This window comes from Tetrao urogallus (genome assembly GCF_951394365.1).
Source record: "Tetrao urogallus genome assembly, chromosome: 1".
Taxonomy (NCBI): Eukaryota; Metazoa; Chordata; class Aves; order Galliformes; family Phasianidae; genus Tetrao; species Tetrao urogallus.
Window position 1 is genome coordinate 166,916,327 of NC_136813.1, and position 576,716 is coordinate 167,493,042.

At 39.1% G+C, this 576,716-nt stretch overlaps 6 protein-coding genes across 7 annotated transcripts; 3 read left to right on the plus strand and 3 right to left on the minus strand.

Moving 5' to 3' along the window:
• Positions 1 to 1,830: 1,830 nt before the first annotated feature.
• DOCK4 (dedicator of cytokinesis 4) lies at positions 1,831 to 239,337 on the minus strand (the record flags this gene model as incomplete). 2 transcript variants are annotated; one of them, XM_079536115.1, is made up of 53 exons in its annotated part: positions 1,831 to 2,247; positions 5,276 to 5,337; positions 6,212 to 6,325; positions 10,238 to 10,310; positions 13,633 to 13,742; positions 13,970 to 14,051; positions 14,560 to 14,680; positions 14,947 to 15,068; positions 15,954 to 16,073; positions 17,881 to 17,964; positions 21,238 to 21,414; positions 23,025 to 23,111; positions 23,839 to 24,005; positions 24,677 to 24,818; positions 26,824 to 26,928; positions 28,082 to 28,168; positions 29,287 to 29,435; positions 31,543 to 31,636; positions 34,738 to 34,798; positions 36,298 to 36,393; positions 36,567 to 36,593; positions 41,782 to 41,867; positions 43,410 to 43,558; positions 46,158 to 46,216; positions 46,829 to 46,929; positions 47,700 to 47,775; positions 55,035 to 55,129; positions 62,963 to 63,061; positions 67,335 to 67,469; positions 69,621 to 69,748; positions 76,039 to 76,231; positions 77,607 to 77,777; positions 78,656 to 78,737; positions 79,388 to 79,488; positions 79,581 to 79,664; positions 79,804 to 79,901; positions 85,812 to 85,968; positions 87,770 to 87,876; positions 90,004 to 90,166; positions 91,212 to 91,336; positions 105,680 to 105,805; positions 120,938 to 121,026; positions 122,560 to 122,692; positions 124,538 to 124,598; positions 125,151 to 125,232; positions 144,665 to 144,816; positions 146,472 to 146,556; positions 150,891 to 151,039; positions 154,731 to 154,827; positions 156,691 to 156,746; positions 159,052 to 159,092; positions 159,844 to 159,927; positions 239,301 to 239,337. In XM_079536115.1, the coding sequence occupies 53 exons, from the start codon at positions 239,335 to 239,337 to the stop codon at positions 1,831 to 1,833; spliced, it is 5,898 nt and encodes a 1,965-aa protein (XP_079392241.1). The 2 variants fall into 2 exon arrangements, with proteins under 2 accessions (XP_079392241.1, XP_079392242.1); XM_079536116.1 differs by lacking the exon at positions 36,567 to 36,593.
• A 355-nt stretch (positions 239,338 to 239,692) lies between these two features.
• ZNF277 (zinc finger protein 277) lies at positions 239,693 to 293,238 on the plus strand (the record flags this gene model as incomplete). Its single annotated transcript, XM_079550112.1, has 12 exons — positions 239,693 to 239,735; positions 260,268 to 260,469; positions 263,091 to 263,179; positions 264,960 to 265,042; positions 277,307 to 277,398; positions 279,369 to 279,479; positions 282,296 to 282,428; positions 289,322 to 289,389; positions 290,470 to 290,566; positions 291,393 to 291,435; positions 292,029 to 292,203; positions 293,046 to 293,238. 12 exons carry the CDS (start codon positions 239,693 to 239,695, stop codon positions 293,236 to 293,238), a joined length of 1,329 nt encoding a protein of 442 aa, XP_079406238.1.
• A 45,698-nt stretch (positions 293,239 to 338,936) lies between these two features.
• IFRD1 (interferon related developmental regulator 1) lies at positions 338,937 to 348,315 on the plus strand (the record flags this gene model as incomplete). Its single annotated transcript, XM_079547396.1, has 12 exons — positions 338,937 to 338,982; positions 340,617 to 340,721; positions 341,611 to 341,692; positions 342,093 to 342,217; positions 342,493 to 342,650; positions 343,894 to 343,944; positions 344,031 to 344,209; positions 344,308 to 344,416; positions 345,855 to 345,989; positions 346,910 to 347,038; positions 347,627 to 347,722; positions 348,226 to 348,315. The coding sequence occupies 12 exons, from the start codon at positions 338,937 to 338,939 to the stop codon at positions 348,313 to 348,315; spliced, it is 1,305 nt and encodes a 434-aa protein (XP_079403522.1).
• Positions 348,316 to 353,150: 4,835 nt separating this feature from the next.
• LSMEM1 (leucine rich single-pass membrane protein 1) lies at positions 353,151 to 357,244 on the plus strand (the record flags this gene model as incomplete). Its single annotated transcript, XM_079533408.1, has 3 exons — positions 353,151 to 353,277; positions 355,324 to 355,464; positions 357,036 to 357,244. 3 exons carry the CDS (start codon positions 353,151 to 353,153, stop codon positions 357,242 to 357,244), a joined length of 477 nt encoding a protein of 158 aa, XP_079389534.1.
• An 81,737-nt stretch (positions 357,245 to 438,981) lies between these two features.
• Positions 438,982 to 457,727, minus strand: TMEM168 (transmembrane protein 168; the record flags this gene model as incomplete). Its single annotated transcript, XM_079549236.1, has 4 exons — positions 456,533 to 457,727; positions 445,056 to 445,198; positions 443,825 to 444,099; positions 438,982 to 439,529 (listed from the first exon to the last, which is right to left on the minus strand). The coding sequence occupies exons 1-4, from the start codon at positions 457,667 to 457,669 to the stop codon at positions 438,982 to 438,984; spliced, it is 2,103 nt and encodes a 700-aa protein (XP_079405362.1). The 5' UTR covers positions 457,670 to 457,727.
• Positions 457,728 to 466,338: 8,611 nt separating this feature from the next.
• Positions 466,339 to 496,229, minus strand: SAMTOR (S-adenosylmethionine sensor upstream of mTORC1; the record flags this gene model as incomplete). The annotated part of the gene is made up of 5 exons (XM_079532424.1): positions 466,339 to 466,968; positions 471,188 to 471,302; positions 475,224 to 475,397; positions 484,443 to 484,584; positions 496,070 to 496,229. 5 exons carry the CDS (start codon positions 496,227 to 496,229, stop codon positions 466,339 to 466,341), a joined length of 1,221 nt encoding a protein of 406 aa, XP_079388550.1.
• Between the last annotated feature and the right edge of the window lie 80,487 nt (positions 496,230 to 576,716).

The following is a 576,716-nucleotide window of genomic DNA, read 5'->3' on the forward strand; positions in this document are numbered from 1 at the left end:
ACACCTTATTTAAACCCCAAGTATTACCTCTTTCTACCAGCATAAATACGGAGCTTTCTGCACCTCTTATGATGTGGTTACAGACACAAAAATGTTATAGTTGAAAGCGAGAGCTAGTTCAAGGAATTTCAGACTTTGAAATCAGCAAGATACAAAGCTAAAATTCGTATGTTCCTTTTCAAGTTATGAATACTTTCACTAAAACATAAATATTTTAACATATATTAATTTTTCTGACATTCAAAATTGTAAAGTCAATATGGCAGAATTATTGTTAAAAGCACATATTTACAAATATTCTTTTTTCCATACATAAAGTATTTGGCATAATTATAACAATCTTACTGCATACACAACTGTTTGCTTCTTTTTCACATAATGGTACACTCCTTATTAAAATTTACCAATTATGTACAAAAATACTCAAACATTTATTATAGAAAACCTCTATAACCACCATCAGCAGCTTATAACTGCTTTAGAGAATATAAAAAGTGGTCACTTTCTTCCAGTTAAGCTATCAACAAATTGGACACAGCTAAAATCAACGTGAGCTTCCCAACAAAAGAGGGAGAATATCTTTAACAGCGTGATTTAAAATGCAGTTCATACATCTGTTCCCAAGCACGTGTTAAATGGTCAGTAAAAGAAAGAGGATACCAAAAATACATACAGAAGGTGCTTTTGTCCCTACGGCTTGGCATGGTGTTAGCTTTCCAGATGCCAGTCACTAAGGTATGCCCGAAGGCCAAACACTGTCCTCTGACAGCAGACGAGGGTGATGAACACGACCTAAAAAGCGAACCCCAGCCTAATGCACTGCTACATACACATCCAAAGAGCCGTTTGGAATTTTTGCTAGGTTTATACAAAACTGTTAATGAACTCTGAATTTCCTTCTGAACTACTTTTTTTTTTTTTTTTTAAATAAATATCCAGTAATTCATATTCATACTTTGTTTAGTGTATTGCCCTCGCATGACTTGGTGCTAACTCTAACAATCAAATTAGATGAGTGTGTTTTTTGTACCCATGTAATACAGTGACTGTATTTTAGGGTGAACTCTCAAAAACAGCAGAGGAAGAAGACCTCCACTAGCAATTAAACAAACAAACAAACAAACAAAAGAAACATTAACTGGAACAATAAAGGTCATTTGCACCTGATAAAGCAAAGGATGCACTGGATACCCTAATACAGTAATGGCAGCAGAAAGCTGCTCTACACTGAATGAAACGCAGGCATCTTTCCATCTTAAAAGTAACAGCAACCAAGTGTTTGCTTCAAAAATTCCAAAGCACATTCTCGCTCAGCTCTCTGCAGTATAACTTGCATCATATCCGTTCTTCCACAGACATTTGAAACAACCAACCCATCCACTGCATGGGAGAAATGACTTCCCACCTACTTGTGGAAACAGCTGAGCCTACAGACTGCTCTGTTAGACCACGTGCTGCTATTTCTAGCAGTAAAGTCCCAGTCAGTACATTTTGTTTTGTCAGGAGCATTCATCTGGCTCACACGAGAATTGCAGGGGTTTACGTTGAAACTTTTAAATAAAAATAAAGTACAAAGGAAAGCATTTATCAGTATTCACCACCATGACATTAAAAGAGTCTCTCTTTCATGCTTCCTATAATATCTGGCAACCTAAATTAGTAATTTCATTTTAAAATGTGCAACGTAACATCAATAAGCATTTGAAAGTTACCGAAAGGGAAAGGTGGGCAAAATATTAAAGTGCCTAACTAAACGCATTTTACCATTTTTTAAAAATATTATTCCTTAAATGGTAAAGAATTCCTTGTGATCAGATCCCAAAGGGCTCCTCATAGCTGGGACACCTTGCGCGGCAACGGCCGGGGCCGCGGGGCCGGCTCAGTCCTCCTGCTGTTGCTCTCCGCGTTGCTGGGCCGGCCCAGCTGCGGCTTGGGCGGCAGGGCAGGGGGGTCGGTGGGCGGGATGGAGAGGCTGTGAGGTAGAGGGACGGGGCGCTTCAAAGTCCGCTCGTACACGCTGTAAGGCGGCGGGGTTTTGCTTTCCTTCCTCACGGGCTCCTCCGGGACGCTGTAGCTCGGGACCGGCGGTTCGCTGCTTTGACTTTCAAAACCCGACGTCTCCGAGGTGCTGCATCGGCTGAGCGAAGAGATGCCGCTGCTGTAGCTCCCCGACAGCACCGGGGAGTTGGATACGAGCCCCGTGGAATGGTACTCCACCGGAGACGGCGTGAATGACTGCACAGAGCCCTGCTCAAAAGAAAGGGCGTGAGAAGAGATTAGCGGCGCTGAACTGGGGAAGGCACTCCGGTGCTCGGGCTGTAAACGCACAGAGGCACTTGCGCAGGTTCTGAAGCTTGGTAAATGTAGCGCTGCATCTTGGTTTTAATTAAGATTTAGTAAAAAAACAATAAAGACTCATTTCAGGAGTACCCAAGTACACCCTAAGCAGTGCTCATGCCGGTAATTCATTTAAGTGAAAGCAAAACTGTATTTAATTGTTGTCTTACTATCTGGAAAAATCTGGAAGCCTTTAAAATGAGCTCTCAGCTTTCCCAGTTCTTTTAAGTGAAATCCATACCCACTCATAGTGTCTGCCTAGTGATGTCCTGCCCTCTAATGCCAAAACACGGCATTTGCATCACTTTCCATGCTGATGCTGCAATCTCTCCCTCAACATTCATTTTCCAAAGCTTTTCTCACAACTTCAGTGCACGGTCATGCAACAAAAGCACATTTACATAGTGGAGTTTGAACTGCGGCCCAACCCCATCCCCAGGTGATTTTTGGATGCACTGTGCCACTGTGCATGACACAAAACACCATCACAGCCCCAGGGACAAAGAAGGGTGAAGACATGAGGGTGTGTGGGAAGGTGAGAGCCAGGGAGCTGAGGGCTCAGCACCAGCACTGACAAAAAGCAGAGGGCAGGGACAGTAAAGCCATCACGGAGAAGTCCTATTCTAGTGGAACAAGTTCAGCAACTGCTCTAACAGGTTAGAGTACACCTTACAAGTTGGGAAAGTTTGGCAACTTACCTAATTGTGACTAGAGCAATCAGACAACCTAGACTTAACAGTCTCAAGCACAGGCTGAAAAATGGATGGAGAAATCATATCAAAGACAAATTCCTGACCCCACTTCTATTTAGACTGCTTGGCACCCAACTGCTCAGCTTTAGATGAAATTGTGAGCTGTGCAACAAGGGTAGGGAGGAATGGCAGAGGAGCAAAAACGTATAGAGCTGGCTGCACTGACTTCATTCCACTGAGATAATCTCATTTACTAGGACTGGATCCACAGCACGCTGAAACCAGTAGAAAAATCTTCATTTGCATCAGGTTTTGTACTAGGATGGCAGCATGTAACAGTTGGAACAAAGACTAAAAACTGAGCCGTGTGAGCTAAGGAAAAACAGAGCAGATTGTCCTGCAACCTCAGTGCATGCTGAAGATATTTCGCATGTTGTGGAGATGCTGCATATTAAGCACTTGCTTCAGATTCAAACCCTCTATTTCTAAGGAAGGCATAGCTGCACTCTTATCTATGCAAACATCCAGGGTCAAAGTTTTCAAGTAAATAGTGTAATTGGTTCAAGTTTCAAGAGCAGTAGACACTTGGGTTAAGTGACTGTAGATAAAAATTAGAGGCTTGGCTTTTGACATTCAGAACACAAGCAAATACATGTAAATACTGCCTGCTTCAATTTAGCAGCTGAGCAGGAGCAAGTACTTCATTCCTGACAGCGCTGCAGATTCTGTATCATAATGAATAACAGTCTAGGCACCAAAGGAGTCTGGATGTTCATGGCTGCCTGGAGTGAAATCCAGCAACTCTCCGAAGTTTCATGGGCCAGCATTCCTCTACTCTCAAGCAGCAATCCAGAGTTTGGCTGTAAAATGCTCAAATTCCACCCAGGCCTTTAGAAGGAAAGGTTAGGACAAGTTTTAAACACCTTAGGAAACATCAATAACGAGTCAATTCAAGAACACAGGCACAGTTAGTCACTTTTTGTGCAACATTCTAATGCTCTGAAGAGATTCCTAGTAAGAATTTGATCAGAAACTTGGCATCAGCGCTCACTTCAACAGGTGTACCATGGTAACGGGACTACAGTACACTTGATAGCAAGCACAATTACTCTCTGTTGAAACAGAGCCACTTTGCGGCCACAAGTGGAAAACTAACAGGTGTGTGGGACAATAAAGAAGAAAATGATTGCAGAATTATGATTAAGAACCTCAAGGGGAAAGGAGGTGTTTTGGGATGTCACTTCCCTTCTCCTCAGGGGATGTGCACATTTGTGGCATTTATTATGCACTGAATACCTGAGCGATCACTTTAGCAGGAATGCTCTCTAACTGAAGCACCAGTCTTGCTCATTTTGATTTGCTCTAGGTTGTTGACTCCCATATTTCCAACAGCACAACTCTCTCAGCTTGCATGCGTTAGCAGAAGTTATCCCTGAGACTAATAAGCTGTGTGTCAATAGTGAGGTTTTCCTGGAGAATGCAGGCTGTGCACTGATGCCCTGCAGTGCTGCTGGAGACAAAGATTTCCTGGTCAAGTTTTGTAACCAATAAGCTGTCGCACAACAAATCTTCAAATACATCGAAACAGAAATGAAACCTGCTAAGAGGATCCCCTCTTGCTACAGGTGCCTAACTGTCAGAGAAGAACCGATGTTCATTCACAGCCTCTGCTTAATGTTTCCTACTGATAGGCTTCAAACTATTTCCAGCTTCTCCCCTGGGTTGCCCTATAGAGGCAATGAGTATTAAAATTAGTGGAGCAGGAATTACCCTCTGAGACTCCTAAGAGAAGCATTGGATGTTGGAGGAGTAAGAGGAATGGGCTGCACAACAGGTTCTCCTTAACTGGCATCTCCTGCCACTGTTGGAGATGGCGTTCTGGACTAAGTAGATCAGATAACACTTCTTACATTTATTTTGTACACTCCATTCTTTCCCTTTACTCAAGAGAGCTTGATTATGCACATAGGTGAGAAGTCTAATATTGACACTGTGAAGATTAGATTTCTTACCTGCAGTTTTTAAAGTCTTCAGATCTGTGATTGTTATGGCTATTTACTCTTGTGAATGAATTTTGTACAGGCATATAATAATATGTACAAAATCTAATAATAATGAATAAAAATGCTAATATAATGGAAGCAGAATATAAAATAAATTCAAATAACATATTAAATACATATGATATACCCCACAGCACATACGATCTGTCCCACAAAGGAGGTTGACTTGCAAAAAGCCAGTACCTTCATTGGTGATCTGCCAGCAGGAGAAGGGGAAACAGAGGCTATGTGTCTTGCTGGTGATGCTGTAAATTGAAAAAGATTACAATGCAGTCTTTGCATTACAGTTTTCGTTAAGAAATCTTCTAAAGAGGTAAGAGATGATCCCACAAATATCTCTAGTGCTCTCTGTACTTGCTCAGTAGTTGCAAGTAGTCTTAAAAATTCTGTTTCTTTTTTCAGGATTATCTCGCAGTACAACAAGTGTAAGAAATTTCTGCAGCCATCTTCCATGACCAATTTTATATCATGTAAATTTGTTTATACCCTATCAAACAATAACAGGATTCAAAGAAAACAAGTATTTTCTGCTCCCCCTTTTCCCTTTCCTTTTTCCTAAGAAATACATTCCATATTTTAATGTCAAATAAGAAAAACTACAATACGAAATGTACTTTGAGGCATAAGGCTGAAACTTCTAAAAGTTTCCGCTCCCTTGAGAACAATTATATTTCTAATACTACTTAATCTGTCTGTTCTTTACATGGAAATTAGTCTTTTGAAGGGCAAATTAGTTATAGTAATGGAACTCACATACTTCCATGACTGCTGAGCATTTTCTGGCATGTAAGATTCTTTTTCATTAACAATCATTTCCAACTGCTAACCTCTAATTACTGTAAGATCAAAAGATTAAATTTGATCATCCACCCTGGTATCAGAATAAAGTGTCTGAAATTCCACAGTCATTAAGTGAAGAGGCAAAGTACTGAAAACAGAATGCTACAAATAAGCTTAATGAGAGGAAAATATATGCAGTTCTACAGCCTTCCATGTCAGTAATTGAATAATAAACTAGACTGCCCAGAAAGTTAAATGTTAGTCAGAGTGGATAGAATCCAAGCCCTCAAGTAAATCATTTTTTGATTGGAGTTTAGACCAAAATGTCCATTAACTCACCCGTCTGTGCAGGTCTAGGTGGTACAGGAGGAGATATAAGCTTCCCACTGTCTAATGTGTTTCTGGCTTCTTTCCCACTGTCCAGGCTCCAGCTGCTGGGAGTAGCATTTACAGCTGGAAGAGAATGGAAAAGCTGACACAGGCATCACTACTTCTAGCTGTCACTTTCAGGCTCTCTGACTTGCTTTTCTTTGTTTGGCTACAAATATACGGAATGAAAACTAACTGCATGCCTAGAAAGCTCTGATACTTACATCAGGATTTGAAAGGCTCTTAAATAACGCCTGTCAGTCTCCTGATTTGCCTAACCTATGCATTTGGCCCTCCAGTCAGTTTGAGGCCATATAGCAATTTGGACCATTGATAACAACAGCAGCTGAGATAGGGCTCTGTTGCACTGCAAATCTGGCCTCAAAAGGAGATAAGCTTGAAGCCTGTTAATATTATCAGTTTATCTTTGTACAAAGCCCTATTTAGAAGTTTCTAGGCAGAGGAGGACAGATTATTCATATTCTGTTTCCATTAACTCATTTTATATACAGAATGGACTAAAGATGGGAACTTGCCAAATTCCAATCAACGTCCCTCGGAAAGCCTTCAGCTAGCAGGCTTTTGGTGCCAGAACTGAAAGGTGGAAAGAAGGGCACAAAATTGAGGGAGTGAGAATGGGGAGAAATAAAAGTGTTTGAAGAAAATCAAATGAATACATTATTATGGATTAGCACAACTTATATACATTGTTTGTATAGGTGGTTCAGGATCATGCAAATCAAATATCACCTTGACATGTGTAAAACTGGCTGTTCTGCTTATCTGTGTTACTTTTTACCAAACACCATGACTTTAACTAAATGATCCCCATAAGGCTGGGAACAGTTTCCATACTAAAACTGGATCATTACTTGTCTTCATACAGTCATTACTATCAGAAAGAACAAGTCGGACAGAAAGTTAGGGCATTTAACATGAACAGCACACTAACTAAAAATCTGCAGTTTTTCTTACACGTCCTGAGAACAGTGAAGAAGCTGCTTCCAAAGAAAATTAACAAAAAAAATGAGACAAACAAGTTTTTAAAAAAAAAAAAACAAAAGCACTGGGAGGTGAAGAATTCCTGAGACCCCAAACCTCTTCCACCAAATCCAAAGCTTTTTTGGGAAATAACATGATCATGCCTGGCTTTGACAGTTTCCTTCTTGTTGGCTTATACTGCACACGTGAGAAGAGACCTACCTGGATGGACTTTGTGCTCATTTACAAAGATTAAATGAAAAGCAAAGTACTGCTGCTAAACACCAAATGATGTTATCAGTTATTGCTATTGCAGCAACACTAAGGTATTTCAGAAGGACGGAAAGGCACTGTGCTACTCTATACAAGACTTAACACAATAAGTACAGTACAAATAACATTTGTTTTATAGCTGTAACAATATTGGTACAGTATAATTGCACGTTAATTGACCCTGAGAACATCACACTGAATAATCAGTCTATTTTCTAGACGATCATTTTGCCTTTTTATTGTCAGATCATGCAATTCATTGTTTGCTTTTTATTGTAAGCTGTCACCTGGCAATGTGGTTTTGCCTTCATCCTAAAAACAGCTTGGCACCAGGCCTGAGTACTTCAAATTACTGAATCTATTGAGAAGCTACTTTTTCCTTTCAAGTTACCCATGCAGTTAGTTTTTTGGACTGCTTAAGTCTCTGGGAGATAGTATTTATTTTAACAACTCTACAGTGTACTTGGCTGCATAGGCCATTACAAAAGCTTTGACATTTTCACATTATTTTATGTTTTTCATTCTGTGAAAAATTTTACATCAAAAGATGTAAAAATTCTTATACAAATCAGCTCTTAGTGAACAAAATCTGATTCCTAGCCAGTTCTTGTTATAGTTTTGAAATGTTTTGAATACATTTATTTTACTGTAACCTTAAATCAAGGTGCAGCGAAAGGTAGCACTTAACAAAATTATGGCACATATGATGGATTCAGGGCATATAACAAAATACTGGAAAACAACTTTGCAAACAATATTGAATTTCCCCATGTGAAAAATTATAAAAGAAAATACTTTGTTTATTGACATTCATTGGTTTCTTATTTACTCAAATTAGGCCAAAGTGTAACCAAAAGCACAGCAACACAGTTTGTCTAGGGGATTTGCAGGTAGAGAACTTCAGCACTCTGCACACTTCTTTAGCTTCCTTTTGCCCCAGCCTCCAGAAGTTCATCTTCTCTAGGCTTCAGCTTCCCACACTTCTCTCTAACATGACAGTTGGATGGGGGAAGATTTCTCTAGCAGCCTGCTGCAATGTTCTACTGCACTGTCCTTTTCCGCGAACCTTTGGGCCCTTAGGAGCATAGCACTCAGTCCAAACAGACATTGCTTTTCCCCTTTTTTGGCAGTGTTTTGAAGCTTAAGAATATTAGCATGTTTTATTTGTGAGAGCTGCTCTGACAGAAATGCCTTCTATGCTATTATGTTGGTGCACGACATCAGAGGTGGATGTTGGTGGCATGGCTGAACCTTCTCGTCAATATCCCTTACTTTTTGTTGCCTTGAGACAGATGGCAGCAGAGGAACAGTCTGACAGAATGGTGTCTGCCATGGAAATGCGTATGAAGCAAAAGGGGTGCCAGTGAATTCCTCCAGGCAGAAAAAATGGCACCATTTGTAAAGGACCAACAGAAAACACTTTCTGCCTTTCTGAGGTGTTCTTGATATACCTCAAACACTTGCAGCACGCAGCCATCATCGTGACAACCAGTTGGAGGCCATTATTTGTGAGGCATGAGATCCCATGCAAACAGGACAGTCTTACCTCATTCACAACCACTACCTTTCCTGCAAGAAAATTCTTGCTACAAACTTATTTTTGACAAACTTGTTATTGAGAATTCACTTGTTTATCACCTTGGGATGATGCATGTGCAAACCTTTCAGACATAAAAGGATGCCTGAGAGGGGTCCCACTTCTTCGCCATCATCATTGCTGTTGATGTGTTCAAGACTACGACCTCTGGACATTCATCCCCCCCATCCCTTCTCTGTCCCCAGTAGGTTGGAATTCCTGGGGAACATTGGAACTCCTCAAAATAGACCAGTGATCTTTTTTCTGTCTGTCTCTCTGACTCTGTTTCTCTCAATTTCTCTTGTGGGTGATCTCTCTTTCTCTGTCCATCTCTCTGTCTCCTTTGCTCTTTGTCCATTTTCCTACATTTTCTCTCTCTGTTCTTTTTATCTCATAAAGTTGTTAAGTAATTGCAAGATTTATTTCACTTTCTTAGAGGTCATAGCTCTTGTAAAGTCATTAAGTCATAAAGTTGTTAAGTAATTGTGAGACTGATTTTGGCTTCTTAAGGTTGTATAGTTTAGCTCTGCAGTTTAAGATAGGTTTTCAGTGTGTCATCTTCTCAAGTCATAACGTTTAGCTGTGCAAGCAGGACAGATTTAATTGTTAAAGTGCCAGTATTTCTATGATAATCGTGTGCCAAAATCTGGATAAGTGTAGTAAACAGATTCTTACTAAAATTGATGATTGCATACGGATCTCTGCATGTCATATCTTATGGACAGGACACGACATTGCTGACATTCACTGATGCTTGCTGATCAGTTATGGAGACCTAACAGTGGATGTGAGCACAGTGAGGCGGTTGGTGGTGCGTTTCAGCTGCAGTGACAGAGACATGAAAGACGAGCCACGCTCCAGACAGCTATGCACAGCTGTCATAGCACAGAATGAAGAGCATCTCTATCAGCTCACCCACATGAATTGGCTAAGGGTGGTAACTACATTGAAAAACAGTGTTTTTGTAGCTGAGAATTTGCTCTATCAAATAGCGTTATTGTGCTTTTTGTATGTGTTGTAGTTTCCATGGAATTAAATAGAGGCACTACTTTTGGAGAGACCTATGTAATATTTTGAAACTCAGAGATAATGTTATATGCTCAAGACAACGTGCATTATATTTTCACTGATTACCAAGGTTAGTAAGGTGCAAAATTTCCACTCACCTTTGTCAGGGCCAGGCAGATTAGAATCACTTCGTGGCAAAGCACCATCTCCAATATGATTGAACAACATTCTCTGTAAATCAAGAGCAGAATGGTTTATTCATAACTGCAGTTGTGAGTAACCTTTAAGAGAATAAATATATTTTTGTTATTATCCCTACCACACGGGACTACTTGGAGGTAGAGTAATAAATATCACCTAAGAACATAAATACTTGAATAAAAACGGGTACACAAAGAATGTGTGTACTAGTCTGAAAACTGTACACACTGAAATCAGTGGGAGGGTTATAACATACTGAATTCTGACAGTTTCCTGCTCCCTGAATGACAAAATGGGGCTCAGTCCTCAGTCAGGTATCTGACTGAGTTAACCTGACTGAATACTAAACACATGGAGGAGCTGATTTGCTATCTTTGAAAAGCATTATGTGTTATTTCCAATGCTAACCTTTTTCTACCAGTATCACTCTTGCTTCTCTTCCGGAAAAGACCTGATCAAAGTCTCTTCTTCTTTCTTTTTGGGTTGATTTTAAAAAATAATCACAGTAAATTTATGAAATGATTTTATAATTCCACCAATTATTTCTTTTGGCAACATTCAAATTATCATTGGGTCACTATTTTGTCTTGACAACAGGAACAAACAAAATACAGTCAATCCCGCAAGTAATTCAGATGTACAGTCCAAAGGAAACAAGAACAGAGGAAACATTATGCCATTTTTTTAAAAGATAAAGTGAGGCAATATGTGAAATCCAAATCTGTAAATCTCTATTCTCTTATCTCCTCCCCGTGTTCACAGAGCCAAGTCATTGAGACATGATGCTATGGTTCCACACAATGACAAATCCTGCTGCAGAGCAATCATCATGGATCTAACACATTGCAGCTCTGTGTTACAGAATGAGGGACAGATACTTAGCCAATCCTACTTGATTTAAAACACTTCATATGAGAATGAGTTGGTAGATTTTGAGTTGACTAGGTTTGCTGTCTTGCTGTACTAATCATACTGGATCAGGCATAATCTGTTTTCCCAAAGCTACCGTTAAACTGAGGTGACGTAACTACATATTTACTGATAGAAAATGTGGTCATATATTCCTGCCTGATTTGGGCCAAATGTTCACTGCATAGAGATTCTGTGGGATATTAGGACCTGGTGGGCAAGTGTGGTGATGTTTCTGAAATCTCTTATGTTGTGAAGGTCAAGAGCAGAAGCTGAAAAAGCAACTGAAATTGGAGAAGCTAAAAGAGGCAAAAAGCTTCGTGATTTACAGAGATATGAGGACGTATTGAAACAATGGAATATAAAACCATACAGAAGAGCAAGAGCAATCACAGGATATTTAATGAAACTCAAGAGAATCAAAAACATGAAAGCCAAAATGCTCCACTAAGAAGAAGTAAAGCACAAAAACTAAGAAGAAGTAAAGCACAAAAACTAAAAGAACCAGTCAACAACAAGAGACATCCACTCTCAGCTTATGGGAGGAGCTAGAGACACACCATACAACTGCTCAGCCAGAGATCAAAAAGCAATCACAAACAGATGGTGACCAAACACAGCTGTACATAGATGACCTTGAGCAGCAATTTCAATGAAGAGATCAGATGAAGTACTGCTGTGGTATGCTTCTATGCAATCCATCAAACTTCCTTAAAACACAGAGATGGATTTGGACTTGAAAAACATTAATTTTGCCTGTGCATCTCATTCTTCCAGGTTGAAATCTATTGTGAACCTTGCATTCATTAAGCTAAGGACCTTCATAAATGGGTGATCTTTTTTGTGTGACTGTAGTGTGAAGCTCTAACCAAGACTGTAAAAGTTAACTTGTGTTAGAATAAAAGCAGAAAGCATGATTTAAAACTTGACCATCTAAATTCTGACAAGAGTTCCAGGTATTCTTCAGATATATCTCCTTACAGTTGTTCTTTGAGGATTTCTTTTTCCCATCTTCCTCATGAGGCAGAGAATCAGAACTTGCCTTCTGATCACAGTTCATTTTTAATGCTCAGAAAACAGAGCATCAGAGAAATTGCACCTTTTCCCAGAAAGATACATCCTCATTCACAGTTATAAGGGTAAAACTGTCAGACCTTCTCATCTTTGAAACATGCTTCACTGTACAAGCAAGATAATTTTCTACTTACCCTCTCTTGGGACACTGAGGGTAGAGACAGATTGGGAGATTTTGCTGCCAGGCGAGTCTCTGAGAGCGTGGAGGCTGGGCATACATGCTCCTCAGCCTCCCTTATCGAATCTCGGGTGGAGTGGGAAACAGAAGCCGCATTCCACTTGGCAAAGCAAGAGTTTGCAGTCTGGGAGCAAAAATGGGATAATTTTTCTTTGCGGCAAGCTGTAAAACCGCATTATTTAAAGAACACCTCCTGATCTTTCCTGTATGTTGGTTTGGCTCCACAACTAGTGAGAAAGTGCCCAGTTGATATACCAGCAATTACTGACACTGTTGTTAAGTCTGGCTCAGCTTTAATAATAATTCTTAAGCCCTCAGGTAACAGCAAGAGGACTTCAACAGAAAGGAAGAAGTAGTTAAATCAAGAGCCAATTCAATAACTGAAGAAGAAAGAGACAAGAATACAATAACTGCAGAGAAACCAGAAATCCAATTCTAAAATTCTATCAAAGTCAAAACTTGTGGTGGAAATGAGAACTGCTGCTGAAAAGAGGGCCTTTCACAAGATACTTATGTTTTCTTCTTTCTCAGCTTCAGCAAGATGTGCATAGTGTGATACTGTAGATTGAAACAACATCTATAGAAAAGGAAAACACTTTAGGAAAACAGGTCCATTCAGAAGAAAAGATGAAATAAGGATTCAAAACTGCCTAGCTTACCAAGCCCATTTTGCATTTCAGATAACTGGAAAAGATTTGAACTTTATACAGACCTATGTACCAGTAATTTTAAGATAAGGACTCAACTTATTATTTCCTCTGGAGTAACAAAACACCATTCTTTTCCAAAACTCCGCTGAAAACAGAAATTGCCACATGGAGTGGGTTACGATCTCACAGTGGCTAGGATTATCTATTTCAGAAGAAAATGAAGGAAGTTTCCAGTTTTTCTTCTTCCCCAGATTGAGCAAACACTGCTGTTTCAGTCAATCAGGATATGCCGGTCTTTCTGCAATGAGTAAATATCCAAACTAGATCTCAATCTTAAAAAGGAAGCAGAAATGTAACCAAATACAGTATATTCTTTTCACATCTCTTTTGTGTGTGCGTTTGTGTGTGTATTAAGAAGCTATCTGCTTATAGAAACCAAAATACTGAAAATTAACAGCACTGTGCAGACAGTGAAACTGCTCAAAGTTCAACAAGTGCCTTTATCATCTTCTTAACTAGAGTTAAGCAGTTATCTTCCTACCTGCGAGGCTTCCAAAGAAGTAGGGTAGATGGCACTGCAGGGTCGCTCTCTGGGGGACAGGCAAGAGTTTTCTCGGGAATGCTTGTGTTTGTCAGATAACAGAGGAGAGGCTAGAACATAAATGTGTCAAGTGATTTCACACTGAAATTCAGTCATCTCGATTCTAAAGACTATTTACGACAAAGAAATCCTCAGCCACTACTAATGCTCATTCTTGAAAAAAAAAAAAAAAAGGGCTAAATTTGATGTCTGCTGACATCATGCAAAAATTATCTAAAGATTCAGCTGTGAAACAGATCAAGAATCATTTAATTCAGTTTACTACGGGAGGACTGACCTCTTGCACTGGATGGAGCAGAACTGGTCACATTAGGTGAAGCAGAATGAGTAGAGCTCAAACTTGAGGTAGATGGACTTGGCTGTGTAAAGAAAAGATAGTGTTGTTACTACATCATACTTACTAGTTTGGAAAGAAAAATTTTAAATGTATTTCACTCAAACTTTTTTTTTTTAATAATTGTAAAACAAAGCACTAATAATTTGTTATTGATTTTTCAGCAAAACAGTGTAAAACACATTTCCTGTAACTAGACAAAAAGCTTTAGAACAGTATCAAGTAGAAATACAATTAATACATTAACATAATTACATCAGTGTGATTGCCGAACAGAAAAGTCTGGGTAAAGTCAGATAATTTTGCATAGCACATTGAATTTGACAAAAATTCTTACTTGAAGTTTGGAAGAAAATGTTACATAAAAATTGTTCTTTGTAAGTCAAGGAGGCTAACAAACCATTTAAATATGTTTTTAGAATGTATCAGCAGTAACGTTTAGATTTCTGAATGAACTAACAGAAGCATTAATTTAGTAAATAACTTCACAAGAAAAAAAAAAAAGTAGTTTCAAGAATGACAATAATTTGTACCTGCATGTTAAAAACTTCATCAGAGCTTTCTGACTGCCCAGTGATATTGCTGACTTCAGCAGAAGCTTGGGATGACAGTGATGAGGATGAATACCGATTGACAGCTGGGTAACTCAAAGGACTATTTTAAAGATAATGAAACACAAAATGATTTACTCTAGTTGTCAGTTATAATTTTTCATGTGAAAACAATACATGCTATTAATCTCCACAATTTAATCTAAATTTTCTAAAGAGGAAGAAGAGGGAAAAAAGAGACAGAAGCAGCTTTTCATACCTGAAGATACTTCAGACTGATCTTAGAGAAAGCACATACACAATAAAAGTATTCTATGGATCATCTTCCACGAGTAAAAAGATCTATCAATTTCTAGTAATTTAACTTGCCTGCGTCGTGGTATTACCCGAGCACCATCTGGACTCATAGAAACAGGTACTGAGTTTCGACAGACACGAGGACTTCCATTTGGAAAATGGATAGGGCTAGCTTGTATACAGGCAGAATATTCCTGCAAGTTGTTAAAAGAAGATTAATTGAAACGAACATTTTATTGAGTAGTTATATCTGCATTTTATCCTGCTAAGAAGTACTTGAGGGGCCTGGTGGATGAAAAGCTGTACATGAGTCAGCAGTGTGCTCTTGCATCTCAGAGGGCCAACAGTATCAAAAGAGGGGTGACCAGCAGGGCAAGGGAGATGACTGTCCCCTTCTGCTCTGCCCTCATGAAGTCCCACCAGGAGTACTGCTTTCAGGGCCTTCAGCACAAGAAAGGCAGAGGCCATGAAGATGATCAGAGGGCTGAAGCACCTCTCTAGAAGAAAGGCTGAGGGAGCTGGGCTTGGAGAAGAGAAGACTCCAGGGAGACCTCACTGTGGCCTTCCAGAACTTAGAGGGAGCTTATAAGCACAAAGGAGGCCAACTTTTTACATGGTCTAATAGTAATAGGACAAGGGAGATTTAGGTTAAGTGTTACAAAGAAATTCTTCAGTCAGAGGGTTTGGAATTGGGAGGTTTTTGAGGTCCCTTCCAGTCCAAACCATTCTTTTAGATTAGCCTCATCATTAGAAAAAAAATAGTTTAACTTTTTGCTGATGATACTTTCCCTGAAGTCAAATATGATTATCTAGCTGTAGGTGCCCTGTTCAATGCAGTGGAGTTGGACTAGATGACCTATAATGGTCCCTTCCAGTTCTAAGAATTCTATGATTCTATGATTTTTCTCTTACTGCATGGAAAGTGAATTAACTTTCCCTATGCTCTGTGATACTGTAATTCTGTAAGATGTAATGTGGACAAATAACCAAAAGATGTCACTATTTGTTGCTTAGGAAAATTAACCACTGTTACCGCGGCTAGACTGTCTTCTGGTTCATCTGTGCACCCGCTCATATACCTGTATTCCCAAGCTAGACTTCATCACAAAGAACTGATCCACCAGCTTTTTGTGCAAAGGCCTCATGTCCTGGGGCACAAACTTCTCATGCACAGCTAAGCCAAACTCCAGAATTTGGGCCTGTAGGAGAGTCAGGAGGAAAAAGACGAAAAAATACATTTTAGATCTCTTTTCTTTACACTTCTATCTCTGAACAACCCAGAGAGTATCTTAGGAATCCAAACAAACAACAACAAAAAACATAACTAAAATGCATATTAAAATAATTTGTTTGCATCCCTGAGAGACCTGTAATCAAAGCAGATCTAAAAGTCTGAGACGAAAATCAGTGACACACATATGGTACTTCTCATTTTACTTGGGCAACCTTGCCCACAGCAGGGGGTTGGATGTTTCTATGATTAAATGAATTGATAACCTCTGAATTATAAATTAAAAGAGTTAGCGATATTAACCTGTAACTTGAAAAACACTGGAATGTAACATTAATATATATTACCTAATTTAAAATGAGCTCAGTGAGTTTGCTTTTGTTTATACTACGAATATCTGTGCCTTCGTCTGGTCTGACCAAAAGATATCACTAATATCACTACTCTGACAAAAAACAAAAAAATGGAATTTCCATCTTGCTAAATTCCAATACTCTGAACTTTTTATCCTAATCTGGCAAGAAAGCTTGACATTTCAACATGCTGCATAGAGTACAGATAGGTAAAAGTCAGTTAAAAGAGCTGAAATGCTATGATAAATTGATCAAAATAATTTGTTTCAGTATTTCCAGCCTTCTTATGCATAATTCCCCTGTTGGATAGTCTGCCAATAATCTGTATACTTATAAGCACAAAGTATAAAGACACAAAGACTCTGAATTATAATGGTTAGGTCTCTGCATCCTGACATTTTCTGAGGGATAGAGAAGATGGAAACATTCTCCTTTCATGTCTCCCAGTGAAAAATTCTAAATCTTTTCCTTTGCTTTATTCACTGTCTCTTAAAAAGAGACTATTTTAAGTTTAATCATTTGGCTTATTGCATAAGCAAATCAATATCTGGGGATAATTTTATAATCATCTTGCTTTGGTGAAACAAATGTAAACAAAGAGTAAAATAAATAATAATTAAGAAACCCAGTGGCTGTTTTATAACATAATCAAATTCTAGAACCTGATTCATACGCAGTTCATTTATTTTTAATTTCAAAAATTTTGGTATTGAATTCTACAGGAATATTCGTAATGTCAGGACTACAATAAATAGGGAAACGAAGAAATAACAGAATAATTATTTAGTGCATAAAAATTCAATTCTGTGATTATATCACCTGGTGTTTATTTTACTGCCTAACCAGACAGGCAATTGTTGTTAGTGCTATTAGATATCTTACACTGTGTGTGCGTTCTCATATACTAAACACTATAGTAAAAATGATGTTTGTTCTGTCCTAGTGGTAAAATGCAATGTACAAATATTTGTTTAAGCCAAACCATTTGCTGAGAATACTGTTTATTCTGTAGTAGTACTAAAATACATTGTGCAAATATTTGCATATGATCAGCACTGTACAAAAATTTGCCTCTTGTTTGACTTTTAATTTATAATAGTTTGAAGTGTTTAAGAGGGACAGAAAGAACTAGGGAGAATATATTAACATGATCTGGAAACATGCTTATATATGAAGCTTCTGTCTATTTGCAAACTAATTCAGAAAATACTGGAGACTATTAAGCAGTTAGTAACCTGTGCAACGTGATGTAGCGAGCTTACTTTGGCAGGGGGTTGGACTCTATGATCTCTGGAGATCCCTTGCAACCCCTACAATTCTGTGATTCTGTAACCTCTGAAATTTTGTACTTTATTTTGGGACACATCATTTCAGCTAGAACAGCTGAGAGGGTGACCTAGCCAGGATTTTTCACCACTTTACCTGCTCAAGCATCAGCTCCCTCAAGCGTGTAATCTTCTCTCCATCTTCTGGATGGTTCAAAACATATTCTTTGACAAAGAATGCCTAAACGAAAACAACAAAAAAAACAAACAAAAAAACCACAAAATAACAAAGCAAGTAGAAACAAATCTAGTTTTTTGTTTTTTGTTTTTGTTTTTTAGCCAACAGTTTCTTCATTGTATTTTTGAAACAAAAGCTCTTTTTGCAACACTAAACAAGTGGTTTTTCATTTCCACACTGGTGGAGAATATGAATGAATAAAATGGAGCCCTTCTTGAAGTGTAATTCAACCAGTTGCTCAATATCCTGGACAGATCCTGAATCAAATTTGGAAACTGGCAAATCACAGATGAAATGAAGCAAAGATTACCTTAAATAAATATCTCTCTCCCACTGATTGTGAACTAGGAGTTTCAAATAATTGCAAAGAGTTAGAGAAGCCTTTTCATACTAGGAGGTTTGCTATCATTTAAATACAAAGATACCGCAAGGACAGCATGGAATTGTAAGCTACTATATGTATCAAAACCATGCCAGTATTGTGAGAGCATTTCTCACAGTATCCTATACACTCTTATAATTCATATTTGAAAGAACTCATGATGATATTGATTTCAGAAAGCCACACTTTTTCACTTCAGGAGCATCTGACAAACAATACTTGAGTGTTACATGACTTTCCATCCCACTTCTAGTGCTCTAATTGTACCAGTCATAATACCCTGAAATCATTTTTATCTACCAACCATGGCCTGCACATAGCAGTCACCTTTTTGTTCACACTTGCATTTTAGCATGGTACCTATCCTATCCCGCAAGGGGACTGTACTCAATTCACAACTCTGCTTAGCTCTATTCTATATAGAAAATACCCAGCAGCTCATTTGAGAGATTTACAGACTTTCTCAGATGTGCCTTTGTCACAGAAGATCCCCGTTTACATACACAGTTTTCTCTCCATAGAGTTGAGAGGATAATAGTGGCTGCTTTGTGCTGTTTCCCACTTGTCTTAGTGATTCACTCATTTAGCCCTTACAAGGCCCTCCAACCAATTTCAGCTATTAAAATTTTTGCTGTGCGTAATGATTTGTAAATATAGGCAACAGTGGAGCTGGAGATTAAAATACCCCTTTCTCTGACAGTTCCAAAATTTCATGCTGTGGCAGCTCATGAGACCTGTCTAGAAAATGCTGATACTGTAGCAAAGACTATTTATTTTACATGGCTCTCTCACTGCAGATAAGTCAGTTTGAAGTCTTACAGGTTTAAATTGCAAAAAGGAGCCCTCTGATACTGCTTGCTAAATTCTCATATCCCAAACTTCTGACAGCTGCTTTATTTCCCCCTCATCTGAAAATCTTGATGTGTTTTCAATATTGAGCAGGTGGTGTCCCAGTAGTTTTGGGCTGAGATTTATACAGAACTGCAAGAACTGTAGAATGAGTCAGAGATGTAATAATTTCAGCAAAATCCCCAGTATTTTAAGAGGAAAAAAATAATCAGAATTCAATTAAATCTAGTAAGTCTTGGAGCCCATGTTTTCCAATAATTAAACATGAAAGTGTTTCTACTCAGTTCCAAGCACATGCAAAGTAATTAAAAGAAAAATACGTTATAGCACAAAGTGCAGTGTAAGAGCTGTTAGTTAACGAGCACAAAACATACTTCATGCTTTTTAGCATAAAGCATACAGAAAGATATTGCATAAGAGCTACCACTTCTCTAGATTTTCCTAGGAAGTATTTCCGTACTAAAAGCAGTGAATGAAAGGGTAGCTCAAATATCAGCCAAGTTACTGCACGATTCGAGACAACCCCTTTTTATTATCAGGAGAAAAGACGGGGAAGAAAAAAAGCAGAATCAAGAAGGTAGCAGTTGACCAAAAGGGATTATTTGCTGGATCTTTTACTTTTTTAAACTGGGAAAGTTGCCAAAAGGGAAATAAAGCATCTGTAAAGACACAGTCACTTACCTCACGACCACATATTTGGTGAAACATATATGTTGTAATGTCCTATCTTAGATACACAGCCAAAGAGAGAGAAGAGGGGGGGTACAGGACAAAGGGGAATAAAAAGCTACAAACGAAGACTATCTAGGAGACAAAGAATTGTAGCTAAGAACGGTGAAAAGAATGGAATGAGCTAGAACCTTCAGTATGCTCCTGAATAATGGAGAACTATGCAGACACATCTAGCCAGCTCAGATGAAATTCATCTATAGTGCTAATTCAAATTGTCAAACTATGTCAGACATAGCTCTGACATGTCTATATTGCTCCAGCAACTCCATCTGCGGTGCTTTGTTTTGCTAAATAAGCTTTGTTGTCAGTTTTCTTTAAAGGCAGCTGGGAGACACCAAATATAGTATTTCTTTACCTTAGCTCCACAGCTTTCATAAATGCTGCAGTATTAACGACAGTTTCTAACACTATAGCAGAATGAATCTCTTGTAGTTTAACTCAAATGCAGCTTTATCAAATTTACCTCTGCTGAATGAACAACAAATTTTACAGCCTTTAAGACAAGCGGGTGGTTATTCAACTTGAAATTTTCAGTGGAAAAGGCACAAGTAGCTAATTCAAGTATTTCAAACGACTACTGTGAAAAACTGTGAGATCAAGCCAGGCTGAGAAAAATAGCCCTCCTTTCTTTTTATTGCTATTTCAAAATCTCACAAGTTTGTGAAAATACAACATCCCCAAAATTTAAGCTTTTCTTAAGATGATTGAGAGATTATGATAACCAGGCACAGATTCTGGGGTCTAATCTAGCACTGAGATAGAAGTTTGGATATTTTACAAGTAGAGCAGTTACAGCTCACTAGATTTTTCCAGAAAACAGTTCTCCTCTAGAATATGGAAGGGCAGAAGAATAAGGATATAGAAAAATGATTCCATAAGATAAATATATTTGTTGTTATGAATTATTTCTCTTAAATCAGAACATCATCTCACAAAAGGAAATGTGCTGGTCAGCCAGAAGTATCTCCTTACTTGGGTTGGGTTGTACATATTACAGCAATATAGTTAGAACTGGCTACTTCTTAAGAAAGATAATAAAGAAAAGCACTAACCACTAAAGAATACAAGGCGAATGTTAATGTTCTCATTACTGGAGGATATTTATGACATTATCTGCAGCAAAACAGTCGTTCCCATAAAGCTATATATATTTAACATCAGCTCACACCTAAACTGCAATATAAATGCCATTAAATGTATAATTTATAATAGTTTCTATCCTCAATTCATACAGAATTTATCAGTTCAGAGAAATAATTAGAAAGAAACAGTCTTGTAAAAGATTTTTTATAAACACAACATAAATTGCTCACCTCTTGGTATCTAGTAACACCACCATTAACCGCTGCATCAATGACCCCATTCAGACACATTGTGAGAGGGTTAATGTTTTGCATCTGTCGAGTTTGACACTGACTGATCAGTGTTCTCAGTTGCTGGTTCTTATTTTCTAAGACTTCAATGGCATTCTCAAGGGGACTCATTTCCACCTGAAAGGGTGGTGAGGAAAATCAGTTAAAAGATGAACTATATTAAAGGTGATTTTTTTGTTGAATTCTAAACCTAAAAATAACATTATTCTATGTTGTAGTATAACATGGCAGAAAGATTTGTTTTTCAACAAAACAAATATCTGAACAGAGAGACATCAGGTAATCAAGGGCCAAAGCAAAGAACCCTCTCTAGCAGGTTAATTATCTGACCCTGGGAGATTGCTCAGCATCTGCTACAAAACACATACTTCAGCATGTGGTAAAATTTGGGATGGGAAGTTTTTGTGAATTGTCCTTGGTAACTCTCCTTAATTAGGGGGGAGGTCAGAGAAGGCTTCATTGCACGTAAGGACACAGAGCAAAGCTTAAGCATGGGCGAGATAGTTCCCATACCCAACTTATAGTATAGTCAACAGCTAGATGGTATGGATGAGAAATTGGAATGTAAGCTTTGATGATAATCAAGTTACAGTCAAGGGCAGTCATTGAACAGGATGTGCCTGTCTTCCAGAGCGTGAGGAAGCTCTACTCACTGTTGGCATGAACTGTAGGAAAAGCAAAAAGCAGAGAGATGGGAAGAGGGCCTGTAGTTGGCATATCTTACCAAAACATTAAAGCACAAATATGAGTCATCATCTAGTACGTGCCCAGAAAAAAATATGAGAATTAGCTATAGGAAATGGTGACTATAATGGCAATATAGTAAATGGGGTGGTTCTTCTATATTCCAATTTCAGTGTAATAATTAGTTTGAAGGTCTGTGTAAGGTCTTTGTGGAAGTCGACTATCAAAATTTTGTGTTGCACACATTTATTTTTTTAATTTTTAACTAAATTACTTTTTTTTGTTTTCTGCAAGACAGTTCAGTTTTACAACAGTAACCCTGTAATTAATGGGATTTTTGTTAAGAATAGCTTTAATAGGAAGGGAAGAAAATTACAGGTGTTTTGTTCTCTGGCTCAACAACTGACCAATTTTTTCAGAGATTTTTATACTATGAGCACTGCTTAGAATACATCTGGAAAGCATTTAAGGATTTTCGAAGAAATAAAACAAGGAATGAGAAGAAATTACAATGTGTCAGTAAAAGATTGCTACAGTAGACCCAATTCCTACAAGGTCTGTGTAGGCATGCTTCCATGGGCACGCTGAGAAGTGACAATTTCAACAGAGCCCTAGGTAGAAATAGTGATATACCCACATGGCATTTATTACAGTACAGGGAATGGAGAATACTTACATTTCAGGAATGCTAAAAGACACATTAAACTACAGATATTCTAAGTATTAAATTTTATGCTGAAAGAAGTAATTTGTTCACAATAAGTATTGCCTTTTACTGAGTTCTGGCTGCCCATTATTGTTCATGGCTTCTTTTTTTTCTCACCTGTTTAAATGAACCATAAATCTGGTTTCCTTGTAATACTTTATGGGATAAGAGAAACTGAACAACTCAAAATACTTTGTAAATAATTTTGTTGTAGTTGGCTTCAAAACTTGCACAAATAAATTACATCTGGCCAATTAATCTTAAGGTTGTTTTCCAATAAGGTATGGATGCAGAAGTAAAGCAACACAATACAGATTGCAGTCAGTCTTATACTCACTACTTCACGTTTTTCCACTTCAAACCAACGAGAGATTCCAGGTAAACTCTGCACCAAGATCAGCGTAGTTCTCTCCACCCACAAGCTCTGCAATATACAAAATCAATTTATTTCCATAATTTACTTCTAGAAGTTTTTTGACTATTCCCAATTTTCTTTGTAAATAAATCCACTTAACAAACAGCATACATAAAGGAAAAAAAAAAACTAACATCCAGGAATCTATTGAAATGTCCATTGCAGAAGCCTACGATTTTCACGTTTCTCAGAACTTTCTCAACTAAGCAGTCATTTCTGCCACTTCTCAACTCTTATACAGATGGTATTATTCTATATTATTATCTCTGAGACAAGCTGTAAGTTCAAAGGTACTTTTTAGTTTCTATGTCACAGGAATGGAACATTATGCTATATCTTAGTCAAAACTGTCTTTCCTCTGCTCTCAGTAGAGGGAATTTTTGGTAATCCTATCTATACCACAGAAGATTAACTTAGCAATGTTTACCTGTCTACCTTATAGGCTTCTCTGGAGAAGGCTGCTCTCCTCTCTGCAGTTCTGCCTTCGATGTATCATCAAAGTAAAAAAAAAGCAGGTATTTTTTGCTCCCCTATCATCGTATACAGAAAGACTTTGCAGCTCTTATATAACTATTACAAGAATTTTAACTAAAATGAAGAGTAAAAGAGTCAAATTTGACCTATTGTTTCCTTTAGAGAATTTGTCAGAACACACTCAGAGCAATAACACAGCTGTAACTGATGTTTCAAATAAATCCTTAGGTCTTGTAGTTTGGGAAAGTGTGTGGTACTCTACCTTGAACTCATTCTCCTTGTCCTTGGTACCTTTGTGAAATGGCCTGTCATATCGGAATCGCCAGATGTGATTTACTTTGTAAAAACTCTTGATGTTATCTGGAATGCCATCTCTCTGCAGGACCTCTTGATTTTCTGGTATTGGTGTCACAGCATAGATCTGCAAGTCTGTATGTAAAGAGTTAAGGCTATTCCACGTCACTGAAATTAGCAAAGCACATTGCCTCCTGAGATATGACAGAATAAAAATTGTTTTCAAAGTCTGTATCATTAAATGCTTCTAGAATACTAATGGCTTAGGAAATTAATTTCAGGCATTTTTTAATTATTTGGGATTTGTTTGGTTTTTTCGGTTTTTTTTGTTTGTTTGTTTGTTTGTTTGGTGTTTTTTGTTGTTTTTTTTTTTTTTGAAATCTCTTATTTAAAAAAAAAAAAGAGAGAGAGAGAAATAGAGCTACTTACATGTAATAGTATATGGAAGAAAAGAATTTAATTAAATATATTCTTATATACTGGATGTCATGCCATGCCAGCATTATATTTTATTGTAAGAACTTGAGGTATTGTAATTTGAACTGACACACCATTATCAAAGCAATGAGAGTTCCATGAGCATTTCTGGTTGAAGTAAGAATCTTAATAATCAAGAAATTTTGAACAAAACCAAGAATTATGTGAAAATAAGTCTGAACAAAACAGAGTGAGTGGGACAAATTGCAGGGGACTTCTTACCTACCATTTAAGTGGAAGCTGATAGTTATTGAAATTGGTTATAGAGGTACCTACATTATTTAAAAACTAGACAATTAAGTGGCATGGGTTTGTGATTATGCGGATACACTGCGCTTCTGCCTGAAAGATTGTCTCATCTGGTTGATTTGCATGTTGCATAGCAATGGCATGTGGGAACTCATTCAACATTCGCTGCTGGAAGGCCTCCAGTCTTTCGTAGTCATGTCCTCGACAAACGAATTCCTTATTCTGAGAAAAAATATGAAAAAAAACAAGAGCAAATTATGCAAAAATGAATGGGTATCATTAAATAGATTTAAACACACAGTCTTAAATACACTTTAAGGGCAATTTTTACGTCATTTTATCACGAAGAAGGAAAAAGATAAGAATCAAGAGGCCAGGAGAAAATAAGAAATCTAGATGAAGGAATATTTACTATATAAATGATGTTTTATTCAGAAGTCTGGTAAAATGAATAATAAAAATCTGAAAAATCTGAAGGGAAAAATTGTGTAGCTAACCTAAGATAGCAGACTGTTTAACATATGAAATGAAAACATAATGCAACGAACAGTTAAAACTATGAAATCAACTGACAGTCCATAAGGAATAAGAAAACTTTCTTTCAACCTGGATGCTCACAATGAAGTTGCACCATTGTTTTCCTGAAACATGAACACAAGTTTTACATGAGCTTTCTGGATCTGAAGCACTCACTGGAACTTGTCCCCAACTGTGGTGCTGCTGAGGGCTTCTTATAGGTTTGAAATAAAGGAAATTACCATTTTTCTAAAAATAATATCTAATGAACTTTATTTTTACATCTATGTTAGAAAACTCTCTAAAGTCATTACTAATGTGTTCTCCTGAAGCTGATTTAGATAGAAATTGTAGCTTTCCTTATAGTATCTTTACAAGGGACAGAAAGCACTGAAGTCTTCCATGGAAACTGCTATAAGAAACCAACTGCAATACTGCTAGTGTGCAACCAGAAATTAACATTTGAAAGCTTTCCTCTGAAGCTTTATTCTTTATTCCTTCAATGGCAAATATACCAGACTTTCTAAAAAAAAGTGCAAACTGCTCAAATTGCTTTCCCTCCAAAAATTGAATCTAATGTAGTTAAGTTTTGAGGTGCTCCTTGTTGGTGCAGGAAGCATAAATATGTGCTTTAGTAGTGTCATGTATGTTTAACTTGGAAAATGCATCAGTACTTTCTGTGCAGATGTATAAGCAGTGAAAGACTTACAGGTCTGAAAATACAGCACTCCTGTACAGACTTTTTCCAGTACTTTTACTGTATTGGTTGAAGCAGTTTTTAGGAACATCAGACATTATATCCTTTCTAATTAACAATTTCAAATTGGTTTCTCCGGAAGATATATACAGACAACAACAAAAACTATGCCCACAAGACTGTTGTTCTATAAGGATTTAAATGGCTATGTTCATTCTATATTTACAATTTGCAATTTGCAACTTTCCCAGACACAAAGAAAAATTTGGCTTTTTAGGCCTCCTCTACACAGAGGTGGTTCCATCATCACTTATTTGAATTACTACAGAAAGGGGAGCTTGGATTATGACTGCAGTGGCTCCACAAATAAGATGGATTCTGTTCTCTTCCCAAGGTGACAGTCAGTGCAGCTAAACCACTGCAGACTGTGGAAGAGGGGAACAGAATAACAAAAATAAAATTTTCAGGGGCACTTTGGTAGCTTCAGAATCTAAGATTAATGTTCAAGAGTAACTTCATATATCTTGTCAGCTTTACTATACTAATAAACAATGGAAGTCAGCATGCTGAATTTCCAACTCACTTTAAAAAGTGAGATTGAGAATGTAATTCCTTCAGTGCTGAGTTACTGATTGTCCAACTGCCAAATGACACTTCTTTGGATAGCTGCCACCAGCAGAAACAGAACAATAGGAATAGGCTACCATGAAAAGAAGACAGTGATCAGTGGAATACTTCAGGTGCATGGTTTCCAACACAAACTAAAATCTTAAGCCTATGTGGGACTCTAGAAGCCTATCATTTGTCTTTCTGTTAGATAAAACCTTTTCTTGCCCCTGATAACATGAGGATATCATATTTACCACAGAGAATTCCCTGCTTCTCATAGAACTTATATGGTATATGGTATATGGTATATGCTGGTATGATCAAATTCTCAGGTAGAGAAAGTAATTATGAAAAACATCACAAGTGCCAGAATTACTCAATTTGGTTAATTTTCAATTCACTTACTCTCAAGAAGAATGGAAACTTTTTCCCATAAAATCCAACTCTGAAAAACTCTGGCTCCAAACGCTGTTGATCCATAATTTTATCATACAAAGATGCTTCCATCATCTGATTGAGATTGAAAAGAAATGCAATTAGTGTTCTTTGAAAACATATTTTTACCTTAAGCTGTCACGAAACACAAGGTGTTTTGATGCACTGCTCTGGAGTACTGCAATTGCAGTGTACCTCTGAGTAAAAGTAAGGAGCCATATTCAAAACAGTCATGTTCAAATCATACCAGTTTCCAATGATTTCAGTGTCTAACATGAGTTTCTAGAAAAGTCTCATGATAGTAACTATATCACTTTTATCAATATATCCCATTTTTATTTTACATAAAACATTAGCACAAAGTCATCTTTATGTCAAAGTCTTTTTTTTGTAATTATGAGATTTCACAAAAAAATTCCCTGTTCATTTTTTTTTTAATGCTCTGGAAAAAAAAGCATTAAGCCCATTTCAGCTCATGTAAAAAGCTATTTAATGTGTATGTGATATCTGCTGAGTTTATACTTCTATGAGAAATCCCCTAGTCCTCCTAGTCCTCCTTTTTGGGTTAAAACTTAGGTGGCACAGATATAGTAGAAAGATACCTACTAATGCAAGCACAGAACTCGTTAAGTACAATTAATTAAATGTGCATAAAGAAATTATTTTGTTAATATGATGACAGTCATTTTTTTGTTCTTGCCTACAGCATTCTGCCATTGAATTGTCTAAATATATATACAAAGTAAAGCAGATCATAAGGAGTGTTATAGTCATTGTATTATGACTGTGTCATAAAAGACTCCTTTTGTTTATATGAATTAAGCAGATCATATTTTTATGCAATATATAGATTAGCAAAGTTGTATGTTACTTGTTGCAAACTGTTTGTTTCCAATTACAACTGCAAAGATATTAACTAAGGACTGCATAGAGCACATTCCTTGGACAAACAATAGGAAATAACTGCACTGATAGATACAATATTTTTGCATGAGCATGCGTACAAAGGGAGCGCTGTACAGGTACAAACACTACAAGATCACTTCTTCTTACACACTTCAGCTTACACTTCTTTTTATAATCTGTTACAGAAAACAAGTACAAGCTTTAAAAAAAAAGTGTTTTCAAATGGAACAGTGGCAAACTTAGGTTTCCAGGTAACATTTTACATTCCAAACGAAAAAAGCTTTTTGATCTATGATTGATGAAAAGTACTTAGGTACATTACCCTCATCTTGCTAAGGTTTCTGTAGTCATAGTAGCTCTCATACTGTTCAGCAATTTTCCTGCATAAAATAATGCCATTTTCCCAACACTGCAAGCAAGTAAAAGATGTTTAGTAATTTCACAACTGTTTGACAATTCATGACTTATTCATGAAGTCTGTTCTTTCTACACCAGGTCATACTTCCAGTATGGAAATGAAAATAACTGAACATATTGTTCATTAGACATACAAATAGCTGTTAATACTGATGAATTATTTGTTGGATCTGTTTGGAGACTTATTTAATATATGATTCTTACAGGACAATCACTGCACAAGATATAAGTAATCATCTATTTGATAATACTTTTACGACTGATTCACTGACTCAAACGGATACGAACTTCACATTTTAAAATCTTAAATTTCAAAAATCTGTTCCTCTTAACATATCCTCCTTAATTTTTCTTGTTTGGAATATTTTATTGCACAATATGATTAAAACTATAAACTGATCAGAGAATTTTCTGGGAAAAAAACAATCATCAACATCACTTCAAAAGCATTTCCAAGGCTTATACTGCCTATATTATCATATACCTATACTATAGGTATTATATAATATATATCATACTACCTATGCAAAATTGCACTGAATTGCCTGTTCATCCCTGAGATAAATAATCACACAAAGGGTATACAAAATTTTAAACTACAGGATAATTGCTCTTGCATAATTCAGAATAAGCATTCTCAGAGATGACAATGAACTGTGACCTCCCCAAAATGTTCTCCTTTTAGAGATTCTGCAGTTGATATTCAAAGTGACACACTGCAATTTAGGAGATGCAAACAGATCTTATAATCCAGGCGCTTGGAATGTTATTCCTCACTTGGTCACTCAGTGAATTGTATAAGGTTCTTTTGCTGTAGGCCTCATTTTCACCACCTTTAAAATGGGGAGAAATTATAACATCTTTTACAAAGTCCTTCGATACTTGCAAAGAGATCTGCTACACAAGTGGAAATTATTCTCATATTTAAGTGTGGGAGATTTCTAGGATACAAAAAGAATTAGAAGGAACCTACTGTGTCGCTAAGTAACTGCTTAATCAGGCAGTGACAAATACTTCCCCTCTGTATTAGAAAATGCAAAACTAGAAGTAAGTCATGGGGTGAATTAACTATCCTTTCTAGATTTACTCAGTAAAATAGGACTATTTTACCTTTCCCCTATCAAAGTTTTGAATGATAGTCAGATGGAGATACTCTTTTCGTTGCCATTCTGTTTGCATGGGGTAGTTCAGAAATTCTCTCAGGGGCCGATCAGACCACTCCAACAGCTCATCGTAAAGCAGGAGTGTGTAGGCAGCCTCTGCAAGACAAATTACACCACAATGCATATGAACACCAAGCAAACAAGACACAGAGAAGGTGCATGATAATGTGAATACTCTTACTGAGATACACCTTTTTGAAGGAAAACTGTATTGTGATGTATTTGAAGTAATAAAACCAATGGTAGTGTTGATTTTTGGACATTCTTAAGCTGCCCACTGGACTTCTTTTACTGCAGATTTAGTAACAGACCTCATATATGCTGAGGTAGGTGAACTTGCCCAAGTCAACTGTATCCTACTTCTGACTCTTCTGTGTACATTCCTCTAAGTCAGATGATGTTTGCCAGGCTATACAGAGACTTTTTTTCTAATAGTGTTCCTCTTATTTATCTAGCCTAATAACATGTGTATGAAAAGCCATCACTGCAGAAGATGTTTGTGGGAAAGTGCGCTTTGAATCCAAGTGTCATAAAATGCTAAGTATGATGTAAAGCAATGCTGCATTACAACATGTATGTGGAAGGGAGACCACTTGAAGTTGCACAGTCCGTCTTAATTTTGACATCACACAGCTTTCAGGCTGCTTGGCTAGTAATGTATATTTTCCAAGTTTCAAGCTACAATTTTGTAGTAAAAACATGCAGCATGTTTACATAACAAGAAAATATCCATGAAGTTGGTAACAATTGTTCAAAATGGAAAGAAAAACAGCAGAGCATAAATAGATGTCAGGATAGCTTATTGTGACCCTTCCTTTCTCACCTGACATCAAGTTCTTAGCCAGGATTTTTATTTTCTAAAAAAAGGACTTTTTTATTCACAGAGAATTAAGATCTATTAGAAGCTGTCCTGTAAATAGACTTCTTTTCTTTTTCAGTCAATTCACAAAAGATCTGTATGTTGCCACTGATTGATAAGCAACGCAATGGACTACATAAGTCTATTTTCAAGTGGAAAGACTGCTTCTAACCATGGGTTGAGCCAATTCTTCCTTAAGTCTCTCAAAGCAAAAAATCTTGGAGTCATGGAATCTACCATGGAAAAGAATGCAGACACTAATAATAGATACACAGGAAATATAACAAAGTCCTGCAGAAAAATTTTAAACAAAATACCATTAATACTAGAATTATAATTAGAATATTAGAATTAGGATGACAAAACAAAATGAAAAGGTTGATATCACTGCTGAAAGTAAATTGGATGCATATTTGCAGTCGATTTCTAAAGGGAACACAGCATTGCTTAAAGAGTTGCTAACATCTGTTATGTAAGATCAGGAAATTAATAATTTGGCAAAAAAGCCAGCTGGGACAAAGATAGTAGTGCTTGATAATCAAAACTCTCTTGTGATTCACTACTGCCAGGTCACATGTGGAAATGAAAGTCCTCTCCTTAATATACCCAGCAATTTAGTTTAGACTTTAAAGCCATGAATAGCAAATGTAAAAATTCCAAGCTAAGGACCTTTCCTATGGATCCTAGGAAATTCACTACCAGTATGTACCCATAGCCTGTTTACTAGTGCCCACTAGCCAAAAAGCTACTTTTAAGAAAGCAAACAATCTGCAGAGATTCTGAAGACGTGAAGATGCTGTTGTAATCACTGGGAAATGGACAGAGGTATTGCAAGGTCACTTGAGTATTTTGGCACCCAAAGGCTGTTTCATTTAAAGAGATACTGATTTTATTCGTTTCAGCTATTCTTCATAACAGTCACTCAGATGAAGTGCCCCTTTTATTGTACAATTAACAATATGCGCTTATCTTCTTATTTTTCCATTTAAATGATAATGGTCAGCACCGGTGGTAAATTCACGTTGAAAAATACTGGGCAATAGTACTGCAAATGTGATATGCAAAGATTCACACTACCAAACTGATTCACATAAACCTCATCTTTACTCCTCTTGGCTGAAGAAATACTCATGACATACATTGCTAGTGTGCATCAACAGTCATTGTTTCAACAAACAGAAAGTAGCAGAGTTGTAGGGCTGAAAGGAAGACTCACAACTCTTAGAGAGACTAATTGAGCAAGAAAACTCAGCCTGAGTTTGCATATTGTGCACTGCACATAACTTGGAAGGTCTGCAAATCACATCTAGTCCTAGGTACTTTTTCTAGTTTGCATTTCGTTACCTGTAAAGTTTTGTGCTTTCAGATGTAGGTCATAGAGCTTATGAATATAGCGAATATACATCTCTTCTTTGTTCAGTTCAGTCTTGTAAAAATTCTGTAATAAAATTGAATTTCATAATGAAATGTAGTAGATATTAAATATATCTATCACATACAAAAGATATTCAATATAATGTTTAGTTCCATTATACATTTGGTAGACCAGTCAATATGCTCTTTTAAATTTTATTTTTATTTTTTATTTTTTAAATAAAGAAAAAATGTGACAGAACTGAAATCTGATGTTTCTTTCCCTATAAATACTAACCCAGCCCAAAAATACACCCATCTACACTTACTTAGAATATTTAGCATCTTGCTGAAAGCTCCTTGTTGGTTTTAAAATGCTGACAGTGCTCTAACTTTTGGAGTATTTTAACAAAATATCTACTGCCTAATATGTCTGCTCTTCATTTTGTCATAGTGAAATAGCAGAAGGACGTTAGAACACTGCAAAGAACTGTCTGGTACCGTAAGTAGCATAATGCCAAATGAAAACTTGCTTTCTTCAGCCCTGACTGAAGAACTGAATGCTGGGAACTGAATACATAAATACTGAATCACAATTGCAATACTTAAAGTTGCACACTAAGGTAATATTCAGGACAAAATTTCTCTAGCTGGAGATTTCTGGATGAGTAACTTCTGTTTTCTGTATTTTGGATAAAATATGGGATGCAACATCAAAACTTTTATTTCAAAACATTCAGTATTTGCAAACGCTAAAATCAAATATAAAAAGGTTATAAGAAGAGGAGCACAAGTCTTGCACCATCCACAAATGTTCCATGTAGTCACTATGGGCATGCCTTGTAGCTACATTTAATGCAGGATGATATACTTTGGTTAACAAAAATGTACAGAACAATCTAGCACTGTTTCTCCTTAGCAATGAATTATTTCTGTTCTATTATTCAAAACTCTTAATATATGAACTCTAAGCAAGTAGCCAAAATGTTTCTCTTATTGGAAAGTATTCTTATTGTGTGACAGTTTCCTACATTGAAATATTAACAAAGAGAAGATTGGGAGAAACATTAAAATAGTATAACGAAAATACTATTGAGCTTTTTTAAAAAAGATAAACTAACTTCATAAAATGACTTTTAGGTCAACATATGCTTTCACAGTACAAAGATTTCCCTTTTCCTCCTGTAATGTGTAGAGCTAAAGGCTCCAGGACTTGTCACAACTTTAAACTGTACACACCAACAGGTTCTCTGAGGCTCAGCACTGGCAAAGTCCAATAGGTCTATCAGGTAGACCACACCAAGACAACCCTGTCACAGCTCAGATCTGTCATGCGAATATACTGATAAAGGCTCTGCATTTTTTCAACAATTTTGAGACACAACGAAAAATAGAGAAAGCCTTCATAAGGGGACATAATATAAAAAGCAGACGTCCTTAATTAATAAGAACAGCAAACAGGCCACATTCTACTCTACGATATCATGTAACTGGAATGTTACATGAACAAACAATGCTAATGTGAAACCTGTCTCTGATGATCCAAAGAGTGGAGAGAATGGGAAAAAAAATCCAATGTTTTCCTTTCATCTAAGTTACTGATACTTGTACCTCTGCATATTTCATGATGTAGCATAATTCTAGTTAGTTTGATAACTTTGTTAACTTGTTCAATTCTACTTCCCAGAAGAACAGCATGTACCTGCATGGCAAAACATAAACATTTGCTTTTCAAGCCAATCAATCCTCTCATCTTTGGAAATCAGAATACTTCTGAAGTGTTAATGAAAAATGAAGTATTGCTTCTTTCTCTATATTTAAAATAATTTCAGGATTATATATTCCTTTAATCATTTGCATGGACAAAACAAATGTTGAGGTGACAAACAGTTCATTGATCATATGGACAACTAAATGCCTTAAATTGTGTGTGCTATTTTCGTAATCAAACTTTACTTTTCAAAATTTGGTATTGGTTGTTTCTCAAGTGGGCAAACAGTAACAAAATGTGTCTGAAAATTATTAGGGTAGAAAATCTTCCTTAACCTGTACAAGTTATAGAAAATCCTATTAAAAAGTATAATGGTGTTTAGGGGAATGGGGGGAGTGGGTTTAAATGCTTGAATTTTGTTTTTGTTAAAATCTTGTATGATTTACTAATAAGAGTTTTAAAAGTCCTTACTGGTAGAATGAAAATAATCCAGGTACTTTACAGAGTTCAAATCATGCCAGAGGTCTGATAGGAAGCCAGCTGCTCTACGGCTGTGTAGTAAACATTTTCCATATTAGGAGAGTACCATTTCCCTGCTGAAGAAATCCTTTATTCTCTCATGTATAACTGCTATTTAGAAGTGCTACCAAATTGTTTTGCTGACGTCAAAAATGCAGAATTATGAGTCAACTTATTCTGTTTTTTTTCCATGGCTAAAAATATAGCTTTCCAAAACAAACATCATGAAAATGGAAAATTTCCAAGGTTAACAGAAATCAACAAACTTGTCAGTAGAAATTGGCCTAGAACAAAAATGCATCTCATAAACAAAAATGAAATATTTTTCATAATACAGATTGACACTGATGGTTGGTTACATGACAGGAAGAAGTCTCGAGAAGCATTCTGGGCTGAACCAGCTATTAGAAAGACAGGAAACTGGAGAAATGTCAGTTTCATTGGGTTTTGGGGAAATGGAAAGGTTTGTTTCTGTCTGAGAACTTGGAGACCAATTACGTTTAGAAAATACTTTGACAAAATTTACCTAGGAAGAAGGGAAAAAAAAACGAATGAAGCAGTATTAGAGATCTCTCAGAATCCAACTATACAAAGGAAACTACTGTATCAAAGGAAACTACTGTATCAATTTCATCCTGAAAAAAATGATCAGCAATACTAATCACAGAATAGCTTGGGTTGGAAGGGACCTTAAAGATCATTTCATTCCAGCTCTCCTGCCATAGGCAGGGTTGCCCATCACAGGATCAGGCTACTCAGGACCCCATCCAACCAGGGGATGCCTCCAGGGATGGAGCATCCACAGCTTTGCCAGGCAGCCTGTGGCAATGCTTCACCACCATTCTGTCAACTAAAACTGCATCAAGAAACAGGCTATTTCCCATTCAAATATATGACTGTATAATTGAAAGTGCTTAACTGTAATCAAAAAGGGCAAGAAAAATTATTATACAAACCAAAAGGCTAACAGTGCAGCCAATTTTTTTGCCATCCACTTCTCCCATTTTCATGCAATCCCTAAAACAAAAGGAACAAAGTTTAGCCTTTTCACAACACAAAGCACCACCTGTCATTCACTTCCTACATGAATCCTGGAGATTCATTTGGTTTCCTCACACCTTGATCTCAAACTGTGGCAGCAGAAGCCAGCAAGGCAGTTCTGCTCCCCTATGGCTCTCAGGCACTCATTCACAGTCCTGCACTGCTGCCTATAGAATTCTCAGGAAGTGAAACATGTTAGGCAGCATGTTTTGATGGATTACATTTAGCCATCTCAGTCAGACCACCACAGTCCAGCACAAACATTTATGTTGGCACAAGGAACACTGTGACAGGAGTGAGGGGATGAATCTATTTTCTTCACAGACAGTGTAAACCTAAAGTGGTTCCTCTGTGAAAAAGCAGAATGATACTGACCTCCTCTTTAGAATGCTCATTTTCAATTCCTCGTAGCACTCTATAACCAGTATCATTCATTATTTGGTGAGGGAACACACCTGATTCCCAGCCAAAATTTAAAATGGAACCATGAAGATTTTGATTAGTCAACAAAGATTAGTGCCAGTACAACCATACTGGGGTAAAAAAGTAACAAACAGGCACAACTGTGCAGTCACTAAAATAAATTTTACATGACTTTAAAACATTCTTGCACATGAACTAAACAATTGTATTTCTCTTACAACCACTTGCATAAACAGTTGTTCTGAAAGTTGCTGGATTCACAGCCCTGGAGGTTGTAATCCAACTGATCCCTGAGAAGGAACAGCACTCATTTATTCCTCCCTGAGGAGGAAAAACACTTCTAGATGTTAAGAGTTTGTTGTTGTTGTTGTTTTTTCTATTGACGAAACAGCTTTATTTTCTTTATTCTCAAACTGTTATTGAAGATAGCAGAAATCAGGTCTCACCATATCTCCCCTGCAGAATTGGATAAAAACCAAACCCTTAGGCTCTAGAAGGTACTGCAACTTGCCAATGAAGAGGACTAAGCTGTAGTCTTAAGTTTCTTCACGGACTTCACAAAGGACTGAGAAAATCACTTGCAGTCTCCTACCCACAAGGAGCAGGATACGTCTCTTCTCTCCCTTTCATTTTTTGGTGTGGTAAAGTCAGATGCAAGCTTCTCACCGAGAGATCATTGTTTCTGTATACATACTTAGTGTGCCAGCTGACACTACTACTAGGCGTGATTGACATAGTGATAAGAATTTACATATTCTGTATGACAGCTGTCAGGTGATTAGCATTGAACTTAGTGACTTCAGACAGACTTGAATCACTAACCTACTGCTGAAAGTTCCTATATTCCAGATAAAAAACTGATGCAAGCAACTGGATTTTCATATCATGTGAAGGATTCTCAGTTTTCAGACATGTGCAATTTGTGAGTTGACTAAGTAGCTGCTGCCAGAGATCCTAAGTTGATATGTCCATGTATAGTCACTATTTGTACAAGATCCCAGTGCTTGTCTCCAAACATTTTTAAGATGACAACCTTACTGAAGGATAATCACCTGTAGTCCAGTAACCTTTCCATGAGGCGAGTCACTGTAGCAATTAATGAAACACCACTTTCTCTCCATGTTTCCCGCTCAATTTTCTTCAGCAGACTGAAAAAAAACAAGAAGCCAGAACAATTTTATTATTTAACTGTCACTATGACAACCACTCTGCTTTTAGCAGTACCTGAATACCTTAGCAACAACTTTGATACTTTGGTTTAGTTTGTTTTTTCTTTCACAAACACCCTCCCAAGAAGCACAATTTGCAAACAATGTCTTACCTAGGATAAGGACCAAAAAGTGGAATTCTAGTCCAGGAAGCATTGACAAAACAAATGATTTTTAAATTAGCTGCATCAGGTTAAAATATATCAAATACTGAATTTTCAGAAATATATTAATACGCCAAAGATTGAACAAAGCTTTCACATAAAATTCATATATTAACTCATGCCAATACTTCACAAAATTCTCTTTTCACAAAGAAATTCTCTAGATGTATTTAGAAAAGAACATGTACCTGCTCAGTAAACCTTTTTAGTAGAACCTCAACTTTTTAAACAAAGATTTTTCCTCCTCACTTCTCTTATATTTTGGCATACATTAAATTTAAGAATGAGAAAAGTATTTTAAAAAGATCATTCCCCATCACACTTAGTATTTCCTTCTGAGAACAAATCATTATTACACATAAAATTCAAATTAGCTTAAACTGCTGTAAGATTCTTAATTAAAACCCATGTTGAGCTGAATTCTTATATGAATATGAATACAAATTATGGATTGAAGCAAAAAGAAATGTTACTGTAAATGAAGCTGTTAGTAAAATTGTACTTAATATATCTGCTAAATATCTCTGATTTTCTCCAAGTTTATCAAATATTAATCATTTGTGCATGGATTTTCAACATTTCTTCTCTGTTTAGGGATGAACAAGGAAATATTTATCCACATAGTTGTTAATTCTCTGCTTTGGCACAGTACCTCAGAAGGCTAACATGCCAATGGAGATATTATGGCAGTCTCCCTGAAAACGCACTCAGGTATGGTTTCCATTGAAGCCTCTGAAAAACTGCTACATCTGTATACTCAGGGCTCTTTAGCGAGCTGCTAACAGCATTTCCAAACCTCCTGTCTGCAGTGGGCAAGCTGTCAGCTCCACTGACCTTCATCTATACTGAACATGTTCAGTCCCATAAAACTCCTACATCCAAATTTCATTGAACACACAGCAGCGCCCAATAACTCCTACATGCCAACTGCAGCAACTATGCTCTCTACTTCTGTTCAGTTCCTGTATACAGAAGGATGTCACCGATGCAATTCTGCAAGCTATTTTGACCTAAAAGCTGTGCTGTGCTGGAGGAAACACTCACCTCCATTCTGCATCCTGATATCAATCTTAGTTTCACCACTTCTTTTTAGGGGGCAATGAGACGTCTTCCCCTCACATTCAAAGACTGGCTACCTGTCATTGCTAGGAGAGAGATGATAAAGCTGTCCCTATAAAGAGATGCTGAAGCACTATGGCATCTCTGCTTTCCATAGACTAACTTAATTTGCCTTTAAACCCCTGATGTTTCCTTTCAGTACAAGTTTTTGTGTCTAACAAAAGAACAGCCTGTTACATTAATAAGCACTGATTACTGCACTGACTTTTCCTTTCTATTGCTTTTCAACTCTATATTAAAAAGGAACATTTCAACCTAAATTCACCAAAATAATTACAGTTCCTGTGAAAATTCAGTAGATGTCTGAGCTCTCTTTTAAAACAGATGAGTTCAGTCTATACTTGAGTTACGTATGTTCATTATAAATGTATTGGCATATTTGTTATAAATACACAATTTCTACAAATGGGTGGTGAAGACCCATCGAAATACTTATTCACACTGACATGAACATTGTAAGTGGACAATTTTGTATCTTGCCTTCTGATGCATGCCTCCCACTCTCCACCATACATCTTTCAACACAGTGCACAGAAAAAAAAAACATTCAGAACAAAAGAGCTACTCAAATAAATTTCTTGGCTTCCTCATGGCAATATCCAAAAAGAATGTGACATAAGTGACTCGCTCAAGTTAAGCATTCTTTCCTACTAACACCTTGTGTTTGAAAATAGACACACACTTTTCTAACATCTCTCTTCTATTTGACCCTCTTGCTGAATCTATTTGCTTTCTAAATGCAACCTCTTCTTTGAGTGTAGACATAAACACAGGCAAAATTCTTCTTTTGCCTGTGTTGTGCCTACCTCTATCATACAATTCCTCCACACAAAGTATAGCCAAGATGCTAAATTATACAAGGGAAACAATGCAAACACTGTATCTGGGCTCAACTGAAAATTGGTTTGTTTTTTTTGTTTGTTTGTTTGTTTTTAATCTAGTGTTCTTGAGAATAAGGGTGTGGGGTGCAGACCCAGAGGATCAGAGCTCTCTGGGGAAGAATGCCAAGCTCTGAACCATGTTTAGACTATTTAAGCCATGTGGTAAGTCCCAATATAAGTAGGTTTTATATGTCTTAGCTACAGAGCTATTTAGGCCACTGACTTTAAGACACTTAATTCTAGAATTACATTTAGTCACCAAGATCTCCATCTCGGAGTACAAATTTCTCCAGATATCTCAATTTAGTCAGAGACATCCTCGTTTACTCAGACAAGTCAAAGTCAAACTTTGCTGCAATTCAGAAATGGGAGCGGAGCTTCCCAAACCACAGAATGTTCAAGGTGGACTAAAAGACTCAGTCCAGAGTCTAATGGAACAGGCAGGGCTGAATTCAGTTACACAGTCAGAAGAAGAAATGGAGAAGACTGAAGACAGCATGGGAGAGAAAGCAGTTAACACTTTTTATACAATAGCTTTATGTATAGTGAAATCACCCAAGATCTAACAGAGATAGGTATTAAGTACCAGATTAGCTGGAATCCTAGTTGCAATTACTTCACAGAAAAGCTCAACTACCAATGGAGCCTGTCGTCCCAGGCTTTGTGCTTCAATAATGCAGCCACCTACCCTCCATATCTGAAATGGCTTGTGTAAGGCCAAACTGAAATACAGTTATTGATGTGATAAAGTCCTCTAAGATCATCTAGTCCAACCATGCTGGAAGAGCAGGAACAAGAGGCAAAGAGACATTATTTTATATCTGAGTTGCTCTCCTCAGCATAGCGATGCCCTCTACTGCATCATGAGCTAATCACTGTGTGGTCATGTTCAAGTCACTAGAAAGTCATAAACAGCAGCCATCTTCCTCCCACTTTCACTGTGTGTTTTCATTTGATAATTCCAACACAAGCAGTGAATTGTAAGCATGCAGCATTTTAGAGATGTCCAGAGATGCTTATAATTTGTCTCTGAAAACAGATGACATTCAAAGGAAAGATGAGGGGTGAGGGGGGAAGTTAACGTGGGAGTTGAGAGATTTAAATTCATTTTCTGATTCAGACAAAATAAACAAAAAGCATGACAACAACAGAATGTGTCACACCCACTATAGTTACTACAGTGTATCCAAAGTAGGTGTGTGCATCTTCTTGGCTCCCAACTGTACCTATCAAAACCAACCATCTTCAGACTGATCAAGTAACACTGCAGCACTTGTTTTTCTTAAAGACTCTGTAATCACTGTGGGACTTAGACCTAAAATACTGTTTCACATTTTCTGTGTGCATACCACAGCCCTGTCACTTAAGACTAAACAAGTCTGTTCTCATGCACTATGTGAAGACAGTCTAATATTGCTGAGATTAAATTACCCATGGAAGGAAAGGAAAAAAAAAGGAGAAATCTTGCAGTAACTGACTCCACACAGCCAGCTCCCTAAACTTTCTGGTTTTAATCATTTTCCTTCACCTACCTTGAAACACTGTCATCCTCCATTTTAGATTATTGCCCTCTCCAAGCTCTCCTGTTGAGAGGTGTTAATGTATGGCTCTAATCTAACTCCAATAGAAAACTAATAATAAATAAGTATTTCCAGTTTTCTTGAACTGGAAATAAATTTGAGCAGATACTTTGAAATTTGCCAAGAAGTCTAGTTATAATTCAGTTGAACCAGAACAGAAACAAGTATACTGATGCTGTGAGACATTCTGCAATTTAGATTACTACATCTTTAGCATTTAGACTTTAAAAAAAAAAAAAAAGCTCTCCCAGTTTTTCACCATATCTTGTTTAACTTCCCTCAGTTTCAATGTAATTCAAAAATTTAAAAGAAATTAAGAACTGTATTTTATACTAATATGAATTCTTACAGTTAAGAGTTATTTCAGATACCCTAATGTATTTTGCAAGAGGATGTATTTAGACTTAATTCTATAACCAGACTCTCCCTTAATGACTTATTTTAAAGTTAGAATATTGTCAATACATACTGAAACATTCTTACCTGTTATTATCTTTATTCAGACTATGAAAGATCAATGAATAATTAAAAGAAAGGTTTGCTTTACCACATTGTGCTGTTGTTTATCATCATTCATCCAGTCTCTCTACCCACTTTTGCTTTTGAAATGATATTTAGAAATTTTATATTTTTTCAACTCATCAGCATTGCAGATTATTACGTTTGCAATTCACAATCATTATATGCATTAGACTAACAACAAACCTGGGTTTGGTATTCACAGATCTGAATGTTGTAATTTAAGCAATGACAACAGAGGTAAAAAATAATATTTAATGAAGAAGGAATGGTTAATAAGCCACATAAACAAAAATATTGTGTGCTGAACAGCATTAAAGAATGCACAGTTTGGAATCTTGAAGAGGAATAATACATGTCCTATTATAACACACCAGAAATGAGTGAAATCTTCCACTTAGGGGGAATAGAGTTCTAAGAAACAGCAAAGAAGACAGAGTTCAGTTAGTTATTTTTCACTCTGTGACAATCATTTATTTCTATCAATGGGATAACTTATGGGGAACCTTAGGAACTTCAGCACTATAGCTTTAGCTATTGGATTTCAGGCACATTGTTTATTAAAATATATTAAATGTTTAACAAGAAGTTGTGGAAGAAAATAAAATATAATACTATCAAAATAAATAAAATTCTATACATCAATCAAGAAATCAACAAGTGAAATTACACAGATAAGTACAATAAAAATTGTACTGGCAATAAAGAAATATTAATTAAACACCATTTTGTTGAATTCTCATGCCTAGTTTTCAAAATGTCCCATTTGTGCACTACCTGTACTCTATGCAATTATAAAACATTTCTTGCTTTTCGGAATTTAAAACTAGAAGTCAGAGAATGTTCTGTGATATAACAGATTTAGCCTTTCCCAATTATGGCTTTACACAAGAAGTACAGCCAGACTTTACAGATGACATACACCACTATAAAATGTTTTTATTCCTCATATTTTCAGCAAAAAAATTCACAACTGTTCTAAGCATTACTTTCCTACACTGATATTAGCATCTAATACAGCTAATGGAACTGAATGAACCACTGTAAAATAAACACATTACTCACATACTGTTGAAGAGCTCTCGGTACGTTTCGTCACCTTTACCTTCAGACATTAGGCTGTCCAGTTTGTCAATCAATTTTGCTTCCACCTGCAACATATAAGTGTGGTGTAAACAGCTTCTCTTCTCTTTAATGATGATTTTAATAGTAGATATTTATTTTTTTTTTAATGTATGGGACTTTGCTAAATGTATATTTTAGAATTGCTGGTCAATCATGTAAATCTGATAAGTCACTTCATGTCTTTGAAGCTGTTATTCCCAAGATTTGTGGGTTTTTCTCTTTTTTTTGGTGTTTTTTTTTTTTTTTCCTGGAGGGAGGGAGCTAATTTAAATTGAGCAACGTGACTTTAAAACTACAGGCTGAGTAGCATTTGCTGCTGCTAAGGCAGCTATCTATTTATGGAGTCAGACAAAAAGCACACAGCCCAAATAAATTGCCTGAATTCTCACTGTGGGTTGTAAGCACAAGCCATGTTCTTAGAATTCAATAAAAATTTCATCATTTCTAACCTGTATCACACTCTCTACAGACTAATTTTTATAAATGCCTGCATAGTTCAGAACATTTGGAGGCTCAGACTTACTTTCACAATCTTTCTTACCTGCCAGTGTATTCGGCTAGAAATTCAGTTTGCTGGTTTTACATATTAGCTATCAAAGAAGCTTAAAGAGCATCTCAGGTGGCTAATTACTTCAACACATATTTTTAAATGTACTGATTATAAAAAATAGAGGAAGACATGAAGCTAAAATGCAGGCTAATATTTCAAATCTCATTTTTAGCTGTAATATATTAGTAACCACAAATCTAAGGGAGAAACCAAGCTGTTGTCAAGATATTTTATTTGATAATAAATCTATTACAACTTTCATTTAAACCCAAGCAGAAAACAAAGAGGTAGAACAAGTGGATTTTTTTATTCTCACTCCTTGAAAAAAACTCTTCAATTGTTATCTTAATAAAAAGCTTATCTACTGATAGTGAAAAGCTACCCACTTACATCACATGCACTCCTTCATTCTTAATAGTTTTGTGTTTCTGATACAGCTCTTACCCTAAGCATTACGATTGCTTGAGATTAATTCAAATACTTCTGCTTTCCTTCATTCGATGCAGCATGAAGGAGGGCACTGAGAAATAGTTTAAGGCAGTCTGAAAGAAGTGAGTGGGAGCTGTAGGAGCAGATGGCACACTTGGTCGTTCCTTCCTAGCCCGTTAGAAAGGTGTTCAAGCAGCAAGAATACTTGGATCCTTACAGAATAACATTCCTCAAAAACCATCTGATCTTTTTCCATACTAGCCCAAAAGGAAGCTACATGAATGTTATCTGCTACTGTAAATTAGAGACAAAAAACACCACATCAAAATCAGCCTTGTTGAAAAGAAGTGCCATTCTTCACTTTGGCAAGATATAGATTTTATCCTTCCTCTTATAACACTAACATGAAGGCAGAAGTGAATTCACTGCAGAATCTTACTAACCCTGCACACAATCAAAAGGGAAAAAATCCCAGTAATATCTCTTCAACAAATGTAACAACACTATGGCCATCCTCTCTAGACTCAACCACCAATTATTTGGACCAGCACTCTTCAATTCCAGTCCTCTTTTACAGACAGTTTCATACCTGCTTAAAGTTGCCACTTCGCCTTTGCTCCCAGTCCATCATGTCATGGAAAATGGGAATCATTACATTCCTCAGGTCTGGTTGAGGGATCAAAGTCACTTCCAGGAAGGGGCCAATCAATGCTGGAATAAAGTGAAGCTTGTGTTCCCCTAAAATGAAAGTGAAAATGAACTTGAATCATGTGAATTATGAGCTAGCAAACAATGCAAACATTATCTAAAAATTAAAAAACAGAACTCCGAATGTCTTTAGATTTTTACCTAGTGTTCACCAAAGCATGGGCTATTTCTTAAATGCAAAAAGTGAAGGGAAAAGCTGCAGGCAACAGAAGAATGCAAGGCTAGCCAGATTTTATTATGCAATACTGAGGTCAAATGTGATAGCGGGTTACTGTTATCCCAAGTCAGACTTCCAGGAGGAGAACAAAGACGAAGAACTCTGGGCGTTTCACTTTTATCCCAGGAACAGTTCGGTTTCTGTGCTCTGCATTTCTGTGTTTATAAAATGGTTAACTATTTGATATTACCTGTTCATCAAATAGACATAAGTACTTCGATTTTACCTATTCTTAGTTAGTGAGTAAAGGAATGGAAGTGTATGTTGTGACTGCAGCCAAGGGAAAATGTGACTCAGCAGTTCCCAGAACAACTCCCTTAAAAATCGGTGTTAAAACACCTTCGATTAATTCAGCAGAGACTGCAAAAGTAAGTTCTTGTCAGGAAAACTAGGAATGGCATACACTAAAATATGAACATTTAGTTTCAGTTCTCCAGGCTTATGACTTGATCTTCAGAATTGGAGAATTAGAAATTACAATACACTAACAGTCCTAGATAGAAATTCATTTCCATAGCAGCCTATTTTGGGCTATACCAGTGGCCAGTCACACCAGTCTGACACTATTTGGTATTCTGCAAAGGAAAATTACACTCCTCTCTGTTGGACTAATCCTGGGATGCATATCCATATGAAATCAAGGTGACCACACAAAGACCAAGGCTTATGATGAATCTTACTGCCAAAAGAACTGTGTATGTTGACTACCGTAACAGCAATTATATGAAATATCCTGCCTGCGTGATTTAATTAGACACATTATCAGATGAACTTCATGGTGTCCGCAACAGTCCTTGCCCCCTGCTGAAAGACATCACTACTCCCTCCTTCCAATATAGAAGTCGGCAGGTTTCTGTTCAGTAGAAAACAATGTGAGGAAGGAAATGATGCACACTGAGGTTTTATCCAAGTATGAGATCCAAGAGTGCGTTCCGGATATACCAATTTGTAAGTATCTATCATGTATTCAAATAAGCTAGAGTACAGATGCCTTAGAGTGAATAGTTAAGAGTAATTAAAAGTAAATATTTAAAATTAGTAAAATATGCTACATAACGAATGTTAATAATACAAATAAGCAAATACATCTCATTTTCAATACTTCTCTTCCTGGTACAGGCTGAGCAGAAAGTCTAGTTCTATTACAACTACTTATCTTGTCAGGGAAAAGATTTATGGAAATGAGATGATAGATCTCAGTAACCAATGACCTTCATATCTTTCACAAGCCCTTTAATTAATGAAATTAATGAATAATTGAAATATAAACATGATGAGCGTGGTATTCAAAGCTTCTAATTGGTTTTGATACTCTTCCCAAACACTTAATTGCATTTCCCTGAGGCTTACACTTTCAAGCAATTTTCACAGTTACTGCTTATAAATATAAAAATGCTTCTAAGTTTATATCTAAGAATATATTTTTCTCTTGTTGTCCAACGTGTCATTTATGTATCAGTTCCTGATTTGTTTATGCCTTTATGGTTTAGTGGAGCTAGGACTTTGGGGAAGATTTGATGCAAATCCAGCATCTCAAGAGAGTTTCAGAATTAAGAAATATGCATGTTCCTTAAACTGTTTGGCAACAGAACTAAAATTGTGAGCATAATTACACATCCAGGCATAAAAATTCTGCCCAAAATGAGCAGTATTTTCTCTTCTAATTTTCTTTGACAGGTTCCTTTTAGTTCTCTCTGAAGAAACAGGGATATGTTCAATACTGTATCAGTGCTTACAATTGATTTAGCTACAAATGACTAGGGTTTTCTGATACTTGAAACAAGGCTTTATATAACCATAGAATCATAAAGGTTGGAAAAGACCTCTAAGATCATCTAGTCCAACTGTACACCTACCACCAATATTACCAATATATACCCCACTAAACCATGCCCCTTAGTACTACATCTACCCTTTCCTTAAACACCTCTGAAGATGATGATTCCATTACTTCTCTGGGCAACCTGTTCCAATGCCTAACCACTGTTTTGGAAAAGAAATTCTTCCTAATATCCAACCTGAACCTCCACTGGTGCAACTTGCGGCTCTTCTCTCTTGCCCTATCACTTGCTATGCAGGAGGTCAATCCCCATTTCACCACACACCCCCCTTCATTCTCTCCTGAGCCTCCTCTTCCCCAGACTGAAAAATCCCAATTCCCTCAGCTGTTCCTCAGCTCCAGAACCTTTACCAGCTTCATTGCCCTTCTCTGAACATGCTACAGAGCCTTGATGCCTTTTTTGTTGTGAGGGACTGAAAACTGAACACAGCACTTGAGGAGCATTCACCTCAAAGTGAGCACAGTATGGGCAATCCCAACTCCTCTACTACTGGTAACTGTGTTTAATAACTGAAGTAATAATATTTGCTTTTTATTTTTTCGGCTACTGAAAATGTCTTTTAACTCCTTACCTAAATTCTGCCACATGCTGAAGATTTCACATCCCATTGTTACCCGCATGTCACCATATCTAGAATACATTAAAAATAAAGCAAAACAGTGAAAGATCATTTAAGAAAATCAAGTTCCTCTAGCATTCTGTGACATAGTTAAATGAAATGTCTCATTTGTAGCTCATAAAAAAATACTTCAGAAGTGATGATTTCTTCCAAGTTCTTGCTCCTCACATTGTATCCAGCTAAAACTATATTCCTAAAATCCAGTGCATTCACAATATTGTCAAAAGTACTTATTTCTTCTCAAGATTGTATATCAGCAATGCAACTATGAAGCAGAACCTATCTTTCGCAACAATATGCTGTAGCTCACTCAAAATAAATAGTTTTGCACTAACTTAAAGAAACAACTAGCAGAGATACCTGAATGACTCCGTATTAACTAACACATGAACTGGAAATTAGTGGTGGCACTGCTACAACATAGATATTTTGCTCCCATATCTGAATTAATTTAGGCACTTCCATGAACGCTGCTATCATCTCAATACAAAGGGCCAGAATTAAATATCATTCAGGAATTGTTATGTGACTTTCTTGTAGGACTTTTTGCAACCTCCCCTATCTTACATTTTGAGAAGCGCTTGATCTATTACAGTTTTCTAGGCATTGAAAGCAATACTTACTTTTCTAAAACCTTTTTTTTCTTGGAAGGAGTGAACATCTCCAGTTGAAGACATAACTGGTTTATAAAAATTACAGCAAGAAAAAAGTAGGAATCCCATATCTACAATAAGCAGATAGCATTTGGTTATTTTATTTTCTCAATATTGCCATATTGTGACCACTCAAGTTGCAAATTTTCAAATGACATCACTTGAATAATAAATTACTCAAATTATTCTTGATTAAATTTCATTGCACAGAAGTACACTTTTCATCAGCACCAAAATACTCAGCAGAAATAAATCTATTTTACATATTTTACATCTCTTAAATGCAGAAGTTTCAGAGTTGCAGATATTTATGATTATTTTTTACATCTGTGAACCAGAAAAATTTACTTTCTAAGTTTGGAAAACTTAAAAGCTATCACATGGCAGAACTGTCATTTTCTGGCCTGTTCGCCTTTACAGTTTTATTTCCCAGTCTCAACAGATAACAGCTGCAGGCCTCACTGGACAAAGCTAAAGCCAGGCCTTGTTTCTCATGCTGTAAATACAGAAATGTTTGTGAGCATGTTTTTAGAACCATATTGAAACTTCCACATAGAATAAAAACAAACAAAAAAAAAACCTGTAAATAGTCTACTGCAGAGACTAAAATAACAAAATGAAAAATAAACAAATTAAAAAACAAAACAGAACAAAACACAGCACTCCCAATTTTTAGGCCAGTCTTATATTTAAGAAAACATTTAATTTCTGAACATCGGGAGTTGCTGATATAGCAAAAGTTATAGGTGTTCAGATGCTGGACTATCTAATAACAACCAGGCCACTGGACGATGCAGCAGCAGGTGCTATATCTATCTTTTGTTAGACATATTTACTCTACCTTGTAATCAAAGTTTTCATTTAAGAAGTTTTTACGAAGTGCATCTGAAAGGTACAAGACTGTAGTGATGATCACACTGGAACGAAAAGAATAAAAGAAAGTAGCTTTCATTAAGTGGAAATTCATAAGTAATACTCAGAACCAGAATTTTTTTTCAATGAAAAAATAGGTGTACAATGCAGAGTGACATTAAATACTGCATTTTAAAAATATACAAATGCCTGACTGCTAACAGCATTTGTTGAAAGAAAACCAGAACATCAAGAAAAGGAATGGGTGTTCTATACAGAACAGTATAACTTATCAGAAAGACAAATCATTAATTTTGTTATGCAAATAATGATGATATCACATTGACTGCTAATACATACAGTGATATAAACAGTTGGGCAATTTGCTTTGAACTTTCTTGGTCCTGAAAATACACAGACAGAGATTCTCAGTATAAAATATCCAGTAATTATCACGTGTACAACAGTGACAGTACTGTGGATAAGTCTTTTTAAAGACCATACGTAAATGCACAATTGCATGAATGAGGCCAGAAAGATCTCTTTTCTGACTATTGCAAATGGTTGTACATTGATCATACACTGACATTTCCCTGATTTATACTGCCCTTAGATGAACATGGGCAACCAAAATCTTTTCCTGGTGGCTGTCTCCAGATGTCAATGACAATCTTCTTTACAAGCAAGCAAACAAGATTTACCAAGATGCATGTTTAGGAATCCACAGAATTAGATCATCCTTAAGGATTACTTAGATATATTCGGTTTCAATAAGCGAACCTTTAAGCTGACCTGCTGCATTCATGACTACTGACTCGTTTGGTGAAATCAAAAATCCATATAAGCCAATCTTTTTCAAAGCAGTCAGCAGTGGATGCTTATGGGAGAGGAAAAAAATTAACACCGAACAATCTTGTCACTGTCTCACTCTTGTAGCTCACCACAGTCAACGGTTTAAAGACCTCTTGCAAAAAAAGATTACATCTGCAGTATTTCATGTAATTGCTATCTGTTGAATGTTAATACATTCAAAAATTCTTTTAATGTTTATCAACCTGTATCCTGTTGCAATATTAAAATTTGTTTCCCTTTCCACTCTTCATACTTCATTTCTCATTTTTTCAATGAATTTAAGACTAAATGTGTCTTACTAAATACAGTAACAACAATATATATATATATATTTAAGGATATATTTTCAGCTTCACAACAGTGAGCAGTTATACATTAACCAACACATCTAGGAGATAAATCATATTTTTCTTCAGGCATTTTTGAAAGATTTCAATTTTATAAACATAAAATGGCTATACATCACTTAGGTTATCGCTAGCTCAACTGTTCACTTCCATTTCTCAACTTCTAAAATGACTGTCATGCTCTACATTCTGATTTGATGTGTCTGAACACCTGCAAAAATTGAGCCTCAGACTGTAGACCATGGCTCGAGTCTCAGATTTCCTTAGATCTACTTATATTGTTCAAAGGTAATCTCCATACATACTATTTTTTCAGCATGCACATTGTATCTTAGCTTTTCTGTCCAAGTAGCCTTCCACGTTTAGTGCTCATTTACAGTTTATCCCACTCTTACAGCAACAGGGAATTATACTGTACATCACTTCCTGTTGCGGCATGGAAGACAAAGCAAAATGTTAGCAAAATGTTAACATAATCAAAGCTAAGAATGAATGCATGGTAACAAAAACAATCACCTCATCTTGTTACCGTGCATGATTTAATTCACATCCCACGTGTTTCACAAAATGAAAATAGTTTGTGCATTTCAGGAAGATGTTCTGGTGAACAGGTCAGTACAATTTCAACCTACAGTGCAAAGTAATCTCCGAAAAATGGTATACGTGACAAAATAACAAAATATCCCCAGAAACACAATCATACTGCCAAGTTTATAGTACACAGAAGTATTTCTATCCTTTCTTGCCACATTCACATGGCAGATGAAACTAAGGAGTCTTAAATACTAACTTAAGAGTCTAAAATCTGCTTAAATTCATAAGAGAAATAATTAGAGTAGAAATTTTAACTGTAATTTTTAGGAGACTTTCTCAGAATTTTCCTGAGATATCGGAATAACTGCAATGCAAGTGTTTGTTGCTATAGGCAACATAGCTCCACTTTGCTTTGTTAACCAGAGATATCATATGGATTGGGTGATAAAATGTAGGCCTGCAGAGTGAGAGTGCATCTGTAGTAGATTAAACAAACAAAAACAGCACAGAACAATGATGGCAATTTTCTGACCCACAAACTGAATTAACTCAAGCTACTAAAATCAGGAAGGACAGAAAATATTGCTATGCATTGCAAAGCATATGGATCCTCTCCCCCCCAAAAACAAACAAGCAAAAAAAAAAAAAAAAAAAAAAAAAAAAAAAAAAAAAAAAAAGAAAGAAAAGAAAGAAAAGAAAGAAAAGAAAAAAATAGATTCTATAAAGAAAAGAATTAAAAAATGCACAAATTAGGGACAGCAACCTGAGATCAGATGAACAGCTGAGTGATCCAGTACAATATTCACATTCCAAGTTGCTCTCCAGCCAACAATTTCAAAATAGCACACACTTATTTAAAATCTAATTGAATATCTATCGAGAAAACATTGAGCTTGAGACAAACTTTCCTTTCTTCCTGCCACAAAATTGTTCATTGTTTTACATGAGAAAACACCTGCTTGTAGCTATTACATTATTCAGGGCTCATACATAGAATGCTAACCCAAGGTCTGGTCAGGACACTTCTGTCAGAGCGACTTCTCCACCCAATTATTTCTATAGCAAGATTTTTCAGGAGTCCACAGCAGTCCTTATAAGCTCAAGAACTGGTTTGGCACTTGGACTGTGCTCTGGTAACTTGAATTTGCTTGGGCAGCCAATTGTAGAAAACAAAAGTTTTCTTTTTCCATTCTGGTATGGGGCAAATATGGAACACAGACTTCCCATTTTATCCTTCCCTTTCAAAAATCATTCAAAGCACAGAGATGTTCAAAAAGAAGAAATTGTCTTTCATATTTCATAAATTAACAACATGAACAGAGATTCACTTCCGTGTATACTCCTTCCACTGTATCTATATATCTGTGTGCACACACACTTTGTGACAGACTGAACAGTTCAGATGAATTTTTATGGCTTCAGTTGAAAGCAATTGTTTGTATTACATACAACCAGGAATGCTGTTGGCAACACTGTGTATTACATTCAAGCAAGAATTTTTGTTCAGTGTAGGAGTCTCAAACTCCCACACCATGGGAGCTAACAGGATTCTTCAAAGCAGCCATAATGATGAAACTAATGTTAATTTGTTGTCATGATTCCTTTACTGTGCATTGTTTGAATATTTTAAAATAATAATAGTCTTGTCTTCCAGTTGTCATTGAATTGGATAACCAAAAGGACTTTCTATTTAAAGTCAATATGCCCAACTGTCAGCAGATGTGTTTGTAATTTTATTATAAACAATACATTAGAGTAAATCTTATTCTACAGATCAATGATTTTCTATAATCATATTCATGCATTCATTTTGTATGCTCACGGAATTTGAAGTGAGAATTGGGAGATCTAGCTTCTCTGCCATTCAGGAAAATGCTCTAAGAATATATATTAGTTAATCTCACAGAAATCTTTAAACAAAAACTTCTTCAATAGCAAGGGAACTGAAAAATTCATTCCTTATTACATAATATGTAGGTGCAGTATGTTACAAATATCAGACTTACTCAGCATGTCATAGGAACCTCACTTTCCTTTCTGCTAGCCTTCTCAATTGTTAACAAAACATGGCACATCTGGAGTTTAGCTGAGTCTGTTCAGTGCTCTCAAAAGATGCCAGGCAACTAAAGCATTTGACAAGTGATTCTTCTCCTATACTAAGGGAAAACTAAGGGAATAACCATTACCCCGTTATGTCCAGTGGAGACAGACATTATGAAGGTGTTATGCAAAAGCTTCAATTTTAGTCCAGCCTAACTTACTGCCTAGATTACGTAGAAAGCAGCTCTATTCCATAATGAAACAAATGAAGAAGAAATGAAGATGGTATTTTCTTTAGAATGTATTAAAAACAATTAGTCACTCACCACAGAGATCCCTTTTCCAAATATTAGATAGCCATAAATAATCATTTTGCTTTGCGGAATGTATCCTGATTAACTCAACAGAAATGGTGCATGATCATGTGTTTTAAACAGAGTTAATTTATGTCTCATTGCTCAACTAGTAGAAGTCAATAAACATTAAGGATTTGTTGCATGTATTTCTCCTACCCCCACAGAGCACAACTCAAATAAAGAACCATTTGTCTGATTTAGTAGGTGTAGGGTTCCCTGGTGCAGGGAACCTGCTTTGGCAGGGGGGTTGGACTCGATGATCCCTGCAGGTCCCTTCCAACCCCTACAATTCTGTCATTCTGTGATTCTGTGATTCTGTCTGTCTTTTTATGTTACTTTGTTTCTCAAACTTTAGAAGAAGTCACATGGTGGTTCTCAATGCTAGTCATTAATGTTTTTTCATCGTGGGTATTCAGACATTCAGAATTACAGACCATGAGTGCTGCATCATCATAAAGTATCCTAATTTCTGGATAGATCCACATTTATCTTCTTAGCTCACAGTACTTGCCCTTCTGTTTTATCTCAGACAGCATCCAAGTATCAGATGCTACATAATTAATGACAATAGTGCAACAAGAAATAAAAAATTCTAGAAGCAAGAGAACAGCAATTATTTTTTTAATATAATTATTATATATTGAAATACTCTGATGGCTTTTAAATCTAAAAATCTTTCAGGTAAATGAAGTTCTGCATTTATAAATAAGAGACCAAATGAAAACTTTTTCCCCCTTCAGGAAAAGCTTATTACCCGATTATATCCTTTCTGAGACTCATCTTTTTTCCTAGGCTCAGACAGGCTAAATCTCTCTTCCTGTAAATACCAGACAGATTGAATATTCATATGACTCTGGGGAGTGGGGAGAAAAGGCAGTGCTGCTGGTGATACAACTGCAGTGATGGGAGAAGCTCCCAAGATACGCACTGCCTTCAGATCGGTGCCTGTTTCTCAGGCTGGAGCCCAGGCAGGTGAGAATGCAGCTGTGTGACACAGGAAGCATGACAGCAATTTTATTCCTGGCAAGAAGGAGTGAGAAAACAGCCAAATTTTTAAATGAATTACTTGATTATGCTCTTAAAAGGATGGGCTACATTTTTTCCTCATAGACATGAAGTTCAAGACGTTTTGCATTCAATCACAAAGTGACTCAGATCACTGGAAGTGTTCTGGCTCTGCAAGCAATGTTAGAGGAGAACTGCTCAAGTTCTCAACTGCTCAAGTGCTTCTGCCCTTGGTGCAGGCAGTGCCATAACCTCTCATCCTGCCTTTGGTATCTTCCCTTCCTACTGAAAGACTTTGGGTTGGGAAAATCTCAGCAAAGCTATCACTTTCATGTCTCTTTGCTTTTGAATTCCTCAGGGAAGATGAAGGAAGACAGCTTCAAAAATGGCAGTAGGGAAACAAGTGAAAGGAAGGCATTCCCATTCAGAAAAACTAGTCCTGAAAAACTCTGTCCGCAGCTAAGAATTGAGGTGGATTTTCTCTTCTGCGCTCTCAAAAAGAAAGAGAAATTAAGCCAATGATAGAAAAGAATGCTAATGATGATTCTTCGGTTTGCACACAAACTTTTTAATACTCCAAACACCCAACCAACACTCTCTTTCACAACACAAAGCATAATTTCTCCCACAAAGGAGAATATACCTAGGAAATAAAATTATTAAACGCTATATTTGTAAATAAGTGCTTACATAACATTTGCTGCAAGTAAAGTTTATGCAATTGCACATTAATAGGGTCAGTTTGCCAAATTCTGTCTGTCTTCCATGCCTGACAGACGTGCATAGTTTGAGCCACAGTTTGACCAGAGATGGTCAAAACCAACTGACAGGGATTAATAAAAAATGTTTGATGCTAACCAGAATACAAATGCAAGCACATTCTTTTGCAGAACTTGACAGCAACATCTTTAGCATATCTGAACACCACCAGTCCAAGAAACACGCATCAAGGTCATTCCTAAATCTTAGTTTTGTACATGTCAGCTGTTGCAAAGCCATCTGCCAAGCCAGCTGTTTCTGGAATATGTAACAACTTCTTAGAAGATGTGCTTAGTCTAAGAATACCTATGTATTTCCCTCCTTCCTGTATATCTCAGTTTATATCTTAAGCATGATTACCAGATGCATCATATGTATTCTCTGATTATTAACATTTTTTTACTAAAATTCAAATTATGTAAGATTAGTATTACTGAATTATTTAATAAAAATGAGCAAAAATGTTATTTTATCAAGTCATGATAAAGTTCAAACAAATACCACGCATGCACACAACATTCATCAGGATCATAATTTTATCAGATTTAACTGCAACCATTAGATTGTTCTTAGTTGTCTGCATAGCACTATGAATTCAAATTCCTTTAGGTGCTGGTAAGTGCAATGCAGACTAAAAACCAATTCAACAGGCATTGTTGTTCATGTAAATCCCAAAGTCTGGATTCCTCTGTCTGCTCAATACAACCCCCCTCTTCTGCTGATTCCAATGGTTAGATAATTCTATTGACTGGTCAGCCGGCTTATCTGATCACAACTTAAGCTTACACAGAAGGATAGCTGGTGACACTGACAAAATAAAATTCAATTGTTTTAGACTTACTATAATGACTTCTCAGAAATGCTGGGAACTTGCTTCTGTAAAAATAAGGCTAGAGCAAAGGAAGAACGGCTCAAGGGCCATCCCAGTATTTCAGACTATCAGTAAGGAATTCCTAGAACCCCATGCTACTGTTTCCTGTGTTGATTTGTGATTTTCAATCTGTGATTTTTCTCTAAATTCTAAATATGCAGAAACACTGTTAATGATGTTATAGCAGACAATTTATTCTGGAGTGCAAAGAGATATCTACTAACTCAGCATTTTAACAGTCAGAGTTGAGATGAACTTCTGTTGAGATTTGTCATTTGCTATGTGGAAAACAAAGCTGCTGATGCTTAGCATCTTCAATCTGTAAAAGTATTTTTCAGTTTCCAGTTATGTGTGCTTACTGAAATACAGAGCATATGACTATCATAAATCTGTTATGTAAAATAAGTGCAGCAATTTAAAAACTTTAATCAAATCTTAAACTCTGAAATGAAAAATTGCAGCCAGCATTATAAGCCATATTTTGCTTATTTTATTATATACATACTGTAACTGTATTTATTTACATCGTGATCTTCACACACTTTTATGCAATGTCTTACTTGTTCGCAACCAATCGCATCACTGTCCAGTCTTTGGGAAACATCTCTGGTCGTATCAGTATCCGAAATACAGTGAAAATCTGTAGCAGGAAATCCTTTGGAAAGAAAAGAAGTAGTCTTATGGCTTTTATGCTTTATAAAGAGCAGTGAGCTTTAGAAATATTTTAGTCAGAGACAAAGTAAAATCATTATAGTAATAGCAGAATAGAAATATAACCCTGAAACCCTGAACATTTATTTTCAACATATCCCAGAATATTTTTTTAAATTTTTTATTCCCCAAGAAAGCTTCAAATAGCATTACATTCTTTTTTTTTTTTTTCTTAAGAAGAGGAAAATAATTTAATCTGCTACTTGAATGACAGCAATACACACAATAAAGATGCATTTGGTTTCCACCCATACACTTCCACGAACGTGATCCCGAGAACGCTTTGCAAATCAAAAGAGCACTTTACAAACACCACAGAATTCTGAATACCTCCTTAATCATGTCAGGTTTTCATCACATTCAAGACTTATTTTAAAAGAGGCATTATTTGGTGGGAAAGAAAGAGAATGTAAGGACAACTGTAACACTGGGTTTGCAAATACTGGTAAAGTCAACAGTTGTGTTCAGACCCCTGAACTGTTATTGCAGCTGCCTGTCTGTATACAGATCACTTAACCTCTCTGCCTCTTCTGTTCAATCTATAAAAATACTGAATGTATGTGAGCTACTCTGAATTTAGAAAGCACTGTTTACGAGCTTAGTGTTATCATCTCCTGTCATTTAACTCACTAGTACACAACTAAATTAAACTATTCTTCCCAGAACGAGTTTTTTAGATTTTTCTTTGATAAGTAAAACTATAAATTGAGTAATATTTCTAATAGTTGATCTTGATTGTGTATAATATTGTCTACAAATTTTTAGTAAGTCAAATGGAGCTTCTGATATCATGAGAAGAATGAGGCAAGTAATACAATTCACCTAACAGAACCAGTGTTGCATCTGACCTTGAAATGTTTCATATTGATTCCGCTAACAACACTTGCAGAGACAGACCTTCAAACAGGGATGAGAGGAAGACACAACCAGAGGATATCAAATAATTCTGAACACCAGAATATATTCTCAAGTACATTTACCAAAGTGTAGATGGGTATTGCATAACAGATGTCTTTCATTAGAAAATCACTGTAAAGGGGGATGAATGCAGGCGCTGGGAAAGGCAGCTGAGATCCCAGCACCCACCCACCAGAGAAGATTATATAAAAGAGACAACCTGTTTTCTGAGTAAGTTGCCAAAAATTTCTCTGTATTAGAGAGTATAAATGTGATTCAATGCAGATAATACAGTGTTTGAAAGCAGGTGACCAGCTTTACAAATAAACAAGTAGCTTCATAACCAACAGATTTATTCCAGACTGCCTAAATATAGTTTTCCACCTTATTAAATTTCAATACTTTATCATCTCCTTTTTTCCTTTAGGGTTTACCTCCATTCCCTTTGCAGTAACTTCTGCAGTTCTGTGCCGTTATCACAACAATATGGCAATGCCCCAAATGCTGCTGTTTGTCACCTCACAGTAATTCCCCCATTCTTCCACACTGTCTACTGTCCAGACACAATACACGTTGCTGCTGTTACAGAGCTACTGAATGGCTGCCGACCTGAAGAGACCAAATGGTTGCTGTTGGGAAACCAAAGAATCATAGAATCACCAAGGTTGGAAAAGACCTCTAAGATCATTTAGTCCAACCATTCACCTATCACCAATATTTTCCCACTAAATCATGTCCCTTAGAACATCTAAACTTTTCTTGAACACCTCCAGGGATGGTGACTCAACCACATCCCTGGACAGCATGCTCCAGTGCCCCACCGCTCTTTCAGAGAAGAAATTTTTCTAATATCCAACCTGAACCTCTCCTGGCACAATTTGAGGCCGTTCCTTCTATCCCTACCCCTATCCCCTATCCCTAGTTACGTGGAAAAGAGGCCGACCCACACCTCACCATGACCTCCTTTCAAGGCAGTTGTAGAGAATGATAAGTTCTCCCCTGAGCCTCCTCTTCTCCAGACCGAACAATCCCAGTTCCCTCAGCTGCTCTTCATGAGACTTGTGCTCCAGATACCTCACCAGCTTTGTTGCCCTTCTCTGGACATGCTCCAGTCTCAATGTCTTTCCTGTAGTGAGGGACTGAAAACCAAACACAGTACGCAAGATGCCGCCTCACCACAGCTGAGTACAAGGGAACAATCACCTCCCTGCTCCTCCTGACTGCACTATTTCTTATACAAGCCAGGATGCCATTGGCCTTCTTTTCTACCTGGGCACACTGGGTCATGTTCAACAACATGTCAATGCAACCCCCAGGTCCATTTCCTCAACGCAGTCTTCCAGTCAGTCTGCCCCAAACCTGTAGCATCATGTGAGGTTATTGTGGCTAAAGTGCAGGATCTGGCACTTCATTTCCCTGGCCTCAGTCCAGCTATCCAGCCTTCCAGATCCCTATGAAAAGCTTTCCTACTCTCAGGCAGATCAACGCTTCCTCTCAGTTTCTTGTCATCTGCAAACATACTGAGGGTGCACTCAAGCCCCTCGTTCAGGTCACCAATAAAGATATTAAAAAGGGTAGACACCAGTACTGTTCCCTGGGGAACACCACCAAATGGTTTAAGGATCACTTAAAACCCCACATGTGCAGAGGTGTAAACCTAGTGCCTTTGAGAACCAGCAGGCCAGTGCAAAAGCCTGATGAAATTCATAGTCTTGTTTAAAAGTTGTTACAGAAAGAACGACAGATGGAAAGGAATATCACATATGCTTCATTTCTTTAGGCAGCTAGGTTAAGAACAGAATAAGCTTTTTATTCCAGGGAAGCTCAAAAACAAAGTAAATGTAGACACTGCTGTTATATTTTGTATTAGGAATATTAGGCCATTTTTTTCTCATATTAATAGAACCCGTGTCATCAATTCAGTGATATGTGATTTATTAGATATAAAATATATATTTGAAAAGCCCAAGATTGAAGATTTGTCTATGTTACAATAAGTGTGCAAAAAACATACAAACATAATGCAGCGCAATTCAAGGCTAAAGTATAACTGCATGAAAATTCCTAATCTATTTTAGAAAAGAATAGCTTTAGCAAGAGTTGCAAGATACAACTATTAAATTTCTACTAACATAATTAATATTAATAACTAATAATTAATGATTAAAACTCTTGTGATTAAGTTTGTGCATATTTGATAATACATTTCTCTAGGAATCCATTATAAGCACTAAAATTACCAAACAAAAAAATGTCAGTTGACTAGCTTAATACTTCACGAGTCATAGAATGTTGTTTACATAGGCTTAGATTGGCACGGACCTTAAGGATCAACTATTTCCAACCCCTCTACCATAGGCAGGGTTGCCACCCACCAGGATCAAGCTGCCCAGGGCGCCATCCAATCTGGCCTTGAACACTTCCAGTGATGGGACATTCACAGTTTTTCCAGGCAACTATTCCAGTCCCTCATCACCATCTGAGTAAAGAAGTTCCTTTTATCATCTAATTTAAATTTCCCATCTTTCAGTTTAAAGCCATTTCAGTTTCCTGTGTAATGAAATTATGAATCTGTGATTCATTCTCACTGTGATTCAGTGAGAAGCACTGCCTTCTGAGAGACCAGAAACTACTTATTCAGTTAATAAACAAAAATTTTTTAATTTCTTTTACGTTTATCAATATAATACACACAAAATCTTCTTTAAAGTAGGTCAGACTCTACACCTTATTTCTCAGGATAAATCTGTATTAGCATTTCAGTTTGGGACAACAGTCCACCTAATTGCTTGATCCTCAGTGTCTTGGTTTGCACTGCAGTTATCAAGTTACTTCTTATCAGGTCTTTGTACAGCATCCTAGAGATTTTTGCAGAGTGCCAAGGAGTCTACAAGGAAGACGGTTTGACAGCTGTCTCTGCCAGGCAAACATATCCATCCGGATTTGTTCCCCAGATCTCTCCTTCACTGCATCTGCCTACATCATAAGCCACCCAAATATTTGATTTAGAGCTATCTGCTCCAGCACCAAATCCTTTTAGATGTCCCACAGTGTGTACATGCATGCATGAGTGGATACATTTGCATAGCAGCAGAAGAATGGTGGCTAGTTCTGAGCTTCTTCACCAGAGACATTCCCCATGTTAGCCAACCCCACAGCCTTGTCCCAGCAGCCACTAGAGAACAGCATAATAAATTGCACCCGGTGTTAGGCTTTGGCACCTGTCGTACCCTGCTTGGGTTCCTTTTGCTGGAAGAAAGGGAACAAAGAGCAGGTAAAGTTCACACAGAGCCCCAAGAAAATATGATCTTTTCCTCCATCAGTTCTCTCCTATATATCTGTTATATCTATTCTGATACGTTATCTATGTATCCATCCGCTATCCAGTAGCGGATAAAGATTAGGCCTGACAGGTTTTAACCCGATAATTAAAAAACCACTCACATTAACCAAAGCCATTTTGCTGTGGTCAAAGCTGCATTATGCTAACATATACTGTTTTCTCATTCACTTTCCTACTTCTCACCTCCTATTTATAATTTCCTCTGTTAACTTTTGTCATAAACTAGATCTGAGCTTTTTTGTGGCAACAAATGTATCCGCCTACAAGGGAGCTCTGTTATGTAAATTGCTATAAAATTTATTTATGAGAAGATGATGATATTTTGTGGTAAGCAAAATGAGCATATTTTTAAAATAATACTGAAGTATAAACAAAAGAAATCATTTAAAATTACTGCTTTATTAAATTAGGTGTTTCAAACAGAGGATGAAATAGTCTCTGGTGCTGCCACTCAGTCATTAATCTCCTGACATCTCTTTCTTACATCGTTTGCATATTTTTAAATATAAAACGCTTTTTCCATCTTCTACTTTCTGTGGAAAATAAATGACTCTCCTGAAGATGTGACTAAAATAAAAATAGTCATTGTGTCAATTACTTAAAGTAAACATATTTCAAAAATAGAAAAAAACTTTCAGTAAACTACCACTTATTTAAAGCATCACTCAGATGTCTGTCATATAAAAATATGTAGATATGTGTCGTTTTTAAATTGCTGTAATTCTTTCAAACTCCATTTTGCTATACTGTGTTGAGCAAACTAGAAATGGTCTGTAATAATTTGCTATAAACTGTTCTCAAGAAGAACTGAAGATACATTTAATAGGATAAATGACAATCATTTTCTTTTTCACAAGTACCTACACGACTGAATTTTTGTTTGGAGAAGTGGTTTGATGGAGATAATTTTTGAATAGTAGCACAAATGCTGTGCAAACATGCACTAATGCAAGCACTAAATATAGTTACTTTGAGAATTATTCAAAGAAAGAAGAAATACCTTGTGAAATCAGTGCCCAATCATTCAGAACAGAGGGATGCCTACAAACAGAAGTAATCAAAGCAAAAAAAGCACGGCAGATAGCAATTCAAAGCCCTGAGTTACACTCAGACATTTCACTGCAAACTCTGCATTATATCTGTAATTTGCAATGCAGCTTAAAGAAGATCTAATCCAATTTGATATAGCTGATCAAAACTGGTGCAAAAAGAGGATTCAAAACTGCAACAAGTTGATGCTGGTTACCACTGATGCTTAAATCCCAGCATACGTGCTAGCTATGAGAATAATAACTATGGTTACTATTTCAGTCTCTAAAACCATCTCCAATAAAAATGTCTTATCACAAGTATTTACACTCTAAATCTTATTTTACTCATCTTGATGTCAGTTCCTAAAGAGCATGCCTTAAAGCAGTACAAAATACAAAAGAATTTCCACTCTTGGCAAACAAAGCAAAATACAGCAAGTGGCAAGGCTGTTTAAGACAGCCTAAGAAATACAGTCACTTCATGATTAACAGCAGTGTCAGACAAACACATTAGCTGTCATCTTTCCCTCTTCCTGTTATTCACATTTCAGCGATATTTGATATTTCCAAGTTAACAAAAAATCTACTTTTTATATTACTTAAGATTCAGAAGAGGAGTGCTAGAATTAATTATGATCAAACATATTTCCACTTAATCACTGGTGGAATTGATGCTGATTTGATGAGATCAGAATGGAAATAATAAACTCTGGACTCGAACTCTTACAACCTCTATTTTGACAGCTGATGGCACTAGCTATAGCTACTTCCCAAATGTCTTTGTATAATAATAGCATATGTATGTGCAGTGAATATAAATGTGCCACCAATCAAACACCATTCAAGCAATAATTCTAGAGATTTTCGTGTTCTAGAATCACGGAAGTCTCAATAAACTCAACTCTGTATTTCACAGATATACCAAACGTAGGAATCAAGTTTGAAACATTCAGCAAACATAAAAATCTAAACCTAAGAATATATATCGGCTCAGAATTCAAACAGCAGGGAAAATATTTTCAATAAAAAAAGTCAGGTTCCACAACATATATGAATAATTAGCTAACAATTAGGTAATTACCTCTGCTGTGTGAAAACAGATGGTTGCTTTACTATTACAGTAGTAATAGTACAAAAATGTCCCCCCGGTTTAACTTTTAGGTAGAAGATCTTTTGTTGTTCTTGTTGTTTTTTTTAATAGGAGAAGAGGGAATAGCTTTAAACTAAGAGAAAGGGAAATTAAGGTTAGAAGTTAGGAAAAAATTCTTTACTCATAAGTGGTGAGGCACTGAAACATGTTGCCCAGAGAAGTTGTGGATGGCCCATCCCTGGAGGGCCAAGGCCAGGCTGGATGGGGCTCTGGGCAGCCTGATCTATTCAATAGCAGGTGACCCTGCCAATGGCAGAGGGAAAAGAGCTCAATGATCTTTAAGGATGCTTCTAACCTAAGCCATTCTACAATTCTATGGTAGTAATTTTTCCTCATGATAGAAATAACTTTCTCAGTAGTATTTTTTTCTATCTTTCAAACTCAATATGATTATTTTACTACAAAGAAAAGGCACTAATGAATCGTATTCGCTCTTCAGAACAGCTCTAAACAGCTATCAGAAGTTTGAGAAAATCTGGAATTGCACCATGACTGTGCTTCCAGTTTCAGTCATACTTGAGTTTACAAATCATAACTTCCAAAGTAACATCAAAAAACTATACTATGATGTCATGACTTTCCTATTTGGGTCATTGCCTGAACAAGATTTATTATATAGTCCAAATGCGGTTCTATACTAGTTTCTCAGGGTTTAGCAGAGTGGAAGCCTTGGTGTTGTATCTTTATGCAAGTAACCTTAACCTTGCCTTTACTTTTTTCATCTTTCTTTTTTCCTCTTTAATCCATCCTCCTCTTCCAAAAAGGAATTAAAAATAATGAATCTCCACGAACCCATTAAGTCCATCAATAAAATTGGTACAAGCTGCCCTGAAAAAGTTCTGCAGCTACTCTTTTCCATAATCAAACAAGAAGAACATTACAATATGCCAATGGACCTGCTATGCTGTTAAGAAAAACAGAGAGTTTTTTGAATATGCTTTTCTCAAACTGTCTGCTTGCCTACATAAATAAATGAATAAGTAAATAAATAAGACAAACAAATAACTGGATATCAGAAAGAATCAAGCAGAGCTGTGTAACATTAGACTGCCATTATCTATAAAACAAGATCTGAGGTTAAGTTTATTGCTTTAAAACAATTATACAGTCCTCCATTCCCTACTCTATCTGTCACCGCAGAAGCAATAGAATCCTAAACTCATAACAAGAGTTGACCTTCGTACATATGGAAATTTGGGTAAAAGTTAGCTAATCTATAAAACAGATTGCATTTAAATATGTTTCATCAAAGCACAGAAGTATCTGAAAGGGAGAAATTTAAAAGGGAATCTAATTAGAGAAACTGTTACATCTAATGGCGACTTGAACAAGTAGAAAAACATTTCTGTTACTTACTCTCAGGTCCTCCTTTGTATTGAAGCTATCAAGAAGCTGCTGATAATGTCTATCGGTCATTTGTCGCAAGAGTGACAGCAAACAGGAGACAAACTCCCCCTGTTAAGATACAGGCATGAAGAGAAGAATTAAAGATTATAAGGTCTTCCGTAGTTGTGCTTAAACTGTCATATCATAAGTATTTTAATTAATTTAAAAATGTGACAGAAATTAATTATACAATTAGAAAACATTATTTCATATTTAATGAAAATACATTAATTTAGCTAAGAACATCCTTTCCATTTAAAGAATTAATTTCCCCTCAAAGCTGTTCACTTGCTCAGCAAAATCTATTTGAAATAGTTCCCGAAAAGCTAAAGCAATAGAAGTTTGATTTGCCATTTGTTTCTTTTGTATTTAAACAGATTAAAGATTGCTAAAATTACAACCTCTTAATCAACTCGGTTTTGAAGCAAAACATAAATATTTTGCAGCAATTCTGGGAAGAGTCCTATTGTTTTCCTGTTTAAAAGAAAACTCAATAGGACTGGAGAAAAACTGAAAATGTTTTTGATAAAGTTTTCTTGGTCTGGCTATGGAATTTCTCATTAAAGCCAGCTTAACCACTGGGTAGCCACGCTCGCTCCCACTGTGTTAACTTCTGGACTCCCTCTACAGCATGTCTCAAACTCTAGGAAAGGTATGCTCCAGGATGTAGCCAAGGAACTTGTGGGCTGCTCCACAAACTTCTCCCTGCCTCTACAGATGCACATCTTGGATGTCCCCTGAAGAGCATGGGATACAGGAATAAAAAAAGTAGAGAACTGCTCTGAGTTTCTCCAGTTAACAATCAAAAGAGCAAGATACTACAGGAAGGAAGAGATTCTCTCTCTCTTTGCCATCTGCTTCTTCTCTTTTGGCCTGGGAAGAAACAGTGAATGGTATCAATACGGTCCAATTGCAGAGTGGATGAGGACAGGAAAGAGTGAAAGGTCTGGACCACATCTCAATGCTGTAAGAGAGTAATTCTGGTATCATGTATGCTTTTTCAAAATTAGGAAACACATTTCAGGCCCCTATCCACCAGAAATGGGGAACAGGAAGGACAGGTATAATTACAGTACTTTAACATGCTGCCTTTCACTTATTTTTAAAGCAAAATTTAGCAACAATTTTCCCAATCTTTCATTAAAAGCATAATGTAAAAAAAGAATTAAAATAATTTAAAAAAAAAAAATATATATATATATATATATATATCTTCACAGGAATGGCTGACCTAGCTTTTACACTTGAAGGGCTGATACACTTGTGATGATACCTGATATACCTGGGGGAGTGGGAGGGGCTTGCTTTAACACACAATGCTGTGGTAAAATAATAATTATGCTTTGCTCATAGTAAGATTCTGCACAGAAATAATGCTCATAAATTCTGTAAAACCACTGTTCATAGAGAACACAACTTTCTCAAAACAATACTGGAAGTCTACAAAGTTAACCTTTAAGGTCTGGGCATAGCCACCAAGGTCACAGCTGTTATTTTGTATATACCATAAGGTATTTGAAAATTTATTTTCTATCAGATTCATTTCATAGATCAGAAAGACTTCAGTCTTTTATCATTATTTTTCTGTAGTTGCAATTTCATATTGTATCTAGTCTCAATATGATTTTATCATGCCAGGTAATATAAGTTAGGTTCAACCAAACATATTTTGTTAAGGTTTATTCCAAGGCTAGCTACAGAATAACTACTCATGCCATATGTTAGCAGTGCACAGAAGCAAACTTCACACACAAAATCATCACGATAACAACCACGAGGACCAGATTCCAATGTCCTAAGTCAAGCCAAATCACACAGCCAATTCACTTAGGTAGAACCTATCAGTAACTTTCTATGTCTCATTGAACAAGCATAACTATTTAAATATATGAAGCTAACAATTAAATTGCAATTTAGGTTCTCAGGTTCTAAACTTCCAAGATTTCAAATTAAAAAAAAAAGACTTAGTCTAGTTGGTTTCCTCTCTGCTACCTCCTTATATGCTGCCTTAACGTAAACATCTAAATCACTGGGATCCTAAATGAACTGAAGTGTAAGCTTCACTTTCACCTCTGCATTTATGTCAATGTTCGTTACTACAACTTCTGTAACACTGAGCCCCTCCCTAGGTTCCGTCCCAAGATGTGTTACATTTGTGATCAGTTTGAGGCACCACATCCATTTTACTGTCCAGCTTGCTACAAATGGAAACAGTACCAAGGCACCAAAACTATCTGAGACAAAAAAAAAATAAAAATAAAAAAAAAATAAAAAAAAAAAAATAAAGTAAAAAGAAAAGAAGTGTAGTCATGAAACCACACAGACAGCTTGCTGCTGACTGATTTTATGCTGCTTCCTTGTAAACTGCAAAGGAGCAGTGACACCTGGGCCTAGAAAATCACACCATGATGTGTTGACTATGTTCCAACTATATCTGATGAAAAAAGTTTGATAGAGTTTTATCCTGTGTACTGACATAATACATCTCTCAAGGACTATTTATAATATGTAGAGCTTGAAATAATGGTAACGTACTGGAACAGACTCTACTGCGGTACTCCTGCACTTCATCATACTTGCTCTACAAATAGTTCCAAGAATCTGGCTCAGTGTGTTGCCATAAACCCATACTGCATGATGTTTCTACATAAATGCATATAATCGCCTTATGCTGTGCCATGAGTCACTTCCACATTAAGTATTCTTTCAGATACCTATGGTAACAATGACATGGCTCTCCTTGTGGACAAAAGGAAAAATTTGGAACTTCAAAGTAGTTTCAGTCTAAGTTTTTAGAAAAACTTAACCCAAAAGCAAGTGGATGTATCAGAAAAAAACAATTATCTCAGGACTTTGCAGCACTAGGACTTTAATACTCAACTGCTCCTTCAGCTGAGATTTCTAGTAATGGTCTGATAGAGAACTGTAAAATACTTAGAGTTGGAAAGGACCCTTAAAGGTCATCTAGTCCAACTCTGCAATGAACAGGGACACCTACAGCTAGATAAGGTTGCTAGGAGCCTGATCTGGAGGTTAATTTTTTATTTTATTTTATTACACTATAAGGATTGTTCAGTTTGAGTAATAGGGCCTATAGATATAAATCAATGACATAGCATTAATTTAGCCTTAATGATTTTGCAAGGTGTATGCAAGTTTGACTTTAAAACAAGACAATGTACAAGGAAAGTCAATGAGAGAGTAAAACAAAAGATAAAAAAGAATCCGACACACTGCATTTGTAATTTTGTAATCTATAAGGAAAAAAAGAAAAAAAAAGAACTCTTAGATGTATACTCCTACTGAAACACAGTGATTAAAGCATGGTGTTATCCTTCTACAGAACTTGGTCAGCTCCATAAACACTTCAAGTAATGTTTGTTCTTTGTCAGAAAAGTGAAATAAACAAAAACAGAAAAGGCAACAATGCATTTCTTTCACAGGTATTAAACACTTTTTGAAGTGTTTGATCTCAGAGGAAATTCTGGTTTGAAAATCAACTGTATATTTGTTAACAAAAAAACGTTACAATGTAAAATCAGGCAATTAATTAAATGTATAATGAGATGGCAAGTCACAAGACCTATAATGTTCTGTACACAAAATATTAAGCCCTCAACTCATACTGGAATCATGTCCCCTGCCATATTAGAACAGATTTGCCCTTCAAAAGCAAACTGGGAACCTTACTGAAAGCAAAACAAAATAACACTTAAGTTTGTGTCACTCAATGATTAGATGTCAACCCTCTAATTTGCATGGCTTGTTATATCATATTAACCAAAATATCATTTGTTAATCTTCTAAATCCATCTCCTGTGCTCTACTTCATGTGACAGAATTGAAGCTCAAGTGCTCAGCCCAGAAAACAACAAAATGACTTTCAATTAATAAATCTGCATTTGTACAGGCTAGCACCACATATTTTGGAGGCACATACAGAGCTGATTCATCATCTGAAAAATATATGCATTTTAGGAAGCAAACTGTTATTAGCTGACACTTTTCCACTTTCAGGAAATAAAATTCAGTGAGAGATTCAGAAAGCTATTAAAAATGTCAACAAATGAAACATGGTACAATAGTTAATTCTCCCAAACAAACTCAAAAGTAACTTCTTTTTAGTGTCAAAATACATAAATAAATATAATTTAAAATATTAGCATTTCCACGAAAAATGAATAAAATACAAAGAGTTTACTTTGTTTTCCTCATTCTCTGCTTTTTACACAAAATATTACCACAGTGACATAAACACAGAATTCTCATAAATGCATAAATGCAGTACTTCAACCAGTCCAACCAGTAACAACTGTGCCATATTTCACTGTAAGGAACTTACAGTCACATCTTGAAACTGAAGGCGCATAGCAGAGCCTGATGGTTGTGGTCGGCTGGTGATCTCCAGTATTGTCCTTAACAGAATATCTAGCAAGCTGCTTACGATCACATCAATTTCTTCCAGAACAGATTTTTCCTTGAAAAATAAATAAGATACTGAAATTATAAAAACAGAAAGATGACCACAAAGTTTTCCTTTGATATGGCTTTAGAAACCAATGATAGCTTTGTTACAAATATTTCATTTGAGAAACTTTTCTCTAGTTAAGATATTGTTTAATTCTACTGACTTTATCTTAACCATTTTCAATTACATTGTACTGAAATACAGAGTACTGCTAAGAGGATGACTTTTAAAACGAAAACATTCATCAAATTAGCATATTCCTATTTTCAATTAATGTTTAAAATAATATTGGCGGGTTTTTCACTGAAGCTGATAACAGGTAATGCCCATATATTTTCTGAGGAAATGCACAAATGAGGCTTAAAGTCCAAAAAGTAGAACTAGGTTTTCAAACTTTTAAACTAGCACTGGGAATAAATAGATGGTACTCAACCTTCAAGACCTGCTTCAGCAATAAGGACCAGCCACACTGCTTTCTGTCAACTGAACATCACAAACAAATCAGCCATTTATGTAAGACTACAGCTTGTACACAACATCAGTGCAAAGGAGCCAAAGTGTTCATCGCCAAAATAGATCATGAATATCTTAATTAGACACAAGAAAACACTTGATGAAATCAAGTTTCCTTTTTAAATCAGACAGAAATATGTTTTCCCTGCTTCAGCAATGTTTTCTGTCTCCAAGGCAGCAGACAACACCATCTTCCTCTAAGCCATTTTATCCACTGGTTAAGATGACATTTCATTGCAGAAATAAACACTTCATAATCAAATGCTCACAGCCAAGCTAAAACTCAGCTGACAAACAGAATCATTCAACTCCACCGGCATTGAAGTGTAGGAGTGAGATCTTTATTTTGTTCCTCCTACACACGCTAAGCATATGATCTGTAACAAAATTCTTGTTTGAACTCAAGATGAAACTAATGTCACAGTCGTGTTCTCTCTGTCATTTCACATAGTGTCAAACTACTGTTAACTTTGCTACTTATGAAGGCAGGCAGTATTCAATGTATTGAGGAATCGCTATTCCGAGGTGTGAGGAGTCATGTACAAATTACTGTTAGAATGACCAACAGAGAAAAGAACAGTTTTCAACAATATCTCCATGTAAATTCAGTTGTTCCATCAACACCTGATTTTTCTAGATCATTAACAGAAGGAATGAAGTTCTGAATTGATCCACAAAAATCTTATAGCAGTCAGCAAGTTGTTAAAACCCTAAGTGACTCAAAGACTACTGAAAAGAATATCTGAATATCCTGCACACTGGAGAGAGTTTTATGCAGACATCAAATTCAGGTTGTGCACATCACTGGAATTCATGACTAGAAGAACTAGGTAACTTCAAATGAAGGTTCTCTTGAAGTTAAGGTCGGACATACAAGCTTTTCTCCCAGTCCTAAACTACAGCAATGCTTTATCATCTATCCCCTTCCCCTGTAAAGAGGTACTAATACTAACAAAGAGAAGTTGCAATATGAATGTTATGATGCCAAAGTTGCATGTCACATCTACATCAAATCAATGACTGTACAACTTTAATTACTAACAGTAGTTCAAAATGAAGAAACAAACACAACAGTTCTCACCAATGCATTACAGTGTAAGGTATGCTGGGCCTGATTTGTATGTAGTGCACTAAATACAAGCAATGCATGTTTCTTGTTATCTTAGTTGCCTGACAGAACTTCATCATCATCTTTCATGTTTGTAATACATGTACCTAACGTAGCTCTTACATGCAGCTTTCACAGATTAATTTGTAAAGACAGTTCCTTCCCTATATCATCTTCATGCCTTCTATGACTAAGTAACTCACAACATAATACACCTCTAAAAGAAAGTGGCCTTTTTTTGTGTGTCCAACACAACATTCGTAAAGTCTCAAAGCTTGGAGGAAAATAATGTGCTACAATTAAATAATCTTGCTTAGAGAAACAAACAAAACAAACAAACAAACAAATGAGAAAAAAAAAAAAGGTGCCTGAGAAATCAAACTACATATTCATGTAGAATACTACACACTACACATTCATGTAGAATATTACACAGAGAGCTCTTTAAAATGTTCTTGGTCAAGGTCCAGCTTGTGTCATTACTGCTTACCATTTAAAGAAGTTCAATAACTTATGGATGTAACACTGTGTTTACTTACTGAGCTGTTCTTCTTGATGAGACAAAATATGTTGCTAAGGATACGTGCACACATTATAAGGTCCTTCTGTTCTTGTAAATGCATGTGGAGATGATGTAAAACCACTGGAAGAAGAATATATCGTGAATCTGAAATAAATGGAAACCTCTATGAGTAGAACCTTCTCACAGAATCATTTCAGTTTAATACAACCATACAGATAAGTCATGAACAGTGTTCAGAACTGTGTTTCTGAGAAGCAAAAGCTCTTACATACATGCTTAAAACAACATTTTTTATAAGCTGAAGTCTTTAATTAATAATTTCATGTAAACTAAAAGTAAGTTTTTAAAGAATGAATAACATGCTGAAAGGCAACATGTACTATGGATGGATACAAACACCACTGTGCCAAATACATACAACAGAAATAATGTATTTACTGAATTGTCATTAAAAACAAACAAACAAACAAAAATCACAGCATAATAATACTTTATTCAAAACAATGAGGAATTATGTTCTAGTGTTTCCTACTATGTGACAGGATCCCTTCGCATGCCAAAATCATAACTGACTTTATCCTGAAGCTATGTCATTCTGCAAAATGAGCCTTGATTTTTAGACCAGCATTACTTTCAAATTTCTTTCAGGATTTTTGCTTTCCCAGATTCTTCACTCCTACTGCCTATGAGCAATTTAGAGTACTGCTGTCTACACTGAGTAATTTGCCTTTCCCGTATTCCATTTCCTAAACACAGCTCCTTGGTGCTATTTTTAGTCCTGAATTCTGTCAAAATGATCAAAGAACTTCAAAAACATACTACTTTTTCCTCCTTCTTCTTAGAATCAAACAATGTTAAAATTGAAGAGTTCTAATACTTAAATTTGTTATAACAAAAAACACCTATCCACAACTTGATAAAAGGAATGGGTGTTATCTGTTTTCAAGCTGCCGGTTTCAGGTGTTTTCCTTGAGAAATGATGCCCTCTGGGACAATTTCCTGTACTAAAACATTAAAGATTATTTTCTACCTATCCATATATACTCGTTTCTTTGTACATTAATGAAATTATTTCCAAAGAATTGAATTTATCTAGCAGGAAAACAACCCCTTCAAAATCATTTTTCCATCTAGGTATCATTCCTGATGTTTATACAAGCATTGCCACATTGAGTGTAGTAATTCATCTTCAACGGCAGAGATGAAGGATTTAGAGTGTAAGGCTGCCTGAAGTTCTACGGCAAGTACTCTTTTGGGGGTGACACAAGTGCTACAAAACTCAATCATAGAATTAGAGGAACTTTCGAATTGTAAGGGACCCTTAAAGGTCATCTAGTCCAACTCCCCTGCAACAAACAGCAACACAAACAACTAGATCAGGTTGCTCAAAGCCCTGTCCAGCCTGATCTATTATGTCTCCAAGGATGGGGTACCCACCATTTCTCTTGGCAATGTGTTCCAGTGCCTCACCATTATAATTATAAAAAAGTTCTTTCTTATACTCATGTCACAGTTTGGCCTGGTTCAGCCTAGTTCCCTGACAAGGGGATGAAGAGACCCACAGACCCATGCCCTCGGAAAAAGAGTGGGGAGGGGAAGGGAAAAGGTAGGGAGATGGGAATACATGAGGAAAACAGTGGCAACAAGCTAAGAGAAAAATATCTTAGTTTACTGAATCTAATAGTAGAATGTGAGATAATACTATATAATACAATATGATTGGAATTGAAGCTAATAAATAAAATGAGAGGGAGAGTTTCTGAAACCAAAGTCCTTACTCTAATGCTGTAGGCGAAACAGCCAAAGGGCAAAAAGAACAAAGAAGGGGAATTCTTCTGACTCCCAGCCAGTTATATCTTTCCCTCCAAGCGGAAAATGGAAACAGAAAAATAAAATCTTCTGGGAGTTGTAGTTAATTCTTCTCTTCTGAGACCAGGAAACCACAAATATCAACAATCCATGGAACTGCAGCATTTGCTCTTTAACTCCAGGTGCACTGCATGATGTTCTGATGTGTAATACCAACAAAAACTATAAAACCATGACAACTCAATCTATATCTCCCCTCTTTTAGATTGAAATATTTTCCTCTTGTTCTATCACAACAGACTCTGCTAAGGAATCTGTCCCCGTCCTTCTTGTAGCCCCCTTTCAGATACTGAAATGCTGCCTCAGGCCACCTAAAGCCTTCTCTTCTGAAGGCTGAACAGTCCCAGCTCTCTCAGCCTGTCCTCAAAAGAGGTGTTCCATTCCTTGAATCGTTTTTGTGGCTCTACACTAGACATGCTCCAACAGGTCCTTGTCTCTCCTGCATAGAGGACTCCATACCTGGACTCGGTACTCCTGATAAGGTCTCACCAGTGCAGAGTAGAGGGACAGGATAACCTCCCCTGCCTTGCTGGCCATGCATCTTTAATGCAGCCCAAGATATGGTTGGATTTCTGGGCTGTGAGTGCTCACTGCTGTCTCATGTCCAGCTTGCCATCCACCAGAAAACCCAGTTCTTTTCGTCAGGGCTGCACAAAATCCTTTCATCCCTCAGCTTATGTGGGTAGTGGGGCTTGCCTCAACCCAGGTGCAAGACCTTGCACTCAGATTTGTTGAACCTCATGAGGTTCACCTGGGCCCACTGATCAAGCCTGTCTAGGTCTCTCTGGATGTCATCCTGTCCCTTGGGCATGTTGACTGCACCCCATAGCTTGGTATCATCCACAAACTTGCTGAGGATGCACTCAACCCCACTGTTGATGTCATTGATGAAGATACTAAAGAGAATCAGTCCCAGCACTGACCACTGGGGAACACCATTTGTCACTGATCTCCATCCAGACACGGAGTCATTGACCATATCCTCTGGGTTTGATTCTGCAGCCAGTTCTTTCTCCATGGAACAGTCCATCCATCAAATCCATATCTTTTCAATTTGGAGAGAAGGATGTTGAGAGATATCAGGTGTCTGGCCTTACTGATGTCAAGATAGATGACATCAGTGGCTCTTCCCTTGTCCACTGACAGAGTAATAGCATCATAAAAAGTGACAAGGTTGGTCAGGCAGGACTTGTCCTTGGCAAAGCCTTACTGGCTATCCTGCATCACCTCCCTCAACATAGCTCCCTCTGGAGGATCTGCTCCATGATCTTCCTTGGCACTAATGTGAGGCTAACAGGTTGGTAATTCCCTGGGTCACCCTTTCTATCCTCCTTAAAAATGGGTGCAATATTGCCATCTTTCCAGTCACCAGAGACTTTACCTGACTGCCATGACTTTTCAAATATCAACAAGAGTGGCTTGGTGACTACATCTGCCGATTTCCTCAAGACTCTGAGATGCATCTCATCAGGACCCATAGACTTAGGGATGTTCAGATTCCTCAGGCAGTCATGAACCTGATCTTCACTTACAACAGGAGTGGGAGGAGTGGCACTGCTCCCCCAGTTCCCACCTTCCATCTACATCTACATCTACATCTACCATCTACACAAGGGCTGTGTGAACAGCAGTCTCTGGTGAAGTCTGAGGCAAAAAAGTTGTTGAATACCTTGGCCTTCTATTTGTCCATTGTTACAAGCCTTCCTGTGTTGCTCACTAGGGATGGTACACCCTACTGGATTTTCCTTTTCCAATTGATGTACCTAGAGAAGTCTTTTCTCTTTTCTTCTTTGCACTCCTTGCCAAGTCTAGTTCCAGCTGGGCCTTGGCCTTCCTGAACCCCTCCCTACACTGCTTAGCAGCATCCCTTTACTCCTCCCAAATTACCTGTCTCTGCTTCCATTGCTTGTTCATTTTCTTCTTGCTCCCTAGTCTGAACAACAAGACCCAGTTCAGCCATGCCTACCTCTTGCCTTCCATTCCTGACTTCCCGCACTTGGGAATGGAGAGCTCTTGAGCCCTGAGGAAAGCTTTCTTAAGGATCTGCCAAATCTGTCTCTGCTTCCTTGGCCTTCAGGACAGATTCCCAGGGGTTCTATTAACAACCTCCCCAAAGAGCTGGAAGTTAGCTTTCCTAAAATTAGCAAAAAGCATGCTACAATGGCTTGTAACTATAGATGAGATGTAGTAGTGCCACTTACTGAATTAACCACCACATATAATAGAGCTTTAGAAAAGTTCCTTGGAATCTCATAGTCTAAATATCTGTCTTGATCTGCTTAGAAGAGAGATCTAGTGGTATTACAGCAGAGGATAGCTAACATCTCCACCACTGCTCAAGCTAAACCAAAGATTATGAGAATGTTTTGAGAACACAGTATATACATCTGCCTTAGGTTACTCTTTTTTTCTTAAAAACTTGCAGCTGCAATGTCAGCCACTGTGTACAGTAAAATTAATGAGTGCAAGGAATGGTGCAATAATCAAAATTCCTAGCAATCAGTCACTGTCTTAATTTTTCCTTTGTGCAGAAAGCTGAATTAGCTGACTGTTTAAAATGCTAATACTTGTCCTTCACAAATATTATACTGAAAGAGAAAAAAAAAATCACAATATTGAGCTTTTCAAGTACATGCTTAGCAAGATTAGAAAGAGATACCACTCTGGACAATCCTTGTGACTTTCCTATGCAAGTTAGGTTAACATTAAACATTTAACTCATAACACAGTTCTTCCCCTCAATTTTCATTTAGCAATAAAACACTTGCACAGACATATAAAAAATTCAGCACTCCAGTGTGTTTTAAGGATTAAAGAAGGATGATATTCATTTCAAAGACTACATCTGAACCAATGGACAAAATTTCAGCCTGCCAGGAAAAAAAACTAGTGTAATTGAGCATCTTAAATAAATTAACAGCAAGAAGCACTTGAACAGTGAAAAGCAAAGACGTTGTTCTTAGGTTTATTTGGACTCATTCAATTTATGCAATCACTGGACTCAACATGGATAGGAGAAGAAAATGATTAAGTCAAACAAACAATTATCACATCATTTCCAAAACCAAACACATATGCCAGGTCTCCAACTGCACAGACATGTCACTGTTTTCAGAACAGTCATTAACTGTTTTCAAAATTGCCTGTAGTGCTGAAGAAAAATACAGGTATGGCTGAAAAACTTCTCCCTTGCTCCTTCAAAAAGAGCCACAGATGCAAAGAATTACTTGCAGAACTTTTCCAAAATAATTTCTGCTAACCACTGTAGTGATACTAATATAAACTGAATTTCTGAATAAAATATACATGAACACATACATCTCCCCCAACAGTTCTGTGAGAAAGTATGAAAAAACATATGCAAAGGAACAGGAACTATTAAATATATATATTTATATATATTTATTATATGTATATTGCTGGGCAAGACAAATTAAGAAATAATAATTAGTCTGAAAAAGATTCTGGAGTACCTGAAAGCAGTATAAAATCTTTGCACTTTGGAAAAAAAAAAAAAAAAAAAAAGAGGAATTTTTTTTAAAGTGGAGAGGTTTATCAACCAGCCATAGGAAAAGCTAAGTGTTCTGGAAGAGACTTCTGTGGAGGCTCACATGGGAAAAGGAAAGCTGTTTTTGCAACCAGAAGGAAGTAAAGTAAGGATCCAATACTTAGCCACTTCCTTGAGCTCAAACTTTTAAAGTAAAATCCTTAAAATCACACTTTTTTTTTTTTTTTTTTTTTAATTTTCTAGGATCACTTTCTTTATTTTGCAGCATATCAAAATATTTACGCATAACCCAGGGGTTTTGCAGAGTCTTCATCATTGTAGTTGTTCTATCATGACTGATTTAGATGGCAAAAGCTGATGTTCCTACTGAACTCCATCAGCCAGTAACCAAAGAGCTCTCAAGAGAGCTTCTGGTTAGTAAATTAACACTTACTAATTTTTTAAAAATCTATTTTAAATTGCTTAGTACAAAATTATTTCCTCTCAAAATTAATACTTGGTCTTTACTATGGTTTTTACTAAGAAATGAAAAAAAAACAACTGTGGGGTCATCACCACACAGAACCTTTTTCTTCCATGTAGCAAAAAGCTGTATTATTTTATATGATATATATTGAGTATCACTTGTATCTGTGTAGGTTTTTTAGGTCATATTAAGAAAACAGAGGATCAAATCTGCTGAACTAGCAAGACAAATAAAACTTAATGGATAAATGAAAATCTGTTTGCTGGACTGCCCCAAAGAAGAAAAAAAGAAGACATTACATTTGTAGAGCTTTTTCCCTTTATGATTACTTTAAAAGTACAGTGAGAATTTATTTCACGGACATAACTAGCAGCAGTTTAAGAAAAAATTGTCTTTTTATTTGTCTCTGAAAACCCAACCTCTAACTGACTGTATTCTTGTTAATGAGCAGCTTTTACAGAACAGCATTTGAAGAAACGTGACGTTGGAAATGCAGCTATGAGGGGCACCGTTCCCTTCAGTACCTGCTGACCTGCATAACAAGTGTAACACCGAAGTTCCTTAACAGCAGGCAGCCCAGGACAACCTTACCTGGGTTGGTGTACAGGTGACTCTCTACAGTTTTCCCAATACTCTGAAGTTTAACAGCTTGAAGGGACTCATCCCCCTGCATGACTGTCGGCAAACTGCCCAAAGCATCGTGAACCAAATTTGCCACTTCTCTAACATCAAAGAGCTTCAAAAGTTCAGAGTACACAGATGGGAATGAGCTGAGAAACACAGCCTAGAGGAAAAGGAAAAAAATCGGACAGTTAGATATTGCAGAATGGTTTTGACATTCATAGAATTTAAATAACTATAGTGAAACAAGTACCTGTAGAAAAATTGCTATTTTTACATTTCAAAGGCAGTCAACACCTTTAAAATTGGCTAGATTTTTCAGAAGAAATATCCTCACTTTCATTAACTTTCTTATAATTGTGACTAATTTCCCTTAAACACTATCACGCAACTGTACATTTCCTTCACAAACAAGGAAAAAGCTCAATTTAGAATAAAAATATTTATTATTTACAGGTTTCTCATTATCTGTACATGTGTGTAAATTTTTGAAATGATAACGTAAGCCAGCTGATAACAGAACAAAAAGAGAAAACTTTTATTCTGGAGTGAGAAGCACTGACAGAAGCGTTCATTTCAACAAACTTTAAATAGGTTTAGAAACCTTTCAGTGAGAATAATGAATGTGGAAACACTGAAGAAAGGAAAGAAGACAATGCTAGAGAAAGGAAGCGAGAACTTACATTCCCTCCTTCCTCTACAATTCCTGCCAATGGAGAAAAGCTACTTATACTTCAGACCTTTTTCATGCTGGTGTAACAACAGGCAATATTCAAGGTCAAAGATAGCAAGGAATAATTAGAAATGTTTGTTTATATCATTTTGCTGCAGACATTACACTCCAGCTACTTATGTGATATGAGATGGAAGAACCACTTCTCCACCCTGTTCTCTCTGATTTTACTATCTTCTTGGTAGAACAGACCTTAAACAGTCACACTTACAGAAGCAGGAGATGACAACTAAGAGGTACAACTTCAAGCTGTGGACACTGCTAAATCACACCTAATGCAGAGATCTGTCTCCTGAGTGATTTGCCTTTGCCCTTCAGCACTAATAAATTTTAGTGGTCTCAACTGAAATAAAGATATACCAGCTGAGTGGTAAAATACATTGCTCATCGAGATTGATATTTTTCTGTAAAGAATAAAAAAATCTGACAGCCCTTTGTTTAGTTCAAATTCTTGAACTCAAAAGTGGTTAAACAAAGCTGTAAAGTGCTCAAAACAGAGAAATCCCTTGATTTGTACCCAGCAGTTCAGAAATGTCATTTTTATCACTGGTATTGTCAAAAGCATAATATGAATTGCATGTAATTCAAAATTAAATATTTGATGTAGGGTTATCTTCGTCACACATATTCAGAAGCTGCTGGTATGAAAATTTCACACTATAGGACAAAGGTGCATAAGCTGAAACATCATTTTGCTGTAACAAAAAACATTTTCTTTTCCAAGAACATAGGTAAAAACACGTGTAGATTTTTTTAATAGTGCAGATGGAAACTAATCATTACCAAGGCATGCTCACAAACTTACTTGCAGTTGGCATAAAGCACTGGCTCCTTTGCTCTCTTGAGAAAGGAAGAAGCGTACTGACATCAGAAGTTCTTGAATACAACAGCGAAATTCTTCCTCATTTTGTCCACCAGTAGCAATAGAGAATAACCTTCGAGACTGAACTATATACTTAAAGATATATTCCTGTGCCTAAAATGTCAAAATTAGAAATAACTCATAAACATAAACCAACTCATCTATAAAAAGATTTATGCTTATATAACTTCAATAATGACAAGGGTCTGAAACAGAATACCATGCTTTTTAATTTTGGCAAACTTTTTGTTTCTACTTCTAATGCAACACTAACATTTGAAAAGCACATACCAGAAACACTCTTTTGCCTTTTATAACCTTTACATACTAGGGAACACTCATTTATTTTAAAAAAGTAAAATTGCAAAATCTCAACAGTGCCCTGTACAAGACATCCATGCATGTCTGTGGCCACAAAAATATGTAGAGCTTAAACATGCAAAGCCAACATAAGAAACTTTGAGCTGTTCTACAATTTCTTTGGCCTGTTATACGTTAAAAATGTTTTCCTGTCAACTGTTAACCAGGTAATGCCAAAAAAATAAGCTTAGCCCCAAATGGAATTATTCTACTCTACAGTTCAGCCTTTCTCTGCACTGTACTCTGTTAATGTACAAAACAGGATGAGAGCAAGCAAATCACCATTTTAAATAGAATTCCTTGCTGTCAGGGTTGAATCATTAAGTCAGAGTTCTTGTTTACCATTTAGATTCAGTTATGTGACAGATGTTAATACTACCAACACAATTTATATACAGTTTCTTAGATCCAGCTCCTACTTGTACTCTCATTCAGTAAGGACGACAGAGCTCCAGAGTCTAGGGGTTGCAAGCTTTATTGACAAATGAAAAAAAAAGCAACTGACTGCACTCAAAATGCCTGCAACTCCCTAGAATTAATACTACGGTTTCATTATTTACACATACTGTGTTCCTTTTACTGAGTTAAATCTGCTGGTACTATATAATCGCTTCCAAAGGTGATTCTCTTACCTTTAGTACTTCCTGTATGTGCTCATGCAACTCCACTTCAGTGACTCGATCAATATGCCACTTCATTACTTTTATCAGATCTCTAGAATACCACATCAGAAAGTACTATAACACACTGGTTCTAGAAGAGTTAAGTGCACTTAAAATGCAAATTGATCTTTCATAAAAGACTGAAAACACTGAAAAAATAAAAAACTTATGACAAAATTCTGCTGATCACTAAAAGCCCAATATTACAGTTAATTTCAGACTTTTGATAGATCTACTAGGCCTCTAATAAACAGGGAATTGTCAGCATTACACATGTAGTAGAGTTATTGTGACAGGGGTACCTGATCTCAGTTGAGTTACAGGAGACTCTGCCAGCACGAACTACCCCTGCTATTCCATGAATTGTTTGGCAGTCTCAGTAAACTGTATTTGTGTATTGTTACACAATAAATACAGAGAACAGCATAGCAAGTGAGGCTTAATAGTGCACTGCAATACACAGAGAACATAGATCTAACTGAATGGTGTTAAAGTTTCTATGCTTTTCAAAGTTATTTAAATAAAGCAAGCCACTGAAGAAAAAGAGACAAAATTAAGCCAGCAAGAGGGTCTTAGCAAGTAGCCTTTCTGGTAACTAAAAAATTTGACTATTCATATAAACATTGTTTGTTTGTTTTTTCCTACTGTAACATGCAGATAACTTTCAGTGTTCAAATCAGTTAGAAAAAGTACAGACTTCACCTGTATGCAAGTGCTCCTGCAAAGTGACTTTCAATGTAAGTGTCCATTACTGGCTTAAAGTGGTGAAATTTGCTGTCCTGCAGCAGATTTATTATGTGAACCTAAATGGGAGGGGAAAAAAATTTTTTTTTTTTGTTTCATTTCTTACTTAGTTCTTAAATGGTGTTAAGCATTATCACAAAATGAAACTTACCAAACAATCAAATACTTTTGATCCATATTTTTGAGAGTTTTCATCTAAAATTCCAAATAAAGTGTCTAATGTATCCTGAAGAAACTGATTGGAGAATAAGAGGCAGTTTGTTATTAAACATATATTTTTGAGACACACAAGTAAGTACACTTGTGACAGACAATTATTTACCTCATATTATCTAAAAGCAAAACAAAGGAAGGAAAGAAATAGTGGTATATACCTTTACTATTTCTGAACCATCAATTTCTTTTAATTTTGAGAGACAACCTGCAATTTTGTCTGGATGGGTTCTCCATTTCAGAAGGTCAAGCATATCTCCTGCCAAAACAAATTGCAAGATTAAAGCTGGAACCAAAGCAGGGTTTCAGATTATATATTCTGCTATTGCAGTCCACTCAGCAAAATTGAGTTTCAATAAAACAAAAGAAAACATCTCAAGATTTGCTATAATATATAATCAGTCTCAAACCAACAACTTTCCATTCCAAGCCCTAATTGCTTCACTAATAGGAACGTAAGAACTTGGTGTTGGGTCACTAAAATCAATCTCCTGTCGCAAACATATCATGCAGTTTTGCTCAGAAATTTGTCAACTGCCAGCTTAAGAGAAGTAATTATCTTGCTGTGTCTTATCCTATTAAAGAATGCCTTCCAGAACTGTATTCTGACAGCTAGAAACACTCTCTTAATTATTTTGCATGTATTGTTTGCTTGTATTTTAAAATACTAATCTTCCCATGTCTTTTAAAGAACAAACATACTGCCTCTACGATCCTTTTTCATTAATAAACAAGACCATTTCTACTAGAAAATAAACTCTTCTAAGCTAAAACACACTTCAATGTCTTTCTGCTTACTCATGTTTTAGTACATCCTCTTTAGCCTTCTCAACCAAAATGGTACACAACATTACAGAGGAGGTCCCATCGCTGTTTTCTTTATCATCATTAGCAGGCTTAAATGTCCACTGCATATGCACTGTAGAATTCTCTTTTTTTTTTTTTTTTGAGATTTATCATATTGGTTACACAAATAGCTCTTTCTATTTTTTTAATATTGTCCAGCTCCCTGGCTATAGCAGAATCCCCAAGAATCTCCATACAAGCCCGCTTTTCATACCACAAGATTCCATGTAAGTTCTATTCTAACTAGTTACTTAAATTACAGTTGCCTTGCTGTGTCTATATCATATTTTGGTCTTATTCCCCTCAGGTGATGAGCCCATTCATTTACTTATTAGAAGCAAACATCATTGACAGGCTCTCAGCAGTCCCAGGTTTTAGCAAAGCATCTCCCACTAACAACACTTTCCACCTCCACTCAAATAAGAGGAGTCAATCCCAGGCCAAATACTTCAGATCTGGTATTATTTACCTTCTGTTCAGGAAGGAAATCCCTTCCTTTACAGTGCAACCTGCTCTTTCCCTTTTAGCCTGTTATTTAACAGTTTTAAAATTCTTATTCTAATCTGCATCGCTTTTCCCATGTGGTGTGTTACTGAAGTCCAGATGTTTTCAATCTGCTATGTTTCCTCTGAATAACAAAACAAAACAAAACAAAATCCTTAGTAAAGAAAGATTAAGAAGTTTATTCTGGCATGAAATGCCTTTTACTTATCTTGATGGAATACCTATGCATATCTAGCATGTTCCATTTAGCTACATAACCATTACTTCATCCACGAATTCTTGTAAATACTTTCATAAAATTCATTAGAGGGTGATGGCCCAGATAAGGTTATCCGCTCTTTCTCTTATGTTAAGTAGAGGTACTGTATTTATTATCCTTAAATCACATGTTGTTGGTTTCAGCTTCAGAATCAGAATAAAAAAAATCCCAGCTTGGAGTAAGATTGAGAACTTACTGTTCACCACCATTCAACACCCAAAAACAGAGTTTTGCAAGTTGGCTTGGCTTAATAGTTTTCACTTCATGCTGACCCCAGCTGAACCCTGACACACTGCTGTTATTTTTCTGCTTTCTGTTGCAGGTTCCCTGCTTACTCCTCACATTTTTCGCTTGTGACTCTGTTAGGTCTGCAGTACTCCTTCCAAGTCATGTTCAGAGCACAGAAGTTACTCATATTTATCTTCAAGTATACTACTGGCCCATTTCACTGACCAGCTTTTCAGAATTTCACAAAGCCAGGCTAGCTTCTTGAAAAAGAAAACCTTAACCACTGTTCAAACCTTCAATCAGCTTAAGCAGAAACTCTCTCTACTTGATCATTGTCCAGTATTGTTTTAGAAGAGTTTTGTTCCTTTGAAACAACCCCACTATTTCAAAATAAGTAGATAATAGCAAGTCTTCTTCTTGGTTCAGCAACTATTTGGGTTGTTATTACCACAGCCCACTTTCACACTAAAATTCCATTTGATTCACACCCATTTTGTGTCAGTTCTTTCCCAGTTTGCCCCAAGAAGTTAAACTCTCTCATAGAATCACAGAATGACTCTAATTGAAAAAGACCTTAAAGACCATCAAGTCCTTGCTGTAAGCACCTTTCAGTCACTGGAAGAGAGCAGTAAGGTCTCCCCTCAGCCTCCTTTTCCCAAGACTAAACAGCCCCAGTTCCTTCAGTCATAGCAAGGAATGAAGTAGCATTTCTGCCCTTACTAATATTAAATACATCTCCACCTATATTCATATCTTGCCAAAGTTGTTAGCAGCAAACCTTCTACACATAATTCTTCTACTGTTTTGCTGCGTTAGTTAACTTTGGTAGGCACAACTTTTTAAAATATGTTTACCATTTCTTTTTTTTTTTTTGCTTCAGTGTGCTAGCGCGGAATGGTTTGGATTAAGAGAGCCACTTAAGTTCCACTGAGAGTGAGGAAAAGTTCCACATGTGTCAGGGAAACATCCCATCGATCAAGGACAGATGATAGGTATTATTCCTTCTGTCAGGAATGTTCAAGAAACAAGCATTAACAAATCCCCACTGAGCTTCATTTGTCTTCTGGATAATTAAATGAACTTCTACACTTTATTCTCTTTAAACCGCTACTTAAGCTGAGGAACAGTGAAACTCACTAAAGCTGTCAGTTCATAGTAGGAAAAATACTTCTTTACAGGTTTGCTGGAGGTACTCGATGGGTAGAGACTTGACACTGAATATTAGGGATTTGTTGGAGGATTTAAAGAAAAAAAAGAAGAAAGCAAATGTAAGACACTCACTTCAAAGCACGTATTTCAAGGAAAATGCAAAGGCGGGAAGTCATTGCTGAGATAGCATTAGTGAATAGCCTAAGCTTAAATGACACGAATAGAAAATCTGACATGAATCACAAGGAGAAGGGATAGCAATGTGTCATGTATTAAGAGAAATGAGAATATAAACTGTCTTCTAAAATAAGCCCACTATGAAAACACAGTTTTGGAAAAAGCCAATGCTGCTGATACACTCTGTTGAAGAGGAAAAGCATTTCCAATACCTTCTCTGTATCATGAGCTGATTTGTACATTTAGAATTGTTCACACCTGAGCTACCACCCTTACCAAAGAAAACAACTTCCCTTCTCAAAGCAATTTAAATTTAAATCCAAAGTACTGGGTGAAACAAAAGATTAAGGTGTATAAGGAACAGGTTTGTGGTCTTTCCATCTGTGTCCTGTAAATCCCAAGTTAGCCTGGTGCAGCATTCAAAATGAAAAAGCTCAAATTCAGAACTCGAAATCCATATTTCTCTTTCAGTAGGCAGCCAACACTTCCCACCCACCCAAGGAGGGGGAAGACACTCTTAAAAGTTTTCCTTGATACTGTTGTTCTATAAATCACAAGTTTTCTTTTTATTTTCTTTTTTTTTTTTTTTAATGTAGATAGATGGATTACACCTCTGCGTTACAAGAGACATGCTGTATGGCATGTTGCTCTGCTGATGAGCAGCTGCTTTCTGAAGATGTGCTGATCACTGCTCAGAAATGACTGGATGCCAACATGCTAAAATACTCCAACTTGTTGGATGGATCTTGACTCTCTGGCAGGCAGAGTCTTCCTAAATGTCAAAACCAAACAGGACTGTTTTGACAGCTAGTCAGTGGAAAAATACTATATTTTCTCTTGCTCCCTCTTTTACTTTGTTCTTTTGCAAAATGAATTATAACTGAAATACAAATGAAATCCAGGTAAGAAGATGTACTTTGTTTGCTAACATTATCTGACTAACAATGTAGGACTAAAGGTCAAGCTAAAGAAAGATAACCATCAGTCAGATTAAACAAGGACATGTTCTTAGAAGAGTTGCTGATGAATGCACAGAGTGTCCTGTTAGAAGCTCTCTGAAAACAGCTTGGAAATAATCCTAAAATCCCCTCCAAAGCATGTGCAGTAAGGAAGTTATGGCTCCCAGCAACTGGGCAACAACCTCCTTCTCCCACTCCTCACAATTTTAATATTCATGAAGGCTGATGGCAAGTGGTAACTGTGGCAATCAGTGAGAGAAGGACAGCTGAGTAAAATTTCCCAGCAAGTTTGTAAAGCTATGGCCTAATTCAGTCACACATTACAAATCTGGTTTGGGGTCTTCCATTACCACAGCTAGAGCAACAGCAAAATTTCCATTTCAATTTTTGTTTGTAGACACATGCTCATTGACAACTTCAGAAAAATCTCCAGATTAAAAAATAATCAGAAATTTTAGAGACACTGCTAAAAATATTTACTGGAAAAGTAAATATAGAGATCTTTTTAATCCTGTTTTGTTTTTGTTTTTTAAAAATATGCTACATTCTATTCAGAGTAACTGAAGCAATGCTCACATAACCAAATATCCACATGCTTTGCTCTACTTTCATTCTTTGAGCATGCAATAGATTTTGGCAAATTTTTGTTTAAAAGAATGGGGATTTGGAAACTCACCAAAATGAACTTCCCAAAGAAGATCCTTGGAGAAAATATGAGCCTGTCTATTGAAAATATTTCCACCCTCTGAAGTACTGCTGAAATAATTGTTAACCCTTTAGGGCTGAAAAGGGGATCAATATTATTCAGATATTCTACACCCTCTTACTCCGTATATGGTAAAAAAAAAATATATATATATATATGTATGGAAATTTTATGCCCTACATCACACATCTTTTAACATCAACTATTCAATAACTCCTGTACTGTGAACATAAATTAGTTAAGTTCCTATAACTGCAGCCAACACCCAAACTATTCATCAGTGACACACTTTAGTCCAGGCACACTTTCAGGCATGCGTAAGCATCAGGGGGTTCATGTGATTTCTTAAATCAAGGCTTTTAACGAAAGTAAATTTAGCCTATGATTGCCTATTAGCATCTCTGGGGAAAATCTTCTACTGACTAACTTTTATTACTTTGAAGCTAACTGTTATGACAATACAGACTGGATGTGCACAGCGAAACAGACAATTTACTCTTTACATATAGTTCTACTTTGGAAACTTGCTTTCTAATGGTGAAAATTAAGATGACTATTTGCACTTACAAAGCTGCTCTACTTGTTGTTATATACCTACAATCAATTTGCAAGCAATTAGCAATTTTATCAACATATATATGTGAAGAGGTAGCACAAGAGGTAGCTAAGCAATATGTTAAAAATTAAATAAATAGCTCAGAAAAAACTATTATAACACTGTGATGATACAAAAAAAGGTCATAAATGTATTATCAAACAAATGCACCATATTTAGAAGACTGCGGGAAACTGTTTCAGTTATAAACTGTAGTTAGTATGGCAAATATGGCAAGAATTTTAAGATTTTTATGCAGAGCAATGGTAAAGAGTACATCACACATGTATTTCCATCTTCCGCTCATAATATCCATGTATGAGGTTGTCTTAAGCAGTAGTATTTGTAGATATAAAGGAAGAGAAGTGATAGAAAAGGCAAGCAATATGTACCTAATTACAACCAAACTGCCACAGCCTAAAGCCTAGAATAAGTATTTCATAAAACCTATAAAATAAACAGATTAAGACTTTTTGTAAAGCAGCTGGGTTTTGATAGTTGATTCCAAGAATGCTGCATTTGATTCCAAAATCACATTAATTTAAAAGCATACTTGAACTATGTAAAATTAGTGGTTTATCACACTGCATTGGTTTCCATCCCGATATTAAAAATATGGAGAAAACTAGTCTGTAGAACTGATAGAACATAAGCTATTTTTGAGTATATCCATCCTTGCTTGGCACAGAAAAGGCTAACTATCACACCCATTTGAGTTCATGTTTTAAATAATCAACATAACCTACCATTTTGTGTGAGTTTAGTGGAGCAGAGAAAGGATGTAATCCAGAAGGACTCTTTAGTGGTTTTTACTGCTTGGCTGTTGTTTGCTAGGAAAATTCCCTTTGAGAAGGGGAGTTTGAGGTAGCGACTGGAATCCTGAAGGTTTGCGTTTTCTTCACACTGTAAAAAAAAAAAAAACAGTTAAAATCACTGTACTGTATGCAATTCCTGAAATTATTGTTTCTTTGCCAGAGACCATAAAATTTCTAAGGCTCTCATACAAATGAATCCCAGCGACTTGAGTTCATTAAATATTGCTTCGATTCAAAGCATATGCACCAGCAACAAATGCCATGCAGTTACGCATGTGATGTTTTGAATAAAGAAATTTCATGAAGTACCAGTCAAGTACAGTTTAAGGTATGAAAAATTGCTTTTACAATGCATTCAATACATTTGAATGTATTTTAAAATAGCATTACTACTAGAAAATGTTCTAAATAAAATATTCACACATTTTTACAATTCAGAAAAAAACTTCACCAAGCCATCCCAAACAAACACTATCGATATATATATATGTATATATAAATATATATAACCACACACATGCACACACATGGGTTGCTCTGAAAGAAATGCTTCCTATTTATTTCCATGGAAACTGCAACAAACAGCACAAGAACACTAGTTAACTATTTAAGAATAGTCTCAGTTGCAAAACACTCTTTTTCAACAGTCACTTCCATTAGCTGTGCATTTTTGCCAGTGATGAACAAGAGCCTACATGCCACGCTCCTAAACATCTGCAGCAGCAGAGGTGACCCTTTGCCACTATTACCAGTGCTGAAAAGCAGCATCCACTGCCTTACTGTGCTCGCATCCACTCTTTGGACTCCATATATGTTCAGCAAGCATCACTGAAGGTCAACGGGCACAATTTTTTCCACATGGAGGAGTTCAATGGCACATTGTTGCTTCATACATGCACTGCCACGTCAAACGTCATTTTGTCAGACTGCCTCTCTGCTGCCATCTGTTTCGCAGCAAGAACATGTAATAGTATATTGGTGTAAGGTTGAATCTCTACTGTCGTCTGTCTCTGACATCACCCGTGATCAGAATAAAATAGGAGGCATTAATTTCAGAGCAGCCCTCATATATATATATATATACACACACACACATTCATATACATAATCAATATAAAGACACGTCAGCTTTTTTCTTTGCTATTATTAATAATTTTTATCCATAGAAGCTATCTGAAGATCATTATTTTATTGAGAAAATTAAGTGGCACATTCTTTAACTAAAACACACTAGTTTCAGATGGGAAACTTAGATTAAGCTGTCATATGAATAGATAATATTTTCCAGCACATTTTCCAGCTCACTGCTTTCATGGATAGTTCTCACTAATGGGAAACGCCTGTTGCAACTTCATTTCTGAATTACAGCTTCATATTTGACATTGGAGTCATAACAAAGTAGTAACTTTGTATGCATTATGCCAACTTAATAGATATGAATTATGATGCTTAAAATTTAAATCTATCTAGAAGCATATGAAGCCCTCTGGACTAAGAGATAACTGGAAAATGTGGAAACAAATAAGGAGCTCCACAAGATAGAAATATGTAGAAAAGATAATACTGATTGGATCTGCTTAAATTATAGCTTTATCTTCCATCTTCAGCAGTTCAATAAGTGGGTATCATCACTCAGTGTATTTAACTTTGTGAAATGTGAAATATAAGATAACACAGTAAGACTTTATGATACTATTGCTGCACTGAAATGCACACCTAGATTCAATTGCAGTTTGTAACAGGAAACAACCAATCAGCAATGGGTATTTTATTAGTGACAAGATTATTACTCATTTGGTTATGAATACAGACTTTCTCAACCTAATGCTTCAAGGCATTTATAGTATACAGAGGAATCATTATAGTTAATGATTTCTAATTCAAATTACCTTGTGTACAATGAGTTCATGGGTGCCATCTGGCAGAGTCCTCCCATTTTCTTGCATCAGGGGCACAAAAGAAAAGCCAAACAACTTCTTCTCACCCTTTTCTTTTGCTGAAACACATATATAAATAGTAGCGTTTGAGTTAACATTATAAATATTAGACAAAATAAATGGATATAATCCTGGATAAGGAACTTTACTGGAAGCTGTTTGCAGCTTGTCAGACTAACAATATCTTAAATTTCTTTATGGATCTGCATGTTATCTCCTGTAATGATTTTTGTTACCTCACTATAAATCAGAAAGGAATATGATATAGCTATTATAATACAAAGAGAAAGTTGTTCTGATTTTGCTGTTTATCCACTATAGATACTTCTACTTATTAATCTCCATTTTAGGTCAGCCTCAGCACTTCTGTTTACAAATAAAATATCTATAGATACGACTGAAGATGCCACTGTTCCCTGTAGTGATGTTACGCTTCAGATAACATTTTCAAGGTTAAGGTTAAGGTTAAATTCCAAAACACATGTATCAACTAAATACAGAGGTTGCTCAAAAAGTAATGCTTCCTATTTATTTGCATAGAAACTGCAACATATTCAAAGAGCACAAGAACACTATTTGATAGAGCAAGTTCTCAGCTACAAAACACTCTTTTTCAACACAGTCATCTCCATTAGCTGTGCATTTTTTTTGCCAGCAGTGAACAAAAGACTGCATTCTGTGGTCATAAAAATTTGCACTAGTGAAAGTGACCCACTTTCACAGCACCCATCCCCTCACTGTGCTCACATCCACTCTGTGGTCTCCATAAACATTCAGTAAGCACTGGTGGATGGCAATGGGTCTTATTTTTTCCTCATGAAGGAATTCAATTCCACACCTTTGCTCCATGTACAATTCCATGTCAGATGCCATTTTGTCAGATTGTCCCCCTGCTGCTGTCTGTCACAGCAACAAAGTGGAATGGGATACTGGTGGGAAGTTTCAATCTCTACTGCCATACCATCAACATCTGCCTCTGATTTGTGGACCAGTAGAATAAAATAGAAGGCACTGCTTTTGGAGCAGCCCTCATATATGAAAGACAACAAAACTGAGAATGTAGAAATTTTACTGAAGCCAACAAGAGTGTAGATGCCATATATCTTTCAAAATCAACAAGTTTTAATCAACTTCATTTATATATATGAACATATATAATGCGTGACTTTTGAGTCTGAATTTGCGCAGTTGGGGTGGTGCAGTCAACCAAACTAATAAAAAGATCTAACTTAACTTATACTGCATAAAAAAACTGTGCAAAAACATATAACCAATTGGAAATTCACCACTGACATTTTTCCATTATTACTTCATTTTCCTTTACTACTTATTGCTAGCTTTATAAAAGAAATCTTGAAAAGAACTCAATGAGTATTTCTTCCTTTATTATCTGTTATTTACATTTTAAGTCTAGGTACCTGAAATCCAAATATATTTCCACATGTGTGATTGCCACAACGGCAATCCGAATAGTATTGCTATATTGGAGTTGGACATGATGATCCTTACAGGTCCCTTTCAACTCAGGTCACTTAGTGATTCTATTATCTGCTTCACCAGAAAGAGCCAAACAACAGCAGCCACTTAAAAGATTTTATCCACGTTTCTCTATCAGCTTGACAGTGCTCAGCAGCACATGTAACTTGTATACCTTGCTTTGCAAACATGGATATAGACTCCAACAATGGTATCATTTTTACCCTCAAAATCATCTCTAAAATTCTTCATTTAGGGAATTGTGGAATTTTATACAATTAAAAAGAAAAAAAAAAAAAAAAGCAAAGTGCAAAAATACAAAAGTTATATTAATAGACAATACCATGCACGCATATTTCTCCAATTGGCAGATTGCCGAACAGATACTAAGAAGCAGGTATCATTTTGGAATATTTCACTAGGTAAGTAAATTTGCCTTTGGAAATTCTGTTTCAGAATACTTTTCAGCTGCGATGTTATCTATTTCTATTAATAAAAGCAGATTGTTTTCTCCTTGTGTTTAGGCTTTATCAAAGCACCAAGTTTTATTAAGCAGAGCTGCAAGCCTGAAATGCTGTGTCATGAAAGCATAAAGAGAAAGTTTATAAAACATATGAAGTTTATGCAGCTTTCTCCCAAGGTGTTACGGAAACTCGTGCTGACAGCAGCATTAACAGGGAGAACTGGCACAAGTTGTGATCAGCGCTTACTGGAACAGTGTCGGAATTCACAGCGGATGTGTGCTCCTCTGAATTTATCCACAGGAATAGGAAGTTTCAGCAGCTCAGCCCATCTGGGACCATTGTTATGGTAAAGCACGAAGGAATGGTACTCACTGGCTGGTGGCTCTCCAGAGCCAAATGAGATAAAATCCTAATGAGGAAAAAATATGCATTAAATTTTTAAAGATAGATTTGTTAACACATTACTAACATTTTTAAACACTTGCTGATTAGAAAAAAACAGCAAAAAATCATCCACACAGACAAGAATCAAAGTATTTTAAAGGAGTAACTGGGTGACTAGGAAGGCTTAACTAACACATGTGATATGGAATTACACAGGGTGGTTCCTGTAGTAAGTACATAAGAATTTAAGTGATACAAGAACAACACTGACTACAGGACCCTTATTCACGTGAAATAAACCTGAGAGCTTTCTGTTGTCAGTGATGTGTGCCAGCATGAAACAGTAAGGAAATACGGATGCCCTGACTGCTAACAAGCAATGTGTTGAGTTGCCTTTGCAACACCCACAATGGTATTTCCTCAGCAAAGAAGGCAAACAGGTTTCTCAGGATCTTGTTTTCTTGGGGATATCTATCAATTTTCTGTGGGAAAACTATTCTTTTCTCCTCAGCAATTATAATCTTAATATTCTTTATAAGTATATATATAAACATGCATATATATAAAAAACATTTAATATAAAACACACATACACAGCACTCCATGCATTCACATACAACTTCAGTTTGCAAATATGCATGCAGGTATGCAGTTTGAACCAGGCTGTATGTGTCTTTCTTCATTTTGTCACCCTGTAACTCTCAACATCATACAGAAGATAGGAAGAAAGTACATACAAAATATATGAAAAAAGTACTTTCTAATTAAACTAAGAATCATCAAATCAAAAATTCTCCAGAATGTAATCTTGCTTCAACATTTTACAGTATCTTAATGAAATCATTAGTTATTTGATTAGTGATTTTAGGTGTTTATCTGGATCATGTAATTGATTACAGAAATAAAACGTATAAAGTAGAAATGCTTTGAATACCTATACAGAGCAAAATATATATAAGACCTCTTAAAATCAATTTTGTATTTGTTAAATAATGCCACCAAAAGATGATTTACTCTGAAGAAGTGTATCAAGGTTAACTACAGCAAGGACAAATTCACAACAAAAGTACCCTTAAAATCTGACCACCGCTGTCCACAACGTGCATTGTCACTTCCACATTTCTGGCCACACTTTTCCCTCCTTTCTCAAATTCTCCTCTTTCTACAGTGATGTATAAATCATTCCTCATTTCACCTATTAAAAAAAAAATTTGCAAAAGTCAGTTCACATTGATTACTTTTCATTACTTTGTAGTAGCGAAGAGAAGTAGAATTTCATCTTCTCTTTCAAAGAACAGTATCAGAATTTACCATCATTTTCAGATTTTAATAACAAGAAAGAAAACCAGTAAAAACTTTCATAAACCAAGAAAACCAACAAAGCTTCATTCTGATAAAGGCCCAACAGATTATCTGCTATACTAAGCAATGCTGGCAACTTTTATTTATGTTAGCTCTTTTGGTATTTCCCATGGCACCTCCATCCATTCTGAAGCTTGGCTTCATTCCTCTTTTAATCTACAGCAATATCAACATATTTTTTTCTCAATTAATCTCCACATTTCTCAGTTTAAAGACACCTCACCAGAACTCTTTTACACTTAATCTCTAATAAAGTTACTACTTGGCTCATTACTCTTTGAAAAAGCAAAAAACAAGCTAGAATTCATTTCTCTTTCTCATTTGAGAGACCTCAACATATTTTACATTGATAGGTTATCCTGAAGATCAGTAATGAAAAGCAAACTTATTTTACCGTTGTTGGAAAGGTTTCTTAGAATAAAATCTTCATCAACATATTCAAGGCACAAATCCAAGGCAGGCACTACATAAGAGTTAACTAATATGTGTTAATTATACAATACCTCTTACGTGTTTAAATCAAAAATCTTTCCATTTTTGTCCATCAATAGAATAAGTAACTCATTAGGCCTTACTGAGAACTTCTGGATGAGATCTACGCTGACTTTAGTTTCAATTCAATACACACCACAAAGTTTATGGATAATGAAAGAAGAATGGTTTGGCTGTTGTCATAGACTCGGCAGTAGAAGTGGTGGTAGGAAGCCACTCCTTTCTTTGAAACTCTAAACCTTTTTTGTAAGAAGTAAATATTAATCTACTTCTGAACAAACACTTCTAGAACTACTTGGAATTTTCTGGAAAAATGAAGGGCAAACAGCATGACCACAGAAGCATCTTCTAAAATTCTAATTGCTAGAAAGAAAAAGAAATTGAGAGTACTTGCTTTCATCTAGTGAAATGCAAGTTAAGCACTAAAGTTGATTTTCACTGTGCATCAGAGAAAAAAAACAACAGTTTTGTGTATTTACAAGCATATTATTAAAAAGTCAAATATGATTATAATTGATAAATATTCAGTTCATCTTCAATTTTCAGCTTTGTTTTAATGTGCAGGCAGAATTTGACCTGCTCTTGTGTTTCATATTTCTTGTGTTTATTTTGCTGCATGCAACTTTGTAGTGATTTTTAAGCACCAGAAACATTAATCTTGCTACAGCCTTCTGATATTTTATAACATTATTCCATCACTATATGAAAATTAATTGAGTTCTCTAAAGCACAATCTAAACCATTGTCAATTTGAAAAGAAAAAAAAAATCCAACTTTATTATCAAACTCTCAAGAAACATACCCATTGAAAAGAAGGGAAAAATTGCCATTGTATTACCTTGTAATCATCTATCTACTGACACACTGATGCAAGATGTTAGAGTACAGATAGGCAGCACAAATAAATAGCAGGAGCAGATGGTATTCACTTAAGAGCTCGATATGAAGTCAAGGATGAAAAAGCTGAACTACTAATAAGTGTGTGCAACATCTAAATCAGTCTCTGGTACCCAGTTTCAAAATGAGCCAAAGGCAGTGGTTATTCATGTAATGGACAGCAGACTTGTGAAAGAAAACCCAAAACTTTCCAAAGGATGTTGTGAATGTTAGAAATTTGATCTGAAAATATGGGTTCAAGGGGAGAACAGAGAAGTCTTGGAAGACAGATCCACTGAAGGATATGAAACAGACAGTAACAAAGAGCTCATGAAATCCCTTGAGCTGAAAATAGCTGGAGGCTGAGAGAACATCAGGGGTAATCATCACATATGCAAATATTCCTGTCCAGTTCTCTCTCTTCCTTAGGTGCCTGTTTACAACAGCCAGCTAGATAGACACTAGCTCTGAAGCAGTGGAGCTGTACTTTCAAGTCAAATCATAAAATTACCTTTAAAATTATTAGATGCTGATTATTTCTGCACTTAAATAGATCTTTTTTTTATCTTTTATTATAAAAGATTTACAAGTATGGTCACCAAAGAGCACACAATATGTTGGGTCCTTACTTCGCATGTGCTTATCCTAGAATTCGTCCAGGTTAGAGCTGGACATCAGTCACCAACAGGAGTTTCACATTCAGAAGAAAATACACAGTAATAAAAAATGGAAGGTTTGCAGTATAACTGGGTTTAGCAAACAATTTCTATCTGTAGCAATATCTCTATAAAGACTAAATTGAATTCTGCATCTATGCATTTACGCATTGTTTATCAGCAAGGAATTCTTTCCATTTTCCATGAGGTCTGCACTGAAATATAACCAAAAGCACATTTTCACCACAGATTTCATGACCTAGCCCAGATAAAACTCAGTGAAAACCTCGCTTTTTTTTTTTTTTTAAATTTTTAAGCAGAGCATACTCTGATTTAAAAAGATTTAAATTAAAAAAAAAAAAAAAAAAAAAAGTATTTTTAAAAAGTAATCACAGCTTCATAGACTTTAAGGAGTCTTTCAAAAACAGTGTCTGTTTTTAAAGGATTTTTAAAAATGTGCAAACTCATTGAAGAGAAAAAAAGAAAAAAACTCACTGGGAAAAAAGACACTGGAAGATGTATTTGCACAATTCCTGTCTTGCTTTGCCCTACAGATCCTTGGCTATGCTCATAATCAGTGTAATGAGAGAACAGGTCAAACAATTTTTGTCCTTAGCTGCAAACATTCAGGAAGCTCTACTTTGTTTTCAGTGTCTCAGAGTAAGCCATACAGTCATCTGATTCTAAGAAAATGTCATATTTTTTCCACTTTCATGCAAGGCAAATTAAATGCAAGTGGAGACTAGGACTCACACTATATGAGAAGCAATGATGTATATGAAATATGATGATTTATATGGAAACAGATGGACAGAAAAGCAGAAGGGAGATAACTGAAATAAACTAGAAAATTAAACCAAAATAATGTAAGCTATGGGCTATATATCAAGGGTAGAGTCTGCATCAGGCAGATGAAACAACAGCTTCCTTTTCTCATAGCATGCAGGATATCTGACATTTTGTAATCTTTATGAAAATGTAGCTTCTGGTTTAAGTTTGGCCTTGTGAGTATTGATCAGAACTCACATAAATTTCACTTTTGCTTTACAAAAGATCACTATTTTCAACTAAAATACAGAAAAACCTTGTACAGTTTAGATAAGGGTAGTAGAAGGTTAAGAACTTAAAACCAAGCTTCCAATAAATCTTTAGTGCAATATTTATGTGAACTTACTATGAGTAAAAGCTCAGAAGATTAAAAAGTCAGAGGGGTTGTAAAAATAAACACAAAGACTTATCAGAAAATAGAATTGCTGATTCAAGTAACAAAAATGGATTTGGGAAGTGAACTTCAATCAGGGAAAGGGAAAAGGAAAGAAAACTGTGATAAAAGCATACATAAACATATTTGGAATGACTTTTTAAAAATTTATTTAACTCTCAATACATTGTTCTGGAGATATCTTAACCTCTTCTACTTCCCCAATGTAGAAATGCCATTGCTTCAATCTTCTTTTACAGAAATTCTCAAAATCTTGACATGATCGTCTGTACAAAATTAATCTAGGGGATTCTATTGCAAATTCTCTTCCAGTAAAAACAATTCCATCTTGATTTATGAAATATTCAAACATCAGACAATGTTTGAATTTGCTGTTTATGTTCCTTTCACTAAACTTTTTCATTTATGGAAATTATAATTACATATTTGATTACAAGAATATGAACACTTTTCCTACATTATCTCTATACCAGATGGATAATTCTCATATTATATCATCACGCTTTTAGCAAGAGATGTAATTAAAACCACAGGGCGCCCTGAAAGTCAAAGTTCTTTAATATTTAGGTTCTGAGGTAGACTTTGGCAAGTGCAGATACTATCTTCTGCTAAAGTACCTGCATGACTCAAATAAATCTCCTCTAGATGTATGTGTACTGAGATTTTCTACTGTCTTACACTGGAACAAATGTGAGGAATTTACAAAGAAACACACAAGGGACATCTCAGACATTAGATAAAATCAGTTTTTAATTACTGGTTGAAAACATATAAAATTGAAAGCCTATAAAATTGAATCTCAAACAGGCAAGCAGAGTTTTCAAATATGATGAGAAAAAGCAACGTATTCCAGCTAAATGCTCAAAAATACTAACATGAAATAAAGACACACAATGGCTAATTTCAGCATCAAGTTCGGTACAGTAATAAGCAAGTGAAAACAGAAAATGTTGCTCAACTCTAAGGTGACAAGCCCATATCTAACTACAATGAAGCTATGTGGCACAAAAGATCTAGACCATTTCAAGGGTTTTCTTTCAAAACAAAGGGAAGCTCATTTTTGCCTGCTGTCTCTGCCTCAATCCTGTTATTATAAGAACTGGTTTTCTTCAAGCTTTCTGAATTTATCAGAGCTTCCAGAGTGTGCAGTGAACATGTGGATGTAGGCATCCAGTTAATAAGTTTTAAACAAAATGGTATCGAACCCCACAGTAATTAAGTTTTGTCTCAGGCTATCATACAGTTTTCTGGGAACGAAAAGGCTACAAGAAAGTGAACCACAAACACAAAGATTCATTAAATGTGTTCTGCAAAGATAAATCACTCCCGAGAAGCAAATGGCACTTCTGGACATGTGGGTTATAGGCTGAGTCAACAGAAGATGGAGAGAAGGAAATTAAAGAAGATACGCATTGTGTTTATGAGTTCTCTGAATCATCCTGCTGTGTAAGAAACCTGCTCCTCGTAGCACAGATATCTTCCAGCCACTATCACAATAAAAACTGAAGTTAACATGATACAACCAACCACAGGTAAAACAGAAGGTTGGTGCAGATTAGATATAAGATGACAAAGAACAAAGCAGCAAAACAAAGCTTGGCATTGATCCCTGCTGGAGTAAGAATTAATAAGTCCTCTCTTGGCAAATGGATGAATTGTGAGGATCAGTGCGTATCTAGGGAAACTGTTATTGCTCTTTTCAGGCAATAACACATCATGTTGAAAAATTATATCAGTAGCTTCTGTGCTAATTACAGAAGTAACCCAGTAGACCCCAAACTACTTTGTTTGGCTAATCAAAACTACATTTAAAAATATTACAGTTACATCCAAGGCATTCATACAAGAGCTTGTATATACAAGGGGAGGGTTAGCGATGGAACCAAAGATGGAAATCAAAGTTCCACAGAATGTAATAAAGAATTGCAAACCTGTATTGGTGTGGTTGATCATAAAGCCTTGATTTCCCATGCAACGCAAGTGTTGAATGCACACACTGAAGGGACATTTGTTATGGTAAGTGAATTTAACTGAATGTGAAAGATGCAGAATTGAAATGTCTGAGTTGCTAAATCAAAATGCGTACAGCATAGAATTGGCAGTAACTGCCTCTTCAAATGGTCCTGCCAAAACATTTCAGCTTCGACCTGGCAAAAACATCTTGAAAGCACTATTTATAGGCCAAAAGGAAAAACTCCAAATCCTTTTTAAGACAGATGTAAGTGCTAACCAGGCACACTACAGCTCAAGGTTTCTGACCTAAGAAGAAACAGAAGCAGCTTCATTACTTCTCTTCAGCTAACAATGAGGTATCCAAGCACTAAACTTGAGTGGAAGATGCATGAATTACATGACACAGGCAAATGAAAGGAGAAAAAGGAAAGGCCAATTAAAACCCAAAAACAACCACAAAATAGACTGTTGGAGAACACACTTATCTAATGGAGGTCAGCCTTCCTGATGCTGTCTAAACCACAAACTTTAAAAAACCAGAAAAGAGAAAGGAGCCAAGAGTAATTCACAGGCTGGAGATGACAATGTATGCTCGGGGGCCCCATTATCTCTGCTACGCAGTTTCATTATGGGATGGCTCTGCAGGCTTTCTTTTCTTCACAAATAGGAGGCTGAATTATCACTATTCAGGAGCTTGCATACAAGTTAAGGCCTGCTGCTGCTCAGAAGATGTACCCCTAGATATAGGACTCACACACAAGCTGCCCCTGGCTCACAGAAGCTTCACAACTGAACCTCAGCCAATGAGAGCAACATACGTAATCACTGCAGATCTGAACATGCATCATGAAAACGTGTATGAATGCAGTATTTGTTCCTTTTTTTTTGTTTTTTTTTTTTTTTTTTTTTGTCTCCTAGTATTTGTACCTATGTGTCAAAAGAACAATCAGAATTGCTTTTGCTGAGGAAGTTCTGAGTTGCAACTGCAACACAGATATTGTAACAACTTTTCTCATATTCCAATCCCATTTAGAATTGTAAACTTTGTTGTAGCACTTTAACATGGAACAATGTTTTCAAGCTGAAGATAGCTATTAAAGATCAAAAGCAACTGTCTGTTAGAAACAGAGTTTAATTTGCCAGCCATTCTCTAGAAAGCTTTCTAGTAAAATAAATTCCAATTTGGTTATTTATCACTGTAACAAAGAAGTGTGACTGTACTTGACTGTCATCTCTGATAGTTGCAGTTTAGTGGAAATCTGAACTATCCTGAGAGCAACTGCTAATTTGAAAATAATTACACACAACTCACAAGCTGCTTTGGTTACTGGGTGCCTTCTAGAAAGCTTTGTGCAGAATTATAGGTCCTTTAGAACCAAGAATTGAACAGGGGCATAAAATATTATTTTGTTTATAGAAAGTTCTGGTAAATTTACATCTTTGTAAAATGCAAGCTGAGGAGTTGTTTTGTTTTATACCTTAAGTATGCATTTAACAGATTTTAAAAAGATTTCACACATGATGAAATGGCATTATGCAGGATCTAAATCTTGTGGATGAAAACTATTTTATAGAAAACCTTTTGAAAAGACTTTGTAGAATGGGGCAAGTGCCATGTAGCCATTGTCAGTAAGGAAGATCTCAACAAATCACACTGATGATGGTGGTGATTTTGACTTGATAAGAGGGTCAGAGACTCTTATAGCACATTGCCTCCTTTGAGTCAGTATGCTCAGTGCTTCTTAGCAGCTATGAGGCTGTAAGTATATCTTGGCTGATATACTTACATCAACAAACAAAACAAGTTGGTCTTTTTTAAAAGCAGCATATTAGAAATTCATGTCAAGTTCCAGATCTGTATTTAATTTCAAAACAAAAAATCAAAACTACATTCAAGTTATGCAATTTCTTCACCATTCGTGAAAAATTATAGTGCAGAAGGATGTATTAAAGGACATTGTTAAAGAGATCAAATCAGGAACATACAGGCACATAGCATTTCACAGATAATTTCATCACTGTAGTAAGTGAATTTCCCCTAAAGAAACAATTTCTTTTCTGTTTTGCACTGTAGGTGATACTGAAACAGCAGTTGGAATTCCTGTCAGTGAATGTAACCTGGAAAAAAAAGCAGATGTAAAGGGAGAAATACTGCTAGTACTTATAAGAAACAGGGCAAATCTCACAGATGTGACTGAAGCTTCCAGTATAAGATTTAAAGGCTGTGACAACCACCAGCAAGCTTTGTGTTCCATAATTTCTCTCCATATAGCAAACTTCTTGCTTATTGTGGCAAAGAAAATTTTGCTATCTGCAAGAAACACAGACTCATAATAATTACTATTGATCAGTAATATTCACATAGAGCTCAAGAATGAGAGAATGTTGTAATGAATGCTCAAATACAAACATTGGAAGAAAAGGTCTGAGACTGGAACCTTACGAGTGACAGTTGGCAAAATCTTATTTGGTGAACATGTGCAAATTTGTCAGCATTAAGGGGACGGGCAGAAAGAAACAAGAGCATTTCTGTTATTTTTGTACTGCTAGCTAGTTTTTACATAAACAAGAATATCAGTAATACTATTAAGGAAAAATTAAAACAATTCTGCATGTGCTGGAATTGCAGGAGCACTGGTAACTTTGGTAACAGTACTGCCTGTTTACTATTAGATTTAGTAAGTTTTGGCATTTAAAATGAAGGATAAGATGAAAAAAAAAACCATTCCTTTACTCAGTTACTTCAGTGTCCCTTTTCAACAGAGCACTATCTGCATTTTCAGCTTTATTGCAGAAACTCTCAATAAGCCCTAAAAAACATTCATCTGAAAAAAGCTGATGAAGCCAATGAAATGTCCTTGACACGAGAGATTCTCAAACTGCAAACTTTCAGATTTTACACATAATGTAGATCAAGCTTGCATGATTGCTCTTCCTTGCTCTCCCTTCTAACGAGATGTAAAATAAATTGATTTGAACAGCGGGGAAGATTTACAAGCTTGTTTAACAGAAAGCTTGGATCTGTTGATTTGGGGAGGAATTTAACTGAATTTTGAGAGATTATTGTCCAAGTGCTTCTTGAACTCCAACAGTCTCAGCGCCATGCCCACCGTCCTGGGCAGCCTGTTCCATGCCCACCACCCTCTGGTGTAGAACCGTTCCCTAACCCCCAGCTGCTCCTCCCCTGGCGAAGCTCCATGCTGTTCCCTCTGGCCCTGTCGCTGTCACACAGAGCAGAGCTCAGCGCTGCCCTCCTCTCCCTGTGAGGAGCTGCAGCTGCCATCAAGCCTCCCCTCTGCTCTCGTCTGAGCAAACCCAAGGACTTCAGCCACTCCTTCTTTGTATTGCCCTCAAGACTCTCCACCATCTTTGCTGTCCTCAGTGGACACACTCTAATTAGTTTTTCATCCTTCTTACATTGTGGGGCCCAAAACCGCACACAGTACTGCAGGTGAGGCATCTCCAGCATCATTTGGCCCTTGGGGCTGCCAGGGAGCTCACTGTTGACTCATATTTCAAGCGTTGTCAAACAGAACCCCCAGACCTCTTCTTGCAGGGCTGCTAGCCAGCCCTTCATTCCCCAAATTGTACATATCATAGAACCATTAGGGATGGAAAAGACCACTAAGATAATCTAATCCATCTGTCAGCCCCTTACCACCATGCCCTCTAAACCATGTCCCTCAGTAACACACCTACCCTTTCCTTGAAAACTGCCAGGGGTGGTGATTTTACCACTTTCCTGGGCAGCCTGTTCCAAAGCCTTACCAGGAAGAATTTTTTCCTAATATCCAATCCAAATATATGCATATACCTAGGATTGCTCTGTCACAGGTGTAAATCCTGGCACTTGTTAGATTTCATACAGAAATTGTAAATTGAGGGAAGTTCAATTAAATTCTGGCTTTTCTTCCCTTTCCATTCTCCTCTTCCATTTTTCTTTTGGTTACTAATGAATCAAAAAAGAAGAGAGACAATATGGGAAGGAGAAGGAAAACAATATAAAAATTCCCTGCACTTGACTATCCAGGTACAGAGTCATGTATTAGTACCTTTGTTTTCTGCAGTGACTCGAAAGATAAATAGAAAGGAAGATAATTCCTTTGGTAGAAAAGATCAAAGCTTCTAAAAAGTACTGAAATAGGATTTGGAAAGCAGAGCATATTCCCCACAGAGTACTACAATTTTGTGAAAGGTCAAAATTCAGGGTGTTTTACTTGACAATTGTGCTTAAATATATTTTGTGTAACTAATATATCCAGGCAATATTACTTTCAGTAATTAAAAATACATATTTCTGGATTCTTGGATATCAGAACAGCTAACAGTGGCAGGTGGAAATTTAGGCTGTTTGTACTCCACAGAGACTGATGAAGATTGGAAAAATTATACCACTCCTTATAGGAGAAAAACATGGAATGGTGTGAAACATATTTTTTTCTTCATAAAATCAACAAATCTTTACTAAGTCCAAGCCCAGTGACAGCTACACAGACACATGAAGAGAACAGATTCCATAGCTTTCTCTATATTTTTGCTCTCCAGATTCTTATTTTAAGCGATGACAGGAGGAATATGCTTCTAGTCAAAATCACATCATTGAAAAATCCATGTTAATCACATGGATAGCATTTTGTAAGATGATTTGTATAAAAAAAAAAAAGACAAATATTCTAGTTCCAGTTTCATTTTAAAAGCTATGAAAAAGAAAGGAAGAAAGAAAGAAAGGGAGAAAGAAAGAGAGAGAGAGAGTAAGAAAGAGAGAAAAATAGAGAGTATACTTGCACATGAAAAGAACAAATGATCTTTTAATAACCCAGATGAATGAGTAGTATGTTCAGCAGCTTTCAAAGACAATGAGATGTAACTGGACTGCTAAAGGACACCTAATGGACTTAAATGATTAAAAATAAAAGCAAAGCAGTGCATTTATGATGGTTAAAAAAAGGAGAAAAATAATTCCTAAATTAAGCATAATAAAGCTTATATAAAACTTGTAAGCACTGCAGCAACCTGGGCTGCTCACTCTACCTGCTAAATAAGCAGAAACTTTAAAAAGATAACACTGAGAAACAAAATGCAAATTCTGTGGTTTGACAAACATAAGAGAAGTCTGGAAGTATTAAATTCTGTTGCAGAAATTAATACTGCAGCTTCATGTGGATTCTTAATTGTGTCCTTTGCAAAGGGATATCAATACTAGAAGAGACCAAAAAAGACCAAAAAGTTCTGAGTGAAGGATTACTAGCAAAGAACATTCCAGTCTGGACTGAATAGCTCAGACAGCATTGTTTTAGACCACTTACACATACATACAGGGAAAATAATGGTTACTGCAATACCACTGTGCAGAATTGTCAATTCTTTAGCCTTTTCTAGTTTCAAAAGAGTTTAATAATTTGGATGAGTAGGAAGAAATATAAACTCTGATCTTAACTCAGAGGAAGTTGTGGTCAGATCTCAGCAATGGTAATGCCACTGGCTGAAATCCAAAGCTGAAAAAGAGTGTCTATAGATAATTGATATCTGTTTACAAAAATCTGTTCAGACATCAGTCAACAGGCCATTTGTTTATATTCTGGAGTATGCCTTATGGACTCTGAAATATATATAGCATTTCAACTCACATCTCTAGCTGTTTTAAATAAGAGTTCTTTTTTAGATTATGCATAAAGCAGCATAGAATAAATACACATAGGTAGAGTTTCAGGAAATAATGGTTCAATCTGACTAAATTTCTTAGTGAAGAAAGAACTCTACAGAAAGCCCTGAGATTATCTTGCTTTATCTGCTAATGCCTCACACTGAATAGATTCTGGCTTTGAGTGTACCAAGCAGCAAAACATGCTAACAGTAGTAGAATAAGGATTGTTAAGAAGACTGTAACTTAAAACCAAAACAGACGCAGTTCTAGTTTGATAAGCACAACAAAGAAAGACGTGCAGCTATACAATGCTTATCATGTGACAGCTCAGTCTGTTTACAACTGGCTGCCCTAGCAGAGAGTTCTGGCCCCTTCAGTAAATCCTCATTCAGATAAACAGCTGCACTAGGGTTTACCACCACACACTAATGAATGGGTTTCTTTAAAGAACTAGGTATTTTCTACAAAGAGGAAAAAGAGCCAATGCAAGCATGCATATATGTCAGAACACATGAGCATAATATCCAGCACTTAAGTTATGCAGTGTTGCAAAAGCTATGTGTTAAATTTGGAATCAGATTCTATATGAGGGCACTACATAAGAGAGCGAAAAAGCAGGTAAAATTTTATGTAGAAAGATGTGAAAGAGCTTTCACATTCCATCAATTCCTACATGTGTTAAAGTATTTCTCAAAAAGCTCAGTATGTTCATAAACATCAAAAGGAAAATTTTATATACTAAATTATTATATGGTTGTCTGTCCTTTCAGGAAATGTTAAGATAGAAATTCAGAGTATAAACACAGTTTTCCTTTGACGCAGTACAAAGCTTTCCAAGAATACCAGCTTACTCATCTGTCGACTGTCACACTTGGATGCTGGAAAGGACTGTGCTGGTTAAATCTAGAAAAATGCATGTTGATTAGGCTCCTAAGATAACATGTTCACTGCCTTTCCTTATTCTGCCAGCTAGAATAGAATGAATTACCTATTTAATAGCCTCCTTGAATCATATATGCCTTTTTCTACTGATCTACTTCATCTCCTAAAACTCTTGGATTTCATCATTAAAAAATTTCGTAAGTCCTGGAAAAAGCACTCTGTGGCATCACCCTGTCAGGCTCCAGTGACATAAAAAGTACTGCTCTACAAAAACATGCATTATTATTGTCATCAAAATTCTGGTATGGCATGTGTGCTGGTGCTAGTTATTTTCAGAAGCAAACCCTCTAAAGAGATAAGGGTTGATACAATGAAAAATGAAGGTCAGTTAGAGTTTAAATACATGAAAATAGGAGAGCAACTTAAAATCTGGCACCTTATAAAAGAAATACTACAGTTAAGCAGCATGTAGTATTTCTTATTAAATAATTCAAGAGAGTCTGGTTCAGAGTCTTAATCTAAGTGCTAATTAGACAGAGCAACACACTCAATTTCAACAAAAAAAGACCTAATTAGTGACCATTTCCAGTTTACAAAAAATGAAGTCCTTTAATTTATCTCTGAAAAAAAAAAAGACACTGGAGAGATACAAAATGAAAAGGGAGCTTTAAAAGAAAAAAGGATTTCAAAGGCTAGGCTCCAGCAGGCATTTCATCGCCTAGAGCACGCTGCCCTGCTTAGCCCTTGGAACTTGTCACTAGAAGAATAAGATGATTATTTTCCTCTAGGAGAAATTTCTTCTATGCCAGCAAACACAAACCAGAAGTTGTACATTTTCTGAACTGAGGTAAGCATATACTTGGACTAAGAAATCAGCACACCAAAGTTCATGATTATTTTTTTTTCAATAAGAAAGGGTCAAACTGAGCCTGTGCAATTCTTTGAGTTGCAGCAGCTCACTGTACAGTGCTTGGCTACAACATGCTTTTAGCAGTTCATGTTACTTCACAACTGGAAAATGAGAGCCATTATAGAATAAAGAAAATTTGATAACACAGAGCTGAAAGTCACTAAATCAGATGTAGATAATCAGTAAATTAAGAAAGGTTTCTTAATGGGAATTACAGCGCGCTCTGTAAAACTGCATTCAAAATTATCAGCCATAATATCTATAATATTCATTTGATTCAAATGAGAAATCCAACAGTAACACAATCTTAATAAGCATTAAGATTTCAAGTGAAGACTTTCATTTAACATATATATATAATCTACCTTTAAACTGAATAGCACCTAACTTACCCATTTTATTGTTCTAAATATTGTGGTGATTTCAGTAGAACAGTTTCATAATAATGCTGAAACTGCTTTATGAACTTGTGCTCTGTGCATATTTTAAGTGCATAGTAGTACTGATGAGGGATGCAGAAGGACAGATGTTTAACTGGCAGTAAGAGCAGAACAGTGAATTCTCAGCTGTCAAGTTTCAAGCTGAAGTTCAAGTGCCTGCCCACAGCTAAAGCTGAGTCTCATTACTGAGTTTTAATAGACTGTTAAGACTCCTCTGATTAGTGAAACAATGAAGCTTACATATTCTTGTCTCAGAACCAAGATTTATTTTCAATTTATGTATACAGGAATGAAAAGACATGTATTTACAAAGGAGAAAGTGGTTCCTATTAAGAATCAGCAAGTCCTGAAGATTATTTGTATCTGAGAGAGCCAAGGCATTGCATGCAAACTCTGAGCTGAAACAAAGATGTGAGATCCTCCCTACAATATTCCTCACTAACACCACAGCAACACAACAGTTGTGCCAAAGTAGGCTGCTCCTAAGTATGCTTTTCCCTTGAAGAGACACTGGCTAAAGATTTCATTTCTGGGAATGACCTATAGATTTTACCTACCTTACCACTATCTGTTTTCTCCCTATATTTGCTTGGTCACATTCATAGTGACATTCTCTCAACCTTCCTTAGCACCTGTTCAAGCACTAACATTGGTTATCATACGATCTAATGAAAATAAATCTCCACATCCCTTCTACTATCCATTTCCAGTATCTCCGTTTCCATCAGTTGAGGCATCAACTGGGTGAAATCAGAAGCTACACTGTGTCAGTGAAAATCTGTGAGTCCTTATTTAGAAGTTACCTGCTCCATGTTCTGCTGGTTGCCTCTTTATCTGTGTAGAGCTCAGCAATCTTGCATTCAGTCGTCTTCACTTCCAGAAAGCAAACTATTTCTGTATGCTCTTTTGACACTGACTTAGTAAGTATATAATACACAACCTGGGATGCAGTTTTCTTTTATTTACATCCAAAAAAAAGTCTCTGGAAAATTTAATAATTTTCAGAATTCTATATTTATTTGGAAAGCAAATGAGTACTCATTAATTCCTCACTAGTTCTTTCTCTTGCTCCTTAATGAAAATTTGTTCTTTTTAACTTACCAGGCATGATAATGTTGGAAAAACCTAGTTTCCTCGTTATGGATACTCCGTGGGTAAACATAGATGTATACTCTCTCCTAATTTGTTCTATGTCTCCATGAAGCAACTGAAGAGAAACTGCCAGACCTGAAAATCAAGAGAAAAACAAGGGAAAGTAAGACATTCAAACAGGCTGTGACTATCATTACCAAATTATTAGTAATGTGTAAGTAAACTACAATGACATATCAGCTCAAAATTGTTTCAATAGAGATGGATGGTGACTTGGATTGGAGAAAATTAAAGAAACATCAATTTAGAGAAACATCAATCAATAATATTTGCTATCATTTCATTTTTTCATTTACTTCAACCCAATGCTGCCTTCAGAGTTATGCAGGAAACAGTACAACCACAATGCTCCCTATCCCTTTGAAAAACATGAAAACATTTCATTACAGTGCATCACTTCACCTTATACAAGGTTATATAATATCAGAATATCCAATATCAGAAGAATAAAATTCCTAATAAACAAATCTAGCCTAATTTGCATTTGTCACATAGACTCAGTAATTTCATAATGACTGAGGTTGAAACTTTTCCTCAATATTAATCAGATTCAAACAGTCATGTTCTTTTGTTTGCTAGAAGACAGGCAAAATTCAAGGGTGGCCATATAATCACTTCCCAATATTTACTACTCAAGAATCTAGGAAGAATAACTTCACCTATCATATCTGCAGCGTGCAAAATCATTGCAGACAGAGCTAAAATTAGCAAAAACAACAGGAATGCCTTATGGTTATTTCAAAAGTAATCACAAAGACAAGTGTCAGGATACAGCTTGTAGAGATTAATCTTCCCTGACCTTCGACATTACTACAGCATATCACGTGTCAACAGACAGATCAAGGGGAAGATAAAACTCTTCACATACACTCAACAACTGAAGATAAAGAAGAATCTCAGTCAGGTCATAATTAAATTCAGATTAAGCTTAAGTAAATAGCATGCACACACAAACTGAACAACAAGGTCATCAGTCCTTCGGGCTTTGGCAGAAAATTTCCCTACAAGCATGTTATATTTAAATGAATGAATTTTACAATGGTTCTAAATTACAGCCTGAAAAATCAGCCTTTAGTATTGCTAATCCAGTCTCATGCATGTAAGAGACCAGAGATCTGATTAGCTTGACAATCTTTTTCCTCTTATTTTCATTTATGATACATTATTTTGGCACCTATGGAGAATGTGATGTTCTGACCAGACTTCCATTCTCTTAACATGAAAAACAACACACCTACACATCTCCAATTAAGCACATAAGTAGATCTTAGAAGGAAAAGCATTCACTGAAGCCTATTTTATTTTAAGGACTAAATTCAATACTATGAACATTAATCATCCCAGCAATGGTAATTTGTTCTGTGGTAACCACATAAATTTAGGAAATAGTAACAATTATTATCAGTGTAAGCCATAAAATAAACCATACAGCAGTCAGATTATAGTACAAGAGCTTTCTATGTCCTTTCCCTATTCGTAAGAGGTTGCAGAGGCAAAATCCAGACACTCTTAGAGTAGGTGGAAAGTTTTTCATTGCTGGAAGGAAAAAGCTAGGTTGGATCTGTTGGACAGTTAGAAATAGTGATACTTAGCCCACTGTCAATCTTGTTCCTTCTATATTTTGAGATGCTGTTATACATAAGTATGCATATTCATAACCCCTTGTGTGTATTCATACCCCCATATACCTCCACTTCACTGTTTCCTTGGAAACCTAAAGAAAAACATTTGTCACTGCCCCAGATCACATAAACAACAACAACATTAATCAGATACTGTACACTGGTGTTGTATAAGGTGACTGTGTTTTCTAAGATTTCACAGATTTCCATGAATAATTTTGTTTAGGTAAAACCCAAAATAAATATCAAAAGCTCATCAGTGGCAGATTAGTTTTAACTTGAGAAATATGCTGTCTGTCAAGAATTTGGTGTTCACCATCCCTGAATGTGTTTAAAAACCGTTCGGATGTGGTGCTCAGGGACACGATTTATCAGAGGGTTGTTAGAGTTAGGGTAGTATGGTTAGGTTGTGATTGGACTTGATGATCTTTAAGGTCTTTTCCAGATGATTTTTTATTCATTCATAAAATAGGTGTGGTTTGGGTTTTTATTAATTAATTAATTAATTGAATAATTAATATGTTTGTTTGTTTTTAATTTTGGTCTTTTCCAACCTGAGCAATTCTATGATTCTATGAATATGAAACACCTGCTCATGCGTGGGAAAAATAGTATTAGAACTCTGCTTTTCACAGTATTCATTATCCAAAAATGAAATTTGTCATCTGCTTATGTCTGAAGAACCTCTGAAGACCAAGGTTTCAAGTTAACAGCTGTATTACTGAGGACCTAGCTTCCAAATGAAAAGGGAATTGGCAAGAGCAGAAGAACTGATAAATCTTGTAAAGATGCTGAAGTCAGGAGAATAAATATCATAATCAATGAAATATGGATATTTAGCCCTGCTGAAAAAGACCTTGGGGTACCAATGGATGGGAAGCTGGACACGTACCAGCAATGTGCCCTCACAAAACAGAAAGCAAACTGTATTCTGGGCTGCATCAAAAGAAGCGTGGCCAGCAGGGCTGGGAAGGTTATCCTGCCCCTCTGCTCTGTGGTGGTGAGACGTCATTGGGAATACTGTGTCCAGATGTGGAGACTTCAGTACAGGAGAGATGAAAATAAATAATATGCTGTATATGAAAAGCCAGGAACTCATTACTCCTAACAGTATTTACAGCAGTCTAACTAAGGAGTCCAGTTACAATGATACTAAAATACTTAAAATTAAGTATTTGACCCTACAGTGACATAATTAAATACAAGCCTTCCAGCATTTACTCCATGGGCAGTACTTTCAAGTCTCAGGTGTCATTGTACATCTTTACTCTCCCGTGTTCCATTTCATTTGATTACAGAGAACCAATTCTATGCATAGTAGCTACATGTTATAGTTATCTATTACATAGGTTGCTCTGAAACTAATGCCTCCTCTTTATTTCCATAGAAACTATAACAGATACAAAGAGCACAGTGGCATGATTTGATAAAGAATATTCTCAGCTACACAACGCTCTTCTTCAACATAGTCACCATTATTTCCTATGCATTTTTGCCAGTAATGAACAAGAGCCTGCATGCCATGCTTACAAACATTTGCAGGAGCAGACTTGACCCACTGTCACCACTAGCTGCAAAGCACCACCCACTGTGTCACTGTGCTCACATCCACTCTTTGGTTTCCATAAACATTCAGCAAGTTTCAATGGATGTGAATGGATATAATTTTTTTCCATGCGGAGGCATTCAGTTAAACACCTTTGCTTTATAGACACACTCCCACATCAGCCACCATTCTGTCATTAACCTGCTGCTACCATCTGTCACACAGTATCACACAGCTGAACAAAGCTAAGCAAGAGCTGCAATAAAGTAGCTGTAATTTATTGTTTTGTCATTAGATAAATTATGTTAGGAGTCAAAACGAAGCTACAGGCAGGCCAAGACAAACCAGAGAGGTCCTGAGTACTGTCAGCTCAACACAAAAACTGGTCAGGTACGTGTAATAGCAACTCCATACTCATGGGTTTGTAAAGACGCCACTTGCCAACAGCAGCTACACACCCATCATAACTGAGGAAACATATGTCTGAAATAAAAGTCCTGAAAAAGGGAGATAAAATAATTCACATTTTATGAGCATCACTTAACATTTGACAAGTTTCCATGCTTATTACAAATCAGGCTACCTGATTATCAATTAGAGCTAACTAAGGTCATTTACATTATACAGACACAACATAGAGCCATTCAGATTTTATTAGGATGCACATTCAATTGAAGAAGCAATCTCTCAGACACAATGAAAAACAAAGAGAAATGAGGAGGAGCCAATTAGTTCGAAGACACCACCTTTCTCACCAAAATGTAACCAGAATTTTGTGCAATACTGTAATGGCCAGAAAGTCACTGAATTCAATTTGCAAGTAATTATAGCTATCTCTATGGAGAACAGAAAATGGAAGATAAGATTACTGCTCTGAGAAAGGAAGGTTTAATCAACAGTCAGCAATGAGACAGGGTCAAACAGGAATAGGCTTCCAATTTGGTCAGCATCTAATTTGGGGAGATGGAGAAGATACTCAAACAAAAGAAATGCAATGAAGGCATTAGAGATACTTTTTTTGTACGAGGTGATAGAAAGATTAATCATTAACTTTTCTCCTATGAAAAAATGAACTCCTTTTCTATCATATAACAAAATTAATACAATTCATTTTTCATTAATTCCATGCTGATGATGTATGTCAGCACTAATTTAATGGAGGAAATTAGGTGAGAAAGAACAATAAAATTATCAGCCAAATCTAAAGAGTTCAGTTTAAAAAAATATATGAATAAACATTATTAGACTATTCATGCAGGAACAGTTGTGCACGGACAAAGCAAAACAGAGAACTGTAAGATGCCACCATATAAGGCATCTGATGGTAGCTGATAGGATAATGGCAGCATTTAACAGCCCTAGAATCTCCTCAGAACTACAAATTTCCAATTTCTAGAAAATTTGGAGCTAAAAAATAAAATGAAAATGATGATCCAGTGTCTAAATGACTGGCATATTTTCTTTAATTAGACAAAACTTTAATCACCTTCAATTATATTTTAATGGTAATTAAAATTTATTGTGTTAGCTATCATTCTTTATTTCTTCTGCTTTTAAAATATTACTACAAAGCTTTGTGTGCTTCTGCTAACAGATTTGTTTTTACATCTTTTGAAAGCACAGAAGATTTCTCACAATTAACTCGTACCATAGACGATTTTTATCACTCAGATGATAGACAATACAGAAATCAAAAACTTGCTGAATAAGCATTCTGTATTTCTGTTAGGTATGTGATTTCAGCTTAAGACTGATTTTATACTGCATTATTGATTTCTGTATTTAGTAATGACAAAAGGCAACTGTTTATTATGCTTACATACTCATTTGCATTTGAGCTTCTGGGGGGAGGGGAAAGCATTTATATTCAGCTTCTATCTACTCGCAGCAAAGCATCCTAGATTACATTACGGAGAAAATGCCTAGCAGCTGCTCAGGAAGCCAGAAGAAAAGAAAAGAAAAAGAAAAAGAAAAAGAAAAAGAAAAAGAAAAAGAAAAAGAAAAAGAAAAAGAAAAAGAAAAAGAAAAAGAAAAAGAAAAAGAAAAAGAAAAAGAAAAAGAAAAAGAAAAAGAAAAAGAAAAAGAAAAAGAAAAAGAAAAAGAAAAAGAAAAAGAAAAAGAAAAAGAAAAAGAAAAAGAAAAAGAAAAAGAAAAAGAAAAAGAAAAAGAAAAAGAAAAAGAAAAAGAAAGAGAAAAAGAAAAAGAAAAAGGGAAGGGAAAAGAAAAATACCAACAAACAATAAAGTCAAAAGTCAGACAGAAAAGTATTCAGCAGTGTTTGTATTTTAAGAAAGACAATGAAATAAAGCATCTGTTCAAATTAAGCTGCGTAAGGGTGTTAAAAGCATTCAGAAAGCATACAGGTGTTCACATATTTGTTAGTATTTAAACTATCCAAATTACAACTGCAAAGATCAAATCAGTAGATTTCCGTATTATAATTGGAAAACAAAATTACTTATTAATTCAATGTAATTTAGGTAAAATAATTGTCTAAATCTCATGAAATTTGGTCACAGTAAAATCTTTGTAGTAAATCCCACAAATTACAGTCCGGGAGCAGACAGAAAAAGAGAGGCAAATTCAATCTCCACCAGCCTTGTTACAGTTACTCTGAATGAACAAAATAAATGCCTAATTAATTTAGATACTTGCATTCCAATTACATCTTGTTTCAAATAAAGAAACAGGCAACATTTAACTCAAACCTATGGAAAGTGTTAAAAACAAATCCTCACAACCAAAAAGCCCAGGTAATGTTAGTAATGAATTTGTAACTAAAACCACTGGAGGAGATAAAATCTTGTGTGTATGTTTCATTAATTTTATCATTTGAAGCTGTCTTAAGACTTGTTATTCTTTCAGTAGATAAGCATAAGGAAGTCGAAGATGGCATTTATTATTAACAAGCAGAAACAGCTTTTTGGAACAGCTTTTGGAGAAGTTTTGTCCAACAGTACAATTTGAATTTAATTTTTCTAAAGCACTCATCTTCAGCAAAGTCTGCAAGTCATAGTCATGCTGTGTGAATCACAGAATCACAGAATTGAAGGAGTTGGAAGGGACCTCAAGAGACTGTTGACTCCAATCCCCCTGTTAAAGCAAATTCCCTACATAGGTTGCACAAGTAGGCATCCAGATGGGTCTTGAATATCTCCATAGAAGGAGACTTCACAACCTCTCTGGGAAATCTGTTCCAGCACTCCGTCATCTCTCCTATAAAGAAATTCTTCCACAAGTTTGTATGGAACTTCCAGTGTTCAAGTTTTAGGCCTGCTCCTTGTCTTATTGCTATACATCACTGAGAAGAGCCTGGCCTCATCCATTTGCCTCCAATTTTCCCTTAGATAGTTAGAAAGGACATTTATTGATCTCTACACCAAAAAAATATCCTGAATCTGACTTATGTTTTCCTTTCGGTAAATCTAGAACCTTCAGAGACAACAAGACAAGCTCAGACTGCCATATAAACATACAAATTTATATCTGATCGATTTATGAGTTGACACCTTTAAGGATCAATATCTTTTCCCAAAACTACTGCAATTAACACTGTATGCTAGACTAGGAAACAGATATTGGTTACACTTCAATTTGGAAGAAGGGGTTTAATATTCAATTGCTGAACAGTGTCAGGCATTCTGTTAAAATGTACCTGAAAAAAGAAAAATCTGCAAATTTTTGTCTAAAAACTTTCATTAAAACTGGCTTTTCATTATTTCATAGCTGTTATTCAAGCCTAAATGAGCTTGAGGAACAACTTGAGTAAATTCTCTATTTAATCTTTCTACATTTAATCTTTCAGCTTTGGCATTTGTTTAGAACAAAATGGAATGCCTTAATTCATTATATACTTACGATGAAGCACATACAACTGCAGTTCTTATTTTAAATGTATTTCAAATATCAGCCTTCAATGACAACTAATTCTTAAACACATCACAACAGAATACGCAGTCTCCTTGTCGCAAAATGTAACAAAACATTAAAACTGGCAAATTAATAGATTGCCATAGAAGTAAAGTAATTAAATAAATATATTTGCTGTGAAATATTAGCTATGTATAGCTACAGAAAACATTTCAGAGAACTGATGACACATCTGGGCACCCTGCAGAGAAGAGAGAAACACTGCTCTCAGCTGAGCACAAATCATAGAATCATAGAATCATTTGAGTTGGAAGAGACCCTTACAGGTCATTTAGTTCAACTCTCCTGCAGTGAACTGGGACACCTACAGCTACATCAGGTTGCTCAGAGCCTGACCTTGAACATCTCCGGGGACAGAGCACCTACCACCAATCTGGGCAATCTGTTTCAGAGCTTCACTGCTTTTATTGTAAAAAGCTTTTTCTCTACATACAGTCTAAATCTCTTTTAATTTGGAACCATTTCCCCTTGTGCTTTCATGATAGACCCTACTAGTTATAGTCTGTCTCCTTCTTATATCCTCCATTTAGATACTAACAGGCCTTTTGATACTAAAGATGTAGGTTACAGAATCACAGAATCGCAGAATTGTAGGGGTTGGAAGGGACCTCCAGAGATCATCGAGTCCAACCCCCCTGCCAAAGCAGGTTCCCTACAGCAGGTCGCACAGGTAGGCATCCAGGCAGGTCTTGAACATCTCCAGAGAAGGAGACTCCACCACCTCCCTGGGCAGCCTGTTCCAGTGCTCCGTCACCTCACTGTAAAGAAGTTCTTGCGCACGTTTGTGCGGAACTTCCTATGCTGCAGTTTCCAGCCGTTTCCCCTTGTCCTGTCTCCACTCACCACTGAAAACAGTCTGGCCTCGCCATTCTGCCCCCCACACCTTAGATATTTATAGACCTGGATCAGGTTGAAGCTGAATGTGATGAACCATAGGCTCAGGAGTTACCTGGTTGTCTATTTTGTTCTGTTTCTCCTCTTTTAAGCACATCTCCACTCCTGCCCTCATTCTTCCTCATTTCCCTCCCTTCCTCTCTCCACCATGAGACAAACTTCCTCCCTGTGACTAACAGCAGTAGCTGCTTCCATAAGGACATTAACACATTGTTTCTCACCCATCACTCACACTAACTCAGGAGAAGGTTTCCTCACAACAACTCCAAGTGGGCTAATACTGTGAGCTGCTGGGGTACTGTCATGCTGAATCATAGAACCACCATGGTTGGAAAAGACCTCCAAGATCATCCAGTTCACCTACCACCAATATTTTTCCACTAAACCATGTCCCTCATTACAACATCAAAACATTTCTTGAACACCTCTGAGGGTGCACTATATCTTATATCCAGAAAATACTGTGTGAAGTTGTCACAGTGTTGCCATAGAAATACGTGTTCTATAAACTCTTACACTGAGCTAATAAATGATGCCTCTCATGAAGCTTCCACAGTTTCAGCACTGGAAAGTAAATGACTCCAAAAGACTTCCCCACTGAATCATATAATTTTTAAGCCAAAGCTAACCTTTGGTAAAACAGAAGATGAAACAGTCAAAGTATACTGCCTTCTACCTGCTTCTTTAATATCACATTGTTTGATGGTAACCATGGAGAAAATATATTATTGGATTGTCAAGAGACTGCTGAAAGCAGAGAGGTGCAGGAAGATGTAGACTGTCCCTGAGCACACACTCCTGTTCCTACTCAAATGCCCCCAGTGCCACACTTGTCTCAGAGCTTGCATCTTACCAGATGGACTCTTTCTCTGAGACTGTCTTCTTGTGGCTCACCTCCTCTACCCACATCTTATGTGAACACTGAGATAACCTGAGTTTCAGTACAAACCAACATTATACTTGGGAAAGCACATATGTGAGGTTACAATAGTTCCCCTCAACTAGGTGGTCTGCTTTATGAAACTTACTTTGGTCTGCTTGAATTAAAATGATAGTAGTGTAACAAAATTTGCCTTTAAGGAGCAATCTCCCTGAACTTCAAAAGAGATTCCACAAAGACAGAAGCTAGTTTTGCTTTGAGTTGGGGCCAGACCACAAGACCTTTAGATGATGCTACGCCTGCAGATTTTTGCACATGTATCACAGGAACAAGTTTCAATTTATTAGTGACAGTAAAACATATATTTGTAGAACATATCTGTGCATTTTTCTGTTTTAAAGAAAAAGCATTTGAGTTAATGGCTGTCATGCTTAGGATAGCCTTTTAAAAATCAAACCACAACCTGGATTTGTCTTCAGGACAGCCTCCCCATTCAGATATTGCTTTTGCTGTATTTAAAATAAATATTTATTTCTTCCTCTTATGATATACAATGCAGTTATTTCTGATTTTACTGTTTTTATGATCTAAACTATATGCAAGAGGGCATGACTTATGTAGCTTTATCCAGAACTGTATTTTGACACATAATGCAACAGAAGAAAAATTAAAACTGGACACCATATTGAAAATAAAAAACAAATGGGAAAAAAAAAATCACACTTGTGACAGGAATGGTAAGAGAAATTCCACTATTTTCAAAGCATCTCCTCTAAAGTTTAAGGCCCTCCCATCAATTAAAATTAATATGTAGTTACCAGTGTTGCCAGTGGAGTTGCAATGCAGTTTGGCATTGCTACCACCATACTGCACTCAGTAAACATGCAATTAGGTTACATCACCCTTCTCTTATTCATCAGAGCATTCCAAGATAACAGCACAGGAGAAGATCTTCCCATTACATTTATTATTTTTGTGGAATCTACATAAGAGTCTAAATCTGCAGCAGCTAGATACATATTTTTAAATTCTTACACCAGTACTTTAATTGCTATAGGATCTGAAAGGATTTTCACCTTTGTTGTAGCAGGTGAAAAGCACGTGTGTCCTTGCCTTACCTCTTCAGAATTACTGCATCAGGATCATGCAGCTTTTGAAGACTTGATATAAAGGAATAAATTGGCATTTACAGAGGAGCTTACACATGAAAACATCAGGAACCTCAAGTAGATAGTGGTACAAGAAGGAATGTCTTGGATCCCTTTAAAGGAAAACAAAGCAATTCAGTCTGTTTTTTCTAAGGAGAGGGAGGAAGAAGTTGAAAGTATATTTTTAATAATTTTTAAGATGCTTTTTTTAAGATAATTCGTTAGGGAGAAAATTCTCATGTAACAGAAGGTCAGGGCTTAAATGTCTCCTCCCTGGGATTTGCTAAGACAATGTGAATATAGATCACATTTATGAAAAATCATGCAATATTCTGCATGCTTTAGAGCCGTTTTTACTTCCTCTGTGGTACAATTTTCTGATCTTACACAAATCTGAAGAGTTGCTGCAGGGAAGTCTGAGAAGTCAAGTGATTAGCCTTCTCATCTGGGACATGTGAGATGGACTGAAAATCCTTTTCCAAGTCAGAGTCTGAACCAAGACATTTTCTTCACGGGAGTAAATTATTTTTATGGAAAAGTGAATATTTCCTGAAGTAACATGAGCACATGAGCCACAGCAATCAGCTCCAGCATTGTTTTTCTACCCAGCGCTCAGGCAGCTACATCCAGACCATGCATACCCTGATGGAGCAAGTATTGAGACGTGCTTTCAGCTTCAAGCAGTGGCAGAAATAACACACTTTTAGGTGTCTACAGGAAGACACCTTATACTAGAGGAGAAACTTTTAAGATGTCGATGGTGTTTAAATAGGGATTACATTAAGAACGATCTGTTTAAATGGGTGATTTTTTCAGATCAAAACCTCCATATTCAGATCCCAAAGGACTACTCTATTCAAGGACATTTATTCCATCATAGTATGCTGTATTTAATTATACTTCAAGAGTATAAAGAACTGGGTAAAAAATGTGGTAGCGTAAGCAAGAATATAAGGTTATGCATGATAAACTGCTACTAAAAAGAAAGAGAAGAAATACAAGACTTTGCATAACCATGAAAATCAGAGTTGCACTCACTGATTTTTACTTATGTATTATTGTATAAAAAAAATATTCAGTGACAACCAGATTTGGCCTTGTTCTCTTGCCCCTTGTCCTAAAATGCACTTTAAATTCAACAGGTTCACTCACGCATAGTAATTCTGTAGGCAAATGAAGCAGTTATTATATGATCAATAACAGTTTACAAGGCACTTTGCACACTAGTTCCTCATTTATTAAAGAGAAAAGCAGCCCACATCCTACTTACTTAATAAAGACCTAAGAAAGGTCCAGAATATAGTTTGACAGCCACACAGCCAGAGAATAACATCTGCTACCACAACCTACATTGCAAACCCTAAAAAAAAAAAAATTACATTTGACAAAATCCCAAGTTTCGAGGTGAAAACAAAATCTTTGGCTAGGCTCCACTACCTAAAATATACTATTACTTATGATTATGCCATCACAGGCATTGAATATTTAATTTATCTGAAATTATACATTCATTTTGAAACTTTTATTTCAGAATTAAAACCAGCATGAAATTGGCCTTTTTTCCTTTACAATTTACTGCAGTTTTTTCATTCTGAAATTCAGACAATTAAAATAAGAATATAATAAATGTGCAGTAAAGTGACATGCAGTAAACAAATATGTTTACTTTTTGCAGCCTCAGCATAGTAGCTGAATGAACTGTCCAGATCTGAATGAACTAATGAAGAAAACAGCAAAAAGGAAATAAAGGACAATTTGATACGATTCGAGATAATCAAGGAACTGTTTTCTGTATCTGCACTATACATTTCACTGCTTCTTGTCCTACAGACTGATAAATACAAATGTGGTATTTTCAATGCAAGATTGGAATAATTGGGTGTGAACTTCTAATAGAAATACTCATTTTCCACATATTTTTGCCCTGAAAAGCAAAGTAATGAGTCCTTAATACTTTTGTCTTTATTTGGCCCTTGCTTTTAATGTAGATGCAAACTGAAGAAGATTCATGAAGATCCTGCACAAGAAGTAAAAATTGCCACGAGTTAAAGTGGAAAAAAGCACTTTCTGGGTGGGTGGGATTTTGAATGTTAAATAGAAAAGCTATAGAATTACCATTTGTTTTTTACATGTAAGACAAGTACAGTTTGGGTTTGTTTTCTGTTTTCCCCAAAAACTGGAAGATATTTTTTTTTGCCGAGGAATAATATGAATTTTCATATATAACTATTTCAGTAGTGAGAGACAGTCATTTCTGGAGACTAAAACTGTATATGAAAATCTGCTGAGCTGGAAGAAACTGTACAGGACAAAAACTTCAGAGGAAATAAGCCCAGAACATAGATAACAGTCTGATGAATTTTTGCCCTTGTGTGCTGATTGTGTTTCAGTTCTTAAGTCTTTTTAAAATGACTTTAAAAAGCCAAATGTTCAAGCTTTCTTAAGTTTGACTTCTCCCTACAACAGATCTCGAGACAGTAAAAAACCTGCGTGTCCCGTAACAAAGATTCACTCTTTTCTCCCCCTTTTTCACATATATATGATAGCAGACAAGTCTAAAGAGCCTTCAGAACCAGTCATTCAAATTGCAGAGATGGCAAAGGGAAAATACATACCAGTGTAACATCAACATTTTCCATGAGGTGTCAGCAGAAGTATCTGAACATATTGCTGAAGTCTTTCAAGTGTTTTCAGGCTTCTAAGCAGTCACAGAGGTACAAGTTTCACATGTGTGATGTAAATAACCTTTCATAGTTTGTGTTTTAGTCACTCAGTACTCAAAGTGGCACTACTATTTACATCCTCTTTCCCTCTCCAGCCTCTGCAAGTGCTACTCTCTCTTGCTCCCCTCTCCAGACATTCCTTTATCAAAACGTAGCTGGTATTGAATGCGCTAGCTTTATTTTCCAGCACTTGCAAGCTGGAAAAAAGTCATGTCCCATACGTCTTTTATGTTGATAATTACTTAATTAAGGGAATTTAAATTTATTGAATGTCTCCAAGGACAAAAGGGTATTTAGCTATGAACTTCTATTTCATGAGAATGAGAATCACAGAACAGCTTGTGTTGGAAGGAGCTTTACAGACCATCTAGTTCCAACTCCCTGCTATGGGCAGGACTGCTACTCACCAGATCAAGCTGCCCAAGGCCCCATCCAACCTGGCCTTCCAACACCTCCCTATCCAACACCTCCACAAATGGGGCATCCACAGCTTCTCTTTGCAGCCTGTGCCAGTGCCTCACCACCCTCTGAGTAAAGAATTTCCTAACATCTAATCTAAGTCTCTCCTCTTTTAGTTTCAAATCTTTGTCCTATCGCTATCAGAAAATGTAAAAGGTTGGTTTCCCCCCTGTTTATAAGCTCTTTACATTCTGACAGGCAGCAATGAAGTCTCCCTGAGGTCTTCTCCAAACTGAACAAGCTCAGCTCCCTCAGCCGGTCAGCTCTCCGATCACTTTTGTGGCCCTCTTCTGAACTCCAACAGCTCTCCATCTTGTGCTGGGGGCCCCCAGTCTGGATACAGTACTCCAGATGGGGTCACACAAGGGCAGAGTAGAGGTGGACAATCACTTCCATCTCCCTACTGGCCACCCCTCTTTTTGATGCAGCCCAAGATAAAGCTGGCCTTCTGGGCTGCAAGCACACACTAGCCTTATAACCTGAATTATGCCACTGCCAATAAGAATCACTTAGGAGCATACAGCATGCCACATTATACTACTCTAACTGCCTATTCAGAAATTAGCAACTCTTTCTATTTTTCTTTTTCAAGTGAGGACATAGATGGACAAGTTAAATGTTTCATAGCAATATTTACACAGAAAACCTCATTTATAAACAACAAGCCACCTTTTGCGAAACATTAAACTTGATTAATGCCAGAAGCAATGTACCTATTTAGAAACTGAAATGCATGCATTCTTTATCACACATGTTGGACTTCCCATCTAATATTCAGAAAAGGTATTTGTACAGGTCTTGAATTATGTATTTTTAAAATGTTCCATAGCTTTGTAAGTTGAGTCAAAAGGTATGCTCCAATTTTCTCAAAATTCAAACATCACCTTTATCTCTAGACTGATTATGCAGAAAAGACATGTTATCATTTTTAACAGTAAATAAAGATATCAATTTTTAGTAATGTGCTTTTATATTTTCACTATATTATTTTAATAATTGTAGTACGACACTCTACATTGTAAACCTTAAACATATGCATGTATGTGGCTAGACTCTGCAAAAATAGAAATAATAAAATAACAGGATTAGATTGATTAAATACACAATTTCAGTCTTGATAAATATCAGGAGCTTTTATGTGCTTCTTAGACATCCACTAAAGACTGCTGAATATACATTTGCAAGATAAACATTATGCTTTAAATCAAGTCAAAAGAGCATGAGGCTTACTACATGGGATTATAACCACAGTGCAACTTAGGAAATTGAATTCATTTGAGATTTTTCCATATTCATATTTCAAATAAGGAGTGTTTCACTGGGGCAAAATAGTATTTGAATAGAAGCACAACAGATTTGTAAGCTTTCATTTCTGGTTTCCCTTCAGGTTTGACCGTTTTCCTGGACAGCAGCACTACAAAAAAGTTAACAAGCTGGCATTCCAAAAACCAAAAAGAAGCAAATCCAGCATCTCCTTTGGTTTAAGCCATCACCTGACATTAGCAAAGGTCAGTCATCACTCAGTTCCTAAGTTTTTAAGTTGAATTTACTTTGATGACACTTGTCGACAGACAATTAAATATGGAAGGCTACTGGTAAGTCCCTGAACATCAACGTTGCATCTTGCTCTGTTGGCCAGTAGAAATGCAGAGAGCACTAGCTCTGTAGACAGGTGTATAGAACCTAGTTAATTTTTTATGATATTTTATGTATGTAAAGTGGAAGTACAAATCAATGCATACCAATATTTTGATTGGCCCCACACACAAACAGAGTTCCACAGCAAATTGTAGCTCTTCAGCAAAGAGCAAGTTTATTTTACATAATTTCTTGAAGAAATTTCCATGATTTTTTTTTTAAATATGCATACAAAAGACAATAGCACATATTTTCAGCTAGTACGAGTATTTTTCTGAATATGAAATACTGTTTCTTTGAATGACATTAGATTTTCTAAAATAGAGCCACTTCATTTGGAGACAAAAACATAAAAAACATTACTCACCTGCATTGGAACCAGTCAAGTTGTAACGTGCATTCAGCTTTTTAATGATATTTTCATGAATCTGATACCAGTCACTCTCTGTGTTGCACCTATAAAAATGATAACTTCTTTAACTCTGAAATGGGAACACAAGATTTTCAGACCAGTTTCACCACACACCTCTATGTGAATCCTTTTCTGTTCAAAACCTAACTCAGTGGGAGCAAATAAAGCCCCATGAAACTGCTTGGATCAATGGAAAGTATGAGAGCAGTCATATCATTTGAGAAATGCCTCATGGAAATATCTGCTTCTTGTGGAAAAGGACAGGAGAACAACAAGAGCAGTTATGCTCTGGAACTCATCGTGAGCAAGTTCATCATCTATAATTCTATCCTTCAGTTCCAAAATACACAGAATATCTGTCCCACGACACTCAGGAAGACACACGGGACTCAGATTTAGTCTTAGACAAAGATCTGTATTGTACACCTTGAAGTTATTTAAATTGGAATAAGATCTTCAAGAGACAGTCAATTAAAGAGCAAATTATATCTCAGTACATATTTGGAAAGTAGCGCTTTTTCTATGAGGAAAAATAGGCCACATTGAAAAGTGAACAGCTTAGACTTGACCTTGTCTTACTAAATCTGCTTTTCAATAATGTTTCTTCTTCCCTTCTTTTTTTTTTTCTTTTTTCTTTTCTTTTTTCTTTTCTGTTATTTTAAAAACAATCAGCGAAATTTAGAAAATAGGGTATAATGGGGAGATACATAAATCTAAAAATTAGTTATCCAACAGCGAACACTTATTTGACTACAACATCCTGGGAGTCTTAGTAAGAGCCAGCAAACATTTTCACTGTCACACTTGATTGTTTTTCTGCGGCATCATCTCCAGCAGCTCTAATTCAGCACAGTATGAGTACAGAGAAGAAGAGAAAGGCTGCCTAAAAGCCTTCCACGTCTTCAACATTTGAGTGCAAACCCTGAGAGTCAGAACTTCCTCATGCACTTGACAAAATGCTTCCAGGTTTATGTAATTAGAATAGGCCACTGCACAAAACAGCTCTTACTATATCTTTCCTCAGATCAAGATCAGCAGGAAATTACATGCACTGTGTTGCTATGAACAGAAAGACGAACTGTCTTCCAAATACTGTCAAACTCCACTATTTCACGAACCACTCATTTTAAGATCTATTTTTGATTTTTCATTCTCCTCCATTCCCCAGCATTAACTGCCTCTTACACTTATGCTATGTCCATTAAACAATTACTTACATACCTTGCCTTCTTTTTTCTCTAAAGTTACTTCTGCTAGCTGCCTATGCAGCACAAGCTGTCTAAACAAGCCTTGAAAACACTTCATATTGCTTTAAAGAGAGAGCTCCAGAAGCTCTTACAAGGATGTGATAAATGCTGAAACATACAAGAAGATCTGAAAGGATGCAATCTTCATTTTTAACACTATCCCTTTTTACAACACATCTGTAGAACTAGCGAAAATTTCTAAACTGTGATGAAAAAAAAGAAATTAGCTACTACATTTTTTTTACTCACACCGCATTTAAAACCATTGTTTTTGATGTAAACCTACTGTGAAATAGTTCCAATAGTTATGAAATAAAAGCTATTCCTTACATGTACACTTTTAAGATGAGGTCATCCTTTGAATCTCCTGCCAGCAAATCTGCAATACTGAGGACCGCGCAGCCGAAGGGCCGTCTGTATTGTACATTGCAGGCATTTTTCTTTTCTCCAGCTCCCATTCGCCCTGACAAACAAAATATACATTTGATGCATAATGTACAAAACTGTCTCCCTTAAAACCACAGAAGGAAGGCAGGGAGCAATCCAGCTCTGTATGGTGACAGCTCTGAGTATGTAGTGCCAAGCGTACTCCGCAAATCTAGTCCACCACTGTCTACACTACATTAGGATAACAAATGGTTCAGGAAACCCATTAATGATGTGTTGATCTCGTAATACCAGAGGTACTGCTCATCCTCTCATGACCTCGAGTCCGCAGCTCTTCCTGATACTCAGCGACAGCTCTACTTGAGACACCACCAAATAAAATTTAGTGTTCAGACATGACAGAGTGTCCACCATTTGCTGTCCAATAACAATATTTTACTGTGGCTGTTGTTACTTCTGATTTATATGAGAGGTCTTGTGACTGAACCACTACAGTTTAGAAATCAAACGCTGCCTCCAAGCAGGCAACTTGCTAGCAGGGGGACAAAACTGCAGAAATCGAGGAGAGATGAAACTCGGGGAGAAAAAATGACAAAGGGCAGAAGAACAAATTATGGTACAGAAAGAAGGCAGTCAAGGAAAATGGAGTTTAAACAAAGTATTTTTCTATTTTATTTAAATGCAATTCATCAGTCCTCTTGTGGTGTTTCTGATAGATGAAACTGCCCTCTTTCTAACCATTTTATTCAATTATGTTCTGGTAGCTATGTATCTTTCCTACCAAGTCTTAACTTTGACAAGAAAAGCCTCTGGCTGTATTTGCCACAGGCAATGCCCCTTCCGTATATTCTATACATCACAGAAGCTAAAAGAGTAATTGTTCACTTTCACACCACAAGGCATATAAACGTTATTTTAACTTTTTAGCATTTCAGTCATTCGTATATAGACTTGGCTGTGAATATATTTTATAACTACACAGAAGGGAAAATTCTATGCCACATTGTTCTTTAAAGCATTTACTCTCCTCACATTAACTCATATTACACCACAATTTACTACACTTTTTCTCAGTCCTTGCCAATAAAAATGCAATTATTTCGATATTCCAGTGAAACACTACAACACCATGAAAGTCCAAGGAAAAATCATCCGAGTTGTAATCAGCATTTACTCTATAATAAATTGTTTCTGAACTCAGCGCAAGTTATAACTACCATATTTGAAAACAAAATACCATGCAAAGAATGGAAGATATATTTAGTAATGCAGTGATGCAACTAGGGAGACCATTTACAGAAAAAGGAATAGATCTAAGAGCTCAAAAGCAGATGCAAAGAATCTTGCCTCAAATCAGCACATCCAGGAGGTTAACTTCTTTAAATACGTATGCAGCACACTTTTTGACTCTTCAGCTTTGTTTCAGAGGACACAATATCTGCCTGTACCGTCATGGATTAAAATTATTACATGACATTGTTCTCTTACATCCTTCTTCTCTTTATAAAGAGATCAGGAAGAAGACAAAATTTATCTGAACAATTTCATCAGATGCTATTTAATTTCTAGGTAAGTTTCCCATGAACAAACAGTGCTTGAAATTACTCTCTTTTTAACAAGAATGGACTCCCCAGTGACAACTCCATCATTTTAGAACAGTTCACATATGATGCCCTAATTGTCTTTTGCAATATTAACAAAAAATACTGTATCAAAACTCATCAGCACACTTGAAAAATAACACAAAAAAGTGCTGAGAAATTAATGGCAATTTTCCCATTAGAAGAGAGACATTTGCTTCATGAAATTTATACAGAGACTTTGCAAATCTAACAGATCCCAAAGCTGACCCCAAGTGGTTTTCTTCACTGTTATGTACCTACCAAATATCAGATTTCTACTCACAGACTGTTATACCTACCTATTCGAATAATGTGCACAGTGATATAGATGTCCTTCCTTAGTTCACTGCTACTCAAATCCTGCACAAGATCAGAACCTCATTATTTCTGCCTCCTGATTAAAACGTGATATTTTAAAAGATCTTTATGCATTGCTTTTATTGCCAGTAACAGTAATAAATGAACAGTGAGGTCATTTATATAGAATTAACAAATTATCTATTTAACACTTCAAATTGGTGGTCATGCACTCAATATATCTGTCCTAAAATATCATGGGCAAGAATTTGTTGTAAGGCAGCAAAATGGGAGAGGACAGAAAAGATTCAGTGCGTGCCTTGAGGAGTAATGGTGCTTTTGTGCAACTCCTAATATCTTGAAGTTACAAAGAACACTGCACAAACCATATTTTGGGCCTAGAAGTCACAGATCTTTGTTGAAAGGAAAAAGATTGCTATATATTTGCACATGGAGTACATACATCCACATATTGCCAAAAAACATTCTACTTGGGATTTTAATAATACCTGTTAACCACCCATTAGAACTAATAAAGTAAAAGCTTAGGGAGCACCACTGAGTCAACTACGTAAATACCCAGCATAAAAAGGATTGAGAATAGGAATAACTCACCACAAAAAGAGAACAGTGTCTTTCAGGCTTTTCTGGACATTTTGGCAAACCATTTCTATTCAGTCTTAAAAAAAATCGTTCACTGTAAGAAAACAAATACAACAGATACTTTGAACAACACTACAGAAAATTAGATCTCATACTGATCTTATTTTTAGATGTACCTTTGTCAAGATATAAAAGAATGAAATAATTGCTTATTAAAAGGCTGAAATGTATCAAGAAAAAAAAAGGAAAAGACTAGATAAGAGCAGTTAATCATCTAATAAAATTACTGAAAACTCAATGCAAACTAGAAGACTGATGGTAGTTTGAAAAAATGATACTGTATACCCTAGTCCGTAGAGCAATAAAATTCTATATCCTAGAACTGAAATTAGATGCGAGTGATGTTGTATTGATTCTTGCTAAACAAATGTCAACATTGCCACATTCGTATTCAATCAATATTCTTTTTCAAAGGCAGGAAGATAAATGCCAGGGGACATTTTTCCTGCCTAACTCTATGAAAATTTCTTTCTAGACTATACTGATTTTAGTGATCTTATAAGTTCCAGCAGACAAATTTCATTTTCAGAATTCTGTTCTGCAGTCAGCTGCAGGGTGCCAAGTACTGCATCCGATACAAATAACAACAGTGATAGTAGAGAGATGAAGAGAACTCTTATTTTGGAGTAAAAGTGGGCACAAGAACCACTGAAAGAGAAATTACTCTTTGAAAAATTCCTATTTGATACTAGCTTCATCATGGACAATCTCTAGGAGAACTTGTCACTTTCATGAATGGAAAACTTTGGAAAATTCAAGCTTTCCATGGTTTGGGTAATTTTGTACTAGATATATATATATATAGTAGATATGTATATATCTAGATATATACATAACCATAACATTTATGCATTAAGAGACATGGAACGTGGAAAAAAGCAGAGGACTCAGAAATGGTAAGTTGTACACAAGTGTTACATGTATGTGACTCAGAAAGTAATTCCTCCTATTTATTTCCATAGAAACTACAATAGACACAAACAATACAACAACACTATTTGATAGAGCAAATTCCCAGCTACAAAACACTGTTTCTCAATACAGTCACACCATTAGCTACGCATTTTCATCAGTGATGAAAAAGAACCTGCATGCCTTGCTAATGAAAATCTGCACCAGCAGAGGTGACCCACTGTTTCACAGCTGCTATGATGGCAATGGTGCTAGGGAAATGTTGCCCATGCAGTCCACTTTCATTGATCCAAACAGACAGAAGTCAGAAGGTGCCAAATCCAGACAATATGGTTGGTCTGGTAGGACTGTATTGTCACCAATACCGACACCAGGAAACTGCCATCTTCAGCCTCATATTGGTTCAATAGATCCCAACAAACTTGCTTGCAGCGTTCCTTCTGTTTGATACACAAGTGTTGCCACCATTGTTTCCAATGCACTGAAGCCAATATCCAGCTCTGTATATAGTCCCCTGGCCATAATCCGCCAATTCGCACAGAGAAGCTGACTGAGACAGTCTTCATTTTGTGACATGACAGCTGTGCACGGCTTTCCAGGACGTGATTTGTCTTTCACGTCACTGTCACCACTGAGGAAACACATCATCCACTGCCTCACTGTGCTCACATATACTGTTCAGTCTCCATAAATGTTCAGCAAGTGTTGATGAATACTAATGGGTGCCATTTTTTCCACATGGAGGAATTCAATTCCACACCTTTGCTTCATATGCACTTCCATGTCAGACATCATTGTGTCAGACTGCCCCTCTGCTGCCATCTGTCACACAGCAACAACATATAACAGAAAACTGGTTTCAAGGTTCAGCCTCTACTGCCATATCATCCGCCTCTGACACCACGAGCAGATATAATAAATTCGGAGGCACTACTTTCAGAGCAGCCATTGTATCTGTTACTCTTCACAGTTTCACCCCCAGCCCTACCTGGCCAGACTGTTGAGTCTGGACAGCCTGCAATACTCAAATAAAACAAAAAAAAAAAATCCAAACTGGGATTATTGCAACTGGTTTTCTTCCAGCTGTACCCACCTCTCCTGCTTATTCCAAACGCTAAGCATGCTTTACCACTGCTCTCAAAATGCAGCTGGCAAATCACAAGATATATGTTGGATAAGATGCAACACAATATAGTCTAATTAAATTTTTATTACACCAGCATTTGCTTTTGCAAAATCTAGATCAATCATTCACAGAATCAGTCATTCACATTGAAAAGGACCTCAGAAGGTCTCTAAGTCCAACCTCCTGTACCAGCCATAAGGTCAGATAGGCTTACTCAGAGTCAGGCCTTAAAAATCTCCAGTGATAGAGGCTGTACAGCTCCAGTGGACAATGCCTGACTTTCCTCCTCTTCCTTACATTCAGATGCAGCCTCTCTTGTTTCATTTCTTGTTTATGTTAATTAATGGCACTGACCATCTTGCAGGTACAGGCAGATGCCCGTTAGCCCCCTCCCCAGGTTGATCTAGGCCCACTGCCTCAGTTTCACTCCACAGGCCAACCAGTTTGGGGTCTTCTGCTGAATTGCCATCTAGTCACTCATGTCTGTCTTGTACGAGAGGATCCAAACTAGCATGGTTTAACCAAAACTGCGCAGGAGGGAATAATCTCTTCTCTAGACCAGCTGGCCACATTAATGTTATAGCCCAAGTCACTGTTAGCTTCCAAAGCACATTTCTTAAAAGTTATGACTGCAGAGTACTTCATTAAATGACTGCCACTTACCCAGGCTGAACCTACAAATGCCTAGACTTTTTTCTTGGGAGCATTTAAAAACGTTTGTGCAGTCTTCAGCTATGTAGGTTTGGGTTTTTTTCATCAGACAGCATAAAAGGCAGAACCTAAGAATAGTACAGTTGAACTCAAATACCTCTGAGTGCATGAAAATGTTATTTTCTCAGAAACATTCCTGTTTCATGATACAGCCAACTTCTGCAGCTTTTGTCTCCATGGAAACTTTAAAACTGAGTTTTACAGAATGTTTACATGGATATATTTTTTTAAGAGAAACAAGTTGGTATTTTGCTGTTGATTTAAAAACGTTATTCAACAGACTTATGTCTTTTCGTTTACATTTACTTCCTTCTCAATATCAGAAAATACCATAAGAAAGCACAAAGCTTTATGGAATCTCACGCAAAGTCCATATTTACTTATATTATGTACTTAAAGCTTTAGGACCCATTTTGTTGGATAATGTGCAAAACTAAAGAAAAAAGAAAAAAAGCCTCTGTTCCAGCAGTAATAATACAACTTCTATGTGCTGAAACCTGCAGTATTCATTAATATAAATTTGATCAACACAAGGTGATTCTGAATTTTACCACCTTACCTTCTTCAGTCTGTAGGACTATGTAGAAGGAATATATATTTGTATACACACATACCTTGCTGCATTTTTTTGCTTTTAAAGAAATCACTAGAAATATCAGTTTAAAGAAAATACCATTTAACAAGAAACTGTCTACCAATGGATAAACTATTGTCATAGTTTACCTAGGAACAGGCAAATGCTGAATTTAGCTGAGAGTGTTCTCTTTCTTCACTGAGCATACTTTCTGCAGAAGCCAAAGGCACATCCTTTAAAAGCTTCCTACTCACTATCCACATGGATGTGAAATTTGCAAGTGTTGCTTACACTCACAGACCATGAGATTATGATTCACAACACAATTAAAAGCCGAAGACTTTGGTCGCACCACAAAGAATTGCACTGATTGCAACAGACATGTAACGGTTGTGCTGATCCATTTTCCTCATCTGAATTTGAAATTTTGTTTGACTGAAGCCTGGGACGTAGCAATGAAAAAGGCAAACTGAACACAATAACCCCCCCAAAATCTTAATCTTTGTTCAGTGCTACAATGCATTTCAAGAAAAAAAAAAAAAAAAAAAAATAGCACCAGTTACAGTTCAGATAAAAACAGTTACCTTTGAACATTACCACAGAGCAAATGCAGATACATTTGCAAGATCATGATAATAAAATAACTTTTTAGTAAAATATAGAGAGCATTCATGTTTATAAACAATTCAGAGTATTTCCATAGAGAAAAATAGGTTAGAAAATGATTGAGGAAAGTAAACAGCCTTTCAAAAACAAAATAAAGACTGAGAATTCCCAAGATCTGAAAGCTTGGCTTCAAACAGTTGCAAAAGCTCCAGAGGGTGAAATCTAGGGCTAGGATCTTATTTCACAGCAGCTTTCTCAGCAGTCATTTACACATACATATATACGGCAACCACATACAGCAGAAATCCCAAAGCAGAAATATCTTTCCTTTCTATGGAGATGATTTGATTTTAGTTTAGATTGCAATGCATTTTTTATGAGCACCAATCTTCACAGATAAATATGCTGCACAGATTTAAACTCTGCTGTCTTCCCACCGAAAATAAGGAAATAACTAATGCTGGAGAGATTAATTTAAGAAGGTCAGCGAGGGATTTCTGTACTGTAACTTCCCATGTATTAGTGAAGCAACAATGTGTTCCAAATCTGCAGGCTTAACACAGGAACTTAAAAGAAACACTGCCACAAACTGTTCTGTTTTCATAAGCGACCCCTATTTTCTCAGTATTAGCAGGAAAACATTACCAGTCACATGTTAGCAGTCTAGACAGACTGCTTGTTCTATGATTTATAAACACAGTATCAAAAAACAAAACAACAACAAGCAAGAAAAATAGCCACATGGCATACACTTACAGTGAAGCTGCTCATCCAATACTCTGAGCACAACTTCCCTTTCTGACATCTTTGCAAGTGGTCCCTATGTAAATAAAGGTTTTAGTGTTTTCTAAACTAAATGCTGAGAGACAATAAGAGAATATCGATGTGCACTGCATGAGCTCAGGTCTACCAAATTCCAGAACACCATTAGGGGATGCTCACTAAGAGCTAGAATTTGGATTTACTGAATGTGTAGCTGAAGGGTCATTGACATCATAAAACCACAGTCAGACACAGAAGGCTGCCCTTTTACTTAGGGGTGAAATGCAGAGGAATGTGGTACAAGTCATAAGTTACTGAAGTAAATAGACAAAAAAGCCTTAAAAGTATTCTTAATTACAAACTAACTGAATGGTAGATGTGCCAACAAGACTTTGCAGTACAAGCTGTTCCACAGTAAGTCAGTCCCCGTACTTTAACTCTTTTACATACTTTTGTGAAAACCATACTCCCATTTCAGGCTGAAAAAGAAGTAGCAATGAGCAAAGAGGGAAAGGAAGAATGAGTATTAGAAAAAAAAGATTTCAGCCAATTTCAGATAAAAGCACTATCAGAAACTAAAATAAAATCACCAAACCAATATTATGATGCTGTAATGAAGCTTATCATCACATCTAGATGTGCTGACAATGGGAAGAACAAAAAATATTTCAAATGCTAGCTTTATGCTGAGGAGTCAAATTTTCCGTATGTTAGAGGTAGGAAGGAAAAATGGGAGAATAAAGGGAGACAGGAGAGAAGAGTGGTGGAAAAGAAAATCAGATAAATATATTAGCTAAATCAAGCTCCATCTTCCATCTCTTTACTAACAGAAGACAGCCTTAAAAAATCAGTTTTTGCCAACACACTCTATTTTGTATTATACTCTACTAATATTTACAGCTGTATTTTAACTAAAAGGTGGTACTACACATTTCCTGAAAAGATTAACAAGTTACATTGGAAAATGACAATTTAAAATTATTTTTTGGGGAAGAACTAAGAGTGAGAGGAAGACAATGTGTTTTTGAAAAGCAAAAAGCACACTGGAATCTCTCATCATGTATTTTCAAGTAAAAACAGAATACAACCAGAAGCCAGAGCCTTCTGTAATGGTGAGCTTAGTCTGCCACCAATGATAAACATTTTGCAGCACAGCATTATTGGCACACAGACCTACAGATCCCTTAAGCTGAATTACAGACTTGATCATTATCCCAGTACCTGGCTGAGGCAACAGCATGGATACAAGTAGATCTGCTGTATTTTTACCCCAAAGATGGAAATTCTTTGGAATTTGTAAATTTCAAAGAGGAATTGGTAAAAGTGAAAGGAATTTAAGGATATCTCTATATAAGTGAGCATCATTACTCCTGCCATAGCAAGTAGAAGATATCAGAAAATCTCTGAAACATTTCTTTCACTGAAAATGAAATTTCATAAGAGTAACTGAGCTATGTAATGAAACAGCTAATATCTAACACACTTCAATTGGGAATAATTAATCTGTATTTGTTGATTTAAGAGCATATTAGAAATACAATGAAAGAAACAAGTTATGTCTTCTCATAAATACAAAACCTTTAAAGAAATGAATTTAAAAAGCCTTCCAAAAGCATATTCTTGCTAAACTAAACTCATACCTGTCTTTGCCAACTCATTCCTACCCCATTCTACCTCAATTATGAAATGCTATCCACAAATTCGGTTTCCTTGCTGGAAATTCTCCCTTACAAGCGTTAAAATGTTACAAAAGCTGCCTTACAAGCAATAAGCAGAAAAGTCTAGGTAGACCAGCCAATGCAAACGGTCTTGATGAAATGCCAGCTCCTCAAAAAACACTTGGAACACTACCCTGAAGCAAGAGGTTATTATTCTCTTACAGTTCTGGAATGGTTTGAATTTAAAAAGCAATTTATCAAAATTCTCACTAATCACAGCAAATTACACAGTATTGCACAAGGTTAGATTAATGGAATGTTCTATAAAAATGAGTACTATTAAAACATATAGAACGTCTTAAAGCCAGGATTAACCTTTCTGATCACTTGGCAATGAGTGGCAGTAAAGATCCGTAGAAAAGACATTTATTACAGAAACCACCAAGGCCAAAATGTTTGGAGGACACAGCTGTGCCAAACATTCCTTTTATACACATTCTGCCTGCAACGTAAATCACATCTGCTTATACTACTGCTGTTGACAAGTAAATAAAACTGAGCTACCAAAAATGACTTACTTATAAAGGAAAGATATATTTTTGCTATTGATATCTGAGTGCCATGCACATGAGATGCTGAGCCAATGTCACTTTACTTTTTATAAGACACATTGGAGTAATTTTCAACTTAACTATAATACCATCTGTGGAGAATGCCTGCTATAATAAAGGTAAAAATATCCAGTGCTTTTATCTTCCTTCAAAGAGACCATTTGAAGTAAAGTAGGCATCCCCCAAAATACCAAGTACAATGGAGAAACATGACAGAGATATAGAAATCTTTATAAGATACACACCCACCGATTTTGAAATTTCTCATTAGTTAGGATATGTTCCTGTGAAGCTTCTAAATCCCAAACAGACTTTTCAGGTCAAAAGCAAACTGGGGACAAAGAATTAAAAGAAATCCTTGTTACACTGTGAGAGGCAAGTTGCATGAACATGGTAACTGACAGACCCTAGTTCCAATGTATTTATTATTGACTTTAAATGTCAAGCTACTAGCTAGCACAAGTGTTTCTACTCTTCTTTAGGGGTTGTTTTTCACTGTAAAACAAATGCAAATGTAACTAATTGGGCAAACTGACAAGGCCAGCATTCTTCCTTCTGGTATGAAGGAACTCCACAGCAGGGAGTTTAATTCAGTATTCTCAGGCAAACAGCATTATTCACTTTAGAGGCAACCTTTACATTTCCAATTTGGAGTAATCCACCTGACTGCAACCAAGAAACATCTTTGCTTATCTTCTCTTGGTAACTCCTACTCCAGAATTTCTCCTCATTCTAGGATCAAGAGATGTCCTATGACTTCTGTTACTTCACTACCCTGCCAAAATAGGCTTGAATATATTCTTGCACATCAGAATCATTCTGTTCACAGTGAATAATGGGAAAGAATGTTGCACAGTTTAAGAAGGGAAGCTTTTAAAGTTTCTGTAAGTTCAAGTTTCTCCTTCAAGCTGCTGCTTATAAGCATATGTATACTTTCAATCACATCAAATGCAGTCTTGCCCACTTGTGTAAATTACCAGGTAGATTATCACAAACAAAGCCAATAGTAGTGAGTACATCAGTCAGTATAAAGGATAATACCAAAATGAAAAAAATAGCCACCTTATTCAATGAAGTACACACCACTGTTAAACATTCTGTGAGATATTTAGATATTTTTATTCCAAATGTGTAATGGATTGTTAAAAGAGTAATGGCCCCTCTTGAAGAAACGATTTTTAAGTTTCTACCCTCATGCTAAAACTCCGAGTCCTGAATGAGCAGAATAAAACCAGGCTCCTCTTGTGTTACCTTGTTTCTAAGGAGGAATAAAACAGAGTAATAAGTGACTCAACTAGAATGAAGGACATCAAAATATCTGACAAAGCCAAGATGCATAATCTCTTCTGCATCTACGAGGTACAGATACAAATGCACTGATTTTGTGTAATTCACCAAGGTGTAATTTAAGTATTGCACGTGATTAAAAATGCTTGCACACGATGCACAGGAAACTAAAAGTAACACTGAACCCCACTATGCTGTGGTCCTGTAAAAATAAAAAATATGTTTTTGTGGAAATACTGTAAAGGAGACATAGCCCTGAGCTAGTTCATTTCTTCCAGTTCCCCTATGTCACTTCCTCTACCAGAAGCACTGCGAGATTCTGTAACTCAAATCCTGCCCAGGATCCAAGGCTGCTTCAAGACAGAAAGCATTCATAGATAACGTTGAGGTATTCACGTAACAATTTTCCAAAGAACACTGTTTAAGTGTAGGTTATGCATGTTAAAACATAGTATTCTAAGAGAGAAAGGCAGAATAGCATATCACTTAATGACAGATTACAAGGAGAACCTAGACTGTGTGTAGTGTATTAGACTGCATTGTACTGAGTGTGCTATCAACTACACGTCTTTTTTCTTGAAAAACATCCCGTTCCTGAAAAGCTACAACAAAGTCTAGTGTGCATTGTGCCTCTCTAGTCAGAGATCACTCTTTCCAAGAAATTCTGTGCTATGTGAGCAGGGAAGTGATTCTGAAGCAATGAAAACATAATCTTACACATTCTGTTTTTTCCCCAAATGACAAGTTCTTTTAGGTAACAGTGGAAGTGAATCTCTCCTTCTATTAATCAATCCTCTGAATTTTCATGACATTCAAAAGCACAGAATTTAAATATCAAACAATGAGATGATATGTACAGTAGCAGAAAATCTGAATATCAATTAATGTATGTGCATGTATGCACACATGTAAAAATGAATGTGTGCACAGTCTCCAGCCTTTGTATTGGAAATATATTGTACCATCTAAACTGCTTTCCAAATTTAATTTGAAATTTAATTTAATAAACTTAATTTTAAAGGGTCTCACTGATTCCCCAGTCCTCATTTGTTCTTTTCACTGTAGATACAGAGAATAAAATAAAGAATCGGGTGTCTGGAAAGAACCTGGAAAGAACAGTAGAGGCACACAGTATGTACAAGAACAAGAAAAAATTTCAAATAGAACTCCTAATGTGGAACATCTGCATGATGACAGTGCTATGGAAAGAGCCAAAAAAAACCTAAAATTCATCCAGGTGGTTCTGAATTGGAACCTCTGGAATATCAGAAAGGCAGCACCAATAGGCAGCTGGGTCTTTTGGTTCTTTATGGAAGTATAGCTCTTTACACATTCTTTTCAACTTTTCAACTCTGCTAGATAATAACAACCCTATAACTGCCATACTATAACATTTCACCACTTGTCTTTCCTTGCCCTGAATTTCTAAATAACTATGGCCAGTGAACTGCTCCCCACAGCTACACTGAACAAATTCCTCATAGGTAGATGATCACAATCACAGGATATGCCTGTACTTTTTAAATAACTACTGCAGTGTGTGAGACAACGCACCATACTGTTTCACAAGTATATTTTTCCATCTTCTTCGTGGCTTAGTGTCCCACATTGCTGAGAAGCAAGAAAGAATTCAGCTATTTGAGTGCTGTCTGGAGCATTGATCCTGAGTAAACTGGATATTAAAACTCAAGTGCAACCCCACTGATTTGCATGTTTAAAATAATACTGACTCTTTGAGCTCTATCTCAACTGAGGCCACAATGGTATCTCAGCTTGCAATGAAAGACATCTCAGGTTTAAAGCAGTGAGACTTCTGGGAGATGGAAATAAATCATTAGTTAGGTTGGAAAGGTGTTCAAGCCCTCTCTTCATTGCTGCTTTTCTGACTGTCAACAATTAACACTAGTCAATTCTGTAAATTTCTAATGAGAGGGGTGGCTAGAAGTTGGTTTATTTGAGCTGCCATAATAGATAGCAACTCTTATGTTTGGGGAAGTTGCAAAAAGCATGTTTAGACATCTTTCTTCCTGTGCTAAAATTCTTTAAAATTTCCACAGAATAGGGGTCAGTGAGAGGGGAGGGCAGGGGAAAGAGCATTTGCTTCTTAAATGGAAAAAAAAAAAAAAAAAAAGACAAATCAGCAAATATTTTGACCCATCAACCATGGGTTTCAGTTTTCAGCAAGAGATAAAAATGATTTAAGTAATTACACAACTAAAAGAAGAAATACATTAAAATGTTAATGATGTGTATTGAGAAGTTGAGGTTGAGAGTACAACAAACAAAGGGTAATCTGTTTAATCTTTGATACGGCATAGATTCTACACGGTCCTTAAACATATAATCAAAAGCTTACAGAATAGAAAACATAGGTTACTTTTATTTGCCTTGGGTAAGCAGTCTATTCCTCTTTGTGTTGATGAAGAATCTGCGCTCATTTGAGGGCAATATGATAGTAACAAACAAGGTTGTTCAAGGTGACAGAAGAAGGAGGATTAGCATGCCAGCTTATCTCCGCTTCTCCCGCAGATGTGGCCAGAGGCATCAATCATTTGTGATAAGACATTCATATCATATTGACACAGACACTAAATGTGTATCATTGTTAAGGAAATTCTTAACACACTCCATCTTTCTAAAGTGCTGCCTTAAAATTGCCCTATTAATAGCAATGCTATTTGGAGAAAATGATAACATTAAGAAAGTGGCTTAGAGAAGATACAGCTAGACAAGAACCGTGTGTGCCATTGCAGACTTAAAGCAAAAATGTCAGCATTCTACTGCAGTATGTTGTTGTAACACACAGAGGCACAAACACTACATAAAGGTAAAGGTCAGCAAAACAACTGGGACTTTGGGCAGGAGATGGAGCAGCATCCTCATACATATCATCAATAACGAGAACAAAGCCCACTTATCTGAACAAATGTAGGTAACTGCATTTGTGGCAACTGGCTTAACACCCTCCATTCCCTTTTTCATAGTGCACCCACAAGATGATAATTGCCTGTGTCTCTAAATTTCAATAAAGAAACAGACAGAATTTCTGGGTAGCGATGTACAACAAATAGAAATATGGTCTTACAATAGCTACACTGGAAAGGTAGGTATCTCACAGGACAGTGAGATATTTGACTTTCAGAAAGCAAAACGTATGTCTAGCATCAGAACATTATTGTGGCAAAAAATAAACTGTGAATAATACACATAATCTTGAAAACATCAAAGTTGGTGAGAAAAAAGATGGTGAGATCATTCAAAGAAAAACAGTAAATAAAACAATATATACTTTTTATTGAAGAATTTGTCTCAGATCTCCAGTGTCCAGAGCCCAGCTTCTTCTGGTAACACTAAGGTCACCACTTCCACAACTGCTGCACTTTGTAAATGATATGAGCACAACCAGGGGAAAAGAACATACTATGATCAGAAGACCTTTACTTCTCCAAAAATCTAACAGTGCAAACTGTGATCTGTGTCATCTGTTAAGTATGCATTATAGACTTGGTATGTGCAACCTCACTGCTGGTTTATTTACTAAACTTTTATGCTGGTAAGAAAATAAGATACCTACAAAGCATACAATCATCACCACATTCTTTGATACTCTAACTGTTGGGAATCTTCTGAATTTACAGAAGAAAAGCTACCAGTTATTTCTTTAGTATAGAAAAATATCAGAAGCTTCCTAAACCCCACAAATAATCACATATTACAACAGATTTAGAAACTAGCTCATGAAGAATACAAGATTGTCGAACTCTTACAAAATGTTTTAGAGAACGCACACTTCCAGTCTTCTTTTGGAGACCCACAGAATCCTATCTTGTGCCAGGAGTTTAAATTATGTATTTTCCTGTAAGTGCACCTCACACTAAAATCAATTCAAATCAGGCATCTAAAATCCCATTTAACTATGAAAATGTCTTTGTAATGTAATTGTAATGGCTAACACCCAAGGTAAAAAGTGATAGAAGTAAAGCTGAGTTGCTCCATCTTCTACACAAATTTTCTTTGTTCAAACTATAATCCTGTAATACTCACCTTATATATGCTATTTTAAGATCTATATCATCAGCTTAGTTTGTATCAGATTTTTGCTTTTGAAGAAAATCTCTTGGTTGTCTCCACAATCCATCTTTTGATTCACAATCCAAAATAGTTTTAGTGGATTTCTACTGGATTAAACTGGAAGACAGACTCTCGCCATTGCTGGGCATTCAGATCACACAACCTCATAAATTGTTTTTACTAAAATCCTCCGAACATTTACAGATGTTAACATCGGGCTCTGAACATCCGCTGCTGTTCTGCAACTCCCACTGGCCACCACTGCCTGTACAGCACAATCTTACAGCAAATTTAGACGACATGAAACAAGCCTTCAAAGCTCAGTATTACATTGATAAGCTCTTTGGATTTTGCTTTTCTCAAACATTAGCTGAGCATGCCAGCTTCAAGGAACAGATTTGACAAAAGCATTTTAGAACAACACGAATTAATTACTTCCTGGACTCTCGACACATCGAGACTGAATATGCTGAGAAAATGCACTTTAGAATACACTATGATGCTGTACACCTCTGAAAAGCTCAGCAGCAACCAGGAACATAGGACTGAACTGAAAGACAGAAAAGTCTTAGGAGAAAATTAAAAATATGGTAACAGACTTCTTAGATTTTCCAAATACAAAACTAATACTACAACTGCGTACACTCAAAATTTTGCTTGTATATTAGATTTTTTTCAGTGCAATTAGCGCAACAAAATAAAGCTTAATCAAGACAACTTTTCACTTTTTTAAAGAATAAAAAGCTGAAGAATACACAAACAAGGCTTTTGACTGGGACAAAAATAAAAAAAAAGAATATAAGTTAAGAAGACATAGCAGTGCATAAAACAAAGAGTTTTACTGAGGCAAGTCATATGGCTGCATCATGTTAAAGTAGAGCCATTCACAAATTTACCAAATACCATGCAGGGATAACACAAATCATTCCTACAGCTAGTTTAGCTACAAAATATGGATGTCTACATATGCATACACACAAAGTCAAGTTACTATGCACTAACAAGGCAGAATATTACAACTGTAGTTTTAATGAAGCAAGTACAAACACGTGTCTCACTGAGATTTATACTTGATATCAAGAGAAACCTTCTACAGTTTTCTAGTTTATACATGAAGTAAATGCTCTTCACAATACATAGCTTTTTAAAGTGTGAAGGCATGTATTAAAATCAGTGTAATTATATAAATATAGAAATGCTCTGCAAAGTAATATTAACTGTAACAGTTTATTAGCAATAATAAAGTCATAAGCCTGTATTATACTACTACATAATTAATGCAACAGAATTGATGCTTTCGCAAGCACCAATATGATTAAAAAAATTAATTTTTAATAGTAATTTCCAGCCACAAAAAAAAGCCTCAAGAAGAATACAATAGTGTCTCATAGCATCCCAAAGAAACGTTAAGATCTCTAGCTTCCTAAATTCAACAGAAAAAAATCTGTTGCCCAAAGTGTGCATTGATTACACTAAGGTGGATGCAAGCAAAACATCACAGCTGCTACAAATCTAGAGAAGTCCTTAGATTGGAAGCCTGAAGGTCAAACACTGACCTTGCCTCTCCCAGCATCACTGAATCTTTATCACTACCTGACTTCTTCTCTGGGCAAGTCACTAATTTCTACATCATAGTTTCTCACATCTCACCTGAAAAGCTATTATTACCTAACTCTTTGTACATATAAGAAAGATTGTGAGCTGTTCAAAAGAAAAAATTATTTCAAAATGATGTAGTTACAAATTTACTTAATTTTCCTTTCATTCAAAGCACTAAAATAATTAAGATACATTATCAAAAACAGAAAAATGTTTCTACAATTTTAATTTCTGCATCTTATTTACTTTAACAGGTACTTGCTTAGGAATACACTTGTAGGTCAACACATAATCAAAAGATCAGTTTATTGGAAAAATATTCCTTAAACACAACAAAAGGGTCCTTCAGATAATCCTTTTTTTAAATTAAGAAAACAATTTCAAAATACACTGAAGCAACAATTCTAAATTTTTGATCCCCCCACTGTAAAATTCTTTGCAAATATTTTAAGAGCAAATTCAGGGAACTTCTCTTTATAGATTCCGCTGCGAGAGGCTAATGGCAAGAAGTCAGATAAGTAATATTGAATATCCCTCCTTTTTTCTTTCAACAATTATTTCTGATTTTGAAGGCTCAAACTTCGTGGAGACCTAAAGTAGCCACATAAAAAGCAAGAAAGAAACAGGATGGATTCAGCTCAAAATTACTGTCAGGTATAGTGGGCAGCTCTTTAATCAACCGAGTTGATGGATTCTAAAGAATCAACAACATACAGACATTTTATCGGCTGAACATTTCTAAGCTTCACTCACTAAAACTAACTGTAGTAGAAGTCTAGATACATAATTCAAACAAAGATCTTAAATTCACATCTTCAGAGATGTATTCAAATCATACAGTCCATGTATTCATCATGAAACCTTTTAAAATTAAACAAAAAAGAAATGCTAAGCATTGGCAGAAGCCTTAATCTTGGAGTTTTGCTTATTACTCCACAAGATACCTCCATCTAAACAGATTCCAGAGCATGAATCAGAGGTCTTTTAATCTAGGCAGTTCTTAATATTGCTTGAGAAAACTAATATTTTACTATGGCCTAAGGACAACCTTATTCTTGCACTCTAATATAAAGCTCAGCTATTAAACCATACATTTCTTATGCTATCAAGTATTCTTCTTTTCCTTTTACTTTTACAGACTTTCCACGTGGTAACATATTATACACTTTTCTAACTAAACACAATCAATTTAGAGAAAGTGGTGAAGAGCATATACAGAATTTAAATACGAAGAGTGGTGAAACCAATTTGGATGTTTTTGCTTATTTTCTTTTAAAGAGCAACGAAGTTGTGGTGTAGTTGAAAAACATATTAACAAGTTCAGTACTTCAAGAAAACAAAGGTCTATGCTCAGTTTCTTGCTATGTCTTCAAATATTTAGATTTACATACCCTATCTTTCAGGGAGTCTGGACTGTCTCTTAAGCTAGAGCAATCATCCTTAAAATATTTTATAGAAGGAATTGCAGTCACTAGTATTCTCCTTTTCCTCATCTGGTTGTCTTTATAAAGAAAAACAGTGGTAACACTGCAGCGTAGGAATCCAGCCCTGCCAAGAAGACGTACTGAACTTAGTTCCTAAGGCAAACCATAGAAGACATGAAAATTAGACAAAAGCTGTGTGCTGATATTCAGGATCACAGTCTTCTATCTATACAACAACATTCTTCTTACACATCACTATGTTATATTTTATTATTAGACAGAATTCTAACCTCACTGTCAAAAGCAAGACCAGGGCTTTCTGCTTGTAACTTGGTTTGACACAGTTGCTATGGTATGCTTTTTTTCAGAAAGAATCTATAACTATAGCAACCAAAAAAAAGTTTCATTTTCCATCATTGTTCTATATGAACAGTGTGACAATATTCTACGTATGAGAGTTCTTAATATTGTCTCAGAAAACTATAATTTTACAATGTCCTAAGGACAGCCTTCTTCTTGTACTCCAATATAAAGCTCAGCTATTAAACCACAGCTTCTCTATGTTAAGTACCCTCCTCTTCCCTTTTATTTTTTTCCTTCCCTAAAGCTCAGACCTTTCCACAGCAGCACGTTATCCACATTATTAATAAATTCAGATAGGTTTAAAATAAAGGAAGAAGAAAATGAAAACCTTTCAAACGATTTCACAGCACAGTTGATCAGAAAAAAAATAATAGCTGTAAATTATGTAAAGATCACAAGATCATATTGTTCTATGCATGCAACAAATTACATCCTCTTATCAAAAATCTTTAAACACTCCAAATATAATGAAAATATTCTCTACAAATTCTGCAGCAGTATACAAATAGATTTAGATCATTTTATAATGTACTAATATATGTCACAATAAAGTATCGAGTATATTCTCTGAGCAGGGTAAAAATTTCTTTCTGTGCAAAAGATTTCACTGAATGTATGAAACAGGTAATGTAGAACAAATTCGGTTTGGAAAAAAACAATCTATCAACAAGAAAATACAGACAACATTGCTTCTAGTCCCCCAACAGTTTTTAAAGCTGCTATTTCAATTGCATGAACTTGGGGTTAATAAAAAGTGAAATAAGTATATACAGTGATCATAGGTTGATCTGATAAGAAGCTAAGGTAATCTTAAGACAGAAAAATATCAGAACAGAAATTCTATCATTAAATCTCAGTTCTTGTCTTATTACTTTCTCCACAATAACTCCTTTAAGAGGCAGCAAAGATCACCCATTTTATGTATATTTACATCAGCTGGACAGTAAACACCAGATTGATATCTATACAAAGTCATATTTTTGGAGCAATTTTAACCTCTAGACTTGTACTTAACACTGTGCATTCCAACTGTCACGTTCAAACAAGCAGAATTACCTCCTGAGGAAAGCTTGGTACACACATAGTGCTTGCAAAACTAAAATTTAAGTAAAAAGTAAAAAATCCCAAAGAAATGAAACCCCCCATTCTAATACTGTAACCATGAAATTGAAGACATATATTATAAGTGATGTATATTCCCGTATTTTTATCTATCAGATGTTCTGTTTCAGGACAAATTGCCATATATGGTTTCTCACTTTTATCTGTGGTATTAACAAAAGTTTCATCTAGTATTTTTATTGCTTTTTTCTTGTGGGCTGCTTAGCAATGACTCAGGAAATCAATAAGCAAATCACCTAGGTAGGTTGTGACAGCTCAAGGTAATGCTAAACACAGCTTTTTTACATGCTACTATCATCCAGCATTAGCAGAAGATTACATCTATCCAGGTATCACACTTTGCAGCTCACATGTCTCTTACTGCCAGTAGGCCTTGTCTTCATTGCAGGGTGTGAAGCTCAGTAACCAATGATTGTGCACACAGTCACTTCTCACACATCATCTCCTCAAGGTTTACTGTATGCATGTGTCAGCACTAGCAAGGGCATAAAGCTCTCTGAAATATCCTGCCAATTTGTATTGAACGAAATATCATACTGCTGTGCACATATACACAAGACTTTACACTAACTTACATGCTCTAACAAGCACTCAACTGACCGAAATATAGAGTAGGTGTGCCATGCACATATTAAGCAAGAGCACAACAGCCATGTCAGCAAGCCCAACTAGCCCTGGTTTAAGTCTTAGACAATGCAGTTATGTTGCTTGCATATCTAGTCCACAAAGACCACAGCTTGGACACATCTGCGTTCCAACTCGTGGTGTGATACATATGTACCTTGAAATTAAATCCATTCTTATGAAAACTCCCTTGCTTTCATTTTTTTCAATGTGCTTCCCGGGTTTTTAATTTGTGAGAGGTGTGGAGGTGTGCGTGTTTGTTTTACAGATAGCAACAAACTGCTTGCCCAAAGTGCATCTTGTCATTCCTCGCATGTTCTAGAAAGCAGTTTGGATTCATGACAACACGCTTCTTCAAGGTTTGTCAGTAATGGGATGAGGAAGTTCACACAAAATAAAGCAGTTGCAAATAGACACTGGAGTCAGGAATCAATACCTAAAGGTCAGATCACAGCAAGCATGTGACAAACAGCTCTAGAATTTGTGCTTTCATGTGAATGTGAAATCCAATCCATTTGCTTTCATACAACCACTACTGCCATAACCTTGTTTTCAGCAATCCATAACACTCAAATTGTTTTCTGTCAAGGTCTGAAGCTCTCATCTAAATCCATCACCTGCTATGCCAGTCACTGAAACGAACACAAAAGATGTGCCCTGATGCACATTTAATTCTCAGAAATGACAGTAAACTGTTTTTGGTGACTAACGTCCAAAGTGCATTCCAGGTCAGTATTTAGCAGCTAATGTTCTAACAATTTAAAGATTTCATTAGCTATAGAAATCAATTTATTCAGTATAAACTTCCTTCAAAGTAGTGGGTAGCTATTTTGCACAACTACATAGCACACAAATCATTTTGCCAAATTCAGTCTAATGTGCATGTGCAATGCCTCAAATTCCTATTATCACATGTATAAAGACAATTAGTACACAGTCATGGCTTTGCACACATTCTGAATAACACTTCTTATCCTGTCAGCAGGCTTACTGTAACAGGTTTTATTTCTATTTGTGCATTTGTATTCTGACTTATCTAAAGTGCAATTTGTTTTTAAGTCTAGTCTTTCATTTCTCCAGTGGCTACCCTTAAATCAGACTGACGTATATTGCCTCCAGTACCTGTAGTAAGAACACAGAAAGAATACACCAAGTAATACACCAAGTAATGAGCAGCAGCAAATTCTGAATGAGAGCCTTCTGACCAGTCTTCCATCACCAGCATACAAGCGTTTAGTGTGGCACCACTCCTTCAATCTTCCTGCCATATTTCTCACACAGAACTCAGAAGGCTCATCCACCAACTCTGCTTTCCCCCTATAAATCATATCTGCTAAGTGCATCATGATTCTGATCCTGTTCATTCCCTGGTGCTCTCTCTTGGCCAGAAACATGCTAGGAATAGAAATAAGTACTGAACATTTAAAAATTAAAAGGTTTTCAGCTCTAGGATAAGCAGAAGAATGGTTACAGGATCAGCTCCCAGATGAAAAAAAGGCCAGCAAACCCTAAATGGATGTGAGACCAGGTTTGACTGCTTCATTAAGAGCATGCACCTCAGGCTCCTATTATAAAAAGATTCCATAACTCTCTCTGGTTGGAGGTACCTAGGAGAATTCATCTTATAAATATTACAGAGCAAGCAAGCAACAGTTGTAAGTGTATAGTGTAAGTTGTAATTGTACGTGAATGTGCACTGATTAGGAGAAAGGAAAACAGAGATACTAAAAAATAACCTTTGAGACACAAAACTAATATTCAGTCTGTATGTACAGGTGTATATATGTTCCCTCTCAAGTAAAACCAGCTAAAAACTGAAATAAGTAAAAAAGACAGAGAAAAATATATTATTTCAATCCAAAATTATATTGGCAAATATTAAGTATAGGAACTGGATTACAAAACAAATTTAAAAAAAAATCTTGTTTCTCAATGTGGAATTTATTACCAAGATTAAAACAGACAATGCGCAGTGACAATTTAAAATAAGTATCCTACTGAAAAATTATATGCTACCTGATGGGCCGATTTTCTTTACTATCAAAGAGTGAGAAGATTACTTCCAGTTCCTCTCCCAGATTGGAGCACATTAGACTCTTCATCTGAACAAAAAGATGGTGGCTGCTGGCTGGTACAGGCGTGTCTTTTTTTCGATGACGATGCTCCATCTAAACATATCACAAAAAACACAGCAGTCAGTTTGAATTACATGTAAAGATCTAGGAACAAAACAAAAGGTAAAAAAATACAATACTGGATTACTTTCTTCTTCCCAATTTTTAAGCTTTTGATTCAGTATTAATTTGTAACAGTGCTTTGTTCTTTCTTCTTTTTTCCTTAATGTGAGAAGGAGAAAGTAGGAAAGCCACTTTGCCAACGTTACACTGCATCATTATTGTCCCTTGGAAAAGCAGTAACCTCTAGAAGTTTGCCTTTTTTCTGCTCCAAGAATTCCAACCCATTTCAAATGTCTGTGCTGTAACCACATTATATTTCATAGCTGGTTTAAATAGTTAATGATCCAATATTCTACTAATCAAGCACACAAAGAATGCTTTGGCAAAATAATACATAGAAGTATTTTTAAATGGAAAAAATGACTCCCGTATTTTCTAATCGCTGGCAGAACATTATGTAAAAGTTACTAAGCTCTCCTGATTTGACTTAACAGTTTATATCTTTCCATTTTAGTCAACAATTAAGGTAATATACTGTTTTTCTCTTATGTCGTACCAAAACCAATTTTAAAACAGCAATCTTTATAAGTTACTGAGCCCGCAAACCAAACATTTTTTGTATCTTTTTTTCCTCTTTATTTTTGAAAGTACAATCCACGAGTTTCATCGTTAATTTTCTGGATTACTCTTTTTCTGTAAGTTTCTTCTTATGATTGATAGTTTCTCAGTGTTTGTCACTTACTGCTTCAATATAATTCCATACGATTACATGTGACTTTGAACCTGCCCAAAGGTATACTGATTGCAGAGTGAATAAATTACTACTTGACTCCACAGCATACAGTTTCAAAATCTATCAGTAAAAATTATTGCACATATTAAAATTTTGGCTCCATAACAAATTATCACAATTTCCCTACGTTCTATATTCTGCATTAAATACAAGCATTAGCATAAATAAACATTAATTTAAATAAAAGTTTAGTTTCAAGCAAGTAAGACTCAGAACTCTATTACTGTAACTGCGATACTACTATGAGCCAAGGCCTGTAGAAATTAATTGGAATGCTTTCTTAGACTTCATTTGATGTAACATCAGAATAAGAAATACCAGTACTCTTTTTACAAAACCAAGATGGGCTCTCATGCCCAAAGGAGAGCTGTTCTACGTAGCTCAGCTGCCATTAACATTAATGTATTAGAAGAGATCAACAAGCCAATATGATTAATCATGACAATACTTGTACCACAAGTATGTTATTTTATTTCCACTAATGTTATCTAATGGGACTCATGGGCCACTTAAAGAACTAATGATGAAGAGTCTCATAAGCTATTATTGAAGATTAAATTCATCTTAGAACTCATAAATTTAATGATATATCAGAAAACAAAGCTGTGAGTAAATAACATGTGGAATGTACATGTGTGCAGACAGACGATATAAAATCAAAGCATCCCATGCAGAGAAGGAGATGAAAAAAATATTAAAAATAAATCTTCTTTCACCATAGTAAAACCCATTGCATTAGCAAATTCCAGTGTATTTGAGCAAAAAAGTACTTTTGATTAAGTAGAAGAAAGTTATCATGACAACCTCAGCATGTAATCTGTCAGCACAAGGACAGAGTATTAAATTCACATACCAGCCTGTAGAGCTCCGTAATGCTGATCTCTTCAGGATCCACCATAGCATACTCTTTTCTTGGAACTAAGTCAAGTCCCAGTTGTCTATGTGAGGAAAAAGAGAAATAAAGAGATACTATAAAGCTCTAGAATAACAGTAGGTAGCTTCTACATACAAAGTAAATAAATCAAGAAATTTAACTAACTTTCTTCATTTAACATCAACATTCCATTTAACAAAGGAAATACTAATTGGTACTCCAAACATGTTAGGGGGCTTTTTTGAAGTTTGTGCATGATTCCTCTCTTTTCGTCACTTCATAACAGTAATGGAATATCTTTTCCCACAGTATTTAATTCCATTTCACAGCGCAGGAAATGTGCAATGGATACCATTCTTAGTCCTACTGCGGACACTGCACAGGTATTGTCATTTTGAATGACAACCACAGAAGATAATACAAAAAGAAAAATCCATACAATGTCAAATCATCAGTTTATTTTAAATTTGGACCGTATTGCATCAAAGCTGCTTGGCTGTGTCTCCTGAATGAAATAATTAAATACACTTCAATCAAAAGGAATAAAAAAATATTTTCAGCATAGCAGCAAGTAAAAAAGATCATAAATGGGGTAGTCATGCTGAATTAAGAGAAAAAATGACAGATTAGAAAACTTAAAAATATTTGCTTTTAAAGAATGGGAACTGATGTCTTCACAAATCACCACAATTCTGAGCAGACAGTTCTTCCACAGCATTAGATACTTAGGCTTTCAGTTAGCAGTGCTTTCAGAATCCCCTGAAATTCAATTAGTTCTACTACTGAGTAGTATTTAGTCAGAGTTTGATTGAAGAATCTACGGGCTAAAGAAAAGAATTTGGAAACAGCACCTCAATGCCAAAAGTTATTTCCAGTTTTCAAAAATTGTTAGAGAGTGGTTTACCCTGCTGATGGGACAGAAATTAAATAGAAGGGAATGCAAAGAGAGATGGATCTGACATAATCCATTCCATCTCCTTCAAGTTGAAAGACTGGAAACAAATGATGTTGAAATTCACGCTTTTTAGAAAAAGGATGCCATGGCAGACATACTCATTTATGTAAAGTTAGCTGTGCCTGTATACAGTGGCTGCACTCATTTTTTGTTTGTTTGTTTTTAAGCTCCGCACTTCAGATGTAAAGTACTTTCTCTATAGAAAGCTTTCAATAAGTACATACTATAAATCACACCACTTTCAGTCGTGCTAAGTGTAGTAGACCTGACATTGTTAGGTAATAAATACATCTTTAGAGCTCATTAAGGGATTTTTTAGATATTTAATCAAGCCAAAATTACATTTTGGACCATCTTTTGTGTCACTCTTGCTGTGCTTTCACAGTTTCTCTCAAAGGTTTTGAATAAGTTTTATCTCGTATTTAGAAGAAAACTATGAATTCCTCTTTATGCACTCAAATTCTATGGAAATTGAATTCTTAAGAAAGTAAAAAATCTATTAACAAAAACAGAACATCCTTTATTTTACAAAGAGACCTTAAGAGTGAAATAACTGTAAGGCTGATTTATAAATAATGAAGTAAGAAAGATTTGCCACAGTAAGATGATAAGATGCATTGGAAATGAACTCAGAGATGATCAATAAAATCTGATGTCCAAACAAAACTGCCAGTAGCATTCTTTTTGCTGCTCACTACAATAAATACAAACCCAAACTTGATTAAAAGAAAACAACATGATGAGAAGTATCCATGGCATCTGCATAACAGATGTAACTCTGACACAAACACAAGTAGGTGCAAAGTGGTTTTATTACTGATACACAAAACTAAGGGTTCAAACATCTGATCTCAGAAAACTTGTTTAGGAAATATTGCATTACTCTTCCAACTTGTAAACTTAGTAAGATGTGGAAAGTCCAATTCTCATTATCTTGTTCTGTTTGAAATTTTTCAAAACAATTTACAGCCATTTCTGTTTTTGTCCTAAACATCAGCTTTCATGGATGCCGAGTCTCCTTTGTTACAATGAACTCCTGCACTGGAAGAAGCTTAATTTTGCTCTAAGCAGTCCCACAAAACAACCTTGTTACTTTCAAAACAGAGTAATGGGTTGAAAGCAAAAAGAGATTCTTTTAAAACTCAGGGTTCCTGCCTGACTGCCTGGCATCACTGGTTCAAAAACAGCCCAGATATGATAACTGGGTTCAAGTTTGAGATGAAAATGCCCACTTCATAAAATACAACACTGCAACCATCTGTAGCCATTGCAGCGGACACTTGCACAAAAATATATTAAAAAAAAACCACAACATACAGGCATTGGGCAGATCAGAGGAAATAAAAGTCTAAAGTTGTGCCAATTAGCAGCAGCTTATGATGTTTGTTGTAACAGAATTCTGAAAATGTTGCCTGGTTCAAAGAATGAGGAAAGACCAATATTCTAGGAGAAAAAAAAAAAAAAAAAAAGTTCCATACCTGTAGGGTGGGGAGGAAATACTACGGATAAGATCCACATCATACTTACTCCTACTGAGAGTATTTCTTTCCGCTATGAAAGCTAGAGTGACTGAAGTGTATTTCAGTCACAAGCTTCAAGGAATATACCCACCTTTTTCAAAGGCTGATTCAGACTTCACAAGTTTTGCATTATTCTATTCAGGGTCATACATTTTGTAAAAGAGCTTGCTATGGAACAAGGTATAGAGCACTGCTCTGAGTAGACTATCAGCCTGTATAAGGTTATCAGCCTGTTATGGTATAAAAACTACTATTCTAATATACAGGACTTTAATCTATGAGATTAGTTTACTTTTTTGTTTTGTTTTGTTTTGTTTTGTTTTGTTTAAATAGTTTTCAGTCTTTCTAGTCAAATTTATTGTTTCAGATGAATCACAGAATCACCAGGGATGGAAAAGACCTTCAAGATCTCCCAGTCTAACTGTCCACCTACCACCAATATTTCCCATTAAATCATATCCCTTAGCACAACACATCAGTGTTTCTTGAACACCTCCAGGGACACTGACTCAGTCACCTCCCTGATGATCAAAGAAATCAAGTGTTTTTGTTATCTTCATGACCACATAAAACAGTGATGGTACTGCCTTAGGGTAGTGTACTGCGAGGGAAAACGGATGCTCCTATCACTCCTGATGCACATACCAATCTTACACTTGTCCTTTCATTCCCAGGTACCTAGCAAAGTAGCCAGGAGTGCTACACTGAGGAGACAAATACAATATATTATAATAAAGCAAAGGGCTACAGATGTAGCAATGCAGTGTTACTGTGGAGGAAGCACTGCAAAGTATGCTGTACATAACAGCAGCAAAATTTACTGTCTGTGGAGCCTATTTCATCTGGTCTCCTGATTTCCGAATTCAAATCAAATTCAGTACCAAAAGCAAGGCATGCATGCCAATATGATCAACAGCAGCACATTCCATTTTTGCATTTTCCATGCTACTCAGCTGCCCAACCATACCAAGCACACACTTCTTTACAAGAGAATGACAAGATTCTGATGCCTCATTGCTAAAAGAGTGCAGACTCATGCTGGTTTTGACTGTCATTGTAAATATCACAATGTTGTTAATCTGTGCTGTTGTTTTCACTAGTAATACTGGAGTTAAGAGTAGCCCCTTGGGCTTATTATTCTCATGGGTGAGGTATCTGGAACAAAGATTAGCTTACTGGCCTTCCAAATTATGCAAGATAGTAACAAGATCAAGTGAAACCTGTATTCAGAAAGTGATTTAGAAATCATTTTCATCATCATGCATTATGCTAACAATTCTCTATCCCTACAAGTCTTCATACTGTTAGGCATTTAGTAACACTGAAGAGATTTATTTGAAGTAGCATGGGTTTAAGACTAATGAAAATTTCTTTCTTTGAAAAAAAAAACTTAAGAGAATATAACTGGGGTTATCAATTTTTATTTGTCACTCAAATAAAAGAAAGATGGATAGAATAGTATCAAGATGAATACTAGATGCTAAAGTAGAAACTGATTCATAGAACACAGATCAAGAAGATTAAGTAGTGTCAGCCAATATAATTTCAGTTAATACACAGAGCTATGCAACACTATGCCACATAAGAATCTGGGCAGATATGTTTTTAAAAGACTTAAAAGAAAACTGCAGAAATCCAGTATTCCAACATACTATCTGCAGTTCTCTTGCAGGTCATACCAGTGCTGTGTAAAATAAATTGAAGCAAGTATGTCTCTTTAGTGGAAGGAAAAAAGAAAGGAAAAGCTGTAAGTAATTTTTCACTGCTAAAACATAGTGGACAGAAAAACAATGAAGGAAAAAATCCATAAAGAAAAGCAACATCAGTCGGAAATTTTTTCCTTATTTCAACATTCTATATCGAGCCTAAAACTGGTGTTATAATGAGATTACACTATTTTCTTCTACAAGTATAGCTACTCACTCATTGCCCCAGTCCAGACGAGCAGTGATGTGTCGCTTCACATCCTTCATTCGATCATGGGTGAGGTGGCCAACCAGGACTTGCCTTCGCAGGTCTAGGATTTCATTCATTATATGCCACAGTCGGTGAAAGAGATCCCCCTCATTTCTCTGTGAGAGAAATAAAGAATTGCATCTACACCAACTGACAGTCCTAATGAATACAGATGTGATATGGAAATCAATATCCTTCCATCCTTATTCCCTTAGTCAGTCATGATCCTCTTCCTCTCCCTAATGCTTTGACCTCTTTACCTGTATGTATGCATGCACATGTGCATAAAATCATTTTATCACAGATAACTCCTTTGCACTGTCCACACTCATAATTTCACTCAAACTCCTAACACCACACATTTACACAGTCTGATTTATATGACAGATATGACAAAGATTCAATAAAAAATTGTTGAATGTCACAGCACTGTTTTATTCTGAAAGCATTTTCATTATATGTCGTTTCATCAAAACTAGAACCATGACAGAGTAATTCAAGACCATTTGAACTCACACACACAAGGGATCAAAAGGGAATAGCTCCTAGAATTCAAACTCTGAATCACACAGCATTAAAGTTCTTTTAATTCTTTCAGGAACATAAATGTACACACTATGGCCTAACTGTAAATAAATAGACTCATGTAGACAGAAATCTCCCCCAGACTGTTCTGCCTTACCTAACTGCAAAATAGAAAAAATTACATGAATATGAATAAAACACATCCTCCTACTCTAATTACATACCAGTTAATGACATAAACCATTTCCCATGATGGTTTCCTCCCTAACAGCAGAAGTTCTTTTAACTCTTCCTTCACTTTACAGTAGGCAGTTTTACTTAATATAATTTTTCTAAGAAACTGTATCTTGAGAAAATTATTGCAACCTCAATTAAGCGACATATCACAAAAAACCACTGAAAATTCAGATCTGTTCTGCTTATTTTTTCTAAAAACAAACAACACAAAAAAGTAACCACCCTATGCCACTCATTTCCCTTTTACTTCTTCCTAAGAAAAAAATGACATAAAACCAACTTTCAGCTATTACTGCTAGATAATTGCTATGAAAAACTAAAATTCTCTTAGAAGCACCATTATTCTCTGTCAGTACATTTTATATTCCATGAGTTCTGAAAAACACTGCTGTGTGACAAATTTGCCACATTCATTCACTTCATAAGCTCGCTAAAATTAGCATTGATTTATTGTTTCTTTTGGTTGTCTGCAAAAAAAAAAAAAAGGAAAATCAGTGTGTTTTAAACACACAATAATAATAGCAATGAAGAAAAAGGTTGCTAAAAAAGTCAGCTTCAGTAAGAACCACAGAATATATGAACTCTGTAAGTAAAAGAAAACCAAAAGAACAGGTTATGCAAATAGTTTCTAAAGGCAACATACTGAAAAAATCTTTATGGGAGCATTACACAGGCTGACTGCTTGTGCTCACAGCATTCCATTAGTTAAAGAGATTTCATCTTTCATTAAAAAGAAAACAAATCAAATAATCACTAATTCATGTGTATGTTTGTTTTTGATCTGCGATGATAAACTCCACTGAGGTAAAACATTTAGCAGAATACAAGAGACATGCTAGTATTTCACAATAACATTAAGGTCAAAATAACGTTTTCAATGCAGCATCCTTTTTTCATCTTACATCTCAAAGCGGTGAATGGTCCTGCAAGCAAATGCTCCTGCTTTTTAGACTTGGTTCTTTACAAAAGCAGATTGTGATTTTGCTCCTTTTCCACTTATATCCTTCCTCATATGTAAGCACAGAAAGCAATTACACTTAGATGTGCTTAAGAAAGTTAGGAAAAAAACTTCCCATTGTAATCTAGAGAAATTTCAACATAGTTTTGAAGCTCACCTTAGAAGCAGTTCATACTGCTTAACATTTTAGCTTGACTGTCAAGTCTAATTTGATACTGTATAACACTGAATTCAACATGATTTTTTAGGTTCTTTCATGAAAGCTTTCACTAAGCAAACTAGCCACTGTACCAATTGCAGGTTTCAGAAGTATCGCCTGGTTCTGAATAGTCTCCCTGAACACAATCCCTACAATCATCACTCAAAAGGAAGCAGTCCAGCTGCTTCTGAACCATTCTGACTTGTGGACTTTATTACACAACAAAAGCAGGCCCTCTACGAGTAAAGTGAGAAGATAGCTAAGCTTCTCACAGTTTAAGTCACAATCATCAATTCAGCAAGGAGTTAAGAGCAGAACTTGGAGGTCTGCGCTATAAGGAGATGCAGGGAAACTACAGACATGCAAGGGAAAACGTTTTGATTCCATCTGATATGTGCATATGGTGTCAAGTCTAAGCCGTGGGTAGGATTCACTGTAGCAGATCAGAAGGAGAAATGTTAAGAACCAAAGATGACCACAATGAAAATCAAAATTTAGTAAGTTTAAATGGAGGCAACACTTCAAATATTGCATTTCAGTCTTTAAAGACAATTCCACAGGGAAAGTTAAAACAACAACAACAAAACCTCAAGTGAAGAGAGGAAAGAGAAGGAGGTATGAGGGAATTGATGATAATTATTACAAGTTAGATTATAAGGATTAAAAAAAAAATTGAAAAGATGTAGAATGGTGAGAGAAGACTAAATTTCAGTCAAAATAGAGAGATTAAAGATTTAACAGTTTTCTATGTGTTTTAAGAATACCAAAACCAAATAATTTCTGTCTTTAGCGGCAGCCAATTAAGTGATGAAATGGTAGAATTTTTCACAATGAAGAACAAAGTAACTTCAGAGAGGGACCTTCTGTAAGCAGCTGTAATAGGATTTCAAAGACAAGTGCAAATGAAATATGGAAATGTATACATAAGAAGAGATTAAAGGGACAGTAATATTAACTGCCACAGAGCACCTTAAGCGTGATTTCAGTCAAGCAAGGGTGACAAAACAAACAGAACTGATGATGTCAGGAAGAAAGAGAAAAGACAACATATCCAGATAAGGAAAATAAGAACTGAGAAGCAAGGAACTTTTGCTGAAGATATGGGTGAGACAAAGTACCAGACGCCACTTCAGAAGTGTATAACTGCTAGGCCCAAAATTAGCTCATTATTGTTAATGAAGAACCACTTCTGACTCCCTTTATCAGTGAGGACTCAACAGCTGGCATCCTTTGATCTTTGCATCACATACAAGTGACCCTGGTCAAGTAAAATGGACATGTCTTAGTACTTATGAATGTGTAGATGTAAAAGAAAATAAAATCTATAAGAAAATGAGCATGAATCAAATCAACTGGCTTAGGGACTTTCCGTAACTGAAAATGTAATGTTATTTATATAATGCTCTGCCTGAAAATGCAGTTCTTTTTTATATTTCATACAATTTATTAATAATGTTCTCTAAGTCTTTTTTTCTTCTTCTTCTCTTTGCATATACATATTCTGGTCACTCAACCATTAAGAAGATTATTTTCCCTCAATTAATGTATTGGATCTGCTATTATCATTTATAGGTATGATAATAATACCAGTCAAGGAGTCTGACATTTCCACATTTAATTATTTTTAAAGTTATATTAAAATAAGAATTGTAGATTCTTTGACTTATTTACAGGGTCAGGGTGAGCATTAAACCACAAAAGACAAGTGAAAAAAAATAAATAGAAAAGCAACAATCAAATAAATCCAATAGGAAAAGAGAATCACAAATTGTCCACTACCTTTAATTATATTTTTTTTCTTTTTTCATGTAGGAAAAACAATATTTTAACAACATATCTGGTCTTTCAAGCTGGTATTCAATCAAAGCAACTTATTCAAAGTACTTGCCACATAGAGTTGTTTCCACATCGTTCCCCAGTCTCTTAAAGTTGATGTCATCTCTGTAATAACAGAATCTTCTGTTGGAATAACCATTTCAAATTGTCTGAAACGTGCAGAAGAACACATGGTATTACATAAGCAATACAAATCACAGTACGGTTACTAACATAAAGACTTCCTCCTGCCAACAGCAATGCCAATTAAATTACAAGGGAGTTCCTTCAACCCTCAAGACTTTTTATTTATACATTTTCTTTAATCCTCATGGAAAGTATTGGTCCTAGAGAAGTCAATGCAAGCATTTTGCCATGAGATAAGTACATCAAACACTACTTTTATGTCAAAGTAATTTCCCGTGGTTTTCAAAGGATTTCAAAATGATCTTGCCACTTTAGGTTAGATTGCAAGTCAGCGACTGCTGCCACACTTTTTAAACACATCTGCTTATAGAAAAAATGTAATTTCTTCAGCTGAAAATGTATATTAAACTTGAAAATAAAATTGGTACAGTACGAGTGAGTTCCTGATTTTTCAATGCTGAGCAAGAAAAACCTGAGTTGGCTTGATCAAGACTAAAGACTAAATCATATCATCACTTTATATACCACCATCACTATCACTTTGTTCTTACATACAGTACATTTTGAAAGTCTGTATCACGCCTAAAGTACTTTTCTCATGATATAATTTCTCTTTCATCAAGTTAACAATGTGAGAGCCCCTAGCCCTGATGCTCTGTACATCACCTGAACAGGAAACACCGACTACAGAAGAAAATGCAGACAAATAAGATTGAACTCCCTGCCAACATTGTCATGGTGTCTGTTAAGAAAAAATTATTCTACACTTAAGCTTTGTTGACAGTTTACAACAATTTTATTTCACTGAACATTCAGTTTAATCTGCAATCACTTTCAAAAGAGAAATGATCCTAGGGTATAATAAAACATGGGTACACTGAACTCTATAGCAAACAACTCTTTTGAGCAGCATTGCAATTCTCATTTTCACCTGTGTGAATGAGACATTCAAATATTTACTTAAATATATTAAAAAGTCTTCAAGGTTCATTTTTGCCAGTCAGGAAATGCTGACCTACACAGTCATCCAAGCACCCAAAATCAAAGCCATCCACACCTGTTTTTATAGGCCTCCATCTAATTTGATAATAAATGCTTTTATTTAAAGAGATTTTAAACCATTACGTAAATGTGAACACTCCCAAATTACATAAAACTTTGGAAAAGACTGTGTTAACATCACTGCCAAGTGTAACTTTTTAAAAGTGCTACTTTCAAAGTAAGTATTAAATTTCCAAAAAAATCACTTTATTTTACTCAGAACATTCTAGTTTCAAAAAACTTTGTACTAATTTTAATCAATTGTTCCTTTTTTTTTTTAACTCTTCTAAAAATGAAATGAGATCAGTCATTATCAAGAATAGCTATTTGCTTTTCATCACCTGGAGGAAGGCAGTAAGGAAAAGAACATCTCTATTCTTTTACAATTTTAGTGAAATCTTTTGCCACTGAATTGATCCTTAATCTTAACATTCGTTTTTGTAAAATGTCAGCTGTCTGCCATGGTACAGCCGGTCTCTTTAAAGAAAACAACTACTAATATTAAACAAATGCTTCTCTACAGAATAATTTCTAATTAGGGCAATACCATTTTTCTAAACCAAACGTAACACCAGGCAGTGAAGATGTGACTGTTTTCTCTTTACCCTAGACAACACAGACTGATATTCCTAGGCATACTGCGTGTTCTTGAAGCATATAACACACTGATTTTACTACCATGCAGGAGCACCATATTAGCTAAGGACAGCCATTTCAAGTCTTCTGACTTGAGCTTAAGATGAGATATTATAATAAAATCATCACTCCTTGCCAGATTCACAAATGTTCTTTGGCACAAGTAAGTTACCGTGTATAAATAAGTAAATCCCCAAAATTTCACCTACCCTTTGTTCTTAACGCATGCATTTTTCAAGTGAATGTAGTTGGATGGAAAGATACCCTGAAAAACAAAATAGGTTAGGTAAAAACAACCAAAAAATTCCCTTCAGTGAGTTTGGAGAGTAATCTTAAAGCATCATTTAATACGCAAGTGCATACTGAATTGAAAGTCCTCCAAATAATTACCAACAAGCACACACAAAAAAGAATTCAATATATACACAGTACAGATCTAAAGGAAATCAAAATGCCTTCAGTAGAGTTTATCTTTCAATATTTAAGAAAATTAGAAGATAAACTTGTAAAGCATGTATAAGATTGCTTGACAGCTCATTTATCCTAAATAATTTATCAGTATTTCCCCTGAAAAATTTTTTTACCAACGGGATCTTAACAAGATCTCTTCAGTACAGATTTTCAAAATAAATGAAGTTAATGAATTTCAATAAAAATAAACAAAGATAGATTAATAAATACAACTTTATTTGGGAGTTACTGTGCCATGCAGCGGACCTGAAAGGTGCAGTAGAGGCACACAAAAGAGCCTCAGTGTTCAGACAGGAGTGGTCCTTCCTAGTTAGCTGAGCATTCTCCACTGCTCTTTTGCATGGGTAACAGTGTCACGGCACTTACACCACACTAACCATCATTAATCATAATGGTAAGCAAAATTAAGCAATTCAACTTCCAAATTCTGGCTTAGAATATAATACACTACTGCTAGCTACATAATGCAGCACAGGAAAATATGTGTGTGCCCTTCCTTATTACAAGCCCAGCTACATACAGCTTTCCACTGTGAAGGTGCCCAATTTTCTTACAACACAAACCACTTTTGAAAAAAAGACATCTACTGTGTAATAGCAGCTGCCCTTGAGAATACTCCTTCTCCTCAGCAGTATGAAGTAGTTCAGGAGAGCATCTCCCGAGGACAGTAAGAGGTGTAGCTTTGGCGTTTGTAACAATGTCCCCAAAATGAGGATGGTGCATACATAGGGGTACTGCAGAACAGCTGCCACAGACAATTTCTCTGAGCATCCAAGCTGCTGGAATAACAACAGGAGAATTTTGACAGAGCAATACCAATTATAAGCTGACTTATAATAGGTGTTCTTATTTTACTTTTGGAGAGGGTCCCTTGAAAAATCCAGTTCATAAAACTGTTTGCCTTCCTTTTTTTGTATGAAAGTAGAAAATATCTACCTTGTTCCTTCACACATCAAGTCATGTTTAGAAAACCTATTCATAACTTCTATCAACACATTTGACAGACCATAAAGAAAATGACAGCAAACATGTGGTGAGAACTGCAACAAAAGACACAGAAGATGTGATAAATACCAACTGCTCAAGTCTCATAAATCAAATTCTAATATTTATCAATGAGGTCAAAGTAGTAAATGTCAGATTAGACACTGGCTAAGTTTATTTCTCACACTGACCCTCCACATAAAGCAAAACAAATTCCTGTAACCAGAGACTGAAAGCTTAGGGACAAGAAACAGGTGACATGTATGATAGGAACCCCTACAAACTTCTGAAATTTATATGTCATATGCCCTCGTTTGCAGCTGAAGAGGCTTGGAAATGAATTAGGAAAGGGAAAAAGAAAAAAAAAAGGAAATAAGATGACTAAGATGACAACATGAGTTTAAGGAAAAACAAGTGATTTCAGTACTGTTGAAGGAAAAGAAGTCTTGAAATGGTTTCCCATATGAAAAACAAGTACTTTATACTGACAGACCTAAGTCAACAGGAAAGTAAGAAAACAGAAATACTGTTAAGACAGGAAAATCTAAAATGCATTCAAGATGAACAAATGCTGAAGAAAATAAGTGTATGAATAACATCATATTTCATGTGTGAACACAACAAAAACCAAACAGTGAATTCTACCAGCTACACTCCAATGGAAATCAAAGATTACACAACAAGGAAAAAAAAGACAAAACTTCTTTTATGTGGAAACAGACAAATTTTTTTCAACTGATACTCCACATATAGCTCCAATGGCTGTTGTGAACCAATATATAACATCAAGAAAATAGGCATAGTCTAATTAATTAACTTTTCTAACATTATTTGCAGTTTCCATTCTTGGTAGTCTTTTCCCTTTAACTTAGCTTCTAAAAATCAGATTAAAAGAAAGTTTGCCAGAGCCTTGGATTTGTCATCCAAATGCACAGGAGCCTTTGAGAAGTGTAATCATTGTCCAAATCTAATTCATGCAATATCAGTAACATACTTAACACTAAGCTCCATTTTTCTTTCAAGGGTAAATATCATCTACTTACAAGGAGACTATAAACTTTTTTAAAAGCAAATACACATTTTTGCCAAAGTGTAAAACTGTAATTGATCTTTACCTTAACATTGGGGTTTTTTAAGGCAAATCCTCTGTACCAACCTGTGAAGAAAGAACATTTTTGTTTTTCAAAGTATGCAAGTCATTTCCATACCTAAAATAGATTTCATTTTTCTTTTTGGACAGATACAACTAATATGCAGTGATGTCAGACTGCACTCATTTAGAGTACTTTCCACATAACGAGAGGTAATTTGTTTAAACTAGCTCGTATTTAGATGACTTAATTCACACTTATTTTCAGGAATTACTCTTTTACCCTTATCCCCGACTGTTTCTAACAATGCAACCCAGATATATTTTGCACTAGACAAAAAGTCTAATGCAAAAGAGGAAACAGATTTATATTCATTGCAAACATTTACAAATCATTTTTGAACTTCATAATCCAAATGTTTTGATTGCATTACTCTACAAGATTCATAATATACCCAGTTCAAAATGACAGATCCTTTGCCTTCTGTAGAAACGTTTCTTACAAGGTTAATAGTATATCATCCCAAAATTAAAAACAAACAAACAAACAAACAAACAACAAAACCACACCTATTTAATGAATGAATAAAAACTCATTTGGAAAAGATCTTAAAGATCATCAAGTCCAACCACAACCTAACCTTACTGCCCTGACTCTAACTACCCACCACTAAATCACGTCCCTGAGCACCATGTTTTCTTAATATTGATGACTTCAAAAATTTATTCAGTTAAGCAAATTAATGAGTAGCAGTGGTGTTCAAGTCAACACCAAAGGATCCTTCGTTATCAGTGGAAGTCCAGCCAGTGAACTCACCATCACACTTCTCCAGTATCTGAACTGTGTCTCCAATCTCCAGTGAGAGGCCATGTGGGACTGTTCCTCGAAAACCAGCTATTACTGAAAAAGACAGAAAATTTTGATTATTTGCATGATTAAAATATAAAACAGGATTCCTTGTTAATAAAATTCATATACTAGTGGGGAAAGTTAAGAATGGAAGGAGTTGAAGAAAGAGTTGGAGGTTAAGCCACTGTTATGAACAGAATATCTAAACACAGGATTCATATAACAGAAAGAAATGCTTACAGACCTACTATGCACGAATGGAAATACTGGTGAAGGCTGTCAGCTAGTCTGTTACTCGTAACTACCCTCAAGGACAGAAAATGTTTTATTCAAAATGTTCCCGCTAACAGATAGCTGACCTCAGACGTCTGCAAGCAGAAAGTGCCAATATTTTTGTTACCATCTGTACCACCAGCATGTCACAAAAGGCAAGACTTATTTCTCAGTAGTTTAATGGGTTTGTAGATCCAACACTCCATATAGTAATCCCAGCTGAGGAAATGTTCAGTGTGTGTAGAACAGCAATGAAAGCATGCTAAAGCAGGCTGTTTACTAAAACCCAGTGGCACGCACTGCTCTGCCCACAGCCTTGCTGGCCAGAAAAGCTGAGCATGCATGGGCATGACCTCAGGCTGGAGAAACAAAGCGCCCTCCAGAGCAGTGATCTTTCCAAATACTTAAAGCAATCCAGATTTAAGACTTACACTGTAAGCACTAAAAAAAGAGGCAGCTATTTTTTTTTTTTTTTTTTTTGCTCAGAATCAACACGTAATACCACAAAACTGCCCGAAAAACTCCTTCCTACAATTGCTAAAAATTGATTGACAAGCCAGATGACAATTCAGCCGTTCAACCCAAAGTTTGTTACAGCCGAAATTCTGAATTAAAAAGCTGCCTCACTCAAGCTAATACACTAAGCAATAGCGATTTCGATTCTCTGAATTGCAATATCATTTTGAAGTTTAATTTTGAACTTGAAAAGGAAAATGGCTTTCTAACCCTATCAAAGGGACAAAATCAGCAAACCTCTTGGTGACCTGATAGAAGTCTTGCTGCTATCTAATATCTACCAACACAGATAGGAAAACACAAATCTCACAGTGATGTGAAAAAACGACTCACGGCTATACAAACGAATCTTTGCATGTAAAAGCAAAAAAGGAAGACTGTCGGTGCAGCTGTGCTAAGTAAGCAACTACTCTTTTACGAAAGGAAATGCAACATTTGAAGCCAAAAAATCCCTTTTAGCCTCTGGTCTTCTGCCTGGAGTCTCCCCCACCACAGGCAGTAACTGCACTTAGGCACAAACACAGAAGCAGCCTCCTACCTATGTTACAATGCTCCTAAAGCAGCAGCAGCTATTAGCTGACAGAGACCACAGAAATCTAAAATTCCTTTGTGAATCTTTGCCAGAAAGTTCGAGCTTTTCAGACTGAGACAATGGGATATGTTCTATACCAAAGGATGGCACGTTCCAAAACGTGCAGCAGTTCAGGAAAAAAAAAAAAAAAAAAAAGCTTAATTTGGATGGTATGCCAATTTTGAAAGGTTGTGTGAAATTTGTTTCATTAATAACTGTAAGTAATGGCAATTGGACAAATCTCCCACCACACAGATGGAAACAAAAGCTAATAAAAACCAACATCTCCCCTCAAGCTCTATGAGGCATTACTTTTTTTTAATTTAATATCACAGAAATAAATTACTTCAGCTGTAAAATCAGCAGGCAGTTTTAAAAGTCCTTCACATGCTGCGATAGAAGGATTTAAGAGCATAAATCTTGTCCTCGGGTGTATGCACAAGTTCTACTTGACTTTGATGAAACGGCACACATGCCTATTTCCTATGATGTTTCAGTTCTCTGAAGCACTGTCAGTGCTTGGCAATGTGTAAGGCTAAGCTAAACACTCCATGCAAATTCTGAAGACAAAATACTTCCTTCACTTCTAAAACAAAGTACATTTTTGTCAAAACCTTTCCAGAATTTGCCAGGCATTACTGAATCACCCCTGCCCAGGGTCTTTATTCGCCCCTTTGGAAAAACCTTTTGAGATAACACACCTGGTCAGCCCCAAAGAGTCTGATATGCGAGCAGAACTTGCAGCAATGAGACTTCCTTTTTTTGAGGCATGTGTACTGAACAATCTACATTCAGTTTAGTGCTATTCCTACTCTCCAAGTTTTTACATAAAAACAGTACCCAAAGATATGCATACTGAAATAAAAAGAGCTGCTCTGGGTCACAGAATCAAAGAATCGTGGGGGTTGGAAGGGATCTCTGGAGATCATTGAGTTCAACTTCCTGCTAAAGCAGGTCCTTTACAGTAGGTTGTACAGGAAAATATCCAAATATGTTTTGTGTATCTCTAGAGAAGGAGACTTAGCAACGCCCCTTGAGCAGCCTCTGCCATTGCTCTGTCATCCTCACAATAAAGTTCTTCTTCATATTCAGACAGAACTCCCTGTGTTCCAGTTTGTGCCCCTTGTTCACACTTCAGAAACCACCAAAAAAAGCCTGGGCCATTTCACATTAGCTCTCCAGATACACTGGCATAATACCTGTAATGAAATAAAAATGTTACAGATTGAGACTGGAATATCTTAACTCAGTGATGGGCAGCCTAGGATATGCAAATAGACTTTATGATGCTGCCTGTCTATTCAGTGTCCTCCATAAGCAGCAGGAGGGCACAGAGAAAGAAATAATGCAGCTTGTAGCAGAGGATAGCCATCTCTGCAAGTAATCCAAGTGATCTTCACCACATTGTTGATGCTGCTCATCAGATTCTGGAGCAATTAGTGAAAAGTGCAACTCCACTCAGGCAGAAAGATTCCACAGAAAAACTCAGGGATTGGACAACTTCTCTTCAGCTAGCATCTTTTTTCAAAATCATATACAGTGCCTTAAAGTGTCAACAGGCAAAGCAAAAATTAAGAAGGTAATTTTATTCCTGTTATGACAAAAAGAAACTATCCCCCACCCAATCAAGTACCTAATTTTTCAGGCTTTTTTAATAGTTGCAAGAAAGTATATTCCCATTGAAAATGTTTGTCTAAGAATTAAGAACTAAGAATTTCCCAATTAATTCTTAGACAAAAATCTAAGAGCAGAAACAGCTTACATAATATGAATAGATTTGTTTTAAAAAGCTGCTTATGAATGAAACACGTACAAATTCCCCTATGGCGCTGGAATGCCTGGTGCCATTCTGGTCAGCTTTCTAGTTTCAAGGAAGTGAAAGTGAATTATGAAGTTTGCCATAAGAGCTCCCATATATGGAGCAAATGAAAAAAAATTAAAGAATTTGCAGAACTAGTACGCTAACAAAATCTATGTCTTATTATAGTTGTGAGATGTCTTATTTTTAAATTCTGTGAAAGAATGACATTAATTTTCTCCTTAAGAGTCAATATCTCGTCAGATTGTTATGATACAACTGACATCCAGTTTTTATAACTTAGTTACTAGATCAGAGAAAGAGGTTTTTTCCTTTTTTTTTTTTCCTTCTATTTTTGAAAAGGCATTAAAAAAAAAAAAAAAAACCTTCTAGGACAAAGTAAAAAAGATTGAAATCTGACATATAGTAGAAAATAGCCAGAACTCAGAAGTCATTTTAGAACACATATGGAAGACAAAATTAGATCTTGAAATATCCACTAGAAGGATAGCCTGCAGAGTACCAGGACAAAGAAAGAAAGAAAGAAATGAGGGCATCACCTGCACCACGAAGCCAGCACATTCACTACAGGTTTCTGGCAGGAGTCTAACAGAGGTCAGGCTCAAAACAGACAGATTTGTCTTTAGCAACGCCACTCAAACAAATGAGAAGTGCACAGCAGAGCAGCAAAGTAAGGCTCAGAAACCCACAGATGAATGTGGGACTGTGCATAGAGCAAGCAACTCAGCACACAAAGGATTCCTTAGCTAACTTTCTACTAATCGTGTCCAGAACTGAGACTACGACAGGAGGCAGCTATTCATGCCTTGTATCCGTGGTGTATATACACATGTAGAATACTGGAAGGATAATAATGAAGTTGTGGAAAGAGGTGGCTTTAGTCCTCTTAGAGAAGATCCACGGGGCTCAGCAGCTTGGTTGGGACTCAGGGCTATTAGCAAAGCTGTAATATGATTTTAATGTGACAAACTTCTTGCCCTTTCCTCCAATGGACACACCATTCCACAATGAGAAGCTGTGGATCAGAAGCATGTGCACCCAAACACATTAATGTCATTATAGAACCAGAAGTTCTTACAGTTTCCTGTTTGCACTTCAAGCGAAGGCACAGTGATCAATGTTCCATTCAGTCACCTCTCAGCCCTCAGAGAAAGAGAAAAGTGAAACTCCAGAATAAAACTTAGTGGGAGGATACATTCTTTGCCAACAACACAACACCCAACTTGGCACTGTTCATGCTGCCAAAGGATACTTTGGCAGCATATCCATACATCATATGGCAGCATATCCATATATTCATGCTGCCAAAGGGTACTCAGAGGATGGGAAAACAAGATAACAACCAAAACTCAGTTCACATAGGAGGTGAAATAATGGTGAGATCTATAATGACATGCAATATTAAAGCAACTCCAGGGTCAACATTTCTATAGTACTGCAAGTATATTGAAACCCAAATTATGAAACAACTCATTTACTTAAGAGCATGGAAATGGAACAGGTCATCTCATACAGATTCTTTCTTTGGGATTAAGTTACTTATCTGTGACTAACTGCTCAAAATAATAAAAAATGCTAATATTTCTTCTATTAGAAAAAAAAAAAACAACAACAGAAAGGCAGTTCAATCAGAAATGCAATTAGAGATATCACAAGGCATCCTTTTGATGAGTTTCACTTTTTCACTATAAGGACCTGTGCAAGCAATCGGGAAGAGGTTTCTAACCCTTACATACACATCAGAGCACTACTCCAATTAGGAAAAAGAGGAAAGAGGAGGAATAATCTGATGGAGTTTCTGTTCCACTTCTCAAAATAATTTTGTCTTTTCTCTCTGTCTTTATCCAAATTACTGTCTATCCATGCTGCCTGTTGGGCAGCTTTACACATGCAGGTCCCCAGCCTATGAACAGATCAATCCACACCCAAGATCTTTATGCCTAAACACAGTTCTTTTGTGCAGGAACCTCCTGTTCCTCCTGCAGCCTGTATAGCATTGCTGTTCTGACATAGAGCTCAACGGCAGGAAGGAAGGCATGGGCATGCTGCAGCTCCTGAGTGCAGCCACGTGGGCACAGCCCAAACTTAATGGCACCAAGAGCAGCAGAGGGGACATCCCAGCAACCAACAGGCTGAGTACACGGACCCCAGCAGCACACTGGGATTTCAGATAACAAAAATCAGTCCTTCAGTTGAATAAAGTAGAGAGAAGGAGAGAGGGATAGTATAAATTGCTTTAATAATTACTCGGCTACACTGCGTGTACTCCGTGGGGAATAAATACCGGACTCCAGCTCAATGCCCTAAGCCTGATGTCCAAGCTATTAGAGCACATATGAACCACACAGAAATGTAATAACTGATGTGAAGGGTAGGAGCACAGTGTCAGAGGAACTGGTTGTGACAGGGAGCAAGGTGCAGTGATAGAAATGGGATCGATTGCCTGGTAGCAGGGCTGGGGAGCACATTTCAAAGTTTTGCTCGAGGATAGATTCTTAAAATTTTTATGCCTGAAATAACTGGAGACCTGCATATAAGAACTAATGAGGCAGACACTGTTGTTCCTTTCCTCCTAATAGACGACCAGAAGCTATTATTGATTCCAGATATTATCTGCTATAGTTGAAATCAGGTCCCCTCTGTGGCAATAGCAATTTTTAAGCCTTTTGTTCTGGACTTTAAGTGCCATTCTTTCACCAAATGGAAAGTTTCAGGTAAATCATCTAAAAAAATAAATAAATAAATAAAAATAAAAATAAACAGAAAAGCTGTATATAATTATACTGGGAAACTTTTAGCATTAAAAACACAAAGAGAGCTCACTTGAGATAATAATTTTCTGCTGTCTATTTCAATTATGAAAGAAAGTTAAGCTCATTTCAAAGCAATTCCTTTAGCTGATCAGTAATGATAGACACGTGTGCATGGGTAGCAAATTGTTACAACAGACATCTAGCAATGTAAGCAGTTGCAAAAAATTCAACATTTGGGAGAGCACATCATCAAAAAGAAACATTTCTAACAAAAAGAATCAAAAGATCAGACAAACAACTCCGCTCGGGAATCTGTCAAAGTCCTCCTGGATGCCATTGACCACTGGCAAGTACTGCAAGCATGCAGCAGCACAGCTCTCAGCATTTTCGGGCACTCAGATTTCCTGAGCCAGACGTGGTAATTCTGCATTCGACAGCTGTTAACGAATGTGTGTAACCAGGCTTTGAATGCATTGCCTTTGCAGTGCCCACAAATTTCCCCGACAGTGAGCTTTCTAACTTAAATATGCTTCAGAAAAACAAACAAACCAACAACATAACAAAATATCTTTCTTTTATTTTATACCTGATGCTTAAAATTTTGTTTCGTGCCACTCTGTTCTTATGGGAAAGTATGAATAACTATTCTCTAGTCACCCTCTCTGCACCTTTCTCCAAAGCTTTCCTTAGCTGTACCTTTTCCAGGATGAAGTTTTTTCTCCTCAAGAGAAGCTGAAATATCTTTTTAGATTTCTAAACAGGCAGAATTTTTACAAACAGGAACACACACAGGAGTACAGTTTTGCTGATGCAGAACATAGAAGGCCACCACAGGCACTCATCATTGCCTACGTATGAATTGATCTGGACGGAGTGCCACAGAAGCACTGCTACATGCTTGTGCTTCTAATACAGGGGTTAATTCAGGCATCTGTTCAGTAATGCATTCTGCTGCCTACAGACACCCTAGGAGGCTTGCTACTAACCAAAAACAAGCTAATGAAGACAATGACAGAAAAGCAGAGACAAAGGGAGGGGAATTGAAAAAAAAAATCAATCTAATCTCTCCTCGATAAAGATAATACATGAGTGTTAGCCTCAGTATAGAAGTGATCCTTAAATCTCCCACAGGGCACTGAGGACAAGGACCTTCAGATTTATACTGAAGTGAAAGGATGTGAGCTCTCTCCCCTCCCTACACATGTACATCACAACTACAAGGATCAAATACACAGCTCAGAGGATGATTGCTCAGGACTTCTGAGACACGTGTGAACATTTCAAGTGCAGCACTGACCTGTTCTTAAAGAGACAGGTTGCTGTGCGGCATATTTCTAACAGCTATTTACACAAATACTTCGAGGCACTTCAAAAACCATCAAAAATGTATCAACGTCCAAGCTTTGAAAATGTAATCATGAACCTTTCCATCTGTTTGTTCCTTGCTTGTCCAAAATACAAATCCAAACCACCCCGAATGCCTCCCCTAACAGCACTAGCTACTTATTTAGATAAGGTAAATACTATGAAATGCACGAAGAACAGCGAGCTGCAGCAGAAAGCACACCATCCTGTTCTGGTCTCATCATTTGAATTCAGCAAGGTAATCACTTTAAAATGCCTGATGACTACACTGCCAAAAAACATAGAACTATTCTAACACAGATAAACATTTAATGTGCCTGTCTGGACCTTTGTCAAGCTCTTCTCATTCTGCAGCTCAGCTTCAGGGAGAGCTTTATCATCTGTTTGGTAACATTTCCCCCAGTCTTTGCAAAAACTTTTGTACTCCATCTCCCTTGGGGACCCTAGTTACCAAACACTGTACCTTGGAAAAAGTGTTAGATGTAACAAGTGGTGGCTACCTGGTGCATCAGCTGCCATTAACAATGGCTACCCATCTAAACACAACTGGGATAATTCAGGATGCACCACTAGGTCCCTATCCTTGCACGTATGAGATTTCAAAAATTGTTTTTCTTCTCCAGTCAGTTAAACATTTCTTTAAATACTGCCTCTCATTACAAATTGCTAAGAGCAATTTCTTGGCTTGCATTAGTTTTGGAAAAGGCAATTTAAAAGTAAAAAGAAAATAAAAGTAGCTGAGTTTTACACATCTAGAAAAGAAATCTAGTGTACATTTAATAGATGACAATGCTCCTGAATAGATGAATAGATTACACAACCCCACTAACAATTTGTTGAAGAGTTTCTTTCTCTTCAGATAAGGATTTCAATACAAAAGCTGTCTGAGGTATCACAGTAGAAAGCAAGGTAAACTCAGTACCATCAAATGTAGATTTCATGCTTTCAATCATTGTAATAAGGGAACTAAGCTACACACCAGCTGGACTCACAGTGCTCTAATGTAGAGCTACGGATGTGGTATTGATAAACCAAGATTGCACAAGAAGTGTGAACAAGGTGTCATTTTCCTTCATTACTCAGAAACAGCAACAACTCAAAAATCCACTTTGCTACAATGGAGAATGTGTAGAAAAGTAGATTATGTTAAGATTACATTATCCATGAGAACAACCTTCTACAGGTAAAAATAATAGTTACTGTGACTTTTATTATGACTAAGTATTTCTGAAGTATTAAGTCTTTCAAGTGACTATCTTTAAACTTTGTTAAGTAATTGCCTTGATTTTTAATAGCATGGTCAAGCAGAAGAGTTACTGCAACTCTAACTCAAAAAAAAAAATTTTGCAGTTTTGTCTACAGCTTTTGTGGAACCAAGAGTTCTGATTAAAATCAAATAAGCTACCAAAATTATTTATTTATTTTTATTTTTTAATCTTCCTGCCAGCGTCAGGTTTGGAAAAGATGGGAGAATGATGTATGACAGCATAAGCCCAAGTGCATTTGAGGTCCTGTCATCACAGACATCAGGTTTCACTGTGACTCTTCAGTGTATTTGCAGCCTCATTAAAGCAAAGATGGTGCTCACAAAAGCCTCTAAGAATTTAAATTCATAAGATGGATTTTCAGTTCAGATCCATGGTGATATTCTTGCATATCCACACACAGAGAGCAGAAATGGAATGGAAAAACCAGATGTTTCACACAATTATAGACACTGGAAGTATTTTCCATAAAGCTTATATATAGTTTGTTTTTCAAATAACACTAATATGTGTTTATTTTAAAGAACACCTTGAACAGCTGAGAGCATCCTTACAATTGTATGCTGATTTAGTGCAACAGCACCGAGTCAAAGACTAATGATCATTTCCCTCCCCATTCTTCTCTTCCCCCCCCAAAAGCATTATATCCCAACATGCTATATGAATTTGGAGTCTGTAATTTCAAATCCTTTAATAAACTGCATGTACCGCCATGCAAACACAAGCTGAGAAGAGCTGTAGTCTTGTGAACCACAAAGAAAAACAAGACCACTGAGCAAGCTGCAACATCACTCCTCAACTTTCAGAACCTCCCAAGGGGAGTACAGTTAGATATCAGTACAGCAGCTGAGAAACCCCATGTGTTGGGTACAGAAGAGTCTGGCAAATTAGATCGTTTTCCCCTTAAGAATTCACTGTTTTCTCTATTCAAATAAAAATAACATTCAAGGAGCATAAGAAAAGCAGAACTTAAGGTTTCTTCACTAATAAGAAAAAGAGATAGACCATCCATCTTCTGCAGTAAAGTTTATTTTACAACAGCCAGGTCCATCAAATGAAATGATAGATGACATACTGTCCTGTTTTCTTTTATTTCCTTCATAAAAGCAGGGCTTAACTCTGTACTTGACCTACCATCAGTGAAAGAAAACAAAAATAAAATCAATGTTTCATGAAATTTTTAACACCAATACTTCTCAGCTTGTCTGGTATCATTACACTGCCTAATAACTTTTGTCTCTTATTAATCCGTATTTCTCTGACATTCAAACATTTCATTATACATTTATTGTAAATAATGCCATTCTATCAATAAGAATTCTGTTAATTTTGACTTTAACCTATCTTTATTGTTCTCTCTGCCATTTTATAACTCAAGGATTTATTCTGCTTTTGTAAGCTATGAATCTTATGCATCCTAAGTAGCAAAATGATTATCTATTAAATGCCAAATTTTGCTGTACATCATGAAAATCAGTACAGATCTAATCATGAGCTGTCATATCCTTAGTCATGAAACAAACAAACAACAACAAGAGGGAAAAAAGAAAAAAAAAAAAAAAAAAAAACCATGCAACATGCACATTGTTTAATTTATTTAGCCTTAAAAATAAACCATAACTGTAAGCTGCTGTGGTCTGCCATGCAGGTCAGCCAATTATCCATAGACATAATTCCTTGATAGGTTGGACAGTTTTCCAGGAATGGAATTAAGTGCAACTAAGGAAAAGGATGATTACAAATCACTTACAAGTACTCTGGTGCACGGTTGTTGATTGTTTTTTCTTTTAATCTTAAATGAAGCAGAACTTTCTTGATCTCATGTAATTAAGAGATGTTTCAAATATACTGGAAATACTATCATGACTGTTGAAGCAAAACTTTCTCCTGTGCAAATCCTCAGAGACTGCCGAACTGAAGTTTAAACATCCCACTCTGATTTTAAGCAGGTTTATTAGGTTTAGTGTTTGGAAACAGCCATTTCCCTTTTCAGCCTGATTTCAATAGTTGAGCCAGCAGAAATCCGTGTAGTTAGCCCTGCTGAATTTCATCACTAATCCATAATCTCCATGAAGTTAAAACTTGTGGATGTTTAATGTAATCCCACAAGTATACTCAAAAAGAAACGTAACAAATGCACACTATTCTTATAATCAGAGCTCTAGAAAGAAGTTCTACTTGGATGTATCCATTTTCACAGTATCTCTGCAGTCTTGTGGTATGTTTTCAGAAGGATCCTCTTGAAAAATTAAACCCTACCTGTGCTACTGATGCTTGCATAGGAGCTGTGCCTATTATTCCAAACTCGAGGGTGAGGAGAGTTCAAATTCAGTTGGCTGTTTATAAAGGCGCACAAAAGGAGCCAAAAAAATGTATCTGAAAAGAATATGCTACTGGTTAGGATAATGAAGATTGCTGAGCAGGGATTGATGTCTGTTTGATGTGATGGGTGGGAAGGAAGTTGTCAGAGTAAGCAAACTGCTCTCTTCAGATGTTTATATTACTATACATTGCCGCATCTGAGCATTTATCTTTTCATGTACAAATCAAGATAATGATTTTGTTTTTCAACACTGTTTAACATATCGGGAGGGTCACTAAAAATAATAGCCATTCTATTAGCTCTCTCAATTAACCCTTCCTCCCAAGATGGCCTTGAGCATATTTGGGAAACCGTGGGTCTAAGAAAAGCACAGAAAACAGATAAATATTTCTCAGAAATCACTACTGAGAAACTCTCATTATCATTCCATACCATTACATACTTGCTGAAGGAATGAGTTGAAGTCTTGAGAGGCAGCTAGGTGGTACCTGGCAAACAGTACACTTTGTTCTTTTATTATTAGTATGGAGTTTTCCCATCTTTCTCCAGATGAACAAATCCACATCACTGTTTTCTGAAGCTGTTTAAAAGCAACACAGGTAGCAAAGGCTTTACTTGATAAACAGAACAAATTAGCAGCCACAGGTAAAAATACTCATGCCAGCCCAGCACCAGCCAACAGGTTGCTAACAAAGCTGAGAGCAGCAAATTCAAAACAGATTTTCAATCAATTGATCAATCCACTGTCCACCACATTAGGACACATCATGCACTTGCTTTATACCAACCGAAGGCCAAACTCAAACACTTGCCAGAACAGCAGCTGCCAAACTTTATCTGAAAGGGGCATGGGTGAGGTAGAGAATGAGGAGAAATGAAAGCCAAGCAAAATCAGCAATGCAGACCAAAGGAAAGCTTCCTGAGATCCTCAGAGAGGGACAGCAAACACAGGAGCACCGAGTTCCATAATTCATCAAGAGTGCCATCACTTACTGCACACAGGCAGCTGATATAACTATTACACAAATTTAAAATCGCTCATTTTTTGAAAGACTGATTTTCTTTCCTACAGTTCATAGCCCCCTGGGGATCCAGGCTGAACAACAGTGGCCCCATGGGATTTGAGGTAAGGAGAAGAAAAAGTTGCAATTTCCTCCCATACTTAAAAAAAACTTCTGAAATGAGAACATGGAACTCAAGTTGAAAACAGATTCTAGAAATAAATAGAACACTGTAAAGCAACTGAGAATTTTCCAAGTGATAAACCACAGTGATCATATCTTTAGTTGTTATGCATGTGGTTAAAGAAATTATTTGGTCAGGTAATGGAGTGTGAACTTTTCCATTGCACAAACCACTCTGTTGTTTGACTGTGTACATTAATTCAGAAACTAATTGGCAGGAATAAATCATCCAGACCTTACCACTGTCAGTTATAAAACCCAAAACAAGATTTCATATATGACTGTGTCATAAAATGTTTTATCTGTAACATGTAGTTAAAACACAAAATTGTACTGTTCACAGAAGAAATAAGGACAGATTGTTGCAAATTTCACAGGGAATTCTGTATGTTTTCCATTCTACTATAAACACTTTAACATCTCAGAAAAAAGTATTCCTTAAATAAATGCTGAAAGAATCCTTTACCAAAAGCAGATATCCATTTTTTTCTAACCTTCGTCTAGAAGGTACTCTATGGGGTATGTCCAACCTGTCCAGGACCCAGAACAGGTTATCAGGAGATGTGTGAACCCAGGAGCTCCCAACTGTACCTGTTCTACATCATTATTTGAAAATCATTTCCTAGCACATCATGGCAAGAGGGATGTTTATAATCACCAACTAAGCCGCATTTGTACAGTGCCACAGGAAGAAAGCTGTTCTGCCCAAGGGTAATGACAATGCACAGGAATTTACCAGACAAGAAAAGTTTAAAGAACAGCCAATTCCAACCAATCTAACTTAAGAAAAAATTACCTTCCATGTTAACTTTAGAAATATGACCAAGATATATCAGGCAGTCAACTCAGAGATTTCACCTGGATGAAGAGGATCACCTCTGCCCCACGTCCTACCCCTTATCCACCTCATGGATCAGTGCTTCAAAGGCTGTAGCTGTCAACATGACAAAGACAAGTAAACAAAACCCTTCAATTAAGATACAAGCAAAACCCTGCTTAATCAGGGTCAACTTGCAGCAAGTAGCAATTGAAAATCTATGCATTACATATTCAAAACTTACAAAGTTCCTAAGTTTTCAGGAAACTAACTGCTGCAGTACTCAAAAGTTCTGCCGCAGCAAATCCACAGTGAGCCCACAACTGGCCATCCTGCAAAATTCAGTTCTCCAATTTTTGAATAAGCAGAAAAACCAGAACAGATTCTGGTTAAAGAAAGGCAGGAAAAGACATGGGAGGCACGCGTCATCTTTGTGAACTGAGCCTGGAAGAAAGAACTGTCTAGCAAGATACTAGTGGGCACACAAACCACAAAGGATACAGGAAAACAAACGTGTACTTCCTATTTCTCATAGCATAATACCTCAAGTCAATGAAGTAGGTCCAGCAGTAGGTTTGAAATGAAACAAGTAATATTTTCACCAAGGCACAATCAAGCTGCAGAACATCACCATCAAAGTCAACAATAAAGGGAGTTTAAAAGGGGGTTACCAATACAGGAGGACTTGACTACAACAGTTCTAATGCCACCTTTCGTTTTGGAAGCCTCCAACAAGTATGGTTAAATCTGCATTTCCCTTATTTCTCATGCTTTTTCCCAGTAGAAAATTAACAGACATATGTCTGCAAGTTGATGCACCTTGCTGCCTGTATACACTATTCTGTAATAGCAGCATCTTCTGGTGCCAAATTCACACACAGTAGCAGTATATGGATGTTGAAAGTTAGTAAATTAGATGATTAGTAGACTGATAAGATGTTTCTGAAATTGAGAGAAACAAGCAAAAGAACTGATGAGCCATGTGGCAATTCTATTACAAATTCTCTTTTATAACAGAAGGTTCCCAAAACCACTGAAAAGAATCAGTTGCTAAGAGCCAAGCCAAATGCTGAATCTGAAGATGAATAAGCACAAGCAAATTTTAAAAACAAAAATAATTTTCTCTTAGACTTATCTGATTTAAAACAGCCTTAGTACTTCTGCATTACTCCTCCTCTCTCAGAAAAATTGTACATCTCCAACCCCTGAATTCAACTAGTTCAGATATCAACTGAAAAATAGAACCACTGGAAACACTCTGAATGAATAACCACTGTTTTAGACTCAGCTAAGCAGCAGATTTTGATCCATATCATAAGCCTCAACACTACTTAAAAATATTACAGGTATGCAAATCATCAGAAACACACCTAATCTGTGATGGGTTCCATTCTTCCTAACAAGGAATTGGAGAGAACAAATTATTACTCCATGAAATATGATTTTGAAGTATTTGCAATCCAGTAAATGGTTAAATGTGTGGAGCAATAGGAAAGCAAGAGGCACACCAAGGCTTGCAGAATTGCTTCTAACTTTCATTAAAAATTTAAATGTAGTATATTCGATGCATTTGCCAAAAGATACGCAATTTATTAACTCTAAAATTACCATCCCAATTAAAAGGGTTTACTTTTCCACTTCAGCAGGATTATCTGAAAGGTCAGCCAACAATCTCTGCTTGGCTTGCACTGAAATTCATTAGCTCCAACCAGCAGCAGTGTTAACAGATATGCTAACTACCCTCATTGGTCGTTTAGTTATTTGTAGTGCCAGAAAGAGATACCATATGCGACCAGCCTAATCCTATCCAATCTTTGAAAGCCTGCATGTAAATAAAGCACTGAAGTGTCACAGAAAGGAAATCACACATGAGCAAAATCAGGGAAGTTACATGTTTTGACTTAAGATTTGTTTTCTAAAATGCATGGAAATTAGATGATTTCATGCTCCCTGTTTCCAAAAGAATTGAAGGTGTCAAGCATGCTGAAACAGACTCATTCTTGTGAATCTGCAGCCTTAATATTTCAGCTGGGGTAGACAAAAGATGAGAGAAACTGGAGATTTTGATAGAAAATTTCCCTCTATCACTGCACCTTTTCTGAATAAGAAGTTAATACAAATATTAGGAAATCACGATTTTCATCCGCCCTGTTACTATTTCACTGTTTCAATTCTGTCCCCTCCCTTTTTTCTTTTTAAGGACTGAAAAGATCACCAACCCTGGCCCATAAAAGTGATCAATGAGAGAAGCAAAAGATGCAATGGAATTAAAACTTAAACTGAAGAGATTTTAAACTTGTATTTTTATGAGAACCCTGCAGAAACCACCAGGACACAGAAATTGTCCATGTGGGACAAGTGTGTAGATCACTCTCTACTACACTGCAACTGATTAATGGACTTACTGCAATGTAGGGCAAGCACATGCAGAATCAAGACTAAAATATCACCTTAATGATTCCATCTCACAACTTGCTTTGCCCAGGTAGGATTTTGAGTTATGAACATATTCCATCAGGACTAGGCATTTACATAAAATATTCAGGGTTGACCTGGTTTCATTAATATTAACCCTATTTAACATTTGTATGTTTGCAATGGGAAGGCAGAACAAGATGACAGGACAACAATATTCCAGGGCCCAGGGCTCCATCCAAACTGGCCTTGAATACCTGGGGTATGGGATGGAGTATTCACAGCTTCTCTGGGCAGCTGTGCCACTGCCTCCCTGGAAAGCTGCTTTCAAGTGTAGATTCTTCTCTTATTAAAATTCAACCAACCAACCAACCAAACCCCACAACCCTATTTTTTTGCCATGTATAACTTCAAAATAACTTCCTGTTTTTCCAACTAAAAATATGAATGCACAATAACTGGTAATTTATGTATTTCCAAAACACATGGTTCAAGTAAGGCCATTTAGCTTTTCACATATTTCTAGTATTACTGAGATGGGAAAAGTAAAGACACCACCAGAGTTTGTCATAGCTGTGGTGACAAAAAGAATACTCTGGCAATGACTTCAAATTTTGGCCAGATTTGAATGTTTTTGGTTGGGTTCACCCTGGAATTCATGGAGTGAAGCTGACTGCCAGCACTGCAAAACTGCAGCTGCTACGTTTTGCCTGATACAAGTCAGAAATATAAACCCACCAAAACAAAGCAAAGCAGAAACAGCGACTCAGTAGAGCAAACTGAATCAAAGGCTTACTCAACGGCTTACAATGAGATACTGTGCACTATTTCCACTAAGACAAAAGTGGTAAGGTAAACACGAGTGCTAAAACTACTGCAGCACAGAATTCATTGCAATTCTTAATCTCATCAGAAGACTCTTAAGTAGGTCACAGCAAGCTTAACAAAATTTGATAGAAAGCAAAGTAATAGTATGCAAATCACTTTCCTTGTAAAACATGATACTTCTATTTTTTGCCCAGTGATTTTTGACCAAGACACCACTATAAAAGGATCCACTTTCCCTGGAAACAAAGGAATATTTTAACACTCTAAGCCAAGCATTTAACGATGAACTGTGTGCTTCTAGATCACTTCTAAATGGTCTGGAATTCCTTCAGTGTTTGTTTTGTCTTAAGTAGTGATTTACAGCTGCTCAGTATTATCTTAAATGCTATGATTAGAAGGTATTAGAGACTGAATGCATTAGATATAAATCCCACTTCAAAACACACTGGGATTTATCAACTTTTTTTAAAAATGTACTCATAACTCAGGATTTCTGAAGAATAAAATTGAACTTTTGTGTAGAAAAATTTTTGACCAAATTTCAATTGAATGATACTTCTGCAAGGTAAAGGGGAAAAAACAATTCTTTCTTTGTGAGCAGCACTTGCAGGTAACATTTATGTCACCTTGTTACTCTATTTTGAACTCCAGCACATACAAAAAATTTTTTTTACTGATAAAACAAATTAAAATCAAGCAAAGAACAAAAGAAGTTCCGCAAAATGGCTTCCTTACATTACAGACTGTAAGGTTTTTCTGTGTAAAAGGTAACGTTACAATAATGATTCTTAGTAAGTGATAAGCTTAAAAAATAAGTTAAATAATTAAGTGAAATTGTCTCATTCTTAAACTCAGTAACAACTTGAACTTCAAGATGCTACAGCTTCAAAACTGTGATTTTACTTTTTGGCTGTCTGGTTGTTCTTGTTTTCTGAGAGCATTCCAACACATATGGATAAAGTTCCACGTTATAATAGAAAGTCATAAGAAGTTCCCAAGCCATACTTTTTAAATCCAAATGGCATATTCTGATAGATCGTAATGTATCACTGTGTATGTGGGTTTTGTTACTGGCTCAAAGTTTTAGATTTCACACTGGGAATACAGCATTACATTCATTATATCAAAATTTAAAAGTAAGGCCGTACTGCATCAATGCTGCATTTCAATGCAGCATGTCAATCTTCTAGATTACTGCTTCCCAGGAAATAATCCAGCTCATTCCTGCCAAGCAGCTTTTGTTCCTTTTCTTTTTAAACAAGACAAACACAACCCACAATGAAAGAGATATTGTTTCTTTTATTTCTTTATACCTTTTTTTAAAAACACCATCTTCACACTTAGGCACTGTTCTCTCACTGAGCTTTTATTCAAATATATTGGAAGATATATTGGATATACGCAGAATATAACCGTAACTAGGTGAATCTGCATATCTTACATTTTATGCTCTGCTCTCTACATTGTGAAAACCACAATATCAGGCTGGCCTTTCACGCTGAGTTTTCAGATTGTCATATTCCAGATATTTGATTTGTCACTGAGGGCTGCATGTAAGGGAAGGCTTTTTCCAAACTGAGGTGTTCCACAGTAAGCATTTAAGAGTGTCAGAACAGAAATTCCTTATGCTGCTTAATGTGGTTTTAAATGTTCAGTCAGTGAGAGCACTAGTTTTGAGAATCTGTCAATCCATGCCCACGTTAATACCAGCTTAGTTGTACCACACATGCTTTCTCCATTGCTAAAGGTTGGTGATGTGTTAACCAAGTGGTGTTTGTGTGGAGAAGGATCATTAAACTGTCATGACATCTCTCTGTGGAAATCAGGCCAAATTTGTTGTAAAGGAAACAAAAAAAAAAAAAAAAAAAAAAAACAAGACAGAACCATTTTTGGCAATTGCAGATTCTTGAAATGTTGGTCTCAGGAGGGGCAACAAAAGGAAGAATTGAGGGATGTAATGAAGTCACAGAAAGGTTATGCAGGGGACCATGAGACTGGAGGCAACATCCGTGATTCAAAACTGATGCCATGGGGAGAGTGGAGAAACATGGAAAGGAGCCATGCAGAGAAGAGAGAACAAGGCAGATGGGAAATGTAGGAATGTTTTGTCTGCTGAGCAGCAGAGCAATTAGGTGAAGAAAACTTTAGGAAACTTACGTGTGTTCTTAAATGTTTTAATACCTTTAAGATCTCAAAAAAAAAAAGAAAAGAAAAAAGAAGAAAAAGTTAATACCCTGCCATTTCCCTGGATTAAACATTTAACTAAACATTCATTACCAGCTAGATCAGAACTGCATCTCTTCAGGACAGAGTTCAGAGGCAACAAGTGATTCCACCAGAGCAGAGATGGCTCCAGGGCCCTGCTCTGCTGCAGGGACAGCACACTGGCAGTCCTCACAAGTCCATGCAGCCAAAACACAAGATGAGGCTGCCATAACTTGAGAAACTGAAAAGCACATTGAGATGATGCCCAGTAATGCTAACAGACCTAACTGCTCTTGCCCAGCTGGATTTTGTTATTTACCAAAAGCCAATTGTTGTCATAAAGGAAACTACAAAGAACTTTAAATCTTAAACGAAAGAAGGGGTGCTGAATTACACTGGCTTCTCCAACTTTTTCTTTACAGAACATGAAACAGGAAGTAGTCATTTCTTCATATTTTTTTTAACAATATTGTCACTTGTCCTTAAAGGGCAGAAATGAAAGTGGAAGAGTCACTCCTTGTAAGCCATTAAACAGCCACCAGACTGCTGTGACTTCTGGATTACATTCAACATTTCACAGGTGAATGCCCTTCCTGACTAGCCATCAGCATCCTTTCCTATTTTGGAGTACTATTTTTGTCTCGCTCAGGCACAGGCCAGTGAACGACAGCCAGCACTTCATATTTGACAGTTAAGGACATAGCATGAAGTGACTTTATGCTAATTACCGTACACAAAAGCCTCAGCATTGTGATTTATCACACCAAAGCACTGCAATAAATAGGTGACAGTGAAACAGCACAACTGCCTGCAACTGCTGGTAGCACTTGAACTGGCCAGTTTACCAGTGTACAAAGCCAAAATGTCATAGGAAACAAACCAATAGCCTACAGCATCTGAATTTGCATAGACAGCTGAATTCAGAAGATTAATTAACATTCTGATGTGTCAGACAAAGCTAAGTGTCAGGATAAGTACCAGGCAGAAAAAAAAAAAAAGAAAAAAAAAAAAAAAAAGGTAATAACTAATGTTTCTAGAAAAAAGACTAATTGAAAGCCAATTTATCATACTGCAACCAGCAAGCAATTTAACATCCTGGGGGGTTTCTGACAAAGGGAAGGGTAAAATTGAAGCAGTCCTCTGACAGAGATGTAGGGCAGCATTCTGGGTCAGTGTGCCAAGAGGAACATGCTGCAGAGGCCAGCAGTAGTGGCTCTGCAGTCTCAGTGCTGCCCATGGGTGCTGCTATGGGCAAGAGGAAGCAAGATCCAAAAGCAGCTCTTGCAGCACACTGACCTCGGCACAGAACGGTGCATCCCATCATCTGGGATTCTCTCAAGCTGATCACAAAGGCACCAGATTCCCCCATGGATTCTTTTTCCCCAACCATGGCTGTTATTCAGATGCTATTTTTGAAGGAAAAGTTACATAGTCACTGAGATACTGTAATAAACACGGACTTCAATGTGAGCCCACCACGATGACTCCTCTGCTCTCACTCTCTGCAGCTACCAGGTCCTCCGTCCTGCTCATGGCTAACACTGCTGGTGGGACTTGGCAACCCCACTTCAGAACAGGCACTTCCAAAAGTAAGGCAGCTCAAGTGCTCCAGAAGCTAAATGCACTCTTCTGTGCTTTGAGAACACAAGGAAAAAACCCAATAGCCACCAACAACACAGCCATCACCCCCCACAAGATTTGCATTAGTACCTCAGTCCCCAAGGATGACAGCATGTTTCTTCAATTACCTCCCCCAAACCCTTTTCTAAGCATGTGTTAAGTAAGTTTGTCACATGTTACACTGTATTTTAAACTCAAGATGACTGAAGCAATTATGCTGCCATAAATGTAACTCTCAAAGTGAGTTAGGCAATCCCAAAGTGTTGGTTTTTTTACCAAACTAAAAAATTGCAATTTACCCTGGGGATCAGTCTAGACATGCCAGTGTAAATTACAAATATCTGTAGCCCCAAACAAACATTCTAGCAATGTCCAAACTACCAATTACAAAATAGTTAACTACTTAATTTGAGGGGACAACTGTCAAATAGTATCTATAAAGGTAAGGTATTTACTACTGAAATAACCTTCAGTTAAGACAAGCCTACAGGAACAGTCCTAACATCTAAGAAGAAGATATTAATCGATAAACAAACACATTACATGCTATAGTTAAGTGTAGACTGAAGTGTAGCTGTTGAATAAACCATTTAATGCTCTTTGGATCCAGGTTTAGCTGATGAGCAAAAAAATGTCTAATTCCTCATTACCTTACCCATGAAATACAAAGTTCCTCCATAGCATAACAAAGGAACAACAAATTAAACCCAGAGAAAAACCCTGAAAACATTTTGTTGTATCAGTCTTGTCAAATCTCAAAAACCTCCAACTTCCCTGAGAAAGCAGACACAAATGTGATGCCTGGTAAGAAAACATTATCAAGAGACACGAAGAAGCATCACAGCTGATTAAAAACAGGCAATTATGATGTATCCTGCAAATCGCTCTTCATTATCCATGCCACTCATCGGTGTAATAGCAAGACCTACACAAGCAGCACAAAAACCTATCTAACATACCTTCAGCAACCATCAAGAAATGGACCCTGGGAAGTACAAAGCAGAGTTCTACAAGCAGAAGATCAGCCCGTGCAATTAGAAATAATAATTAACAAAGAAACAAAAGCAGACATTGAAAACCCCAAACTACAAGGAAGTACAAAGGGACTTTCTTCACTTCTAAAATCTTACGAAAGTCTTAGCAAAGCAACAGTGAGGGTAAGCACATTAACTCAAGCTGCAGAAATGACTGCACACACAGAACAATCTGTTTTGAGACTGGAAATACAGAACAGCAACTGTTTGTCTAAAGCCTGAACAAAGAAGTAGCGACCTAGAACAAAATATTTCTCTTTTAAACAGCTTGTGAAAATCTCTGTGATGCACTACTGAGTCAAATGAGACTTGAGTTGATAAGGACAGTGTTGCATGTGTGTTTTCTGCTCATCACTTCATCTACCTGATGGCAAAATTTTCCTACTCCAGACATTAATATATTTTACTTCTCAAGTCTGCTGGACCTTATTCCCTTCTGTCTGCACTTCCAACCATGTAACTTTAACTCTGAAGTGCTTTGAGCCTAACTTTTGGTGTGAGAAAGAATTGGTGAGAAAAGGAACAAAAAAGTGTGTACCATGTGCTAGGCATCAGTGAAACTGAAGATGGCTGTCTGCCTCATACTTCATCCAGCCTGGAAGCATTCAAGGCTTTGAGCAACTTGGTCTAGAGGAAGGTGTCCCTGCCTATAGCAGGAGGTTGGAACTAGGTGATCTTAAAGTCCCTTCCAACCCAAACCCTTCTATGGCTCTGTGATTCAAAGCCACTCCACTCTGTGGCTGCTGAAATTCTGCTCAGAGTAGAGTAAGTATGAGTCCTGCTCCTCTCACCTCTGCATCAAATAAGCACACAGCCAAAGAGGTTCATCTCCAGTGAGAGACATAAAGAGAACTACAAGGACGGAGGCAGCTTTGAAGGCATGTCATTTCTGAGCTCATAGAGTAAATACTGCAATATTCAATAAGAGCAGAAGAATCAATTTTTGTTATCTCAGAGATATTAGGTATAGGTTTTTAGGGTATAGGAAAGAAAACAGAGAAAAAGCCTCAGAGGGTAGTAGCTACACAGTTTGTTATTGCTTTTTTGTTGTTTGTTTCCTGGATTTTTTTCTATCTACTTCCAAAATTGTCTCCAATCTTTCGTTTGTTTTCCTTCCTATTAGAAAACAAGACATCCAGAAGCAATGAGATGAAAAATTAAGAAATGGTAGCATCCATGCAGTTTCCAATTGAGGATAACAAACATTTTTATAAACATTTGAGCTATCAGGTGGTATTTTCCCATGGATGAGACAAGCACCTTCTCTCTTCAGAGACGAACAGAAAAATTACACTCACAACAAGCTATTGGCAAGGCTAGGATCATGGTCAAAATGAAATATTATCCACAATTATGGCTGCACAGCCTTCAGAAGCAGAGAGCTTGAAATGCTTCATAACCCAAATTTGATGGTGATCATCTGAACCTGAAAAGGAAGATAACTCCAGTAGTTTTGGGATACAAATTCCCATTCAATTCTTCATTAGAAAGTTTCTCCCAATCACCCGGTGTTTCCAGCAATCCATTACTGGTTGGTTTGTGTTTGGGGAAAAGGTATATGCACAGCATTTTTGATGCTTAACTTCTTGTTCCTTTTCCCTCAGCTAGAAAATTTAAGTTTCAATTCCAATTTCAATGAGTTATGTAACTAAATTTTAACTGCCGCAGTGCATTTAATTTGCATATGCAAGATGACAAGAAAAACGTATGGTTACTTCCATTTTAATAAAGTTATACATCCTCTCTAAGAAGTATCTTCCTCTCTATTGTTATTACCCCAAAGCCGCAACTCTCATCCACTTTCTGTAGGTCACAGCAGCATCCTGACTAGGAATTCCTGGAAATGATCTCGTATCACAAAAATCTTGAAAGCAGCTAATCTTTATGCTGATGGATTTGTAGGAACAAAAAAAGAAAAACTTATGCTCATAGAGTGAGATTATTCATAATTTTCTAAACCATGAGGAGGACTCATGTAATGACAGTAACAGTAATGACTGTTTACATGGTTAATAGTGATAGGACAAGGAGGACTGGTTTTAAACTGAGACAGGGAAGGTTTAGGTCGGATATTTTAGAAGGAAGTTTTTCACATACAGGGTGGTGACGCACTGGAACAGGTTGCCCAGAAAGGCTGTGGATGCCCCATCCCTGGAGGCATTCAAGACCTGGCTGGATGTGGCTCTGGGCAGTCTGGTCTAGTATCTGGCAACCCTGCACATAGCAGGGCACTGAAACTTAATGATCATTGTGGTCCTTTTCAACCCTATTCAGGCTATTCTATGATTCTGTGACTGCATGTTACTTAATATATTTGTCTTATATGTATATAATATAATGATTCCTTGGTATATTAATCTGTATTATATCACCTCTGAGATGACTTGTTAAGAAACTTAAAATCTCTGAAATTTATCAAACCACTTGTTACACAAAATTAAAAGTTATTTCTGAAGGTGAATGACATTGTATTAACGAGTTCCCAATTTTTTTTTTTTTTTTAGATTTTTCAGTAGTCTTTGGATTTTCAAATTAAACTACATCAACAAGCATTTTATCTACAGCACCATCAACACATTCGGGAAATGAAACTGCTGTTCAGTTCCCAATTAGTCCATGGCTCCTCTATTATTTCACATCGTACCAATAATAAATCTGCAAATAACTATTTTTGCTTTATTTCTGACACAGAATAAATTAGATTCACTAATCTTAGCTACTTCATTTTCAGTTGTAACATCAGTCTAGCACTACTCTGGCTGAAGGCAAATCATCATTTCAGTGGATACATTTTTCACATTTCTCCTGTGCATTTTCAAAACAGCCGAAGAACAGCGTTTGCTTTGAATTCCTGCTTCAAACAGAACACAATTTCACTAAACTGACAAAATCTGCTATTATTGTTCTCCCAACCTCCAAATAAGGTATCTAAGTCAGAAAAGCAAATTAATACGTTGTGGTTTTCATTAATATAACTGGAGTAATGCAAGTTAGTGTGTTTTTTGACAGATTTTGCTGGCCTGAGATTCTGGTAGCACCTCGCTGTGTTTCTGTTAATGTGAGCAGCAGTGTGCCACAACACATGGGGCAACATCACCTACTTGTACAGTAGAGTATCATACTCTAACCTTCCTAGGGAAAAAAAAAAAAAAAAAAAAAAAAAAAAAAAAAAAAAGTTGATTATTTTGTAGCCTCTGATAGCATACTCTTTCAAGAACATTTTAAACTCATATTATATTACACTTGCCTTAAACAGCTAAGAAAAACTGCAAAAAATAATCATGCATATTCCTTTGCTTACCACCTGTACCAGGCTTTGTGCATCAATGATGCAGTAATTTCTTTTGAGTCAATGCTACCAGTAATGCATTCTTTACCTCAGTTTTTTTAATCTTCATCTTTACAAGCCTTGAACAAGAAATGCTTGGGGGCGATGGATGCATCTAACCAGTGGCAGCAGGGAGATGTAGCAGGGCTGAGATTACAATACAGACTATAGAGCAAGAGGGAAGATGTTACAGATGAGAAGAATGGAGGGAGAGAACACCAGGCAGATTCCTTTCTCCTCTTTTTGATGCCCCAGACTTTTTTGTCTGGGTTCTAAGTGAATATGAGGAAAAACTTTGCCCGGACGAGGCAGTTCAGGAGTACAAAAGGTGGCTCAGGAAGGTTATGCAGTCTCTGTCAGTGGAAGTTTTCAAGACTGTCACCCAGATGCAAGGCAAATCTTAACCTTTCAGTACTCAAGCAACTCACTGAACTCCAGGTAATCACCTTTCAAAAATGTCTTCTGCATAATTCGGTACTTTTCATGAGGAAACAGTAACCTGCTCTCATCTCACAGCTGACCCTGAGAGGAGCAGGAGGTTACACCTGAATCTCCTCTCTCTCACCGTGAACATTGCATGGCTTACTGTGAGCTCTCAAGCGGGGTTTCTGGTTGCAGTTCTGAGCCATGCATGAAAAGAAAGAATAAAAACAACTGTCAAGTAAATTTTGAAGAGCCCTTTTACTACATTTACTATTTCCTGCCTGTTGTCATGTTCAGATGCAATGTTAAGGAAAATCTGCTTGATCTTCAAAAGAAAGAAGAAACAGTGTTATTCAGTATTCCCACGAAATTCTGTTTCTTTGTAAAGCAATGCAACTGTAACATTTTGTATTCAGTTCAGACGAGACTACAGTGAACACGGCTCTATTTAAATAAAGACAGACTTGCCTAAATGAAGCCTGGAGTTCTTTTTCTGCAGAACAGAGCCTTCTGCCTGAGCCCTGCTCACAGAGGGCAGGAGGGAATTTCCATGAACCACTAGGATTAGCAGCACTCCTGAATCTTGCCCGTTTACGTCTACCTGGGCTATAGACACTACTACTGGTGGCTGTATTGGGACCAAAAATGACAAGAATGTAACACAAACTGCTGAAGGCTAGCCAGTAAATCATGAAGGTATGCCATGGCAAATCCCTCTGAAGTAAAAGCAAAATAGAAGGGATAGAAAGGTATTCTGTTGAGGAAAAAAAAAAAAATACTATTTGGATCTGCAAATTCCTGTACTTAATGGATTTACTAGCCTCCAAGGATGAGGTACCCACGGCTTGTCTGGGCAGCCTGTTGCAGTACTTTACCACTCTCTGAGTGACAAGTTTCTCCCCAACATCTAACCTAACCCTCCCCTCTTTCAGTTTAAATCCATTCCCTCTTGTCCTATCACTATCCACCTGCATAAAAAGTTAGTCCCTCTCCTGCATGTAAGCTCTTGTCAAGTACTACAAGATCATAATGAAGTCTCCCTGGAGTCTTCTCTTCTCCAAGCTAAACAATCCCAACCTTTCATCATAAGAGAGGTGTTCCAGTCCTCTGATCATCTTCGTGGCCTTCCTCTGGACTCATTCCAACCGATACCATCGGCATTCTGGGCTACAAAAGCACACCATTGCTCATGTCTTTTCATTCATTGGGACCATCAAATCCTTCTAAGGAGGGTTGCATTCTGGAGTTCATTTACCAGTCTGTATTCATACCTAGGATTGCCCCAACCTATGTTCTCTATTAGCCCCAAAAAAGCAAAAGCACAGCCTTCCTGTGGAAAAAAAAAAATAGTCCCCAAAACTGGTGAAGTGGATAAAAGTACTTTTGCATTAAAAGGAAATGTCCGAATGACCAGCTCAGACAAGCAACATGCAAAAGAACTAAAACCAGACATCTGGAATCCAGATTTCCATTTCTGCATGACAATCAAACAGAAGCATCTTTCAAGTCATCACAGTGTAGTGCACTTTCAACCACTTCTTCTGTAAGACTAAAAATTAGAATAGAAGAGACAAGAAGAGACTCTACTTATTGCCATAAGGACAAGGGGAGAGAAAGAAAGGAAGTCTATAACTACAAGCAATTCACAGCATCAAAATATCAAATATTTATTGTGAGTGGAAGGCAAAATGTCCTTTATTTTTGCTTTTATTAGACACACATAAATATATGTATAATTTCAGCAAAGGGCATAGAGCTGGAGTAGTTGAAAGGTTCTGGTGACAAATTCATTTACTAGGAGACTGATAAAAAATGAGACAGTGAAACACTAACCTTAAATCAAGTTTCATTTTTTCCAAACAAACACATTCACCACTCCACCACACACCACCACACATTCAGCAAGTTGTATATACAAAAATGTACGAACAAGAAAAATCCCAGGCATAATAACATGACCTTTCCCAGAGAGCTGAACACACTGATGAGCTGACTCTCTTTGTTAGCATTCAAATGACTGTCCATTTTAAAATCTCTACTGATGCAGCTCTACAAAGACTGAATTGTTGCACAGGCCAGCAGTCACAATCAAGTCCATAAAAATATAAGGCAAGTCTTGCTTTCTCTTCTGCGTAAATTATTTCTCTGTGAAAAAATTAACATTCTAGGTCTGCCTTCTAAGCGAACAACAGTTAGAAATAGAAGCTTATCTATCAGGTCATTAGTGAATTCCTCTACCAATGCAGAATTACTTCTTGCAGTACACAATAGTGGTTTATTCAGTCTAGTTAAAATATCAGTCAATAGCACTTTCCAGGGATGATTGATCACATAGATCTCACTGGAAAGAGCATTGCAGTTCAGTTCAAATATTCTTTATTTTCTTCCTACCAGCAGCAAGGGAAAACCCTCATCAGAGAGCCCTGCCCTCTTTGCAGCACTTCAGATGTAGCTTTTTGATTCATGCTGCAAATCATCTCCCAGAGTTGGCCACAGCCCTTTACAGTTCCCTAGTGGAATTCTCTCCACACTTTTTCTGTCTCCTACCATGTAACCTTATGTGACTCATGTAGTACTTTCAACTACAGCAGCTTTATCCCATATTGATTCAACAGGCTGCTCAAAGCAAGACGTGAGTCCAGAGGCCACCATTTCATATAGCTCGGATGTTTCAGAGAGGCTGGTAATGTCAGTTTTAAGTAATTAATTGTAGGTAAGCAAGATGACAAACTGGAAACACAAAAAGCTCAGCAATCCCCAGACGCACAAAGCAAGAGGTAAAGTGATGTTCAAAATAGGGCTTACATGGCAAACCTTTAAAAAGCTCATGCAAAGTAAACAGAGCTGAGCTAAATCCTACCCAAGCTTTTCTCCACACTTTTGACTACAAAGTTTCCGTGCATAATATATACACATAATATTCTGCATAAACCAGGCAGATGTCCACCCTGCAGCATGTTGTCTTTAACCCATTTGATGGGGAAGATGAACCTTGACTTTAATTTGCATGGTTACTGCTATAACATCACATCTATCAACTGCATGTATCCTGCAGGCCCACACAATCTGGGATTGGTGAGCAACACCACTTTCCTCAGCAGGGAGATTGGCGGCACCTCCCAAGCAAACAGCCACCCAAGATGGCTGCCGCCGCACAAGCTGCCTGCGGCAATCCTTGTTTGGCAGCACCATAAGAGAAACCTGACGACAAAAACGCCACTTGTTCAAGAAAAACTGTGCCCTCATGATCAAAGATCGTAAGCAGGGTAACAGAGACGTGTCCCATTCCCATCTTATGTTGAAACAACACACTGCGTTTACTAAGATTAATCTTCAGCACACAAGCATGCAATTTAAACAAGAACTGCAAACTACCTACATGCAAGTAGAACCATTATGAAAATTGCATAAAACTAAAGGATGAAAGCTATAAACCACTAGGCACTTATGCTTTACTCCCCATGCTATCTCCCTTCCCATAGGGAGAGCAGGCTGCCTCCCACCCACCCCAAAATTAACACTGTCAGTGCCCACTGCCTCAGGGACATTTCTGTGGAGAGGGTTTCCATAGCTAACACTAATAGCTATGCAGCAAATCATTTTTATTTCACTTTTCTGGTGCAGTAAACCCGACGTCTCAATTAGGATTACAATATTGCAAGTCTTACATTCCCAGACATTATCTCATAGAAAAGAAATAAAAAAGGAAAGACAAGAGAGTGTAAGAGAGGAAAGAGATTACTTACTGCAGTCACATATTTCTGTGTGCTGTTACAGTGTTTAGCTGAGTGGAATCTCCACCTTTAACTGCTAATATAGCACTAACAGCAATAAATGCACCACTTTTTCCCTTCATCCTTTCTAAACAATGACCACAAATAAAACAAATTTCTAGTAATAGATAATTTATTTTTGGACTATCTAGTCTACCTGCTACAAATTAAAAAAAGTTATAGATATAACTTAACTTCCCAGGGGACACATGATGGAAAGATATTTCCCTAAGTAAAAAAGTCTATCCCCAGAAAGCTAAAATAGTAAGCCAAGAAAAAACAAAATTGCTATTTCTCTGAACAGAGCATTGCTCTCCCCCCCCCCTCCCCCCCCCAAAAAAATTAAAACTTGGGTAACACAGCTTTCTTCAGTGTTAGTTTGAGAGTGTCACTAAGAAATACTGTGTTTTCAGCCATTACACATATGCAGATGAAATAAGCACTCTGCATTCACAGGGAGCTTTCCCATGTCAAAAAACTAACAAACAAACAAAACTAGCAAGAAAGCCCACATTACAGAGGCAGATGTCATTTGCTCTGTGTATAACAAAATAAGATTTTCAGTTATTTCAATCTTCAGCAAATAGTCTAGCATTTCAGTCTAGCGTTTTTCTGAAAAAAAAATGCACTGGCTGTGCAGATCAAAAATCTACAAAAATTTAAATAGAAGCATTCAACTGAAAGATCAGAGGATATAATTAAGAAACTGTGATCCATATTGTCGAATGACTGTGCTTCTAATTTCAAAAATAATGAAGACCAACTAGCACTCAACTAAACACTAGGCCATTTTCTGCAATGAAAGAATGGAAATCACAATGAGTGTGTGAAATTGCTGAGATGGAAGAGCTACCACTTTATTTCTGAAAGTAGTGAGCAATTCCTCGGACCAATTCTTGGGACCTCAGACAGTCTCCTTAATGGGCACGGCCACTGCACACCCAGTTGGCACACACGTTTGATTTCAGCAAACGTGAAATGTCTTGGACGAATAGGAGGCGAAGACAGCCAATAACTGTGAGAAGTGCTCTGCACAACTGAACTCTGTCCCACTTTCCAGCAGAATTAGGTTGGCTGAGCTGTCAGCCAAGCATCCCGGCCCTTCCACTCACATTGCCTGGCACACACGATGCTTCTCACCTGCCTTCAGCACATGGCAGCCAAGCCAAAATTCCATAAAGAAATTACTTACACAATAATAAAATAATAATAGTAATAAAACATTGTGGCTAATACTGATGACACTTTATGAGAACACTTGAAAAGCATTTTGAAGTGTTCTCCTAACCAACAGTAGTCACATGTAACACCAATGGAAAAGTACTGCACGAAACACATCTATTATTTAATAAGGTATTTAAACAGACTATAGGCACAGAAAAAAAATAATTATTTTAAAATCTATAAATCTGCTATTAACAGCAAAAAGTTTTTCCAATAGTACAAGTTAGTAGCACCTATGAATGATGATAAAGTATTACATCCCACAAGGAATGGCAAGCAGGTAGAGCATTACCTGCAAGTAGTGTCAGTGGCTCTGCACTGTCTTCTCTCTTCAACATCACACCACAACTGAAAAGCAATTTACCATTCCGCTCACAGACAAAGCAATTTGCATCTGTTTATATCAACTCCTAAAGGCAGGAAGAAGACACAAAGTACTTCATGTTGCACAACATTGAGCCTTTCTAATAAGAGAAATTAGTTTAGCAATCCTAGGAGAATGGAAATAAGTGCAGGAGAGACAGCATGACTCTGATGTTTCCTACAGCAAAGGAGAGCCCTATGGAACGTTCAGTCAATACAGTGCAGAACCTGAATAGCTGCAGAAAAATCACCTGGGTTGTGCCTAACTACTTGGTTCAAATCCTGCCCTTCAAGTGACAAGTTTTAATAGCTGATCACCATTTATTGGTCAAAACCTTCTGGTAGCAGTTAATCTACTTTCTGTTCCACCTGCTTACCTCTTAATTTAAATATATTTCCATACATCATATAGAGATTTTCAACCAAGAACAGAGCACTTAATTAGAACTTTGATTTTCAGTAAGTGCTGATGTGACAGCCTTTAACAGATCAGCCTTCCTTTAAAAAGGCCATAGACCTACTAGCCACGCTGATCAATGCTTCTGGTTCTCTTAATGCAGCACGAGTTTGCAGCCTTTCTGAGGCTGCAACACCTCATTTTCCTGCACTTTTTGTAGTTACATTCAATTACTGTTGTTGCCTAACTAACTTTGGAACTAATTGTTCCAAAGGGACAGAAAGCCAAGTCTAAAACACTGAAGCAACTGAAATTCCTAGCAACTGTGGACAGGATATCATGGGGGCTGTCCCAAACCTACCATACTTTAAGCATCCAACCTATTGTCTTGAGAAGCTTTTCATGGGAAGCTGTGAAAAGCTGTGTTTTCTCTTACCATATTAAGGCGAAAAAAGGCAAAGGATAATTAAAGCAAGCAAGTGGAATAAGTAATGAGAAGTTGCTGGGAGATTAATCATTTTTATTCAAGTTAACTTCAAATCCATTTGTTAAATGTATCCATTACTGCAGTTCAACGTACCCACACTGCTGTGGGCTTTTCAGCAGTGCTTGGGAATGTGAGTGACAGAGATTCTTACTGAACTTAAGACAACAGGTGTTCACCTCTTAATAGCACCTAGTTTAATGCAATCAGATTTGACAATCAGTGAAATCTCATCTGAACAAAACATAAACGTGATACTCCCTTGCTGAAAATGAGTATACTTTCAGACTCCCTTACCCCTTCATGTACTTGCTTGACAAAAATACTAAAACAGCACTGCATTTTCTGAAGTATTTCTATACATTCCTTATAAGCTTTAATAAAAAAGTAAGACCAAATATACATTCCTTCTGCCTTCTCAAGCTGGTATCAATTTGAATTCCTTCGATGCTTAAGTCATCTGTAAAAAAGAAACACAGAATTTAAGAAAAAATCTTCCGTTGCAACACAGGTTCAAGCAATACTGTGTTTTCCTACTTTCTCTAAACTCTTCCTGACAGGTAAAGAGGGTGAGATTTACACACAGAGACCGTATCGCTTATAACTGATTTTTCATCAGTTACCTACACCTCACCGCTTCTTTGTCTATACCAAAAGGCACCCGGCACTCCCATCTGATGTCTCTGAACAGACAGGTACATAGCAACTATTTGCTACAACAAGGAACTGAAAGCACAACTCGCTTGGTAGCAGTTATTAAATCCTGTGCATAAGTATCTCAGACTGTTTGCATTTTTATTACTGAAGGTTCATTTCAAAATGACAGTCAGACCTAAGATTTTTATACATTTGAAACTAAGCCTGTCAGGGTGCACAAATGGTTTGAGTAGATGGATTTCCCAGCTCATCTCACGTCATTTGAGATTCTGAGTCATAGGAAGATATAAAACAGATTTTCTTCACATAAGACAGAGAAGGTTAGAAGAGCTGAGCAAAGGAGATGGAATAATTTTTTACAAATTAACAAACACCATTTAATTTTTACTATACCCTAGAGCATCAGGGATGATTTCACATAAATCTGCATGAAGGCTATAAACATGATGATCATAAATTTAATGAAGTAAGAGGAAACAGAAGACTAGAAAAGCCAAAAAGACTATGTACTTTGCTGTGCTATTCTCCCATTCATTTTTTCTATACAATCAATTGCTGTCCTTTTTAACAGAACACTAAGCTAGTTCAAACATCCCATTCACTTACTACTCAATAGAAATAATACACTCAGTGGTTCTGTACCATTGATCTGTTGCAGATTAAATTAACAGTGATCATGCAATTAACGGAAAAACAGATATACTAACACTACAGGAGAGAATAATGATGGTTCCAATTGGATCTTTGATGTAATCCAACAGTTTTAGGAAGCAGAGTTATTTAGTGTAGTATTAGTATGTCATTCCTGGCCTTAAGAGCCAGTAATGCAGTTCTAGGTAAGAGATTCTTAACAAGTAATGAGAGTGTTTTTCACATTAACAATTTACTTTAAATATTACAGTACATAATGCTTTTAATCCATACTTGAAGCAAACAAAAACACATCTAAGCTTGCCATTCCCAGAATTAAGCTATGAGTAGCAGGTTGTCTTTTGTGTAATTGTGCTGAGCACTCATTTTCATTCATTTGTTCTGCACAGAGACATGTAAAGCAGGGTTTACATTCCTTATCTATGATCTTCTTTCTCCACGTTGTTAATTACTCCCCTGTGATGGTAACGAGAGTGGCTGCAGCAACAAAATGATCATGACAGCAGTGGCATCAGGACCTTCCAACCTTTTCTTATCTTCAGCATCTCCTCCCAAGAAGGAGCCAGGAACAAGGGAAAGGCCCTTCAGTCCCATCTCTAACAGGAGTTTGACAAGATTCTTTTCTTATTCCTGTTTGTCCCCACAAGAACCCGTTGCAGGGACATCTCCAGATCCTATCCTATTAAATCAAGAGTTCTGCAGGGAAGGCCAAATGGAACACAAACTATAAAACCATAGAATAAATAAGGAAACTTAGGAGGTAGCGAATACATGAAAACAAATAGAAAAGGGAGAGGGAAAAGGAAAAGGCATTTCTGTCAAAGGATTTTTGGCGATTTTGTTTGTTTATGTTGTTTTAAAAACAAACAAATAAACACAGAAGAACCCACAAATGCAATGACATTGAGTATTCCTAACAGCATTCATGAGTTTCTAAAACATACCCTGCCCAGAGATCTGATTAACATCAGGAACCAGCAATGGATGACATTGTTACCATGAGAGTCTTTTAAGTTCCTTTCTCCATTCAGAGAAGCCTGGTGAACAATTGATAAAAATTCTATAGCATTTTGCAGCCTCAAATATGATACAAATGCAGAGGTGCCACTAAGTCCCAATAGAAAAGCAGGCTCATTTGAGAATGGTATTGCACACTCTCTGAAGGACAAGGAAAGAGGATAAGTTCCTCAGATGACCTAACCTTACAGCTGTGTGTGAACTGAAGTTGCTCAAAGGTAACCCAGGATCCTTTCCCTAATGACCAAGATCAGCCTGGCTGGGGAACAAAGGCATCCTGCTGGCCTCCTTTGCCCCTTACCCACGAAACCAGGAACCATAATCCATCATTCACCCACAAATAATACTATTAAATATAATAACTCAAGAGACAAATATCAAATTAATAAACATTTACAGCTCAGGCAAAAAGAAAGGTGTAGATCATTTTATGGAAAGTAATTCTAAAAATAGGAGATGATAAGGCTATTGGAAAGTATGTCTATTATGCTCAATTACAATCAATGGATGATTTCTACAAACTAAATGTATGATGAGTACATAAATATTGCTTGGATGATTACTGTATTGCAGATGTTAATTCAGTTTCTTTAAAGCAATAAAATGACTTCAGGTTGTTTTTATGGATATTTGGTTTTTATTCCTAGTTTAGCTGCAGAAAATTATCCAGACCTCACAGCTGCTATACATTACCTGGACTTTACCAGTATGATACACTCTATACCAGAAAAGAAAGTACATGAGAAAAAAAAACAGAACTGCCCTCAAGTCTGAATGGAGAGCATGAGGGCATGTAAGAGCTCAGCTGACTTCTGCTTAACTGAAGAGAATTACTTGGTGAAATGATTTCCAGATCATGTAATAGAGAACAGTACCAACTCTCCTCTCACTTCTGATCTCCTGATCTCTTTCTCAATCGCTCAGTGGCAAGAAGAAAAAAAAAAAGAAAAAAAAGAAAAAAAAAAAGAGAAGTCGCTTTTTGTTTTCTTAGAGGATTTCCGTGTTTTCCAGTCTAACCATAAACAAATCCCTTACCTACACTGCTCTGCAAACCCACATTGACTGAAAAGCCTCAAAAGACTCATGGCTTCCTAAGGCCCCCTATTCTAAGGACATGAATGTTGAATACTGCTTTTTTAACAATATATAGGAAGAACAGCAAGAACACCTTCTCTCATTCTTCCATGCTTTCTAATTGGTTGTGTTACAGGCATACTTTTCAATCTCTTCCAGATCACAGTAATTAGGTTATAGTTATGGATGTTTTCCACAAGGAACTTACTTCTTTAAAAAGCAGTAAAAATAATAATTTTGCAAACTATGAACATCAAGAAAGTTTCACTTCCATTATCTAACTGAAAGCAGATTGAGTAAACGAAACAATCACACATCAGAAGAATTCCATATAAATGTGAATACACAATGAACAATGTTGAACAAAACCAGAAGTAAAAGCATTACTACAGAGATAGCAGCTTCCATATATTACAATATCTTGAAGTTTGTGCGTACTGAACCTCTTAGTGTTTAACTACCGTTATTAGAATATTACTTCAGAAGTGATTATTCCCTAAATACTCTACTTAGAAGATGAAATAAATTTCAAGGATTTTATTCTATACCTCTAGGCTCATGACCAATAAAAGTGGCAAAGTATCTCATGTTAATGGATTCTTAATTAGTCTGGGATGCACAAAAGAAATTTAACATAAGAGTAACTTCTAATTCTAAGCTTAAAATACCAGAGAGCTTCTCAAATGTCTGTTCCAGTGTCACAGTAAATATGAAAGCTAGAGATTGTTGTAACCAAAATTCTAACTAGAGAGTTCTCTTCTGCGGAAATAGAAAAATAACCTCAGAAAGGAGAACACAGGCTCCATTTTGTAAGTCAAATGTAACAACAAAAACATTTCCTTTGCAAGTATTTAAACCAAATTAAGTGATACAAAATTGATTTTATGCATACATGTACCAATGCTAAATATAACATGTACCAATGTTAAATAGAGAGAGAGAGAGAGAAAGATTGAACAAAAGCTTAATTTTGTTCAAAAAATGTGCCCACCCATTCTAAATGGGGAACAAAAGGTTCCGTAGATGCTCCATAAACCAGCCTAATACAACCACCAAGTGTCTGTAGATGACTGCAGCCATGAACTGCAGAGTAAACTCACTTCTCACTGTGGCAGAGACCAGAGGCAGGATTACTGGCACAAGCACTATTCATGCCTGGGAGCAATGGAACAAATTCCCATTTGATGTCTTGGAGTCATAGAATCATAGAATCATTTCAGTTGGAATGGACCCTTAAAGCTCATCCAGCGCAACTCCCCTGAAATGAACAGAGACATTTACAGTCCAACCAGGTTGCTCAGAGCCTGTCATCTGAACACATTCCAACTTAAGAATTTGGCAAAAAATTCAGGATATTATACAAGCATATCCATGTCATTTTGGTTCATAAAAAGATGACAAAAATCAAGACTGAAAATCAATGCACTGCTCTAACAGCCAACATGAGAGCACAGCAGTTATGCTAAGCTAGCATTCTGCCTGTGCAGAGCTCAGGGTTACATCTCCCTGTGCAATAGAGGATGAAAAATTTGATTGTTGGTTCCAAATTAGACTGCTAACCTACTACTGAAGCAAGCAAAATTTGTATGAATGTTTTCAAAGAATTTAGATGGATTTATTTAATCAAAAGTGCTGTGTTTTTCTAAATACTAGATCAAACTGCAAGAACGTTATTTTTACTCCATATTCTGCTTATCATGAAATACTCTTTTCCCATATGTGCTGTTCTTTCTTTGTCTCTAGACACCAAAAATGAAGATGTAGCATGTTGAATCGGTCACAATGGTCTTCAGCAAGGGAGGCAGAAAATCAATTATGGGTAGATGTAATTAAGTCCTAACAATTTTGATGACATTCAAACATGAATAAATTCAGCTCTCTCCCATGAGCTGTTTAATTTACATGGAATGTTTGTGTTTAAGGCAGCCCTGTCAACAAAGTTATCCACTTAAGTTTTGACCAAAGTCTTTGTCTACCACTTGAAGGTGTTTCAGAAGTTCCTCAGCAGTTATAGCCTCTATAATCCCAGGTGAAGATGTGTCTACTTATGCTGGCAACCAAAAAAACTTCACTGAAAAGAGTTACTTGGGCTGCTGCTTGTATCCAATGAAGCTGTCTTAAAGCTAGTACCAACACAAAGCTAGAACCAACAACTGTTTCTTAGAACAGAAATACAGCCATGAGTAAGTTTAAATGCAGGGTTCTGCATCTCAATTACAATTTTTCCAAGCTCATATTGTATTTAAATTGGAAACACATTTCTTAGTTTGCAAGTTCGAAGGTGTAACAACACCAACAGAATTCAAAGGTGTAACAACACCAACAGAATTAAAGGAGTAAAGTGCAGAGCAGAGAAAGCAGCGGAGATCAGTGTGCATAAACAATCTGTAGAAGGCTCTTTCAACTAAACAGTATCACAAAATGCTAGGTCTGATGCTATTTAAAGAGAGTTGGCCATTTTTCCTCCAACTGGTAACTAAAGTCTAAACTACTAGAGAGAAAACAATCGTCTCTATTCCCATTAACGCTAGCAGGCATTGAACAGCTAAAGAGCTATAGAGTTATGTTGAATGTTACAGCTGCAATTCTAAAGATAATTTCAAGCAAAGGTGTAGGCAGGTGTTAAAAGCAAAAAGCACTCTGTAATAAAACTAACTGCTGAAATTAAAAAATGGGGGGGGGGGGGCAATTTCACTGAAACCTTTATTTGAACAACTTCAGAATCTTGCCTCCTACTGATAGCTCGACATGCTATAGAGAACAGTTTTTTTTTTGTTATTATTATTTCTTTTTTTTTTTTTTGCTCCAACAGCTCTTTTCCCTATGAACTCTGGTAAGAGTTCAAATTTGTAAAACTCAGACTAACAAATAATTTTATAGCTAAAAGCAGATTTTTCAGATTTAAAACTATCATGGGCAGATGTCCAAACAAGCAGTGGTGATGGTGCCTGAAAAGCTTTAAGCATTTAAGACACATAAAAGGAAAAAGAAGAGCTTTACAGCAGTAGAGTTTGAAACTATCTTCGTTTCAAACACTCTTATTAGAAAACTAACTAACTCCATGCAGTAAAACTATTTAACAAAAACATACCACTCTAGGAAAGGTTAAGATGTCAATCAAACCTCTGCAATAATTAATACAAATAACACACGACATCTAGTCATGGATGTAAAATAAGATGATGTATTTCTTTCTCTTACAACCAATTTAATCTAAATTCTTCAGTTAGGTTTGTGCTGTCAGGTTGGATGAAACTTATCACAAGCTAAAAAGGAAAGATGGTCAAAGCACACAATCACAGTGTTTTTAATGTTTCTTCTGGATGACAGTCATTTTACAATTTTGCTTCTTATTAATCCTCACAGTAGTAAGGTTCACAGTAGTGACCGCAGACTACAGCAACAATTCCACAAGTAAATAAGATCCAGATGTGTCTAAACATTTCATTGTGGTTTATAATACATTCCAAGATTTGTTTTCATCTGCATCATCATACACAAGGGAAAAACCAGCTACAGCTGTGATCACAGGAAATAAGGCCAACTCTTGAAAGAATGAACATAGCTTACATGGTCTTTTGGTATTCCTTTCCTTAGTACATATGTTAATGGCTACACATTCATATATTTGATAGCCAACAAGACAGCAGTGTAAGCATTGTCAATGAAATGTTGGAATTACACCCAAGGTACGAAGTCATATCTTTGTTTTCATTTCTGATAAAGAACTGGTGGGGCAGAGGCTAGTCTTCCAGCTCTCACGTAATTGGGAAAGTAAAAACAACTTGTATTGGTGAGTCTGCAGCTTCGAAGGAACTGAAAAGCTTGTTATCTTAGAGATGTAAAGCAGTAGCTGAAGACTCGGTAGTTTTCAAAAAGAAGGCTACAGGGAAAGAATTGGCTTTACAGAGGCTGATTGAACTCAAGAATTTTCTTACACATCAAAAAGGAAAATTTTTCAGTATCTATCTAGAAAAGAAGCAGAAGTAGCCAGTAAGCTGGAAAGTCTGACCACATCTAGTACATTTTCTATCAGGCATATATACTTGCAGCAATGCAGCAGCCACCTCTCACAAGAAAGGCAAAAACATAAAACAGAATCCCAGAACCAGTAGCTTCTCATTTCATCTACCTGTTTTTCAAAGGTCAGAATCACTGCTTTTCTCCTTGACTCCCTCCTTTTACTTGCATTTGTGGTTTGTGTTCAAGTAAAAAAATAGCAAAGCTCGTAAGTCTACATTAACAATATAAGTATTGAGCTGAATCATCTGAATCAGCTGAATCTAAAAGCTGCAATTAGGGATGAAAGGACAGGGGTGCAATCCACAACTTGCATAACTAACCATAAAAACCAGGCATCCTTAGATGTTGAGAATGGATGGAATACAATTAAGATTGCAGAGCACAGTTTGGTCACAAAATGAGTGTCTGCAAAATGATAATCTACAAGACAAAATATTTTGTGACCAAATCAAGACCTGTAAAGGGACAATGTGGGGAGAAAAGGCTTAGAGAAGGAAAAAAACAATGAGCAATGAGTTGCTGGAGTAGGTGGAAAGTCCTGAAGAGAATTCTTTCACAACAGCACTGGCTAAAAAGAAGCAGGGATGAAAGAAAAGAGGTAGAACAAGTGACAAATTTCTTACATTTAAGTTTGTGTGGGGTTTTTTGTTTGTTCTTGAAGCACAAACTCCCAAGGAAATAATTTAAACTTATTTTCTCAGTTGTTGTATTAGGATTGCTAATTAATCATCATGGTTTCAGGTACATACTTTTCTGGTATTTCCACTGTATATTTTTGCTTAATACTTCTTTAACCTAATATTCCAAGGCACTTAGTGGATAAGCACTACACAAACATACAGTGACAGAAAGCTGCTACCCACAATACTCCAGGATGCAGAAAAAAAAAAAGAAAAAAAAGAAAAAAAAGAAAAAAAAGAAGAAAATATTCAGAACGGTTCATAATAGCATAAGCCAAACCTGAAGGATACAGGTATTCCAATTCTCAGTCAAATGGCTAATGGCTTATTCATAGTAAAAGTAACTCTGCTTCCCTACATCACAAGCACTAATATTCCTTCTGCAAACCCAACAACTAAAATTTATCTTTTCTAGAAACAAACACAAAGCCAGTCTCTTCCTTAGCACTAATACTGAACTGTTTATGCTTCTCTTGAAATGAGAGCATCATAATTATATCAAAATAATTTTCAGTATGTTGTCTTAATTTGTTTCAAATGCTGTATGAGAAAATTATATAGAAGAGCTAGTCTGAATGTATCCATCACAAGACACTACCAGCAGCAGTTAAACCAACCATAATACAAATAATGAAGAATGGTAGGACACGAGCATTGGTTTAGAATTTTAATGTTTATTTTACAATGAATTCTGCATAGGAAAAGTGCCCTGTTTCAAATTCCAGCAGAAGGTCCATGGACACAGTGAGAATGATTTAAGACAAATGTGCAGAGGGCTAACAATTCAATAGTTTCTTTAAAGGAAAAACACTGGTAGTCAGAAAACTAAGTATTTTAGGATTCATCATACAGAATTAAATAGCAAGCAGAGATATTTACGACTTCAAGTCTCTGAGTTTTTGAAGAAAGCTGATGGAGAGGTTAGACAACTTCAAAAACCTAGCCAGCTTTCAAGCATTCACAATGAGCTCTTCTGTTATGCAGCACTAATTGCAAGGGAGGCAGAGACAAGAATGGCTGAACACCTCTATCACTTCTAGTACCAGCATGGAACTGAAGAAGTCTACCCACTCTGGCTGTAAAGCTGAGGCAGTTTTATGCAGAACCAGCTCAGGTGTATTAAGACGGTAGCCCTGAAACTGTCACCATTGGGAACTATGTGCTGTAGCATCCCTCTGCTCCTCATGTTTCATTTGAGTGTAGCCAAGAATGGTAAGCTGCAAGGAACAGGAACTTCAGAAAGGCTCTGTGCTGCCTCCATCAGGAGTGCTGTGGATGCTAAGGGTTGGGGGATGGGGGGGAAGAAGAGGGTGGTTATCTACCAGGGCACCACGCCAGGTCCCTGCTGGCCCTATGCATTTACTGCACCCAAGCAGAACCCAAGCACTGCAGGCACACTTGTTAGGATTTGAATCACTTTGGGTCCTGTGTGGCTAACACTCAGCTGAGAGCAATAAATCCTGCCAAAACCAAAGGAATTTCTGTAAGTCACTGAAGTATTCCTGTACTACACACCCAGCATTAACATAGTTTTTCCCTTCTTTTGAGTATATAGTAATCAGATAACAAACTTCTAACTATAGTCTGATTGGAAGGCTTAAATTCAGTTAATAAGACTATCAGGCCTCATAACAGCTCTGTTAGTACTTTTCTCCAATTAAATCATCCTGTAGAAAAAAAGACTTTTCACTATCAATTTATCACTGCTAACTCAAACTACCTTAAGTTCAGTGGTCACTTCAGGTGACAAGAATGCTTTCATTTTACTTACTGCATTTTAAATAAACATTTAAAATAATATTTTCGCTATTGTCTTTTCTTAGAGCAAAGCAACATTTTAATGTAAAATACAGGATTAGCCTGCTGAAGGCATCAGCTGAGGTCCCAGCTAATTAGTCCAAGTGATTTTAGAGCAAGTCCAAGAACTACCACTGTTCAGTAAACTCCTTGTTCTCATGAGCAGCAGAGCAGAAATCTTTACATAGCCAGATACTTCTGAGGTAGGAAGCCTGAAGAGCAGCCTTCAACACATTAATGGATTTGGTGGGCTTTCTTTTTGTACTAGTAAATGCTTCCAACAACTTCCTATGACAATGAGAAGACCTTTGTCTTCATTTAGATCTGTCTAAGCTTTACAGTACAAGTTTCAGTTAGAATGAAAAACTTCATGTGTTTTGATTATTCAAATTCAATATATAAAAAGTGTAAGAACGTTCTCTTTCAAGCTTTTCTTATCAGTTGTAGACATGAATACAGAATGAAGGAATTAGTGTTCAAAAGGCCTAGGCAGGATTAGGTTCCATCAGTCTACATCTATATCATAACATCTGTTCCACAAATTTATACATTGGCAAAGCAAGATGAGTATGCAAATAATGAAAGTGTAAAACTCGTTCAAGCAACTGGAAGGAAACATTCCTCCAATAACTTGCTCTTCCATTAAACAGGCTACACGAGGAAAGTAGTACCAGGTAACAACAAAGCCACAGGCTAAAGTAATATGCTTTGTAACAGAGAACATGTATTAGCACTCAGCACTGAACCACAAAGAACCAACAACCTGGATTCCTCAAAGCACCGACAGAATCAGGTAACACTTGTGTGAGCTGATTTACAACAGAATTTCTACTTAAGTTCTTGGTTTTTAGTGGAAACGCCGACTCACCTATACTAATTTAAAAAGTTTTTTTTGCCAAATCGATTTCTTTTTTATTCCCAGTTTACAGCTGCACATTGCCCGAACTACTGAAGACTCTATACAAGATAGAAGAGCAGGACTCCTCTTCCAGGGTTTAACTCTGCAAGCTACCTCCAACAAGCTCTGCTTTTGCTGATGTGACTGAATGAAAGCATGCATGAGCAATGTATGGATTCCTGGCTCTGCCAGAAGTGCTTGAAAAAGGATCTTCCATTTTTATTCCCCAAAATTACTAACACAAAAGCATAGGCTTGGCATTCTGACCAAAACCCAGGACTTCCCTCCACTAGCACTCTGAAAAAGACACATTCTATAGAAGTGTTCCCTGGAAGTGTTCAAGACCGGATTGGATGAGGCCCTGGGCAGCCTGGTCTAGTATTAAATGGGGAGATTGGCGGCCCTGCATGTGGCAGGGGATTGGAGATTCATCATCCTTGAGGTCCGTTCCAATACTGGCCATTCTGTGATTCTGTGATTCTATTCTGTGATACAGAGCTGCTCCAGCTGGAACAGTGTTGTAATTGGAAGCTCTCAGGCATTTTCCACAGAAACTCTGATCCTGAATTAATGGCACTTTCTAGCAGCAAGAGGCCAAATATAGTGACTCTCCAAAGTTCCCAGATGTGAAGGTCTGTTTCTGGTGGAGAGAAAAGTAAATAATGTAAGGGTTTTTTTAATTGGGGGTGCAACTTTTCCTTCACATGCTGTTTGAAGTCTTGCATACATTTCACGAGGAGACAGTCATGCAATTGCAGTTTGTTTGGGAAGGGCTCAGTAAGAACTGAAAGACATTTACAACTGTTCAAGATTGAGCACATGGCCATAAGCACTTCACATTTGTTCACAATCTCTCTGAATGCTTTACTTTGAAAAGAAAACTCAACAAGTTTTTCATAAAAGCTGAAAAAACGAAATGAAGACTGCTAAGTACTTAGTTTCAGAGTGTCAGTGAGGAGCTCTTCTGGACCACAAGCTCCATTCCCATCCTCATCCTCCTGTGCTGGTCAGCAGCAGGAGGGAGCAGTGGCAATAATGAAAGAATGAAGATGAACTTAGGAATGAAGAGGGAGGAGGAGGTTAAGGAAAGTGTTTCAACTCCACCCTTGTTTCTCACCTTTCTGTTGAGATTTTGACAATAAATTAAATTAAGTTTCTCCAACCAAAGCCTGTTTTGCCTCTGACAGTAACAAGTGATTTCCCCGTCTTTATCTCAACACATAAGCCTTTCCATCCTACATTCCCACCCTGTCTTGTAGAGGAGGGGAGTGAGAGCAGCTGGGTAGGCATCTGGCTGCCAACCAGGACCAATTATCACATCCATGTGTGTGCTTATCCTTAAAACCTCTTATCTCAAATCATAATCCTTCTGTGCAACCCACCTGAACCAGTTATTAGCTGCTTTCTTCTGCTATGTACCTGGAACAGTTCAGATTTTGCTAATAGCTCCCCAAAGCAAAGCAATTTTGAATTCTAATGGACATTAATTTTTAAATAATTTGACAGAAAGCATTATTCAGGGTTATAGGCTACATTTTTATCTCATGAAGTAAAAGCACCCATCATTTAACTTTTTATAGGATTGATATGTATGCCTAATATACTTGGAACAACCACTTCTTTTAAATCTTTCAGTCTTTTCTTCAATTCCTTCTCCATTATGGAAATTGTGTTCAACAATCAGTTTAGACAAGTTAACCATGCCTAAATATTCATCTAACTCCTTTTTAGCTCAGAGTGGAACAGAATTTTATGACAACCACCAAATCTTTCATATTCCTCCCCTCCCTAAGTCTAGTCCTGTTTCATCTTTGCAATTACCATTTTAAATGTCTCAGTAATCATTTCCTCCAGCTGCTTTCTGCCTTTTACTCTGCAGTAGCCCAGCCAGCATTTTCTTCTGTGCATCCTCTGCGCTTGTGACTTGCACAAACCAACTGCATTCCCACTGAAATACAGGAAAGATTGAGAGACATTGTAGCCAGCTTGAAGGTGCACACGTGTACAGAAATGAAGCCACAGATAATGCTTGTGCAGGATGTATTTTTAGGAAAATTTGTTTCCCTTCTGCAGTTTGGCTAAAGCCTACATAACCTGGAATTTGCAGAAGAAAAGAAGTGTGCCCACTGTATTTCCATCGTTATTCAAATTTCTACTCTGAAGACAAGTTTCCATCCAATCCATTTCTAATATTTTATTCCTTAATCCCCTTATAAGAGTGAGGACAGCAGGAAAAGCCTGCTTTTCTTTCCAAGCCTCCATTTAAACAGATGCATTTAATTGGAAACAGTGTTTTCATAATGCCAATAAACATGACAAAGAAAATGGAGAAAATACTTTTGGACAGCATTGGATCAAGTCTACACCAACATTTAGCTCAGATTTACAATGAAGTAGGAGTTTTCTACAAATGGCTGTTTGCATTTGAAAAACAACAAGTTTATGTCATAAATGCTTCCAATTCCTCACTGAATATATGCATTCAAAACAATAATACATAAAGGTGACTCTGTACCAACCTCTTAGAAGTAACTGTGCATACAATTCTGAGAAACATTAAGCATGAGATCCTGCTGTCTATTCTGAATCAAGATTCTAGAAGGGTGGTGAAAACCTCTAAAAAGAAGTCAATCATGCTAAACATTCAGCATAGGCTTGTTGTTGTGTGATTGTTCTTTTTTTCCTCCTCCTTTTCAGTCACTACAATTTCAGTTTAGGTTATTGTTCCTTTAAACTAGTTACATCATCAAGTGCAAAGCACTGTGACACTAGTATCCACATTTTCTTTCCGAAATGAAACCTTAAGCCTAGTAAAACCTTTCTGTTGTTTCTATCAGCTCTGAAAGGTCTTCTCTTAATTTCCAAAACAAACTGAAAGCCACTGATGTTTCTTTGGGACAATAAAAGGCAAGGTTCTCATAATTCTCATGTAGTACTTTGGTGGGTTGTCTTCCTGCACTGAATGAAGTGTCCTTCCTCTGCATTTTGATTTAGCTGAAGTGTTGCAATTAACATTTGACTTCAAACTAAGGTTCTGTCTACACCACATTAATTGTTTGAATCAAACTTGTAAATTCTTCCAAGAGCAGTTTTTATTAACATTTATTTTTTTATTTAGGTAGTATTGGCTCCTATTGAGTTAGAAGATACAGAAGAGAGAGAAAAGTATGATAAACATCATCAATGTGCCATTCCCTGTGCTTCAAGGCTGACCATGCAGAAACCTTAACATTCTAAGGTTGAAAAAGACAGGCAGGACAGAACCTCCCCAGACCCTTAGGAACAACCTGCTGTGCTTCCAAGGGGATGTGGAAGAGCCAGTAACATCAACAGTTTCTCACATCAAACACCTGGCTTTTCTCAGACTAATCACTGTTTTTTTCCACTCCCATACGCACAAATTATGAACCTGTATATTCATGGAAGTCTCACTGTAAAACGCTACCCCCTAAGTGGGGAAGTGCGCTCCTGAAATCTGAAAAAGCTGAAGCTTGTTGGGATGGAGGAGGTTATTTTCCACAGTTCTATAAAAACAAAAAACTCCAGTGCATACAAATGCAGTCACTGGTTGCAAAAGGGATGGGCTGCATTCACAGAGAATGCAAGGGAAAATTAGTTTCTAAAAATATTTGTCTGGTTTCAAAATATGGCACGATGCAAAAAGAGGAACCAGCACTGACAGTATCACTCCCTATGCGGGAGTAGGAAGACAGATGAAATATTTCACAATCATTAGAGAAATTCATTACAGCTGGGGGTTGAGCTGCATCTCTGACTTTTCCTCCACTCTCTTTTGTGGAACGTTATTGAAGTGACAGCCCTGTAGCTGCATTCCCTGCAGCACAAAATCCGCATTTCACCTGATTTCCAATGAGATCTCTGCAGTACAACTCATTTCTCAGCAGACTGTCATGATTGCAGGGCAGAGGATACCTTGTACTGCTTGCAGTCACAAATCATGATCACTTTCCATCACACCTGCCTCTCCTCCCTGAGTGAGCTGCTGTTTTTTTTTTTATCATACAGCATTGACCCAGCAGAGCAAAACCACTTACTAAATGTATTAACATACAGGCCCATGTTTGAAGTTGTGCATGGTGACAACAATTCAGGGGCCACTGGCAGGCTGTGTACAGGATATCCTTCTTTCAGGGCTTGCAACCATTGTGTTACTAAAAATGACCTCAAACTGCTTCCAGATTGATTTTTCATATTCTCACACAAGCACAGCATCAGCAGGAAGGAAGGGTTACAAAAGACCTGTGCACAATCTGCTCATTTTCTTTCAGAGTTTAATGAACACCTACCCATCTTCTATGTCTGCCATCCTCCACAGCTGCACTGTAGTGTACCTGAGCCAGCTGGTGAGCGTGAATGTACATGACTACCTGTATATTCATAGGAGAAGGCCAGAACATATCCCTTATGAAGAAAGGTCAGGGGAGCTGGGTTTCTTTAGCTTGGAGAAGAGAAAGCTTGAGACAAAACTCATTGCGGCCTGCCAGAATGTAAAGGGAGCTTAAAAGCAAGAGGGAGAAAAACATTTTACATGGTCTGATATTGATAGAACAAGGGCAAATGGTTTTAAACTAAGAGAGAGAGGAGACTTAGATTAGAAGTTAGAAGGAAATTCTTTACTCAGAGGGTGATGAGACACTGGCAAAGGCTGCCAAGAGAAGCTATGGATGTCCCATTCCCAGAGACATTCAAGGCCAGGCTGGAGGAGTTCCTGGGCAGCCTGAGCTAGTAGGTAGCAACCCTGTCGGTAGCAGGGGGGTTGGAACTAGGTGGTCTGGAAGGTCCCTTTCAACCCAAGTCAGTCTTTGATTCTATGAACACCTGCATGGCAGGCATCTTGCAGAGCCCCTGCAGCCTCACACTCCATCATCTGCAAAGCAGTAGGCATCTGCAATTCACTACTTTGGTGCATCGTGACATCTCAAAATACCTCTTTCAGGCAGAAACTTTTAAGGGCTTAACATTCTTCCTAATCCTAGACTCTGACTGAAGGAAAATACAGGTATCTAATGACAGCCTGGAAGTCATTTCCTTGTGATCAGCTTACCCATAGTTTCCTGGAAGGTATTCAAGATGGATGGCATTTTTAAAATATTTTTGTCTGGGTTTTTATTTTTTTGTTTTTTGGTTGGTTTTTGAGTCATTTGATTCCATTTCACACATGTAGCCAGTCAGAATATCGAGATGTTAAATTAAGGCACACCAGGTACCTCCCTCCCTCTCTCAGTATTTTTTGAATGGGAAAATAATACCCATTTTTCCTTTGCATACAGATTGCCCTTTAGAAAGTGGGCAGCTTCTTTGCCTTTGTATATAAATTCCACGTTTGAACCCTCAGCCAGATCTTTGTTCTTTTGTGCTATCTCAAAAATTTGAGATAAGAAACATGATCAGGCAAAGACTATGAACATCACTGTCTTAATGTTGCCCAATAACACACGTGGAAACATGCATTAAAGTCTTTGTTCCTAACTCTATGTGTGCCTAATCTTACAAACATAAGCATATTTTGTTCTATGCTGTGAATTTACACAAGAGGCAAAAAAGACATGCTTCCCAGAGCTTTTCAGCCCCAATGGAGCATAACTCTGCACAACCAGCCCCTAGTAAGTCCTGTATGGCAAAGAGCAGCTATTATACACCGTGGAGAGATGATGGAACACAACTCCAAGTTATGAAATTTGAGATACCCACCAAAGACCTAATGAGAATACACAGTAAATAGCTACTGTGAATGAAACAACAAGCTCAACATTGGACAGTGCCTAAGACTGATTCAAGTGTCCTTTTCCTATAGTTAAACAACTTTTAGAGAAGAAGCAGAAAAAAGCTGATGCTCCCTTAACCTTTCCGCAATAAAAGTCATGAAGTAAGAAAAAAGTTATAAGTCAGCACATGTTCTGATTTTTAGGCATTACCAATATTACCTTTAGGGCAGAAGGACAATCACATACGAGTAATTTAGTATCTAAATATAGGAATACTCATTCCTCTGTCCTGCTGGAAAGATCTTCATCTTGCCAGAGGGCAAGAGAAGCAGTCACAAAGTCTCTGGAAGAGAACCCAATGACAGCAAGGTACTCCACCTCATAACATTGATGTGTCTTGTCAGTGAAGTACAAAAAAGGAAATTTTCCCTGGGGAAAGTAGCTCTCTACAAGAGTTTTCTTATAAACAGCAGAAAAGGAAAGAAGTTTTCTCCTTGGGGACTAGCAATATGGAGACCAAAGCTTCTTAATTTAGCCAAAGCAAGATTTAGAAAAGAGTAGTGGAAATGCATCTGTATAAAGAGATAGCAGGAGTTGTTCCCCCCCTAGAAAACAAACAGCCTTGAAGGGGCAACATGGTGAAGATATACAGGATAATGAACAGCACAGAAAGTAGGTCACAAACATCTATTCAACCTTTCTCAGGACATCACAGCAGACAATTGAAAGGGTATTAAATTAGAACTAGTAACAGAAAAACCTTTTTGTCGAGAAATTCCTGTTCATACAGTAATTACACTATCTAACAGCAGCAAGAAACAGAAGGCAAGCATTTAGTAAAACTGCCAGAACTGGATATTCGCAAGCGTACCCAACATCACTAGAAGTAACATTTAAAACATGAACTGTTTTGAAAGGGCACAAACCTACAAGCTTTAGGTTCAGAGCCATTACCCTTAGAGCACCACAAGGAGCCAGCCCTGCTGGCAGGTGCCATGGCTCCCAGCAGCTCCTTTCACACCTCCCACTGAAGCACAGAGCCCAGCCTCTTGGAAATGAATCACTCCTCCAATTAAAAGTGTACTTTCCATACTCTTACTGGGGAGGCTACGTGAGCCGTCTGCAGGAGATAATTTTCCATTTTACAGTTTAACTCTGTGGGAAAAAAAAAAAGAAAAAAAAAAAAAAGGAGCCTATATTTTTAAGCATGACTGAAATACTAGTAGTTTTATTCCAGTCCAATTTATGTATTTGCAGTTATTAATAGTATTGCCAGTAATGCCAAGCTTTGTCACATGCATATTTTACCTCAACATCTCATTTCTTTCAGCACACGTAGGCAGAAATGAAAAAATGAATTTGTGACTATTGTGAAAGGAAAAAAAAACACATTTCTAGTTAATTACTTAATTGTAGATTATTAGATTAGAGAGAAAAGTGGGGAAAGGTATCAGAATCAAAACCAATAACTCATCATTAATGAAAGCAAACTAAAATTCTGACCTCTTAGCTAGATTCATTTAAATTTAATAGAAAATACTCATTAATCAAGTATTTGTACAACAATCTAACTTGCTCTGTAGTCCCACTGACATTCTTTTGAACTTTCAGGGAAGCCAAGAAACACAGAGCCAGCATGGCGTTTAATAAGCACAGAGTGTTTTCTGTGTGTTTAAAATCTGAAGTGAGGCAGTCTGCACACATAAAACACTCAAGGATGATTAATTTCCTGAACAACTGCTAAATCCTGCTTGATATTTATCTCCATTTTGGTTGATTTAAAGCATTTTACTGCTGTTGCAACACCCAACCCCTTAGTTTATGAACGGCAGAGAAAGGAGTTATATCCAACAGTTTAAAACTGATAAGAGTAGAGATGTCACCTGCAGGAAAGTAATAGGAATGGAGTGCTACAAATAAATAGTCGTTTTGCCCCTTATATCAAACAGAATAAACAGGATTGTAAGAGCAGAAGCATTATAAGAAGACTACTTACTTGGGGAGAGTTACGCGCTAAGATTCATTCACTGTATGTTACACTAAATTTTAAATAGTTGTTTGATTTGAAATATGCAAGTCTGAGTTTTATGAAAATAACTCAAAGTGTTCACTCACAAATTTTGAAATAAAGCCTCAGAAATGTACCTCTTCAGTTCATTTTACCACACATTCTGCTACAGGCTAATCTGTATTAGCCACTGTTGTCATGGTTATCAGTACCATCCAAATTCATAAGCCAGTTTCTCATTTCCTATCTCCCTGCACACCCTGAATAACACCAGCTATCTGTTCCATGGAATTCATACCTTATGTTTTTATTGTCTGGCTTGGTCTTTGTCACTTTCCCAGGTGCTCCCATATGTTTGTTTTTAATACATGAAACATGCCTGATGCCTTGAAAAATAATGAGCTACACTCCTAAACAAACACTCAGGAAAAAGTGTAGGGGAAATAAAATGAAAACACTGCTCTTCACTCAAAAAGTCTCATCCTTGTAGACAGAGGTTTCATAATTTGAGAGTCACAAACGGTATGAATAGCCCCATAGGTCCTAGGTAACCTAACCTCTCACAGAATTTGCTGCCTTGCAAACGCCAATGAGAATGACTCTCATTATTGAGTAATTCAGTCAAAACTTGCCCAGTTAGGCACAGGGAGTCCTTGCAGATGGGAGAGCACTGGGAGAACAAGGCCTCTAAAATAACCGCCAGGCGCTGCTGTTCTGGAGGAACTGAAACTCTTCTGTTTGTTGCAGAAGGGAGGGAGTGACTTGTGGATATTTTGTTTGATGGTAGTGATGGCTGTTTTGAGAGCATTTTGATTACTGTGTTGAGACCCTGGACTTCAGTCTTACTTAACAGGACAACAAGGATCCCTAAAGCACAAATGCACAACTGAAAACAGTCTCTCAAAGCACACAGTGCTGCCCACCAATCTCACGCTGACCTATTCCAGCAGAGCAGCAGGGAAATGCTGCCATTAAAACTGCATGCAATTAAAGGTACAGCACACTGTTAAAGCACAGTGCTACTTTCACTGCTGCAGACTGGATTTCAGTATTTAATACTTTACCAGAATGTGCAGAAATGAGCCTATCTTACCACCCATAAGTTGCAGATTTCCTTTCCAGCCAGTGAAAACAAAAACACCCTTTATGGTCTGCTTAACATTCTAATAAATATCCTGGTATTCTACCTGCAGTTGTCTGTAGCAGCATGATTCTAGAGGTAGTTTGCTCATGCTTCTAAGATTATTATTTCCTCAAGCTGCACATTAAATCAAAACTTCAGCGGCCACACCTCCTCCTTAGCCTGGGCACAGCACAGACAGAGAAGCAAGCTCCACTCCTCAGGGAACAGAAAGCAGCAGCTAGATTAACTGCATGGAATTAGCTGCCCAACTTTTATGAACCGCTGCCAGCAATTAGAGACATTTCAGAATTCCCCTTCTAGTGTCAAGCTTCCAACTCACAAGCACAGGTTTCCTTTTTTGTGGGTTTGGCTTTTTTTTTTTTTTTTTTTTTTTTTTTTTTTTTTAGGGGGAAACAGAGAGGGTGTTCATTTAAGCTGGAATGAAAGGATGTGCTTTGTCTATTTGAGAACCAGCAAGCAAGATAGCAACAAACTTAAATAATTCATCCCAACTTTCTGTTACTGATCAGCCTTGGATTTTTTTTTTTTTTTCCCCCTGTTGCATGCACACGAATGTAAGCCCTTTGCTAAAAGTAAACTTAAATTGGTGTAATTTATGAAGCACGCTAAACTGTTTCAATGTGGATATACTTGAAAGAAGTGTTGAGCATCAGCATAAACTGATGGAATCAGAAGGAAATATACAGTGAAACTTTAGCTGGGAAAGTTCTATACACAAACAAAAAAAGCAGATGAGGTGAAGTGTTACTCTGAAAGAGCTCTACTCTCCTAGAGTCACTTGAAGCTTTTAAACTAACTTCAGGAATTCGTGCACAACAAATCCCCATTCACGTATTTGATAAAATCAGGTACTTCTGTCTGTCCTTTCAATATTTCCTTCCATTCTTGATAGCGTTTCTTTGGACTATGAGGTAGCAAGAAACAAGTCCTCTCAGCACTGACTCATTACCATGATAAAAGCTAAAAATATCTTCTTTTCAAGAGGAACATCTGCCACAGCAATTCCTCAAAAAAAAAAATAAATAAATAAATAAAGGGTAATATTTCCCCTCATGTACATGCTCAACTCATTATTGCAAGACCAAACAATGTCCAGTGGCAAAGAGAATTATACATTGCTAAGCCCATACCATAAAAAAAAATACAAAACAATTGCTGGAACTAAAACGTAACTTTTAATATTCTATAACAATTTAGCACATTACAAAAGCCAAGAGACATTCCTAAAAATAATTACCTAAAAGTTAAGTTCAGCATTCCAAATCAAATCCTTCAAAAGATAACATTTACTATTTGAAATTTCTGTTCTTCAGACATGAATCAAACAGCCCAAATAAAAGGATCCCCAGTTCTATGCAAAGAAACACCAGTGGCTGTGCTCAATCTTCGTAAAAACTAGACAGCATTAGGACCATAAATGTTTAAGAGGGTGAATTCTCTGCAGGAGAAGCTCAAGTTAATGGAACTGTGCCCACATACATCAGCCAACAGCTTGACCCCAATTAACTCTGCTACTTCTAAAAATGTCTCAGTAAAAACAATTACCATGTAAATACAATGACTTCTTGCTATCAACATACAGCTGGGGTCAACTCACAGCAATCATTTCAATATCATAGACTATATAGATAAACATTAACAAGGTACATTTTATGCAGCAATATGCACTCTCTGTAAGTACTCCTGACACAGGAATGCTCCGTGGCATCAAGGGAATTCTCCTCCTGTTGATCTGGCCAAGTAGTTCACGTGTTTCTCTGAGCAAAAAGTGAAATGAGAACTTCTCACTGGAGTGACTGAAGTATACTTCAAGCAGGTTTGCACTGAAGATTATTCATTCTGGTTTTTGCTACTCCTATGCCTATGACTTATTTTATACCCTAAAATTAATGAAAAAAGAAAGCTTTGAACTTAGCAGTTCATCTTCTGGACCCTCCAAAGAATTATAACTGATTTTAGAGACACACACACAAACACACACACACACACACACACACACACACACCATATTTAACCAAATCTAATTTCTTTTTATTTATAGCTTCTTTCAAATACAAAAAAGTTATCACACATCAACTTTTATTGAAGACATTTTTCCAACTACACCAAAAGCAATCAGAAAAAAATACGTCATACATCAAATAATTCTCTGAAGTACATTCACATTTTTTTTTTATAAACATAAGAATGTAATTTTATTTGCAAACTTGACAAATGAGTATAGACAGCTGTTTAGTAATTTGTTGCATGCACAGAACTGAATAAAAGCTAGAAATAAAAATCTTTATTTCCAAGCCCAGACCCTGTATATTATCCTATAACTTTTATTGCTAAAACTACTGCAAGGCATTTGTGGCAGACAGCAGCTGGAAGGTAATTAAAGGAAATAAATGAACAATACAAATCCCACAGTGAAGTCCTTAAAGTAACTTTTTTTAATCCCTAAAGAAACGCATTTGTTTTTTGTTAAAATTAACAAGGCAACTAGAGGATCTTTTGCCTCTACTAAATATTGAAGAAAGAAACCTGTGACCAGGACTTTAAGGTTTAAATAGCAATCACACATTATCTTACACTGTACTACTCTACAGATATCAGGTGTCCCAGAGCAACTCTCAGTATCTCCCCCAGACTAGTTCTGTAGTTTTCTTTTTGCAAAGGGGAAAAATTTGAAACCATTCCAAATCCTTCAAGTTAGCATCCATCTCTTTGTATCTAACAAAGACATTATGGGAAGGATAAAGAAATATTTTCCAACAACAACAAAAAACCTACAAATTAAATAATAGTTTTTAAAAAAAAGTCTTGCCCTCTTTTGTACCTTTTGCTCTTGTTTCAAAAGAAGGGGAGCTTCTCTACTGCACTAATATTATTTGCAGAGTATGTCATCGGGAAAGAAAGTGCATTACAATTCCTCCATGACTGATGCAAGGAACGTGGTCCTTATTTCAGTTTATGTAATCAAGAATATTACAATCTCTCATCAAGATATTACAAACTGTAATCAATCAATTCAGTATTCAGTCACAGAACAAGGCTGCACTCAAGACTATGAAGTGAGATGCTAACTCAGTGCCTGTGTGACATCTTATCACAGATCCGTAAGGGCTGGAAGAACGTTGTTATTCCTCCCCAGATGCATGACTCTAGACCTTCCCTCACTGAACCTCATAAGGTTCCTCTCTGCCCGACTCTTCAGTTCCACCAAGCTCAGTCAAGTGCAACTTCAAAAATGCCCTGTATCTCTACCACAGAAGTTATCACCAACTGCCACAAAGCAGTATTTTTATAACCTGACCTACAACTGTAAGAGGCATTAATTTTCAAATAACACAGAATATTCCACAACTATCTCAACTGTGTTTCACAAGTCTTTCAACTTCCCAAAAGTTCTATCAATCTAGTGGCTTTTTAACAACCAAAATCTAAGATATCTGACCTAGAATATTTGAAACTGAATTTTAGCAATTACTCCTTACTTTTATTCCTAGAAATTCAGGTTAAAGACACACACTTCAAATAAACAAGCAAGATTGTAACATGAAACAACCCAAGAAAATTCACAAAATACTCTAAGCATAACACAACCTAATCCACAAGAGCTTCAGCCATTCATTTTCTGAAACTTCATGAAAAACATGTAGATAGAGAGTTGCCAGAACAGAAACTCTTGTTCAATTTGACACATGAAACAAATTTCATCTGAAAGATTTGTTATACAAATCTTACCATAGACACCTACATAAAAAGCACTTTAGCAAACAAAAGGTTTAAGGTTACCCTCACATAATTTATTTACCATTACTTTTGCTAAAGTTGAGCCATTTGAAGTGTGTACATAAAACATGTCCATTTCAGAGACAATAAAATGGAATGTTAGTTTCCACGGCAACCTGGCAAGAGTGGGACACTTCTGGGGGTTTTATTTGTTTTTAACAGATGGGAAAATATCATAATGCTGTCCTCAAGCGTTGAGTTACTTGTGTTAAGCCTTAACTCAGAACTGAGAAAACTTTCTGTGGTTTTATTTTTGAAAAGCATAATACTAATTACAATCAAGAAAATCTGAATTACATAGGATAAGATCAAACAAATCAACTGGTATAGCTACTACACATCATGCCTTTGTTACTTTTAATTAAAATAATTATTAAAACTGAAAATTACAGAGCCAGTTACAGTTTTCCACCATTAATAAATTTTATTTTCACTTAACGTAGCATCAGACATTCACCTTAAACAGAAGAGTCCAATTTCAAGCATGAGATTCTAGGAAGAGATTCAGGGTTTAAGTAATACAGATTCTGAAGAAACGCTTGTCAGAGCAACACTTCTGAAGCTACTAGTTAAATACTCACCTGCACAAATACATACCAACACAATAACCTTATGAGATGAAATGATAATATGGACAATGAGAGAAGAGCAATGGATAAAGTCTACTTGGATTTCAGTAGGACCTTTAAGATTGTCTGATGTAAGCTAACAAAGCATGGGCTGGAGGAGCAGACTGAGGCGTACTGCAAACTGGCTGAACAACTGGGACCAGAACATGATCACTGGTACAAAGTTTGGTTTGAGGCCAGTAATTAGGCATGCACCACAGAGGCAATTCTGCGTACAGACCTGTTCAACATTTTAATTAGCAACACAGATAAAGGATCCTCAGCTAGTCTACAGATGATACGAAACTGGGAATCTGAAGGTCATACTGCCATACACAGAGATCTGGACAGGCTAGAGAAACAAGCAGACAGAAACATCATACAAGAAGTGCAAAGTTGTGCATCTGGAGAAGAGCAAACCCATTCACCAGCCTAGGCTGGGATCCACTCACAGGAAAGCACCTTTGCAGGAATGGACAAATGGGTACTTGCAGACACCAAGATGAAAACAAGACAGCACTGTGCCCTTGCCTCAAAAAAAGCTAATGGTATCTGAGTTGTACTGGGAGGTACACTGCCAGCAGGTTGAAGGAGGTGATCCTTCTTCCTCTCCTCCATACTGACAAGACTACACCAAGAGCACAGAGTCCAGAACCTCCCAGTACAAAAGAGACATGGATCTACTGGAGAGGGTTCAGTAAAGGGCTACTGAAATGATTAAGGAACTGGAAAGATTGAGAGTTGGGACTCAAGTCTGGAGAAGAAAGGGCTTGAAGAACAGGATCTCAGCATGCACAAGCAATCTGAAGGGATGGTGCAATAATCAAGCCAAGCTCTCCGCAGTGGCATCCAGTGCCAGGACAAGAGGTAACAAGCACAAACTGAATTACAGGAGGTTCCATCCTAATATCAGCAAATATTTTTTTCTTATAATGGTGACTGAGCACAGCCACAGGGTACCACAAAGGCTGCGGAGCCTCCACTCTAGAGATCTCCAAAGGCTGCCTGGGCACGGGCCTGGGCAACTTGCTGGGGTGGCACTGCTTGAAGAGTAGGGGTGGACAAGAGAACATCCAGGAATCCCTCAGCCACTCTGTGGCTGCCTCTGCTCTTTCGTGCCATCCATTTATAGAAACACACTATTTGAGGCAAAGTCTATAACTGTGTATTTGTCTCTACGAGCAAGAGCCTAAAGTATCTTAATTACTACTAATAAATATCAGAGATTTTCCTGTAGTGTGAGCAAAATGAAGTCTTATAAAGTTACTTCGTTTTTTGATTAAGTTGCATTTTAAAACACCTAAAGCAGAACTGCACCCTCAAGAATTGCTTGCATTAAGTCTACAACAACAGTTGAAAAAAAAAAAAAAAAAAACTTCTGGAGTAACGCGGGCAAGTATGAGGTATGAATATTTTAACAGACTTAACCTGATCAAATGGTTAACAATCACTGAACATAAAGCTTTATTGTATATAGTAAATGGAAGAAAATAAATAGTCCATTGAAGTCTAACCTTTGCTTTCACTTTTCTACAGCAAGTGGAAGCGAAAAGGCAATATAAATAGTAATCTTTCCTAGAGAATATACTAAATATTTACTGAGCTAAGTGGTTGAATTTAAACATTTGAATTCAATTGCAGTCTCGAAAAAGAAGTGATAAATCATACTTCTTGAGTGTCAAAAATTTAGGACAGCTTCCATGTTTCATGAATAACAATTACAGCTCACTAGCTGGAGCACCATCTACTGTAACAGTGCAATTGTTTTCTCCAAAGAATTTGTAAAAACAGAGACTGGCATTTATTCCTCCATAAAATAAAGGCTCTCTCATATCTTACAGAAGTACTGGCACAGATTAAATAAACTCAGACAGGGAAGAACTTTAACAGAACTCATCTCTATTAGAGTTCCTCTTTCTAAAATACAAAGAAACTACTTCATTTTCATCAATCCTTTGAATCACCATAGACACAAACAAGTCCAGTACAAGAAAAACAACAGTACTATATGTACATTGACACAGCAAGAAACGCTAGACCCTCTTGAAAAAGAAAACTGTTCACTACAACTGTTTCTGGAAAAAAAAAAAAAGTAGTTAGTTCTTTACACAGAGAAGTGAAGGCATAATTCAGTTTTAAATATTAAACCTCAAAGCTCATTTTACAGAAATTTTAGTATGCTAGACTAGTTATTAAAATTATCTAAAAATTCATGCAATTTTCCCAAGTCTTTATAACTCAGCAATTATTTCTATTTACTAGCCTGCTTTTATGAGTTGAAGTGCTTTTGATTAACATTACATTCATTAATATAAAATGAATCACTTTATAAAGGAAAAAATTGACTGCTAATTACCAGGAAGTTGCCAATCATGAATTATAATGCTTTACAGAAACAATTTCTTAAAACAATACATTTACATGAATTAACACTAATACCACCATTCCATAAACTCAGTGAATAACCCATTTCTGAGTTATTAACAAAATCAGTATCAACTAAGAAAGATCAGTATCCACTTTTTAATTAAAATTATGTTTGATGGTACTTATTTGTTTGTTTTTGTCTGTTTGTTTTATGTATGTCTTTTTCTTCAACAAAGAAAAAAAGCTTCCAACAGACTTCCAAAAGTATTCTTTTCCTCTGGTTTAGGGACATGCAAGTTACTTTGTTACTTCAGCTTTCACAAGTCATTTGTGAGAACAAGATTCACTCATATTATATCCACTTTAGACAAATTTAAACCAGCTAAAATCTGTGTTTTGCATTATGTTAAATGTGGAAAGATGATCACTGCTATTAAAGTAAGGTGTCCCCGAGTAAGACTCAATTCTTCACATGTCAAAGAGCATAAAGGTTTCACAGGGCACTATAACCTAATGTATTCTCACCTATTTCTGTACAATCTTCCAACTCTTAATGCATGATATACATAAACTTCAGCCTACATGCACATTTTATTGGGTGATATAGTACATGCAGTGGAGGCTAATTTAAGAGTAATTTCATGTAGCTTACACAGATGCTTTGAGGGCAAATTCAAAGCATTCTCAAGTTGAAGTCTTAAGTTCTCCCACATCATGATTCCTATTGTTTAGAACTCTAGAATTTTTTCCTCAGTGATTGCCTGGTGCAGCCCAGGTTAGAGCACCTGTGCTGACATCTGTTTGTGGACAGAACTGAGGTAACTCTCCAAGTATGCTTTACAGTCATCCACCACGTTTTGTGATGGCACGTACAAGGAACTTGACCATAAGACTTGTGTTCAGTTCAAGGTGTACCACCTGGCTATGGGTGAAGGTGGAGATCTACAGACCACAAAGATTATTTCTATTACAATAGAACCTAAAGGCTCCAGAACCCTTGCAGGTCAGACACTAAATATATTTAATGACAGCTTTTAAGCCATTCCTAACAATGTCTTCTAGGAACATTACATAAAAATAATTAAATTATTGACTTAGATACAATTTGAAGCCTTCCTCATACTTTATAAATCAAAAGTATTTTAAGTGCATTTCTTTGTGCATGCAGGTGCCAGGTCAAGTGGCCCCCAGCTGTCTGCCATCATGTCTCAGGCAGGACCCTGAGAGGAGGCCTGCGTACCCAAGGCACATGCACAGCTGTACGCTCACCAGAAAGGATAGATGCAAACAGGAGGTGGCCTGCATCAGATCTGAGCTTTTGCACAATCACAAGAGTTGGGATAGCATGTGAACTTAAAAAAAAAAAAAAAAAAAAAAAAAAAGTTAGCACAGGGAGTCCTGGACAGGCATCTGCCTGAAATCAGTCTTTTTTTACTTCCTGTCTTTCAAATTGTGCCCAAGATAAGTTCCACTTCTCACAAATCCAGGCTGTGACTTCCTCAAATCTGACTTCTTGTCTTCAGCTGCCTGCAGTCACCTGCTGCAAGACAAGCAAGAACTTGGAGAGGCCTAGCTGGGGATTAGCTGAGGAAAAGAGGTTAAAAAGGGCTGCACAGGCAAGCAGCATCCTAACGCATTTATCAGCCTGTGAAGTCCCTGCAGAGACCACATCAGAGCACCCATGTTCTCAGCTGGTCAGTGCCAGCTGGACAGACAGCTTGTTGATTCCCTCTGTGAAAAGGAAGAAAGTAACAGCTCATTTTCACTGCCAAGTGCTTTGAGATGCTAAGAAAGAAAATGCTGCTAAACCATAAACAAGAGGTGATGCTCCAGATCCATTTATCTGCCTGTATTTGTGGGCTCAGCAGAACTCAAGACCTGTCAGAGACATACAGCTGTCACTTCTAAGTGGGAATTCTGGGTTCACCTTACCAAATCTTGAGTTTTCCCAACAGATCTTGTTTTATTACAACTAACAGAAACATCTCTAATTTTCAAGTCAACTGGGAGAGCTAACAATTTGACCACGTAAACCCAGGATGCCTCTATAGATTAAGTGTGGAAGAGGTTAAGTTTCCTGACAGTTTACAATGTATCACCTTCTTAACTGGAGACATTTCAGTGGAGCCAGACCCTCTGCCAGATCCCCTCATTCTAACACAATAGGTATATTTTTAAATGCTGAAACATGCAGGCCTTGTGCCTCACAGGCCAAAGTTCCCACTTCAGCACTGCCAAGACTCTGTAATCTGCCTAACAAGCAAAAGAGTCAACAAACAACACTGCACTTTTCCAACCAGTATTGTGTGTGCACAGCTGACTCATGTCAAACTCAAATCCATAGCCAGCACCTTTCTTCTCCTACTCAAATGTCTAGAAGACAGCCCAGATAGTCAAGCCATCTTTCAAAAGGTGTCAGTTCTTGCACATATTACAGAATGTAATGGAAGAGAACATCAAAACAGAAGTCAGTGCTCTTTGGCCACCTGTACAGCTTCTGCAGTACTCCCTATTTCATCTCACTCTGCTGCACATTCACCATCTCCTCGGTATGACCCTTCTCTTCCTTTTCTGCGTTGAAGTTCAAAGCCGGTGCACTGCACAGTTCCAAGTGGCACAGAGTGCCCCTTGCATCATGTGGAGACGGGCCCTCCAAGGCTAAAACATGGACTCTCCATAGCTAAAACATCCTCCTTCTATGAGCATATGCTACAGACAGACCAGAAAACACAAACGGCACAGCAACTCCTGCAGTGCAGACATAGGGAGGGGGGAAAGCATATAGTGGTATTAAGCAAATCCAACGCCCTTTCAGTCCTACAACAGATATCCACAACTACTTAAACAGTAGCCACTCCAGTTTCATCTCTCCTTTTTTTTTTTTTTTTTTGGGTAGGGGGAACAGCAACATGCAATAGCACAGACTGCACCTGGAAATCCATTTTCCTTGTTATCACAAAAGCACAGAGTTTTAGGGGTTGTATCAGCCACTCCTCCCAGCTTTGTATCATCAGCATTCTTGCTAAGAGTGAACACCATCCCCTCATCAAGGCCACTCATGAAGATATTGAGCAAGCCTGTACACAACACCAATCCCTTGGGAACACCGCTAGGCACAGATCTCCAACCAGACTCTGCACTGCCAGTCACCACCCTCTGAGCTCAGCCAGTCAGCCAGTTCTCAACCCACCTCACCATATACTCATCTATCCTATGCTTTCTCAGCTTCATTATCAGAATGTTATAAGAGACAGCATCAAAAGCCTTCCTGAAGTCAAGGTAGATGACTTCCACTTGTCTCCCCCCATCTACCCAACTGTTGATGCCATCATAGAAAGCTATGAGGTTGGTCGAGCGCAATTTTCCTGATGACTTTCTTTTTCTCCAATTGCTTGGAGATAGCATCGAGAACAAGCTGTTCCATCACATTTCCAGGGACAGAGGTGAGACTGACTGGTCGGTAATTTCCTGGATCCTCCTTCTTGCCCTTTTTGAAGGCTGGAGTGACACGGACTTCCCTCTACAGACACTTCTATTCTCCCAAAACCTGTCAAAGATGATAGAGAGCAGTTCGGCAATTACCTCTGCCAGTTTTCTCAGCACACATGGATGCATCCCATCAGGGCCCACGGATTTATGCACATTGATCCCACCTAGACACTCACAGACCACCCCCTCCTCAGCTAAAGGGAAGCTCTCCATTTTCTGGACTCTCTCTCTTCAGACACCATTCCCTTTCTTTCCTACTCATACTGAAAAGGACAAAGGGCAACTGCTTGTCCCTGGGCCTCAACTCCAAGTTAGGACAGTATGGAAGATGAAGTAGAAATGGATATTCTCCTTCACAAAGTCATTCAGGCAGGTCAAGCTTATGAGAACACCAAATGTGTATGTTAGTCTACAGAAAAATTTTGGCAGTGGATGCTAAAAAGCAGGGAGCCTTTTCGACTGTAACGCAATGGTGACACTCAGCAACATGATGTATGTGGCAGTACCAGGTACAGATGCACTCTGAGCAGCACATACAATGGGGCACTTGTGGAAATGCAGGGTGGTTTCATGCAACTGATACCATGGGAACTCACTGCAATGTAGGCAAAGTCTGAAGAAACTGAAAGTGTGCCTTAGGCTTGTGAACTCAAAGAGTTTCAATTAGATATGGCTTCTCAAAGGCAGTCTTCAGAAGCAACAGACAACAGAAACACAGATAACTTATTTCTCTACATGATTAATGAATTTTAAAAGGTTTAAGATAAAAAAAAAAATCATTAGCATTTGCATGGATATCAGAAATTCTGACTTTTTGTTTGTTTGTTTTAAAAGATAAGTGGCTCCTTTGCATCTGCATTCACCCAAATCACTGCATCATGTTTAGACTTGATGACAAATGAGACAAACTTTAGAACAGCAGTATTTAACACAGGGAGAAGTCACACAACAGCCAACTCTTTTTTCTTCACTTTCCCTCAGTTATTCTCAAAAGTGATCCCTGAAGTATCTCAGCTGTGTCAGAGGATACTATCACACAAGCTCGCAGTCATCAGTGAAAACCGGCTTCCAAGCATCTGCTTTAAAAACCAGGCACTGAGGTCACACAACCTGCATGTAGACAATGGGTAAGCCAGTCAGTAGTAGACCTGGGATATCACTCACTACTGTAGACACCCCACCCAACACTTTCACTTGAGACTGACTATGAAGAGTTTTATACTCAGTAATGCATTTGCCATCACAGCTTCAAGGAAGATTTATGATCTGTATTTCCTTTCCCCTCTCTCTCCCCATTCAGTTTTTCGTGTCAAAGTGCAGAGATGAAAAACTTAAGCCAACATGTTTTGACAGCTTAAGGGACACAGCCACACCCCAGACACAGGGCAATGCTACCTGGACATCTCACTCTGAGACAACCACCAAGATCTACTGCAGAGCAGGAAAACTGCAGAGTGACAAAGAAGAGCCAGACAGCTACCATTCTACCCTACAAGCTGACATGCACAAGCCTAGTTGGGAAGCATAGATACAAAAAGCCACCACCCTCTGTTTTTTTTCTTATTAAGGCCATGCTTAAATAGCCAGTGAAAATTCAGTGGCTGCAAGAACTGCAAAGACCACCAGACCAACGTTACCCACGTGATTTAATTTCTTTCTATGAAAGGCAAAGCTGAGATGTCAGAAAATGAACAAAACCTACATTTGCAAAGGGAATGGAAAAACAGAAGCAGGTGGTCAAGTAGCTAAGCTGGCAGAGCATTTGGACAGTATCCGAGTGGCCTGAATTCAGTCTTTAGTAAGGTCACCAGTGTGTCTCCCACAACACATAGCTGCAGCACATTAAAACTGAAATCATATTGTGAGAAAATAATAAACTCTAATACATATTTAAGATTACAGAGGTGAACTATACAAGAGAATAGGAATTTAAAATATGCTAAAATGATCTACTGTGTTTTATCAGTAAAAAGGCCATTTCTCAAATACTACAGCCATTCGTTGTACTTCTGCAGCACACAATTTGCGATGAAACTGGTTCAACTCCCATCACGCTCTGCAAAAGCTTTTTGTGATGGTATTTTGCACAGTACTGATACACTAGCACTCCTGCACTTGCGCCTAAATAAGTGCCTGCCAGCAGCTCCAGGATACTTGTTCTAAGCGAAAGACTCTGCCACATGTGATCTCAAAAAAAAAAAAAAAAAAAAAAAACCAACCCTATGATGTGCAATCAACCTTAGCTCAACAAAACCACACTCATTCATCACTTTCTACACTCCCGAACAAATACATACTCTTTGTTTTATTTAAGAAATCGTATTTCGAGTACGCAACCACAAAGGACTGCTAGCCCCTACCTTTCACTGGTTCTAAGTGAAGTGGTACAAACAATACAAACAAAAGGGAATGCTAATACTTCATGTACAGCAAACAAAGCATTCCTTTAAAGCCAACTGAACGTGTCATTTAATCAAGATTGGTTTTGCCACATGAAATCTCCCCTCCAAATGAAATTCAAACTCAGTTCCCACAAGCAAGAAGGTATTGACAGAATCCACTACACTTGTAAGGCAGAATTAAAGATAACATCTCTTCGTGCCACCATCTGTATCTTTCAACAACTACCCACATTGGTCATCCGTGGGTCACCTAAGAAACCAAGGCCTCAAGATGCAACTGAGCATTGCCTACTGCTTACTGACACACCAGCAGGTTAGCTGCTGGAGTACGTAATGCAGAAAACAACATTGTGCTATCAGCTCTTACAATTCAGGAACTCTTCTGAATTCACAATCAAGCATTCACTAGAAGTTTCCAAGCAGCCTTCTCAAAGCGAGAATTTTCTGTGTTCAGGAACAGCTCGTTCAGAGAACAGCAAGCTATGACTTAGCACCACAGGACAAGGACTTTTGATTAGCTCAAAGCTCATTAGCAACTTTCAAGAGCCACTTGGATTCATTATATAGTAAACTGAAACCTGCATGACCTACAAACTGAAATACAACTGACTACAGAAAGTTCAAATCTGAGGTTCTCACCTAAAATCACAGTAAAGTGCCATAAAAATGGCACAGTCTGGATGAAGCACTTCAGAATCCTGATGCGGTCATGTTTCTGAAGTACATTTTAATTAAAGACCCAAATACCATCATAAGTAATATCGTACATCCCTTACAAAACATAACCCTCGCAGTACAAAATCCAGAAGTGACTGGCCTAAACTAAACAAGTTTTACAGCAAGCCCTAATTATAACTTCCACCCCGGGCAAGCAGTTTGCAGATGCTACAAAAAGGCTACAAGCAGGGCACAGGGAAAGTTTCCTGACACCTACATCCTTTGCACCTTTCACTTTGTGACTCTTCTGTGCCTGGCCACCAGCTTTCCCTCCCACAAGTGCACTAAGAGATTCACAAATCCCACCTCATGACCTGATAAAAGCAGGCTGCAATTCTGACCTCTGCCCCTACTTATCACTCAGCTTAGGCTCCAAAATCCCTCAATTCCATCTCTACTTCCCAAATCCAGTACTCACTATCCGCTACTGTGTATGCCAAGCCTAGCTCCATAGGCCTATCTCTGTCCAAGGTTCCCTTCACTTCTGACTGAAGCTGCCGCAAAACCCTTCCAGCTTCCATGTTTTCAAGAACAACTTACAAATAAAAACAAACAGTTCACGTTTTCAGTTCTCTTGCACTGCTTCATGACCTACAGCAATTGATCTTTACAAGATTACCAAAACAACTGTAAAAATAATTTGTAACTGAACAGAATAATTGGCATAAGGTCTTTCTATACATCTCCACACAACTGCAGAGATCCACATTTTTCTAAGTTCCTTATATTATCAGAAATATAAACTAATAGACCCAATACTAACACTGCACAGAAAGGATGGTGTTATTTGGAAGGTGTACATAAAATTTGAGTTAGAGGAAGGGCAGCAGTTCTGTTTCTCAGTCCCTGTCGTAAAAGATGTCAGGAGAGCAAAGAGCCAGCGAAGTCTGCCAAAAGCTGTTCATCCAGTCACACATCTGTATAATGCAGACTAAGAGAGCTAGATATGAGATTACAAGGCAAACAATATGAAATCCTTTTCCATCTCTAAGCCTGTAGAATTCAGGGTATTTAAATCAGGTTTCCAGCACATGAACAGTACTGCATTATTTTGCACAAGCAGTATCAGCAGCTCAATGAGGCATCTGAGGCCACAGCATTCCTCTCACCTCCCAGGACTGGTGTGACATGCCACAGGCTGCAGGAATGCCTTTCCACATTCATTAGACCCACATTCATGCACAACACAGTTATTCCCAACTAGTTAATAGAATTCCTTTTGACTTTTCTCTAGCACTAATAGAAGAGGGGTTTTGACTCAACTACTCAACTACATACTGATGAATTTGTGGAAGCAAAATCCTCTCCAAAGAAAATTGCTCTACAATGAACTTCTGTATCTAGCCATCAGAACTGAAGAGAAGCAAAGCCAGACCCGATTGTCTATTAAATATGTATCTGATGAGACTAACGTATTCTTCTCTAAATCATTTCACAGAATCACAGAACTGTAGGGGTTGGAAGGGACCTCCTGAGATCATCGAGTCCAACCCCCCTGCCAAAGCAGGTTCCCTACACCAGGTAGCACAGGTAGGCATCCAGGCAGGTCTTGAACATCTCCAGAGAAGGAGACTCCACCACCTCCCTGGGCAGCCTGTTCCAGTGCTCCGTCACCTCACTGTAAAGAAGTTCTTGCGCATGTTTGTGCGGAACTTCCTATGCTGCAGTTTCTGGCCGTTTCCCCTTGTCCTGTCTCCACTCACCACTGAAAAGAGTCCGGCCTCGCCATTCTGCCCCCCACACCTTAGATATTTATAGACCTGGATCAGGTCCCCTCTCAGTCTCCTTTTCTCAAGGCTGAACAGACCCAATTCACTCAGCCTTTCCTCATAGGGGAGATGCTCCAGGCCCTTCACCATCTTCGTGGCCCTCCGCTGGACTCTTTCCAAGAGATCCTTGTCTTTTTTGTACTGGGGAGCCCAGAACTGGACGCAGTACTCCAGATGAGGTCTTACCAGGGCAGAGTAGAGGGGGAGGATCACCTCCTTTGACCTGCTGGCCACGCTCTTTTTAATGCACCCCAGTAAGCCATTGGCCTTTTTGGCCACAAGAGCACACTGCTGGCTCATGGCCAACCTGTCGTCCACCAGGACACCCAGGTCCCTCTCCGCAGAGCTCCCCTCCAGCAGCTCATCCCCCAACCTGTACTGGTGCATGGAATTATTCCTCCCCAGATGCAAGACTCTACACTTGCTTTTGTTAAACCTCATCTGGTTTTTTTCTGCCCAGCTCTCCAGCCTATCCAGGTCTTGCTGAATGGCAACACAGCCTTCAGGCGTGTCAGCCAATCCTCCCAACTTCGTATCATCGGCAAACTTGCTGAGGGTGAAATTTAAGCATTATATCATTAAACTGTTTTCTTACCTACCCTTCCACACAAGATACCACAGACAAAGCTCTTCCTTTTGAAAACTGATAATGTAATTTGTAAAGAAAAATAAGTGGCAAGTATGTAGATATGACTTCTGAGGGTTACTAAGCTACCTATATAAAAAGCTAACACTGAAGCCTCAGAGCAACTATCTCCTTCAATTTTAAAGCTACTTCAAGGATTCAAGACTTCAATGGAAATAGTTTAATATTAAAGCCTACAGACAAGTTACATATTTTAAGACTGTACTATGGAACTCACAAAAAAAAAAAAAAAAAAAAAAAAAACACTCCTGATCTGAGACATCTCAATGATCAAACACACCATTGCTTTTCTTCCTCCCAATCACCTTGCTGTTAATCACTGAACAGCAGACACAACAAACTGGAAACCCTGCATGAAAATGGGTTGAAAACACACACAGTAATTGGAAGCATCACAAGTGAGTGACTGTCAGCATGGAGAAGCTTGGAAAGAAATCCATGCACAAGTCACACATTACATTCCAGTCTCTATTCTCACAAACTGTGCAGCGAGCACACTCACCACGCAATCTCCCATAGATGCCTTTAATTGGAGAAAAAAAGTAAAAAAAAAAAAAAATTTAAAAATGCTTTGAGCACAGTGAAAGTTGGTTCTCAGTTCCCCTGATTAAGAAGAGAGCGTAGGGGAAGCCATACAAAACTGCCTCCAATATAATAAACATTGCATATGATTCCCTAACATTATAGGTACCAGAATTAAGGATGGTCTCAGCATCTTAAATGTGACAAGTCTAATATCCCACACAACACAGATGAATTATTTCTCCTGACCTAAAAGGTACTTGTTCTGTGTCTAAAACACATTCTGCTACAGAATGTAAAGACCACATAACTACCAAAAAGGAGTATTTTCCCTGAGCTTGAGTACCAGGTTTGGGGTGCAAGGATGAGACATGCAGCAGAATGAGGGGATTTAGACAAAGGAGGTGGGTGGTGAGGGACAAGGCCTGAAAGAAGGCAGCCCTCCTGCAGAAGTGCAGGGATTCCCCAGACACGCTACTGAATGTTTCCAGGAGGATTACTGGAAAGCTTGAACAGGAAATGGAGCAAGACTGGGAGAGGCAATTGGCAGGAACACTTGCCAAAGCTTTTCCTCCAGGACTATTCCCATAACCATCCTGACTAAAGAAGAAGTAGCAATGCTTAATCACCATCATTTTTAGGAGAAGCCATTCTCATTAATCTCACAATATTCAGCCTTCTGCTATCAGCTACATAAATGATATCACTGTAAAAATACATACTTTGATTATGTCAAGCAGAAATGTTTAATTTCCTTTCCCATATTGCTATATTGAAATGATTCATTTTTTGTCTATTTAAGTTCTGGATTTGACAATGAGACACAGACCCTTTGAAAGGATCACCAGCATCACACCTGTGCTCATTCTGCTTGAGATAGGTGCTTACATTTCACTGAGTTCCTGCTGTACATTTGTTGCTTTTTGGTTCTGTTGTTTCATCTTTTTCTGAAAGTTTTGCATCACAGAAAAACTGGAAATTCTGTATCAACTTAAGAACTCTAAGGTTGCAATGTCAGTTACATTTCTAATCCTGTGACATTCAAGTTGCATTTTAGTAGCCTGCTCTGAGCTGACAAGAACCAACAACTACTTGGTGTCCAAAATACATTCTTGGGCAGTTCTCCTTGCTGCATGTTAACACAGTCTGAGACAGCAGGGATAGGACAGTCTGAGCTAGCAAGGACAGCTTAATGAGCAGCCTCTGGAAGAGGAAAGAGCTCATGGCCATACTAGTCCAAGAGCTCAAATTAAGACCATCTCAACAAACAGCACTAACAAGTAGAAATAACTAAAAGTTTGCTGATCCAGGGATCCCTCCATGCCTAAGAAGTGGCTAATTGACAGCCAGATCAGCTCTTCAGCCATTCTTCACAAACTGTTGCTAGCACCATGCCGGGGAGCACAGCCTGCTGCTCTCCAGCCAGCAACACTCTGCTTACCCAAGTTCTTTCCATGACTTTCATCCAAGACTGCATGGGAGCTGTTGAGTCACAGCCTGGACCACCTTAGGAAAGGACCCGGTCAGCCCTGGGAGCACAGGTGAAGGCAATTCAGCTGCGTGGTCAGAAGGGGTGGAGCCTGGCTGCACCTCTCCTAGACCTCACTTAAGGATTGACTGCCATCTCTTTCTGGAGATCCCTTCTTGTGGAGCTTTCCCCTGCAAACCCAGGATCTTCCAATATGGGTGAGCAATCTTCTTCCCTTCTTTTATAGCACCTTTTGTTACACCTCTGGTGTAATGCCTTTCCATCATGTTGATCTTTCCAATTGCTACACAGACGATATGCTACACAGAGCTTCCTGAATTATTTTAACATATGGCACTGCAGCTGTGCATATTCTTATTCTACAGAAAATGCATATTTTAAACAAAACTTAGTATTTGTAGTCTGCAGTATTTGAAGCTTTGCATAATGTCCATAAAAGCATAAATGGTACTTTATGTTGATCATTAAAAAGCCAGACCTATGACAGTCTGCAAATAATAAATCCATTTCAGAGATTAACCAAAGAAATTCTAGCTTGCTAGTTTGAATCTATTCAATACCTAGTGGCTAAAGAATATTATTCTCTCCCTGTTTCTGACACCAAGCCCCTTCCACTGCTTATTATGTGCTGTTATTGGCTTTGCACACAGAGTCAGAACATACAGAGGAAGTACGCAGATCTCTATCAACTTCACAGCTACATGAAGTCTCAACTGTAAAGCAGTTATTCAGCTGGTCAAAAAAAAAAAAAAAAAAAAAGTAGGAATGTTATTACGTATATAAATTCAAAGAGACCTTTACAAGAAATCGCTTTGGTTTTCATGCTAATTCTATTGTTATGGTTGCATTGTTTCTTTGTTTATGAAGTTACACTGTTATAATAACCTACTGGGGAAAAAGGAAACCACACAATTTGTACTTCTTTAATATGACAACTAACCTCTGTGTACTTTATCTCAACCATCTTTAAATTCATGTCATTTTTAATGCACCTATTAAATACACATTTTAGATGCATTGCTATTCAAGCCCCAGCCTCTTCAGCAGAACAGTCTTTGCAGAACATTTTCTTTTGCATGAAAAATGCATTAAACCTCAACAGTTTTCAGTCTCACTGTCTTCTCAGTGAGATTTCTGAATGCAAGTATGACCACATTTACGTGAAGATGCCAAAGCTGGGGATGCTGTCTCACACTGAACAGCAGACAGGGAACAGCACTGACCCACACATCCTTCCCCTGCCAGGAAGCTGGTGCTCTTCACCAAGGGAACAAGCTTTAAATACTGCTTCTTAGAGCAGATTATAACTGCTCAGCTTGAGGGAAAGCTACCACTTACCTACATAGGAAAAAAATAATTAGAAAAAAAAATAGACAGGATGACAGCGTTTTCCAGAAGAAACTGCAAAGAGCAACCTAAAAAAAAATGCCAAGAACTCTGCAGATAACCATGAGAGAAGTGATTTCCCTACTACTCTAAATCTGAATATTGTTTAATACAGCCCACCTCAAAATACAACATCCAAAGAGGATTTAATTCTAAACCAATAATTTGCCTCAGATAAGCAAAAACACTACAAATGTTCCTGAAAAAGTCTGCATTATTTAAAAATGTTACCTATTTTCAGCATCTTCTACTATACTTTTTTCAATTAACTGGTGGAAAGATTGTTTCAAGTCTTTGGATAATAAAATCACTGTAAAAAGCCTAACTTGTTGGCAGAAAGAACTACAGGTAAATCTTTTGTCTCCTAGTCTGACTTGCAAGAAAAATGATCTTTTAAATGTGAAAATTAAAATTCATACTATGTAAGTAAGTTGAATGTGTAACTCAAGCTGTGCACCACTCTCATTAACAAACTTTCCTAAAATTAGTATAATGGCAAAGCATGAGCAGGCAGATGCGTACGCTTTCTTTACCTACTTAACCTGGTACAGGATAGAATAAGTCCATTAAGTTCAGCAAGGCTGTGCACTCAACTACAGCTGGCCTAAAGAGAATGGCAATGTAGCTTCTGGGTATTTGTTATTCCAAGCAGAATAAAGGATGTAAGTCATGGCATTCTGGCCTGAGTTATAATTAGCTATTCAATTTTACTCCAGTATGGGCGGGTGGAAGAAGAGAAGCAAGTACAGCTGAAGGAATGAACTCTGTCCAGCACTGCCACATGCTCTCATACCAAAATAGAAAAGCAGTGATCTTCCATTGTTTTCCACCTTAGGATTTCCTCTTTTTTTGGTCCAAAACCTTACAGACCGAAAAAGGAAGGAAGTCGGGGAAGAAGGGGAAGGTGAAAAAATAGGGAAGAGACAGATAAGTGACGAAGGTTCAAGAAGTTTCCTTCCACAACTAACCATGAGTAACACTGCAGCTCTGCAAGCCCTTATCTACTAAATCGTTTCAGAAATACACGCTCAGATTTCTTCTGAGGATAACATGAACACCCACAAGGAATAATTCTGATTCCCGTGCACAGGCAGAAGCTGCAGGTCAAGCTCCTTCTCACAGCACCAATGAAATGGAAGAAAGCAGCAGCAAACACTTTCAGGTTACAAAACATTAGCTAAATTTCTTTATGAAAGCCATCACTTTTGTTCTTTACTGCCATCACTTCCCAAAGGTGGGTACTTAGAAGCGATGAGCTAGTCCTCTCCCATTTCAATTCAGGCAGCATCTCTCAGTTGTGCCCACTGAATCAGAGCTGCCTTTATGATTTCAGTTAAATTTACCCAGGCTACTTCCCCCCAGCCTTCCCAGGAAAAAAAAACAAAAACAAAAACCACACTTCACTTAGAAACAATCATCTTCATGAAGAACTTTTCCTCAGGATCATGTTACTTAACAGATATCATTGCCCAGAAAAACATTAAAAATACTTTATTACAACAACAACTGTTTATAATCACATAGGCTACCACACCACTGGTAATCAAGCCATTTCCGATTGCTATTTGCATAATAAAACTGCAAAGCAATGCAGTTCTTGCAGCTAACTTGCATTTAATTCATATAAGAAACAGAGCATCAGAAATATGGAACTCCTTTCTTCACAAGGCATCTCAAGCATTGTTCACTCATTATATTGCTGGGCAGAGAAGTTGAAACTTTGTGAGGCTTTGTGGAGTGCAGTTGTTTGTTTTTTTTTTTTTTTTTTTGCACTACAATCTGTAATTTCAAATAATTCCAGAACACGAAACATCATCCCATTTAAGAGCTTATGACTTCTGATACAAAAAATGATTTTTAAAAAACACTCAGAACAAATCTGCACATTATCATCACAGAAACATCCCCTACTTTGGAGTTGGTGGCCACTTCTTATCCAGTCTGTACAGATATGCATTCATTCAATACAAATTGCTCATGAAAAGGTGTCAGTACACACATGATATTAATAACTCATTTTACATTTCTAGAAAGGACTCAGGTCTTAAATTCAGCCCAAACAATGACAAAAATCAACCAAGCAAGCAGTGAGTCAGAAAGGGCAGCCAGTTTCTCCTCTGCTGACAGAAAGAGAGAACAAGCTCATCAGTTACCTCCTGACTGCACGGGATCAGCCACAGCCCTCCCACAGTTCTGCAAGGACACAGACAAAATCCAGTAACACAGAAACAAAACTGAAATTCCCAATTCTGAGGTCTGCTAACTAACAATCAAATCTTTTATTCCCTTTTCTACTATTGCATTGTTTTGTTTTTCTACACACAAACTATCAAAACCACAAAACCTGATGTACCGGAGAGCTGAGTAAGCAGACTTCCCCATATACAGTTGTAGCAATTCCAGATGTTATTATTAGAGAAGATACATACTGCATGTGAAGCAGAAAATTCAAATTGACATAGTTCCTTAATTGGGGAGAGATGAAACATGCAATCAGTGTCAGCAAGGTTTTCATTGAATTAGCACTCTTTCAAGAGCACTTTTTCTTTTTCTGGCAATATAACAGGAATGATTTTTTATTTTTAATCCTGCAAAATGCTTACTTGATTTTCTCCTGTTTTCTTACTCAGGAAAACAGAAGCCAGCAAGCACAATGTACTACAATGTGCAAAATTCACCTTCTCTCTTCGTCCCCAGCACAGGTGACTTCCAGAGCTGCAGAATTTGCAACTCTCATATACACCACCATAAAGCATCTGGACATTAGGTCAGCATTATTAATGGGAAAAAAAAAAAAAAAAAAAAATTAGATGCCCAAGAAAGCAAAACTGACAAGTTATCACATGATATTTAACCTACAGAAATGCAGCATGCATCCTAAGCAATGAGAAACATGAATTATGAAGATAAACAGAAAGTACTATCATCTCCAACTCCTGTCATTGTAAAGATCTGGAGAAAAAGAAAAAAAAAAAAAAAAAAAGCGCATTCCTTTACACATGCAAAGATCTGAACTAATGGCAAATCCTCACGGCATCCAGGTGTATTTCAGCTGCTCATCAAATTCTGCTTCTGTCAACAAGTGCAGATCTTAAATTGCATCTCACAACAAAGCTGTCATACAAGGTGTTTCCAACAGGCTGATGCGAGAAAGAAAATTTGGCAGTCAGCAGGGCCGAAAAGCTGGAGAAACAGCATGGAAAAGGTGCCAATCATTAAGAACAAATGTAAAGTGTCACACAAGCAGAAATAATCAGCTGACAAACACTGGGTGGGAGAAGGACTGTTTCGACAACTTCCAGAAAAGGATCTGAAGGACTATCTGGGGCTCCCACCTGAATGGAGAAGTGCAATGCTACAGCAAAAGGCACAGATACCATGCCGGGACTGACCAGCAGACACACTGCCTAACACAGAAAAGTTCTCCTGCCTTACCTGACCAAGCTTTTTGATCCAGTTTTTGACACAGATCAAGGTCAAGGATATGAATGACACGATCTACAGGGAAAGGATGAAATAATTGGAGCCACTTCATCCAAAGAAAAGAAGTCTCAGCAGACCTTCATATACACATAATGATATATGCAAGAGGAAAAAACTGTACTCCAATGCTAAAATCTTTCTGGTATTAGGATTGCTAAGCACTGGGCTACACAAGTGCAGATGCTCCATTAGAAGAATTTTGAAGAATGCGCTGGCAAGTTTCCTTCAGAACAGATAAAGTTGACACAGCATTGAGAATGTAGCACAGACTAAGTCTCTGAAAATCTTTTCTAGAGATTTTTCCTATGTTGCTATTGATCATCTCTCAAGCACAGCTAAACCTGCGTGCTTCATTGGTGTTAGAGCCTTCCTACTCCCAGTAAAATGCATGCAACTGGGGAAAAAAAAAAAAAAAAAAAAAAAAAAAAAAAGAAGAGGGACATCTCCCTCTGGGTTAATCTCTGCCTTCCAAATCACTGCAAATTGTACAAAATGCCTCAGAGGCATTCTGCCCAATTCCTCACAGAAGGACACACAGAAATAAACAGTACTTCTTGCAAAAACAGATAGGCTCAATAGGACTTTGAGGAGTTATATAGATTGTTTCCCTGTACTTTTACAGAATCAAACACCAATTGAGTAATAAAAAAAAAAAAATCCATCAAAACAAAACCAAAACTGTATAATTCTACACAGACACCATTCACAATCATTCAAACCTAAAAAGATAAAGCAGTGTTTCTTGCATGGGGCAAGAGCTGTCTGCTGAAAGTGAGCTCTCAGTCACTGCGTACATTTAAGTATCCCAAATGATCCAAGACATCAAAACACTCTTCTCAGAATCTTCTCTAATCCCAAAGCTCAAATTAGGGAGAATTTTATAGACCAAGACCTGCACAGTGAATTACACTCAAATGAACTGGAAACTATGGAAGGTGGTAGATAACATGTTCACCTTGAATTAGTCTGGAAATGTGAAACACCGTTTCCTGCTGCAGTTTTGTTTCTCAGCTTCAGGCTATGGATGGAAAGAGATGGGTGTCCAAAGGCAGCCCAGGCCTTTGGGGTATTTAACTCACCACCACTCCATCACCTTTCGGATTAATCTTATCTATCTGGTATAGCTACACAAACCCAACACTGAAAAAAAGAAAAAGGCAAATAGTGGCAAAATACTAAATATAACTGAATCAGAAGAAAAAAGCAGTATAATCACTATACAACTGGCAGTGTAGCAGCATCAGCCTTAAGTCTTCCACTGGCAGTTCCATACACTCAATGATGAGAACTCTGAAGAGCGCTGGGTAAGAAGGTGCTAATGAACCAGCCAGCTCTGGGTTATCCTCTGGAGAGGATGACATTCAAGTCATATCCATATTAAAGATTCTAGATGTATAGAAGCAGTTATTACAAACCTTTTTGTTTGTTTGTTTTAAATCTTGTGTTGGTTTTATTTTAATGCAATTTCACTGATTTACCAATCTCCATAGAAGTTCAGGATATTCTTACGAACTTCAAAAAAAAAGTGGGAGTGGTTGCAGAGGCCACAAAGATGGGTTGGAGTACCTCTCCTATGGAAAAAAAGATTGAGGGAGCTGTTTTGTTTTTGTTTTGTTGTTGTTTGTTTTTGTGTTGTTTGGGTTTCTTTGTGGGTTTTTTTTTTTTTTTTTTTTCCCCCCAGCCTGGAGAAGAGAAGGCTCTGGGAAGACTTCACAGTGGCTTTCCAGTACTTAGAATGAGTATATAAGCAGGAAAGACTTTTTACATGGTTTGATAGTGATTGGACAAGGCAGAATGGTTTTAAACTAAAAGAGGAGTGATTGAGATTAGATGTTAAGAAGAAAATCTTCATTCAGTGGATGGTGAGGAATTGGCACAGACTCCCCAGAAAAGCTGTGATCCTTGGAGGTGCTCAAGGCCAGGCTGGATGGGGGCTCTGGACAGTCTGATCTACTGCCTGATATAGTGGTTGGCAACCCCACAGCTGGGGGTTGGAATGAAATGGTCTTTAAGGTCCCTTGCAACTCAAGCCATTCTACGATTCTATGATCTACTCTCCAACAGAATGCAATTAGTTGTTTTTAAGTCCAAAAGGTTGAGACTACATCATTTCTGAAGGATACTGAAAGTTATCACTAATGGAGAAGACCAGTAAAATGCAATCTTCATTTAAGTGACATCCTAAACTGGTGTGAAAACCCTCATAACAGTGTGAAGACCCACAAATCTTGTAACTCAGTATGGCAACTCTGGGAGTATTTCATGAAATGCAAATAGCTCCCCTTGCCCCAGTGGCGTGCAGGGAACATGGGCACTCCGCCAGCTTCAGCCTTCCTGCCTCATCCACCTCACATCCAGCTCTTGGCAGGCACTGGCCCCCAGCAGTCACAAGCTGTATGTAATGAGACAAAGGCCACTCCTACCTGTTCATCAACTGAACAGGGTTCGTGAGCCTTGAAGAGCAATATACACCTTCTCAACCCTGCCTCTAAGCAGTCATTTAGGCAGCTTGACATACTTTCATTACTAGGGGTCTTATAAGTGTAAGACCAAATGTAAACCAAATTCCACATAAAACTGTCAGGCAAGATCAACACTGGATAAGGGAGAAAATAAGAACATTATTTCTATTTTTAATGTTTGGGGCAGGATGGACAAGGCAGTTTTTAAACAGAGCACCTTAAATTAGAAGTCTAGCATGCTTATGATAAAGACACACTGTGGCAGTTACCACATTATGGTCTTGGCCTTTTGTTGCTGTTGAGCTACACAAACCAAGCTCATTTACAGTAATGTTACCTTGCAGTCAAAAAAAGTGCTTGCAGCTTGAAGATAAAGGTAGCTTTCATCAGGATTGCTCGTGAGACATGTCCAACTGCGGCTCAGAGAATGGGGCAAAGCCCATTGCTGCAGCCTTTGCCTGAGTGCCAGTCAATACAGCTCCTGTGATCAACTAATATACTCTTGGCTTATTCCACCCACAAACCTCAGCTTATAGCACGAAGTCATTTAATCCTTCCGTTTCCCTCTACAAAAAACGGGAGATAGCCACACTTCATATCCCTTTGGGAAGCCAGATTTATAGCTTAAGCACACTAAAAATACCAAGCACTATTTAAACTTGCCTGAGTTAAATTGGCAGATTATGCTATATGGAATGACTTCGGGACTTTGAATAATATGCTGCTGATAAAGTGGATGAGGCATTCAGTAACTGTTTAATTATTCTCTAATCTTCCTATTCTCATCTGAAAATTATCTTTCCAAGAAACGTTGGCAAACGATGTGCTCAGCAGACAGAGGTAAGTCATTTCCATTCTAGAGAGCCAAACCATATCCTGCACGGATCAGGGAAACCAAAGCACACAGATGGTAAAGCAGTGTGTGGATCTGACAGTCCTTGACATTCAGACCATCTAACAGAACTGCTATCACAACTCCAGACAATGTTTACAAGACAATCACTTGCTCCTGTAGCTTTTTAATTTTTACTGCAGCAAGAAGTTTCGTGTTTGCACCAGACAGCACTAATCACCTTTGAAAGCTACACTAGCTGGTCTGCTGTCTGCAGAGCATCCACACCCATACAGCCTTAAAGGACTCGTGTAACAAAGGGTTTGGTTATTGTTCTAAACAATGTTGTGCTGTTATGTTCCACATTCATACACGACAGCACAATTTTCTCAAGCCAACTCCACTTAACATCTATCTGTTTTAGCTACTGTTAGTAGCCACAAAACAAACCCACAGATCTCCCTTCTCCTGCCCTTCCAGCAGTATACCTTGTGCCATGCACTCTACAGAATGGCTCAGTGGGTGCTCTGTGTGATGCTGCCACCAGACTGTCACATCAGCCGAAGGTACCACATAACACAAATGAAGTATCAATGTGTGATACCAAAGTTTAAGCGTCTGCTCAAAAAAGTTACCAAAACCCAGACAAAGGAAACTTCCTCAGAAACACCTACATTGCAATGCTTATTTCACCTTTAGCATCCTGAAGGATAATACACAGCTGATAAGATCTACAGCCTTAGAAACAAACACGGTAAAACTGCCCCACAACAGATTACATCTAAACGTAGTAACATCTACTACAGACTATGGCAGTATGCCTATCTTCAAGCAAATGAACTCAAAGTAAAGTAGTCTGCTCAAGAAAAAGAGACTGCATATTATTGGTGGCCTGCAAGCAAAAGTTTAAAATAAAGAAAAGATGCTCCTTTTCTTGCATCAACTGCTCCTCAGAGAGAGGATCCATCAGGCAGTGCAAGCGTCCCGCAGCCCCTTGGCTACCAGCAGTGCTTCTATGCAGCCAGGTGGCTGCTGTCTGGGTGCCCATCCATTTTGGCACATCACAGCAGAAACGCTGCACAACTCAGACTGAAAACGCAGATGAGGACTGATGTTGATGTAAGCTCTAAGCTCTGGTACAAAGGATACACACATGTTTGGTACAACTCATCGGGTGCCTCTAAGGGTTTCCTAATGCACCCATTTTAACAGGCAGATAAACACATCATTAATAAAAATTGCTTGGAAACAGAAATAGCACGGCATTAAAAAGAATACATAAAAGTAGACTTCTGCTGCACAATGCAAGTTTGTGTCAAGGAGGTTTCATAAATTGAAGTTGAAGGTTATAGAAGAATTGTGAAAGATTCAACTCCTTTTCAGCCTCCTTCAGCACACAGTACAATAGCTGACACTGTAACTGGGTGTGAAGATTTTGCAGATAGCAAGCACTCTTTGTGCAGGTGGGTGAGCATATAGCAAAAAACACAGTCCCTGCAAAGAAATGATGACTTCAGATCAGCATTTCATTGCTTTGCAATGCTTGTAAGAACCACGATACACCCGCGTCCCAGGGGTGTGGACGGCCCGAATGGAACAGTGGCTTTTTGTTACCATCCTGAATAGCCCTTGGGAGGCAAATCACAGAAAACCATGGAATGTGTTTAAATTAGAACAAGCATCTAAGACTATATTATATTTACACAGGACTCTTTTCGCGATGACATTTCCTCGTTGACCCAATGGATGCATGTCCTCCCTTCCCTCCCCCCCCTCGGGAAATCACAGCGGCACCGCTCCAGCAGGCGCAGGGCTGCAGCCAGACGAGCATCCCTACACGCGGAGCTGCCGGACAATGACCCGTGTCCAGGTGCCTACAGGACTCGCTATGAAAAACGTATGGGAGAGCATCAGCTCATTGTTCGGCAGTCCAGGAGGTGGTTATTCCGATAGGGGGAAGGCTGTTTAGCCGCTTGCCGTCAGGGTTAACAATGACTACTGAGCATCTTTTTCATCTCGCAATCATAAAAAATGCTGCAGTTGTGGGGAAAATAAATAAATAAATAAATAAGGAAAATAAGATGGGAAGGAAGCAGCAGGCAGCCCGAGAGCGCAGCACACAGCCCCGCGTGCCACTCCAGGGCGTCCCAGAGCCGCCCGGGAGCCCTTGCCCACAGTGGGGCTGATCGACAGCCACAGCCCAGCCGTGACCCGACCGGTGAAGGAGTCGAGGAAATAAACGCCACTGAATGCCTATAATTTAGCGTTTAGAGGACGACAACATCTGGGATCAACTCCAAGCGGGACGGAGCCGCGCTGGCTGCTCGTAGAGCTCTCACGCGTACACACACACACACACACACACACAAAAACAAAGAGAGCTCCGCGCCGCTCCCGCCTCGCCCTCCACTCTCCCCCGCCCCTCCACGCACGCACCCCCCGCACCCAAACACAGCACACACACGGGGAGAGCGACCAACTCCTCCGGAGCTCCGCGCACCGCGCTCGGCTGCGGGGCCATTGTCCGGGACGAGCGCACCGCGATCAGCGCTTTTCGCACGGCGCGTCAAGAAGAAACGCACAAAGCAGTCGCAGCGATACCCGGAGCGCTCCGCAGGGAGGTCCCGCTGGCTCCGCAGCCCTGCCCCGGGCAAAGTTGAAATAATAGGCGGCTCGGCCGGCGGCACTTCGTCCGTCCGCGCAGCGCGAACAATGCCCGGCAGAGCGCGGACCGGTCCCCGACCGGGCGGGCGGCTGTGCGGGCAGGTGGGGCGCCGGGCTGCGGCCCCCCGCCCGTCTCTCCCTCACTTACTCACTCACCCACGCCGTACTTCTCGTGCTCCGTGGGGATCCACATGCTGGCGGCGGTTCCTCCGCTCAGAGCGGCGCTGCTCGAGGAGCGCGTCCCGCCCGGCTGCTCCGCCGCCCCTCAGCCGCGGCTGCCCGGCTCTGGCAGTGAAGGCATTGTTCTGACGGACGGCGAGGCAGACGGACTGACTGAGCCGCGCTCGCCTCGAGCCCCTTATACGCTCGTCCCGCTGCACGCCGCGCAACGTAGCGCGGTGCCTCGGCGCGGCCGCGCCCCTCGTCGACAGCGGCCGGCGGGGACTACGAACCCCGTCTGGCCCCGCGCTCCCGGCGGGGCGGGGATCGCGTCACGGGGCGGGCGGGACGGGAGGGCGGAAGGAGGCGGGGAGGAGCGGCGCGACGGCATGGCAGCGGCCCGCGGGGAAGGGGGCCCGGCCGCGCGAGGAGGTGAGACGAGGTTTGGGGTGGCGAGAGGTGCCCTTCCGATGGCCCCGAGCGTGCGGGGCTGGGGGTGGGCGTCTGTCTGCAAGAGCCGTGCCTGCAGCCGAGGGACGCGCGTGGCTTTAACTTTCCTAAAGGAGGGTGAGGCGAGGAGCGGCGTCAGGGGACAGCCTGGCGTGAAGGGGCCCATGCGGGTAATGCCACAGCTCCCCGCAGGGAGCCCGTGCTCTGTGTCCCACCAGCATTCTCAGGGCGTGGGTCACGGCTGGGCCGCCCCGGATGGTCCGAAGTGAGAGGCACAGCTGTGCTGGGTCGGGCCAATCGCTGTTAATTGTCACATCTGCGATACCCAGGTATGAGGAGCGCCGTGGGCTGGGGGCAGGAGGTCAGGTGGAGACGGTTCAGGTAATTTTTCTGGTCCTTCTGACCTGAGCAAGGTACCGCAGAACCCTTGAGTTTGGCACAGGGCACTGAGAGAAGGAGGATTCAGCTGATAGACTGGAGTGTTTATGGTTTCTCAAATAAATCTGCATCTTTAGAGGCACATGTACAGAGATAAAAGGAATCACAGATTGGCCAGGGTTGGAAGGGACCTGAGGGATGATGAATCTCCAACCTCCCTGCCACAGGCAGGGCTACCAACCTCCCCATTTAATACTAGACCAGGTGCCCAGGGCCCCATCCGATCTGGCCGTGAACACCTCCAGGGACAGGGCATCCACAACTTCTCTGGGCAGCCTGTTCCAGCACCTCACCACGCTCTCTATAAAGAAGCAGATGGTGTACAGGGAGGAGCGCAAGTGGAACATCTGGGGGACAGCCAGGGGCAGAGTAGGCACTGCCAGCAGCACAAAGGCAAGGTCTGCATCGGGGGTGAGAGGCCTACATATCAGAACCACAGAATCACAGAATTGTAGGGTTTGGAAGGGACCTGCAGGGACCATCAAGTTCAACCCCCTGCTAAAGCATATTCTTTACAGTAGGTTGCACAGGAAGGGGTTTTGAAGGAGGGTTTTGGTTGCCCAAGGAGGCATTCGAGGCCAGGCTGGATGTGGCTCTGGACAGCCTGGTCTAATGGTTGGTGGCCCTGCACATAGAAGGGAGGTTGACACTAGATGATCATTGTGGTCCTTTTCAACCCAGGCCATTCTATGATTCTCCAGTTCTATAAAGAAGACTGAGGTGTCTGTGCTTCTATAGAATCATCTGAGCAGAAAGTGCCCATAGGTAACGCAGGCTAAGTCCCAAGCCTGAGCTGATCATTGCAAGGGAAACCTGAGTGTTGTGAAGCAGAAAAATGAGCCTGTGTTGTATGCCCTAGCCACGTGGAAAGGAACAGATGGGAAAAAGGACAAAGAAATCCAGTGATATGATGCTGCTCTGCTGTACAAGGCATCTCTAAGATTAATAATATCTTTTTAAAAAAAAAAAAAAAGTGTTCTCCAATCAAATCATTATTCTGAACTGGGATGATTCTGTTTGAGCTCAACAAAAAAATTCATTTTTAATGTTCTCACACTTAAGCGAGGAAAGTGGGTGAAGGTGTTTCTTTTTTACTTTAGATTATCTTTTAGCCTTTATTGTCAAGCTACCTAGGATTTCTAAGTCACTGGTACCGCGAAGGACACACTGGAGGGAAAAGTCTTGTGCAGATGTGCAGCTTCCAGCCTACGGTTAAATGCATTTGAGCCATGTTTATCTTTCTCGCATCAAACTTAGGTACTAGTGAGTAACTTAAGTGCCCTTGTTTTTTCACTAGTATGTACCTTGCTTCTGTACATAAAAGTAAAATCACTTTATTTGTGCTGGTAGTTAAAGCAGTTGTCTTAATTTCTTTCTGTAGCATTGTGTTGGCATGAGCTTTGCCTACATGAAAAGCCAGATCCTTCTAGGGCATTTTTACACTTGTGCAATTGCATCCAGAGGCAAAGCTGTGTTGGTTTAAGTATTTAAAAGGTCACAAATTTTAACTGTTCTCATCTTCTGTGTGAAACTGCATATAGGACTCTGGGGTGTCTGAGACAATGAGGTAAGTTTCATAAAGACACTGGGGCTTGTATGAAGAAAGCTTACTTATGGTGTTTTCTTGTTAGCATATTCAAAAATTCATTGAAAGAATTGGTGAACTTTTGATAGTTTTGATTGATTCCCAACATTGGTTTATGTATTGTAGTAGATCCTTTGGAGTCTTGATGTGATAATATGTGTAAAAGTCGCCATTGAAAATCAAAATAGTAGATGTCAGGCTGAATTAACTTCTGTCCCAGACTATAGACATCCATGTACATCCAACCTATCTTCTTCTCCTTAAGAGAGGGCTGCCAACATGTTGGCTGGCAGTCATAAAATTCTGCCTGAATTCAGACAGCATGTCTGCTGTCTGTCATGTTAACCATGACTGACTTCAACATGTTTGCGCTGGGCTCAGAGCCCGTCTTTCTTCTTGCCTTGAACAAAGACAAAGCTAGCCAGTAGCTGAAATTCCTTTTCAAAATTATTCACTTAGGGCCCAGCCACTTACGTTGAACAGATCTTATCATATAAATCACTTTGTAGGCAAAAAAAAAAAAAAAAAAACACCAAAAAATCACCCTGATATTTATCATTTTCCTATTTCAGAGCAACATTCCTGTTCTTCCTGCAAAGCTGTTCACATGTTGTGCTTGATGTGCACCTCAGAAGTTGTGTCACTTGTTTGGAGACAGAATGCAGGAAAATAAAATACAACATTTTTTCCTGTCCTGCCATTTCCTATGTATGGGAAAGCCTGGGCTTGTATATGCTAATCCAGGGCTGTGTTGCTTTCTGGTTAATTCCCTCCAGCAGCTGTCACTGAGTGGCTTATAATAAACATATCACTGTCCACAGTGCAAGTTTTCAGTCTACATTAATTATGCTACGTAGCAGCATTTCTTAAAGCATCTGTCAATGGATTTTTAAGTATTCTGAATTTTTCTTTTCTGAAAGTGTGTCTTCCGTAGCTTCATAGGCAGTCGGTAAGTTACAATTTCAAGGGTTTAGTGTGCTTAAATTCTTTTCAGTGCAATACCATTCTCCTGGAGCATTCTGTGCCAGAGCACGCTATTCCTTCTGCATCTCTCTCGTGTCCCATTTTTAAGGGGGTCTGACTTGCTACAGAAAACTAAAGTTTCACCGTACTTGCAAAATCCCCTCTTTCTTGTTACTACCTAGAGGATACTGCCTAGAGGATACTTCAGAGAAAGTTGTTGCTTTTTTTTGTTGTTGTTTTCCTTAGTACTATAAGTATCCCTACTTTAGCTCAATTATAAATTTCCTTTGTGAAGAATGTTATGAGAACTGCTCAATCCACTGGGTCTAGGGAGTTTTCTTTCTTGGTTACTGAAGCCCAGTCCTATGCATTTTCAGACCTGAGATGTTTCACTGTTCTGGCTCATGGATGTGTCTGCTGCTGTTCTTGTCTTCAGGTCTGGGCCAATGGCAAGACAGTATGTATTCAAGAGAGGCATGCCAAAACAGAAAAAAAAAATTGATTAGCCATGCAGACAGCTACAGAGCAATGCCTTTATCATACACTCGTAAACACCAATAGTGCTCACATAAGCAGCAATACAGATAGCACAGTCTTGTTCTTCCTTTCCGGTCAATCAGGACTGACATTCGCTAGAGAAAACATGATTCCTTTCTAGATTTTTGGCACCCACCATGTCTACATACCTCTTAAATTTGAGCATGTGCTCTAAATTTGTTTAATACCATCCCTGGACTTTGGGCCAATTATGCAGCCACTGGCTCAGACACATTGTTTTAAAATATAACCTGCTGCTCACTGTTCCAGTTTGATTACACATACAGACACGAGATGCTGTGGAAGTACACCCAGGCCCCTCCTGTTGCTGCTGTTCAAATCTTTCACATGTACGCTCCAACCTCTCTTGTTTCTGGCATCTGGACCTACAAGTTTTACGTGCTGTGGTTTCTCTGCTGCCATTTCAACCTCTTGCATTTCGGGCTTTCCAGTTGCTGGCATCTGGACCTGCAGGCCCAGTGGCCCACAGTGTGTTCTCCAGGTCTACCTTTAGACCTTACAGCACTCTTGTCTATGCGGCAGGGTAAGAGTACGCATAAGTTAAGAATATAATTTAATAAGAAGGTAGATAGACTGCAGCGATCATGTGCAGGGCTCAGGAATGTACTTACATGCAAGTGGCTGTTTTCATGCCAGTCTTCTCTGTTTTCCCATGCTTGTTCTTCTCCTTTATCTGTCTTTATCTCTCCATTTCTCCACCCTTGTCTCCTCCCACATAAGTCTGCCTCTAATTATTTATTCCCCATTTGTCCTACGTCAGCTATATACATAACCAAATTTGTTCTTTCTGATGCTCTTTCCTGGGTTGCATGGCCTATGGCCTCACTGTATCAGCCCTGCTGGCCTTGCAGGATTTTACTCTCCAGAAGATCCCAGTATCCTTCCCCATTTCTGTGTGAAGCCTGGCCATCTCTCACGTAACTCCCCTCTTTATTATCTCAAATCCAACCATTCCTCAGTTTTCTCTGTAGCTCACTTGCCTACTCTGAGCTTAGTAGCTACAAGTGAACTCAAATATTTATGGGAATGGGAAAGTGAAGCACTTCTTGGCTCCCATATGCTAAATTAAAGATGGGATTTGGCCTCCTTGTTGCTGCTTCCCTTCTGTCCTGGAAGCTGGGAGGTGAGGAGGGATGTGGATGAGTGTTTCTCTTAAGTTGTGTCCCTAGGTTATTGCTAATTTCTGATAATAGCATTGTAATAACCTTTTCCTCCATGTTCACTGCTCCAAGCTATGTTAAGGGTATGGTGCTGCGGAGCACCTTAGATAAAGCTTATGCATATATCATGGTGGCCCTACTGGAGAAATAATTAAAAGAGTTTCTCAGCAATAGCTCCACACTACACAGGGATCTTCAAAAAAAGGAATTGCCTCTCTATCTCCCTGTCTCGTTGCTTTGCCCTGGGAGAGCCAGGCAGAGAGGGAAATGTTAATATCACCTATGTCTGTGCTCTTTCTGAAAGCCGAGTCTTAAGATGTGGAGAATTAAGGAGTGTGGCACCTTTGTGTCCCATTTGGGTGGCAACTTCAGGGTTGAAATTCATTAGTGAAAATGCACACCCTGGCTGTCATATCCAGAAGCCTGCCGACATTTGTGGATCCGTTGGACACTACCATGGTTTTTGACCCTATCTGATACCTATGCTGAGGCCTTCTTATCCTTCCTACTGGGCAACTAATCCATCCTGGTGTTTGCTGGCAGAATGGAGACATGCATTGACACTTCTCTCACTGTTACCACACAGTCATGGGTCCTTCAGATACTAGCAGGCTCAATGTCTGCTGCCCGAACCTTGGGCCTCTTACCCAGCCACTGTTTTAGACATTCCGTCTTCCTGGGTACAGGTGTCTTTATATTCAGTGGTCACTTGCTGGCTGTCCCAGTTTCAACTTTCCTAGCAAATTACACGTGCAGACAGAATTCAGTTCACTAGGAAAATACAAATGCACTATAATCTCTGTAGCTGCAGATATCTGGACCAGCGACATGCAGTCTCTTGCACAGTCTCTGGCACGTGGACTTTGGAACATTATCACCAGGATAGAGGATGAGTTATACAAAGAAGTAGTTAAGAAAACCATGAAGAAGTGTCACCTACTGTGATCAGATACGAGGCTTGGTCAAAGAAGCATACCTGCTGGTGGCCTGTTTAAGTGCAGTTGTCCTTTTTGTTTCCACTGTCAGCGTTTCCATATGTTTGTTCCTCCCTGATCCCTTCCTTTCTGTGCCGTTGGCCCCTCTCTGAGTTTTCCATAATAAGATTTACATCAATCCACATTCCACTGTTTCACACAGTTCTGCAAGCATTCTCAAATGTTCCATAATATTTACAGTAATCATACACTCCTTTTCTTTCAGTGACAGAGTTCAGGTTGAATCTCTTCAACGCTGCATCTGAGTAGTTCCCTAATGGTATTCGTTCCTGAAGTGTCCAAAGACTTCTGGTCTTCATTATTCTCTGTCATCACCTGCTCATTAATATGAGTGTGTCTGTGTGTGTAATCTATCATCATTTTCCATGTTATTAATTATAAATGCTATACAGAATAGTTCTTAATCAAATAAATTAATGAGCCACATACTCTTCCATTCCACATATTGTTATGCTACCCATCCTACCCAAACCAGCCTCTGGGTAAGTAGTTTACCTCCTTCCTCTTCAAACATCTGCCGTGTGTGTTTGTGAGCTGGGAGATGATGGCTTTTTGCTGTTAAAACCCCAGCAAGGTGACAGAGCAGTCACTGCCCAAGCTTGTGTCTTATCACTTGTCGGTTTATTCACCAGAGTTCCTCAGACATTAGCTTGTGAGAGGTAGGTCATCCAGCCCACCCACACTTGCCTGTGTCTGCTTGTTGGGTTTAGAGTATAGCATCCTTCTCAGTATTCTTCTTTAAAACCCCAGCCAATTCCAAATGTTTTCATACTCGTTTTTGTCCTCATTTGTTCCCAACAAGAGGCTACCTCCCGTTCAGAGTACCACCAACTCTCAACTCTCTGTTTCTTGAATTGAATCTGTGCATTCAGTTCAGGATTCCAAGCCATATGCCATATATTTTAGGGAGAAGGGAGTGCTTCTGCCAGGAGGCATTATGAGCTCTTTAGAGAATCTTGACTTGATGCAAGTTAATCACTGTGAAAAGAACAACTAGCAATTACACCTGGAGGGTAGGTTCACTATTAAATTCTGTGAGTGCAACACAATTTATTGTAATGTGATTACCAGAATGAACCTCCTAAATGAGCATTATCTAAAAATGTTTTAAGAGCATATTTGTTATGATGTTTAATTAAAAATGTAATTTGAAATGAAAATAAGGATTTAGGTCACATGGAGAACTGGAAATTGTTAAGTCACAACTGGTTAAATAACCTTGTATGTGCTTCTGTATTTGAATAGCAGAATCTTTTCATGTAACCATTGCAATAAAACTGTAGTGGTTTTTAGCCTTTCACAGGATATTTGTTAAGAATACTGAACACCTGGTGACAGGTGAATATACGAGTGAAATTAAGTATCTTCTTAAATAGATAATAATGTATTAATTTAAAAAAATGGATTGTATTGCTTGATAGTGATATCTGAACTGCTCTCTATCCTTCCATAATTTTACAAATAGTTATGTTAAAATGTGCAGTGTGTTTTATGTAAAGACATAGGGTGTCTTCACACCTTACCATGAATACGTAACTCACACAAGACAAAGAATATGTTGAATTCTCCATAAATACCCAATAAAGACATGCAGGTTGGTTTTCTCCAAATTCAGAAAACTTTCATAGCTTAAATGAAGAAGAAAATAGATGGCCTTTGTCTTCGTTTGATAGAATTCCTTAACTGTCTACTAGTGGAGGTACAGCTGCAATCAAATCTAGTAATCCAAGCCAATTCTTACCTGCTCAAGTTCAGATAAAGGCTTTGACTCATGAGCACGCTAGCAAGTATCAGATACTCAATACACTGAGTAGAGCTCTCTGAGAGGTAAGCTGCTTCAGACTATCTAAGCATGTGTGTGTGAACCACAGAACAGCTTAAATGTGATAACTTGTTTACCTGCTAATGCTTTTAACTTGTCTGAAATCTCTGCTCAAGCATTCTGTTACCTGTGGTGAAGCAGTTGCTGAGCTACGGTGAGTGATGATTACTACGTCTGCAAGCTGATGAAGCCCTTTAAACTATCTCAGTATTACCTGAAAAGTTTCTCATTACTAGAACAAATAATAGATGTGCAAATACCATATAAAGATGTAGAGGTGTTAACAAGTTTTTGAATATTCTGAGTATAGCACAGATGCTAAGATAATTTGCTCTGCCCCATGAAACACCCTGTTGACGGGAGTTGTTTGTTTTTTTGTTTTGTCTTTGCTTGGTAACACCAGTTCTCTGTAAGACTCCAAACCCGTAAATCATGTCCTCTGAGGTCTGCCATAAGATGTGCTTGTCATACAAATGATTGAGTTCTTCCTATGAGTCTTCAGCCAACTTTCATGAAGAAACATATAGGACTTAATCTGAAATGATGTTGTGATAGAGTGTATGGTAGGATAAGAGGTAAATAACTTGAATATTACAAAGTTGCAAACTTTAAATATTTTAACTTCATTATAGTTGAATTCTTGATTAGTCTGTCCAGACAGTCCTCATAAACTTTCTCAACCCTGCATGCTTCCTTGCATCATGTCTGTCTTGCAGACCTTGCTAGAACTCTGCGCCTGTGTGTTCTCAGTGCAAAAGTGTCAGTTACTCTCAGATTGTCTCTAGGACCTCTCCTTCACATTCTCATCCACGAACACCCAGCTGGCTGAAGCCAAGAGAAAAGCTTAAAAGCATTTGAATGTCTTTCTGTGGATATTTTAAAGTAGCTTTTAATGTTGCATCAGTATATAAATAAAAGAATTGCACAGTGTGGGAAGAACTATGGCACTGAAGAACTAGAGGGAAGGAAAAATGGAAATTTTGTACAGCTTTAAAGCAAGACCATATCCCTGAAGACCTGGGCATGTAATTGTGACACGCAGCTCATTCAAGTCAATGGAATGCATACGTGAAGATGCGGATTCATTGCAGAAGTGTTTCTCAGGTCATCAATAATTACTTGAAATGAATAAAACTAGTGTCCTGTGTCTCGATAGTTGTGGAATTAAATAGTATGTTGTCAGTACTTTTAAAACTGCATAGCCAGACTGGAACTGTACTGCCTAGGCTGTGATAGTGTGCAAACTCTTGAAAGATGCCAAACTGCTAAATAGTAAGATTAGGTAGTTTGAAGGATGTATACACAGTATACGTGAAGGATATATCAGTTATTACATAAGAATACAAACAGGATGTGTATGGCTATTTAAATGATACTGTATTCTGTTAGGAGATGACTCTGCACTATCTGGTAGGGCAGCAGATTTGTATCCAGAGCTATAAGCAATAACACCTTTTTTACTGTACAGATGCAAAATGCTCAGACTACTTCCTAAAGACGTAGTACCCGTATTTGATGTTTTGGTTATGGTGGGGAGTGCTAAACTGAATTCTTCATTAACTTTACATGCTATATGTTATGGCAGCCAAATTGTAACTATGAAGTAAATGTAAATAATGTTGTGTTTTACTTGAGTTTAGTTTTCAATTAGAAAGGATTATAGATAATCTCTGTATGGCAGTAACTATAAACTTCTAAAATTTCTGAAGTATAGGAAATGGCATACTTGCATTCTGATTGTCTGGTTGTTGATATCAAAGCTGAGTTTCCCAGCCTGCAATTCCGTGTCTCAGTCTTCACTGCTTGTTTTCCACTTATGTTTTGATATTGTAAACCCATAAATGAGAAATTGTGGTAGATGTTTTGTCAGTGGCTTCATTAGTCCAAAACTCAGACAGACGCCATCTGTTCTTAGTCATATATTTCAGCTGGCTTTCTTAAACTTTCCATTTGAGTTTTTTGCTTCTTGTTTTCTCTGGACAGTCTCTTCAAAATAGTGGGGGATTTTTCCACATTCTTTTATATTTCTCTCATTTTTATGAATGATGGACTGTGACCATTGTGAAATGGCCCAGCTGCTTCTGGTTCATTCTGTCTCATTTAGATGTCACTCTCCTATTTGTCATTGGTTGTTTGGACCCTGAGGAGTGGCTGTTCCTCTTTCTTGCCCTATATGGTAGCTGCAGGTTAAACGCCTTCTCTTTATCTGTTTGGTGTATAATTGTTATAACAGGATATGCCATCTGTTTCAATCTCACAAGCAGGTGATACGCTGTGGCTGTTGTACATTGACAGATAATTTGCCACAATATCAATGGCATGGCAGATAAAAGCAGTTGGTGCTGCAGTCTCTGCAACTGTATCCCATGGTTTGGTGTTTTCACTTTGGATGACATGCAGTCAGCGTTCCCACACCAAGTATCCTCAGTATGTGTTTCAAAGATGTCTGAGCCAGCGCTCCTTGTTTTAGACCCAAGTGCCTAAGCTAGGAGTTGGTGTGCATTTTGTGCATAGCTGGCCTCCAAATAAATCTAGTTAGCACGCACCAAACTAACTTCTCCCTAAACCAAACCAATCTGCAGAGCATCTGGAGGATGATCGGAGATGTCAGGGAAGATAATTGGCTAGAGAGCAGCTTGGCAGAAATAGATCTAGGGGTGCTGGTTGATGCTACTTGAATATGAGCCAGTGGTGTGCCTGTGTGTACACCAGGCCCATCATGGCCACTGGGCAAGGGAAGGGGTTGTCCCCTCTGCTCTTTGCTGTGTGGCCTCACCTCCTGCACTGGAAGGCCATAAAGCTACTACAAAGCATGCAAAGGAAGTCTGAAGATGGTGGAGGGCAAGACATGAGAGGAGTGGCTGACATCCCTGGGTGTTCTCAGCCCAGAGCAGAGGAGCTGAGGGGAGGCCTCATGGCAGCTGCAGCTCCTCACAGGGAGCGTAAGGGCAGCATTGAGCTCTGCTCTGTGTGACAGCCACAGGGCCCGAGGGAACGGCATGGAGCTGTGCCAGGGGAGGGGCAGCTGAGGGTTAGGGAACGGGTCTACATCAGAGGGCAGTGGACATTGGAACAGGCTGCCCAGGGCAGTGGTCACAGCACCAAGCTGCTGGAGCTGAAGAAGCACTGGGACGTGCGTCTCAGACATAGGGTTTGAATCTTGTGTGTTCCTGTGTGGAACTCAGAGTTGGCCTCAATTCCTTCAGTATCTGAAGGGGAGCTATGAGAAGGAAGGGGACAGACTTTTTGGCAGGATTTATTGTGATAGGACAAGGGGAAGTGGTTTCAAACTAAAAGAGAGGAGATGAAGATTGTATTAAAAGCAAAACTTTCTTTGCAGTAAGAGTGGTGAGGCACGGGAACAGGTTGCCCAGAGAGGTGGTGGATGCCCCAAACTTGGAGACATTCAAGGTCAGGCTGGACAGGGCTTTGAGCAACCTGATCTAGCTGTAGGTGTATCTGTTCATTGCAGGGGAGTTGCATTGGATGAGCTTTAAGGGTTCCTTCCAAATCAAATGATTCTATGATCCTTGTGGGTCTCCTCTGTGATTCTGTGTCTCTTGCATGGGTCAGATCTGCTCCAAGAGGTGTGAGAAGAGGGAAGGGACTGCTGAGGAGATGCAGGGAGCACAGCACAGTGCTCAGCCACAGGTCTGCACGTGCCCCAGTAGCTTTGCAGTCCCAATGTGGGATTGCACAAGACTCATAATATGGAAACAGCAATGGTTATGAAGCAAATGCTTGCAGTAATAAGTAATGTTGCTGTCACTGAAGCTTCTTGCTAGCATTTGTCTTGACCAGTGTGCGAGCACAGAATTTTATTATGACTCAGTAATGCACAAATAAATGAGATAGAGCTTTTTCTCTGAAGGATGGCATGTAACAGAAAACATCCTGCTAGAGTTTTTAATTTGATTTTGTCTTCTATGGGATGAAAATATGCAGCCTGTGTTATTACTGCACTAATTTAATGTTGAGGAGTCTGCATGTATTTATACAGTTAACAAAATGTTGCCTGAAAAACATAAACAATTTGTATCACTAATTCTAACATTCTAATTCTGTTTCTTGAGGAAATTTAACTTCAATTATTTTGTCATCCCTTCTATGAGCTACATTAACCGAAACAGTCATTAAGTGCATACCACACTTAAGAAGTTAAGGTCCGTGTCTTATGTTTAATAACTGCTTCAAGGACAAGATAAATAAGTATAATGTCATGAAATGTTTACTTCAAATTCTAGGACACAGAGTGTGTTCAAATTTGATATGGCGTGCTGTGAGACGTCACCAAGATCTACAAGGCATTAGAGCTCTGACTTGAAAATGCTTTCTTCTGAAATTGGTTTTCAAAGATTTATTTATGAAGTGTGTAAATAGAGGATTATTTGAAATACAGTCAAGGCTTTGTTTTCCTGAGCTGAGATATCAATTAGGCTGAACTATATTGATCCACGTCACTGCACATTATAATGAGCTGTCCTTTTCAGCCATTGTTTTTTCCAGTTTGAATACCAATTTATGGAGGTTTGATTCTAAAAGTAGAAACAACTTCTTTTGCAGCTCTTCATCTGGAAATGCTCCAATTCTCTGAGAAAGCAGCAACAGTCCACAGAGTTGCTAACACACAGTGCTTCTTCATTGTACTGATTCCTCGTTAAATACAAAGAACAGTTAAACAAGTCAGCCTTGAAGTCTTTCTGAGTATTGGGAAAGCGTTGGAATAGCTGATCTCCACCTGTTCTGCCAATATGAAACCTACAAATGTCAGGATCCCAGGAATGCGGTTTCTGGGGATGCGCTTTGAAATTAGGATTAAGTTCTATTAGTCTTAGAAAAATTCAAGTAAAGAGAATGCAATCATTAAGAACCCCTCTTTTCCTCAGAGCTAAGGTCACAACCGCATTAAAGAGAAACTAAAACAGGCCTAATTTCAAGCTTGCTAATATTTTCACAGATGTCTGTGGAACAGTGGCAGTAGTAAGATTTGCAGGCTCTAAATTTTTCATGTGAAAAAAAACTGAAATTTAGTCTTTATATCTCAACTCTAAAACAGCGTTTAATAATTTAGTATAGTGCCTTTGATGTGTCTTGGTATACTTAATAGCAAGCTAAACAGAAAAAAAATCTGGTGCTTTTTACTAGTTAGATGATGAGTATAAAACAAAAACCAAAATGATCGCTTCTGTCGTTCCATTTCAAATTCTTGTGTTGGATATTGCCTTTCTCTTCCTGGGAACTTTACATTCAGAGTCTCAGGCTGCATAATTACCTTGGTAACCTTTCAAGATACCAAGGTGAGATTTAATCATTGCTTCTTAATCCCTGATTTTAGTATCTAACTTGGATCTCAACTCTCCGTATCTACCTTAAATCACACTAAACAATATAATCAATATAATTTACTTCAAATCAATATACTTTATGTCTATATAATTTACTTAATTTACTTCAAAGATACCTTCTTTGTTGAAATATCTTATTGTTGTCTACAAACTGAAATCAGTATAACAATTCATATAAATTGAAGTGATTAATAAATATCAATTTTTATATCAATTTTTGAAGCTAAACATTTAAGTACAGAGAAAATGTCAGGGGAGACCACTATTGATTACAACCAGTCATCCTCGTTTGCTTTATTGCTTTTCTTATTAAAAAAAAACAAAAACAAAAACCAGACATAGTGTTCTGTGTAGATGTTACAACAGTTTTTGTGTATTCAAGATCTGCAGTTTTCGTCTTGCCAATGCATTGAGGTGAATAATAATGGCCAACTGAATGAGATCCTTCACACGAGTACAGTGTCTGCAGAAATAAATGTTTGTAGAACTAACCACAGAGTTCTCACTGCAAACTGCATCCAAGGACAAAATTTAGGAAAGGAAAAGCTTTGAGGAGATCATATGACAAGGGTAAAAATAAACAAGTATTCTTGGAAGGAGAGAGCTGGAGGATGATGGCTGGTGGTGCAACTCATACATGTTTTGCATCTGTGCTTTTGAGTTCTGGGTAAGGAGTAGAGGGTGGAGTGGAAGTAAATGAGAATTATGGTTTGTGGAAAACTGCATGAAGGACTTAAACTGAACTTGATTTCCCAGTTTATGTCACAGCCCTGCACAGAGTTGAGTACTGAAGGTGTTAGGGCTGCAGAGAAGGAAGACAAGGGCAATCCAGGAGAGAGTGAGCAGAGTGGGTTAGAAAGGAAGCTGCAGCAATAGGTGTGGAAAGCAGGCATGCTGAAGCTCTAGAAGGCATTTTAGCAGTGAGAGTAATGAAAAACACTGTTCCGTTCACAGTGCAGTTCATAATAGCTGTGACCTGTTCTGCAAGCCTACAGCAGCACCCATAGGTGAGACAAAATCCTGAAGCATCTCCAAAGGAGTTGGGAAGAACTTACTGAATGGCAGGAGGAGTGGATGCGTTAGGACTTGGGAGATACTCTGAAGGTGTTACTGAAACCAATGAGATGTCTGCTGTAGGAAGAGTCCAGGAAACAACCTTCACAAACAGCAAAGCAGAAGTTCTGTTAGTAATCATCACATGGGTTGTCACTTGTAAGCATTACTGCAGCTGCAGTACAGGAACATTCTTTTGCTAATTTTTTCATAGTTTTACTATGAGTAGGAATTGACTTTGTATTTTATTTGTCTAGCAAACAGAAATCCTGAAGTGGTGCTACCATTTCACCATATAGGTATTCTGTAAACAGAAATGGTACTAATTTTGCTGAACAGCATTGGTAACAAATCAGAGTAGCTCTAAAGGATATAAGAGAAATCTTCAGAAAGAAAATTATTTCTGAATTGAATATAAATGTTATTTCATGTTTGTGACAAAGGTATCAAACATTTAGTTAAGCCAAAGTCAGTCCATGCTGTTCACTCAGAAATGAGGCATTGTGTGGCTTTGTTTGCACAGAATGTGTCTGTAATGTGTTAAATATTTATAAATGGCTTATTAACATTGGCGTTTAAATATTGTTATGAATACTTATTAGGATCACTTTCATCTGCATCTGCACACACGTATGTGTGTCCCTCTCAGTGTGAGTGGAGTGCTTTTGCTCTGGTGTTTTTTTGTTATTCATGCAAGAGGTTTAGACTTCCTGGGCTTAAGCAGAGAAATGACCGGCACTGGCATATACCTGTTGGTGAACTAGGCAATCATGTAGTCTATTATTTAAACATGATCTCACTGGCAGGCAGATTGGTTCTGTTTTATTAAAATTCCAACACTTCACATTTTTATTAATCACTTTCCCACTTCTTCTATTCACTTGTATTCCGATGCCTCTACACCGGTACCCATAGCAACACTTGTTAATGCTAATGAAACTGCAACATCCTAAGCTCCCCGACAGAGCAGCCCTGTTAAATATGGCTATTTAGCACAGTTGTATTTCTGTTAGTTCCAGCTCCCAGCAGACACCTGCTCTATAGAAACTCAATCCTGTGATACTGGGATTTGGTAACTTAAAGCTTTTTCATAGAGATGTCATTCTACTGAAGTAAAAATTTCATATTCCCAGACAGTGGATGCTACAGAATCTATACAGTTTCTGTAAAACTGACAAGGTTTAGCTGTATGATTAAGTACACTTTTGAAGTGCTCATTTGCATTCAATGAAAAACTGCACAGAGCTGAGGCTGACTGATCTTGGGGGAAGCCACGGGATGCGTTGTCTCCTACAGCACATGGGCATTTTAACTAAATATCATCAATAGTGTGTTAACAAGCAGAAGTAATAGCTAAATAATTCCTCATAAACTCAGACTGAATGATAATTGAACTTAATAGAAGTACTTGAGTGCTTTAATACATAAAGCAAGAAAATTGATATGGGTATTGATTCTTCATTCACTGAGGCACATATTTGCATGTAGTATTCGTGAGCATGATGACAGGGTGGTTTATTTCCTTTATTCTGAGTTTTGGTTTTGAATACTGTTTATTTGGCAAGTCATTAGTCATCCATCTTTCATACTTCTGGAAACAATGGAAAAATCCTGTAATCAGTAAAAAATCGCTTCCAAGAATGCAACCACAAATTAGGGAATGTCATAGTGCCAGCAAATGCATCTTCCAGTGCCAAGGTTGCAGAACAGAGAGGCTGTCATGTGTCTGTTTCAAGAGGCAAGCCAGTGCTTCTTGATACTCATTTCTGTCATAGCTCAAGAAAGCTTGAATATCAGGCAAGCTTTGTGCCTACTCTTTCTAGAAGAATTTTGAATGCAGCACTGTTTTGTGCAGAACTGAATTTAAGAATACAGCTCAACTCCCTAATGTAGGGGGGGAGGGGGCTGATTACTTCAGGAACTAAATAATTTTGCCATGTAATCAGTGTAAGCTTGGGGGAGGGTGCTCAGCCTTTCTGCCTTCCAGCAGGCATCTGCTGTGCTGTTGTTACAGTGTGCCAGGTTTGCTCTGCGCCTTTTGTTTTCCTGTCATTTTTACTCCCCTTTGTTCTTTACATGTCTGAATCCTCCCATTTTTACTAATTGTTTACATTCATTTATTTGCCTCTGTATCTTTGTTACATTTATTTTTGGTTTAAGATCATTTAAAGTTCGCCTGCTAATCTCCACCTAATATTAACCAGCAGTATTAATGAGATAATAAACCAGACTTGTTGGTAATGACTTGATTCATTCAGCTACTGGATTTAATTAGAAAGACACTTAACATTCCAGCAGATGTTCTTATTTTGTTTCATTGTCCTTGCGTTACCAGCAGTGGGCTTATAAATATATACTGTACATGACTGTATTTACATAATATGCTCTTCAACCTGAAGCCTTGTTCCTGTGCCATAAACTGCAAGAAATTACCTGAAACCTTGAAATTTCTATCTTAAGTCAATTTGCACAAATTCCTCTGTTATCATTTAATTTCTTAGAACACTCACAGTTTTGAATTTTCACAGTATTCTTTGTCTAATTAAAAAAAAAATGCTTAATTTTCATAAAAGCAGTTTGATTTCTTCTTTCCTAGTTACACTTGCCTTCTAGTCCCATAATTGTCATTCCTCTTTTTCCAGTGGCAAAGCTTCCCAGGGAAGGGTCTGAGTTCAGCATTCTCTGCAGACTCATTTGGGAGCTCCTCTCTGGGCTTGCTGAGTGCCTCCTGCAGGTATCTGCCGTTCCCTGAAATTGGCACTTGAATCCAGCCCAAGTCCAAGCCATTTCGGTGAGCCATGGGAACAGTGGAGCTTTGCTGTTGATCTGAACGCTGTCTAGCTGAAGAATGTGTCTTATGGAGCAGCTTGAACTTTTCCCCACTTGCAGTTAAGCTACGTAAGCTATGTGCGACCAGAAAGAGCAGAGCAGGACACATGTTAGTGCATTTGGTGACTCAGGTGTGCCTGCACTGAGAGCAGTAGGTTTTGCATCCCATGCCAAACGTTATTGTTAGGAAGCACAGCGATAAAATCATAGTACTTTCTTTTCCTTTGTGTGTAATGCTTTTCAAGGAATCTCATAAACTTTATAAAGCATGCTTACAGTACAATCGCATAGAACAGCTAAGGCTGTTAAGCAGCTTGCCACCATGAGAGCAGGAAGGTCCTGATTCATCGCAGTGTTTCTAGCTGCATGCTCCTCAGCTTGCTCGTGCCCTTACTGGAGCATCTTCAATGTTACTGTGTGAAAATAAAGAAGTGAGTAGTTCTGTCTGGTTAGAGAGCTGAGTTGACTCAGCAAAGGACTTGGCAAGCATAGGAGTCAGCACAAGCAATGGGGCAGGTGTGGTGGTTAGCACAAGCAAGGTGGCAGGATCAGGTGCTGGAAGATGGTATAGCAGGACATTCCATCCCTCGATGGTTAAACCATCTCCTAGATACATCTTTCACAAGTGACCTTTAAATGGACAAATCTTTCCTTGCTTTTCTTTCTGCTATTCAGATCTATTATATTGGCTATAAAATTGCATGGCATATTGCTTTGTGATAATTGCATGTGATCATGCAGAAAGAGTACATTGCCTGCATTGCAAAAGTCTTTATTATGCCTTTGTGGCATAACGTTTACTTAACGTGCAAACCAACATTACTTTTGAGTTGGGAACAACCGTATTTAAAACTAAAAATGTTCCAGTAAGGAAAATGAATCCATTTTGAGCTTGTTGCTTCATTAGCTGTGAAGGTTAACTAGTCTGTATTCAACAACACTTAAAATGAAATAAAGCCATGTAATTTCTCTAATGGGCAGCCTTCTTTCATTTTCCTTTATCATTGGTAAGTGGTGTATAGAGAGTGCAGTGTGTAGGAAGCAGGATTATGTCGTACTAATATCATTTGCATACCTGCAACAAAAAGTAGGGCCTCTCTCAGTTTTGAAAGTAATTCGTGAAATCCAAATCCTTTTCTATACTCGCTCATTGTCAAATGTCTTTAAAGTATTCATTTTATTTTTCCCTAAAGAATAGGGTATACCTTTTAGTCTTTGTTTTCAGAGAATATATTCCTGTAGTCTTTTATTTCTAGTAATTTACATTTTTAGCTCAGAATTAGCTGTAAAAGACTACAATTTTATCTGTCATTGTTAAAGGTTGAGCCACATGATGTCAGCTGTCAATTCTGTAAATGAGAGAGGGGTTTTCTCAGCTCCTGAATAAGACGGACTTTGCATGAAGTCTTCGGAGTATCTACTTACATAACAGCCATGCTGGTTTTGCATTAAGTAGAGAAGGAAAACTCAGAGGCGAAGGGATGATTTGGCAGAAACTCGATGGAGGAATTTTACAGAGAACTGTGTCTGTGCTGTTCACCACAGGCACAAATAAGAAGGGAATTATGTGATACATTTTGCTGTTATTTTGTTTTTCAAGTTATAAACAGCAGGGCCAACTGAAGCACTGCAGAAGAATCTCCTGGTATTTGAGTGAACTAAACAACAAAAATGCTCTTCAGTGTTAACAAATGAGGAATAATATACTGGGAGAGTGAACACAAAGGAGATGTGTGTTAATACGTGATTTACTTTTCTGAAACTTTCTGAGAATTGAATGGTTAAGAATGATCCTAAAAGCAAACAACATGCTTGGAAAAGAAAAGAAATAGAGAAGAGACTGAGCAAAAGCTGCACTGATTCAGAAATCCATGTTCTTCTATTCTTGTTTTCTCACTCCTCTCCCCAGATAAAGAGAGTAGAGTAGAACAGGCAAAGAGCTGAATGGAGGCAGCAAGGAGTGAATGACCGTGTGGAGAATATGAAGCGCTGCTACAGGTTTGGACACGTGCTAGCAGAAAGACACGTTCCAAAAGTGCTGAAACAAATTGTGAAAGAAAAATCTACTAAGTGCTGTTAGACTGAGGCACAGACATAGCTTAAACTCTGCACCCTCAGATTGCTGTAAGATTCTGCTATCTGTGTGATCGCTGTTGTTTTGCCCTGTTTTCCCAAGGCATTTGCTTCCTGCCACTGTCAGACAGGGTACTGGATGGATGCTTAGTCTAACCATGTGAGAAGTCAGTGTCATGGCAGTAGGTTCTGTGAGAAGCTTGCAGCTTTTCACTCATTTTCCTGTGACTGCATGTGAGAAATGCATCCCAGTGCCCTCCCTCCCTGCCAAGCCTTCATCTGTTCTTCAGAGTTCAGCAGCTTTTCTCCAGTATCTGTGGCCACTTGGCTCCAAATGTAGCATCAAAATTAGCTGCTTCTTCAGAGATTTCAATGATATGAGTAGATTTGTTTGTTCTATTTTGATGTTTGTATTATGTGCTAATCCATTAACTTCTATGCTAAAGGCTGTGGCCTTTGTTCTGCTCTGTGCGTTTATCCTCTTGTTCAGTGTTCTCTTGCAGAGAGATGAAGCACAAAGGTATTTTCACGGATTCTTTTTTACTTCACCTTCTCTTTTGAAATAAATTGCATAAGCTTTGAAATAAATTGTGTAAGCTTCTTCAGTTGCCACACCAGTCCAGCAGTCAATATTTCAGTAATTCTCTTTCACTATTAGCCACACTCTTTGGGTATCACTACTTCCCCCCGGTTTATTCCTGCTGTCACTCACCTCTGCTCTGAAACATTAACAGATCTGTTCTCCAAGTCCAATTCTTCAGGTCCAAACAATCCCTAGTACTCATGCTGAGTAAGTGTATCAGCTCCTTGTCTGTGTCACAAAGAAATCCTGCCTTACACACCTGTCTCTGGAAAGTCAATTTGATGAGGCAGACAGGCTTTTGTTTATTTGGACTTGTGAATGTTCAAATAGGTCATTGCAAGAGATCTACACCAAAAATGAGCAGAAAGCACTGTAGGTGCTTACTGGGCAGAGCTGAACTGGCTGGCAGAGTATCTGCTTAGTTCTCTTGGCGTCATTAAGAGTCAGCAAATGCAAGGACATTAAGTTGCTCTACTTTTCACTGTAAACACATATTAATGACGCTTCAAGCTATAAACCAATACTGTAAGAATGCAAAAACCCAGAATCTTGCAGCTAAAAAGTTCTGCTTAGAAGTGCTGACCCTTTTGATAGGATTGCTGTATCATTTAGAGTAGCAGCTGCTGTTCTTGAAATAGGAAAAATTGGAACAATTTATACAACCTCAGTGTAATAAAGAAATGTCTGGGGGAAGGGAATAGGCTGAAGTGCAGGCAAAGCTAGCAGAGGAGGAATGTCAGGAGCAGCTGTATTGCTGCAGGTAACTCTGTGTGCTGTGCACTACCATCGCTCCGTGCTGTGCAGTTTTACCAGGTAAACGGAATTTGGTGTATCACGCCCGTCAGTCTTCTGCCAACACACTGCCTTGACAGAGCGTTTTACATTTTCATATGGTGTAAGTAGAAGCCTTAACGGTTGTGCAAGGCAAATTTTGTATTCCACAAATGCAGCATAGAACTGAAGAAGCTGTATTTCCTATGTTTTTGTGCCTTCTTCCCCTTGCGGCTCCCAGCAGCTCCTGTTTACTGCTGTCCCCATCTGCACTGCAACTGAAAATTTGTCATTTAATCAAAACTAATTTAATTATTTTTTTATTTGTCTTCATTACAGAGTGTATTTTGGAGCCTCTGTCTCTACCAGAAAGTCCAGCAAGTCCCGATGGTGTTGCTGCTGTAGAAAGTTCTCCCTCTGTGCCTTGCATTTTCTGTGAAGAATGCTATGTCTTGGCAGAACAAAACCAGCTTCTGAAGCACATGATAATTGAACACAAGCTTGTCATTGCAGATGTGAAACTGGTTGCAGATTTTAAAAGGTATGGAATTTACTGCTTGTACTAAATGAGTATGTGAAAGTATATAAAGTTTCAGAAACTTTGTATGGTTACAACGCAGGGCAATTCCTCCATTAGAAATTCTTTGTCATATCCTAGGACTTCTCAGCTCATGTTATAACCAGCAAGCTAGAGAGCTGTTTATTTCACAAAGCGCATTCTAGACAATCAACTCTTCCATTTTTTTTTTTGTCTTATTTGTATAGGAAGGCATTGTTTCTACCACTATATGATGTCCTAAAGCTGTATTATGTACAGAAGCTGCTCAGCACATGAGCTTCCATATTCTGGGGTGAAATTCATTTACCCTGTCTTAGGGATGCCAGTCTTTCCCCACAGAAATCAGATTTAATCCTTAACTGTACTTCACAGGTCTGTGATCGACATGTAACTGTGACTCCTACAGCTGTGTCACTGATCACCTCAGCAGGATCACATTTGGCTTGCTTTCTTTTAATGTCCTGCAGTAGCTGGCACAGCCCCAGCTGGCTTGTGATTTCAGAGACCGGGCACTTGTTTGGCATTTTGCTTCCACACACAGGGATGTATGGTCCTGTCAGTAAGCTAGACAGTACCTACCCATTTGTAGCTAGCTCTATTGCAGTGTTTAGATGTTAGGTGGCTGATTTCTTAACTAGAAGGAGTTTTCTGGTAGGTCTTCCATGACAAGTTACTCAGCCAAAGACAGTAATTTGTGTCTAAGCTTTAAGATACAAAAAAATTAAATATTAGGATGAAATTTGGGAAGATAAAAGCCATATAAATCCTTATTCCAACATATGAATTTAATGTTGCTTAAAATTGGAGACTGATGCTTGTTTTTGTTTGGTTTTGTGCTGAAAGCAGCAGAACAAGAATTCGGTGTTCTTCGGAGATAATGCTGTTTTCTTCAAATAAATAAAGGGATCAGAACTGCTCAGTAATGGAATGCCAGTTTAAGAGCGCTTGGGGGATTTATTCTGGGTTACTAAAAATGTATTTGAAAACCACCTCTTCAAGAAAAAGTCAATTTAGATTTTTATTTATTTATTTATTTGCTGTTAATGCAATTGGAAAGTATCCAAATGTTATAGAAAATGGCCCCAGGATGGAAATCATGGAGTTGCTACTCTGAAGTATGTCTTCTATTCTTTGCTGCATCAATTATTAGCAAATTAGTCTAATACCGTGAATAAAAAGGCAAGTATAATCTAAGGTGTTTAACTGAGGTGTGGAAATTAAGGGAAATAAATACAAATACATAACATTATGTATACGTAATATATTCAGCAATGACTTACAACCAGTCTTAGTTACACATTTATTGACTGAACAACAAGAGCTGAAGTGTCCAGAGAAGAGCAATGCTAATTTACAATTTTTTTTTCTTAAGCTGAGAAAAACAAACATAAGTTGGCAGTAGGAGAAAGGGTAAAAATGAGGGGAATGAGCTTTCAACACATGCATGATGTAGAGGTCACTGACCAGTTTTTCTCTCTATCTGGAAATGTGACAAGGTACTGGCATTGTCTGATCATGGATTCTTTGTGTTAAGTTGCAGTCTTATGGTAGCAAGTTGCTTAAGAGTAAGCTAGCTTCATGGCATAGAAATTATGGTGTGATGAGTCTGTCTAAATGATGTTCATTTATTTCACTACAGGGGACAGATTAGGTGACATCTTGAAATCCTTTTGCACATTTATGTCTTAAAAACTCCAGAAGTCTTTATGATGGCATGTCAGTAAGAAACAGCCAGTGAATAGCTATCCTTTACCTGACCAACTCCGTTGTTATTAATGTCATGCACCAGTCATAAATATAAATGTAAACATACATTTAAGCATTTCCCAATTCATTATTATTATTATAAGCAGGGCTGTTTTATTCCTTTCATCATAGTACTGAGTGTGTAATTTTTTTGTTGTTGTTAGACAGTAGCTTCTATTTCAGTGAGAGCCTAATCTCTGATGGGGTCTGTTAATGGTGCTATAACAAATTCTGATAGTGCAAGCATGCTTTTAAACAACTGTTGATGGGTTAAACTTTCAAGATATGTTTAGAGCCTTCCTTATTCTGTCTGCTACCTCACCCCCCACTGCTTGGGGACTTCTTTTTTCTGTCTTCCTAGTTGTCTGCCAAGCTACAGCTTACAGTAACTCCACAGGAGACCTGCCAAGACATCACTTTTGACAAGCTGGTGTTTTTACTGAGTTTCAGATACTTGCCTGCATCTTACAGAGCAGCAGCCTCAATATTTTGGGAATTTGAGAGTACTCTGTGGTATATCTTTTCAGTAAAGATGCACCTGAATGGCATATCTGTCTGAAGATATGAATAGGTCACAGTGTTCGTGTAAAGCTAAATGTAAGTCTTTCATTTTGGCAGGGTAGTTGAACCCAGGTTTAATGAAGCTGAGTAAATTTAATGAATTGGAAAACCAGATTAAAGGATGAAAATACTGAGAGAGGAATTAAAGGGAAAAAAAAAGAAAAAGAAACAACCCCAAACAACTCCACTGAGATCTCTAAGAATTTAGAGAATGAAAGACATGAGAGCAGATTAGTTGTTTATTAAACCTCTTTCATTCTTCTTTCTTCACGATCATCTCCCCCTTATTTGTAAAGATACATCTCATATTGGAAGAAGAGGTTTGCAGAACAGCCTGTCACAGACTTTTGTAGTGTGATAAGAACAAATTCGGAAGCTCCCTTAGGTAAGTATACTGCTTATTTACGTTTGGCCAGATCTCACGATAATTACATGCTTTGATGCAGTCAGATATGAAATATCCTGACACGAGGTCAGAATACTGAAATCAGTTGCATATTTAACTGTACCCTTTTGAAGGATTTACTCAACTCCAGGCTTTAAACACTGCCAAACTGGGGCCAGTTGCACATCAAGGCCTAGAAGCAGTGCTGATCCTCATAATGGCTAGGGAGGCCTTGGTACCTACTGCATAAATAATCTCTGACTGTCCTGGAAATGTGGAGAAATGTGCACAGGGAACTGTCTTCCCAAATTCACCCTGCTCACCACTATTGGCTTGTGCCACTGGCTTCTCCCAGGCAGCAGGGCCACAGTCACACATACATTACCTTTCTGTTCCTGTGCTTACTGCCCTGGAAATGTTAGGAGAAAATCCCTTCACACAGGGGTACAAGGCCTGTGATTTTCTGCACTTTGACACAAGACCAGGGCTGTACTTCAAGGCTCTGGCCCTGTTTGACAATCCATGGTAATGTCAGAGTCTGATTGTACAAAAGAAGTTTTTCTCTTAAGTAGTAAATAAGACCAAAACTTATTAAATGTGGGAATAAATTTCCTGTTGTGATCTTTACACCTTCTGTTCCAGGTAAATGTGTTTCTTTGGCTTCTCATATTATAACAGAAATATATAATTTACCTAAAAGCAGATAGGAGAATAGTAGGGCTTTTCTGCATCTTTAATGCTCTATGGAGAGCTCCTAAGAGAGGAAAAATGCATGCAACCAGTGCCAGAGATGGGTGGAAATGAAGTATTTTAATTGAAATGCATTTTAAGAAAATGGTTCTAGAAAATGTGGAAATCACTTTGAAGACTGTAATTACCTTTATCTCACATATGAATAATTTTGCTGCTGAAATTTTAACACCTACCACTCAATTTGAAAATTGTGGATCAAGCACCTGGAGGTCTTTGCCACAACTGTAATCCAGCAGTAGCCCTTCAAGAGAATAATGGGAACATTTTGTTAATTTTAATGATGAGCTCCTTGAAATGCAATAGCTCAGAAATCAGGAGTTTTGTCTTATTTCATATGGAGTTCTATGTAAAAAGATGGGGAAGTCTGAAAACTACCATGTTTTAAGTGGTGAAAGGCTTATTAATAGTTCAGTCCACTAACCACATAACTCTTTAGTAAACATAACCTGTACGTATTTAAACATAAGATATGTATTTAAAAATGTCAGTATATGTTATTAAACAGTTGTAATGTATACTTGGAGATGGAATGTAATCTGACCGTAAAAGGTGACGTTGGCAGGGCAATTACCACTGCAAATCGGTAATTATTTGGAAAATAAGTGAAAAATCTCACCTGAAAAATAGAGTTAAAAGTCATTTCATTTTTCTTTCATGCTGACTTTATACTGTGAGGAATATCAGTGATTAAAATTACTTTATGTCTCAAGAAGAACCAACATAAAAGAGAATAAAGATGGTAGTGTGGAAAACATGTGCGAGACATTTGTCTTTGTACTGCGATATAAATGATGTAAATTCTATTCAGTTTAAGATCAGACACATATGTATAATGGCTGATATAAGGTTTTTTGAGTAATTGTGTACAAATATTTTAGCATGTTTCATTAAATTATGTAATTAAAACAGCTGACCTTTATAGGTTTAAAAAGTCATTGCATCCGAGGTTTAGCTGATTATATACCACAAATGTTCAAAACTGCAGCAACCTCCCATGCCTTACCCACACTTTCTGATCTCTTAACAGAAGAACAGGACAATTATTTTCTTCTTTGTGATGTCTTACCAGAAGACAGATTACTTAGAGAACAGCTTCAGCAAAAGAGACTGGTAAGAAATTACATTTACTTCATTTTTAAGGTAAACAGTTCCACTGTATAAAACATAGGAATGTAGAGAGTGTTTTAAAGTTAAAGCATTTTTTGCTAAACTGTAAAATGATCTTTTTTTTTTCTTAGTTCATTTCCTCAGCTTCTACAGAAAAGCACAGAAACTCCTTGTTCATAGATTTTTTTCTGTGGAATAAATTTACAGGTTGAATGTGAGTGTTCCACAGGAGGGGAAAATATGCCCAGAGCACAAGAAAAGGCTGAGTGTGCTGAATGTTTTACTTCTTGAATCTGCAGTGCACTGACACACTATCTGTTGAGTATTCATTTACATCTAGAGAAATTAGCAAAATAAAACTCAGTGTGTTATATTGTGGAATGGTGAGGTAATACTTAACAAATATTAAAGCAAGTTGTTTTCGTGCTTTCAAACACTTTGACTCAAATTGCTTTAATTCACACTCACATACTCCCATGCACCAAGATGCATGATTGGAGGAAGTCTGGCCAGGATCATTTCTGACAGCTGTTGAATCCTCATGAAACCCTCTGGAGTTCTTGCCTGGTGATGACAACCTAGTTCTTTGGACAGATCTCTTGTATCTTAGGAGTTATCAGTTTTGATTAGGTAATCCTTTGGTTTTGGCTTTCACTGACTTCAGCTTCCATGAGTCTTACTCCAGGTTGCTGATCACTGTTCTGTTTTGTTTTGTCTTCTTGTTTGAAATACATTTGTGTAGTTTGTTTTACTGCTTAGGCTAATTTAAAACATGAGCAAGAAGCTCATGTATAAACTCTTGTGTTCTTTAACATCTTTATCAATGACATCGATGATGGAATTAAGTGCACCCTCAGCAAGTTTGCTGACGACACCAAGCTGAGCGGTGCGGTTGACACAGTGGAAGGAAGGGATGCCATTCAGAGGGACCTCAACAGGCTAGAAAGGTGGGCCTGGGTGAACCTGATGAAGTTCAACACGGAAGAGTGCAAAGTTTTGCACTTGAGCCGGAGGAATCCCAGGCATCCATATAGACTGGAAGGAGCGGTCCTTGAAAGCAGCCCTGCGGAGGAGGACCTGGGGGTCTTGATAGATGAAAAACTTAACATGAGCCAGCAGTGTGCCCTTGTCCTTGTGGCTTGGAAGGCAAATGGTATCCTGGGCTCCATCAAAAGAGGGGTGGCCAGCAGGGACAGGGAGGTGATTGTCCCCCTCTACTCTGCTCTTGTAAGTAGAGCAGAGTACTGTGTCCAGGTCTGGAGCCCCTGGTACAAGAAAGACAGGGAGCTGCTGGAGAGGGTCCACAGGAGTGCCACTAAGATGATCAGGGGACTGGAGCACCTTCCGTACAAAGACAGGCTGAGGGAGCTGGCCTTGTGCAGCCTGGAGAAAAGAAGGCTGTGGGGTGACCTCATTGCAGCATTTCAGTACCTAAAGGGAGCCTACAAACAGGAGGGAAGTCAAGTCTTCGAAAGGGTAGATAACTGCAGGACAAGGGAAAATGGTTTTAAGTTGAGGAAGATTTAGGTTGGATGTCAGGGGGAAATTCTTTACAGAGGGAGTGGGGAGGTGTTGAAACAGGCTGCCCGGAGAGGTTGTGGATGCCCCATCCCTGGAGGTGTCCAAGGCCAGACTGGATGGGGCCCTGGTCTAATATTAAATGTGGAGCTTGGTGGCCCTGCATGTGGCGGGGGGGGGTGGAGCTTCATGATCCTTGAGGTCCCTTCCAACCCTGGCCATTCCGTGATTCTGTGAAACTCAAAAAGGGAAGAAGGTACACTAAGTGTGGAAATATTATTTCCACTTGGGAAGAATACAGGAATGTTGTCAGGGCCTGCAGGGATGCAATGCAGCTAAGGCCCGCTTGGAATTTGATCTGGCAAAGAAAGTCAAGGATAGAAAGACTTTTCTAAGTATGTCAGTAGTAAAAAGAGGACTAGGGAAAATGTGGATACTGAATGAGATGGGTTTCCAGGTAACACAGGATGCTGAGTAGGAGGAGATGCTGAACACCTTTTTTGCTTCAATCTTTACTACTAAGACTGCTCCTCAGGAATTTCAGACCCTGAAGGTAGGTGAGAGAGTCTGGGGAATGGAAGACTTCCCTTTGGTCTATCTGGATACAGTCAAAGGCCATCTAGCCAAAATCAATGGACACAAATCCATGGGCCTTGATGGGATGCACCCACATGTGCTGAGGGAGCCAGCATAGGTGACTGCTGAACTGCTCTCTGTCATCTTTGAAGGGTGTTGGAAAACAGAAGAGGTTCCTGAAGACTGGAGGGCAGCCAGCATCACACCGGTCTTCAAAAAGGGCAGGAAGAAGCATCCAGACAATTACAGGCCAGTCAGTCTCACCTTCTGTGATATCATAACCAGCTGGGTAGATGCAGAATGAGCAGTGGATATTGTGTACCTTAACTTGAGCAAGGCATTTGATGCTGTCTCACACAGCATCCTTGTAATGAAGCTCAGAAAGTGTGAGATAGATGAGTGAATATTGAGGTGAACTGAGAACCGGCTGACTAGCAGAGCTCAAGGGTTATATTCAGTGGCGCAGAGTCTAGTTGGCAGCCTGTAACTCATGCTCCCGAGGGGTCAGTAGTTAGTCTTGTCTTGTTCAGCATCTTCATCAATGACCTGGCTGAAGGAATAGAATGCACCCTCAGCATGCTGGCTGATGAAACAAGGGGGGAAGAGTGACTGACAGCACCAGAAGGCTGTGCTGCCATTCAGCAAGACCTGAACAAACTGGATTGTTGGGCAGAGAAGAATCTGATGAGGTTTAACAAGAGCAAATGTGTAGTCCTGCACCTGAGGAGAAATAACTGTATGCATTAGTACAACTTAGGGGATGACCTGCTGGAGAGGAGCTCTACAGAGAAAGACCTGGGTGTTAGGTTGGCCATGAGCCAGCATTGTGCCCCTGTGGCCAGGAAGGCCAATAGTATCCTGGGGTGCATTAAAAAAGGCACGGCCAGCAGGTTGAAGGAGGTGATCCTCCCTATCTACTCTGCACTAGTGAGGCCACATCTGGAATATTGTGTCCATTTCTGGGCTCCCAAGTTGAAAAAAGTCAGGGATCTTCTAGAGAGAGTCCAGCGGAGGGGGACAAAGATGATTGAGGGCCTAGAGCATCTCCTATATACAGGACTCTTCAGCCTGGGACTCTTCAGTCTGGAGAAGGGAAGGCTGAGAGGGCATCTCATGACTGTTTATAAATATCTTAAGTGTATGAGTCAATAGGGATGCACTTGTTTCACTGGCAAGCAACAATAAAATAAGTGTCAACAGGCAGAAACTGGAACTGAGAAGTTTTGTAGTAATGCAAGTAAGAACTTCTTTACTGTCAGAATGATAGCATTGGAACAGGCTGCCCATAGAGGTTGCAGAGTCTCCAGGCCACAGAGATGATAAAGGACCTGTATTACCTCTCTTATGAGGAAAGGCTGAGTGACCTGGGTCTGTTCAGACTTAAGAAAAGAATACTCAGAGAGGATCCAATCAATGTCTATTAACATGGAAGGTGCGGGAGGCAAAGGGACAAGGCCAGACTTTTCTAAATGGTGTGTGGCAATAGGACAAGGGAAATGGCTACAATCTGAAGTATAGAAAGTTCTGCATAAACGTGCGTAAGAATTTCACAGTAAGGGTGACGGAGCACTGGGATGGGCTGCCCAGAGAGGTTGTGAAGTCTCCTTCTCAGGGGATGTTCAAGACCTGCCTGGATGCCTACCTGTGCAACCTGGTCTGGGGAGCCTGCTTTTGTAGGGGCATTGGACTTGATGATCTCTAGAGGTCCTTTCCAGCCCCTAAGTTCTGTGATTCTGTTTTTCTGTGATTCTGTGTGATATTCAAGACCCACCTGTGCAAACTGCTGTAGGGACTCTGCTTTCACAGCGTGTTGGACTCGATGACAGCTTGAGGTCCCTTTCAACCCCTACAATTCTGTGATCCCTGTGATGTTTCGTCACATTCAGAAGAGTGCAAGGCTTTAGCCCAAAGCAACTGCTGCTTCGTTAAGTTATGAAAGGAAGAGTTACACATTCTTACTGTGGTGTGAAATAGCCTTTGCTGTAAACACTGCTTTAAGTATCAGAATTTTATCTTGAGTTTTTGCAGAAAGTTTTTGTGAAATCAAGCTGCTGCTGTAGTTGTAGCTAAAGGATTCACAGCTTTAGTTAAAGCATTAAAGTCTGTTTAGTTTTTTATTTCCTTTACTGTAGTCTGAGTGTTGACTTGCAAGTTAAATACTTATTTTGCTTTGCAAAGCCTTTTACCTCGGGACAAGTGAAGCAATGAAGAGTGAGCTGGCAAGTGGACTCATGTGAGTTGCACAGAATAAAGACCAGAACCGCAAAACTGCCAGTGATTTTGCTGCAGTCTTTGAACCCTAACTGCTGTCTCCAACAGTAGGCTCAAACAAGGACAAATGCTATCTTTAAAATGTGCTAGCTACAGCACCAGATAGGAATATTTTAGGCTGTATTGCAGCAGGGGAGCTAGCCAAGGTGGATGTCATGCCGAGACATTATGGTGACTGTGATGTATTGAGAGAGACCAAGGAACGAGTCTATCTAGGTTAGAGTGCAGCTCGCTAAAATAGCTGACAAGGCTATGTAATAAAAAACAAATATGTTTTTTTGCAAAAACACAGTTTTGATAAAAGAATTACTGGCTGTGAAGATCAGTAGTGGAAACAGGCAAGGCAGTCTGGAGTCAAAACTCAAGATAGTGGGAAAGGCAATTTTGTTATAAGTTCTTGGGGTTATCTTTAAGATTTTTCTTTAAAAAAGTAAAAACCCCAAACCTACTTTCTGAAAATGTACACTTCCTGCCACAGCGCCGACCTTGTGTTGCTGTCATGTTCACATGAATGGTAGTTTTAGGTAAAGAGGCTGCAGTTCCACCCTGAATAGTAGTCTTCACAAGAAGTGGAGGAGGGATAAAGAAATGTTTAAAATACAGAGCTGTACCAATTTCCTAGCGTGAGTTGCTTCTATTATCTCCAATTTTTCACAAGCTTAAGCTGGGATAAGAAACTGAAGGTATGCACTGAAAGAGATTGAGATGCTAGTCTGATATGGCCCATTGCACCATCTGAAGGACTTACAGAGCAGTTAACGATAATGTTAGCATGTCAGTACCTACATGGTTGAAATTCAGTAGGTCCTCTTTCCCTATTTGAAGTTCTATATTCAGTGACTTTTCTCAGGCACTTTGGAACTTTGCCCATCCTCCACAGGCTTTTGAAGAACTAACAGTCAGAAATTGTTTTATCTAATTCCATGATTCATCAGTAAATTCCATAAGATTTGAATATATACAACTTTGAGTGTTAAATCCTTTTTTAGGTTTTGTTTGTCTGCTTCTTCTAAATGCATTTTATTTATGGTCTTAACATAATTAACCTTTTCTGTGAAGACTAAAGTCCTAGGAATTGGAGGCATTCCTGTTGGTCTCTTACTGCCTTAAGGAATAAGGTAGTTTGCTGCTTTTATTTGCTGTTTGCTTCCAATGGATGAGGAGGGTGATGTTTTCTACTACTGCATTTTACTGTGTTAGCCAATCTTAATCTTCTTTTACTCCTCTTAATTCCAAAAAACTTTATGTCCAGCTTTAGCATGGTAGTTCAGTGTATAATTCAGCCTACATAGTAGTTCAGCTTATAATATGTAGTAGTTCAGCATATAGTTCAGCCTGTAGTATACATCTACTGCAGTTCACCCTTCTTTTTCCTTTCCATCATCTTTGCATAGTTATTTAGTTTTTGTCATATCATGAAAATCTTACTCTCTTTTCAGATTGAGTCAGATTCTTGAACAAGCTGTAAGAATGTCTTCCATATCATTGTCACAGGGCTCTTAGAACAAGAGGGGCAGCTAAGGAAGCGGTCCCTTATGGCTATTCCAATTAGTCTTTGCCATTGGTTATTTAGAACCCGAGCTCTGCAGTCAAGACTGGAATCTAGGGTGTAAGGAATGAAAAAGTCATTTTGCCTATTTCTGAGAGGCAGTTTGCCATATAAAGCAAGTTAGGAGACTGAAGATTGTGGAGATAGAACTAGAATACTCTTAATTTCTACACCAGGGGGACAGCCTCTCTTAGCTGATGGTAGATCATTACCCCGTTGTTTTATCTGTTTCCCAGAAGCAGGTTTCCATGACATCATCCTTCATTTCTTAGTCTTTGATATGCAGTTCTGTCTGTCCAGCCAGCAGGGCTCTGTTTATGAAGTTCCAGAACTATGTATGAGTTTTCAAATTCACTGCATTGTGAGGGAAAGCACGAGAAGTAGTCAGCAAACACGTCTGTGTTGTTGGTATGACAGCTGATTTCAAAGATGTTGAGCGCTATATGGGCTGGAGGTCCTATCCTGACAAACACAAATATTTCCTTGTACCTTAAGCTCTTTCCCGAAGCACTTCTCCAGCAGGTGTCTGATAATGTTAAAGAAAAGGCACCCTGCATGAGGTGGCATTGAAGAGGATTCAGTAATGATTACAGATCTTTTTTTTTCTGTTCTCAGGAGGCAATAGAGTAATGTGTGAAGTGGCAGAATCGAACTCAGAGATCTGTAAGGAGAGAAGATAAATATAGAAGTTAGGACGCAGGTTGTTGATAGACAGCTATGATTGCATGTCTTTATACAAATATAAAGTTTCTGACACCATAATTCTTTATATAACTTTTTTTTTCCTAGCAGCCACAAGCACAACCTGAAACTCATCAGCCAGTCTTTGAGGAAACTGTCGGCACAAACACAAATTTAAATCTCTTACTCTAAAAATAGTTTATCCTGAAGGTATATATAATTGTCAAACTTGGCAAGCGTTTAGAGTCTCAGCTCTCACCAGTCCCAGTATTTGTCACTAAGTGCTGTACAGTTGGATTTGTGGGTTTTTGGTTTTTTTTCACTGGCAGTAAAGTATGTAAGCAGCTTCTTGTGATATGTCAGCATGATTCTTTTATTTTGTTGTGTTACTGTTTTTTTAAGCCAGAATCTGTTTCACCTGGTTCCTTTGCCTACAGCAGGAGCTAATTTCTCTGAACACACAGCAGGGAAGTGTAACTCTTACTTAAATTGGAAGAAACTAGAACTAAAGCCTCACACTGTGTATTTGAGAAATCACCTAGGAGGCCTTGATAAAATATGTATCTTCTTGTCTCGATCTGTTGTTACTCAGATTCAAATTCACACCCACTTGCTGCCTGTTGTAATATCATATTTCCTAGACAGACAGTCTGATTTCAGTAGTATTAATGAGTCAGAAAGCATGGCTTGTAATTTTGCACTCTTTGGAGCAGGGAGTGTGGCAGCATGTTCAGTGCAGCAGGACTCTGCTGATTCAGATGTTTGCGTGCTTCACACTCAAACCATTGGCAAGTTTCCTCTTCAAAGAAGCATCTTCAGACATACTACCTCCCGTGGGAATGTATAGTTTATAAAAAGCTTTAGTTGAAATTTCTGTAAAATGCTAATTTGCATAACATTCTATCTTTCTAGTCTCTTGCCTAGAGAGTTTAAGAGCAGAGGTCCAAAACTGGCAAGACAGATGCCAACAAGAATCCTGACACTTCAGAATTGTCTTTCTGTAGTCCAACCCAGATCTGAAATACTCGCATAAAGCTGTGTATGCTTCATTCTTTGGACTGATTTTAGACTGTCTTGTCAGAGTTCAGGGCAATAAACTTTTTTTTTGTCCAGAACATCTTAAAAATGAAGATACACTGCTGCAGATTCCATTTTACAGGCCGAACTGCAGATTCCAGTCTGGTTCCTGGACTGAGGAACAATAAGTTCTCATCTCGTTGCAGCCACAATTCACTGCAGGATCTTATCCCAAACAAGTGTGCAGTGTAATCTACCTCTAGCTTACAGCTAGAGAAGTATGTTCTGCCTTAATTTCTTTCCTCTCAGAAGTGCTGTATTTATAGAAGACAGGATTTTAGAGAAAGAATTGTTTTTGTCAGACCAACTGATGTACTTGGAAGAAACAGGCGGACCACCAGTTTCTTAAGGTTGCGCACAAGCAGCAAAGCTTGTGCAGAGTGAGTAGTTGTGAATAGTTGTTCTGCGTAATAGACCAGAGCTATGCATTTAAAAGGTAAATTGTTTGTTAGTAAAGAATTGTATGCTAAAATGCAGTGGTCTGCAAGCAGTACAGACAACTTAGCACCTCAATATCAGTATAGGATGGAGAGAGGGGTAGCAGGATCAGAAAAGTCATATGTGTCTCAAAATTAATTGTCCTGACTCCCTGGCTTTTGGTTCCAATGGAGCTGGTACTCAATCTTACCTTTTGAAGGTACATCTTGAAGGTATTTTGAAATATAGGCAAGAAACAAAATAATTGTTTAGAGAAAAGTGCTTTCTAGCTTAACTATGCATTTTTCGTCTCTCATTATCAGTGTGAATTCTTGCTGATGCACAGTGCTTAAGCAGTTTTGGAAGAAGAAAAACTGGTAATTTCATCCAAAACATTGCTTCCAGAGAGAGGAACAGGCACATTTTTCAGAAACATTTTAAATTGCCACCTCCCATGAGCAAGACTGAACTCCTCATAACCTCAGACTTAGCATGAGAATGTGTGTGGCATTTTTGATACTCTAGGTTACTAATTTTAATGCAAATGATCAAATTTCTTTTGTATTAACAGCTTAGAGTGGTGATATATTTAAAGATAATTGTCCTGCTATAAACACTTGTACATCCTTACTATGTTCTTTTTGCTTGTTTTTGATTTTTTTTCTTTTTTTAGTTAAAACACAGCAGAGATATGATTTTATAATTTGTCTGGATTGGTTCTTTATGGTAGATCAGCCATATACTGAAAACTATATAACTGCAAGCTGTAGAAGAGTCTGTGCCCACAGAGAAAAAAGGGAATTGGATTAATGGCTGTTTCACAAGTAGTTTGACAGTCTTCAGTGAAGTAATGCATTTTTTTTAGTGTGTCACACAGTATGATGGGAAGATTGAAAAATGAATAGCTGACAGAACTGCTGAGAAAAGATAAAAAGAGATGGGCATCAGGAATTATTCATCTAACAGTATCAATATTGTACACTAATTGCCTGAAATCAGACTCTGGCATTTGGGTCACTTACTGTTCTGGTGTTTTGGAATATCTTCTCTGCCTGTACTCAGCTCTTATTCGTTGTGGGAAAATAAAATTAACATATGTTCAGTTTGTTATCTGTTTGCCTTTTTCTTGAGTAACTTTGTCTTCTTATTCTCTGACACTTTGATAGGATACAGTGTCCTAAAAACTTTTGGAAAATCCTCATGGCTGTAATGTTTTTGGTTTTGTATTTTTTTTCTTAATATAACAAATATGACATAACAATTCTAACAGTTTGGAAACTGTTGTAGGTAATGAAGTAAATTGTTCATTTCTTGCCTCACAATTTGAGTTCAAATTTGGCTTAAATTGTGAAGCTGAGCATCTTTCCTTAGAAAGACCATAGAAGTTTTGTACAAAACTCTAATTGCTGTATCCCGTCAAAGTACCAGGAATGGAGTGAAAGGCTGTTTGGGAGTGTCCTTAGGGAAGAGTACTGTACTTGATTTGAGCTACTGCTTTCAATTCCTCACCTCTGCAAGTGCCAGAATTGGTTTCTGTCAGAGAAAGTACCTGCTAGCAATGAATGATACGAACAAATAAAAGGAGTGTCTACATTGGAAAATATTTTTTAAATTCCACCTAGAAAATTTGTAAAACAGTGGTGCTATGTTAGACAAGGCCTCTTAGCTGCCAGGCGTGTTCGTGTAGGGGGATGCCAGAAGGCTGAAGAGCAGAGTAAGAAGAGCAGCATCTGATGAAGGATGCAGTGCTATTCTCATTCCCCCTCAGGCATAGCTGTGAATCACAGCTCCCCAGGGCTCCGGTAAGTTTGTAGGGAGTGGAAATCTGCAGTTATGTGGCCAAGTGTCAAGTACTGTAGAGCACTTCTTCTTTCACAGTAGAGTACAATTAGCGAGCTGTGATAAAATGTCATTAGTGGGTGAGGAAGTTGCTGTCCTAACACTCAATTTGTATGTGATATCTTTTGATTTCTTTATAGACTGTTTCTAGCGTGTTTTGCAAGTTATATAAACTACATGCCAATGCTTTCAAATTCGAGGTTAGCAAAACTGTGTGAGACATGCTGCTAAGGGAAGAGAGGTGACAGCTCAGAGTACCAGCAAAAGCTCCAGTTCTCACTGCTGTGCTATGGGATGCTTACTGCCCATGTGGAGCACGGATATTCCTACTTAATTGTATCTCTACTGAAGGACTCTCACAAGACATGTTATGCTCCACTTATCTTTTCCAGTCTTTTTTTTTATTTTATCTTTTTTTGTTTATTTGTTGACATTTTGAATAAAACTGCAGGATATCTGAGGATGTGGTCTGGAATTTGAGTAGGTATTGCTGAACATGACTCCAACAAAAAAGGCATGTCTTGTTGTGTGAAATGAATAAAAACGCCCCCGTATTTGCATCTGAAGAGTTGACAGAATCTTAGCTGATGCACAGTAGCTAAAACACTTGAATATTTTGATTGAATACGGGCTGTAAAATGGTCTAAGACATGGTACGTTCTTCCCCCCTGGCTTGTGTCAGAAATAGTGTTGCCAGCAGGAGCAGGGAAGTGATCATCTCTCTGTTTTCAGCCCTGGTGATGCCACACTTATGTTTGGTTTTGGGCCTTTCACTACAAGGAAGACATTGAGGCCCTGGAGCGTGTCTAGAGAAGGGCAACAAAATTGGTGAGGGGGCTGGAGCACAAGTCTTATGAGGAGCAGCTGCAGGAATTGGGATTATTTAGTCCAGAGAAGAGGAGGTTCAGGGGCTACCTTATAGCTCTCTGTAACTACCTATAAGGAGTTGTGCTGAGGTTGGTTGGCCTCTTCTCCCTCATAACTAGCAATAGAACTAGAGGGAATGGCCTCATTGCGTGAGGGTAGATTCAAGTTGAATGTTAGGAAAAAATTTTTCTCTCAGAGAGTGGTCAGGTGCTGAAATGAGCTGCTCAGGGAGGTGGAGGAGTCACCGTCCCTGAAGGTGTTAAGAAACATTTGGATGTTGTACTGAGGGATATGATTTAGTGAAGAAATAGTGGCGATATGTGGACAGTTGGACTGGATGATCTTGGAGGTCTTTTCCAACCTTGGTGATTTTATGATTCTATAATTTATTTGCCCAGCATCAGCCTACTGAAATCCCTCGGTGCCATGGTAGGCTGACTTGCACAACCAGGCAACTTCCAGCACATGTGTGTTGCAGCACATACCTGCTATGGAGTTTACCCACTGGACATAGCTTAATGTGAACTTACACACAGACTGTAGGCCAGTTTGGGTTTTAATCCACACAAAACAGTACAGAAGAGGTAGGTCAGAAACACAAAGCCTCACTATTGCAGGCTTGAAGGAGATAGATTGAGAAAATATCCTAAAAAATTCAGTCAGGATCCCAAACATTGGAGAACAGAGAGTAGCCTGTCTGCATAGCGCAGAAAATAAATGCATGACCAGTTGTCAGTTCTTAAAACATAAGCACAAGGCAGTGTACTGTTAGGCTGAAGATATTGATGATCAAGGCCTTTCCATCTGAAGTGTAAGGTAACCTGCCAGTAGAAACGTGTCACTTGCTATGTGATTTTGTTTTTGTTAGGAAAATTGTGGTCAGCTGTTGTGAAGTATCTAGCGAATTGCTCTAAGTTAAACAAGGCTTGTGGTAAAGGTGATTAATCAGCTTCTCTTTTCCTATGAGTTTATTGCATGTTGCAGTTCCTTGCAGAAACCACCATCCTTTGTCATCATTCTTTGTCAGGAAGAGGTCTACTAGACTGCCTGTGATTAGATGTGTAGAAGGAACATTATCATTCCACTGGGGTTTATGTGGTTACCCAGAAACTTGCTCACTGATAGCAGGGATAAATCTGAACCTAAGAAGAGACAATGAAGTGTTATGTTATGTAAATAATCATTTAAATAGCTGCGTAAAATATCTCCATGAGTTGTATTTTCTTCCACAGAATTTGCGTAATACTAGAATTTTACTGGAACTGCACTGGAGCACACAATGCATTTGGAAAATCTACTGTTTATTTTGTGAGGAAATTCCCCCTCCTCCAATACTAACCTCAGGTTTCTGTCAGCAAATTTTCATTTTGTATGGTCATTGGTAACAGTAAGGATAAAGAGGTATAATACTTCCGTGATAAAATGATTATTATTTTTTATCTCAATAACTGTGTCTGTTTTTTTTTTCATAGAGAGAAATTCTAGAACAGCAACAACGAGAGAGATATGACACAAGTTTTCATAGCATGTGTATGTTCTGTGATCAAGAATTCACGGGAAATAGGTTTGTTTATTGATCTGTTTGCTTTTGGTTTATTTTTTCACATCTGCTCAGCTTTTTTGTTTATGGTTTTAACATTGTCAAGCCAGTTAGTAGAGTCATAGGCTAGATTCTTTTGGGGTTATTGTTTAGGTATTTCTTTCAACTGCTATTTTAAGTGGACTCTTCCCACTTCTCAGTCCTTTAATTATTCCAGTACAATTATTATTATTTACATAATAATTATTATTTAATTAAATTAATTTAATTATTTAATTTAATTTAAATTAATTAATTTAATTTAAATTATTAATTATAAATTAAAATTAATTATATAAAATAAATTAATTAATTTAATTTAAATTAATTTAATTTAATTTAAATTATTTAATTATTTTATTAAACAATAATTATTATGTAATTATATGGTAAGCTGGAGATGAGAACAAAACCATTCTGAAGAGAGAGTTTTTCAGCAGTTGTTTTGGTGTCCAGAAGAGCAGTTTAAGCCAGTATGGATGATAAAAAAAATACATTTATCCAGTAACATATTTTCCTGCTTATATTCGCACTGGTTTGACAGTGTTTAAACCTAATGAAAAAGAGAAAAGGAAAAATACAGAATCACGGAATGGCTCGGGTTGGAAGGGACCTCAAGGATCATGAATCTCCCACCCCCCTGCCACATGCAGGGCCACCAACGTCCCCATTTAATACTAGACCAGGCTGCCCAGGGCCCCATCCAAACTCGCCTTGTACACCTCCAGGGATGGGGCATTCACAGCCTCTCTGGTCTGCCTATTCCAGCACCTCCCTACTCTCTGTAAAGAACTTTCCCCTGACATCCAACCTAAATCTTCCCTCCTTCAACTTAAAACCACTTCCCTTGTCCTGCTGTTATCTACCCTTTCAAAGAGTTGATTTCCCTCCTGTTTATAGGTTCCCTTTAGGTACTGAAAGGCTGCAATGAGGTCACTCCGCAGCCTTCTTTTCTCCAGGCTAGATTAGATTGAGAATAGATTGAGAATGGAGTGGTTTGCAGTACTGGTCAAGTACCAGCAGAAGCTGCATTCACTTTTTTATACACAGTTTCTACTGGAGAAAGTGAGTATTGCTCCTGAATGTTTGACTGCATGGGTAGCTCTGGTCGTCTGAAAATACAGAATCTGTGGTCATGTCCCTGCAGATCTTCCCAGTTTGGAGCGAGTGTCCTATTCTCTTTACTGACAAATTTAGTGAATGAACTTCAGATCGTTCAGCACCCAAGATCATTGCTTTCTGCTTACTCTTGGATCTGACAGACAGAGTATGTGGTTTGCAAATTGCACTTGGACTGTGATGAGAGGAAGTTTCAGCAGTGTCTGTGCTTGGATTTTTCTCTAGTCCCTAAAAGCAGAAGCTGATGAATAGAGATGTCAGACACCAAAGTAATTAACCAGTGCACTTCTATTAGAAGAATATCTTACTTTAATATTCATTGTGTTCATGAACCGTTGTGAGACAGATTAGTTTTACCCTACTGATGATGTGTTGTTGTGCTACTTTTGAGTGCTCTTTGTGTTGCTAGTGCTGCATGAAGCAATATTGCTATAAAGGAATATCACGCAAGAAACTTTTGTTAACCAGCATAGAGAAAACTAACAAATGGCTTTTTAGAGTGTTTCTTAAGGCCATTGTTTGAAATGTGTGATTTGCTTATTCAAATTAATAAATGAGATTTGCTAAGAGAGGGTCAAAATAAAACGGTGTTGTAATTTTCATTAAAGGATTACATGGCATGCGTGCAGATTACCCAGTTGAAATGTCACTGCACATAGAGTAGATCTGAAGTTGCATACTTCCTATTTGCTTTTTTTTTTCTAGCTGTGGCAGCAATGCTATTATTGTTTATTTAATGTTGACTTTGCATTTTTAGAGCAGCTGGCATATTTTGACTGTGTAATTCTCATGTATATTCAAAAATACATAATGTTCTTTTTGAATGTCTTTTTTAGGTCTGTCCTTCTCAATCATATGGCAAGAGAGCATGCTTTTAACATTGGGCTGCCAGATAACATTGTGAATTGCTACGAGTTTTTGGCTGTATTACAGGAGAAGCTTGACAAGTAGGTTTGTTTTTCATTGTTATTGTATTTAAATGGACTTGAGTGATATTTCATTTAACCTTGGAATTAAGTTGGTTTTAAATTAATTCAGTATTCATGGTTAGTCAAGAAGAAACTAAGAAAGAATGTAACTTCTGCTTGGGTATCTTAGAACACTTTGATTTATCGAAAGCTAATTCATAATACTTTGTAGTACATGTTGGCTGGAATAATAGTTACAGGTAGTGCTTTAGTTATTACGTGTTACAGTTTCCTCTGATGTCAATAGTAGCATACACATTTTTCTCATGACTGCTAGAGTCAGTGATCTTCTTTATCACTGTAACCATCTTTTTCTTAAATATCTCTTTAATCACTTAATATGGAGTTCTTGTGCCAATGATCTCTTTTATATAAGTGAATGTGTATCAATAATTTGTGAGATGTTTCACTACTGCTTTCAGAGTGTATCCCAGAGCAGAAGGAGAAGGCCAATCGATGTACATGCTGATTCAGAAGCATGTAAATCTGAGATGGCTGAAGAAGTTAAAAAAAAGAAGAACTCCTTCAGGAGAAGAACTTTGATAGCGAAGACCAACAAACAGTTAACTTTGATATTTTTTTTTTCAAGTGTATATGTGCCCTTTATGGATTTAATAAATGGGACAGGCAATATAAAGTATGCCCCTAATATAAATTGGGCTCTAGCAAAACGTGTACTTCCTTAAAACTGAAACTGCTGCTTTAAGAAGCCTACTAGATTTTAATACAATCTGTAACTAAAGATTCTAGGAGAAATTTGCATAAATCTTAAACTTTGAAATTAACAGCAACAGAACAGGGATTTGTGAAAACTGTAATGTAGATAATGTAAGTTAGATTAAGTAACCTTCCAGATGAATTTAGGATCCTTGGCACGTACTTCTGCAAAAAAGAGAAAGAGATTCAAAGGGCAGAAATGGCAGTGGTGATCCCTAATTTACAGTCTTTGGCCTATCAAAGAACATGCAGTCATGACAGATACAGGTAAAATTCCTCCAGAAATGAAGATATTTTAAGAATATCTTTTATGCTACGATTAGTGTTTCCTAATACGCCTCCATGTACGATACCGATGAATCACAGCTTTACTATTTATCAGGAGGAGTTCAGAGTATCATTTGGATGGAGGTTTTTGAAAGTCAGCTAAGTCTGTAGTTAATATGCACACTAAAGTTCCTTCCAAAGCAATGAAAAGCCACTCCTCTCCTACTGCTAAGAACAGACTTAATAGTTGTGCTAGTAGAACAGTACCTGAAAATACTTTGTAGAGCAGAAAAGTCTCATTTTAGACAACCATGACTACACTACATTGTATATACGGGGCAAAAGCATTACATACATTTCCTGGGAATGCCTTACACAAGTAGATCATACTCTTAATCGTTAGCAGATAGAAGTAAGCTGATTTGAAAACATATTTTCTGCCATCAGACCTACAATCCATCAGCAAAGCACTAGTCAGATTTTTAGACTTCAAGTACAATTAGAAATCAAAATTTATTGAATAGCCTAAACTTTACAACAGTTCTTGAAGTCTTTCTTTTACTGCTATAAGATAAAACAATTGGCCCAAATTTAGTTAAACTTGGAATCCTACCACATTGCTTTCAGCCTCTCAATGTAATTCATTATTTCTCCATTTGCAATTTCAGTGGTTCAACAATTCTAGCGCTGTACCCACTTTGTTCATGGTCATGGCCATGAGCACCCACCTGCTATTCTGTTATTTATGAGCTGTCCAGTTCAGGGAATGGTCACATCGAGGCCTACTGTGGTTCTTAAGGCTGAGAAAGACTTCAGTTCAGTGTATCCATCACAACTATCTACAAGCTCAAGATCTACAACCATTAAACAAGGACATTCCTGTAACCTCAGTGCTCTGCTGTTTCTCTGCTGGAAAAAAAAATGGCTGTTGTCTATGTCAGGGATAGATGTCCATTTAGACGAAAGTGCAGATTAGTCTCCTCATAGTCCACTGTCTGAGAAGAGAGACTACTTAATGCTGTCTAGGCTCAACTTCAGGTACCAGTTGATACTGTAGGAGAGAACAATTCTTTTATAGTACTCTGCTTGCAATAGAGAATTTAAGACTGTGGATATACTTCTCTTGTGTTTGCTCTGGAGGACACAGTGTACTAAAGTTTCCATTTGTTAATGTTTTCAGTTTCTTAAGTAACAAATAAATGTATAAGTATATAAATAAAAGTAGAAATACAGATATATGAAGTGTGAATAGTATTAATAAATTTGATTTGTCAGGATTACAAAGCCTATTGATCACCCTGTCAAACTTTTTTTCAGTCACCCGCTGGGTTAGAAGTATGAAGCTCTGTTTAGCAAGTTTAAATTGTTCTTAGACATATGTAGCACGTTCAGAGTTGTTGTTGGTTTGTTTTTTTCTTCCTAAATTTCAATGCTACAATTACTCATGGGTTGGATTCCCATAAAGGCATTCCAAGCTGAGTGTTCATTTCTTAACCAATCATTAGCCCTCCCGTGTCCTGCTGGGGTGATTTTGGTAAATCAGCTTTTTCCCTCATGTTGCTTGTGGAGCAACAGTAAACTTTTTTATTATCTGTACTTTCATTTTCCATAGTTTTTGTTAGGTGCTGTTTTACCTGCATGTATGATGACTCTACTGTGATCTAAGATGAGGTTTTTTTGCAAATAAATTAATTTTCCTTTTAATTTAGCTTGCTTTCAGAATTAGTCTTACTGTATACATCTCCATCTTATTTAAGTGTATTATCTTGTACTATTTTTAATGTGTTGACCTGTTTACCTTTTTGTTTTAGTTTGCAGTGTTTGTACTGTGAAAAAGTCTTCAGAGACAAAAACACACTTAAAGATCACATGAGAAAGAAGCAACATCGCAGAATCAATGCCAAAAACAAAGAATATGACAGATTTTATATCATTAATTACTTGGTAAGAGGTTCTATAAATCAACTAAAGAGCTGCAGACAGTATCTTGTTAAAAGTGAGTAATTGCATTTCAGCAATTAGTAAAAAGGTCAAAAATCAAGTCAAGGACTCTTAAGGAATATGCTCATTTATGGTATGATAATCTAGATAATTGTTAAACTAAGGAATGGTAAACATTTGTTCTTGAGAATTGATTCTGAGAGATGCAAGAATGCAGCTTGAAGAGATGCTAATCATCATGTCATTAGTGCTCAGTCTTTGCTTTAAGTATCAGAAGGGAAAATGAGGTAGATTAATGAAATAAATGGAGATCTAACTTCAATGCTATTGGCTTTGAGCTTGTTTTCTACAAACCTTAGTCTGGAAGTGCTCTTCAGAGTATAAATTAGATGCAAAGAGGAGGAAAATGAAAGATATGGAGATGAAAAAAAAAGTTTTTGCTCTTAGCCTCCAGGTAGATATATGCTTTTAGGTAATACTACTTTTTATCTCACATCTGTGAGAGTGTGTATGCATGTGTGTAGCAAATTTTCACTTGCTGTCTTCAGCTCTTGAATATAAGAGATGCTTCAAAAGCTTCTGCACTTTCCTGGAAATAACTATATTTCACCTGAACTAGTCTGTGTGCCACCTGCATGTATTAATATCCAGGTTATAAATGAATTTTTCAAGCACCTTTGACTGTTTTACCTTTTCTTTCTATTTAAACTCTCCTTGAGTTTTACTCCAATCAAGAAGTTGGATATTAAAGCTCTGCCAAGTCCCTCCTACCTTAGGTGGGGTGAATTTCCTTTGTGATCCTGTATGTCTTCCTTCCAAAGATCAGTGATCTGAAACTTTTATTTTCCTTTCCAGAAACATGAATACCACTTTAAAAACTTTAAACTTGCTTTAAAAACTGATCTATATTTGCTGCATAGCAGTGAAAAAGTTATAAAGTTCTGCATGTTGGATGTTCTCAGCTTCTCTACAGAACTTAGTCTTTTCTTCCTTGAAAGTTAACAGTCTCAAATTTAATGTTTTAATTGTTTTAAGTGGTTTTAATAGCTTTATTCTTCTCTATTAGTTCTGTAGTCTTACGTTTTCAGAATGCAGCATCCTCTTCACGTTCCTTTCCGTCTCAAATTTGCATTTCAGTTCAGCTTTGTATCTGTCCCAGCTTTGATCGGGAAGTTGAACCAGAAGCACAGAGAACTGTGTGATAACTCATTCAGAAATTTTAGAGACAGGCAGGGAGGTTATAACATCAGGGAGGACACAGTGGGCTATCCCATGTTCATAATCAGAAAAGCCCAGAGCAAATACAACAAGGTATAACATGTTCGTATATCTAACCTCTTTTCCCATTCTTCCCACTTGCTTCAAAGCAAGTGACCTTGTCCCAGCTGTCTACTGTGAACGATCTGTGACCTATACACTTCCTGAACATGTCGCAGTACTCTTTGAGTAGTGCTTTTGGCGTGGCCACTGAGCATTCAAACTGTTAAACAGCATGGGCAGCCACAGGACTGGACAGAACAATACCAGGGAGGTGGTGGAGTCGCCCTCCCTGGCAGTGTTCAAGAAGCATCTGGCTGAGGAGCTACGAGATGTGGTTGAGTGGGTTGTGGTAGCAGTGGTAATGGGAGGATGGTTGGACTAGATGATCTTGTAGGTCCTTTCCAACCTTGTGATTCTATGATTCTATGATTCTAGGACAGGGCTCAAGCCAGTGCCCTGGGCCTCTGTAGTTATTGTTGGGATTTTGGGTAGGACTTTGCAGAGTGTCTTCTTAAACCAGCCTGAACCAGTTCAGATATTGCCTATTTATTGACATAACTTAGAGACATATTTTTCACCTCCTTGATATTACAGAGAGAGGATAGCAAATGTCATTCTAATAAAAAATGTCAATCTACCAAGATGGAGGCTGCATGTGCAAGGTTTCTGAGGGTGAGCTTCTTGTGCAGCTTCTGGGACACTTTTCACCATTTCTTCTCTGACTGTATGCACTGTGCTACAGCCATTATTTGGGTTTTTTTGCGCACATTTTGTCTTTCACTGCATTCTATGCAGCAGATTGTTTCTACTCTGTTTCTGATCCTTCAAAATGTCTCCAAATCAGAATTTTTTACATATCTTCTTTTAAAACAAATGAAAAACTCTGCCTTAAACATTTACAGAATTGCTCACTATATAGTGTGTATATTTGTGTGTATTTGTGTGTATATAGTGTGTATTTGCACACTGTTAACATGGGACCAAATTTTTTGTTAACTTGAAAATGTTAGAATTCTCCTATGTTGTATAGAGCATGTGTTCTCAAAATAGCTTTTGGTAAACCCCTTATTTTTGCACAAAGTAGGAAAAGAAATTAATGGGAAGAACCTTAATTTGTTCACTGAGGGCTCAGTAGGTTGGCCTTATTCTAAGGAGAAATACCATTATTATCTTCTGCTATCACACTATATGTAGTGTACAGTAGACTAAATTAATATGATAAGACTTTTTTCAGTCTGAATTAAAATCCATTGAATTCTGGATGTTATGCAAAGTGTGTTTTCTAATGACTTAAAGTCATTTTACCTTCTCTTCCCGAGCTCCTCACACTTTACCACAGGATTTTCCTTTCTGATGAATACGATGAAGCTTTACTGACATCTCAAGAACTCTTAAGGATCCATTATTCCCATTGCTCCAGACACGCAGGGGAATTATGCAATTTCACACTACAGACACAGATTGAGTATTTTATTTGAATTGACAGATATACTTTCAATATTTACTAAAGATTTAATCTTGACCGAAAGATTTAAACTTACAATTTATTTATTTTTTTGTATGTTTTCACAGAAAGGTTTGAATTTGGGAATGTAATAAAGATCTTCCCTTATGCCTGTTTGGTCCTGTTTGTTTTCATCATAAAGAAGCTGTGAGACTAAGTAGGTTTCTAATGATAAACATCAATCTTATCCACTTTGCTTTTAGGTTGTGTTCCATAAAGCTTTTTTATCAGCAACTGAATCTTCACATATTTAAATAGATAATTATTTAGTGCAAGATCTTACAGACACCTTTTAAAGCAAAGTTGTATATGTTGTATATATGTTAATGTGCTTTTTTTTTTCCTTTATATATTATCTTCACCAAGCACTGCGTAAAATAGTCTTTTTTAGCTAGAACTGGCAATTGCCTTTATTTTGCACTGAGGGGTTTAAAACCTTTTTGTTCTGATGTTCTGAGAGTGCCCATTGCATTGCCTTACGATCTTCTGGACAGTCCTTACTTGTGTTTTTACGTTCATGGCAAAACTTCCATTGACTTCTTCTATAGCAGTAGGCTTTCCCTTCATTCTTTCTGTCCATCCACTCAACTTTTCTTTTTACTTGATGTTTTAGTAAAGTTATGAGGACATGTTTTCATAACAAAAGTTATATTTTTTGTATGTCAGTAGTTCGCTCTCCAAAATTTTCTATTTGGTATAGCAATGAATAATATTGCAAATTCTTTTGTAAATGTTTTGGTATTCTGAGATTTTGTTATGACTTCTGTCATGGCCCACAGACTGCTTTGATTTATCTACCCCATATTATCCATACATTCTTTTGCTCACAGGTTAGTGTAAAAATACCTTATTACATCTTACGGTCAGTAAGAATAGAAGGGTTTTTTTGTCACATATAAAAGGGTTTTTCTGTGCATATGTAATAGATTTATTTCTTAAGTAAGTATCAAAAGTTTATTACTAGGTACTTACTGAATTAGAATGGGAGCTTTGCTATGATGCAAATGACTCAAAAGGCATTGGTGTCACTTGCACAGTGGATTTGGGGATCTTTTTTCAGTATTGTGTAAGTATGAAAGATGGTATCATCAACCCTATACTATTCCAAAATGCTTGAATTATAAATTGGAGGGAAAAAAATCAGGCAGAAGAACTGAGCAGCAATGCATCTCAGAGATATGTTTGGGTTACTTTATTTTTCTCTTCTCCAAAAAAACTTCCTACCTAGTTTTGTCTCTGTGCCTTTCTTAGCCTGTGTCCCCGTGAGTCATCTTGTACCAAAGATCAACTAAAAATAGGGAGGGAAGAACTCTGGAGTCTGTGATACGTGCTGGGAGTCAGAAAAGAACAAGGCAGTAGTAAAACTCTCCTGTTCCAACCCAGAAAACTGAGGCAGACCTAAACTGAGAGGGCCTTCCTTTGTATGTTTGAGAGATGGTCACTGTCAGCACTTTAAGCATAGAGTGTGTGTTGTAGTAGATGATGATGTTTATTTTCAAATTGTCTAATGGCACTTATCTGTAGTAATGTAACATCGCCATAACGAATGTGCATATGACTCAGTTAGCTGAAAATGCTACTTATCACCTACTAGAAAACTTGTTTTCAAAATGGCTTTACTTTTCATCTGTGATATTTTCGTATTGCTAAGCCCTGAGTCATCGTTATTAGCTGTTGCTAAAGGGGGAAAGGAAGAGTTATAGGGGTTACTATCTCTATTTAGCCTGTTCTGACTTAAGTAGTGCACATTTTGTAAAATAGTAAATGGAAAACCTCCTTCAGTTGGTGATAGTTCAGGTCTTAATGAAATGTTCACATTCATTTCTCTTCAAGGAGAGATGCAATCACCAAGAAGGAAACACTTCATGTTAAAATTAATCCAGTGTCTATAAACTAATGATGGGGTAAGCCTTTTTATGATAAAGCATCACTAAATTCTGCAGCAATATAAAGCAAATCAGATGATCATAATAAGGCAGGTGAGAAAAAGGGTATGGGGAAGTTTGCAGGGAAAGCAGCAGCTGTTTGGATTTTCTGAGCTTCCCAGGCCTAAAGGTCTATTTGCATGTAGTTCAGTAATTGCTGTTCAGGGAAAAATGCTTGAGATAGCAGCTGCCTGCCTCATTTCTTCCATTTCAACACTACTCATGTTGGGGTATATTGCCTCAGTGAAGCATGCTGGCCGTCTCCCAGCAGAACCCTTGAAGCTCTGCTCAAGTTGAGGAGATAAAGTGCTGGGGAGGCAGTTAATCTCTATACATTTGGACTTCATTTTAGAAGAAGAAATTCTCAAACCACACCCATTTGCATGCTCTCCTCATTCATCTGCAAGACCCTCATCACCATAAGGTATGCAACGTGTATTCAAGAAGTAGTTGGTTTTACTTGGATATATAGCAAGGCCTTTAGTTCTTTCAGTCATGCATTTTCTATTTAAACTATAAAAATATCAAGTCTAGGGCTTTTTTTGTTCAGGTTTTGTTAAAAATTTCTTAGGAATCTCTAGGGATGTTACTGAGAGCTCTTGCATCTCAGATGAAAGAGCAAGGGAACTTGAATATATAACAAAGCCAGCCTTGGTCCCAAATGCTTATCAAGCTGTAATGCTTTAAAAAAGATTGAAAGCTTTAAAAATCTTCCGAAGAACTCTTTCCCATCCAATTGCTCAATTTCTGTATTTTGACACTTTCATCATCGTGTCCCCAGTTATCCATTTACCTTGGAATTTTCCATTGATACAAGTTCTGAATAGCTTTTTCCTTTTGCCTTTTTCTCTCCTCTGAATACAAGTAGATAAGGGAAACAGACTTCTTACAAGGGCCTTTGCTGGCTTCTTTGCAGAAATACCATAAAGAAACAGCGACTAACAAAGCTTGTGCCTAGTTCTTTTCCCCTTTCACCTTTAATTAAAAGTTGAAGCTTAATATTGGCTTCTGTTTTGAATATGCTCTTTTGTGAACATACACTCCAAGCTGCTAAGGGAACAACTGTGAGCATTCTTCCTTTCGCAGTGGTTGTAAGCAGCTATCCTCTCATTAAGGTGTTAACATTAGAAGCCATAGGAAACTAGTGTACAGCTGTGAGAACATGTGGTGAGATGTGTTAATGGCTTCATGTTATCTCACAGTAATGGTGACATTAATGAGTCTCCCTCTTAACTCAGAGAGTTTGCACACTACCGTGTAGCATCCCTGAATTAATTACTGAATTTTCATTCTGTAATCTATAATGGCATTATGTTTAGAGCTGTCTAGAGACATTTGTGTATCATTTATCTGATAGACAGTAACAGCTTTAAAAATTCTCATTAAATTGTTAAATGATGGATATCTTTTCTTTATTTCTCCAAACAACCATAAAGACACGAATAACAATTGTTACTAAGGATTTTATTACATATATTTATTAGAGAGGTTATTGGAATAAAATAAATGAAAGAGTGACCTTTTTTATTTGCCACCTTCCCTTATTGGAGATGAGACCATCCGCTGTGATCTTTGTGAGCACCTCACAGACATGAAAGGCACAAATTCAGAAGCGCTATTTCAGTACTGGTTAGTTGGCTCTGGTTTGCTTTCAAAGGCAGGAAGAACCTGTCAGTGGAAAGAAAAACACTAGCTAAAGATCACTGCTGGTACTTCAGCTCTTTATTGTCTGTTATTTATATCGCAGTCATGCTGAGATGGCCTGCCATTGTGCTGTAGCTGCACAAAAGTATGGTGATGGCTGAAGATCTTTTAAGTATAAATAAACAGTGCAGAGGGTGAAAGGAAGGACAGAACATTGTGAGTAGGTATGCTTACATTGAGCAAGCGTGATGGCAAACAGAACAGTGTTAGCATACCTTCCTTAGGAACTAACTAGTAGTATTGCAACACTGGCTTTACACACTGCTTGGGTGCTCTTCTTGGGAGCTCTGTGCTAAATCACCTCCTTCCCAGATGTAGTGTGGGGAATGTCCCACTAAAAGATAATACAAACTCTTATTTTAAGTTATTACTAGGACAGTGCTGTATGACTGCCTTTAGCTCACAGAAACACCATGACCTCCCAGATGTTCATTCACTTGATACGTAAAATGTGGTGAGAGTCAATACATGTTTTATTTTCCCTTTTCTTCTTTTTTCCCCAGGAATTTGGAAAGTCCTGGGAGGAAGTGCAGTCAGAGGATGATCGGGAATTACTAGATAACCTTGAGGAGTAAGATCTATTTATGTGCCCTTATAAAGAACTGTAAGAGCATTACTGTTGAAAGCACTTACAAGGAAAAATCCTGTGCATCGTTAGTACACAGTTAAAATTCATGTAAGCCAGTGTAATCAACTCCAAATTGTTTTCATCAAAGGCATTTCTCTTCAATGAGGGCTATAAATTTCGTACTTCAACCACAAGCCTATTTGTTAATTTACACATAGCTCCATCAACATCTTTCAGGTTTTACAGTGTTGTAGGCAAAACCTTTTATTTTGTACTTAAAAGTGAACTGGATTTTCTCAGATTTAAAATTAGGTGTAAGTTTGAAGTAAATTTGTGGTGCTGACTGATGACAAAATCTGCCCCTCCTCTGTACTCTTCTTGGCTCCAGGCTCTCTGATTACTACAAAGGTGTTTTCCTTGACTGCAGAGAATTGGATAAACAGGGAGTGGTTTGTAGGCACCAGGCTCCCTGACCTTCCTTAAGCTTAATTCTGTTGATTAAAAAGGGAGTACAGTCATATTTTCATCTCTAAGCAATACTGTGAATCTTAACAGACGAGTGCTAGTGTTTATTCTCTGCATGCATATCTAAATGTGGCATAAATGAGTGGCTCAGAAATAATATTTGATGAATAAATATCAGACTGATTAAAGTGTGTTTGATGCTTGTGTCTGTGGCTAAAGTATTGAAAGACCAGAAAAGTTTGAAAGACCTTATAAAAATAAACTCTGAAAGCAATTTTTTATAACTTGCCAAGCTGATTAGAAACTGAAGGTAAGACCCTGATAGTAGTGGAGGGAAGTTGAAGCACGGCGTACTGCCTGCCTGCACAGGAGGTACCCAGCAATAACTGCTCCGTTATTCTCGAATTTCCAGGTTTTTGTGGTTTTTTTTTAGACAGAAAACCAATTTCTAATCATATATTCAGCTGTAAATCCATACTTTTCCACTCCTTCAAAGTATTTTGTTTCTCTGGATTTATTTATTGTGCTGTGAAAGCAGAATCTGTAGTGCTCTTTCACAAAATGTCTCTTCTCTTTTCCATGATTAAATGATTATTTTTTTTAATTCTTAATTATAAGAGACTGGTCTGACTGGGAAGAGCACCCTGTGTGTGCAGTTTGCCTGTTCTGTGAACAACAAGCAGACACCACAGAAAAGCTGCACCTTCACATGCAGGTAAGACTTGCGGTGATGGTTTCATACTGATGCTCCACCACACCACTCTGTCATTTCCCCCTCTTCAAAAACACAGGGAGAGAGAATGCATTGGAAAAGGGCTCAAGATAAGGATATGGAGATCACTCGCCAATTACCATCATGGGCAAAACAGCCTCAGCATAGGGAGATGAATATTATTGCTTGTTGCTTACGGGCTGAAGCAGTGAGAAACTGAAACAAACTAAAAACACCTTCCCCAGCCGTACATCCTCTTCTGCTCCTCCTCCCGAGTGGCACAGGGGAATGGGGGCTGCACTCAGTCTATATTGCTTCTGTGGTCTCCTCCGCATTAACCAAATACTCTTAAATATCAGTTCTTTTTGAAGTTCACTTTTTTTGAGTTCACTTTTGAATTAAAGAGTAGGATTGTAGCATCTTTGTTAAGATCAGTTCAACTGCTTAACTCTTCAGTGCAGAACTAAGGCATTGCATCTGTAGCACCTACATCTACAGTGTTCAGTTTTACAATGAGACTATGAATAGCTGGTACTTTTAACTGTATAGACTGATACAGACAATAAAAAGGTGGGATTTTTAATATTAAAGTGGCTTAATGATTTAATACGTTTGATTGTTAGCACCTGTGTTTCAGTTCTAATATACTGTCTAACAGGAGCATTGCTGTTTAAGAGAATGTGAACGTTTCTGATGTGAGAAAACATTTGGGGGGGTTATACCATGCATTCATGTCTGCATATGTCTGTGTCAGTCTATGAAAAGCTGTGTTTAATATGACCTAGTTGAAATAGCAGAAATTAGATTTTTTTTTTTCTTTTTTCTCCAGAAATCACATGGATTTGACTTTCTTAAAATAAAATCAGAGCTTGGTGAGTAAGAGATGCTGTACTTGTCAGCATTTGCTGTTAGTGTGGAGAAAACCACATCATAAGAATACTGGAAAGAGACTGTATCAATTTGATTTCTATATGGGCACCTAACTTTCCAATTACAGATACTGTTTCAGCTGGCTTACAAAAGACAGCCAAACCACTATTTTTCTGAAACTGTTGTTAGTGCCAAGTATGTGTGCTATTTTCTGTACAACCATTGGATTCTTTCAGAATAGCCCCTACAAACAGCCGTTCTGTAAGTCTCATGGCTGGCTTCTGCAGCCTTGGAATAATCATTGCTATTAAGATTATTATTATGCCTGTTAAGACTTGCTTGCAGCTTAGGAGGCTGGGGTCTAAGCTTTGTTTGGCCAGTGTTTGCATTCTGCTGCAGACTAGGAGGAAGCAAGCTGTAATTTTTACAGTAAAATAAGAACTGGTTCCCTTTCATCTAAGAAGAAACATTTGTTCAGTTAGTTTGCAGTGCTGGTCTTCAGTAACCCTTATCAACCTTTATGTTTAAATCAAGAAAGCATTTGTAAATTAAATTTTATATCTCTTAAGTACTGATATGCTGCCCTTTCCCTTAGGTCTAAACTTTTACCAGCAAGTGAAACTAGTGAACTTCATAAGGAGAGAAATCCATCATTGTCGTTGTTACAGCTGCCAGGAGAAATTTCAGTCTAAAGGAGGACTGATAAGTCATATGGAAGAGACAAAACACATTACATTCCTGCCAATCAGGTCTACCTGGGACCAACCACAGTAAGGGCAAACATCTTTCTTCCAGCATTTATACCGTTACTTGATAATATCTGTAAAGCAGTAAGCTGAAAGTTCTGGCTTTTACCAGTGCTACAGTGCTCAGAGCTCAGATGAGAAATTGTGTTAAAACAGCTCAGAATTAGAAATCTCTGTTCTGTCTGAAGCTAAAATAAACGTGGGGTCCTGCTCTTTCAGTTGCATGCTGGATTCAGTATCACCATGAGTTGTGCCTGCACTGTCAGGTTAGTATGCAAGAGAAGTTCGTTGCTGCAAAGTGGTCTTTTGTGTGTGTTTGCTGCTTCTGGCATGTATGTCACTGATAGTAGAGATGTGCTGTGGATACACAGAAACACTAGAAACAAATCAAACCCCTTCTTTTGCACATCTAATGTAGGTATCTGTATAGTATCTACCTAATTTGAGCTCTTTACGAGTGGTTTTCTCTGTAGCAAGTGGAGAGAGAGCATAACATACCACTGATTCAGATTGTAAGCAGGCTTCACAAGCCTAGGGGTTGATGCCACAGGGACTGTTCTCACTAAAAAAATCTCAATTCAGTGTTTGGTGTGGGACAGATCTGGATCTGTGGCTTCACTCGTGACTGTGTGGGGAAGAAATATTGGGAAGGCTTTTTGCTGTCTCTTCTTAGGTAACTTCTAAGGTGTCTGTGCCTGCTGATTTTTTGAGCATGCTGCCTACTCGTTGCAGACAACCAGACTTTCTCATTTTTCTTTGTTTTTTTTTTTTTTTAATTTAATTTCATAAAATAAGTCCAACCTACTTGAACCAGAATATGTGATTATCTAGTAATATTCTATTCTATCACACCTTGTTGCTTCCAGGTATTATTTTCCTACCTATGAAAATGATACACTCCTCTGTACGCTGTCAGACAGTGAAGATCTGATACCTGAGGATCAAAGCGAAGATGTCCCTGTTGTAAGTGAAGATATATCCAGTCTAAAAGCTCTCAAACAGAGCAGCATTTTAAACCAGCTACTGTGTGAAGAGAACGGCAGCCATGATAAAAGTTGACCTCGAATGATCTTTGAGTGTTTCTCCTGGAATACAAAAAATACATTCTTTCATTCATATTGAAATATGGTATATATGTTATCTCTGGACAAATATTACGTGTATGGAAATGCTAAATAAAATTTACATGTAAACTTTTTTGGTTTTGTCTTCCTTTAGCTTACGGCTTTGTTTTAAAATTAACTGCTGGGTTTTATGCTTGGTTCTTAAAATATTCCTGGCATTATTCACAAATAGGATTTTTCTTCTATTCTTTCTGAATCTGTCAGAATCAAAGTTCTACTGTAAGGCTATTTTGTAAAAGTCATGAACAATTGAGACAACATGTCTTCATACATGAGCCAATCCATTTTAACTTTTGATCTGTTACATAAAACATATTCCGCTGTTTTTAAACTTAGACTTCTTCGAAGTGAATGTGGCACTATTATTCATTATTAATATATAAGATGCATAGCTCCTGTTCTTAAAACTGGCTCAGAAACTTCAGTAAAGCTCTCTCTGGCTCATGGATATCTGACTGCATGGAATGCTGCCAGTCTGAAGCCTAAAAATGTATTGGAAAATTTCAATCTTGGTAGAATCAAAAATCCACAGACTTCAAAGTAGACTTCTTGTATGGTCATGAACTGAGATACCACTATTTTAGGAGATTGTAGACACATAAATCCAAATTAAATCCTCAGAATCTTTATTCAACTGTCCACTGAAGTTACTGTGTTTACTTTGAGACAGAACTTAAATGTTCCCCAAGTTACAAAAGGTCTTCAGCATGTTTGGAAACAGCCGTGTTAATAGAGCAAAGCAGCTCATAGCGTAGCTCACAGCATAGGATGATCAAAACTAGATATTCCTACCTCCATTTTTCCTCTTCAAATTTTATTTGAAGCAGTTCCAGAGTTCAGGTTTGGCTTCCTATAAAATGCACAACTGCTTTCAAAACCAGTGGCGCGTTCCTTTTCCTTCCTTAGTCCAATGTGTGTGACTCTCAGCTCAGTGCCCTTCCCTGCCTGAGAAGAGTCAAAGCCATAGCTTTACCTTTGCACACTTCCCTTTACCTGAAATAGATGGCTGTCAATGAGAGTTATTATTTGTCGTTATATGGTGATTGAGAATTAGATAGCAGTCCCTAGGAGCAAGAGCTAAAGCTCAAACCTTTATGCATGTTCTGGTAAGCTTCCATATCTAGCCTAATTCACCCTGCGATATATTTGGATCAGTTTCTTTTAACTTGTATTGAACTTGCATTCTCCTGGCGTTACTCATCACCCACTGGCACTTCTTTTTGCTTCCCCTTTCTTATTTGCTCTTAGGCCCGGGTGCTCCAAAGGTAAATTACACCAACAAGATGCCGAAAATGTATTGTGAAAGTCAGAGCAGCCTCCTGACTGCACAGACAAGCAGGCAAAGAAGCAATTTCTCACTCTGTCAAGACAAAATGAGATAGAAGTGGATCAGCAGGTGCTGAGAGTGCAGACAAAGGAAGGGAGCAGGTGTAGTCGCATGCATCTGCATTGGCTTTGATTAAACAGGTTCAACAGTTTTGGGGTTGTGGGTTTTTTTGTTTGGTTGGCTGGTGGTTTAACTGGAACATCCGACTATCTAAAATAATCTGTAGTCTGTACTTCTTGTAATTATATTAATTTCATGTAGTGATTGGCTGTTGCTGTTGATTATTTTTTTTTCTTCTAAATAGTTTTCTTCCAGAACAGCTACTATTCTTCCTAAATTAGAAATTGATTTCAGTTTTTTCAGTCAGATCTTCAGCTGAGGTGGAAGAAAGAGTTGGTAGGGTTTACATTAACAATATGAGTGTTGAGCAGAGTTAAACATCAGTAAGGGAACTATGGGTAAATCAGCAGCCCATGGATGTGTTTTATGGCACGTCCGTCTCAGAAGAGCACACTAAGGGAAAGATAAAATTTTATTGATATACCATAAAGTGAAATTGCGCAATGTTTCCTAATCAAGAGAAATGTCGTGCTGAGTCACTCAAGTTCCTACAAAGTGAAATCAGGACTATTAGCAATATGAAATTGTTTCTTTTCCTGCTTCTAGCAAAAATCTGATTTTTGTGATTTTTCAGGGTAGAATTAAGAAAGGATGTCAAGATGTATTTTATAAATTGTCGCCTCACGTGGGTTGCTTGACTTTGAGTAGAGAAGAAAAGGTACATATGAAAAAATGAACAGCGGAGTATTATTTCACTGAACATGGAATAGGGAACGTGAGGAATCAGGTTAGAGCTGACCTTGTTACTTCAGGGATGCATGGTGGGCAACAGAGTAGTTTAGTAAGTTCAAAAAGTCAGGATACAGTTTCTAAAGTAAGAATTCAGCGTCTTCACTTAGCATGAAGATGTTTCTAATTGGGTTTGCTAGAGCATACTGTCTTTGTATGATGCCCACAGTTTTCCCAGAGGATTGTCTTCTTGTCTTCTATTAAAACACCCAAATCAGTATCTGTTTTAAATCTGGAGTAATCTTGCCACTAAATAGAGGACACAGCTAAGATTGCAGACAGTGATACTGAGCTATTACATGAACAAATGCATACTTTTAACACAAAAGTATTTTTGGAAGTCTAACCTGTCCTTCAGCTTAGCAAGTCTCGCTCCTAGATTTCAGTGACAGAAGCATTAAAAGAACAGTTCCATCACAAGCCATGGAATTAACCAAGTTGGGTCTGGCAACTGGGCTTTAAACAGTCAAATCAGAAGAATGAGTGGTGCTGATTGGTATGAGAAAAAGCTGCACTAGTGTAATTCCAATGCACATTTCGTAACACAACACTTCCTTAGCTTAGATCCTCACTCCATATGCATATCCCTTTGCTTTATCTAAAGCCATCTTCTTGTTCAGAAGAGTAAAAGGAGGTTTGTGTCCTGGTGACCAGTAACTTCTCCTGCTCACTTTACAAGCACCTTAATTATGTCTCTGTTACTCTTCCACACACAATTTATTCTGACAGTTCTGTGCAGACTTGATTTTTCTTAATGAGTCAGCAGTCACTGACTTTCATTTAAGACACTGAGTGTTTTCAATTCCTGTATTACATTTGTCTGGCATGCTCTGAAAGAACTGTCAGTGGCTGCTCTCAGCTGCCTAGCCAGTAAGCCATGTGTGAAACTCTGACGAAGGTCTCTGCAATGCCTCTCTGCTGCTGTCATCTCTCAGTTCCATCCCTGCCTCTGAATTCTGGAGAGATCAGTACTGGTGAGCGAGGTTATGTTGTCCAGAGAAATTTTTAGCTGCCTCAAACATGAGTTTACAGTTTCTTTTCTCCAACTCTTGCTCATGAAGATACAGGTAATAGGTTACAAATTGCCAGGTCAGTGGTTGTAATTACATTTGATATTTGGAATCCACAATCGATTCACTCTCTCTATGTGAAGAGTGGGGTAATATAGGATACTTACAACCAAAAACATATAGGTTTTTTCTGTATTAATTTGGCTAGAAACGATGGCATCTCCTTGCTACAAATGTTCTTTGGAACACAATTCTCCACCTGGTTTACCATCCAGGGACCAAGGAGCTGCGGTGTGTAGATTATATACAAACCTATTGTCTAAACTTCTGCTAGAAAAAATCATTGTAGCGTATGGATCCTAGAGAGTCATTCAGCTCACTCTACAGTAAACACCTGAAACTTTATTCCGTTCCTCACACAGATGTCTTAGGAGTCATCTGAGATACTTGAAGATATCCTGCTCCCCAGCCGCTTCTCTTAAAGGATGCTGGTCTCTCAAAGGTTTTTGTCAGCTCCATCAACTGTGTATGAGCATTTCAGATGGCACTGAGCCATGCCAAAGTCTGAGCAGCTAAATCCAACGCCTTTGGCTGGTAGCTAAATATCTCTTTTAGGCTGTATTAACTGTAATGGAAATTTAGGCACCAAGGTAACATCTGACATCTGGACTTCTGCATTTAGTTATGTTAATTCAGAGCTGAATCCTATCCTACTGTTTCAATGTTCATTTGAACTGAAGGTGGACCCCGACATGGATCAGATGATTTGCCTTCTGGAGAGGAGTATTTTAATAGCCACAATGGACATGTGTCTGAAATTAGCAATTTCAGCTCTGTTCTCACAACAGTTTTAGGGACAGGAGGACGACTGAAAGAGCAAAAGCATTACAGTGTGTTCATTCTATAAGTGATCTCCTGAGCTGAGGAATCTCAATTACAGTCCTCTGTTGAGGAGACATCTACTAAACAGGGATAGTCAAGTAGCTGGACAAGGTACTTTCTGCAGGTAGGTTGTAACATCTTTGTCATTCTGTCCTTCTTTTCCATCACTTAGCATGCAGAGCTCAACCAGACTGAGGCCAGCAGACACTATGACAGTGCAGTGATGTTGTAATGACACTAAAAAAAAAAAGCCTATAGTTTATGGTGATTAATGTAACCCAACTCTCGATATTACAGCAGTCTTTGTACCAACTCATCACAGAAGAATGCAATAGATAACACTTTAAATGGCACATCTCCTCTCTGTTGCCTTTGCAAAGGAAGGAGCTTGTAGCTCTGCAAAAACTGAGCCTGAAAAGACCCCAGTGAGGTGTGACCCTTAGGCTAGCAGCGCAAACCTTCAGCATCAAACAGGAAGGAAGAACAACACAAGGACTTAGGTGTGATTTCACGTTGCAGGATCCGCTGCTAGGTGTGAAACCTATGCCAGATATCAGTCATTTCTACTATTTTTAAATCCATGGGCTAGTAGTTGTTCTTACAATTAGTTTGTCTGACTATACTGCAAAGAAAGTGCAAGGGCTATCAAAGGAAGTAAAAAGGTACTGCTTTTTATCTGCACTTGATGTTCCAGTATGCCCACACAGTCTTAGCTCTGCTGCAACCTCTCATCTGCAAGTACCCACACCATTATAATTAAGCACATGAGAGATGCCAGAACCCCCCGCCCTTCCTCTTGGCACCACGAGGTGCCTGGAAAGCAACAGAGGCAGCACTTCAGTGTTATGCTAAGCACCTGAACACAGGTAAACTGCACATGTGTTTCTTTAGGTTAAAAAAATGCTCCAAAATTTCGGACTTTGAGGTGGCTGTATAATGCATTTTTGTATCGTGTCACATCAGGATGTGCTGAAATCCATCAGAAGAATTACAGGCAGATTTTTGGCATCACCTTAAGCCACGGCTCCATTGATTGTCAAGAGACTTGTTTTTCATTGCCATGGAAATATTAAAACAATATAGAAATAAATAATGCAGGAACTGCTGATTCCTCATTAGAAAAGCTATCTTTGTGAATTGCCTGCTACGTATTTGCAGAGTTGAATGTTGCTTTAACCTTGAAGTGGTTTTAGCTTTAACCTTCCAGTTGTGTTGTGTCTGGTTTGCTACTTTGTGATGCACACCTGTCTGAATACCCAGTACAGACACACTGCTGTGAGCCTTCACAGATACGTGGCCCACTTTAATAACTGCTTACCCTGCTTGGCATTTTGCGGTGAGTCTAGGTGAAATAAAGAAGAAACAATCACAGACACGGCTTAGCTTTGTGAAGAAGGCTCATGAACATGTGGCAATGTTGGCCTTGTGTATTCCTACAGTCAACTTTCCGTGCATCCCTTGACAAATGTTTCTTCCCTGTGTCTCAGTTTCCTAACCAGCAAGATGATGATTGTGCAATGATAGATACCAGATAAAAATGCCACATATCAGACACAAATACACTGTATGCATGCAGCCAATACTGATTGGTCAGGCTGTGGTATTTAAAATACTTGCTTCTCAGGTGGCTAGATTGCCAACAGAAAAGCTATTCATTCACCAAGAAACTTAATTTTAGGGGGACATTCCCGTAAGTTTTCAGAATTTGTCTAACTTGCCATCACATTAAGTTTATAAGTAGAGAAATAACATTCTGAAGATGACCCTCTGAGCTTCCAAGCATTCAGCTGCACACAGACCAGTAAGTAAAGAAAGACGTCGCAGAACGTAGGAATGACCATGTTCCACACTGGTTTAGAAAAGACACTCATGATAGCCTCCTCCAAGTCTTCAAATCTATAAAAACGGGATTTCCTGAAGTTAAAAGAAATAAAGAAATCAAAAACATTGTGAATCCTTTAATTCACTTAATTGTTTCATTGCTTTGCAAACAGTGTCCATTTGAAGTCTTAGCTCCCTGAGAATTTTCCAAGCATGTTTTGTATTCTCATTATAAAGGTATTTTTAAAAAGATTTCTAAGGTTTCCATTAAGCTCATGGTATTTTATGTACCTTACCTTTGCTTCTGGGTAGGAAAGTTTCTAAGTAAGAAGGAACCTTTTCATTGTATCTGATAGATTCCTCTCTCAAATGTACCGTAATAATGCTTTCATCTGTATTCCTTTCTTGGTCAGATGCTTGAGCCTTCTGGACTCTTTGCTCTGGGGCAGCCAGACAAATGGGCCACATTTTGAGTAAGCAAGATATGAAATCATGGATCACTTACATGTATCATACCATATACCGTATATCATTTATATCATCCTGTTTCTGCAGACATAGGGTATGAAAAACATCTTAATGAACCTTAGTGTCAGATGCTTGATTTTTTTTTCTTTTTTATTTAATGGAAAACAATGGGAATCCAGCAAAAAATTTTGAATAAAAGGTCCCTCAAAATCCCTGGACATTTAAGCCAGATAAGTGCTTACACCCAAGGCAGTCCCACAGCTGCCTTGGGGCAGTCCCTCATTTACCCCTAAGTGTGTTTTGGGGACACAGGGGTAGGCAACAGCAGCCATCACGCCTTCAGCAGGAGGCTGTGATCTGCTGCAGGGTAGCATGGATTGCTGCCCCACAGGTGCCACTCCACTGTCCTCAGTGACCAGCAATCTTTAAATATGAAAGAGGTGGGATTCTTGCTGTTTCCCACTGGATTCTGGTGCTACCAGGAAAATGTTTAATTGCCCTCTAATGACTGCTTTAAAATCTGTTAGACAGGATTCCAATCAGTGTCTAATATGAATGTTGACACCTTGCTGAGGAAGAATCTTCTGCTATTCTATTTTATTTTTCCATTTGAAAAAAAGATTCCTTACCGTTTGGCAGTGCTTATCCATTAGATTTCTTTCTGGCTTTGTGCTGATTACAAATAGTACAGATGAACACTGACATCTTTGTTCCCAGTGTTCCACCCCCATCTATCCCCTTGCCACCACCCCTCCCATTTCCCCCCACCACCTCCTGCCTCTCACCCAGCTCTACCTGGCAAGCGAAGGGAATGCTCTGGCTCTGCTCCTCCTCCCGTGGGATGGCGAAGCTCAATAAGATGGCAGCAGCTGCTGAAAGCTGACCTGAAAAGAAAGAGAGGGCTGTGGGTCTAGAAGATTGGAATCTGTAAAAACTATGCCCCAGGTGCTACCATAAATATAAGAATAAAATGAAAAATACAATTGGATAATAAGCTGTGAAGAAATCATAGGAGGGACTGGGGCTCTCTGGAACACAAAGTGGAAATTTGCACTGACCTCCAGGGTGACAGCACTGGCTAGAAGGGGAAAAATATTAAGAAAGACGGTATGACTACGGCCAAGCATTTCTATGAGAAAAAATATTAAACTGAAAATACCAGGGCAACACTGGCCAAAAATAGAGCTGAGAAAGCCAAGAACATCAATCTGCCATCTAAGGGGCAGCAGCAGTTGCCAATGAAGCCCCATAACTGACTACAGCACCAGGACAGCATCTCAAAGCCAGCCCAAAGATTATTTCACCCATTGTTTAAGGATTGAACAGAGCTCAGCACCCGTGCAGGATGTCTCCCAGCAGATTTAGGTCTTAGCAAAGGCAGTGGAAGCTTGTCAGTCCTGTCACACATGATCTGTGTACGCTGGTCATGAAGGAAAAAGCAAGAACACATTTTCTGTATGGGTGTGGGATGATCCAAATAAAATGCCGTTGTTACGGGATCTTGCAAAGCGGCTTTTGTAAATCAGCACTGATAATTTATGTTCTCATCTATTGGACATAGCAGCATTTGAACACAACGTAAGCAGATGACTGGTGTCATCTGTTGTGCAAGCTGTGAACTGATGTCCTGGTGGCTACAGAACAGTAAAGGAAATCTGGATTTTTTTTCTGTTTCCAAGGAACAAAATAATATTTCTTCTTTTTAAGTACAGTGTTTCCATGTCTACCTGTGAAAAGGCTTTACCCATCCAAAAGGTGTCATCTTCTTGCCCACATTTAGAGCAGTCACAGCCTGTCCTTCTATTTTATAACACATTTAATTCCTTGCCCCTCCTGAATTTGGATAGCAATTGAAACAGTCTGAGCATAGACTTATGATAAGGCAACCATCCATTTAAGCAGTGGTCCAATAAATCTCATTTTTAGGTCCTCTTATTCCATTACCTTGTTTTAATTAATGTTTTAAAATTTATTTTTGCCTTTTTTTTTTTTTTTAATTATGAAAAAAATATCTTTTCCAGAGGCTTAGAGTCAGGAAGCTGAAAGCATGTAATGGTGCTGCAGCTTGAGATGCAGGATTTCCTAAGATACCAAAGGTGTGCAAATACATGCCTCTTCCTCAGAATAATCCCTTCAAAAAAAAATAAAAAATCTGAAATAAATGCATTTTTAAGTTTATTTCCTGTTATTAAACTTAATGTGTCAGGAATGGGAGCCATGCGGGGAATACCCAGCACACAGGAAGTATTACAAGGCATATTTACAAAGGGGATGTGACTTGATTACACTCAAGCACCAAGAGATAGAACAGCAGAGGTAGAAGCGCGCTGCCTAATGAATCTTTCCAAGAGACTTCCCTTCGGCCCCAACCCACAATTGAGTCCTTTTGTCTCAAACCTCTTCTACGCTTCCAAGGTCCCTCTGATCTCAATGGGAGCTGCCAGAACGGGCAGCTCACCAATGCAACCACCAAATTAGAATCACAGAATCATAGAATCACAAGGTTGGAAAGGACCTACAACATCATCTAGTCCAATTGTCCTATCATCATTGCTACCACAGGCTATTAAACCATATCTCGTAGCATCTAACCATACTAAACCATACCTCGTAGCATTCCTCTGTTGCTGACTGCAGCAACCAGTACAGCAGTAAGTCATGCTGTAGTTCATCTTTCTGGTGAGCAGCCCTGATTTTTAAGGCACGCAGCAACCATAGGGCTTGCAAAGGCAGTGAGAAAGGGAAGCACATTACTTCCCTCCCACTCCATTCTTCAGCAGCACTGCAACCACTTCTCCAGCCCTTGAGCTCCTCTGCAGCCAACCAGTGGCTGTCCCGGAGCAGTCCTGTCCCCACGGAGCTTGGAGGTGACAGCCTTTCTGTTGGCTAAGGAGGGCCCCCATGGTGAGACAACCTCCTGGCTCCTTACATGAGTGTTCATTTATATCCGCCCTCCTCCGCTCTGCAGCTGAACACCAGCCTTTGTCCCTGCCTCAGCAGATCACGGCGGGGAATGCAGGTAGATGGCAGGTAGATGGCTCACTGACAAGGCCTGCTGTCCTTAATCCCTTCTTTCCCTCGAGGGCAAAATGCAGCACAGGCTACAAATACAACTCGAAGCCATTTTAGGCTCAGGAAGATGCCGGATCAGATCCCCAGTCCCTGTGCAGTCGCACCAGCTGGGCCCTCCAATGGCAATTCTGCTCACAGCGTGAAAGAAAATGGAGAATATCGTTCTGTAATTTAAAACTCGACGCAGCCTCCTGTGGGCTCCGTGCCTCGCCTAGCAGGCGTAGCAGGCACATCTGCAGCCTGCACTCACGCAGGCGCACTTTACCTGAGCTGCTTGCAGAGGCCTCTAAAGCACCAGCAGTCTCTGGCAGAGAGCCTGCTGTGCCCGCAGTGACTGCTGGTGCGAGCCGGGGCTGGGCCCAGGCCTGGTGCTGGAGGCAGCACCCATGTGTCGATGCTGCCTAACTCCCCAAAGCCCTGCAGGTAACTGCTAGGCAGCTGAAAGGCACCCGTGCCATAACAAGTGCCATTATTCGATGGCAGTTTCTGCAGTTAACAAACTGCAGAAATCTCTCCTGCCTTTTCCCTACACAGTGTTTCTGTTCCTGTTTGCAATTGGTTTTGTCTCTTGTGACAGATTGCAAACTGCCTTACATTCGGGAGCTGACTGCTTCAGGCTCTGCGTCCATTACTCTCATTTAGCACACGTGGAGAAACGTAGAAACAACTGCTTATTCAACACGCTGTGCCACACAGCTCCCACAAAGATATCAGAGGTGAAGCTTTGGCAGCACACACTGCTTAGCACACGAGACTGCTGAAATTAGCCACTTAACATGCTGGAGTCAGTAGAACAGCTACAAACGGCAGCCTGCCCACTCAAAACGTTGAATAATTTCACAAATTCATCCTCACTGATCTTTAGTCAAAATGAATCTGTGTCCTTCACAAGAAAGAAAGTAAACATACTTCCACCTGTGATGGTGGACAAAATTGGTATTGCTGACATGGAAAGACCACAATGTGGCAAACTCAGAAGTACAGAAATACAGAACTATCCCTCCATCCATGTGGTGGTTGCACTCTGACAGCTGAACTCAGCATGCCACTCCACCACTCCCCTCCCAGAGGGAGGACATTCAATGGAAAAGGGCTCAAGACAGGGACATCATGGGCGAAACAGACTCAGCACAGGAAAGTGACTGTAGTTTATTGCTTATTGCTAACAGGCTGGAGCAGTGAGAAACCCAAACAAACTAGAAACACCTTTTCCACCCCCACCCTCTTTCACCCCCTCCAACAGAGTGGCACAGGGCAATGGGGCCTGCAGTCACTCCATAACGCTTCGTCTCTGCCCTCCTCCCAGTGCCATCCTGCCCCAGCTGATCACACATGGCATGTCAGCTGTGTTTGTATTCAGGAATAATTTTCAAGGGAATAAATTATCACCTCTCTGACCCTGTCTCTTTTCCAATGTTAGATAAGTTAGTTTGAGGTTTTACGCGGGCTTTTAACAAATGCTTGTATTTTTTCTTTATGTAAGTCAAGCACATGTGCTTTTAACTTCTGTTAGTTCTTTCAAAAGACTCACAAATTGCTCATTGTGTTTTTGTGAGGATGCAAGACACACAATCTAATCTCTCTCCAACTTACTTTACTGTAATGCAATTCAGTGCAGGTCATGCGACGTAAGAAGAGCATGCAAAGCAGAGCAACTGCATTTCTGTTCTGCCTCACCCTTGCAAGGCTCCTTAAAGATAAGGGAATTGAAATTTTTGTTACAACATTTGTGCATTTTCATTAGAAAAGTGGTTGATTCCACCCTCCGAAGCTTGCCACCGTTAAGTACCATGTTAGCACTCGAGTTTTTTGTGTGAATGAAGTGGTGGGGGAAAAAAAGAGAGTATACCTGCAGTCACACTAAGTAAAAATGCTAGAAGAAAGTCAAAAGCAGTTTAACATAATGTTATAGAGTAGCACTGATGTCTTTGCAGGCTGATTTATGGAAGAATGCTAAGCTGGAGACCCCATTTCAGGGCAACGTCTCCATCCTGCAATAGGATTTTTCTTCCCTCCTGATGAAGGTGTGTTCTTGCAGAGCAAGTTTTGTTTGGTGCTCGAAAAGTACTGTATCGCTAATGGTATTTTTCCTAAAAGTCATCTTATATAAATGGTGTACAGATGCCTCTTTGAATTCAAATCCCATCCAAACCAGGTTTTTCATATGTGCAACTTGACATACATATAACTGTTACATTAAGGGATAAATTAACGAAGAAAAAACTCATTCTTCTCAATGAATGTATCTCAGGTGACAGAAATTATTGGTAGCCTCTTTTTTCCTTAAACTTGAAGGTGAAAAAGCCGAATTTGTTTGTAAGGCTGTTTATTTATGAAGAAAGAAGTATCAGGGGAAAGACTACATTCTACGTACGTCTGCCTATTAACTGCATATTAACTTCCCACACGTTTTTCCCTCTTTTCCAAGCATCCCATGACTCCACATCAGTGTTCTTTGGCCCTGATGTGCTGCACGGTTCTGTCAAGGGGGTCATGTCTTTAAGGAAGAGACAGGCTCTGTGGAGCCCAGCACCCAGAAGTGCCGTGCACGTGTGACCAGCAGTTGCACCCATTTCCTATCATGGCTGCAGGAAGATACAAGGCAGGTGGAGATGTTACAAACCAGGTGGAAATCCCGTTGATTCCTAAGTCCTTGTTTTAGAGGTTATTTTCCTTGGCTAGGCAGGCAGACTGTTTAATGATTCAGTAGATTCTCATTAAAAAATGTTTGGAAGTCTTGATGTTACATTAGCCAATACAATGTCATTACAGTCTTACTACTGCTTTCCTCTGCTCTTTCTATCACATCTTTATCCTATTTAGGTGCTGAGAATCAGGAATATATCCATTGGTATTTGTGGAGTGCCAAACTATCATGAAAATGTTTTCTGACCTGACAGCTTCTGGCATAATAAAAAAAATGAAGGATAATATTAGTTCCCAGCTCCTTCTTTCGAGCACAGGGTAAGTGCATTCTCTCATACTTCATGCTCAGTTATCATTAATTTATAATTAGGCTCAACTCTTTCTCTATTCTACACACTCTTCCAGCTGGCACACATGGCCTATGTGAAATTGTATTATTAATCTCATCAGTACATCTCTTCCACTATAAGGAAAAGTTCAAGTTTTCTGGTCATTGAAAGGAATAAAGGAGGAGTTGCAGGCACCTTTCAAGTCTGAGAATCACACTGTGCTTAATTCATTTCTTTAATAGTTAAACTCATTTCTTTAATACTAATCTTACAAATTGCCAAAATTAAAATTTTTTGAGAATTACAATTTGCTTTTGCTTACTGCTGCTGGAGTGCTGCAGGCTCTGCTACATGCTAAATCACATCCTCTGAATGGTTTAAATGATACGTGCTTAATTTTCTCTTAAACCACATCTTTACCTTTCTAATGTCTTTCATTAATGTTTTCTCATGCTTTCCAGGATAGACCAATTCTGTGCTGCTATGTTTACAGAAGTTGTTGGACTCACCTAGAGCGTGAACTTGAAGGATAGTAGAGTCATAATGAGAAGGCCTACCTATTGCACACCAGAGCCCTAAAACTGGTAAAAATCTACTGCAAACTTATGCCCTTGTAAGAAAAATTGTTCTTCAGAACTGCCTGGAAGTCATTTAGCTACATTCTAAGCCCATTAATAAAACAAGGAGATTGGCACTATTTTCCCCCAAAATTCCAGCACAAACAGCTGGATGAACCTGAGCTGAAACCCGTTGTGTTAACTGTGTGAAGTGTTTTTCAGCATTTTTTAGGTCTTTGAGTTAAATATGCTAAAATGCTCAAATGCAGTGGCAGTAAAGCAATACATGCCATATGCACGTCGTGGCTAAGCTTGAGCAGAGGGGAAAAATACCCAACAAGAACCTAAGCCTCGCTTCTTGGGTGAACCTAGCAGGATCGTGTGGAACCTGCATGCTGGTTTTGCTTATTGGGTACCTGTTTGCAGAAAATGGTTTTAGGATATTATACTGAAAACCATTCCCTACCTCCAATGTGCATTCATTTGCATTCATGTGGGACCTTGTGCTGCCTTTGTTACTAACTGGATGCTGATGAATATCTTACTTTTCCAAACAGAGACATTGCTCTACAGGAGCTCAACAGGATTGAATGCAATCCATAGTTACCCAGTGGGAATGAAGAAACATTTCTTATCATCTTTCAGCAATTTTGACTTCAGTCAACTCATGGGGTCATATGTGTGACTCTAATCATCTGTGTAGAGAGAGTCTTCGCTACTCTCCAGTAACTTAATGCATTCTGCTAGAGAAGCTGTGAAAACATGGCTGTATTTTTGGCTCTTTTTAGACAAATATTTTCTCTGACTTGTCCCAGGTCTGGTTTGAGTTTAAATTGGAAACCTTTCAGATAGAAAACTAATGAGGGTACATGGCTCTGGCATGGGCAGTTCTGCAGAGAAGCTCCGAGCTACCCCCAAGTAAGAGCTTCATGCTACGGCGCTGTACCTCGTAGGCAATCCTCGAGACGTGCCCATTTTTCCCTTTGGTCTGAATGTTACAAAGATCTTGCATATTCTTGTTGGGTTGGCAGTTGAAGAGGTTGCCATGTTGGGTGGGAGGACAAGGCAAGTTCTGCTACAAGTCTGTGCCAATGAAACACCCTCTCTTGAAATTTCTGTACACCATAGGCTGACGTGCCAAGTGCCTTTCAGAATCAGGCTCTCTGCTTTCACTACCTACCGGCAAGGAGGCAGAAATTAAGATTGAACTTGCCAAGTCCTTGCTAAAACTCACTCACACACTGGTACCACTGGTCCCAGTGACCGTCTTGCTGTGGGTGGAGGCATGGCCTTTAATACACAGATGCAAAAAAACGCTTTGACATCTTGCCCAGGACTGCGCTAGAAAGTCAGAGTCAGTAGGACTCAGTTAAATGCTTAATTACTGTGAGTACCCTGAAAATTTGGCATTTCCAGAGATGGGGCATGCAAGTTAGGTGCACCACACAGACTTTTGCACACTGCCCTTTTGCAAATCAGGCTGTACGAGCCCAGAAGCAAGCTGAGAAAACAAGTGAGAGAAAGGGCAGCCTGGATGCCTCTTTGTGAAATCATTCTGTTGGAAACAGGCTCTGTGCCAGCTTTTCGTTTTCTATGATGTTTTCCTTTCTGGTTTGGGTCCACTGACTACCTCTGCCTCTTTTGAAGATTTTTTCCTTTGAACACCCTGTTCTTGCTTCACAGGGAAGCAGAGCCATGGGAGCACCAGCAAAAAAGCTTCAGCTCCCAGAGTCCTGGCCTCTGGCTCCCTTTCCTTAGGGCTCCCCGCATATTCAAACCTCAGCAGCACAAGTCACTGCTGGCAGCAATGGGTTTGCCAGCTCCCAGTTTCTCTGAGTGTTAGAGGTATTATTAGGGCATCACCTACTTTTGTGGGAGAGGGAAATTACTCGGAAACATATGTAGCAATTGGAACATAATTTCCTTAAAAAAAATGGAGAGGATTTTTTTTTCTGAAAGAAAACTTAAAGTAATAGGATCCCAGCTTGATACTGCCTAACAAACCACTGAAACCCTTGCTGAGCTGGCTGAAAGACATAGATCTAAATTAGGTTCTCTGCAGGTAGCTACAGAAGCTTGAATCTAAAATATCGATTGGTTGAGAAGCGTGGCTGCTGGAAATGTGTGGTGATGTAGAGCTATAGTTCACAGCCTATCTTTGCCCAGTTGTGTTTCAGATAACAGACCTCCGTGTGCTTTTAAGGTGCAATCAATGGCCTGCAAGAGTCAGAGGAAGGAACATTACCTTCTGGCACAATAATTTCTCTTTTTTGTGTTTGACTTACATACTCCATTTGGAGGGCTGTGTAAATAAGACCACATGCCTTCAGGAGAAGGAGACACATGCACTTCTTCGGGGTGAATGTATGTTTCATAGCATGTTTACAGAAGTTAAAAGGTGCACGGAAGATCCTGCAAATACCATGCACCCCATCTCCCAGCAGTCAGCTCTCCTGGGAGAGCTTCCCAATGTGCCACAGCCATCTGCTGATAGAACCCTTATCTGTTCCCAGGTGTGGTGTAAACTGCGTGTGAATTAGGGAATTTTTAGACCTTCAGATGGGAATCAAGCACTGAGAACCCAAGGGAATACCATCCAATAGCTGAGCATCTGCTTTGCCGGTGGTTACACTCATCACTTAACTCCCCAAACCCACCCTTGAGGAGCCCAGTAATCCCAGAGACAGCTGCATCACTGCAGCAAAACTGCAGCTCAGAATGGGTTCTTGTCAGAGAGCTCAAGAGGCAGATACAAACATGCTCATTTTATCATACTGTATTTTATAGAATAGCTTGTAATGAGCTTGCGTGGTATTCCCTGCATGCATCTTCCCACCAAGGCAGCACAAGGACTAGGTGCAAGATAGCAGTTCCCATTTGTGGCAAAAGCAATGTTAGATAAATTACTTTGCTTGCAGGAGGCAAAATGAAAGATTTCAAAAATTTGTTGGGGTCAGTCAGATACATTTTGCTTTCCTTTTATCGGCTTAAAGTTGGAATTGAATAAATGACAATAAAGAAAGAAACTGACAGTTGAAAACTTCACTTACTGCCCACTAAAGAAAATGCTTAAGAAGCCACTTGTGGGCCAGTTGGCATTCCAGCGAGGAGCCAGGAACTGTTCTAATCAGTGAAATGCACTACTGTTAAAGAAAGAAAGGGACTTCTTTCTTTAATAGAAAATAAGAAAAAGATAAGATATCCTATGGAAAATTATGTTGGTGTCAAAACAGACTTGTCTCTGTAGGACCTCTGGGCTCCAGCTAGTCAGCTGTTTCAGTAGAGAAGCTGAGTGCTATAGAGTCTGTGAGAAGCTCTGGGGAACAGCGAGGGGGTGGCTCTAGTGGAGGGAAAACCTGTCAAGGGTTTTCTGGTTATTGTTGCAAGACGGGCAGAAGAGCCAGCCGCCGACCTGCACAGAGCCCAGAATTCCTCCGGAGGACAGGAGAGCTCTGTGGGGATGAGGTTGGATGGTGTGCTTCCATGGCCACCACAGAGGCAGTGTCCCAGGAGCCCGGGCAGCGATGCCCTGCAGGGTAGGGTTAAGCAAAGCCCCACTTTCAAAACTAAGCAGGCTGAAAGACATAAATAGCAGCTCTCAGTTTTGTTCTGCGAGGGTCACAGCTGCTCACATCTTAATACAAGCACACTGCAGTGCCAGGTACTCAGGCATTCTGCATTGAGGTGTATTGCTTTCAGGCTGTGGCAGGGAGAGGCAGGTTCTCATCTTGGAGCTGTGGTGCTGGATTCTGAAGGCAGTGTGCTGCTGCCTGCTGTGGCGCATGGTTGGCTGCCTTTGGAGGCTGTTTCAAATAGTTCTTTTCAGTGAACTCATACAGAAATGGTCAGCTTAAGCGCCCTTCTGTCTGGGTCCTGGCTGCTCTGCCCTTCTGACAGTCTGATTTCTTTGCACAAATGAGGCATTTTAACTCTTCTCCTGTGGTCAAATAACTGACCCCACCATTTCATGGCTGTGGGCACTGCTCACAGAACCAACCAAGAGATGGTAACCTGTTTTTCTGCAGATGCAAACATTACACAGAGCAGTGCAGCCTGCTGCAGAAACCTTAAAGAGAAAGAAAACATCCGACTCTCCTTTTAAACCACTGTCATCTGAACAGTGTGCTGCATGAGTCATAATGCTGATGGGAGCACAGAGCAGAATTCAGACCTGCTCAGCCAGGTCATCACCAGAACACACACGCCAGACGTGAATCACACAGGACGCCCATCCTTCTATTATGGTAACTCATCTTGGTTTTGTGGGTTTGGCTTCCAATGTAAATAGCTTTCAAGAGAAGATCTCCAGCCTGGAGACCTCAGTGCTGCAGGCACTACTTGTTCAAAAGTCAATGCAGCAGCTCCCTGCAGGGCTGCTGAGCTGCAGCCAGAGGCTGAGCACTGTACATGGAATATGATGTGAGTAAGCTGCAGTGCACAGGCTTCCTTCTAGGGGTCTGTGCATGTACTGACAGCCAAAGTGCTGAAAGGAGCACCAGGTGTCCAGCGAGCCCTGCTGCTGCTCCTGGCCTCTTCAGCTAACCAGGAACGTGGCCTCTGCATAGGCATGAATGCTTCAGCACTGTGGCAAAGGCAAAGGGTGCAGGCTTGTGAGCTGTAATGCCTGCAGCTCAGGAAGCATTTGAACAACACTCTCAGACATATGGTCTGACTTTTGGGTGCTCCTGTGTGGAACCAGGAGTAAGACTCAGTGATTCTCGTGGGTTCCTTCCAAATCAGGGTGTTCTGTGAGGTTGATTTTCATTGCAGTCATCCTATTTCTCATTGCTGCAGCTCTTTCTGCTTAAATAATAATAATAAAAATTCACCTATTTTTGAAGGGTGATTTTATACATATTTTTGGGAACAAAAGCATCAAATATAACCTGGATGTGCCCAAAAAAGACAGAAATTAAGCACCAAATTAACAGAAAACAGAAAGCGCTTTAAGTAGCATTTTAATCCACTCCTGCTCCACGACTGCACCTTTCGAAGGGGTGGTTGAAAAATTCTGAAGATGAAAGGAAAGATACTTTTTAGGAACGGTGCAAAGACTTCCAAAAGGCTTTCAGAGCCCTTTAATCCTACTTTTATGCTCTGACACAACCTCCCTCAATTAAATACTTCCTCAGCATCAAAGATGCCCTGGGATCCCACAGCAGCTCAGGTCTCAGAACCGCAACAGATTCGCCCACACTTTGGGCGGGTTTCTCTGCTCAGTCATGGGGGTTTTCTCAGCAGGCAGAAAGATCTGTGATACACAAGCTTTGCTTGGCTTTGTTCTCCTGCTTTGTTTTGTTTTGAGTGTCAGAATAGCACACAGGTGATGTTTCTTATAGATTTCAGCCCCCCCACTCCTCTGCCTTGGTTTCTGTCTGGCTGATGCTCAGTGCTATTCCTCACCACTGCTCCTATTTCAACCTGCACTACCCACAGTCAATTTCAATGAACAAACTCCCTAACAATAAAAACACTGCAGTGCCTCATTTTTTATATATATAAAATCCTTTTGTTTCCCTCTTTTAGTCCTACAGTGAAATTTGAGTTGTGTGTTAGTTTGTTTTTTTTTCCTGACTGCAGTCAGTACTGTGCAATAGGAAAGAAATGGCAGGCAAGCTTCATGACCCCCATGAGAGACGGAGGAAGGCAGCAGCACCTCTTCCATAAGGCTTCTTTCTGCTTTGGGTTGTGCACAGCAACTGGACAAACAGGCAGCTGCAGATAAGCTGGTGGAGAAAAGGAAGCCAGATTGCAAAAATAAAGGCAGCTTCTCCTTGGGGATGATCTCCTATCTGAAGAACTGAAATCTCACTTCCTTGTGCTTGTCTTCTGCATGATAGGAAATATTGTCACAAACAACACAGGAAGGAAACAGTAAAACCATTTGGGGGGAATAATGTTATTTGCAAATAAATATCTGAGAGCATTAATGCGTATCCCCATTTGTCTGCTCTGATAAGAGGTCTTTAATAGCATCTTCTTTGCATAACCTAATAAATAAATCAATATCTGTGGACAGTTGGGTTCCTTGTGACTGTTTTAAAATAGCAACAGCTGCATCTTTATCTATCAGCACACATTTAACCAGGACAGATTCCACACAAAGGAAATGCATTGATAGGAAAAGGGGAAATTGACAGAACAAGAGGAAATGGTTTCAAACTTAAAGAGGGGAGATTTAGATTGGATGTGAGGAGGAAATTTTTTTTACGGTAAGGAAGGCAAGGCATTGGAACAGGTTGCCCAGAGAGTGGTGGGTTCCCCATCCTTGGAGACATGCAAGGTCAGGCTGGAGAGGGCTCTGAGCAACCTCATCAAGCTGTTTATGGCACTACCTGCACTTTAAGGATCCCTTCCAACTCAAAAGATTCCATGATTCTACTTCAGCTACTACCTAATCCAGCCCTAAAGCTGTAGACCTGGGACCAAATCCTGTTTGTTCGACACTGCTACTGCAGCTCACCTTGATGGCTGTGATGTCTGCACAGGAGCACCCCAGCAGCAGCCGTGGCTCCCCAGGCCCCTCTTCAAATGTGAGGAGTGGGCTGAGCAAGGGCAGGGCTGCCCTACAGCACAACCTGTGCACAGCCCACACACAGTGGTAAAACCACATGGAACAATCTCTTCTTGCTTCAGAGGCAGAAGCCTTTGTAGCCAAACCCCATCCTACAAGCAGGTGAGAAAGCTCCCAGGACACCATTGCCTACAGCTCCTGTGTGCTTTGCAGTGGACCTGGGCCATTGCACAGCAGCCAGAGTCATCAGTCCATAGCATGCTGTAATGGAAATAACATGGGCTGACAGCTCCTCCAATTTTCAGACAGCCTTATTAGTCAAACTGCAAGATTGAAATGGGAAGTGTTCAGGCTGACTGCAGTGGTGTGTAGAGGTAAGACAATATTCTCTCTCATGCTCAGCAATTCTTACTTTTTATACTCCATTTACACTGTATTAACTATTTATAAGAGATCACTTTAGATCCGCTTTGTAGCCAGCATGCTGTACGCATTCATCTGAAGGCTCCCACCTGCTTGTTGAGGCTTTGCAATCATGAAAACACTCTGTGGGTAATTGTTACAGTGAGGGTTCCAACTGAACAGGTAGAGTGTTGGGTTTAAGTGGCTCTATAAAAAAGCGTTTTTCCATCTGCCCACTCTTACTTAAGTGCAATCCAAATTCATTTAGAAAAGAACGGCAACATGTGCTTGCGAAGAAGATACTAAACTGGGGACAACGTCATGTTTTGGGATTGGTATATTACTTTTTGCCCATGGGTAGAGGCTGAGCGCTCTCGCAGGAAGCAGTGTGCAGTGTGGTACTGCACCCTGTTGGTCTGCGGCATCGCCGAATCCCAGCGCGTTCGCAGCACAACGCAATGCCGTTCACTTCACAGCTTTTGTTCAGACAAACAGCCACACGTTGCCGTGCGGAGAAAGGTGGGAAAGAAAGAGAAAGAAACTCGCATTCTTGCACAGAGCGCGACCTACGAGGGCGAAAACGAAAAGCTGGCTTCAAAAAGCAGGAGAGGCTGACATGATCTCGCTGCCTGGTTTGTGGGGGGATCTGCAGGAAAAGCAAGGAGCGAGCAGGGAGCGGGGAGCAAGGGCTGTGTCAGAAGCAAGAGCAGTGTCTCATATCATCAAAAAAGAGTGAGTCAGAGGAGTGGTACTCCTTGTTCAGATGCGTACAGAAGTTCAGAAGAATCTGAACAAGATTTTGGGAACTGGATTCCAAAACTCTGATTCCAGGGAAGGCAGTGTAAAAAATTGCTGGTTTCGGTTAGACTGCCCTGAGTACACGGCACTGAGCTCACTGCCACCCAGAGGGACATCAGGCGGCTCTCCCAGCAGAGCATCTCTTGGAGGGGGTCGGGCAAATGGCAGCACCTTGGGACTGGCATGCTGTAGTAAAAGAACATACAGGGCCGAAGTGACACCGGATCCTGAACGGCAGAATCAGAGAGGACATACCTCTCATAAAACAAACCAGGCAGAGGCAGCCAGAGGCGGATCCTCAGCTAGAGTATCTGGCTGTAGAGGAGCCCTGCCAGCCCTCCCGCTGCTGATGTTGATATATGACCATCCACTAAGACTATAGTATAACTCAGTCAGGGAATGAAGCACGCTACTCATCTTTGCCCATCAAGTCTGTAAAAACAAACCCATCCCATTGGAGCTGCTGACTCAGTGATTACGCAAGACTGTAACTAAGGTGTGTTGGATTTAACAGCTCCTCTTAACAGCTCTTTCCCAACCTCAGTCCCACCAATTATCTGTGCTCATCACCTGCTGGGTGGGGACCTTACAGTCATTACAGGGATTAATGAGAGGCCATTCAATCCTCACTTGCTCTCACACTGCCCCCTCCGCCCTCCCCATCTGCAGGGGGCTGTCAGAGGTCCTGGTCCTGCCTTGCCTTTTGTTTTAATTAGCCTTGGCCTGAATGTGGAGTCTCTGCCCATTGTCATCATCAGCTCCAGGCCCTGAAGCTACGTAAGATAAAAATGAATGTCAAGGACAAGCAGCCAGCTGTAGCTGCTTCTGAACTAGCACCATAAGGGAATGGCTTTTAGGAAGTTGAGCTGGGGAAACTGCAGTCTTTTAGTAGCTGACAGTTCTGCTTTAAGTCTGATGCATTGTAGTAATATCAGAAGGGAGCTGGGGATAGGACTGGTATTTTATTCTCTTTAAGACACATGTTTCAGTGACTCTCTGTCTCATTACTCAGTTGGAATTTAAACTACAGAGCAGCACGGTCTGTACAGCTCAGCATCCAAATGCCCAAATGACACATGCAGGCATGGTTGGGGGTGATCTGCTGTCACAGAGTTGATGCAGGAGACAAAGATGGATTGCTGAATAAAGAGAAGGAATGTGTTGGGATGGTGTGGGATGGGATGTGAGGACAGAATTGCCATTAACGCCTAATTAAGGGTTTTCTGGTATTCTATGTCAGCTTTTCCCACAGCTATGTTGTAAAGCATTTTAGGTTGCACATTTGAGGGACAAGGGTGCCTAATCAGGGTTTAAGGGCTCCTCTCAGCCTCCTTATTGATAACCCAGTCCTTTTCCTGACATTTTCTTTTACAGCTCCAAACCTGGTTTTAACTTAGATACACACCACTAGCTTCCATGGCTTTCTGTCTTAAGCATTCTGTGCCCCTTTCCTTCCTGCATGCATGCATGCACAACTCCATCATCAAATGCTGATCCCTGTCACCAGTGCCCAGGAGCAGCCTTTGGGCCCAGGTTTCCTCTGGGTGCTGTGCCACACGTGGAACTCCTGCTGATACAGACCCTATCCCACAGCACAGCTTGCTGCTTCTCCCCACACCTGTGGGTGCAAAGCAGCTTTGTGCCAAACAGCTTAGAAGAGTTGAACTCAGCCTGCAGGAGGGCTCTGCACCAGTCGGTGCCTGTGCCCTGCTGCTCCGTGAAGGCTGGCAGAGCTCAGCACTGTGTGTTAAGGCAGATGCCACACTGCAGAGACTGTGATGTTCAGTGACTGATTTCTGTGAGAAGCCCCAGCGTTCCCTTGTTTTCATTTCCTCCATTGCTGTTGTGTAGTTCCCAAAAGGAGACGTCTTGATCCTATTAGCCATTTGTCACATAGCAAAAGGGAGAACCACTGCTGCCCCAGATGAGAGGCAAAGAGGTGAGAGCCAAGCACAAATCCCAGCCCTGGTTGGATGCATTTGGTGGCAGCGTGTCACTTGGGAGCAATAAAAGCAATGCACAAAGAAAGCTTGCATCGCAACAAGGCAGGCACAGATGTCAGCACAGCCTTTGGCAACAGCTCGTTTGTATCTGCAGATAAGGGAAGCACAATTGGTGCAAGGTGGAGCAGTCCAGTGCAGGTTTCCTTGCATGGCTAGGACCAGAGGGCTCCACAGCAGTGCAGGGAAATCGTTCAAGCTGCAGCTCCAGGAACAGTGCACCCCAACAGCCTACCAACAGAAACAGCTTTTACTGAGTGCTGCTGGGTGCCACGCAGCACTGGCATAACACATGGAGCAAGCAGGCAGAGGGGCATGCCAAGAGGAGTGTGGGGATACCAGGCCTCCGTGTCCAGCCCATGTCCCCCGAAAGCACTCACTGATTGCAACTGGTGGTTTCAGCACACGGTAAGACAGCTCTCCCTGCACTCTGTGATTTACAGCCAAATCTGATTTTCCACATCTGCTCATTCCCAGCCAGCTCTAAGCCTCTGCCACCCTACTGGAGCCATTCGTAGGAGGAGATAGCATGAGGCTTTCCTCACAGGCTCCTGCTGAGCATGGTGCAGCTTTTGCCATCAAAGTCTCCCTGTTTTGAAGATAACTTCACGAAGGCAATGCCAGCTAATGCCGCAGTTAGATGGCTGATGGTTATTGAGTGTTACCTATTTCTGTCCTCTGCCAAGCATAGCATTTATAGGGTTCAAACTAAGGGTAACAGCAGGTACCTAATGCATGTGCTGTGAAAATGAATTCTGTAAAATCAGAAACAGAGCTGCTGTGAAGTTCTCCGTCTCAGATTGGCTTCTACTCCAGCAGATGTTAAATCTCAGCAATAATCTCCATCATCTGGGTCCAGATTATGGGCAGAGCCAAACCATGGTTGTGTGGATTTGAAGATTGCTTTAATGTGAAAACCCATCAACACAGGATCACAATATTCCCAAGAGTGGTAATGGGGATCCGGCACCACATCTCTTATCCACTGCATCTGAGAAAGATAAATTTTAATTTGAATAGCTCCATCAATAGGGGAATTTAATGCACATTCTGCAGGACAGTGACCATAAATACCTCCCCATTCAAAACCTCTGAGAATAGTCTCACTTATCTCTGTTTCCAGTTTTTCATTTATTCATCTCAGATAGATGCTTACTGCCTTTTCCTCCTGTGTGAGCTAATCTCCTCCTGATTGCATTCCCCTTGTGGCAAGCACGTGTATCACTCATTTTTCCTGCTGTTCAAATCAACAGTTTAACCACATTAAGTTGATTCATTATTTTAAGGTGTTTCTCAGCTCCCGTTCCCAGCACTGAGCATTAAGGCAGGGTTTCAATCACTCCATCCCGCCTCAAACCACCCCAGGGATGTTATTATCTCAACTTTCCTTGCTTTATTATACCTTTGCAACACCCAGCCAGCAGATCACCTTCTGCAATTAGCTCACAGGTCTGTGAGAAATGCCATCGTGGTGCTAATTCAGAGGTTTTTTTGCTGCATTACGCACACTGCAATGCTCCAGCCATGTCGGCTGCCATGCCAGGCTTTGTTTGGCCCAGCCATGGGCAGCTTGTGACTTGTCGCTCAGGTGACCAAGAGGTCTGTGCTGTCTCCCAAGGGTTCTTGCCACGAAAACTCCATGACAACAGATTTGGAGTGGTGACCTGGTGCACTTTGTGTCTGGAGGTCACAGTGGCACAAAATTTATCAGATGGGGAAGAGAGCAGCAGGGGAAGAGGTCAAGGAGCAGTTTTCAGCATCTTCAATCATCATGAGGTTTGAGTTCACAGCTCTGTGTGCCAGGCTTTTCAATCAATTCTGTGAGAAGAGGTTGCCGTAGAGAATGAACCTAGTTGAGCCCTGTATATTTCTGTGTTATTACTTTTTTTATTACTGAAATGGGCACAACAGAGAGTAAAAATATATTTCTTGCTCCATGGATCTTGCAATCACAATTCAGTATAAGAGAAGAAAACTGGTAAGTGGATGAATAGTGGTTAAAGAACAAGGTGGTATTGGTACTGACCCAGCTCCTCATTATATTTTCTAATATAATTCATTTTTTGCCTGATTCCTAAGAAGCTGGAGCTGCACAATTACAACAGCTGCACTGTCACCTTCCTCTCATCCCCTAAGGTCTCTGGAAGCTTCTGGGCTATTTTTACCAAGTATGCCTGAGAACAAGGAGTTTCAAAGCTATTTGGCTCCTGGAGGAGTCGTAGAATGCAGTGACAGGGCAGGGCAGCATGTCTTGAGGAGAGAGGAAGGCAGTCTGGCCCACTCCGCTGCGAGAGGCCGTGCTCAACCTAGCACAGCACTGGGTGCTGGCACTCCGATTGGCACACGGCTGCTCTGGGCCAACTGCAGCATATGCTGCTCCCGAGCTGCCAAATGACAGAGGAAAATGGAGCACTGCAGCGAGGAATTTCTGATGGCATGACATGCAGCTGAAGGAATGGGAGGAGGGAATGAGGGAAAAGGGGGAGAGCCATCCGGTGCTGCTTTCCAGTGGGTACTGAAGTGAAGAGGAGGGGATGGTGGCTATTGTGGGGGCAGGATGTGTGCAGTGACCCATGGGGAACCAGGCTCTGCTCAAAAATCAACTGCTTGTGTGCACAGGATGTATCTGCACGCACATAAAAGCCACAGGGCTGAAAAGTGTGGCCACTGAGGTCTCAGAGTAATGTGGAGATGGGGCAGAGTCAGCAGCAAGTCAGCATTTGTCCCCATGGTAAGAAATGCCCTCAAGGAAAGGCCAACCTGCCACTCTCCAAGCTCCCATCTCTCTCCTGGGATCCATGACAAAACTGCCAAGAGGTATAAAAGCAGCTGGAGCATTTTGGCAGTTGCTCTGAGCTGTACCTGTGGGGATGTGCCTCCAGCTCACTGCTGCTATGTGGTGGCCACAGCCAGCTGAAGGATTTCACTCACACTGCAGTTCACTCACAAATGCTCGCAGGCATTTGCTCCTGCCAAAGATAAGGGGACTTTTCTTACAGGCATGCCAGCCACACAGAGCAGTACTGACAAGATAAACACATGGCAAATGTTTTATATTGTCCTCTGCACTCCTTTGTTCTCCTGCTGTGTAGGAAAGCAGTGAGAGGTGTGCCCTGCTGCACACTGCACGGGTCTCTAACGAGTGCTAATCCCTTCTCTCTTACACACCTTTATAAAGCATTCCACTAAGGTGACATGTGAACTCAGGGAGCCATAAAAGCAGCAGAGAAGTGCAACTTTGGTTAGTGTACACTGTACAGCAGTGATAACAACTACCAAGTGAAGCCAAATTCTGATTGCAGTTCTTACAAGTCATCCCATTAGGGCGGCAGTGTCTCCCTAAAGTCACTGCTAGTGAGATTAAACAATAGGCAATGACAGATGACATTTACTTTCCTCATTGCATGGGATAGAGGCTTGTGCAGAAAGCCTCATTCAGCACTATTGCTGTACCACACCACATGAGAAAAATAGCTCTTCCTAAGAGTAGGTTTTATGTTTCTGTTTTTTGCATACATTTGTGTATGCAAAATATTTGTTGAGTGTAAATGACTGCGCTCCAGAGAGTGCTGCCTGCTCCAAAGTCATTTCTTATCCCAAAATAATGTAACCTGATCATATGGAAACCATGCTGAAGCCAAGGAACTTGGATGCCATGAGGGCGGGCTGCCAGGAGGCATGAAGCAAAGATGCACTGTCCTTGGGGTGGGAAAGGTACACTGCTGGCACCTGCTCTAAAAAAATCAGCATCAGGAAGTATCTTGGCCAAGAGGAACTTGGCACAGCATTATTTTAGCTTTGCTGAGAGACTGTGTGTGCCCATTGAAGTTGTAACATCTGTGGAGGAAGGGCAGAGCGCACAGATACAATGCAGTTTTATGGCAGCACTGCTTAGTCAGGGAAAGAGAATCCGAAGGGAACTGATGCAGCCAGCTGGCTGGGTGATGAATGCAGCGGCGGCTGCGGAAGGGAGCAAAGAGCTCAATCCTGCTCCGTCGTCCTGGGGAACGGCAGCAGAATGCATTGCTGAGGAGTGGTGAAGACTGCAGTGGAAGGGCAGAGGTGTGATATCAGGGACTGTTGTGCTCTTTTTGGATTCTTAATCGTTAAAAATAATTTTGATACGTGCAAAGGTGTTGTGAGTGAGCTGGCGCAATGGAAAAACTACAAAGAGTCTGAAATTCAGCATGTGTGAATGGAGTAAAAACAAAATACTGTACTTCTGCTCACAAAATGAGGGCAGAAATTAAACATATTTTGTACTTACATAATCAATATCTGTCTTATATCTGACCCTCCACCTCTCCTTGAACTTCCCTAGGTCATTTCCATTGCTTTCCATTTAACTGCTCAAAACCAAATAACATTTTCCTCTCTCTTTTTCCATGCTTTGAAAGCACTGTACAAACAGTGGGGAAATCATTTCAACAAAACCACAAAATTGGCTGCGGATCCACTATATCAAATGCCTTCCAAAACACAGAGAGATGCATCTTTTCTTATGAATCTTATTGTCATCATCAGTGTTACATTGGTGGGAAAACAATGAGCAAGACAGTTGCAGAGGGCACTGCAATTTCCAGTTGGCAATGGTCCTTCTGGTGTACCCTGCCTTCAACATGCTTTCCCTGCATATAACTGTTGCCTTCAGGAAGATTGATGTACTATTTTAGTTTAATTTCTCTTCGTTGTAGATGTGCCTTTGTTACTGCTCTGAGGATTTCATTAGCTGGGCCAGGAGATGGCAGCAGTGCAAGCTCCTTTTGTGCCCTCCATTCATAATTATGGCTCGTGCTGAGCAGCAATCAGGGATGCAGTGATATCAGTAGGTGTTTAAAAATTGTTTTTAAAAACAGGAAAATTGTTTTAAAAGCAGCTGCCTTCACAACTGTAGCCAAAATGTAGATACAAAATGTAGAAGGAACAATGTGCTCCGGTCCTAAGGTTTGAAGGTTGTTTTTTTAATGCCTAAGTTGCGAAGATCAGGGCTAGAGATGCCCACAAAGCTCTTCACAGGGACGATTCTCCCTGGCTACCATGACTGACAAGTCTAAAGTAGCCTGAATTCATCTGATGCAACAGAGGCATTTAACTCTAGAGGGGAAGAGGACTGGGAAGATTCTGTACAGAAGTCATAAATATAAAAAAGTGTTTGGAGGCTGTTATATTTTGACCAATGTTAATGGCGAGGTGAGAAGAGGCATGGGAGTCAACTGTTTGTATAAACGTTTCTATAAAACATGTGAAGGGACATGCAGGGCCAAGCAGAGCATTTCCTTAGGAGGGAGGAGTGTTTACATGACCAAATTAACATACATATTTCCCACAGGACAAAAGCATTATTAGACCTGTTCTGAGCTTTCTCAGCAACCACCAAGGAAAAAGAGCCTTGTTTACCCTTCTAAACGTGGAGCAGTCTTTAGGACACCACAGCTGTTAAACTTACTGACACGAAGGCTTGCATAACAGCCAGGATTTATCATGCTAAGTTTGATAAATGCAGAAGTGTCTTTAAGTGCCTTCAGTTACAAGCTTTTTCTCCCAGAATAAGCACCCTGAATAAAGGCCATGTGCAAAACAAGGGTACTGCTTTGTGCTTGTGTGACACCAAGCGGAAGGAGTGGAGAAGCTGCCATCGAGGTAAGCCCTGATGCTGAGCACCAAGGCAGCCCAGCTGGCACAGATGCTCTGGTACTTCCACAGTAAACCCTTGGCACGTGCCTCTGTGAGAGGTGAGGCAGAGATTGCTGCTTACGGGCTCTCCTGAAAGGAAATTTGAATGCTGGAAAATTACACAGCCCTGTGCCACAATTGTTGCTGGATTTGGGGATGTAAGTCAACCTGTCTTCTTAGTGAGAGAACAGGAGTTCCCATCCTGAAGAAACATCTGCTGCCGTCATCAACTTACCTGGTAGAGAAGTCAGTAACACCTGACATCTGGGCTAATTGCTTTTTTTTCATGAGATAACAAAGTAAATTATGTTCATGGAAGTAAATCTATCCTGGATTGCACTCCTTATATTAGTGAGAAATGAGTTGAGACTAAATGGAGGCAAATGATGTCATGAGGTTTTATGACGCTGTCCTGACTTAGAAAGGCTAATATTTCTGGGAAGCATAGGCAGCTTTTGTACTTAGACTCCATTTCTATCATGGTAGATAGCTCCGGGTAATTTCTCTTTCTGAAAGCCCTCCTGAAAGCTCACTGGAAACTCTCAAGGTGTAGTAAGTTTTATTTGAAGAAAATCTCAGTCATGCTGCTCGGAGACATTCCTTGGGCAAACCATGCCTATGATTATTTTGATGTAAACCAACTCGGTGTAAAATAACAGATCAAAAGGAGTTTCCTTTGGTTATACAAAAACCTGCAATTATGAGGTTAGCTAATTCTCAGAACAAAAGATTGCAACCTCTGGGTTTGTTCATAGGTTAATGTATTCTGCCTGACAGCACATGAGGAAAATGGACTTTTGCACCTTTAATTGTTCCTGTGGTTAAACTGTAGGAGACGTGCCTTCTTTCAGCACCTCAATTGCCATTACGTGCTATTACAAATCGTGTCAAAAATGTTGTTGCAAACTACAGTGACTACTCATCCCATTTGGGTCTGTAATAGTCTAACATGCAAATCTGCTTTCCTTCGTCAGTTCTAGCTACTCAACTGCATCAAAAGGCAGCCAGAATTACACCTTCAGCATGTTAGACATGCACAGCAAGACCTTATCAGCAACCTCATGCATGTCAGCATGCAGCGTGAGACCTGAGGGGTGAGGAAGTGGGAGATGCGAGAGGGAGGTGGGCGCTGCAGTTGACACAGGCACTGTCCAAGGAAGCAGAACCCCAGGGCCTCCACTTGAACCCAATGCAGTTTTGCTAAGGGGGGAGGAAGGAAGAAGTTTCAGGTTTGGCCTTGTGGATGGACGTCGTTCTGTGCCCACACAAATGCCTTGTGCTCTTGATGCTGAAGGCAAACCACCCAGAGCTGGGGAGTGGGTGCACGGCCCCTGAACTCTGACCAGCAGGGAAATCAGAACAGAATGCAGGCACTGCTGATTTTTACCAGTTTGACTCTCCTTTAAGACTCATTGCAGAGTTTCAGGAAAAGCGTCCCCTCAGAATAAGAAAGAAAAGGAACAGGGTTGAAAAGGAATAGGGTTGGTTTTAATTGATGGTTGTTGTTGTTTTAAAATATATAGTCAGACTATGATGATGAAATGTTGTTGGTCTCAGAGCTCCATTAGGAGCTCATCTATATCCACAGCGTTGTCATCAATTTCTGCTTCCAGTTCTTCTTCTGTGACTTCCATCAGTAACTTCTCGAGGTCCTCATCCTCAGAGAAGAGTTCTTTCCCCATCTCTGTGCAGCTCAGCTGTTGCGCCTGGTCTGCTTCTTGCGTGGCACAGGATGTTGAGTGTGGGATCTCTGACTGTGCCACAGGGTCTGCCTGGCTTCCCGAAAGCAGTTCCAGACTGGGGAGAACAAGGAAGAGAACAATCAGCACCTGACATTTCTAACTGGAGACAGCTTTCAGCACACCAGCTCTGAGATCTGTGGTTAACCCCTCCCGCACCTCACGCTCACATAGGGATGGCAATTCAGTTAACCTGAGGCTGCCTTTAGAGTGCAAGACACCAGCAGGCACATTTCTCACAGTGGGAATTGATGTGTACAGATAGAGCAGTTTGAGTCCAGCCAACAGGGGCCAGGTTCTGTAGCAGAAACACATTGCCAGCCTCATTATTTGACTGTAAATATGTGAAGAAGTCATCCTCTGCTATGTCCACCTGTTACAGACTGAGTTACTTCTCCCCATGACATACTCAGCAGAGACTTTGAGTGAGCAATTGAAATTAGTGCAGATGACTTGTTCCTTTGTTGGATTATGCCATGGCACATCTCAAACACTCCACTTGTCCCCTGATGTGAAGGAACTTATGTGCAACGAATAAAGGGCTCTGGTGAAGAACAAGTAGTGGTCATCACCTGCTTGGAAGTTTTAGGACTTCAACGCTGACCAGGGTGTACTCGGGCGGGACTGAAGCAAGGATCGCCTAGGAAGAAACAAGACAGTGTGTGTGAAGCAGGGCTCAAAGATTGTCAAAGTAGCTCTTCTTCTCAGAGAAGCTGTGGATGCCCCATTCCCAGAGGCATTCCGGGCCGGGCTGGATGGGTTTCCAGGCATTTGAGTCTTGTGGTGGCACCCCTGGCCACAGTAGGACAGGAGGAACACTGGATGATCTTTGAGGACTGCTCCTCCCTTCCCTGGGCACTGCTGAGCCTGATCCCAAATACAGAAGCACATTGCTCCTGAAGAAAGCGTTCCCTTGAAGGTTACAAGTGACCTTGGGAGTTTTTAGCAGCACAGCGTTCATGGACAAAATCTAGGTACATCTAATCGCAACAGAGAATCTCCACAAGTGCCCTCGGAGACTTCTGCTGCCTTCAGAGGAAACAGAAGACCTGTGCAACATTTGAAACTTCTACCATTACTACGAGAGCAGTGTAAACCTTCCGCATGCACTGCTGTTGTTGCCGCTGTTCTTACCATAGGTAGTTTTCTGGCTGGGGGCTCATCAGTGTCCTCAGCAGCAGACGGTTGCATCTTCACTGCTTTCCTTTTCAGTCTCCGCATTGTGGGGAAGGTGGTTTTCCAGTCAATAGGCCTCCCGCGCACCTTGCGTCCAGCTGAAGTAAAAGAGGTTGCTGATAAGGTCTTGCTGTGCCTCAAGAGAAATCCACGTTCTCCTATCATTCCCACAACCCTTCCAGGAAGTAAAATACATTTGGCCAGCAGAATTACACTGCCATGTCCAGGATTTCAGCAATGTTTTGCACGCAGTTCTCTCCATCTACCGACAGCGCATCGAAAGGAACAAAGAAACCCAAGAGCTGCACTCAGCAATAGTCCAGGGCAAGGAAAACTCCGACGCAGAACAACGCTGACTGACAGCATTACTGTGCTGAGGCACTGTAACAAGCTCCTGGTGCTCACCCTTGACTCTTTTCTTGCATGGCAGTTCCTCTGCTATGTCCTCCTCCTCCTCAGATTGCTTGCGTTTTTGCGCAGCCGGGCCATGGGAGGAAGTTGGGATGTCAGCTGCAGAGAACAGTCCAGGAGAGAACAATCAGAACACGTGAGTAGAAAGGCAGCACATCAAACCCAGATGCCTGTTCAGTATCTGTACCTCTCTCTGGTGCCTTCTCAACCTCTGTCTGGTTCTCCAGACTTTCTGCAAGGCCGCTGGTCAGAGGAAGGCCACTTGTGTCAGCTTCTGGCAGAAAGAAGACAAGAAATAATTGAAGAGCATCTCTTTGGAAGAAGGTTTCAGCACAGTCAGCCACAAGCTTCCAATTTTCAAGCCTAGTTTCTTGCGTTTGCCTTTCCCCTGCTCAAATGTTGTGTCATTTCTGCAGTCAGCACAGACCTACAATGCATTTAACTCCCTGCAGAAAAAAACCACCCCTATTCTGACAGCCAAAACACAAACCAATATTTCACTTAGCACCACTCTTCCCTGCACTCCCCAATGAATGGTTTCCTGACATCTTGCACCCGCTCAGAAGTAATATTCATCATTAAGTCTTTCATGCTTCATGCCATCAGGAACTCACCGTTGCTTGGTGGTACGGTCGGTCCGTTCCCACCGCGTTCCTTCAAATGAAGAAAACGGCAGTGGGGTTTCTGACAGCCTCCCGGCTGATTCTCCCAATAGCAGCGAACTGCACTGCGCTTCTTCTGAAGAGAGAAAGAAAGGAAGGGTCGTGGAAACAGGCAGAGGACGTTTGCAGAGAGATGCAGCGCTCCAGGTCGTGCCTGAGGGAGGTGGAGAGCTCATCTTTAGGCAAACACTCACTTCAATTTTCATGTGTCTGAACTTGCAGTCATTCCGGAAACAGCAGCCCTGTATCCACAGTCGGCAGACTCGTTCGCTCCCCAGAGCCGCTTCACAGTGGCGGAAGGGACAGCTGTTTCCCTGTGAGCAAAAGGAAACCACACAGCAAAATAAGAGCACAGCCTGAAACACGTCCGTGCTGTAGGCCCAGGTTGTTAGCAGGGAGCGCACGATCCCTCTGCTGATGAAGGCAATGCATCGCCAGCAGGTCTCCCCCCGCTCCACCCCTTCCTCTTCAAAGCGAGGAAAGGAAGATAATCCAGGCAAAAGACACCCAACCATACCTTAAGACAGACAGAGTTGAAATAGTAGTAGCAGTCGTCTCCTTGCAGAGCCATGGGGAACTTCTTAGAGCAAGGTTGGGCTGTCTCCAAAGGAATTCCCCGCTCTTGGAAAGAGCCGGCTGCAGTCCGGAGCTGCTTGGATCCACAAAATGTCCTCTCGGACAGGAACCCTAGAGGAGGCATCAACAAGGGAAGAATCATGACGAATAAGCATTTTCCAGCTTTCTTCTTTTATGCTGTGTGAACTCTGGAGGAGGGCAGTGTCTCAGAAGCAGCTGGTTGCAAGAACTGTGCCAAGTCGAGATCCAACTTGTGTCTAACTACTGCCACGACTTCTCCCAGCAAGCACTGTCCTCCATCTCATCACCAGTTATACACCTAGCAGCACACATTTTGCGTTCCTGACATGAAAATGACTCCCTTCATCTTCTCCTCCTGCTGCAGCTGCAATGGATACACTGGTACGACTCACACGTTTGACAAACCTACAGTTCTGGCTTACCAGGGACAGCTGCAGTCCTTCTCCCTTCCAGTTCACACACCAGCCCAATGGCTGAGCAACACCGTCAGAAAGAGCGGGCAGCACCCGTCAGCCAACACCACTCTCACTGCCAGCCGGGACGAGAGCTTACACAGCGTGTCCACACTCCTGCGCAGCACTCACGGCTGTGGCACTCACTGGTGGCAGCCACGGCCCCAAGCACAGTGCTTGTGATGTCACCGTGCTTGTGATGTCACCGGACAGTCCATGTCCCCAGCTGAGCACCAGGCTCTCCACCATGCCTTCAGTGGGGTTTTGTTAAAAATGTGCTGGATACGGCACAGCCAGCGCTCCGTGGGTCATTAAAGCACAAGTTGCACTGCATCAAGTCTGTGCTCTTCTTCCTTTGTCATGTCTGAGATAAAGGCTGGGGCCCAGCTGCAGTTTTGCAGGGCTGTGCGGCAATGGTCAGTCACAGCTTGAGGCAGTGATTGAGCACCTGGTGGGAAGGCAGGGCCAACCCAGGACAGCTCAGGTGCACACAAACCCTTCCCAGACATCACTGAAGGGTTGGCAGTGGAGGCAAGGGTGCCTCTCTTGAGATCCCTGCTACCTGAGGCCTTCCAAGGCTCAGCAGCTTTTTTCCTTTCTTTCTGTGTCCCCAACTGCTGCACTTGGGCAAATCCTCACTTGTTGCAGCCTAGGACTTTGCCACCCTGTTGCTACTGCTGCACTTTCCATTGCACTGTAGCGTTACACAGGGGAGTGACGGCAATTCGTCATCCTCACCAAAACGTGTGCCACAATCTCTCAGAGAAACAATTTCCCCTGGAAACAGCCATTGGGAAGGGCCTCGTTTGAGCTGGGAACTCCTCCCCAGCCCAGCTTTTCTGCTGAGACTCCTTCCAGCCACCAGGCAGCACCAAGCCCAGCTCACCTCTTTGTCCAGCTCAGTCTAGGCTGTGCCCAGGTCACACACACGCCACAGCAGTGCTTCTGACGGGCTCTCCAAGGATGATCCAAGGGGGTTGGACTCGATGATCTCTGGAGGTCCCTTCCAACCCCTACAATTCTGTGATTCTGTGATTCTGTGATGTTACTCCACTGTTCAGGAGATGCTTTCAAATAAAAAATGGAAGAGATGGTACGTGCAAAGCTACTGGGTCATTGTTAGCCTGTAGGGTATGCCTTGTCCCTATAGCCCTATTTATATAACACATAAATATACTGAAAAGAGTTAAAGAGATTCTAACTGCCCTGGGTATAATTATGAACAGACAAATTCTGTGATACAAGAAGTGGAAAACAGTCTGGTTGTCCTCTGAGGACATTTTCTTAACCCTGGTGCTGTGGCACGCAGTCATGTGCTACCACAGAGAAGCACAGAGGTCCTAGGCTGAAACTTCCAGAAGAAAACTGCTCTGTGTTTTCACTCCACAGACTTTGCCCTACAGTTGGAAGGAAAGGTCCTTGAGGCTTTCTGAGCTCTACCTTTCTCCCTGCGCCTGCGGGGTGCTGGGTGCCTTCAGCACACACCTTTACTTAGGAGCCTCCTCTAAAAATCAGGTGCCCCCTGAAAAGTCTGGATGTTGAGACAGATGTATTATTCAGACCACAGCAGTGATTAGCTCCCACCAACATTGAGAGACAAAAGAGAACTTTATAATTAGAAGTATGATCTGAAACAAAGGAAACCAACCTCCCCTCAACTTCTCCCTAAAAAGAAAACTTTAATCCTTAAAAACACACAACGAATTACAAGCCCCAGAAGATTTATTTTGTCCTTCCTTATCATTTGACCAAGCAATAGATTTTCTAACAGTAGCAGTCTTATCTTATACAATACTGCATTGTATTTATTGTATGATATCTTACAGAATCTTATCTTTTCCATTTCCACTCATGCTGTTTTCTGTCCTGAGTATATTGCCTCTGTGCTAGAAATAGCAAGAAAACCAGAAGAGTAGAGCTGCTGGGCTTCAGGAGGCCACTTACCAGGCCTAATCCTAGCTCCCATCCACCCATAGGCTAATGTCCCCATCCCCTGGTGTGTGCCCAATGTCTGGGCTGGCAGAAGATGGCCAAAAGGCAGCAGAAGACTGAATGGGGTTTTGGCACTGACTTTTCTGAGGCGAAGATTTGGCTTTTAATGACAGCGTTGGAAGGTGTTGCACAGTTCTGGCATCATCCTGATTACTCTGGGGTGGTGATCTCAAGGCAGAGGAATGCTGCACATCGTTATTAGTGTCTTTAATGAGCCAGCTCATAGGGCACCATGCTGGTTGCTATTTCCACGTGTCTCTCCAACAACCTTCATGGCAGCTCCCATTAAACACGCACTTTCAGGGCACCTGAACCATCCTAGGAATGGGGGGACATTCCCACTCCTGCTGCTGCAGCTGTCCAAGTTGATGGTGTGAGGACCACAGTGGGAGCCAACTCAGGCAGGCAGATGCCATTTGGATAGTCACTCAGGCAGCACTTTCAGTGGGCTGGGCCTGATGTGAGGAAGGGAAGTGCTGGTCCGGGGGATCTCCAGCAAGGACTCTTAATCAGTATGAAACCAATGCATGCCACATATTTTCCCCTCTTCTTCTCTTTTCTTACAATTTCTTCTTCCTCTTTCTTTCTTAAGGCTGTTGTGCTGGGCACTCTGCAAGTTCAGGAGGCACGGATGGAAGCTAAGCAGGGTTCTGTGGCACTGCAACAAGAGATGTAGGTTGCAGGCATGGAGCAGTACTACAGCCTGTTACCAAGCTGGTTGGGAAGACACTGTTTAAACAAACTGTTGTGTGCATTTCCGTGCCCATACCTGTCTGCCCACATTCTTATTTTCAAAGTGCATCACTTACACATATTTGAATGAGTCATTAATCTTGGCTGTCAATGACAGCACCTGGAAATCCTAAACTTTATTGCTTTGTATATGCCCTGCGTCCAGTATATTGCATGGAAGATTTCTGTGAGGGTTGCATCCTTTTTCTGCTCCATTTGCACCTGGATTTCTGTTTTCATCTGACAAATGTACTTGTTCTGCCAGAGAGGGCCCTCTAGTTCCTGTACGATATGCACATTTCTCCCTCTGTGTAGTTCCTTACTGTTTAAATGCTGATAACTTAGTACTAACAATTTGATTTTTAAAAATATTGTATTAATCAGTACCTGAAATGGTAAAGCAGCTTTTGTACCCAGGAGTGAGCCTTCACCTTTGGACCTTGAAAAGACACAGCCCACATAGAACTTCATACCCATGTTTGTTCATGCTTAACTGTAATGTGACAACTTCACTATATTACATTTAGTCATTCCCAGAATATAAGGAACTGCCTGATTTTGAGGACAATCAACCAGAGAGTGATAGTTGGAGCTGCTATTTAACATGCCCAGCATTTCCAACAATAGTTGGCATGCCTACTTCTCAAAACACAGGTTGATAAAATCTTCCAACAGCCTGAAGATCTCAGCTCTTCTGAGTGTAAATCCAAAGTGTTTAATTCAGTCTGTGGTGGAGAAAGGGAGAAGGATGAGAGAAGGGAATCCTGGTGGACATGGTACAGAGAAAATGAAATGAAGGATACAGAATCCCTTGGAAAATAAATTGTACCCAGAGATAGGGCAATGCAAAAACACTGGCAAAAGTGCGAAAGTAGAAAAGGTGGATCCTTTGAATAGAGAAGGGAAGGAAGAATGCAGTCATCCTGTGTGCAATAGGAATAGGAATACAGGGATGCCAAAGTATCTGGGATGTAACAGGACTTTGGCTTTGAGGTACCACAAGGTATGCAACCAGATATTTCCTGGTTTTGAATTAAGTAGAGTAAAAGCCATGTACAAGCCCTCTTGTACCACAAAAAAAAAAAAAACAAAAAACAAAAAACAACCAACCAACTCTTCCTTCCGTGGAAACGTCATTCCTTTCCTTATCTTGCTCAACCACAACTCTGTAAGCCAGCAGCTGAAGCAATCTTTCCACTCCAACATGTAGACACTCTTCATATTTTCACTTTTTGGTTTTAAGAGACATGTGAAGTTTGAGTATTATCGACACTGTGGAGCATGGGCTTTGGCAGGTCCTAAGCAGCATCAGTGCAATCTGCAGCGAGAAAGCACCTCCCAAATAAGCAGCAATCAAATAATCCTCTTTCAAACAAGAATAATTTTCCACTCACTGAACGGAAATAGAGCTGCAATTACCTAATAGCTGATAGCAGTTTTACTGTCACATTTCCCTTTATTAAGAAATTATACCTTTCAACAGTCACTGTTTGGATGGCCTGAAAAAAGTATAGGCAACAACTGGAGGACTACTCAACACAGAAAAAGGGCTTCTGATAGGAATCTCTTAATCTCTTATTCTTGAGAACAGCAGACCAATGCTGTCACTGATGGCCAGGACACAGCAAGAAAGATGGTGAATTTGAAAACCACCGTGTAGTTTTGGAGGGATGTCTTTATAGAGGGTGTATTTAAAGATTCAAAACATTGCCCAGGAAGAACTGAACTTGAGATCTAGCCTGACAAATAAAGTAAACTTTAATCATCTACTTAATAATTTGAAGTGAAACATCACAAACTTCAGGATTATCCTGAATTTCAGGTCTAAACTAGAGTTAATGAACTGTAAATCATGAGGAGGGAAAGAGGACACAGTTGATACCTGTTAAAAGTTAACACGCTGACTATTTCAGACAGGGTATTTCCAATTGACAGAGAAGTGGGAAAGCTATTGATGACAGCGATGAGACATCAACTGGAATACTGGCCAACAGTGTCTTTATCATAGAATCACGGAATCTTGGGTTGGAAGAAATCCTAAAAGGCCATCTAGTTCCAGCACCCCCAGCATGTGCAAGGTTGCCACCGACCAGCTCAAGCTGCCTAGGGCCCCATCCAGCCAGGCCTGGAAGGCCTCCAGGGATGGGGCATCCACAGCTTCTCTGAGCAGTCTGTACCAGTGCTTCACCACCCTAAGAGTAAAGAATTTCCTCCTAATAGCTAATTTAAATGTCTTCTTTTGGTTTGAAACCATTCCCTCTTGTCCTATCACTATCTACCTGTGTAAAAAGTCAGACTTCCTCCCTTTATCAAGAAAAATAAATTCCCATAAGAACCAGCACAGAGAATTCAAGACGAGTCAGAAGATTGAGAACAACAGCATTAAAGCCTTGCCTCATTCTTCTCAACTTCAGGAACTTCACAGAGATATGCTGGTTAAAAGCACAGCCACCTGGAAGCCCTGCAGTCAGTGCATCATGATAGTTCAGTCTACCTAAGTTCTGACTAGGCTCCTAAATTAGATGTTGTATTCAAATATTTTAAGATACGTGGAAAATTCCCTAGGGAATTCACACAGTGTCCACAAAAACAAAGGTTGTGAAAGCAACCAGCTGCTCTCAGAAGAGTACACACCACAGAGCAGGTGAAGGTCAGGTTTATCATCAGAACATTGATAAATACTCTGCATGAATTGTCCTGGTAAAGAGAAGGCCAATGTTTGGAAACGGCCTCCCAGAGGTTGAATTGAGGGGAATTAGAAACTTGTCCAGAATGAAGTTCCATCCAAATGAGTTAATTTCAGGATTACCTGGAAGAACAAACATTTGGACAGGTAGATAGAAAAAAAAACAAACCCTTCCAATCTTTGCAAGATGTTGTTTTACTTGAAATTTTATCACTGAAAACAAACAGGACCAATCCTTTATATTTGCATTAAAAAGACGTCTTACAAAACCATACGTATTTTGACAAACAACTAATGGTGTGCTGCTTTGTCATTGCTCACCTGCATCACACAGAGACAAAGGGAAGGACAGCAAAATCTGTTTCCTGGGATCAGAATTGCTCATGAGTACAACAACCAAGAACAGCTATTGGAATGACTTTCTGAGTTACTCTTCTGTAGTTGGGCAGCATATTCCTGCAAACTGTGTGAAATGCTTTTGCTGTCTCAGGTGAGGGAGGGCCACTCTCCTAAGCAAGAGGCAAGCACGTTGCAGGATATTTTTCAGAAGGAACTGAAATGCCATATACATGCTTCCAGTAGTCACTTGCATATGCAGCAGATGCAGTGGTGCAGGCAGCTGATGTCCAGCCTGAGCCAGGCCAGCATCACTTCACTTCATGCCTGTTGCAGTAGTGTAAAATCATTGCTTGCTGACCAACCCTACACACAAGCCTGAAGTGCCTGGGCAAGCAGTTAGAAGTTTGCTTGCAGAAACAAACAAGGATTATTGACTGCAGCTGTATGTCTCCAAATGAGGCAGCAGAGCACAGACAAGTACCTGGCAAACAGCTAGAAAGGGACATGGGACTGTGAGCATGGAGGGGTTTGGCTCAAGAATCGGCAGAAACTAAACTTGGAGTATTGTCTCCTGCTATTTAACTCTCAGTAATTTTCAATGGAATGAGCCTATGTGCACACTGCATGAAAATAATGGGGCAGAAATGGAAAAATATTTGATTTCTCTACAAATACCACAGAATATTGGCTAACTGCTTGGGTCAGCAGGGTTGCAATGCAATGAAAACATGTTTGCTAAGGGGAACAAGATGTTTACTCCTGATTGGTGTGCTGCATGATAAGGGAAAAGCTGTGTCACAGTCCTCTAGTTCTTTCTATTTCTGATAGTTTGAAAACAGCTTTGGGAGTTGGAAGTCATTAGGAATTTTAGGTTTGAACTTGAATGTGGATCTAAAAAATAATTTTAAAAAAACCTTCATTTCAAAATTGCTGCTTTTTCTCAGCAATACTGAGCAGCAGCTGATATTAGGAAACACAACATTTTGCAAAACAGGCTGAGAAACCAAGTGAAGTAAGATGCAAACTGACATCACGTAAGGCCTTAAGAAGCATGAAATGCTTGCTTCTACAACACAGTGTTACAACAGCACAACGTTCATTATCCCAAATTGCTGTTTCACTTAAGCATCACAAGGAGCAATAAGCTAGGGACAAATCTAGCATTCCATTACATTGTTTTGTTTTGTTTGTACTTTTTTTTTTTTCATTTGTTCACTTTTATTCTAGCAAAATGTTTGCAAGAGCTGTAAATTTGACAAGGAATCTTATCACAGGGGGCAATTGCTCTGTAATGCTGGTATGGTTAGGACTAATGTTTGTGGTCAGTTGCGACTGACAGTGATGGTCCAAATTTAGAAGGCTAAATTTAGATGTGAAATTAATAATGGCATATGTACCAAAGAGGTTAAGGATCCATTGTTCCCTCATTACTTACCAGGAAAAATTCTTAATGAGGTTCAATAAAGTTTTGCACGAGTAAGTCACAGTAAGGATCTGCCTCATAAAAAAGGAGGTAAGAATCAATAAAAATGGGTAAAATCAGACAAAAGCTTTGGACCAGAAATTCACCTGAATCCCCTTACCTTGGAAAGTCAGGGTACTGTGCAACTGAAGATGTGTTCAACTTGCTAAAACATACGGTTTTTGGCAAAGTGCATATATATTGTACTGTATAACTTAATAACTATAAATTTGAAAGTGCATGATCCATCTCTCTCTTATGTACAAAGTCCAACATATGCCTCCAGCACTGTTACATACAACAAAAACACTGCCAGGGCTCTGAGAGCATGCTATTTGTTTCCATTAGCCACCTACCTGATTTGCAAGGTCATGCCACTAAGCAGGCAGACTTGCTAAATCCATCACTCAACATACATGATTTCCTTCCTGATTGCTTTCTTTTGCCTTCCAAATGCTTTCTGAATGTCCACATACGCAGTGCTGCCGGAATTAGGGAAAGACCGTGGAGTGCTTTCACATTACTTTATAGTACTGAACTTCAGCCAGCTGCAGGCACCAGGAACCTTCAGTGCCTGCAGTTCTTCAGCTAAGGCCAAAGCTCCTTCAGGTTCTAATAATAGCTGCTCCAATAGTTATCCTGCCATCACATTTAATTTTATTCTGGACTTAAAGTTCTTAGATGTTTGACCACAACTGGTCAGGCTTCTAAAATATAAATAAGAAGGTGGGAGGTAAATGAAAGGACTGAAAGGACCTCCAACCTGGATACTGTACAGCTTTTGCTGTAATGTAATACCCCTGAAATACTATAGCAGGAACTGTTTAGCCCTTGAACATGCATTCCAGCATTCAAAAGGAAGCTCTTGCCTTTTCCTCTCTATATTTTTGTTTGAAGTTTGTGTATCCTACTATTGCATATTAAAAATGCATGCTACTTACAGTCACTAGCTCAGAAATTTCATCAGTCACCCTGTAACAACTGATTGGCCACATGTTGTGCGCATGTGTGGAAGCAGATGCATGTGTCTGAGTGTCGGTGCAATGATAAGAGTTTTCCCTTCCAAATCTTAGCCTTTTTTTCCCCAGATACAAGCTCAGGTGCCCTGGCACCTGAGGAGAACCTGAGAAGGTAAAGAATGACTTAGTCCTTTGCCTACAGAGTCAAGTATGTCACAAACAAGTACACCGCTGCAACAACTGTGGTCAGAACAGAGGGAGTTTGTGGTTATGATTTGTTATGGGTAGATTTATTTTGGGCAGTGAGGCATATCAATCTCGAGAGCATTAATTCGGAGCATTAAGTGTTCCAGGGTGAGGGCTGTGGCACTGCTAACAGGTTCACACTCTTTCAGTACGTAGTCACCAGGAGTACAGTTAAACAAATCCAATGGTTTGAGTATTTGGCCATGGATGCCCTCAGCATGATCTGTGTACCAGCTTTGTGCTCTTTTCTTGAGCATCTTGAGCACAAAAATCTGAGATTTTTATGATTGCAATTAAGTTGACTATGCAGTGCACGAAAACCTGTACAAGTCTGGGACTCTTTTGTGTGACTTACGAGAGACATCCTCAAAGGAACAGCAAATAGGAAGAGAAAAAATCCAAGGGATTTTGTTCACAAAGATAGCACAGCCATCATGTCAAAAGAGGAGGAAAACACATACGTGAATCAGGGTTCCATGCAATCCCTTGAATTCCTCTTTTCCTTTATTTCTGACTTCTTTACAGCATTTAGTGGTGTAAACAGAGTATGTCCAGCTATGTCTCTAATTGTTTGTTACATGACGATGACCTGTACATATCCAGAATAAACTCTAGCAATCAAATTCTAAGCTCCAAATATTTTCTCAGTCATACATGCACGCCCCTCAGCCTGGGGCATAAGTTCTTCATTACACCTTTTCTGAGGTCCACTGCCAGTTAAGCTGCCTGTACTCAAGCCATTTCTGCCATGCTGCTGAGAGGCCTTGGATCAGACAGGTGTGTGGGAAAGAACTTTACAGAGCAGGGTCTGCTTCCTTTCACTCGAGAGCTGCACTTACAGCGAAGTGCTTGCCTGAGCTATGTTAGAGACATCCCTCTGCCTGGCCATACACCTGCTGGTCCAGAGCCTGGCCCAGCAAGACTGATCTCAACCCTTCTCATTACTGTGGGTTTGTCTGATGATAACCACATCGGTAGCTGGTTCTGGTTATTGCCACTGAACCCAATTCTGACCCCAACTTGCTGGTTTCCCTTTCCAGCCTGACCTCAGACTCATCATCACTGGGACCACCTGTCAGCCTATACAACTGGCTGACACCCCTGACAACTGTGGACCTGCTTTGTTCTTCCTGGATGGGTTCTGTGGGACTTCACCTGCCCAGCAGCAAGATCACGACCACTCTCTGATGCCATCTTTGGCTCCCAGCTTACCTTGTCTTCCAGGCCTGCCTGCCCCTGCTGCCTCATGGCATGCTTCTCTCCACAGGATGCTCTCACTTAATGCTGATGCTGTTGGTGTCACTGTTACGATGTTCCTTATGCACCAACTGCTCCAGCAAAAGCCAGACAAAAGGTATACAGATCTCTAGCAATGTGCGACTCTCTTATTATCCAAAGATGCCTGTGTGCTCTAGGCCCACTGGCGCCTAGAGCTTCTGCCAAGATGATAAATCAGGGTAGTGGGCAAGAAGTCAACAATCAAGACAAAGAGTCTGTTCTGTCATAGTGAAACTGCAAAACTAAGCAGCGATATGCAATCCCTGTTGTGAGATCTCACTAAACCGTTGTCAGATATCCAGGGGATCTCGGTAACCTGAAGACCGCGGGTATCAGAATACACAGTCACAAGCAGAAGTCAGATGCAAAGTGGTTACAAATCCATATATGTGGATTTTTTTTTCACCTTTATTTAGTAACTCATTTTGGTTGTCTGAGAGTACTAACATCTAGTGCCTCAGCAGTGGCTTTTCACACCTGAGCCAGGACCTTCTCTTCTGCTCCAGGGGCTTTATCTCCTCTGTTCTAGTCAGACAACCTTCAAACTTACCACTCCTTGACTCTTCCAACTCCACCCATTATTGCTGTTACTGTTGTAGCTGCCACTTACAGGACACCTGAACTCCCACCTGCACATGGCACTGCTCTGCATTTATGCTCAGATTCATCACACCTGCAAGGAGCTCAGTGCTCAGCCTCATCCTTGCTGGCAGCTGAAGACAGCATTGTGAGAAATCAAGGCACCAGCACAAAGGTGACTATTTCACTTCAGTCCATGCTGAAAGGTCATCCTGCACCTGTGAGAATAACCTACACATCAGAGGGCAAGTACACAGGAAGCTGTCGGGGCACAGCTGACCTTATTGAAATGGTATTGGTATCTTGCATTGAAAATACACCCACTATTCAAGTTTCCTTGGCTGCTATTAGGAACTGTTGCTTATTCAGCTTATTCTAATACAGGGCATTGTGTACCCATGGGTGCTGCCACGCCTTCTGGATTTAATTAAACCTCCTCCACCTATTTACCTGGAAGGCTGTCTTTTTCCCCTCATGTTTCACAGGAACCCTCTTGAAGGAAAAAAAATCGGTGCCTCTGAGACACTTTACTGCTGTCCTCCACGCAGGCAGAATGTACTTTTTTTTTCTCCTCTTTTTCAATAGGATCTGAAGAGCATAGGGCTCAGCAGGCCCTGCAGCAGTGTGCCTTCCCATGCCCCACAAGGAACGGTTGACCACAGACTCGTGCTGTGCAGCACCCACAAACATCACAGCTAGCAGCAACCATTTTCCAGAAACGGGCCGTTTGTTAACAGGTGTTCACTCAAAAGTCAACAGCTCATTAAGCCCCATTTCCTTTATGTTCTCATGTAGCACCTGTGGAGAATCACGATCAAAGTTATCTGTGGCATAAGCACTTTGTATGCAGAGGAATTCAAATAACGCCATCAGGACTGCATCTCATGCAGCTCTTCAGCACGTTTTGCAAAACCGCCTTTCCTCCTCATGCTGCAGTGCTGCTACAGGCACTGTCCAGCAAACAGAACGCGAGTAGGACGTAAAACACGGGCTTACAGCGCGAACCTAAACTACAGCACACAATCGTGTCTGCGACACATGGCACAGACTCCCGAGCGGGAAGCACGCAGAAAATGGAAAATGCTTTTCTGCAATCGCCAAAAAGATTTGTTCGCTGAACTTCAGAAGTCCGGCTTCTGACGATAGCTATTTGCCATTTCGCGCGGCACAAGGGCCGCGCCGCACGCAGCAAGCTGAACTGTGAATAGCTCCGCGCCGCACGCAGCAGCACGCGGCTCCTTTGTCTGCCGGGTCGGGCCCCGCCCGCGCGGCCTCACACGACCCCGTCCGCCGCCCCTCCCTCGCTCTCCGCCTCTCTTCGCTCCGGCTCTCGGCCGCGCCTGCAGGGGGGCGGAGGCCTATTTTTAGGCGCCCTCAGGAGGCCTCGCCTACTGAGAGCTCCCGCGCTCCGCAAGGCCGCCACCCGCCAGCCTCCCCCCCCCCCCACTCAGCCCCTCGGCGCCACTCGGCTCCGGCCGCGCCGCGCCGCCCCGCCCCCAGCCTGCACCGCGAGGCGCCATGACGCCACGCCCCCCGAGCGCGTGGCAGCGCCGCGCGTCATGGACTCGCGCGGCTGAGTCACCTGCGCGCTGTCGCAACGCTCCGTCATTGGTTGCGGCGGCGGCGCGCGGCGAGGCCCCGCCCCCGCAGCTCGGCGCTATAAAAGCGGCGCCGGCGCCCGCTCCGCGCTTTTAGCCCCGGGTGTCTGAGAGGAGAAAGATGCATCGACTCCGCTCGCGGGCCTTCACGGGGATTTCTGCCATCGCCGCCAGTTCGTCCTTCGCTTGCCTCCGCCAATCACCTCCGCTGCCCCGGCCTGAGAAGTCGGCCTCGCAAAGGCGTTGGAATAAAAAGCGATCCTGCTCTTCTATCGGCTGATTGTCGCTGATTCCCGGGCGGGGGGGAGCAGAGAGAGACCGAGACCCAGAGAGGGACCGAGGAGCCGAGCCGAGCCCAGCCGAGCGCCGCTGCGACCATGCCCAAGTCAAAGAAGCGAGGGAGCAACCACCAGCGGGGGGCCGGTGAGCGGGACGGGCGGGTGGACGGGCGGGCGGGGGCTCCGCGCATGCGGCCTCGTGGGGCCTCGGGCCGCGCTGCCTCAACCGGCCGGGCCTCACTGGGGCGTGGTCGCGGAGCGCCGGGCCGGAGCCGGGCGCGGGCTGACGGGAACCGGCCGCGCGATCGCCACCTCACGCCGTTAGCGCGCATGCGCCCGGCTGCGCCGCGCTGGAGTGGGGGAAGGGGGGGGGGCAACGGACGTGCCTGGCGCCGCCGGCAGCGCCCCGCGGCTGGTACCGCCCGGCGCCGCTGAGGGCCCGCAGGGGCCGCGGTAACAGCGCTGCGGCGCGTCCCGGGCACGCACGGCTCTGTGGGTTCTGTGCCGCCGGCAGTGCGAGCCTTAACCGGGGCGGGCAGGGCTGCTGTCGTCAGTCCCGGGGTCTGCAGCGGCTGCGCGGCGCTGTCTGTGCGCGGGAGGCCGCTTATCCTAAAGGAGGGTTCCAGAACGCTCTTGGTGTGGAGCACGGTTCGTGCGGAAAAGAGGTCGATGAGGTGTTGTTGACTGGAGAGCGTGGGGGCTTTGTTGGGTGGTGAGAAATCTCACTTGGGGCTGTCATAGCGTCTGTCTGACTCAATTGAAGCAGACGATTCGCCGGGTCCTTGTGCAGCTATTCTCATCCCAGTTTGAGGACGGCTGGCGGTGCTTTTTTTGCCGCTTCTCCCGCTGAAGAAGCCTGCTTGGCACAGACGAGCATTGTGCCTTGGGTTCTGGCATAATTTTTTTGTGTTGTAAATGATCCAAAAATAAATAGAAGATTAGAATCCTGAGTTCTGTGAAGGGCATCTGAGAGCTGTTGAAGAAACACCGGTAAAACTATTGATTTTGTTAATCAACTACGGCAGGTACTAAGAGCTAGGATAAGGCAGCACTAGGAGTGCATTATCAGCTCAAACCTCAACTCCTACTGCTCTAAAAATAGGGTAAGTTTATGGAAAGCTACAGAGATCAGCTTCTGGCGAAACAATGCTGCTTTCTTTGAAGATGCTGAAGGTAGTAAAAGGAGGCCTTATTGCAAGGATTTCCTCCTGTTGAATCTTCCAATCTTTTACCAATATTAAAAGTGAACAAAAACTACAGCTCTATGCTTAGAATCTTAACAGCTGGAAAGGTTGATGGGAGCCCAGGGTCAAGTGTTGCTGCTGATGCACATACTGCACTTAATCCAGTAAATCCAGTAGTGAACTGGGTAATGTAAGTTTGCCTGCATGTGTATCTTAGATCTGCTTGAAGTCCCTCAAAATTGGAAAAGATTTTAGAACAAGCTATTTTAGGTAGCTGGTTTTAACACATAATAAAATGCTATTTTTAAAGCACAGTCACAGGAAATTGCATAAACTTGATCTTGATTGTAGGAAGATATTAAATAGTGAGGTAGGAATTCTACCAATACTTTGAAAATGAGATGAGTTCTTTACCTATTACACTTGGTTTTTCTAGAACAGAGCTAAACAGATCTTTAGGAAGGGTGGGAGTGAAGGAGTTAGCTGGGAGAAGGACAGTGCTTTTTGTTTGCACATGTGCTCAGGGATTCTACTTTTAGTATTCAGATCTTTTTCCATGTGAAAATGACTAAACTTGTATTCATCTTTCTTTCAGGTGGTCAGCCCAGAAATGTGCAGCCTTTTAGTGATGAAGATGCTTCAATTGAAACTATGAGCCACTGCAGTGGCTTCAGTGATCCCGCTAGCTTCACAGAGGATGGTATATTATTTAATTTTTGTCTGTTCCTCCTGTATGAATACTAGACTGTAAGTAGCAGTAGCAATATAATGCCATTCTGTTAAATACTGTATGATTGTTCATCTAGTGGAGAAAGTTACTGGCACACTCCACATTTCATGAGCCTCCTGTAAAACTGGTAAGCTTCTTTCTGTTGGAATTACAAATTACAATTTTTAGAGGGGAAAAACCCCACAATTTACAAATTACAATTTTTAGAGGGGAAAAACCCCACAATTCTAGGGTGTATTACAAGACACTGAATTTTTATAACTTAGTTGAGGTGATAGGGATTGTGGAAGAGTTTGACGTGAAGTGAATTGCATTGTGTTTTGAACAAGGTTTGTACTGTAGAAGACTCTTCTATGGAAGCAGTAACTTGTCTCACCTGCCATCTCTTCCTGGGCTCTTGCTAATAACACTGTTGGGAGGGTGGAGCTCAAGGCCTACTGCTGCTACAGTGGGATAAGGCTGGGAGCCTTGGACAGGAAGAGAGGCTGTTGATGAGCTCAGTGCATCAACAGTGATGTTCCACTGTACTGCAGGGGTGGACAGAATGAAAATTCACTACTGACTTGGGTGCTGGTTTTTCAGTTGTGCAAAACCTAAGTGAGACCTAATTAGCTTGTACGTTCATTCTTAGTGCGTGGACCAAACAGGTATAGAAACAGCATACGTGTATCAACAGGTTGTTTTTCATGAAGGTATTTCTAGGAGAGATGTTGGATATAGTTGTAATGCTGAAAAATTCTGTTGCTGTCGTCTGTGGTGAACTACTTTCTTATTAATACTTTCTGGTAGTTCTAGTATTTAGTGGTAGATGTGACTGCTAATGTGTATTAGTAGGACTAAACTATTTGTTATGGTTTAGGGCCTGAAGTTGATGAAGAAGCCACCCAAGAAGACTTAGAATACAAATTGAAGGGATTCATTGATCTTACATTGGACAAAAGGTATGATTTGCCTTGAAGAAATGAACTCATATCTTGCTGGCTTACTGATAGAGTAAGGGAACTTATTTGGATGCTTATTGAAATTATGATTATTGCATGCTAGAGAGGACTTGTGTTTCTTTAGGATCTGAAGAGAACTTTCTCCTTCTGAGTGCTTAAATAAGTGAGAATCAAATTCTTTGCTAATAGTTCGAAGTAGCGTGGTTTACTGTTGCGAAATGCATTTCCAACCCAAATTTTTCTTAAGGGAAGAGGGTAATTTGTAATGCTTTGTACTTAACAGTATGACTGTAGATTGCTCTTGAGTGGGGACTATGCAGGTGGAGGCTACCATAAAGTGAAAGGCTGAGCTTCAACTGCTGTTGATTTCAAAGGAGATCTTCTTTTTTTCTTCCAACAGTGCCAAAACAAGACAAGCAGCTCTTGAAAGTCTGAAAAGTGCTTTTTCTTCTAAAATATTGTATGAATTTATAATGGAAAGGAGAATGACACTAACTGATAGCATTGAACGCTGCATAAAGAAAGGTAAGTAGTGTGGTTACTGTTAGAAAGCAGCACTGGTGGTGAAATGCTTGTTTTAAAGAAGTTATCTTTAAGGCTTATCTAGTACTTTATAGAACATTTAATTTTAGTTCTGTTAACTAATTTTTTTTAGATGTCTTATTTTAACTGACCTAGAAAATTAACAGAAACAATACTGTCTATGCATTTCTGAATTCCTACTTAAAGATTTTTGAAGATCTTTAAAGGAAGGCAGGAGTGTACATGGAGATCACTCATCTTAGTATTTTAATATCTAGGTAAGAGTGAGGAACTGTGTGCAGCTGCTGGACTTGCATGTCTTCTCTGCGTGCAGATGGGGTCGGGAATTGAAAGTGAAGAGATTTTTAAGACCCTTGGTCCAGTTCTGAAGAAGATCGTCTCTGATGGAACAGCTAGTGTCCAAGCCAGGCAGGCTGTAAGTGTTTATAAGGTTCATATATTTTGCTTGCTAGTCAGGGGCATAGGGCAGATTAAAACAATCTCACTGTTGTGTAATCCAGAACTAAAGGTTACTACACTAGTGTAAACAGCTAATGTTAAGTTCTGAGTGAAGCATAGCAGTTTTCACTATCTTAAAAAGCTCTACCTGAAGGTTGAATGCCATTCTCCTTCAACATGGGGACTTCAAACAAGAGCTGTTCCATTTCCTATTTTCTCATCCGTCTCAACTCAAAATATTTCAGTCTTGCTACTACAGTTCTGATGTACCTTTCTGTATTTATTTTAACAATAGAAGAATATTGTTTATGCAAATGTACATGAAGAAGTTATTAGCAGTAGATCTAAAATAATATACTTCATACACAGAATACTTCTGGTATTTGTTTGCCCAGACATCTGTAAATCAGTAGTATACCCAAAGTATTAACTGAGGTATAACTGAAGGTAGTCCAAAGCTCTTGACAGTAGCCTCTTGCAGAATGTCAGAGTTTTAACTGATTTCTCTTAACTTATCATTGTCTTTATTATTACTTTCCCTAGTGTACTTTAGCTGCATTAAAATAGGTACTGCTAGCACAAAAAGTACAGTAGTATTATTTCAATAGAAGTCGCTCCTACAAACCAAAGTTATTAAAGCTTGTTCTAGCATGTAACTTCTTCAAGTTTAGTTCAGGATGCTGTGTGGTTAGTGCAAATGTTGCATTTGAAAATAAAATCTCTTTTTTGTGAGAACAATACAGGCAGTAGGGAATGGTCTTGTTGGTCCTTGCAGTTAAAAGCTGAACTGTTCCAGGACAGGCTGTTGAAGCTGGTGTTTTCACACTATTTAACTGGAAGAGTGGGCACAGAGGCAGAAAGATTTCCCACAGCTGTAAATATTTTATACAGATCAGTAGTAATGGCATAATTTTTGCCAGTGGATTCCAGTGGGATTTAATATAATTGAGTGAAAGGAGTGCTATGTACACTGCTTTGGAAGGACTTTGTATGTTGTACAGAAAGAAAATGAAAACTTGAGTGGCATATGTTGTATCCTGAGGGAAGAGAGAAACTTAGGTCTAAATGTTACGGAGTAGCTGGGTTAAGCTATTGAGATTAGTGCCCTAGCAGCTGGGGTTATAAAGACTTCTATTCTGCTAAGTTCCAAATGGCAGATTTAAGTGTTTTGTCAAGTGACATCACCATCAAATACTGACAATTGTTTGTTTTTTGTCTAGTGTGCAACCTGCTTAGGGATTTGCTGTTTCATTGTCACCGATGACATTACGGTAAAGATGAGAAATACTTTTTATTATTGTCAATTTAAGAAAAATGTGCAAGTCTTCAGCAACTTCCATGTTCTTCTTCTCTTCAGGAGCTGTACTCTACTATGGAATGCCTAGAGAACATCTTCACAAAAGCTTATCCACGAGATAGAGACACGAACGGGGTATCAAGTACACCCAGTACTGTGCTTCACATCAGTGCGCTCTTAGCATGGACGCTGTTGTTGACCATTTGTCCAATGAATGAAGTGAAGAAGAAAATTGAAATGTGAGCATCTTGCCGGAAAACTACATTTGTAATTATCTTTTCTATATGCAGTGAAGCATTGTCAACAACATGTTAATGACATATGACTAATTCCTTAGGCACTTGCATAAACTCCCAAGTATGCTGTCTTGTGATGATGTCAACATGAGAATAGCTGCTGGAGAAACACTCGCTCTTCTGTTTGAGCTGGCACGTGAAACAGATGCTGTAAGTATTGGTTTGCTGTTTCATTGCATTGAAGTGATGACGACAAATGCTTTAACTTGTGTTCTGCAGCATCTCTGATATCAGTAAGCGTCATATAATTCCCTGGGTGTGTTCTTGGTAGCAGGATGACCCCAATGTAATTGGATGTATGGCAAGACTTGACCACAATTCAGCTGTAATTTTTGCACTGACTTCAGTGGTGTACAACAGGACTAGATTAAAAATAAAATAATGCCGAATAAGTGTAACTAGAAATGCAATATGTCAGCTTTAGCACCTAAATTGAATACCAGCTTTTTAAAGAGGAGAAAATATCCCTGGAATATCTTTTTTTTTTTTTTTTTCCCCCCCAATGTAAAACACAATTTGCTATAGTGGGAATATTCATTAGATGCTTACTGTTTGGAAATGAGTTCTAATGACTCCTAACCTGCACCATTCTGTTCTCAGCTGAAAATTCATCCTTTTGTACAACCAGTGTTTATTTCTAGTATTGTTTTTTGGTATCCTTGAGAGGAATAGCTAGTATTTTATTACACACAGCACCTCTGTCTGTTGTGGTCAGTTTGCAAATTAAGGAGGAACATTAAGCAAGGATATACAATACACTTAGCACTACAAAACTTGAAAGGATATGCTGATGCTTCTGTATAATTTCAAACAGTAGGGAATTGAGTCTCAGCTGTGGAAAGAAAGTGAAACCTGAACTTGATCCTTTACTTGGTTAAGCTGTCTGCAAATAAAATATTTTACCATTGATCAGTTTACTTCAAAAACTGAGCAGTAGATTCAGTCCAGTCAGCTGACATGTTTGGATGAGATGCTTGTTTTTTGCATAAGTGGCTTATTCATCCAGCTCAACTGCACTGAGCTAGTTAATAGAGGGGAGAAAATACCTCATGCTGAGGAGTGATGCATTTTAAAAAATTTCTAACAATTTTCACATTTTCTAGTGCATACAAGACTTATGACTACATTTTCCTTAATGTCAGTCCTGTAGCGTCTCATGATCCATCTCCAGAGGCATGAATTCTGTGCTAATGACCTGAAAGTGCCCTCAGCTTATCAGCAGGACTCCCAGCCAGGTTCAGCAGCAGATCAGTTAGGCAGTTTGAGGCCCTTGGAATTATTCAGCAGGACAACTTGACAGGTATATGTTTATATGCACAGTGAAGGAGCTGAACTGTTTCACGGGGCTCTAAAACCAGCACAGAGTTGATAGCTTCCAATCGGATAAACTGGTGACTCCATTCTTAATGGCTTGAAGATCTTCAGTGACACCCGTGCCTCTTTAAATAATGAAGTATCAGTCTGTAGAGGTCTCCATGTCCAGAATTTGGAAAGATCAGTCTCTTGGAGGAATAGATACTGAGGCCAAACTTGAACGTGTTTTCTTAATTTTTTTTGTTTGTTTTTGCTTTGTGTGTGTGTGAAACAGGATTTCTTTTATGAAGATATGGAACTTCTAACAGAGAAACTGCGAGCTTTAGCTACTGATGGAAATAAGCACAGAGCCAAAGTAGATAAAAGAAAGCAGCGATCTGTGTTCAGAGATGTCCTGCGAGCTGTTGAGGTAATTCTTCCGTCTTACTTGAGTGCATTGACTGTAACTGTAGTGCACAATTGAATCAAAATGCTCCTGTGATGAAATGGAATTTCTGTGAAAGGGGCAGAGATTTTAAACATTATTTCAGATTATTCTGCTAGTTTATGTTAAACAGAACTGCTTTTAAGAATGTATCAAAGTCAAATTTTACTTTCTTAACTTGGCTTTCATTTTGAAGTGGGCTTTTTCTGGTTAAGAGGCTAAGCATTGTATTATAAACACTAAATTCCTTGTATTTTATATCACAAACAGTTTTTATTTTAATACGAAATTTTGCAGTACATTCAGGTTATTGTAAAATAATGTAGAATCTTGTAATGAATTGATATGTGCATAATGAACAAAAAGGAGTGTAGGAGTGAGGCACGTTCCTCTGTTGAGAGCCAAAGAAAAGGTTGTGTATTGGTAGGTGGGGGTTGTTGTCCTAATTCTTGTGCATTGCAGAAGCCAAGGAGAAGGCTTTGAAGTTGTTTGAGTTGACCTTTGAGACTACCTGCAGAGCAATGTGCGCCATTTACTGGCACCTCTTACATCCCACTGTCACCAGTGTAGCTTTCTTCAAGGTGGGATATAAATTTGACACAGAGTGAAAGGTGACTCATGCTCAGAACTATTTTTTCTGGAGATGAGCCCAGTTCTTTAAGTCAGTTTCAAGATGAAAGTCAGTTACATATTCTTCAAAAGCTTTCTGACTTGAGAAACATTACCTTCAAGTCTCTAGATGAGATTTAACTTTAGGTACATGTTGGCTTATGAGTTGATAAGACTTACATAGTATGCATGTTAGACTATTTGTGAAATTTTGATGTGCAGAATGAGCCTAATGAAAATAAAGTACTGGAGAATATTTAAACTGAAATTGTGATTTTTCCTTTCATTTTGGACAGGAGCGAGACTTTCCTACAGAGACAGTGAAATTTGGACCTGAGCGCATGTATATTGACTGCTGGGTTAAAAAACAGACTTACGATACCTTCAAGGAGATTCTGGGGTCAGGGATGCAATATCATCTGCAGGTGAGCTGCTGTCACATGCTCAAACTGCTGCTGTCTGGGGATTGTCTCTTCCCTGTCTGGTAATTGGAACAGAGAATCAAAATTGTGGGTGGAACTAGTTAAATTTGTTTTTCATGTTACCAGTTTTATAAGACAGGAGTTATAAAAAGTAATAAAAAAACACTGTTTCAGTAGAACAGTGTAGTCAGATGGCTGCTACAAAGCAGTGTCCATTTATAAGTAAGCGAAGTGTGGGCACGTAACAAATATCCTAAATTTTTCAAATGTAGCTTCTACAAGCAGATACAACAAATTAGTGTGTTGTGAAACATACAGATCTGTGTCCAGGTTCTTAAACTTGTGCGAAGGATGTAGCAGAGCAGTGTCTTACTTGCTGGGACATATGAAAATCAGTGGGGGTGGTTGTGCTTTTTCCCAGGAGGGCAGTTTTAGTTCTTGACCTCCTTCTGATAGAAGGAAGAAGTGTTCCCTGGCTTAATTGCAAGAGGTTTCTTACTGGGATACGGGTATTTCTTAACAGCCCTTTTTCACCTTCATTGGAAGGGAAACTTGCTATGTGATTTTTTTTTTTTTTTTTTTTTCCTTTAGTCAAATGACTTTCTCCGGAATGTGTTTGAGCTTGGTCCACCAGTCATGCTAGATGCTGCAACTCTTAAGACAATGAAGATATCCCGATTTGAAAGGGTAGGTTATTGCACCTTCATGTATTTATGGATCATGCTAGTTCTCCTGAATTAAGTAGTGTTCAAGTCATAGACTTTAGGAGATGTAAACTTTAAGCTTGTACCTTGAAACCAAGCCCCATATTGTCCCAAATGAAATGAAGTCTTGCTTGTAGGTGTCTCTGAGCTCTTTAGCTTTTACATTGGCACCTTCTGCTGTACTCCCAAGTGTGGATCTGAGGACTGATTAATTTGCTGATTTGGTGTCTGATTTTTAGGTTTTTGGGTGGGGATGTTCAGGAAATAGTATAAACTGAGTCTTTATAGAAACAGTTTCTTGAACTCCCTAGTGACAAAGAGATACTGGGAGGATGGGTGCCTTTGTTACGTTGGCTGTGCAAACATGAACATGTACATGTCTTACACAGTTCACTTTAAATGTTTGCATATTAAAATGAATCTCTGAGGGCTGTCGACCTTTTGAACAACTGTGTGATTAACTTGATTTCTCTTTTTATTTTGTAGCACTTATATAACTCAGCAGCATTCAAGGCTCGGACAAAAGCAAGAAGTAAATGCCGTGACAAAAGAGCAGATGTGGGGGAATTTTTTTAGATCTCTGTGGAGCTTAATTTTAAGTCTTTGATAATTAAAATAAATTTGTAACCTTTGAATGACTTTTTTAATTTCAGTAGTCACAGCTTGCACTTGTGCACAGGGGTATTGTACAAAATCTGTAAATAGAATGCATGTTGCTCAGTTGCATATACACTGTACATAGATGTAAGACAGGGTGTGGGATACATTGTAACACTTGGATTAGGGGTAACTTAATCCAAACCTGAATATACTGTAACTCAACTGTTAAATGGGGTGCATACATGTAATCAACTGCCATGTGTCAGATTTGATTACTTACTTTATAGTAAGGTAAATTAAGTGATTCATTGACCAGGTGTTTGGGTAAGATTGTGTTAATATGGAAGGATGAACTTGTTCATGTGAAATGAGTTTTAGTACCTTTTAAAACTGAAAGTGGCAGATGAACAAATAAATTCCTCTATAGTATGAACTTATGTTGTGAAGGGAGCTGTGGAGCTGAATTACCTTCACTCACAGGGAAGCGGTAAATAAGATACTTGCCTCCATGTAAAATAAGGATTCATATGTTTTGAAATCAGGTGTTTAATTTTTGGAATAAAGATGTTTCTCACTGTATTCTTTGTCTTAATTTGGTTACTACTCTGATGAAAAGTTATAGTGCTAGTACAACCTAAATGGTGAAAGAGAGGGGTTTATTTTACACACAACTACTGTTGCTTGCCTGTTGCAAAGTGTGGCCAAGGTGGTCTTAACTGTGTTACCTGAAACGACTGCTTTGTTTGGGAGCTGTATCTTGTGTGTGATCTGCATAGCAGCCAGTCTTTGGTTTCTTATCAGTTTAGCAATGGGCAGCAATCTGCAGACTAAAGGTTTTTCTAGTTTTGGTGCTACAAAATATCTCTTGCCTGACCAGAGTCATTCTAAATACCCTGTTCCATATCAAAAACTACACCTTAAATCCAGTTTCCCTCTCTAGAGGACTGAAATGTGCCGATAATAGACTTGTGTGGGGACAGTGAGGGAGTTTATGTGAAGACCAAGATCAGCCAGAGCTGCTGCATCAGACAATCTGCAAATGCATGTGCTTGTTTCAGCCTGACCTCTGAACTACGTCAAACTGACTGCACTTGCTTGGCCTAAGGCTTGTGGTTCTCCCCTTGAATCATTTGTTTCCCACAAGCCTGCTAGTCTCTGGCTGTGGGTGGTCGCCTTTGCTGAACTTCACCAGCACAGAGTAGCGCTTGTGAGACCTTCCTGTGCTTCCGGAGGTTTGCGAAGCATCCAGCGCCTCCGTGCAGATGGTCGGGCACGTGGTTCCCCTTTCCCCCAGAATGCTGTAGGTGCCAGCTGCAGAGACTGGGATGGCGTCCAAGGCTGTTAAGAGGGGAGGAGATGGGCTGTTTTGCTGCCTGCTCGAGATCTGGTGATATTTTAGACTTTTCCAAGCTTAGAACAGGAGAGCGTTAAGTCTTTGTCTTGCAGTTAGGATGGTGTTAGGAATCTTTCAGGGATGGAAGTGGGATAATCTTGATTGATTGATTGCATGTCCTTGTTTGAATGGAGGGTTTTTGGGGGACCAAACAAGAAGGGAGCAAGCTGCATTACTGGCACAGCTACTGATGGTGCAGCTTCAGAGATTGTCACAATATAGAGGCAAACTGAGTCAGTAGGTGCATCACCTTGTGCTCTTTCCCGAAAGAAAAGTGTATTCATGGTCAGTTTAAAGTACGTTAATGTGGAAGTAGAGAACTGCTTGAGAAAAGATTTGTTGTTTTGACCCATGCTCCCTGTTAGCATCAGCTGCCTGTCAATGGTGTGCTGTAATATCGTGTTCTGCAATGTTAGCAACAGAAAAAAAACAGCAATTAAAAAGTCTTTCCATGAACTATCAGTACTCACAATCAGCTTAGAGTGTTTTTTCTGGATGCTGTAAAGATCGGTCCAGGTGGTAATATATTTGAATTTGTAAGGTGTTGGAGGAGGAAAGTAACTTTTCCAGTTGATGCCTTTAAAGTACATATAACTGCAGTCATGTAGAAATGACTTCTGCATAGCAAACTCGTTACTCATAACTGCAGTAATATCGCTATGACGTTTTTTCGTAGCAAACTAGTTTTAAAAAGGAATCATAAAGCAAAGGTTTAGTGAAATATTGATCTTCAGTAACGCATTATGTTTCCATTATAGGATATTTAATGATTCCAATATATTAAAGAGCTGTGCATATGCTGGTTTCCTTTTAAACAGTTCAATACGGTGAAGTCAGTGTGCTTGGCTGAGATTAACGCTAAATATAGATCCATAGAGACAGTCTGTTTCATGACTGCCTTCATGGGTCCTGCAGGGGCTGACAGGCTCCTATGGGGCTAAAAGTGGAGAGGAACAGCAGTACAAGTTCTGCTCTGGGGCTTTGGCACGGGCTGAGTTCCTCCACATTGGCCTTTTACCTGAACGTGGCTATGTTGTAAGTAACATTTCATTTTCTTGTTATTTTAATTCCTTCTAAGCTAGTTTTTGTTGTTTCTATTTTCTTTTTTTTTTTTTTTTCTTTTTCTCCTGTTGAGAACTTTCAGTGTCTTCACGCTAAGTTCTAATTTTATTACAACAATCTAGGGAGAAATTTAGAAATCAAATGAAGAAAAGTTCTTTAAAGAAGGTTAAAGTGCGAGAAAGACTGGCAAAGTGTAACCAATCCAATGTTTTAGTTTGTTGGAAGACTCATCAATACCTTTGGCCAGTAGCACTGATGTATCCTCTCACATTTATTCAAAATATCACCAGAAAATAAAACATAGGGTTTTCCTTCACCGCAGTAACATGCACAGTGAAGAAGTCGGTTTCAAATAACAATGAAATTAGAAATGTGTAATTCCACTGATAGCAATGTATGAAAGGTACTCACATTTATTACAGCTCAAGCTGTTAAGGAGTCTTTCCTGAAGCTGCAGGGAGGTACTAATCAGAATATCCCAGAGAAATAACTGCTCTTTGGAAGCTAAAAATAACCAGAAGCGTTTGTGCATGAGATGGTCGCTTTGAGCATGCTGTTGTAGGAATGCACGGCTCTGTATGGCTGCAGCTGGCCATGAGTGTGCTTGTGGGGAGATGGCAGTGAGTGTGCAGGTGCCAGTGGGGCTGGCCGAGGCGTGATCTCGCACCGTGTGACGTTCCAGGGCAATGGAAGTGCATACAACCTTCTGCCTGAAGCTACTGCTGCACAAAGGGAAGTCAGGTGCTAGGTACAGTTCACCACTGCTACCTTATTTTTGTGTTTTTCAGCAATTCTGAAGGGAGAAAAAAACAAGCTGCAAGCTTGTCTTCTGCTCTACTAAATATAAATGTAAAAGTATACATGTAGGCCTGTCAGTTTCCATTATTAGAACTCCCACTGTCAGGATTGATTTAAGCACTTACTCTTCAGTGCTTAAAACTCAGGGAATGCTTAGCTATGTGCTCAAATCTGAGGGAATTGTGGCAATCTTCTCTTGTAAGAGAAAGGTGTTTTCTATAGCCATTTATGCCTGTATTCCTCAAACATTTTAGTTAGATTTTCCAGTGAAGTGCTGAGTTAGGAATCCAGTTGCAGTGTTTTTTTGTTTATTGGACAGGGGCGGAGGGGGTGGCATGTCGAGGGGACGATTCAACTTGTCTAAGATTCAGAAATCACCTGTAGGTGCTTAACATCTTTCATCAGGGTGAGGCTTACATCTCATGAAGTGCTAAGTTGTGTTTGGCAGGCAAGACTGAACTTGGGGATTTGATAAAATATTCAGTGTGTAAGATTTGTTCAACATTAGGGCTAAACTAACCATTGCAAGCTCCAGCTTTACATTCATTGGCAAGGAAAGGTATCTTTAGACTGCAATTCTAAGGTCTAGAATGACATCTAAATAGAAGAGGAATATTTCCTGGAGAAACGTATTTTTCTTCAGTAATTGCAGTGGGAGTTTTCAGTGACCAGTGTGGTCTAAGTTGCCTTGTTAGAGCGACTGCATCTCTTGATGGCTAGAACTGTGTGCTTCAACACATACAGGAGCCTGTTTAGGTAGTGCTTATTCTTCATAGCTGAATTTGTTTGTATAATCACTGAAACATTTCACACACCCAGACTGCACTGACACACTTTCTTGTTAGGCCTCAATCAGTGTTTTTCTTAAGGCAAGGCGTAATGGTCTGAAGAAAAGGTTTGGCATCAGACTTTAACTCATCCATAATTAACATTTATATGAAGTACAACTAATTCATAACTTTTTTTCCCCCCATTATTCACAAATAATAACTTCACAGTGACACTACAAGGTGCATGCATAGGCAGACCTGTATTCTTGCTTATTCTTACCCCCTATACTCATACCTGCTTTCTGGCCATGTCTCATCACCGAATAGTTCTGTGCTGAAAGTGCAGGATCTATGTGACATCCTTGCTGTTGATGCTGGTGAAGATTTGACTTTCACTGTGGTCAGGTATCACTCTTCATCTTAAAAAGTATCCACCAAACTAGAAGAAGTTATATGATCGAATATCTAATGCCCAAATAAATACTAGTGAAACATATTCTCTCTCCACACATACATATATGCATACATACATGCAATTATATGTATATATGTGTACATGTATACATAAATGTGCATTCACAGGTACACAGATACGATGCAGAAATGAAGCTTTGTCAGAATAAGTACAATAACACACTGGGTTAGCCATGCCTTCAAGTGTGCTGGTCCTTCAAATCTCTAAATGTTAGGGGTTGTTACAGCTGCTTCTCACATCAGGACACCTACTATTACCAGTCAATTTACATCTTTATAGCTTAACTTTTTAATTATAATTTCTTCTAGATACAATGGAGAAAACTTCTTTGGAAATTAACCTCCCCAATACTGATGAAGAAAGAAAGCTTTATGTAGTTGATTCCTTAAACAACCTGAACAAACTGAATGTTTGCCCAGATGAATTTCAGCGTCCACTGGGTACGTATGGCAATGTTTCGTGTTTATTCTTTGCACACAAATAAGCTATAAAACAAATTGAAAATGCTAACGACATCATACTGCGCAGGTGTTAACAGCCCAATAGATGAATATGTCAAACTCTGCATTGAAAATTTTAAGGAAAAAAAAAAATAAAAGGCATAGTTTAAACCATATGAATGGTTTAGCTACTGCTTCAGGTGTCAGGTTCTAGGAAATCCCTACATTTGACTAAAGATTCACTGTGAAGCCTGAATTTGTCCCTCTTTTCCACCTGAGTCCATCAGACAGGGTAATTTCTCTAGTACTGCGCAGTCTATACTTCTTCCATGGATAGCACTGTAACTCTTCCCAAGCACTAAAATTCACTGGTGGCAATAGAAATGCCGGTGAATTTCTGTTCATTCTTCTAAGACATATCTCCTAAGGACTCAAGTGTGAGGCTTTTAAGCATTTTGATTCACAGAATCTCTTTAGTTTGTGATATGAGCTCTTCCACTTCTATTGCTTTTCAAATCATAAAGTCATAGAATGTCCCCAGTTGGAAGGAATCCGCAAGGATCATCAAGCCTAATTCCGGAGTCCGCATTGCATCACCCCAAACTCAGACTGTATGTCTGACAGTGTTGTTCAAACGCTCCTTGAACGCCAGGAAGCTCAGTTCCAGTGCCCACCACCCTCTGGTGAAGAATCTTTTCCTGGCATCCAGTCTGTACCACCCCTGACACATCTTCATGCCATTTTCTTGGGTTCCTTCACTGTCACCAGAGAGCAGAGATTAGTTTTTATTTATAATGGCAAATTTCACTGAAGGAAAGGTATGGAATTACAGAATGTTTGGGATTCAAAGGGCCATACGTTAATAATCCTTCTAGTTAAGTAGCTTAATATATATAATATACCTTTCCATATTTAAATAACTTTTTGCTACTCAACAGTAAATAAAGGTAGCCTAATGCATATTTTATGCATCCACTTGTAAAGTGCTTTGTATTCTTCTAGGACTATTCTTTTTTAACACAGAGAATTATTGTTTTTTTAACATTTTTTAAAGCTTGGAAAGATTTAGGTAAGATATTGAATTTGCTTTATTCAGCAGCATGAAATTCTAGTTCTCTTGCCAGAAAATCAATGAGAGCTGTGTCGTACTTTTCAGTTTAGTAAATACTACATTCTCATGAGCAATCTGTTTAGCAGTATAGCAGATGCCCAGTTAGGTTAAAAAATGATGTTTCAGGAGTGTTGCAGTACTCACGGCAATCCTTTCATCCAATAGCTTAGTATGACCTGGCATAATCAAACACATTAGCATGTTAAAAGCTATTCAAAATGTAAACACATATGGATTGCCTTGGTAGCGACCATGCAAAAATTTCTTTATGTTTTAAACGATAAAAAATTTCCCACTCTTTGCAGCATGACAAGAGTCTGTGTTCAGTGATTCTTTGCAGCACTTAGCCTGGCAAGCTCAGCCAGTATGAAGCATTCATCATGCAGAGCAAGCATGGAATATTTCTGAGAACTCTGTAGATAGCTTACTGTTCTTGAGAGTAGTAGCAGGACGTCGCCTTCCTTTTTATTCTAATTAGAAAGCAATATTGGTGCAGGTGCATAGTATATGATGATTTGTTATGAATGCTAAGGGAAAAAACACAATGCCTCCCAAATATTAAAAAATGTAATCTTACCTGATGCAGGAGCACGTTAAATGCAATAAAAAAAAAACTGAGGTATTCCCAAAGATCTCCTGTTAGTTCAGCCAATTGTTCAGCCCCAGGTTTGTTCATTGTTGAAGCACTACTATGGCACATGCATCCTTCCCTCAACTTTTTCACTACAGGCTCAGTTGCAAAACTGTCAGAGATTTCTACCATGAAATCTCTGAAATCTCATGAAATACGCATAACTTTCTCATGGTCTTCATTTGACTTCACCTATTATCATTAGGGCGTGTTGCCACATTTCATAGGATCATAGAATTAGTCGTGCTTATTCTCATGAAACTGATCAAACTTTATCACCAAATGACTTGTCATCTCTTTACAGATGAGGACGTTGAGAGCACTGGTGGTACTAGAGAGAACCTAACAGGGAGCAAAACAAGAAACCAGTGCTACTTCTTCATTGCCTTCATTCTTACTTTGATTGTCAGTTTGGCAATTGTTTCATTTGTAATATTCTTAATAAGTAAGTAAAGCAAACAGTCATTCTTAAAAATTTGGGACTATAGAGAAGAACTTTGCTGAAATGTGTCATGCTACCTTATAACATCCTACTGCTGTATATGCATGACCAAAGTCTTTAGCTAGGTGCGGGCAGTGGGTCCTTAGTATAGAAGCACAGGCCTCTGTTCTCTGTGCTACAAGGCACAACTTTGTTCTTTGTGCAGAGGTTTTGTGAGCTTAAACAGCTGTCAAGAATTGAGCTCAGCAGTGTGAAGGTGCGTCCCTGAAAACTCCAATATTAAATTAAATTTTTAAGACAACTATATGGCAGTATTAAGCTTTTTGTATATTTCCAGAGGAAATTCAGTATTAGTGACTTTTCACTGAAACTGGAATTACACTAAAGCTAGCACCTAAATCAAGCTCCTTTTAGATATTATCCTTTTTTCTGAAAGACCTGAAAACTGCAGCTAAGAACTGATGGGAAAGTGTTTGGAACTAAGAAAACCTCAAATAAACAAAAAATCAGATAATAGCATCAAGTCTGTAGACATACTTACTACCCCACTTGGGCTGGACTGATTGAGATACATCAGCTAACACTGCTGAGCTCAGAGCTACAGATGGCCTTACTTTCTGGAGCCTTTGTCGTCTTGGGGCTTTCTGTACTGATTGCATTGGGCAGCATGAGGTATGTTGTTTTCACGCACAAGTCCATTCTGAAAGAATTGTAATCCAGGAGAAATTAAGATTATTTTTACTCTATAGTAGGAATTTAGCAAAAATCCTTTTTTCCTTCTTGAGAGAAAATCCTAAACGTTGACTGAACTTGCTCACAAGCTCTCAAGAGACAAAGCGTAAGACAAATACGCAAGCAAAACATTAAGTGACATGATTGTAAAACACTAATTAAAACATCTACTGTTTGAATTTCAGATATATTTAACAGGCTGCTGCTAAGTGTGCAGATAAATGAGTAATGTGCCCCCAAGCAGAAAAACTGTAAAATAACTAATAGTGAGAAGGTTACTTGAGGGATTAAAGAAGTTTGCTTGGGCTTGGAAATGGTACAGTAGATCCAGAAGTGTACATAATGGATACTGCACACTGGTATTCCAGAGGAACACCGCCTTTCAATGACAATATTTACAAGAATTCTCCTTTAACCTAAATGCTTTAGGAAAGCAAATGCTGTGGCTGTAGCCTTTGTTGTGCTTTACTAAGTGTGATTCTAGAAAAACATAGGTGAGTAGTGCCCAGAAATAGCAACTTGGAGCCATTTAATAACACGTTTTCTCACGAACACAAATGGAATGGATACACTCCTGGAGACTGCAAAATATGTCTGAGACAGAGTATTTGGTTGTATTACACTGCTCTGTAGTTACAAAAAAATGTATATATAAACACTTAAAGAATTCAGTGAGCAGGTTACTCCACAGATGCCTAACTTTTTCCCATTGGATTCTGCTTTTGTTTTCCTGTTTCATATTGTCATAATTCCCAACAATCTCACATGGGAGTACAAGAGAGGGTAGTGATGCTTTTAACTTAAATGCTGACAATTTAATGTGATGTATTTTCCTTTCCAAGTTCAAACTAGAAACAAGATGGACCAAATATCAAGCAGACTCGTATCTGAAAGGAAGAACATAGAAGAGCTTAGGAAAATGAACAATATGATACTTAAGTATCTAAATCAATCAGGAATGAAGGAAAAGGAAAGATACCTCTTCACACAGTCTCCTGAGCTTCATGATTACTTCTTCACCCATCCAGAAATGAAAGTCTCTGGAAAATAGATCTACTCTGGAATGAAACTCAGCATCACTTTATTCATGTATTCAGATGTTTTCACATATGATATACAGATATTCTGATATGGTCACAGGAAAATTACAAAGGCTATCTGAATGAAAAATATTATAAAAGAATATTGGATTCTGTTTGATGTGAACACAGATTTTGAAAACTAAGCCCATGTAATTCACTATGAACAGTGAATGGTCAACAATTTTCAGTAGTTTCAGATTCTCTGTGCGTTCTAAACTACAGAGCTAGGAGCTTAGTTTTACTTCAGATGTAAGAGATCACATAGAATAGTGATTTTTATTCAAGTGATTCCTGCATGGCCTTGTTGACATTGGAACAACTTCTGTCTTTGCTTCTATATTATTTGTATTCATGGATAACTGCAGATTTCATCACTTACAAATAAATACAGTTTTGCCACTGAGTTTGATGGTCTGTATTTCTGTGTATCTGAACAGATTGACATCACTTCTTAAAAAAAAAAAAAATAATAATCCAAAAACCAATAACTAAACCTGACTAAAAACTAATCCTTTCATAACACGGCATATTCAGCCCTAATTACTAAGGAGTGAAAGTGGGTGCCATATTGTCTTACATGGGAAATGGGTTTAGATAACTTGGTCTGGTAGCATCTATCTCATGATACTGCTAGCACATTCTACTCAGTATTTGTTGGCAGCTGTTGGGGGAAGACCAAGTGTTTTTATAAAGTGATAAGGGGAAAATGATGTATGTACATGTACTCTTCCCTGTGGTTGCTGTTGGCCGCTGCCAGAGAAAGGCCACAGGGCCAGATAAAGATCTGCACTGAGTGTTCTTGTTTTAAAAATGGTCCAGAGAGTAAAAGCAGCAGCTGCTGCTTTCTCAATTTGACTTCACACAGCTGTGGAGACCAAGACCCAAAAGTGCAGTCATATAAAGAATTGGTGGGTAGCTTTGTCATTTTAGTATTCAGATTCTGATATGGTGTGCACATTAAGAAGCTACCTCAATTACCAGTAAACAAATTGGTTACTCCCCTCCCAGCAATGAAATGGCAGCTGACACTCAACATCTTCTCTTTTACTTCAAGTTCTCTTTTCAATCAGAGCTTTTTTAATCTCTCCTGGAAAAGTTCATAAAAATAGTCACCTAGGTCCACAATGTGCAGTGCAGTCTCTTTCCAAAATGAACAATAATCTTTGCTGTGGTGACTCTGTTGTCTGCAATATAGTGAAGAACAAGATCCGGGAATCTTTCTTGCTATGACTCTACCTGGATTTGCCCACTGATTCCTTCTAAGAGGAATATTTTTGGCATTACATCTACGTTTTGCATCACCTTCTTCCTATTTCTTGAGCACTGTTTTTCTTTTCCTGCTGTATTACTGACAAGTCATTCACATGAAAACCATGAGATTTGGCTGTAAGAGCTTATTATTCCTGCCGTTAGTTCTCAGCTGGAGTCTTAATTATCTACTCTGGGAATCACAAATGTTTGTTACAAAGATAACTTCAATACTGACAAGAGAATGATAAAAGTGTAGAATATGTTGCAAGAAAAGAAACCCTAACAGACCGGAGTAAATATCTTCCTGTAAATGCTGTTAAATGATGACAGAAAAAGTGTCATACGACGAAGAACATGAAACTCACAGTGCTGCTTCTCTGTTCACCAAGCTGTCAGTTGCTTTTAATGGCAGTATTCTCACCTCTCCCACTCATCTTGTAGCTACCATAACTGCTTTCAAGCTGCTGTCTCACCCTTACAAGCATCTGTACTTGCCAGCCAGGGAGAAACAATTCTAATATTTAGCATCCAGTGCATCTCAAACACGTGGATTTGGCACATCCCTCATTGCAACTGCAGCTATCAGAGATGTCTGTGCTTCTCTAGAAATTGACACCAATAGCCTGTAGATTTTTTCTGGCAGGAGATGGTGTAAATAAAATATGTGCTATATCAACAGTCAACAGAAATTGAAACTTCCTGATGTCTCCGCTGTTGTTGTCAACTACTGTTAATGTTATTCAATCAGTAATCACAAGAAATCCACTTTTTCTGTTGCATTTCTTGACTAGAAAAGTTTTTTTCCCCTTTATAATTTGAACTTGTGAGGTGCTGAGTACCCTCAGCTGCTACAGATGTATATAGGACCAGCAATATGCAGGCATGCTTGGTACCAAAGGGACTGAACCCTCAGTTCATACTTTTTATATTTAATTGCTACTTCTCTTGCAGTGATTAGTGATTTAGAGTAGAGATTTTAAAAGTGCAAAGGTCCAAGGAAATCTTTAAGCCCATCTTAGTAACACTGTTGAAATATGCCTGCTTTTGGACCCTCTTGTGTACAGTGGGACATTGTGTAGCACTGCATACAGCTGCTCAAGTTGCACATATCCATTTATAGTGAGGGCAGCTCCCATCTGAGAAAAGAGTGAGGGCTAAGATGGGCATCTTGACAGTGAAGTGCCACAACCACTCCACCAATGTTTTCTGGAATATGCTCAGAAGGAGAAGAAAATAATGACTACTTCATGAATATGGCTTATCTACGATGGTGAGAGTCCCAGACAAACCAATACTTAAAATCTTCTCCAGACTTGAACCTGAAGTAAACCAGCTCACCCCAGGGCTCCATAATCTTGAATAAGTGACCAGTGAGCTCTGAGCTCCAGCAGCACGTGGCATAACTAATGTATAGTATATCTTACAATTTATCTCCTGTATATGTGGATAAAATCTCTGTCGTGGTGCACATCTCAGGAGCCTGCAATGTCTAGTGGTGTGACAAAGAAATATCCATGCACCAAGAAGAGCTGATGGTAATAAATAAATTAATCTTACAGTACTTACAGCCATTTGCATCAGCACTGCTTCTTTCCATTTTCTTTAATTTGCAGACTATAGAGGCATCTATCCAAAGTCAATGGCTTTTCAGTGTTTATCTGAGTCCATTGTAAATCAATCCAACACGCAAAGGGTTCAGATAGGTTTAATAACATGCCATCAATGCTCATCCGCACCAACAGGTGCAACTACTATAATTACTAAAAAGGCAACTTGACATCAGCAAATTTTCTGTGGAATAAATCTGGGCAAGGCTAGAAACATTCTGATAAGTAAAGAGAAACACTCGGAAGATCTAACCAAGAAATTATCTTCAGCTTTCATCAAAGGCATCACAGTATCTGTCCTTGAAGTGCTGGCTGAATCTTCAGCCATCAAATAATACCACTGTAAAGTCCTGTGGAAAATCTCTAAAACTGTCTTCCATGTCTTAACCACTGGTGCATTGCTTAGTGCTGAAGAAGGAAATTGTGTGTTTAGTTTGCATTTGGAATTAGGGAACCAAAAGTGCTTGCCAAAGACGGTGCAGAATATGTTGGAAGATGGACAGCTCTATTTCCTTGCTTAGGCAAGTTCCCCTGCTGCGAGAGAAGCCTACGTGACCAACGTGACAAGGGACAGGATCTCTTCAGCCCCCATCTCACCTGGAGGGAAGGGTCAATGCTGATCTTCCTCCTTCCACACATCTGCGCATGCTGAATCCCACCTACTCCTCCACTGCATGCAAACTACAGATACAAATGAAAAACATCTCTATTTGGCAATAAATATAAAGGACTACAACTCAGCGGTCAAGTGTGCACCTGCCACCTGAATATTACTGGACCAGAGATTACACTGGAACCAAGGGTGATGATCCGAGTTTTCTTTCCCTGCTATCTAATCTCCATTTTCTCTTATGATTTCTCTCTCTCCTCTCTCTCTTTTCAAGTTATATTACAGTTTAATGCAAGGCTTATCATTATAGCTTGTTGGCAATATGGCATAAGTATATATGGATATACGCTACATCTTGTGCTAATCACTGTAGTGTGATACAAATAAATATTTAATTGTTTGGTGTCATTTCACCCTAATTTAGCCAGAGGGAATATCAAAACCTCAGCAACACTGACTCGATTGTGTCATACCTAAATGTTGTGTTGTCTCATTTTCCCCCATTTAGCTGTGAGAAATTCCCTCCTTTGTTCCTGATGTCCAGAACAGTCTGCGTTTTTTGTTAACAAAAGTGTGGACTGTTGTATCTGACCCGATGGAGCTATGTGTGAAGATAATATACAGTAATAGATAGTGGAGGGCTAGCTAACACAGGCATTTGCTTGCCTCTCCTGGGGTAAAGCTGTCATGAGAACACCAGGTTATACATGGTCAGCTTCCAATGCAATGTCAGATTTGGTCCTGTGCTCAAGCAAATAGAGCTCAATGGGTACAAGCATCATGGCAAGAGCTGAGGAAATAATTATTTGTAGAGATCTGTCTATGAAACTGTCAGATTGGGTGAATTCAGACAGTTAGCGTCTTCAGGAGATGAAGGTGAACAGATGAATATGGGGAGGGGAGGAAGATTTTGAGAGGCAACCAAACTCATCCCTTTGTCTGACAGCAGCATTGGATAAACTTAACTCATTCCTGACAGTTACTTGTCCATTCACATCATAAAATATTTAAGAGATGGAGCTTCCACAAATCTCTTCTGGTGCTTAACAAATGACATGGTTAGAAAACTTCTTGAAGTCTGACACAAATCTTCCCTTCTGAAATTTAAACTAATTATTATTACCCAGCCCATTGCCTGCGAACATGAAAAATAGTTTGTTTTTTGCTTCCCTTTTTTTTTTTTTTCTTTCTTATTTTATATTATAGTAACTCTGTGAGACAAGTTCAGTCTTGACAAATCTTTTTTACCGTCCGAGATACTTGGAATTTTAATACATCTATTCTTAAACTCTAGTGTGTGTTCAGTTTTGTTCTGGAAAAAGTGAGTTATCAAAGCTTCAGTGAAAAGGACGAATTGATTCACTATTACTACTGATTTACACAGAAAGCTTCACACGCTTTGCTCTCTGGTAACAATACAAAGCCAAACACGAGCAAAAAATAATAATGATGCCTGTACTCTAACTCTGGAGGGATAAGAGAAAATTCCAGAAGTGGTGAAAGGACTGTCACAAGTTTTATTAGATCACATGCTTTTAAAGGTGATGTGCTTTGCACTGCACAGAGCTCAGACTATTCAGGAACACTAAATGACGTATCAAGGTATTTGCCAAATGAACAGAATGGAATAATGTGAAGCAGAGGGACAATTGACAGAAAATTATCTGAAGAACAAAAATCCAATCTCATGTTCCTTTTTTTTTTTTTTTTTTTAAGATTCTGAAAATATAATCAGAGAATCATGGAATCATACAAAAATAAAATGGTCTGTGTTGAAAAGAACCACAATGATCATCTAGTTTCAATCCCCCTGCTATGTGCACAGTTGCCAGACTGTGGCTGCCCAGAGCCACATCCAGCCTGGCCTTGAATGTCTCCAGGGATGGGGCATCCACAACCTCCTTGGGCAACACATTGCAGTGCACCACCACCCTCTGTGTGAAAAACTGGTAATTCTTTTCATTTCACAAAAGCATAATATTGTAAAGTTATACGTGATATTGCCCATAAATATCCATTTGCAGAGCAAAAATTTCAGGTTTTCTTATTCATTTCACTATATCTGATATGACATATCTGATATGAGTTCCTGCACTCAGGTTCAGAATTTTTCCCTACTGGAAATATCATCAGAGCAACAAAAACTTTAGTGTTTTGAAAATATTTATGCTGGTTTATTATCAACTGGTTCTAATTAGAATTCTGATAAGCAACATCTGCATAGAAAAAATGCCAAATATCTACAAATTGAATGTTTTGATTCAAAACTGAAAATCATCTGTCTGAGATGTTTAACTTGATCTGCTTATGGGTTGTTGGTTTAATTTATCCTAGAAGATGCTGTTGAATAATAAAAGTTGAATCCAATCCTTAGATTGCAACCTTGTGCTACTGGGATTAAGGGATCTATTCTCTTCAATTGAGAGAAGATTCAGTCCATTCAGCTCATTCAGTCCATTACATGTTACTGTTCTTTCCTCGGCTGATTAACAAGAATACTGAGATTCAAAGAGAAAGACAGGGGATGTCACTTCCTCTGGGATACGTAAGGACTAGCAGCACTACAGCCAAAGAAGCTACTCTTAGCTGAGAATTAGATCAATCTTATAATCCAAGAAAAGGTTTTTATAGAGTGTTTTCTAGCCTTCCTCTAGTTCTGGGCCACATTTCAGCAATTGAAATGCTGCCCACGATGCGCTGATGAGCCAGAAAACCCCTGAATGATAATGAGAACCTTCCAGTGGAAACAGTCTCAGCACAGTGTTGCTGCTAATTCATCACTGTGAGGCAAATTGCCTTGCACAGAAGGTGAAAGAACAATTTAAAAATCTATTGCCTGCCAATTTGAGAATGTATTAATAATAGTGGGTGTGTTTTTCAAGTTCTGCTCTGCTCATTTACTCTTAATATCCTCTGCACCACGTAACTGACTGTGGAAAACACAGCTTATCTACATACAGAGTAACACGATGTTCTGAAATTGATAAACACCCTTTACTTCTCATGGAAAGCTTGTGGCTAATTAACTTCCAACAACTAATGAATGTTCTAGTTTTATGGGGTTTTTTTTCTTCTTCTTCTTCTTCTTTTTTTTTTTTAATTGTTGTTTGTTTTTCTAAAGGGAACACTGAAGTATTTCTGTCAGAAGACCTCCCTCTTGGTTCTCAAAATCATACAGCCACATAAGTTACTTCTAACTTATCCTTCAGCAGAAAGCACAAGATGGATTCTGGCCTTTTTTTGAGCGTCATCAATGACTTTGCGTCCTGGAGCAAGCTGAAGTAACTAGCTTTGCTACCTGTTAACCGATAGCAACAAACAGTACCTCACGATATTATTTTTAACAGAATTTTAGATGTGGGTGGAATAGATGTGGGACAGGAATATTATCAGGGGACGCGATGAAATGAACACGAGCAAGCCCCGAGCCCCGCCGTTTTGGAGCTGTCCTCCGCACAGCCGAGGCGGGAGGGGCCGCGGGGTGAGGATACCCCACGGCGGGTGACTCAGCTCTCTGGTGAGGGAGCCGGCGGCACCCAGCGAACTGATTCAGCAGCTATAAACAGCCACTGGCTGACTCATTTGGGTCTTTTCAGGGAGGAGGAGAGGTCACAGCAAGACCTCGAGATAAGCTGATAAGAATCAGCCACCTGACTTTCAAAGCTCCTCCTGACGCGCTCCTAAGTCTGCCCTAAGAAACGCCTTCTCTGTGCACTTGCTTTAGCGCCTCCACTCACATGCCTCTGCAGGGGGAGCGGGGAGCGAAGAGGAGTTTTCCCGCCCACCCAACCACCCACCCTCTCAACGAGGCTGGCGGGTACCCAACGGTTCCGCCGCAGCCCGGGGCGACCCCTGGCGGCAGCACGGCAGCTGCTCCACACCCGGAGCCGGCGGGGGCGCTGCAGCGGCGGGAGGCGGGCGCGGCCCGGAGGGACTGAGGCTGCAGGGGGAAATGGCGGCGGTGCGGCGTCCCGCGAGGCGTGGAACAGCAAAGCCGTGCGGCTGAGGCTCGCCGAGGGTGCGGTGCCGTGTGCAGGCCGGAGAGGCGGCATCGAGGGACGAGCGGACTGCAGCCGAATGATCCAAAAGTAGGCTGAGGCCAGATCACGGCAGCCTGAATCGTTGAGTGCTGAAAATGAAATGCTGCCATGCACCTCATCCAAAAGGGCATTGCTGGCCAGAGTCTGCTGTCAGGCTGAGCCTGGCGTTCTTCAGTGATTTCTGTTTTTCCCCTCAAGGGCAGCAGTAATGCCTTTTTAATGGGGTTTTAGATGCTTATTGCTACTTCCATTGAAATCTACTTCCCTGGCTTGGAGAAAAAACAAGGAGAGTTGGCAAAAGTTCAGCTGATCGAAAGCATTGTCTTAAAAAATAAAAAGAGAGACGAGAATATATGAAATGTATTTTCTTCTTTGTTTTCAACCAAGTCACTTCTGGTTTCATTATCCTTGGTCTATGAAGCAACTCTGCTGTATCCGACAGCAGTACACCCGGCGGCTCATGGCCAAGTCTAAAAGGGAATTAAAAATTTGATGTGTCCTTGGGTTGCTGCTTTCCAGCAGAGCACTTCTGTGTGTAGGCTATGTGGTAGGGCCTTGAAGGAGGAGTGCTTGCTGAAAGATAATTAGCTGGGAGCCCCTTGGTCCATTCAGCATCTTTTTTTTCTTTCAGATATGTGATAAAATGACTTTTCGCCACTGATTACAATGGCAATTTGCACACTAATAGGAAATGCGCTCCTAAACCCACTAGACAGCCATTGAAATGGACACACATACTTAAGTCATTACTTTGACAAGGGGTAGGCATATCCATTGATTTGTGGGAGATCCTCTTGAAAATGATTATAATGCAATTTTATATCAGTGATCTATCCACTCATTTTGAGACAGACAATTTCTAATGTCACTTAACCCTTCCCAGTAGACTGGAGAGCTAGTGAAGATTATGCCATTTCTTTCAATGAAGATCCTCCAGGAAACCGTGTTGTTGAAACTATTAGGCTTTATAAACAAACATTTGCCATTCTATAAGAACCTAGGTTTTGTAGTTTGAATTTCTCGCTAAAATAGATGTGTAAGTTTTCCCAGTATTGGGTTATTATTCAATACCTGCCACCTCAAAGGGTAAATCTGCTTCTTTCTACTCTTATATATCTTCAAATACCCTGGAGTGAGCTGGGTCTATAGCTGACAGGTTGGACCTCTCATCACAGAGATTCCAGGTCCTTCATGTTTTAGGTTTAGTAGTCTCAGGATAGCTGCCGTCTGTTTACTATGTGTGATCATAACCTGTTGCAGTTTAAGGCATTTCAAGACAAACTCTTGTCTGTTTTATTAAAGCTGTCATCCTGACATACAAGGAATTTTGTCTGGTATTTATAACTAGTTTAACTGTCATGGCAGAAAGAGGAGCATATTGTTTCTAACAAATACCATCATAACTTTGCGCATCTTAAGACATAATTCTGTGCATTTAGCACAGAATTCCGTTTACAGAACTGCAGCTTTCATATTTTTAGTCCCACAAAAGTGTTACACAGGCTAAAGCACGTTTTATTATATATCCGGTTAATTTAGTCCTGTACCCTTTGCTTAGGGATATCAACCACTAATACTATTACCTGGCATTCCGTAAACTTTCCATCCAAGTTCTCCTTTCCAACTCCAGGTGTCCTTGATGAGCATGTTTAAGTACAAGGTCTTTATGGTGGCTTCCAGCAATTTGTGTTTTACAGCTTAGTTCTAGTTCTTTGTTAAGTATTGAAAGGAGTGATAGGGTTTCTCATTTCTAATTCACTTGTCTCTTAGGAGATTTTTTTATGATTATCACAGACTCATCCCCTCCACTCACTTCTCATCCCCTGTTAATTTCCTGCTAGCTATTTATGTATTTTCTTGTTTCTCCTGCAAAAATGTAAACTTCATTTGAAAGAGCTACTGATACATTTACTTGAAACCTTTCCTCTCTTTAATGTATTTTCTTCATGTAATTGATACAAGTGAAGCAGGTGTCACTGAGGGCTGCATTTAAACCTGTAATTTGAGAGCTGTAGTCCTCATCTAGGAAACTGGAAGAAGTAGCTGAAATCTTCTTAAGCCTGCTGCGTCATAGCTACTGAACAAAGCAGGAGTGGGGACAGTAGTACTACTACTGCCTATGTTTTATCTTGTGTAGACCATGATTCATCAGACGTGCTCTGAAAAGCTGAGCAGATTGGGCACTGTAGGAGAAAGAGACTTACAAACAGCTCATTTCTGAATCCTGGCAGATGTTGGCTGTGAACTAGATGATAATGGATCAGCATTGCCAGGAGGGGGTACTTAGATGCTCAGGGAAATTTTCTGCTGTGAAGATATGTTTGGATGCTTCCAGTGTTACATGGCAAATTAGATGGAGTTCTGAAGTTTTCAATTTTGAGCACAGATAAAGGGGCAGTTAGCTGGAAAATCACTGGAAACAGCATGTTTAAAGCTGGAACCTGGTCCAGTAGGTTGGGAAGACAGCCAAATAGATGGGGATCTCAGAGGATCTCTATGGCACTCAAATCCCAGCAATTCTCTACAATCATGGCTTTTTTTTTTTTTTTTTTTTTTTTTTTTTTTTTTTTTTTTTTTTTTTTTTTTTTTTTTTCCCCCCTCAGGGAAAACGTAAAGACAAATCCTGCTGGGTTCAGCAACCACAGAATTTTCCTCACAATCATTATTCCATCTAGACAATGTGAAGACAGCTTCTTAAGAGCCTATTGCTCTTATCTCTGGCAATTCAGATTCAGAGGTGGATCTGTAAATAGTTTCTTCTTTTCTGAAAGGCCAAAGAAAGCATCTTGTTGTCTCTGAAACAGGTGGGAAGGGAGAGGATGCTCCTTCACTATGCTTCCCTAGCACTGCTTGCATCTGCCTTTGTTTAACTTTATTTCTGGCATTTTCCCTCTGGTTCCATTTAGCGTTTTAATCCCAGCACCCAAAGTGCAGAGGATACTCTGAACAAGTATGGTGGCTTTTTTTTTAATATATATAGTCTGTATTGATGTGCACACCGAAGAGGGGCCAGGGCTCACAGAAAAGCAGGTGGCTGCAGGGAAGTAATGATGTTCCTTGGCAGACCTTGATCAATTTTTAATCTTCCCAATTTCCCTTTCACATTACGAATCACTGGATTAAGAAAAACACACGAACATGCAATTCCTGTACATTAATACATATGGTTTGTGGAAAGTGTAACGTTCTCATATCTTCAAGCACAGCTCTGCAGTCCTGGGCACGTTCACCAGGACACTTGAAAAAGAAGACTTCTTTGGTAACAGGTGCTCCTGTTAGGGAGTAGTGAGGTTGAAAACAGGCCCTAGAGAGAGATCTGAGCAAAGCTTTTCAAGAGACAATACAAACATTTTCCACTAGGTGGTGGAAATCTGCCGCCGTCCAGAGCTTTTAAAAAACAGGAAAAAACCCACATAATTATGAAAGGCAGGCTGAATTAAGATAGAAAATAGCTGTAATAACAGCTTACGATGTATCGATTAAAATGAGTTCTCTGCCTGATGAAGAGACAATCACAGAAAATTATTCTTAATGCTATCCCTGACACAAAGGCAAAAATGTCAGTTAGGAAGGTTTTCTGATGTTTTAGAAAAGAAAATGAAATGATAATTTAATCTAAATGAATTCTCTTACCCTCTACAGAAGGACTGTCATCTGTAATTTCAGACCATAGGAACTCAGGAAACAAATCTATCATGCTTTTATTTATCTTTAGGTGACAAAATATATATATTTTAAATTAGTACTTTTAATTTTCATGCATCACAGATCTCCTATAGCCCAAGTCTCACTGCCATGGAGGCTTTATTTCTAAAGGTATCCTCACGGTGGCAGCAAAACTATCGATTATTTAACAACGGATTGGAGAATTACAGAACTTTCTGCTGTCCTTGGCATAATCAATGGATGGGACGCCAGAGGCGTCCAAAGCACGTGCTCTGATGCTAACAACACAGGAGGAACAAGAATTTGTAAAGTTGTTTGCTCCTTCTAATGCAGTACCATCAGACAATCACTGCTGACTTTATTCCACACCTCTTCCTTCAAAGCTACTTGCACAGCACATCTGACATCAGGTTCATATTTTATGAAGGTAATGGTCATGAACACAGTTTTCAAAGATATTCAGGGCGTTTCTTTTTGTCGAAACTCATGACTGTTTCCTCACTAACAATGCTCAATCCCATAGAATCAAGTTGTCAACTGACCATCATCTTGAAAGAAATGGGATTGCAAGGTACCTGGTTTAAAGAAACTGCTATTAAATAGTAAGCTTGTCCCTCCTTTATTTATTATCGGTATACAACAAATCATGTTCTTGTTAGTGTCATTCTGAACATGCTGGGTCCATTTCCTGATCCATTTTTATGCAAATGCTATACTGCAGACATCAAAACTTACAAATTATAACCAGTGGTTTACATCTTATTTCCTGGTAAAGTATCGGAGCTGAACACAACCTTAATTCATTTTTGCCCAGTGCTGTTGTTAGGAATCTGAATTCTAATAATGGCACTGAAATCTGTCTTCACCTATGCTTGGGCAGACCTTAAGGAGTATGGTCTTGTCATCTGATCACCCTGCTTCATCTATCTGCCTGGTCTCTGGGCAGCCTGTGTAATGCACGGGTACCCACAGATACAAAAGTAGTTGTGATACTTGCTCTTTCTGCCAAAGTGATCTTGGGTTCCTGGATGCTGTAAGATTTCTTCAGATGTACAAGCCTCTGCACTATTTCCCTTCTTAACTGGCTCTCTTCCTCCCTGAGTTAGACACTATGGTTATAGAGCAGTGTTGAAAGCAGGGAGGCTGTGGAGAATGTGGCTAGCTTTGTATCCAAAAACCTTGTGGTCAACCTTGTTGTTCAGTCTGGTATTTTTACAAGAGATCTTTTATTGCCTGAGTTCTTGCACTCAGTTGTGGCAGTATCAATCTCCTTTCTGCTGCTTGCCTAATCCTCCTTTCTCCACCCAGGGACTGACTTTGGATCAACTTTGGATAAATATCTTGACCGGGGCCTAGTAATTAGACCTTTTGTCTGAATTGCCCTTTTCATTTGTCATTTCCAGAATATCATAGCATTTATTTTCTGCTCTCTGTCTTCTATACATAGACCACATTCTATTGAAATTTACCATCAACTTTGTGGTTGATAGGATGAATGGTGACTGCAAATAGTCTAATGAGAAACTTGCTTGTACATCCCTGTCATCAGTAGGATGGAATGGAAATTCTCTAATGTGTCCTACTGTGCTAATGGGTCACATTGCCTGTGCTGTACTTCTGTCACCAGAGTTGTCTGAATAGGAAACAGTCACAAGAAAGTTGTATCCTTGTTCTCTCCACAGAAATCACGCTCATTATCTGCAGCAGACTGAGATCTGTGAAGCTCCCAGCTGGCTAAATAATTAAAAATTTACATAAATAAATGCTAGAAACAACAGGGTTTCTTTATTTCATATATATGTAAATCATATATACGATTTTATATCTATGTATATAAAGACCTTTTTTCCCCCCCTTTTTGATGCTTAGTGGATTAAGCTATGCTGTGTAGTTAACATGGCCTGATACTACCAGGACAAGTTTGAAACTGGAATTCACTGCCGGGTGAACCAAACCAGAAAATAGCACCTTTGTAGGGAATCACCACGAACTGAATTAGTGGTAGTGCTAACCACAGGAGAGCTTGTTCAGTTCTGTTTAGTTTAAGAGCTCATCTGTTCATCTTTCCTTTCCCTAGATAAAGTGATTCTGCCAGAAGACCTGGTTGCTGTTGTCTCTAATTACCAAAATTATTAGCATACAGTAGTTGTTCTGAAAGTAGCATAAAATACTCTTCCACAAATAGGCCATTCGCATGGGTGATCACAAATGTAGGTATACTTTCTCTGGTGTTATTTAATTTTTAAATGAATATTTTTTAAACGAACAGCTAGTTATTGCTAACCAGACAAGTATGCTTGTTATGTATACATTACAGTGGGAAGTCCAGATCAGAATTTACATGCAGTGCTAATTGCAAAGGGTGACATAAAATCTCAAGTTAGCTAGAAACACCCAGACAGATGTGGCCATATTTAATTTACTTTTCTCCTTCTCATAAAGAGTCTTTCTCCTTTTCTTTGGTGTTTTTTTTTTTTTTTTTTTTTTAATTGTCATCTGTTTACCAGAACAAATAGTATTGCAATAGAAATGCTAAAAAAAGAAGGTGGTTGTTCTCTTTTTATTTGATTTCTACAGTGCTGTTTGAAAAGTTGTCCGAAGAACTGGTCAGCCTTTTTTTTGTTTGTTTGTTTTTTGTCCTGCCTAAGTACAAGGATTAGAAGCTCTGCATTCCGCAGATGTTCTCTAATACTTTCCAAAAATTCATTATTCATTAAGTGTTACACCTAATTTTAGGCCTTTCATTTTGCAGTGTTATTCTTCACCCTCAGAAACCGAGTATCACTTACACAGAGATTATTTTAGAGGCTTCTATTACACAGGCCCACATTTGCAACCCAAACCATTTCTTCTCTGTGCAGATTTCCAGCTAGGACAATATTATTAAAATATAGAAGTTACAGGACTTCTCTTCAACTTTATTTGCCTTTCAGTGGTTCTGGTAAAAACCTATTTCATTTGCAAATGTTCCTATCATGGAAACGGAATATAAACACTGAGTTGTCTTCACTGATCTAGCTTGAGGACAATTGTAGCAGAATCCATCTCAAATAGTACTGCTCACCCAAGGCAGTGTGGTGCAGGACAAGCCTGTGCTGAATGCTGTATTGCAATGGCTACATTTCTATCAGGATCTGTGCTAGCTAATCTTAGTTTAGAAACAGGCATTTTGTTGCAGAAGAGAGAAACTTCACAGTCTGTGATACTACTTGCTGCAGTGCGACTGTATATCTAATGGTTCTGGACAAACTCAGTTCCAAGTCTTGGCATTATACCTACACAGTTTATAGTTTATTTTGTAATGTAATGAGCGTATATGATTTGATTGAGAACCCATCTATTGTAACATTGATTTTATAATTTCTCTGTAAAGTCTAATGAAGACATAATCAGCACTTATTAGACTACATTTTGATACTGCATCCAGGGACTTCCAGGACAAGGACCCTGATAAAATGAAAGGAAGCTCAGCAGGAGGCCACCAGGGAGCACTTTCCCTGTGATGAGAAGCTGAAAGAGAGGTCTGCCTTCAGTCTGATGGACAGATGGCTTTGGGGACAACTAACAGCAGCCTGCAAGTACCTTTGGGAATCAGGGATGTTTTAAAGAAGATGGAGCCAGACTCTTTAAAGGAGTTCTATGGCAGGAGGGCAAAAAAACCCAAAGGACACAAATTGAGACTACAAAGGTTCTGACTGGTTATAAGGAAATTTTTCATTCCTTGAGGGCAGTCCTGTATGGGAACAGGTTGCTTAGAATGGCTTGGTCTCCATCTTGTCCATTGAGGTTATTAAGAAACAATTGGACATATAGCTGGGCAACCTGGTCTGATTTAACAGAGGACTTTGCTTTGAGCAGACGTGTGGATTAGAGACTTCCTGAGGTCTCTTCCAGTCCAAGTTATTCTATGATCTCAACTGTTCATATTTGTTGAAATTATTCATTCCCAGACAGGTTTTAGTTTGATCCAACACTTAGAGGTGTTGCCTCTACCCCAAAATCCTGTGGCCCAATGGTGGTTTGCCAGGATTGGAAGACTCTCAGGTTTAATAACTTCAGAGACAACTGATAGGTCTGTCACAGTCTTGCTGAATGCATCCTGGCATTAGATGGTTTGTTGGGATGTCTTCTTAGGAACCCCTTTAGCACACACACTGTGCTTTTCTGTAAGGGAAGCATAGCAACAGCAATCCGAATAAATTACGCTTTCTCCATTCTAACTTATCTGGTATGATAACATACCTCCCCATGTAAAGCAATTACTCAAGTGATTGACTCCCAAATGGTATAGTCCTTACTTTTCCTGTGCCTATTTTTAGTGTCAACTTTTTGCATTAGCTGTTATGTGCTATTTTGTATTTATATTTTGTTTAGAACAAATCAAATTCAAATTCAGTTAGCATCAAGTTTTTCAGTAGGGGCTATTTGCTATTTTGCGTTTGTATTTTTTTCTAAAATAAAGAAAATTCAAATTCAGTTGGTCTTAGGTATCATAAACCCAACAAATAATATTCAAGGCATGAGAGCTTACAACGCATAGGTTGTGTTACTACTAACTGGATCCTGTTGCAGTTCTCTAAGTTGAAGAAAGAAAAAGAGGTGAAAGTAATCAAGATAGTGTGAGGACAGGGCACTTCTTGTGTTAGAATTCTATAAAACCAACCACCAAGACTTGTAGCTTCAGACCTGTGATATTTTGTAACCTCTACCCTTATTGCAAGATAATAATTTTGCCTCTGACCTATGAAATGGAGAAAGCATCAAAGGATAGGTAGAAAAATGAGAAAGAAACATGATGGAGGAGCAATTTTAACCTCCTAATTCCTTTATTCTAAATGACTGTCTTCGAAGCAGAAAATGGTAATCCCTATTCTTCAGAGTGTGAGCATGGAATGGAAGATGAAGTTAAGAGGTAGGTCAATAACAATTATGGTACAGCTATATAATTTCTGTTTGTATGTGCGTTTGCTTTTTGAGAGCTTGATAATTCAAATTTACTGTACGCATGAGTGGAATATGTGTGCATGCCTGTGTAGTGCATCTTGATGTTTCAGAAGCTGCAGAAATACTATTTAAAAAGTACCACACTCTTCCTTCTGGGAAAGGGCACCAATAATGGTGTCAGCTTTCATTCTAGCATTTTTCTAATTTCTGAGTGCCTGAATTTGCAACCTCAGTATTATTTTGCTAGTGGCTTTTTTACGTTACATGTAGACATAGGCATATGTGCATATCTAAACATGCAAACGATGTTAAATTCACCCACATCTAAAATTGCAAAGTGATAAATAAAACCCAATGATTTATTCTTCCAAGATACCTGTCATCTTACAGATCAGTAGCAAAAAATCCAGAAATGGAGTTCAGTACAGAGGTAACATTTAATCTTGACATGTCCTTTTTTTAATGAAAAATGATCACATTTCATTTTTATTAAAAAATCCTTCTGTCCAAGAGGGGCAGTTTTACACTCACCAGAAAGATTACTTGGTAAGCACAAGTCAAATTCTAAGTGTTAACAACGAAGTCTGACTGAATTTAATACACGATGGGAAAGTGCAGGCTGAACATGTTATAGGAACAATTTTCTTATATTTCAAGGTTCAAGATTCTATAAATCCCTCACCAGCTTCTTACAGCTTCCTAAATTAATGATTACATGAGACGGATTCACCTGCTCTTGTACTGAAAATAGCTCCCTAACAGTTTCTATCCTTTTTTTTTTTTTTTTTTTAATTTATTTTCAATTTAATGGTCCTCCTGGTCTTAATGTCACCATGAAAACGAAGAAAACCATCTGTACCCTCAGACAGTGAGGGTGAAATTAATCTAAGTCATTGGATTTGCTGACTTGTTTTCTCAAATCGCAACCAATACAATACAAAACTTTCCTGTACTGATTGCCCTGATGTGTGAGATGATGGCCACCAACAATCATGCAAGGCTGAAACAGGTCTGAGTATTGAAGATACCATTTGCTTAAATACTGAGTGCAGGATTGCCTCAAGTTTTCTGTAGATGCATGTGATGAGAGAAGTATATATATTTTTGCTTCATTACATCTGAGGAAGTAAAAATTTATATTCACCTGAGGACATTGCTTTCCTCAATTAACATTTGGCCCTAATGGATATAATGGGAGGTTTGACAGTGACTTCAGAAATTTCATCCATTTATGTCTAAAACTAACTGCAGATCTACCCAGGCAGTTCACCCAGTGACTGAATCTGGATCTGGTCTCCCTTTGGTTCACAGGAATTTTTGGGCTCCCTGAAATACCTCATTCCCTAACAGGAATTGATTGCAGACAAAAAATAACAGATGATGCAGGATACGTAGAAAGCCTTCAATGGGAGCTTGGACTTCCACCTGGATCTTGAATAACTGGCTAGCTGTGCTCTAGGTTTTTTTTTTTATAGATTCTTCTCAGTCTTATATCTTGAATTTGTATTCGGCCATTTGATTCACACCTAGTTTGCAGGATTCAACAAAATAGATCTCATGCAGCCCTGTGAAAGCAGCACTTGGTTGTGTGAGGGCTTCAGACCACATGAAACCAAGGAGCTCTATTGGACATAGCTACTCCACTCCTTGTTCTGTGGGTGAGTACACGAGAGGCAATGGGGACTGAGTGCCCTGTGCTCCCTGCAGCAGCAGCAAGGAGAAGAGTTTCTGAGGTTACCCCATAAACCTCCAGCCTCATGGCTGCTAAGAGAAAGTACAAATAATCTCCTGAATCACTGCCCTCTGCAGACACATTCTGTTAAGATGCCTTGTGGGATGAGGGCTATGAAAGTGAAGAGGACTGATTTAGAGGGAGGTGGACACAACAGAAATGTGAAAAGAAGAATATGGCTGCATTACTGGTGTGGACACATGAAAGCAAGGGGAAAGAGCAATTGGCTGCAGTTCACATTTTTTTATGCACTGTCAGGTTTATGTCAGCTCTCACCTAGGATATCAACATTGTTGGTTCTTCAGAAGAAAACTGTGGTAAGCAGAGATTTCACCGTGTGAACTGACTTAAAACAAACTTTGCAGTTCTTTCTCAGTGTAGCCACTCATCTTTCAAAAAAATATTTTGTGAAGGCTCCAAGTCTTGGAAGAACTCCAAGTCAGTTTTGATGTGATTGTTGGGAAAGTTTTAATAATAAAAATATTTTGATCATATAAATAAAATCTCTCTTCACATCTGAAGTCTGAACATTTGCCCTTTTTCTTCTGTTTTCAAATCTAGAGACTGTTAAAAATATATTCAGTTCTGTGGTGAATATTTTAGCATCCTAAAATCTCACTTTGGAGTGCAGTTTTGGGCTTTCATTTTATTGATATTCTTCCAGAAATTATTTCATAAAGATTTTTAGAGATTTGGAATATCAAACTTTGTACATTAGTGTGAATGAGGTGTATATTGAAAGTTCTGGAAATGATATGAAGTCCTGTTATCAAATTAAAAAAAAAGTATTAAGGCAGGCTGAGACTGATTCTACTTTCTTGAATCTACATTTTAAAAACTGCTATTTTGGTATCACGGGATTCTTATCCAAAACTGCAGTAAACTTTATTGGCTACAAATAATAAAGTGTAGCTGTATGAGAATAGGACACTCAGTCAGTCACAGTATGTGAACTGTTACAAAAGAGAGAAATTGAGTACATTAAGGACAACTTAGCTGCAGGTTATTGCTTTACAGTGTTTTTCCATCTATGCATTTTTATGTAGAAATAACCGAGGAGCTCAATCACTGTAAACCTAGGAATGTCTTTCGAATTTTAAACAACAAACAAATGAAAAGAGCTGATTCAGTTTTCTATTTTTATTATTTTTCCACATGAGGTACTTTGAAACTGACAGTTTGAAGGGTCTGTGAATGTCACGCATATCCAGCATCCTGAGCAACCTCAGCTGGGATGCAAAGGCCCAGTTGAATGGAAATTATGTTTTTTCCTACCACTTCCTACTTCCTAATGAATGCTCTAAGAAAAAAATCTATCCTTTAGTACCAGATTTACTTCCTTTCTGATATATTCTCTGACTCCAGTGGCAATTAGATCGTAACGGCTCAGGCCAAAGCTGTTCTTCCTCAAATGCTTCCCTTGAGTGCAGTTTGCACATAACAGCCATGAAGAATTCTATGGAGATTCTGAGGGTATTACGAGATGAGATATGCTGCATCTGTGGAGATGTATGTCTTGCACTTTCATAGAAATCTGTGGATAAATCCAGCACAAATCCCAATTAAGTAGGATTCCCTGATGATATATGTTATCACAGTGACACAAAGCAACTGAAAAGACATGACCTACCTTATCAAACAAAATAATGGGCTCTATTCAATGTGTACCACCATATCCAGTACAATTCCACTTTCATGTGCTGAATTGTTGGATATGTGTTGAAACAAAGCAAAAGTAATAGGAGCAAATTGGGTGCTGTGTCTATGGAATGACTAGAATAGAATTGAAGAGCCAAAAGATATCACTGTTTTTGGGTTTGCTGGGTTTGTTTCCATTTTAGAAAATTTGGGTAAGAAAGACTTAATTGCATATAATATAAAATGAGGTATATTCATCACTGTCTCCCTTGCATAGATAGTAATTCTGCCAGTACGAAAGGGATGTTGACTGCTACCATTCAGAGCTCACTTTACTTTACACAGCATGCAGATCATCTTAGGAAGTTCCAAAGCAGAGAAGGGAAATGCAGAAGTAAAATAAAATACATATCAAGTAAAGAGAAGGAAAGGTCCTGCAATAAAGGTATTGAGATTACAATATATATATGTATTTACATATTTGCATTTGAGGTTCAGTTTTGCTATTCTTTCCCAGGAAAATGTCCAACACTATCCCATTTTTGGAAACAAGGAGAATGGAGCAGGACCTTTCACATTACTATCTGAATTCCACTGAACACAGTCAGTAATCTTAGGAGCTGATTTCTGCTCATTTCCCAGTGCCCTTTATATTCCTCTATTCAAAGGACAAGAATATTTAGAACCAGAAAATAGAAATCTGGTATTTTCTGCCAGAGATCTAGTGTTTAATCACATTAGGAAACCTATTAAAATTCATGGCCATCTTAGCAGATGCATAGATAACAGTCAGCTGCTATCCCCCACTCATCTCAGATCTGTATGAGAAGAGGATAAATCTACTTAGTAGTGAGTAATGGTTATTACACTGACATTTTTTTCTGTTTGGAGTTACGTGTTTTCCACAGATATCTTCCCCTTGCTGTGGAATTAGAAACTCTTTTTTCCATTTGTAGGTAAACATTCATTTTCTATGCTTACGTATCATATAATACATTAATTTTCAGCATAAAATTGTAGGAATGCTTGAGAAATGCTGTTATTTTTTTTCCTGTTACTTCTTTTCATTCATGAAAAATAGTTGTGACTTCAAAGTGTATCTGTAGAACCAGTTAAAGATTCCTATATTTGTGGATTCCTTGAGAACAAAGCATAATTTGCACTAATTTGCACATAATGAACACTGTGTAGGAGGGGAAGCAGTTATCAGTACCAAAAATAAAAAGTACCAAAAATATCAGTACCAAAAAGAAAAGGGAAGGGAAGGGAAGGGAAGGGAAGGGAAGGGAAGGGAAGGGAAGGGAAGGGAAGGGAAGGGAAGGGAAGGGAAGGGAAGGGAAGGGAAGGGAAGGGAAGGGAAGGGAAGGGAAGGGAAGGGAAGGGAAGGGAAGGGAAGGGAAGGGAAGGGAAGGGAAGGGAAGGGAAGGGAAGGGAAGGGAAGGGAAGGGAAGGGAAGGGAAGGGAAGGGAAGGGAAGGGAAGGGAAGGGAAGGGAAGGGAAGGGAAGAAAATCTCAGTATGCTGGGCTACTGGAATTATGTGCTACAGATACTTTGAAATCCAACTATAATATTAAATTAATATTCAAATAACTTTTTCTTCTGAGTGTCAGCCAACAGAAACCAAGTGACACCTTGGAAGCTACAGATCTGAATGTTACTTAGGCAACAAAACAAGGATTCCATGTATAAGCAAGTCCTAGCTATGGGAATCAGCCCCAGGTGGTGTCCAGGACATGTCCCAAGAACAAAGTAAATCAGACCTCTCATCTCTATGACGTGTGAGTGCAGTGCTGGAACAGCCCAAACTCAGCCTGATTTGTACTTGTGTGGATGCAGAGTAAAGTTGGGCAGCAGAGCCCTGTGCTCTTCTGAGCTGTAGATATGTTTAATTGTCCAGTGATACGTCTCTGTCATGTCATTAAACACAGGAAGACTCATGCGACGTGTGTTTAAGCAGCACCTCAAGAATGTTTCCTTTCTCACTCTGCCAGTTATGCAATAACAGTGGGGGAGGACCACGGTAACTGTGAACATGAGCATTAGTACAAAGCTTGAGATAAAGCTGGGTGCTTCTGGTCCTTATCCAGAAAATAAGGACCTGTATCCACATTGGTAGTTCAAAAACCAGAGAGGGAAAACAGGATTTATCTTCAAACATTAGCAAGAGGCTGAAGATAGAAACTACTAATAAAGAGCCATCTAATATCTAATATTGTAGGAAAATTAATTAAATTAATAAAGCCAAGTTCTCTGGCACTGAAAACCAGTCAATACTGCAGCAAATACCACTATTTTAGTACATGCTTGTTTTTGTGTACCTTCACAAAACAAAATCTGATTTCGATAGGAAGAGCAACAGCAGCAGCTGCAGTTGGAGTCCCTGTAGCTTTTCCTTTTTGCCCATCAAACAGGACAACCACTGCCCTTTAAAACATAACTAAAAAGAAAGCATAGAATTAATGTTTAATACTTTCAGTTTCTAGTGCTTTCATTTTCCCCTTTCGCTGTCTGTGTCTTTGATAAAGAGAACAAAGGATTTTTAATGGTAATTGACAATAAGCAGGCTTCGGTATCCAAAGTGACAGATTATATGCAACTGTTGAATTTCATATTGTCTCAGAGCTGTGTTCACGCTTTTAGTTCTCCATGTTTGTGTACTGCATCAAAATGAATCCAACAGCTCTAACAGACAAGCATATCCAACACTGGAAAGGGGATTTTGGTCTGTAGATTTCAGCAATATTCTTACCACATCTATCTGACTATCACCTAATCTGATTTTTTAGTGCTTTGCCACCTGATAGACTCTATAAATTTGACTCATGCTCCTGTGCTTTCCACACATGCCACCACTGCAATATCACCACTAAGGCTGAGGAACCACCTTGGCTTGTAAGATTGGCAGGATTTGTAGGCATAACATCTGCTATAGCTGGAATAACGGAGAGTGCCACAACTGAAGTTGGAAAACTCAGTGTGCTGATCTGAGGTCACTTATATTGAGAGAAGCGCCGTGTCACAGAATCATAGAATGCCTTAGGTTGAAAGGGACCTTAAATATTATCCAGTTCTAAACTCCTGCTGTGGGATTGGGTTGGAACTGCTATCAGGCTGCCCAGGGCCCCATCCAATTAGGCCTTGGACATCTCCAGAGATGGGGTATCCACAGTGTCTCTGGGCAGCCTGTTCCAGTGCCTCACTGCCCTCTGAGTAAAGAATCTCTTCCTAATATTTAACCTAAATCTCTCATCTTTTATTTTAAAGCCATTCCCCCTTGTCCTATCACTGTGAGACCATGTGAAAAGTCATGGGATCCTGGGCTCCATCAGGAGAGGGGTGGTCAGCAGGAACAGGGAAGTGATTGTCCCTCTCTACTCGGCTCTTGTGAGGCCCCATCTGGAGTACTGTGTCCAGGTGTGGAGCCCTCAGTACAAGAAAGACATGGAGATTTTGGAAAGGGTCCAGAGGAGGGCGACTAAGATGATCAGGGGGCTAGAGCACCTCCCCTATGAGGACAGGCTGAGGGAGTTGGGCTTGTTCAGCCTGGAGAAGAGAAGGCTGCGGGGCGACCTCATTGCAGCCTATCAATACCTGAAGGGAACCTACACCCAGGAGGGGAGTAAACTCTTCATAAGGGCTGACAATAGCAGGACTAGGGGAAATGGATCCAAGTTGAAGGAGGGAAGATTTAGGTTGGATGTTAGGGGGAAGTTCTTTACGAGGAGAGTGGTTAGGCCCTGGAACGGGCTGCCCAGGGAGGTTGTGGATGCCCCGTCCTTGGACGTGTTCAAGGCCAGGTTGGACGGGGTCCTGGGCAACCTGATCTAAATGTGTATGTTTGGTGGCCCTGCTAGGCAGGGGGGTTGGAACTACATGATCCTTGAGGTCCCTTCCAACCCGGGTGATTCTGTGATTCTGTGATTCTGTGAAAAGTCAGACCCCCTCCTGCTTGTAAGCTTTCTTCAAGTAGTGGAAGGCTATAGTGAAGTCTCCCTGAAACCTTCTGTTCTCGAAGCTGAACAAGCCCAGTTCCCTCAGCGCGTAGGAGAGGTGCTCTATCTCTCTGATCATTTTTGTGGCCCTCCTTTGAACTCACTCCAACAGCTCTGCCTCTTATACTGAGAGCCCCAGGTCTTGATGCAGTACACCATATAGGAGCTCACAGAGGTAGAGGGGGACACATCCCATTCCCTGCTGACCTCCTCTCTTTTGATGAAGCCCAGGACACAGATGGCCTTCCAGGCTACAAGAGCACACTGCTGGCTCATGTCTGGCTTTTTGGCCATCAGGACCACCAACTCCTCTCAGTGAGTTCTTCTCCCAGTCTGTACACATATCTGGGATTGCTCCAACCCAGGTGCAATGCCTTGCACTTGGCCTTGTTAAACCTCGTTTGGTTCATGTAGGCTTACTTTTTAAGTCTATCCAGGTCCCTCTGGACCCCTACTTTTGCCATATGAACTGCGGCACTCATCTTGATGTCATTAGCAAGCTTGCTGACGGTACGCTCAGTCTTACTATGTCATTAATAAGATGTTGAAAAGCACCAGTCTCCACATGGACAGGGAGCAGCTGACCACAACCCTCTGGCTGTGACCATCCAACCGATTATCCACTGAATAGTCCCACTCTTCAAATCCATATCTTTCCAATTTAGAGGGCGTTGTGCATCACAGTGTGAAAGGCCTTACACAAATCCAGGTAGATTATATCAGTTGCCCTTCCTATGTCCCCCAAAGTTGTCACTCCATCATAGAAGGCCACCAGATTGGTCAGGAAAAATCTGCTTTTCATAAAGCCATGTTGACTGTCTTAAATCACCTCCTTGACTTGCATGTCCTTTACCATATCTTCTGGGATGATCTGCTCCATGATCTTCTCAGGCACAAATGTGAGGCTCACTGGCCTGCAGTTCCCCAGGTCTTCTTTTCTCCCTTTCTTGAAAGAGGGAGTGACAGTTCCCTTTTTCCAGTCATCAGAGACTTCACCTGACAACCATAACTTTTCACATATGATGGAGAGTGGCTTAGCAACTATATTAGCCAGTTCCTTCAGAAACCTGGGATGTCATCAGGCTCCACAGCCTTGTACACATTCAACCTCATATGGCAGTCTTGGACTGCTCTTGCAGAGGAAGGAGGGATTTTGCTCTTTTGACCCTCACCTAGAAGTTCAGGGATGTGAGAGATATGGGAAGCAAAGAACTCGTTGAGCACCTCAGCCTTCTCCACGTCTGTTGTAGCCAGTTCTCCTCTCTCATTTATTAGAAGGGTTACACTCTCCTTGGTCTTTCTATTCTGGCAGATGCACCTATAGAATTTCTGTTTGTTATTTTTCACAGTACTTGTCAAGTTCAGTTCCATCTATATCTTGGCTTTCCTGATCTCATCTCTGCACATCCTTGCTTCCACTGTGTGTGCATTTCCTTCTTATCGCTCAGTTTGACCAGCATGTCCTTGCTCATCCATGCTGGTTTCCTGCCTCCTTTGCTTAATCAGCCTTTAAGGAAAACTGAACATCTGTCAGCAGGTTTTAAAGTCCTGCCCTCCAATACTTTGCACCTACACAGAGAAGAACTTTATTCTGGAGAAATGTACTTAAATTCTTTATATGAAGAGAAAGCCTGAGTAGATGTCTGCGTTCTACATCCCAAGAATGTGTTCAGTCTCCCAAGGTCTTGTATCTTCAACCACATGTTGACTTGGCAGGTGTAGTCAGGAATGTTTACTAACTTGCTCTGTGGAAACCCTCAAAGAAATGCTTGGTTTGTGAGTCCCCAAAAGGTGAGAGCTTCTCAGCCCTACCAGAATTCAGGCACATCTCCTGCCTGCCCAGAAACAAGTACTAAAGCAACCAAGAGATATCATTGTAAAAAAACTGGTGCTTATAATCTTACGCCTAATATAGACACTTTGCAGCAACATTAAGAAATACTCTTGAACTACAACCATTAAGCAGTATTTCTGTTTTTAAATATCTCTTTGCAAAATATTGAAATAAATAAATAGCAAACAGTATTGTTCAAAGATTAATTTGCCACTGAGATTGTTTATGCAAACTATATCTTCTGTTGAGTACTTTAATGATTTAGTGAGTCATATTGCAATTACATTTTTCCCCTTAGTTAGATGGCAGTAATTAGCTATGCTACAGGAAATTGCCTAAATGGAAAATTTTATATAGGCTTCCTACAGATTTATAGAATATATCATGGAAATGATTTTTGTATGTGGCTGGGAGATGTAAGACTTCTCCCTCACCCCAGTTTTAGACTGTTTTATATCTATTGACTTCAGGAAAGTTATGCATGATTTACCCAAGAATGGCTTTTATTTCCAAATGAGAACAGAATCAGGGTCCTGACTCTGCATCAGAGTCAGTAATGAGGCACCATGTTGTTTTCTTTGCCATTTTAAAAGTATGTTAACACAGTTGCTTGTGTCTGAATAGAAGAGAAGAAAAGCATTCCTGGGTTCCTGGAATCTCATTTATTTGGTCATTGAGAATATCTTGTGTGTTTACTTGCCCTGCACTTTTAAATATATTATGTCTTCACTTTTATTTGTGCATAACAATGCACATGTATACACTTCTAAACCTACTCTTAAAAGGAAAAACAAACACGTGTAGTTAACTCAGTTTTATGACAAGTACTGATAGAATCAAACAATTTATATTGCTTTTGGAATGCACAAATGCTAGCAAAAACATTTAATAATTTAACTTATTTTGATCTGTTTTCTTAAATGAAGTCTATTCACAAGATTTGTGAATTCTAAATGTTTTATCTCAGGGTAGTTGTTATACTGTTCTTAATGCAGGACAAAAGCAGTTTTAAGAGAGCGAGATTTAATTAATTTTTAGTCAGAAAGCAAATGAATTCATTCCTAAATGCTCAAAGTACTGAAACAGTGGCAAAAAATAGGGCTATCTATGATGAGTCAGTGTGGTGTCTTAATGTTTTTGTAAGTAAGAAGTAACTGAATTCCTATTTTATGAAAATAAGCTGATTGAGTATAGTGATCGGTACATCCATAGAACAAACACTATTGCTGCAACTTTAACTGGTGGATGCAGAAAGGCAAAACCATTCAGTTTAACAACTAAAACTTGTACAAAGGGAGATCATTGTGGAAGATGGCTACAGGAAGTACAGGATGATGATTTGAGCATCAGGTCAAAAGCAAAATAATCCATGTCCTATAATGGTCAGGGGGCTCAAGCACCTCTCCTGTGAGGAAAGGTTGAGGGAACTGGGCTTGTTTTGCATGGAGAAGAGAAGGCTCCAGGATGACCTCATTGTGGCCTTCCAGTATTTGAAGGGAACATTTAAACAGGAGGGGGTACAACTGTTCACAAGGATGGATAATGATAGGACAGGGGGAATGGTTTTAAACTGAGACAGAGGAGGTTTAGGTTGGATATCAGGAGGAAGTTTTTCACATACAGGATGGTGACACAGTGGAACAGGTTGCCCAAGGAGGTTGTGGATGCCCCATCCCTGGAGGCATTCAAGGCCAGGCTGGATGTGGCTCTGGGCAGACTGGCCTGGTGCACATAGCAGGGGGGTTGAAACTAGATCATCAACCAAGGCCATTCTATGATTCTATGATTCTATGATTCTATGATTCTATGATTCTAGTGGACTCTCTAGGGAGATCCTAGAAAACACTAAAATATGCTGATGTGGATTCTGTTTACCTTTTAACCATGATGCATTTTTCTCCTTTTTACTGTCCATGCTGCATAACTACAGGAGGGAAATTTCCTTTGTTTCCTTTCTAACTATTTACACTGCACTGTGGAAACTGTGTTCTGAATCTACTCCGAACCTGAGCTTAGTGCTGCTCTTCTGGCCGCACACTGAAATGTGATTAGCAAACAGGATTTAAAGTTATTGCTTTTTATATTTTATGCTAAGTCAAAGTAATTACAGTCTGTTAAAGAAAATATTAGATTCTGAAGAATATAGCCTTACGTTAGTAGCATTTGCATTTCAGTTACAGAAACTTTTCATTATCTGAATGGTAAAAATGCTTGAAATAGCTTTCACTGCATATGGTCATTTTAAGATACTTAATGGGATTTCATTTTATTTAAAGCTAAGTATTGTTATTCTTGTTTTATTAAAGACCTTCTAATGCTGATAATGGTGCCTCTAAATGTGCCTCTGTTGAAGAAGAAGGTGTTTTTATGTGGTGTATCAGTCTGGTAAGGGCAGCAGTGCCACATTTTAGAGTTTTTATCATAATCTTGTGCATAATGACAAAAATAGTGAAAAGAATAAAGCAACCATTTTTATAGCCCACAGTGTGCTTTGAGACTTGTTCAGTACATCTACCCTTGCTAATTGCGTTTGTTCTGAAATTCTTGTTATCTAAATGTTTTCTCTTGTTCTGTAAGAGGCCACGGGTTTTGACAAAGCTACCCTGGTGTGAGAGCACAATTTCTAATTAGCCTTTAGTGCTGTGTCTTTGTATGGTGTTTTTACACCACACAATTCATAGAAGTGTTAATGCTTTCTGTTCTGGGATAATTAAACTTGTTCATTGACAGCTAGCTCTAAGTCCTGCCCGGATGCACTTCAGAAATACATGCATGGGATATCTGCATGGGAACCAGTAGTATTCCCAATATGTTTCTTGTTGGGCTGCATAAATACCCACATTTCAAAAGATGCTATTTCAGTCTGCTCCTTAAAATGATTTTCTTGTTTGCTTTTCTTTACACACAATGTTACCTGTAAATCTGATTGTTTTAATTAATTCTGGGGGACTTAATGGATTAAGCTTTGTGCATTTAAAACTAGAGAGACAAAAAAGAGAAAAGCGACGTTTTAAAATGATGAAAGGATTTTATTTGTAAACTGCTCATGAAAGAGCATATAGGGCTCTAGAAGTCTTGCTTGCTGGCTGCAAAACATCCAGCTTTTATGTAGTGCAACCCAAGAATGACATTGCAGCCTGGCAAGAGATTAAACAATTTATGAGAAAAATATTATTCAGTGAAAGCAGATCTATAAACACAGCCCCACTGCTGAAAACACTGGTGATACTGATCAGTGAAATGCAGCAGAAACTGTGGGCCCATTGCAAAGATAAAGTGCATTTTTCTCATAGAAAGTATTTCTCAAAATGACATTCATTATTCCAACAGTGGCTAAAAGGGTGTAAAATTGCTTAGCTTAGATCTTAGCTTGGCCCAAGTGTTATCCATCTCATACCACATATTGCTGTAATACAGGAGGAGAGAGATTGCATGGGAGAAAGAAAAAAACTGCTATGTGACTTTTTGTTTTGTTAAGAGGCATCTCTTTGAACAAATCATGATTTTGGAATACTATAATTTGCACTAAGGATGTGCTAACTTAAGCAGGGTAGGTAGCTGTGCCAGTGAGTTCAACTGTACTGTACTTCTGAGGTTAATATCCAAACTTTAACATAGTTTTGCCAAGTTTCAGATTCCTGGTGAGTGCCTGATTCACAGTGGATTTTCTCTTTCCCCTCTTCATCTCCCTTCTCTTTAAAGTTTCATCTGTTTCTGAGAATGAGACTAAAGGAAAAGATGTTATGACAAGTTAAAAAGAATTCCATCAGCTTTTTCTTCTGATCAGATCTTGCATCCTGAAGTTTAGAGTAAAGCTTGAAATTTGCCAGCAAGCAGTATTTGTGGCCAGAACAACTCATGCAGTGCAATGCTGCTCCAGTCTGTACATGTCAGCAGAAACTGGGAGTCAGAGCCAAAAGATACCAAAACAACAAAGCCTGTCTGATCAAAGCCCAGAAGCACCTACATTTCTCTATAAGGTTCCTGAGTTCTTGCTACCACATGTTTTCAGTCTGAGAGAACTGGGATCCAGCTCTGGCCCAAGGCTAGTGCACAGACTGAGCATTGTCGAGCCTTACTACTATGGGGGCTGTGGAATTGCTTGGTCCTCTCGTCTCTCTTCTCAAACCTGTCTGGAGATTATTACAAGGATAACAAACATCCTCAAGGCACAAGCATCTCCAGAACCTGGTCACCCTTTGCTATGCTCCAGAACAGGCAACCACTCAGGATAGACTCTGAGATGTAACATTGAGTTCCTGTTGTGTTTCATCAGAAATGACAGTCAGTGTGGAAACAAGAAGAGATGACTTTGCTCAGCACCTTCCCTTCCTTTCCAGCTTCTCAGTCAATGAAACTGAAGGGGAGAGAGTCAGCTTCTTGAGATTAGAAAAGAATTAGAAAAAAAAGAAAAACATCCCAGCTTTGTCTCCTCTGGGATTTTCCTTTCTATGAAACAGTTTGTTGAAGTTCTGTCTAACATAAAAAGCCATCCACAAACTTTGAACAACTGCTGTTTCAAACGCTGATGTTGTTATCTTGTAAGAAAGAGTTATCTTTCTTGTAAGAAAGAGTATCTTGTAAGAAAGAGTTAATTAATCACAACACCGGTCTCTAATAAAATTATGGTGGGGAATTTGCTGGAAAAAAGGTGACTTAATTTGTTTTTGCTTATTTCATGACGTAACAACAGAAAAATGGTACCACCTGACTTCCATATGTAGAGCATTTAGCTCACTCAGGCATGAGGAAAGTGTTGTTACATCTCACCAGAAACCAGTAGAGTCTTTGTTCCAGTATGAAACATGAGTGTCTAATTTCATTTATTTGAGTTTTATCCTACTGGAGCAGGTTCTGTGCTGAGGAAATCGCACTGCCTGTTTAGTTACTGGACTAATTTTAAGATTAAATCAGAGTACGGAGTACGTCTAACTTGCTGGTTTGATGTGTCTGTTGCATCTTTCTTTTCCTGCACTCAGTTCTGAGATCTCTCTTTACCTATTTGTGTGTCAAGATACAGTTCCAAATATAAAAAGCTATGTTTATGTCATTTTTTCTGCTTGGTTGTCTCTTTGTGTTTTTGGTGAATTCTCCATTTGTTTCATATATATTTGTACATAAATTTGTTCATTCTCTCATTCTCTTTTCCACTCTAAATTTAAATCCACATGGAAAGTACAGACAGTTGGTGCCAATCCTTTCTGTAATCCTTCATAAACTTTAGGTCCCCCATTGTCACTGGCTTTTCTGTCCAATATCTCCCGAGATACTGATGTCATCTCTTTTCCTGGTTGCTTAGACTGCTATAGATTAGAATCTTTTTAGTACTTCATGGTTTTCTAAAGTTATCATTTTTTTTGTAGATACAATCCTTCCTGATTTAGCATCTATTACAAAACTGTGGATTGCCTCTTACTGTTGTCCAGTCCTGGAATTCTTCCACGATGTGTCTGAGAGACAGCGTATACATACCAGCCCTGCAGGATGCACACTTGTATAAATAGAATACTTTGCCCTAACCATGATACTCTGATGCCTTTACAGTTGGCATGCAGTGAAATACAGAAGTCCCAAGGGACAGTCTTCACTCTTACAGGTGTGTGTGTGTGACTTCAGTTTAATGGAATTACATGAAGAAAAAGCAAACTTGTGTGAGAACGACAAGTACTGTGACCGCCATGTGCATCTTAGAGAGGTGGGAATTCATGTGTAATTATGTGCTGAATAATTCCATTATGGTTCATCTCACCTTACTGTCAAAACATTCATTAGAATGGCCTCTTGGAAGAAACATGCAAGCATTGCACAGGGAGCATTTCTGCAGCAGTCCTCTCAAGCCCTCAGTTTGCTTTAAATATACTGGCGGCTATTTGGGAGCTGCTGTTAATTGGAAGATTGCAAGAGTTTAAATTGAGGTTTTCAGAGAATAATAAGAAGTAAAACAAAAAGAATGCATAGACATTTTTGGGCTCACTCCTGTTGAACATGTGATCATTTAGTAAATTCACTTATACGTGGTAAAGGGCAATGACTATTTTTGTTAATGACAAAGATGTAAAACCAAAAGCAGTATATTCTTTGTTTTTCTGGTGACTGATCTTAAACTGGAAAAAATGGGACCATGTTAAAACAGACTGTTGGTAAAAGCAGTATTTTAGATTACAAATACTTAGGAATTAGGTATTGGAATGCTGAATATTTATTGCTGCTACTGCTGATGTCTGAATGCTTCTTTTTCTTTTTGTGTGCCAGATCATAAAACAACAACTGTCTTCAAAGACTGCATCTTCTCTTGTGATTTATACCCCCAGGGATTAAAACTGCATGGAGATTACGTTTCCCAGTAGACAGACCGATCTTCTGTAGAGGTATATGATTAACTTCTGACCCTTTTCTCAGCATTATCTCTGTAAAATAAGACTTGTGCACTGATCTTTTTACATACATAGATCTTTTTCAAAATTTATATATGCTATAAACAAGCAAAGGCATTTTATGCAGTATGTTGGAATTGAAGCGATTTTGCTTATTTATGCTTGCCAACACTGAATCGTGAATACAACTTGGCTAACTCACATGTTTGTTTTGTGATATTTGTACTCACCTTTCTGAAGGAGAGGTTTGTGATTAAAAGTGGCAACCTCCCTAATGCAAAATTTAATGGCACAGGAGGAGCATTTGGGAAAAATTTTCTCTGGCACATTGAGGTGATTGCTGTCTGAAACTACACATCCCCAAAGTCATAAAATATAGACAGATAGATTGCTACACTTGATCTGAACTTTGGCTATTTAATGCTTTGGAATCCAATGTAGAAATAATTTTATCTGACCTAAATCAAATGCTTTGAAATGGTGAGAACTTTTAACAATTTACCATTATTGAATTCCACAGGTTTGAAATTTGTTGCATGGCTTGTGTATATTGCATTCTTCAAGAAGGAGAAAATCTCCAGTACAAATGTTAGAAGCTGTCTTGAAAGGAAAGAACTGCAGCATTACTACAATTGCAAACTATTGCTCTCTTGATGCTCCTTCATGACTTTTTGCTTCCCCAGCTGTCTAGATTCATAGGTTCTATCAATAGTCTCATCAACAGTTTTCTACATTTCCTCTTCATGTCATTGGACGTCTGTGCTGAATTATTTCCAGACTCCAGTAGCCAAAGCTGTATGCGTGGCTGAAAGAGTTACTTTCCTGTTTTTCACTGAGGTAGGAAGATAGCCGGTACTAAAGCTGCACAGTTGATGCTTCATAAAATGTTGTTTGATGTTATATCGTTATGTTGCTGTTCATCACTTTACTGCTTCTAAGCAGAACGTAGCTGGGAAAAGCTGGTTCAGTGCTTCATACCATGGCAGTGTTAGGAGGCTGAGGAGACCTGTGAGAAGACATGGAAGTAACACATCTGCACTCTGAGGATGAGTGACTGCCAGCTGTGTTTTAAGTTTGGATTTTGGAGAATCGTATCTTGCTTGCTGTTCTCGGCCAGCCACGGCAATCTGTATGTTGGTTTTCTCTGCCTCTTCTACCCACTACGCTATGAATATTTCTTTTGGAGGAGGATGTTGGTGCCTAAGCCTAAGATTAGATACTGGTATGTGATACGCTGTTTACTGTGTTGTATCTTACCTAGGAAAATGAAGTGAACCTCTGGAAAAATGAGCAGCAAGCACACTTATTGTTTTTTTTTTTTGTTTTTTTGTTTTTCCAGGAGCATGCAATTGCTACTTTCTGAAGCATAATGGCATGTATTCCCACACACAGGGGGGAGCAAAATACTAATACCCAGTGGCAACTGACAGTGGAGAGAAACGGCTATTAGTCCAGCATTAGCCTTTTGTTACCTAATTATAAGGTGAGGGATAAATTTTCTCTGTCCTATGTGATTCCTTTGTTACAAGGCAAAGGAACATAGAATCTCCAACAGTGTCATTTTTGTGCTCTAATTCTGAGTAAAGAAAGCATGTTCAGAGCAGCTGTGTAGAAGCACGAGGTCTTTGGACAGATGGCTTTTGCCTATGGCAGTGTTTCCTACAGTTTTTCCTATGTCTATATAGATACCAGCAATCTGCAAAATCTTCTGATTTTTTTTTAATTTTTTAATTTTTTTTTTAATTTTAAGGAAAGTGAAAGTATTGAAATTTTATTATGTATCATTGGGAGAGAACTTTGAGAGCATTTTTCCTGTTCTTGCAGCTATGCAGAAAATAAACTAGGCATCTTATTCGCCGCCCCCTGACCAGACTTCTACAAATCAGGGGTACATGCTATGCAAATCTGTTTTGAAAGCTGACAAGGAAGCATACCAAATCATCTGGGGGCAGAAAGCATTTGTATTCTTTGAAGCAAAAGCATATTGTATTCTTTGAAGCAAAAGCATACAGTGATGAATATTAAATTACCTAATATTAGATTCCACATCTTTAGTTTACATTCAAAATGATATTTGTGAGTACTATTTTCTAATTTTTAAAAAATAACTATATGTCTCATATGAATTGTAATTTTAAGCCATCTTGTATAACAAAACCAGTGTTCATATAAGATTTAATAGCAGAACGTGCCGATCCATACCAAGAAACGTAAGGCCTTACCATGTTGTTTATCAGGCAAAATATGAATTAGTTCACTTTTTTGGTAGATTCTATGTTCTCTGGATTCTGTATCTGAGGTCTGGTTAGCTTTCCTCTGCTGCAGGAGCAGGGGGAGGGATGCTGCACACAGGGATGCTCAGATTTCGGTGAAATGCTGGATCAGCTGTAGGACTTAAAATGATCGATTTTGTATCTACAAGCTTCTTTAATTTTTATAAAGATTAAACAATGTTAAAAATAGCATATGTAATAACTCTTGGCTTTGTAAAATTATGCTTAGTTTCTGTGATGCATTTATGTGACTCTATAGTACCAACTGCCAGGTCACATAGAGGACCTAGGGGTTATAAGTGAGGCTCAGGAAGAAGTTAGGCACCAAAATGCAATATTGTGTTTTTGGAAAAAGCCACCTGCACCTGGATGCATCAGAGGTAGTCAGAACCACCCAGATGCTGAAGCTTTGTGCATAAACAGCCTCAGCCCAAAAAGAACCAAGACATCAGGCACTCCTCTGCTTCCATTCGCAAGAAGGATTGATTCCAGAAGGCTTTGTCATAAAGCACTTAATGCGCAGCACATGAAGAAGAGAATTACTGTATTTTAAAGCACAGATGATACATGTTCAGTAGCTGAGACTTCCATGCTTCCCTTGTGAACTAGAGAAAGGATAATTCAAAGATCCCCATTGCTGCCTTCCAGTACTTAAAGGAAGCCTATAAACAGGAGGGTTGTCAACTCTTTACAAGGGTTCATAACGGCAGGATAAAGGAAAATGATTTTAAGTTGAGGGAGGGAAGATTTAGGCTGGATATCCAAGGGAAGATTTTTACAGAGAGAGTGGTGAGGTGCTGGAACAGGCTGCCCAGAGAGGTTGCGGCTGCCCCATCCCTGGAGGTGTTCAAGGCCAGGTTGGATAGGGCCTTGGGCAGCCTGGTCTAGTATTAGATATGGAGGTTGGTGGCCCTGCCGGTGGTGGGGAGGGGTTGGAGCTTCATGATCCTTGAGGTCCCTTCCAACCCAAGCCATTCTATGATTCTATGATTCTATGATTCTATGATTCTATGATTCTGTGATTCTGTGATTCTATGATTGTAATCTAGCAATTGTTTTTGTTTTTTGTTTTTTTTCCAGTCTTCTGAAGTTCTGTTCAGATCTTAGAGTCTTTGTTCATTCCATTATATATATATATATATATGTTTTTTAAAGCCCTTTTTCACCTATTCAGTCACTGGTGCATAAGACTGTCACTACTGGCTCCCATTTTTTGCTCCAAGGCAAATTGCTTCCATGTTTTGAGCAGCCTGTGCTCTCAAGACCTACATTACAATTTGGGGGAAGGTGACTGTCCTGCAGATCCTGCCTGTCATACAGGCAAAATGATTTTAATCTTTAAAAGTAGACGTTGTAACAACCACTAAATTTTATTAGCACCATTTGAACTACCTCTTTTGCAGGTAATTCTAGCACCTGTGGGCAGGAAAATTACAGCTGAGATGTTTTTCCTACGTTTTGTTATGGGTTAGATTTTCAGGTATTCTGCAGCACAAGTTTGAGAGATCTCTTATTTTGCCATTTCGGTGGATTTATTCTGAAGCTAAATGAGCTAACAGATTAAAACTGGCTTGGTGTGTTTTATATTTGCTAGTCTGGCCAACCAAAAATGTGCTTGTAATTAAGATCTGCAAAATGCACTGCAAAGTGCAAACTGCAGTTGCTGGTCTCCTTTTCTGCCCTTAACAGAGCCTGATGTGTTGGGTACTGTCTTAGAGGTTGCTAGATGTATCTAAATGCCTTAATGCTCAGAAGGGATTTCCATACTGCTCTCCCACATAGTACAGGCATGCTTTCATGGGTAAATGTCTCTCATTGTGATTTTAAAAGTAATAATAAGCCCTAATATGTTCTTGGTAATGCATTTATGAGCGTCAGCTCTTAGGAGAATGCTTTAGCCTCTGCTTCCCATACAGCTGAAAGTTAGTTCACAAACACAAACTCTGCAGAGAACAGGATTTTGAGTTTTCAGTTGTTCTCCAGTTGTCTCTCATGCATTTGTGCTTATCCAATCCTTCAGCAAGCTGGTTCAGGTTTTTCTGGAAGTTGGCTCCATGCACTGCACAAATCCTACTATGAAAAGACTAGAATAAATGTAACATTTCTTTAGTTCAGGTGATTTACCTGCTCTCTTCATGAGGAAAGTTAAAATGGCCAATGTACTGACTTTACAAGAAGTAACTGATCAATACGTGCATAACCTTCTTGTTTGCTGATCTTGTACTATTTTTTTTTTTAAAGAAAGATGAGACAGTGTCTATTCTGAAACAGGCACAGATCAGCTTAATGCTGATGGCAGTTCAGGGATACAATCTTATCCAAGCCAAATTTTTAACATCATCCTGCAGAGGAGGAGTAAAGAGAAAGAACACAGATTTATTGTAATACCAGCTGTTACCATCTGATACACAATGGAAAGGCCAAGGGGAAATTAAGAAAGATCACTCACTTCATTGATAAATACACAACAGAAAATTGAGCTGACTGAAACAAGAACTTGAGAAAGTTCTGGCCCTGGTCATCTTCTGTCTGTGTTTTTAGTTGTTAGAAGTAACTTAATGTAGCAATCCGTATCTCTCCCAAGGGCTCTCTCTTTCTCCATCACTGTGCTCCATGTCCAACAGACACTAGTTCTGTGTTTTGTTGATTTACAGAAAAGTAACTTACTACATTATTGCACTGAGTACCAAGGTCTCTTGTTCATCATCATCATCATGAGCCTAGATTTTGTGCAAGTCCTTAAAATGCAGATAGGCTTAATGGCATTTCCGTAAAAGACCTTCTGTTCAGCACTGCTTTCTTCTTCGTTGCATGTGACATTTAGAGGTATGTCACCAAGCACTGAGACTGCTTGCAAAACATTGGGATCCAAGATGTATGAGGGCAAACTTTTGAAGCATTCCCACATCCTATGCAGTGGTGTCTTTCTGCTGCTCTCCCTCCTTTTGGGTCACTTCTATTGCATCTCTCTGAACCTAAACACTGGTATGTTGAAAAACTTACGGTATTTTGTAGAGATCATCGCATGATTTTTTTTTTTTTTTTTTTTTTTTTTTTTGCATCAAGTATGAGCTTTACATTTTTCAAGTGACAGCAGATAATTTTTAATACCTGGATTTTTTTTTTTTTTTCAGTTAAATGGATAAATGTTTGTTGATTTAATGTCCAGAACAGGGTAACTTTCTTTTAATAGTTTATTTCAGTATTATTAATTAATTAAAACACAAGTATTGAAACATATGAAAAGAATAATAGTAAAGGGTAGCAAGAGACAAAAGTATTGGAAGCAGTTAGTGTAATATTTCTACCTATTTCCCAACACATACTGGAGGAAAACAATAGCATTTCTAGCACTCTTCAGCCCCACAAAGTAAATTAATTATTCACAGAACAGCTGCTGCCATGTTTTTATCTCGGTGGAAGCTGGGCCCATGCCATCCACCATGGCCTTTTGCTGCCCCTTTCTTTGAGAGGAATCTCGTTGAATATCAGTGACCTTTCAAGGAGTGTAATTATCTTTTGATAGGGGTGTGAACTATTCATAGTTGGTAATCATCAAATTGTGCCATAGATTACAAACAGGAGACCAGGGCTCCTTTCTTCCATCCCTACTGTTATATGATTGCATAACAACTGCAGTTTCACTGTATAAAAATTGGAAGCTTCTCTCTGGGAGCAGCTTTATTTCCTAAATGTTTCCCTCAAAAAACAAACAAAAACACAACAAGAAAACAAGTCCCCAACAAATGAAACAGAAACACTAAATCCAAATGAACAGTCAATCCCAAACAAAATCATCCAAAAGAACCCAAATACTCTCCAAAAAAACCTCAATCAACCAATCCCCCAGAACAAACAAACAAGCAAGCAGGGAAACAAGAACTCTCCAACCAAACAACAAACCTACTCACCAATGACCTCAATAACCTCAGTGATTTCTGAAGACTACAAAACACACGAGGTGACAAGCAATATGTATTCTTTTTGTGCAGTCTAGAACTCCTATGTTATGTGTGGTCAGAGGAGGAAGCCCGCTTGCTGTTTTGGAATCTGAATGGAAATATCCTGAGCAAGTGGCATTTCATGAAATAGTAGCAGATCTATTTCTTGGCCTGAATGGAAGGACTGGTTCCAATCTCGGTGAGGTTTTTGCTCCATCCATAATTTAATCACTAACAGAATTTTAGAAATGTTTGTGTTCTTTCAGCCCTATTCTTTCATCAATTTCAACTTGCCTGAATACATACTGAATTCACAACATTATATGAAAACTCAGCAAAATTTACAATAATCTTTCTCTTTCAGATTGCAAGCCACAAAGCATTGCATCACATTTAAGATGTTTTAGTGTAAAAAACCGGGAATGTGTGTTGTACAAGATGCCACAGACTGAGACAAAGAGTGACAGTGTGCGCCATGTGCTGTACTCCATATTGGAGAGTGAAGTGTAAACAAGAAAGAAACAGTTTTCTTGTAAATTTTTATTCAGGCCAATCTGTTTGTTCCTAAGCATGGGAACAAGACATGCTAGCCAAGTGCTATGGAACTGAATTATTTATTTGACTCACAATGTCCTCAAGTGCTGCTTGGAAGTCTGGGAGAATGTGTGGTGTGGGTCAGCGGAGGAAAAGAAGCAGAACTTTAGTATGAATGATGAATGTCAATTTGGTGCAGTATGACCAACGCCACTGCCAGTTTTATTGTCCCCAGAGTTGGTATACACACTTCTCACAGAAAACTATAAAAGGACTAGCTATAAATTCAAAAAGCATGAAGGCTAATTTTCATGTTACTTCTCAGATTTCCCTTGAAGCCTTTGCTATTTCCCCATCTTTTAAAAGATGTCGAAGTCTGACTGCGTTACAATCAATAGCCAACGCCGTACCGTTCAGGAAGAAATTAGTTAGGTTTATGATTTATAATTTTGTTGCAAATTTAATATTGAACATCCAGACATCCTGCCTCTATCGCAGTTGCCACCAGCACATTTTTCAACTGCTAAGGTCTTTCTACTTGTAGGATTTTTTGGCTCCAGGACAAAATCTTCAGGTAATCTGTCCTGCAGTACATTATCTGGATTGTCCAGGTTTCCTAGTTTTGTAGTAGCTGCTTAAATGAAATACTTCATACTGAACAACCCAACACTTTCTGATTTTTTTTAAGATAAAATTTCTGACCAGCTGCAAATGTCCTTATTTCTTAGTTGCTGTGATTTCTCTGTAATAATAACCTTTGTAACCTAATCAGTCCAGTTTGAAGTTCATGTATTATGTTAGTATTCCAAATTTAGATTTTTTACAAGTCTGAAATAGACTCATCTTTGTGGCTTAGTATTTTGATAAGTTAGTGGTGCTTAGCATTATGAAACATCTTCTTGTTTATTAGAAGGACTGAAGACCCTGTGATATGAGATAGATAATAGTTCTCGCATTGGCAGCAAGTGCTTTTGTTCACTAACCAGTGTTCAAAGTGCTAGATCTTCAGCTCCTGCAAAGTGGCATATTTCCATTAAATCCTGTACAGCAGACTGCTAAGAATCCATCCTCATAGGATTGCTGCACAGGAAAAGGACTAGAATTAATTTTCACTCCAATAAAATGAACTTAACCAAGACTAAAACTACAAAAACTGATTTGTAATTCTCATCATACATTTCAGTTTTTTGAAACTCGCAGTCACTTAGCTGTTACCTTGCAAAAACAGAGTTGCCATAAAGAGGCTTTGGATGAGCTCACTAAAGCTACAGCAGTTCCATCGATCCCTCAGGTACATCTGCAGAGGAATTTTACGGTGTGTGCATTGCTTAATATCCCAGTCTTTTGTAGAGAGAAAAATATCATAGATTTAGTGAACTGCTACATTTTTATCAGGGAGTACATCAAAACAGTGGGTTTTAATACACGTTGCCCCGTGCTATCTTGTAGTTTTTTTATCACATTAAATCTGTTCTAAACTAAGTGACTACTGCTTACAGCACAGCAAAATTAGATCAGTGAATGCAACAAACAGTGCTACATTTGGAGGCTCAGATCAGACTAAGCTACAAATAATCCATCTTCTGAATATATTAGGTTATCTTACGTTTGCACATTGCATTAAGCACATATTAAAAGTTGACTTGTGAAGTTTTCTTATTATTTTTATAAGGTATTTTATTAGATAATGGTAAGGAAAGGCTGAGTTTCCCAATTTTTCTATCCAAAAAACCCCCTATCCTTAGGTTTTGTCCTTAATGGTCAGCGTTTCTGAAATCACAGCTTGTTTCTTGATCCCTCTGATATACTTGGATCCTTTAAAATTATATAATTAGGAAATGATATCCACTGTTAGTATTAGGTTTATCTTACACAGTTCGGAGAGCTCTTGGAAAATGTTGTACAACACTTAGGGTGTCCACCACCTTCTAGCATTGAGTCTTTTCCATAAAATCCCATTTCTTCCACTTTGTGATTAATGTCTATTAGAGTCAATAACATCAAATAACGCAAATGTAGGAATGGATTCCTATTTATGCTTACATTCCCAGAATTTATCTATGATGTGTTTATTCTCATTGATTAAACTGCTGATAATGGTAACCTTGCACTGGCTTTGCAATTTTTTTTCTGTAATCTTATTAACTTTTTTTTTCACTTTTTTTTCCCTCCGAGGGAGTAAATTGATTTATATGAGCATGCTGTTAATGTTATAACTCCTTGTCTAGCCCCATGGGTTCTAATGTTTTTTAAACACAGTACAATTATGGGAAACATTATATTGGAATGACAACATAAATCATCCCCACAGGAGTCAGAGCAGTCTGGGGAGTGATCATGTAGAGCCTTGCCGAGGTATATAAAAAGTGTAATTCAAAATAAATAAAAGACCAATGATGCTAATGTGGATGTCTCAAGAATATCATTAAATTTGTAATGACAGTGTTTATTTGGTGAAACAATACTGGGTGTACTGTAATGCCTCTGTTTAAATCACAACTTTATAGTTCATGATCTTGTTTCTTTTTCTTTAGAGAGAATATCAAGTTGGCTGTGTTTCCACATCTGTCCTCTAAACACCAACATTTTTTCAAACAGCACATGCACTTGTGAGAAGTGGTAAGGTTCCAGGGACAAAAATATACTTATGGGGATGTATTTGTTCTTTGTTTCTTGTTCTTACATTTACCATAGTAAAGGTGTTGGAAAAGTAGGGAAATGAGGTAATACAAATACTTTATTTGGCATTTATTCACATACAGTGGTGTAGCTTAGGTTCAGGGGGATCTTAGCCCACATACTCTGAGCACAGCACAAATCGAACAGTCGGGCAGCTTGGGCATCTACCTGACTTTGCAGTACCTATTCACCAGTAATTAATTCTCACTGATACTTCCAGCTATTGTTTCTCTGATGACCTGCAGGGAAATTAAAGCACGGGCTTAGCATACAGAAGAAAAGCAGTTAATCTGACAAAGAATTGCTTCAGGGATTTTTATCAATCTTTAGGCTTTTAATTTGTACAAATTTACATAATTGGAAATACTTCAGATCTATGACTTTTTTCATAAAAAAATTACTCCTGTAAAGTAAATTCAGAATCATAGAATCATAGAATCATAGAATCAGCAAGGTTGGAAAAGACCTAAAAGATCATCCAGTCCAAATGTTCACCTATTCCCAATAGCTCCCACTAAACCATGTCCCTCAACACAACATCCAGCCTTTCCTTGAACACCCCCAGGCTCGGTGACTCCACCACCTCCCTGGGCAGTCCATTCCAGTGCCTGACCACCCTTTCTGAAAAGTAATACTTCCTAATGTCCAGCCTGAATCTCCCCTGCCGTAGCTTGAAACCGTTCCCTCTGGTCCTATCACTGATGACACGAGAGAAGAGGCCGACCCCCATCTCACTACAACCTCCCTTCAGGAAGTTATAGAGAGCAATGAGGTCTCCCCTGAGCCTCCTCTTCTCCAGGCTGAAAATCGTAGAATAAAAGTTTTCTGTCCATTACAATATTGAAGAAATACTGTTAGATGTTGTCTTTGTTTTATGTACCACTTAATTCCATCATAGCATAAGAAAATCTTACCGTCGTTGAACATCACTTGGCAACACTTCAGATTTGGCCTGATATTTTTTAATATCCTGAGGAACAGGCAAGACAGCTTTCAAATGACTGATGTGATGTTCTTTCTAAAGGAGATTAGTGTCCTATATACTGACCGTTTCACTTTCAAATACTGCTCTGCAATACCTGCAGGCCACAGCACAGTTTCTGGGACTATACCAAACTAAGAATAAGCAGTATGTAACCATTTTCAGTGCCTGTCCAAAGAGCTCTGCTTTTCTCCATAGCAATAACATGGCCTTTCGTAATTGCTGTCATTCATCCAAAACTCTATGCTTTCTCTCTCTTTCATTATTTTTCCTTTTTAGACTATTGTCTCTTTTGAACAGAATTAACTTACTGAGCCTTTGGGGATGTTTGTCTGGAGATTTGCACCTATTCAGCAATGAATTATATGTTTCATCCATTTGTGGTGGCTTCTCAACTAGGTCATGGCTTACTACAGTGGAATAGTTGTGAAGTTTCAGCTTCATCCTAACTCTGGTTGTGAAGTAGTATCAGAAACACAGACATTTCTGAAAGCAGGCCTTTAGAACTATGCTCATTACCCTTCTCTTCACATATGCTATGCTGCAACAAGGAATTTTTCTCCCACCCTCCCTTTAAGAAGAAAAATACCTGCCTGTCTCTTGTCTATTTTTACTATTTATTTACTATAATTATTTTTTTATAACAAGATTTTTCTCTTTTTAGACCACAGTTCCTACATATTTTGATTCATACTTGCAGTTGACAAGTCAGCTTCATTAGACATTTTGAAGTGTTTCAGTCATGGATACATGATCTTCCAAGGAAATTTAGAATTCCTGGTTATCGTCTCTGTGCACTTAATTCAAGTATATTTGGATCCTGCTGAGGGCTACTGTGGACACTGATATTCAATTTACTCTTTTCAAACAAAAAGAAAAAGATTTCTTCAATACTAAGAAAAGCTTACATCAAAGTGTCATTTGAAGCCTGAGATTTTAGACAAAAATATTTTCTATCAGTCTCTTTGGATGTAATTACTGGAAAGTACCTTATTTTCATATCATTCAATTTAGAACATCTCTTGGTGATTTCACAAAGTCTGGGCTGCAAGGCTAGAGTGGCAGTTCTTTAGTACACATGCTACTTGAGTTCCACTCTGAATTTTCCTCTGAGTGTCTAGCAAGAAAGAAAGGTGAGGAAGAAAGTCCTTTCGGAAGAATAGTTGTCTGACATACCGAGTCTTCTCTGGAGATAGTCAAGATCCATTTGTATGCTTACCTGTGTGATCTGCTGTAGGGAGGCTGCTTTAGCAGGGGGTTGGAGTCAATGATCTCTTGAGGTCCCTTCCTACCCCCGCGATTCTATTATTCTGTGATTTGTGAGGATAACCTGAGGTGACATTTAGTCAGCTCAGCTGAGGCTTCTAGAATATACACACAATTTCAGAGTATTCAGATACTGTAAAGAGAGTGTTGTAAAAATGTGAGTGTTCCATTCCATTCGTATTAGATGCTCTGATTTCCATGTGAAATGTGTCTAATCATAAGAGAGATATCCATGCTTTTATTTGTTGCTTTACCTCATTTGTCCAGGAATATTGAAAAGAAGAAATACAAGATGCTAATAAGTCTGCCCAACCAGACCCTGCAAACTCTGTCATTGTGATATGAACTCTATATTCTAACATTCAACTTCTATGAGTGCTTGATTTTATTCATTTAACTATCACTGATTCCTAGAAATCTTTTATCTACTCTGCTGTATTTATTACAGGAGAGCAACACTTTAACTCACTTTCAAATAGTACCACTAAAATTGAAACAATCCTGCATATATTTGTATACCATGTATTATTTTGTACGATATTTTGAACTGGGAGGAAATGATCTTTTGATAGGGAAGTGCTTGCAGATTTACATTTTTATATCTAAAAATTGTCTATATAAATGGAACCCTTCTTCTCTTAAGTATGTCAACAAGGTTGTGTAACATATATCTGTCAAAGACACTTTCAAGCTACTTAGTTTGAGTACTGGAAAAACAGCATAAAAAATCTTGAATTTGCCATGAGTTCAGACATTGAGTACATTATTGCATCAAGATTATACTGAGCACAGAATTGCACAGCTTACTTTCTTCCAGCACTTGAAGTACCTGAAGAGCTGTGTGTGCAGCTGTGTGTGTGCAGAAATCTGTGGTGCAGATAGACTTTGAGTAATACCACATATAAGACATGAGATTACTGATGTAAACTTACCAATAGTGGCACAGTCACACAGGGAGCGCTATCACTGCTTGAAGAGTTGTGGCTAGAGGCAATAGGATTACACAAAATACAAAGCTACCAGAATTGGTCTGGGGTGTCAAAAGTTAAGCAAAAATGTTGTAACAGATATTCTTCGTATCGGAAATGTGTTGCTATATCTTGGCACACGCTGGCCAGATATGTATCGTTTTTGAGCAGAGCTGGCTCTGCTAACAAGTGTTTGCTTGATGCGCTCTCTGAGTCTTATGTGTACTTCAGGGGCATCTTTAAAATCTCAGTCTGCCCTCCAGAAAGGTGTAAAATAATCATTAGCTCCAGGACGGAGAAAACTGTGTCTGAGTTTATGCTTTGTTTTATAGGTCACATCTTATCTGAGCTTTTGTGTGGAGTGCTCTATAGTAAAATCCAAGAGCCGCTGTTCATTTAGACTCAAGGCTCAGGCTGAATCCTTCTTGTGTCTGTGCTTTAATCATAACAGTGCCATCGTAACTGATCAGGGCAAAATACGGCCTGCAGATCTAAAAAAAAAATACCGTGGCAAGGCAGAGACATTTGAGTTTGTTTGATTCCTTATGCCATGTTTAAAAAAACATGACACCAAATTAGGCTTTAGTTTAAGCACGTGCATATCTTATCTCAACCACTGTTTATGCTGAAACTGAGATGGACCTCCCATGCTTTTGTTTCTTGAGTTTTTATTCTCATGCTATAGGATGCTGAAGGAAAAGCTTTATTTCTGGATCAACTTTTAGTTATCTTTCCTTCTCTTGGTTAAAAAAGATTGAGCCTTGGTAAAGCAGAATACTCCTCAGAACATATAGCCCTCCCCAGGGGGAAGGTAAGGGAGCAACAACACATGGCAGAGGTTGGTCACGCCGCTGTGTGCACTGCTGGAAGGCATCAGGATACTACTGTGATAAATGTGAAAAAGCTTGCATGGAATAAACCGAGGAGGCAATATGTAGCAATTGGTGAAGAACTGTACTGAATTATCTGACCATCAGTGTCTGCATGTTAAACCCCATTTTATCCACTGTAATCTACCTGCTAACAAGAGCTTTCCCTCTATCAAAGCAGTTCTCTGAAAATAGCTGTCCTTCAGAGGAGAGACACCAGTGTGTATTTTACAGTGAACACAGCCTTTAAAGGAACCAAAGGAACAATTATTATGGTTTGAAATCAATAGGAGGCTTCCAGTGATTTCCCAGGATGTACTGATATGACTGAGACACTGAGAGACTGAAATTCGAGTTGATTATCCCCTGAGAAGTTAGGATAATGTCAATGAATACCTGCCCAGAAAAATACCCAGTCATTCTTCCCACCCCTACTGTGGCTGAGAAGGTTCTCTAAAATTAAAAAAGTTTTAGAATTCATTTAAAGAACACCTGTAGAATGAGGATGGGAGTAAATTGAGCCAGAAGAACCAGGAGTGCCTTTTGTTTCTGACAGTGTGACTAAATCCTGATTTGGTTTTGAGGAGATAAAGAAAGGGGTTACAGGTAGGTGTAACAACGTCACTGAAGTTAAAGTTAAACATACTAAGAATAAAGACTTAGGTCTACTGAGCAGAATGTGTGTGCACATAATAATGTGCATCTGTGGAGCAGTTCCAGATACTTTTCCAGTTCATGGAATAAAGCAGGTATCTAACCTGGGTTTGTATCAACATCTCCTGATGACACATCTCAGTATCAGTGAGGACATCATGTATTCAAATATCAGAGGATTAATCAATATTAGATTTTATTCTACCTTTTATTTTATTTTATTTTATTTTATTTTATTTTATTTTATTTTATTTTATTTTATTTCTTAGAATTTAAGAAGTAGTCATAAGACTTTTGAGCTTTGTATTTGATGCAAATTACTTGGCATGGGACAACACTGTAACATCACAAGGATTTTTGCAGGTGAGAAACTTGAGCTTCATCTATATGAAACATAGAAAATGAAAATTCAGGAAATCCCTCAGGCAAATCTCAGGCTGGTTTGCTGAAGGTTACACTTCTTTTACTACATAAATAATTGATTTTTAGGATATTCTACAAGCAAACTTTAGATATGGCATTCCAACAAGATAATACTTTTCTACCAGAAATTAGTTTTATGCAGTATCTATAATATTATGTCATATCTTTGGGCAGATAAAACATCAATTTCTATAGTACCAACATGGTCAATGGTGATGGAGCATACAAAATGTAATTAATCACTCTATAAAGCTAAAGGAATGAAACAATCTTTCTGGCTGGGAATTGAGAATATGATTTTGAAGAGTCTCACTAAACAAACTGAATGATTAGACTTCAAGAAACAACTGAAGAATATGCTTAATTATGAGAACAAAGGTAATGTAATAGAATTCTGTCTGACTTCAAATTAATGATACGCTCCCTGAAACCCATGTTTGAACTTCTGCAAATACACTGGACTGTTTTGCATTAATTTGCTAGATGGCCTGCAATTTCCATATACTACTGTGTAAAGTATAGGATTTTGTTGCAAATCCATATGTACATGGTGATTAAAATGCACACAGAAAAGAACAATGAGAAAAACTAAGATATTCAGTCAACAATCTGCTGCTTACCTCATGTCAGTTAGTTCCAGTTAGACCATTGCTTTGTGATTAAACAAATAGAATCATGGAATCGTGGAATCATGGAATGGCTTGTGCTGGAAGGGACATAAAAGATCCATGTCCAAGTCATGCCCAGCTTCTTTTCTCAGCAGGACCCCCAAGCTCTTCTCTGTTGGGCTCTTCTCAGTAAGTTTTACTTCCAGTCTGTACACATATCTGGGATTGCTGTGACCCACATGCAGCACCTTGCACTTGGCCTTGTTGAACCTCATTTGGTTCACATAGGTCCACTTCTCAAGCCTGTCCAGGTTCCTCTGGATGTCATCCCTGCCTTCTATTGTGTAAACTGCACCACTCAGCTTGATATCATCAGCAAACTTGATGTCCCCCTTTTCCCAATCACCAGGGACTTCGCTGTCACAGCTTTTCAAATGTGATGGAATGTGACAAAGACATCACTGAGTTCCTTCAGGACCCTGGGGTGCATGCCATCAGGACCCATAGATTTTACACATTCAGCCTCACGAGACAGTCTCTGAATTGTTCTCCTCTTATAGAGGGAGGAGTTTTCTTCCTCAGCTTCCACCTAGAGGTTCAGGGATGTGAGAGGTGTTGGAAGCCTGACTGACAGAGAAGACTGAGGAAAAGAACCCATTGAGAACCTCAGCCTTCTCCACCTCTGCTGTAGCCGGTTCTCCCCTCTCATTTATCAGAGGAGACACACTCTCATTGTCTCATCTCTTCTGACAGATGTACCCGTAGATTTTCTTCTTGCTGTTTTTCACACCCCTCACTTAGTTTAGTTTCACCTATGCCTTGCCAGGCCACCCATTCCTGCTTTCACTGCCTGTGCTTTTCCTTCTTATCTCTCAGTTTGACCAGCAGGTCCTCACTCAGCCATGCCAGCTTCCTGTCTTTTCTTGATCTCTTGTACTGGGGGATGGAGAATTCAGAAAGGCATCCATAAAGAGCTGCCTGCTCTGCTCCACTCCTTTGTCCCTAAGGACAGTTTCCCATGGGATCTCATCCAGTAATTCCTTAAACATGGAATTTTGCTCTTCTGAAGTTCAGTGTCCTGACTCTGCACTTTGCCAGGCCCATATTCCACAAGATGATGAACTCAAGCAGGGCACGGTCACAACAGCCCATGCTGTCTCCAATCAACTTCTTTAATGAGCTCCTCTGCATTGGTGAACACTGGATCCAGTAATACTTCTCTGGTTGCTTTATAGTGATTGGTGAAATAAGACTGTGAACCTCTTCTGTTCTTTTAACAAACCAGATCTCCGAATGTTTGAGATCTGAGTTCTGCTCCAGAGGAGGTTTTTGTACAGCTGGCTAATGGAGTAAAATGCTTTATGAAAAAGTTTATTTCTTTGAGCACACTCTTTGACAAAAAGCTGCTTAATCGATAGCTTAAAATGAAAGTTCAGAAATTGAGTAATTGTTAATACTCCTGGTAATCCTCTTTTGCATAAAAGGCCATGAATAATACTGCAAAACAGAACAATGAGTAGTTCTGATCTCCCATAGGAGAGATAAAAAGCCCAGCCAGTTTGTTACACTAGCAAGGGTTTAAGAACCAGCTCATTTATGCCAGAGAAGGGTAACAAGTCATTTTATAAAGCTGGGTACAAATATTGTTCTTTTGTGCCTTGAGAGCAGGCCTGGAAACAGTTCCCTTTCAGCTGGATCTCATTTTCATGCTTCTAATATCTGAGAGTTTCTGTTGTGAAAATTGAATGTTTATAGTAAAACTAAATCTACCACTATGCAGGCCTTAAGGATAGCCATATGTCATTGAAACTGAAATTGCAGCACTTGTTTATTCAGAACAGAATTAAGTAAAACCAGTTTTATGGTGGATTTTTATTATTTTTTAGATGTCCTTTGTATTATTTTATGTATATTTGACAGTGCTTTTATGTAAGTAAGATTAATTTTTAGTGGAATGGTCACTTGGTGGAGATAGATGCTGTTTCGTCCTGCAGCTCTCTTTAATTAAAGGAAGCCTGCAACTCGGCTGTTATCCTTTGTAGTAGGGAGTTGTTCTCAGGTCTGAATCTTGATCATCAGAATAACGTGTTGCAACAGTTCCTTATACATAAGGACAACATAAACATAATCTGCTAAGGTAACGTGGATGAATTCAGCTTCTTAACATGACAAGTTCAATACACAAATACTCCTCAGCTGTTATTTTTATTATTTTGTTAATTTTTTATTATTCTTCTGAGCTCAGTACTAACACTTTTGCGTATGGTGGATGGATTCAATACTGATTTCTATCTGATATATGATACGTGGTTGCCATGGCTACCGTTTTATCTAAAAACTGTGGCAAGATCATGAACAGTTGAAATGAAGCTAAATTATGGATGAGAATTCTATAGATCTAAAGTTGATCCAGATAAACGTGCTTGTTTATCTCCCTGTATTTGAGAAACATTTATAAATAAGACTCTTCTGAAAAATACATAAACACAAGTATCATTTCCAGGGATAACAAAACCGACATTAAAATGCAGTTCACATAGTGTTGTGCAAAGCATGTGGTTAAAATTCAGCTGTATCGGTACATGAATCATCTCTATTACTTAGGTTTTGATCTCGTGGTTTACCACTGGGTTCTTTCTATTGTTATGGCACAAATATGTTTTGTTTCATTGCTAAAAAATATGCTGCAAGTAAGAGAAAAATGTCCAGACCACAGATTGTTATTCTGGAATGCTGTGGTCACCGTGGGCACAGGACTTCAGGCAGTGCTATTCTGAATCTTGAAGTTGAGCTTACAAATAACACATCTTTCTTGGTGGTATCTCCAGTGAATGCTGGGTCTTCAAATGGAGAAGAATGCCCCAGTCCCTCTGAATTCAGGGCTTGGAGCAGATTCAAATTGCCCAAATACCTTTTGTATCTTACAGTGAGAAGGCCAAGACTCAGATGGATCAGTTGTCTGTTCTTTGGCATTGTCAAATGAAATCAAATGATTTTGTTCCTCCCCTTTGATTTTCAACTTTTGATGCCTTGGATCAGCTGCTAGAATATGCTGAGGGGGATCCAGATTTGGGAAAGCAGTAATTTATGTACTCTGTAACACCTCTCATGATTTAATAATGGGAAGCAAAGCAAGTGAATTCAGTCTAAGTGACTAATTGAATCTAAATCCATTTGCCAGCACAGTTTGCTCCTTGCTTAGTATGCACTGAGCTGAGTGCAAGTCTCATCAGCAATTATAGCTTTTAAAAGGAAGCTTAATTCTGAGGCTGTGTAGTAAAGCAGCTCATATTGAGAGGGAGTATCTCCAAGGTGTTTTTCCCAGTGTTCTGTAAAGAGGGTGCTTGTGCATTTTTCTATTTAATGGCCATGGGAAACAAGGACTCAAACATGGGATTCTCCTTTATCAACTATGACAGAAATTAATTTACCCCTTTGCTTCAACTGTTCAGTTTTTACAAGTGTTGGATTAAGACAGGCACTAGGAAAACAGGCAGTGCCACACTGAACAAATAGCACACCAAAGGTGCTTTCACACAGAGGGTGGTGATGCACTGGAACAGGTTGCCCAAGGAGGCTGTGGATGCCCCATCCCTGGAGGCATTCAAGGCCAGGCTGGATGTGGCTCTGGGCAGCCTGGTCTGCTGGTTGGTGACCTGCACATAGCAGGGGGTTGAACCTAGATGATCATTGTGGTCCTTTTCAACCCAGGCCATTCTATGATTCTATGATTCTATGATTCTACAATTCTGTGATTCAGTAGCATTCTACTTGAGGGCCAATGTACGTTGTCAGATGTGATGATACACTGTGATCTTGATGATAATTTTCCAGTGGTCATATTATAGCATTCCAGACATGTTTTTAGTTTCAGTAGGAGAAATGCACAGCAACAGACCATTCAGAGGCTGGTGATTTAGTTAAGTGTGGGAAAATATCTACAGGGGCCTCATTGTTTGTTTTATGCTTAATTTGAATCCATTTGTGCTGCTCCATAGAACTCGACGTTTTTGCTATTTTGTAGATTTTGTGTTGAAAATGACTAACGGTAGGAACACGGTTATCAGCCAGAGCTGAAGATTTAGCAGCTTGGCTAGGGAAAGGTTTGCCTCCTTGCATAAGTGAGAGGGAGAGAATGACGGTGCTGCTGAAGTTTGTCACTGATTACCTGGTTCTAATTCTTGGTAGCAAAGCAGGGGAATTAATTGAAGTCAACGTTCAAGACAAGGGATTGTATAATTTGATATAAACTGGTGGAATTCCTTGAAACACAGAAAACTCTGCAGGTCCATACTCCGTAGCTTGCTTTCTACTGAATAAATTAATTTTTGAATTTAGTTGTAGGGAAATACTTCTTCATTTTAAAAGAGTTGTGAACATGTGTGAAAAGCAGGCACTACTTCTTAAAAATCCAGAAAAACATTGCAACCCTGACAAGCTTTGTGTCAGTACCTCCAAAATAGCCTGCAGGAAAGTTAATCTGATTTGTAGTGGATGCAAACACATTTTTAGAAATTAACGTCTTAGACCTATGGCTTATTAGGCAGAGAACACCTGAGAAAACATGAATGTTTTATCCCAGCATAATGAAGAAGAGGGGCAAGCAAAATAACGGTGTCTTTTTTTCAATTGATACTTGTTAGTAAGTTTAAAGAAGTAAAAAGGAAACGTGAAGAAAATAAACCTCAGTCCTTGCTATATGAATGAATATAAGAACAACCTACCTCTCTATTGCCTTCGTTGAAATCTGGGAATACTGAATCTCTATAATCCATTCTGTGAAGCGTGATACATTTCTTACACGGTCCTCAGGAGGTTGCCTGCTGAGCTCCTGCCTTTTGCTAGGCCAGACCACACTGCTTTATTTATATGCAAGTAAACAAAATACTTCCCTTCCCTTCCCTTCCCTTCCCTTCCCTTCCCTTCCCTTCCCTTCCCTTCCCTTCCCTTCCCTTCCCTTCCCTTCCCTTCCCTTCCCTTCCCTTCCCTTCCCTTCCCTTCCCTTCCCTTCCCTTCCCTTCCCTTCCCTTCCCTTCCCTTCCCTTCCCTTCCCTTCCCTTCCCTTCCCTTCCCTTCCCTTCCCTTCCCTTCCCTTCCCTTCCCTTCCCTTCCCTTTTTTTTTGTCCTTCCTCCATAGAACACCTCCTCACTATTTGAAATTCAGATGTTGCTGCTGTGGATAAGCAGACATCCTTTTTTCTATTGTAAGTAGGCTGTGTGTTGTACTTCTAGAGACTTTGTTGTGTAACAGTCACCTTCCCTCTGTGACTGCAGAGGAGTCACTTCGCTCAGGCACCTTTTACCAAAGACATTGTGCATACAGAACACATCCAAGTCAAACGCAGAAGGCAGCTTTCATTTTTCAAGGCTGAACCACACAAAAGATCACTAGGATTAATGAGGTACTTGGTTCACCACCTCACTAAGGTACCTGAAGAACATCTGCTGTCCAAGAAAGGTATCAGTCAAGTGGGAAAAGAACTTCTGCTCCTTGCTGGAACAGATGCATCATAGTGCTGCACTGTCATTCTTGTAGGTTTTGTTTATTTTTTTATTTGTTTGTTTGTTTTTATTTTTCTTTTTGTTTTCCTGAAAGATTTTATATATTTTTATGCTGATTTTTAACTCAAACTCTTAAGGTCCCCAGGATCAGCAATCCTGTACTTGCAGTTTTGCCTTTCTCATCTTGCCTGGCTTTACTCTGCAGATCTTCTCATTCCTTTTTCTCAGCTTGCAGTTTCCTCAGCAGTCAGAATGAGGTTGCAGCAGCAGCACTGGGCCCCGTGTCTGTGGCCCTGGGCAGCTCTGGCAGTGGGAAGCAGCCAAAGAGAGAGTTATAGCTGTGTCAACACACAGTCCCATCACATGTACTGTAATCAACATTTTCTATGTATATAAATGTTTATATTATCAACTACGTATTTAAAATTATTTATGTACAAGTCATTGTTCCAAATGCATCAAAGATTAAATTACATATTTTCTCAAGTAACTTGTTTCCAGTCCCTAAAGCTTTCTCTACCACAATTTTGACATTATTTCATTTTTTGAGAGTCTGTTTCATTTCACCACAGCATTAAAGAAACAGCATGCAAATGAACAGCTTCTCTACCAGGAAGTTCAGTCATCTGGGTACGGTGCTCCAACGAGATACCGGGTGGCACTGCCTTCCTAAGAAGGATGTCAGTTGCAGAGGCAGAGAAGGAACTGGATGGAACATCAAATGCTAGTAATATATCCATTCTTCCTGACTGAAAACCTGTCCCAGAAGCCTCTTTCTCTTCCTCTGAAACATTCTCTTTACTTATTTTTATTGAGAAGCATCTCTATGGACATACAGAAGTACAAAGTGCTTTTACGGAACATGAAACAGTGCCCTACCCTATCCTAAAGTGCTGGCTGCCTTTGTACTTCATTTATTCATTTATGTTAATTAAAAATACTGGAGGGGAAAGAATGGACAGGTTATCACAGAAAGGCTCAGAGTGGTGGAATTTGGAGGCAGGCATACACACCTGATTTGCTGCAAAATACAGCATCTGCAAAGCATTGCAAATGGAATAACTGCGCAAATAACCAAATTGCATCTTTTTATACATAGCCACCAGTATGGTTAGCTTGCTAGAAATATATTAATGCTTTTTAGTGATACTTACCACTTTGATATACTGGGTTGCAGGTTAGGAGCAGATGTTCATACTGAGTTGAACTGACGAGAAAGATACGTTTGTTTGTTTGTTTTTCTTGAATGTATCAAAGGTATTAAACTGATTAAAAGCAGTTTCTATTGCAGTTATCAAGCAGTGCCACTCTTTAGCTAGAGTCACCAGTAAAAATTACTGTACCTGCAGGAAAGGCTCAGAACAGACTTTTTAAATTTATATTTTACTATAGAACATAACTGCATGATAATGTCAAATGCTGAAACAGAAGACAGAGGAGAATTTTAAAACTAATCAAAATGCAAATGTAAGTTCATTTCTGGTGGTTGTTTCCTTGTACTTTGTATTATTGCGTTTACTTAAGCACTTATGTGAAGGTGAACCGAGATTTTCTTTTTCATCAGAGCAGAATAGATGAACTCATGAAACTAAACAAATAACGAGAAGTGATCGTGAGACATGCCGAGAGGAGAGAATGGCGGTGGTGGCATAAGTCATTTTAGATGTTCCCTTCCCACTGTTTCCTCCATATTTTACTGTAATGAAATATGAAAGAATGGGAAACTTTAGGCCATGCTAAAACTCTTGTCAGATTTGTGTAGAGCAGATTTATGGGGATCCTTTCAGGGAACCCAGATAGGCAAACTTCAGGATTGCCTCCATGTCTCCTTGCTGCCATTGATTCTGTGCTGCTGGACCATAGAGGTAAGGGTGGATGTGAACTTTTCACTGGAGCAAATACTAATCAGTTAAATTCTTACTTTGATAACAGAAATTTATAGATCATGAATTCTTTATATGGAGTATCCTAAAGCTTCATCAGTGAGTCAAAATAAATTTTCATAGTCTCACTGGATGTCTTCCCATGCAGAACTTGATAAAAGATACATCTACTTTTAAATACAGGTTAAATTTTGACCAAATTTATTGTAATATTATTTTGAAACTACTTTATAGATCATGAATACGAATAGCAATTACATTTGTGAGAAAATGGGGAGTATAAGTATTTATGTTATTTGAAATGATAGATTTAAATAATAGTCTACAGATTTCAAGTGTGTTGACAAGGTAACTATGCAGTGTTTTCTTAATGGTTCCTTTAAGGAGGTAAATCACAGCAAAGATAACAAAATTGCATAGATTTTGTGGAAATGTCAAGAATTACATAAATATATTTTGAAATGTAGAGATGCATGAAGAGGAGGACGATAGATTGACCAAAAAATGTTAAAGAAATGCAGGGGTGGGAAGAAGTAACAGCTTAAGATGGCAATGTGAGATGAAGAACTGTGATTACTGGCAATGGCTCAGTAAGCCTCTATTTAACTTAACCAGACAAATTGTTTGGAAGCTGAGTTATAACGATACAGCACCCCTAAGCAGTAAGTGGGGAACAGAAAAGATACGTGATTTAGATTCTTAGCTTGAACAGCTTTGGAACATTTTTTGTGTTTCTTTAACCGGATCTTCAAAGTAAGTCTTGAGGTACTGAAACATCAGGTTTTCCTCTCCTGATGGAGCTTTGGATTTGATCTATAAGCAGTTACTCAGTGAGATATTTGACCTTATTGCACCATTTCATATTCCAGAAGTAAAAGAATGCTAATTTCCTGCCGTCAGCATTTCCTCAGATTTAGATGAAAGATGGTGAAAAAAGAGTATTTCCTTGTGCTCAGCCTTCATGTAGTAATGCTGGATCCTAAAGAATATTAACAGTTTGTCATCTACTTTATCTTTTTTTAGTCACAATCCTTTCTAGGATATTTAGCACTTATTTGTCTCTTGCTGTGACTTCGTACAGAATAAGGATAGAGGATATTGAGATGGCAGAAAGCAGGCTGGAGAACACAGTGCAACCAGAGGTGGCTGTGCAGGAGCCATCAGCTGAGACTAAAATTGCAGTGTGGGCACTGCCACTGCTTCTTATTTGTGTTACTGAGAGGAGTAAGATTGAAGGTGACCATGCATTTTATTTAATGACTGAGAGAAATTGCCACTGTCTATGCGAATAAAAAGACATAATGTGTAGCTGGAGTATCAGCATGTTTTTCCACTGGTCATAAATTTCACCCAGGAGTCATGCCAACTAATTAAATTTCCTTTCAAGTGAAGTTCCACATTTTTATGTTGGAGGAGACTGTAGAGAATTTTTCAACCCCAATGTTACTCAAAATTAAAATCTTTAAAAAAATGCCACAGAATGTGATTTTCCCCCTGCTATATTTTCCTTAGTGTTATTTTTGTGAGTTTCCTTATAGCTTTCTAGCAATTTCAACCAGAACAAAAAGTCTAGTGGCCAGTTTGCACATGTACACATCCATACACGTCAATGGACAAATGTGCATTGTTTTGTTGTGTAGCAAAAAGCCTCACACCCAGGAGGAGGAGTTTAAAATTAATCCAACAGGCAAACAATGGCCAAGCATTGGTTCTTGTGTCACAATCACTAATTCAGGGATGGCAGATTCTGTTTGACACCAATGACTGAGATATTTTCTTTCTAAAAGTAATTCTGACATCAAAAAATGGAAAGTGCTCCTTGGTTTTAAATTCATCGTTTGTTTTTCATTGTAATTGAGCAAGCCACAACACTTTACATGTAACATTTAAAGTGATACAAAAATGCCTTCTTCTGATTTTAATATTGAAATTGATGTGTATTTCATACAAAGATAAATGCTGTGAGTGCTGAGTTAATGGGAAAGTGATTAAATTATCCTTTTTTTCTCCTCCATTCACTCCTACATTCACTACACACACTCTCCTACATTCATTATTTAAAATAACCCAATGCCAAAGCATTTCTGAATGCTCACAGAAGAGAGCTGAATGAAACTGCCTTTGCCAAGAAATTTGTGTTTTTCTCTGATTTTCTGTCAGTGAGGTCCCCTCTTCATTGCTTTAGCTACTATGCACTTGTATTCTTGATCATTCCCAGGACAGATTTGAAGAATCCAATTTTCCAACACACTGCATTTGAGATTAGCTGCTCTTCCAGGCACAGTATACAATTTCATAAAAGGAAAGGAATCCAAACCATGGTGTTTTCACAATAGTGAAAAACTTGCAGCTAATTACAGCATCCTTTGCATGAAACCTGTTTAGTGAATCTTTAGTGTGCAGGCTATTCCAATTTACAGAATAGCTAAAAGCAAAACCACGTACCATTCTCCCTTCTGTCTTCAACTCATCCTGTTCAGAAGAGGTGCTGAATGGGTTCAGAAGCTGTGTTTGCAGATAGTGTCTGGTTGTTTCAGTTCTTAACTTTACCAGTTATTGTTAAGAGCACAGATGTCTAACACACAGCAGGGGAGATGAAGCACTTCAGAAGTGAGTTCAAAGAAGCTGCAAAGATGAGCAGAGAAATACAGGGAAGTTAGAAACATAGGGAAGAAAAATAAGGTCTAAATTTCAGATCTCAAAGGTGCTTGCTTCCAATGGCACTCTTAGGTCTTCATCTTCTTTCTGCTGAAGTAGCTTCATTGTAGTGTGCCTAGTACAGAAAGGTAACCTTAAAGATGGTGCTGGCTGATTTGCACTGTGCTGAGTAAGACAAAATATAGTCCATTTTCAGTAGTTAAAAACAGAAAAGAAGAAAAGAACTCTATTTCTCCTGGAATAAGCACTTTTATAGCTACATGCTGGTTTTCTATTCTTCAGACAGAGCTGTAGAAATACTGGTTGGAATGGATCTTTGCATGTCAACTAATCCAACTTCTAACACGTAGTAGGACTGTTGTGAATCTAAATCATGCCAGCTGTGGCTTTCTCTGGGTGGAGATGCTATGCCCTTTCTGGCTAACATGTCCCAGTGCTCAGTATCTTCCTGGTGACAAAGTTTCTTCTAATGCTCAGTATGAACCTCACAATCTACAAGTTGAGATCATTTTCTGAGCAGTTTAACACAGTTACTTTCTGTAACTTCCATAAGCTTTTCTATGCTTAGCCTTCATCTCCTCTGTCAAACTAAACAAGACTGCTTTCCTCTACTTGTAGGCCAGGCATTTTCTGCCTTGAGAGCCCTCTCCTGTACTCTCTCTAGCCTCTTAATTTTCTGCTTTAATTAGAAGGCACAGAGCTAGATACACTGTTCCAGGTGTGCTTTATTGATGCCAAGAAAAAAATGTAATATACTGCAGTTCACTGGCTTTTGTCATTTTAATGTGTGTGTGATTTGCTTTACATAAGGGGAGGCTACTGATTTATATGTAAATTGAGATCTACCATCACAGTCCAAGAAGTTTTTCAGAAGTTCTTGTTCTTGTTGAACTGCATGAGAATTTCCATTGGCTTGATCCCCAGGACCTCAGTGAACTACAAGTGACATCTTTCAGGACAGAGTTTTTCGCTCAGTGTAACTCTGGTTTTATATTTGAAAGATCTGAAGTACTTCTAGTGGCAAAAAACTTTACAAAATGTGTTTCCAAACAAAATTCTTTGGCCAGAATTTGCTGCTTTTTTGTAACTGTCTTACTGCCTTAGAATTAGGTTTCATTTGCAGAAATGGTGTAATACAAGAATGAGCAAGGCTTACACCTTAATTGTAACTTCTTTTTCTCAAGTCTGAGAACCATTAGGTTTGAATTTGCCTGTGCTCTATTTTTATACCAGATACAATGGATCTGAAGGAAAGTTTTGCAGAGAGCTGAAGTGACTCAAGGTATCCGAGTCAGACCTAGGACTGCTAGCAGTGACGGATGTTTGCAATTCTGTGAAGAGATTCCATATAAATCAAAAGCATTCACATTCAGATAACCAAATTAAATCTCTGTTCATTTAATGTGGATTAATGTTGGACAACTTGAGAAAGAGGTGAGGAGAATAAAAGTAACATTCTAGCTTTTTTAGAAATGTACCAATGTTGACTGAATCACACCTTCATTGCTAACAAACGCCATTTACGAGCAGGTCAGTAGTATGCCAAAGGCTTTGGCTGTTGCTCTTTCACAGCATGGCTACAACTTTGTAATGAAATCACAGATTCATAGAGGCAAAAGCACAGATGTTTAAACGTGTACAATAAGAGGTTTACAAGAAAAAGCATGATCAGTAGTATCAAGTATTTTGTCAATTATTTATTAACAGCAGAGAAATAGAAAACTATGCCTGTCTGACAAGGCACTGTTTTTAAGGTGTTATATTTGCATAATGCTTGTCTTTTCTTACTATAGAAAGCAATGAGACATCATGAAAGAGATACATCCATTATTCATGAATCTAAATTATCTGACATGCATGCGGAAAACAGTACCGATCTAGATTTCATACTGTTGTAGTGGCCTTCTAAAAAATTACAGGCAATTATTATTTGTTGTTTTCTTAAAGTAATCTTATTTCTTTGGAGGCTGATTCATTGTATGATCCCGCAGTTAGGAAATTAAATATTTTCTTATTAACTTCAGTGTAATTGACACCTAGGATGACTCAGATTGCTGAGAGTAAACAATTCAGGCAGAATTATCCTGTCACATCTGCGGGGCTGATTAGATGCAAACATCAGTCATGACAATTTAGATTTGCTTTGGTACATGTGGCTTCTCCAGATGCTTCTATACTATAAGTGTGGATGTCAACTAAGGCTGCTTATCTCATCTGTGTTTGGAAAAAGAGAAAAGCAAGAAGAAATAACGATTTTTTTTATTGCTTCATCTTATTTTTCAGGAAAGAACAGCTTATCTAAGCATGGAATTAATGACTATGTATAATCATCAATGGAAGAGGCATAAGCAGACAAGTCTGTATTTGTTTACAAAATAATACATGAAAGAACCGTACTAGAGAAAGTAACACCTCAGATTCGGTTCGCTCAGAATGCTGGAATCTCTCTTTTTATCAGCTGTCCTGAATGTACTCCAGAAATATTTTCTTGTGCACTTTATACTTGATTACTGAACACAGACACTTCTCTTTTTCCAGTGAAAAACTGCCTTGAAGCAGCCTCACCGTTTACTGCAACAACTCTGCAGTTGCAATGTGCAACACTGTGATGCGGGTGATCTTCTGTCGCATCAGTTCTAAAGCTCAGCCTTCTCCCTCCTGCAGCCACCCCCTCAGAAGTTTGGGCATTTCTTACTCCCTATATTCAGGCTTTTTCTTTCCAAATATTAAAAGCATAGTTTCAGCTTGACCAAACTCCCTTCGTATTTCCAACTCTATGACTTTATTCTCTCTAAAGATGACAGTGTATTTTGAATCATTATTTTTTCACTTCTTATTTATTCTATTTTGTCCTTCCTTTGCTGAGAGTGTTTCTAGTAATAGTATCACTGTAGTTGTGATAGTTTGAGGTTATAGGTCTATGTAATATCTTACAATTTCTTTATTAGCTGAAATATTCCATAAATAAAACAAGACTTCTCTCACATTGGTCCAAGGCAAAATGAGAGATGCAGATAAATATTTGATACATATTATATTAATATTTGATAAATAATATCAAAAATATTTGATAAATAATATATTAAAGGAGTGACAGCAAAGTTTTACTATATGTCATCAATTAGAAAGCAGATTCTTCCTCATTAATTCCACATTTTTGTGTCTCAAGAATGATATTCTTTAATCTTTACTTACACCATAGATTAACTTTCTCATTTTAATCTCACTAAACTCAATTTGAACCAGGAAAACAGAGAGTTTCTAACTGGTGATGTGATCAGGAATCTTTAATACAGTCTGTACAGGATAGCACCCTTAAGAACTTACTTTGTGGCCAGTTACAAATGGATTAGAGGTTTAAAGACTGTTTAGATGCCCGCCTTCAGTAGATTTTCCAATATAAATGAAATTTTGAATTTGCTTTGCCAATCCCCAGATTTGAACAGCAGTTCTGCAGCCACTATCCACTAATCTTGGAATTACTACCTTATATATCCACTACTTTGAAAAAGAAAGAATAGATAGGTAGTTTACAGAAACAATGACTGAAATCATGTTGTCAATATGGATTTTATAACCAAGCCAATTTTGTAATTCTGTGGGATTGTATACCGCAAGAGAAACAGGACTGTTTAGAAGGAGGCATTCAGGATTCAGTTGAGGCTTCTTATAACTGCTGCAAGCCAGTGAGTATCAAGCACTTAAAGTACATGAAACTGGAATTCCTGCAGAATACATATTAATATATAAATATGTATTATTTCCTGTATTTCAAGAACAAGTAGAAGTGTTTATTTTTCCTTCTTCATTTCATCATCATCTTCTTCCTGTCTCTTTACAGTGTTTTTAGTCTCATCTGAAGTATTACAGTATTTGTTGTCTTCAGTCACAGATGAATCTCCCAACCTTGTTTTTTAATCAGTTGCCTGACTGTGTAAACGCTTGTTCTTCACGTGTTCTTCCACTTAGTGAGTCCAGAATAGTATCACAGGAGGACACTTCAGTAATTTTTTAAAAAATCTTAAAAAGTGCTCTCATTTTTTCCTATCATCTTTGCGGTTTCTAACGCAGTTTCATGACTACCTATCATAGCACATTAAATTCTGTTTTTATTTGCAAGTTTTAAGATCTCCTTTTCTTTGTTAAGAGATAAACCTAGTTAAAAATTTGACACATTGTTCCTTCTTTTATGCATTACCTTGCATTTGCCAACACTTTACTTTGCCTTTTTGGCATGTCATCACTTGATGACATCACTTTCAGGTCCTCTGGATCTTCTCACGTTGAACTTCTGCACTGACATGAGATTTCATGCTGCATTTATCAGTTTAGATGGAATGGAGGTTATGGCTGTTATTTTAAAGCAGCATTATTGTTTCTGTATGAAACACACTTATCTTTAATTTATTCAGTTCTGAAGAATTCAGTGTTTTTTCAACAATATTACCTATTCTGAGAACTGATGAGTGCAACCTTCCTTTTATTTAATGGAGGGTTTTTCTCTGAGAGGAAGAAATTTATATGTTTGGGAATAATCCAAGAAATGCTCTGGTAAGAAACTTTTTTTTCTCAGAAATGTCTAATGTTATATTTTATATCCACGACTACTCGCATAGGGTACCTCTCTACTCATAGAGAAACTGGAGAGCAGTTTTAGATCATCATTTTCCTTGATGAGAATTTAAACTCATAGGACCTAAGTCCACAAGAAGACAATTTTGGCTCAGTGAAAGGGCACTCATAACCTTGTAAGAATTTCTCGTTGAAATTTCTCCACTACTAAATGGCGTAAATAATGGCCCCTTTGGGCCAGAAAGAGTGCATGTTGTGAGGCAAGACTACTACTAATGAAGTAGCCTAATCAAAATGGAGAATGTTTTAATCACCACTCATGTGACTGTTTAAGTGTCTTCTTGTGAAAATGTTTGAACTTCTGCTTTGACCATCAATGTCAGATTTCAGTGCAAGTCTTAGATTTAACTTCCACTCTGGGCACTTAAATCATCCCATGAAATCGGAGTGAAATGCTTCCTGTTATCCAGTGAGCTAAAATATGTCGTTTCATTAATCATAGGCCTTGAGTTTCTCCAGGGACAGGGCACCCACCACCTCCCTGGGCAACCTATTCCAGTGCTTCACTACCCTCTGTAAACCACTGCTTACCACTGTAAAAAAACTGTTCCCTGCTGAAAAGTCTGTCCCCTTCCTTCTTAAAGACCCCCTTTATATCACGAAAATCTGCTATCAGGTCTCCCCATAGCCTTCTTTTCTCCAGACTGAACATCCCCAGCTCTCTCAGCCTGCTCTCAAAAGAGAGGTGTTCCATCCCTTGGATCATTTTGTGGCCCTCCTCTGGACGTGCTCCAACAAGTCTATGTCTCTCCTGTGCTGTGGACTCCATCTGGACTCAGTACTCCAGGTGAGGCCTCACTGGCAGAGCAGAGGGGCAGGATCACCTCCCTCAATCTGCTGGCTACACTTCTTTTGATGCAGCCAAGGATATGGTTGGCTTTCTGGGCTGTGGGGACACATTGCTAGCTCATGTCCACCTTGTCATCCACCAGTACCCTCAAATCCTTTTCAGCAGAACTGCTCAATCCTTTCATCCCTCAGATTGTACTGATAGTGGGGGTTGTTGTGACTCAGAGTCAAGACCTTGTGTTTGGCTTTGCCAAACCACATGAGGTTCTCCTGGGCCCACTGCTTGAACCTGCTGGGTCTTTCTGGATGGCACCCCGTCTCTTGGGCTTGTCAACTATCATGCTTGTGGATCCAACAAAAGCATCCCTGTGTTGCTGCATGCTGAAGATGCATCTCAACACTCCTCTGTTGTTTCCATTCCTTGAATGGAGATCACTGCTATAATGTTTTATAGTCCAGTACAGCAGCCTCAGTCTACAGATCCCACTACTAACTGGGCAGTAGATACTACTACTAATTAAGCACCCTATTAAAAATGGAGAATTTATTTTAAATGTGAAGTGCTAAGATTTCAGGAAGCATGTACTGCCACTGAACCTTACATATATTGATTTCTACTTAAAAAAAAAAAACCACAAAACTTCCGTATGGAAAACGAAGCTGTCCTACTTCATATTCCTGATTCTAAATAGAGCTGACTCCCTCAGGTTTCTGCAGCTCTCAGGTTTTATTCCTGGAGTAGTAATATCTCTCACCAGAATGTTATTTCCTGTCAGCATGACTGTAACTTCTGAGAGTGCTTCAGCTGAGGGCTCGTTGGCCTGTATTTGCAAGTTACTTGGCATCTTAGTTCATAGGTGTACCAACAATTGAGACTCCAAAATGAGACTACCTGCTCAGAGAAAACAGTGTGTGGGTGCTACAGAACTGATGTCAGACAGCATCCTCTGGGAGGTGCTGGTGCTTTGTAGTACCACGTTCCCAGTTCATACACTGTGGGGCCTATCTTTCTAGGGAGGCACTGAATGTTTTTGTTCTTACTGAACTTGGGAAAGCAGTCTTCGGAAAGTGAAGAGCCATACATTTTGCTTCTTTTAAATGAGTTCTCTGAGTGGCACTTTTAGCATTTTAAAACTACGGCTTATTGAAAAATTTTATAGAATCTTTGCAAAACTCATTTTCCAGTATGAGTTTTCGACTAGAAAAACAGAGCGCTGTTTCTGTATATAAGTCCCTGCAATAACACATTAATCTACAGAGATACTAAGCAAGAAAACCACCTCAGCCACTCATTTTCATCCAAATGCAGTTGCACATACATTGTTTTAACTGCCATAACTATGATCAAAATGCAGCAAAGCCTGGAGGTAATCCCCTACTAGTTTGGAAAATAAATAAAGAGAACAGACTTCTCAAGGCAATACAAATAAACTTAGTGTCTTCATAGTTTTTCTGTCAACCTTTCAAGTTCTCAGTGAATTTTCTCCCTGTAGGTAATTCAAATAACTGCTCCAGCTCCCTCTGTACCCGCTTTGGATCCCACAGGGACAGCCGCTCTTTGTAGGACTGAGGACCTGTGACCACTCTGTGCTCTCTCTGCTCCAGAGGGCTCTCACACTTCCTTTGCTCTCCAGGTGCAATTCCTTCTCCGGCTCTGCTTTCATGTCTCTCATCTCAACCTTAAAAAGCTCCTGCTGTCTTCCATGCACAGTTTAGAAACCACTGTCTGCACAGTTCTTCTCCTCATTGTAGTACCTGCACCAGTCTGGGTTGTGTGGCAATCCCATATTAGAAGGAAAAAAAAAAACAACACAGAGATTAAATCAAGTTTTGGCATACTTTGTCATGCTTTACAGAATGGCACAACAGGGTGAGACAGTATTACAGTTCAGCCATAACTGAACATATCTTGATGTATAAGGCATGTTTCAGAAAGCAGAATTAAAGCAACCCATGTGTGAATCCTCCCAAGGAGAAAAGATACAAATAAAGAGAATTTTATTAAACCTGCAGCACTCAGGCTTTGGATGCTCTGTGGCAGAACTCACAGCCTGAAACCCTAACAGCCCCTACATGCAAGAAGGGACCTGCGTGCCTCCCAGCTGGTTTGCTGATGTTTGCTGTCATGTCCCCACAAACTTTATCTGGAACCCTACACTTAGAGGCCTTGCCTTCTCAGATGATGCCACACACACACACAGTCCAGGCCTGTTTAGAAAAGACAGTGAGTCCTTCTGGCTCTGAAGGATTGCTATCCTTTATGTTCTCCTCGTGTTCACTTGGGATTTGAGGAGTTTCTCCTCTTTGAGGTGGGTACCTGGGAAATAGCTGCACCATAAAGTGCAGCTAGCTGCAGAAATAAGTAAGACAGCTTAACAGAGAGATTTCTAAGCAATAATTCTGTATTCTTATTACATCAAGCCCTATGCAAAACAGAATTTCTGCAACTAATCTCCTCTTTAATGTTTTGGGGGATTTAATGTAGACCTAGACTCCTCCAACAATCAAGATGGTTTTTTTTACCTGAGGGATCACATCTTTTAAACCATTCATCTGAAGGTTTTAAAAAATGTTTTTTGTTCCCTCAGCTCTGTCTCCTGAATGGTACAAGGAGAAACAATCTCCTGACTCAACTCCCCATGCAACTTGCTTGGCTATTGCCTGTCTCATAAGGAGGTGGCCTCCTTTCCAATTCTTGTGCTACAGCATTCCAATTCCAAGATGATCCAATGCTAAGAACTCCAGAAATCCACTTTTATTACTATTAGTATTTAGAAATACTAATTATGTTCATGACTTAGAAGAGGCATTTAAAGGAATATTAATGACTAATACAGTATTTCTTCCCTTTTTGCAAACACCATGTAAGCCTGTGTGCTCTGCACAGCCATAGCGTGAGGCCTGCCCAGCTCTCGGGTGCATGCAGCCAAGTCCTCACAGGAAAAGTGTCTCTTTAAAGGCTCATGAGGGGATGCAAATGGTAGGGGAAAAAACGAGTACAAACAGAAGAGAACAGCAAAATCCCAGTAGTTTGACATGGCAGGGAGAGACAGAGATATTCCTTGAGATTAACGAGTTCAGGAGCAGCTTAGGCTCAGTACAATTACTAAAAACATTTTAATCCAAGGTATTGATGACTTAATAGCTGTGCAATTTTCCTTATCAGCTTTAACAGATAGTGGTGTGTGCTCCAGAAAAGACTGTGACTGAGTGTTATTTACTTCCCTGTGTAGTGAGTTGTTGTGCCCTTAAACAAGAAGAGAATGTTATGAGGTCAAGCAAAACTGCTCTCAGTACATTATACCAGCTTTACAAAAAGGCATCTTTGAAATGCATCCCTTTGGTCAGTATCATCCATTTTGCCATTGCAATGGAGAGGAATTGATGTCTCCTGCCAGATATGTGACCATTTGTGAGCAATGTAAAATATGTCCAAAATTAAGGCAGTGTATGTTAGTGAAGCAGGAAGAGGTCTGAAAGTGCTGGAACTTACATCCCCTTATTCGATTTTTCCTTCTGACTGAGATCTTTGGTCTGTGCTGTTACTTGGAGCAGGTCCAGAGGAGAGCCACAAAGATGCTCAGAGGGCTGGAGTAGCTTTTCTATGAAGACAGGCTGAGGGAGTTGAGCTTGCTCATCTTGGAAAGAGAGGGCCTCAGGGAGATCTCATTGCAGCCTGCCAGTACTCGAGTGGTGCTTACAAACAGTATGGGGACTAACTTTTTACACAGTCTGGTAGTAATAGGACAAGAGGGAATAGATTTATACTAAAACAGGGGAAATTTAGGTTAGATGTTAAGAAGAAATTATTTACTCAGAGAGTGGTAAGGGGCTGGAACAGGATGTCCAGAAAAGCTGTGGATGCCCCCTCCCTGGAAGTGGTCAAAGCCAAGTTGGATGGGGCCCTGGGCAGCCTAACCTGGTGTGTGGCAGCCCTGCTCATGGCAGGAAGTTGGAACTGGGTGGGTTTTGAGGTCCCTTCCTACCTAAGCCATTCTATAATTCTATGATTCTACCTGAGCTACAAAAACTCACAAGCTTCTAGATTTTCTTCCAATGTTATTGCATTCTCAGGTGAGTATGTAACAGCAGGAGAAACTCTGCAGTTCACAGGTCATCTAAGATTGTTGCAGATTTTAAGGAAACTTATTTCTTTGTTTCTGTGGTTCCAGTTCAGTTATTACAGAGAAGAAACACGGTGTGGCTCTTTATCAGGGCCAGAGACTACAGGATGAAAAATTAGGGAAGGAAAAATCTGGAGCCGCAATGAAAAGAAAGGAGAATGATGCGAAAAAGTAGAGTTCTGGATCAGTGTCAAGGAGGGTGTTTGAGGAGAGAAGAGGGGTGGAGAGTAGGAGAAGCAGTTTATAGAGGAAAGAAGTCTGCAGCCTCTTGCTGTGCAGCAGGGTTTTGGAACAGCTGAGATGAGACCTGTACACTAAAGGCTAGGCCTCCTGTCCAAATCCCCTTCTGAGCAGGCTGAGGAGTGCATTAGACAAGACAGAGCAACCTTCAGCTTTGCCAGCCTCTTCTTTTTTTGTTGGTAAGGAATAATGCTGGCAGGCTCTGGCTTCCTGCTTCCTTTGCAGGTGCTCAGCACAAAAGCACACAGCCTGCTGTGGGTAGGAGGCAGGGAGCTGCTGATGGGCTACTGGGGCTGTTCTGTGCTCACCTACGCTCCAACTATCATGCTGCATTACCCTGCATTCTGGGAAAATTCCCTATCATTCCGTGTTTGAGGGTATCCATTTTGTTCTGCTGGAGTCACATTAACTGTCTCACAAAGGTGTCTTGAAAATTGCTTTACAAAACAAATCAAGAGTATGGCATAACAAATAAATGTTCAGAAGAGCCATTTTATCATCTTAAAGCAGCTATTTTCCTGTGACACTGCAGTGCTTGGATGAGATGCAATTTCAAATGTGAAAAAGTGTCTTCACAGGAGTATTTATTTTGCATTAAGCTTAGCTCTGTTCACAAAAGCAGCTGCAATAACAATGCAATAATTAGAGTGCACTGAGTGCCAAGATGGTGTTTGTTCCTCTCTCTCTTTTAAAGGTGCTTGAAGTTCAGTGCTTATTGGATGCAGTGCAGCCAAGGAGATCTCCTTGATTTTGGGAAAGATGGAGAGGATGAAAATGGGCTCAAGAGATATTCTCTGGAAGGGAAAACTGAACTGGGATACATCTGGGCTAGCCAGCAATGGTTTTATTAACAGGTAATGGCAACTCATTCAAAACCCAAACAATAAAATCAACAGATTCTGTGAGCAGCAAAAACCAAAGGAATTGAATTACTTGTGGATTTGGACCTCCTACTTGAAATCTCTTGTAAAGGATGGATTTACTCTCCATTAGTAAGGCCATTCAGGATGTAATTGCTCCTGTTCAGCCCTTCACTCAACAGCAATGCTTGCCTGTGGGATGTCTCTGTGCATCTTCTCTGCATAACTCCATGATATTTGTAGGAGCCAAATATCTTTACCATCTGTAGCTTGATGTAAAATGAGATTTATACTGGCCACTGTGTTAGTGGGAATGTATGCAGGCACACAAAGGGTTATTATATGCCATCTCTTTAGGAAACTGGTGAAAACCCAGACCTCCTGCAGACTTTCTGTCATATCCATGTCCTGACAAGCTGGGTGGAATTTTATCAGAGAGCAATGAGCAGAAGTCTCTCTGAGCTGGTAACAAAGCCTGGCCCTCAAAGGTGAGGGCAGCTTCTGGGTCACAGAACTGACAGAGAGGTTCAAGAGAATTCTGGAATCAGCAGCCAACCTGCCTCTGTCTTAATGTGCCACACGCTAGGTTTTGGGGTAACAAAATCTTACAATGAAATGAGTTTCTGAAGCAGGCTGGAAGCAAGGCATCAGTTCAAGTGCATTTGTTCAGTTTTATCACTGGGTTGTTGAGATGTTACTTACGGCAGATGACTCACAGAATTATGTCATAGTGATAGAGAATTTAATTGCCCAGCTCCACAAGGATTATTATACCCAGCAAGAGAATTTCATACATATCTGCAGGTTACACAAGAGGTACAGCTGTAACACTGCCAGGCAGCACTCCCTTCTCATCTGCTCCAGCGCATGAAGTTGCAACTTTGCATGCCAGCAGCATTTTGTGAGGGATTAATCCGTCTGTGTCTTGCTGAGTTCTCGTTTACCCTCTGAAACAAGCACATCTGTGCTTTTTAATATTAGATGCAGAGTGCCAATGGAAGCTGCTGCACAGTTCATTAGCTTACTTCATTCTAAGGGTGCTATTTCTTTCATGGATTTCCCAAGTATTTCCCTGTAAAGGCCCTCCTACAGCTCTTCTTCCCAGCCTTACTATGATGATTGAAAGAACAAATTCTGAGAGGTCTTCTTTGTTCTTCTCTCCGACAGATAAAGAGGAGGTAAAAGAGTCTTCACTGGAAAGAAGACAGCAACAAGGGTGGGTTTTTTTCTCCTTCCTATCACAGATTATTTTCTGCATAAGTCGTAGCACATTGCATTAAGAACTGAAGGTTGGGTTTTGAGGCCATAAGAAGACAGGATACCAGCTGAGGGCTCTCTCCCACATGGGATCTTAGTCCTCAAACCAGAAACAAAGTGGGCAGCAAACTGTAAAACTGGAAACTTGAGATCTCTTGGACATGCAATAATTTCTATAAGAACCACAGCTTAATGGTTTACAGTTTCTATGTTTGCAAACTTTCCCTTCTGGTGTGGCTTATTACAGCAAAATGACATCTATTTCTATATAGTTTTGAAAAGAAGGAATGTTTTACATTGCATCTGCATAATTGAAAGAAGTTCTATTAAGGAGTATCTTTCAGCCAAAGAAGGTCTACTTTCATACTCAGCAATTTTCATGAGCTACCTAAAGCAAGAAGGCTCCCTGAAGTTTTCGTGAAATATAAATGCCAGTGATAGAGAAATGAATTAAGATCTCAGTGAAATACATTGTAAGTTGGGAAGACTCCAAGACAATATATGCCCACTTTTCATGAAATTGTATGTGTTCCATTAATTGTTTAGACCACAAATTTTACAATATTAATTAACTTTCGCAGCAATATTCATGACATTTAATAGCAATGTTCATGCAATATTAAAGAAAACATTAAAAAAATCACAACGACAAGCTTAATGAATCACAGGAGCACAAAAATCCTTCTGAAAGGTAAGAGAACAGTCACACTGCTTCACTTGTCTTACAGTTCTTTAAAGAAAGTATTTGTTGATAGATTCACAAAATAGGTCTTAAAGTTCTCAACAGGCATTCGTATGCGTAAAGACAGCACAGACACAGCTGAGCTGGAATTTATTTTAAATCATTAACAAAAAAATAATCCGTTCTTGTCATGACAGTTTTCATCTGAGGCCAAACATCCCTCTGCAGAGATTGTCTTTCTAGCTGCTTAGAATTTCTGTGTCTTGAGGCAGACAATCTTACCCCTCAAATTCTTGCCAATCGCCTTTAAGTTTTCCAAATTCATACTTCGTCCTTACCTTGCAGCTCATTAGAGTAGCTGAAGAGAAGGCTTTGTTGATCAGAAAACCTAGGGAGGAATGAGGTGGGGCTCCAGGAGGAAGATCACCAGCTCTATCAGTTACAGCAACTGTGCAAGTAATGGATGCTTTACAGCACAGTGCATTGATGCTGACAAACTAATAACTGCGATAACACATTTTGGACAAGCAAGACTCTATCAGTGTGGGAATTGGAAAGGCTTCCCCTCAAGGGCATGGTTAGTGGGCACAGTGAGGATGGGTTGGTGTGGACTAGATGATCTTAGAGGTCTTTTTCAACCTTAGTGATTCTATGATTCTGATTCCTATGAAAGAAAGGCACAATTAAAAAGAGGAAGAAATGAGTTTCTTTAATCGTGCCCAAAATCCGTCCTTCCCCACATACCCAGCTGCAGGCTTTATGCCATGGAGCACAAGGCTGTTGCCCCCAGCCAAGGCCTGGCTTGGAGCCCCTGGCTGAGCCCTGACATCAAGGGTGCCCTGCAGGTGTGCCTGTACCAGGCTGTGTGGGTGCTGGCAGTGCTGTGGAGTGGATCTCAGTGTCTCTCACAAGCTCATTGTGAGCTCTACTGTAAGCAGGGAAGAGTGGCCTCAGGGCCTTTGATTTGCTTTCTCACTATTTGGCTGTACTTGCCTATCAGTGCCTGCGGATGGCAATACCGTGTGAAGGTATTAAACAGTGTGTGAACCTCTCCGGGGTATTTTAGATGCTCTGTAATGTTGAAGGCCTCAGTCAGTAAGGTTTGCTACTAAAGGGAAGCGGTGTATGGGGCAGACAAGGGAGATACGTACTGGTATTGATTTTGGAGTATTAAATGTGGAAGTTGGCAGCCCTGGGGGTTGGAGCTTTATTATCTTTGAGGTCCCTTCCAATCCAGGTGGTTCTATGATTCTGTGGAGTTTTTGTTTAAGGAAATGTTCCTCTGATGGGAGTTTGTAAGAAACGAGTTTGTAACTTGGCTCACGATGACAAAATGAGGAGAGAAAAGGCAGTACTTTGATTTAGTTTCTTTGTGCTCTGGAAAGGAACACACTTACTTGTCAAGAGGGGCTTTCAGTATCTTCATGGCCTCCCCTCAGTAGTCCACTGGGTGAAGCCTTCAGTTTCTCAGTGGGCAAAGACTGTTTGGGCAAGTTAGGACTGAGCAATGTCTGTGGAATAATTCATGTGAGTAGGCAGCAATTGAATCCCACACTATTTCGCTACTTTCTATGTATGAATGAGAGCTCTACTGTTGACATTTGTGACTCAGACTCGAACATTGACCGCTTTCTCTATCAGCAGCAGAACTGCTTCTCTATAAATATTTAATAGTAGTGTTTAATATTTCCAGACATGACAGAACTGAAGTACGATGTACAGCAGTGACCTGCTTTTATAATGTGTGTGGTGGCTGAGAGAGGAAAATCTCCTACTTCCTACTTGGAAAACAGCAGAACAAAATGACAACCACATGGGCTAGGGGGGAGAAATAGAGTTGTCATAAGGCACCAGAAATGCCTGGAAAGCACTGCTAACAGTAGGATGTTCCTGTGAAACAACCCTGTGCCAGCTCATTAGAGGGCTCTGGCAAGGATATTTGGCATAAAGTAGGTTTTATTTAGAATTAGGAACTCTGCTGCCCTACTCTTGGCAAGAAGTGAGCTTGCAAATTAAACTGTCTTGTAAAATAATGACATTACCTTGTATTATGAATTGTTGTAGAACTGGAAACATAAGAAATGAAACTTGAGATGTGGAGAAGCATGGACAGCTAACATTCAGGGAGCACAAGCGATGCATGCACTGCATGCTGTCACAGCACGAAAGCAGTGCTAGAGGTCCAAGCCTGTGTTGAGCACTTAGATCCTTTTTTGCTAAGGCTTTCAGTTACTCCAGTGGTTGCTTCAGTGGTTATCTTTTTTCAGGTTCAGTCTCTTTAAAAATTTTTCTTCTTCACTGGACATCTCAGGTGGCTTAGTATTAAAATTTCATATTTGCCAGGGGCTTACTTTTCAATTAGAACACGTTTGGAAAGTCTGGGTTAGGTGGAAGAAAGTTTTAAAAGCAGGAAGATTGCGGCTGGGCATGCGATGCCTCTCTAAATGTTTGATGAAGCATAGGGCTCAGTTCTTGCTCCCTGTGGGAAAAAGACCAACAGGGATAGTTACGCATTTTTGAAGCAGCTCACTGCGTATAGGGATGGCTTATTTCCTAAAGTGGATGCGGTACTTTCGAAACACAACAGCAAAAAGCCTAAGTCAGTCTTCAGGGTTGGTATAATGATTATAAGAAATTGATACATTTTAGATAAGATCAGTTTATTTCCCTCAGCACATCTCAAACTCACAAATTTACAAGTGGAGAGAGTTTCTTTGATATTTCCTTGTGATTATTGCTCTCTCAGATCAAAGACAGCATCTTTGAAAGATGAAGAAAGAAAGCCAGGTTATGGAGCACTGCAGCTATTTTACTCCAGCTTGAGCATACAGGAATGAAGCATGCTTTCCTGCATGTGCTGTGCCTTAGCATTCACGAGCATCCTCATGAAGCCAAGCTGTGAGTCAATGCTGTGTCAAACTACAGGGAAGAAGAATATCAGTCATATGGCATTTCTAATCACGAGGGGAAATGGATTTGACTAAATGAATATGCAAATGCCAATTTACAATTAAATCATGAGCTCCTCCTGATGCGCAAAATTCCCTGGTGAAAAATATGTTACTGTATCAGTTCTTTGGTGCTTGACCTCACAATGCTGTCCTTAATGAAAGGAAAAACTAAGCAGGGAAAAAAAAAACCCACTTGTAACAAGAAAACGAAACTAATTTAATTTCTTCTTATGTTGTGCTATTCTCAAAGCTGTTGGTATTTTTCTGTTTTGAAGTGCAATTGACACAAAGCTTTTACAGCATACTTTGACATTTAAAACGCAGCTTCCTGTGCTTGCATTCATGCATGGTTTCCTGAATGAAGGGTGATAAGTAAACACTCACTGCTGTTTTCCTGTGCACAGGATGGGATTTGTTATACACAGGGGCAAGTTGCTTCTGTAACCTGAAAACCTCTTGCCCTAACGCGTCAGCAAGTGCCGGGAAAGGAGGCAGGCCTTTTCCTTCTGACCCAGTCTTGGCATTTAGAGCTGTTGGCCGTGGCATGGGAGGTGACAGTGTGCTTCCTGCTACTCACTCAGCGAGAATGTCCCCTCCAGGTGTCATAACAGTGCTTAGTGGAGCACTTGTCCTGCTGTGCTGCTCAGTGTTTCATCTTGTCATGGTAGGATGGGCTGGCTCAGAGGATGCCGTGCTGTACTCCAGAATAGCACGCTTTCCTGAGTGGGGAAGGCAAAACCCAAACAGCTTTACACTGTGCTGAAAGAATTGGAGTGCCACAGCCAAAGCCAGACTTCCGCTGTCCTTAGTGAGCACTTGAACCAGTCATGTAGTTGGGTAGAAACACCTTTCCTCTCTTACCAGAGGGCATGTGTTTGGAGATCTTGTCTAATCCTACTCACAAGCTCAGCAAGGAGGAAAAGGCTTAGACCCTGAGGGGTGCTCGCAAGGCTGAGCAGGGTGGTTCATTGGCAGACCTGCACAGAGGGCTCTCAGCCACGCACAGCAGCAGAACAGAAGGGGAACAGAAATTCCTTTGTCAAATGCAGACCCAGCAGAGTTCGGATCTCAGGAAAGGTGAGGTGTAAGCACCAGAACTGTATCCGTGAACTAGGCACTGCGCCTGTTCACAGCAACCTGCTCTGACTGCTACCCCTGCATCCATCAGCTGCCTCATGGCTATCAGTCCCACTGTTCTTGTTGTCTCCTCCACCTTCCCTCGGTATGTTTTAGAAATACTATTTTAATGGTGAAGCGAGACTGCACAGGTTAACTTGGACATTCAGCACCAGACAAACTTCACAGTACCAGCCTGAAGCCACCCGCCTGCCTGTGCCTGGGCTGTCAGACCTTCCTCATGCTTCATGACTGATGCTATGCCTGGACTGCAAGCCCTGCCGAGGAACCTTGCTTTCTTCTGGGACTGGAAATTCAGAATCGGGGGCACCACCAAACCCTCCTGCACAGCAGGAGGTGGTGGGACCAGGGGAGGCCTTGGCCCAGCCCCTTGTTCACAGGGGCAGGGCTGCAGTAAGCAGAGCCCAGGCTGGCTGCACAACACATCTGTGGCTGGCAGGCAGCTGGCCATGGCAGGTGCTTTTCCTGTGCATGGAGGAAAGCCTAACAGAAGGCTTAAAGCTGGGCTGGAGACCTGCTTAGATGGCAGAACGATGTTGGGTGAAGTGCTAGCTGCGGCCTGCTACCTTTCTTCTAAAATCCTGATTTCTAAAGTATGTTACAGCTGCCCTTTGGCACGGGTTTTTGGTAAAAAGCCAATGGGCAGAGCTGTAGGACACATGGATTGTTTGGCAGAAACAGCAGCAGGGCTGTGCAAATCTGTGCTGACATGGAGGACTGCATTCGCACCATGGGCGCTGAGGTGCTCCCAGCTGCAGCTGTCAGCTTGGTGTTGTACCCCAGCCCATCACCCTACCATGGAGTGGGCTTGGGGTGAGTCCATGCAGTGAAAGAGGAGCTGTAGATGCGCCAAGAACTCAGATCAAGAATCCCTGCCGCAGAGATGACAGGCAGAGAAACAAATGAAAAGTGAAAGATGGATGAGCCGGAATGAGTTGTGAAGTGACAGCTTTGTGACTAGTTCTAACTTATTTCTTTTCTGAGCTCCAAAGCTGAGTGCCTCATAAATTCGAAAGACATCAAAACTGTAACTAACATATCAGAAACCATCCTAGATCTCTGGAAATTTAAGGAATGGTGACTGTAACCAGAAAGCAAGAGACAATGAACCTGGAATGAGTCCCTTCGCCAGAGTGCTCTTTGGTGTATTTATTTCAGCTTTGACGTTGGAGGCTGAGCCAGCATACTGACACACTTGGGAGCACTGGGGATCACCCAGGGACTGTAGTAAATTCTAACATGGACCCACAACTGAAACCCAATTCACAGTGCCTGGCTGGATGTTACAGACAGTTCTTAAACAGGCAGATGGCTGGCACGGTCCTCACACTCCACAGCCATGGGCACATGGTGCCCTGGTTTGGTAGAGGGCTGCCAGCCTTTATGGGGGAACCTAAATTGAGAGCAGCTGTGCCAGGCCTGCAGGAGAGCCCACCTAGCGCCATGCGGGGCTGCTGAGGGCCTAAAGCTGGGAGAACAGGCCAGGAGGGTTGTAGCTCAAAGGGCCTCTGTATCTCCTTAATTCATGCCAGCATCTGCAACAGGTCTTGGCAGAGCTCGTGGCATAACCTTCTGTTAAGGTTATTCAGTGAGGAGGAAAGAATTTGAAAATGAATGATGGCAATGCTAACCCAGCTGCAAATTATTATCTAGCACCAAGCAATGACCAGCACCTCTCTTCTTGGTAATGAAGAGTGATAGCCATGAACTTTTTGGGGCAATACTTTAATACTTTACCATGCAATTGTACAGCAATCTCCCAGTTACCACCATTTTTAATTTTTTTTTTTTTCCCCACAGAACAGCCACAGGGCACCTACTGTCCAGCAATGAATTTCAGAAAAGCACTAACATCTTGCTATTTAATTTGTGCTTATTTATTGAACCCTACATGGATCATCTCTAAATAGTGCATATTACAGTGAACTTTGGCCATGCTGACAGCACTTCAGGTGGGGCTGGGCCAACTCCTGGCCACAGCCTCGGGTTGGGCCTGGCATTGCTCTTCCTCCAGGCTTTTGTTTTGTTTTGTTTTTTGTCTTTTCCTTCCTGGAAAAGAAGTAACCTTTCTCTGAGGATAAAGTGTTTATACTCTCTCACAAGGCAGAGTTTCAGCTATATAAACCTAATTTGTCAGTTTTTTCCTCACCCCCAATCTGTCTTAATGGATCTCTTATGCATTTATAATGTACTCGGTACCGTGGTACCTAGGGACCTTATGCACAATTCATAAAGCAAACTTTTTTTTCCAAAAAGTTTCGACTTCTTTTCTGGCTGTTGCCAATCTCCACCAGGCAGCTCTCCTCAATTTGCAAAGGATGCCCACAGTCCATGTCGCAGGCTGACAGATTGTCTTCCAGCATCCTGGCCTTGTTTGTGGGATGGCTTTGTTAGCAGTTCTTACTATCAAACACCCTGTCATCAACAGAGCTTGATGCATTTCTCTGCCAGCATCAGCACAGGCATCAGTCAGCACTGGCAGGTCCCTAGCTCAGCTGAGTGGCGTCTGAAGTAAGAATCCAAAGCGTTTCAGTGCACCTTGAGGTGGTGCTACTACTGTTGTGGAGAAGATAATCAGTAGTTAATGAGGATTGAAATTTTAATTTTTCCATGCCAATGGTTGTAAGCAGCTGCACGCATTGATTTGGAGTAGCTTTCTGCTTGGGCCTCAACAGTGTGCCAACCCTTCCCAACGCCTGAGGTGTGCACCTGGCTGCGTGAGGAGCTGTGCTCATGCTGGACTTGAACTCCAAACATGAGCTCTGTAGGACTGGCAGCCTTCTTCCAAACCCAGTTTTCCCATCTGTAGGCTGACACTGTGCTGAGAGCACGTCTGTATTTCACTTCATGGTGATACTGCTCAACATATTCAAGAGCAAAGGGACCTCATGTGAGAGCTACTCCCCAACAAGGAAGTGGGATCCTTTGTGCCTTGTGCCTTCATGTATTTCATGCTCCAAATCAACGTGCCTGATCTTTTTCCACTATGAAGTGGTTTTGTTAATTTTTTTGAGGTTTAGGTAGGGTATCTGGAAAAAACTTCTTTACAGAAAGGGTTGTTAAGCACTGGAATAGGCTCCCCAGGGAGGTGGTTGAGTCACCATCCTTGAATGTGTTTAAAAACCATTTGGATGCAGTGCTCAGGGACACAATTTAGCAGAGGGTTGTTAGGGTAGTATGGCTAGGTTGTGGTTGGACTTGATGATCTTTAAGATCTTTTCCAACCTGATTAATTCTACAATTCTACAGTTCTATTTCTCATCCTACAAACTAGTTAAGTGTAACCAAATCCTGCATTTTCCAAAGTCTGTTTTGTCTTCTTCCCTAGTCAACAACTGCATCACTTCAACAACTGAAGGCTTTATGAGAACAAGACAATTTTCAGAGAACTGAAAGTGTTTTAAACTACAGCAGAGTAATGGCCTAAGGAAAATCTCTTCAGTAAGTATGCTTAGGTTATACTTATTTTCCAGCACAAGCATATAACAGCACCTAAGAAGAAATATTTTTTGAACATTCATACTGACTGAATCCAACAGACTTATCTTTGGGCCAAAAAAAAAAATTTAAACAAAACAAAAATTCCAAAGCCTGTGCCATGGATGCTCAACTCCATTCAAAGAGTTAGGATAGCTGCTGAGCAGCACTGGGGTAAAAGCGTGGTGCTCTCCAGGGCTGCCTCTGAATTTAAGACTTAACAGACATGATCTACGTTACACTGATGAACATATTGCAAAAGTAATGGATTGAGTCATAAGTTAGAAGTCAAATTCTGACTGTACTGAGCTGGCCAACGTCTTAAGGCACTGCAGACTGCTCCAGTCTCCCACGCTGCTTCAAGAGGAGGGAGCATAAGAACCTCCCCAGCAGCTTTTGAGAGGAATAAATGTGCAGATTTGACCTCTTCAGCATTATACATTATCACAGTTTCTCTCTGCTTTATAAATCCAGGCTTCATCTAGTTCAGACAGGAACCTTCATTACCTTTAGAGTCAGATATTACTGAAAAGAACGAGGCAAAAGGTGTGTTAATAATTTAAGCAAACATTTATCCTTCCTATTAAACTGTTAAACTACAGATAATCCTTGGAGTATTTTTAGAAATCGCTGCTGTATCTTCTAATTGAGAAAATACATCGAAACAAGCTGTACACACACAGACCCCAGATGTAACTCAAGAGGGCACACAGATTTTGGAAAGTTTTGGAAGTGATAAAAGAAGCACAAAATGGAAATGAGCATCCAAACCAGCAAAATATATTTAAGTAATATCACAAATACACACACGCACAAAATCTATTTACAGATGCAAAATCAGTATGTCCAGTAAAAATCCTCCCACAGAAAAGTTACTTAGAAACAATAAATTTAACCCAGTTACATCGTCCACTGCTGGTGACAGAGATGCTTACAGCTAGCATAGCATTAATTAGGTCTTAGCAAAATAATGGGAAAACTTACTGAAACTGATGAAATTATTATTTCTAGGAAAGGCCAGACAACGACAACCATGAGGCATAAAAAGCACAATGAACTGCAAATACTTAACTCTGGTAGTGCAAATATTCAGAAGATGGCTTTACCTCCAAATTTGTTCAGAGAAAAACACTGTGAAGTTCCAGTATGAACTCTCTTAAAAGATTATGTTTGTAGGACTTAGTGCATTTCTATATTTCAGCAAAGTTGATCCTGTACAGGAGGTAAATGAAATGAAGTCAACATAAAATTACTGCTGTGATACAAACTTACAGCAACCTTTATAACAAGATTTCTGAATATACATTATATCTTATTATCTGAATTTTTACTTATTATCTGAATACAGACAAACATCTCAAAAAACCCAACAAAGTTCAGTTTAGACCACGACCTAACTTTCTGAACCCACACAATAAATTCTTGAGCATGTTACCCCCAAATAAAAACAACCTGCATGCAAATGCCAACATATGTAACATTCTTTGGAATTGGGTTTAAATTTTTCTGCATTGCACACAGGGCACAGCAGAGGTGATTCCCGCCGCCACGTGGAGCTGCTGGTGTGTTCTCAAGGTGCAGAGAGCAGCGATGGGCATCAGCAGAGGGCAGCTGCACAGAGTTCTGCCCACACCTGGTCCTCGCCTGGGAATACAGGCTGCGGTGTACAGGTGGTGAATTAATACTGCTGAGTTCCTGAGGCTCATCATCCTGCACTCTGGCTTTTGAATCACAAAATACAGTCTCTTTGTCCAATAAAAGGCCTCACAGTCTTAAATGGTTGTAAACATAGTGGCATTTTTCACCATGCCTTTGCTGTTAAAAAAAATATTAGTCAAAAGTAGGAATACCTTAATTTAAAACTGTTACAAATTCAGAAAACTAGAGTTCTTTGAGAAACAAATCTGATAATGCATGATTAGTTTTGTGAATAACCTTTTAGCAGACCGAAGAGCTGACTCATTTACTATTCAAACTGCTAACAACCACCCAGTCTGTCCTATAGGAAATCCAAGCCTGATAAATATCCTGGAAACCATTTAACAAACTGAGGCAAGAGATCAGCACCAAACGTTCTTTGTTCTGTACAAAAACAGCTGTGTCACTGCGCTGCAGAACGCATCTTTCACATTAGGCTGCTCACAGATTCAGGACAGGTCCGAAATCCAAAGCTTCCCTGTTCCTCTTGTAGAAAGATACAGATTGACAGTCATAATGATGTAACAGTGGTACAAACAAAATAAGATGCACCCATTGTAATTAAAAGTGGTGATGTTCAAAACTTTTCCAAAATAAAAAGGACTAACTTCTCGATTTTCAGAAGTTTACAGGCTAACTATCAACTATTACAATATTGCTTTAAATGAACTTTATTAAAAATTCATCTTAATTAGTGCTCCACTTTGAACAGTGTGTGATGCAAAAAGATCAACAGTAATGAAATGATAGTTTACAAGCCAAGTAGTTGCCTTATTGCAAACTTCTTATCTCCACACACAAAGGTATGGTTGAGAAAGGCTTCTGCAGAAGAGGTAGTGCTTCTTTGCTGGTCCTTGACGGATCCTGTTCAGCCTAACTGTAAGAATCCAAGTTAGGTGCATGAGTGAGGAGCTTAAGTACCCAGAGAGGCTCCTGAGGATGACTCACAACAGAAGTGCTCTAAAGTTATTTAACAGAAGTAAGGGATTTGTCTGCTTGACCTTTGGCATGTGAAAGTAAAAACAAGATAAAACTATTAGGCACAACCAGTGGAAAATTTGTTTCATTCTAAAACAGGTCAAATGAGTCTTTCTCCAGGAACATTTATTCCTCCTTGTTAACGAGCAATGGAGCAGTGCAGGTCGCTAGCGCAAATTCAGTCTAATTTTCAGGCAAGTTAAAAGATGGTACCAACCCCATTTTAGGAACTTAAATACAATACCTGAAGTGAGATGGCGCCATTACACTCTGTTCACCCCTCTGGGTGACAGAGTACCAGTGGCTCTTACTTAAAGAAGGGTCAAGTGGAACCGACCCTTGGTAGGATGTCAAATTTCACATCTCATTCCTTTATCTACTTCCCACTTCTTTGATGATGAGGCAGCAAAAGGGGGGGGGGAAGGAGGGGGGAGGGAAGGAGCAATTTCTTGCTAAATAAAGTTGTGCAATACTCAGCAATGAAGAAACTTAGTGGCTTCCACTCGTAAATCCTGCAAAATCACCACTGGGAAGTTACTGGGTCCAAATTACTGTGGCCACTTCAGATCTCATAATTCAATAACATTTTGTTTTCATGAATTACTAATAGATATCAGAGTTAGCAGAATCTCTGCCTGAGAAGGTCAGATGGAATTAGAAAAGCCCTTGAAAACAAAGACTTACAGTGCTTCTAAAAATACGCATTGAAATTAAAATACGATTGCTACACTTTAAATATCAGCTACCACCTGAAAATCCTATTAAAATACTGACGGAAAAAAAAGAACTTTTCTGGATTGTACACGTGTGCAACAGCACCAATTTTACTATCTTAGTGCCTCAGTCATTTAACTCCTGATTTACTGTACTTACAACAAACAAACAAAACAAAACTGCTACACAGCTTCCCTGAAAAGCACTGGGACAGGCTTCCTGGAGTCCCATCCAACTCTGCAACAGGAAGGATTAAGACCAGCACCTTGTGGCTGGGAAAACAGAGTTAAGGAATATTCAAGGTTCAGTGCTGGCTTATGGGAATAATCTTACTGACAAACTGCTTGCTCATGACTCTGATATGTTTTGAGGTGAGCTCATTGGTCTAATCCTGGACTCAGCATTTTACAGCATTGAGGCTTTAGGTGCAGGTAAATGTGGAAGCAAGGAAGGCAGCACTCGTACTTCCACTTATTATCTATATATGATTTTCTTGGTTAAATTTCTTAGGCTTTGCTTCCTCCCCAGTTTTTCTTTCTTCAGAGTAGTTTTTCAAAAATAGAACCAAGTATGAGCCTGAAAAACACAGAATTACCCTGACCAGTGAAGAAAGAACTCTCTGTGCACTTTTTATTCCACCTAACATCACGAGGTTATCCAATTTCCTGTGGCAAATTTCCACCAATGGCAGTAGAGAACGAGGCGGGAGCTGAGGATGTAACAAAATAAAATTAAAGATCCTTGCAACTTACCTACAATGATTTCTCATTCTTCTCTTTTAATTTTGGCTCAGTCTATAATATCCTTGAACCCACCAAATAACTTCAAGGACATATATTTTAAGTATTAGCTTGCTTCCTTTCCTGTACTTGAATCTTACAGTGATATAAATGACAAATAAGCATGCTCTAACATTCATATGAGCTGTTGTCTTTCACGCTGGTAATTCTGAACAAAGGCTGCTTTAAGTAGCACATATGAACATGCAAACTGTTGCCAAAATGCATGGTCTAATAAAGTCTCTTACATATGTACATATAGTCCAGTAACAAAACGGAAATATTATAGTCCTACCCTCTTCTGTTTAAGACTGCAGTTTCTAACTGTTGCATATACTGTAGCTGCTCAAAGAGCTGAACAAAGTGAGTGCAGCAGATTTATTCAAAGAAAACAGTTATATAAAAAAACCTGTGAGGAAGTTCCCAGAGCCCTCACTTCATTTTCTCTTTGGTTCCTAATTAGGATTTGACGAGTTTGAACCCCTGTCCCGTGTCCAACACTGTAGGAAGAAACCAACTCATTTTCAATCTTTTCAAGCACCTAAAACACGCTTTACAGACCCAGAACATATTGAGACCGCAAAACCAGTTTGCCAGATGCACTAATGGATAGGTAACACGTGGGAAATAGATCATCCAGTGTTTGGCAACATCACTTCCTGTTGGCAAGTGCAGAGTATAGTCACTCCAGCGTTTCGACACGCCGTACACCGCTTTCACTGTACGTCCCTTTTCTGACCAGCTGATGTTACTGTCAGGGTTACAGTTGTACTCAACCCATTGCCTGGTGAAGTCTCCAAGCTGCGGAGGGTCTGCTTCCTCAACATCTACAACTCTGGCCATCTCTGCTCCTTGCACTGCGACATACTGGTCGTTTACTTTTCTTACTTCTTTAACCCAAGGTTGAGAGTTCTCACAGTCTAGAACAATGATGAGTCGAGAACAAAAAGTGCCATTCTTTTCTCTCCACCACTCCAAAAGTGTGTCAAGTCGCAAAGCATCACCTCCTGCCACAAGGAAAACACATTTAGTATCAACATGAAGAAACAGAAAACTCTACAGAACGTTAACTGGAATCCGAGACACTTGCAACTTGAGTGCCAGAACTTTTCATGTTCCATCTCAGCTTATGCTCCAACTTTGCTTTTAAAGAGCACATTTTTATTAAATACAGTTACCTATGATAGGGATTCCTTCTGCCTAAGTGTAAGGGATACTGTAAGATCTCTGCAGCTTTGAAAACCGAACTACTTACCCAAGTGTTTAAGGGAAACATCTTGCAAACAAATGAATAAAACTCCACTGGTTCCAAAGTGATTATTAATGTAAGAAACTGACGTCTATGTGTTGGAGGTTGGAAGTACAGTACAACAAAAACACTCTGGTTTGAAAGCGTCCGTTTTAAAAAAATAAAGAAATTAAGATGACTTACAGAAGAGAAGTAGGAAAATGTAATTTAAAATAACAGCATTTCAATTCCAGAGTGATTTTCCCTGTGTAGCATAAGTACATTTAGCAAACTTTAAAATCTTGTTAATAGGAATTGAATTGCACAGATGAAGCTCAAACACAATACCTGCATATTTCAGCACTTACACTTGTCTGTAAGGGTTTTCAAAAGAAGTAATTCAAGTTAATAGCCTGGAGTTCAAGCTTTGAGCACAACACTGCTGTTAAAGTAAAACCAAAATTACAGGGCTACAACTTTCTCTAAAACGAATGCAAACCTGGGAAAAAATAGTACCAAAGAAAACCTTAAGAATCTATAATAGTGATTTAATCTTGGTACATGATCCCCAGATTGCTGTATTTTATGTAATTACAACAGAGACTTGTGTAGAAGCCAGTTTCCTTTTTTTTTTTTTCCCCTAGGTAAGCCCCCTCTGTCAGTTATCAGTAAAAATTTATTTGTTAACATTTGAAAGGCTTATAAGTAAACTTTATTTCAGTGTAACTAAGCAGTGATAGAGGTGATTTAAAAACAATGTAGTTGTTACAACTGTCCACAGAAAACCACCTCATCCTTCATCCACAAACACCCCCTCCACTTGCAGCCCTACTAACCTCAACCACACAGACTGATGGCCAGAGCAAGTTTCAGGCACCAAGCTGTGTGAGAAATCTATGCATCTGGCCACATCTGGCTCAGGCAGGTTTCACAAGCAGCTGGGCTGACAGTTTCAGCAACAAAGTTTGATTAGCCCAGCTCTCGCCTTGCATTCACTGGCAAGAACACGACCTCCCAGGTCGTTTGACTGCTCATGCTTTATGCATGACTAGTTAACAGTTTCTTTTATACACCACTGTGCTACAACCCACCTTCCAACTACAGAGAAACATCATTACTGAACTAATAAATCCAGAAAGGCTTCTTTAAAAGATGTCATTACAAAGCACAGACTACACTGCTACTGCTGTGCAGTCTCACTGCATAAATCAAGAGAAAGACAGGGCTTTTTCTATTAGATGCAAATGATGTATTTCCTTGTTGCCATCTCTTTACTCCTCTCCAGAGGTCAGAGGACGGTACACATTACAGGAGCTAACGACCAAATGTTCCATCTGTCACAAAACGCCACTGCCCACTACAGAGTACGTGCTGTGCCACTGTATAATCAAATACCCTTCATCTTCTCAGTCTATACTTCAGGTTACTCACAACAGCAGTGCTGACTGGAAGGACTATCAAGTTGCACCCATAATTTATCTAACTCTCGCAATGGGAAACTAATCCCAAAGTGTATTCAAGGCAAGTGGTAACTGTCTGTTCCCTTTCTTTATATGACTATACATTATCTCCAAATCGAAATTGAAGATTGGTGGTTGGAAAGAGAACTGAAAAGGAACTGGTTAAGACGGCTGAAAATCACTGCATTTACACATTGCAGTAAACTTTATTGCAAATGTTACCCTGTTCCTTACTCCAAAAGTAAAGACAGAGCTTAATACTGGCTACAGCTACCTAAGCAGGTGCATAGAGAGCCTAGGCTCCTCTGCCACACTCCAAGCTGGCCAAATGTAAGTAACGATCTGGATGCTGTTAAATTTCTGCATCAATGTTTGGTCATACATACCCTAGTAAACTAATGGTATCTGTGCTGCTGGCTGGAGCACTGGCAGTAGGCAGAGCTGAGCAGTTTGAGGCTCCACACGGTGCGTGGACAGACTTGGCAACTGTATGAGGTGGCAGCTGCTCTCCTGAACGCAGCCACCTTATTTTCAGAGAAGTAATTCTGCCATGCTGGTACACACCATGTTACATCACTCATGCTTAGTGACTATTGCTGCAGCTTGTTGTTGTTGTTTGTTTGTTTTTTAGATCTACTGATACAGATGAAGCCTTTGAGAAAAAAATACGCACTGCTCTTCAGCAGGTGTAATAATAGTTCAGGCATGGAATTGCACCAAAACAGGTGTTTGGCCTCCAGAAGAAGACTGACCTGTGTCTGAACAGCTTACCATGCCTGCATGCCAAGCTCAAATCTGTCTACTCTGCTCAAGAGACCATGTCGTGGCAGATTGCTGATGAGCAGCCAGCAGCTCAGAGGCACAGTGCTATCCATGAAAACTAACTCTGACCCAGGAAGAAAACAAGTTTCAGAGTTATCATTACAAGATTCGTATTTTGCACACAGAATTATCAGAAGGCCAGTTTCATACAGCAAGGGAACAAGGCTAAGCCTATCACCAATGTGAAAACTTCACAGGTTTACTAAACAATTGTTCTTACACAACTGATGTATAACTGCATAAAACAAGGCGATCGAAAAAGGGACAGAAGGGGGGAAAATGGTTTGCAATCTTGAGGCTACACTGTACCTAGAATGACTCCCAAACTCTAGGATGTCAGCAAACCTCAGGTTTTTTTTTTCCACAATACAAGGTTTCCTTAGTGTTTGAAGAGCTGCTTTTCTAGTGTGGTTGTACCAGCTTTTATTAATTTTAACTTTTATAAAACACAGAATACGTCTTAAGGACACACACGCAGTCCTTCATGACAGCCTAGCTGTCACAGTGATACAGGACCCTGTGTGATTCACTTGTAAATGTGCTAGCTCTGCCATGTCCAGGAAATGAGAACAGATTATGTCTGTTCGATACAGTGAGCAAGTACTCATCGAAGTACAGGGGAAATCTGTATTTAGAGCAGGAGGCTGCCTTTTCCACATTAATTTGCTGGAACAAAAAGAAGTAATCTTTAAAGGTTACTTTTCAAATTGTAAGCGGAATAAGAAACTGTTTAAACTCATAAGCATACATTTGGGGTCAACGATCGTAAGAAAAGTTAGCTGCAAAAGGATTTTTATCAAATTGATTAAATACTACAAAGGACAGAAGTTCATGCAGTTCATACTTGTCATACAGAGGAAGGTAAGGAAAGGGCTGCTTCTTTAGTTAGCTGCAAAGAAAAGAGGCTTCTCCATTTCTCTATTCTCTCCACTAGCAGAAGCAGTCTGCTACCCTGCCTATTTTGATGATTCCCTGTAAGCCCTGAATTTCTTAACAGTCATACTCTATATATAATTACCAATTCCTTTCTTCCTTCCATTAGAAGAGGGGTGGGACAGGAAGGTCATTGTCCCTCTCTTCTCTGCCTTTGTGAGGCACCATCTGGAGTACCGTGTCCAGGTCTGGAGCCCCCAATACGAGAAAGACAGAGAACTGTTGGAGAGGGTCCAGAGAAGAGTTACAAAGATGATCAGGGGATTGGAGCAGCTCCGCTACAAAGACAGGCTGAGGGAGCTGGGCTTGTTCAGCCTGGAGAAAAGAAGGCTGCGGGGTGACCTCATTGCAGCCTTTCAGTACCTAAAGGGAGCCTACAAACAGGAGGGGAATCAACTCTTTGAAAGGGTAGATAACTGCAGGACAAGAGGAGATGGTTTGAAGTAGATGGAGGGAAGATTTAGGTTGGATGTCAGGGGGAAATTCTTTACAGAGAGAGTGGTGAGGTGCTGGAACAGGCTACCCAGAGAAGTTGTAGATGCCCCATCCCTGGAGATGTTCAAGGCCAGGTTGGATGGGGCCTTGGGCAGCCTGGTCTAGTATTAGATATGGAGGTTGGTTGCCCTGCATGTGGCGGGGGGGTTGGAGATTCATGATCCTTGGTCCATTCCAACCCGGGTCATTCTGTGTGATTTATTCTGTTTGCGATTCCTTCCCTGCTAGGAGCTCATATGAACTTGTACTCCAAAGATGTGGTTATTTGCCATTCTGGACTATGAGATAATGTGTCTTTGAAGTTTTGCAATATATCACAATTTATCAATGCCAAAATTATCAACAAGGAACATACAAAAGTTACCTGCCAGTGCCCATTCACCAGAGCCATGTGAGTGACCACTGTAATATAAAATATATGTATCATGTCTGGGTCCATCTGCGGTCCGAAGTTCAAGAAAAGACTTGATCTTGGAGTGAAGGGTATCAAAGGACAGTCCACTTGTGGAGTAGTCACAACCATATGTCTCAATCATGTGATATGCAAAAAATCTTTGGATGGCATTAAGCATGCCTGTAGATCTCAGGTTTAACTCTTGCACATGATCAGGTGGAAGAAGAGTTGGCTGGCCATCAGGACTAAAGAGAAGAGAACCAGTTCTGATCAATAATTACCTCAGGTTTAGCAGACTTCTAGCAATTGAAAATTTCTTCCTGTGACATATTTTCTCTGCTATGAAGCACTACTACTGTAAATTCAAATTAACTTGAAAAACAGTTTACAAACAATGCCAAACACTGTATTTCAGTGAGGAGCCACTAACTTCCCCTCCCTGTTGTCACACTTTCCCCACTTCAAAGTGTGAACCTTTACTCAGCCCCACGCAGCTTTTTCCATGCAGGGAGAAATAGTGTCTCTGGACTCAGATTCGCTCTTGCCTGCACTCTAACTTGCTGCTTAAAGACAAGCAGTGATCTGAACATGCAAGGCTCCCCTATTTCATCAAGTCCACTGAGAGAGCACTGCCATCAGACAGGCACTTCTTCAGATATTTGGGTGCAGGAAGAAGGAATACTAGTTTGCACAAAAAATATCAAGCAAACTAATTTTCAACAACAGAGTAGAAGAAACGCAAGTCACAATTTACTCTGATATTTTGAATTCATGTATTTCTGTTCCAAAATAGTCCTTATGCAACATGGTACTCCCTTATGCAGATACAATAACCCACTTGCATGTGCTGGTTGTGTGCGCTCATCTTTCAGCACAAGAAGTAACTTTCAGATAATGGTGTTCACAGTTTAGAAAACAAAAGTTCTAAGAAAATGATGAACTGTAGCTGGAACAAGCCAAGTGTATTCAAGTATGTGGACATACATTCCTGAATAGTAATGGAAGAGCCTCATTATTCCAAAATGCAAGCTATTCATTAATCATAACAGCAAGAGATTTGGCCCTTCAAGATACCCAGTGGAATTAGTTACTCACTCTTTTTGAAGCAATACAAAAGTACCTAAGTAACAGCACTGGACTGCCTCTATTTGCTAACAGTTCACTTACACTACTGTGAAGTTGAAGGATATGGTAACTGTACCTGCAGAAGTTGGTGGGAACCACAACAGCATACCCCACACACGTTCCTCCCAGACAGTTCCCCAACTCGTGGAACAGCCCATGAGCCATGGACTCCAGAGGCAAAACAATGAGAAATGCACTCATGAAGATCCCGTTGGATGGCTAGAAAGAAAATAGACAGATTTAGGTATTGCATAAAAAGTTCTTCCTATACGCAGTTTCAATGTGTTTTCCTTGTATTGATCAAGCATAACATGGAATGAGAATTATTATATGTAATGAATACTCACATATTTACATACACATTAAACATTGAGTACTCTAAAGAGAAATGAAAGGTCAATTTGGCGGTTTGGGAAGACACTGGTGGTAAGCAGGGATCACTCTTCAGAGAGAAAGTGGTGAGGGGTCTGGAACACAAGTCTTATGAGGAGCGGCTGAGGGAGCTGGGATTGCTCAGTCTGGAGAAGAGGAGGCTCAGGGGAGACCTCATTGCACTGTACAACCTCCTGAAGGGAGGTTGTGGTGAAGAGGGATTTGGCCTCTTCTCCCAGGCAACGAGCAGGACACGGGGCAATGGCCACAAGTTGTATAAGAGGAGGTTTAGATTAGACATAAGGAAGAACTTTTTCTTTCAGAGAGTGGTCAGGCACTGGAATGGCTGCCCAGGGAGGTGGTGCAGTCGCCATCCCTGGCAGTGTTCAAGAGGCATCTGGATAATGTGCTGTGTGATATGGTTTAGTGCTAGTGGTGGCAATGGTGATGGGGAGACAGTTGGACTAGATGATCTTATAGGTCGTTTCCAACATTGTGATTCTATGATTCTATGAAAGGAATGCATTTGAAATCACTGACAGCACAGGATTTAGGTTTGAAAGCCTTGATCATAGCTTAAGCTTCACCCATTTAAGCAGTGATATCAAATGCCACAGAATTATGTGTATAAAATAAGTACTTCTGTAAATATTAGCAGGATTGGGACTTAATCAGTAAAGTACTGCAGATAATATTATGCACCTAGCATGAGATGACAGCGTAATATAATACAGCATTAAAAATAACTGTTTCACTATTCTTGCTTTTTAATGCTAAGAGATTTATATATATATATATAAAAATATATATATATACACACACACACATATCTCCTCAGCAAGGTACAATTGAGTGTGTCACACAAAGACCCGTTCAGAACATTACTGCGATTATTGCATACTGCATTATTGTCTTTTTAAGACAATTCTTTATGTATCTTTATGTACATAGGTATCACAAGAAAAAGAGAATTACTACAGGACTTCGTTGCATTCACACAGCTGACATTCTTCATGAAATTTTCCTGTTTTGTAGCTAAAAAGCAGTTTTGGAAAGGATTACTTCAGTAACAGTGAAAAGTAGATCACTTCAATGAAAAAGGTAAGGTTCCAAAACTCAGTTGCAGCCACTAATGCCAGTATAATAAAAACAGACTGCTGAAATGTCAGGTGTCAGTGAGAGGCAGATCAGCTTCAAGTTTCCCTTATTTATTTAAATATGATGTGACTGGGTTTAATAAGGCATAAAATGCTTTAGGAAAGGTAGAACAATACAACACATAAACAACCAAGAACATTAACGTTCACGGTAAAGTTATCAAGTACTCATGTTCGTTTTACAGCAAAGGAAATAAATTCATGCCTACAGCCTCCTGTCTACGGCCTTCCACCACATTTATTTTACATGTGCTCTCTGTGTGTGTACATATGTAATGTACAGCATTAGTATTTGCTTTAAACCTGGATTTTGCTTTCCTGTTTACCACTCTTAGCGATTTGCTGCAGACTGGTAGTTCACCTTAACACAGAGAAAAAACAATTTACAATTTGGAATGTAAAACATAGTGAAAAAATGATATTTAAACCAACTCCATTCACACTGGCGCACAGAGCTAACGCAACAATATTCAGTTTTTAAGAACACTGCACAACTTCCAAAGAAAAGCTTTACTCATCTCCTGTGCTTCCAGCTCTAAGATCCTGTGGTTTCTGAATGTCCCAGTTTTAAATAGTAGTCCATTGTACTTCTGATAGGATTTCACCCGAGTCCTTGAAATGGTGACAGCAATACTTTTACCACAAATAAGCACCAGAACCTGATATTACCTGACAACTAACTGATAACATTATTAACTGATAGTTGATAGCACTGCTCTCAAATAACCGATAACTGTTAACTGATAGCATCGTTCTCAAATTCCACCACCTGAAACCACTATAAAATTATATCCAGATCTGACTAAGCTTCACAGAATTCCTTACCAATGAGAAGTTTATTTACCTAGTTTCTAGCGCTGAAGAGCAAGGCCATGACACTGAGCAGACAATCTATCACGCCATCAACAACCAAGGAGAGCTTCCCTTACCTGCAGCACAGCACATCTCATCAGAAAAGTTTAATATGTTGTGATTGGCTAACATTTGAGGAACAAAATCAGTTCAAATATAGTCTGTAAAAGGTGATAAGTCTCTTGATAATAAAGCAATCAGATTTCACGTGGTGTAATGTAATCTCATATTTAGTGCTAATAATTTGAATCCATAAGGAGTAGTGCCTGCCTATTAAATGCAAGTACATTACAGGAGATTCATAATCACCTTTATGTGCATCATTTTCTTAGCCATCTCAGGAGATATCTTCCATCATTCCAGACATATTCTTTACCAATTATGCCTATTGCTCAGTGGGTCAGGATCACTGGGTGAGTTAGGAGACAGGAGGTACTCACTGAAGTACAAAGAAGCACTCATGAAGCAACTCTCAAATCCTGTGTCAGACCATAAGGATTTTCAGAGTAATTTCCCCAAACCACAGTATAACCATTAAAGCACAACCTCGACCTGTTCTGTTGTAACTAAGAGAAAAATAACCCTGTAACTCATTTTTGTGCCAAATATCAGCAGAATAGAGCTCAGTTCCCAAACAAACTCTGATAATGAAAAGGACTCAGTGACAACTTACAAAGATCTGCCAAGCATTCAATCTTTAGAAACTTGGTAAAGTATATGATGTTGATGAAATATTGGAGCTCTTGCTAAACTAGTTTCAAGATTTGGAGGTTTCTGAAACTGTAGATACCAGAAGATAAACTTGCCTTAAGTTACTGTAAAAATTGAAGGGCTCATCTGGAAAAGTTTCCCATTTATGATCAGTTGGCGGTTTTTCTAGACCTTGAAAAGCGTGAATGCACGGACCATGAAGTGGTCAAGTTTTAGGACTATGACAAATCCAGCTTTTCCATCATATATAAACATGATGTATATAAATATGAGTTTTGGATCTTGTTATAACAAACTGCTCCTACGTTGCATTAGTGTTTTAATCAGAATGATCAAGTTACAAACAAAAAAATACACTGAACCATAAAAACAACATGTATCAGTTGAAAAGGACCACAGCGATCATCTAGTTTCAACCCCCCTGCTATATGCGGGGTCACCAACCAGCAGACCAGGCTGCCCAGAGCCACATCCAGCCTGGCCTTGAATGCCTCCAGGGATGGGGCATCCACAGCCTCCTTGGGCAACCTGTTGCAGTGTGTCACCACCCTCTGAGTGAAGAACTTCCTCCTAATATCTAACCTCAACCTGCCCTGTCTCAGTTTAAAACCATTCCCCCATGTCCTATCACTATCCATCCTTGTAAACAGTCATACCCGCTCCTGTTTATAGGCTCCCTTCAAATGCTGGAAGGCCACAATGAGGTCTCCCCAGAGCCTTCTCTTCTCCAAGCTAATCAAGCCCAGTTCCCTCAACCTTTCCTCACAGGAGAGGTGCTCCAGCCTTCTGATCACAGGAGTGCCCTCCTGTGGACCCGCTCCAAGAGCTCCACATCCTTCCTGAACAGGTGCCCCAGGCCTGGACGCAGTTCTGCAGATGGAGCCTCACAAGAGCTGAGTAGAGGGGGACAATCACCTCCCCTCTGTCTGCCGGCCACCCCTTTTTAATGCAGCCCAGAACACAGTTGGGCTGCAAGCGCACACTGCTGGCTCATGTCCAGCTTTTCATCTATAAGAAGAATATCTCTATGAATATCACAAAGAATATCATGACATCATTAAATTAATGAATTTGTATTTTGGAAGTTTACTTAGAAAATGCTGTCATGTTCTAAACACTCCCTGCATTTCCCCAAGCCCCTAAAACATACACTGTGGTAAGCCTACAGAGCATTCTGCGATAACAGAACTCGAGATCATCATGAAAATTTACAGTTTTCATTACATTTCCAACTGAGTCAGATTCAAAAATAAACAAATTTCCAATTAATTGCTGAAAGTACTCCTATTAATATGAAGATACTAGCAGGAAAATTCACAAGTACTTGTTGGATAAGGGTCTTACAAAAAAAAGGTAATCATCTCTAAGATCCATCTTGCTCCTTAGTTTGTACTAAATCTTAAAGAAGAAGGGAAAACGTGCTCTACCAGGTTATGAGTCAGCTCCACCTGAGGTTTCAACTTATCCTCATTTAGCTTCCATCTTATGCTACCAAGTAGTAAAGCGTATTTATTGTTAGGATATGTATTTCATGCCTATAGACATCAATCTAACGTAAACATGTTGGCACTTGCTGTCAGCTCTTCATCATAGTTTTGATTTAGAAGAAATACACCACTAAGAAATACAAGAATGATTAATGATGTTGGAGAAACAGTAGATGAAATATTTTAATTCAGCACAGCAAAAAAAAAAAGAAAAAAAAGGCAAAAAACAAAGTTGCAAAAAAAGAGGCCAAAAAAAAGGGAAAAAAAAGGAAAAAAAAAGGAAAAAAAGGAAAAAAAAGAAAAAGAACATTTTAAAATATCCAAACTATAACACCACAGCAAGAAATAGTATCTAATTAACTAAGAATTGTAAGTCTTAAGGTGGGTCCCTAAGATAGCAGCTCAGATGCCAAGTGGAGACTTAGTAAATCCAAAGGTTTTGATAACTGCCCTTAAAGAAGCAGATGGCTGTGCACTCACAGCCGGAGCCAGAAAGGGATTTTGTTCTTTCAGCAGTTCAGCCCGTTTTGTCTCTGCTGCTGACTGCTCAAGCAATCTCAGCCCAAAGCAGCTCTCTGTACTCCAAGTGCCTACTGATCCCAGACCACACAAAAAGCAGAGAGAGGACACGGACCATCTCTACAATACCGCTGAAAAGATAAGAAGCTTTTTTATCTCTTGGCTTCTGGTGGTTTTATTGTTTGGTTTTGCCTCTGTCTGTGTTCTTCTAAAGAATATTTAGGAAATATATAATACATTCTCATTTCAAATAATGTGGAAAAGTTTAAAAAAAATACTTCTTGCTTTGGCTACTGAGATGACAGACAATGGAAGATGAGTAAGATTTGCTAGCAGTGCTATCCTTTGCTTTTATTTAGCTTTCAAAGCAACTTTATGGTTAAATGTAACTTAGAACACCAGAAGTTAGAGGTACTTTACATCAAAGTATACTGTTTTATATTCATGGATAGGACAACTCCATTCCCAAGGAGAAAACCACTGCTGAAACAATTCCAACACAGCATCTAATAACTGAGCATTAGTGATACGTGACTGCTGAAAACAACAACGAGGAGGAAGAAATAAATAAAGAAGCATTAAATTAAATCAGAAGCCAACTGTTACAAATTTACAAATACCTACTGAAAAGCCCCTCTGATTAAATAGAAATTCATAAGCAGATGTCAGCTCAGATTATCACAGAGCTGCCAAATGGTGAGGCTGGCAGAGACCTCTGCAGGTCATCTGCTCCAGCCCCCTGCTTTGGCAGGGCCGCCCAGAGCAGGCAGCCTGGGATCACCTGCACCGGAGAGACAGGAGGCTTACAAAGATGGATTTGTGTATTTGTAAGGAAAAATTCTGCCCCTGCATTTCAGTATCCAACCTGAATAATAGCTCTCTGTTTTTACCTATCCTTGGTCTTGTGCACTTACAGGGAAATAAACAAGTAGTGCTGCTGAGCTCCTCTCCAGTCGTTCTGCAAACAAAGCCAATACACTCCAGGAAGAGAGCTCAGGAGAAAAAGAATAACTTGATAACTCATCTATGAAGGACAGCTTGTTCCAATGAAAACAGGGGCTACTCTACAGGAAGAAAGACAACTTAAAGACAGAACTTGTGAAGTCCAACTACCAAAAGAAACAGCCTTATAACAAATTATTTAACAAAAGAATAGTCTCTGGAGAACAATGAGTGATGCATTGCTTCTGACTGAAAAAATAGCACTGGGAAAATCAAGAAAATAGTTTCAGAAAATAGTCATCACATGCACTGGCAGACAGATTTGATGCATTGTGTCCCATCCCTGTTCTCTGCTCTAATCACAGGAAAGCCCATCTCTCAGCCAACATGCATTTGTAACAACAAAACCAGAAACAGTTGTCAATTTAAAAGCATATCTGTTGGAACTCTGATTTTTTTTGAATACAAAAACTAGAATTCTGCAATTAATTAGACTGACAGTAATGCATTAACATAAATCAGACTCTTCTCCCCTTACCTTGGCATACAGCACTTAACAATTTGATTTTTAGTTTCTTAAAAAAAGATTCCTTCAAACCTTCCCAAGATCTTTGCTTGCAAATTCCAAGACCTTCATGTGCAATTTTTTCATCATTTTATTAGCATCTGAAAGAAGTAATGCCTGAGTCACTCACATGTCTTCTGCTGGATTCTGTTCCAACCAAGAGCCTAATTACAGACAGGCACATGAGTAATTGCTGAAATGAGTAAGTGCTACTGGAGTTAAAGAGGCTATTGATCTGACTAAAATTATTTACAGAAAAATAAAGGCAGTGAAGAATGCTTGCAGATTTTTCCAAGAAAAATTCCAGCGTGTTTCTACTGACAAGTCAAGGTGTCCTTCCCTTCCAGCAAAAGCAGGGATTACTCTCAGAAGCAGACCATGTCATTACGTCCCACTGAAAACCTGCTTCTCAATTTTTAAGTGCAATCAGCTTTAACAAATTACTTTTACATTTCTTGTGCTTCCAGAGCAAATCCTTCAGGTTGACTCTTCACATTTCAAGTTTGATCTGTCGGAGACAGAATCAGTTTAATTCTTTCTAAGCACATACCAAAGTCCCAGAAACAGAGACTTACAGCCCTTGGCTGATTGCAAGGGCTGAACTTCCCTTAAAGAAAGGTCCTTGGCTGACAGGACTTCCATCCTCCACAGTCCTGCTTGAGACAGAAGAAAATAACACGAATATAAGCCTCAGGAAATGTGTCCCCATCAACTTGTCCAGTTTCCCCTTGCACCTCAGTGACCACTTAGTGCGTGCTGTGATACAGTCCAAGCAAACCTGACTGTACAGGGAACTATTCCTACCTGTCTTCTCAAACTTGTCTCATGCCAACTTGATTCTCATCTGCTTTTGGACTGGAATTTACTTTCTGACACGCACAGTATTTTATATTCCCACTTAGCTCATTTTCATACTGAAGCATTCTCATTTAGCCATTCCTGTTTCAAATCTCTAATGAATTTCATCACTCTTCTGCAAACCTTCTCCTGTCCTCTTATCTAGTGGGTGACAATTAAGAATTCCACTGAAAATACTGAAGCTGTGTATTTATGCAGTGGATAAAAATACCTCCAGTTCTTCCCCAACAACTCCCGGTATTTAATTTGCTTTTTTGACCACTAATAAACATTAAGCTGACACTGTCATGGGAAAGCATCTACCAGCCTTAAAATCTTTTTCTATCACATACTAACATCAGCAGGTTTTTTTTTTTTCTTTTTTTTTTCCTTCTTCTTTTGGAGCAACAGTTTCTAAAAACTAGAACACAACATATTAAATCCCAATTTATACTGATAAATTGCACGCTGATATATCATTGCTTTCTTACTTCTAATTATTTTGAAAACTGACATTGCCCAGACAGATACAGAAGAGGCATGGCTTCTTGCAGTTCCTGTAACTACCAAGGTATCCATTTATTAAGCTGTGCTCTGGCAGGTCTGATAAAACACCACCTTTTCTGACAGCAGAAGAAATAGGCAGAGAGTGATCTGTGAGGCAAACATCACACCTCTGAGACAGAAATGCTTTTAGCTGAAGACAACTGCACTCATAATCTTAAACTAATTCATTACTGTAAATACATAATGCAAGAAACACAAATACAGTAAAATAAATGTCAACATAATTATCTTTGAAAATAATTACAATTATAAAACGTATTTCCGGATGAGTATGTGGTCCAATGCCTTTCATTTCTGCCACTATGATTACTCCTCTTCCCACTCAATAGGTAAATACACAACCCATCAGACAGAGGTGATGAGTGACAGCTTATCTTATTTACACACAGGATGCTAGAAACTGAACTTAACCAAAAATACCACAAATATGGTTTTAGCTGAATTGTCAGCTTCCCTCTTGCTAAATGTCCTGCACAAGGCAGTCTGAAGCACAACAGCACTTCCCCAGAATTAGAGAGGCCTGAAAATGATCAAACTCGTAACAGCTGCAGTTATTTTGGGGGCGCACAACAGGGATGGAAAAAAAAGAAATGACATGGAATTATCAGCACAAAGAGCAGAAAGTAATAGGATGAGTTTGAATCCAATCTTCCCTGCTTATGCAGGCAAGCCACACTCACAAAGCAGCCCTCCTGAGAGCAGGGCTGTAACATGTCAGTCAGATCGGCAGGGAGGGGGCAGCCAGCCCTGAAAGGCTCCACACACAGGCACTGGAAGCTATCAGAAGAAACCACCACCCCCAGCTACCTGGCCAACTTGTACAGCTGATCTGTTATGACTGCTTTGCTGGGTACAAACAGGTGGAGCAACTCCAGCCAATCCATTTTTGTAATTATTAACCCAAGAACATTAAAGGAGTAGAGCAAAGACAAAGAAACCAGGAAGAATGTTTGAGAGATTGTGAGAAATTTGCTTTCACTAAAGAAGTTATCTGGCACAGCAAAATTAAAGATCTGCATTCTGCTCAATAAAAATCACATCATTTGCAGAAGAAAAAAATATGGAAGTCAACAGTATTAATATGCTGATATCCTATATTTACTGCTTTGTTTCCCAATCTATTGTTTCATTTCTTTCAGTGCATTAACACCTTTACCTTCTGTAAACACAACCATAGAATGGCTTGAGCTTGAAAGGAGATTCAGTATCATATCATTCCCCCACACTGCCTCAACCCCCTTGCACCCACCAGCTCAGGCTGCCCAGGGCCCCATCCAACCTGACCTTGTACACCTCCACAGATGGGGCATCCACAGTATCTCTGGGCAGCTGTGCTAGTGCCTCACCACCCTTTGAGCAAATAATTTCTTCCCAACATCTAATCTAAAACTATCCCCTTTTAGTTTAACGCTGTTACACCTTCTCCTATCTCTATACTCTCTGATAAAGGTCCCTCCCATTCTTTTCTGTAGACTCCCTTTCAGTACTGGAAGGCTGCAATGACGTCTTTCTGGATATTTCTATTCTCCAAGCTGAGTAACTGCAACTCTCTCAGCCTCTCTTCATAAGAGAGGTGCTCCAGCCTTCTGATCACTCCTGGCTCTCCTCTGGACTTGCAGCTCCACATCCTTCTTAGGCTAGAGCTAAATGCAGTACTGCAGGTAGGAGCTCATAAGGGCAGAGTGAAGGGGGACACGCATCTCCTTTGCCCTGCTGGTCACCTCTCTTTTGATGCAGCCCAGGATATGGTTGGCTTTTTGGGCTGCAAGAGCATACTGCTGGCTCACGTTGAGTGCTACATCAACCAGCACCCCCAAGACCTTCTCCTTCAGGCTGCTTTTAATCTATTCTCCACCTAGCCTGTATTCATGCATGGGATTGCCTCAACACGTGCAGAACACTGCACTTGGACTTGTTAACTTCATGTTGTTTGCATGGGCCCATTTCTCTTGAGCTTGTTTATATCCCTGTGGATAGCATCCATAGCATCCCCTAGCACATCACCTTCATCACACCACTTGGTGTGGTGCCATCCATAAACTTGCTGAGGGTGCACTGAATCCCACAGTCTGCATCACTGACAAGATGTTTAATATTGCTGGTCCTAATACAGACCTCTGAGCGACACCACTTGTGACAGGTCTCCACCTGGACACGAAGCTATTGACAGCAGATCTGGGAGCTCAACCATCCAACCAATTCCTTATCTGCCAAATGATTCATCCATCACATCCACACCTCTCCAATTAGAGACAAGACTGCTGAGTAGTACAGTGTCAAATGCTTTGTCCAGGTGGATGATGTGAGAAATATATTCTGGGCAATTTTCTTCTCTACTGTAATTTTTTGGGGTTCTTTTGTCCTTTCTGCAAGTTGAGGCACTGTAGTGACACACGTTAATACTTCTCCAAGAAAAAGCAAAACTTCCCACTCTTTATGGCGAGCTTGTCTGTTAACCTCTGGTGCTCCTAACAAAGGATAAAAACAAACCCAAAAACCTTACCCTCCTCTCCCACGGCAGCTCTTACAAAACACCTGTTAATTGCCTTTTCAAAAAACTCTGTAATACCTTTAATCCATGAGGCTATTTAAATCTAAGAAACTGCAGGAATGAGAAACTGTTTTGGAAATCTCTGGAAACTACAGAGATATTTCTGCTACATGTAGCAATTTTGTATTGCTAGATACTAGATTGCTAGATAGATCTTTGTATTTTAATATCTAATTGATAAAATTCTTTTGAGAGACGCATGAACATTAAAAGAGATTGTTGAAGCTTTTCAGATCAACCGAAGAAGGCAGATGCCAAACTCCCTTTTTGCCCTGCTGCCCCAGTGATAACATGCAATGTACTTTAATTTGGACACTGAACAAGCATTTCGAGAGGAATGTATGTTTTCTGATAAAGAAATCACACAGGTCCTAAGTGGGGAAAAAAAAACACCACAAGTCTTAAGAACACTGTGATTTTACGAACTGGTCTTTCTGAGATATGTACAGATTTGAATGTAAGCCACTGAGAGCACTCACACCAACCATTTGCTGCTTTGTCAGACTCCTGATTTCCCATTAATGTTTAAATACCAAGCAAAACCATTGAAAAATGCATTCTAAAAACAAAGGTTTGCCTCGATTCCATTAAAACAGTCCATAAAATAAAGTCTTCAATATGGTGTGTGTTAGTGGGAGCTGATGCAGTGATTTAGTTTTAGAACAAATTTTGTGGCACGAGTAATTTGGAGTCAAAATAATTTTCTAAGTGGGTAAATTTAAAATACTTTTCACACTTCTTTTACCCTGGAAACATGATCAGAACTTCCCATTCTGGCCATGAAGAATTTCCAGTTGCCTTCATTAGCCACAGTGAAGGCACCACAAAGCGTTAAATCAGAAGAGGAAGCTTTTGAAGCCAAAGGTTCCAACTCTGAATCGCTAAGCTTTGAATGACACGATACACCACCAAATGTCACAAGAATTTCAAGAAGCCAGTAATTCTCAGGGACATTCTCGAGAGGGAGATCAAAATAAAGAGATTATTACTTACTTGCCAAGAAACTGCCCCCAAAACAGCAGTTGCGAGAAGGCTGAAAAATACTAGCTGTTTTGAAATCAAACAGAAGTGACGCATTCCTTTAGATGCCATAACTCTGTCAAGGCTGTTGTTTTCTGCACAGTGGGTATAGTACACTTTATGACAGTCATTTAACTTTGTGTGAAATCCCCAAAGAGTTATAAAAAAGATCACGTGACAGATCATCCAAAAAATACCAAAGATAGAAAAGCCAGGTATCACAAAGTACCAGAGATCCAAATACCGTAGCTTGAAGGCAGCAAGAATGAAAAAGATTAGTTCAATGACTCCCACTGAGACGACAGAAAGCCTTCTGCAGATTTTACCACGGTACAGGTAGGGCTTCCATCGTTCTGTAACTGAAAGTCCACTGAAGTAGACATCGAGGAGGGGATCCGAAATCAGGCAGCTGAAGAAACAGGCCAAGGCAAAAGGGTTTGTGGGAATTTGCAGTGATGGAAAAAAGAGTAAGGATGCAATGGCTCCAAAAATGGCCAAATTTGGAATTGCCAAAAAAGACTTCATACGTAAGTCAATAATCAGCATGGCCAAAGCTATAACCAACAGAATAATACTCATAGATTTTTCTACCAGCATAGTTGTGCTGGCAATTGCAAATCCAACTAGCTCCAAAAATTCAACTGTTGTCAGCAGAGTCGGTCGATGATGGATACATCCACAAATCCTCTCAACCAAAGAACATAGTACCCTCAAAACAATGGCAGAAAGGAGTAGATATTTAGTAGCTTCTTCTTTCACATCATTTTTGAAGGCAGAATTATTGAGAAAACAGAGAAGGCCAAGCAAAAAACCAAACCAAAGATTGGAGAGACTCAAACTTGCTGTTTCCATTGAAAAATAGTAGTACAGTATGCTGGCAATTCCAAGAACAAACAGTCCAAGAATAAATATTACCAAAATCAGCGCATCTGCAGTTTTTTCCCACCTGACATAAAGGCCCATACAAACGGCAACCAGCAAGTCGATTCTGGCAAGATAGCCAAGATATCTGACTGACGAATGCATGTTCACTTCTCTGTTTGCTTCTTCCAGCCTTGTCATTGCTGCATAGAGACAATGACTAACGCAGTAACGTATTGAGCCACACATGTAAACTGCAGTAAGGGGTTTTTACCCACTTGAGTGAAAGAAAATATTCAGGTTTCATCCAACAAATTCAGTGTGACAACTGCTTTTTGTAGTATCATTTCAGCAACAGTGGTCCAGAATCATTGAAGTGCCTGGAAGAGAAATTTTAAAAAATGTTAGTGGCAATTAACTCTCTTTAACAGTATACAACATAAACACAACACATCCCTTTAACATCTGAAATACAAAATGAATACAAGACAAGTGTGTTTTTAAAGGTCATTCAAATTTATTTCATCATTAATACATCAAACTGTTTTCACATAAATCTTACTTCATAATTTGAACAAGAAAAATTTAAACCAAACTTGGCCTGTGCAGCTTTGCCATGCGAACCATCCACTGGGTATTTGTACTGGATATCTAAGTGTATCCAAAGCATTTCTGTTTTATCCATTACCTTACAAAACATTTCACTATTGCTTAAAAGCATTGTTTTACTTCACATTTGTTCTACTTTACTACACATTTTTAAGTTCTGCCTTTATACCAAACCTTCTCAATATGTTTTGCAAGTCTTCCTTTTACCAGTCAAATAGCTACAGAGTTTACAAAAAAAACTTCACAATCAATTAACAACCTTCAACCCGAAATAGATCACAAAAAAGGCAATTATCATTATCTCCACTTCTCAGAAGAGGAATGGTGATATCATTTATCAACTGATTTGGCACTCACTGTATTCAGAGATAAAATTCAGCCTTTTTTTTTTTTTTTTTTTTTTTTTTTTTTTTTTTTAAACAATCTCAGTGCCTTCAGTTTTACCTCTGAGACATTTTCCCCCACAAAACAAACAACAAAAACAAAATAATCAAGATAAACATTATATTTAAAATGTAAACTCTTCCTACCCAGACCTATTTAACTGCTGTGGTTTTCTTTTCCATACAAAATCATAGAATTGCTGAGGTTGGAAGGCCCTGAAAGACCAGCTAGTTCCAACCTCCTGCTCTGGGCAGGGTTGCTACTCAATGGATCACAGACTACCCAGGGCCTCATCCAATCTGGACTTGAAAACCTCCAAGGATGGGGCATCCGCAACTTCCCAGGGCAACCTCAGTGAAAAAACTTCCCCTAACATCTAATCTAAATCTCCCCTCTTTCAGTTTACATTCCCCTTCATCCTATAATTATCAAACCATCTAAGAAGTCTGTCTCCCTCCTATTTATAAGCTCCTTGTGAGCTCTGGAAGGCCACAATGAAATCTCCCTGATGTTCTCTTCCACAGCCAGAACAAGCCCAACTCACCGTAGGAGAGATGCTCCAGCCCTCTGACCACCTTTGTGGCTTCCTCTGAACATGCTCCCACAGTTCCACGTCTTCTGAGTGCTGGGAACCCCAGACCTGGGCACAGTATTTCAGATAGGGCCTCATGATGGCAGAGTAGAAGGGAATAATCACCTTCTTTGTTTCCAATTCAGCCCAGAACACACAGTCATATTTTAGGTGAGATCTATGGAGATCTCACTAGAGATCATCAATATTTTACAGGATATGCTTCTTCCCGGTCTAAACTCAATTTTGAAACATGAGGACTACTGCAATCCTATGGGTGTCTAATCTTACCAAGTTTACATACAAACAATACCATTAATTTCCATAATGAGAACTCCTTTGAGAACTTTTGTTTCTATTTCCATCAACAGCTATATTTCACTGTATTTATTTATTAGGAGAAACATTAGAGAACACTTTGACTGAAATTCCTACCTTACGGTTACATTCCCTCTTCAGTTTTATGTTCCAGTTTCTTTAAATGCGCCAAGAACAGAAATGAGGGATTGATGGGCCTATACGTTTTGGTTGCCCCAAAGACTGATATGCAATATCAAACCACCTTAAGTAACTGGCTTAGTGACAAGCTGAGCCTAAGGATTCCTATTTTTTAAATTACTTAAGACTGGTAACATTTTCAAATCACCTAAGGTACACTGCAGATATTACTTGGAAAGAATTGTGCATTAAAAATCTGTTTAATTGAAACAGAATACACACAACCTACTCACAAGGGATGGCTGTTACATGATGCTCTGTGAGTTCTCTGGATTTCAGCAATGCATTTCACAGTACTCATTAATGATTTATATATATAAACTGAATTCATAACTGTCTGAACACTTAGGATCTCGTAATATTTTGCCTCTCACCCAGTAATACAGGTGCCTCTAAGCACTTCACTTGCTCTCTACTTTACATAGCTCGCACAGCCCAAAGTTAGCTATCATGTTCCTGGTGACAACATATCAGGTATTACAGCTCTGTGCTTACTCCTATATTCTTGTAACACAACCAACATTCGCTTTGGAGACAACTTGAGCCATCTATTAAACTTCCACATACTCTCTTCCTCCACACAAAGCTCCCAGTTAGCCCTCATTCGAGCCACAAACACAGAGGAATCATTTCCCATTCTCTTCCAACTCTCAGCACTGATGTCTGATGGTTGCTACGCAGAGCTGCACGTGCTGTCCTGCCATCACGGAACCTTCCTGGCATCCTCCAAGACAAGGATTAATGCTGGAAGTATTCATTCAGACAACAGCTTCATACAAGGCATTGGTCTGTCCCACACACAAAATGCGTGAGCTTCCACACAATGCCTGGCTTCAAATTTTGCCACTGCTGCTAAATCACTTTTCGTAGGCTGTTACACAACAAACTCCCCCACAGCAAGCCCCTCTATCTGGCTGAGCACACGTTGAGCTGAGTTTTGTTGTCATCACATCATGAGAAACATGAAACAGAAACTGCTGCTACTGGCGTCAAGGTGTCTGCATGGGCATGTCGATAGCAGAAAACACAGAGCTGGTTCAAGTGCTGAGTTACCTGCAGCACAGCAGCATTCTGGCAGCCCAGGCCCTGAATCCAGCCTCCTCTTCCTGATTTTCTACTGGATTAGCAAAAATGTCCACTAAGAAAACATTCTATTAGACACCAATGTTCTAATCAAAATGCACAGCCAACATCTTGCTTAAAAGAGTAAAAAGCCATATTTTTGTGATTTATGTATGATACTACACAGATTTTACCAAGTCACTGTAACACAGCAAATCCAATGGGGAATTCCTATATTAGATTTATTCTTCAAAATATAACTATCTGCTGCTTTCATCACTCGTTTGTGTTTAAACTTGGAACAAAGGATAGTTCAAAGTTTGTCTTTTACCTCAAACGGCCTCCGTGTTTCAAGCTGGCACTTCCGAGTTGAACAGTTGATCAAATCAAACTTGATGCTGAGTTAAAACAGAATGTGTACATTTCCTTCTAAGCACTCTTTGAATTTTGCAGACTTACGGCTGCAAGAGCGTGGAGCCTGCAAACAGATTTAAACACTCAACTCTGCAGGAGCTTTTCTGCATAAAAAGGCACAGTGCTCCCAAGGCAGTTTGTACCACCATTTGCACAGGCAGAAAAAAACTCAAACTACACCCAAAGTAGCACAAGGGCGGTTCGTTGGTTTCAAGGCTGGGCGAGGCCCATCTACGCTGGATTCCCAAAGCCTGTTACCGGACCCCACCTCCTGCCACATTCTTCCAGTTCTGCGAGCATTGGTAGCAAAAGCGACTTTCAGCAAGAAAAATACCGCTCAGTCAACGCGCTAACGTTGGAACAGGTTCCAACCTCAGAGCAACGATTCCGTTCGTCCTCAAGCGGCAGCACGGAGCGCAGCCCGGCCGGCAGGCCCCACCGGCTGCCCAGAGCCGTGTCGGGGGCACCCGCCGTGCAACGCCGAGCCAGGCGCCGCTGCTGCCGCTGGCACAGGAGCCCGCCGCGCCCTGATGCGCGACAGCCACTCCGTGCAGGGGGCTGGGCCCCGGTGCTTTCCTTCGGGGAACCCTCGGCCCCGCGAGGCCTCTCGTCCCGTCCCGCACTCACCTCAACAGGCGCCCCGCCAACTTCCTCCCGCGCCGCGCCGCCGCCATCTTGAGGCTGAGGCCGCAGCTACGGGCAGCGCCGGGGCCCAAACCGCGGCGGCGGCGGAAGAGCCGGGCCCGGGCTCGCTCGGCGCCGCGGGGCTCGGAGAGCCGCCTTACGGGGTGCTGGCGGTGGGGGCGCCCGGCTGCGGGAGGACGGCGCGGCGCTCCGAGGAGCCGGGCGGAAGGGAAGCGCCGAGGGCAACGGCAGCAGCTGAAAATGAAAGCGAGGCGGGGACGGCGGGAGAGATGCGCTCCCGTTGGCCGCGCCAGGAGCGGGCCGCTGCCTGCAAGCCCGGCGCGGTCCTCGCGGCGAAGCGAGCTGCAGCCGCCGGGGAGGGGCATGCCGCGTTCCCCCGGCCGCCTCCTGCCAGGGGAATTCGGCAGGCAGTGGATACGCGGGAGTGATGGCGCGTTCGCCGTTCCACAGGCGCACAGAGTGTAGCGCTGACGGAGCGGGGAACGAAAAGCAAAGGCGCCCCGTCCGCCTGTGTTCGGAGCAGAAAGAGGCTGTGCCTGAGGCACGACGCGGCCAGCCGCGCCGCTCCTGCCTCCCCGTCATTTGCTGGCAGCCGCATTCTGCAAGGACGGGATTCAGAGCCACCCTGACGTTATGCAGAATAACGCCCGTGTCTCGCTGCACTGCACAGCGCAGTCGGGTGGGTAAGAGGAGGAAGTTTCAGGATCTTAATAGCTCCACTGCTTACGCGCACGAAATAATAAAGAGTTTGAAGTTCAGACAGCTGCCATACAGCCGCTCTTTGAATTGTCCTGCAATCCATCGCACCACCACCCGCAGTCGAAAAGCAACGTTGCTGAAAAGCAACAGCTGCACACTCAAGGAGCTCCAGCTGTCATCCTCCCTTTTCTGCACAGGAGCCTCAGTCACCTCTGCAATCCTTACCTCTCTTCCAAATTTCAATAAAACTGGCCAATTGGCCTAATTCTTTTTCATAATGTTTTAAAAGCCACGAAGTCATGTGCTTCAGATGCTTTAGCAATGACAGCACTGAGTTGACACTTTTTCAACTGTGATTTTGCTCTTCGAGCAACTATTTGTAGACTTCTTAAAGGATGGTTTACTTAAAATACAAGAAAAAAATCCAAGCATCTATGCATGCTAGCTAGAAGCTTCTAGAAAACTTCCCTCCATTCCACAGGTGAGGAAAAAGGAGCAGAAACTTAAACTACCCAACTTTGCACAGAATCCAGGATGCGCTGTGGATCAATGGAGTTGTGATGAAAAGCACTTTTAATAATCACTTTCAAAGGCAAATCAGCAAGTCTCTGAGACAGGAAGATTCTGCAAGATGCAATACTCATAACAGCTGTGAAACCATGCTTTCTAATCTTCACTCTCAGGTGACAGAGCATTGAACAAGCTGCCAGAGAGGCTATGGAGTCTTCTCTGCAAATATTCAAAACCCACCTGGATGCTTTCCCATCCAACCTACTGTAGGGAACCTGTTTTAGCACAGGGGGTAGACTGATGATCCCCAGAGATCCCTTCCAACCCCTACCATTCTGCGAAGGATGAAATACACCAGCTAAGCTCTACAGGACTAGGGGGACACTCCAGCTCTACTGAAATTTAATTTTCCTCCAGTCTTGCAAGACTTGCATTTTATATTCTTTAGGTTGCTTTTCCCATTGCCATCCTTTCCCCACACCTTCAGTCTCAAAACTGTCATATAAAGGAATACAGGAATGATCCCAAAGGGCAACAGGTGCTGAAAAGATATATTTCAGAAAGATAAAGGGGAAATTATGAACATCTAGAGTGGTAAGATCTGCTTTAGCAAGTGAGTCACGTTGTAAGCAGGCAAATGAAGAAATAGGAGATGGACTGGAGGAACTTTAAAACTGCTTCTATAAAGCAAAGACCACAACTGAGCTGAAGCAGTAAATCTAACATCTTTACCATAATTTGGGCATAAAATAAATGCAGCTGTTTTATTGAAAATTACTATGCATTGGCTTTACTGAAATTTAGCATAAACTGACTGCAGAAGGAAAAGTAAAAATACTCTGAAATCTTCAGTTTTTTTTTTTTTTTTAATAAATGTGCTTTGTTCACAAAAGGTAGTGACATAAAGACAACAGAAATGCAAATACATTTTTTTTCTTTTCCTTGCCAGCACCTTAAGAACAAGAGATGTTTGTCATCTCTTGTCCAGTCAAAATTTTCAGACATTTCATAACTTAGAAACATTCTCTTTGCACCAAAGCTAAATAGCCAAAAACTCCCAATACATCAATATTGTTCAGGGAGTTGTAAGTATTTACATAAATCCATCTGTCCTCCTTCACAACAATCCACTGTCCCTTACATTAAAGAAAAAAAATTAAATAATAAAAAAGAACACTTAAGGTATGTAGAATAAGCAGCAAGAAAATCAAGCTGTTATGAAACTCAGGTCCCTAAACCACAAATACAGTGGTGACACCAAGCTGCCATGGAGGCCTAAATTTTCAATGTTAATATAAACTTTTCAAAGATATGTCCCGGTCTGAACAGCTTAGCTGTATGAATCACAAACCAGTTTACACTGACCAATGTCAATATTTCTGTTAGCTGGTACAGATTATTTTTTAAATCAGAATGACAAAATGCTAGGTACACTTTGAAGTAGGTGCAGATTAGCTGTTTTTCCCCCCCCCCCCCCCCCCCCCCCCCCTCAAGAACAGCTGAATTTAGAGCACCAATATTTTAAGCTTTAACATGACTATTACTGGAGTCAGTGAAAAGAGGGATTCTGACTAACTATTGGGGACTATTTTAGTTAAAGCGATGTTGTGAAGCATTAGATGATAACACCAAGTTATATCCGATTTTGAATTCATTGTGTATTTCTTTCGATGAGTACTTCCCATAAAACATTACACAAGCAGTATAGCTGTTTGGTTTGTATATAGCCATATCAATCAGATTGATTAACAAATTTGAGTCAAATATTAGGGGACACTATGAAAATAGAGAGAAAGCTTATGTTAAAGAATAAAGTATTGCAGTCCAGTTCACATCTGAGTGTAAGCAGGACCAGTGCAGTATGACTTTCTGTAGGAAACTGTAGAGGAAAAAACAAACAGGTCAAACTGACACTTCAAGTGCAAAATTTCAATAGAAAGGAGAAGTTTCATTTTTGCAGCAACCACTGTGAAATTCACACTAACATCACAGTTCGTCTGGTAACTGCTGTATGATTATAGCACGATAGATTAATATGGTGTAAGGTGTATTTCATCTCAGTCACCTATGAAACCACATTAGTATTTCCTATCACGTTGCTGCAGTCACTATTAAATGCATGATGCGGCACCTACTTCAAATCATTTGTCATAGGCACTTACATACCCATTTAAAAGCCTGACATTTAAATTCATAAATTCTGGTCATTAGGGCAATCTAAGCTAAACTAATACTGGTTCCTCTATTATTAATGCTGAAAAGAATTTCTTTTTTCCTGCAAAATACTTACAAATTTATTATACAAGTTAAAAAACTTCATAAACATAAAATGCTTGTTCCACCTTCTTACAGTGCAGATCAGTTTTCAGATAGCTACAGAGTTTTTATTTGACTAAACAGAAGATTAAGGTCCAAATAAGCAAACAGAACAGTGTATGTTAACTTCACTTCTGTGGTCTGAATATGACTGTGCAAATGTAGGTATGCCTTGAAAAACTTGTGTAATTATGTTCCTTTTAACAAAAATTGGTCTGTAGTTACCACAATTGTCCTTAATTGTAGGCTTCTCAAGTTAAAGTTGTTTTTAAAACACATAAATAATTTACTTTAAAACATGACCAAAAAAAAACCATCCTGCCCCTCCCCCACCCCCCCAAAAATCCACCAAAAAAACCCACAAAAACAACAACCCAACATCAAAGAACACAACCCCAAAACAGTTTGAAAAGAATACAAAACACTATTATCAGGGAAATACTGTTATGTGTTAGTGCTTGTACACATATATAACTGCAAACTCATGTTCCAGCTTTGAGGTGAAACAATCATCTAGACGTACCATACTCCTCTGTTTGTGCAGGGTAATCTCTTTAGGAATCTCACGTCTACCTGCTACTTATGCATTGAAATTACACAGCATGTGTAACTTTGGATTAACTTATTCAAGTGTTTTGGTGTTATCTCAAGAGGGCAGCAATGAAAGTAAAATCAAATGTGCATTACAGTTTCTCCAGCCCAGGCTTAACCAGAGTGAAACAAATTTTGGAAATAAGTTTTGTTCTGTAATTAAGTAGGGACATGTGTAACCAAGTGTCTTAACCCATCTGCACATTTAATTAAAGTGCAAATTAGTTCTTCCTACATTTACTTCTCAGAAGCCAACCAACTCCAGTGCCTTAAGCTCAATCACATTAAGAGTTAAAAATATTGAAACAACATTTAGCAAATTAAATAGAATTCACACTTCACAGCACTAAAGAAAAGAATGGTACCTTTCTGGCAGAAAATTAGTGATATATATTCTAAAGAAAGTAACAGCAATTTATGCTATGACAAGAGTCACTTGCATAAAACTTTTTTTCACTCTCATACAAGAATATATTTTAAAATTCAAAAGTAGAAAAAAATAGCAAACTCTGTAAACCTTTGCATTTTCTTTATGCAAACCACTGTTGTGTGTTGAGCCCATGTTAGTATAGCAAAATTAGTTAAGCAAGAGGTCTGACTTAGCACGTCAACTGCTACATTAACTTAGAAGCAATACGGGATCTTCGAGCTCATAAAAAGGAATTGAACTAGACTGGCTTTCTCCAGAGTCCGAGTCATAAGGAGCATCAGGTAGCTCCATGAAACCGTAAGCTAGCTGTTCATCTTCCATGTCTGATCGAATGTAGCAGGAAGTGTTGGAATACTCCTCATCCTCTATACTGTTGAAATCCTGTGGGATATACAACATTCCAGGGTAGTTCCTGCTAACTAAGTCACTTGTTGTTTGCAAGGAAGTTTTCCTAAAAGCCATCAGGTGCATATGAGAAAACTTGGAATACTTAAAGCGTTTAAAACCCAAGGATTCTATGGCAATTCTCCAGCTTTTCATCATCATAGCCCGACGATTCTGATGAGATGAATCAGGAGTTATGACAAGCAATAAGCCATTTAATACGAGAAGTTCGTGTGCCTTCTTGCAGCATATCCACCGCTGATAGGGTGATGGAAAATAAGAGAGGAGGAGTGAAAAAACAACAACGTGGAATAGTTCTCCAGGTAAAGAATCAATGGGATTTTTCAGTTGCTTAAGAAAGGCATCTATAGCATCTTGTGCCAGCTGAAGAGGTTGCTGAATTTGAAGATTTAAGAAGTCGCATTTGTATACGCTCTGGTGGAACAGAAAAATCCAAACAAACATCAAGGTTAGTTTAAAGAGCAAAAGCACAATTCACTATCAGAGAATGAACAGTAATATTCTCTTTGTTCCCTCAGGGAAATTTCAAGTCCCCTGAACATCCCTCACACTATTAAGTCAAACACAGTAAAATGGCAATTTGAAAATCATGGATATTACTGGCTTTCCACAGTTGTCAACAACTATTTGAAATGTGCAGCAACACAGTGGAGGTTTGATAGCTGAGAACTGTTTATTAAGCTTTTATTAAAAAGAATAACAGAAAAAAAAATGGAGATTGCTGATTTGATACATTCCACTACAGCTTTCTATCTCAACTGATTTAAAAAAAAAATAATTGTATAGGTGTACATTACTTTTGTTTCTCCAGATGCTGGAAGCATAGAATATCCCCTATTAACTGTCAAAAATCCTATGCTTTTTGAAGTTGGCAAGAGTGAAAATGATGCAAATTTAACAATTCAAATCCAGATTTTTTTGTTTGTTTGTTTTTAAATTATTTTTAAAATAAACTGGAAATCAATATAATGGAATTAAATTTGATACCTCGGTATTTCCAACAAATGTTTAAGGTATCCAAGAAGTTTAATAGTTTGGTGTCACTTGGAAAAAACTGACCTTCCTTACTTGCACAAAAACAAAAACAGGAAGAAGCTGTGGCAAGGCACCCTATATCAGAAAGCTGAAGTACACTTACACTACACACTTTGTAATAGAGATGACTGTACATGTTTTAACTGCTGCAGATGCAGAGTTTAGCCAGAGAAAAGCTTAAAAACCATCTTTTAATTGTTTGTGAGGTCAAGCTGTCAGATGAAAGCAACAAAAGAGTACATTTGTAACATTTTCAATCACACAGCACCCAAAAGTAATATCAAGCTATTTACTGTGCTTAAGTTTTGACATTCCGCATTCATCAAAATCTAGAAATGACTTCTTTCCAAAAAAGCTAAGATAAAAGGCTGCAACAAGATAGGAACAGAAGTTGGTATTAGTGCCCAGAGTGCATGCAGTGAAAAAGATGAGACAGAAAATTCTGCAGAGAACATGAAAGGTGGAGGCAGACCTATGTGTTTTCATATCCCCTCAAACTATTGATAGCATGTTTTAAGTAATATTAAAAAAAGAACAAAACACAACAATGCAAACATATTTATAAAACAACTGAAAAGTACATTTCCTTCCAAATAGAAAATAACATTAATCCTGTGTATACAAAACCACATTTTCTTCAGACAATGCGCAATAAAAGTGAGAAAGAATAAAGCAACATGAAAAAAAAAAAAAAAATTGTGATTCAGTAGTTCTAATTAAAAAAAAAAAAAAAGACTGTCATTATTTCTGTTTGATCAAGGAATTTCAATTACAACTACTACACCTGCAGGCTTACATTTTAATATTCTTCCTTTTAACGTTTCAAACAGGAAATTAACAGTAGTAACGTCGGGATATCTAGGTAAGAATTTCAGAATAAAAGTGCTGTGGACTTAGGTTACTTACATCACTGAAAAAATGAGACAGAAAATATTTCTCTGTAGTGGAAAGATATTCACAGAACAATTAAGTAGAAATAACGTTGAAGGTGATTTCATGACTGAAGTACACTGCAAGTAGAATCCTAAACTCTGCAAGGCAGTGTTAGGAAAAAAAATGCTGCTAGGTGCTAAACTGGGGTTTGCTGTTAAAGTCTAGATGTGCAACTCTTGAGCTGATCTTAATAGTGAACTCATATTTCAGAGCACAAACTGACATTTAAGAACTAAATGCTGCTCATCTTTTTCTTAAGTTTGGTACCATTCCAGACTTCTTTTTCCCCTAAGACTGCATTTACTCCAATACAACATCTGCTGCATAGTCAGCTTGTTTTCCAGCAGTAAGAAATTCTGTTGGGACTTTCACAAAATTGAGATTCGATGTTCATTTCAATTTTGCTGTTCTCCCTTCCTGTACCAAGCAAACCAAACTCCTGTAAGAAAATAACAGCAGCTAATTATTCTCTGGAACATCTGCCAGAGATACAGTGTTTGAAAGACTGGCCAATGAAAACACTAGGAAATCTGTTTTACTTCTCTTTCAGTGCAGCTCCACCCAACCTGCCTCCAAATGACCAAACCTGAACTTTTAATAGAAATTTGAACTTTTAATAGAAACGTATTTCCACATTCTGTGGAAATTAATCACAGTAATTTCACATTACTGTGTCCAGTTTTGGGCCCCTCACTGCAAGAAAGACATTGAGGCCCTGGAACATGTTCAAAGGAGGGCAACAAAGCTGGTGAGGGGTCTGGAACACAGGCCATAGGAGGAGAGGCTGAAGGAGCTGGGAATGTTCAGCCTGGAGAAGAGGAGGCTCAGGGGAGACCTCATTGCTCTCTATAACTTCCTGAAGGGAGGTTGTAGTGAGCTGGGGGTCGGCCTCTTCTCTCGTGTCATTAGTGATAGGACCAGAGGGAATGGCTTCAAGCTACGGCAGGGGAGATTCAGGCTGGACATTAGGAAGTATTACTTTTCAGAAAGGGTGGTCAGGCACTGGAATGGACTGCCAAGGGAGGTGGTGGAGTCACCGAGCCTGGGGGTGTTCAAGGAAAGGCTGGATGTTGTGCTGAGGGACATGGTTTAGTGGAAGCTATTGGGAATAGGTGAACGGTTGGACTGGATGATCTCTTAGGTCTTTTCCAACCTTGGTGATTCTATGATTCTGTGATTCATATCACAGTTCCACATCACAGTTTCTGTATATAAAGCACGCAGATTCCAAACAGTTGGAACACATTCTTTCATTAAACAACACTTCAGTTCCTCTCCTAGTTTTTCCTCAATTATTTTCAATACTCCTAAAATAAGCTGAAGTATTGTACTCAACTACTACATCTATCTCTGAAGAATTTACATTAAGAAAACGGATTAACCTATTTTTATTAAGGAAGTATTTAACCCTCTATTCAACATTATTTAACAAACTGATCTCCTGAAAAGCCTCTATGGTTCCATTTGTTTCAAAAAATATTTTGGTATCTAAAATATCAGATAAATCAGAATATTTTAAAGGTTCTTCTATCTTTGACTTCAATGCTCTGTTACTCCACTTATTTATTCATTTATTAAGGTCAGAAAACAACACTGACTCCTGTAAGAACCCTCTGGCTGGTATTTTGAAATCTCAAATGAGCGGAAGCAACTGCTGGAGAAGAGATCAATTTTTTTTCAGGTGACTGGGGTGGTGATACGGTTTAAAGCAGTCATCTTGAACAGATCAGGATTAATTCTAGTTTGGAGGTGGGCCTCAGCTTACTACAGCAGATGTGCTTGAGTTCACATGTTTTTTTTCCAGGAATACCTTCCACTGTTTACATGTTTGGAGATGAATTATGCATTAGTGGACTAAATCTGGTGACCAGAACAAAATGCCAAGCACTTTGCAAGTAAGCCACACTGCAGCAAGTAACACAACTTCCAAGTTAACAAAAAAAAACAAAACACTTGTAAGTCTCCACATCTAAAGAGCTACTACCTAAGGCTGCTGATTTGCATTTTGAACTTTTAGAAAAATTCAGCCTAGAAGCTGGCAAGATATGCAAGGTCACAGGATTTATGTTATCTGACAGAAATGCATTCCTTTACATACCTTTTCACTCTATTATGCTTTGTCATTTTACTTGGCTAGTAAATACTACTGCAACTGACAGAAGTCAGATCAAGACAGAAAGAGATCAAGAAAGGGGACGCGATTGCAGAAAAAATGCATTTTGGAATCTTACTACATAGTGAAACAATTGATCAGAAATATATTACTTACCATAGAACCAGCCCTAAGCGTTAATCTTGTCCTCAGGACTGAGGTTTAGCATTTGCAGCAATAATCTCAAAATCCCCTTCAGAATGCACTTCTAGTTACTAGAACTCTCCACAAAAAAAACTCGCAAAGCATAGGCAGAGATTATTTCTTTGTCAGAAAATGCAGCTTACAGGAGCTCCATGCCTAAGCGTAAACCAACTCAAATTTTTTTCATGGCTTTTAAGATGCAAGAACTCATCTGAGACTCCATAACAAGACAGCTACTGAAGTTTTTTGCAATATTAAGATTCACAGCGAGGATGTTTTTTTCCTTATTTTTAGAACCAAACAATTACAGCTATTATTTTGGAACCACTGGCAATCAGCTTTATATCAAATATAGCAAGTGTTACATACCTCAACAGCTGGAACAATATCTATGCCAACTGTCAGAAATTCTTCAAACTTCAGAAATGGATTAAAGCAGCTTCCAACATCAAGCAATCTGATTTTTCCCAAGGAGTGAAGCAACCTAAGAAGTAGCAAGAACTCAGTTTTATCAAATGTTATTTTTGAAACTGTATTCTGTATTACAATTTCAGATAATTACAAGAATTTTTTTGCATTATCTTTGTACTGATTTACAGAAGTGAACGCATTACTTGAATTGCTGGGATATCTAAAGAATCAAGTTCGGTCAGTAAAGCACATGATCCTTAAGTTGAAGAGTTTCTGTTAAGAGCACCTTCAGTACCATGCCTTGTGTACTTATAGTATTTCAATAAAATGGTAACTTGTGTCTAATACTCAAGCTGATCGTTTTGTTTCCCTACTTACCTCTTTGTGGTACGTATTGGTGTTTAAATCATACAAGTCATTAGAGTTGAAATTTCAGGAGTACAAAAGAGAAACTGACAACACTTCATGACCTACCTACCATTTTAAAGGGCATCTGAAGTCAAATGTCTTAATCAGTTCAACAAAGACAGAGGACACACAACTGTATTCCAAGGTAAATAAAAAAATCCCTAAAAATGAAAACATTCAGATATTCCTTGCAAAATATCTTAAAGTATTCTTTTATTTTAGCTAATATTTTTGAGAATGGATGACTACTTGAGGTTCACTCCAAATTTATTGTGTTCTTCCTAAAACCCATCCTTAACTCTCAATGATCCACTGCAGAGAAGATGCCGAAGAAACAGAAGAACCCTTGGAGTCTTGAGCAGAACAGATTTTGTTTATATATAGAAGATAACTAGGGATCACTTCTTTCAAAACTATCTGCACCAACCAAGGCAAAGGGCTGTGCCTCTAAGTGAGTTAAAATTGCACGCATTACCCTGTCACACAGTCAGTACTGAGAAAGACTTCGGAATGAAGACGATAGCAACTTTTTTTCCCCCCCACTACTTGGATGCTAGTCACTATGTAATCTGTGCATCACATTGAGTCATGCAGGGGACCTTTTGGATCCTTGTGGCAATAAATTAGGAACAGGCTGAAGTCAAATAGTGTCCTTCTCTGTGTAAGTATAAAGTATATAGCTTCTCAGAACAGTGGTCCTTGTTTTGCAGATGCAGACACTAATGGCAGACTTTCTCATTCAAACACGTCAGTATGCACACGTGCATTCTAATAGTAACAGCAAAAGAATTGGAGACACATGGGACCACAGTAAACAAAATAGAGACTCTGACTGTAGTCTAGCACAGAAAGATTTCCCATTAAGAAAAATAAAAGAGCAACAGCCTCTAGCAATCTTAAAATTTTCCATCTAAAGGGTGACATTAAATATCTGAGCAGATTAAAATTAAGTAACATAACAAAGAATTCTGGAAGTGGGGAGAATGCCACTACACCTATGTTAGAGTGAAAGAAAGCCACACTGATTTTTCAGTTTCCTTTTCTCATAAAACTTACAAGTGTTGCTTCTGACTCAATGAGGAGGGTGCACACCCCAAACTATGTCTGACAGCATTAAGGCACACTTTGCAAAGCTACACCTCTGGATTGCACGCTGAGCAGAAGCCAGAAACTCTCTTCTACACCAATAGACAATGGATCCAAGAGATATGACCAGGAAAACACGTTTCTTTCACTCTAATAGGCTCTCTTTTACTCTGATAAGGCTACCAGACTCTAAGATCAATGCAAATATACTTTGGGATCTAAAAAAGCAGCAGATTCACATACTCACTTATGTTTTGACTTTCCTGCTGCTTGTCAGGTTTCACTGTCCCTCAAAATTGCTTATTAGCAGTTCTTAAGCTGCCAGTTATAAATGAGAACAGGATCCTAGTTAGGTGCTTTAAATAATTGTGAAGTTCTTCAGCAGCTCAGACATCTGCTTCTTTCAGCATGGCTCTCAAGTCAGATTCCTCAGTAAGAACATAACTGTCATCTAGGTGACAGTCACTGATCCAATTACTGTGTTACAAAGACAGTCTTGCTAAATTCATTGATAATCACCCTTCAAACTCATTTCCTAACGATTTTCAGTCAAGGCAGCTAACATTAAAAGCAAGGGAAGTACACTGCACTGTAGGTAATCTCCAAGCACATCTTGAACTAGAGAGGTTTTGGTCCTTCTTTGGAGATACTCAAAACCCACTCAGACACTTTCCTGTATGACCTACGCTAGGGATCCTGCTTTAGCAGAGGGTTGGAATAGATCTCCAGCGGTCCCCTCCAACCCCCATGATTTTCTGAACGCATGGTTCTCTAATGCATTATATACAGGCAGAAAAAGAAAACATTAATACTTCAAGGGTCAGACTCCTAGTTTGCAGTTTTTGATTATTAAGCTACAGTTTATCCAAGGATGGGAGGAGAATGAAAATTCAGAGGTCCTATGCTATTGCCAAAAGAGCAGAACAAAGCTGTACAACTGGCTCTGACTGGCAACACAGGCATGTCTCAAAGTTTTCAGTAACATCCACTCATAAAGGTACCCCCCAGGAAGGACTAGCTTGCTGAAATACATTACATTGTTGCTATAAGGTCTGTATAACTACTAAAATCTACTACTACCTTAACTATCATGTGTTGCCTACTCCAGGTCTTGAGAAGGACAATGGAAAATAGGTCATGGTATTGATAAATACTTTTTAAGTTATGAAATAAAAAGTTCTGTATTAAATACTTTCTGTACACACAAATCAAAAGACAAGACTACAGATTTCTGGTAGCAAGATGAAGCTTGTGAAGTTGGCCCTTCAAAGTATGAATATAAAGCATAAGCAGAGAGAAAGCTTGTGCTTCATCATGATAAGATGTCACAGTACAAAACAGGTCAACTTCAAGTAGTGTATGATCAAACCTATTGATTTAAACAAGTCAGTACCAATCTGCCACTTGTAGTAACAGAAGCATCTTGCATTACCAAATGCTAGAGTTTTTGAGATGGCATGAGGAATTAACATCTCATCAACCCTTTGTATCAAAGTGCTTGGTGGTTCTTATTAAAAACATATATTCATGTTTAGGCTGACTTAGCAAAGTGAACACTACCAAGAGGAGAAAGAGCTGCTTATGGGAAGCCACTACCTTCATTTTTCATTTCATCTAAATACTACTTTTCTGAAAGAGTGGTCAGGCCCTGGAAAGGGCTGGAGGTGTTCAGGCAACCTTGCTGCTTGTGTGATTCTGTGTCAATACCTTCTTGGTTGTTCAGAACACAGAACAACATTGGGGTCAGCATTTTAACTATTCAAACATTTAAGCATTTGAGATCTTCATGCCTTTTGCAAGTCATGTTTGCCAAAACATGACCCATATAATTTAAGAAAAAATAGGGTGAGACTGTAAGTGGAAAAAAAAAAAAAAAAGCTACTAATGAATCCCAAAAATAAAATTCTTACTCGAGTGAAAAATAAAAAAAAATTGAAACCTATTAGAGAAGTACCTCAAGAATATTCAACTTCTGCAGAGACAGTCATCAGAAAGCTACCATATTTAAAATTAAGTGTTAAATTCAAAATTGCTTTTGAAGTGTATAATTGGAATCAAGAGTTTCTCCTCAATAATTTATGAACAGAAAGTTTTAAGTACTCTGTTATTTACATTTGGCACTTAGTACTTACAAAAGCAATTGACTTTTCAACAATACTGAACAGTCATTAGATTCTAACTTAATTAACATCTGCTTTATTTCACCTCAAGCTTTAATATAAATTGCACTGCACAGTAATGACATACAAAAGTGAAATTACTCTAACAGTTAAACAACGATGACTAAGTTGTCATTCTCAAGCAATCTTTACAGCATCCACCCAAATTTATACTATAGTTCAATTATTCTTGAAATGTGGACATATTCACAAGAAAATCCAACCTCTTTACTATTAAAAAAAAAAAGCGGCATCAGACCAATCTAACATTATAATGAAAAAACTTCCAAGTAAGTCCTAACAAGAAAAAAACAAAAGTCTGGAAAACAAGTATAACTTACTCTTCTGTTATAGCTTCATGATTTGTCAAGCCAAAGTTTGGTAAGGGGTCTTCAATCTTGGGAGGCTGGGAAACATTTAAGGCTGGAGTGGTCTTAGAAGCAAGAAGTGCTCTCTTCTCATCTTTCTCAAGTGCTTTTCTTTTCCCTCCATTCTGAAAATATTCCCGACACACACTGAAAAGACAAAGATTTCCCAGAGAAGTGGAATGGTATTTTCGGTCACTACACTAAGACAGGACACAAGACAGAGGAATAAGAGATACAAGTTCTAAAAGCTTTTCAATAAATCTGAGTTCTACTGCATCTTCGGGAAATCAGCTTTAGGAAAGATGTGATACCCAAAAGACACGCTTCAAGACAAGTAGTGTTTTTTTTTCCCCTAAAATTAGGCTGTAAGACAGAGTTATGTAAACAGATTCAAATTAGCTTTATCTATATAGACTTTCAGAGCAAGAACAGAACATTAACCAAGGGTAAATGTCAGCTGACACTTAAGCACTACACTTATCCATCAAGGCATGCTTGCATACATGCACTGATAGTTATTAATTACAAATACAGGGGCTTTTGAAACATCCTTGTTGTATAGGGTACTTAAGAAATGCGGGGGGAAAAGAAATAACTCAAGCTTATGGGCTAAGTTAATTATACTTGGTTCTAATTATGACTTTGTTTCTTTTTCTTTAATAACGTATGTTCAGTAACTGTATTATTACAGAAGACTTATTTTAGCTTTCATTTTTTATTTCACTTAAGTATTCCGCTAATAGGAACCAGAATAAAATTATCAGTCACATTTATCAGAAAGGTTAAGCAGTTTAAAAGAACAAATGTAAAAAAAAAAAGTTGAATTGCACTTGCATAGTTCAACCAGTAGTCAGCATTATGTATGAGACACAAGCATTATGTTTCGGAGAATAACTGGACTGTTTTGGACAGAACTAGAATTGGAAACAATTTGCTGCTGTGAAATTAAAAGCCTGACTCACCCTGTAAAAAAAAGCATTTTAATTAGATGTGCCAGCCAAGCATCTGCATGAGAAGTTTAACAAAAACAGTATTTGTTCAAATTATGTTTTCACAAAACGTTTTTATGATAAAAAAAAAAGCTGCAGAGGTTTGAAGGTAACATTCCAGGACAGAAATTCAAGCTGAGTTTAATAGCATCCTATATTGTTTTATTTCACATTCCAGATTTGGAAGGGTTATGTTGATAAAAATACTGCCTTAAATTCACAAATAGAGATGAGGTCTTGAAATACACAGGCCTGATCTAAGTATAGATGATATTATAGGCACCAAATACACCTAGCCTCTCCATCACACATGATGTGAAGGAAAAACAAAAGCAAGTGTCATTATTGCTAAGTTTTATAAGGAGAAATATATATCAAACAGGTACAGATAGAAACCACTTTACTCCAAACAGCCAGGAAACGACCACTTTGAATCTGTAAATGTATAGTTACAAAAGTACACAAAGTATACATACAAAAGTACACAAAAAGTACAAAAGTGTCAGGTAAATTAAGTTCTGTTGGACAAACTCCTGTACTGCCATACTTGCATGGCCTCAATATCAAAACCAACCTGTGTCTAACAAAATCAAAGCACAAGCAAGTTTTACTTGTCTGAGAAGGCCCTATGTACTCGCACTTAGTAAGTAAAGTTTAAGATACAGACAGTAACCTTAGGGTAGAAAACACAGCCCTATGAGAAACAAACACAGTAAAAAAATACATTCATAATCAACAAGTTTATAGTTACAATTCTTCAGTAACCAAAGCTATTTTCAGATGAAAGAGAAGCTAGATGGAAAAAAAAAAAAATAAGATCCATGTCTTAGCAGTATTGAGCAAGATCACACAGAAGCAATAACAGCAGCCCAGGCTACAATATTCCCGAATACACAAACTGTGAAACCATACCAAGTCTGTTAGAAATTCCACATACAAAAAGACAATGATTCTAAAATTAACGAAGTTAAAGTCTGTAATTTAACTAAGCAAAAAAAGTTGAAAAAAAAAAAACCCAACAAAAAATAGAAACAAAATAGAACCCCAGAAAAACACTTGCATTACTATTATGCTAATAAAAGTCATATTTTATGCTATATAAAATTATTTGTCCATAAGCATACAATGAGTTTAGAGATGTCTTTCGTAATTTAGTTGAGCGTCACTTAGTGAAAGAAAACACAAACCCATCTTCCTCACACTGTTACAGCTACCTTACTACTTTCTTAGCATCTTGCTCAGTGTCTTCAGTTTTACTTACAAGTCTTTCTTGTTATCCCTTTTGAAACATTCTGGTTAAATAACATCATACAGCTATCGACACTGACAGGTAAGTCAGAACAAATCAAGAAGCCCAGTACTTTGGGAGGAAATGTATTCTTTTTGCTCCTCAACTACTGATTCTTTTTCCACTTGCTAGAAGCTGTTACACTGCCCAGCTTAACACACAGATAAGCACTTGTGTATGAGAACCAATTACTTTTAAAATGCAGCCTAATGACTCCTTCTGTCACTGCACAGAAGCCATTTCTGCCTCACTGTTGATACTGCTGTAGTTGAGTATTTTTCCCAACTATTTTACTCCCCCCTATCATGTCAATTAAGTTCTGAACCATAAGACACTATTAAAGACAACCGTGATGAGAAGTATCTTCTCCTGGATTTTCACTGGCAGACAAAGAGGCCAGAATCACAAGATTTACTGAAGACTGGGCAAAATTCCTCAAGTTCAGACTGAATACTTATGTAGTAACTCAAAGAAGCAAAAAAATACCAAATCCAACAAGCAAACAAAAACCCAAACAGGTGAGAAACCACTGAGGGATTTCACCTCAAGATAACGCACCATCCATTTAAATCAGACTCACAAGTGTGATGGGGTAGCAATGATCAGATGGGCATTTACTGCTCAGTACCTAATAAAAGGCAACACACTCAACAGTTTACCCCCACTGTAAATTGCTGATGTAGCTACGTGCTTATGTTTATTAAAACCCCATCAGCGATCACAGTAGTTTTGAGTATACGCAGTTATCAAAGACTATATTTAACAATGGTCTCAAGTAATGAACAGAGCATCCCCTTATTATCTACAAAGGGAAATAAAATTAATTAGTTTATTTTATAATTTTGAGAGCTGTCACCATGAAATCTGTGGCAAACGTCTCTGACATTTAAGCTTCCATTCTGGTGATATATTAGCTCTGCAATCAACAGACTTGTTCATGAAGAATTGTGCAACTCAAATGGTACCTGAGCTTACACTTGCTAACAGTTTACACAGACAACAAAACTAAACATTTAAGTTATAAACTGCTTAAGTTTGCTGGCAGAGACAGGTGAAGTTTGCAGCTCATGTCTTACGAAAAGAATTCTAGGTACTTCCTCAGTTGAACTTTTTTTCCATTCTTCATATCTTAAATGACAGTTTTTTCGAGATGAATAGTCTCCCCACACCCAAACTCTCCTGCCATTTAGTCTGGACACTTAAAGAAACCCTCAGTAAAAGCCAGTATGAACAGATAGTCAGAAGATAAGTGGTTTGATAGTAGACTTAAGTTAAGAAACTTCCCTGTAGAATACACTACCCAAAACCATGAGTGTTTCAATACCACATAGAAAATAACAGGGGGAGGTGTTTCAAATTCTCAATTGCCAAAGAAACATCGCATTAAATATTAATGACTTCAAAGAATCAGCAGTTAGTTCTTCTTGCCAAGTAATAACCAGCAACTAAATTAATGCTGGTCACCTTTCATCTTGACAAAAAAGCAATCGCTGATAGCTTTTATGAATGATCAAGAGTTTCAAGTAGACAGTTCTGCAGGTCAAGAACTGACACAGTCCTTCTCTTTAAAAAGCAGAAGGAAGAAGGAAAGCGCAAGCCTGATTAACATTCCTCACTGTATTTATTAACCAGAATCTAATATTGAAGATGAAATTGAGTGAGGATACAGTGAAACAACACACTTCCCTTCAGAGCTGAAGGAAATTCTAGTTTCCTAAAGTCAACTAAAGCAACTGCTGACCTGAAAAAAAAAAAAAAAAGCAGCATAAACTCCTCGACAGGTTTAATCTCCCCCACTCTATTCTGAAGTAAATCAAGGAAATTAAAGTTTTCAACTTCCCCTTGGAGGCATTAATCATGAGGGAGGACTGGAAAGCACTCTGCTATTATCAAGAGTGTCCAGATTTAGGTTAAGGAAATTATACATTCAGCAAATATTACAGTACAAAGTATTATAAGCTCTTAAAGTTCAATGCAAGAAGCTTGCATACGATTAATTCACATTTATTTTTCATGCTTTGTTTTAATTCTAGACATTTGAGACTTATCCTTTTGGAAAACACCACTAGGTCTGGAACCAGATGTTTCTCCTACGTTGTACCAATCCTCCCACCACAAACCAGCTTAGAGTCAACACCCTTCATTACCGGATGATTCCAAGAACTTGAAAACAGTCAGCAGTCATCATATAATCAAAGCTCTAATTAGTTCTAACATTCAGTGAACAGACACAGTTTTGTCAGAACAAAGTATTATTTAGAAGGAAAAATAAAGGTTGCCATACAAACATGCACAATGAACATTAGATCCTTTTTCTATTAAATAGTTTCCCTCCTTTTCCTTAACCCACCTCCTTTCTAATTCCATTGAAGGTGAGTTTCTCAGCATTCATGAAGAAAGCACCAAAACAGCACTGTAGGGACTTTAAGCATTCATTTATTCTGTCCTCCAATCCCAAACAGACCGTGAACACTTATCCTCAAAGATCCTGTAAAAGGATCTCCTAGATTTTACTCCATTTGACCAGACAGCTCCAGATTCTAGGAAAAAACATGGCTTTTGTGGAAAATAAATAAGACCCCTGAACTTTTCTTTACCTTTTTTGGAGTTGTTTTGTAAATGCAGGGAGCAAAGTGATACTTTAATTAAGAGAAAAGCTAAATAAGGTATTTCAGATATTTTGTGAATAACTTCATTACCACACTCCAAGATGTTTCTCTTTTTTGAAGAAAGTATCCTGTGATTGTTTCATATTCAGCTTGTACTTTGCTACAGAATCATAGAACGGCCTGGGTTGGAAGGGACTTCGAAGACCATCAGGCTCCAATGCCCCCTGCCACACGCAGGGCCACCAACCTCCCCATTTAATACTAGACCAGGTGCCCAGAGCCCCATCCAACCTGGCCTTGAACACCTCCAGGGACGGGGCATCCACAACCTCTCTGGGCAGCCTGTTCCAACACCTCACCACTCTCTCTGTAAAGAACTTCCCCCTGATATCTAACCTAAATCTTCCCTCCCTCAACTTTAAAACCATTTCCCCTTCTCCTGCCATTATCTACCTCTGTAAAGAGTTGACTACCCTCTTGTTTGTAGGCTCCCTACAAACACTTTTCTAAAGGACTGATAAATAACCAACTATTTCCTAGCCCGTGTCTCCATAGCTGATAGTATTTGGCACAGTTAGTATCATTGTTAATTTCAGTCCAGCCCTGAGAGTGTAAATTCTTCCTTGCTTAGTCTCATTTGCAAATTTAATAAACAGACTGTATTCTAGTAGATTACTAACGAAAATATTGATTAGTAACAGATTCAGGGACAGGCTTACAGAGCCTTTTGTCAGTAAAACAAATATTTAAGATAAGTTTCTAATGTCCATTCTCTGTATTTTTTTCCAAACAGTTCTACACTCCCCTAACAGTAAACTGACCAAGACCACATTTCTTCAGCATACTGAAAACTCTCAAAAGACTTTTTAAAAAAATGCAAGTTCAGATAATGTTTTGTCACAATGGCTATTTCAAGCTGATTCTGTTTTTTCATTATTTAAAAAAAAAAAAAAAAAAAAGAACCGCCAAGTCAACACAAGTTGTAACTGATGCAAAAGCAACAGAAAGAAGCAAATCAGCTGGTTTAGCTTATTTTGTTTTAACTAGAGCCAGAAAAGGCCAGCATTCATTGTCCATACAAAGGTTCACCAGGCTACCTATGCCAGCAAAAATTAGACGTTAGAACAGCTAGGGTAAACAATCTTATCCATCCCACTTTGGTTTAAGCTCTGTGTTGAAACAGAAATTACATGAAACAGGTGTACATTTCCAAACATCACCTGCTACACTGCATTCAATTTACTGAAAATACAGACAAAAAAAAACGAAAGACAGCTGACTGTGGTCCATGTTTTCTACAACACCACATGAGGTTTACCTAAACTGCATCTGGAAGGAGACAAGGCTTTAAGTTCTCTCTTCCCATGCTAAAGATTGTATCCTATTGCCCTGAAACAGTCAAACCACTCCTGTACAATGTGGCATACGGTCAACAGCACAGTCTGCCATTTACAGCTTTAGCTTTAATGTTTTCTAGAATCTGCACGTGTGTCATCTAAATAAAAAATTAATGAAGTAAAAGAGAAGGTTATTTTCATCTGTTTTAAGAATTAGCATCACAAGATGTGTTCTCCCAGTATGTTCAACTAAATAGCAAGATACACCTTTTCACAAGGAGAACCCTGCAGGAAACATAATCTTGACCCTGAAAATAAGTATGCATTCTATATTCTCTGATTTACTTTACTGGTGCTTGGTTACACAAGAATACAAGAAAAAATAATGAAAGACCAAAAAAAAATCTTTTTTTTCCTAGCTAGTATCACATCTTAAAAGATCTTCCTTAAAAGGAAAACAAAAGCCTGAGCTATCCTTTCTTCAACACAGATACACAAGTGGTTCCCAAGTATTTTCAGCATTCCACTCTGAAATGAAACTTCATTCAACCGATCAGCTACCTTCCTGCTGCCATGGTGACACTCAGTTAAAGCACTCAACAAAAGCTTTCAATGAAGTTTCACATAAGTATAGTTCTCTTGCATGCAATTAAGCAACTAGACACAAGGAGGAGTAAGGACAATGGGGCCTGCCATCTGCGTGGCACACCTCCTTGCTGCTGACAAGGAACAAAAAAAAACAACAGAAGACAAAGTTGATCTGCCATGTTTTGGTATTTCGCCATTCAGGCCTCAGTTTCCACAAAAGAAAGAAAAAAACTTTTTTTTTTTTTTAACTGATGTGAATCTCCTGACCCCTGAATGTTGCATGCAGAAAAGATCTGTGCTTGAATTGAAGCTTTATACCGCGCGCATCTTAGTGTCTCCTATCCTATCATTCTTAGAATGAGGTTGGGCTCCCAGGCCCAAACTGGATATTTATTTGTTCACTCTGTAAATCTTATAGGAACCATAAAACCACCCCCCCAAAAAAACCACCCAACAAACAAACGAGAGAGCCAATAAACCTCAGTACACAGGATAGCAGCCGTTCCTCTGGTGTCAACATGCAACATTATCCTGTCCTGCAGGGAATGAATTGAGCTTGCCACAAGCTAAGGGAATACTAGTTAACTGAAATTGCTTTAAAAAAAAATAAAAATCAAGCAGTGTTCCCTGGGAATCAGTCCAGAATCCAGTACCATTAGTATGTGCACAGATAACCAGAACATGAGAACAATTTTATGCCCTTCACTACAAGAAAGACATCAATGCTTTGTAGCATGTCCAGAGAAAGGCAACAAAGCTTGTGTAGAGTCTGGAGCACAACTTGTATAGGGAGTAGCTGAGGGAACTGGGACTGTTAAGTCTGAAGATGAGGAGACGCAGGGGAAACCTTACTGCTCTCTATAGCTGCCTGAAAGTAGGTTGTGGTGAGGTAGGGGTTGTCTCTCCTCTCGCATAACAAGTGAAGGAACTAGAATGGCCTCACGTTGCGCTAGGGGAGGTTCAGGTTGAATACTGAAAAGACTTTCTTCTCAGAAAGAGTGGTTATGTGCTGGAACAGGTTGCCCAGGGAGGTAGTGGAGTCACCATCCCCCGAGGTGGTTAAGGAAAGGGCAGATATAATACTTAGGGCCATGGTTTAGTGGGCAATATTGATGGTAGGTAGACGTTTGGACTACATGATCTTGGAGGTCTTCTCCAATTTTAATTATTCTATTGTTCTATGAACTATTGATACAAAAGGAATGGGTTTCAAATATTAAACAAGAGCCTGCTGTAGAGAGAAAGAAAATAAGGTTGTTACTGACTTGCTCCACTTCCATCAAGTACAGAACACCTTGAGTTGTCACCAGGTTGATGTACTCTATATTAACTGTTTCACAATCCATGCCCCTTCCTCCCTCACTCAATTGCTTGTTTTATGGGATCCAAAGATCTCTGCAATAAAGTGAAATGTAGCAATGTCATCCTTGCTTCTCTTCTCTTTCTTCTGTTCATTACTTCGTATCAGTCAAATAGAGGATGACTATTCCGAGACTAGAAGAGAATGGTAATCTGTTAATATTTAATCTATTCAGTTTTAACCTACACTGATTTTTAAAGATCCCAGGGAAGCTGGAAACCTCCACTGCTGCAGCATTTTATAAACAAACTGATACCTACAAAGACTTTATTACATGTAGTTGATATACTTCCTCAAAGTTGGATTGATTGGAATAACTTTCATATCATGATGGAAAAAATGAAGTTTTTCTAAACATCTGGATATGCAAAGACCTTACTCTCAGACTTACATCATCATCTTCCTCTGTCTAAAGACATTCCTGGAAGCAGGATTGTGCATAAAGTCTTTTTCATATAAAATTTCAACAGTATTTTGTTTTATTCCACTGTACAGGTTTCACAGTATGCCTCAGATGCCAACCATATGTAGGAATCCTGAGTGACTAACACTTATCCTATTTTAGACCTCAGTTTCCTCAAGGATTGAAATAGTTTAGTTGAACTCAATCCAGGATTTTACTATTAGGGCATGCAAGAAGTTTAAAATCCACGTACTTACATGCACAAGTCAAACCCATACCCTGTTCAGCTACGCTCATTGCATTAATTCAGTTTAGATTCAGATGAACGCATATAACATTACTTCTTAAATTTACTTGCAGCTTCAGCACATGAAGAAAAGGAAGTTGTTTGCTGAAGTTGCTTTAAAAAAAAAAAATATCTAATTTTAGGAGAAACTACTTCATTATGGATTTACAGTTTATAAATTGGAACAGTAAGAAGGTATTTGTTTTGGGAACCAATACATCATTAACATTTTATAGAACAAATGTTATAAATCATCAAATAAAAAAACCTGTATTGTAAAGAATTACAAATATAAACACGCAACCACATCTTTCAAAGACATGAGGGCTTACCTGCAACACCATTCAATTCGGCCTTCCCCTTCACAAGTTTTTGCCCAGTGATTATCTGCAAGGTTCTTCATTGCCACAGCATATTCACAGAGAGTTTCCTCATCCTCACAGTGTTCACGCCAGATTTTATCAAAGTCTCCCACTGAGCAAAACAACAATAAAAAAAAATACTGCACATTAGACACAATGTGTCTCATTATCTTCATGGCAAAGTCCCCATCTTCCCATTAAAGAAGTTACATAATGCTGTAAGAGATTACTTTACCTGCATTTAACAAAATGAGGCCCCCTTTCTCTAGTCAAACACAATGCTTCTTCAAGGCTTTTGAGAAGGGACTATCGGGTACTTGAGAAGCTAGCAATATTCTCAGAACACTGACTTTGTTCACCTCATTCCATGAAATTAAAGTTACTGGGAAGTTCTGCTTCCATTTCTGTGCACGGGTATTAAACATGACAAACATTTTTAGAATTGAAAGACTGGAAGGCCTCCTAGTTGCATTCATGTTTGCAGTAAATACTCTGCATGATATACATGGAAAAATGCTCAAATGAAAGTTTAATCAAGACTACAGATTTCTTTGGATACACTGGAAAAAGAATTCAAGCCTTCACTGATACCTGCCTATGTAGTCAGTATCAATAAAATAACTTCTAAGCAACAGTACTGAAGAATCAGACCAATTACAGTGGAGAAAAAAAAAAAAAAAAAAAAAAAAAAAATCAGACAAATTTGCCAATTTCCACTAACAGTTTTATTTTCATGTTCCTCATCTCACTAAAAAAAAAAAAAAAGTCTTGCAGGTTAAATTCTAACACTTTTAAGTAATTAAACATGATGACTTTCCCACTTCTGCAGGGAAGTATCCACTTCCTCTAGCTTGCTTTACATAATGTACTGCCAAACAAAAACAAGGTAAATACTAGTGGTGCAAGCTACAACTCCTGTTATAGTTTCTACTGCACAAAAAACTTTGGTATACTTTACTAAAAGACTCTTCTGCCATAAGAAAAAAAAAAAAAAAAAAGACACATGCTCACAGGTATGATCTTCACTAATTCCTTTTTTGTTTCTTAATCACAAATGTGTGCACACATCCAGTATAGATTCATATATGTATTTGCAGAATAAAAATTATGCATTGATTTTGCATGCTCACGCTGATACAGCTAACAGCAAGTTACTAAAAGCAAAGGTACACTCTAAGATTAGACTCTGACAACAAATATTTAACAGCATGGTTTCAGAACTAGTCTTGTGGCCCCTTAATATGACAAAGAAATACTTACAAAGTGCATCAATCATAGCTGACTATAACATTTGCTAAAGCCTGGAAAGTAGCTTATGGTATAACTTGTCATTCCCATATCAGTAAGGTATTTCTAACTCATTGGTGAGAATCCCTTTGATGTTCTTTATTTTAATTAGCAGTAACAGACTTCTTTCCATGGCAACTTTTTCTTTTTGCTTGCGTGCAAAACAGTAATAATGTCTGGTTAGCCCATCTGTCCTCCAATTACAGCAAGACTGGGTACGAGAGACAGAAGACTTAGAAGAATTTAACCAGTGATCTAAGTTACTGCCTCTGTAAGTTTGGTTTAGGGATGTCACAACTATTTGCTCTTCAAAAATAATCATCTGCAATCATCAAAATGAGTCATGTTTCAATGAGGTGTTTACACTGCCTTGCATGAGACAGCAATCAGGATGGAAGGCCAGGGAGTGGATGTGATACTATTTTAGTTTTAATACAACAGGGAAGCTAAGCAAGACATCACGTATTCTGCTTGCTGTGAGACAAACATGAGAAAGATGTTAGACTGGACAAATAAGTGCAGTATTATATTTGAGCAGTATCCTGTGGTACTTCCCAAGTGATTCAAGTTCAAGGAGACACGCTTTACACCAGAAGGCATGAGCATGGTCCCCAGCTGCCTACCAGCACAGGGCATGCCTGACAAATGCACACCGGAGGCACAGCCCTGCTGCTGTTTCTGATGGAACTTAGGGCTCATTTTGCCAGAGCTGTTCGGAAACCTTATGTGGAAGTAATCACACAGGGCGCATCAAATTCTACTGATGAAAGAGAGCAAGAAATGGTACATAGTGTCCTACCAGCAAAAGGGGCAAAACTAGCACAAGCTTTGCTCCCATTTCCTCAAAACAGAAGCGCTGATCCTATGCAGACAGCATCAAAACAGAAAGCACTAGCTAAGCTTAAAGTGTATTCTCAATAGCTATTTAACTGTTATGCAATTTAGATGTAGTTTCATAGTTCTTCTGCCACACACTCTGAATCTTACTGCATGAGCCTGACAGCTATAAAACACTTGACAGGCATGCACTTGCTGGAATTTTGATTAAGAACATGCAGTAGAAAGAAGTAAACAAGTAAACATTCAGAGAGAAAAATATCACCAATAAAAAAAATCTCAGTTTAGCACCTTTCAGTCATTTAACTTCACCTGGTCTATTTCTAGACAATAGTTCCATTTCCCAGTATCACTTTTTCTTAAGAATTCAAAAATAAAATGGATGGGGAAGAAAAGTGCAAAGACGAAATACTTTTAGCCAACTCATCCTTTCTTACAGAGCAGAAGCAGTGCCTCCTGACACCAATTCCTTTTATCTCCTGAGCAAAGTTGAAAATGTTCACATTTCTGAGGGCTGAATGAAGAGCTAAATAGTCCACTCATACAGAATCTGAAATGCAATACACAGCAACAGATCTGAAGCTATTTGCACCCCAGGATAGGAACTCTGAGTTACAACAAAAATGCCTATGGCAGTACCAGCTTTTTGGCACTGAGCTGAAAAGAAAAAAGGAACCGTTAGAGACCGTTAGAGAAACACAGAGCAAAAATTAAAAAACAAACAAAAAGAACACAAAATAATTCCATCACACATCCTACATAGAGCCAATTCCACATGCACTTCTGCTTTGTTACCTTCTACCCAAACAGATCAACAAGTACAGAAATAGCAACATAGGACAGACATAGCCCAGTTTCTGTATGAGGAACACCTCAACAGACACAGGAAAAAGGTGGATGAAAGCATAAGCGGACAGATTTCCACATGGCCATGAGTGACGTGGGAAAGTTAAATATAAAACAATGCCTTCTTGTTCAAAGATGAGGAGACAGAAAAAGCATGAAGGGCAGCTTCAATGCAAAAAAAATGTGCACAAAATGCACAATTAAGCTTAAAGTTCACACAGCTTGGAAAACTAAGGGAAGAAAATTCATGAAAAACTTCAAAGAGGCCACTTCTCATTCTGCAGTTCCTAGACCACAAAAATCACTGAAAGACAGAACGGTGAGCAAGTGTATGGTAATACCTGTGCAGCTCTTCTCATACAGTGTTGTCTAAGCACCTGCTACTATGGCACTGCTGGGTGTGATACAACGACCACCTGTCTGCCCTCTTCCCGAACAACTGCAGATAAAAGGTTTTCTTAACAGACTGACGTAATTGTGCAGCAACCTTCAATGAAGCATTTGAGGTCCAACTTCCTTTAAGCAAGAACCATAGCAGTGAGTTATTTTCGCATGTTTTCCACATTCCTCTTCAATGCAAGATTAGAGAAAGCACAGATAAGGGTATTACACAAACATACAGGAACACAAATTCCAGAACCATGCTCCAATACTGTCCACGCTGAAAATGCTCATAATGACTCCTATCTGTTGACAGACTCTCAGGGAGTGACTACAACAGGTCTTGCAACTTCAACTGGTACCCAGAAAGCAGCAGAGCTGTGTATTCAGTTTCACAAAGAATACGTTATAATCCATGTACAAATACCACATTAACTCTAGTGCAGTTCAACATTTATTTGTGCAGCCAAAAAGACAGTAAAAGGTGCAGAAAGGCTCCACTGCAAAGCCAATGCTTACTAAAACAATAACATCGTCTGTTAGGCGATCGCTAAGGCTGTAAATTAAATAAAATTTGTGGTAGCTAATCTAAAGGATTAAATATATGTATATATATATATATATATGTGTGTGTGTATATATATATATATCTTCAATCACATTTTAAAGTTAATATTTGGTTTTGTGCGTTCAACTTTTCATGTCAGAATCTCATGACCGCACCATTATACAAAGCTTAAGGCTCCCTGACAGTACTTGAAGATTATCTTTCATGCAGTTTTAAACCCATGTTGGGTATTGACTCTTCGGAGAGTCATCTCAGAACTCCACAGAAGATCCAGTTACACTGAAATCCAGCTTGAAAAACATCTTATTTATAATAATTATTTATAAGACACCTTAGAGGTGTTCAAGGCCAGATTGCATGTGGCTCCGGGCAGCCTGGTCTAGTATGGGGAGGTTGGTGGCCCTGCATGTGGCGGGGGGGGTTGGAGATTCATGATCCTTAAGGTCTCTTCCAACTCCAGCCATTCTGTGAAGACTGGCACACCACAGAAGCTTCACACACCTATCATTACAGTCATATTATTTTAAAATTATTTAAAACCTTGCTATCCCCTCTGTCTGAAATTGCCTAGAAAATACACTGCCTACTCTTCACCTTGAAGGTTAACTACTTTAAAACCAAAAAGCCAAAGCCCACCTCTTCCTAGCACATCTGCCAGTCAGTGAAGAAATAACTGACCAACTCATAGGTTCACCACAGCACATCATTTTCTAAAACAAAACCAAAATCCACTAATATTTACTTAGAATTCATGAATCCCTCAAAATAACTTCCACTGACATTAATAGTGCACGCAGAATAGCCAATCACACCACGAAACTCAACCACAGAGCAATCACCTGTCACTGAAGCCTGTCTCATAGAACAAGTTAGTCACGTAGACGTTATTTTAAAATGACCCTAATTACAAGACAATTTTAATTTTGGGGAACAGCAATAGACAGGTAACGTTAGCTGTAAGTTCTGGCAGCTGAAGACATGTTTTTTACTGAAAAATTATACAGACTCAGACGGAACACCCCTCATTGCACACTGATTTGTAAGAACTGAAGGTCTCCAGTACAGCCAGGAAAGACCAAGTTTATCGTTCTTGATGGGCCAACCCCACACTAACTCCCCTCTTCAAGCGGTCTGCTTCTTAAAACAAAATCCTGCTTTCTTCCATTCTAGATTCATTGTTTGGTTTGGTTAAACTTTAAAAGATTGTTCTTCATAGAGTGTTAAATACAATTGTCATTTGGGGTATGTTACACAAATAGGAAAATTAACAAGTTGTTTTTCAACTAAGACTTCTGACAGAATACATCGAATGTATTTTAAACACTGTTTTTATGTAAAAAACAGAGCTCAGCTTTGCTAAAAACTATTTTGCATTTGAGCATGGGATAAAAACCCAAACAACAGATCTGATTCATTTTCCTTCAACAAGTAATAAAACAGCTAAGTCACATGGAGTTAAGCATACTATCTGCACCCAGGAGACAACTCTGGTAATTACGCTTTTCCTTAATTCCCTTGCTGCCAGATAGAGATGACTGCACTATCTCAAAACAAATGCAAGATACTCTGCCCGTCAGCAAACTAGATCTAATATCCCTAAATTTATCTGGAACTATGCACTTTAGATTGAAGTAGATGCAGTGTGGTATTAGATCCTAATCTCCTTTACCCCCCAGAAGAAATACTTTCTTAGGACTTTAGGAAGACTGCAATTACACAGCTATTATGTTCTTTTGGTAAGTTACAATTTTCTGAATTTAAAAGTAGCTGTAACAAAGAAAAAGTCGAAATAAGGGTTTGAACTTCTGGCTACCTACATGATAATATGAATTGGTAATAGCAAAAGATGGAAATGGGGTGGATTGCATCTATTTGACAGCTCAAAGCCTTTCTGAGCACACCTTTGGCTCCTATGAAACAGGAAAAAAAAAAAAAAAAAAAAAAGCTTAACACATGACTAACAATGAAAGAAACACAAGTGACATGTTCATATTTGTCCAACTGTGTTAATAAACCTCTGTGAATTGCTCACTGTTGAAAAGGAACCTATGCCCACATTTATAAGCACCTGTGACAATGCTGGCTGACTTCAGCTGACAGGCTGCTAGCCATGGCTGTACCTAGCAAGCAAGACCTTCCAGCTTCTCTTTTTGCTGTTGTTGATGCCAATGCACTGCGGAATGAAAAAAATCCATCTCATTTTTAGCTTCCTAACACTGCCTGTCACTTGTTTACTGTTTCCAGCAAATAAGCTTCTCCAACATGCCTATCAGTACACAGGGAAGGAAACCCTATGCCATGAGCTGGGCTAAAGCCGAAATCAAATTCCTATGAATACTTTATGTGATAATAATGCTTTATTAACAGTAACTTATCCCTTGAAATTCAGTTGCACTAATAGATATCTGGATGCTGTGGCAGTGATTAATTACACAAAGAATATTAGCTAACACTCTGCTATTTAAAACTCTCAGTGTATACAAGCCAAACCAGAAACCTACTAACATCTGTCTTACTAAAACAACACATGAAAGATGTTTGGTATTTCTGCTTCACTGCTGACCAGTTTTATACGTCTGGATACAGAGTGTGAACTTCAACTCAGACAAAGTTCAAGCAAACAAAGCCAATATTTCTGTCTTCTCTGACCAATGCTTGCTTTACATTTCCTAGGATTTACCTGAAATGTCTCACAATAAAATCTCATTTATTTTACAATGCAAAAATATTGCAAGCACACATATATTTTTCTATATGTACACACCCACACACACATGTACATAATATATTGATATCTATATAGATGCTAGACAAGGTCAGATACAGAAAACCGCAATTGGTAGAAGTTGTACGTATGAATCTGCATCTTTACACAGACTTCCAGGATATGTTCCATTTGCTATTTAGGGTCAGCTTTCGTCACCCTGAAGAATGATTTGTGTCTCCAATCCACCATAAATCACTTTAAGGACTGATGGCTGTCACACAGATGTGGAGAGCCCATTAGCAATGGCTAAAGCAATTACTGCCCGCAGATGTTGACTGACCCTCTCTCTTCCCCAAACCTGACTGAGGGACCAACTACATGCAGCACTTAATGCAACCAAAGAGATAAACACATTCACATGAAACTGATTTTAGAAGACCTGTGTAAACACAGGGAGAAAAATCTGAAGCAGCTGAAGCAGAGGCACAGATTTCACTGTGCCGAACATGCATCAGGAACTCTGTTTTCCCTGCAAAAGCGATAAAAGGAGCTGAGAGGGAGGTCACATACAGCTGTTTGTTCAGTGGATTCAAGTCTGTGCTGTAGCCAGTGGGCGTCCAAAACCTGTAGGCTAGCTAAATGATACCAGTGATTTCATTAAATGCCCCTATCATCCTGTAAAATACTACGAGATTTCTAATACAACTTCCACTCAAACTGTGGAGTACAACCTGTAAAGACAATTGTATCTTCACACCCATATCGTAAAATAGCATCATTTCAAATTTCTAATGAAATGGCATTTTGTTCATTGTTTGAAAATATAACAGTATCCCCAAATGCTTCTCTCTTCCATGAAATTAATACAAGTGGGAAAAGATGAACAGAGATCATTCTTTATACATACATTTCCCCAGTAAACCGGCTTTAAGTTTTCATCAAAAAAGGAGTAACAGCTGCTAACGTACCATGTAGAGCTCAGTGACAATTCTCCTGTCCTGTGAAAAATGTGAAACAGGAAACATTTTGAAATAGTGACATCAGGAAGAATTTAAGCTTTCTCAGGGTTTTGTCACAAAAAACATGAGGAAGAGATCATAAAGCAACTGATTCCTGAACAACACTTTTCACATCAATGTCTCCACTACTTACCTACTCAATGTCTTTACTGTTGTACAACAATTTGTGATTCTAAAACTTCTTGCAAGTCTTCCAACAGGAAACAGTATCACTTTTTTTATGATTCAAATATGAAGTACAACATTAATACAACACACAGCAGAATATTTCCTAAAACTCCTTCACAGATCCCTCAGAATTTTTCCACTTGTACTAGGTGTAGGGTTTCCAGGGACAAGTAGGCCACTGCAAAACATCTTCCCAGACTATATATATAACTCCATAACTGAGGGTCATGCTGTACAGAAAATGTTTACTTGATAAATAGAGGTCTGCATGATTACAAAAGAAACAGAAAGAAAATGCTGTCTTTGCGTGAAGAAGGGATTTTTATACCACAGTAAAAATTAACCCTGCTTGGCTATTATAAGCAATTGGAAGCAAGCAAGCTAATATTACATTGCACATGCTCAACAGATCATGCTTGGTTCCTGACGAACTACTCAATCTGCTCTACCAAGCCTGTCTGTGAGGCCTGACAGGTGTCACCATGCCGCAACCAAAGCCGGGCTGCAGGTACCATAAAGGTGCACACTGGAAAACACTGCAAACTTTGGGTCACCTGTGGTACCAAGCAACAGAACCATGAGCAACTCCAATCCTCCAAACTGTCCGATTTTTCCAAATTTGGGTTTAAAAAAAACTCAACAAAACAAACACAATCAAAACCTAGTTTCTGTACTTTCCAAGTGCTTTTGTCAAGTACTCCGAAGTTTCCCGCAAGCAAAAAGCTAAGCACTGAGAGCTGTTGTCTCAGCTTTTGGATTTCACTCTGGTGTGTGAAGTAATTAAGACTCAACTAATCCACTTGGATAGGAAACAGAAGCAGAACTCCAGACAAACAGGTGGATTCTCCATGCTAATGAGATCAATTCCTAGGTGAACACTTTCCACCTCAGTGTGCTTATTCTCACTTGAGAATGTTTTCTTTAGGCAGACAGTGTTTACAGGCTAACCTGAAGAACAATGTGTATTTTTAGGAACCACTAGACAGGTTTTGGCCGTGCCTATCACTGCCTTAAAGGAGTCTGACACAACTTTTTAATGATTAGCTAATTCAGTTGACGCATTCGGTTAGCACAGAAAAGAACTTAAGCTGATCCATTTCAAATACAGTAAATGCTTGTCATAAATACACTGGCATGGACCATGACATTACACTGTCACAGTAAGATTCAGTTTCAACAAATTTCAGGAGTTTGTGGCTTTCCATTATGAAGAGACTGCCTAGCCCTTGAGATGATGGGATGAGATGACTGAACTTTCCTTCACTGACTCCTTAGAAGTTAGAAAAAAAGTTGTGATGAATTGCTAGTTAAAAAATCCTGCTTTTGCACTTGGACAAACACGTGACCTCTTTAGAGAAGTGTTAGCTTGCAATTCTGAAGCATACTGCTGTAAATTTTGCATTTTCCAAAACAAGAAAGAGAGAACTATTGTGGGAAATAAAACCTGCAGCTGTGCCGACCACATGTGCACCTGCAAGGCAGGTGATAAACAGTCTTACCTTCTATGACTGCCCCATTACAACAAAGGCCTTGCTAATAGCAACAAGGCAAGTGAATTCTCAAATAAATAAGCTATTAAAATCAAGGCCGTATTATTTCCACCAACTTCTCCATGTCTCAAGGATGCATGTATCCTCCTCCAACACTTATAGCAGGGTAACTTATGATCATATTACAATACCAAGGGTTTCCTAGATCTCTCCACCCTATACACCATCATCGTATATCTTTCAGAAAGATTCAACATGCTTTTATTTTCCCTCCAACAAATTAGTACAGATAAAGCACCAAAGTCCACGCAACAGCACTTCTAATACTGTTTGCTTACTTCGATGAAATGGAAATTAGTTGCGTAGAACTCCAGTAGATGTGAGAAGCAGTATTAATTAAAACAACAAAAAAACAATACAGGACTGGAATAATGCCAACAGATGAGTTATTGCTCTCTATGGAGGTGGATGTACCGCACTGTGGAAGCAAGAGGCTTTACCTGCATAATGAAATGTAAGTATATAACCAAGGATGAGTTTTGTTTACTTGTTTTTGGTGGGTTTTCTTTGTTTTTGACCCTGGCTTTTTTGCACACTCACTTCTAATTCAAATTTTACCAAGAGATTACAGATTATTTAGTGATCTTTTACTTCTTTAGCAAACCAGCAGCTTTGATTTTGTCACAGTAATGTACTTTCCAAGCTCTATAATACAAGAAAGAGGAGAAGACACTTCAGAGGTCAAGAGCATCCCAGTACCATGATTTGAGAATGATACTGAATGAAATTCAGAAGGAAAATTCTCAAGCCTAGTTTTAGAAGCAGAGAGGAATGTTAAGGAGAAAGACTCAGAACTTCCTTCCACAAATGAAATTCTCAAATTGAAATAACCTAATGGATGAAGTGCTACTCCCACAGATCACAAACAACAAAGATAAAGCAACTTCGCCTAATAACCTGCCCTTTGCTGAAAAGTATGCTTACACTGATTCCCATATAATTTAGACTTCCATCTAAAGCAATTCAGTTGATAATTTCTCACGTTTCTTGAGGTTAACAGTGCCAACATTTGTCCTTTTTAATCTGCATACACTCCAAACTAACAGAAATGTGACCTGTTCATAGCCAGACTCCTTTGCCAAGATCTTACTGTTTAAACACACTGTGCTCCTTCAACCAAATACCAGGCAAACACGGGAGATCCTTCCTTTGGTTTTGGCTCACACTAAAGCCAAAAAAAACAATGACTCTTGATCAGTGCCTCCATAGGTAGTTATCTGCCCAAATGCTACAGACAGGCTGCCTGTGTGGGGATTCCAAATCCAGAAAGCAGTCCAACCTTGTTTCTTTAACAGATGTGTCATGGGAAGACACGTAGGAGTTGCAAGAACTTGTGTCTAGAACATCAACAGTTCCGATTTTACGTGTGTCCTTCTGGAGTAAGGGAACAACCTGTTTGCCAGGCCACTAAAGAGCTGTAAGCTCACTAATAGAATGAATGGATGATTTTTTTGCTAATCTGCGTTGAAAGAGATCATTGCCATCAACCCGAGCAGCTCTGCCTGCAGCAGGGGGGTTGGAGTTTGATGATCCGTTCCAACCCAAGCCATTCTATGATTCTATGAAAAACCTATAAATTCCAGCAGGGAAAAAACAACAACCCTCAACTCCAGCACTCACGCTAAACCATTTCTGTCATGTTTTAAGCACTTCAGTACCACTCAGAAGAACCCAGCACACGGGCGTTAATACCGAAGGCCAGCTAAAACACAAAGCAATCTATTTTACTAAGCTTGTCTCAACTCTTTCGCTCAACGCCCCGGCTGAAGAAAGGAGCAGAGTAACAAAGCCTTCCCAGCTCACCGTCCATCTCTCCGCTCTCCTCATTCCCGCAGACCTCCACAGTTCGGAGATGGATCCCCGCGGCGAAGCGTCTCCCCGGAGCCACGGGCACCGAAGGCGCCGCTCACCTTCTCGCAGTCCATCACCGTCGCAACCCATCGGGAACCAGGCGCACTCCCCCCGCCCCCCTCCCGCTCATCCCAAGGACGGCGCTGCAGGAGGATCGCCCCTTGGGGAGGGCTCACCCTGCCGCCCGCCGCCCCCCGCCCGCAGCCGGAGCAGGAAGCGGCCGCGGAGCCGCTCCGAGCCGCCCCCCCCACCCCGTCACGCCCCCTTCGGCGGCGGCCTCTGCCCGGCCGTCCCGCGGCCCCCGCCGCTCCGCCGCCCGAGGAGACGAACGGGGCGGCCCGGCCCGAGCGGCGCGAAGGGGGCGGCACCCTCCCCGCGGTTACCTTCGCGGTACTTCTTGCGCAGCCGTCGGTGGACGCTCTTCACCACCCCCGAGAGCTTCTCTTGCTCCAGCTTCCGCTCCTGCTCCGGGGGCGGTGGGGGTGGCGGCGGAGAAGCGGCAGCCCCGCCGGGCCGAGGCCGGGACCGGGGAGCGGCCTCCATGGCGGTACCGCTGCTCCGCCGCGCGCAGCCCGGCCGAGGGAGGTGTGAGCCGGACGCTACGGGACAACGCGCGTGCGCCGCCCTCCGCCGCGCGGCATGCCGGGAAATGGAGTCCGCGGCGGCCAAGCGCCTCGCGGGGCCTCCAGCGCTGAGGTGCTGTTCCGAGCACAGCTATAAGCAGAACAGGTCGAACACCCCCGAGCTCATAGCAGGGACATCTCTCGTGCTGGCCTGTTCGGCTTCGCTAGCAGCAGCTAATTTGTTCTTTGAGGATGTTCATAAACGCTAAGAAGTTAATTGCGGTTACAATTAAATCACATGGATTTGGGCAGGGTCAAGGTTTCATCCCAATGAGAATTCGGTGAGATGCACCACCTCGCCCTGTGGGCTGTGTGACAGTTCCATCAGCTCTGTCTGTCCTGCCAAAAGGATTATTTTGTGTCCGGTCAGGGTACGGCATCATTCTGCTCTTCCGATAAACTTCTAATTGAAGATGCAATTATCGAAATGAACTAACTGTTCAGACAAAAGCTTTTCTTTGTTATCGACTGCAAAGTCATCCCTTTCTTACCTCACTCTGAGGTGTACAGGCAAAACCTGCACTCCCTGCAGGCAGAGGCTGTGTGCTGTGAGTGACGGCCTGGCTTTTCCAGGCGTTGCAGTCTAAGTGCTTAAAGAACTGCAGTCCACTTTGGTTCTTGCATCACAAGCGTTATATGCCACTGTGTATTTTGCTGTCAAAATATTGCAGGCTTCTCCCTTCCCCGCTCAAAACACAGGAACATCATGAAGAGAATTGAAGCTTGTCACTGGTGATGGCAGTAAGAAGGATAGAGAAGTGTGGTGTTTTAGTTATTTTTAGTTACGTTTTTTCTTAAAAATTTCAAACTGCTATTAAACAAAATAGGACAAATTAATTAAAAAAACAACTAGTGTACCTAGTGCATACGAATTTCACTTTCACTTGGAAGACGTCTGGAAATGAGTGTCTTGTACAGGTGATTCCATTTCATATTCACAAGAAGCTAAACTGGCATTAGAAAGGAGGCTCAGTGCTGAGGCTCTATTTTGCCTTGCTGTAATGCTTCCAGTTTTATATGCAGGCCACATAAAAACACTAAGTCAGTGTAAAAAGAGGAGACTGAACTGATAGCTAGTGGGGACTTTTTGCTCTAAGGGCAGCCTACACAGTGGTTAATGCTCCATCCACTTTAAGTTGTGTAGGATTTGGGGAAGCACAGAATTAAGAAGAAAAGCATGAGTCAGTCCTCTGTGTGTAGTGTATTATCAGGAGGCCACTGGGAGTTCTGGAGGGACAGAAAAGAGATGGAAGCATTTGGAGAATGCCTGACTTACTGCTGTGGGATCAACCCTACCACCCACAGCCCAGAACAACTGAACTCAGAGTGGATCTGTGATCTGGAAAACTGTATAACTGCCTGTAGAATTGGACAGTTTGTTCCCTTGCTCTGTCACCTTCAGAGTAAACAGGTTATTTCTCATGTTCAGATGAACTTCCTGTGTACCAGTTTGTGCCCATTACCCGTTGTTGGGAACCACTGAAAAGAACCTGGTTCCATCCTCTTGACTCTCACACTTTAGATATTTATAAACATTGACAAGATTTTCCCCTCAGTCTTCACTTCTGCAGCCTCCCAGCCTTTCCTCACAAGGGAGGTGCTCCAGGCCCCTCAACATCTTTGTTGCCCTCCTCTGGACTCTTTTTAGATCCCTGCCTTTTTTGAAGGGAGGAGCCCAGAACATGGCGCAACACTCCAGATGTGGTCTCAGCAGAGCACAGTTTACATTCTTCATTGCTAAAGAAGTAAATTATAATTTTAATTTCAGTAAGCAAGTAAAAGAGCATTACTGGATTACTCAGGAGTACACAGGGAAGAAGCTTTATACTTTCAGAATACGCAGATCCTTACCTTGGTTTGGCAATGGAGACATGCTGTAAATTCCCTATAGAATATGTGGTGAGAATTAGCTTCCAGCAACGGAATCCAAATGCAAAGTTATCAAAGGAGGAGCATGTAGATTCCAGAAGGTGATGGCAACCTGGTGATTAAAGCAGGACTAGTTCTGACCGACCTGGAGCTGATGATCCAGTGGTCTGGTGAGGCAGGAAAAACAATTGTGCTGAATACATTTCTTGTACACAGTACAGGGAGAGTCAAGGAACAAACAGAGATGAATACAAGTCTTGTAATTGCCCCTGAGGCAGGACAGCAGAACTACTGATAAGCATTTGCACTTCCTCCAAAAGAATAAGAGAAATTCTTATGTCCAGATGGAGACAATGGAGTTTCACTACCTGGGAAATAATCTTTTGAGCACTTGTACCAGCTACCTTGAATATAGAAAATGCCTGAGAGATCCTCTGTATATTATTTGCTTTTTCGGAAAAAAAAGCAGATTTAGGGCAAACTAGGATAGCTTTGGTGTTTTTTTTGTTGTTGTTGTTGTTTTGGTTGTGGTGGTGGTATTTGTTTGTTTGTTTGTTTTAACATTTCTGAACTATTTTAGCACCCATCACTTTTCATGGATGGCTTTAGAAAGAAAAGCCAATTCACAGACTGGGAAGAGAAATTACCCCTTCTCTATCCAGTGCTCAGGTGGCTGGGATGTTGACTGAGGGTGTGGGAAAACCAGTTCACATGCCTGCTCTGCCTACAGGGATCTGAACCCACATTTTCAGTACCCAGTGATACAAAGGGGAAGTGCTTTTCCTTTCTTCTCTAGGGAAGGGTGTCAGCAGTCTATATTTTCAGTCTTTCTCCTTGGAAAAAGCATGGAAGAAAAGTAACATAGAAACTTTCTGAAATGAGTGGATCAGCATTGCTCTGCTTCCATTTCTGTTCCAGTGGCAGTTTGACAATCAGGTCTTTTCAGCCTGTTCATCCCTTCTATCATATTGTTTCTGGTAGTTGGAAAAGGAAACAAAAAATGACACAGCATCAAAGAGAATAAACTTTTATAGATAACATTCTTTATCTACTGTGATGGCATCACCATAAGATTCTCTAATGCAACACAATCTGCAAGAATATTACCAAAAGCATGTAATGATTTTAATGGAATATTGAGATACTGAGATAATTTACAAGGAATAAAATGTTCTTTGTTAGATGTGGAACTATTTTTGCTATGTATACATGAAGGGAAGACAAACAGGAATCAACAGCATATTTGCTTTGCATTTAAGATTTTCCTTATTAATTGTGGTGTCCTATAAGCCATGAAATGCAGGTAATTTGATTTTAAAAGTGGGAGTCACATGTCTAAATTTGCACTGAGGCAATTATTAAGAGGTAGTCCATTATTACATTTCTCTAGACTACACACTTTAGTAATTAGAAATACATAGTAATTAAAACTGCTACCCCATAACAATAATTTTTGAGTTATAGAACTGAGATTCCATTCCTGGAGGTTGACACCTCTGAAAGTCCACTTACATCAGCAGTTCCATTACTTAGGCCCCTGTGCTTTTTTTAATGGCAAAAATAGGCCTGATAATGACTACAGTTTGCACCTGACATTCCAATATTTACTGAAATAAAAAGTTTGCTTGTGGAAAACAAAAGATTCTTCTATTGAAGGATCCATTAATGTTGCTCCTCATGTAGCTGGAGACAGCCAACTTGGTGACAAAGGCTGAAAAATCCATCACATCTGCGGTCTCATTATGGAGTCTAACAATGTATTCCCAAGCTCACCAGAATTAGACACTGATAGGAGATTTTATTTACTGAAATCATGTCTTTTGCTTGCTAGCTTGTGTTGCAGTAAAGCAGGAATAATTTTATCAGTAGCCAGCATTTCTGATAAGCAGTGCATTAGCTGCCTCTGTTCTGGTCAGCAGATACCAGCTGTGTCTGTCCATGGGAGGTTGCTGCTTCTTTTGCCATAGGAAAGAAGCTGAAAATGCTTTAATCACTTCAGTCTGTCATTTGTTTAATAATAATTAGGTGAATTAAACTATTGAAATGCTTACTGCAAATGTAGCGAAGTTCCTTATAACTCAGTTATTTTCAGTTTCATCTACAGTGCAGAAGGGAAAATGATCCTTTCATTATTGAAAGGATAATATTGAATATTGAGAATAGATTACGCATTTTTTTAATAAAAGCTGTACTTTATAGTATAAATTCTTTGTAGCATGTGGAATGCAAGCATATGTAATTCTCTGCTAAGAAAGTTCACTAAATATAAACGTAACTTATTGAAAAGTAATCCTGTATTCCTTCAAAAACCTGTTTTTTTTTCATTGATTTCAGTCTGATCAGATTCTCCTGTTATTTGGAATGAATAAATTATTGAATGAAGAGAGTCAGTATAATGATTGCTTTAACAAAGACTACCAGATACTCTTTCCAGGCTGAGTTTCTTAGTAGCTGATTTCTTGTTGCCATAAAAGATTAACTCATAAAATCACTTTGATTTAGCAAGAGATGTCAAAACATCCAACAGGTCTAACTGGTTTCCTTTCAATGTCAGTCAAAATACTATGTGGTTTTAGCACTGATTCATGTTTCTGTCAGCTGCTATGCACAAGATTGCTGAGTCATCAATTCAAACACAGTAACTCGAAGAAAATTCAGTGCTAGTAGAAAAGCTTTAATGTTTGAATATTTCTATATCTAGGGAACCTGGTAGTATTAAGGATGTTCTCAAACCTGGAATTCAAATTCAGATCTTCCCAAATGGGTCAGATATGTACAATTCCAGTTCAGCTCAATAGCACTGTAGCTGTACATGAGCTCATTCTGAACTTAGGAAATACTCTGTATACTCTGCAGTATCTCTGTAATCTTGTACTGTAGGTATGATAGCCTGACTCATAAACTAAGTTGACCTCACAGTCTGCTGGGAGTTGCAGGTACAAAAAAGCACCCAAAGAAAGACTAAGCTGTGTGTGAACTGTTGAGACAAGGAAAAGAATCTGAAGAAAAATCTGCTTCTGTGATGCTGTGAATAGATCAGGTTACGCTGCGTCATTTCACTTTTCTCTTTCTTTGTCCTTCTAAGTACTGAGGGGGTGTGTGAGAAGATATTTTGGGTATCATTAGATATGACCTATAAAGGAAATGCATCCCTAGTACATGTAAACTATTCTTGCCTATCCCAAAGATGGCCCAACTCCTTTTCATCTTTTCTGTCTCTTGAATACTGCCATGTGTTCTGCCATGTGAACTGAAGTTCAAGTCGTGTTTTTGGAGAACAACAGTGAATCCTATTCATAGAATATCAAGCAGAACTCTGTCTTCAGGATGATTTATTGCAGGCAGTATGACATGTTTCAGGAGGAGCAAGGAATGTTCAAGCTCTTACCCTGAATACACTTGCACTGTGTACTCAGCCTGTACATAGTTCATGTTTTAGGGTAGGGTAAGTTTGGCTTCAGGGATGCTACTGTCTAAAATGTTATCAATAAAAATCAAAAGGGTAAATGCTCTTCATTGATTTCAAGGGTCAAGACTCGGGAACTTGGAGAACAGTGGCAGGCATGTGAAACTTCAGATATTAATGCTGCTTCAGAATTTTTGGCAGTAAGCACACAGAACCTCACACTAGTTTTCCCACATGAGCACCGTAAACAAAGGTTATGTAGTGAGGAGAATGATTTCTCTTTACTCCAGAACATCTAATAGAACAACTGTGACGCAAATACCATGAAGTGATTTTGTTCTGTATTCGTGGCTTTTTTTTATTTTGAGCTCCTATTGTTGTGGATTAAGAATGATCTGTTAGCAACTGCCCTGAGGTTTGAGCCTGACAACAATCTGAATAGAAGAGAGCATTTCAGGAAAGTTTATTTAAAGATAGGTAGGGCTGTGACAAAATTAAATAACTGTTGAGCATACACTGGTAAACTGTAGAACAGAAAGGTACTGTATCAGCTAACGCCAACATACATTTCATATTTCCATTCAGATCTGATGTAAGATGAAGTCTTTCAGATTTCTTTCTAATAGAAATTTCTACAACTCTCCTAAGAGAGTACTGACATTAGCCACCTTGTTAACACCTAGAAAAACTTTAGGCTAATAAGCTTCCATTTTGAGTACTATAATTATGGATGGAATCTCTAGTCTTCTTAAAATAAAGAATTCTCACTCAATGAAAACTCTTAAAAATAATTTAAAATGTATGTGAACTACATATTAATCGTTACATTAAATGCAGGTTAAAAACAGAACTATTAAATAGCAAGGAAGTATCCATGTATCTTCAAAAGCGCCTTCTTTCAGTTCTGCTTGGATTTGTCACATAGTTGGGACAACAGCAGCACCTCCTCCTCAGCCTCACACCAGACCAGGGGTTGCGATGCTGAATTTTGCTCTGTAAACTGTGGGAAGTCTGGATGTTTTTCTGCAGGTGCCCAGACGAGATGCCTCAAGAACTGTTCACAAAAGTTGGCTGCCTTACTTTTCCCAGTGCTCAACAACTTGCTTTCCCTCCCTCAGCATGATCCCAGTCTCACCTCTGCTGCCCGCTCCCATCTTACGGATATGTGGGATTTCCACAACTCCCATCGATTTGTTACTGGGCTCAACTTTAACCTCACTATCCATAGTGGAGGGCAGCACTTGTGTCGAAGCTCAGCTTTGCACTCATACAGAGAAACACGGTGGTGAATCATCTGCTGTACACCCATGTGCCCAAAATGGAAGATGACAGCCATTTTGATGAAAGAGAAAACATGTGAGGCAGACTGAGGAAAGCCTGCCATCTGCCTCATGGTGAGGCTCAAACAGCTGCAGTCGGAGGAGCTGACGGTGCTAAAAACAAGAAAGGCTCACTTGTCCAGTGAGGATGGAGTAATGTGGGAATGCTGGGTGCAAGAAACTTCTTGTGGAGCATGGAGGAGGCTGTGTGCACACTGAAAGTTATGGCAGTCACTACATAATATAAATCTTTGTAGTGTGAGGCAGAGAGAAGTGCTGTGATTTCTCCAAGGGCAGCTTCAAAATGTTTCACAGTATGACCATAGTGTTGCTGGCATTGTTGGAGGATTGGGAAGTGCTTCCAAGTCACACAGCAGCCTACATCTCATCTGGCTTTAATAGGATCTCAGTGCTGTGATATAAACAGTGCAATAATTACAACCACAAAACATTTTTCTCCCCATACAGCTGTCATGTTTTTATCATTCATTAAAAAAAGAAAGGGAAAAGGAGAGCAAACTGAAAAGAATTAATTTCTACTAAGTCTTATTGTCAAGCAGAATCTCATGCAGAATATGTGGCTCTGCTTTCCAACAGCTAAACTGTGCTGGAGATCAGGTGTTAAAGTGCCCATATTTGCTGTTTAGATTTGTTCCTTGAAATGCTTTGCACGTAGATCTTTGTCACGCAGTTTTTCAAACTGATGCAGATATTCCTCACAACGTTAATGGCTTCATTAGGGAAAAATGATTCTAAGTGTGCTTTTGTAACAAAAATATCTGCTTGGGAGCTAACATTTCTCTAGTGGTCACCAAGGAGAAGATGTGTTTTGGAAGCCATAATGGGGGAGATGGCTTGCCAGTGTACTGTGATGTAAGGAGGGCTTAAGAACAGGCGACAGAACTTCTGGTTGCTGGAATGTACAAGGTGGGTTTTGCTGAATGAGAGCTGGATTAAATGGCTGCCAGCCCCTGGATTGTATGCTCAGTAGGTACATAATTTCATATTATAAAGTTTACTATTTTCCTCTTGTGGAGCCTGATGGGATCAGCAAAATGCAGCAAAACAAGCCTTGTGACAAGGCCTAGCAGCTACTTGAAGCAGTCCTGTCTTTCATTTTTTGGAAGTTAAAATGGTCTCCTGGAGGCTTTTCGACATAAATAGAAACAGCCTTTTCTTAGAAGACAGAAATCATTCTGAAACATCAGAAAAGTAATTGTGGCCAATTTTCTTACATAACTCGTGACCTTTCAAGCTCTATTTGTACTCATAAAGGTGATTTTTACCCATCATTACTTAAAGGTCCCTGAACAAGAAGTGAAAATGCATTTTTTAAATTATTCTGAAGCTACTTTTCCTGAACTTTTTTCCTGCTTTTTTTTTTCTTTTTTTCTTTTTTCTTTTTTTTTTCCATGAGCAATACTAAAACTTATAAGAAAAGCTAGGAACAAATTTTCAGTGTAAAAGCATTTCAGATTATATTTCCCTCTGGTAAAAGGCTGCCTTCATTCTCTTATCCTGAACTTAGGGCTGAAGTCTAAAGATCCATAGTTCAACAGACAGATCTAGATAGCCTTACAAATGCTGGAAGGTTGTCTATGCATGTGTTTGTTTTCACATGATTCACTCTTACAAAAGAAGTTGCTTGTAAGCCTGATTAGATACGGCAAACAGAATTCTGCTTGTCTGTGAAGGCTCATTTATGAGAGAAGTGGCTCAAATAAAACAACGTGGAATAAGTGTTTTGATTTCATTGGTGCTGTGGACACCAATTATATTTCAGCAATGCTTAGCAGTGAATTCCTGGGGCACCCAGAGATTTGGCTCCAGCACGAGGCATCCTGTGGATCCTTCTTGACAGATCCAGCTACATAGAAGTCTGATCTGCTCTATGGCCTTGACATTGCTTAAAATGCTGAGGAATGCCTGGCATCCCCATGTGTTCTTGTTTGTGCATTATGCATGGTGGTTTTCCTTAACATTAGTCTGTAATTTATGGCAGCCCAGCAGTTGTTGCCTCAACTGAACCAAACTTAAAATGGGGACAGAAATCTCTGAACAAGGGGCATGCGTCCAGCTGTGAACAGATACCTCAGTTTAACATGCCAGAGCCCTAAAAGATGAATAAGCATTCAGAAGGAGAGAGAAGATAAATGGCTATTGTACTCTGAATTCACACCTGGCCTGTTTTGCAATAGCTTCTTCATGTAGATAAACATAAATGGGACCCTGGCCAATTTTCTTTTGCTGGAGGAGCATTTTGCTCTCAGGGATAAAACGGTTAAGAGCACTACGTAAATGTTTCTATGACGTGAATCACTCAAAGTTTCATCACTTTTGAAGGACAGGAACTGGATTTCTTCCTGAAGAAGTTTAACTGGAAATTGCACACCAGTGATTGCTCTAACACACCCCAAAGGTAACTAGAACATGTAATCTATGGGCTGTTGAGCAAGAATACAGAATTTGATCCTGTTATTATTTTGGATTATGCTCCAGCATAATTTCCTATTTTATGCTGAATTATAGAAATACTAACAAAAATATAAGTTTTTAAAGTTCTCCATTACTCAGACTTCTACAGAAACGTTAGGGTGTTTTTTTGTTTGTTTTGTTTTCTCTTGCAATCTGAGAAACTTAATGAGGTTTTTAAACTGTAAAGAGAGGGAGTTTCCAAAATGCCAGTGCTACCAGTACAGTGTAAAAGACTTCTGAAAGAGTAACCGAATCCTCTGTGAGTCATTTTTAAAGGGAATTTTGTTTTAAGTACATTATATTCAACATTCCACTCCAGGGCATGTGCTCAGTAACTACAATACTTGCTTTTTTGATATTTCAACTTACTAGGTCATGTGTAAATGTTTTGGAGATTCATCTTCCCATAGAACCTGGCACTAAAATGAAGGCGACGTGCAAATGGCCATAGTCTGAAGTATTCTCTAGTTACTGGGGATTACTGAATTCACATATGCTTGCTGGATCACAGAAATGACCGACATAAGTAGCAATCACTTCTGACAGCAATTGCTTATCAGGTCTAAATTTGAATCTCTCCTACTTCATGGCAAGGCCTGTGTCAATATGCTTAGTAAGTGATTTGTGATCAATATTACTCTGCGTGTGCTCTTTTCACAATAGTTCTACAATCACTCAGTTGGCACCAAACCAATGCAATCTGTCTATCCTGTAATACAAAAACAGTGATGGCCACTAGATCATGTGTTGGCAGCCACTGTGTAAACATGCAAATCTTACTTGATAAATAGGTAAAATAGCCGTGTAGTTTTGGAACCAGCTGCAGATCTGACTGCAGGAATATTAGCCATTTTTCACAGAGGAAGTATTTTCTCACTTCAGTGCTTCACTGTTTCTTGTGTGATTTTATCATTTCACATAAAATTCTTTTTAAACATACCTGCTGAGTCCTTAAATAAGAAGACCAGAACATACTGAAAGCAGAAGAGATTTGTAAATTAAATAAAGCTGAAAATAAAGAACCAAACTTTCAATGTAATACATAAATTAATTGGCACAGCATGCTACTTTTTGTCATTAATGGAAATTTTTCAATGTAGTCAGAACTGCTATCGGAACAATTCCCAAGCATCAAAATTTGTATCACAGGTGCTGTTCAGCAGGTATTCAGTGGTTTTGGACTCACTGAAAAACAACTCCCACTGTACTACTGCGGCCCCTACCTGGATCCACTACTCCTTATGCTTTCATAGCAAACAGTTTGCTACGTTCTGTCTAGCACATAGGTCATCAACATGGAATTGAGCATCGTTTAGTAAATTCATGAAATGTGGACACTAATGCAAGGAAGCATAAGACAAAGACCTATAAAGTGAATGTCACACATAATCTAGAAAATCTGATAGGTCTCTGAATATTTTGAAACTTATGGCTGGAGCTGGATTAGGGCAGACTGGGCTCTAGGTAGGCTATAGCCCTAGATCAAGTGCAATTTCATTCTTCAGAATGGTCCTTTGAGGCAATTTATGGGAAAAATATAAATTCCTTAATTTTACCTGGTTAAGATTTTGAAGCATTTCTTAACAAAGAATAGGGCTATTTTTTTAATTATATTTTCTCGAAGAACATAAGAACTGGCCAGCAACAACTGTGTGTTAAGCTAGTCCTGATCTGAGTATCACTTTTCAGAAAGGAGATTTTTTAATGGCGTTCAAGGGGGAGTTGTGTCCAATTACATTGTTTTCCTTAACTCAAGAGAACTGAGATATCTGTTTCCTGTCAAGTCACACACATTGTGTAGTCACCAGTGCACAGTGTACGTGCTAAGGAAAAGACACTTTGCATCATACATCAGTTAGACAACATAGCAAGGGCAAACAGATCAATGCTTCTGTCTTCAAATGAAAACAAATGTGCTTACTTACCAACATTTGCATCTTTTCTTAGGATAAGCACAAGCTCCTTTCATATCTGTCAAGTTCACAAGTCTGGTTGATGTTGCCTGTTTTTTTCCCAATTACTTTTGCATTTACTTGTTTGCCCTTACCTGACCTTGGGTAGTGACTGGATGTCAGAAAGGAGTCAACTGTTGAGGCCATGAGCTCTCTTTAGAACATCATACAGTAGGAAATTTGCTCAGATAACTCGTTCTTTACCCTGATGTCACAGATTTGAATCTGTCCAAATTGGAATTAAGTACAATTAATTTCTCATGAACGCTCTTCAGTAACTTCTTTTCTGGCAGGGAGAGCTCCTGATGGCAAGTGTCTGTGTAGCAGCTCAGTCACTAATGGGATTTATGGGTTGGTTTAGGAAAGAAAAGAGCCACCACAGGACTAATCTACTACACTGACTGGAAATTCTGTGATACCCTTACACTTCAGGACATTCCAGAAGTTGTCCTACTTCAATGTGCAACAGTCAAAGTTTGCAGCACTTAAAATAAAACTGAACTAGAAAGCATAATACAGGGACAGACTTTGCAGGAAGGATGGTGTTAGCTTGGAATAGAAGTACCTCTTGCACTATCAAGGAGCTGTATTCTCTAAAATAGAGGGGGAAAATCTCAGGAAGAGGAAAAGCACTGCCACATTCTGAGCCACGCTCCAGAACATTGTCAAGAAGCATCCAGAGTATGAATCTGGAAGCTTCCACCAGCCCTACATTTAGTATTAAGTCATGTGGTTCATTTTCTGGTGAATTCCACAGGAAAAACTGTCAGTCATAAAGCCTGTGCAATGTGGAGATGGTTCTTTTTAGCCGTGAGCTGTGCAAAGCAGCCATAAAATACTTTCCTTCTGCCTGGTAAACAGTAACACACTGTATTCAATAAAGACAGGAGAAACAGGTATGCTGCTCACAAGCTTGAGCAATCTTGGGAATGCTTGTTAAATCATACTTTCTGTGTGTGAAACAGAATTTGTTTCAAAAAACAATCACTAGCATGATTGGTGATTATGATGATATGACCTATAATACATTCCCTCCCCTCAAAATCCAAGTATTGGGCTGTTAGTGTACCCCAGGGCAGAAAACCAGCTGGAGCCACAGCTGCACTGGCAGCAGATGTCACAGCCATAATGCTCATTGCCTTTAGGTGTAAGACCTATGAAAACAAAATCTGTTTACATGGGAAAACAAGACAGTAGTACAGTGCTATTCGAGCTACAGGGACTTGCTTTCAGTGGTCCACAGCTGAAGGCCATATGGAATGAAATTCAGCTTTCCGGCTCTAATAAATGTAATAGTAAATTCAGCTGATGTGCAGAACCATCGGTTCCGCAAAACACAAGTGAAAGATTAAAAAAAAAAATCTTCATTTCAAGATTTTGTCTGCCTATTAGTCTGGAGGAGCATAAACGGCATTCTTTGGGTACAGCATTGTGAAAATGCTAAGAGAAAAATGCTGTCAGCACCTCAGTGCTTGCGTGCAACCGTGACATATAGTCACTGGACAAAAATAAGTTCGCTGCAAAACCATCCTCGGAGCTGCCTTCATTGTTAGTTTCATTGTTAGCTCTGGCTTGCCAGTTGGAAGTCACAAGGAAAAGTACGATTTTTGGTGTGTAACATACCTGGCAGAGGAGTGCAAGAGCACATATCATAAATTTTCCTGGAGCACATATCATAAATTTTCCTGCTGGAGATGGGTGGGAGTAAAGGGTAATGGCATGCAATGGCATGCTGAGTTCTGGGAAGAAAGGTCTGAGGTGGCTCACTGCAATTCATAGCAGCTGTGGGGTGTGAGTGCTGGCATTCCTTCAACCCGCTCTCCTGGCTCCAGGATTTTAGCTGCATTGCAAATGTGACGTTTCAGTGATCGCTGTCCTCAGCTGTCCTTAGCGTTTTCTTATTGACAAAGCTGCTAGGAAGAAGTCAGGCTCCGAGTTTCTGTCTGCAGCCGTATGGCCCAGGTCAGGACTCAAAAGGCAAATCTGCCCAGCACTGACAGGAGCAGCATGTGGAGAGTTCATTGCTTGCTGTGAGTCACCCGCCTGAGCTGCCAGAGAGAAAGAGATCTTTTGTGTTTTCTGCCTGCTCCTGGCTCTCGTTACTGTTGGGAGACAGGAAAAACAAGGCATCCTTTGACTATTTTTATTTTTAGATGTGTTTTCGCCTCTCCTGTTATTCAGTACTTGACATCTAAAAAGCACTGAGATGTAACTGACTTTCCTGCTAATTTCACATGAAGCATTGTGTGGAAGGATCCTGTGGTCATCATCTGCCCCATCTCCTGCTTCAAGCAGAACCCTTGCTGACGCTTAGTCAGAGCAGCCCTGGCTGTGTCTGGTGTTGATTGGAAAATGCCTGAGGGTGCAGGTCCCATAGCCTCTCAATAGTGACTGCAGTGTAACACAAATGGGAACAGGTGCTGGTGGTAGGCTGCTGTTTTTCACAAGTTTGCTGCTTGGTAGGAATGCAGTCAGCAGAAGAGAGGATGAGTAAACTTTCTGTCACATCAGGAAGCCAATTTTGCAGCCGTTAACCTTGATGCAAAGTCCATAAATCATGCTGTATTATCATGCGTGATTTTTCTTTTATTGTGGTGATTTTCACAGAACATCAACTTTTAGAATGATATAAACTAAGAACATCATCTTACTGTGCTTTATGTGGAAGTTTCTAGAGGTCTTCACTACAGACGTATAATTTAAAATGTAACTTCAGCATACTCCTATATTGTGAACCAAATAGCTTAGAACTAGACTTCAGCACAGAGAAGAAAATGCCCAATTGCTATTAACAGTTTCCCAGCTGTGAGGGAATATTTGAGGTGTTCAAAAAAGGTTCTAGAGCAGATGTGATTATAACAAAACAGCAACTCTTGGATCCACCCTTAGGTTTAATGAGTGGTAGATGTACATCCAGTATCTGCACTTGCCTTCCTGTGATAGGACTGAGCCTCTGTATGGTGTTTTATTTTCTTTTCAATTTCCTCTCAACCCACAGCAATGCTTTTTTGAGAAGCCATTATAATGGAATTACTGTGTGGTAGGAGGAAATGTGTTTGTTTGCAGCATGACTAGGGAGGATGGAGTTTGGAAAGTAGAGGAGTGTTCTCTTGTCTACTCACAATTCTGGTTAAGGGCTCACAGAGACAGTTATTTTTATTTAGGGTCATTTTAGTAATCCTAAGTTTTAAATGCAGTAATGCAGAGCAAGTCCTGAGGGTGATGGACAAATGAGACAAGTTCACAGTGTGATGAAGCTGCAAAAAATGAGTACTATAGCAGGTATATAAATAGGGTATGACTTTTCAGAACAGGAAAATAATTTTGCTTCTTGCAACTTTGCTTACACTCGAGAATACACTGTCCAGGTTTAAAAAGATTTTGTAAATGTGATGGAATCCTAGACAGCTGAAAGCAATCCTGAGGTTTTAAGAAGTGATTCCTGTGGAGGTAACAAAGGATTTTAGATATAGAAAGAAAAAGCTGAGGCTATTAGGAGCTCCTCAGTCTGGTCTGACCTATGCTATTTCTGTCATGGGAGGCTATTGCTGGCATAAAGGAAAGGACATGCCATGAAATCAAAATAACTGCCCTACCATTTAATTCTAGTCAAGGTTTTGGTGATTTGCCCTGTTTCATGAGTGGCTAGAGGCATCACACTCTCCTACATCAGCTTGTCTGCCAGCATGGCTTAAATGTACAAGTAACTCTGTCTTTTCCAAAATTTTACAGCATGTGTGTTCTTCTGTGAATGAAAAATACATGTTCCTTTCTGTGTATAGCCATGCACGGAGATAACAGTGCATCAGCCATGGATATTTATGATTTATCTAAGAAGCTGGGCCTAGAAACAGGTGCTAGCAGGTAAGTATGGACCAACTGTGCTAGTGCAAGGTCATTAGCTTAGTTTGGTGAGTTGTGAAATGTATTGGGATGAAAACAGGCAAATAGCTGATGATGTAACTAGGAATTGTCAGACTGGATGTATCTAATATCTGCCATGGCTGCAACGTTTTCACAAGCCACTTGTTTACAGTACTTTTAGTATGCAGTGCATAAAAACGCTGGATTTGTCTATTATATGAGAAAAAAAAAAGCATAAATCTTTAATGTAAATATACATGTGAGTTATGCAGTCTCTGTGTTTGTCCAACTAGCTGGCAACTGCGTTACAAGTTTGGGAGAAGCAGACCTTCTGTATCTGACTTCGGATGTGACATCTCCAGCTCATCTTCTGTATTTAGCAACATCCTGGATGTCAAATACCAACAGGATGACAGGTACATTTTGATGCTGTTTTAATGCATGAGTGGAGGCTGTGTGGCAAAGGCCAAGACAAATTTCTGTTCTTTAAATCATATCATAACCAGGCTTGGCTTCAAACATGGAAGAAACAAAATGGCTGAAGGAAGCGATAACTTTTTTGCTTCTAGAGGTAAGTGGTTGAAAGATAATTATCTCTTATTAAATATCCAATGTGAGAATTTAAGTCTATTTTACTGCTCTCCACATGAGAGAAACTGCATATTTCTAAAAGGTTGAAACAAAGATAAAAAGGGGGCTCCTTGTGAGGAGATTTGGTTTTCTTTTTCCTAGAAAACAAATATTTATGAACATAATCATAAGTGTTCTTATTTGTTATTGTAGGGATAAACAACATTAGGTTAGTTTAGATGTATTTGAGCTCTGCTCCCATCCTACTCCCAGCATTTAATCTATTGCACACAAGGTACAATAAAGCCAGGGATAATAATGTCATGACATCCATTTCTAGTGATGTGAGTGGGAGTTTGCAGAAAGTGAAGAGTGCTGCTGTTCTTCAGTGTTGTGTGCCCTTGGGGCACCTTTCCATCTCTGCTGATGAGTCCCATGCAGAGGGGCCTCCTACAGTACAAGTTGGGTTCTCCTGACTTCTTCAGTGCTGTCACAAATATACCTTATCAGGGACCAAAATGTCCATAAGCACATATGGTTTGTCCTGACTTCTCAATCTTACTTCTCTCTGCAAAATAAGTATAGTGTTATGTTCAAGATCACCTTTCTCTTCTATAAGGCCCTTGCAGACATTCTGTGATATGCATCTGTGTTAAGACATCATCTGATTGTCACAACTAAAGAGTCAGTGTGTGAGGCAGAGATCTCTTGGAGATGGATGCAGGATCTCTTCTAATCTCATTATTTTCTGCTCCAGATAGAAAGGAAACTTGAGACCTGCCTTCATTAGAAAATCTCACATACTTGGTGGTGAATGAATGCGTATGCAGCTTTTATCCTTTCTTGAGAAAAATAGGATGGGCTCTGTACATGGCAGATGCTGTGCTTTGTTTCTTTAGGTGGTTGGTTTTTATTTCTTGCTGTACTATGATTTGAAAGCATACACAGTGTGGCATGAAAAATGACTGGGAACCTGAAGAGTGCTGCATTGCTAGGCTAATCGTAGTGCACATTGTTTGTTCAAAGGCTCAACCCAGGTCAGAAGTAATGTATATATGTAAAGATCCATGTATGTGGATGTATTTCTTCTCCTTCGGTGTTTATAAGGTCCCTGTGCCCTGGAAGGACAACTCAGATCAGTGCTGCAACGTTCTGTTTGTTTGCTTTTCACACGCATTGTTTTCTGAACATTAACCTCATAGTTGTTTGTTGTCCTTTGGCATAAATGGTTTGCCAATATTTTGAGCTTTATTTGTCTTCTCCCTATCAGTAGCAGAATTTGATTTTCCTTGGTGTCTGTTTGTTGCAGTGTTGTCTGCTTAATTCCTATAACACACTGAAGAAATAGACTTCTGTGACCAACTTTTCAGCTTATAATGGTCAAGTCTGACTTTGCTACTGATCCCACACAACAGCAATCCTTTCATCTGTTATGTATCAGCACAGTTTGTGCCACCTGTTGAGTTGCTTTTAGCTCTTACAGCCTCTAAGAACAGAGCTAAAAATGTATCTACCTCAGCTCATAGCCTTGCAATCAAAAGAGGAATTAGAGAAGCCCATTGACCTAACTGGCCTAACTGCTTATTGTACTGGCTTTAATGTTGGTCAGGAGTTTCTGTTTCAGGTGTCATCTCACATGAGAGTATCTAATTACTCTTTCCTTCAGTCTGAATGAAAGATACTTATGAGGCCTATGCAAGCAATGGATTTTGTTGCGGAACAAGCATAAAAATCAGGTGTAAAATTGTTTGGCTTTATTCTACATTAAATGTATCATTTTGACTTGAAAATGTAATTTTGGAACGAAATGTCTTTGAATTAAAAAGCATTAAAATTGTTGCCTTAATTCAATCTGATTGTAATTCCTTCCAGGTTTGTGTTTGTTCAGCATAATTTCTGATCTCTGAAAATGCCTCCCACCCCTAGTGTTCAATATACCCATTCACTTTAACTGAACTGGTAGATCAGTGACAGCCTTTTTTATTAAGACTAAAAGTAGACTCTGGGAGATCATAAAAGCATCTTTGTCTGTCAGAGGTCAACTTTAAAAGCTGCTTTTATTTTTTACATTTATTTTCTGGTTCTTCCTTTCACTGATTGCTCTCCTCAGATATTGAGCATTGAAGAAAGCTGCCTAATGCTCTTTTCCCAGCACTTTATCCACACAAAGGTCCTCATGTTTTCCTTTACTTGCATTTATCTACTTAGATTAGTGGCTCATCTTCTCTTCCCACATGCTCAGACTTATTTCCAGACTATATTCAATACTGCAGTCATTTTAGAATCATTGTTAATTTCTGCCCTGGTCCTACACCTACTTTTTCACATATGTACTTGGTAAAGCTCTCCATAATCCTCTTACCCATTTGTCCAGCATTGCTCACATGAATTCTTTTTTTTATGTTCTTGCTTTTACCGAAGTCCATGAAATTCACTTCTTGAAATATAGCCGTTCACAGCTGAAAAGAAAGATCTTTTCATCTTATGCCAAGAAAAGTACGATCACTATTTCTTTAATTGGGATTAGTTCTTCAGCAAGGTGGATTCTCTTGTGCTTGAAATCTTTGATTTCAGGATCATAGAACTTTAGCCTGTTGTAATTTATGCTTTCCAAAGCTTTACACCTGCTTTGGCTCATTTCTCCAGAAAAATATGCAGTTGGAGAACCCACAGCTAATGCCAATTTCCACAGATTTTTGGGGAAAGGCAGAAATTTTAGATGTCTTGATAGACGAGATAGTGCTGACTTGTGCTATTAGAGCCTATGATGATTTTGTTTTGTTTATTGTTTTCTGTTGATGTGGAGTCCCAGAGCCTTCCTGATCTGCAGGTGATATTTTGCTTTTTGAAGCTTTGTTGTTTCTCTTTTTGTAAGAGATAAAGCTATATACTCTGAAGATGTTATCAATACCTTTGATTATGCACTCAGGAAGACAGGGTTTGGGTCACTTTGCATGTTAAATTCCGTATAATCTTAATGTACTTTATAAACAACTCCTAATCTAGAAAGAATTGAGACGTAACATTGATGTATAATTCATGCATTCTTTTATACAGAGTGCAATATGCACATGCTAGCAGTTTCCTCTGGGGCCTGCAAACTGAACTGAAAATTGTTTTGACTTGTGCTCAGTGTAGTGTATAGAATAGTAATTTTACAAGATATATCTTAATTGTCAGAGGAAGAAGTGTATTACTATCCAAAGTAGAAAGTAGGACAAGAAATCTGTGTCATGTCACAGTCATTAGTCCAATCAGAATATGAGCAAAGAGGAGGAAGCATGGAAGCATTAACCTTGTCAGACATAAAGGAGAACTACCTTAAAACTAAGATTAATCTCATAGTGCTTATTCAAATATTATGAATATCTTCTTTCATCAACTGTTGTCAACTCTTAAGAGTTCTATTCTACAAAATATATTAAAATGAAGGATTCTAGGGGATAATTAGTGGGCAATAAGAAGGAATAAAATAGTTTTATATTGAAATCCTATTAATTCAGTCTTCAAATCCATGGGGCTAATGGGAAAAAGAGATCAAAATTATATTCTAAACCTCATGTGATACTTTCCTTGGTCTACAAGAAAGGATACAATATTATGCCCACATCTGCTTAATAAGGTTTTGTGGTGTTTAAAGTACATGAGAAATAGGCACAAAGAGTTAACAGGAGCAATCAACTGAATTGTTGTGGGAAAAACCTCTTCTAAATATTTTGGGGACCTTTTATTTGTTTTGTTTGTTTTCTTTGTGGTTTTTATTTACTTATGCTGAATTTACTGGTTTTTGTTTTTTTTTTTTTCTTTAATTTTTAATATTATCTGTTCCTGAGAAGGATTTATTTTTCTTGGCTGTTTTTCCTTTCTTAGCTATTTTTTCATACTCTTTCTTCTAGTCCTCTTTCTAGCCCTGTCTTTCCTTCCCCTGTAGTGACTCGAACTCCAAAGGCCCTTGTCTCTGTAGTGTTGCCTCCTCAAGGTCAGGCACTACCATCTCCTTTCTTTTTTCCTTTCCGCTTCTCAGTGTTTGTGACAACTTAGAGATACTTCACTAATTTCCACAATGATTCACACCTTATCCATCAATGCTAAAGTCAGTAGAATTGTTTAGGCTATGACAGGGATTTACACTGTTTATTCTGTGCAGTAATTACCACATCAGCACAGTGTGGGCAGACAACTGTTTTATAGATGAGGACGCTGGGACAGGAATTTCATTGCTTCAGTAAGGGGCAGAACCAAGTCAGAGCCTGGCTTGGCATGCAGCTCCCCATCACCTACCTATCAGTCTGTGTACAGTCACAAGCAGCTCCTGGCAGCTTGAACAGGGAGAATGTGGTGGCACTACCAATGCTGGAAATTTCCGCATTTACTTAAAACTACCTTCAAGAAAGCAGAGGAGTCATACAACCACTCTTCCAGCCTCACCTGGCTGTGTGCAAGAAACTTACAGCAACAAATTTTCCAGCGGTGAGATCTCTTTGTTAAGTGCAGAACATTACAGAGATACTCAAGAACATTCTTGGAGTGAATTTCAACATTTCTAGCAACTTCAGTAGGAGGGGAGCAGTGGGATCCCCAGGGTTGGCCTGGGAGGCTGTGGGTCCTCCTCATGTGTGTGCACAGATGCAGCAGCACTAACTCCACAGGCAGCAGCCAGGTTTCCTGCACTGCAACAGTGAGCAAAAGGATGCATTCGAGTGCTTTGGAGATGCATCTCTGGGGAGGTTTTGTCCCAGTTCTGCTTCTCTTGTTGTTACAGGTTTTTGCTTTTTTTTTTTTTTTTTTTTTTTTTTTTTTTTTTTTTTTGAGCAAAACCATTACAGTGCACAAGGTGATAGCATTTAAGAAATGAGATCCCTCTTATACACTTCTCAAAAGGGCTTCTTCTGACCACAGGCTTTCCTCTTCCTGCTCATGACAGCAGTGCCAGCATGATACTACCAGAATTAGGGGATATTTTAGTATGGTGCATTAACTTTAATGAGATGGTGAATTTAGGGCAGCACATGATTGTAGCAATTTAGATGAATGCAGAGATTTGCGCCTCTTCACTGGAGCCCTCTCTGAGGCTGTCCCTGTTTCTGTTTGGTCAATACATTCATGCTAATGCCAGCCTCATGCTGGCATCCATACAGCCCTGCTGTGCTGTCCCACACACTTCTACCCTGGGAGCAAGCATAGTGGGAAGCAAATGCAGACCTGCACTTGTCAAAGCAGCAAAGCCTGAGGGAGCCCTTGACTGAACAAAGTGTCCTTTCAAACTTACCACTGGACTGATACAGAAGCCCTGCTGTGGTCTGCAGGGAAGCACCTGAGACACCTGCACAAAGGGATGGTAAAAACCAGGTGTTTCACAGCCACAGATCCCCTAAATCAACATCCTGTAAACTGTTTTTGTGTAAAATGGGGCACAGAAATAAAACAAGAGCACAAACTGGCGGTGAGAAAATACTAGTTAGCACAATGCACAAAAGTGTGGCTATCAGTAAAATCAGCTCCTCATCTGGGTACTCTGGGCATTACTGAGGAGGAAAATTGTAGATTTTTCAACTTTTATACTGAAATTTGCTTCACCAAGGAGGGTTGTCAGATTTCTAAAGACTTGGAATACTTTTATTCTGAAATCCACGTGTGAATGAAGGAGGCAGGAAAAAAAGTTGCACAAACCTGAGCCAGAGCCAAACAAGCACAGCTTGCTAAGTTAGGGAAGGGGAGAAAGTGGCAGAGTGGTAGAGTAGGGGAGTTCAAGGATTTAACCTGGAAAGGCAGTTAAATGAGAAGAGCTGGTATGCAACGATCACTTATCACTGCCCCAGTCAGTGGGAGGGCAGCAGGATGCCAGCTCTGCGCCCTGAGATGTCCCACAGCTATCCTGGGACCAGTGGCAGAGCTTCTGTCCCACCCTGTGCTGCCTAAGGGCTCTGCCACCTCTGTGTTCTGCTCCCACCCCGACAGAACTGTTTGCACTGCATACAGACAGCGTTACGGCCCCAGCACCTGGGAAGGCTGTGGTATGGTATTTTTCCACTGTTTGCAGCTTTGTCTCCAGTTGCGACTGCCGGGAGCTCTTTTGGCCCTTTTGCGATCCTGTGTACGTCCCTGCAGAGTGGTGTGAAGTACTGTCAAGCAGAAAGGCACTTTCTGCCCACTTAACCCAGATGTAGTGACTGTGCAGAGTCCACAGAAGCAGAGAACAAGTACACTGTGTTCTGAAAAGTAATTAGTCACTGTATGCGAAATATCAGTGGAGCCTTTGAGAGAGAAATTGCTAAATGAATCAGTCTTGAAAAAGTACACCCATTTAATCAAGTGGATTTAAAAATCAATCTGGTTCATCTGGTGCAAATCTCTAATGTAGATTTCTGTTAATCCTTTTAACCCTTGTGTATATCAGTTTGGCTCGTGTCGGTAAGTTACTGACTGAGAGCAAGTTTAATAAAGAGCTTAGTTCCTGTGTTTTCAGTGGTCCACTGCCCAACCCCTAAGTGCTTGGTACCTGGGCTGAAATGCAACTGGACTGTAAAGCATACAGGATCCCTAAACAGAGAATGCGAAGAACTGATCATAGAATCAAAGAATCATAGAATGGCCTGGGTTGAAAAGGACCACAATGATCATCTAGTTTCAACCCTCCAGCTATATGCAGGATTGCCAACCACCAGACCAGGCTGCCCAGAGCCACATCTAGCCTGGTCATGAATGCCTCTAAGGATGGGGCATCCAACAACACCGTTCCAGTGTGTCACCACCCTCTATGTGAAAAACTTCTGAATATCTAACCTAAATCTCCCCTGTCTCAGTTTAAAACCATTCCCCCTTGTCCTATCACTATCCACCCTTGTAAACAGTTGTATCCTCTCCTGTTTATATTCCTTCAAATATTGCAAGGCCACAATGAGGTCTCCCCAGAGCCTTCTCGTCTCCAAGCTAAACAAGCCCAGTTCCCTCAACCTTTCCTCATAGCAGAGGTGCTCCAGCCCTCTGATCATCTCAGTGCCCTCCTCTGGACCCGCTCTAAGAGCTCCACATCCTTCCTGTACTGGGGGCCCCAAGCCAGGACGCAGTACTGCAGATGGAGCTCACAAGAGCTGAGTAGAGGTGGACAATCACCTCCCTCTGTCTGCTGGCCACCCTTTGTTTAATGCAGCCCAGAACACAGTTGGCCTTCCAGGCTGCAAGCACACACTGCTGGCTCATGTCCAGCTTCTTGTCCACCAGGACCCCCAAGTCCTTCTCCACAGGGCTGCTCTCAAGGAAATCTTTCCCCAGTTTGTATAAATACCTGGGATTGCTCCAACCCAGATGCAGCACCACTTGGCCTCACTGAACGTCATTAAGTTTTCATGGGCCAACTTCTCCAGCCTGTCCAGGTCCCTCTGGATGCCTTCCCTTCCTTCCAATGTATCGACTGCACTGCTCAGCTTGATGTCGTCTGCAAACTTGCTGAGGGTGCACTCGATGCCATCGTCTGTGTCACTGATGAAGATATTGAAAAGCACCACTCCCAAGACTAAACCTTGGGAGATAGCACTTGTGACCGACCTCCAGCCTGAGTGTCTGAGAGGGCTTTGGACCAGCCCTTGTACAACAGGAATCTCCTCCAAATTAGGGGTAAGGGATGGTGAGCACAAGGGCACACCCGGGCATTTGCCTCTTTCTGGAGTGTCAATGCCAAGTCTACCAAAGGGGATGTAAAGCTGTATTAAAGGCTCAAAAACCCATTGCTGGGTATCCTAAAACATGCATCATTTTAGAAATCTTCTCTTCTGACTTGTGCTCCTACTTTCTGTATAACCATCTAACACACGAAGCCTGTGTGCAGGGCATGGGGACATGCCTGGGCTCATGGTTTCTTCAGCCTTAAACTGGCTTCTGGTAGCTGCCCACTTCACTGGGAGAGATTCCTCCTGTTCTCTCTGCAGGTGTGGAGCTACCAGGGAGCAGAGACCACCATCACCACATGTCTGTGGAGCAGAAAAAATGCAGGGAAGTTCTCACTTCATAACAAAATCATGGTTTTTCAGCCAGTGGCTGTGAAACAACATGTGACACGCTATGTTTTCAGGGGACAGGTGGTTCTTCAGAGGCACCTGCCTCCTTCCATGTACTGCACTGATGCCCCTGCGCCTTGTTCTACACTGCCTTTCAGGCACAAAGAGGCTACAGGCTGCATTTTAACATAGTCCCGAGTTTCTTCATGCAGACTGAGCTTTTCATGCAGACTTTTGGAGCTGCCCTTTCACACACCACTTCATGCTGTGCTTTCCCTCTGTGAAGTTAAGTCTTTGCTTCTAGGCAGCTGAGGAAGGGAGTGTGCAGGAAGGGAAGCACAGGGCAGAGCAGGAGTGCTGCTTCCTGATCTCTGGTTCTTCATGTACGTGTCTGAAGCACGCTGTCAGGAAAAAGGTAGGACTGAAAGAGAAGAAGGCAACAAGGTCAACCTCACACTGCACCAAGCACATCTGCAGAATTTCTGCTCAGAATGGATGAGGCACCCAAGTGATTAGCTGAGGAGTTTACAGGAATGGGACAGGAAAGGACTGAAAGACTGTTTTATGCTTCTTTGCTCTTTGCTGAGCTGAGATTCTAGCAATCATATGAGAAATATTATTCAAAATGCTTGCTATAAGCTTGTGTCCCGTTCATCTTTATAAACTGCAGCTTGTAACAGGCCTTCAAGGAGAAAGTAAAACTCTTTTGATTATTGTAAGCATGTACTACCTGACCTCAGCAAAGCAGTCTGATTGCTGTTTTCATCAAGCTCATGAAGTTTTGCTTAGAGACCTGCTTGGAGGAAGCTGGATTAGGCTGGTGTCTAATTGAGTTACCTGAGTCTAATTCTGTTGTCATTATTGCCTGGGGGAAGCAGAAAGGGCTGGTTACCAATTAAGATTTTAATGTTTTTAATTTTAGAGAGTTTGAAGGGTATATGTGGTCTAAGAAATCTATCTAATTGATAGAAAAACAAGTTAAATATCCTACTGCCTGAAACTCTAGCTGTATTCTCCATCCAGGGAATTCAGTTTTCTATTTTTGCATTTGATAGGTCAAGCCTTTGCAGCCTGCAGGAAGGCTGGAATAGCCTTGTAATGAGAAGCTGACATCCTAGCTGCCGCTCTGCTGCTCTACAATGAGGGCCAGGTGACGGATGAAAGGGGAGGACCTTTTCTGCAGAAGAATGGCTATATCTTATGTTTCCAACTGCTGTGACATCAGTGCTTCCGTCTTCCAAAAGTCTATGTGATGTCTTCTGGCACAAAGAATAACAGAAGAAGAAAACAGCTAACCAAAATGAACAATAAGGACTGAAAGACTGTTTTATGCTTCTTTGCTCTTTGCTGAGCTGAGATTCTAGCAATCATATGAGAAATACTATTCAAAATGCTTGCTATAAGCTTGTGTCCCGTTCATCTTTGTAAACTGCAGCTTGTAACAGAGCCCAAGCACAGAGTACTGCACAGTTACACAGAGTGCTGCTAAAATCTGGCAGCTCTGTCTTCTCTGACAGATGCAGACTGGTGATGAACTGAGTGGCTGCTCCAAGATAACACTCAAGATGCTTGCAATAATGGGAAAAAATCCCATAAATCCTATAAATTCTTTTTAGATTTCTCTCACACTTTTTACATGAGAGAGAGAATTTGAATGATTACGGATGTTGTAAACTGCTATCTCTCTAGTTATATAAGGTGCAATTAGTCTAGTAGGTTTCTTTTTGCCTGTGCTAGCTTTCCAGATGCTAAGGCTCATTCCAGCAAGTTAGCAGCGACTCCCTAAAGAGCAAAATGACAGTTTACAAAAGAAGCCAGAGTTCGATTTCCCAAAGTCTGACACAGTGCAGGTCCATCTTTGTGATCTGCTGGGACTCTGCTCATCTGACCCAGAGGGCAGAGCATCATCTATCCATCTCCAAGAGCAAGGCAATGGCATCAAAGCAGAGCTCCGCTTTCTTAATGGCTTCTTTGAAACCGCAGCAGCAGAGAAGGCAAAGTACAGCAGCTCCCTCTCTCCTTCTGAAGAAAAGACAGCACAGCACGGCTCTCCAGAAGCGACGTGTATAAATGCAGATAAATGAAACATAATTTTATGGAATATGCTGCCCTTGGGGAGTTTCTATTTCTGCTGAGTGACCTTATTCGTCACTGAAGTTTTAATTGTAAAGCTGCCCTCTGCTTTTGATGGTGCTTTCTTTGAGTGCAGGTGGAGAAATCTTTTGCTGCCTCCTATACCTGTCTAGTCCTTGTGTAATAACGTGTACAAGCAGACATTGATGCCTCCCTCAGTACCTCTGTTATTTTCATATAGAGGAATATGCCACGTAAAAACAACTGAGAAAATAGTGAGTAAAGACTGGATGAGGCTCTATAGTTCTCCAATTGGTTATGAAGCTCATTTAGGCTATATTCATACTGTTTTGGTAATCTATCTGTAAAAACTGCAAGTAATCTAGTATATGTGACTGCCAAAACAGATATTCACTGAAAATTGCAAAATGTTGGTGAAACATATTACTGAATTCTTGTCTTAATGTATGCAAGTTTATTGCCTGATTTACATCAATGCAATTAAGTTGAAAAAAATCCCAGTGAAGACACAAGATCAAAATATTGGAATACTTCATTTTTAAATTCAGACAACTGGCAGCAAGCTACTTACTAACAAATTTCCAGATGTGAATAATTGTTGAAATGAATATTTGTATAGTTTTGTATAATATATTGAGAAAAATCACCACTGTTCGCAGCGTATTTCAAAGCAGAAGGAGAATTTCATGTTATATTCCTTATGAAAAAGCCCTTGGCCCTAATACGCATTTCATACCAGTCATTTTTTTTAGTGATAAGACATACCTAAAGTAGAAATGATATAAGGAACTTCAGGGAATGTTCTACTAAGTGCTTTGCCTTAAAAAATGAGTACTAAGGCATCAACATAAAGAACTTCTGCTCTGTAGTGTAGGTCTACTCTAGTTTATATTCAAAGATAAATCAGCTGCTAATGGCCCTCTCACCAAATCATAATTTTCTGTATATTTTTGGTATCATCTTTACTCATTTATAGTGATTTATTATCCTGCAGTTAAATGGTTAGAACTTCTTTTCAGAACTGAAGAAAACAATCACTTTTCTCCCTGATTGTGTTTCAATGTGGTATAGCCTACTGATTAAATGCAGAAATACATTGCTTGTTCAAAATGACCTCTTGAGTTATATTTATACCTCCAGACTTTAGTCTGGTTGAGCTACCGTTTGCCTGAGGTGCCAGTTATATCAAGGTCTGGGCAATAGCTCCTAGCTTGATCCAGAATCAGCCTTGTAAAGCCATCGTTTCAGTTAACAGCCAAGGAACTAGCTGCCCAGTGGCATCACAAGCACAAGATTACTTTGAATACTGTGATATTTGTGTGCCAATGAAACATAATATTTCTGTGCTTTTCACAGCTTCATACATGTGGATACTGATGCACTGGCATACTGCATTTTAAAGTGGAGCTTCTAATGGCAGAATAAATGTAGCATGTATTCTTTTGTGGATTTAGTGCCCCAGCTTTACCTTCACTCATGAAGACCAAATGTGAAATAAGCGCACTAATTATTCGGTAATGTTACGCTTTCGTTTTTCTTTGAATACACCTAATTGTGCACTGAAAACAAAACCTACTTGTAATTTTATTGGGCTTTTGTAATTTGTTATTGACTTTTATAGATTATTCAGTAAACTCAAATTGCTTTTTGTCTTAATTGAGTCTTGTCTGCATTCTGCGCTGGTCAATTTTCAGCCTACCATCTAAATTGCTTTGTTGTGCCCCAGTAAGACTGATGAGTTGCTATGATGGTACATAACATTTATTTTAGGCCTCATATTCCTCTCAGCTTGCACAGAAAAAATGATTTTATAATTTATGTATTTTGTAGTTGATGCTAGTGGATGCCAGTTTTCCAAGTGAAATATAACGGGGAGAACAGTTTTTGGTCATAATCTTCCTTCAAAGGTTTATTTTTTATCCATCACCTATTTCACAGGGAACTTGTCGGAAATCACCTTTAGGAATTGTAATGCTATTCTCAAGTTTGAACAGAGTGTTGCAGTTTGCAGATGGGGGTGAGTTTTGTTGCAGTTGCGGAGATTGCAGTTGTTCAGTGGTCACCATTTGCAGATCGTTTAATGAACAAGTGTTCAAATGCATCACCAGCTCAAGCCTTTCTCACTGCTGGGTCTGCTACTGGTTTTTGATGAGGTTAAGTAACTTCATTTACTTCATTCAGAGTAAATTATTTAGTTATTTAGTGGGTAATAGACATTTTAGATAGCGCTTTTGAAATACTAGAAACCTACTGATCCTTTTTCTAAAAAGGCTACAACCTCATTTCTAACTTCTCACAGTTCTTAAGGCATATTAATGTGAAACTCAAAAAAGATACATCAGAGTTCCTGTGTAGAAATCTTGCTGGTTCCATTTGATTCCCATAAAAATGGCCCAGAGATTTACGAAGAGAGGTCTGTAGAGGTGGGTCACACATAGCTGGCTATAGAGACGTGCCTTCCTTGTTCTGCTCAGGTGCCTCCAGCCAAGTTCAGGTTATCTCCCTGGGCACTATGGGCATAAGGAGCCAGTTGTGGATAGGCCGTGGGTTCAGTGCAGACCAGCCAGCTGAGCTACAGAAAAGCATAAGCCATACTGATGCCTATTTGGCAAGGGGAAAACTGCTATTCCTTGTGGTTAGGCTGTGCCGCTCCATGCAGCATGTCTTGTTGCCTGGGGCAGAGCATGGTGCATCTCAGCGTCCCTTACCCAACACCAGTGCACAAAAAAGGAGTTGTCTATTTTTTGGAGGAACAAACGTGTGATCACATGGAGGTGTGGGGCCTATACTGAAATTTTCTGTTTTTTCCTGCTTGGCTGCAATTCCATTCCAGTAGAGATGATAATCAGTGTTGTCCGTGGTCTCTACCTTCTGACACATCCCATCAGCTGGGCATGATCTGAGCCTTCACTGGGTTGTTAAGCTCAACAAAAATCTGCATGTGAAAACTTCCATCTTTTGCCAGCTGTGGTTACATGGCAATGATCAGATCTGTCTCGACATCACTCTCTCCACTTGTGGTGTCAAATTTTCCTTTCTTGCTTTTGTTTCAGTTATTAAACTGTCAAAAAGAGCCAGTGCTTTGTCACTGTACTGAAGCTGTATTTGGAGTTTTGTGGAAATGCTTGTGTGAATGGTTTTTCCAACTGTTAAAAATTGCAGAACGTATCTTTCAATTTCCTTCGCAGCATCTTTCACTACAAATCAGTTGGTGGTTGCGTGGCTGTGTTCTTCCACATCTTGTTAGGAAACTTAAAAAATGGAAAATCGTACAGTAATAACTTGTTCACCACAACTAAACTCAAACATAAGAGCTCCATATATGAAATTGAAATATTCTTAGAAGTCCTATCAGATCTGTATATTCATGAACTAAGAATATACACATTTTTAAATTGGTGCCAACAAAATTCATTTTTTTCAAGTTTATATGTCCCTGCAGAAACAAAATGAAGCACTGAAAGTATTGTTATTAACGACCTATAAACAGGTATAGAGGTTATATTTGTGTGGCCCAAAAATAGTATTGAAAAGGAGACCTACTTTTATAGTGCTGATATGGAAGAAACTCATATCCACTTTTCTTTGGCAGTGCACCATCTTTATGCAGATTCATTATGAAGTTACTAAAACAACACTGTCTTATCCAACAAGCTTAAAACTGAGGAAATATCTAGGCTTTGTAATTATTACGGCCACTTTAATAGGGTATAAATATCATACACAAAGTCATCACAGGACACAAAGCCAGCTATCCTATAAACCAGTATAATGTAATGGTGAGTTACATCTGTGGGTTTTATAGGACTTGTCATATGCAAGCTCAAATTAAAACAACTTGTCTTTCTATAATTAATATGTCAAAGTATATGAGAAATTGAAATGCAAATGTAAGAGCGGGATTTGAAATACTGTTCTAAATTCCTGTTACTCTTCTGAGAAAAAATATTTCATGAAGATGTTGTTTAGTCTCCCCACACCCCACTATGTTCCATTCCAGGCCTGGGAGGAACAACTATTTCAGACTTTGTTTCTTGCATTACTATGGATTTTGTGTAAATATGTAGTCATCTTTTTCCACACCACAGGAAATTTGTACTCCCAGTGTGTGTGCTTCTGCCTGAATACCATTTTGGTTCTGAGACTGATTTGGTTTTGAAGTTGATTGGTAGCTTTTGCAAGTATGTGCATCTTTTCTATTACTTTGCTTATCCAATTTTCCTCTGTGACTGCTGACCTGCGGTCTATAAGGAAGACCACTTTTGAGCTATTTACTTAGTTGCTGATCATTAATGGTAAGATAATTTCCATCTAAAAATAAACGAAGATGATTCCGTTTGGCTAATTATCACTTCTCACTAAATATATATATATATATACATATATATTTGAGAAATAAGATATCGTATTGTTTTGTTGAAAAAAACATTTTTGTTTTTAAATCAGAATCATTTATCTGAGTCAAATAACACCTGTTAATGTCTTACTCCAGGGTTTGTCATTGCAAGTAGAACACTTATTCCTCTGCATATTAACAAATTTCAACTCTGTTGCACATTTTCCTTAAGTATATAATGCTTACTTGATACAAAATTAGTGTGGGTCTAGAAAGAGAAGCCATGAAAAAATTGGTCCTATTTAATAGTTGTTGTGAGGATATTAATTTTTCTAAGTACTGAATGAACAAGCACTCTCTTACTGCTTATTCACATCTTTCTTTATTTCTGACTGCATTTCTTCTGTCTATTGAGCTTCATAAAGGATTGAACAACACTTAAATACCAGTTGCATCTAAATTGTATAAAAATATTTGAGTAAATAAAGAGATAAAAAAGAATGTGTAGAAATAAATACTGCAGGAGCCACCAGGTTTTTAGAGGACTTTTTTTTTGGGTAAAGGATCTATTTTTCAATGGAATATTACTGTACAATTTTAGCTAACTATCCTCAGACATCTTTTTGTTATTATCTCCTCTGTTTAGCGACAGCAAGTGCAGCTGTCTGTGACAGAACAGTGCTAATTCTCCCTTTATTCCTGAGAATCTCAAACTCATTGACTTTCTGTGGCTTTCATTCACTATCTGGTATTCTGGAACTTCTTCTGTCCAATGTCTCAAAAGAGAGGTTCTTCATTGGCTCCTGAGGATGGCCATGTGATATACTTTTGGGCATGGAGGCTGTGAAAGCCTGACAGATCCCATTCTTCAATCTGCTTGAATTTCTATTGACTTCTCATCTTCCCCTCTCTAACAGCTGGGAGTAGAGAGAAGCCACTGAAACAGAGCTGCAAAGTCAGGAGTTTATGGTGCTCTAATTCAAATGTGCTGAAGTACAGGGATACACCCTTTGCTAAAGGTAGCAATTAAGGAAAGAAAATAACTTCAAAAAAAAAAAAAAAAAAGATAAATAACTGGTGATCGGGGAAACCTGTGAAACGATTGATCTGCTCAGCCCATGTTGCTGCAAACGGGAAAGCTCTCTGAAAGAAGTTACAAGAATGCTTGCTTGTCTTGCTTGAGGATTTGTAGTCGTACACCTTGTTGCAGCATGTGCACTCCAATAATACTGTTTTGTTCAATTGATTCTTTTGCACTGTTATGTCTTGCTTTACCAATAAATTAAACAGAAAATAGCTGGGATTTTAAGAAGTTCACATCTCTCTGTGAGCAACTAGAGCAGAAAATCTTTGTAGTAATTGACCTGCTGAGACTAATTCAAATATTCAATGGCTCTAATGTCTTCTGCCTTATTTCACCAAAGCCAAATACAGCAGTCTTCAGGAGTAATTAGAGGAACTGCTGCTTTTTCCAAGCAATTATTTTTGGGTAAAGGTAGAGGGACAGGGAGAAGAGAGGCAGGAAAGACATACTTGAGCTAAGAAAGCCAATTTTCAGGCTTGTTTTGTTACAAATATTCAGGGTGAATCTGTTTTGTGTTTAAAGGAGTTGCACTTGCTTTACCACAACATCCTTTATAAGAGTCAAAACTGCTGGAGCACTTTGTGTTGGATGCCATGTTTTTGGCTGCTGCTATGAATTGTTTGTATACCTGCTTTCATGACTTACTGCAATCCCTGAATGGAGCAGGATTTGTAGCTGTTTACTGGGGGCCTACAGCCAGTTATGCTTTTCTCTGTTCCTCATGAAATGAAGTTTCCCATATTCGTTGCTGTGAGGTGATGCTGTCCCTCAGGAGGGGGGTGGTGGAGAAGGGGTGACATGGGGAAGCTTTTCCTGCCATGTGTCATCTGAGGACACTGTGAAGGAGCCCTCGGCTGTCCCCACAGGGCTGTCTCTGGCCTCATGTCAGCGTTCCGTCAGCACACTGCTGTCGTTGGTGATAGCAGGGGCTGACTTCTGCCTCCAAAAGTGCATGTGAAGCATTTATGACAAGAGCAGCTGACAAGACCTTCATTAGCTTTGGTCAGTGGCCTTATTATGCTGAGTTTGGTGAGCACTGGGTCTGTCCCTGAACATGGACCCGTCCTCCTTACCCCAGGGCACTGCTGTCAAACAGACTGAACGCACTACTGAGTGGCTCAGTACATCTCATAGGCACGAAGCTCCAGGCCTGGGGCTGTGGTCACCAAAATGATCCTTTTTGCAGCTGTGGCATGCATGGGGATCTGCGGGCATGTTAGCCCCTTTAGCCCTCCTAGAGTCCCCAGCCCTGGCTCCATGCTGCCCATGTGTGCTGGCCTTGTCTCCTGCCTCAAAGACTTCTCTGGAGTTTCTGCTCCTAGTTGAAACACCGATCCCTTCCTTTACTGTCTGCATTTTTTTAAATCATCATTCCTTGGTCTCTGACCTCCAAATCGTTCTGTTTTAGGCCTTCTCAACCACTGAGTGCACAGGCTGCAGCTGGAAGCATGACTCAGACTCTCTCAGCACAATGCCTGAACCAGTTTGTACTCCAGTCCACTTCAAGGCACAAGTCTGTAAGGTCAAGCTTTTAGACAAGTGGTTTGATGTGGCCTGCAAGGCAGAGGAGCCACTGCTAAGGGTACCAGATTCTAGAGAAAAGGTAAGATTTCCTGTACTCATGTTTAAATACCATGCATGAGAAGCATAGGTGATGTGACTTTCCCTTCTGCAGTTGCAAGACATATGAAAGCTGGAGCTTTTGTGCACATGCAGCTTAGTGAACTTGTACCACATACACAAATCAGCTTTGCCTGCCCGTGGTTGATCTTTATGCCAGCAGCAGTGGCTCTTCCAGATTTTTACAGTAAATCAGACATCTGCTAGAGACTGTCTCAGACTGAATAATATTATCTCTGTCCTTAAACAGTAACTCTGTTTAATATGCTAAGTATTTACTGCTCCAACAGATTAGAGAGGGCTAACCTTCGTTAAGTAACACCCAACCTGATACAATTCACCACAAACTTTCTCAGTTTTTGAGAATCTCAAATTCCAGCTTGTGTCCAGGGTATATCTGGACACACGGTCCTGATCAATTTCAGGTGGGGATTGGGATTGTCCAAATTCTTTGTGCTTGATATCACACATGTCACAGGGAGTAAATGTTTTTATCATGAAAAGGGACCAAGAAGTGAATGGAAGAGGAGACAGAGGTGATGTAGTTACTCAGGTGACGTGAAACAGCCAGCTGATTTTGCAGTGATTCAGCTCTATTTATAATGAACTTCTCTTTACCGTACGTAATTTGAACCTCTGTTTCTTTATACTTATCCCCATTTCATATGATATTTTTGGCTGATCTTGGCTTCCCTTTACCATCTTTTGATTCCATGGGTCAGCATTATCTACACCTGTAAGCCTGACAGATTTTCAGAATTTGAATTCCTGCAAAGGGCAGCACACATCACATCTTTCTTGCAAAGCCTTCCCACCCCTGAGCTGAGCAGAGTAGAGCAGTTTTCCTTGACTCATGTGGAAACACAGGGACAGACGGTCTTTGCTGTGCTGATATCTGTAAAGCACCCTGCACTGTACCCAAGTGCTGCAAAGAGAGAGGTTTAAGAAGGAACAGAAAGAAGTTGAGGCTAAGGCAATTCAGTTATAAGAAAAAAAATCAAAGACATTCATTCTGCTGCTCATAAATGATTTCTTTTCATTTTTCCTTATAAAAAATATCTCACTTTATTTTTTATTGTCTTCCTCAGCTGCTTGTGAAATCCACAGACACAATAATCACTCCTCATTTCCTCCTGTCAAACAGAAGGTGACATACGGAACAATTAAGGACTTTTGTTCATAATAAGCGACAATGTTTAAAACAAGATAAAAAAGACTCAATTGTAAAGTAGTTTGGAGAATGAGAGGACAGTCTGCTGTCTCAAAGAAGCCAGGTCTTAATTTGTAGAGAAGTAAAAGCTTTTTCTTCTTTGTAACTGTGAAATAAATTATACCACTCATGGATTTTGATTTTCAGTATTAACACTTACTGTGGGATCTAATCTACTTTCTATTGTCTCAACCCAAGATGATTAGCGATATATCATTAGCTAAGACATTTTTTTGCTATTAGAAAAGCTATCCTCAATGAATGCAACCCTTTCTCGATGAACTCACTCTCGATAGCACCCTGGCTCAGGCTGCCTGTGCCTTCTGATACTCCAAAACCAATTACAGAGCTGTCAGCGACAGACAGGCTGTGAAACAAATCTGCACATGTACTGGTAATTTCCTGCACCTTGATACATCTTACAGGGTTGGCTGCTTCAAAAACCCCCATGTCTGACCTGAAAGGCCAATTTTACTTATTTCTCACTTAACGTCAGGTCTTACACAGCTCAACACGTTAGTAACAGCTTAAATGAAGCTATAATGTACGACACGTAGAAAATAATATTCCAACTGATAGATCAGCCCAAAATATGTTTTTCAACTCAGTTATGAACATTTTGAGACATGTTTTCCTCTCAATTTGAGCACGAAAAGGGGAAAAATCACTAAACTTGAAGTAACCTTGTGTGAATGGCAGATGAGATGAAAGTTAAACATGTTGCAATAAATAAATACACACTTTGGGTTCTATAATTTTCCATTGCATTAATTTGTCTGAATATATTTAGATCAGTAATTTAGACTGGAAATTAAGGCTGTTTATGGTAACTGCTGTATGGCGGTGGAAATATCGTTTGATGTGCTGTATTTTATAACCATGTCATTGACTTTTGAAAACTGCTTCAAAGTTAAATGCACAAAATTACTTTGGCAAAATATTTTACCATACAATTAAAACATAAAAGATGAAAGGTTAAAGAAGTTAAAGGTCTTGCATATTTTATGCATAAGATTTAATTTTTCTAAGAGTAATTTAAAAGGACCTGGAATTACTTCTATAGAAAGACACTGTCTCATGTAGTCAGACTATCTTATAGAAGTCTTGCTTTCTCTCTTTAGTTTTAATTCTTCATTTATTAATATATTCACTAGCTTAATGTTTGGCATCTTAATTTTTCAGAGCCCAATTTGACCATCCTATGGCTAGAGAATAAAAGCAGAAATAGCAGGATTCCTTTCTTAGGAGAACACGCTGAAATTACAGGTTTTGCTTCATGGCATCCATAGGCCACATATGAAGGACAGCTCTCTTTGCCTCTGTGCCTACAGTTGGGTTACCTATGTTCTTCTGATTAGCTGCCCATTTTTTGGTCAGCAACAGCAGAACTTGCACAAAATCTTTGCTTTCTGGAGGGGCCAATGTTAGTGCCAGCAATAACATCAAGGATAGGTAGCTTTTAAGTGAATCAAGTGACCAGAGCAACCAAAGAAACAAGTGAGTATTTACTACTAGGATATCCTACCTCAAGAACAACCTTCACAAGAAGAAAGACATGTTTTTCATGCTCCTAGAGATGAGTACTAGTGGAAAGGGGGTGTGGAGAGAGATAGCAGGGATGGAAACCAGCAGGCTCCCAGCATTGCACACAGTGGCAAAGGGATGATTCTGGGAGGGGTTGGATTGTTTCTGATGGAAGAGCAAGTGCATGGGATGTGAGGACAGGGAAGTGAGCATAGCACAGATATTGGAGTAAGAAAGTAATAAGCATAATATAACACTCAAAGTTAAACTTCAATAGCTGTAAAATTGAATGCAGTTTTAAAAGTAACAAGTAAAGCTTTGATGCATAAAAATTCCATTTCACCTAGAAAAAGAAGAAGAATGAAGAAAGTAAACTTCCATTAAATACAGAGAGAGCTCTCATCCTCTAATTTCTATCATTGTCTCTGAAGGGCTGTTTGGATGAAAATGAAACCAAGTGACTATGTGAATGCTTAGTGAATCCACATCTCCTCTTTCTAATTGAAAATAATGCATGGCAAAGCCCCTGACTGAAATTCAACACTGACTCTAAGTGCCCCTGCTCTGGATTGCCTTTGTGATACATTTTACACTATGCAAGAACAAAAAATAAATAAACAGACACCACAGGTAACTTGTCTGTAGATCCAAGAGCTGCAATTATGTGGCTGTTACACCATTTGTAGAGAGTGTCTTTCAACATCTCCATAAAATCTAAGTTTAACGGACACGTTTCTCATCCTAAACATTTACTCAATTTTTGCCAGTCGGAAGTCATCTCTGTTTTTTGTTTTTGTTTTTACACTTAAAAGCACTTGAACCTGGATATCCTATGTCAGTATTTAAAAAATACATAGAAGTGAAACATAGCCTTCTAGCAGATTAAATGGTCAGACTTAAAGCACATGCATTATATAATTGCTCCCACAAACTGCATTTTAGAAGGTTTGGGCTCCTTTGACTAACCCTTTTAGGGCTCCATTTAGCCATGATGTTCCAGTGGAAATGCTGTTCCAAAACTGCAGCTTTGCTTAGCTCTTCCATTTAGTCCTTAGATGTGTGTTTACACATTTCTAATCTCTAGGTTGAGAGCAAGTCATACTCACTTGTTTTTGTGTCAGTTTGTTTTGTAACTTGGTAGTTCTTTTCCCTTCCTGTTGTTTATCCATGAATCATATCCTCTGATCTAATTACCAAACCAGTTGTTTCTGATATGATAAACGGGGCTTCTCTCATCATTCAAGCACTCTTCTCTGTATCCACCTGCTGATGCTGAGGACCAAGTGTGCAAACATTCAGGAGGTTTTCATTTGGACTTCATTAATCAATTTCTATGAACCGAATGCCCACGAGCAGTCAGTGCACTTGAAATTTATCTGTGCGATTTATCTTCCAGTTTAGTTTTTCCTGCAGTGAACCTGGTGCGTATGCTCTATGACCACTGTGTGGTGTAAATCAAAGTGCCATGAGCAGTGATTCACTTACAAAACACTCTCCTCATCTGGACTGAAATGCTGCTGTCAACACTCCCTGAGAAATCCATGACACTTCCTTGAGGAACTGGGATTTTTCCAATGCATTTTTTCCCCAAAAAACCTCTTTCTTTTCATTCACTACACAGCGAGGGTGATGCAGGACAATTGGTTGTTGTCCTCCATTTCTGTCTGTTAAAATAAGCACACAACATTTTTTAACAAAGAGGAACACAGACATCACCATAGGCAATTAACAAATATGCCACTTCTTTCTACTACAAATGTTTTGGTATGATTTTTTTTTTCTTGTAGAATAAGCTAATTAAAAGACATTTTTATTATGAAATAGTTCTAAAATGCAGACACTAAAAAGAGTGATCATTTATACACTTCAAATAAATGTGCTTCTGAGTTTTTGTTCTAACAGCTTCTTTGTATTTTTTTTTTGGCTGTTCCAAAATGGCATGATTTTACTAGGTTCTAAATGTGTTGAAAGGCACATTAACCAAGAGAGGGGGAAAAAAAGAGCTATATATAGTTTTACTGTCCCTTTAGGGAACCATTGCTTGAGCTTCATTAATATGCATTTTAGCACAATCTAATTTACTCATATGGCTGGCCCCAGGTGTTTGGAAAGGCAACCAGAGGAAAATCAGATCATACTAAAATTAGAGACAAGAAATATTGAATGCCTTCCCTTTTAGGTCCTTGAAAGGCACATATTAATTATAACTGGATGAATTTATGAAAACTAATACTATGAACAGCTCCAATAGTAATTATTTTTGAAAACCGATACTTACCAACATGTACATTCTGATCAAAGAGCACAAAAAAATCGTCTGTTAAAGAAAATATGTATATACTACCCCCTCAAAACATTAAATATTTAGTGCAGTGTCCCCGTGTCATTCCTTTGATGTATATTTATTCACTGAAGACGACAATGCAAAGCCTCGTTTTTTGCCTGCTGCTTCCTGAACAGCTTCTGATGGGCCGAGAATTAGATCCTGATGGTTTGCTCAATCCTTCTAAGGAGAGCGCATCTCTGGTGACAGAGAGCCGAGGGCAGTGGCACTGGTGTCCCAAAAAGTGACCGGGTGTGGGGAGAAAAGGTTAAAAGTGACTCCCTCTGCATTGTTCAAGGAAGTGCTCTGTGCTTGCACTGTGTCAATGGGAGGCTTTGGCAAGCAAACCTTCACAGCTGGTCTCTGAACTGCTAACAGGATGTAGTGGTGCGATAAAGGGACTTTATATATTAATTTCCTAAATGTCTTCTTGATTTGCAGCAGGAAGCATAGGCAAAACAATGTCAAACAAATTAGCCCTGAAGGTGCCTTTGGAGCTGTGCTCAGTGTTCTGCCCTTGCCCGGGCGCTCTGAACTCTTCAACTGGGGAGGTGCTTGCCTGAGGAAGAGACTATTTCAGACTATATCTGTAGGGCTGAAACAGCCTGAATTACAGCTGGAGCAGGCTACAGAGGACTGCATATGTTATGGAAACACTTAGTCATCTCCAGCGAGATTCCAATTTGAAATATCTGACCTTCCTATGATTCAGAAATGGTGAGACTCCAGCACAGAGGCTGGCAACAATGCGAGTAGTAACACAGAGATTTGGATCGCCTGTGTGTGGGGAAGTGCTGCGATCTCTCCAGGCTTTGTGAAGGCTGTAAAGGAACGAGGAGAGTATCTCCTCTTAGGTGCTTAAAATAATTTTAGTCCTCTTTTCAGAAATTTAGTCAGAGATTTTGCTATTTCAGCTTGGAGATGTTACTTCTTAAAGAAACCACGTTAATTCTGCTTCAGATAGAGTCTGATTTCAGGAGAAACAGTACTGAAGCACACTCACACGCAAATCATCTGATGTTTGTCAGATATCCTCTCCATCATATCTGAGTAAAGTACCACAGACAAACATTACTTTGATGTGATAAGCAGGGTGATATTAAAGGTGAATACTAGAGTGTGCTATTAAGATGGAGCTTAAAATGTACTTACTGAAAGGAATAAAGTCTCCACAGAAGGTGCCATTTAAGAATAGTCCATCTAAAGAACATTCTCCTAAAGCAAACATCAAAGAGAGGATAGAAAATATGTTTAAGGCCAGGATTCTTGAAAGAAATCAAAGACATATGAATTTCATTAAATTGCCAAGGAGCTTAAGGAGAAGTAGATTCAAAATGTACATGAAAAAGATTGCAGAAAGTGAAGAGGCAAAATAAAATATCCAGTGACCTGAGGGAGAAAAAAAAAAAGAAAACAGAAAAAAAAAAGATGAAAAAGGATAATTCAGAAATACCTTGAAGAAAGAAGTTACACTGCTAGATGGAACAACATACGGGAAGCAGATTTTGCTCCTTTGGCCACGAAAACAAGGAAAAGTGAGTATCAGAACAAACTTGTACATAAATATGCTCTTTCAATCTTGACAAACTAATTATGGGATCTTCTACAAAGGGAAGAAAAATGATTGAAGCTTCTCTCTGTACTTGTTTCTTCTAGACTGAGAGAACAAGCAAGTTCACAGGAATGAAAATACTGCCTTTAATCATTTAACTACCTATTAGCAAAAGTAAATGTTTTTGCAATATGGCAGCAAGTCATCCTCCTCTGAGTGTGTCAATACCATTGCCACACAGGTAGGAATGACCATGGACCATAACGAGAAGATGTTTTGTTCTGCCCTGGCATTCCAGGAGCCGCCCACATGCAAGACTGTGACCATTGTGCAGGACCAGCTGAGTCTCGTGGCATTAAAAATCAGCAGCAAAAAGGGGAAAGCCAGCTTCAAAGAGAAGCCAGCGCCCTGCAAATGTTCAGCTTCTGTGTTTCCAGCAAGCAATAACAGGGGCAGCTGCAGTGTAGCATGGTCTCCACTCTGACTCCTGTCCAGTCCACCCCCCTCTTGTTTAAATTACTTCTTTTAAACCAATGGTTTGAATGCTGATTTGTCTGTTTGTTTGAGCCAGCACTCTGTTTCATGGTGGGTGAAGGTGGAGAGTGTGCTGCTTCGTGGCCAGGTTGTTCAGGCTTCTTTAGTGCCTTTTTGTTAAATGCAGCCAGATAAGGTGCTATGAATGCTGTAAGAAAATACATGAGCAATGTTAATTATATCTATTCCACATGACATTTTGGTGAATAAAATCATAGAAAAGCAAGGGTGTCATCCAAATTATATTCTATGTGTCATCATTACAGTTAGTTACATGGTGCCGCTGATAAATGTGTTTCTGTACATAAAATTAGATCCACTAATAAGTACTTTCACCAAAAAATGTGTCAACAGCCAATGGGGTCAGGAAGCTGTGCACATTAAATCCCAGATGAGTTGGACTGCGGGTCTGTGCCTACATTGTCCCTTGGTGGCCAGTTAAGTGTATGTAATCCTGATACTGTAGTTTGGCTAAGGGTGGGCCATCAAAGTACACTTAAAAACAGTTTATGTGCTTAAAAACAGGGATATTTAAGGAAGCTGTGATACAGGCTCTAAAGAGGTTTGGTTTCTATTCATTCAGACATCTGAATTCAGGGAGAACTTAAGAGAGGAGCTGCCTCTGAAACAGGGTAGAGAAACAGATCAGAAAGAAACTGTTAGGATTTGGATATTTGCATTACTCAAACATGGACAGAAAAAAATGAGACTGAATTCTACCGTATTCAAACCCGAGTTGTTCAGGTTTAAGTTGTACTGGCTCCTGTAAGAGGTTCTCTATTAGCTGTGCAACTTGGCATAAACACCTGCACAATTCTGCTGCAGATCTGGGAAAAATAAAATTTGCTGGGTTCTTGATCTCACTGGTCCCGAGGAACCTATGCAAATTTATACCCATAAATAAACTATGCAACTGTTATTATTAGCGAGTCATGCTTCATTGAAGTCTAAAATTCCCTGCTTGTCACATGCCAATGTGCTGTGAATCAATATTACTGTGCTCAGCTGTAAACTTTGTGTCCAACACATCTTTGAAGAGAGCATCTCTGCCCTTGCCTGATCCTGAAGATGCTTGCAAGGTCAGTCTGGAAGTTCCTCAGGCATGTAAACACAAGCAATCACTTCATTCAGGTACATACAGAGCTTATTTCTGGATAACAGCTATTTCAATCAAGAGTTTGAATGCTTTTCCACCTGTATCTGTGCTCTCAGAACCCTAACACCTGAAAAAGCACCGCTAAAAGTGAGATCTGGAGATCATCTAACCCTCTGATGGTCCCATACTGGATAAGTTTGTGTTTGCATCCCATCTGTAGCCCGAGACTTTGGCAGTGGGGATTCTACCATTTCCTCAAGGTGGAACTGTAACTTGCACTGTTCCAGTGCAAGAAAATGCACCTTAATATTCAGCTTAGATATCTTTTCTTTAATTAAAGGCTACTATGGCTTCCTGTCTCATCACCACAGACATGGGGAACAGATCCTTCTTTCTTAGCAGCAGGTACCCAAGTTTCTGATCATGCCCCACACCAACAGCCTGAACTCTTCCATAACCTTCCTTGTAACATACGACATGTGGACATTGCATTCCATTTTTCTTCCTGTGTTTTCTGTTTGGGTCCTGTCATCCATACAGAATAGTGTCAGCAACTTGACACTGCACAGAGCAGCTTAGCCCTCTGTGGTATTGAATACTTGTGACAAAACCCAGAGGGCTTGCAAACAATGTTGCTGTTTAATTCATGAACTGACATGGTCATACACCAGACGTTTGGGAGCACTTACCTAGGAGCAGGACGCTCTGATGTCTGGCCTCTCTTGAGCCTCTGAGTGTTTGGATCCACACTGCCCCTGACCAGAAGAATGCCCTTGTCTCGGGCTGCTCTGGGGAGTTCTCCCTTCAGCTGCACTTGATCTGCTTTGCAGCCAGGCAAAGATTTTCTTGGGCAGAGAAAGAAAGCTCAGGAGAAATGCAACAAATGGTTATGGCATTGGGAAGGGAATGGCCTCTGGTATTAATTAATATTTTTGCTTTACAGTCCTCACTCTCACGTAATTTCATTGCCAGTCTGTTCTATTAAAATAACTATAATATAGGGCAAACCAAACAGAAACAACACCAAAAACATTCTAAGGGTTTACTTTTGTTTGTCAGAGACAGGACTGATGTGCAGCATTATTCTCATTTTATTCTTATTCTACATCTCTGAGACAAGCATGCCTCCATTTCCTAGAACCTGCTGTATGATTCATGCACACAAGAAAATTCAAACATAAAAAGCCCATGCATATATACTTGCAGGATAAACAACAGAGCCTTGGCCACAACGAATTCCCTAGGAGTTCTCTTTCCACAGGAGAACGTATTTGGAATAAGAAACAGCCAGATAAAAATCTCCATTCAAGGCAATGGAAAATTACATCACATACACTGTGTATGTATATATAGGCTGGAAGGTGTGTGTTTCCAATAAAGATACTTGAGTTCTAACCTGAATTAAGGTGCTAAAAATAGTAGGATCCTGTTTAGCAGAGGTGACATAGGAGGCCTCCTTTGTCTCCCAGTCTCCCTGCAGTGCGCATTATTCTTTAAAGTAAGACTACTCTATTTTGATCACTAGTGCATCATCATACATTACAGTGCTTCATATCTGGATCTCCATTTATTGCTCAGTCATTCCACTGTATCATTCTGCATTCTGGGCCAGTCATGCTGCTTTTTGCACATCATCGTTATGCACTCAGCAAAGATGATTTATTCACACGGAGAGAAGGAATTGCATGTTCAGGGCAGGCATGGAGTGTGACACACCAACAGGGTGCCCTTGTGAAACTCGATGTTACTCAGCTGTGTAATGTAACACCTAAATCACAGTTGATCTAATAGCAGGACAAAGAAATGTTCATCTTCCTTTTACCTTGTAGGTGTGACAATTTAAAAAAGTACTTTTTCCTTTAAAATCTGTAATTCCCCTTGCTTGATATTTTAGCTAGGATAGCATTGTGTGATGAAAGTCAGGTCAGATGCACATAAGAAAGGACAAGCCATAACTGATAAAAGTTGCACCGCAGTGTTTGTGAGAAGTTTAACCATCAACTCCTCAGTTCAGGAAGATAGATAATTTTGGTGCCAGTCATTTTGCCTAGAGTTTGTTGACTGGACCAGGATATCCCAAGGACCTTTCATCATCCAGTCCCCTTCCTATATCTTCTATGGAGAGATATTCAAGACTCATCTGGATGCCTACCTCTACAACCTATTGTAGGGAACTTGCTTCAGCAGGGGATTGGACTCAGTAATCACTTGAGGTCCCTTCCAATCCCTGCAATTCTGTGATACTGTGATGTGTGCCAGGATGCTGGGAGCACTGACTGTCCAGCTCCACTGCCGTGTGTCTGGGAAGTGAGTGGTGACAGATGGCCTGGTGAGATGGCACCAGATCCACAGAGCAGTGGGACAAGAAAGCTCTTAAAAGAAACAGGGAAGTCCATAGGCTTAAAGTCCTTTTGTAGGATCAAGTTGTGAGAATCCTTCTTTGTTTTTTTTTTGCTCAAAGCTTGCTTCCTGAGGTATTTCTTGTGATAAGACTGACTTGTCTAGAAGATGAGTGATGGGTGTTGCTGTGTGGCAATCAACATCACTGTGTGGACAATTTTAGTTGTTTGCCTTCGGAAGAGAGTGCTCAGGACAGTAACTGGTGGAAGATCTAGCCTGTGACCAAATAACTCCTGTTTGCTATGGGAGACTGGGGAATGATGCCATTGTATCCTGTGAAGGCAAGGTACAAGTCAGCGCCTCCTTGCTCCCTCTTATGTGCTGGCAAGGCCAGGAAGATAGGAACAAAGGAGTTTCCTGCTGAGATCCCAGAGCCAGAAGCTGCCACTCCAAGGAGAGCTGACTCAACCACTTTGGATGTAAGCTGTCACTCCAAAGACAGCTGACTTGACCACTTTGGAAGCATTGAAAAGGGGCCATCATCGCCATGGTCACCATTGCCATTGCTGTTGTCATCGTCATCAACAGAACAGCAATGCCCGATGACCCACCACTACTGAAGATCAAGGACTGAACTACGAGGCACACTAGATCCATGGTGGTGACTATCTCCCTCTTGCTGCCTACAAAGACTCCTTGCTTCTTCTTTCTTACCTATCGCCCTCCTTCCCTTCCCCATTACCCTAACTCATAATAGCGTCCATTCTCCCCTTCCCCATTTCCCTAATTAAGATTTATAATAAACTGGTCGGACCAACATTTGAACCGTTGTTTCTTTATCTCATGCCAGGTATACAGATAATAAAAGAACCTCCTCTCCCTCCTATAAATTGGAGCGAGACACAAGTGGTGTAAATTGCCCCAGGTCAGAAGAAAATCTTTAATTTTAGCAACACGCCATCTACTTGTCGGGGGAAGCTGGGAAAATCTCTTGCCTCCTTTGGGCCATGGCTGCCTTCTGCCAGACCTGCGATGCCATCCTCTCCCTCAGCAGCCTCCATTTGTGATGCGTTTATATAATGATATACCGCCTAAAAGGGACATGTAAATATTAAATGTTTCTTCTTTTTCAAAATATGCATTTAAATTAGGCTGTTTCAGTGGTCTTTTCAATATTACGCAGAATTAACATGCATGTTTACTCAGTTGACTGGGTAGACACACCATTAAAAATAAGTAAAAGAGATCTAGTTGCTTGAAGGAAAACTATAAGAGCATATTCACAGTCCAGATGAGCTGCGAATCCACCCGCATACCCATAGCCCACATGTAATGTCAAAAAAAAGAAGGCAAAACAAAGAACAAAGTAAGATGCTCAACAAAGCAAGTTGCCTCACGTGGGAAGGAGACATCAGCTGCCAGAGGGAGTCCTGTGAATGCAGCACATGTGGCACAGGACTGACCATTGGGCATTCCAGAGGTAAGGCTCAATGACCAAACTCTTTGGCCACAGCTACTTCTACACCAATACATGCTAAAAATCAGCCCAAAAGTTTGGCTTTTGGCTAGCTGTGCCTGGGTGAAAAAGTTACTCAGCAGAAATGCTGACAGGGCTTCATACTTAACCTTCCTCATTTGTGCAAATAAGTGTTTGCTCAATAAAAGTGCTGAGTAAGCTATCCAAATTTTACGCTTGAAAATACAACTCTGGGACAGAAGATCAGGATATACTTTAAATACCGTGGACACTTACATTGAATTCATATAAAAATCTCAGTAATCTGAAATTCTCTTGGCAATAGCTTTGCTGGTGATAAAGCAGGTTACCTCTGATTGCTGTAACAGTTCTGTGCTGCTGACAGCAGAATGAGCTGGAGAGCATCATGCAGTGATGGCTGGCTCTGGAGATTGAGTAGAGGATGTAAGAAATACAGCGCTGCTCTTACAGAATTATTCTTCTCATCATATGCAATATTTTAAGAGGTATGGGATCTAAATAACACTGAAGACTTTTATCCTTTCAATATGGTATAGAAGTGCCTTACAATAACATAAGTTGGTATGAGCCGGTATTTCTGCAAGAAAAAGAAGTCCCTTGGAGAAATCAGTGCCTTGTTTGGTCCTTCTTGCTACACTTTAACTCACATTATGTCTGACAACTACTTTAATACTTTAATACTTTAATACGGAAATGTATGTATGACCCTCCCTGAAGCAGAAGTTCTATTACAGCTTTAGGATGCCACTCATCGCTTACTGAAAAGCAGGCTGTCATTAAATGGGGGTAGCATTGTGTGTCAGAAGAAAGGAGAAACGGGACAATGAGAAAGCACTGAAATAGATGAGGAACAGCAGGTCCAGGCCCTGGGGAGATCACAAGAACCCACACATTGCTATGTGGAAGCTAAAGGGTGGTATCAGGATATGTATGTTGTATTATACAATACTTACACTATACTTTACTGTACCCTATATGTACCATACTTACTATATTATACTGTACTATGCTGTACCATACTTACTATATTTTAATCTTATTATATCCTTATCTGTATTTTTGTTTGCTTTTCCCTGCCTGCTGCCTATTCTCCTTTCCCTAGCCCACTCACTGCTATGCCTCTGTAGCACCTGCCTAGTTTTTCTGCAGGTCTCTGTCCAAAACTAAGGCTAGGATGCATCACAGAAGAGCTACTGCTGAGTCTTTAAATATTATCCTTCTGCCATGTGGGCAAATTCATCGTGAACTTACAGATCTCCTGTCTTTTGGAACTGTGGCATTTTTCATTCTACAGACCCAACATCCTCATAACCTTTGCAATTTCCACAATTCCATTTCACTACAATAAACGTGGCATAGGTATATCTGCAAAAACCAAATCCAGACCATGAGCTTTCTGCTCATAAATTGCAGGAAAAAAAATGAATGCCACAGAATGGAGCTGCTCTGAAAGTAGAGTAGTAATTTTTTGCTTTAAATTATTGCATATACAGAACACCACCTGTTCATAACCACAAATATACTAATGAGGTAAAATATTTGGAACGTTCATTTTTTCTCTTCATACTTGCAAGTAATTTTTAAAATGCAGTTAAAAAAAATCATTGATTTAGACAAACTAAAACGTAATATGCAGCTTGGTTCAATAGGTCTTAGCCCACATTTGAGACTATTGGCACTATTCATTTTTCTGGAGATCAAATACAGATCTTCTTAAAAGGATCTATGGAAGGAATTTCATCACAGTTAGCAGGCATAGCCATGAATGTACTTTGCTGCTGTTACTATACTATAGCTAAATCAGACTTTATAGGTGTTGCTTTGCTAGCACTCCAGATTGGAGAATGGCAGAATCTGCAAAGACTCATGGATCCTGCTGTACATCTACTTCTACTTCTTGTGTTTCACACAAAAAGAAACACAAAGAAAGGTTGTGTTTCATCCTGTCACGGAATTTTTCTATTTATCACAACTCCTGTGCTTAGTGTTTGCTAGTACTTTGGTATGGCACGTAATGGAGATGCACTGTTATCCCTTTAGGGCCCTGGGAGGTGTATATACTCATGGAGGGAGGGAAAATATATCCACTTTTTCATTCAAGTCAGTTGAAATTAGTTCAACATACCCAGCAGTGTTTAATGACTTCACCAAAGAATTGCAAATACAGTTAGTACACTTGCTTGTCCCCTTAGAAGACAGGAGGTACAGTGGCACCATTTTAAATTGTCTACATAGAAAACTGTGGCCTATTTCAATTCACGGGGAGGCGGCTGAGTCACCATCCCTGGATGTGTTTAAAAACCCTTTGGAAGTGGTGCTCAGGGACATGATTTAGCGGAGGGCTGTTAGAGTTAGGGTAGTATGGTTAGGTTGTGGTTGGATTTGATGATCTTTAATCTTTTTGATCTTTGGACTCAATGATCTTTAATCTTTCCGATCAGGTCTTTCCCAACCTGAGTGATTCTATGATTCTATGAGTTTAAAATAAATGCTGAAGTTTCTGGCGAAGCAGATATTTCAATGTCTATTTTACTTTAAAATTGGTCAGAAAGGTTTTTGACTAAACTTCTGACTACAGTTTTATTCATTTTTAAGTGTTGCTAAAATACATTTTAACAGAGAATTTATTTAAATTAATGGCATGTAATTAAGTGCAAGTGGAAGAAAAATGTCATATTTTTATGAGATAAAGTTCTTAGCTCAACTATCATTTTGATTCACTCTAGAATTCAGTGCTAGAATATCAGTATGAATAAGATAGAGTTTTATTTCATATGTGATGCTTTATAACATCCTTATGTAAAATATTAAGTGTTCCAATATTAAAAATCATTCTACTTTTGCATAAACAAGATCCCAAATTCACTTTTTTTTATCCCACTTTGGAGTGAAGCACTTTGAAAGGTTAGATTTTCCACAGCAATGAACATCCTGTTTTCTTACATACTGTATTTTGCTTGCTTGGAAATACCACTACAAATAGTTTTAACATGAAAACTGATGCATGTGACAAACAGTAAGTTCATAATAATGTGCTTGCTGCTATGTTAGCTTGAAGACATTGAATCAGATTTTGTAAAATGCTTCTTAAAGTTCTTAGAAGTATGACTAAGCCAAATCCTTTATCTTTAGTAATATTTAGGCAACAGAAGAAACTCAGCAATTAAATGTTATTTCCAGAGCTAGTTATTTTCCAAATCAAAAGACAAGAACATGGATTTGATTTTTTGTACATTTCCTTCTAATTTAGCAAGGAAAACAACGTGAAAGATGGACCATTTTTGGAGATGATAAAAGAAACCTCAGATGTCAAGGAACACATAGCTCTTTTCAGGAAAAAAAGAATAGTAAGTAACCTTTGAGCAGCACTGTAACGTGACATTTTTATAAGGAATTCAAGTCAAGAGGTACTCAAAGAGACTGAGAAGAATGCAGAGGAAGTCAAGAGGATGGGGCCTGGCTCTTTTCAACTGCCCAGAGACAGAACAAGGGGCAACAGGTACAAACTGGAATATAGGAGTTCCATACAAACAGGAAGAAAAACTCCGTTACTTTGAGGGCGACAGAGCACTGGCACAGGCTGCACAGAGAGGTTGTGGAGTCTCCTACTCTGGAGAAATTCAAAACTCATCTGGATGCTTTCTTGTGAGACTTACAGTAGGGAACCTGCTGTAGCTGGGGGCTGGAGTAGATCATCTCTAAGGATCTCTTCAAACACCCACAATGCTGTGATTCCATAGTTCTGTGATTCTTACGCTTTCAAACTATTTGAAGAAGACAAAGACTGGTTATTCATGAAAAAGCATCCTTCAGTAGGAACAAATACCAGCAAAAATAGGCAGGGTAAATACCTTCTGATGTGCCCATCTTCTTCATTCTCTCCCTCTTTTTAAAAAAAGTAACATTGATTATTTCTAGGACCTTGCTTCCAATATCCTTGGAAAATTAACCAAGGCATTAAGGTGAGAAAAGATACAAATGCTCAAGGAATGAAATAGAAGTACAGTCAAGGATCAACTCATGACCAGATCTTGGATATTAAGGAGCAGCTCCCCCAGATAGTGAAGTGAACACTGGTATATCAAACACAAACACTTCATGAGCAAAAAGCCTCTGCAATATTTCAAAAGTATCTCTACCCAAAGGCTACTAATACATCTCAACAAAGGGTTTCACTGTTGGTCTTTCCTATGGGAGCTGGATTCTGGGCAGCTCTGCCCACCCAGAGGAGCCCTCCCAGTTTTGCCAGTTCTGCCAGGATGTGCAGCAACCTGTAGAGAGTTGGTGACCTTCTTCTATCCCTGAGACTGGGGCTTCTTCCCCCAGCTGCTGCTTTGAAATGCCACCATCATCCCCAAAAGCTTCCTCTTGATCTCAATTGCTGAGAGAAGGACCTAAGAGAAGGAGTTACCAGCATCTCTCATTACAACGCCTCCACTCACTGTGGCTGAGACATGGATGTATCAGGAATATAAAGCAGCTGCATTAGATGCCCTGAAGAAGCAGGCTTGTTTTCAGCAGTGTGGAAAGGCAGATCAGCTTATTTGGATTCATCACTGCTGTGTGAAATTATGGGTTTTGATTCTTATTCAGGGTGCTCTAAGGAGAAATCCCAGTGGAATCTTTTTGAAAACTGGGTAAATGCAAGAAGAATCAGGCTCATTTTATATAGTTATTTCCCGAATGTAGATTAATGCAGATCACCTCGCAGTCTTTATAAATTGCATTATTCAGCTGATGTATTTCTCCCTTGTGGAAAGCCACAGCCTGCTGAAGTGAGTCTAGATACAGACTCAGCTGTTTTAATTTGCCTTGTGTCTGTTTACTTGCAAAGATATTAAAGGACAAAGTTTTATGAACCTAAACCCACACTCAATGGCTTAAGGAAAGAACTGTCCCTGTGTGGCAACGTCTTTTGTTTGTTCTTGAGAACTCTATAAAGGTGAAATTGCTATTCCTACTCAGAAAGCAAACCCTTTTCCAGTTAGGTACCACCAAGGTTACTAGCAGCTACATTTCTTCCCTTTGTTTTCTTGTTTTGTGTCCTTTCTTTTGTGACAGACTGCACTGTCTGAGCAATGAGCTGTGAAACTGCATTTGTTCACAAAATGAAGCTAAAGTGGTTTGGTCCCATTGCAGCAGAAATTCAGACTTTCCACTTTACCTGCAAAAGAAGCTTTGTCCCAAGAGTTACAAAGTGAGATGAAAAATAAACAACAAACAAATGTAAGTGCCAAAGATCTGGAAAAAAAAAGAAGTGCAAAAGAAGATGGGCTCTGAATTTTGTGGTGCATCTCTATGTGCAAATAACAAACCCCCTTCCATAAATACAGCTATATAGTAACAGCTGGAAATCCAGAAATAGCTTGTTTTCCGTTTAGAAAAACGAATGTGGCAGCACCCCAATTAACAGAGTCTTGTAGCAGAACTAGTCAGTATTTTCTTTGAAGTGAGCACATTACCACACCAGCAGGCTCCCAGCCTCCTGCTCTATGACGGCAACTTATGGAAACATTAAAATATTTGAAGGCAAATTTTCCAACATCTTTACAGGACAAGTACTTTCTCCCAGAATAAACTTCATTCTTCCCAATCCAGCAACTTTGAGTGTCTTCCTTGGAAGGGCTTCTCTGAATTCCCTAGAAAGTTTCCTGCTTTCCATAGCCCCTGACGTCGGCATCATTTCTGTGCCTCACTCCTTTCCTGTATCTTCTGGGTGTCACAGTCTCCTACTCGCCCCATCCTGCAAACCAGCAGCTTTCTCCAAATGAACAACACAGCTGTGTTTGAGGAAAGCACAATTTTTTTCCTCCTTTCCCTCCTTTGTCTGATTCTACCTCCCCTTCTGCGGTGCTTTCTGCTCTGCCACACAGCCACTGGGTTATTTTGGATAAAGCATACACCCTGTGGTACCATTTACTGTAAAATGTAAAAATAAAACATAAACAGCACAACACGCAGGTCAGTTAATCCCAGCTTCCATCACAGGTGGCATAAAGCAGGTAAACAGGACAAGGAAACCTTATGCACTGTTGTGAACAGCCAAGTATCCTGCTCCTGTGGAAGAAGGGAGTATGGAGGCAGTCAAAAACAACCATCATTTAATGGAGAAGTATCCTCTTTTCCACTTGTAGAGTTCCACAATTTCTGGCCACATTCCTCAACTGGATGCACAAAAGATATTTGCCTTAGGGGGATAAAATAAAGGAGAAAGGTTTTGGAGGCACCACATCAATGGAATGTAAAGGTTAAGCTGTTTTCTAATCCAAACATTTAGTCCTTTTAATTTTCTAAATTTTTTTCTGTTTTAGTCTGACTGTGTTTCAAGGCCAGCCAAATGAGTTTGCTGTTTGATCTGCAAAGATAAATGCTAAGCCACGTAAGAGCTGCTTGTGCACTCTAAGGTATCCACCAAATGCTATGCTCTTCCAGGATCATTAAGCAAAGGCATGCAGGAGTTGTGGCAACCTGGTTGCAGGTCAGTAACTCCCACCTGTGATGCTCCTGCATCTTACTTCAAAAGTGGAGGGACATCTGGAATTACTTTCACTGGCAGAAGATCTTTTTTACGAACAGAACAACTCAGCTCGTCGCAGAAACAAATCCTGGCATAGCACCAGGAGGAAGTCTACCCTTCGACCCCATTTTGAGAAAGAGGAGGCACATAAGGCAAAATTTGAAAAGCCAGATGTCAAAAAAATGACCTCTGAGTTGACCTCACCAGGAACCTACATGTCTGATTGCCACTGGGATTTTATCTAGTAAGCAGTCCTTGGCAAAGGCACTGGAACCTTCATTTGACCGCTTGCATTTAGGTGAGTTTTGGCATTCAGCTGAAGAGTTTTTTGTTGTAATATTTTAAGCTTGCCAAGGTGGCTTTTAGTTAGGAGCATTTCATCAGCTCTAACACTTCTTAAACTCTCAGAGAAGTTTCTGCTTTACTTTGCTGGAGGATGCCTTAGGTAGAGTAGAATAAAGGATGTTAGTGTGGTTAGCTGTAGACCCAGGAGAACCAAGTTCAATTTTCAGTTCCACCATAATCTTCTTGTATGACAGCTCATTGTTTCTGCTTCAGTTCATCATTTTTATTACTTCTGAAACAGAGCTGAATATCTTTCAAGATTTCTTTTCTGAGTATGAGGCTTGGATTCATTAAATGAAATCAAATGGACTAAAAATATGGGTTGTTAGAATGGGAAGTTTTTTGTGTCTCTGAGAAGTAGAAATGACACTAGTTCCTATCTTAGAGCTGTAAAACTTATGGAGGTGTCAGTAGTTAGGCCACTGAAGTACAGAAGCTAAAAATAGAATGTTTGGTTACATAGCTGATAAAACAAAAAAAGATCTTCTAATGCAAATCTTTGGTATTTTCTATAGAAGGGAGGAAGTTCACAATTTTTCTGAATTTTGGATATACTCTATCAGTAGCAACAGAGTTCATAAGACATCAAAATGTATTGCAGAAGTTTGATCTAAAATTTTATTTTAAGAAGGCTCATACCTTTAATACACTTCTGTATGCATTTGCCAGCATAACGAGATAACAGTAAGAAAACAGTCACTGAATCTGCAAAAAGTCGAAGAATCTTTGATCTTAGTGAATGAATGACAAATTGATTGTCATTGACTCAGTGGGGCCTGAACTTCACTCACAAAATTTTAACTCTTCTCTGGTCTCTAGTATTATAACTGAGAATGGAAGTGCAGCAGACGTGGATAATGTGTTGGAAGGATTTTCATTTACTCATATTAGTAATGATAAAAAAATGGACATACAGTCAAAAGTTAGGTTTTTTAATTTTTATTTAAAGGATATAAAACGGTTCTTTGAAGTCTTTAACACATTTAACATTCCCACGGCAGTAGGTTCTTAGATAAATCTGGCAGTCCACTTCATGCTTTAATTCTCCTTACATTAGGAAAATGATGCCAGCGAGTTTAAAAAATGCTAAACTTTTGTCTAGAACTTGATCACTCAAAGAGAATTTGAAGAGAATGTATCTTACCAAGGCCTGTGAATGGGATGTAAAAGTGAATTTGGGCCATGCTGGATGGAGCTCTGGGCAGGCTGATCTGGTGGGTGGCAGCCCTGCTCACAACAGACGGGTTGGAAATAGGTGGTCCTTAAGGTTTCTTCCAACCCAAGCCATTCTATGATTCTATGATTATTTGATCCCGTGGTTCTAGAATTATGTGATACGATGCAGTTCACAACAAATAGATTAGTTTGGATTAGAACTTGGAACCGGTGTCTGAAGATCCTATTCTATCATTGCTTTTGGAAGAATTCTTAATATGGGAGTACTTGCCACCTATTAATTGGAAAGCAATTTATTCCTTAGTTTTGAGAAGAGGAAAAACTCACTTTAGGTGCATTGTATTTCCTTGGCCAGATCTGTGATAATGTCTTTTACTTCTTAGCAACAGTTGAATGGATGAAGGTGTACAAGCTGGTCTTCTTTCTCTCTATTGTTGCTTGGCCAGGACAGATGGTCGGTTCACGATTAAAAAAATTTTTTTTAGAGTTTCTGATAATGCAAAACATGTGGTGGTGCTCTCTTCCATGTCGTTGAAAGATATCAGATTAAAGAGCAGCTTAAAGAAGTAATTAGAGTTTTCAAGGATCAATAACAGAATTTACAGTTGATGCCAGATATTTTACATGATGCCATGTTAACATTTTTGGAAAAAGGATTTGTAGGAATGTCCATCCATCCATCCATCCATCCATCCATTGTAGTTTAAAATTCAGACAGACATTTTATATGGGAAAATTGTGGACCTCAAAAGAGTTTTAAAGATATAATCTCTGTGCAATAAAATGGAAGTCTAAAGCCATTATATGTCATAGATTTCAGCTGTCCACATCTTTTTAATGACTTTACTTGGTTTTTAATCTATGCATGTATCTGTGAATACAATGATAAATTAGAAGCAAATTTTAACTGTTTGCAGTTCAGGAATTAATTAATCTGTGAATGAATCTACAGCCCCGGCCTGTCAATTGCTTTGAGATAATTACACTGTAATGGAAGAGCCTATAATAGTACTACATTGTAGTCAAAAATCAGAAAAGAAATCAAATTTTGAGACTAATCTGACCTGTCTGTATTTTGAGCATAACTGAGGTTTTCTGCCTTACCTTGCATCAGCAGCAATGTAAATCTTCCAGGAACTATTCCAAGAGGAATAAGAGTTACAGCTCTTTGTTAACTCCTCTCTTATCTCAAGAATGATGGCATGAAAACCTATTCCATTCTATTTTGGGGGACTTGGATTACTACTGAAAAGCTTCTGCACTCCCTGTCATCTGCGCAGGAGTCTTTCTGAGTCACCTCTCAGAAATGAACTTCTCACTGGGGACATATCTCTGTTCCAGTATTTCTGGTTGTGTCCTAGGAGCCAGTGGGTAATCTGGAACATTCAGGAAAAGCAAACATGCAGAAAACCCATGTGATTTGGTTAAACAAGTTTGACTAAAACAAAAAGTACTCACCTGCAGACAGAAAAAGTTGTTAGAATAAAGTCCTAGATGAAATTCTATCCCGAACTGTAGACTAACAGCTTTGTGCAGTCATGTAGACGGGAGACACTGACAAACTCCCTTCTCTGCTGAATCCAAAATCCCACTCTTCTCAATATTTTATCAGTGTTAACAGATATCGGTTATATCACTTCACAAGTAAGACAAGCTCTGCATTTAAAGGCAAAGTTCTACAGAAGTTAATACTAAGCATATTTGCAGACTATTTTTAACCGGATGTGTGGAATGTTGAACAATTTCTCGTAGTCCATTACATTCTGATGTTTTTCAGAATCACTTCAGCTGGACTGTATTAATTTTCAGCAGTTCTGTTGGCTTCCAATTATACAGTTCTACAGAACTTGACAGCCTTTATCAATGGCAAAAACTGGCTTCAATCAGACACTGAAAATGCAACAGTGCTTATGAAACAACATGGTTTCATTAATGTTTGCTGCAGAATAGCATCCAGACACTGCGCTTAGTCTTGACTGACTTGCATTCAGAATAATATAAATGCACATAATATGGTACAAAGAAAAACAATAACATTCCTCTACTCTTCATCAAGATTGAGGTTTTACTCGCAGTTGCTATCACAATATATTTTCAGTGAGCTGGTGCTTACCAACTTATCTTCAGACTTTGCAGAGTCCCATTAAGCAGAGGTATTTCTACTGCAGGTATCAGTATGAGGTGTACAAAACAGTGCCAGAGATGTAACTAACAGTGGTTCCTAAACTCTTATCACAATACAAAAAGGTGCATAAATCCATCTGGTTTTAGGTCGACGCTTACACCTGTGCTTTAATTTAAGCTTGTGTTTGAAGCTTGTTGAATCCAATAGGGTTTATCACACTGATGCTTTCCTGGTCTGAAACCTGCAGGAAGTGTGTGAGGGAAGATGTGAGACAAGGTGCAGGAATTTTCTGCTACCAGAATGGAGATACAATTTTCATGACAAAATGTTGTCAAACAAATCAAAGTAGACCATAAACCCTGCTGTCCATGTTGCACAGCCAATATCACTTACTATTCTATTTCTGCCCAAACACAAATACATGAATAATGTTAATAAAAGTAGTGCTGCATACACATGGAACATTTCATCTTCAAAACAGTTTCATGAACATGAATTAAGTTCAAAAGAAATAAGCTCTCTGAAAATAGCATGAAGCATGACTGTCATTTTTTCCATATATTTTACAACTTTACACTCTCACTTCTCCTGTAAGTAGGTAAATTGTTGGCCTTAGCCTCTTAATAATGTGCTTCTTTATGGAAATATTATTTTCCTTAGAAAAGAAAAAAAGAGAAGTAGATTTTCAGGAGACTAGAACCTGGAACCCCATAATAAATGAGGCCAATGAAAGGGTGAGAGAAATGTGTTGACAGGAAACTTGAAGCTTGTTGCCTGTGGAAAGGGGTCAGGGAACAACCCAGCATTCATGTGTCCAAGCTGAGTAATTAGAATACGTCATACTCAGAATCTGTGGCCTTTTCTGAAAATATTGACTCATTTTCAGAAGTGTGTGTTTTCCTTCTGTACACAGAGCACACTTCAGGATGACTCTATTTCTAGAAAGGCAGATGCCATTACTTCATTTATTCCTCTTAGATTTCACACGTTACACTGTGAAAGTTGTGCCCAGCTCTCCGTGCTGTTTTGCTATTGCTGTAGATATTCCAAAAATAACATTTATGAAGGTGATATTTTTAGTAATCCTTTTAAATTAGCTTGTCATTGGTGCAATCTCCTTAACCATGTTGAATGTTTTTGGGTGCCCAAATAAATGTACGTACCTCCACAGGAGCATTGTTGTATTTTAATACTAACATCCTTTTAATACTAGTGGTAGTTCAACGGGAGAAGATACCTGCTGTATGTGAGCTTTTTGGAATCTAAGGTATTAACTTCTATTTTTTTTCTCAAACGAGGTTGAGATACTGAAGAGTAACATGAAACTGAAGTGGTCTAGAGGAACAGGAAGAAAAGTCTGATGTCAAGATCTGTGGACAGAAGCAGTGATGAGAGTTTTAAATCTTGGATACTGAGGGCCTAGTCTGCACTTCTGATCTCCTCTATAGGGCACTGGAGCAGGGGATGCTTTGAGTTACTGGTCAGGTTCATACAAAACCAGAATAAAATATAACTTCTGTCCCTCTGAGGATGGTGATGTAGTTTCTGCCTGCTATTACTGGGGGAATCAATGCCCCACCAAGGAGAAAACTCACGTGGGGATACAATTTGCATATATGCACCACATCCACAGGTAAATTGCCACTGTGTAAAGTAAGCTTTCACAATGTTCCATCTTGTGCCATATTCCCATGCTGTACAATGCGTATTAATAAAATCTCCCTTCTTAAGGAAGCCATCTGTTTGTAGCCCAGCTTTTTGTTAAGCCTTAAGCTTCTAATTTAATTGAGATTTTCCTAGGCGACAGAATTTTCTTATTTAAAGCCAAGCTGGTCATTTTTCAGTCTCGAAAATCTCATACTAAATTCCTTTTCCATGAGTTAAGAAATATTTCTTGGACATCTTTAAGCCACTCACATAATAACTTCTGACAGCATTAGTGTGTTTGAGCCATGGCATCCTGGAATGCTACTATTCCTAAAAACGTCAGAGAAAATGGTCATGATTGTTTATAATCCACTGTAGGTAAATAAATATATTTATTTTAAGGCATTTTAAAAGAGTTCAGACAATGCTGGCAGTACTTCAGCATCTTTTGTTGTCAGAAACTGAGCTGTTATTCCCATCACTTGCTGAGAGCTGCTATTCTAATGACTTAATGTGTCTCAATGCACAAGGACAGCAGTTTTTTCTTTGTCAATACCTTATCTAAATAGGAGACTTCTGACAACATATTTGTTTGGTTTTTCATAGAATCACAGAATCACAATGTTGGAAAGGACCTGCAAGATCATATAGTCCAACTGTCCTCCTATCACCATTACTACCAACTAAGCTACTAAACCACATCTCGCAGCTCCTCATCCAGATGCCTCTTGAACACCGCCAGGAACGGTGACTCCACCACTTCCCTGGGCAGCCATTCCAGTGTCTGACCACTCTTTGAGAGAACAAGTTTTTCCTTACGTCCAATCTAAATCTCCTCTGGCGCAATTTGTGGCCATTTCCTCAGGTCCTGTTTGTTGCCTGGGAGAAGAGGCCAAACCCCTCCTCATCACAACCTCCCTTCAGAAAGTTGTAGAGTGTGATGAGGTCTCCCCTGAGCCTCCTCTTCTCCAGACACACGACAGGACATTTTTAAAATACTATTCAGGACTTAATTAATTTACCCATTCCATTAGGAGCAAAAAAATCAAATAAGTAAGCATAACTAATGAAACCCATTCTGATAAGTCAATAAAAATCTGTGTATCAAAGAAACCTCAAGCATTTATTAGGAGCTAGTAGTCACAGTGTCTCCTTACTCATAGGAGCTCTATGAATCTGTGATCTACAGATACTGAAATGCAAACCAAATCTTCCCTTGCTGTGTATCATGGTCCACTACATTCTGTATAGACGCTGACTAAACACCAAAATTATGCTTTGTTTTCTTGCTGCAGTACCTTAGACATCAGAAAAGATTTCAGTTAATTACTGTATTCCTGTAGAATATATTATAGGTCATCATCTTTCTCTTTTAAACCTTTTAAAGTGCAGTGATAGGAATATTCTTTCATATTACTCATCTCATCCGACACAGTCAGCTATCCCACTCGCTTCAAAATATCTTTTGAATCAAATATCAGTCCCCAGAAACAATCTGCAAACTCTCCTAAAACATTTGCTCCAATCTGAAATCTGAGTCTTACCAAATTTCACCAATTTAACACTGCTTGTAAGTCTACACATCTAAGCAGCACAATTTTTCTACACTGAATAAAAGGCAAGGTTTGTCAAAGATTCTAGTCTTTCTTCCCCCCCCCCCCCCCCCCCCCTCTTCCATCCCAAAAGTTACCATGCTCCTAATCTTCCTAATCTCTACCTTCTATTTTGTGAAGGTTCACCTGGGAATGGATTAGAGATGTAGAAATATGGCCATTATTTTCTATGTGTTTTTAAATGAAACCTAATTTTTTTTCGTGCACGCTCACTCAGTTCTCCAAAATAAGCAGATGTTTTACCAGGACACCAAGTTGTTTCTCTTGTACAGTTCCCATTAGACTGAAATTCATCACTGTGCTTTCATATACCAGAGTATTCCATTCAAAGTTCCTTCAACTTTCTATAAAGGAATCTTTCTCCTTGAGTCAATAATCCAAACTTACAGTAAAACTAGTAAACATCTGTCAACAACTATTTTTATCCATAAACACAACAATTCCAATAGATATTTTAATAGATTATTTGTGCGTTTGTGGGTTGTTTTTGGTGTTTCTTGTTTTTTAAGGTTTTAATTACTTCTTACACCAAGAATGATTTTGAATTTGATTAAATCTTATTGATCCGTTATTCTTGGGTACACAATTTGAGTCTTTTTAACAGAGGAGTACAACACTTCTTCTACTCTAATCCTCAAAAAAAAATATATTAACAACAGATTATATATCACTGCTTACATCTCCTCTTTTTAAATGTTCACCTTGATTTCTATCAATAAAATCAGATCTCAAAATTGCTTAATAAATGAAGTAATTTTATCAGAATTTTGGAGCTAGGGAAATAGAAGTATGGGGTGGTGCTCAAAATCAGCCAGAAGATCAGGGTAGGCCTGAGAGTTCCATTTCCAGAGTTAATATTGTTTCTCTGTCTTGATTTCTGTATGAATTTTTCTCTGAATTGCTTCTGGACTGCAGCACTGGTTTCCCCACAGTTTATTAATTTATTTTAATGCTATTTTTGATACGATTAAAGGCTACACTTTATCAGAGTGAGTAGGTGCTCCTACATTCTCTCTGATGAGCTGTGATACAAAAGAGCATACATTGTCAGCAATATTTACATCCTTCTGAATTGCTTCTTTTAAAACTATTCGAGAGTTTAGCTCAGCTTTCTCCAAAGTATGACCTGTCACACAGCCTGAATAAACAGTCTGCCTAGTCCACAACCTATTCCTGCAGCCTATTTTCCAAGGGTCTGCAAACACGAGCAGGGAGTGGGGTGCCAGTTGAATTTACTGTTTTCTCTGCCTATGTCTTGCCTCCTTATTTATCTGTCTCCACATGCCCCACATCATTAGATAGACATGCCTCCAGCTCATGATAAAAATAGTAGCACCCCCCAGTAAATTAAGGATGTACTTCTCGTCCTAGGAGTGCTCTCATAGATGTGGCTGGATGCTGTCTGTCTGTGTGCTGTGATGTGTGACAGATCTGGTTCTTTTCTGTTTGATGTCTTGATGGCCTTCCCTTGTGATAATGGCACTTGCTGATGTCACTTGGTACTGTGCCCCCTTTACCTCTTAGATGCAGGTCACGGTATTTATCACTCCATGATTGGCAAGATGCCCTATATGTACAAAATGACTTACAGGATTTGCAAAGTAAATGTGTTTGCTTGGCTAATTTCAGAGAAAATAAGAAATGAAACTATTAAGTAAGATCTCTCATGTATATTAACATTCATGCCTGACTCAGAGCAGATGGCTTCTTCTTGCATTCTACAGCAAATCCTATGCTTGCAAAACAATTTACTCTCCACATCATGCTGTGATAGCTACTTAAAGTGATATTTTCAAAGAGGCTGTGACATAACTCTTCCTGTTTCTTGGAAAGGTTCTCATTCCCCAGAAACTAATAAGTTTCTGGGGCAACTAACAAACTCAAAAGTACTCACCTTTACAAGTCACTTCTGTAAACAAGGACGCCTTCTGATCTGCATTGAAGTAATTCCCTGAATTGCATTTATCTGAGACATTTGTTTCAAAAAAGGCTGCAAGATCTCTACTGCTTCTTTGCTTATCTTGGAAGTTAAATATATAAACATTTATTTTCAATAATTACAGCTGCTCCCATTCCATCTTTAAAAATTTAATGATAATTTTAAGGTTAAAACAGATTAGAGATTCAGTATATTTTTTTATCTCATACCATAAGGATTTTCTCTGACACCTTGCAATAAATCATTTGCAGAGTATATCTGTAGCCAACACCAAAGGCAACTATTGCCAGGAGTAAGAAATACCTCAGTAAATGGAAAATCTCTTCTTATTTTACTCACGTGTAAAGGGAACTAAAGTATTTTCTGGAATACAGTTCTGATAAATTTGCTGTTCTTTGCAAAGAGCCTTCAGAGCTCTCAGAAGATGTTAGAGCCACATTATAGAAATGTGAACTTTTTCAGAATAGTAAGTTTTATTTAAAAGAGTTCTGTAGAATTTGTAGATTTGAAATGACAAATATTCTACATAAATTTAGTAGTAGAAAAGATATTTTAGAACTCGGAAAGCCTTAATGAAATAGTGTCAATGTTCAACCTACAGTAATTTTCAAAGCAAATGATCTGTTCTTTACAATGGCTGAACAAACCTGAAGAACAATTATAACTTTCCCTTAAATTCTGCATCACTTTTCCTATGAGAATGACAGAACCACACCAAATTTTTGGAGCCCAAAAGATCTTTAAGAAACAACTCTGATGAAAATTTCTCATAGAAAAATACGCAGATGGAAGGCTTTGTTATGATCACAGTTGGATGAAAACCATCCCAGAGATTTGCAAATGGCAGTTGGCAGAAAGTAGGCAAATTACGTTCCTGGTGCAGCATACCCGGAAATAACTTTGTTATGAGTTACTAATTTTTATAGGTACTTCTTCCTGGCTGTCTGTCTGCTTTGACTTGCTTTTATTGGAAGTCATGAAATTATGAAAAAACTTCGTGATAGGGGTTGCAATTACTGTTATTGTAAATGGAGATGTACTTTCTGTTTGTACTTTCTGTTTAATGTCTGAAATAATTGCAAAGGAAAACAGGAGCAGAAATACTTCTTGTTGGAAACAACTACTTCTCTTTGATGGTGGTAGTTGTGAAATAATATCAAAGATAATGGTGAGTTGTCACTACAGACATTTCAAATCAGTAGGAAACATTGGCAAACTACACTGACATCTGCAACATTGAGAGATTATTACCAACAGAGAAAAAGCATTTTCAGAATTTTGCAATATTTTATAAGGGAGCTCTCAATGTGGAAAGAGCCACACTGGAAGAAAAAGATGACAGAAATGGGGGGGATTTACATGTAAAGGAGGAAGGAGTATTTAGGACCAGGATTTTAGGTATGATCATCTGCTACATATGCAAAATGCAAGCAAAAGAAGAAAACTGACATTTCTAATGACTGACATTGTTAAAGAACACACATTAGGGCATGGAAAGCTAATGAATCCATATCTGTAACATTTAGATGTTTACTACAGTTCTGCAAATAAATGACTGTCCTGCAAAAATTCTCACTTTATTGATTGAGGTCTTTACATGGAAAGTATAAGCTTTGCTAAGAGACAGGACACAGGATCTTCCCACTGCTTCTGGAACAGCCCCAGTCTAGCCAGGAGGAAGTGCAACACTGTCAGCACTTTATTTTTTATCTTAAAAAGAACAAACCAATTTTGTTTCAAAATAATGAGGACACATATCATTCACAAATAAAACACTGAATCTTTGCAGAATTCATCCCAAATCTGTTCTTTTGAATAACTCTAACCGTAATAGTAGGGTTCTCATGCACAGAGAATGCCTGAGGTAGGAGGGGCCCAATGGAGGCCACCTGGTCCAAGCCCTGGTCAAGAAGGGATACCCAGAGAAGGTGTCCTGGATCAGGAAGTTTTGAAGACCTCTACAACCTCTCTGGGCAAACTATTCCAGAGCTCTATTATTCATGCAGTAAAGAAGTACTTCCTGATCTTCAGAAGTAGCATCTTGTGCTCCAGTTTGTGCCCATTGCCTCTTGTGTCTTGGCATTGGGCACTACTAAAGAGAGCCTGGCTCTGTCCTCTTTGCAACTTCCCTTCAGGTATTTACATACACTGAGGTGATCTCCCTGTTCCTCCTCTTCTTCAGGCTGAACATTCCCAGCTCTCAGCCTTTCCTTATAGACTCTCATTTCTTAATCATCATTATGGTCCTCAGCTGGATGTTTACAGTAAGTCCACGTATCTCTTGGGAAGCCCAGAACTCTATCCAGATGAGGCCTCACCAGAGCTGAGACAAAGGGGAGGATTTCCTCCTTCAAGCTGTTGGCAACACTCCTCTTAATGTAGCCCAGGATACCTACCACTAACTTCTGCCTCATGGGCACATTGCTGGGTCGTGTTAAATTTGAGGTCTTCAAGGACCCTGAAGTCCTCTTCTGCTGATTTCCAGCCAGTTGGCTCCAGTTTTTATCAGCTCATGGGGTTGTTTCCTCTCCAGGTACAGGACACTGCACTTCATATAGTTTTTATCAGTCCATTTCTCCATCTTGTTGAGGGCCCTCTGCATGGCAGCACAACTTTCTGATGTACCCACCACATCTCCTAGTGCGCAACCTTCAGCAAAGTTCCTGAGGATACACTCACTCTGCCTCATTTTATAGATTGCGCTGAATAGTGAATGTGTGCATGATTGACCCTGGGGTACAGCACTAAATACTGGCCTCCAGTGACACTGCACAGCATTGAATACACCCTCTAGATCTAGCTGTAAAGATGGTTTTAAATCCATCTAATTCCTCATCCAGCCCATACCTTTTCACTGTGTTTATAAATATATCACAAAAGGAGTAAAAAGCTCAACTGAAGTCAAGACAGACAGTATCCACTGTGCTTCCCTGTTCCACCAAGTCAGTCATTTCATTGTAGAAGGATACTGTTCATAAAGCATGACCTTTCCATCATGAATCCATGCTGTTTTTTTGTCCATGCTCTCTCCCTTTGGTCCCACCACTCTTGCAATCCTCCAAGCACTCTTTTGATAAGAGTTTTAATAATTCTTTTATTCAAAAAGTGCTTATGTCCAGTGGCTCGGGCGCCTTCCTAAGAGACATGATGTAGCTTGAAGAGAACCAGAGAATTAATACACAAGTTTGATGTTTGCTGTTAACACTGCCAGATTTAAGATATTAATAAAAAAATAGAAAGTATTACACCCACTTAGAGATACTGTGTATTAAGTTTAATTTGATATACTCTTCATACATACAATTTATTGCTAATGCAACGTAATGTGGATTTCCAGGAATCCTGACAAGTCTGGGAAACCTGAATTAAAAGAGTGCATGTTCCAAGAATGTGTCAGAGTCATCCTGAACCATATATGAAAAGTTATGCATGTGTTTTTAAACTGTTCTTCCAACTTTCCCTTTAATACTGTGCACTAGGCATCAGCCGGAGCCTTCCGTTTTCAAATAAAATTGAATGTTCTGGTAAAAATTGTGACTTTTGGACTTGAAGTACTTGCAGTTCATTTTCCTGTTCAATCAGTTATGTTTCCAATTTAAACCCTCCATTAGAATGTAAGTTAATGTGACAGATGTATTATTTTCAGAAAGGAGAGCATGATATTTTTAAGACTGTGAATTGAGATTTTGGGATGCCAAGCTTTCAGACTTTATTTAGACAGACAGTACTATCATCCCAAAAAAACCTGTTTTTGGAATGTAAAATTCTCTTGTCACAGGATCTCTTGTCATTTCTCCACTGATAATATATCAGTATGAATAGATATATGATACAAGTATAATATATTATCAGAATTAACATATGTTTTGGGTACTGTAGGATATTAGGAATATGTGCAAATTTGTCCAGATCACTGTCAGAACACAAATACAGGGTACCAGTGATCCTTGTTTCAGGGATTTCAACTATAAACTCTACTAGATTGGCTCCATGGTTTATAGTTGTTTTGCATAAAACAATGTTAATTTCTTCTTCTCTTTCTAAAGAGGAGGTACTGCTGCAACAGCAGCATAGTCTATGTGCTTCTTGCTGAATAAACCAAGAATGTGTAATGTTTTTCTGGAGAAAAATGTGAACTCTATGTAGGCCAAACAGGATTATCTACTTAATGACAGCAATTTGCATTACTTTTAATAGGATTTATTTTTAGTGGCCTGTGGAAGAAAATGAAAGAAATATTTCAGCTCTTTAAACAAGATGTTTCTTAAATGAGTTCATGAGGTTACATGTAATACTGGTATTGTATAGGCACCACTGTGAAACAGGGCTAAATACAGTGACATAACCAAGAGGAAACAGGGAGGAATTATTTTAGCTCTTTTGAACATAAGGAAATTTTTTTAGTGAAAAGAAATCCTCAGATAATTTTGGACGTGGATGGGGCATGGAGAAATAAAAGCAAATACTCTGCTTTTTGTGAAGAGCAGAGTGGAACATCTATGGAGGGATGCAGAGAGGGCCAGCGAGGATGGTTTTGCTCAGACAGTAGAGCCAAGCTACAAGCTTCCCACTGCTGCTATTTCCTTCTGCACAGCGACAAAGCACTGGGACTGGGGAAAACACAAGCTGAGTCAATGAAGTTTTACTCTGATTGATTAAATTAATGTTACCTAAGACTCACACTCTGAACACCAGGTAAGATTGTAATTCTGGGGTCTGCCAGATATTCACGTTACCAGGAAAAGCACAAGAGCCATATGCCTCTGCCTGGGTTCTTGGAAGCTGCTCTGCCAACCTCCACAGTGAAGGTGAGGGCTGATGCAAAGAGCCTTCTCTACTGACATACAAAGAACAGCATAGAAAATATGCAACTTAATAGTAACAGTTTTTCAGATGTCATTTCATTTTTGTTATGTACCCACACACAGCCTGAAGCCTTTGCATAACTTAGGCCAACGTCTCTAAGTTGTGTCAAAAAGCAGATGCCACCTCTGTGCCTCACAGTGGGGATGTGTAAGCTGCATAGTAGAACAGCTAACCAGATTGTCTTAACTGTAAAACCTTGCTGATTTGTGAACTGTTGTCCCCCTTCTACCCTTTCATTTTATATGCTGTACAAATTTGCATTTTTAAAGATAAAGGAGATCAAGCCCAACATTTAACACAGTATCATATGGTGTAATGTTATTACTAGCTAAAATAAATTTAATTTATGTCACTGAAGAAGTTATAACACAAAACTAAAGCTGTCTGAAGGCAATTTGATATAAGCTTCTTCAGCGGTCTCTGTAACCTGACCACAAAGTACTGCAAATATTGAACCACGTTAATTTGAATAGAAATGTGATCTGCGTTTCACCTCCTTTACAACAACTGAATAGTTGATAAAGTGCTTGTTTTGAATGGATACACTTAAATGAAGGAGACACCAGTATGAAATACAAGCCTTTAAGAGGAACTAACTGCTTGGCTTAAGTTACTGGAAGATGGGGCTGGCAGCTGACTGACTCTGAATTCCCCAGAGGAAGCTTTGCTTCCAAAGTAATCATAAAAACCATATCAGTAAAGTGCTGCAAAAATAAAAAATGACGCTTTCACAGATTATCTCTTGTTTGAGTAACCAGGCAAAATGTCAAATGATTTCATGTCTGTATAAGGAGCTATTGAAAAAGTACAGGAGTATCAAGAAATATAGAAATGTTACATACGTAGTCTATAGTATCTGATTACTCTGTAGTCAATAGTTTTATTTGCTATAAAAATTACTTAAGGAGATACCCTTGAGTTACCTTCATAAAAGATGGGAAGGGAAATACTATGGGAGGGAAGACTACTGACTACAGCTAACCTATCAGATGCTTTGGATACAGACTACAATGTCGTAGACTGTGGTGGCATCAGCTGTTGTATACAACAAAACAAATGTTTCAAAATTACAGAAAGAAATAATGTCAACGCTTCATTTTCTCATCAAATGATGAGGCATGCAACTTGCAGACTGCAAGTGGGAAGTTACTGCTTGGGTTGGTGAAAATGCCCCTTGTGTAATGAAAACAAAACTCCTGTTGATAAACTTTCTAAAGTTTCTAAACTGACTTTTAATGTTTTATCAAGACAGAATGGGGCAAAATTGTAAAGAGAATAGGAGCACCGTTGTAGCAATGTGGATGACTTGCCTAATTCAACTACGACAAACCAATCAGTCCAGCTTTGAAAATGAGCTGAAAAATCCACCTGTACAACATTTCCAGCTGGTAAGTCAAAAGTCACTTTTGTACATTGTACATTATTTACCTGAATAATAACTTGATTAAATACTCCTCAAAAGAGAACACATCTGAGTTAGGAATCCTCTGAATAACTTGAATGCGTGATCTGTACTTGCATTTTGCTTCACAGAAAGCTCAGCAGTTACACCAGTCAAATTACACCAGTCAAATTAGACTACTGAGGAAGGAGAAACTCATTTCACCCAGAAACTTCTCTACAGCATTTCTGTGAATGAGCCTGAGTGGACTACGCCCATGAATCACCCATACTTCATGGTGAAGAGCACAAACAACCACTAAGAATGAGTAAGACACTTTGACTTGGCCTGAAAGCTAAAAATAATACCTGCATCTCAGCTTTCAGCTGAAGTGCCAAAAGAACTCATACTACTGACTGAATTCTGAGGGAAGGGGGATTTTCTTCAAAATTATCAACAGAATGTTATAGGCTTTTATGCGTGATATTCTCACATATATAAATGACAAAAAACCTAAGTGGCTAGAAGGATTATCAGCTGGCAAAGGAGGCTGTGGTAAGGAGGTGTTATAAAGCAAAATAACCAGTCCATGACACAGCACACAGCATATGCCCCCACAGATGGTGCCAATGTTAGCTTGCAAACCCCATTTAGTGGATGAGGTCATTTTGAACTATCCGGTACTTTCTGAGTACTAAATACATGGCGTAGATTCCTAATATACTCAGAACATCATAGGCAATACTGTAACTCCACTGGCACAGAAACTTATTGGCATGAAGCAAGGAGCTGAATCAGAAAATAGTTTCATTTTAGTAGCAAAATCTTTTGCGTGACGTCAGCAGAAACAAGAAAGTCTGAATTTGCAATAGAACTGAGATAAGACTGAGCTGAGTCATTACCTTTTGAAAATATTAACGGCAAGCTCTAAGGCTGCAGCTTGCTTTAATTTCTTGTCTGTTTCAAGAACTGTTTTAGCTAATGTCATTCTCTACTGTGTGCTCTAACTAAAGAACAGGGATCCCAAGAACAATGAGAAAACAGAGAAGTCAGAGATCAGCCAAATGGCTTCAGCAGTGTGTTTTAGAACTACTGCTGCTCTCAGATACTAATCCTATTCCAGCCATCTCCCATTGCTGTGGCTGCACGTGCACTCAGAGCATAGCACACCTGCATCAGGAATCCTCCCTGATCACAGGGTCTGCCTTTGTGAATAGAATCCTCCCTGATCACAGGTTCTGCCTTTGTGAATAGGTAAGGAAGGAATATTTTGGCTTGAGAGGACTTCTCTTCTTTGAACACCTGTTGCAGGTGGTGTTTGTTGTTCCTTGGACAGTTTTTTCCCAGTTCAACTGCATGTAACCAAGAATGTAGTGATGACAGAACCTCTGACAATAGCACAAAATGTGCTCAGTATAACCTCTGTGGGACAGATTGCTTCATATGTGGTTGAGGAGGGCAATTATGAGCTCTATCCTTGGGCAGGACCAGTAGCAGGGTAAAATCCATTATGGTTAAATGGCAATTGTGCTGTCTTATAATACAGAATAGCAGAAGCAACTGTAGAACCTGGGGGCTGCTTTGGTTTTGACTGCAGAAGCAAACTGGGACTTGACATAGCACAGAAAACCCAACAAAGGCATACTGAAGTCTAATGACATTTTGCGTGAGAATGGCATAAAAAATTTAAGATATAAGACATTTGTGATGTTTCTGTTGGTGTTTATTACTGAGGATTCTTCTCAACAGCATGCAAGGATACAGACATTCACATTTTCCAGAGTTGTAAGGATGCCTGTAAAAATATTACCTCTTTCATCTTATCTGTGGAAATAGTTCATTTTTAATGGTAATGCTTTAAATAATGAATCACTTCCAGGGTTGGGAGTAAGAAAAGGCATTTTCCATTTGGTTGTTCATTTTCTTTATTTGCAGAGGCCGTGTAGGAATTCAAATTAAAGGAGTCTGAAGTGGCTGTTTTTTGAGATAGAAAAATGTAAGCAATACATATAGAAACATTCTCATGATGGCTTGAGAAGACATGTATTCCTTAATGGAATAATACAAATTCTATCTATTTTTCTGCAGTTATTGTACTTTCTCCCTTCAGATGTGAATCTGAGAAAAAAAACAGATATGCTTTCCCAGTACAGCTTGAAATGAAATATTAAATAGTCGATTTACCAGGAAATGTAAGGTGTTTCCAAACAGTCTCTTTTTGCTTGAAACAAATTTACTGCAGAAACAGACAAACGCATATTAGTCATCAAAACCTGTTTATAGATGAGTTTAAAGCGCTATCAGCTAAATGATTTTGATTGTGTAGCCTAAATTCCAGACCAACAACGCAGAGAATTAGTGGAGTATGGATTAAATAGCCAGAGGTAACTGCAAATGAGGAACAGTAATAATTTGCATTTGGCTTATGACATAAATCCAATACAGAGGTTTGTATTATCTAACCTGGTGTGATCCAAATCATACTTTCCATACTGAGGTCAAAATTTTAAAAGTGAGTGTTTATTTTAGATGTGTGTTTAGTGAAGGCCAAATACTTTCCCAAATACAATAGGTTTTTAAACTTGGAAATAATCCTAACTTCCAGTGTGACTGTGTCAGTGCAGGCTCCTGCTGTGAGGAGAGAAAGCAGAAGTCTTTAAAATGGACGAGGCATGAAAGCTGCATCTTGTTTGACGAGCATGGATGTCCTCTGCACTGTAGCTCAAGGTCCCTCTCCTTCAATCCTTCACCTCAAGGGATGTGCTCAACTGTGTAGCAGCTTCCTTCCAGTCTCTGGATCCAGATTTCTATCCCTTTGGCATTCATTACCCAGAGCCCTTCTCTGAGGCTTAACACCCACCAATGTCCTTCTGAAGGTGGAACAAGTCCCATGGTTTTACTTTAGCACAGCACAAGTCTTCTGTAAAATCGAGTCTAACAGACCTTTGTCCAGGAAGAAAGAGGCTTAAGTTTTTGCCTGCTTCATCCTCAGTGAGACCTAGTCTATATATCAACTCCTGGCAAAGCTAGAAGAAACTCCTCATTCTTCTGGCTGTTTCTCAATTTCACGCTCAGTCGGGACTTCATGGAAAGTAAAAAACTCTTTGCCCCTCACCGCTGCTCTGACAGCCACCTCCAAGAATGGATTCCTTCCATCACAGCTGTAATACTGTGCTTAGTACTGACGTAAGCTGCTGTCACTCCGCCTTAAGCTTGACTTAAACCTACTTCATGGAGTTGACGTTAGAAGGACAGCAGGTGGGGACACTTAACGTGTGTGAGTTGGCTGGGTAAAGGTGGGAAATAAACACTAAACTTTTCGGTCCAGGTAATATAGCTGAAGTTCTGTGTATGTGTGATATCAGTATCACTGGAAATTTTTCATCACAAACACAAAAATGCAGGTGTTGACAGATTTGCTATTGCCTAAGGAGCCAGACATAGTTCTGAGGACTGTACCATTGGAATACATTGCACCTTGCTAAAATATCAAGATTTCCAGATTTTTGATACAGTCTTATGTGCTTGTAGTTGTACAGTACTGCTGTAAATTTATAGCTTGCAGAGCTTGTTGAAATCTTTTGGGATAAAAGGTCTTGTATAAATGTAGGTGTTTTATTAGTATATAAGAGAAAATACATTGAACTACTGAGTATCTGCAGGGTGATAAGAAAAGGTTAACAATCGCTGCCAGTCAACTTCAGGCAGTGATGAACAGCCTGAAAACAGTACTGTGAGGGCAACAGCAGATGCTTCAAAGCTGGATGAAGCCCTGAAAACAGACACCTGAAGCCTACTGTTTTATAGGTCTTTCTTACAAATGGGAGTGAAGCCACCAAGAGGATGGCTAAGATTTTTTTCCTTCAGAATCCTCCTGGCAAAGGAAAACTAAGCATTTAAAACAAAGTAGTGTATTCTAATAGAAAGGGAAGAGGAGCCAAAGGCTGATATGCAAAAGTGAACCCATTACAGATGTCTGGGATGGTAGGAATCTTGGGAGTAGAGGCAAAACGGTTGGTTGAGGACTGAGATTGTTCTGCAGGCTTCAAATTATAAATTGTCCTTTGTGGTTCTGCCATCTAATATCTGTTCATAAACACATTGGCTGTAAGTAAATTAGATAAGAATACAGTATCTGCTATTGTGACAATGCTTTCTTGTGGAAGCCAAACCTCTCTCATCAACAGAACACTCTGCCAGAGTTGCTATTACATTTAATGAACCAGAAAATAATACACAGCCAGGTGAATACTCTTCCAAAAGTTCCACTGGAGGCCACAGCCAGGGGAAGGACACTGTACTAGTGACAAATTGCAGGAGGTCAATTACTATGCAAATTCATTTCACCTGGTAATATTTAGCGTGCAAAATTTCATCTGGCTTGTACTGACTGGAAGGCAGCTGGAATGTGAACACCCCACAAAACACAGGGTTATTTTGCAGTGGGTTACTGCATTACAGATGTTATCTTGTATTTTTGCCATTTCCAAGCTAAAAAATGGTGAAGACTTTACCCCTTTAGTCATAATAATCTGTTGTCTAACCTCAATACCCTCCTCCCTATAGACTAAATTACTTAATCATGACTTCCCCCCAATTCTCTTTTTTGCAAGCTGATGCACTTCCACACTTAGTACTGAAATATCACAGAAAAATACTATTTTTCCTGGAATTCTTACTTGACTAGCTGTGAGAAATATTAAATGTTTTAGGACATTTTGTTTTAATGAGGTTAGAAACTAGTTCTGCTGATGGAAATGATTAAAGTAGGATATGACAAACACAGGGTTCAGATAAGCACCAAGGCAGTGCGGTGCTTACCTAATCTGACCTCTCTTTCTTTCGTCCACCTGGCATTGCAGAGCAGTGAGAACAGTGAGTGGCTGAGTTATGAGATCCTTCCTTTAATTTGGATTGTCCTTACGTGCTTTCGCTAGCAGAACATGTGCAGAACCATTTGCTCCATCAGGGTCCCAATGCCGAGACACTGCAGTCCTATCCCTCCTCACACACACACCACTGATCACCTGAGGACTTTTGGCACAGTTACTCTTTCATCAGCCTTTCTATTGGTCTACTGAAGGCTGATAAATTATTTTTTCCTGGATGAGATTAAACAGTAGCCCCAAATAAAGCAGTTCTTGTAGATTTTCAGTTTAGTAATCTCTTTTTGACTTTCTCTTAAGTGCTGCTGTGGGCATCTCTAAGTCTTGATTAGCTTTTCAGCATTCACCAAAATGGCAATTGGTCACAGTCATCTGCTGGCAGCCAGATCAGGACCAAACGTGCACGAGACAGCCTCTTTACTGACATTCCACACTGCTTTGTTCATATTCTGAAGGATTTCCATGGGCTCCTTGAGCCACACTTGTGCACAGGAACCTGCGTCTGGCTGATTATCTTCCAGGACATCAAGTCATCGTGGCAGTGACTGCACACCAGCACGGAGTTCCTGTTCTTCACGTACGAGCCAATAAACTGAACAGAAATGTACACTGTTTGCTTGCACCTAGTCAGAAACACACTCCAAATCCTTTCAGTGATCTGTCAGCCTCATTATTCACTGCTTCTCCAATTCTCTGCACTTTCTCAGTTGTGTTTTTTTTTTTTTTTTCTTTTCCTTTCAGGTCACTGATAAGAAAATGAAGTCATCTGAGGCCAAGAACAAATCCTTGAAGGCCCCAGTAAAATTTTTCCTATTTGATGCAGATTCCCAGTCTACAGTTTCAGGCTGAGGTCTGTCAGTTACCTAGTTCTCAATAGCTTTAATCAGTTATTTTTGTGTCCTGTTTCTTAAGCAGAAAGCTGTACAGGTCTAGGTCAAATGATGTGCAGAAGTATGTTACATCCTCAATATTGCTTTTAAGAATTACATTTGTGATTTAGTCTGAAGTATTGAAATTTCTATTTATAGGTCAATTTAGACTTTTAAAATTGAGATTAATCATTCATTAATCCTATAATGAATCCTATCATTAGGAATAATTATTGTCCAGGTTGGTTTTTTTTCCCACCTCTTCCTTTATCTGTTCTGATACTGTCATCAGGCTAATCACTTTGTAACTTGGGTAAACCTCTACAAGTATTCATGCAGCATAAATCCTTCTTTGCAAGCAGTGGTCCAAGTTTATCAGCAACAGTTTGGGGGTCTGCTTAGCAGGTAGGCTACACCTCTTAGCAAAGAGTGAAGAGGGATATTCACGGGGTTACATAACATCAATTTTCTCCACGCTTGCTCTTCTTTCAGTTTCATCAGTCACACAGCGCTGTTTAAACAAGGATTTCATTTCAGCAAATTATTCCATAGTGTAGTCTTGGGGCATGGCATGAAGCAACTGAAGGCTGGAATTCCTTTAAAGAGAGATTGAATTATCAGATCTCTAATAGTTCATAGATCCTTGCTTTAAATTCCTCTAGAGATGATTCTGTGCTCTGGATCCCTTTCCCACATGTATGACATAGCTGCCTTACTTTTGGTTATTCCAGTGCATCTCCGGAATTACAGACACCCGAACAGTCATTTTGGTTTCCTACTCTGTATCAGTGAAGTCAAGGGTAAAGAGTCATTCTCGTTGCTGGCAGTGTGCCTGGATGACATTCTGAATTCTCAACTGTATACTGATTTCACTAGTACCAGCAGACCTATGACAAATAAGGATTTACTCTTAGTCCACATTTTGTAAATATTATAAAAATTGTTCTCTTTTCTAAATGTCACCATTCTGCTTTTAAGGAAAAGTTCTAAATTGTTCTACATTGAGTTATTATTAATCTTTCATCTTGTGTCACTTTCATCTTGTGTCACTTAAGTGTTGCATGCTCATATTTCCTAGTCAAATAAAAGTATAACTTAATAACTATACTTAATAGTATAGTTATACTTAATGTTGGATTAAATTCAGTGGGGTCAATTCAACCAGATATACTGTAGACCTTGGTGAAAATGCCAGCTTCTACAGAATGCAGTTATTAATTACTGTGAGCCATATCATCTCCTCTGAGTTAGCTATACACATACACAGCTGGATTTAAACCAATATCCTTGAGGACAAAACCTTCAGCTCCTTTAAGGATTAGACAATGATAACAATGCTATCCTTTAGAGAGCTTGACTTGAGACAAATTTGACTATGCAAATCTAGCAGTGAACAATCTAAAATGTGACTGGATAATAATATAAAGCTGCTTGTATAAAGAACGGAAAGAAACAAAGTAAGTTCTGCAGTGATTTCTGATCACTGGTTCTACTTTGACTTTTTTTTTTTTCTGAAAGGACACTCAGAAATAAAGATTTAAACTTTCTTCATTGTATCTATACACTGAATGTACAGTACTGAGAATAGGGAGCACAAGAGGCAAAGATCTCTTCACCTTGGAAAGACATCAATTTATCCACCCATCTGGACTTTTATCATTAATTATTAATGTAGGAGTGAAATAAATAAACTTTTGAATACTGTATAGGAAATTCGGATTGTCTAATAAAACACTGAAATGAAAAACAAGCACAATGGATCTCTGTGATCTATTTCTAATTTAGGACAGGAATGAAGGAACCAGTCTACTTCATAAATTATCTTCCAAAAGCAAATAACTTCAAATCCTCCCTCATACCTAACCAGGACGTGTGCTCTACAAACCTTTTATTCCAAGATTTTCCAGTGAAGAGGAAAAGGTATTTGAATTCCAGCTTCTGTCTCATAAAGTTTACAAAATGATGTATGGGTGAAAGTCGTAGTTTTAGAGGGAAAAAGATTTTTTAACAGACTTTTTGATATACAGGTATTCACATCAGCCAAGCTGACCCATGGCATCCATGTTAATAAAATAGTTCATTCAAACCAAGAATGAATTCTGCTGTTATCATTCCTATTGTATACTGCAGCGTTGGCATCAGTATTTTATAACTAGCCTCACAGGACAAAAGGTATAATCACTTCTCCTTCTTCACTATTTGAACTGCGGTCAACAGCATAAAACACTAAACATGAATTTAAAACTAGACAGTAATGCCAAAATACATTTTATTCCCTGAGTAGCAGAGAGAGGACAAAAGAATCTGTGTTATCATTTACTTTGAATATTCTTTTCCATGTGTGTATCAGTACTGCAAACATACACGTACATAATTAATTGCTTGCATTGCAGAAGTACTGCTGAGGCTAAGATTACTAACACAGTTACTTGACATTTTTACATTTTTTGTACTCTAAATTTGGAGTCAGCTTATGAGATGCCTTCAGAATTTCCCGTTATTTCTAGAAGCATACTTTGCTGCTTGCTCATTACTATCAGGACAGAAAAAAAATGTTACGCAACTTCTCTCTTTCTTCATGATACGTTTGGGTTTCCTTCAGTGTGCCCCAAAACCTTGGGGAAATTCTCACTTGCTTAAACAGTGATAGATCAAGCCTGGAGTGAATCATTCCGGAGCTGTTTCTGTAATCAGACATTCACTTGCCAGGGGACCGCTGTTTCCCTTTTCTTGCCATTTCTGTTTGTTGCAATCCAATCCCCTCAGTCTACTGGTATTCAAATAACCTTTCTTTCAACTACAGAACACAAGTCATTTATTCCCAAGTCATTATTTCAGTTCTTTTCAAACACTGGCAGCTACTATTCTGCTGATACTTAATTGCGCTATGAATTCCTCTTGGGAGGAACAGCCCCATCCATCGGCACAGGCTGGAAGCTCTGATGTAAAGCGGCTTTGCAGAAAAGGACCTTGGGGTTTTGGTGGATCCCAAATTGAATGCAGGCCAGCAACATGCCCCTGAGGCAAGGAAACCAACAACCTCCTGGGCTGCTTTAAGAGGAGCAGCGCCAGCAGGTGAAGTGTGGGAGTCCTCTGCTTAGCACTACTGAGACGCATGTGGAGTGTTGGGTCCGGTGCTGAGCTTCATTCAGCAGAGATCGAGACACGTAGGAGTGAGTCCAGCTAATGGTCATCTAGAAAACTAAAGGCTGTGACATAAGGCGTGAGGCTGACAGTCGAAACTGGTTAGCTGGGAATGCTTAGGGAGGGATTTACCAGTGTGAGTAAATGTCTAATTGAGGAGTAAAGAAGAAAGGGCCTCTCATTCTCAGTGGCAAGATAGGAAGAAATTGGCACAAATAACAAAACAGAAAATGCCAGCTAAAAATAACAAAAAATCCAATCTCCTGTGTGGGTGGTGGAGCACTGGAGCAGCTTACCCACACTGGTTGTGGATGCTCCTCCACTGGAAGCACTCAGAACCTGAGTGGCCCTGACCAAACAGCTGAGCAAGCCTTTGGACTGGTGACCTACAGAGGTCTTTTCCAGCCTCAGCTTTCCCATGGTTTCAGCTAAACAGAATTGTGGTTGAGAAACAGGTGTTGGAATGTGGCTCTTACACTGCTGAATCTAATTCTGTGCATTTATTACTGAGAATAATATCTGCCACCAGTAGGACCAGCAGTGATGAGTTGACACTGTCTGTATGCATATCTACATGTATTTGCAAGATGAGGCCCTTTGTAAATTCAAGAGACTCACTTCTATTGAGCCCATGCTTTCAATTACACTGTGGTGGATTGTTCTTTAACAGAACTTAGCTAACAGAACTTAACACAGGACTGCATTCTATACACACTTCAGTGGTTAGACAGGTTTGATGGAAGGAGGGAATCAATAATTTATGTTCTTTTAAAAATATCCATAAGTACATCACAGAGAATATCAAAACTTTGGGGAAAGGTGATATTATTATTTAATGCCTTGTTGATGAGGTTTATTTTGGTAAGCTCTTGACAGCACAAGGTAACATATCATCTTTGTGTTGACACAAACACTATCAAAATGTGAAAGGATGCCTAGCAGAAAGAGATCTGCATCCAAAATAGATTTTTGAGAGAGCAAATTATTCTTTTCTTTCCCAATAGCTTGTTGGTTTTTCTTTGTTAGAATCCTGCCAAGACCTCTGAGCAAAATTAAAAAGCATTTTTCTTATTATAAACCATCCTCTCCAGGTCTGTTCAAAATTCCATTTCTTTTTGCCTTTCATTCAATGTTGAAAAATGTTTGTTGGTATTTGTGACAGGAATGAACATCTTTATATTTTCACTGCTTTTGCAGTATAGCTGCTTTCATTACTCACTGCACTTGCGCTATTCATTTGTACACTGGAGACCAAGGCCTTTTTCTATTTTTCTCCTGTTTGTCCTTTGTTTGGCTTGTAAGGAGAGTGATTCAGAATGCTCCAGAGGGCAGTGTTGCACCGAAAGCTTCGGTTCTGTGGGTTTGCCAGGCTACTTTTTGGGCATCAGGAGGCAGAATATTATTTATTCATGTGCAGACTTGCTAAATTGACCTTAAGTCTTAATTCCACAATAGTCTTGGATATACACATTTTACGATTGGGGTCCTTGCAACAAACATACTAATTGTGATTGTGCACATAGTGTGATCTTCAAAGTTTTTCAAATGCTGAGTTAGATGGAAGCAATTTAAAACATACAGTTAAAAATTATGGTAATCTTAAATAATGATGTGCTAGTTTCACCAAATTTCCCTGCACATGTCACACGGGGGAAAGGGAAGAGAGAAATCATCCCAACAAGGGCACATGACAGTGATGTTCCCACTCCCTCATAGGAGCTCTGCAAAAGAACAGCATTTCTCAGTCCTGATTAAGGCCTCATAGGAGCACACACAAAGGCCGTTGGGGAAGTACTAAATCACGTATCTCCTCCCGTCATGCCTACAGTAATTTCTTTCCGCCTTCCCTGCCCTTGACTATGAGCAGCAATGTTTGCTGGCCTGGAAAAGTCAGGGTCACTGGGTCCAATTGCCAATGAGCCCTAAACTCCTTGAGAACTTTCCAACTGCATTTATCTTATTTTTGAAGTATCTTTCAAATTTATCTCTAAACTGAAAATACTTTAGCTGTGCTTAAACTGTCCTCCTAATTAAAGAATGCCTACTAACAAAAGGTGAGTCTCTGCTCAGAGAAAAGTCCTGCTGCACAGTGTGCTGCTTGCTTGGAAGCATAAGCAACAACCACAAAGGTCTGAGTATCCTGATTTATCAACCATGCAGCCGAGGTGTCCATTCCACCTCAGCTCCTGGGTCTAAAAGCACCTGCTCAGCCCCACAACCACTCTGTGAATTGTGTGTGGCTTACAGCTGCAGCTTCAACTGTTTGAATGCCAGCCTGCGCTCAGGAAGAAGCTTTTGAAAGCTGGCATGCCACCTTTTATAAACGTGCCCTCTAAGCAGCAGGAATGGGCCAGGTATAATGATAACATTCCTTGAATCTATCAGAGGTATCTGTTTGTATGGGGAGGTATCGCAGGGTGGTCATTGCAAGCTGAAAAAAAAATCAGTGAGGGACAGAAGGGTCATGGAACATCTTGTTCCTTAGCTTGCCCTTGAACCTCCATACCACTGAACTAGAAAAAGACTAAAGATCCTCCCATAAATGCTTATGGATTTAAGCAGTGCTGGCAAGGGAAAGATTGAAGTTGTCACCTGAGAGTGAACAGTGAACACCCTCCTGCAATGAGACACCTAGAAGCATGCAAAGGAGCATAAAACAGCACTAGCTCTAGATAGGGATTTTTACTTGCTTAATTTTTGCTGAACAGGGACAAACAGTCTAGTCCTGCTGTTGTGGCCCTCGAAGAGCACACAGTTTCAAGTGTGTAGCAAACTGGAGGACAAAAGAAAATACTGGCAGAAGTGGGGAGGTACTCGTGCAGCAGAAGGACAATGCTCAGAATAAAAATACCTAACACCTGTACCTCTGGGAGCTACCAGCCTGCATTTACTTTCTTCACCTGAGTACTGGATGCTCAGAAGTGCCCAATAAGTTTACAACATGCTCACGAATGGAAGAAATATACCAGTCTTTAAACTGCTCATCCAGCAAGAGGGAAGTTTTGCTATTAGCTCTCTCGGTAAATATATCCCCAGATTCTTGACTTGAGGAAAGTGACACACTCCATACCGAGAAAAGGAAGAGGAAAAGAAGAGACTGCCATCTGCTTGTGTAGAACTACACGTCTGTGTACCAGTTCTCCTGTACAGATAAAGAAGAATAACACTTCCCTTTCTGTCAGATTCAGTCTTGAGTTTGAGACAGTGTTCTTGTGCAGAGACCTGAAGAAAGACTGTAGGATATCCATGCAATAAAACCTTGGGCTCAAACTTAGGGACCTACATGTCAGGCCTGCAACAGCCTGAAGACCTCTCTCCCAACTGACCAGCCAAACCATCACCCGGTCTGCTGGAGCTCAACTAAGAGCTAAGGGAACCCTAACTGCTCACATAGAACCCCAGGGGACTGTAGGTGCATCCACAGAGCTGCTGTTCCCACTGGGTTGTCTTGCACAGCCTTTTGTGGGTTGAGCAGGTTTGCGCTCTAGCATCGTACTGATGCGATCAGTTTCAAATACTAAATGTTAGGCATCACTAAAATGCCTTAACTAATGATACTGCTGCAGTCAGGCAAAAGTAAAAACAAACAAACAAATAAAGAAATAAATCGGGTATCAATACTAGTATTTATCTATAATATTTTGTGGTAACCCAGATACTGAATTGCCCAGGCAACTGTGCCTTAATCGTGTGTAACTGTCAACTTGTATTTTTGGAGGCATATCTACCCTGACAAAGGCTTTTAATATTTAAAATCATGCAGATTATCTATTCAGAAAATAGAGGATTTCTATCCTCAGAAAACTCATTGTGATGAATTCAATATCTCAGTTTCAGGAACTTCAACTGCTGACACCTTACTTCAGGCTAGAGAGAGACTTTATTAATTGCACTGAAAATCCCTGTGCAAACATTTAAAAAATATTATTTAGTACTCAGTAAAATATTTTTTTTTTCTATTTGAGCATGCCACCATCTATCAATGTTATCATGAGTATCTAGATCTCAGAAGTCTTCTCCCCCCCCACCCCACTCCCCTTTTAAAATATATTTTTATTCTAAGTGTCTCTGTTTATGCAAATGTATCAGTCATGTCTACTCAGAAATGCTTATATCATATCTGAGGTCAGGAATTCAGCTGTATTTAAATTATATGCCAGATGGATGGGCAATGCATACATTTCAGTTCTTTGACAACTTAATGAACATATCTCTTGGCAAGATGAGGCTATCTGAACATCCCAAATCATCAGTCACAGTTGTCTCCTAACTTTTGGGCTGCAGTATATCGTTAGCAACAAGAGCTGACCACCATGCTATCTCATCAACCTTTAGCTGAAAAAGCTGTAACAATTATTTGCTTGCCTAGAGCAGCTACAGCCATTTTACACGGCCTTGTCAATTACAGGGGTAAATCCAGATTTATAATGAGTTTCAAAAATCTAGAAACATTCGCTAATTAATTCTCCTATCCTTCCATTAAATTATATTATCAGCCATTCTATTCAACTAGCAAACTGTGCAAAATAAAAGTTTGAGGGAAAAAAAAGCAACTAACCAAGCGAACAAAACCCTGAACTAAACATTTTCAAACTGACAACTTATCTGGCTATCTTATTTTTGGAAGCTTATCCTGAAATAATGCTTGGCTTAATCTATGTAAAGAAGTCAAAAAAAAAAAAAAAAAAAAGAACTTTTCTTCACATCAAATTTTGAGTTTCTCAAGAAGAAAAACATCAGCACGGGATTTCAACTTACACTTTTCAAAAGGCTAAAACTTAGCAAAGCACTCTAGCCATAACACTTTTGATCAATTTTGCCACCTACATACCTGTTACACTAACGCAATCTATACTTACAGGTGCTGTATTGCCATACATATTGGTTAGCTAGTGTCTTAAACTAAGAATCCCCAAAGTCCTTGGGTTGTTTAAAACTAGGGGATAACTAGAAAGTTGGCCTGTATAAATCATGCAAGGTCACCCATGCAATGATATTACCAGGAAAGCTGCAATGAGAACCTGGAACTTACTGGCTTTCTTCCTAATGGTCACTTCACCAGACCAAGATACCACCATTATGGAAGATAATGATAACAAAGCACTGCAGTGCTCTGAAATTGCACAGAAATGGCACTTTCGCTCCTCTGAAAAGCTGTCATCCAGTATGAAAGTCATCAAAATCGTTGGGCCAATATGCTCTAAATACAGTATCACTTATAAAGAATATGTAGTTTTTC